The following is a 569,534-nucleotide window of genomic DNA, read 5'->3' as shown; positions in this document are numbered from 1 at the left end:
TGGGCGGAGTTGGCCGGGCTCACGGTGGGCGGAGTTAGACGGGCTCACACCTACCCAGGCGGCTCCAGCTCTCTGGCAGCCTCAAGGCCTTTACAGAGGGGAGAGCCCTAAACCCACCTGTGTAGGCCAGCGAGTGCTTCCCCCCCCCCCACCTCCCCAGCAGAATGGAGCCCACAGCTGTGCCTCTCACTGGCAACTCCCAAGTGGGGCCTTTGGACTCAGGGCTCCACCCCTGGGGTCCTCAAACTCAACCTGGTCCAGAGCTCGGAGTTCAACATTTTGTCCACAATAATAGTTCCCAGCCTCGGCTTTGCTGCCTGCCCAGTTACAAAGCTGCATGATGTCATCGGCTCCCTGCCCATCCCTGGTCCTTCTCCAAGTTACCTGACCCCAGCTCCCGTCCTAGCCTTGCTGAGGCCCATGTCTTCCAAGGGGCTGGGCTGCAGCAAGCTAGGCCTGGCCTAGCCTCTGGCTTTCCCTTCTCCATCACTTCCTCCCAGGATGCTCTCATCCCCCCTGCCCCAAATGTCAGAGTGTGGTGAGTGTGACCATCACGGTCTCTCTTGTGTGGGGAGGGTGGGGGCAGGGGGGGTAAGGTTTGCCGGTTTAAAGGTTCCTTTACCCCCCAAGGACCAGATGGTGAGTCACAGCCTTCTCCGAAGTAGCTCACACTTTCCAATCTCGTCCTCCCCTTCACCCTTTATGGGTACTTGCAGTATCAGTGCGCAGCCTGCCCCGGCTCCACTAGGCCAGGCGTTGTCCTCCAGCTCCCGGGGCCCATTGAATCAGCCCTGGCAGGGCAGCAGTCCCACACCCGCTCCTCTGCCTACTTCTTCGGTTAGTAGAGGCCCAGGGCCCAGGCCTAAGCACAGAGCCATGCTGGAAAGGCGCTTGGATCAGAGAAAAGGAGGGACATTGCTCTGTGTAGGCAAAGACCACCCCTGGTTCATGAGCTCTGCAATGGGGGCGCAGGAGGAACGCCGGGTTTGTTCCCTGGCACGGAAGGACAGCCATGAACAACCACGAAAGCCAGGAGAGGAAGCCGCAAGAAAGGGAAAGTAGAAGCCTTATCCCTTAGAGTTTGGAGAGGCCTAGGGCTGGGAGTCTGATAAATGGACACAGGCTTGGGTATTTTACTAGGGCCCCGGGGTCCTCACATTTTCCCCATTGGTTCTGTTTAGACACCATCCCCCCCTTTCCCCCCACCACGCCCACGCGTGGCCTCATGTCTTCTCACCATTTCTCCTCAGTGTCTTGTGAGAACACAAAGCTGCATCTCACAGAGCCCATTTTCCGCTTTCCTTATTTACCTATGTCCCTCTAACCCTCCTACCGTCTCCCGGACACTGACTGCTGCTGGGGAATGGCCAATGGCTACTCTGGTTGCTTCCCGCTGACAGGGGGTGGCGTCTAGGAGCTGTGGCTCCCAGAGGGAAGGGACTTTTATGAAGTGGACTCCTGGGAGCTGTTCAAGGGGGTTCGGTCAAATTCTGGCAGGCAGTGCATCAAGTGCCCCATCTGCAGGAGCATCTGTAGGAGCAGTAGGGCTTCAGGAGTGGAGAGGAGCGTGTTAGAGGGCATTACAGCCCAGCCCAGACGGGCAGCCATCTCCAGACCGCTCCCACACAGTAGCAATCAGCCCTAGGCAGCTATCAAGAGTGACAAACCCAGGATCTGCTTTCAGACACTTCCATAGCTGTCAGAGTGGCTAGAATCACAGTATGAGGTCCCTCCTAGAGAGGAGAGAGAGAGAGAGAGAGAGAGAGAGAGAGAGAGAGAGAGAGAGAGAGAGAGAGAGAGAGAGAGAGATATGACTTAACCATCATTTGACTTTTAGGTTTAAACCATAGCGGGCCCATATCTCTTGGCTGTAGGTAGGCACTGCAATGCTGAATTGAGCCAAGATCATGATGTCCTGTATCTGGAAATAACTGTCACAGGCCTTTACTCTTTGGCTGTTTTACTGTTCTCCTTTCTCCCTGTCACGGAGTCAGAGGGCCAGCCTGACTCAGGGAAGGGGGCTTTGGGAAATATTTTGAGACAAGCACACTTGGGTCTTGTTAGTTAGGGAAGCTGTTGCTGTGATGAGACACCCTGGCCAAAGCAGCCTGGGGAGGACTTAACACTTCCGCATCACTGTTCTTCACTGAAGCAAGTCAGCCGGGAACTCACGCAGCAGGGCAGGGGCCCGGAGGCAGGAGCTGATGCAGAAGCCAGGGAGGGGAGCTGCTTCCTGGCTTGCTCCTCCTGCTTGCTCAGCCTGCTGAGGGGCCTTTTGGGAAGACCATTCCTGATTATGCAAGCTTCACACCTGTGACTTAGCCTCAAGTCTAATGTCATCCAAAAGAAACGGGTCCATCCGTCCTCTCAGACTGTCCAGGGTTCTAGACGGGCACTGGGCCTGCTTTTAGGCCAATGCTACTCCGCCCATTTTTCAACAGAAATTGGCCATTGGTATCCACCTTCCCTAGTGCACGCACAGAAAGGGTGGCTCCTGTACCTAATACACGGTCCTCTCTGTTGCTTCTGGGTGCAACTCTGGAAATGCCTCCTTTATTGGCTTGAGAAACACAGGGACCTACGAAGCACATCAAGCTTCACCCAGCAAGAATCTGATCTTTGTGGCTCTCAACCCATGCTCGCAGCTGTGGAGACTTTCCACCCTGTTGGTTTACTCATTAAGTAGTTCCATCCTGATTGACAGTTCCTACTGAAGGCCACTTTTTTATCCTCCCGTTTATGACAGGCCTGTGTGCAGAAAAAAAAACAGGCATTCTTTTCTTAAGGCCCATGGGTCAGAGAAATCCCAGTAGGTCAGGGGTACAGTGAGGGACCCTCTGCTGCTGCCGAGCCATCGATAACATGAAAGGAGAGCCGTTATCCCTCTCTCCAGAGCATCCTCTGAAGAGTTTCCGAAGATGGGCTTGGATACCATGTCCTCTCCTTTCTCATTAGCAACCACGAAAGGAGGCGGAGCCTGTTCCAAATATTTGCTCTTATTGATATGACTCTTCGGTCTCCTGTGACCTTAATGAATTCCTAATCTTATATGACCCGTCATTCAAAAATACCTCTGGAGTAAGTGTTCCCATTGACCCCCTTTGCTCAGGCTTATAATCATGCACGTGAGCATGAAAAGCACCCGGAGTGAATAATGTGCCCATAATCTAGAGAATATTGAATGCTCTTTCCCCTTGGTCTGTTTATGTTATAGCGTCTAGAAAGCAAAAAATAAAAAAAGGAAAGCAGGAGTGCCAGAGCATGATGGGACAGAAGCGAGAGCTGGCTTCGAAGAGGAAAGAATAGACTTGGAGACGCCAGGCAGGAAGCAGAGGCATTAAGACCAGTGGAGTCCTCATCTCCAGCCTCCAACCGGAGCAAGCCGGTCCTCCTCGGCCTCCAGCTGTTACCTGGGAAACCTCTGGCAGCAGAGGGTCCTAGACTTGTTAAGCTAGTCCTTTAAGTGCTACCCGGAGCAGGCACAAGCAAGCCATGAGAGAGGGAGAGCAACAGCTTTGCCCCTTCAGGATAGGAGAGGCCCACGGCTAAACAGTGCCTGGATCCTTCCCTGCCCTATCTTTGATTGATCCTGTTTAGAGACCTGTCCTTCGTCCCCAAATTTCTCTCCATTTCTCCTCCCATTGTCTTCTGGGGAAAAAAAGCAGCTACCATCTCAGGAAGCCTATTTTCATTTTGTCGACTTATGTCCCTCTAACTGAACAAGAGGATGACGAAGGTGTTAAAGGAAATCCAGCTGGCATGTGTTAGGGGTGACCAGGCCTGCCACAGGGAGGCTGTTGTGAGGACAGCAGTCTTGGAGGTAGGTCAGGTCACCAGTCAGCACTGTGAGGTCTCCGTTTCGCAGGCCTTTCCATACTTCAGCAATCCTGTAAAGCAGGTTGATGTCCTCAGGTCGACACCAGTGGGAGGGACATGTGGCACCCGGCTAGGCATCCGAGTCCCCAGAGCACGTGGAGGTTAAGGCTGCCATTCCAGTCTTCCGCATCGTGATGGCAAGATGGCAGTACAGGATTTGTCGTCTGCAGGACTGGAGCCTACCAAGCCAGTAATCAGTAACCTGCCCCCATAGGACTGACACCCGCCACCTTCCTCAGCCATCCGCCACTCTATGAGCTCTGTTGTCCCCAGTCCTGAGCTAGTGCAGCTGATCAAGCAGATCATCAGCCAGGATGTGGGCCAGATGAGCACTGCAGATCTGCTGCCAGCCAGCACCTGCCTCTGCCGTGGCCTCAGCTCCAGCAATGAACCACAGGACAGTGGAGGGAACCTTTACAGGGGGATTTTAAAAGAATAAGAACACCACGTCTTTTTTTTTTTTTTTTTTTTTTGGTTTTTTTGAGACAGGGTTTCTCATGTAGCTTTGCGCCTTTCCTGGAGCTCACTTGGTAGCCCAGGCTGGCCTCGAACTCACAGAGATCCGCCTGCCTCTGCCTCCCGAGTGCTGGGATTAAAGGCGTGCGCCACCACCACCCGGCTAGAACACCACATTTTTTTATGGAGCAGTTTTTACACTGAACTGCAAACACAACCCGCTTTCAGAAAAAAAAGAGCAGGGAGCCAGCTCAGAGCATAAGAACAAATAGAATGTTGGATGGAGATGGTGAGCTGGCCGGGCGGCAGAGGCGCGGGAACATGTCAGGGAGGCGGAGGCCTGCAAGAGCAGGAAGAAATCTAGTGTCAGAAAGTGTATCGGGGTAGAGCCATGTGGAGATACATCGAAGGGATCAGTGGGGCAGGTCCCCGAGGCCCTGAGTGCTGGCTTGAGCTGATGTTCACGGACTATACCACAGAAGTGCTGGCGGTGGGGCCGCGTGGCTGCGGTGGGATGACTGTGCAGAGACGGATCAGCAAGATGAAGAGCATGGGGGCTGAGCAGGCGAGAACCTACAGGGCTGGGCATCCCTGCGTGTGCAGTGTAGGGGAGGGAGACAGCAGAGTCGAGCAGCCTCGCTCTGGTGTCTGAGACCCTGGAATGTGGAGATGGCTGCCTCCGGCATCATGAGCCTACGCAGGGTGCCCAACAGCATGACGGTTCTTTCTCTGGCCTCCTCTCGGGAGAGAGGGAAGGGGCCAAGCCTCAGTTACACCCTCATCACAGAAAGACTCTGAGGCAGGTACTTGAGGCCCGTGGTAAGAGCTTTGGCTTTCATGGCTCTCCAGGGTGCTGTAACTGAGGGCCTGTGGAGGTGGGCCAGCACCCCTCAGGAGGTCTCCAGCCCAGAGAAGAGGCTCCCTGCTCATTACACCTTTAGAAAAGCCCACTCTGGGGTCCCAAGGGAGCTGTTTGAGACCCCCACAGAAGGGGGCCGCTTAGGTAGCAGTTGCTGCCGGCTGTGGGTGTATGGTGGTAACAGCAATGGCTCTGCTTATGTATGTCCCAGGGCACGTTTGACAGTCTCCCCCTGTCACAGCCCACAAACCAGCCTCTACTTCCCCTGCAAAGCAAGGAGAAAGGACAGGTACAGCGTGATGAGACAACTGGCCCCTGCTACAGACAGCTAACCAGTAAAACGTAGTGGCAGGATTCAAATACAGGACTCTGGGTGTGCGGCCATGTGGGAAGCGGTGAATCAAACCAGGCACCGACAGGAAAGCCGGAGACATAATCTGGACTCCAGCCTCTTAGTGCTTGGCAGCCTGCTGTGCCCTAGAGGGCTGGCTTCATTGCTCAGCCTTGCCTCTGGAGCCTCCAGAACCTTGTGACCATCCCGACATGCTGAACCCAAAAGCAAGGACAGCAAGGCTCAGAACCAGCAGTACATGGCCACCCTGCAGGAACCCGGCAGCCCTGGCCAGAAGACACTTAGGGTCGGGGACTGTAAGGTCTTCTTTGAGTAAGTAGCGTGACTGGTCAGCCTCCTGAGCCCCCAGCAAGAATTCAAACCAAGAACCGAACTTTTCAGGTCAAGTCATATGGATAGAGAGGGCAAAGGGCACAACAGTTCACCCTGTGGAGACTGGGACAGCGTATTCATTCCCTCCAGAGCTTAGTCAGTCCCTTCTCACCCCAGGACCAGCTTGGGCCAGTCAAGAGAGCAAGGTTCTCATCACTAACGAGAGACCCTAATCATTCTCCCCGGGGGCTGTTGAGAGCCCACAGTACCCTACGCCCTACCTACAACTTGGGTAGCTGCTGAACAAAGACTCACAACTCTTGGAATCTGAACCGGGCTGGAGTCAAGTCTGCTCATCCCTGCCCACCCCACCTCCAAGTGCCGCTGCCCCTTACAGTGTGCAAGGCCTGGGCATCTGGATTCCTAGACCAGCCCTGTTTCTGCCTTGCTTTGTGACTCAGAGCAAACCCTTGAGCTCCTCCCTCCCGAGCACAAGAATAATGACTCCCGTGTGCCCCACCCCTGAGGGTTGCTGGGATGACTAATGACATAATGGAAGGGAAAGCCCTTTGAGAATGTTTCAAGGGAAACACAAGCTGAAGGCACCCTTATTAATAATAGATGCCTGGGGTGCGTTTCTGCCAGCGCACGCTCAGCACTTCTGGGGCGGATGCCCAGGAGATGCTCCGTTATTTCATTTGCTGCCACTGATAGTTCAGAGCGGGGAGGGAGGTGGGTGGGACCGATGGGTACCGTGCCCTAGCTCCAACAGCCAGCTCCTGAGCTCCTGCTGCTGGCACATCCTCATTTGTCCCCTTGTGAACAATGCCACAGTCACCCAGTTTCAGAAAGGAGATACCTGCCGTCTCCTTCCTCAATACCAGCTCTTAACCTACCCCACACTCCTTGAGGAAATCACAATATTGCAGATTTTTCTTTCCTTGGCTCTATTGCTCAAAAGTTTGGTTTTTGTCTCCTGATGCATAGTTAATTTAATTATCCAAAGAAAATGATGGAACACTTGATGCTAATTTATTACCAGCTACCAAGGACACCACACTGACATAATTTCATGCAGAGCCTCGGGCTGCAGCTTAGCAGGCTGCCTATTCGCCCTGAACAACCAAATGAAATTGACTACCCAGGAGGTCAGCCAGGACATTAAACACTGTGATAAGTGTGGCAGAACCTCGTGCCTGAGATTTACAGCTCACCTTCCACCCCACGCTCCAGGAGCCTCCCCAACATCAATTAGGCCTCGTAACTAGGAGGACTCACCTCTGCCTACGCTGTTTAAAGAAGGAGCATGGACTGTGGGTCCTGGTTGGGATAGTGCCACAAGAGAGAGCAGACTGGACCCACCCTGCTGCACAACCCCTGCCCTCCCCTGCATCCTAGAAGAGGCCCCAGGAATGGGCGTCAGCCTGTGCTTGGGAACCTCTGTGCTTGTGCAGGCTGGGCCTCCTGCTTTGGATGTACCCTTTTTTCTGCTATGTCCTCTGAACCTGGCTAGCTGCCACATCTTTCCTCTACTCCAGACCACCCCAGCTGGGGCCCGTGGGAAAGCGTTTGGTTGTCTCAAGTTACTACTAGTCCCGAGTCCCCAGGCAGGCTATAAACCCTGCCGGCTTTGGTCTTCTCGTCTGTAGTATGGGTTCATGAGACTTTCATGAGACCATGCATCTAAGCGGCTCAGCAAAGCATCTTGGGCATACAAAACTCTCAAAAAAGAGTTATTGTCTTTACCCATATACACATGTCTTCACCATCTTACACATGAAGAACATGAAGCCTAAATGGAGAAGAAAACCAGGCATGGTGGGTCTTATCTGTCATCCTGGCACCCAAGCTGAGGCAGAGGAGAGCCACGAGTTTGAGATGTATAGTGAGTTCAAGGCCAGCCTGTGCTAAAGAGTGAGATAGTGTCTCAAATAATAATAATAATAACAACTATTATTGTTATTAATAGAGAAGAAAATTAAAAGGAGAGAAAAATAAAATAAATAGGCACCTTTTGACCAGGGTCTAGCCCAGTGAGTGATCCTGCCTCAGAGACATAAAGTAGGACCAGATGTCTGGGTGATCAGCCCAAATGTCCCCAGGTGGCCCGACATAGGGGCAGCAACTGAAGCTTCTGGAGAGTCCAGAGGGAAGCAGTGTCTGCCCTGACTGCCTGGCCCATGTGACTAGTTGTGGGAGGTAATGAAGGTGAGGCCAGCCCCTCCGGAGGGAGCCCCATGCCACCACTGCCTCTTGCTACGACAGGCTTGCAGCTCTGAAGCCATGCGCATGGAGGAGAGTCCTAGAGAAGCTGGGGGTGGAGAGGAAGCAGCCAACACAGAGGGCAAGAGTCCTGGAGGAGATGGGCATGGAAGGAGCTGGGTCAGTGGAAAGGCCATGCACCTCCAAGTCTAAGTCGTGTGGGTCCCATATGTCAATGCCCATCTCTCTGGCCATTATCTCGGCCCTCCACGCAGAAGGCAGCAGCAGCCAGACTGCTGCATTAGAGACCATCCAGTATGTAATCAATTCTTAGTAAGCCATATTTGCCAAAACTTCTGGTTTATGTTTCAGTTGCTTTGTGACCTGGGGCAAACTCCTGTGCATGTGATTTCCTCAGTCTCTCCCCTACTCACTAGCAGGACGGTGTGCACCAGCATTTTAAAAGCCAAGGTTATCAGCAGGTCTTCATTCCGGCTCCCAGAGTTCCCCCAAATCTAGGGTTACATGGAATTCTGACCGTACACCCCCCCCCTCCATACGCTCTTTTTACAGGATTATCAGCCAAGCCTCCAGTTAACTATATCCATCTGGCACAATCAATAGGGTTCTCTGGGTTTCCCACTTTCTCCGGCTCACTTTTATGTCCACCAAAACAAAACCCCTAGTCAGAGGCAGCAGGAAACATAGCCATGCTGAGCATTCCTTCCAGAATGAGAACATAAGGTGCATTTATGGCTGGGGTTTCCAGTCCTCCAGCCGGTGCAGACACGCCCAGGCTCTGGCGGCAACCCGGCTCCCCTGCTATCCTGGGAGGAAAAGCTTGCTCTCTGCCAGCCTCACCCACAGCACTGGACCCATTTACACCGTCTCTGGGGCCCCATTTTGTAGCCAAAGAGTTTTCAGCTAAACCCATTCAGGGCATGAAGCCAGAGGACTCCTGTAACTACCTCCAAATAGCTTCCATCTTTCCTCCCCTCCATCATCGTGAATACATCACCAGGTCCGGCTAGTTGTCCAGGAAGGTCACGAGCCTTCTGCAAACCCAGCGGCTCTCCATTACCACACCCTCCTCAGGTGGCGGGGTCTCAGGTCGTGCGGCTCGTTGTAGAACACTCAGTAGGCTCAGTTTTGATTTTGTGTATGGGGTGTGTGTGTGTGTGTGTGTGTGTGTGTGTGTGTGTGTGTACACCCAAAGTTGAAATCTGGGAGTTTCTTCAGTGGCTCTCCACTTTATTGATGAAGGCACGGTCTCTCACTAAACTCAATTCTGGCTAGTTTAGCTAGTGAGGTAGCTAGTCCTGAGATCCTGCCTCTTGTAAGTTGCCACTGCACCTGCCAGGCTTTACCACGAGTTCCGGGGATCCAAACGCTGGCTCCCATGCTCGTGTGGCAAGCATTTTATCCGATAAGCCATAATCTCGGCCCAATATGCTGACACACTTAAGTCTAAAGCATTCAAACAATAGCCACCAACTAGCAGAAAGGATTTTTAAAATATTTAACAAAATTACCCGATAGGTCTCTAAGACAAAACAAAAGCTACAGAGAGGCAGGCTGAGCTTCTTGTCCATTCACTTGGGCATCTGCTTGCATTGTCTAGAAAATAAAGGGTACAGGCAGCAAAGTTTTTGCAAAGGATGTACAAGGATGACTTCATATTAGCACTCTATTGGTTAACTGTCCCTCTATGGTAAACTTTCATACACTTTCACGGAACCATCATGGGAGTATTCCTTGAGAGTAAAGTTTGAGAAACACTGGTTTAGGAGGGAAAAGGCCTCTTAAACTTGTCAATGACCTCTACAAACTGGCTTCTGTTAACTCATATTTCAAAAAACTCTACATTTCTGCTCCTCACTGCCTCAACTATCCACATGAACTCCGAGCTCAGTTTCTTCTTCCATCCTACATGCTAAGGCAAAGCCTCCAGCCCCTAAGAAGAGCCACCACTGGCCCACAAGGTGACATTCAGTGACAATGTTTTGCTCCCTGCTTTTGCATCTCCTCTCTTTTCTGGTAGAATTCAGAGGGCGGGGACCATGCCTTCAACAGCCTGTGACCTCAGAGACCAGCACCCTGTCCTCTCTGACAAGTGAAGCTAAGGCTACCTTAGGCTGTGGCTCCCCACATCACAGCTGTTGAACCACCGAACATGGCAAGACTGTTCCCGGCAGCGTTGCTGAGCACATGGGGCGATGCTGGGAGCAGCGTCATCATTGGGCCTCAGGCTGTGTGAGGGAAGGAGCATCTCTGTCCTCTCAGGGGCTGTCCTGCAAAGGGAAGCAGGCCACCCAAACTCCCAGGGACCAGAGGAAGCCAACCAGACCTCAGACAAGCAGAAGGGAGGGGGAAGCACACACATACATAGTAGGAAGCACATTGCCCTTGCCTCCTTCCCCATTGCTTCCAGAGGCCCAGAGCCAGAGGAAAGAGCAAAAGGATCGTTCAGTTTCCAAAAAAGTGAAGGTCAAAGGGGCACCTCAGACCACGCCTTGTGGGCTGATTTCACTTTAACCCATCTTCCATAGCTGACTTCTTGTGCGTAATGTTTTTTATATGTGTACAAATGTGTGTGCGTGTGACGGCCAGAAACTGGCATCGCTTGTCTTTCCCTCGCCCCCTTTCCACTTTAATTTTTCGAGGCAGGGTCTTTTATTTAGTTAGACTAGCTGGCTAGCAAGCCCCATGGATCCACCCATCCCCATCTCCCCAGTGGTGGTGTGACCTTTTAGAAGGTAGGTACCACTTATCCAAACTTGGTCCTTATGGTTATGTAGCACTTGACCATCCGAACCATCTCCCCAGACTTCTGGAAGGGCATTCCAAGTTGGCGCTCCAAGGGACTTTTATCCCACAACACTGCCTGTCCTTTCTACCACAAAGCCTGGTGAGTGGCAAGAATCATTTAGTGCTGTGTCTGAGGCTGATTTCTATGTAGGCCTGGTCTCCCTGCCCCTTGAGTTGAGGGAGACTCAGATTTCTGGTGAGGGCACCACTCTGAAGCCAGACTGCCCAGTTTCAAATCCTGGCTCTGGTTTAGCTGTCCATTTGAAGTTACACAGCCTTGTAGAGGTTACAATTATTGCTGTAAACCAACAAAAGCAGGATATAATTTAACAATCACTAGGAAGACTAGAGGGATAGGAAATGCTAGGACAGTGCCTGGCTATATGCACAGCAAAGACTGTACAGCCAAGGACTGCAGAACACCTATGTGACAGTAGTCCTGCAAGACCCGAGACTGCTGCCAATCTCCTATGGTACGGGAGTAACATGGCCCAACATATTAGCCACACATCTGCAGGATAGATGTAAACAGACTGGCCATGCTGCCAGTCACATGAACATGTATGCACACTATGAACACTAGGTGTACAGTTGGCTGAGGCATCTAGGTTTGTACATTCCAAAGACACCTGGAGAAGAAAATGGACCTTTCTTAGAACTTACCAGCCCGGTAAGTAACATGACTATGCTAAATGCTATGGTGAGGATGACAACCAGCTGTGTCCAGTCAATTCTGGTTCTTGGAGCTGGGAGAGGGCAGCTATGACAAGAGGAATCAGTGGGAGAAAGGGCAATCGGTTCAACTCAGAGGTAAGGCACTACCCGGGGTGCTCCTTTCTGACCGGCATATCTCCACGGGGGTCCCTCTACAGTCATCCCATCCGCCATTGCTCTTGCTGCCGCAACAGAGGCAAATGGAGAAGCCCCTAGAAAGTACCCCAAAGGTAGAAAGATACAGTAGTCACTTCATGAGATGACTGAGCCATGAATGCCCAGGCAACTCAAGTTACGGTTTTCTCTCCTCTGCGTCCCACTATTTCAACCTGGGCAACAGGGGGCACAGCCCAGTGACCCCACAGCTCTGGCATTCTAGGATCCCATGGTACTAATGTGTTCATGACCTGTGAAGAGCTATCACTTTACTGGAGTCCTCTCACCCCGCTAGAAGGCTAAAACACCACAGCTTCCAAAAGCACTTTGCAGCAAGTGACTGCAAGTCAAAACAGGCTCAATCAGGCAGTAGGTCACGTGGGGTCTAGAGGGCCTCACTGCTCACTTCCTATTTCTTCCATGGTGCTGCATGCTCAACGCAGGGTACCGCCTCAGTTGGCAGTTCTTACGTATTCTACTCTGCAGATGACTCACCTGGCCCCAGATACCTGCCCATGGCTTCCTGCGGGCCTGGCCATAGCCTCACCCACCTGTCTCAGACCTGCGCGTAACTGGACTTGTACTCTTGCTGCATCAGAACCCTAGGGCAGGAGAGTGCAAGTGATGACCACATGATGTAGGGCCTGGTTGTTTTTCTCCACACAGAGGAAAATACCAGGAGAGTAAAGGAAAGGGCTGAGAATTTTCTGAGCAGAATTTAAACATTCACAGTAGTGTCAAACTATCTGCATAAAAAGTTATAATGTCTCAGAGTCGTCCTTCTCCACTCCCCCTCCTTCGCAGACACAAAGTCTGATTAACAAACCCCTAAAATGGACACCTGAAGTTTAAGTTAACCAAACACTTACAGCCTGGTGAGGCACAAGTCAGGTTTACTTTTACATTAGCTGTTTTCTGAAGACTAGGGTGCTTCTAGAACATTCACACTTTGTGGTCAAGCTTCTGTAGCTCTGAATTTGCCAATCCAGCTCCTATCTTCTGGGATATGCCATTCAACAATTAAACTAAGGTGACCAGGCTATGGGAATTTTCATGCTAACAATCTTGCCTAAAACAGAGATCACCCGTGAATAAGACAAGTGAAGAAATAAGATGATGATGATGATGATGATGATGATGATTTGAGACAGGGTCTATGTAGACTTGGTTGGCTGGAACTTGCTATGTGGACTAGGCTGGCTTCGAGTTCACAGAGATACATCTGCCTTTGGGATGCTGCAATTAAAGGTGAATGCCACCACACCTGGCTAGAAGTGCATTTTATTCCCTTTCTTCAATTTCTTCTTTATTTAAGAAGTTAGGCGTGTTTCTGATAGTAATTTTAAAGGATGACAAAACTTTATTATATATTTTATTACAGAATTAGAAAATGTCAAAAAATAACTGTTTAGGACCACAAAAAATTAAGAAGGAATATAACAACTGATTCATCAAAAGGCATTCTAGCTGCTGTTAGCATAATTTTTTTCCCTCAGATTATGAATTTCTATGATTCCAGCTGAATACTTTTGACAGTTTCCTTAAGATATGATTTTGATTTATTTTTTCTTCAGTATTTCTGTCATTTCAGGAACCACCTGCAAAACAAACAAAAAAGCCAAAACCGTAATTAAACAACTTAAGCCCTCTCTGAGATAAGGCCACATAGCTCTTGGGGAGGCCACAGAGGCTAAAATCATGGCCAATCTGTTCAGCAACAAGTGCCATTCAGGCACACGCATTCCCTGCTCACTCGCTCTTCCTCCCACCCCTCGTGAGATGGCAAATCCTCTGTGGGGAGAGCTCACCAGGAGCACAGGCTGTCAGGGTCTAGAGCCAACTTCTGCCCAGATGCCTTTGATACAACCACAAACTTAGACATTACTAAGAAGACTGAGTAGGAGGCTCAGCTCTTCTCTCTGGGGCTGAGAGCAGCGAGCCCCCTTTCCCTTCGTACTTCCCCAGCATCCTCCCCACCTTCACCGTGCACCTCCCTTTCCTTCAAGCCTGCACACCAATGTCACTCCTCACAACTCTCAACCTCCTCTAGCACTTGCTCTTTCATTCTTTTTTTATGTTGTGCTTTGTTTGTTTTTTGAGACAGGGTTTCTCTGCATAACTGCTCCGGCTGTTCTGGAACTCGCTTTGTAGCCCAGGCTGGCCTCTAACTCACAGAAGATCCTCCTGCCTCTGCCTCCCGAGTGCTGGGATTAAAGGCGTGCGCCACCACTGCATGGCTACTCTTTCATTCTTGCATTGCACACTTCATCAACATTTTGTTGGCTTTCTCACCATATGTTACTATTATGTGGCACATTCAAATGAACTCAACATTCAGTATCATTGCTTTTCACTAAAATATGCTGTGGGGGGTCAGCAAATAAACCACAGCAAGTGCAAATGACTGGGCTAACGCCTGTCCTAAAACACAATTAACTTTGACCCTTAGCCCTGTCAGGTCAGGCTATAACTAGAATGTGACGTTTGGACAGCAGAGGAGAGCCGACAGTAAGACTAGGATGCCACACAAACACTCCGAACAACAGCCGGGTCACCTGTGTAAAATATCAATTACCCCGTCTTTCAAAGGGCTGTGAGCTGCCCTAGCTCAGAGATCTCCACTGACCGCTGCACTGATGAATGCAGCCTCTCAATTATTTAAGAGAGCTACATTTCCACAAGGTGGAAATAATGCGTTCCTACAAAATTTATTAAGGAAATTGTCGACATGTTGTTTCTTCCGAATGTCACTTTGTCTCCAGCCTATTAAAAGGCCTGTGTTTACCATGAAGCCAGCAGGCATTCGCTCAGGGCAGCTCTAAGTGCTGGCACCACTTCCCCTGGCTTTCCTCAGTGGAGGCACCATGAGCTCATGCCAGTCACAGGGATGACATGCTCCTCGAGCCTCACGTGGGACCAGCGTGTTTCATGAAAAATATGCCATAGCACAACATCTTTCCCCAGGAGACCAAACATTTAGAATATATAAAAGCCCACCCTACAGAATGTCCCCTAACCAAACTCCCCACAGAAGAGTCAAGGGGACTTTCTCTAGTCATCATTAAATCAACAATAGACTTTACAAGGATTCTATATAATCCATTAGGAGGAAATGCTGAATGTAAAGGCCCAGGCATACTGAAAGACCTAGATTTTTACTTTTAATCTCCTTTAGACATTTCAGAAGCAGCCAGCTCTACTCAGGAAATGCAAATCAAAGGAGACTTGAATTTAAAAAGAAGGCACTCTACTGCCATAAACCCATGATGAACGTGTTCCCCTTAGAGCTGGGAGACAACTCTGGGTATGGGATTTCTCTTCAGTGTGATGGAAATGTACTGGGATTAAAAGATGGCTGCACAGCTCTATGGATATACTAAAAATCAACAAACTTTATATTAAGTTTGTTGTTCAATTCTGTTACCAGAAATACACTCTAAACATGGTCATCTTATACCAGATGTAGGAGAATAAGAGAAATAGGACTACCTGCTCCAAATTAAGGAGTTTTTAAGAAAGAAGAGACCAGTGTAGCCTAGGAAAAATCAGAACATCATCCTAGAGAAGAAAAGGAATCTGGTTGAGAGAGAGAGAGAGAGAGAGAGAGAGAGAGAGAGAGAGAGAGAGAGAGAAGAAGAAGAAGAAGAAGAAGAAGAAGAAGAAGAAGGAGGAGGAGGAGGAGGAGGAGGAGGAAGAGGAGGAGGAGGGAGGGAGAGAGGAGGGGAGAGGAAGAGAGGGGGAAGGGGGAGGGAAGGGAGGGAGGAAGGGAGGGACAGACAGACAGACAGACAGACAAACAGCCATAGAGATAAATACTGGAGGTTCAAGAGGTAACAGAGTATAATGGCTGTGTTGGGCAGACAGGAGGCCTAACAAATCCACCCATGGGAACACTATGGTCTTTTCAATAGAGGGAGCAGGGCGACTGGGAATCCACATGGAAAAGAATGAAGGTGGGCCCCTATCGCATACCATATACAAAAATGTACTCCAAACAAATCAATGACCATAACCACAAAGTTGTTAGAAGAAAACCTAAGAGTCAACCTGTATTACTTTAGGCTGTCCATCGCCTCTCAGATACAACAAAAGCACAAGCAATGAAAGGAGCAATAAACAGACTGGGTTGCATCAAAATCAAAGCATTTGTACATCTAAAGAAGTTATCAAAAAAGTCAAAATAAAGTGGGGCATGCTGATACCACCTTTTATCCCAGCACTTGGGAGGGAGAGGCAGTCAGATCTTGAGTTCAAGCTCTACATAGCAAGTTCTAGGCCAGCCAGGGCTACAAAGTGAAACCCTGTTTCAAAAAACAAACAAACAAAAATAAATAAATACAAAACAAAACCCTTTACTGAATGGGAAGAAGTATTTAGAAACCATAGATCGGATAATGGCTTTATATTGACAACATGCAAAGAACTCAACAAAAAGTTAAACAGCCTAACCAAACCAAAGACTTCCGATATAGCTCAGTGGTAGAGCACTTGCCTAAAATGCATGAAGCCCTGGTTTCTGCCTCTCGCACCAACAAAAAGGAAGCAAGGGACTTGGGTAGAAATGTTCAATACACATCTTTTCATGTGCTTGAATGTTCTTAACATCATTAGTTACTGGTGAAAGACACATTAAAACTACAACTGAGATACTACTTCACCCCTAGGATGGCTCTAATTAAAGGAACAGAAAATAACAAGTGTGGATGAGGCTGTGGAAAAAACCTTATACACTGCCATCAGGAATGTGAAAAGGAATGTGTGACCTCTGTGAAAGCAGTCTAGAAGGTCTTCCAAAAGCTAAGATGGAATTACCATATGACTGGGCAATTCTGCTCTGTGTGCATGCAAAGAAAATGAAAGCAGGGATTTGAACATATACTTGAAGCCCAATGATTACTACGGTATATTAGGAAAAGTTTTCTTAGGTATAACACTTGAAGCATAGGCAACATAAGATTAAAAAAAAATAGACAAGTCAGACTTAATCAAAACTTAAAATGGTTATACTATAATGAAAGTGAAAAGGCAAATTCAGAATGAGAGACCACAGTGGGAATCATACCTGATAGGGAGCTAACTTCCAGACAGACAAACAATTTACAACTCAAGAACAAAAAGGCAAAACAATGTAAAAACACAAGAGTCAATTCTACAGAGAAAATATGTAAGTGGCTAATAAGAATACAAAGAAAATAGTTAACAACATCAGTCACCAGGAAAATACAAATCACAACTGAAAGATGCCACTCCACATCTACAAAGACCTGTATAATCAGGAGAACACAGTAACAGGTGCTAGAGAGTGTATAGAGGACTCAGAGCCCCATATCCTTCTACTGGGAATGTAAACTGGTACAGCCGCTCTTAAGGCAGATGGACACACACTTCTACAGCAATTCCATGCTGAGAAAAGAACTCCAAAGAAATAAACACCATTATCTATATAGAAATCTATATATGGATGAGAAATCTATACATGGATGCTCATAGTGTCATTATTCACAATAACAAAAAAGCAGAAACAACTGAACGAACAAACAAATGTGGCATATTTCAGTGATGGATGCTGCTTGTCAAGAGAAAAAATAAAGTACTACTAACACGTGCATGGACAAGGCTGAAACCTGAACCTTAAGTTCAGGGAAAGCAGCCAGAAAGATCACAATATTAATGATTCCAGCTATAGAGAGAGGCCAGGATGAGCAAGCCTGTTGACTAAAAGTAGATTTGGGGAGCATGTACCATAGTGGTTATGGGTACAGGGTTTCTTTGCAGTGGAATGGAACTGTATTAACATTAGGTTAGCTGTACAGCAGCATGACTAGCCTAACAATAATTAATTATTGTTTTTACATTTATCTACATTTATTTTGTATGTAAGTATGTGGATGCATGCACATTCATGATTATGTGCGCAGAAGTCAGAGGACAACTTTGTGGGGGCAGGAGTGTATTCTCTCATTCCACCATGGGGGTCCCAGAGATCAGGTTGTCAGGTACGGCAGCAAGTGCATTTACCTGCTGAACCATCTTACTGGCTCTAATTATACATTTTAAAGATAAACTAAAAATTGTTTAAATTGCAAGTCTGTGTGAGTGTTTGTGCACATGAATGCAGGTGCCCACAGAGGCCAGAAGAAAGTGTTGGATCCTCTGGAGCTGGAGTTACAAGGGGTTGTAAGCTGCTGATGTGAAAGTTGGGAACCAAACTTAGGTACTTGACAAGAACAGAATGTGCTAAGCCATCTATTTAAAAAGGGCAAATTTTACAGTATAATTATTTTATATTAATAAAGCCTTTATATTAAAAAAAAGCAGGTGATGTTCAATGTCCTGTCATTCTAATAACTTTTATAATATTTACCAATTGCTTTGAACACCTACTATATATCTGAACAGGAGAAAATACAAACAGGCAGGCTAATATTTACCACAGACTGCTGCAGATGCAGTGTAATCACAATCTTAATTAATTACCATCTTTAAGGTAGGCAGTGTAATATTTACAATACTTATGGTGAAGGTGACATTCAGCAAGATTAATTTGGCTGAGATAGTATAACTAGTATGAAGACAAGACAGAATTTGAATTAAAGCTCTTAATATATCATAGTATTTCTGTTTGTGTCCTAATTCAAAATTTTTGAAGGGTGAAGCTGTATAGAGATAATAAAATTTCTCTTTTGCAGGGCTAGGAGTGTAACTCAGTGTAAGAACACTTGCCTAGCATTTGTAAGACTCTGACGTTAATCCACAGCAAAACACACACACACACACACACACACACACACACACACACACACACACACACACACCCCTTCTTTTCATACTAGTTCCCTCTCTCACCAAGACATCTCAGTGGCTAAACAACTCCCCTAACAGTTTCACACCTAGGTCAAACAGGAGCAGCTAACCTACATGAACTCCAGGTTCCTGACGCAGAACCTCAGCATCACTGAATTGGGTTATATTTTTCCTAAGACAAGGCCTAGGCCCTTTAGAGGGTCCCTTGAGTAAAGGATGACTTGTGCTGAATAAGAGAACAGCCTCCTAGTTTTTCCATGCTGTCTGAGCCAATAGTGAGTGCCATCAAGCAGCTGAAGGGTCTCAGGTCTATTTCTCACTGCCTGGAGTCAGTCCGTTTGCCTTGCCTCTATTCTCAGGCTGCAGCCTCCCCAATGTGGCGCACACTCCCTTAATATAGTTCCATGTTGGGGATTCCTATTCTGGCAAACCCATTTCTCCAAGGGCTGAACACTACTCTCAGAGTGCCAACTTCTGCATGAATGATTCTGCACAGGCAGACCAGGGTGACAAGAGGAGGCTAAGCCAAGCATGAGCTGTGTACCTTTAAATGTAGCTAAGTACATTTCAAGTGATCATCAACTACACTTTGCTAAGTAAGTGTCTATGGTTAAAGCAGTCTTTCTCACGGAGAAGGCAAACACACAGAAGTAGTAGTGTAAGAATGCTCACAAATGAAGAGTGTTTAAAATGGGAGGAAAACACATTTTCCTTAAACCTGCCACATGAGAAAGGCCTTCACTTTCAAATTTAGTAAACAGAATATTCTTGTTGAGCCAGTTCAACTGGACTTGAGTGCCAACTCTTCCCTGAAAAGGCCTCATATCCTCAGCAATCCCTGAATGAAGAGCTTGATGCTCATTTCTTTAGTGTATCTACCAAATGTGGTCCTAGGTTCTACCTATGGTGTCACTTTACACGATGCTGATTCAGTATGTGATACACCAAGAGGCGTGGATATTTTACAATTTGGATTTCTTCGAAAGAAGAAAGCTGTGTTGCATAGTAACATCACAAAGCTGTTAGGGAGACTGCATTTTAAGTAGGACAAAATTATGTAATCTATTAACAGCATGTATACAGATGCACAACACACATTTTTGTCTATCGTTTCATCCTTGACAAAACCCACTGGATGGCAATGTTGGTGACAGCAATCCCTTTTAAGGCTAGCTTACCTTAAACAAATCTGCGACTATCCCATAATCTGCCACTTGGAAAATCGGAGCTTCTGGGTCTTTGTTAATAGCCACAATTGTCTGTGAAGTGAAAAGAGCACAGTGATGGGTGTTCTGTTTTTAACTTCCCTCTTACAATACACTAACAGTCTTTATAGATCTCTCAGGACAATTGGGAGCTTCACTGCCAACACTACACATATAAGAAAGTTTTGGGTAGTATTGTAGTAAAATATTTACCACTATTAAAATATCACTACTGAGCCCATCTCAGAGTAAAGAGTTTAAAATTATTATCCTCTTAAAGCTCTTTCTTAACAAGAAAAAAAAGTTTAATTTTTAGATAAAATAGTGACAAATCTATAGCCCAAATCATAATGCTTGTAAACTTTTGTTTCCTATATATTCTATTCCATTTGTTATTCATCCTGGATCTGTTGTGAGTATATAAAAGCTATCTTGCCAACCTATTAAAGGAGAACTTTAAAAAATTTAAAAGTCCTTATGTATGCAGCAAATACATACAATAAAACAAGTTACTGGGGCTCTTGTAAAAACTACCAAAGATTAGCCTTACCTCCTACAGATGCATTCTTAAATATGAAAGGCTGTGGCATTACTTACAAAGTAGGAAGAATGGTTTGGTATTTCCCATAGTTGTTGTGAATACCATTACAATTAAGTAAAGTTAGAGCTGGGACTCAAATGCAGTATTATTTTAATGGATGGTGGATTATCATAATTCAGATTTCTAGAGGTGAAGTTAAATTTCTAACTACGTGTCACTGTATCTTGAGAAATCCACTGGCATTATTTTGATGTAGTCTGGCTTAGAATAAAGATTTCAGAACATGTCTAATTCCCCTAGCAGGGCTCCTGAAAGGGACAGTAGAACATGTCAGAATAACAGATTGGAGCTCAGTGTGGCCTTGATGTTGGCCAGCTCAGAGACAATACACGAGTTTCACATGTGAGTTTCAAATTCAGACTTGTGAGGACAAACATGCCTCACAGGCCCCAGTTTTCACTGATGCTTCTGTTCTGGGAAAGTGTACCCTGCTTCACAAGCTAGAAGCAGAGATTTATTTAATTGATGATGGTTAACGATTCTCCTGGAGGCCACCTAGTCAAACATCTGACAGTTTAATCATCTGAAAGCTTTTTCATTCCACTACATAAAAGTTATTTTAAAAGCATGAGCACATAACTATGGGCTAGGAACCACAATGATATTAAAAAGAGAGTGAATGGATATACTTTTCTGGATTACTAAAATAATATTCTTAAATTATCAACTGCAAAACTGCTATGATAAAGTCTTGCTTGCTCTCAATAGCTCCTTGTAAATTCAAGCTTTTCCTCCTCCTGTTTTAAATGCACACATTGTATTCAATCATATCACTATGTATATAGTTCAGTATACTGACTAATTTGCTATAATAATCCAATCTCGCCGGGCGGTGGTGGCGCACGCCTTTAATCCCAGCACTCGGGAGGCAGAGCCAGGCGGATCGCTGTGAGTTCGAGGCCAGCCTGGGCTACCAAGTGAGCTCCAGGAAAGGCGCAAAACTACGCAGAGAAACCCTGTCTCAAAAAAACCAAAAAAAAAAAAAAAATAATCCAATCTCATATCCAACTACACTATGATGCTAATTTAAAAAAACTGCAGTTCATAGTCAATGTAATTATCAGATTTAAGCCATTCTAACACCTCATTTTAGAATTGTTTTGTTTTGTTTTGTTTTTCAAGACAGGGTTTCTCTGTGTAGCTTTGGAGCCTGTCCTGGAACTCACTCTGTAGCCCAGGCTGGCCTCAAACTCACAGAGATCCGCCTGCCTCTGCCTCCCGAGTGCTGGGATTAAAGGCTTGCGTCACCACTGCCTGGCTCATTTTAGAATTTAATAAAAATTACCACTAGAAATCATTGGCTCCCCATAAAAGACAGAGATAATAGTAGTTAATACTTTTTATTCTGTTACCCTTTTTTTTGGAGCCAAGGTCTATAAACCAGGCTAGCCTTGAACTGATATTTTTCCTGCCTTAGCCTCCATGGTGGTGGGAATGAAGGTGTGCGTCACCACATCTGCTGAGTTACTTTTTATTCACTTAGTCACTTAATTACGTATCTGCTGACTGGGTGAAGAGATGTCACCACTTGAGTTTATTCTCACAGATTATTCCCCAACTGTGGTCTCCATATTCCAGCTGTTCCTGGCTTGCTTAGACATGTACTATCAAGTCTGTTTTGTTTCCCTCAGCAACTAGTCCTATTGCCAGGTGAAAGGAATTTTCACCAGGATCTTCTTGGCACACATAATCTTTTATTTTAAAGAAACAGTATTTTAAACACATCTGAATTGGTCTAGCTAAAAATGTATTTTAAGCTTCTGATACTGGAACGGTTGTGTGTGTGTGTGTGTGTGTGTGTGTGTGTGTGTGTGTGTGTGTGTGTGTGTTAATGCATAAGTCACATTTTCCCCACTGGCACTGCTTTGTAAAGAAACCTGCCATCCAACTGTGAAATCTGACTGGGTCTGAACCAATTCATTTAGAAGCTACAAAGACATAGTGCATGTATTTCTTCAAGTTAGAACTTAAGCCTGTTAAAAGTTTTATTATCTTTTATATCCAGCTTCCATCTGAATGGATAAATGCAGGGTTTCAGATGCATCTCTGCCTTCCTGAAAGATAAGTTCATAATTCAAACTGTACATTATTATGCATGAGTTAATATGTCATACTCTGAAATATATGTTCAGAGTTATTACAGAGGCCTTGCAAATGTAGTCCAAGTAGTAAGTTAAAATCAAGTATTTTGACTACACAGTGCACCTTCAACAATTTCAAAGGTATTAAGATTGCCCAATACTCTAACCCAACACATGTCAGTCACACATTGCTAACAACCCAGAAGAAGGTAGTTCTAATAGGTCACCAAGTAAAGATGACAAGAGAATCAGGGACCAGAACCTTATTAAGTTGCTTAAGCCTCACATCTTCCACCCAGATTGTCATCGCTGAAATGGATACTGGTGATTATCTAACACCTACATTTGGGAGACAGAGAAACTGAAGCACGGGCAGACAGGGCCCAGCACACAGTAAGCTTGGCTTAAAGTTCAGCTGTGCCTTGGGATAAGCTGCCCCTCCCCACTAACAGTACACCTCAGGCAGGGCATAGCAGCTTCAATCTCTCAGTTCCCAGATCTATGTTAATGTGAAGTGTTCAAGTACACACTCTAGCTGCATGTATAAAGAAATGTGAAAGCTTTTCCTCTTAGCTCTCCAATTACTGCACATAATTACCTTGCTGTCCTTCATCCCAGCTAAATGTTGGATGGCTCCAGATATTCCAACGGCAATATAAAGTTCCTGAAACAAGAGACCACATTATTAATAAGCATTTATATAACACTTTTGAGGCAGAGTCTCGGGTATCCCAGGCTGTCTCAAACTTACTACCTAGCTGTGGATGACTCTAAAATTCTAATCCTCTTGCCTCTACTTCCCAAGTGCTGATATTACAGGCATCCACCATCACATCTAGTTTATAGAGAGCTGTAACTGAACGTAGGGCTTTGTGCATGCTAGGCTAGCACTCTGCCAACTATGTGCTACATCTCCAGCCCTATAATACAAACTGTATACCATTAGCAATATAAGTCTTAGGCAAAAGATAGTAAAATGAATTTCCCAACATGCACCACTTAAGTCATGCTTTTCTTCTCCAATTTCTGTACCACAGCTCTCTTTTTCCAGTGAGTTCCTATAGTGGTGATGGTATAAAAATACATATACACACACTGAACAGTTACAATGCACTAAACACTGCTCAGCATCTCACAGCAGCCATCCCAGTTTCATTCTGGCACCTATGGCACTCACGTGGGTATCATTGTGCAACTAACATATGTTGTATCTACAAGCACACATTGTAATATTAACATATAAACACACATTCAAACATATTAAAATAGATTTTTTTCTTGTTTGCCTTCTCACAAAAGGATATTTATGAAAATGGTAATTAGGATCTCCTAAATTTCCTATTTATAAAGGTCAGGAATACAAATTAGTGTCAAGTATGTGTATGTTCATAGACCAATGGACGAATGGATGGGTGTTCACACACACACACACACACACACATACACACACACACACCTTGTTGAATAATAAAAAGTAACAAATTTCCTGAAAGCATTAGGTGAGGCTCCCACATGGGCATTTCTGGGTGATGGCATCTGCATATCTTCCACACAATCTGCCCCCAATAATTAGAAGGAAAGCATAGCCAACTACTGTTCTATCTCCTTATCTAAAAATTTTAAAGTACCAATGTTTGAAAATTAAAACTACCATCATGGAAGAGTGATTTAACAATCACCTAATTACAAGAGCTTAGCTGCTCCATTTTGTCTACTCAGTATAATTACAACTTCAACTGAGAACCTTTTCCCACCCATAGACTGGCATGCCCTGGCTTGGATGGCAGGGGCACTGACCATGTAACTAGAACATTACGACTTTTGGGTGAGTAACATGCAGGAAGCACTGGAGGTGGCTCTGCCATGCTTACTTTTGTTACAAGGCAGGCACTTCAGAGCCACTGGCAGCATCAGGTGGTCTCACCTTGTTTATTCTATTGCTTACGATCTCATTTAACTGCTCACTATATCAGACATTTATGAGCCCTCCAGTGTTATGATAGTTCATAAAACCTAGGCGTACATGGACATGCACAGGTCATTTTCCCTCCTGTGGGTCTTAGTCTACTGGTGCTCTTTCAGCAGCCTCCAGAGTACTCTCAAGAATAGCCAGAACTGAATACCATAAGCAGAGAGATCCTTCAACTGTGATGCAGCCCCTCTAGTACATTGGTAGCATAACCATGAGCCTTCTCTTTAAGAGCATAAAGTGTCCAACTGCTTTCAGAATAGCATGGTGCCTCTATGTAACCTGAAAGCAGTCTTGTCTCCATAGTGAGTTAATCAAGTTAAAAGGAGCTGAGCTTGTTTTCTGAACCAGTTGTACCAAGTTGCCCCAAGTTATTTATTTATTTATTTATTTTGATTTTTTCGAGACAGGGTTTCTCTGTGTAGCTTGCGCCTTTCCTGGAACTCACTCTGTAGCCCAGGCTGGCCTCGAACTCACAGAGATCTGCCTGGCTCTGCCTCCCGAGTGCTGGGATTAAAGCCATGCGCCACCACTGCCTGGCAACCCAAGTTATTTTTATAAAGAGACCATTACTATCAGTTGTGAACAAAACTGTAGTGTCAAAGTGCTATGGGAGCTGTGCCTCCTTTTCTCTAGCCTGCAGATAGTAAGAGATATGTGCCTTAAAGATTGTGTGTTGGGATGAGAGGTCTACCACAGAGAGTAAAGGTGACTAGCTAATACATGTTCGGTCCTGAATGCACCAGTACTTGCACAGCTGAATTACAGTGTGGTAACACACCCAGCTGATGTAATGATGTTAAAATTATTCAGACAGAAAATGTCTCACTAGTCACTCTTCCTGATCACTCTTCTATGCAGATTCTCAAAGCAAGCATTGGATAAGATCAATAGTACTATAAGTGAGTTTTTCTGACATACATGTCTGCATTAAAATTCAACACATCTTAAAAGCTCCATCTGTAGCATGAAACGCTAATAAAAATGTTAGTTCACTCTGGCAATAAATACGAGCATAATATAAATAAGTCTACTTTGAACTTCTGCATCCTTCAAATGAATTCCATTGCTTTTTATCATAAATGTACCAAGGAGACAACAGAATGTTGTCAATCTAAAGCCAATCCAAAACAGGTGCTTCAGGTTATCTAAGACCAACATCAACAGTCCAAGGGATCCACCTGACCAATAGACTTCACTTTGTTGTCTAAAAGTACTGAAATAAGACCTTAAGAGAGAGAGAGAGTTGGGGATTTGGGCTGCTGTGCTGAGGCCCATGGCTTTCAGGCAGGAAGAGAAGCTTTCTTCTTCCTTTTAAAAAACATGTTCAGGCAATTAGACTAATATCCTAGGATGCTTCCTCTGGCTTCAGAAAGCATTTTTCTGTATTTCAATGATAATAATTAGTATGTACAAAACTCTACAGATGCTAATTTATAGAGCACTTCAGATAACTACTTCACAGCACAAGGCAATCCCTGCCCTGAGGCACTTTCCTTCTAAATCAGTGAAATAACTGGGAGAGAAAATGAGAGATGTTGAAGGGAAGAACAGCAATTAAGGGTTCAAAAAGAGGTGGGATTAGAGACAGACTCAGACACTGGAAGAGGGAGGTGGCATCTTGAAGCTAATCCTAGGGGCTTTAATAAATGTAGGAAGAGAAAAGGAATAGGGAGAAGGAGAAGGGAAGGGGGAAATGAAGGAGAGAGGAAAGAGGAGGGAGGGAGGAAGGGAGGGAGGAAAGGAGGGAGGGAGGGAGGGAGGGAACAAGAACATGAACACAAAACCAGATCCACCACACAGCGGGTAGCAGTATGGGTTGGTTACTCTGCAGGGAAGAAGTAAAGCCACAGGAGAGAAGGGCCAAAGTGATGTGAGAGAGAGATGGCAGCAATAAACCTGACCCAAAGAAAGCACTAATTCTTTTACTTTGTTTGCTAAACAAAAACCAAAACAAAACCCTAGACCTGTAGACCCATCCAAGGAACTCAGGGGCTGAGAACTTACAAAGGACTGTGAGTCAAACACCAAGTCTCGGATGCTGCTCACAGATGTGCTAGGGCACTGCTGGGGTCAATAACCCAGGCTCTGGAGACTGTTCAGATCCGAATCCATTATTAACCTCTCTATGCCCCTGCCATTTGCTCGTCTCAAAACTAGGATCATAACAATTCCTACTTCTTAGGATTATTGTTGAGGTTTCGGTCTTTAGCACAGTACCTGGTTTTCCAATACACAATGATCTCTCACAGTCTGAAATCTGTCAAACCTTACTTCTCCAATCTCACTGGCGAACTGGGTGGAGTAGCCTAGGGGGCCTCAGGACTACTGTGTACAGGGTACACTGATCAACTCTGGAGAAAGGCACCATTTATGTCAGTCACTATTAATCTACATTTTTATTACAATAGCTTTCCAACAGATGGCAGCTCAGGAACTTGAGAAAAGAGTACTTTATAATTCAAAGGGACAGCCATAATGCCCTGTGATGCAAATAATAAAATGTATAAATGTAGCAGAATAGGAGAGAGTTCAGTGGCAATGGTTAGCTGACGTTTCTCTACTTTATGTGTGCATGTGTGTGCTGCACAGCCTAGAGGCTAACACTGGGTATCTTCTTCAATCCTTCTTCCCTTTATTTTTTGAGACAGGGTCTCTCATTGAACTTGGCTGGGCTGGCTGGCCAGCAAGCCCCAGGGATCATCCTATCTCCACCTCCTCAGCACTGGCATTACAGGTATGCAATGTTTCACACGGCTTATTTTCTGTTATAAATATATTTTAATTCATCCCCTGGGAATCCAATAGAATCATATAATGTATTTTAATCACATCCACTCTACTCCCCCTATACCCTCCCAACCACATGTTCTCTTTTTTAAAAACACAGAGTCCAATTAGTGCTGCCTGCAGGACCATCTACAGGAGCCTGAAGAATTCTAATTCTCTCTCCCCCAACAGTCATCAATTGCCAGTAGCTCCTCAGGTAGGGGTGGGACTTGATGAACCCCTCCCCCGTCCATGCTGGAATTTTGAGTGGCTTGAGCTTGTCCAGATTTTGTACAAGAACCCACAACCACTGTGAATTCATGAGTGCAACTGTCCTGTCACATCCAGAAAACACTGTTTTGTAGCAGTCTTCCCCAATCTCTGCCTCTAACAACCTTTCTGGCTCTTCTTCTGTGACGTTCCCTGAGCCTTGGAGACAGAAAGTATGACATAGATACATCTCATTTAGGAGTGAGCAATCTAGTCATTTATTCTCTGCATTTTGAGCTGTTATGAGTCTCTGCTTTAACCACCATCCACTGTAAAAAGTTTTTCTGATGAGGGTTGAGAGATGCACTATTCTATCAGTATGAAGGTTAAGTACTTAGAAATAATTTGATATGACATCCACTCAGTAATAACAGTAGTAGGTTTTCCTCCATGACCCATGACCTCCCTAGTCATGGGTTCTTGACCCAGTTTACAGTATCAGGGCATGAGCTGCGTCTTGTGGAGCAGGCCTTAAAGTGGCTAATTACCCCTTCCTCACCCCCTAACATTCATGACACTACTGTATACCAATGTGTGTATCTTGCCAGGCCAGTCATTATTATAGCTCACAGGTAGCTCACTAGATAAGAGTTGATGGTTTTTCTCCCGTCAGCCTGTATAGCACCTCTAACACTATAAAAACTAGCCAGGAGGGAGGAAGCTTCTACATCAGCTTCTACCTTGATTTCTCCATGTCCTGTGACCCAAGTATGTGCTGTCTTCCACATCAGGGTTGTACCATCACATTCTGGCGGGGAATCAAGAACAGTGGTAATAGCTTGAATTGCTTGGATGTATCAGGGGAACCCTGACCAACAACTTGAAGGGGAGTATCCCATACCTGGCACTGGGGCCTTCACATGGGTGCTGGGGCTTGAACTCAGGTCCTCATGCTTGCATAGCAAGCACTGTACCCACTGAACCATCTCCCCGTTAGCTGATTTTTCTACTGTAGATGTTGTTAGCCCTTACAGGTCATATAAAGCAGACACACTGCCCTTGTCCTCCAGAAGCTTACCGTCTAACACCACAGCTTAGGCAAACTCATAATAAAGGAAAAGGGCAGAAAAGAATGTGACAGCTCTGGTCTCCTATGTAAACCTTCACTTCTTGATCCACCACTGAGAAGTACAAAGGCCTTTAGGAGCAGGAAGCAGATGGAGGGCAGCGTTTTTACCCTTTTGCGTCTCTGTCCCTACTTTCTTAGTCCTTCAAGCAACACTCACATTTCTATGGTTCTAACTCGATATACGTAAGGGTGACTGAAGGAGACCTTAGTACTTCCACAGAACTCTAATGACTCCAATGAATTCAATGTGGTCACTGTCCTCTGCAATGGTCTGGCTTTGTCAGGAAGTCAGTAGCACTCACATCAGTGATTCAGATGGCGAGCTGGAATTCTAAGGGATGTAATCTGAGCACTGCTTCTCCAGGGAGGCTGAGTGCAGGGGCTAAAGGGAAGGAAAGCTGTCTCCTCCTGACAACACTGATTGTAGCCTAACGCTATTAAGCCTAAAACAGAGATATTCAATATAGATATCTCGTAAGCCACATGTTTAAAATTTTTAGTCAGTCATGTTATGGTAAAAGGAAACAGCTGAGACTAATTTTAATAATATAATCTCAATTTAGACTAACCACATTTCCAGTGGCCAAACCCACACATGGCTTACAAATCCAAAATAATCACAGAATAAATTAAAGAGGAGCTTTTCATAAGCTCTAGGACACTGTGGGGTGTGGTCGAGAGACAGAACTAATGGCTGTTACTGGTTCTAAAAAGAAAGGCTAGCCATACAGGACAGCAGCACAGTGGGAGCCAACAAGAGGCACCAGTGAGTGTCAACCAACCAACAGAAATGCACCAGAATTCTGATAGCAGGGACCACTGTGGGTAAACCAAAAGTGGGGGAAATTCTACTGGCTTCCTATGGGAAGTTTACACTCTAAAAAGCAATTCTCCAACTAGTAAATAACACACACACACACACACACACACACACACACACACACACACATACATATACATACATACATACATACATACACACACATATATATTCTAGAGGCACCTGAAGAATCTATCCTCGAAGCCCGATGCCCTCAAAATAAGGACCTAAAGCATCAAAAAAGTTAACATGGAAATTTAAAAATATCTGAACTGGAACACCAAAAAGGGAACAGTATATCACAATGTGTGGGACTTGGCTAGAGGGATGGGTACAAATGTATCAGTCAGTTAAGTTAGACTGTTTGTCTAAGTTCCTAAACAGTGTTGCAAGGAAGTTGGGATGAACTGTGATGCAAATCCTTAACACTATGCATAAAAAATATATATAAAGCTGAAACTAAATTAGTTTATAAAACATGAACTCATGAATTTTTTTTTTTTTTTTTTTTTTTCTGGATCTGGGACAAAGTTCTGCCTGGAGCGAGCAACTTCAGATCTGCCTTACTTTAAACAACGGAGAATAGAGAGATTTAAACATTTACTTTTTTGTTTATATAAAATATGGATATGAGCAGAGTGGTTATATCTGGAGCATTCAGAGCAAAAAACTAATTTGGTATTGTTTCTACCCTAAAATTTAATCAGGTTTTAAATTTCTTTTCTACCAACAATCTCTCTCTCTCTAGATAAAGTGGAGGAAAGAACATGAAAAATTACATTGTGCCAAAGGAAAAAAATTAAAACACATCATATAAACAGTTCTTATTAAGTAAATTCAGAGAGTCAGTGCTATGCACTCAAGTACAAAATCCTCACACTGCCTGAGACAAAAGCTCTGCAGAAGGGCGAACAACTTCAACCCTCTTTACTCAACAGCTACAGGCAGAACCTACGCAGCAACTGTTACAGCTCAACAGAATAAAGACACATGTCAGGTGAGAATAGAAATGAATTGTCTCAGCAATAGCAAATGCCTTTGAGGAATAGATTGAACCATATTTTCTAATTACTGCAAGCATCCTATGCATTAACATTGCTATATTTCATACTGCTGTTCATTTTAAAAAGCCAAACTATTTTCTGTTTGCCAAGTTGTATTTAAGACTTCTTCTTGGAAGAGGCTCCAAAATGCAAAGACAACTAACTAACTATGGCTCTTTTCTCAAGCAGCCCTCTGCCTATATGACAAAACGGTCAGCAGGATTGTGGCTAAACTACATTTTACATGAATAGAAGTTGGACTCAGTCTCTCTTTAGAGCTGAAATTCTGTCTCATCCATAATTTCCCATCAGGTTAACTCCCTGTACTGAGCCTGCCTCAAGGCTGACCAGGAGTCAAGACTGCATGCCAATCACACAGTTGTGTGCTGGTGACATGCCAGCACCACACTGTTGTTTGTATTATTTCACTGACCTACAATAACTTTACAAGGAAGGAACTTTCTCATTGTATAAAGAGAAAGCAGAGACTAGGGCAGGTTTACTGAGCTATCTGAAGCCATACACACCTAGTAAAAGGCAGGCTTTTTATTCCTAGCTTTATTGAGGTATTTTTGAAGTCATTTATGTGGAAAGTATGCAGTGTAACATCTTGGCATACGTGTGACTATACAATGTTTACCACAATCAGCTGGTTAGCATACTTACTGCCTCATATCATCACCCTTTCCTCCTCCTTTTTTTTCAGATACTGAATACTTATGATTAACTCTCTTAGGGCCAGAGGTATAACTCAGTCGTAGACACTTGCCTACATGGGCAACACTCTGGGTTTGATTCCTAGCACTGAAAAAGATACTTTGTAATGTACTCTCAACAAATTTTAAGTATCTAACCTTGTATTAACTACAGTCACCATTATCATTCTGGGTATCAGATCTCCAGCACTCATTGTCTTTGACAATGGAAACTTCATAACCTTTAGCTATGCTCTCCTCACTCATCCACGCCCACCAACCCCTCTCTACTCTCTCAAAAGGTAGGCACTTTTTCTATGATACCATGCTTGACTAAAACTGGTTACAGTACCATAACATGCTTCAACTGAAGTCACCAGTCATCTGAAACTATAGCAAATAATACACCAACCATAGAGAAAATCCCTGGAACTTATGAGGTCAGATGGGACTAACCCGAAGAAGTGGCAAGACTGAAGTTACTGCTATCTTTATTGTTAATGATGCTTATTTAATTTATGAAACCTGTATTGAAAACTAGCTGATAATTTTTGGTTAACTATCAATGAAATCAGTACCTGGTCCCAGACAGCCATTAAAGGGAAATGTCTGGAAGCAAAGCCAATGAGTGGGTACTTTGTTACTTAGTAGATGGACCTGGTGCTTATTAGGGAATATGTAGCTGTGGCTTCTCAGTCACAGGTTCTCCAAACCCCTAAGTCCATCCATAGATAGAAATTCCCCATAGGCTTTTATAGCCTACTTTCTTTTCCAAGAGGCCCAGGGAACTGGTATCATCTTCACAGGCAGCCTACTTACAAAATGCTGAAAGCTGGTCATGAACTCACGACATCTATGCCACCACCTTCCAAGCTGCTGGGGTGATAACACCATGCCAGGCTCAAGGCTTTAGGAGTTTTATTTATTTTTATTTTTACTTTAAACTTGGATATGAAATGTATTATAATATATACTTTGAAAAACTAAATACAAACAAAAAAAGAAATAAATTTTGCCCTTGACCTTTTTAGTATTTTTAGTTACAGGTTTCAATTATACAGTATGTATAGGACCTAAGTCAAGTTTTCCTTAAGGAAATGTTTTCACATTAAAATATGATTTAATTACTTTGCAATGAAACGGTTTTCCTTAACCTAGTTTGTTTCTATACTAATTCACATTTTTTTCCAATTTGAAGAATATACTTTTAGTATACCTAAAATGACAGAAAGTCAAGTATGACCTTGTACATTTGGCCAAATCTACTCACGTGGTTAATTCATATTGAAATGTTTGAATATAAGGAACAGAAAACTTAGATAGAATACTAAGATACAAAATCAAGTCTATTATAAAGCTTTTCAACTTAGGAAGTCACATATAAAGTTTATTTTGACCACCAAAATTATTATCAGCAAATATCTAAATGGATCCAAGTCAAAATATGTAATATTTTACTTATATCTGTAGAATCTGAGAGCTGTAAAGGACCACTGTGTCATATATTTTAATCAATAAAATAAATCTAGGTTACAGGAAACAAAGCTGGCACTGGAACCCAAACCCCGACCTCCAAGCAGTAGTACTCTTCCCATTTACCAAACTATTCTCTCCCCAAACTTCTAGAAGCCAGGCTTTCTTTCTTTTCTTTTCTTTTGATTTTTCAACCCAGAGTTTCTCTATGTAGCCTTGGCTGTCCTGAAACTCAGAGATCTACATGCCTCTGCCTCTTGACTGCTGGGATTAAAGGTACATGCCATCATGCCCAGCTAACAAAGGCTTTCTTGATACTTAATCTATCAATACTCAGGCAATTTCTATAAAATAGCACATAAGAGCTACAAAGCAAATGGAGGAAACAGTTTGGCAGTTTTGCAAAAGTTACACACAGTGCGACTCAGCACTTCCACTCTTAGGTCTAGATATACAAGTAACAACAGAGAAGCAGAGGAAGAGAACCAACTCCACATACCAGTTATGGTGTGTGCCCACATAACACATCATACGCAGACAACAATAATAAATAATCCTTAAAAAGAAAGCTATCCCCTTGAAATCTTTATACAATTTTCCACCTTCAAAAAACTTAATTTGGGAAACAGGGGAGGGGGAGATGGTCCAGCAATTAAATCACTTGCCTTACAAGCATTAGAAATAGTTTGGAGGGGCTGGAGAGATGGCTCAGTGGTTAAGAGCACTGGCTGCTCTTCTAGAGGTCCTGAGTTCAATTTCCAGCAACCACATGGCTGTTCACAACCGTCTACAATAGGATCTGATACCCTCTGCTGGCAAGCAGAGCAGTCATACATAAAATATAAATAAATAAAACTTAAAAAAAAAAAAAAGCTGGGCAGTGGTGGCGTATGCCCTTAATCCTAGCACTCGGGAGGCAGAGGCAGGTGGATCTCTGTGAGTTTAAGGCCAGCCTGGTCTACAGAACGAGGTCCAGGACAGGCTCCAAAGCTACACAGAGAAACCCTGCCTGGGGGTGGTGGGGTGGGGATTTAAAAAAAAAAGAAAGAAAGAAAGGAGGGAGGGAGGGAGAGAGGGAGGGAGGAAGAAAAGAGAGAGAAAGAAAGAGAGAAAGAGAGAAAGAAAGAAAGAAAGAGAGAGAGAGAGGGAGGGAGGGAGGGAGGGAGGGAGGGAGGGAGGGAGAGAGAGAGAGAGAGAGAAAGAAAAGAAAGAAAGAAAGAAAGAAAGAAAGAAAGAAAGAAAGAAAGAAAGAAAGAAAGAAAGAAAGAAAGAAAGAAAGAAAGTTTGGATTTCTAAAAAGCCATGTAAATGCCAGATGGTCATGGTGGCCCACCTGTACCTTCAGCCCTGGAGACAGAGGCAGGGATCCTCAGAACAAGCAGGGTACTGGAACTAGCCTCACACACAAGCTCTGGATTTGATTGGGAGATTCTGTCCAATGAATAAGGTAAAAGAGTTATTGAGAATAATTTCTGACACCAACTTTAGGCCTTGATGAGCACTTGTATCTACACACACATGCCCCCTCCCCTCCCAACATATATACATGCAAAACAGAAAAAGAAAAAAAAACTTAATGTGGTCCATCAAGATGGCTCAGAGGAAAAGCAATTGCCACACAAGCCTGACAACCTAAGTTCAAACCCCATGCCCCATGTAAGGTAAAAGGAAAGAAAAAATCCAAAGTTGTCCTCTGACCTCCACATGTACACCATGGCACATACAAACCCATAATTACAAAGCTGAATTCTAGAATCTCTGGTTTTAATATTCTTTGAAATTTCACATGCAATAACAACAGGGGAAGCTGGGTGCAGTATTTAGAGAAATTCCCTGCATTGTCTTGTCAACTTTTCTGTAAACCTAGAATTATTTTAAAAACTATATTTTAAAAAAATGATTTCACACTCCTGTTTGTGTGGAGCTCAGAGGACAACTTTGGGGAGCTGGTTCCCTCCTTCCACCATGGGGTTCTGGGGATCAAACTCAGGTCCATCAGGTTCGGCAGGAAGTCCTTTACCCAGTGAGCCATCTCTCTGGTCCTAAAACGTACAACCTGAGATGGGAAGGTCAGATGGAGTTACGCAAATCCTCTTTTAAGCATCTTCTTAAAGTTTTGTTGTTGTTGTTGTTGTCTGTTTTTTTCAAGACAGGGTTTCTCTGTGTAGCTTTGCGCCTTTCCTGGATCTCGAGTGGAAGGCCTCGAACTCACAAAGATCCACCTGTCTCTCTCTGCCTCCTGAGTACTGGGATTAAAGGCGTGTGCCACCACCGCCCAGCTGCACTTCTTAAAGGAAATGGAATACAGCTAATACTATGGAGAAAACAATCATCAGGAGGAATATAATAAATCTCCAATCCATCTAAGTTAACTAGAGAGCCTCTATTAACAGTGGTTCTCAGCCTTCCCAATGCTAAGACCCTTTAATACATTTCCTCATGTTGTGGTGACCCCCAACCATAAAATTATTTCATTGTTACTTCATAACTGTGATTTCGCTACTGTTATGAATCATACTGTAAATATCTGATCTGAGATTCCTGTGGGGGGTCGCTGCCCACAGGTTTAGAACCACTGCTCTAAAATAATCTCACTTTAAGGAAATGGGCTGGGCTGGTGGCACATACCTGCAATCACAGCATCTGAAGTGGTAGAGATAGGAGGATTTCTACAAGTTCAAGGCCAACACCAGACATTCAAAGTCAGCCTGGTCGACATAGTAAGTTCCAAGCCAGCCAAGGCAATACATTGAGACCCTGTCTCTAAACAACAAAGAAAGGAAATGGAACACATACTACCATCCTCTTGGGGGGGGGGGGTTGTACTATTTCCAAAATGCTGTTTGTTTAATATTAACATACAGTTAAACCAAGTTGTTAACATTTATTTTCTTTTTGGTTTCCTGAGAATGGTGTTGCTTGAACACAGCTGGCCTGGATCTATATCCTAAATTAGCCTTGAGTGTGTCTGCCTCAGCCTCTTACAGGAGTATGACACCCACCACATTCAGCTTTAACTTTTTTTTTTTTTAGCCTCAAAGTAAATCCAAGTGCTGAATTACATGTGCTAAATCCACTGGCTGTATTTCCATCTGGTATAGTGTCTTATATTCTTTGACACTAAAATGCACACATATCAACTTGACACCATGCACAAAAAAAATTCATTTTTGTATGAAAGACCCCCAAAGTACACAGTGTTGGTTTTTCAAAATGGAAATTCAGAAGTTTTATTCCTTTTGAGTTACCACATCAAGATGGCTAAAATAGATCTGCTATCTACTCTAATTGATTTTCATGTCAGCTGTTAAATTAGGTTGACTATGTACAAGACATGTCAATCTATCATTCAGTAGCATGCTTTTAAGCAGATAAATGGGGCAGAAAAGGGGGGCATGTATACAATAGTCTGAAATTTAAATAGTTTAACTTTATATAATAAAGTGGTAATGGGTAAAAAAAAAATCCACTGATCCAAGTCCTCTGGAATAAATGTAAAAAAAAAAAAATCAGCCTGATAAATTTTAGCTGAGAAAACAAAGATATATCTAGAACTGCTAACTTTTGGCAACTGCACAACCAAACAACATATACATACAAAACACAACCTATAAATGCTGTGCCTTCTCTTTGTCACTTAAGCTTCCCTGGAAGGGCTTTGATCATCCAGGCCTTGTAATTACCTTTTAAGAAGCATGCTTAGGGTGTTTTCTGGACTGCGGGTCCACACAGCATTTCTCTTTGTCCTCTTGGGGACAGAACATCAATTGCTTTCAGCCAAATGCACTCACATATGAATATTTTAGTACAATTTAATGCTTCTATACCAACCCCAAAGGAAAAGCACATCAATTTGTGAACACCGTTCTCTTGGAGCTAAAAGCCAAGCTAGATAATGCAGTATGAAAGCGGTTGTCAATCTTCAGCTTTTTAGCAAGTTAGAGGACAGCCCATCCCATAATCTCATTCCCAGTTGTATACAAATAACTCTATAAAGTTTGTTTCCACACTGACTTTTCAACACTAGTGAATTTTCAAAACAAAGGTCAGAGACAAAATGTACTGTCTTGGTAAATCATCCTAAACTGCTTATTCATTTGGTAACTTTGACTCTATTCACTTAATCTCAAAATTATAAACAGGAAGTTGATCTGTGAGTAAAATATCAAAATACAGACAAAGTAATCCACACCTACTAAGACGCTGTACCAAGTGTAAGGACACACTCCCTGGCAACAGAGGGTAGACTCTAATAATCATAGCATGCTTATGTGTTTGGATGGCTACAAAGGGCAAGTCAGCACCATCAAATAGATCCCTGAGAGCAATCCAGAAGAGGAACTTCTCCCAAGTACATCAAGACTTAAAAAGTCATAATAATTAAACCTAGTCTCAGTGTAAACCTAAAACTCTGAACCTCAACAAGTATTAAATGATAATAAAATCCAATGAGCCTGACAAATATCAGAGAAATAATTTAATAATTATTCATGATTTCAACCACAAAATCTTTTAAGAATTTGTAGGGGCTGGAAGGTGACCCAGTGAGTAAGAGCACTTGCTGTAAAAGCAAGAGGATCTGAATTCAAATGCATAGTACCCATGTAAAATGTGGGCATAGTCCATGCACCCTGTAACCCTAGCACTGGTTAGTGGATACAGGCAGATCCCATGCTTGCTGGCTAGCCTACCTAATTGAAGAGGGGGAACTTCAGATCTAGTTGAGAAGACCTGTCTCAAAAGTTAAGGTGAAGATCAATAAAGAAAAACAAACGGTATCTTCTTCTGGTCTCCACAAGCACATGTAGGATGCACACCCCTATATGTTAACACATGTGAATACATAGTACAACACACACATACTATAATACATACACAAAAAATAATTTTTAATGGTCATTGTGACATTAGCTAGTGCACAGCATTTTAACATGCCAGGCAGAGTTTTAAATGACATGTACACACACAATCTCTCATTTAACCTTGTTTTACAAATATTAACTCATTTATTATTTACAACTCTGTGAAACAGGGATTATTATCACCATTACACATCTCAGGAAACTGTAGCACAAAAGGTTAAGTGATTTATTCAAGGTCAATAGAAAGCAAATGATAAGCTAGGCGCAGACCTCAGACAGCGTGACTGGCATCTAGACTCTTAACCAACATTTCTTCTGTCCATTCTTCTTCCTTCCTCCCCTCTTCTCCCCTCTTGCCCCCCCCCACCTCTCTTTTTTAAGACAGAGTCTCATGCAGTCCAACCTGGCCTGGAATTAAGTACAGCCTGATCCTCCTGCCTCTATTTCCCAGACTAGGATCAGAAGTATGCGCTACCATGCCAAGCCCCCAATTCGTGCATTTTGTAATGCAGGTGTCACTACTACTATTCAAATAAACAACCCAAATCAAGAATTTACATGAGTGTGCATTTAAGGCACTTATGAACCTGAGTGAGACTATACAACTCAGCAGCTATTCCTCAGCTACTATCCAGTCAGGTATTATGCCCACAATGTATAACTGCAAGCAAAGAGAACAGACATATCCATTTGAGATTGTTCTTTCTTATCACTTTTTGATTCAAGGCTTTAGACAATGGTTAACAGCCATTTATTTCTAGTATTTCAGGAACTAAGAAGTCCATCACCTCTTCTTTGGATCTGAGACCCTCTACCACCTTGCTTTCAATTATCCTGACACCACTCAACAGTTAGTACAGCTCCCTCTCCCTAACATAGAGGCCATCCATAAAATAGCTATTATAAAGTGGGTCAAGTGTGATATATTCATATAACAGGATATTGTAGAATCAATAAAACAAACAAACAAAAACAGCCTGACTGCATTCACATAGAAAAACCTCAAAAATAAGATTATAAAGAACACATATAGTGTATTGCTACTGATATTTTAAAAATACTCTGTGACCAGTGTTCTCCAATATATTTAGGTCACAGCACACAGATCATGATAACACAGTATGTTACACTTCAGTTAGTGAACAAAGTTGGTCATCAAGTCTACAGTTCAAAGGCTGAGAAGATTGGTCTCTCCAACACTTGAGAATCATCCATAGCATTCAAACTGGTGTCCTTCCCTGAAAACTTTCTTTCTTTCTCCTAGATAGAATCCTGCTTTATATCCTAAACTGGCATCAAACTACTCATGACAGTCCTCCTGCCTCTATCCTCCTGAGTGCTGGGATTACAGGCATGCACCACTCTATCTAGTTCTATATAGTACTCAAATTGAAAAGTTCACTCATATACTGTTTAGAGATTTGCACAAACACAGTGAAAGTAAAAATGAAGTATATTGGAACAATAATCATCAATTTTAGGATAACAGTTACTTTTCGGGACAGAAAAGACTATATATTCAAGCAAAAGATTCATGGGACTTCCAATAATATAACACTGCTTCTTTTTTTTTGCAGGGGGTGGGGGGTGTTTCAAGACAGGGTTTCTTTGTGTAACAACTCTGGCTGTCCTGGAACTCGCTCTGTAGACCAGGCTAGACTTGAACTCAGAGATCCACCTGTCTCTGCTTCCCAAATGCTGGGATTAAAGGCGTGTGCCACCACTACCTGGTTTTAACATTGCTTCTTAAGTTGGGTGTTATTTCAATATTATGTCCCATATATTTATATAAATATAATAATTTTAGATGAAAATAATAGGAAGTAAAGCAAATAGACCAAATGTAAACAACATTTCAAGCGTAGACTTGTGAGATGAGAAAAGGGTGGCAGCTTGGGAGAAAAAGAGGTTGCCAGATAAATGGAGAGTTTTCTTTTTAAAGTACAGAAAAGGAGTAGAGGAAAGACACTGGGCCCAGGGGAAGTAGATAATGAATGGAGCAATTCCTAAAAAGGCAGGAATGATGAGGTACAATATTAAAAATCAAACAAGGAAAGAATAGTGTTTTTCTCTTGACACACACAGATAAGCTGGGGCTTTATTTTGTATGGTTTTTGTTTTTATAGCAAGTACATTACGTTTACTTTGTGTGTGTGTGTGTGTGTGTGTGTGTGTGTGTGTGTGTGTGTGTGTGTGTCCCCCAAATAGGCAGTAGTCTTTACCCTGTGTTTTAGGCTCTAATCATCTTGCAGAGGGACAGAGCTGAGCTAGCACCTCTATACATTCATCACCTGACTTCAACTTCATTCTTTCTAATAAAATTCATTTGAAGAAGGGTTTGACAACTTAATTGCCAGCGTGCAGTTTTACCATAACATAAGCCTTAACAGCAGACACAGAACTAAATAATTTCTGCCCCTCTTGGAAATGCACTTACTATGCAATTGGCCAACACTGTGGGGCATCATAAAAACAACCCTATAAAACTACTGTCCTATTTATAGTAAAGATATTGTTGAGGATGTCAATCAATAGTGTCTTCTTTATATGGACTCAAGGGATATATCTCTTTGATCTTGATACCAAGCCAAATGATACTTCCCATGTACAATTAGTTTGTTTTACCTTTGGGACACTGTAAATCAGGGCACTGATCTTGCTTCCTAATATGAACTGGCTTCTAGAAAGCCTAATGCCAAATTTGTAGATCACATCTAGAGAGGGCCACATAACTTTGCAATATTTCTTCATCTGCCACCTGAACTTTCTCAAAACCATTTAAAGTGCCACCTACCACAAAGAGATTGGAAAAGCTTGCCTGTCGTAGATAGGTGGTAAGGAATAGGAGCATGAATACTGAGAAAGACTAAGAGTGAAGCCCAATAAGAACCAAGCTCTACTGTTCACCACAACCAAGAAACCAAAGACTAAAGAGGCACAACAATGGATGTAGATTCTACACTGGGGGATTAGAATTAGTAATAAATATGAAGATGAATGATAAATTGGAATAATAAAATACAGAAAATTGGGGGCTGGAGAGATGGCTCATCCGTTATGGGCACTGGCTGCTCTTCCAGAGGACCTTTTTTCCCAAGTTCAATTCCCAGCACTCACATGGCAGTTCACAACTATCAAAATGGGATCTAATGTCCTCTCTGTTGTGCAGACTTAAATGCAGACAAGCACCCATATATACAAAATACTTAAAATACAATTAGAATAAAAACACAAACAAAATTGGGATATAAAATATAAGTGTACTAGAGCTGGAGCTGGAGAGACAGCACAGCAGTTCAGGGCACTGGCTGCTCTTCTGGAGGACCCAGGTTCATCCTCGGCATTCACATGGCTGCTCACAACTGTCTGTAACTCCAGCCTGAGGAGATCCAAGACCATCTTCTGGCCTCAGCAGCACCAGGCATGCATGTCGTGCACATACATACATATAGGAAAAACACCCACACACATAAAATAAATAAGGTAATTAAAAAATAATGTGGAGAATGATAGAGGAAGACTCCTGATATCTACTTACACAAACAGACCGTGTGTGCACAAAGTAATAAATACAGGAAAAATAAATATAACTGTATTTCAGATGAGAATATTTCAGTCTAAAACAATTATGCACTGAGGTATTTAGGAGCAAAACCCCACAATGTTACTTAATGTAAAACAGTTCAGATAAGCTGGGCAGTGGTGGTGGTGGTGGTGGTGGTGGTGGTGGTGGTGGTGGTGGTGGTGGTGGTGGTGGTAGTGCATGCCTTTAATCCCAGCAGTCGGGAGGCAGAGCCAGGCGGATCTCTGTGAGTTCAAGGCCAGCCTGGGCTACAGAGTGAGTTCCAGGAAAGGCGCAAAGCTACACACACACACACACACACACACACACACACACACACAAAACTGTTCGAGAAAAATATATGCATGTATGTACACACATGCACATTGTATAATTTAGTTTTATTTTTCTAAATTTGAAATTAACTCCAAATCAGAAGTTAATTAGAAATAAAAAGTAGTCATTGTCACAACAGTAAGCTGTGAACTAACTAGTGACTTCTGCTTGGGGTCAGGGGGAGATCTACATCTTACAAGACTGTGAGGTCATAAGGATATTGGGAACTGTTTCACACTATATAAATTGTTGTGAATGACAAAAAAGCCATGTAACTAAATTCAAGGTCTATTTTGGGAATTATATACTTTTTCAAATTAATAATAAAAAATAAAACAATTATTTTTTTCTTAGTTGGGTTTTATTGCTGTGAAGAGACATCATAACCATAGCAACTCTTATAAAGGAAAACATTTAATTGGGGCTGGCTTACAGTTTCAGAGGTTTAGTCCATTATCATCATGATGGGAAGCATGGCCAAGAATTATTTTTGTACAGATAGCAAAATTGACTTTATATGTTCTGTTACTTGAAGCAGGAAACTTTTGGCTCCTCATCATCAGAAAAAAAGTGATGATACTTTCCAAAGTTATTACAAAATGCCAACAAGTCAAAATAATACCGGATATTTTAATAACAAAATGAGAAAAGAAATAAGACTTGAAATGTTCAAAGGTGGCAAAATGGCCCCATTAAATAAGAATAAATGAATGTGCTGTGTTAAAAACAAAGAATGCTGCATTAGTATTAGTGGAGATGGATTTAATAGTACATAGTTCAAATGGGTGGAGGTGGGGAGAGATTTTGGATGTTCAGAAGTATAATTCTTGCCAATGGTGGGATATGGCTGAAAAAAACCTAATACACTATTAATTAACATTAATTAAGATATTATTTAGGGTGATAATAACCAACTCCACACTAGTCAGCGAGCCTATGAAGTAATACATTCAAATTCTGGGCCTTGGGTCTCCTTATGGTTCTAAAGGAACAGCTTCTATCAGACTTATCATCCTGCTAAAACAACTATAAACCAGGTTCAAATATGGATAGCAACTCTTTCAGTACGCTAGATATCAACACTAACAGGTAGCATTTGAGGAGCCAAAATTCTGTAGAGGAGGGAAGCATGCAGACATGAGTTCAGCATACTTCTCCCCTTTCACCTGGGGTATCTGCCATTTCTCCACAGGGATAAAGGCCCTTTAGATGAAGACCTGAAGTCTTACTGGTTGAAGAAAATACACAGAAGGTATGTGACTGCAACACCAGCTGAAGTGTGGAGAAAGTTCCAGAGAAGAGAGAACCATGAGAGAAAACCACAGACTCTGCATAGAAATCCCATTCATGATGAGCGCTTGCAACAAATGAGAAATAGCAAATAAGTTCCTCAATTAAAGATCATATCAGAAAAATAAATAGGCACGCCATAGAAGTGGAGAAAGTGAACAAGAAACTCATTACCTGAATTTATTTAAAAAAACTTCCACAAGTCAGTAATAAAAACAAGCACTTCAATTAATCAAAGTAAAAGATTTCAATAAACACTTTAAAAGAAAATACCCAGATGGTCAGTAATACAACAGTTGCCCTATAATCCTGAAGTCCCTCATGATGTGAAAGCAAGATTGAAAAATTAGGACTGAAGGACATGCCAGGTATATGCAATATGTGATTCTAAACTAGTGACATTTGCTATAAAGGACATTAATGAAGTAATAGGCAAAATCCAAATGGAGTCTGATGACTAGATAGTCTGATGATAGTGTTAATGTTCTGATTTGAAAGGCTGCATTATGGTTATGTAGGAAAATGCACATATTTGAAGCTGGAAGGGCACTGTCTCAGCAACTTACTCTCAAATGGTCACACACACACACACACACACACACACACACACACACACACGTTTTGTTCTATACTTGCATATTGCAAATTGATTGTTTTCTAAAAAAGATTTTAAAAGTGGGGGGAGGGGTAATGGAGGGCAAAGAATGGGGGATGAGAACATAAGGAAATGGGAGGGTCGAGCTGAAACAGGGACAGAGTGGGAGAGCAAGGAAAGAGATACCATGATAAATGAAGACATCATGGGAATAGAAAGAGGCAGGGTGTTGGGGAAGGTCTCAGGAATCCACAAGGATCCCACATTGGACTACTGGCAATGGTTGAGAAGGTGCCTGAACTGGTCTATTCTGGTGACTGGACTAATGAATACCCTAACTGTCATCATAGAGCCTTCATCCAGTGACTGATGGAAGCAGATGCAGAGATCCACAGCCGGGCACCAGGCTGAGCTCTGGGAATCCAATCTATGAGAGAGGAGGGATTCTGTGGGCAGGGGACGTCGAGATCATGAAGGGTAAACATGCAGGGATGACCAGCCACACTTGTGGAAACCCATGAACTGTGGACTAATAGCTGTGGAGCCCCCATAGGACTAGACTAGACCCTCTAGATACGGGAGACAGTTGTTTAGCTTGAACTGTTTGGGGGGTCCCCAGGCAAGGGGGTCAGGATCCATCCCTGGTACATGAGTGGGCTTTTTGGAGCCCAGTGTCTGGAGTGTGACACCTTGCACAGCCTTGGTGCAGGGGGGAGGGGCTTGGACCTGCCTCAGCTGAGTGTGCCAGGCTCTGCTGACTCCCCATGGGAGACCTTGACTTGGAAAATGTGGGTATGGGAGGTGGGTTGGGGGGAAGGCTGGGGGGTAGGAAGTGGGGGAAATCTGTGGTTGGTATGTAAAGTGAATAGAAAATTTCTAATTAAAAAAAAGAACAACTATGGTGTGTGGTGTGTGTGTGTATGAACATATATATATATATATATATATATATATATATACATATATATACATATATATACACATACATGCATATACATCTATGCCTGTAATGGCCAATCCTCACTGTCAACTTAAAGTCACCACTGAGACAAAAACATGCCTCTCTGAGTACTTTTGAGGATACTTCCAGAAAGGCTTAGCAGGGTAGGAAAACCCACCCTGAACATGGGTAACATGGCTAAGGTTCCCAACAGACTGAAAAGAAGAAAGTGAGCTAAGCACCAGTGTTCACTGTTTCCTGACTGGATTCAATGGGATCTTTTTAAGCTCTTGTCATGTCTTCCTCATCATAATGGACTGTACCCCTAAACTGTGAACCGAAACTACCCTTCCTTCAGTTGCTTTTGTCTGGTATTTTGTCTCAGCAACAAGAAAAGGAACACAATACTCAACTAGAGAGGTAATACATTAGAATTCCCTGAAGGGTTGCATGAGTTATGTTAAAGTCTTCAAAGCTTTAATGTTTACTCTCCTTATGAGCAAAATTCAATAGTTCTATAAGTGTAATGCTGAATAAAGCTGGTTGTATACAACTTGTTTCCAATACAAGAAAGGATGCCACCAGGCACTCCCTGCACTCTGCTCCTGTTTAATTACTATGAATGCCCCCTTTCTGCGTGCTACTTCAGGGTATACACTGAATTTCTTATCAAAGTACTTTTGATTAGGAAGCTGTTGATCTTTTATGAATTCAAGCCTGAATGTGTCTACTCACATAAAACTGTACACGCAAGATTTCCACAAAAAATATGTGTGCCACACCTAATTAAATGTCACGGAAGGCTCCAGCTCATCTGCTCAATAAATCCACTTCCACAGCCAGACTAATGTGGTATGACAAGCAAGTCAGTCACACAGTGCTTTGACTTAATTTATGAATAGTTTTACTGCCTATACTCAGTACAAGATCTTCTCTGACTTCAAGTAAGTTAAGTAACACAAAATATATTAACCAAAAGAAGAAAGATTGCTTCACTGAACTTTGTCAAAAATGAAACATTTCTGCTCATCAAAAGAAAAATAGGAAAGTCCTAGCATGGGAAAAAAATTCATAGTACAGATCTGAAAAATAATTTGTATACAAACTATATAAAGACGTTCCAGAAAGAAACAATAAAAAGATGAATAACCCAACTTTAGAAGGACAAAATAGATATTTTTAAAAAAAGCTTCAAAGATAAGCCTTAAAGAGTTGGGAGGAGGTGGAGGAGGGAAAACATGATCAAAATATTTTGTATGAAAAATTTTAAAAAGAGATGACTATTTGAAGTCATCATCTTATAGACCAGAGAGCACTAGGAGAGTTTAATGAACACGATACAGAATCTTGTTTTAAAATAACAAAAAAACATTTTTTTTGAGTTACATTAAAAATATTTTCCTCATACAATATAAATTTAAACTGGTTGAAAAATATTACTTAAGGAACAAGAATGGTCAGGAAATGCTTTAAAAGATTCAACTTCCAATTCAACACTTCCTACACTTCCCTTTTAAGGTTTGCAAAGATTTTTAGAATATGCTATCTGGCTGGGTGTGGCGGCTTACTCCTGAAACCTCAGCACTTGCGAGGCTAAAGCAAGAAGACTGCTGAGCTTTTGACCAGCCTGGACTACAGACAGATTCTGTCTCATCTTCTTGGCAGAAAGGAATACTCGAGCAGTAGGAATCAAAATATCCTGAAATTCATACAAATAGATAAAAATAGACCTACTAGGTGTTTAGGAGCATACAAGACTACAATAATCATTAGTAGCTTCTAAGACAAAAGTCTAACTAAAATAGGCTAACTGTCCTGTTTTTATACCTAAAAGACTTTATGGACAATAAATACAATGAATGTAAATTTATAAAACCAATAATAAAATAAACTAGGGATGTAGCTCAGTGGAACAGCACTTGTCAAGCATGTAGAGTCCTACTAGCTCTACCACACTACACATACAAAATAACAAGCATTATGACCTCATACTGCTTTAAATCTTTTTGCAAAATAATCCCTAATTTAAAAATTGCTAAGCATTTTTATTAAGACCAAAAAACTCCAGACTTGTGAGGACACATTCACAATCATAATGGCTAGCTGTATCGGATCATTGAGTAAGATATAAATCACTGAAATTATTGTCCAACAAATACATACAGTGCTGATCCCTACAGAATTCTGCAGGGCATATTTTATTGCAATACTTACTGGCGCTACTATTTTTCCTGTCTGACCAACTTGCATGTCATTGGGAACAAAGCCAGCATCAACAGCAGCACGGGAAGCACCAACTAAAAGGGTAGGAAATGTCGTTATTTTCAAATTCTATTATTCAGCTAGTGAGATATTCACCAACAACTACAAAACATCATCCTAATATTGTATAGTCAAAAATTATTGTATAAAGGACTCACTTTTGAAAAAAAAAATACTGTAACTGATTAAGAATTCTAAACAATAAGTACAAGTGCATTTTTCAAAATACAAATTTCTTTTTCTTTTCTTAATTTATTTTTAAATATTTTATTTATTTATTTATTTCATTTTATGTGCACATGTGTCTGTGTGAGGGTGTCAGATCCCTTAGAACTGCACTGGACAGTTTTGAGCTGCCATGTGGGTGCTGGGAATTGAACTCTGATCCTCTGGAAGAGCAGTTAAATGCTCTTAACTGCTGAGCCATCTCTCAACCACCACCACCCCCCTTTTTGGGACAGGGTCTCTCTATATAGTCCTAGCTATCCTGGAATTCACTATGTAGATCACGCTGATCTTGAACTCATAGAGATCCTCCAGTCTCTGATTCCTGAGTGCTGGGTTTGAAGACATGCACCACCACTCCAGGCATAAAATTTCAGTTTTTTAAGTTGGCTGGCTTCTGACATTTGCTTTTATCAGAAAAGCATCCATAAACTCCACATTATAATCTACTTAGGAAATACTATACAATGTTCCTTTATATACTAACTTCATGACATTTAAAGAAATGCTGTATAATATCATTACCTATTATGATCAGATAGTCACATTTAACACAAGATTGAAGTTTAACAAGTATCTCAAATTAATAAATAAAATGTAACTGATTTTCTCTCCACAAGATCTATTCTTGGGGCAGAACCACCCCTTCTGGAAAGAGACAAGAAAGGGACGCAAATATTTCTTCTGTATACTGTTGCATTAATTTATTCTTTTTGTTCTGGTTTCTTTAGAAGCTCAGATAATTAAACTGAGATCACCTTTCTTTTCTGATATATATTTAATACTATAAATTTCCCTATAAGAACTTATCCTATTGGTACATGGAAGACTGTCATAGACTAGCATGGGCAAGGCAGTGAGACTATCTCAAATATTTGAAATTTAAAAACAAACAAATAAATAAAAGGTGGGGACACGTGGATAGAGCCCAATGGTGGAACACCTGCCTAACATGTGAGAGGCCCTCAGCTCAATTCCCAGTACTAGGGAGCTACCTCCTCCCCCACATCCAAGCACTGTTTTTACTGTACCATATACTTTTTTTCATTCAGTTCAAAATATTTCTTTTGAGGTGTCTTCCTTTACTCATGTGTTACATAGAAACATGCTATTTAATCTCTCCATGTGTCCTAGAATTTTCTAGTTATGTTTAGTTGCTGATATCTAGCTCAAGCTTACTGTGGTCTAAGAACAGACATTGAATGATTCCCTATTCCTTTACATTTATGAAGGTGTTTATGGTCCCAAATGTGGTCTTCCTTGGTGAATACTCCTGTCAGCTTGAAAATTTGCTGTTGGGTAACAAAGACATCCATAGATGTTAATTCAATTCAGCTAACTGCTAGGTTCAACTGAGTTTCCCTGTTTTGTTCTATACATTTCTGATAGAATCACTGAACGTTACTTGTAGAATCATCTATTTCTTCTTGGATCTTATCAATTGTTTTCTCTTTTTAAAAATATTTGTGTGGGGGCTGGAGAGATGGCTCAGAGGTTAAGATCACTAGCTGTTCTTCCTGAGGTCCTGAGTTCAATTCCCAGCACCCACATGATGGTTCACAACCATTTGTAGTGAGATCTGATGCTCTCTTCTAAATAAATAAATAATCTTACAAAAAAAAAACTGTGCATCCCCAGATATGAGTAGAGTATGTGTGTGCACAAGTACATGTGTGATAAAGGACAGAGGTTCACTCTGAGGACTTTCCTCTATCGCTCTCCATCGTGTGTGTGTGTGTGTGTGTGTGTGTGTGTGTGTGTGTGTGTGTGTGTGTGCGCGCGCATTTTTAGCTTTATTTTTACTTTTGTTTTGTGTGTTTTGCCTGCCCATATGCCTACACACTACTTCTGCGTAGTGCCCATAGATACCAGAGAGGGCACTGTATCTTCTGGAACTAGAGTTACAGACGGCTGTGAATCTGCTACGTGGGTGCTGGGAACTGAACTTGAGTCCTCTGTAAGAGAAGCTAGTGCTCCTTAACCACTGAGCCATCTCTCCAGCCCCTCTCCATCTTATTTTTTTGAGAAATAGCCTCTTCACTGATCCTGAAGTGCAGCATTTGGCTAGGCTAACTGGTTAGCAAGTCTTCAGGACTCCCCTGCTCACACCTCACCAGTGCATCTGTCCACCACACACCCACCTTTGTTTAGTAGGTGTAGGGGTTCTGAACTCAACTTCTCAGCAGACACTTTTTTGACTCAGTATTTCCCCATCCCCTTGTGTTTGTTTATGAGACATTTTGCTATACTGCTATGATGTTTGACTTTGACTGTCAACTTGATGGGATTTAGAACCACCATGGAAACAATGCTCTGGGTGTATCTGAGATGTATTATCTAGATTAGGTAAATGAAGTGGGAAGGCCTACCTTAAATGTGGATGGTACCATTTCATGGGCTGGGCAGGGCAGCAGCATCCATCACTTTCTACTTTTATACTGTAGACACAATGTGGCCAACCATGCTACTCCCCCCACCTTATCTCCCTGCCATGACAGACTGTATCCCCTGAAACTGAGAGCTAAAATAAACCCTTCCTGAAATGGTTCTTGTCAGTACTTCTTCATAGCAACAAAAAAGTAACTAATAGTCATCCAGGCTGGTCCTGAATTCCTGGGAGTAAGGGTCTTCCTGCTTTAGCCTCTACAGTGCTAGGACTATAGGCACATACTATACCAAGCTTCAATTCCAACAGCTTTTGCCTCAGTTATTTGGATACTATTTTTAGAAGATTATACATTAGGGCTTGCCATGTCTTCTGAGAGAAATGACTCTTTAAATATTATGTAATGCCTCCCTCATCCCTGATAACTTTCTTTGCTATTAAGCTGGCACAGTCTTAATTTTTTGTTTTTTTTTTTTTTTTTTTTTTTTTGCTTTTTCAAGACAAGGTTTCTCTTTGTAGTCTTGGCTGTCCTGGAACTCACTCTGTACACCAGGCTGGCCTTGAACTCACAGAGAACTACCTGCCTCTGCCTCCTGAGTGCTGGGATTAAAGGCGAGTGTCACTACGATCAGAATTTCACTCAATGTATTTTGAACATAATCATCCCCCCTCAACTCACCCTTAAGACCCTCTCAAACCTCCCACACCTTCTCCTCCAACTTTACTTTTTCCCCTTCTTTCCCCATTGAGGTAGTTTGTGTTGGCCTGCTAGTGTACTTCTATATTTAAAGTGAGTTTCTTGTAGACAAGAAATAAGTAAGTCTTGGTTTTCCATCTACTCTGACAATCTCTTAATTGGTGCATTTAGATCACTGACTTTCACAATGATTACTGACAATCTTGGATTGATTGGTATCTAAATTATTTGTTGCCCCTTTTCTTTGTTATTATTTTTATCTTTTACACTTTCTGTGTTTTTTAACTAATTTTATATAATTTGTCTTATCTCTTTCCTTACCTTTTTTTTCTTTTTTGTAGTGACTGCTGGAGTTTGCAATTGACACCTACTCTAATTCCACTTTTAAATAACACTGTACCCCTTCAGGGTAGGCATACATTGTAGGATAACCCCATAATCCAATTCCTGCTGCTCCCTGGTAGTACTGTCACTCATTTCACCTACCCATGAGCAAATACAAATGTTCACACATACATAAGTAACTGACCACACCACTGTTATTTTGACTACACTATTATTTGTTAGATTAAGAATAAGAAAAGCATTTTTATTTATTCATGCCTTTTGAGTCTCTTCTTTACTCTTTTGACCCCAGCAGTTCTTCCTTTCTTAAGAATTCTTTATCATTTCCTTTTTTTAAATTTAATTAACATTTTTTTTTCATTTATTTTACATACCAACCAGTTTCCCCTCCCTCCCCTTTAGCATTTCTTGCAAGGTAAATCTCTAACAGATTTGTTTCTGAGAGTTTTCTATTTCCTCTTTACTTCTAAATGGTAATTCCATGGGTACAGAATTCTATGTTGTTGCAGTTTTCCTCTCAACACTTGAAGATTCTTATCCCATTCTCATCTCACTCACACGGCTTCTGAAGAAAGGTGGAATGTATTCCTCCCCCCCCCCCCCGCATTTATTTGTTTTGCCTGCATGTATGTCTGTGTGAGGGTATCAGATCTTGGAGTTACAGACAGTTGTTGACTGCCATATAGATGCTGGGAATTGAATCCGGGTCCTCCAGAAGAGGAGTGGGTGCTCTTAACCACTGAGCCATCTCTCTAGCCCCTGGAATGTATTTATCTTTGCTACGGTATGACCTTTTTGTTTTCTCCACTATGGTTTCTTTTAGGATTTTTATCTTCATCTTTGACTTGTTCCAGCTTGCAAATTTCACAAACACATTTGGTGTTTTCTGAGCTTCCTGGATCTTTGCTTGTGTGTGATGTGAATGTGGAGCACTTCCCAGGCTTCACTGTATCAGCCACTCCTGTTCTTTCCTCCCACCTCCACATGACACCCACTATTCCTCAGTTGTAGTTACTTTTTACTTTACATCACGTTACTTGTATTTTTTAGAGGCGTGCCCTAGGTACTGGATATTTTATTGTTGTTTTCTAGCTCTTTTGCTCTTTGCTTTTTAGTGTTAACCATGTCTGTAGCATATCCTCAAGCTCACAGATTCTTTCTTCAGTCCTTCCAATTTTTTTTTTTTTTTTTTTTTTTTTTTTTTTTTTTTGGTTTTTTTTTTTTCGAGACAGGGTTTCTCTGTGTAGCTTTGCGCCTTTCCTGGAGCTCACTTGGTAGCCCAGGCTGGCCTCGAACTCACAGAGATCCGCCTGGCTCTGCCTCCCGAGTGCTGGGATTAAAGGCGTGCGCCACCAACGCCTGGCCCAGTCCTTCCAATTTACTATGTTGATAAGATGCAGTCATTTCTGCTCCCATGTTTTTGTTCTTAAATTTATCATTTTTTCCAGTTCTTTCTCAGAATCAAGAAAAGTGCATTTACTTAGTACTTGTATATGAAAGTCATACAGGATCAGAGCATGTGAGGAGGCTGGAAAACAACCGGTAGGAAATCTGAAGTAGGCTGTGAGGTTGGCATTTCAGTACTTTAAAAATCAAAACTATAGAGATTCCCAACATTTGGCAAATGTAAAACTGCCACACACACTCTTTAAAAATGACTAGGATACCTCCCTTTACGGAGATGTTTCAGCACTTATTGGAGGACTAAGAAAACCATTGCAGAAAGAATGAAATAATGGTCAAAACTGGAAATCATGTAAAGCAAAGTAAGTCAGACACAGAAAAGCAAGTATCTTATATTTTCTCTCATGTAGAATCTAGATTGAAAAAACAAAGACATGGAAGTAGAAAGGAAACTACATGGAAAGAGAAAGAGGAAAAGAAGAAGGCAGAAAAGAAATAAATAATCAGGTTAAATATGACCTAAGTATGCTACGCACATGAATAGAAATGCCACAACCAAATGTTATTTTGTATAATTGATAAATGATAATAAAGTTAAACAAAAAAGCTGAGTTAATAAATAAACGAAAGAAAAGCTGAAAAAAAAGAAAGCAAAATATAAATATATAAATGAAATAATGAAAAATATTTCCAGCAAAAAGAGAACATCACGCTACAAAGGAAGATGTCTTTACCTGCAGCATGCAGTTGATCTGCCAGGTCGTACAGTAGCTTAAAGTTCTCTCCACTCTTCAAGCCCCGACCTCATTAAAAGAGAAAAAATAAAATTAGGTATATACAGGCTGCACTCTATGAAATGTTTGCCATTTTATATGCCCAGCTGAATGCCCATATTACACACTGCCACATTAAGCATACCACCTCCTCTACAAAGCCTTTTTTGACATCTATGAAGCATGCAGCATTGAAGTTAATTAACTACATAAAGAACACTGTGATGTTTGCCATTTCTCCACTATAACAGAAACACTTAAGTCCAATATGCAAGATCCACAGTTCTCTAGGTCACTGCTATATCTGTGGTATTAGAAAACTCTTAGCCGGGCAGTGGTGGTGCACGCCTTTAATCCCAGCAGTCCGGAAGCAGAGCCAGGCGGATCTCTGTGAGTTCGGGGCCAACCTGGGCTACCAAGTGAGTTCAGGAAAGGCTCAAAGCTATACAGAGAAACCCTGTCTCGAAAAACCAAAAAAAAAAAAAAAAAAAAAAAAAGAAAGAAAAAGAAAAAGAAAAAGAAAACTCTTACTAGAACTTGGTAAATAGTCCCTGCATGACTGAATGGAACTTCCTGCTAGATTTCAAACTCCATAAGAGCAAACATATTCTACTTTTTGTTTTTATTTCTCCAGGAAATGAAAATGCGTCAGGCCCATCATAGAACAGATATGGACTAATATTTCCTGAATATACAAACCAATAAACAAGATAAACATCTTTGCAAAATATTAAATTATTTCCTCCGAATACCACTTGAGCAATAGATAGCCATTGGGAACATTAACTATTTTGTTTAATGTTTATTTTGGAAAGATTTTAAAATCACATCAATCCTTATTTTCTCAAAAAGTCAGTCAACAAACTATAAAGGAGCTTAATACACAAAAAGAGTTAAGCCTGCTGGGTGGTGGTGGTGCAAGCCTTTAATCCCAGCACTCGGGAGGCAGAGCCAGGAGGATCTCTGTGAGTTTGAGGCCAGCCTGGTCTATGGAGTGAGATCCAGGACAGGCACCAAAACTACACAGAGAAACCCTGTCTTGAAGAAAGAAAAAAACAAAAACAAAAAAGAACAAAAAAAGGTAAGTCTTACGCCACATTCAGGCCCTGACATTAACTGTGAAGGGCTTCCCAATTATCATCTTCAGAGACCTATATAACCCTGAAAGCCCTTGAAAGTAGAATGAAGCAGGGGATTTATAGACAACTTAGAGATTCCAACTACTTTTTCCACAATTCAGAAGCCAATCAAATGCCAAAGAAAAACACCCAGAAGTCTGAAAAACAAAAACACCATGTGGCAGAGGTGTGCACTGAGATTTGTGCCCTGCTCCCAGATGCCATCGACAGATGTGTGACAGGAAGCCCAAATCCTGTATTATGGTCCTAATTCCATATTCCTGGTAAAATATGACTGATATTTATAACTTACTAACTTCTGACTTTGGAAAGAAATATTAAGGGGCTGGAGAGATGGTTCAGTGATAAGAGCACTGACTGCTCTTCCAGAGGACCCAGGTTCAATTCCCAGCACCCATATGGCAGCTCAAAACTGTCTGTAATTCCAGTCCCAGGGGACCTGAAACCCATGGCAAAACACTAATGGACATAAAATAAAAATAAATTTAAAAAAACTACAATTAAAAAAAAGAAAGAAAAATCAAAACAAAACAGAAACCCTATGCTCCAGACTACAGATTCAGCTCCGCAGTGCAAGACCCTGGGTTCCATCCCCAGCACCACCGAAAACTAAATAAAACCTTTTGTTTTTTTAATGAAGTCTGCAGTGTACAGCTTCTGTTATCTTTTAAGTCATGATTGCACTCACCACCAGATACCACCACTTTGGCACCAGTTAGTTCCGGCCGGTCACTTTTTGTCAATTTCTGGTCAAGCCACTCTGATATTCCCACTGGTGAGGAACTTGGTGCTGCACACATTGATAAATAAAATTAAAAAATGAGAATGACTTCAAGTAATATGGTAATAATTATTTTTAAGACAAACATACAAACACCCAATTCTAGGAAATTCAAGTTCACTCATTTTCATGTTCCCAATTTCATTTTCTTTAATTATAAAGGTTTAAGAGGACAAGATTCTTTTGGGAAGTCATTTATTACTCCTAAGTTCATCTGTAAAAACCAGAATAATCATTCTCTCTAGTGTTCAAATAAGATGCCAGGCATCTTAAATGTAACCCCTATTTTTACTGTTATTACATTCTGTTATTGTACTGAATCACTCAAATAATGAAAGTAGAAAACTCCTGACACAAACGTAACAGATTAATCTTAATTGATCCTCTCTCCTACTCTCAATCTACCGAAGTGATTATCCTTGTACCAAGAGGCTGTGAAACAGGCATAAGTTGTAATTATTTATATAACCTTGGAATATGAGTCAGTTGAATTTGTACTCTGCACTAGAAATTAATGTGAGGCTGTCTCTGATTCTAATATAATCTGCAGACTGAAGAAACAAAGGCCAACCTATCACCAGGCTGAACTGAACACTTACCCTTTTCTGAACCGGCACTACCTCCACTTGCTGCTGCAGCCTCAAAAGAAGTTCCTCGGACAGAAAACACCTTCACTTTCTCATCACACTTCACTGTACATAATGCATTTCCTGAAACACAAATTTTATTATGAAGAAGGAAGAGCAAAAGTATTCCTCTCAGACTCAAAATTAACTTTATGAAGATGAGGCAAAAAAATAATCATGGACCAGTTGTTTCCTACCTGCTAATACAGGAAGAGAGGAGCAAAAAGTGAAGAACTTCACCAGGGACCCTCTGTACAACTCTGAATGTCTTTTAAAGCAAGAGAGGTACTGACATGCCTGGAATCAACAAACTCACACTGGTGGCCAGAGTAGGAATGCACACCTCCTCTGCAGCGAGTAGGAATGATATTTCTTTCTCCCAAAACAACTCAATCAGTAATCTAAAAATATGAGCTGCTATGGTGATATTTTATTTGTACTGAAATGTGATTTTATTTGTATGTTAATAAATAAAGTTGCTTGGAGGTCAGAGCTAATAGCAAGCCATAGCAGAGCTGGGCGGTCGTGGCGCACACCTTTAATCCCAGCACTTGGTAGACAGAGCTAGGTAGATCTCTGTGTGTTCAAGGATACAGCCAGCATTGGAGACACATGCTCCAATGTGTGTCTGGAGGTCTGTACAGACAGGCAGTGACGAGGCAGTCACGTGATTGGGTTTACAACCAATGAGAAGGCAGGACAGAAAGTCTATATAAAGACAAACAGACAGGAAGTAGCTCTCTTTCGGAGAGGTCTCTTGGCTTAAGAGGCTAGCTGCAGCAGGCGGGTAAGGCTATTAGCTCTGATCTCTTGGCTTTCTTCTTTGCATTGGTTCTGTGTTTCTTATTTAATAAGACGGTTGGTTACATCTACAAGCTGCTCTACCTTAATACAAATGTAACTGCTATTCATGCCAAAGAAGATAATATGAGGAACCAAAACTTTAAAAGTATTAGAGACATTTCATGTAGACAAGCCATCACGTTAGGAGTGACTGACACCATGAACAAATACTTCCCCTTGAATAATACTCAAGAGTACAGGTCTGATTTAAGAATCAACCAGTTGTGCCGGGCGGTGGTGGCGCACGCCTTTAATCCCAGCACTCGGGAGGCAGAGGCAGGCGGATCTCTGTGAGTTCGAGGCCAGCCTGGGCTACCAAGTGAGTTCCAGGAAAGGCACAAAGCTACACAGAGAAACCCTGTCTCAAAAAACAAAAACAAACAAACAAAAAAAAAAAAAAAAAAAAAAAGAATCAACCAGTTGCACTGAAACACACAACTTTAACCAGAACAAAGGCAGTAACAAAGAAATTAACTCCTTCTCCAGCCCCATTAGAGATCAATCAATGAAAGAGATGCTGAAAGGAATTGTTAGTGCACATGGAACTGGAAAGTGAAGACCGAGAATACTATTTTTAAAAGATTTTGCCTTTCCAGGTACTACTTTCAACATAAACAAGAACTGAACAATGACAATAGCAATAGACATGCTAATGTGGCAAGGAGAAAGAACTACAGGCAACTAATTAGTCTCTCCCAGGGATGGACCCTTTAATTGGTTATCCAATACAATTGGCTATCCAATGCAAAGTAGCCAGCCAGAAATCATATACACACAAGCAAACGAAACAGACTCAGCAGGTTGTATTTATATATTTATGCATATATGTGTAACAATAATAAAGAAAAACGTACTGTAGTGGGTAGCCTTTGACCTGGAAATACCATCCCCTTTGAAGCTTCAGTAACTTGTAGGCGGAGCCAAGAGAGGACCCCTAAAGACCTGAGATCCAGATGGGGGAGCTCTCTTGGTTCCTGGACCCTGGATGGTGGAGGCAGATCGAGCAGAGTTCTCCAGAAACACCGCCGGACTGCGCTACACCTTTCCCAAACCCTGTAACCTATCCCTTCACTTGTAAGTTACCCCACAAAATAAACTTCCCTTTTAACTACGTGGAATTGTCTTAATATTATAACCAATATCACAGCTACCCACTACAACATACTGTCAATTTGAGAGTAAAGAGGAATGACACAGTAGGGATTGGAGGGGAGAAGTGATGTAAATACATCTTAATTTAAAAATACATATATATGTATATATATATATATATATATATATATATATATATATATATATATATATATATGGTGGCAAACTTAACTACTAACCACTGGGGGGAAAGATCTTACTCCATAAACTCAAAGGCCAGTATAAAAGCACTGAGCACAGGATAAATCAGATGGAATGCCATGTCATGGTATAGTAGCAATTCTGAACTAAAGCATTTCTCAGAAACATTCAAGATGATTCATTTAATCACATGGTTTGTTTCCAAATCTATTTTTAAGATTGCATACTTTAAAAAAGTAGCATGTTGATTAATTATCTTCCTTGGAACTTACCTGCATAGATAGTTCTTACAAATGTATCAGGTGACTTGATCTCAATGATGTCAGAAACTGGGGCAACATCAAGTTTGGCTGCTACTCTGGGCAAAAGGTTCTAAAAGAAAAAGAAGTAGTGAGCTAAATGAGTGCAAGCTGATTAATATAACAATCAACAATGGCCAGGTGGTGGCGGTGGCGGCGGCGGCGGTGCACGCCTTTAATCCCAGCACTCGGGAGGCAGAGCCAGGCGTATCTCTGTGAGTTCGAGGCCAGCCTGGGCTACCAAGTGAGTTCAGGGAAAGTCGCAAAGCTACACAGAGAAACCCTGTCTCAAAAAAAAAAAAAAAAAAAAAAAAAAAAAGGTTATCTTCTAAACTCCTTTAAAGGGAAGTGATCTGCTGCATAAATTTTAATTCAAATTCAAGTATTTTATACTTCATGTGTCTTTGGACATGGGACATCAAGCCCAGCTTTTGAGGTGTCTTTAAAATTAAGTGCCCACCATTACTCTATGTTAAGAGTTATAGAAGATTTACAGTAATAAGAAGCTGATTCAATTTGATAAATTATGAGATCTACTGCCCTAATAAACATTAAGTACAAAGTGTGACAGTTATGGATCCCTGAATTTAAACAAGAGAAAGAGAAAAAAAATTAGAAGAGTAAAATACTGGAAAAGAATTTTATATATTTACTATAAGACATGAAAGAAAAAAGTTCAGCAGACATTTCAACCTTTGTCAAGCTCATGTTGCATTAATAAATCAAGCACAGCAGCCTGTGTGTAACACATGAAATGAGCAGCAGAAACAAGCACGCATGCTCTTGCTGACACAGGCTCATAACAATGTTGTTTGCGTTTGTCTCTTTTTGGGGGCCTGCCATCCAGCTCCCAAATAAATCACACATGGAGGCTTATTCTTAATTATGAATGTCCAGTTTTAATTTGGCTGGTTGCTTTCCTTAGCTTTAAATTATCCCATCTACCTTTTGCCTCTGGGCTTTTCCCATTCCCTTACTTCTGCAAATCTTACTCGTACTCCATAGCTTGCTGTGTAGCTGTGTGGCTGGCCCCTGAAGTCCTCCTCCTTCTCTCTCATTCCCTGATCCCTCCTCTCGATTTCTCCTACTATATATATTCTCTGCCTGCCAGCCCTGCCTATTTCTCTCTCCTGCCTTGTTATTCGCCGTTCGGTTCTTTTTTAGACCATCAGGTGTTTTAGACAGGCACAGTAACACAGCTTCACAGAGTTAGACAAATGCAACATAGACAAAAGTAACACACCTTAAAATAATATTCTACAACATAACCATTTAAAGTAAATACATGTAAAACTTTGCTCTCTGTAGCCTGCATCCTTAAGCAGGTCAAAATCTCCTTGGGTTTCAGTTATCACATTTTATGACGAGGGGAAAGGGAACCTCCACGCGTAGTTAAAATTCTACTAGGACTCTAGGGCTCTAAAGCAGAAGACAGTCACTTTGTGAAGACTGAATTTCCATGTTTTCTGGACTAAGGTTCTTTTAGATGATATAAGTAATTTTAAAAGTGAAGCACTGCTTTTTATCACACCAACAGAAATGCTGACTTCTACAGACACTGGTGTCAGACAAGCTGCTGGCAGCCATGCTTTCACAAAAACACAACAAACCCTCTCTATTCTGTAAAGAGTCTTCCAAACTACCTCGTCATTACCCCTCATTCTGTACGCTCTCCCACATGCACACATAATTACATCGCATCAGCTGTGACTAGCATGGATTTCTGTAGTAAAATCATTTTTTAACACACATCCTGAATGACCCCTAACTAGGGTTCTAAGAACCCTGAAGGTAGGGAGCTGTGCCTTCTATTTCTCTTATGTTCCTGTCCTGTTTCTACTCAGTGACTTCATATAGAATAACTATAAGTACTGACAGAATCGACTTCACGACTGCTAGAGTTTCTGAAAGCAAAGATTCTAATTTTGATTTTGTCATATCTGCACTAGACAGTAATCCTCTTTCAACCACGAATAAAGAACGCTGGTCTTGACTATTAAAAGTACTGAACAGTACCAATGTTAATTTTCTTCTTTTGTGAATCTTCCTCTCCCACTCTTCCTGCATCCCCATTTCCACTACCCTTCCACCCCCAGGGGTTTCCTTTCCACTTTCACCCCGATGATTTCTACAGCCCTCCCAAACTTCCTATCTTTCCTCTTGTGGTCCCTTCTCTACTATCATGACCTATACCCATAGATATGTGTGTGTGCGCGCGCGCGCGCACACACACACACACACACACACACACACAAAGCTAGGAACTGCATGCCAGAGAGAGTATGCTGTATCTGTTTTTCTGAGTCTGGGTCATCTCAATTTAAGAACTTCCTTTTCCTGAAATTTTAATTTTTTTTTACAGCTGTATGTTACCACATTTTCTGTATCCATTTACATGTTGATGGACGTCTATTTCCTTGCTATTGTGAATAATACAACAGTAAGATGTGCAAGTACCTCTGTGGTAGGATATAGGGCTCTTTGGGTATAAGTCCAGGAGTGGTACAGCTGGGTCATATGATAGTTCTATTTTTAATTCTTTGAGAAATCTGATTTCTATAATGGCTGCACTAGTTTAAACTTCCACCAGCAGTAAATAAAGGCTCCTCTTTCCCTACATCCTCACCAGCATTCTCTGTTCTTTATTTTCTTGATGATGGCCACCCTCATGAAGATGGAAGTGGAATCTCAAGGTTTTTTTGTTTTGTTTTGTTTGTTTTTGTGGTTTTCCCAGACAGGGTTTCTCTGTACAGCCCTAGCTGTCATGGAACTTACTTTGTAGACCAGGCTGGCCTCAAACTCACAAAGATCCACCTGCTTCTGCCTACTAAGTGCTGGGATTAAAGGCATGCACCACCACACCTGACTGTATTCTCGGGTTTTAATTTGCATTTTCCTTATGGTGAAGGAGGTTGAATATTTTGATAAGAACTTAGATGTCACCCCAAAGCCATGTGTTGAAAGCTTGGTTGCTAGCTGCTAGATGACAGAACCTTTAGGAGATTAAGACCTAGGGCAAGACAGTTGGGAATGAACCTCAAAGGAGATACTGAAATGCTCACTCCCTTCTTCCTCCCTTTCCCCTCTCTCTGCTTCCTGGCTACTGTGAGGTTAGCAATTATGTTTTCTCATGTAATTCTATCATGAGCCATGACCTCCTAACTCACCACAGGGCCAAAGTGACAGGTTGCAGTGATTGAAACCATGAACCAAAATACATTCTTCCTTATTTTGCTCAGGTTTTTGTTATTTTTCCCACAGTGACAGAAGGTTTATCCCAGATCTACTTAGAGTCTCCCTATGGAATCCCTCCTATGGACTTGTCCTCATTTCATATGCATTTGTAGGTTACAGCACCAGCATCTCTTCGGTGGCTCTTACTGTCAAGCTCTCATCTTTCACAATAGAGGCGTCAAGGTCAGGGAACTTGGAAACTAAAACACAACAAACACTGTTTCCTGGGCTCATAGTCTCGCAGGTGAACTCTCACCAACTAAACTCAAGATTAAATCACCCAAAACAGAAACAACACTCTCAGAGACAATATGGTCCACAAAGACTCTTCCATCAATTTAGAGGAGGGTGGTGTTAAAATTTATAATACCATGTATTGGCAATTTAACAGTATCTATCAAAAATGTTTAAAACAAAGTCTTCAAACTCACCTATTTTACTTCTAGAACTATTCTAAAGATATGCCAGCAAAGGTATACAAATATGTATGTGCAAGGATGTTTTCCTTGCAGCAAGTGACTGAAAACAACCTGCTGGCCTTGACTAATATGGAATGTTATGCAACCAGAGAGACAGATGCATTGTGAGCTAATATTTTCAAGACACTATCAAGCAAAAACGCCTAGTAACAAATCAATAAAAATATGTACATACATGCACAATTTAAAGACCAATATAAAGAGGTCATCACGGGCTGGAGAGATGGCTCAGAGGTTAAGAGCACTGACTGCTCTTCCAGAGGACCTGAGTTCAATTCCCAGCACCCACATGGTGGCTCACAACCATCTGTAATGAGATCTGTCACCCTCTTTTGTATACACAATAAATAAATAAATCTTAAAAAAAAAAGAAAAGAAGTCATCACTAAGGTATACTCCTGAAATAGGAAGAGTTAAGTTAAAAATACGAAGGAGGGACTTATATCCTTGTTCTTTATACTACTATATTATATCTAAATTTTTATTAAGAGTTATTTGTGTACAGCTAATTTTCCTGTACTGAGGATTGAACCTAGTGCCTTGCACATGTGAGTGAGTAGTCAAGGTTTCTATCTACAAATCAGCCTCGTGTGTGTATGAGGGGGGCACATGCACATAGTGCTCAAATGCATACACATCTGTGTGCATACACGAGGTGGCCAAAGCAGAACCTTCCTCTCTAGGTCTCCATCTTACTGCCTTGAGGTAAGATTTCTCACTAACCAGAAACTGACTATCTGGGCTAGGCTGAGTACTCAGCCAGCTACAGTATCCTCCTGTAACTAGCTTCCAGTGTTGGAGTTACAGGCACATGCAGCCATGCCCTTATACAGGTGCTGGGGACTTGAACTCAGGCCCTCATTCTTGCAAAGCAACAAGTGCTCTTACCTGCTGAACCGAACCATCTCCCTAGCCCTCCCTTACTTTTTATTTTTAAGACAAAGTCTTGCTAAGTTTCCTAGGTGAGCACTGAACTTGGAATCCTACTGCCTCCACCTCCTAGGTAACTGAAATTATAGGTGAGCACTGGCTGCTCTTCCAGAGGGCCCAGATTCAATTCCCAGCACTCATATGGCACTTTACAATTGCCTTGGTTACTTTTCTATTGCCATGACAAAACACCATGAAGGCAACTTATTTAAAAAGCATTTGATTTGAGATTCATGGTTCCAAAAGGTTGGAGTCGATGACTATCATGGCAACAGGCTGGCCAGCAAGGTGCTGGAGCAGGAACTGAGAGCTCACATCTCCCTCCACAAGCACACAGCAGAGAACACTAACTGGGAATGGTGCGATTTTCTAAATCCTCAAAGCTCACCCCCAGTGACACATCTCCTTCATCAGAGCCACACCTCCTAATCCTTCCCAAACAGTTCCACCAACTGAGGACCAATATATGAATCTATAGGGGCCATTCTTATTCAAACCATCACAAGTGTCTGTAACTCCAGTCCTAGGGAATCTGATACCCTCTTCTGGCCTTTATGAACACTACACCCACAAGGTGTACACAGACATACATGCAGGCAAAACACGTATAAACATTTTTTTTTTAATGAAAACAAAAAGAATAAAAGGGAACTAGTGGGGGATTAAACTCCTGGGGCCCCATTCATATAGGCCAACACTCCCCTCTAAAGTATACCCCTCCCTTTGTCCTTCCCCCCATATTACCTTGATATAGATCAGCATTACTCATTTGTGATGATTATTTCTAATTGTTAACTTGACACAATTTAAAATCACCTGGGAAGGGATCATCCATGATTACATTAATTGATGTAGGAAGACCCAGCCCACTATGGGCAACACCCATCCCCTGGGTTTGGTTCTTGAACTGTATAAGAGAAGGGTTAAACACAAGTAAGCATGTATCCATCCCTCTCTCTGCTCTTGACTGTGGATGCAGATGTGAAACAGTTGTCTCAAGTTCCTGCCACTGTGTCGCCCTGTCATGATGGACTGTACCCTGGAATTTTAAGTTGAATAAGCTTTTTCTCCCTTAAAGTTACTTTTGTCAGGGTGTTTTATCACATTGCATATGATCAGATTATAGCCATCTTTAAGGATATCCCTAACCATAACACAGCCCTTCCCAAATCCCTAGGGTAGACAGACTTAGATTTTCCATTGTGTCCTTCAGACATCCAAGTAAATCATCTCTTAACATGAGTAACTAAACACAATTGTCCACACACAAATACACAGAATTCGACTGAACAATAGCATTATCCGGGCCAAATTAGAAAACCTAGAAGTGACAGGTTTAATAAATTATGACAAAATTCTGAAAGAAGAGTTAACTCTGTGACAAAATTTAAAGATCTGGAAATGACATTTTAACAGAAAATTGGATAAAATCTTGAAAGAATAAATGTAAATGTTAGCACTCCCCTAGATATGACCAAGTCAGGACTGGCTATCTAAACAAAGTCTATTACATTTCTGGCCCAGAGAAATCTATACTGTTCAGTGAGGTCAGACTCTACTTCTCACCTTTCCAAAAGCAGATGCTCCAGCACAGATGTGTGTATAATTGAACTGCTTCTGAGTTTCCAAAATCAATGGTGTCAGTTCCTCTGAGAATTAAACACATTTGGTAAAACACATTTCATGCTATTTTCATAATCATATATTCAAACATAACAGACTCTACATTTTCCCACAGGAACACCTCACCTGGAAGGAGGCCTTTGTATGCATCATGCTGAGCCACCAGAACCTTTGCTACACCAGCTACTTTACAGAGATCTTGTACCACCTGTGATAAAGAGGAGAGTCTCAGTGTTGATGGGGTTGGCTTTGAGGCATCAAAAGCCCATGCAAGGCCCAGTCCTCTTCCTCTCCCCTCCCCCATCAATCACTAAATAAGAAAATGCCCTCCAGAAAACTGTATGTGGTACCCAGCACTTGGGAGGATGAGTAGTAGGATCACAAGTTCTACACCACTGTGGGGTAGAATAACATCCACTCTCCTCTCACAAATCCAACGGGAAAAAAAGAAAAGGAAGGAAGAGGAGGAGGAAGGGAGGGCTAAAATAAGACTTTCTCTAGGTGTAGTAAGACAGCCAGTAAAACACTTTAGACTCAGAACCTACCAGAAGTGAAGGCAGAACTTAAGCATCCTATTTGTCTAATGTCAACTGCACGTCATTTGGCAATAATTTCTACTAAGACTACGATTAATACCTACAAGTAATAGAAAGAAATCTCCAATTACTGCCCACTATCTACACACATATACTTATCTACAACAAAATAAAATATTTTCTTGTTTAACTTCTTATTTTTTCCTGTTTAGAATCAGGAAAGGATTCTGAGAAAGCTTTTGACTACTCTGATTTTCTGTATACAGAAGGCAATTAGCATTCTCCCTTTAAAGTAACTTTAACCTGAGTGGTTTCTGCTCAGTCTCATCTACCATTACTGTCTTCCACTTGCTAATTCACTGATGAATAGGCACAAAGGGCTGTGCCTTCAGCCCTCTTTCATGGATTATAAGGCTCCTCAATGTTCACTGAAAGGAGGATTAAGAAAAAAGAAAGAAAGGAAGGAAGGAGGGAGGGAAGAAGGAAGGAGGGAGGGAGGGAAGGAGGGAGGGAGGGAGGGAGGGAGGGAGGGAGGGAGGGAGGGAGGCTGCAGTGAAGAATTCTGCGGGGCCAAGTGCTGATCAGCACACTTAAACTGTATTACACAGAGATGTATCAGTGTTTAGCATCTCCAGTTTCAAGAAAATTTCCAATTAAGAAACACACTTAATTCTAAAGTTGCTACACAGCAGCTTGTATATGAAACAGAACAAAATTTCCCACTGAAACAATTTTATACTGTCAAAACTTCAGTACTACACAGAACTTCTGTTTATGATTAATAAATAGCTAAAGAAACAATATAAAACTAAAATCTACATTATTAGCAGACATTTTTCTTAAAAATAAGAACATGACATATATAAGACTGCAAATGATTAAATATCAAGTATTTTAAAATAACTAGTTACAACCACAGCAAAACATATAAGTCTAACATTTGTTTATATCTGAAACCTATCATCGGACATTGTGGTGAACAGAAACTGTGTAAGATTCAATAAGCAGCTGGGAGGTGGTGGAACACACCTTTAAACCCAGGACTTGGGAGGCAGAGGCAGGCAGATTTCTGAGTTTGAGACCAGTGTGGTCTGCAGAGCAAGTTCCAGGGCAGCCAGGGCTACACAGAGAAACCCTGTCTTGAAAAACCAAAAGAAAAAAAGAGAGAGAAGAAAAAAAGATTCAATAATCATCAAGAGGAATGTGATAAAGAAATCCATATAGCCTGAAACCTGCTGAATATAATCTTTTAAATACAAGGAATTAGAAGTGGCATTAGCATTCTGAACCTGCATTATTTAGTAAAATATATACTCTGCTAAAAAGAAACATTCTTTCTCTACACTTGCTCCTCCGTGAGGGTCAAGCCCCAGTCACACACATGGCAACTCTGACATGGTGGAGGAGAACTGGCAGCTAAAGCTTTTTGAGTCTTAACAGGCACTTGTCTACAAAGCAGCCCAAGGCCAAGGGCACAGACCCTGCAAACCTATTAGAGAATAAACTTTCCCAAGGGTTAGTTTCCAAAGCTGTTACTTAACAACCACAACAAAACCAACATTTTCTATCAGCTGTAATTTGGGAAGAATGGGACTTAGGTTTGAATTCTTCTACCAATTAATTAGCACCTCTGATACTTTGCCTAGATTTACCACTTTCAGGAATTAGAAGCAATTAACAAGTATATTCATCAGTACAAAAGGGATCGGCTATTAACCTCTAAGGGGACTCAGATACTACCACTCTACTTGGTACCTGATGGCACAAGATGGTGCCAGCAGAACTAAATCAACCATTCCACCTCATTTTGAAAGATAAAATGCTTCGTGAGAAAACCTTTTGGTTCTTTTTCTACACAAGTAATGGTTGTGACATTGGCCATTTAATGAGGATTATAGCCCAGTTTGGGTTATGGTCCTCAGCATAATTCTCTATTGCCATCTTTTGCTGTCTCTTGATGGAGATTATATTTGCTATGGCTGACCTTAAAAATCTCTCACCTTGTCACATTTGGTTCCAGCTACTAAGCAGGACACTTCACCTCCAAGACGTCCAGCTGCAGTGATGGTATTTAGAGTAATGGGTGCTAGAGAATCATTTGCATGCTCAGCTATTACCAAAGTACTCTGAAATCGGAGCAATGAGGCCTAAAAGAAAAGGAGAGGAACATTATTGTATCGAAAGTGCATGTGGGCTTTAATGAAAATATTTTGGTATGCAATGTTCAGTTTTGTAAGTGTACTAATAAAGTACTTCCTCGATAGCATAAATTAATCTGTGTCTACCTTTATAATATCAATACCCTTACCTAACAAAAACCAAAATGGAAGTTTGTTTCTGTGCTGTCTATGTCAACTTGACACACTAACTACAATTATCTGAAAGGAAGGAACCTTAACTGAGAAAATACCTCCATAAGATCTGGCTGTAAAGTATTTTCTTAATTAGTTATTGATGGTTCTATCCCTAGGCTGGTAGTCCTGAGTTCTACAAGAAAGCAGGCTGAGCAAGCCTGTAAGCAGCACTCCTCCATGGCCTCTGCATCAGCTCCTGCCTCCAGATTTCTGTGTTGTTTGAGTTCCTGTCCTTCCTTTGATGATGAGCAACAACATAGCAGTGTAAGCAAAATAAACCCTTTCCTTCCCAACTTGCTTTTTTGTCATCGTGTTTCCTTGCAGCAAAAGAAACCTTAAGACAGTTAGTTAGAGCCGGGCAGTGGTGGTGCACGCCTTTAATCCCAGCACCCGGGAGACAGAGCCAGGCAGATCTCTGTGAGTTCGAAGCCAGCCTGGGATACAGAGTGAGTTCCAGGAAAAAGCACAAAGCTACACAGAGAAACCCTGTCTCGGAACCCCCCACCCCCCCAAAAAAAAGCTAAAAGGGGAACCCAACTCCACAGTTGTCCTCTGACCTCCATGCACACCTCTTCTGGGGTGGGGGCAGTGAGATAGATGGTGCTTGCTGCACAGCCTGGCAACCTAAGTTTGATCCTTAGAATTCACATAAATGTGGAAATTTAGAACCAACTCCACAAAGTCATCCTCTGGCCACTATATGCATGCCATGGCAGACATGTTCCCCATACTCACATCACACCCGCATGCACACACACGTTTGTTAATAAATATTAGAAAGCATCCTTTTTACAATTTTACTCTACAAATTGACCTCTAAAGAACCACTTCAAGCCTAAGTCAGTCATTCTCCAGCACTATTCATCTGAGCCCCAGAAAATAACTGGAATTACTGTTTTCTTGAATTTTCCAATAACAAGCATAGCTAAACAAGGTACACAGTTTAAATGTCTGCTCCCACCTTACACTGTATCTTCCTTATGTGGGTCTGGCAGGAAGTTTATTGAGGAGTAGTCTAGAGAACCACAACTCCCTGAAATTAAGGAGTGGGACTGGACAATGGGTTAAATTGAACTGCACTATTGCCGAGATACGTAACAAAATGCAGGGGAGCCCTAACACCAGTAGGGGCCCTGAGATCTGGTAATTTAAAAAAAGGGGCTGTAGATTCTCCTTTTTAGACTGTGTCCTGGTATTCTAGGACTTCTCCTTAAGTCCCAGGACGTCACTGGTGTGTTCCACATTACTCTATGTTTCATTTATTATTTGTTTATTTATTTGAGGGTTTCTTTTATGCAGCTCTGGCTGTTCTGGAACTCACTATGTAGACTAGGCTAGCCTCAAATTCACAAGAGATCTGCCCACCTCTGCCTTCCAAATGCTGAGATTCAAAGGCATGTGCCACCACACCCAGCTCATTTTTTTTAAATAGTTTTAAATAATCAAATTAATGTGACAGATATTTTGGTTATACTTCAGCTCCAGAAACATCAGATTAAAAATAAAAACATGTTAACACACGACATGAACAGAATCAAAACAATGGTAAGGTGATTGATTTAAAACAAGCAAAACTAAAAAAAATTTAAAAAGAACATTTTATTTTTAGATATATTTATTTTATGTGTATAAATGTTTTGTCTGCATGTATGTATGTGCAATACCTGAAACCCATAGAGCTCAGAGAAATCTATCAGATCCCCTGGAACTGGAGTTATGGATGGCTGTGAGCCAACATGTAGGTGCTGGGACTCCAGTGCTCTTAACCACTGAGGCATTTCTTCAGCCCTTTTTTTTTTTTTTTTAAAGTATTTACTTTGTGTGTGCATGCACACACACATATCACAGTGAGCATGTGGAGGTCAGAGTATAACCTAAGGGGTTTAGTTCTCTCCACCATGGAGGTCCAGGGACCCATCAAACTCAGACTGTCAGGCTTGAAGGCAAGCGGAGGCAAGCACTTCTACCCACTGAGCCATCTCAATGGCCTACATTTTTAATCTACGAAAAATCTTAGCTGGGTGGTACAGCCCTGGAATCTCAGCTCCTTAGGAATCTAAAATAGGAAGATCACAAATTCAAGGCTAGCCTGGTCTACAAAGTGAGAACCTGTCTCAAAATAAAAAGTAAAAAGAGGGTAGGTATCAAGTTCAGTGGTAGAACAGTTGCCTAATATCTCCAGTACCACAAGTAATAAAAATATAAAAGATTAGAGAAAAAAATCATCATTTTTATTATTGTATAATAAACTTAGTAAACTTCAGTTTACTAAGACTTTGCAACACCCTTTTCAGCCTTTCTCCAGCCACCAAAGGATTTTATGCTCCCCAAATACCCATTGACTCTTCCTACACTGATCCCACATAATGTGATTAGCATATATCTTCTCCAGACTACTTGCACCAAACTGGCAAGGACTAGGTCCATCTTGCTTTCCCCTAAGAATTCTGCATCTACTTTTGTGCCTGGCATATAAATGGCCTCAATGAATGCTGAGACTAAATAAAAAGGTTTCCCAAAGTATCTAAAACCTGAAAAGCAACAGTTCCTGGATCATCTGTGGGTTAATCACTATTAGTTACTATTCTCACACAGTGACCTGGCAAGAAGTAACCTAAGGAAAGAAGGATTTGCTCTGGCTCTCTGGCTTAATGTCATGGCTGCTGGGACACCTTACTGGAGCAGAAGAGAAAAATGAATGCTGGTGCTGTGGTCTTCTCCTTTTCCCTGTATATTCCACTTAGAACCTCAGCCCACAGCTTTGATAGCTGTCTCCCTCCTCAATTAAACAGCTCCCAAAGATGTGCCTTGTTAATGCCCTAGCCTAAGTGGGTTTTTCGTTTGTTTTTAAGGGTCTCATATGAGCCCCAATGACATAGAATTCAGTATGTAGAGAAGGCTGACCTCCAACTCTTGAGATCTGTGTTCTGCTTCCTGAATGCTGGGATTAAAGATTTGTGTTACCACACTGGGCTCCCTAATCCAATCAAGTTGACAATCCAATTGGTCATCAGGAGCATCAAAGTACATGTAAGGATACCCAGGCAGTACATAACTTGCTAAGTCATTGACATAGACAACCCACCATGCTTCTTGGGAATTTATCCAGACTATAGAAAGCTGATGGGTCTTTTAACAAGTAACATTCTTCTTGAGTGCAGGGTTTAAAGAGGTCATCACCTTCCCTATACCCTTAGAGAGCCAAACATAAAAACATCCAGGTGCCCCTACTATCTCTCCTCTTTTTCTCTTCACTCACAGCAAGCTGATTTTCATCACTACCACAGCACGGAACCCATCTTAAGTCATGAACACTCTTGATTAGTCCAACACACACATTTCAGTCCTTCTATTATTCAACCTCATCACTGACCCTGATTTTGTTTCTCAGTTCTTTGCATTCTCATTACTGCAACTGCATGATCTAGCACAAACTAGCAGATGTTAAATTACAGACTTTACTACCCCAACAAAACTACTCATATCCTAAAGTAGCAAGAGCCCTGTTAACCTATTTCTCTCCTAACTACTTTAAGAAAGTACATGGGATGAGGACATAGGGGACAGATATGGAGGGGTGAGAGAAGAGAGTGAGACTTTGTTTTGGTTTTGCTTTTTAAACTAAAAGAACAAACAGAAAACAAGAAAATAGCAGGAATAAGCTATAAAATCTTGCCAAATACCATTTAAAGGGATTAAATAATATATAATTAAAGTCTATCCCCATTTTAACATATTTTGTCATAATAAAATGTATATTACATTTCTGTCCTTAAACTACTTTAACCTCTGTAGTAATAAAACATAGTAGCTTTTAACCATGACTAGAAATGTCATATGACATTGATTATAATATTAAAAACAGCCAATTTACTCCACTTTAAAAACAGACAAGACTCTTAGTAGACACATTGGCAGGCAGCATAATTTTAATGAAATCACTTTATGCAATAAATTTTGTTTCAGAATTACACAAAATTGGCTCTCTTCTTTTAAACGAAATTTAAATTTGCATGTGAAACACAAAGTTCAGTATCATTCATCAATGTTGGACAATGGGCTCTGAAAAATGTCCTGTCCTTAATAGTTCACAGCTTCTCAATCATGACAGAAACTCCTTCCTGTCTGCCAAGGATCAAGAACACGCAAATGACCTGAAAGTGTTGCTTCACTTACTATATATAATTTCTTTTGGATCTTGCTAATCAACAAAAAATTTTAAAAACAAATTAATAAAATAAACTGAAAGAGACTACTGGAAAGGAGGAGCATCTCAGGGTCAGGTAAAAACCTGGTGCAAGGGAATCTCCCAGGAATCTACAAGGATGACCCCAGCTAAGACACCTAGCAACAGTGGATATGTAGCCTGAACTGGCCATCTCCTGTGACCAGGAAAGACTTCAAGTGGAAGAAGTGGGACACCAAGAAGCCAGTCACATAACCTTCACCCTACATACAGTCTGTCCTGCCCATGGGATGTGCTGGAGTAAGGGTGGCCTAGAGATTGACAGAGTGGTCAACCAATGACAGGTCTAGCCTAACACCTATGACAGGAGAATAAGCCACCCTTGACACTGCTTGGAGCACCAGAACCCACAGGCTGGATGACCCAGAGGCCTAGGATAGAACCAAACACGACTGGAGGAAAAACAAGTCAATGTGATGATGCCTAACAATATTCTGCTGTACTCATAGGTTGGTGCCTGGTCCAGCTGTCATCAGAGAGACTTCATTCAGCAACTGATGGAAACAGATGCAGACCCACAGCCAAACACTAGGCAGAGCTCAGGGAATCCTGTAGAAGAGGGGAAGGAAGGACTGTAGGAGTCAGAGGGGTCAAGGATACCACAAGAAAACCCACAGAATCAACTCACCTGGGCTCACAGGGTGTCAGAGAGACTGAACTGACAACCAGGGAGCCTGTATGGGACGGACCTAAGCCCTCTGCATATAGGATATAGCTGTGCAGCTCGGTCCTCTAGTGAGACTCCTAAGAGTGGGAGCAGGGGCTGTTTCTGACTTGTACTGGCTTTTGGAACCCTATTCCTCATACTGGGTCACCTTGCCCAGCCTTAATACATGGGGAAATGCTTAATCTTACTGCAACTCGACATGCCATGTTTTGTTGATATCCATGGGAGACTTGCCTTTTCCTGAACAGAAATGGAGGAGGAATGGATTGGGGGGTGGGCAGAGAGAGGAGTAGGGGGAGGGGCTGGGAGGAGAGGAGGGAGAGGAAACTGTGACTGGGCTGTACAATAAATAACAATAATTCATACTAATAATTCAGCAAGAACATAAACTAACTACAAATCCTTGACTATTTTCCTCTGAGTGTGCTCTCTAGCTCTATAACTACAGCTCTATATACAAAATTATCTTCACTGATGGGTGCCATAACATAGTGACTAGAACACCAATATATGATAGGCAGAGACAGGAGGATTACCATAAGTTTCAGGCCAGCCTAGTCTAGACAAGACCTTACCTCAAAAAGACAAAATAAACAAAAACATCTTTGTTAACAGATGACTTTAAGGACACTGCTTAGTGACATTAATTGGCCAAAACTGAAATGGCTTAAATTCATCTGTCATTAGTAATAATATGTATTTAGATTTTTTTCAAAGAAATCATAGTTAGCTAGAGGTTTTGTTTTTGTTTGCTTTTTTGAAGAGTAGGAGCTGGAGAGTGCTCAGTGGATAAAATACTTGCTGAGCAAGTGTGAGGAACAGAGTTTGAATCCCCAGACCCCATGTTTAAAAAAAGAAAAGAAAAGAAAAGAAAAAAGAAAAGAAAAGAAAAGAAAAGAAAAGAAAAGAAAAGGCAGATATATTGGCTGCCTGTAATCCCAGAGGTCAGGGCAACCTCAATAGCTGGGCTACTCAACTCCTGTACACTACACACACACACACTCAATTCCTGCACACTACACACACACACACACACACACACACACACACACAGATCATACACAAACATACAAAAAAAAGAGCAAAGATTTGAGATAAACTATTCTGGTTTTATAATATCATAAATTTATATAAATAATAACCAGATTAAATTGGTTCCCACTTTATAAATATGGGAAGAATCAAACATCAAAATAAGGGTGATAAGAATTATAACCTATTAAATAAGGATCCCTGGGTCTATACATATATAAATACCCAAGAAGGGAAGGTTCTTCCTTAGCATAGAATGCTAAGTAATAAATTAAGGAATCATGGATTAGAAAAATCACCATTTTGTATCAAGTATTATTTCTCAATTAAAAATCAAGTGCTAAAAATAGGTGAAAGTGAAAAAAAAAAACAAGAGCTTTATATAGTTTCCATCTTTGTAATCAGTTAAAAATTACTGAGGACATTGGGAAAAGCTGGCAAACTACTTATCGCCTCAGTAAGGTTAAAGATCTTCACTAATGGGACAAACTAGTGTTGTTTGCCTCACAATACAATGTACAGAGAGCACAAATCACATGATATCCTCCAAGAATGCAGGAGATGGTCACGAGGGAAATGTCAGACACAGCTCAAGTGGGTAAGTCTACAAAATAGCAGGCCTGTGCTCCACACAAATGTCAATGTCATAAAAGCCAAGCTGAAAAGCTGAGGAACTTTTCTGACAGAGGCACTGGGTACCTTAGTGAGGGGAGGGATGCCTTAAAGGACAGGAAGACAACTGGCAACTTCCATGTGACTGGTAAGAAAGTGGTACTATGTAACACTGTTAAACTTCATGATTGTGCCAGTGACACTCTCATTAGGAAGTGACCCTCCTTGGTGATCTATCTGCCTGGTTTTGTCGTACACTGACTCTAACAGAAGGCATGGGGTCTACTACAGAGTGAATTCCTTAGCCTCATTCTTGTAAAATACCTAGGAACCATTTAGAAGTAAAGGCTATGCCTAAACAATGTGTTATGTACAGTGAGAGGTAAAACAAACTGGTCAACTGTTAAGAGTTGTTGAAATTCAAGGAAGTTGTGATTTTTTTTTCTTTCTTTTTCCCCCCCACTACTACGGCTGCTTTTCTGTAAACTTAAAATTATTTTAAAATGTGAAGAGCTAATTATGTGTCTTGTGTGTCCATTTGAGTGTGTTCCCACCATTTGTTTTGTGCTTGCAATTCAAATCTTCAAACTATTCTTAATGACCTCAGAGACACTATCTACTAAGCTTGACTTCTAATTTTAAAAATAAGCCAAGGTCACAATTCTTGGCAAATCACAACAAAGGTTTGGCAATACTGCCTATGTATGAACACTGGCTACGTGGATTTTTCCCCCCTACTAACTCTACAAAACTACCAAATCCTAAATTCTCCTTACCACAATTATGCTGGGCATAAAACCTATGCACACAATTGCCTTCTAAGTACTGTATGGTCTTCGAGTCAGGTTCTGGGGCTCGTAATTTCCTCCCGAAACATGGTTTTCACTTTTGTATTAGCTCTCATAAGGAAAGGGGGTTAAAAAATCTCGGAGGAGAAGACGAACTAGGAACCTAAAGGATGTGTTTTAATTTTTTACAGGAAGCTGCAACGTTTTATGGAACAAGACAAGGGCACACACACAAAAAAAAAGCCTTCAAAACTCCCAAAAATGCCCCCAAGTTGTGTTCCAGAGAGAAAAATCCCAGTGGTGATTGAGGGGAAAGGCACCAAAATAAAATAAATAACTGGGCAGAAAAGTTGCGAGGCGTCTGGACAATTTCTAACGATCTCGTTTCTCTAAATTGTAAACTAGAAAATCTACAAGCTCCTTAAGTTACTGACTTGGAATTGGTCTGCCTCCATCGGCTGTGCCCTCACAGCCCTCGGACAAAAAATGGTTTTTCTCTGTAAGCCCTAGGAAAACAGACAAATGCTAAACTTTGTCACCACGGTGCGGGGGGGGGGGGGGGGACGACGACACAAAACCTGAATATTGGCCACTACCAACTGTTCCCTGGCTACTGAGCTATCAGTCCGCAGGCTCTCAAGACTGGATCCTGGGCTGGCGCGCTGCAGCCCCTGCACGCTGCAGCCCCGGCCCACCAGCCAAGCAGCCTGGGCATGGGCGCCGCCGCCTCCGCCCCTGCCCTTGACAGTGGGCGTTCGGGGTTTCGAACTCTTCCCGGAGAGGCTCCGCGGCAGCATCTGGCCCCCTGGGGACGCAGCTCTCCCCTCCAGGCGCGAGAACCCGGCAGCCCCTTAGTGCTGCTCGGGAGCCAGGGTCGTGGGAGTCGGGGGAGGGAGGGCGACCCGGAAGAGGTCAAGGGCGGAGGCGGCAGGACTTTGACCTGAGTCTCAGGCACCTCACGGCCTGTCAATCTACCGGGCTGAGGGGAGCCCGTGACCTTCGCCGGACAGAGGGTCAGCAGGCTGCGGCTCGGACGTCACCTGCTCGGCCCTTCCCGTCGGGACTCACCGCCCGCCGGAGCTGCCCAGGCGCCGCCGCACGGAACATGGTCTCTGCTCTAGTCTGCCCAGCTGGACCCTCGGCCTCAGCGAACCGGAGCGCGCGGGAGCCGCCGCCAAAGCCGCCGCCGCCAGACCCGAACGCTCGCGAGACGCGAGAACGAGAGCGGACAGCCCAGGCCGGGAATGCGGACTCGCGCTTCCCGCTGGCTCATTGGGCGGCCGCGCAGCCAATGAGGAAAGCGGAAAGTTAGGGGCGGGGCTTGGGAGTAGGGCAAAGGTAAGGGTGTGCGCTGCGGAGACGGGACGCTCGCCCGCGGTGCTGCCCGCCGCCGCCGCCGCCGCCGGGGGTTAGCAGCGTCCGGTGTCCGACTGTCTCCGACCTACCGTGGTGACGTTGTCTGCACGAACTGGCCAGCTGTCCGCAGCTTTCCATCCGTGAAGAAGACCCCCCCACACACACACACACCGCGTTCGCGCTCCATTCATTCTTTTCCTCGCCCATTTATTCACACTATCAGCTCTGCACCTGTAACGTGCCAAACACAGTCTCGGGTGAGGAGAATTTAAACGTGCATTAGGTGTCCTGCCCTGGGCACCTTACAGGACTCTGGGAAAACATGCAAAACAAAACAAAAAGCTATTATAAATGATATAGATAAATAAGCCGTTGCTACCAGCGGGGAAGGGTCCGTTGAGTGGATGATAGCTGAGCCGGATTCTAGAGGGCAATGTGGGTACTGGGAAGGCTCTGATGGGAAGACCCCAGTGCGGGCTTGTGTGTGCTGCCCGCAGAAGGAGGCGGCGAGGCTGGGGGTGGGCCTCACCAGCGGGCCAGGTTCGAGTGAGGGTATAACTTGAAGCCCACCCTGATCTCCCCACTCGCCGCTATCCTTGGGCAGCCCTGCTTTCACCCCTGGCGTCAATGTCCACGGCTGTTAAAATCTCTCTCGCTCTTTGGATCGACCATTCTGCCCTCTGGACTTCTCAAGATGTCCCTCAAAACTCAAGCCCTACCTCACAGGGGTGTATTTCACCTTTAAGAGCTGGCTCACATAGTATTTCTTCACTAAGGTCTTCCCCGACACCCCCTGCAATAAATGTTTACCTTCCTCACTTGTCTGGTTTTGTGAACCAGGCTAGAAGCCATCGTATACAAGACCACCCGTGTGGAGGACTGGGACTGTGCCCACCCTGTGAAGCTGTCCTGTTGAGGAACCATGATCGCTTTCTCCTTGCAAAGCAACCCCCAACCGGACTTAAATCTAAGTCCTATTGAAAGAAGAGAAAAGAGTACTTTAAGTAAAAACAAAAAGATATTTTTGTCGGAAAAATATTTTGAGACATGAGCTACCTCCTTCCTGTCTCCATGACAAGGCAAAACACTAAAGAGGAGAGAATCTTCCCTCCCTTCCCCCATGGGATGGCTCTGGCACATCCCGGGCTCCAGTGAATCAGCAGCAGTCGTGCCCAGCAGAGGCACAATGCCCATGAGGCATGATGGTTCCTGGCAGAGCAGGGGCAGTGCAAAGGGAGACAGAGAAAATGGCCCACGTCTGTAACAAATAACCAGACTCACTCTGAAGACAGGAAGAATGTCCTTGAAGAGCTTCAGGAAGGAGGGTACAGATAGATACGCATCTACATTTACATGTATGTCAAGTTCCAGAGACATGTGTATGTGAAAGATTGATGTTCTGGCAATGTTCCCTATAGGTGTATGAAAGCTTTTCTTTCCTACTCTGTTATGAGATGCTTTGGAGGCAGAGGGCATAGTTTCCCATAGCTGGCTTCTATATGGCTGCCTGCTGTTTGTAGAGAGAACTGTACAGAGAACAGAGGAAGGCAGAGAGGGAGGAGGAGGAAGAGCCGCCTTCAGCCAGTCCTTGAAGACGGACTGTTCATGTAGATACAGCTCTTCCAGGGTTCCGGGTGGAAACGAAGGGTTAGTGGGACAGTCTGCCGCTTGCCTGGGAGCCACCTTGGATGCTCATTGTCTCCTCTGCCAGCGTCTCCACTGAGCTTGAGCTAACTGGCTGCCTCATAGGTTGAGAACCAGAGTCCCTGGCCACCAGGCCTTTCTCAAGCCAGGGTTACTGTACTGTGTTCAATGCCTCTTAGATCACTGTTGGTCAACATGGCGGCTTTCCTTCCTGACTTCTGGGCCCTGCTCTGAGTCCCCAGATGACAGCTGTAGCCCAATAGGACCTGTCAGGTCCAAAAGAAAGTCAGGACCAACGGCTAACTGTGGTGCCTTAGCACACCCAAGTGTCTGCTGGCCTCCAGGCTCACTCCGAACCTGTGGCTGCTCTCAGCTCCTCTCCCTCTTCCCCTCCCCCACTAAACTTCCAGCTTTCCTTGCCCAGCGGCTCATTCCTATATAACCCTGATGTTTTGGCCAGCGCCCTCTTGGCACTCTTCTTGGTTCTCTTTGCCTCCCCCCCCCTCCCCGCCCCGGCCTTCTCCTCTTTCCCCCCCCTCCTCCTTCTCCTCCTCCTCTCTCGATCATCCCTGCCCCCATGGCCCAGTTCAGTCTGTTGCTTTCTCTCCCTGCTCTGGACTCTTCCAGATGCCTCTGGCTGTACTCTCATATCTACACTAAAAACCTTCCCCTCAACCATACCTTGGAGCAGACATGTCCTCACTTGGTACATCTGGTGCTGAAATGGCGGGGTTATATAGGAGTGAGCTGTCAGGGAAGCAGCTGGAGAAGTTTAGGGTAGAAGAGCTGACATTTGGTCACCCGACGTCCTATGATCGAGCCCAGGATCACACCAGAAGATTTTTGTTGTTATTTGATGATGGTTTGGTTTTGTTTTTAAGGCACACACATCTCCATTTCAGATGTCATGATTTGGCACATGCCACAGAGGTTTGTGTGATGACACTCCAGCAGAGTTTGTCATAAAATCTGTACTACGTCGTTGTAAAATCACAATGGAAACGGGAATAGCCGAGTAGCAAGATTGTCTGTACTGCAGCCTAGGTCCCCTGCCCTGAGCTGCACTCACATCCATCAGCCTTTTGTGTCACCTGGTATGTGAGCTAGAGCAGTATTTTCAGGTATAGAATAGACTATTTAGAGCCCAGAGATGGTTATCAGGCATAGGGTTCCTTCTTCATATTGGGAAGTACAAGATGTAATGTTTGTCTTTTCATTTGGATGGGATAGCCTAACATGCCCATGTCTTTGGACCCCTAAGTATCTTATGGTGCAGCAAATCCCTGAATCTTTAGAGCAGTGAGTCACAACCTTTGGGTCACAACCCCTTTGGGGGTCAAATGACCCTTTCACAGTGGTCTCATGCTAGATAGCCTGTATTTCAGATATTTACATTATGATCCGTAACAGCAAAATTACAGTTATAAAGTAGCAATGAAATAATTTCATGGTTGGGGGGTCACTACAGCATGAGGAACTGTATTGAAGAGTTCCAGCATTAGGAAGGTTGAGAACCACTGCTTTAGAGGGTTCACACACACACACACACACACACACACACACACACACACACTGAAGTATATGTGTCAGATGGATGTCTCTAATGCACTATCCACTTTTTGTCCATCTGGCTGAATTGGAATGATGTCATAGATGTGGTAGTTCAATGTTCTGCAGCATGTCCAGATGGTCTAGATCTCTTCAGGCTGTTATGACAGATGCTGAAAGTTAGCATAGCCCTGGGGCAAAACTGTAAATGTCTAGGGTTGCTTATTGTACTGGGATGCGTACTGTTGTGAATCTACTTCTCTCATAGGGCTAGAACTCACTTGCCAAGCCAATGAGCATTAAAATTGACTTGACACCCTGTTCGTCTACTCTGGTAAAGACACCAGAAGAGGTTTGGTGACTGCTAGCCAGCTGCTCCTTGGATGGTTCGGGAACTCTGCTGTCTGTCATCCTCCTCCGGGTTCATCTGGTTTCTTCCGGGATAATACCGGGGAGCTGAATGCGAAAGAAACCTTAAGGGCCACATTCTGATGTTTGTGCGTTGTGTGCTGTCAAGGAGATCTTTTCGTTTTATATGTGGATCTTGATTGACTATTAACACTTCCTGATCTCCTGTAACATTTTTACAGAGCAGCCTAACCATCCCTCAAGCTGTCTTATTTGTAGTCACTATCCCCTCCCCCATGCTCCTCAAAGCGTCTAGCGTGTTACATACCAGAAGCACACAACTCCAATTCAACACTAGTATAACTTCTAGCAGGTGGACTTCCATGCTAAGGGCTATCTGTGTTCCAGCTGCCAGCTGTGGTGGGGTCCTCAGTGCTAGGGCACCAAAGGGAAGTTCATCTGAAGCCCCATCTTGTATTGCTTGCTTTTGCTGACAGTTCTTGTACTCTGGTTTTTCTAGAATGGAGGCTCTGAGAAAAGGCTAAAAGTGCATATTAAGCTGTGATCTAGGATCCATTTGAATGTTAGGGGTGTAACAGAAACAGAATTGGGCTGAGGGAGAAGCTGGGATAGTTAGTAAGCTGAGCAAGAATCCAGTAGAACATGAGTTATCCTGTTATTGAACTATATATTGTCTATCCATGCTAAAAGATATATGTGTACATTAGCAGGCCAAGATATATGTGTGTGTGTGTGTGTGTGTGTGTGTGTGTGTGTGTGTGTGTGTGTAGATACTTTATATAGCAATAGTCTTCATAAAGCTGCCATCAGAAGAACTAGAAAAATGGCCTTGGGCTGGAGAGATGGCTCAGTGATTAAGAGCAGGCAATGCTCTTACAGAGGACCCGAGATTGACTTCAAGCACCCATGTCAGGCAGTTCCCAACCGCCTGTAATGCCAGCTTCAGGGGGAATCTGATGTCTCTGGCCTCTGTGGGCACCTGCACTGATGGGCACATACCCCATAAACACATATACATGATTAAAAATAATAAAAATACATTTAAAAAAGTATGTTTAAGGACAGAAATCACAAGATCATCTCAACAGATGCAGAAAAGTACTTTGACAAAGTTCAGCATCCCTTCATAATAAAGTCCAGGAAGAAATTATGAATAAAAAAGAACATAATCCACATAATAAAGGCTATATATGACAAACCTATAGCCAAAATTATTATGGGGGAAAATGGAAAGCATTTCCTGCTGTTGTTTGTTTTTGCTCTTTTGGGGCAGGGCCTGCCACCCAGCTCCCAAATAAATCACACACGGAGGCTTATTCTTAATTATAAATGTCTGGCCTTAGCTTGGTTTGTTTCTTGCCAACTTTTCTTAACTTTAAATTAACCCATCTGTCTTTTGACTCTGGGCTTTTACCCTCTTTTTTCTTTTTCTTTTTTGTACACCTTTCTTTCTTACTCCATTGCTGGTTGAGTAGCTGGGTGGCCCCTGATGTCCTTCTCCTTCTCTCACTCCTAGATCTCTCTTCTCCCAGATTTCTCCTTCTATCAATTGTTTCTGCCTGCCAGCCCCCCCCTCCTTTCTCCTGCCTTACTATTGGCCGTTCAGCTCTTTATTAGACCATCAGGTGTTTTAGACAGGCAAAGTAACACAGCTTCCCAGAGTTAAACAAATGCAACATAAACAAAAGTAACACACCTTAAAATAATATTCCCCAACAATTTCCTTTAAAATAATGAACAAGACATGAATGACTGCTCTCTTTGCTCTTATTCAAGTTAGTGTTCAAAGTTTTGGATGCATCAATAAGATGAGAGAGAACTCTCAAATTTGATAAGCACCTTTGGCAAAGTGGTAAGGCAGAAAAATAAACTTATAAGAAACATCCAATTCACCGTAGACTTAAAAATATGCAGAAATAAGCCTAACAAAAGAGTTATAAAACTTCTGCAATGAAAACATTCAGACACCAGAGAAACAAGACACTAGAAGATGCAAAGACTGAGTTCATCTGAAGATGACTGTTACTGAAAGTACCAAGCAGATTCAATGCATTCTCCATCAAAATCCAAATGACATTCTATACAGAATTAGAGAACCAAAATTCAAATGGGAACCTGAAAGACCCTAAATAGCCAAGCCAGTCCTAAGCAGAAAAAGCACTGCTGGGTGAATCATGATGCCTGATCTCAAATTATACTGTGAGCCATAGTGACAATGAACTACAGTAATGGCTCAAAACAGATATGCTGGCCAATGCAGTAGAATAGAGGGCCCCAAATAAACCCACACAGAAACATCTATCTAAATTTTTGATAAAGCTGTCAAAAACATACATTGAAAAACAGCCTCTTCAACAAGGATCACGGGGAAACTGGATATCCATATGTACAAGAATGAAATGAGATCTTTATCTCCTCTCTCTCTCTCTCTCTCTCTCTCTCTCTCTCTCTCTCTCAAAACAAAGTCAATTCAAAGGCTTTAATGTAAGTTCTGAAGTGTTGAAACTTCCAGAGGAAGACATAGATAAAACACCTGAAGATAGAGGCTTAGGCTACAATTTTCTGAAAAGAACCCCGACAGCACAGAACATAATCCCAAGAATCGATGAATGGAGATAGAAGAACTCCAAAAGCCTCCGCACAGCGAAGGGAACGCTCTCCACGGCTCACAGGATGGAGACTCGGGCTTGGCTTTAGTCAAGCAGCAGAGCTCTTGGCTCACAGACCCGCCGCCCTGGCTCAGTCCCCCGTACCACAATATCAAAACCCAACAGCAAGCAAGGGAACAAAAATGAGAAAAGGGCTTTTACAGCTACACATCAAACAGGAATTAATGTCTAGAATATATATAAACTACAAGAATTAGACAATAAACAAATAGACTACAGTAAATGGGCTAATGAACAGGAAAAAATGCAAACAACACCCTTAGCCATTATGAAAATACAAATTAAAAATACTTTGGTCAGGGGTGGTGGCTCACACCTTTAATCCTTTAATCCCAGTGCTCAGAAGGCAGAGGCAGGCAGATCTCTATGAGTTCAAGGCCAGCCTGGTTGGTCTACAGAGTGAGCTCCAGGACAGCCAAGGCTACACAGAGAACCCCATCTTGGAAAAACAAAAGACAAACAAACAAGCAAAAATTCTTTGAGATTCCATCTTGCCTCAGTCAGAATTGTTATTATGAAGAAAACAAAGGACACTAAATACTGTAGGGAAAGAAGCTGTTTTTCACTGCTGGTAAGCATGTATGTGGTGACCCTGCTATGGAAATCAATATGGAGATGGCTTCAAGACTAAAAAATACAACATAATGTGACCCAGCTATTCCACTCTTGGGTACAACTCAAAGGACTTTATATCAGCATACTGCAGAGATTCTTGCTCACCCATGTTTATTGCTTCATGATAGCCAGGAATGGAGCCAGCATAGATGTCCATCAGCATATGGATGAAGAAAATGTGGCACATATACACAACTGAATTCTACTCAGCTGTAATGCAAAATGAAATTGTGATATTTGAAGGAAAGAAGTGTGGAACTGGGAATCATTACATTAAGGAAAATAAACCAAACTCACTCACACCAATCCCGCATTTTCTGTCATGTGTAAAACCTGTATGTAAACGTGGTGGAGGGAGAGAACTAGTAAAACCATGAGAGGGGGAAATCTTAGGGAACTAGGGAGAGGCAGCATTATTCATAGTAGCCAACAAGGTAAAACAGTCCAACGTCCTTCCACTGATAGAACGACAAAGTGAGGAACAGCCGTAGAATAGTATGTGGTGAAGTGCTGCATGGGGCGCAACATAGACGAACCTTGAAAACGTTATGCTGCTCGTGTGGCTAGCTTCAGATGTCAGCTTGACGTAAACCTGGAGTCATCTGGGAAGAGGGATTCTTAGTTGGAAGACTTACCTCCATCAGATTGGCCGGTGGCATGTCAGGGGAGCGTTTTCTCAATTTCTAATTGGTATGATGTGGTCCAGTCCACTGTGGGCTGTGCCATCCCTAGGCAGGTGGTCCCGGGCTGTATAAGAAAGCTAGTGGAGCCTGGCGGTGGTGGCACACGCCTTTAATCCCAGCACTCGGGAGGCAGAGCCAGGCGGATCTCTGTGAGTTCGAGGCCAGCCTGGTCTACAGAGCAAGATCCAGGACATGCACCAAAACTACACAGAGAAACCCTGTCTCCGGAAAAAAAAACAAAAAGAAAAGAAAAGAAAAGAAAAAAGGAAGGAAGCAAGCAAGCTAGCTAGCTAGCTAGTGGAGGTGCTGGAGAGAAGGCTCAGAGGTTAAGATTGTTGGCCACTCTTCCAGAAGACTCAGGTTCATTTCCCACCTCCACAGGGTGGCTTACAACCATGTGTAACTCAGGTTTCAGGGGATCTGGCACCCTCTTCTGGCCTCACCAGGCACTGCATGTACATGGAGTGCAGACATAACACGCAGGCAAAACATCCATACATTACAGTTCTCTATCATCTATCTGAAAATTCTAGTTAGTTACAATCCACTCCTTCTTATGGCTGCTCCAGAATGTCTGGATAAGAGGGAGACTCAGAGATTTGTTTAGAAGCACAGCTGATCTACTGTTTCTACTGTTTGGAGGCTCATGAAGGTCCTGCTTCCAGATCCCTCCTCCAGTTTGGTGTGGGCTAGAGAGAAACAGAGACGCATTCTTCCTATGCTCCTCTATGCTCATGTGTGTTCTCAACAGCATTTATTTTGATTTTCTAAATACAGGGCATGAGGGTGGACTTACCTTTTTGGCAACGTCTGCCAACAGGACTTTGTTTTGAGCTGAACATACGCAGACGTGCTTTTGCCTGGGCCATTCTCAGAGACTCGCCTCAGCTCTGCTTTTCCCTCCCGTGTGTTGTTGTCCCTCCATTTGAAAATCACGACCATGAAACCGAGCATTTATAGGTTATGAAAACAGTTCCCCTCGGTATATTTTTAATAATTGGGAGTCTTATTATTACCAGATGTTGCAATCCCAGACGGTAACGGAGTGACAGACTTAACACTCCGGTTAGCTGAGTGAGAGACATGCAATGACTCTGTTCTCTGAGAGGAGCGGGTGCCTGACCTGGGCTTGCATCCAGTGTTTTCGGGGTTCCACTGTGATGTCCACACAGGCTCCCCAGTCTCATGGGCACTCTATTCAGAATGGCAAACGGTAAGACAGGGAGGCTCACACCTGCACAGGGGGTGGGTGAAGATGTGTGTACGAGTATGGGTGTTACTTGCTGTGAACCCGTTTGTTACCATGACAAAACATCTTTGGGGGAAGCGAACAAAAAGAAGAAGACTTTGTACTCATGATTTTAGAGGTTATGCTGCATAGCCTGCTGGCTCCATTGTTTGGGGGTTGTAGTGTGGTGAAGATGGAATTGTGGAGCAGAGATGCTCTCCTCACGGTGGCTAGGAAGCAGGGGAGGGAAGACACAAAGGGGTTAGAGCCAGATGCACCCTTCAAAGGGCCGGTGACTTGCTTCCTCCAATCGGCTCCACGTCTAAATTGCCCATTCAGTCAATTAATGAACCCGTTGATGAGGTGAGCACCCTGGTGATCAAATGACCTCTCAGAAGCTCCACTGACTGGGTCTAAGCTTTTAGGCCTCGAGCCTTTGGGAGGTTACCTCATCGCTAACTTACAATGTTACCTGTGGCTTCTTTACAAACAGCTCCCCCTCCCCATTTAATGGTATCAAAAAATACCTGTTATCTTACCTACCGTTCGAGGCGTGGTTGTCATGGAGTGCCTTAGCTGGTGGCTGTGGCTCAGTACCTCCTATGACGTTATGTTCGTGTAGTGACCTGGGATGCAGTCTCTGAAGTTCAAATGGGATTGGAGACCTGCTTCAAGTTCACTGTGCTGCGGTTGGCTGGAGGCTTAGCTTCTTATCACACGGTGTTTCCTGACCCTCTCTCCTTGTCTTTTCTAACCTAACATATGTCATTATAATTGCTAAATTTTACTAGTGACTTTAATCAACACTGGAACAATCTAGGGAGTGACAACCCCAGCCAAAGACAGCAGAGGACCGGGATCCCTGGGAACCATCTTGGAAATAGCTACCACCAGTGTGTATTCAGAAGGACACCCAGATGCCATTAACAGCCACTTGAGCATTCACTGTGTGTTTAGACCCTAGTCTTAGTGACTTTCACTGTTGCTGTGGTAAACACCCTGACAAAAGCAACTTGGGGGAGAGAGGATTTACTTTTAGCTCCCAGTTCCAGGTTAAAGTCCCTCATTGCTGGGAAGTTGAGGTAGTGAGGAAGTTTGAAGCAGCCCATCATATTACATCCACAGTCAAGAGCAAGGAATGAATGAATGAGTGCATACACACATACTCATGCTCAGCTCCCTTTCTTTACTCTTATACAGTTCAAAACCCCATGCATAAGGAATGATGCCACTCATAGTGGGTGGGTCTTCTCACCTCAATTAATGTAAGCAAGACAGTCAACTGCAGACATGCCCACAGGCCAACCTGATGTAGACAACCCTCACTTAGACTCTCTTCCCAGGTTATGCTAGAGTGTGTCAATTTGACAATTAAAACTAACCATCACAACCCTCATCTAGGCTTAGAAATACAGACATAGTGCTTATACTCAAGAGCTTATGTTCTAGAGAACTACAGGGAATGTTCCAGAATAGTCATTTTCTCCCCCATGAGAAAGAGAAAAAAAGAGAGTCCCTTAAAAGGCATCTTTGGTAATTAAAGTATTACCATAATCCAAGTGCTTAACAAAGTAGTGAATCTACTCTCCCCCACCATGGGTAATTACAAGTCAGAGGACTACAATTTCTAGTTTAGAAGCTGAAATTTTCTAGTAAAGATCCCAGTGGAACTGATGACAGACAAAACAATTGTGAGAAAAAGACATGCTAGGTAGATAGTACTAAGCCTCTCCAAGCATACCTTGGCTTAATTTTCAAAACTGATCTTTTAGGTTTTCTTTGAATCTAATGGTACACCAATAAGTGTGTGTGTGTGTGTGTGTGTGTGTGTGTGTGTGTGTGTGTGTGTTGTATGCTTGTATATGTGTCTGTGTAAATATGAGCATGTGCATGTAGAAGCCAGATGTCAGGTGTTGTCCTCAATCTCCACCTTACTCTTTAAAGATCCTGACATTTTGGTCAGGGGAGTCCAGGAGACGCCCAAACAATACAGGCTATTGATGTGGCCCTTGGTTGCTCTCTAGGGGAAAAAAAAGACCCTATTGCTGCAGACTCCACACATTTTGGGTACAGGACTTGGAGGGATCATTTGGCTCTGTCATGGAAGTCTTCTTCCTTCCTAAGGACTAGCTCTCAGAGTACTGAGGAAGTGATGCAGGCTGACAAGGGAGAAAATCAATTACAGAAAATCAACGTAATGCCTATGCACCACAAAAATGATCAGAAAGGCAGGCTATCCCTAAAGGTATAATAGTGGTACTTATATCCAAGGATAACCGACAGCCTCCTGATTGGACTTAAGGCCTGCTCAGTAGGAGGGCATTCAGGTCAGGTGCTGTAAAGCTAGCCAAATGACCTGGAGGAGAACCTGATATTGCTATTACTAAACCACAATGTCCAGCTGCAGTCTACACACTTACCCTGATATTCACAGATAAGTGTAGCTCTCAATCCTCATCAAAGAAGCTTTGCGTTTTGGGCCATTACAGAAAGCCACAAGTGGTCAAAATGCAAAGAACTATTATTGACTTTGGGGTGCCCATCTCCAGTGAGTACATTTACAGCACAATCCTTCTAAGCTAACACCTAGGAACACTGAAGAAGAGGAGGTGGAAAGATTCAAAGAGTCAGCTAGGACTTCTGGGAGAGAGTATCTTCTCAAAAAATAAAAATATGAAAGGGAGGGGGGCTAGGGAAGAGGAGGTAGACCTGGGAAGAGTTGGAGGGAAGTGGGAAGTGTATGAAATCCTCAAAGAACTTAATACAAACTGCTATTTTAAAAATTTCAACATTTCATTTAGTTAGCTATTTGGGGGGTGGGGACACTGGAAGAGGTGTTTGCTGAGTCCGTGGGTCCTCTGTCTCTGAGAGCAGCAGAGTCACAAGAACAGGGCCAGTGCAGCTCTGGTCCTCACAGGTCTAATGAGAGCCACCTGTAGGAAAGTTTTTCAAGGAATCTGCAAAGGCGAGTCCCTGAGAACTAAATGGTCTCTACTCCTCAGAGCTCTCTTTGCTTACCTGCTGTGGAACTTCGGAGCCATGCACGTGGCCAGGCCCTCCTCTACACTGCTACAATCTGCTCATTCCTGATCCCACCTTTGTTCCCGAGTGTAAATTGCTTGGAGCAATCTCCACACTCCCAGTCTCTCCCAGAATGGTCCCCAAGGCCCGGCTCAGAGTCTTGAAGGTTTATTGTTTTGCAGAGCAAGAGACAGTGAAAAATAGGATTCTGAAAGTAGGTTTCTCTTCGCCGGTGTTAACATGTTTCTTGTATGTAATGAGGAAATGGCAGATAACATCCATCCGTTCATTCAGCTACTTCTGTGTGTGTGTTGATGTATGTTTTTATGTGTGTGTGAGCCGTATGCACAGGCATATATGGAGGCCAGAGGTAAACACTGGCTGTCTTCCTTAATTGCTCTCCACTGTGTTCTTTGAGGCAGCATCCCACTGAGCTATTGTTTCAGATAAACTGACTGACCAGGGAGGCCCAGGGATTCCCTTGTCTCTGCCTGAGCACTGAGGTGCCAGGGCACATCATTGAGCTTGTCCTTTCATGTGGGCTCTGAGGATGGGGTTCTAGTCCACACACTTGTACAACGGGCACTTGCCCTTCTGAGCCTTAGCTCTGGTAGCTTTGATTTTTAGACAGAGTATCATTTCATCTCTCATGCCTGCCTGGGATTTAGGAGCCTGTTGCCTCGGCCTCCAAAATGCTTATTAAATGTACCTACCACCACACACAGGTAGTCATTACTATTATTTGTTTTGAGACAGGTCTTACTCTATAACCCTGGCAAGCCTGGAGCTGGCTTGCCAGGCTGCCCTCGGACTCATGGAGATTCCTCTGCCCCTACCTTCTGGGTGCTAGGACTAAAGATTGTGCCACCAAACCTGGCTGTTTCTAATTTTCTAATGTCACTTGACATCACAAACCAGACAAGGCTATCTCCATTGGTTTTGTTGGTTTCGGCTTGTTTTCTTTGCCCTTAAATTCCAGAGTCCAGGAAACCAGATCAGTGCAGACCCGCCTTATTCTGCGGCCTCCCTTTCAGGGCTTGCTTTCATTATCTGGGAAAAGACTCAGGACTGGAGATGTATCTCAGTGTCCCAGCACTTGCCAAGCATGGATGAAGGCCTGGGTTTCTTCCTTAGTACCAGAGAAAGAAATAGCATTTAGGGTGCCTTCGCCTTAGTCATATACAACTGGTACTTTAAAAACCTGCAAATAACCAGGAAAAAAACCCCCTATATCTCCTCCACCTCTCAGACTTTTTATTCTTTTAGGTTTTTTTTAACTCTTTATTTTATGGGTATGAGTTTTGCCTGCATGCATGTCTATGCATCATGTGCATGGATACCGATGGAGGCCAGAGGAGAACATTGGATTCCCCTGGGACTAGAGTTACAGATGGTTGTGAGCCATCATGTGGGTGCTGAGAATTGAACTGGGTTCTGTGAAAGGGTAGTCAGTTCTCTTAACTGCTGAGCCATCTCTCCAGCTCCTTATTCAACCTTCCACACAAAAAGACTTCATGAACAAACTCTTTAGGCGAGCTGTTCGCTGACTTCAGGATGTCCCTTTACACCAGTGTCTTAGTGAGGTTTCTGTTTCTGTGATAAAAAAAAAAAAAAAATGACCAAAGCGATTTGGGGAGGAAAGGGCTTATTTCAGCTCATGACGCAGTCTGTCACTGGGGGGAAATCAAGGCAGGCTCTCAAGGTAGGAAAATGCAGGCAGGTACTAAAGCAGAGGTCACAGTGGGGTGCTGCTTACTAGCTTGCTCCTCATGGCTTGGCCATTTTGCTCTCTTATACCATCCAGGACCACCTGTCCAGGGGTACCACCGCCCTAGGTGAGCTGGGCCTTCCTCATGTCAATCATTGATTGTGTCCAGGCTTGCTTACAGGCCAGTCGTAGGGAGGCATTTTCTCAGTTAAGATTGTCTTTTCCCAGATATGTCTAGGTTTGTGTCAAGTTAAAAAAAAAAAAAATCAACCAGCACAGCATCAAGTAGCCTCCTCCTCCTCCTCCTCCTCCTCCCAATTGTTCACACAGACATGGCCCAGTCCAAGCTGGGCATTCACATGGATGAGACATTTAACCCCCAAAGGAAACCCAGGAGTGGGTACTATTGTGTCTTCTTGTTAAGAAACACCATTTCACAGAGCTGCTGAGAAGGAGAGCCTGGACCTCTGCCACCTGGACTGGATGCCATATTGAGGGGCTCATATTGAGGGGCTCATATTGGGGGGCTCACATTGGGGGGCTCATCTCTGGAGAAGAGCACTTCTCCCTCTCAGCAGTCATGTAGTGGTGGAGCCTGTGAGAGTTCCTTCACACACACTGGTGATTTGGCTCTTCCCAGCTGTCTGTTCAGTCTCCCAAGTCTACTTTGATCTATCTACTGTTTCCCTGTGAGGATTTTACCATACATTTGAATATCTACTTTTAAAAAATTGCCTTTTCTTTGATAAACTTATAACTTGCTTCCTTCTCCTGAAGCTGTTCTCCTTCATTTTGTCTTCAGAATTATCTTGTCAGACTCCACTGGCAATTTAATTATATTTGTACTGTACTGGTTTGTTTTTATAGATTTATACATCTATTGATTAATTAGGAGAGAAATGATCTCCTATAACTCATACCGGAAAATGCTTTGACACTCTTATACATTTGCTTTCTTTCCTGTGACCCTGGCTAAGACAGGTCTTCATTTTGACCTAAGACATTTCTTCTTGAATTAATGACAAGACTTTCAGTGTTTTCATTTAGAATATACTAACTCTAGAATATTTTTATTTTTTGAGACAAGGTTTCTTTTTGTTATTGTTGTTTTTCTGAGACAGGGTTTCTCTGTGTAGTTTTGGTGCTTGTCCTGGAACTCACTCTGTAGCCCAAGCTGTCCTGGAACTCACAGAGATCCGCCTGCCTCTGCCTCCCGAGTGCTGGGATTAAAGGCTTGATCCACCACTGCCCGACTAAATATGTTTATTCTTGTTCACTGCTATATTATAGGAGAGATACCTATTTTTACTTTCTTATGCCACTATGGGTGGCCAGAGTTTGACACAATGCAATGCCTAGGGCAGAGGCAGGAGCTCAGCGGTGGGGAGCTTGCTTGGGATGGATGAGGCCCTGGATTCCAGGCCTCAACACTACACATAAAAGTTACGGACTGCAACACTGCCTCTGTGTCAAGAAAGAAAGAACAAATTCCGTTGTAAAATATAGACTAACAGGCAAATAGTTGTTTTTTTCCCCCTAGGGAGATTGTTCATAAACTTTTATTGGCGCCCACTGTTTGTACCTGTGCTGCTTAGTCTGGGCCCTTAAGGGAATTCCAAGTTCCTTGCTAGTGACTGCTTCAGAAGTGGGCAACTCTACTCCAGCTTGGGCTGGTGAAAAGAAAAGAGGTTTTTTCTGGGTTCTGAAAACAAAGCATCTTTTCCCACTGCTTGCAAACAAGGAGGCATCTATCTGGTCCTACTGTGTTGGCAGCCACTTCGAGACCATGAATAACAGTTCTTAGCATGGAGCCAGATGTATGGACAACAGAGCAGAGAAACAAACAAACAAACAAACAAACAAAAAGGCTGTTGCTGATGAGGTTGAGACCCAGATCGCCCAACTCTACATAAGATTTGTTCCTTGAGGCTGGAGAGATGGCTCAGTGGTTGAGAGCATTGACTGCTCTTCCAGAGGTCCTGAGTTCAATTCCCAGCAACCACATGGTGGCTCACAACCATCTATTATGGGATCTGATTTCCTCTTCCGGTGTGCATGAAGACAGGTCACTCATATACAGAAAATAAGTAAATATTAAAAAAAAAAAAAAAAAAGATTTGCTCCTGTTTGAACCAAATCACTTCCTCTTTGTACTAGTTTTAGCTGGAATTTTTTTCTACCCCACCCCCACCCCAAAGAAGCCTAAATGCATGTGGTATATGTAGTCCCAGTCAGTGCCCAGCATCTAGAGGTTGCTTGGAAGGGAACCACATCTCTCCCTGCTGCTCCAAGTGCAGGCCATCCTTCCTCCCTTCCCACCATGCTTGCAGCTTTCTCTCTGTAAAATACCACCTCTGGCAAACAGCAGGCCTTACTCTGTGGCCACCTGCTATCTGGTTTTATCCCCCACCCCACGCCCCCATCCCTCACGCTGCCTCAGATGAAATCCCATGAAGGGCATTGGCCAGCCTCCTGCCCCCCCCCCCTGCACAGTCTTGACTGTCGCCTGATGTTGTCCTGTAAGTGATAAATCTCTTCTCTCTGCAAGCGGTGATGGTGATGCTGCCATTCCGCAGGAGGAGGTTTCAACAAGGGGAGCATTATGATTTTGTTCTCAACCCTAAGGCATGTCTAAGGCAGCTATAAATAACATACATTGTCCATAATTCAAGTTGATCAAAATAGAACTCAGCGCTGTGAGAGGGGGCAAAATCTGCTGCCTCCAAACCAATTACACATTCCTAGCGGATGAGCGAGGAGCGCCTGGCTGGATTCCCTCCTGCAGTGGGCTAATGCTCATCCCAATCTCACTAATCACTAATCACAGTCTGTCCATGATTAGATCTTGGACAGTCTCCTCACAGGAGAGGTGACAACCCAGATTCTGTTATCTTTTGTGCTACTTAATTTGGGAACCTGCTGGCAACTCAAACCTCCAGGAGATGTTTTGCAAAGACTGGGTGCCCAGAGCATTGCCTCTGCTCCGGGGGCCTTGACTAGAGCCCGTTATTGGGTGCTGTTGTATTTCTTGTTTTATACAAGGTGATGACTAAGCAAACAGGACAAGAATCTCAATTTCTTGTCAGGGGAAAAAAAATCATCTATTTAGTTTCTTGTAAATATGTGTTGGAAAGAATAGAAGATATTCCTAAAAGCCATTAAAAGGGCAATAGCTTGCTGAAAGGAAAGTCTTGTGTTTGAGATAGTCTTCCATTTGTCATAAATAGGTGCAAGCGCCCACAAGCACAGGCCCTCAGGTTTGCAAAATTTAAACCCAACACATCCTGGAGAATGTCAGACCTTGGTGCAATATTTTGTTTTGAGATGGAGAGATCGCTCAGCTGTTAAGAATGCTTGCTGCAACTTGAACAGCTGCTTTGGAAGTCAGTGTGGCACTTTCTCAGAAAACTGGCAATCAACCTACCCCAAGACCCAGCTACACTGCTCTTGGGCATAGACCCAAAGGATGCTCAATCTTACCCCACGGACACTTGCTCAACTACATACATAGCAGCTTTATTTGTAATAGCCAGAACCTAGAAACAACCTAGATGCCCCTCTGTTGAGGAATGGATAAAGGAAATGTGATACATTTACACAATGGAGTATTACTCAGCTGCTAAAAACAAGGTTACTAGGAAATTTGAAGGCAAATGGATGGAGCTAGAAAAAAATCATTCTGAGTGAGGTAACCTAGACTGAGAAAGACAAACATGGTATGTATTCATTCATAAGTGGACATTAGCTGTAAAATAAAGGCTAATTATCCTTAAGTCCACAGACCCAGAGAGACTAGGTAACAGGGAGGCTTTATATGGGGGAGGGGGGACACCAGGATCTCCCTGGGAAGGGGAAATAGAAGAGATTCATGAGTGGACCGAGGGCAGGTGGGGGTGGGAACATGAGTGATCAGGTTAGGGGTGCGAAGAGGGGGAGAGTGCTGAGGGGGACTGCTGGGGGGGGGTACATTTCCTAGTCAGGCAGAAGCCTGGTGCAGAGGCATCTCCCAGGAGTCTATGGGGAGGACCGCATCTTAGACTCCTAGCAATGGTGGATAAGTAGCCCGAACTAGTCCTCTCCTGTGACCAGACTGGTGCCTGGCCCGGTTGTCATCAGAGAGGCTTCATCCGGCAACTGATGGAGGCAGATGGAGAGACCCACAGCCTAACATTAGGCAGAGTTCGGGAATCCTGAGGAGGAGGAAGAGAAGGAAGTGTGGGAGCCAGAGGGGTCAAGGACACCACGGGACGCTCACACCATCAACTAACCTGGGCTCACAGGGGCTCGAAGAGACTGAACCGACACCCAGGGAGCCTGCATGGGACTGACCTAGGAACTCTGCATATATGTGACAGTTGTGTAGCTTGGTCCTCTTGTGGGACTCCTGACAGCGGGAACAGGGGCTGTCTCTGACTCTTTTACTGGCTTTTGGGACCCGACTCCTCATACTGGGTGGCTTTGCCCAGCCTTAATACATGGGCAGGTGCTTAGTCTTACTGCAACTTGATATGCCATGTTTTGTTGATACTCAGAGGAGACCTGCACGTTCCTGGATGGAGAAGGAAGAGGAGGGGCTTGAGGGGTAGGATGGGGGAATGAGGAAGAGGAACTGTCTGTGTCAGGTATGTAAAATAAATAGATGAGGAAAAAAAAAAAAAAAGGAATGCTTGCCGCTCTTGCAGAGGATGGAGTTTGTTTCCTAGCACCCACATGTCGCATCTCATAACTGCCCAAAATTCCAGCTCCAGGGCATCTGACATCCTCTTCTGGCTTGTGTGATTTCCTGCACTCATGTGACATACACTCATACAGACACATGAATAAAAACAAAATAAATAAAATAATTCTATTATCCTGTTGTATAAATAAACATTTTAAAGGTAGTATTAATGCTTGTGTTGATGATTCCTCTAATTTGAGTATAGCAGTGTTGTTACTGGACATGCAACCTGGGTCTGATGATACATGCCTGTAATCCTAGTGCTTAGGAGGTACAGTCAGGAGGATCATGAGCCTTGTGTGGATTATACACATTAATGAGTTTAAGGCTAGCCTGGGGTACATGAGACCCAGTCTCAGAAAAGAAAACTAAAAAGACAAACAAGTACCTAGCTTCAAGCCTGTCTGGTGCCTCAGCTGACAGTGACTGGGAACCACTCCCAGGAAATGCTGAGCTAGCCTATTTCCCCCTTATGGAAAGATGGGGAACTGCAGCTTCCCCCGAAACCAGCCGCAGAGTGCCTTCCTATGGCTGCCTCCTGTTTCCATGATCACGCAGCAATCCTGCCTTCCAGCTCTCTCTGTATTCCTCCAGCTGTGGTGGAGGGTATGATTTAGAGCAAACCAGATGTTCTTGAGTGAGTGTGCGTGCGTGCGTGCGTGCGTGTGTGTGTGTGTGTGTGTGTGTGTGTGTGTAACAAAAGTGTTCATTTGTCTCCAGCTTCTATAGTGACCCCGTGGTGATTTTGTTAGCGTCCTCTCCCCTCCATCCTCCCATAGTGACTGTCCCAAAGACAAGAGTGCTAAAGACTGTGGGATTGCTTGTTTGTTTAAATACGGAAGGGTTTATCCCATGTCTGTCCACTGTAAACAAAGTAACAAACAACACAAAAACATTTCCATCTGGGCAGACCACAGCTCCTGACTCATCTCACTGCCTGCAGTGGGCTTGAGTCGCAGTCCTCTCTCTCACTAATTGTATTGGCTTGGAAGGCTATTGATTTTTGAGCTGCTTAAAGATGATAACAGAACCTGCCCCAGTGTGGCAAGGCTGAGCTGGCTTTGTGGGACCACAGCCTGTGCAGTTATAAGGCTTTTCACTCTGCCGTCAGGGTCTTGAAATTCTTAGCAACGTCTAAGCAGGGAGCCCAGCAATTTCATTTTGGTGGGATCTGCGAATTATGTGGCTAATCCTGTTTAGGGGGTGTCTGGGTGCTTTAAGTGGGGTCTTACTTGATCCTAAGCCCAGGGCCCATTCTACATACAGCAAGTGCTCAGGAAATATTAAGGATAGAAGAGCTGGCCAGCAGGTACCTCTCTGTTCACAGGGGTAGGAAAGACAAGCATAGTAAAAGGAGGAGGAGGGGATTTGGCTCTCAGTATCAGCTCTCCCCACCCCCCATGCCTCATCCTGATTGGCCAAGTTTCTTCTTTTCCCCAGGTGTTAACATGGTGCCCTGGTCTCCACCCCCAGAAGCCTGTGGTGGTAAAGCCACGAATGCTGACATCTCCAACAGTGTTTGGAAGAAAAGGAAGGTCTGTAAAAGTGGATTTGGAGGGGTGGGGCAGCCTGGTGTAGCTGCCTGAGAGGTGGTCTCAGACCTGGACAAGGGCAGAAGGGCATCCTCAGGCAGGCACTCCAGCAGAAATGCCTTGGCCTGGGTCAGGGAACCCCACTTTCAGCTCCAACACTGTCATTTAGAGGCTGCACAATAGACTATAGTTTCCTCTCTAATATTATAATGGTGTAGATTTAAAATTTCTCCCCAGATAGCTCAGGTATTGAGGGTTCTGGTCCAGCTGGTGGAATTGTAGGGAGGTGCTGGATCCTGGGGTGCTCTGATCTAACCAACAGATAAGTCCATTGATAAGGCTGTAGCTGATGGACTATTAGGAAGTGGGCCTGGATGAATGAGATAGGACACTCCAGGTGTCTATGAAAGGCATATCTTGTCCTGGGCCTGCCCTGCTACCCCCATCCTTATCCCACCCCCCTCCCCGCCACCGCCAGGGGTCCTGCCATGAAGTAAGTGACTTGTCCTATCCTCTCTGCTGTGACACTCTGCCTTATGGCAGCCTCAGAGCAATGGGGCTAACCAGGGACTAAAAACTGTCAGAGTTTAACTTTTCTTATGTCGATTATTTTGTTACAGTGATGAAAAGATATCCAGAGTGTAGACTGAGGCTCCTTACACTACCAGCGGCTTCCTCTGTGAGTGTTTGGGAGGCAATATACATCAGTGAATCCACAAGCAGACCCTGACACTGAGAGCCTGGTTCAAAGACTGCCTCTCTGTCGGTTGCATAATCTGGTCCGAGTTACTTAGCCTTTCCACACCACAGTCCCTCAGCTGTGATGTAGGGATAACGTCCCACAGCAATCTGACCCTAGGATTTCTGTGAGGTTGAAGCACATGATCCTGAGACTCTCCTGTATTGGCCATGGTGATGGTTTTACCACGACCAGTACTCCTTTTTACACCTGTCAATCTGTGGAAAAGGAAAAGGTAAGAACAGGAAGGGGATGATGTTTGTGTGTCTGCATGACTGTGCATGTACAGCCTGGCACGGGCTCTCTGGGTCCCTGAGCTGGGATCTGTGCATGCATGTGCTCTGTCAGTCATGGGGAACATGAACCACTCACTGTCAAACAAGGGCCCAGGAGAGTCCCCCAGAGTGTGCCCTGCCTCCTGGTTCTAGGTGGAAGGAAACGGAGAAAGAACGGAAAGATTGACTAAGCACACAACAACAACCCCAGAAAACCAAATAAAAGCCAGTTTGTTTTCCATCTCCTGCCTATGTAGGTGACTCCCTGGCCACGGGCTGAGGATCCGGCTGCTTCTTGCCTCAGGCAAGGCGTGTTCTGAGAAGGGGGGCTGTTGTCATCATAGAGTGAGGCCATCTGCTTTCTCAGGGACCTTTGCACCTGGGCCAACTGTGAGCGCACTAAGTATCAGTGATAGAATGGGGACGCAAACTACCGGGAGTTTCCTGGGTAGTCCTTGAGTCTTCCCATGTCCTAGCTGAGGGTTAGGGCTCCCGACACTGCTCCCAACAAGGACAAGAAGGGAGGAGGAAGATCTCTTGAGTGCCACAGCCAGAGATATGGAGAAAAGATGACCCTGCCCTCTGGAAGGGGACTTTGGGTGTTATGGGGGCAGAGAACAGGCAGGACAAAAGACACCCATGTTTCCCAAGCGCCAGCACTGGACTCCTGTGACCCAGGAGACCCACACTGAGGGACCTGGAAAATGGTTTTTCAGAGAAATGAAGGGGTGAGTGTCTCCAAAATTTTCTTAGTATAGTCTCAAGAGACTGGCTTTTTTTTTTTCTTTTTCTTTTTTTTTTTTTTTTTTTAGAAAGGGGGAATTTCTATAAGCAGGAGAGGGTTAAAGGTTGAGCCTAGGATTCTGGCTGAGATCTGCTCCCTCCTGAGAGCCAGTACCCAAAAGGTTTGTAGGATCTTAGGGGTAATGGGAGCCAGGCATGGCCTAGGGACTGTCTTGGGGTGGAGGGTGAGGGGAGTGTGCCTGGAGCTTCCCACACAGCAGGCACAGTGCAGAGCCTACTCACTGACAGACACCACCAATAAACAAAGACCACACCTAGGGCGGGATTGACCTCCCATCCCCAGGGCAGGCACACAGAGCGAGCACACATCACATTCACAAACAAATCACTGGGCAAGACAACAGGCAGAGATGTGCTTTAGACCCCACTTTAGCGAGGCCCACACAGGCACCTTTCCAGGAAAGGCATGCTTGGTTATATAGACTCCCAACACAGAAAGAGCCACTATGGTTACCATAGTTACCACACACTGAGCAACTACTATGTACCAGGTATGATTCTAAGGCTTTTCCTGAAACTAGTTTAATCTTTACAAAGCAAAAAATAGCTGTTCTAAGTACACCCCATTTTACAGATGAGGAAAAGTGAGGGAAGGAGGATGAAACACCCCAAGTCGCACAGGGCTCAGCTCAGAGGCCAGCGCAATGGTTCAGGGCTCCTTACTTGGCTGTGGTTTGTGGTTTACTAGCAAGCTTAGCACGGCCCCAGCCTGGGACACAGCTGCTGGGGCGCTAGCGGGAGAAATGGGGAGGGGGTCGGCCTGTTGTCAGGGGGTTGTAGGCTGGGACATAACACTGGGTCCAGTGAGAACACCAGTGCTCCAAAGGTGGAGGTGGGGGTCAAAAGCCGCGGGAACCCGGCTGTGGAGCGAGGTGCCAGAGGATTGCTTCCTGCGTTGAATCACCTCGGAGGAGCGATTTTTGTGCATCCAGGGCCTTCCTAACCCCGACTTTCTGCAGAGCTGCTCCCGTGCTCTTGGCTGCACCCGTTTCCCAGCCCAACAGCCTCCGGCTATTAGCTCTTGGACTGCCGCGCCCGAATTCGCTCTCAGGCGGAGAGGCCTGCGGAGAACCGAGTCCGGATATAGGATTGGGTGGAGACACTCGATCCCAGGAGCCTACCCGCACCCCACCTAGAGAGGCATCAAGTTCTTGGTGTCCATTTAAAATGGGGGTGGGGAACTTACAGACCATCGTTGGATAAACGCTGTTTAGAACTCACCGATTTGTCTTTCAACCCTTTCAAACAAAACTCAGGGCGATTTTTGTGAAGGAAAAAAAAAAAGCCCTGACTCTTTAGAAGTTGCAGATTTTCTAAGGATTAAAAAGCCACCGGGAAGATAGCAAATTACCCCTCGCCCCACATTTGTTTCTGATTATTTGCGTTGTAACTGGTTTGTGAAATCCAAAATTAGAGTTCGTGAAAATCGTTTATTCTGGAAGTGTAACACATCTCAACCGTGTTCTTAGAAGGAGCCAAGCAGCGGAGTGGAGAAAGAAGGGGGTGGGAATCGGCGTCCACTTAACCAAAAAGACGAAAAGGATGAGGGAGGAGACAGAGCCGCCGCAAGGGTGCAAGCAGGACCTTGGCTAGAGTCTCTGGATTCCTTCTGGCTTTACCCACCTGCAACCTCGAGTTTTCTACAGGCGGCGCGGGTGGGAAAGTCCGAATAGAGTTTATCCAGACCCAGGTGGTCATTTCCTACCCGTTCTCTCTAACTTGGACCCCGCCGAACAAAGGCTCAGGCGCACGGGGGAGAAAGGTGGCCCGCTGGACCAGTGATGGTCGCGCCCCATCGGATCCCCTTTTGTCCCTTAGTTCTGTCGTCCCCAGGAGGAATTCTTAATTTAAAAATTATAAAAGAAAAGCACTCTGAAGGGAGCGAGGGCTCCCATCTATCCCCAGGTGTCCATCACCCCGCTAGAGAGCGACTAGGGCAACCTCGCCGCCGAGTCCAAAGGAAGCGCGGCGCTGCGGCAGAGCTCGCTGGGTGGAGACGCGGCTTCCCAGGGATTGCGGGACCCGGGGCCGCAGAGCGGATCCTGGAAGGTTTCGGGGGAGGGGGCTGCTCTCCATTGTTCACTCCGAGCCAATCAGAGCTTGCCCACTTCCTTGCAGCCAATCTGCCGGCGCCTCGGGCTCTACCCGAGCCCACCCTCCGGGTCCCCATCACCTCCCCCGCATTCCCCGCGGCGGCGGTGTGTGGGGGGGAACTGGGTGACGCTACAGGTCCCGCCTCCAGCTCGGGCCCCGGGCGAGTGCGTGCTGACGTCATGCTGCGTGCGGGCCGGTGCGGAATCGCCCCTTCAACTCCGCGGGGCAGGAGTTAGTTAGCAAAGAGCAGAGGCTGGGCGCGCGACCCTGGTCCTTCTGCCCCCGGCCGCACGCTTTGCGTACACTTCTCTCTGCATGGTGGATATTATTTTTCATTATCCTTTTCTGGGTGCTATGGGGGATCATTCCAAGAGTAAGTCTTTCTGTGTGTGTGGGTGTGTATGCGTGTTTAATATGCAACATTTCCAATGCAGAAGAATGTTTAGCGGATTCTACAAGTGGCTTCTATTTGACAAAATACTTGGGAGAATAAAGAAAAAAAAAAAAACCAATGCATTTCGACTGTAGCAGTGTTTATCCTTTGGAATCCTGCTGTTTTATTTTATAATTAGACATTATTTCCCAAGCCGGCTGAATTGACCTCAGACTGTGAATTCTTTCTCCTTTCTGTTAGGACGATTAGGTTTGATTTAGGGAGATGAGTTTCTTTTCTGTTTGCTTGTCTTTCGGTCTTTCAAAGCTAGAGAGATTTCAGTCGCTTGATCTGAGGTGTTTAAATTAAGATCTGTCGAAGAAGCTGAGCGCGGACCGCGCTGAAAGCTGCGGTATCGGTGTTGGGATAGGAGGGAGTCATTGTGAGCGGGCGGAAATCCGGGCTTGGCCGACAGTGTGGACGCGGAGGCGTCCGGGGCTCCCCGGTGTCACTGTGCTGTCGCCTGCCCCCCCGTTAGTTCTGTTTGTATCTGAACCGATACGACGCTCGTGTTCAAAGACCGTGATAACGGAAATGTCAGGAGAGTGCGTTGTTTTCGTTTACTGTTTTCTAAATCTTTCGAAAGCTTTCCGTTCCCTTGTGGTCGCACTGCTAAGAGTAAGAGCGGGAGAGCGCGAGCGCGAGAGAGGGTTGGGTCGGGGCTGCAGCGGCCGAGGCCGGCCGGGGTCGGCAGCCAGGCCTGACGCGGGCCCTGCGCCCTTCCCCGCTAGAGAAGCCCGGGACGGCCATGTGCGTGGGCTGCGGGAGTCAGATCCACGACCAGTTTATCCTTCGGGTGTCGCCCGACCTCGAGTGGCACGCCGCCTGTCTCAAGTGCGCCGAGTGCAGCCAGTACCTGGACGAGACGTGCACGTGCTTCGTGAGAGACGGGAAAACCTACTGCAAGCGGGACTACGTCAGGTGAGCTGGCGGGACCCCGGGTTCGGCCCCCGTGGGCTGGGGGACACGGCTGCGCGTCCCGGGCCCGGGTCCCCGCGCTGACACCCGCCGCGCCCGGGCCCGCAGGCTGTTCGGCATCAAGTGCGCCCAGTGCCAGGTGGGCTTCAGCAGCAGCGACCTGGTGATGCGGGCGCGGGACAGCGTGTACCACATCGAGTGCTTCCGCTGCTCCGTGTGCAGCCGCCAGCTGCTCCCGGGAGACGAATTCTCGCTGCGGGAGCACGAGCTGCTCTGCCGAGCCGACCACGGCCTCCTGCTGGAGCGCGCTGCGGCCGGCAGCCCGCGTAGCCCCGGCCCGCTCCCCGGCGCCCGCGGCCTGCATCTGCCAGGTAAGCCGCTCAACCCGGCCCGCGTAGCCGCGCCGAGTCGGTGGGATGTGCGAGTGGGTAGCCGACCGCCGCCGAGGTTCCAACGGGAAGCTGGTGTGAGAGGCTCTGGCGCTGGGAATCCGGCTATGTGTCGGGGAGAAAATTTCATGTGTGTGAGCGTGCGAGCTTCAGGAGTTGTGTTCTCCGTGGCCCGGACTGTGTAGGACACAATGCTAGGAGTCGGAGAGTGGAGGAACATCCAGGATCCTAGGTGTTGCCTGTCTGGGTTGTATTTCGAATTCCTTTAATGAACAGGTTATGGTCAGGGAGAAAAAAGATGGTATCCGGCCCGGAGCCTACGGAAGAAGGCCAGCCTTGCAAAAGAGGGGCCTGTGTGTGTTCTTGTTTGGAGGTCACGCTAGCATAAAGGTTCAGGGAGTGTACTGAATAACCCTCGCTAGGATGATCGGTGTCCTAACCAGGAGTTGCTCAGACTGAGTGTTGACCCGAAGCAGGTGGAGAAGGTGCGACAGAGACCCCAGCTCCAGGAAGACAGGAGGTCGGCGGCTCAGACCGTTGTAGACCTCGCCTCTCCGTGCTGTGTGGCCCCAGGGCTCCGCCCCTCTCGATTTCTCAGTTTCCACACTGTAGAAGGAGGAAATTGGTCTGGGTGGGCTATTTGTAAATGTTTACCCAGACCTAGAAATGCCTAGAGGGGACATCAATGTAAACAGTGCAGCTAATATCCAGTGGGTGTGCAGACCAGGTTGGAGCGAAACGGAATGGAATTGGTCTTAAGGAACCCCATCTAAGATCGCCCAGGGGCTCCCCTTTGTTGTGAAAATGCAGGCTTAAGACTGTCCGAGGTGGGTGTCAGTGGCACCAACTACTAGGCAGAGGGAACCCAGAGCGAAGGGGAGAATCTCGGGGCCGGCCGAAGCTCCAGGGCAGACAGCCAGGAAGGAACCATTCTGTACCCAGAAGGCCTTTGCTGTCTCAAGTCGGCACCTTCCCTGTTCCAGAGTGTTCGGAAGGGCGAGAGCAGGCCCTTAGGTGCAGAAGAGTTTCTCAGTCTGGGAGTTGTGCTGTGACCCAGGTCCCCGACTCTTCCCTTTCCCTGCGGGAGTCGCACAGCGATTCCCACCTCTTCCCCTAAAACCCCACCTTCTTCCAGAGGCTTTGCTTGTCCGGCTGGGCACAGTTGGGTTTCCTAGGGTCTGCTGGTGCCGCAGCGGCCTAGAGCAGAATTCCAGAGCCCCGCAGGACTCCGGAGATCGCTGCTGCGAGGCAGCCGGGCTGGGGAGCCAGGGACAGAACAAAAAGCATACTCCATTTGGGTTAGGCGAACGGATGGAGAGGGAGACGAACAATAGCCAAAACGAACGGACTGAGAGGGGAACGAAATCTTGGGGAGAATGACTGGCTGCCCATCCGACACCCTGCCTCTCTTGGCTCCTGCAGATGCCGGGTCGGGGCGACAGCCCTCGCTGCGCACGCACGTGCACAAGCAGGCAGAGAAGACGACCAGGGTGCGGACTGTTCTCAACGAGAAGCAACTGCACACGCTGCGGACGTGCTACGCCGCCAACCCGCGGCCCGACGCGCTCATGAAGGAGCAGCTAGTGGAGATGACCGGCCTGAGCCCGCGGGTCATCCGCGTGTGGTTCCAGAACAAGCGTTGCAAGGACAAGAAGAAGTCCATCCTCATGAAGCAGCTCCAGCAGCAGCAGCACAACGACAAGGCGGTGAGGTGCTGGCGGTGGCGGGGAGGCGGGCAGTGGCATCCCGAGGCCTCTTTCTGGGGGAGACCTAGGCGGAACTGGACCCTCCACATAGAGTGGCGCCCACATCTTAGGAGACAGGCTGGCCTTGGCGTTCAAGTTGCCGTGCTTGGCGATGGTATCTTGTGCCAGCGACGGCCCAGAGTTGAGGGGTCCTAGGCGCAGAGATAACCAGGTGGTGTGGTTGGGACTGCCGGGTGTACTTTTCTTTGTCAGGCCTCGATCTGAGGTTCCTCCCCCCCCCCCCTTCGCATACCTGGCTAGGGAAGGGCATAAAGGCTTCCGTTTCCCTGGCCTGGTGTTTGGCCCCTAGGAGGGAAACGGATGGCAGGTTTGTGGGCCCTGGGGTATCTCACTGCGGAATGGGGATTCGTTGTGTGCAGTCAAGTGTGCCTCCTCACATCAACGCAATCCCCAAACGCTCTCCAGAGCCTGGGACTCCATGCTCAAAAGTGGTGCAAAAGCCGAGACCTAACTCTAATGCCTTGTGCTTCGCTTGCCCCGTAGAGCCTCCAGGGACTGACCGGGACGCCTCTGGTGGCGGGCAGTCCCATCCGCCACGAGAACGCGGTGCAGGGCAGCGCAGTTGAGGTGCAGACCTACCAGCCGCCTTGGAAAGCGCTCAGTGAGTTCGCACTCCAGAGTGACCTGGACCAACCCGCCTTTCAGCAGCTGGTGAGGCCCCGCGCTAGCTGCCCAGGGGCAGTGGGGTGGAGGGGACTTTGCATGGGACAGGGCTCTCGGGGACAGACCTGGGCATGGGGAAAGCCTGCTGGGCCTGCAACCTTGCTGCTGACACTAAACCTGGTTTTAATGTCTCTCACCCGGCCCCAGTCCTCCTGTGCCAATGGGGGCCTGGCATCCCTCGCCTCAGGGTTTACTCAGTGGGCCTCTTGTCTGCAAGGAACACACCGGGTCTCCCAGCAGGTGACCCAGGAGCAGCGGCTTGGGCGTGTGCTCACTTGTTCTACCCTGGTGTCTCTGCCCTCCCAGGTCTCCTTCTCCGAGTCTGGCTCCCTAGGCAACTCCTCCGGCAGCGACGTGACCTCTCTGTCCTCACAGCTCCCGGACACCCCCAACAGTATGGTGCCGAGTCCCGTGGAGACGTGAGCGGGGACCCCTAGCTGCCAGCCCGCGGACCTCGCATGCTCCCTGCATGAGACTCACCCATGCTCAGGCCTATCCAGCTCCGAAAACTCTCCGGCCCTTGTAATTATTGTTGTTATTTAAAGCGAGGGGGCAGAGGCAGGCGACCGCGACGGGACGGGACGGCCGGAAGAGCGGGGACGCAGCCTGCCCCGCCGGGACTGGAGAATCCTGCTCCGAGGACTTTTCTGTTTTTCTCAACTAGAATTTGGGACTTGCGGGGTTAGCTCCGCCTCGCCTCTCCCGCGCTGCGTGGGGAGCTGCCACTCTGCCTCTCCGCACCCCACTCGCCCAGGAACCCACCTCCGCGTGGGACCCTACAGGGACCTGCCCTCCCTCGTGGGAACTGCTCGGAACTCGCCTACCCTGACCCGAGGCTTTGAACAGGCCCTGGCGGCGAGGAGGACGGGACAACCCCAAGGAACAGACACAACCCCCAAAGCGCATGACTGCCGGGCAAAGTAGAAACCAGACTGTCTTTAAAAAAAAAATGTTTTAAATTATCAGTCGACGGAGGACAGTGAGAGCCTTTGCCGAACAAACGTAAGTTATTGTTATTTATTGTGAGGCGAATCGTGGGACGAATATTTTGATCTTAATAAAAAACAACCCGATGATGCCATCGCCGCTCCTGTGTGCTGTTGGTGCCGGGGGAGCCAGACGAACGCCACTTCGCAAGTGGGCCTCAAGTGAAGTTTCAGCTTCACCCCCGCCACCCGCCCTCGTGCTGCGGCAATCGGGGCCCGGCGGGCGGGCCAGAAGCTGATTGGGCGCCGAGGGGCGTGCCCGACGGGGATTGGGCACCTCCAGGGCGGGCCCGGCACTTATTGGATGCTGGCGGGGCGGGGCGGGGCGGTTCGGGTGCAGTGTGAGCCCTGAGGCGTTTCCGGAAGCGGGAACGCTCTGCGCCCCAGGCGAGGACGCCTGGAGACTGTTCCCCCGGTTGTGGGGTGATGGGTTGGGGGGCGCGAAGCCCACCTTGCGCCCCTGCATTCTGCCGCGCGTCCTCCGCGCTGTCCCCAGAGTGGATGCGCGACGTGATCAATCTCGCTGCATTTATTAATTCCCCCGTCTAGACAGAGGAGAAGGCCGGGGCGGCTCCTTATCTATGCTTGGCATCACCTGCAAGCGATACACTGAAGGAGCTACAACAAGCCCCCGCTAGGATCGCGGCTGCAGGAGAAAATAAGTCCACCCAGAACCAGTCTGGCGTGTCTTTGGTTTATTTTCTTTCCAGGCCAGAAATGGAGAGGGCGGGGGATGGCCCCTGGATATGCTGTGCCCAGGTCACTTGGTGTGACATTTCAAACCCCTGCGACTTGTTTTCTTGAAAACTGGTTTTAGTGATCGCAGGAAATAACCAAGAGATACTGAATCTCCAGCAGGCCCCCCGGGCAAGCAGAAGAAAAAAAAAATCCCGGCAGGCTCAGGTTTTACCCTCTACAAATATTTAACCCTTTGGCAGTCTGGGACAATTCTTTTCGAAAGCCAGCCTCCGGCCCTCCCTTGGCTGGTTCGGAAAGCTGCCATCTACCAGCCAACCCATCAATTCTGCAACAATCTGACATTTCTATTTCCTTGTCCCCACAGTGAAATGCCCCACAGGGCGCCCCTCTATGTCCAGGTTTTGTTGTTGTTATTGTTGTTTTCTGAAGGAGGGCAGTATACTAACGGGGTACGGGACAGAGATCGTCCTAGCTTATAGGTGAGGACCACTGACTGACGCCCAAAGGTCAGCGCAGTCCGGGATAGAGGAGCAGACCCCTGTGTTAGAAGCAGCGTCGTGGGCCATCCAGCAGTTTCACACCTGTCCATCCCATAGCACCAATTAAGGATGGAGGGCTTCCTGGCCATTAAAGAAAATGAGAAGAGGTGGGAAAATCGAACCATTTTTATAGTTTACTTCCTGAAAGTCAAGATGATGCTTGCACTTAAAAAGGGGAGGGATTCGCTTTCTTGGAGATTTAGGAAACGGTCTGCAAATGTAGAGATAAGAGAGAGATATATATATACAGAGTTAATTAGGGCCAGCTTTACCTCTCAAGGCTGGCTCTTTGAGGCGTCATTCCCTTAACTTGGACCATTCCCTCCCAAGCAGAAACACAGATTTCTTCTTTTTGCATCTGGTTGGCTATTGGATAGAAAACGAAACTTCAATAAATCTTACTTTTGGAAACTTTTGATTATCAGAATATTGGGCTTTCACTTTCTTATTAAAAAGCTACGGGCCCTTAGGGAATTTCATTATTAGGCTTTTTGCTTTTGACAGGGTGCAGTATTTTGCAAACACCTACATACCTAGCTACTGCGATCATTTCCCTCATCATTCATAGCTTAAACAAACAAACATCCAGTTGGACACTAGTGTGTGCCTTTTATTACCTTGGGAAATTAGCCAGGTAAAAGTGGTCACTGTGCAGTAAGATGTATGAGACATCACAAACTTTCTCCCATTACCCAAAGGAGTGTGTGGTGCTCTCACGTTCCCAGGGGAAAAGCTTGCAATGTCCTTGGCAAGGCATCAGATCTACAGTTAGTTACATTAATAAATATCAATTTTACTGGTTCCCAGGTCATCTTTAAATACCTTTTGTAATGAAGTAGGGATTTCCTGGTAAATTAAATTACCTGTGACAATTACAACTTTTGTACTTTCTGCTAACATTTATCAAGAGTAGTAAAACCTCAGTTCAAGGGAAGAGGTGGATGGAAAAAGAGAATTATTTAACGTGATTCACTTCAGAGTAAGATTTTCTCAGAAGACTTAACTAATTATTTGCTTAGCTCTGTGGAATGGGGGCAGGAAAAAGATCCCAGAGACGACAAATTTTTGGCTACACCATTTGGTACATACTGTAAGGCCACACAATTCTGGGAAATTCAGAGTCCTTGTGGCAGTATTCCCAACGAATCTTCATATTGAATGACTGTGGGACAGAAATCAGCCTTTCTGTTTTGAATATGGAGTAAGTTAAAGCTCCAGCTTGTCAGAGCTGGGAAGAGCGGGTTTAAGTGACACATTGTTCTCACACTGCCCTTAAAAAATGTGAGGCTCGGCCACTTTTGCCCAGGGGTGGGCTTACACCGCCATGCAGTTAGTTGTGCTCACCAAAAAAGAATTAGCCGAACAGAAGCCCGCTGGAGGGAGAAAACAATGGATGAGTAAGTATTTGCAGAGAAATAAGTTCCCAATGGAGCTGCGATAAAAGCAGGAAATTCAGAGTTTATTAAGCTGATGCAGGGAAGATTAGAGGCTTTTAACCGTGGGTCTGATTGATGTAAAAGTAAACTTTCTTTAAAATACGGAGATTCGGTGCTATAATGAGGATTGTGTGACCAATTACAGGCTAGCACCTTGTTGATGGAGACTGTGCGTAGAAAATGCAGATAAACAGAGCTAGGTTGAGAGTGTAGTGATGGGAGCAAGAAAGGGCACAAGGAAGTACTCCACTCAGATCCAGATGTGGGCCTGGGCAGCTCCAGGTCCGGGCTTCCCTGTGCCTTCGGCAGCAATCCCCAGCCAGGCAGGAATGCCAGCTAGGTGGGTCCAGCCTTTGGCCACAGGCCCTCTGGTCAAGAGGGTTAGCCTCTCGAGGGAGAGTGGGTCATCAAGTGGACTCTGGGGTGGGTAAGTTTGCCAGCTGGGAAGCTGGGTATGTAAATGAGGTATGTGACTACAGAGGGTTGAGCCCGGGCGCTGGAGCTGAAGGAGGGGGAAGATTGGGGACCCAGAGGACAATGTCCTTTCTGACAGCCACCGGGAAAGATGCAGGTGTTTTTCACAGCTGCTAGGGGCTGAGGAACACGGAGGTTAAGGTTAGGGCCAGGTCTTGACTTAGGCCCCACAAAGGCCGAGCTCCGGGTTCAAGGTCATAATGCCCAGAACCGCCAGAGTCTGGCGGGGCGGGGGAGGGAGGCAGCTGTGGCTCAGGACCCATTAGGAAGCTGCCGTTCTGATGCGCCTTGGGCTTTCAGAATGACTGGCTCTGCAGAGCTTGGGAGTAATTTTGTCACCCCAGGTGAGCAATTTGGTTGCAAATGTCGCTGCTCCAGGGTTCCAAGCACCTTTCTCAAGTCGGGTTCGAATTTTAGTCTCAGGCCCCAGGAGGAAGCCGCCCACGCCGCGACTATATCGGACGCTTCCTACCGAGGGCCAGCAGAACCATTCGATTACGTGTTTAATTGCGAATTCTGGTACAGCTTTAGGAGGTTAATCACTGCTGTCTCGATTATTTACGAGTTTTTGGCAAAATTCCGACCAGATAAAGAGGTATATTCCATCGCGAAGCGTCTCGCAGGAAACCTTATAAATATTTGATGATTCCCCTCGGCTTCGGGGACCGCCCTCCACTGGCTCCCGCCCGTACCGCAACCTTTGGCGTCCCTCCCTCCCTCCCTCCTGGGAGATTGGGTGTGTAGAGTCCGGGTGGGAGCGCCCAAGGAGGTGCTGGGCATGGTTGACATCATACCTCTTTATTTTCTTTCGATTTGTAAAACAGTAAAAAAAAAAAAAAATTGAACACACATAACTCTGCAGCGCCGTGAGGTTCCAAAAAGAAGTGCCCAAAAATATTTAGGTAAGTATGCTTTCTTTCTTTCTTTCTTTCTTTCTTTTTTTTTTTTAAAGAAAGGTAAGATTTCTTGTGTTGTTCAGCTTCCTGTGACAAACTTTAGTTTTTTGGGTCGATTTCCACAGCTAGATCTTTCTTGGAATTATTATTAATGTCACTCAGGCTCAGCACAAGACCGATTAAGGAAAGACTTCCCTACCCCCACCCGGCCCCCCTTGCCCCGCCCAGACAGAGCTGTGTGCGCCCATGACTGCCTATATTTCAGAGACGTGGCCACCTTCACTGTTTCTTTTACTTCCGTGTTGTTTCAAATAAATTATTTAAGACAATACTTGATGCTCCCAGATTTAAAAAAAATTTATTTTGGACACTAAATTTAGGTCAGCAACACTAATAATTCACAGTGTTATCTCCCAGGGAAGTCCCGACCAGTGCCTGGGAACTCTAATTTCAAACAGTCCCAAGGCTTTCAGAAAGTGTTAATTACACAGGTCTCAACTCCAAGTCTTACAAGAAAAACTTAGAGCAGGTTAAATGTCTTAACACTTTCTCAAATTTGTGCAGCTTTAACTCGAAAAGTCAAAACTGAAAACTGTGTTACTTCATTACAAGAATGATATTTGCTAATTTTATCCATATTACAAATGCAAATTACACAGTATGGAAGTAAACAAACTTCAAAATATTGTGCATAAATGAAATAAATTCAATTAGCAAAATTAGGAAGAACTGCCCAGTCTGTACAGCCTTTGTAAACAGTGCACAGAGGAGCCTATCTACAGCAGCAGAGTGTAAACACACCAGGAGTCCCTTAAGAAACAGTGGAAAACATTAACAAAGGTACTGAAACAGAATTCGCTACAAAACATTTATTTTTTCTCTTTTTTCAAGAAAAATTGCCGGGCTTCTTCCCAGGCCTGCTGAGGAAATCTGTTAGCCAGCTCCAGGTAGTCCCCAGGGTTCCCGAGTTTTCCTGAGGGAGAAAGAAAAGAGACCAAAAAGTGACTTCTAAAGGCACAGAAATTAAAGCTTATTTTGATATCTGAGCACAAATGGAACTATACACTTCTAGTAGATTTTGCTACATTTTCTGTAAGCAACGTTTGCTTCATCTTTACGTCAATCTACTATAGCATACATGTTATAAACGTATTTTACACACAATTCAGTTTGCACTTCTAACATCAGACTTTAATCTATATATAACACAAAATGAAATAATTACTTTGGGGCTCCCGAATATGAAATAGATAACAGGGTGACAGCTATGTACACTTATTTTTGAATGGGTACATCTGTATTTGAAGGGTGACATTATTATTGTTGTTGTTGTTGTGCTGGGGACTGAAGTCAAGGCCCTGTAGACATGGACCAGCTCTTCCACTGACTCACAAACCTGGCCTAAATGTTGACTTCTTTTTCGTAAAATAATCTACTTAATTTAAAACATACATTTAGGCATAACTTTGGAACTGTTCAAATCTGGCATTCAGCAGCTCTCTAGAAGAGCAGAGGTGACCATCAGCAGCATTGCTGACCCCCACAAAAAGCCTGGTGTAGTCATTAGGCAGCAGATCTGGATGCTGGCACTGCTCCTTGGTGAGAACCTGGGAACCCACAGTGGCTTGCATACCCAAGAGGTTACCTGGACAACAACTTCAAAATGCCTCGACACATTTTATGAGGACTTAATCAAAGCAAAAAGGGAACCCATGACAAAAGTGAAAGCTGGACTCGGGAGGCAGAGGCAGGCAGATCTCTGTGAGTTCGAGGCCAGCCTGGTCTACAGAGTGAGTTCCAGGACAGGCACCAAAACCACAGAGAAACTCTGTCTCGAAAAACCCAAAAAAGAAAGTGTAAGCTGGATACATGGTAAAGTGACATCTTAGAAAAAGACATTATTTGTCAGGTCCCACTGTGTAGTCCTAGCTAGCTTGAAACTCACAGAGATCCACCTGTCTCTGCCTGCAGAGTGCTCGGATGTTATTATTATTATTATTATTATTATTATTATTATTATTATTATTATTATTATTAAGTGTGTGTGCATGCATACACAAGTGCAGGAAGCACCCTAAGAGGCCAGAGGTGTTGGATCCCCTGGAGCTGGAGTCACAGGGGGTTGTGAGTTGCCTGATGTGGGTGCTGGGAACTGAACTCTGGTCTTTGACCCTTACTCCATTTTTCTTTAATTAAATAGCATCTTACGAACTGTCCCTAAGGATGCTGGGAGCAGAGCAGAGCACACCTGTCTGGCTGCTGTTCTGTGGGTGGAGCCCGCTGTAGCTGCAGCAAGGGAGGCAAAGACAGTGCCCCAGCTCTCCCATCCTCACCCCGGGAAAGAGAGCGAAGGGAGGCAGTTTCTGAGTCTGGGACTTTGCTTCCAGACTCCTGAATAGTGACTCATCTTTTTTAGGACACAAGAAAAAGAAGAAAGGCCTTCTACATACTGGCAAAGAATATTGTTGCTCAGTTAAAAATAAATATATTAGAATTTTTGAAAAAGTGTTTTCATATGCTTGAAAATTAAACAGTTGTGCTGATTTCCTCCACATGTCCGAATAGCATATAAAAAAGAAAAAGATAAAGAGGCTGTGAGAGAGTGAGGGCAGAACTGGACTTGCACACTGATTCCACGTGAGACAATGGTGCTAACTGTGGTGCCGACCTGGATTTCTGGGAAGCTGCCTAGCTTTCTGTTTACTTTGCTGAGTACCTGAGTCAATAAAGCCTCACATTTTTTCATGATATTGTAACAGTTTTGTTGTATTTTCTTCTGTGTACTTTGTAACACCTGTCTACTGTAGATGTTTTTTTTTTTTTTTAAATGACAGAGCCAAATGGTCTCCAAGTAAGGGCTTCTTGGTGGGTGCCCCAGAGGATCCTAATGGGTAGAAGCAGGCCTCTCAATAACTACACTTATATTTTATTTCATTTTATTTTTTTGAGATAGGTTCTCATGTAGCCCAGGTTGGCCAAAGGTGACTTTGAAAGGATTCTCCTGTCTCCACCTTCCAGTGCTGGGATTACAAGCATGTGCCACTATGTCCAGTTCTAAAGGAACACTTAATACTATCAAACTCATGGAGGACTTGGAGGAGGTCGAGACTAGGACTCATTAATCACATTCTGCCACAACAGCCAGAGACAAAACTGTACTTCTCAATTATAGCCTAGGTAGCAGGATACTTAAGAATGTAAAAATGAAGCTTAAAATTCTCCATCTCTGACTCTGACCGTGAGAACACCTCAGCAGGAACAAAAGGGACCCTTTACTTCCACAACTCTACTAATTGGATATCAATTTTTCTCAATGTAAAATTATTTTCAATTCAAATAGGTCAAGTGCTTGAATTTTGGGGTCTAGCTGCTGTCATGGACACTTTATTTTGAACATGGACAGGAAGCCCATGTTAGGCACTGAAGTGTTTATGAGTGACATGCGTGGGCCAGTAGAAATGCTGTATGACTGGCTTCCCCGTCATTAGTCAGTATTTAACAGATCCTGTACCAGGTAAGAACACAAAGGTGGTTTGTGCTTTCCTTCATTTCCAGAGGCTTCTCTGTAGATTCTGGTGATACAGTAGATTTCTTTACTCTTCAAGTATTTGGTGTCTGAACCTCATGTACTTTAGGTGACACAGGAATTCTCTCTTTGGAAAAAGGAATGCAAGCCTGTTCACTTAGCTAACTCACACATGGAACCTAGTTTCAGTGGGACCTACCTTTGGGATAGGAGGACTGGTTATCCACAGGACCCGGAGTCTGTGCAAAGTCCTGCATGAGAAGAGAGAACTGGGTTGAGATCAACGCTCTGAGCAGAACTGCAGGGTCCCTCTGAGCACGTGTCACAGTCACACGAATTATTTGGTGCACAGACACAACAGCAGAACATGAGGCTGTGCCGCCAGATTTCCTCAAAGTTGAAACCAAGTCTCCTATGTGAGCACTGCCCGGGGCCACAGGGCTGCCTACAACCACAACTGAATACCCCAACCTGAAACCTAAGCCAAATGTACTATTTTAAGTTAACAAGATTTTTAAAAGGGTTTTTTTTTTGGGGGGGGGGGTGCTATCAGGTTATGATCTTATTAATATAACCCAGGTTGGACTCAAATTAGTGATCCTCCCGCTTCATTCAGGCATTATAGGTGTACGCTATTATGCCTGGCAAGAATTTTAAAAAACTATGAATATAAGAGTCCTTATAATCCAGGACATCCAAGGCTGCTATACAGAGAAACCCTGTCTCAAAAGCAAGCAAGCAAGCAAGCAAGCAAGCAAGCAAGCAAGCAAGCAAGCAAGCAAAACAAACAGAAACCAAACCAAATCAAACCAAAAGTATTCTGCATCTAAACCTTAAAGTTTGGTAAAATGACTTTTAGGTGGAAACTGAAAAAACTGTAGTATATAAGTCTTTAGAAATCTATGACAGGCCATAATCTCATTTTAACATTACTTTCTAGCAATTATTAATAACCTATATGTGGAATCATGACACATTTATAAGATGTGTTATTTTCTTGAGCACAATGATTTACAGAAAAAATTATTTAACTCCACTAGTCTAGTCTAATAATGCTACCCCAAATTAAGAAAGAAGTAATTTCTGTACCATTTAGCAAAACTGTATTAAATATGGTCTATTTGGAATAGCGGTAATAAATATCACCCGCCTTTCACTGCAGTTTTGGATTCACTCACATCTTTGTTTTTGAGAGTCTCACTGTAGAGTTCAAGTTGACCTCACACTGTCGTCTTCCCACTTCAACCACCCGAGTGCTGTTGCTTGTGTTTGGGAAGTACTCTTTCGAGACTACTGTGGCGCACATGGAAGCTTGTCTCCATTGGGGCCTCTCGGCTAAAGCTATAAAAAGCTTCGCTCCCTCCCCAGGCCATGGCCCTCCGGCACAGCATTCACCTGTCATGCTCCTTGGCCTTTCTGTTGTTTAGGAAAAGTCTTGAAGGTGGTTTGGTTTTTTTTTTTGTTTTGTTTTGTTTTATTTTGTTTTTCGAGACAGGGTTTCTCTGTGTAGTTTTAGAGCCTGTCCTGGATCTCTCTCTGTAGCCCAGGCTGGCCTTGAACTCACAGAGATCCACCTGGCTCTGTCTCCCGAGTGCTGGGAGTAAAGACTGTGCCACCACTGCCCAGCGACACTGTCTAATCTTGATGCTTGCTCCTTCCACATCTACCGCCTGGCTCTGAAGGTGGGTTTTATCTGTCTCATTCATGATACAACTCCAGGGTCTAGAGAAGAGTCCAGCACAGAGCGAACACTCAGAAATTACCCACTCAATACAAGAGTGAATGATTCCAGTGGAAAAGATCACTGTCTGAAAACACACTACAGTGCATTTTCTACTTAACGACAGAGCTGCTTTCTCTAATCTTAAGGTTCTAAGAGCAGAGGAAGAGCCCTGAGCTGAAATGACGGCTTTACAGTATAAGATTCTATTAAGATTTTAATTTAATCATGAGTCAGTTTGAAATCATGCAGAAAATAGGACCCAGACTCAGATCTAACAACGAAGCTGAAAAGAACATCTCTCTAAGTCTCCTTGCCCGAGCTGTGCTTGCTAACTGATCATTAACAGAGAGAGACAGAGGAGTGCTGCCTGCGATAAGGAAGGCCGGGAAGTCTTCAGCGTCCTCCATGGCTCCCAGGCAGCTGCACAGGCTCACGCTGACAGAGGTATCTGAACATTAGCCAGCACAGGGACAATACACACAGAACTCTGCTTTCTGTTTCACTGTTAGGAAGAACAGGAAATATGTGCAGCAGGGAGGGATTTCAGAGTGGAACATTTGGAAAAAAAAAAGGGGGACATTTCATAAAATAATCATCCATAAAGATATGAAAAATCCTAGTTTAGAACCGTCACCTTGGCTTTACTCCTGCCAGCTCAGTGAGCTGATTTACACGTGGAGTTAGCACTTTCCACAGCACCAATCCTGATTCCAGTCCTACAGAATTTAGCTGCATCAGGCAAATACAAGGCTGTACTTCAAACTTTTTGATTAAAAAAAAAAAAAAAATCAAATAGGTTTTATCCAACTTTGTATACGTGCGAATTATATTTATTAATTTTAATGTTCAAATAAACCCAAATTTTTATCTTTCCTCAGCAGTTATCCTCTGTAGCAAGACTAAAAGGCAGATTCATGTGATGGACGAAGCCTAAAGGAGCCTGGTGTCCTGTTAAACAGACCCTAAGTACACGTTTCCATTCTGTCAATGGCAAAAGAGCTTTGTGATGAAACCCTCCAGGCAGGGGCATGCAGCACTCCGCCCTGTTCCTAGTAACGTCGTGACTTCAGGCTTTAGAAATTACTTTTCTAAACACAGACATAGGTAGAGATTTAACAGCAGCTTGGAGGGCGAGCATAAAGCTGCTTCATGTTTACTTTTCAGTCTCATGAGTTTGTCCATAAAACAAGAGAAACGAGGCATAAGAAAGTACCTGAATGAATGTGGCCAGCAAAACACAGCTCATCTCTTGCTCCAGAATGATCTTGTTCTGAAGGTTGTTGTAACTAGCAGCGATAAGCGAAGGGAACAGCACTTTGATGAGCCTTGGGTCACTGAAATACTGGAAGGGCAGCTGGCAGAGCTTCTGTAGCACCGTTGGGTGGCGGCCGGACTGTACAATTACCTACAACAGAGACGGAGCTGGGTCAGCTGCTACAGCCCTGGCCTGCCCCTTCAGTCAACTGTTCTTGGTCCAAACCAGAGACCATACTGAAGGAGGTAAAGACAGAGAAAAGCGCTTGATTCCTTACCAGAGCTTAACGCAAGTGATATTTGAAAAGAGCCAAAATTTTGTTTAAAAAATCTCATTTCTCAACTTAAGAGAAAAGATTCCAAAGGTTCTGTGGCCATTTAACAATCCTACCGCACACTGAAGGGCACAGCTTCCACGGAGAGAGACCTACGGAAGGGACTTAGGACGCACAGTTTTAGCAGAGCACCCTCAGGCTGCTCAAAGCAGCCTCCTGTTTCTTAAAACAGAGCTGTTCCCAGCAAAGGAAGACAGTGTCTGGGGCGGTCCTGCCCACTGCAATCTCTGCCTGACTTAGCTCACTGCACGCAGCTAGATGGATTCCGTATGTAGCCAAGTCCGAGGAAGAAAAGGGACTGATTGTAGGGATGGAATGGTTCCAGCTATACAGGCTCTCAATGATCCCGCCTCAGTCCCCACTCCTTATCACGGTTCCCATCAGTGCCATTGAGTCTAAAAGGAGGACTGTTTAGATAAATGAGACTGTTGTCTTGTGGCAGTCTGGGTTTACAACTGTGTACACTTTAACAGGGCAATGCAATTAGTGGACTGGCAAGGACACTCTCCTAACTCACTCCCTAGGCTGAAATGATAAACTAAGAAATGCCAAAATCAGATCTGTTTCAAGTAACTTTGATTAGACAAGTCTACTCTGAAAGAGCAGGGTGACCCAAAACTCACTTCGTAGTACCGGAGGAAACCCGGGGAAGGTTAGGGACATTGTACGAGCCTAAGGTCAGGACTGTAAATTGTACTCGGAAAAACACAATTTTACAGGTACACACCCAGACAGGACGGCATTCAAATTGAAACCAGAAGGACAGAACAAAACAGCAGAGGCAGGAGAAACATAAATTACTGGGATTTACAAGTTTTCAAAGTACTTTTAACAATACTTTAAGAACACATTCTCAGATGATAATGCAGTGTGGTTTAAGGACAAAATCAACAAAGTAATAGTTCGCATATTTCTGTTCAATAGCTAATACGACATCAAAAACCTTTAGAGAATGTTGATAGGGACCTGTTAATACCTTCAAATCCATAAGGCATTTTAAAGACTCGCGCTGTGACAATTCTGCACATGGCTCTGTGATGCCATTTCGGACACCAACTGAGTAAATGTGCTCTGTCTACCTCATTGATAAAGCTTCCACTTAAATCTTTATTTTAATTATTAGCTACATATTTTGTAAAGCAGCCAAATGGTCACCACTTCAGAATTTATAACGATGCCATTAGTGAAATTCTTTTTCCGCCTTCTTTGGGCAAAAATTAAGAAGTTTTTCTTTTTCTTTCTTTCTTTTTTTAAAAACTTCATTGTTAAAATGCCATTATTGGAAGATTCAGTAATTCAAAAGGCATTAAAAGGGGTCAGTGTGGCTGGCATAGACACAATGTTAACTCAAAGACATCAGTTCCCCGGTCCTGGTAAATTGGCACAGAGTGTGAGAGCACCAGTTGAGCTTACTTCAGCCTCCTGAAGCAGTGTTCCCTAGGGACTTGACATCCCCTCAAGGAACAGCACTGACTATCCATTACCTGCTTAGAGAGCTCACCAGCAGTTAGTGAGGGGCCCTAGTTTTAGGTCTTTGGACTGGAAAAGATGCCAATGGGCAGGATGGTTTGGTAACCTTGCGTTAAGGAGCTGTGGCTGTCAGATTGCCTATGGTAGGACCCACCCTTGTTATCTGTACGGAATCTGTAAGGGCTTGAGACCCTCACTCACACTTGGCTGTGAGTCAGTGAGACACTGCAGACACCGGTTAATTCAGGTGGGCCTGTGGCAGAGGATATAATGTAGTGAACATGAACAGTCAGCTGCATTAGGTAATCGCTCCCCCTGGGGGCGGGGAAGCGAGTCTGGGAATATAAATATCCTGACTTGGATGCTCAGGGCTTCAAGCACTGAAGAGTTGCCTGTGGGACAGGCTGAAGGCTGGCTTCGGTTTTATTTCCCCATTCATTCCCAGGGCTAAGGATATCATCTTGGACTGCCTTCCAAACTTTCCAAAATCAGTAGGAAGTTAGTAGAATAATCATGGAACTCAAGGATCTTCCTGAATGCATAAGTAATCAGCTCAGACTTACAATATCTGTTGACCTTCTTGATGGAGCTGTAACTAAGTCAGTAATCACTGGACTGTTACTAAGTCCGTAACCAAAGGACTGTTTTTGTTCAGGCAAACCGACAAACCGCCCAAGTCCTTAGGTGAGCACTGATCCTGAGCCTGGTCAGGACACTTGCCTCCTCTTTCGGGATCCCCACAGAGCCTCCTTCCAGAGCATTGCAGGAGTGATGTGAAGTGCCCTGGTCATATGTTTCCCTAGTGGCTAAGGTCTTCAGCTAGAGATAGAAGTCAGGAGCAGGTACAGCCCCAGTAAAAACAAGAAACTCTTTCAAGTATGCTGTCTACTTCCAGATGCTGAACTGGGCTCCATCACCAGCAAGAGAAGTCTGGGGAGGAGGCTCAGTGGGTAACGGTGCTGCCATCCAGCCTGGCAGCCCGCACGGGAAGGAGGCACGGCAGAAAGAGACAGCCAACTTCTGTGAGTTGCCCTGCAACTGTCACACACGCACAAATGGGCACACTAGCACTGTGATGTACTCACACGTACACACACACACACACTCGTGTGCACACACAATAAATGTAATAGGTCAAGAGAGATGGAAAGGGACCTTGACCTCAGGTACAGTTACAAAAGAGGTGCTCACTGGGTGTGGTGGTTCACGTCTGTAATCCCAGCACACAGGAGGCAGAGGCAGGCAGATCTCTGTTGAGTTCAAGGCCAGCCTGGGCTACCAAGTGAGTTCCAGGCCAGCCAAGACAACACAGAGAGACCTTGTCTCATAAAACCAATAAAACAAAATAGATGCTGATCAAAGAGTAGCAGACCTAGGGATCTGCCCTTACACCCGATTAGCTGAGGAGCCTTTGGCAAACTGTTCAGTTGCTTTGGGTTTCAAGGTAGACAATGTTTTTAAAAGTAGTTTCTTTGGAGTCTCTCTCATACACAAATCAAATAGTTCAGGCTGGAGAGATGGCTCAGCCGTTAAAGGCTAGACTCACAACCAAAAATACAAATCAAATAGTTCAATTTCACATACAGACATAGCAGTATTAACATGCACCCCAATAAAGAAAGAAAAAATGGCCCCAAACACTGGACTTTTAAACATATTCTTTCTCATTGAAAGATTATATTTCCACATTTTAAATTTGAGAAAAGTACTATACATTTCAAGGCTTTACAGCCACCTGCTCTGGGGAGGGCCATGGCAGTACAGCTCCTCTGGTCTCCTAAGGAGAGGCCAAGGGCATACTTGTGCATTTTTACCCAGTTGCCCTGTGATCCATAGTGTTTTCTTTTCTTTCTTTTCTTTTTTTTTTTTTTTTTGTTTTTTGAGACAGGGTTTCTCTGTGTAGCTTTGCGCCTTTTTCCTGGAACTCACTTGGTAGCCCAGGCTGGCCTTGAACTCACAGAGATCCGCCTGCCTCTGCCTCCCGAGTGCTGGGATTAAAGGCGTGCGCCACCACCACCCGGCTCATAGTGTTTTCTTTAGTGTCCCTGATGAGGGATCCTAGATGGAAGACAGAGCCCTATGATGACTACTCTTTTGTTACAAGCAATGACTCTGGAAGTTATAGCTGTAGAAAAAGGAAGCGTAATTCTGTGTAGACAGGACCAGGAGAAACTGGATGCCAGAGAAAAAGGACTCTAAAGAGGATGGGTGTATGTGTGTGTGTGTGTGTGTGTGTGTATGTATGTGTCTAGGACAGACAAGTGAAGTTTGTGGTTCTTGAATTTGCTTTGGATCCTGGCCACCCACTAGGCCTCTAAGCAGAGAATGCTAACTTCAGCCATCATTTGTGGTACATGTCCCATGCCAAGTGATGTGCTAATACCACTGGAACAAAAGAAAATAAAGAGTGTTTTTCCTAATACACAAACGAAGATGCAATATGCCGGGCAGGATTAGTTTGACATTAGTTTTGTGGGAGCTGAGGTATTTATACCAGTAATCGTAATACAAGGGGTCTGTTGAGGGTGCTGTACTGTGGGAGGAGAGACTTCCTTGCTCAGGTTCTCTAGAAGTTATATCAAGAGGGTGGATTGAGCTGGGCAGTGGTGGCTCATGCCTTTAATCCCAGCACTCGGGAAGCAGAGCTAGGCAAATCTCTGTGAGTTCAAGGCCAGCCTGGTCTACAGATCGAGATCCAGGACAGGCACCAAAACTACACAGAGAAACCCTGTCTCAAAAAAACCAAGGGGTGGTGGTGGTGGAGAGATGGCTCAGAGGTTAAGAGCACTGACTGTTCTTCCAGAGGTCCTGAGTTCAGTTCCCAGCGCCCACATGATGGCTCACAACCATCTGTAATGAGATCTGGCACCCTCTTCTGTATACATAATAAATAAATAAATCTTTAAAAAAAAAAAACAAAAACCCCAAAACCAAAGGGGCGCGGGGGGGGGGGAGGGTGGATTGTATGTGGAAGGCTGGATCAGATGCAGATACTTGGAAACTCACAGATTCAGTATCAGATTGTCTTAGCTGACCACAACAAAATACCATAGGCTGGAGGGACATAAGCAACATACGTTTATCTCCTACCGCTCTGGAGGCTAGATGTCTGAGGTCAGAGTACCAAGCAGTGTCAGGCTCCCTAGAGGACCTTCTTTCTGGCTGCCCAGGTGTGTGCTCACGTAGCCTTTCCTTGCTCAGTGCAGTGAGGAGTGACACTGCCCTTATTCCTGTGATAAGGCCACCAACCCACTGTCTTCAGAATGATGTCCATTAGAAAGGCTGCCATCGCTCTCCAGGTGAACAGCTTTCCCGGGGCTATGCCACAGGAACAGTGCAGACTCGAGAGTGCTGGTATTATACAGTTGTGGGTTCTAGGTCTGCTTCTGCTCGTGATCAATACAACCACCCAGTTAATTTAGAGGGCTTCCCCCCCACCCATAAAACCAGTGGATGGAAGCTTTGAAGGTTTAAATGCAGACCTAATGTGTCTATACCTGCAGAGCTAGACAGTGTTAGTTAGGGATACTTGTTACCTCACCAGCTCTCTGCCCTGAGTTCTCGTTGGACCAGGAGCAGAGCTCCCACCCAGCCTAACAAATGCTTTCCAGCATCTCTCCCCATTTCTTGGGAGCAGAGGCTCCGGCAGAGGCTGGCTTCAATCATCAGCAAGCTTAATGCCACCTGAGAAGCCATTGCCGAAGTTGCTCCCTGGCCTTGCCCGTGCAGGACAGAGCTATGCAAACAGGGCTTGGGGTGCCAGCCAGGATCTTGTGGTGGCGAAGTAGGAAATGCATTCTGACAGTTTTGAAAAGAAAATCCTTGCATAAGCATGATCCAAGAAACATAGGTGAGTAGTGCAGAGCAACAGAGGCTTAGCACTCTGTCTGTCTCTCTCTGTGTCTGTGTGTCTGTCTGCTCACATGACTTTGAGGCTACTGTGCTGGACTTGTCACTATGAAGACTGTTATTGGCTCCTAATTCATATCCAGGATGAGCTTCCCTGACACACTTAAGGAAATCCTTAAGTGCTGGAAGACATCCCAAGTAGCACAGCTGACAAGTCAGTTCAGCCAGGTGCAGTGGTGCACACCTGTGACTCCCAGCACTTGGGAAATTCAGGAGGATCAGAGGTTCGAGGCTAGCCTGAGCTGAGAAGCATCAAAACTTCCCCTGTCTCTCACCACCACCCCAGCAGCAAACAGAAAAATGGCTGGATTTTGTGGTACTCTGAGCCACAGCATCTAGAAGGATGCCAGAACTGAGATTCTCAAGGTCCTGAGCACCAACTAGGGAATTCTGATCTGGCTACAAGGAGAGATCTGGAATGGACTGGGTAGCACTGGTGTCTTCTGAGGTATGAAGGGATGCAGGGCTTTTAGGACACCATGCTGCCAGGACCTCAGCGACTCCCAGCGCAGCTGAGACAGCTCTCAGGAGGCCCTGTTAGGCCCTCTGTCGACACCATCTGAGGTCAGCTCTGAGGTGGGCAGACAGCGACGACTGCTGTTATAAAGAGGACTCAAACTTCAGGAAGTCCAAGAGATGAGGTCCAAGTCCCCAGCCAGTCTGGGCTGGAGCTGGGCCTGGAAAACTCTTAACTCCAACTGTTGGCTTGTTCTAGCCTCTCAGGCCATCCAGGGCCACCACGCTCACAAGGCTGCCCATTCCTGGGTAGAGAGGCTCTCCTTACCAGTTCTGAGCTTACTCCCGTGGTTCGCTCTGAGCCAGTGGTGTTTTGTGTGACAATGGCAGCCCAGATAAAGATGAGCATGACCCATGGCCATTTTAAACAGACAAAACCAATCAACATACACAGAGTAAACTAACACAAAAGGCCTTTCTTCTAAAACACATGCTTTTCTTGGCTCAGTATCACATGGCCAGTTCTTGGTTATGTGCTGGGCTGTGTCAAGGGTTTGTTTCAAATGACCAGTTTATTAATGGGAAAGAGAGAAATGATTGGCGATGGAGCAGGACTCCCAGGAGTGAACAGTTAGAACATCTGACTCCAAACTGAGCACTGTCTTGCTGTGGCTGAGCTCCTGCCCACCTTCCAGAGCAGGCCTGTATGTTTCCAGTGCCTACAAACCCTGTCATATTGGGCATTGAATGAAGATATCTTCTCAACATCTTTAAATAAAAGTGACTGGCATGCTAAAACATTTCTTATTGTTATTTTATGCATATAAGTGTTTTGCCTCTATGCATGTGTGGCTGGTGCTGGCAGAGGCCAGAAGAGGTGTCAAGTCCCCAGCACTGGTGATGGGAACTGAGCCTGGTCCTCTGGAAGAGCAGCAGGGCTCTCAGCTGCCAAGTCAGCACTGTAGCTTGTTTTAACTAGGCAGCTGCAGTGACATCAGGACTTTGCTGCCTCTGGCTCTCAGGGTTTCCATCCTGCTGTACTGCTATTTCCCCAGCCATGGAGCAAGACTCCTCCTCCTCTGTTGGAAGTCTCTGTGACGGCGGGCGGGGGCGGGCGGGGCGGGGGCGGGGGGGGGCGGGCTTGACTCTTCCAGGTCTGCATTCACTTGATGGGAACATGCTTTTTCTAATCCATACATCTTTAGTGTCTTTAGTGTTCCTTTCTCCAATGTGGTCACCTTTTAGTAGATTTTATTCTGGAAAGAGCAGATAGTTTGTGGAGGTGTTGCGCTAGGGGTTAACAGCACCTCTTCTTCTTCTTCTTCTTCTTCTTCTTCTTCTTCTTCTTCTTCTTCTTCTTCTTCTCCTTCTTTTTTTTTTTGTTTTTTTTTTGTTTTGTTTTGTTTTGTTTTTTTGAGACAGGGTTTCTCTGTGTAGCTTTGCGCCTTTCCTGGATGTCGCTCCGTAAACCAGAGCTGGCCTCGAACTCACAAAGATCCGCCTGCTGGGATTACAGGCGTGCGCCACCACCGCCCAGCTAACAGCACTTCTATACGCAGTCCCCCTACCATATTTTCCATGTTTTTCAGGGTGACACACTTTATCTGGAATTCTTGATTAGTAAATTGGTGATGAATTATCTATATAAATGAGAATTCACACGTCCTTTGTTAGTGTGTGGCCTGCTCGGGGACCACTCAAGTCAGAGCACAGGACTGATTTAGAGTGGCAAGTGTTCTCTTTCTAAGCAATGCTCACTCTAAGCCTAATCTTTGGTCTTAATTTTTTAAAAATGCTATCATAGAAAATATATCTAAATATTAATACTTGGTATGGCCCTGGTATAATTCTGTCAAAAATCTGAATAGAAGGAGGAAGAGGGAGGAGGAAGAGAAAAGAGAGAAAATACATGGAAGTAGGAAAGTGGGGCAGAGGTCAGCCTGCAGACTGCACACCCGTGTGACAGCTGTCCCACTCACTTTAAGATCCCAAACGAGTTCAAGGTCCCGAGAGTCATATAAACATGGAGAGCAGTCCAACCTCCACACCCCTTGGACACTACTTTTCCCTAACTGTGGCCACCTGGGCTGCAGCCAGAGCAGGCAAGGAAGGAAGGATGGCAGCAGGCCTCTTAGGGGACGGGAGACCAGCACCACAGGTCTACTGAGAATGGACACTGCTCCGAATGGGCTAAGGACTAACTGTGTCAGAGAACTTTCCATCCTTCCAGAATGGCCATCTTCCTACAGGCTAGTTACCCCAGGAAGTTCTGCACACTCCAGCAGTGCAGCAACTCAGACTTCCGAAGCCAGTCTACTAGAGTAGGGTTTCTGGTCTCCAGTATTCCGAGTCAGCAAATGTGAAGAGTTCTGCAGACCAGTTGGTAAATTGACAACAGAAGGAACAGGGACACAAATAAAAGAAGTGAAGGTTAAAATGATTTCAAAAAATAAAAATTCAGGATGTTGTCACGAACCATTTGATATAAGAGGAAGTCTCTCTTTTCCCATTTGGTCTTGAGAACATGACTATATTATAACAGAAGATCTTATTAATTATAACCAATTATCTTCACTTAATACTCCACACATTTAAAAATTACTTCCACATATACACTGATCCTCATATACCTGACATTGCAGAGGAACTAATTTTGTAAGACAGCAAAAAATACAAAATAAATCGATATGATATAAGAAGGCAGGAAGTTAAAATATTTCTTTAAAACTGATTTTAAGTAGTTAATATCAAACACATATTATGTTTTAAAGGTAATCTGATCATCTGAAAAATTCACCTTGGTGGGGGAATAGTACACTCCTGACAGTATCAAAATGACCACCCTAAGTAATAAAGTGCAGGAGTGCCGATGGCTGCTGCTCAGCCCCTTCTGTACACATGGGTTACAAATCGACAGCTCTAGGGAATTCACCCACAAAAGCAAAAAGAACAAAACCCCAGAAACACATCAAAGTCTGATTTATCTGTTTCCACAGAGGGATTCTGAACTCCCTCCTTATTGAGGAGTGATCACAGAAAGCTCTGTATTTTGTTTAATTTGTGGAAGGTAACATCCCCCCCCCCCACACACCCAAGAAGGACCTATGGCAAGTTTCTAAATATTTACTGAAGCCCAGCGTTGTATCTACCACACGGCTGGAGAGATGGCTCAGTGGTTCAGTTCCCAGCACGCACATGACAGCTCACAACCATCTATAACTCCAGCCCACGGGGATCTGACCGACACTCTTTGCTGGCTTCCCCGGGCACTGCATGCACGTGGTGCACAGACATACATGCAAGCAAAATACCCACACACATAAAGATAAAATGAAGGAAAAAATAGAGCGAGAGAGTGAGAAAGGCTAAAGCAGACTGAAGTGAACCCTAGTTGGTAAAAGTCCCCAGATGTGCTGAGGGCAATTGCTACCCTTTGTCATTACTACATGTCACTGTGCCTCGCATAGTGCCTGGTAAATGATAGCTTTCCCCCTAACTATTTGGGAAAAGAATGAATGAGTTTGGCTTTTAAAACCAAGCTATAAACTAAGTGTTGGTTTCTACGTTATTTCAGAAGTTCATATCTATCACACCAGAGTCCATGGGCTGCTCACCATAAGGCCTTAAAGGCCCTCAGTTAACACTGCCTTTGGATCTGTAGGAGCAGATGATGGAGCTCTTTGGCATCTTGGCACAGTGGTTTAGGGAGTCGTGTGTGTGTGTGTGTGTGTGTGTGTGTGTGTGTGTGTGTGTGTAAGTGTAAGGGAGCAGCTTCCTCCACTATGCATGGACAGTTGTGCCAGACTGAAGAGCAGAACAGTTCTGTCTGTCAGTGGGGTGGGGTAAACGGAGTAGAGAGGAATGAATGCAAATAGTTAGAGCTCACCAGCGCAAATTCCTTGTGCCTAAGAATTCCCAATTTGTTTTTTTCCTTTTCTTGTCAGAGACAAGATGTCCTCAAGACAGGGGTAAAAATAGGTGTCTAGACATCTAAATTCATTAAAACCGACAGCTAAGAGCGTCTGTAAATCACTGGAACAAAGAATATTATTCTAGCAGAGCAGAAACAAAGTAGCTGTTGCATTCCTCTCTGCAGACCTGGGCCTGTGCACTGCTGGAGGACAGGCAGCAGCTGAGGTGGGCAGGTTCATCAGTTAGCGCCCTTGCCAGTTGTCAGACTTGGAACCAAGGCTCATGACAGGAGCAACAGGACAGGACTGTCCCTGAGGCCAGCAACTTCTCCTTTTTTTTTTAAAGAAAATGGCATGCCCCACACACAGCCCCTCATTTCTTTAATCCAATGCTGTGTGGGGAGGGTGGGAGCGGTGCCTTTAAACATCCCAGCAGGAAAATGAGAAGACTCTGTCCACATATCAAATCTTACAAAATCATAGTGGTAGCAGAGAAACCCAAATGTTCCTTTGTCTAGCCCTGCAACAGTTTTCTCTTTTTCCAAACTTGGCTCTTCCACAGGTATTCCAGCTGGGGTTAACTGCAGAATTCTTGTAGGCTGTATAGGTGGTAGTAGCCTTTGAGCGCTGCTCCTGGATTCAGTGCTATGTAGCAGCAGCAGACAATCCAGGAAGGAGGAAGAGAGAAGGAAAAGAATAGAGACAGCCAGGGTCAAGAGAAACAAAACCCACAGTTGTTGGGGACGTGGCCTGACTTACATACTGGAAACCAGGCAGACCCCAGAGACAGGGGTCTCCTCATACAGGGAGGGGCAAACTGAGAAGGCCCTTACCTAGCTTCTTGAGGGAAGTCAGTTCTTTGCTGGCATCACTAGCAGAGGAATGGGAGAGCACCCCTGGGCAGGGTCCTGGGTGCTGGGCATTCGTGTGGAGGTATGACAACACCCTCTCCATTCTCCAAATACTGGACTATGAGCCATGTCTCACCAGGCCAGCCACATGCTAATGGCACCAGAGGCTCCTTGTAACACAAATCTTAAATGGTCTTTTAATAAAAAATCCGGAGCCAGAAATGTTGAAAGATCAGAGAGACAAAGGAACAAGCCACTCTCATGTCTCACCTCACCAGCTCCACAAATCTCTGTTTGAACGTCTCTGAGATCTCAGCGGAAAGGGGTCCTCTCAGCCAAATGGCCTCTAGCTGAAAGGCTTCCTCAGTCAAAAAGCCTTTAGTTCCTGTCTCCTCACGCCTTATAGACCTTTCTCCACCCAGCCATTAAAGGCATGTGTGCTTCCCAAGTACTGTGATTAAAGGTGTGTGCCACCACTGCCTGGCTCTGTTTCTCTCCTAGACTGAGTCAATCTCATGTCGTCCAGAGTGGCTTTGAACTCCTGTGTCCCAAGTGCCATCATTGCCTGGCTTCTATATTTAATTTAGTGGCTTATTCCGTTCTCCGATCTTCAGGCAAATTTTATTTGGGTACACAATGTCTCACCACAGCTCCTCATCTCCCAGAAGACAACCTCCAAGTTCTTGGTCACCACATGTTGCTCATGACCTAGGCTCTGCCTCATCTCAGGCTTAGCTCTTGTCCTCACTCACAGGCTAAGCTTCAGTCATAATGAAGAGCCAGCCTGTAGTTCCTTGTGCCTGCCAGGCTATTTCATACCTCAGTACCTCTACTTATGTTCTCTCCCATGTATGTTCCCCTCGGTGACCCAGGAACTTCTATTTCACATTTTGTATCTGCACAAGCGTTGCTCCAGTGGTGAAATACTGCTATCATAGATGTGAGCTGTTTTTTGTTTTCTGTTTGAACCTCACTCTTCAGAACATTAGCAACATGAAGGCAAGGACTTGTTCTATCTTGTTTCCCACTACCCTGGGTGTCTAGAACAGTGTCTGGTGCATTGCAGGCATCTTGCAAAGTCTGCTGAAGGAAACCCAGGCTCAGCACTAATGGCACTGTGCCTGGCTTGTGGACTCCTCAAAAGACACCGTGGACTGTAGGCATCTCTGCGTCTCTCAGGACATGGCCTAAAACAGGGTGGGCATTTAGTAAAAGCTGACAAATAAGAGAAGAAATGACTGATGAATGTCTAAAGGGCCACAAAATTCACAATATTGGCATTTCCTCAAGAATAAATCACCCTCTAGCCTTCTGTTGCCTGATAGAGCCTCTTTTTGAATATTTCTTAAATCTTCTTCGAGGAAAAGAACTATAGTTTAAAAGAAGCACTAATTCTAAATTCCTTCCAAATACATCCTGCAGCAGAAGATTATGCTAGACCAGCTCACACACTTGACCAACACTAAGAGTCACAGGTTCTATGATTCGTCAGAGATTATACCTAAGCCCTGCCTCCATTTCAGTTCACACTGAGAAGGAAGCCTTCTTTAGAGAGCACTAGCCTTGGAGATTAGGCAGACTCGTCATAATCATGATCACTCTGAGGGACTAATTTGGATTTTCTATGTGCTTGTGTATCCGTATCCCATTTGCCACCAGGATGGAGGAGTATGAAGGAAGGCTGTTTGCCCAAAGCTCTGGATAGGGTATCAGGAGAACCAGCTCAAAGGCAGGAACCAAGTCCTTTCCTCTCTGGCCACAAGGGGAGTGGACTACATGATCTCTGAAGGCCTCCAAGTTCCCAGACATCATCCCGTCCTGTGTTATGAGCATGCACACATGGACATGCCCCATGATGCTCACACCTACAGATATTACATGTAAATATGGTAAATGAGGGTGAATTTGGAATATATATTTTTTCTTAAAAAGAAATGGAAGAAGTTATTACACAAAATATGCCAATTCAAACCTTAGAGCCTAGAGTCTGATATTTAAAATACAGCTTCTCTAAGAGAAATAAAGAACACACACACACACACACACACACACACACACACACACACACACACACACAGAGAGAGAGAGAGAGAGAGAGAGAGAGAGAGAGAGAGAGAGAGAGAGAGAGAGAGAGATATTGATTCTGCCCATTACAAATGGCAGGATGTAGGGAAGGAGGAGAGATAAGCGGAAGCCAGAATTTAGTAACGCCTTCAAACACAAATTCTCCAGTGGTCCTGGCCAGCAGACCTGGGTAAGCATTCCATCGCATGAGCTGCTGTGTGGTGAGAACGGCAGGGTTAACAAATGCAGAGCACAGGCTGATAGGTTTTCTGGCTAACCTAACAGCTGCCAGAGACTATGGGTGCATTCCATGGAGCATTTATGGGCTCACCAGCACTAGTCTATGACAATTTTATTTAATCATAAAAATATAATAGTAGTCAAATCTTTTTGTAGTTTCGGTTTACTGCTTTCTCAAGTAAAATAAATGGTCTCTCAGATTTCTTCTGCTTTCATCTCTCTGCTCTAAGAATAGTAGGATAAGGTTCCAATTAAGGCCCATTAAATGTTCACATTGATTCATGTGAGCCATTTTCTAGTTTCTCTTCCTAACACAATCTCAATGTACCTCACAGTAATCTCAGTGCTTTCAGTTGGCTACACAGAAGAGATGTATGTGGGCGTGAGGTCTTCTTCCCTCCTGCTTCTGTACCTACCTTCACTACCTTCCAGACAAGCAGATGCTGACTAGTTGTCAGGCAGGTCCAGCTCAATCAGCCACGCCAGACTGACTGTCCCAGGACTCCTTGGTGGCTGGGTCAAAGCAGTGTGTGAAATAACAGCCCAGAGGCCCAGCTATGGGAAGACAACCCTGTGCTTTGGGTCCAAGGAGGAACCTTGGAGGCAGGAGACACAGAGCTTTCTCCATCTTCTCAGCAGATGGGAGAACGAACATGCTCTGACAGCAGAGATAACCTACTTAAGATGGTAGTAAGTGTCAGAGCTGACTTGGGTGGACGCAGGGGCTTTTCTCACTAGGAGCAAGGAATGTGGAGGGAAACAACAACAGCTTCAACAAATCACAGGTTAGGCCAGGGAATGTGCTAATCCACTGTGTATAACAATCACATGGCATGCTATTAATATGATCTACATAGCACAGGTAAGGACATAGGCACTGGGAAGGTAAGTGGCTTGCCTAGGATCTCAGAGCTATAGAATGGAACAAATGGTAATATATTCAGTCTGCCTGGTTCCAGAGCCCAAGTTCCTCTCATCAAGCTTCAAGAGCAGACTATTAACCCCTTCAAGTGGGGACCGAATGCGGATTCCAGCACATTGCGTACTATGAGGTGGCAAAGGCAACAGCAGACTGTAAGGCTGTGACAGTTTACTCTGTCAACCTGATGAGATTGAAAGCATGTCTGTGTGTCTGTGAGAGTGTTCCCACAGATGCCTAACTCAGGTTGGGAAGGCGGGCCCTGGACGTGGGCAGCACTGTCCCAGAGGCTGGCCCAGACGATGGAACAAAACGGGAATAAGAACAAGCCTACCAGGAGGGGAACAATCTGCTTCTTGGCTGCCATAAAGCAAGCACGTCTGCTTCTCCTAACTGTCCACTAGGCCGCACATCATGAACTTGTCCTCTCTGAAGCTGCTCTCGAGGAATTTGTCATACTGATAAAAAGTCTTGCCAACAATAGAAAATCAGGGTATCAGGATCAAGAGGAAGGGTTGTTGCTGATGATCTGACCATGAGATTCATGAACTTTTGGACTAGTTTGTGGAGGAAATTGGAGACATAGGCTACAGAAGCCATAGAATGCTGTAAGCAGAGCTTAATGGACAATTCCGGTAAGAGCTGAAAATGTTGACAGGAATGTGGAGATTTCAGACCGTGTTTTTGAGGTTTCAGATGAGCGACAAGTACTCTACTGGGAGCTGGACTAGAAGCCACGTGTGTTACATTCTGGTAAAGACTGACCTCCATTTTACCCAAGCCCCAAGACTGTGGGATGAGGAGTTTAAAGTGACGGACTAACTAACCGGTGCAGGCAGGCCAGCATTCAGGCTGTGGTGTGGGTCCACTGCCTGCTTTTAACCAAGTTTATAGTAAGAATTGGGAGCAAAAGAAATCGGGGAAAGTTCTGAAAAGCTTGTGGACTGGCTAGAAAAGGAACACATTTGAAGTTGCTAGCAAGGAAGGCATTGTTATGAAAGAAATTCATATCATTAAAAACAGACTAAATCTTGGCACTAGGGCAGAGTAAAGATGTCTTGAAGATACTTCAGGAATAAGGAGGACCCTACCCTTTTCAAGGCCAAGAATATAAAAGGGTAAACTCATTGAAAGTCTTTGCTCTGAGGAGAGAGCTCTGTAGGCCTGCACACTCAAGGATGTCTCCAGACATATTCATCCACATCCAGACCCCCACCCCATCCCAGGGATCTGAGTCCACTGTAGACACAGTCTAAGGCTAAGGGAGGGGTCATTACTGTTTGACCCAGTGGAGACCTTATCATTGCCCAAGAGATGCTGGTTTTGAAGGAAAACTGGAGTTGTGGGGTCAGGAAGGATGCCATCAAGATTTCAAAGAAAAGGAGCTGGAGACATGGCTCAGCAGTTAAGAGCACTGGCTGCCCTTCCAGAGGTCCCGAATTCAATTCCCAGCAACCACATGGTGGCTTACAGCCATCTATAATGGGATCTGATGCCCTCTTCTGGCACAAAGCACATGCAGATAGAACATTCATAAACATAAAATAAATAAAAAAAGACTTATTTAAAAAAAAGATTTCAAAGGAAAGCCTGGAGACCAAGAAATTTGTAGTAAGGCCAGAGTCCCAGGGGCAGCCCTTGAGAGAATGATACATGAAGCTTTAAGAGTGGAGCTGAAGATGTAGTGGAGACCCAGGCAATGAAAGGTGCCAAGGATGTGTAATGTCTGCTGAGAAAATTGGTAGGAAGAACACAGCCAGACCAAGCCGAGGTCTTGTAGGCTGCCAACCAGCACGGGCACAGAGGTAGTGCTGCCACAGTCCCGTGATGCTCATGTGCCTGTCAGAGAGCTTCCTTTTCCACCACTCACAAGGAGTCAGAGCAGATCTGCTGTGATACTGCCACCAATCTAGGGAGAAAAGATCCACCTCAAAGACATCTACCTCCACACTAACAAGGTGATTCTTCATTTTTTACAATAACCTCATGAATTAGGGCCATTGTCTCTGTCATAGCAGTGAAATCAACATTCAGATAGCCTGTCAGAGGTCGAATACTCTCTGTGGGAGGAGGGGCTGAGATGGAACCATTGGCCTTTAAAGCTCCCCTCACACTGCTGCTTTCTCAAATATAAGACTTGCCACACCATGAACGAAGCTGTTTCCTTTAGATCTCAAAACCAATAGTTGAAGCTATAACATTTTTTAGAAAGCTAAATTAGGATGATGAAGAAACGGCTCAAGTAAGTTTTAACTAAAAGCTTAGGAGATTTGGTCAGTAAGTAGAAGTGATGGGTCTTTAAAAACCTGGACCATTTTGACCTTTTCTATAAGATGACACACAGAGAGACTTTTACCATCTCACCATTCAATATTCTTCCAAGACATAGTTATCTTATGTGCCTGGCACTGTCATATGTACCACTACGGAGGAATTTGTTCTTAAAGTACTTAACATTTTAGCAGGGTAAAAAGACAAAAATCAAACAGATAAAGCAAATGAAATCAGGGGTAATAAATAAAAACAGTGACTACATGACTGGTCCACAGGTTAGAACATTGGCAGGTGCTATGGTAACAGGACAAGTATGAACCAAACTGTTGGAAGTGAGCACCTGAAATCATGCTGATTTCTGAGGGGAAGACTCTAGGCAGAAAGCAACAAGGGTGAACGTCTGAGTAGAGGTGGGTGAGGTGTGCTTGAGGAACAGCCGGAAAGCTAGTGTTAACTGGAGTATCTGTGATTACTATCTGTAGAAATGAACAGGGGCTGGAGAGAGGGCTTGGTGGTTAAGAGCACTGGCTGCTTTTGCAGAGGACTGGAGTTTGCTCACAGCTACCTGTAACTCCAGCTTTAAGAGCCCCTATGCCCTTTTCTGGTCTTCTCAGGCATCCACATTCATGTGTGTGTATACGTACACACACACACACACACACACACACACACACACACACACACACTGAAAAGAATCAAAATGATTAAATTTATCTTAATGCTGGTCTGGCCCCAGCTTCCTAGTTCATCTTAGAGGTGCAAATTCATCTGTTAGAGCTGGAAGAAGCATGAGCTTTTTACCTGCAGAGCTACCGTGCTGGCCTCTCTTAATTCTTTTTATAGATAGGAAACTGAAGGCCAGAGATGGGCAGTGACTTGCCTGAGGCCACATATGTATAGAAGGATACTAGTGCAGCCATTATGGATCTTTCTGGGGCTGACAATGGTAATATAGTTTCCTTATTCCAGGAGACCTTGAGTAACGACTAGACTTTTACAGTCTATCTCTGGGCATTTTATTTAAAAAAGTTCCTCTATGACAAAAGACAGAGATTCAGAAAAAAATGATTATCATGACTCCTGAGTTAAATTGATAAGAGTCTTAAACTCTCATATTTTGTGCACATATTACACCCCAACAGACTTTTTCAAAAGATACCTGAGGCCTGTGAACACTACTGAATGACATTTATGTCTGCACACTGGGCAAGGGATCGGGGCTGGGCAATCCTTTGTCCATCTTTGCATGCTCTGAAGCAGGGCTCAGTATTAAAATAGGCATGTAAGCCATTAATCTTATGTCACCTTTGTGGCCAAACTACACCACTGAAGTAAGAAAAGAGAGGCTTAGTAACTTGTACAGGGTCACAGTGCTAAGGTGTCGAAGCCAGCTGACCTTCGAGCCTGTGCTCAGAATCACCATGGAATCTAGATTTTTGAATGATGAAGTTAAGTTCAAAATTTCAGTTGCAGAGTCATCCAGAGCCTATCTAGAGCCTCTTCTCCTGCCACTGTGTCAGCCACAGCAGCAGCACCTGAGCAGCTATGTCACATATCAGGCAGCAATCCCAGCGATGGTCCTTGCACAGTGAAGTGTGACCGTCTAAAGTTCTTGCTCTAAGTACTCAGGCGTGAGGCTGCATGTAGATTCCCACACTGCCTGCAGTCTGCTCTGCTTTGTTCTTTGGCAAGGCAGCCACTGTCAACCAGGAATTTCTTAGGACCTCTCAGGTGGTTTGTGGAGTGAAAAACCATACCTAGTGACATATGGCAGTGCACTAAAATTGTGTAGGAAAAGTCACAAGTGATGGGGCAAGTGAAAGGTCTTTTTGTTTGGATCCTGTGAAAGGGGTAACTTTTACTATCCATTGCCAGAATTGGTGGCTGGCAAACGTCTTCATTCTAACACAGGCACACCACTGACTTAAATGTTTAGGCAAATACTACTTTTAATGATCTACCTCAAGTCCCTCAAGTGGCCTTCAAGTACCATGTTGTTCTCTGGTGCTATAATATTGAGAATAACCTGGCTCCAAAATGGCTGTATTACTGACATTCTTGAGCTCTTCCTTAGACATGATACAGTTACATCTTATGAAGGAACTGGAGTTGTCACAAAGAAGAGCACGTGCAAAGGGGAATGCTTATGTGACAGGTGAAGAATGAGGTGCTGGCACTGGGTGAACAGGAAGCCCAACGAAGCGCTGCTCCATGGATCAGATGAGGCCAGTGCAGTGTACCAAGTGGGTGTGACCCAGGGTGGATCATCTGCCTTAGAGGAAGACAAAGAGTAAGATAAGGATGTTTGAGGAGGACTTGGGCCAGCTCTGAGCTTCTAAAGGCTGGGCAGTGGTTCCGGAAACTGCTAGGCAAGTACTCTTTTCTTCCTTAACTGCTAGTCTCAAAACACAACTGAAGCCAGGGATGTAGCTCATCAGAAGAGCACTTGCCTACCATGTGTGAGGCTCTCATTTCAAGCCCTAGCACTGCAAACAAAATCCAGACGAAATGAAACAATGTTCCACAAGGGCAGGGAGACGGCCCAGCTAGTAAAAGTGCTTGCTGCCAGCCTGCATCCCAGAACGTGAATGGTGGAAGTAGAAAACTGACTTCCACAAACAGTTCTCTGATTTACACACATACACACATGAACTAAAGAATAAAACAAACACAACACCACAAAGGAAAGGCTGAGGCTGGAGCTCAGTGACAAAGCACCTGGCAGGCAACATACCATAACCGAGTTTTCTTTAACTGCAGGTGGACTAAGACAAAGACATCACTTACGTGTGCAGGGGAATGCCTGACATGAGTGCAACAGAGTCCTTTTAGAAAGTATCATTAAAATAAATCCCAAGGCACGGTGGTGCACACATTTAATCCCAGCATAAAGAGACAAAGGTAAGAGGATCTCTGTGAGTTGGAGGTCAGCCTGATCTAATCTACACCCAGGACAACCAGAGATGCATAGTGAGGTCCTGTCTCAAAACAAACAAACAAGCTGGGCGGTGGTGGTGCACATCTTTAATCCCAGCACTCAGGAGGCAGAGGCAGGTGGATCTCTCTGAGTTAGAGGCTAGCCTGGGCTACAGAGTGAGTTCCAGGACAGTCAAGGCTACACAGAGAAATCCTGTCTTGAAAAAAACCAAAAACCAAAAGCCAAACCAAACCAAACTAACCAACCAACCAACCAACCAAACCAAACCAAACCAAACTAAACCAAAACCAGGAACAAACAAAAAAAAATTTAAGCCATCAAATGATCTGGAAAACACACACGGCATGGTTGCAGGTGGAGCCACTGTCTGGTTTCCTGCCTGTTCTCATCTACCTAAAAGCATCCGGTGCCTCCAGCACAGTGAAGGGCAGATGACTACATACATGATCCATACCCCAGCTTATCGAACCATGGGTCCTGACCTTCTTCAAAGGTCACACAACTACTGAGGTGACTGTGAAACCTATGGCAACCTTGAAAGGTTTTCAACATGCAGTGATCAAAAATTAATGTGAATCAAACATGATTATTCCAAGGTAATTCTGGCAGCACTTGTCCATGTATCATGCACCTTTACTACCCCCTTAATTCTGAACATACAAGACATGCACATTTTCCTATACATGCTATACCCCAATGTCAACAAACATACCTGAAACACGTTGGCTCAGATTCAAGTCTATTATATTGGATATGAAATAAAGTGTTTTTACAGTACAACCAAAGTTTTCTATTCTTACAGAAACATAATGGTTTGCTTACAAAAAACAAAGACTTCTAATACTTTCCTACTGTCATGTAAGTATCTAATTAGTATATCTTTGAATTGTATTGTGTTAATAATGTTTGAGTTTAAAAATTGCCATTGGAGTTGCTGACTTGAGTTTCATTAAAAAAAAAAAAAAACCCCAAAAAACTATGAAATGAATTTGTCTTTAGGTTAGGACAGAATTTCCAATAATTTCAAAGGCCCTAAACATACTTTTAAAAATTTTATTTTACTTTTGAGATTATATTTAATTATATTTCCCTCTTCTCTTTCCTCCCTCCAAACCCTTCCATATACCCCTTTCTGCTTTCCTTTAAATTCGTGGCCTCTTTTTTCACTAACTGTTACTGCATGTATGTATTTGCATATACATGTATAGTCCTAAACACTACCTGGTGAATAATGTTACCGGTATGTACATTTCCAGGGTTGACCTTGCAGCACTGAGCAACCAGTTTGTGTGCTCTTCCTTGTGGAAGGCCACCCCTCCTGCTAAATGTACTTTTGCCTTTTGTACTATATATGTATATAAGTGATGATCTTAATATTGATGATTATAAATATCAATTAACTCTGAAAACTGCTGAAGATGCTCTATGATCTGCAGTATCAAATATTCAGCCAATATTTAATTTAATTATTTATGTAAAAATAAATAAGCACATCTATCTAATTAGTATGCATATTTGCTCTAGTTTTTAGTAAATGGTAAACTTATATGTATACCAAGGATTGTTTTAAAATAAATTTCCTAGCCGGGCGTTGGTGGCGCACGCCTTTAATCCCAGCACTCGGGAGGCAGAGCCAGGTGGATCTCTGTGAGTTCGAGGCCAGCCTGGGCTACCAAGTGAGCTCTAGGAAAGGCGCAAAGCTACACAGAGAAACCCTGTCTCGAAAAACCAAAAAAAATAAAAAAAATAAAAAAAATAAATTTCCTTATGACTTATTATAAGTAGACATTGGATTTCTATACCTATATACTCATCAGGGTCAGGAAACAATTTTTTGGACAAAAAGGGACCTTGAGTTGAGAATGTATAAAGATCTGATCTATCTTCCTGGTACTGTAGAGAGGGTGGGCAGGCAGGTGAGCCAAAGTGATCTTTCCTTTCAATTACCATAAGACTGTAGTTGGGATACCTGGAATCTATCAGGCCTTTCCAAATGAGGAAGGCAGTTACTAATCAAAATGAATATGCAAAGGTGCTTATTCCCAGGACAGTAATATTCAGGCAGTCACACAATCTTTCATTTGAGTTAATTTAATTATCAGACCAAATTTAATTATTCAATACAATGTAAATAAAGTGAAGAGCTGACAGCACATATTAATTATGTTCATTATAATAATTAAATGGGAAAGAATTTAGAAAGTCATGAAAATGCTGTAAAATACAGGGAAGCTTTTGATTAAAACACTGTTTTAATTAGACACTGTAAACCTATAGGAAACAGATGATGGTTCAATCAGGGATAGGGCATTACTTTTATTATCTGGCTTGCTCTCCTGATCTGTGGTATCATGGGGCTCAGCCCTTCTAGTTAATTGACTAAGTGGTGGCAAATTAAAAAACACCAATCCTTTATGCAAAGCAGTTACCTAATCAAACAGACTAAGCTGCAGCAAAATTCAGGACCCCCTCTGTCCCTTGTAGAGAAACATGCTGTTTTCCCAGGAAATGAAGAATCCTCTCTCAAAAAACATGCCCTGCAGATTAACATGAAACCTACCTGAACTGAGAATCATTTCTCCCATACAATCCCACTGATTTAGAGAAGCCTGTGCCAGGCTGAATTGTTTTCCTGAGACCTGGGGTAGGTGGGAAGGGGTACCACTGGGCCACTGTCTCTGAGGTGAGGCTACCCAGATGACCTTTTAGGATAAAAGCTCCACAGAAATGGAAACTGGGGTAAGAGCTTACAGCTGTTCTTACCACATCTCCTGAGCAAATGTTCACTTAGCAAATTGCTGGGTTTGTGGTAGATAGAAAGGGAATTTAAAAAGTTCCATTTTAAAGGAAAGCAAATACACACCTTTTTAGCTGTAGAAAACTTCCCAACTTCACTGGATGCAAGTTGTTGTCACCTCAGTGACTTGTGGCTGTCTGCCTTATGCTGTCCTCTATATGTGACCTAACCCACAGAGCATGGCATAGATGCCCACTTGGGCTAGGGACACAGTAGATAAAACAGCTGTGGCAGGGATGGCATGGCATCTAAGTCTGCTGTGTCTGCCAACGGCTGTCACGCTCTTCAGTCCATACCGGGAAAGCCAAGATCTACTGCCCTTTAGATGCCACGCTGCCACCAACTGGGCGGGCAGCTTGTTAAGCTGTCTGGTGCTGACAGGATCTGGAGCAGAGTAAGGAGGATCCAAAACCCACAGAAGGGTGGTGAGTCCTCCTGACATCAGAATGCTGGGCTGTCTATGGTTTTAGTCTCAGACTTCTAATGTCACAGGCTCAAGGCATTTTTAGGCAAGAGCATCTAACTACAATCTTTCTCATCCTCTCCTTTTTCTTTTTTGTTTACCATGTGAAATGTACCTAACACATAACTTAGCAGTTGAAACATTTTAGCTCTACAATTCAGTGGCATTACAAATGCACACATACACACATACACATCGTGTAAATGTCACTGCTCTCCAGAACGACTCTACTTTTCAACAGTTAGATTCACAAATCTAAAGCGAGAAGATTCATCTTAAGATCACAAAGGTAGAAGCAGAGCTGAGCTAAAACCCAAGCGCTCTACTTGCAAAACTGGTTTGGGTTTATTTACACCTTCCTAGAATCTTTATGGGTTTCCCAGAGTGAGACATACACACATGCCAGACGCCCCATGTTGGCATTTGGAGGGCAGAATGGCAGTTTGTAGCATGCCACCATCTCACATGCTGTCCAAGATACACATCAGTGACCACCAGTGCATGGGCCTGTCACACACCCGACTTTCTTTTCTTTTCTTTTTTTCTTTTCAAGACAGGGTTTCTCTGTAGCTTTGGAGCCTGTCCTGGCACTCACTCTGTAGACTAGGCTGGCCTCAAACTCACAGAACTCCACCTGCCTCTGCCTCCTGAGTGCTGGGACTAAAGGCAGGTGCCATCACGCCGAGCCACACTTGACTTTAAGTCTCCAGTGCTTTTCTTTGTTTCAGGAGGCTTAACTTGCCTCTTAGAGCCCATCCTCTACCTCCCCATCTGAGGTAGGCTTTCACTTCGTACTCATGACTGTGCTGCAGTGCTGAAGAGGTGACAGACAGCACAGGCTCTCCAGGACAAGGGGATACTTACAAACTGCATTGCTACAGTCTTTGCTGTTTATAATTCCCATCTTTTCTATCACTTTTCCTTTCTTTAGTATTTTAACACATTGTTTTCTCCTCATGAACTGCTGCATTTCAGCAACTGTCTCAGGCAGACCTGACCTCACTGGTTCTCCTCCAGAGCAGAAGTAGATGATCAGTTTAGTACCTTTGCCCTTGTGGGAGGCAAGGTACAGAAGCACAAGGCCTGGCTTTTTTTACCTTTCTAATTTCATCCTCTGAGTGAGCTCATCTCTCAGCAGTGACCTCCAAATCTTGCTGCATCCTTTTCTTCTTCCAGCTAAGGCTGATGGGGCAATGGCTCCTGCTGCAGTCTCCTGCTCCTCCACTTCCTCCCCTTCTCAGCCTCTTCCACTCCTACCTTACCGAGCCTCTCTACCCACTTCAGCTGCCTTTCCCCTTATCTCTCCAAGTGTATGTTCCTCTGCTTGTCTTTGTTCCCTCTGGTGAGACCAGAGATACCAAAGTGTGTGCTTATCTAAACGGAGAGCACCACTGTGCCATCTAGCATCAGTAGAAAAACTCAGAAACCCCACAGAACTCTGAATCCTATCAACTTATCACAATAGAGTCGGTCTGTACAAAAAGCTTCAAAGCACAGCAGCATGAAATGCACTGAAAGAATGGAACTTTTTGGTGTGGAGTTGCACACAGCCAAACAGCACACTCGCAAACTGCTCGGCTCTTCACAAGTGCAGGGCAAAGTCATGATGTCTAGCACAAACCACTTACATATAAAACAGGAAATTGTTAGGTCAAGGTAAAGCCATTAAAAATGATATTCTGGTGTAATAGGAAGTACACAAAGCAGGACATATGCACACATGCAATGAAACCTGCTGGTGGCATCTTAGATGCTGGGATCAGAAACAGCAGGGATTCCATTTTATTCTTTATATTTTCCATGTCTTTATCATAACAAATAAGGACTGCTTTATGGTCGTAAGTATTAGAAGAAACTTTAAAGTGAGATAAAAATCATTTAGTAGACTGATATACACAAAGGAAAGAAATCCACACAGGACAATCCCCTCACCTATCTTTTCCTGAGTAGCTTTTAAGAGTTTTGTCAACCTACTGGGCCAGAGCCTTAAAAAGGACAAAAACCTGACTGCAAGGAAAGGAGCTTCCTGGGTATTTCTACATCAGCAGATGACAAACAACTGCCTCCTGGCAGCAGGGTCTGGGCAAGGGAGATTTTTTATTTTGTATATAATATTATTCCTGTAGACACCTAGATCCTCTACACTTTAAACACAAGAATGTTCCTCTAAAATAGACTGTCCATTTCTTACATTCTTACAGATAATGCACTGAAGGTCTACTTTGTCCCCATGCTTACTAAGTGTCAAATATTCCTGTGAACCTACAAGGCAGTGATTATGGCCTTCTGTTGTTCGGTTGTTATTTTAAGATGTGTTACATTTGTTTATGCCGAAACATTTGCTTTAATGCAAAGATGCGTTGCATTCTTTTATGTTGCATTTGTTTAACCCTGTAAAACTTTGTTACTGCGCCTGTCTAAAATTCCTGATGGTCCAATAAAGAGCTGAAAGACCAATAGCAAGGCAGGAAAAAGGATAGGCGGGCTGGCAGGCAGAGAGAATAAACAGAAGGAGAAATCTGGGAGGAAAGGAAGGAGGAGCAAGAGAAGGAGGAGGATGCTAGGGGCCACCCAGGCACCCAGTCAGCCATGGAGTAAGAGTGAAAGTAAGATTACAGAGTAAGAAAAGGAAAAGCCCAGAGGCAAAAGGTAGATGGGTTAATTAAAGTTAAGAAAAGCTGGCAAGACACAAGACAAGTTAAGAATGGGCATTCCGAATTAAGAATAAGCTTCTGTGTGTGATTTATCTGGGAGCTGGGTGGTGGGCCCCCCAAAAGAGCAAAAACAACTAACAACATTGTTCTCTCTATCCTCTCCTCCCTACTGGACATGAAGTGGCAGCTCTCAGTGTGCAATTTCTTGCCTTGTATGTGGCTCTGACAGCACACCCATCTCTTTTCTTGCCTTCCTCCAGTGTGCTCTAGGCTGATAAATCTAATAGGCACATTTATTTGAGATTTACTTAAAATAAAAACCAGCAAGCTTAGAATAAAGGCTAGTGGGCTGTTTGGGTCTTTTTCTCAGCTATAATCTATATGATCAAGTTTCTGCCTAGCTAAAACTATATAAATGAGGTGGTTAAGAAATAGTTTGAGCCGGGCGGTGGTGGCACACGCCTTTAATCCCAGCACTCGGGAGGCAGAGGCAGGCGAATCTTTGTGAGTTCGAGGCCAGCCTGGTCTAGAGAGCGAGATTTAGGAAAGGTGCAAAGCTACACAGAGAAACCTTGTCTTGAAAAGCCAAAGAGAGAGAGAGAGAGAGAGAGAGAGAGAGAGAGAGAGAGAGAGAGAGAGAGAGAGAGAGAGAGAGAGAAATAGTTTGAGGGGCTGGAGAGATGGCTCAGCAGTTAAGAGTACTGGCTGCTCCTCAGAGGACCCTTGTTCAATTCCTAGCAACCACATGGCAGATCATGACTGTTAATAACTCAAGTTCCAGAGGATCTGACACTTTCACACCAATACACATAAAAATAAAGTTAAGTAAATTATTTTAAAAAATCACATTTATTAAAAAAAGAAATAGTTTGATATGTTAGTTGTGCCATAATTTATTTAAAAAATAAAGTGGAAAGAAGAAGGCGCCTTATCTTCTAGTTTGTAAAAAACATTCCAACATCATAAAGCAGGAGAATGCATTCATAGAAGAACCTTTACTCAGAAACCAAATAAAGTAGTCAGGAGCAAAACTATGCCCATCACTCAAGCAGGAGAAGCCAGAGAATCTTGTGCTCTCAGGTTCTGCCCCAAACCATCTGGAAGCCTCTGAACACCCAGGCAGAGGAAGGCCAAGGACAGCTTTATATGTTTTGCTAAGTGACCTGAGCCAAGAGATGCAGATGCTTCCTTATCACAGTGAGGGCATCAGAGTTCACACAGTGTGGGAGTGGAAGCTGACTGTATAGGAGGGAATGGATGCTTCTGTATAAAAGATTTTGCCTTTATAGCTCTAAGAGGAGGCCCTTGTGCTATCTGGTGCAGATCAAATATCTTTGGAGAGATAATGCCATCAACATATCCTGGGAGCCTGGTTAAGGGCCTTCACACCGGACAGATGGGTTCCAGGAGGCTAGCCTGCCTTTTCTCACTCCAATACCTCACACCCTCAGTGCTGGGAGTAATCTAAGGTACCTTCCAGAGGTTCTTACCTGGTTATCTGGGTGGTTGACAGTGAAGTAGCCCACACAGACGATGACCTCATGAAGGAGGCTTTCACAGGAGACTTGGCTGCAGTGGCCCAGCAGGGAGCTAGCCATGTGACGGAATGCAAGGGACAAGCCCTCTGCCCCTACAATAGACTGACAGACAAGGGGCAGTTAGAATTCCCAGCTCAGGGAGGGCCAGGGCTGCACATCATACACAAGACAAGGCTCTGCACACTCTCTGTCATGCGGCTGGAGGAACGGGACATCTTTTTCTTGTTTGGTTTTAAACATTTATAAATAGCATGTATTTAACACCAGAGTTCCTGTTCCTAGAAAAGTGGAGAAAGGGACTAATTGTACAAGTTATAGACATTCTTAACTTTCAAATAGTCTAGTTGTCAAATGTTTGTATGGAAGTTTGCTTGAACCTGGAGCTTTACTTTTTTTATTTTATTTTATTTTTTAAAGTTTCTATATTTTTTTATTAGAAAATTTTTTCATATACTATGTTCTCTTTTCGTTTCCAAACTCTCCCAGAATTTTCCCACCTACCTCCACACCCTTTTTCTCTTTAAAAACCAAAACCAAAACCAAACAAGAAACACATACAGTGCTCTCCCCAAAGGAAACCAAAATACACAAGCAAAAGACTAGTAAGATAAAAAAATGCCCAAATAAAGCAATATGAGACAAAAAAATCTAGAAAAATATGAACCTGACATATTTCTACAATACTATGGGTAGCAGTCAGTTCAGGAGTTCCTAATCTAATAAATGATCAAAATAAATGGAATATTTAACCTGAAGGACAGAATATAGGATCAAGACACTGTCTACCTAAAGCAGTTATTTATTCCATGCTTAATAACTTACATTTTCTCATTAGACAAGAATTCTTATTGTAGAAAATATGTAGAAGTGTAAAAATTATCTGTGAATGTACCATGTAAGCTAATTTCTAACTCTTTATTTCTAAAGGAAAGTGTTTTCTTATGCACAGCGAAGACATTTAGTGGTTTTGTGGGCTCTGGGAATCATTCCCAGGGCCTCGCACATGCTAAGAAGACACTCCACCACTGGGCTATGTTCCCCACCTTTGTACTCAGAGATAAATACCCACTTCTAGTTATTTACTTATGTTCAAACAGAAAAGAAATCTAAATAAGAATTAATTATTATTCAAATAAATAGTGCTCTAAAACAACAGCTACCAAAAGAATGTGAAAACCAAACCAAAACAAAATATCTTCCCCCAAAACTAAGGAGCCCTTCAGCTAGGAGGCTTCTGGGATCATTTCTCCAGACAGGGTCTGGGCTGTGGGCGGAGGGCGACTCGGGCGGGAGGAGAGTCTGAGTCTGCCTGTGCAGCCTGAAGCTTCTATTTAATAAACATGTCAAGCAGACAGAGCGACAGGAGGGCAAAGGGGAGACGGCGAAGCCACAGAACACACTCGCAGCCCACACCGGAATGAAGCTCGGCGGCCGGCCTGTGGGAAAGGCACTGTTTTAAACTCATCTCTTTATTTGAGGTCTTGCTGGGTTTGAAATCAGGTCAGATGGCTGTAGCTTAGAAATGTCAGCAAACCCACTGTCTAAACTGGGTGAAACACAGCCTTTTGGTGGACACTGCTGTGCCATGAGGACTGCCGACTTTAAGAGTATCTTCTGTCTCGGTTCTACTGCCCCAAGACAACCCCCACCCCAAATATTTTTCAAGCCCCAAAGACACTTCAGGAGGGCTTTGCTCCTTTAAATCAAGTCTGACACCTTCTCAGTTCAGCCCTTATTTAATTAGTCTCGTCCAGCATGCTGTGACCTAGTGCCCTCTGTTTAACCTTCCCTGATAAGAGCAGGTCAAGGGGCATGTATGTGTGAATATAAAATCAAACCAATTTTTCAAGGAAACTATATTTCCTTTCTAGCCAGAATTAATTGCTAAGTCAGTACATTGATTTGTTTCTCGAGACCACCTTCAATTGTTAAAAACTGTCACTGCAAATGCAATATACAATATCACTGACCTCTAGGCCATCTGTGCCAGCATGATTTCAGAGTGGATTCCCATTCTTTGCTGGAAGGGGATATTTTAACAGCCTTATTGGTATATGATGAAAATATTCTAATGGATAACCCTTTTGTTGTTATCATATGATAGGTTTTCACACACAAAAAGCACACAGATGCATGGCTCTGAAGAAAGATGGAGGAGCATGAATGCTGTATTCGGCCCTTTCTGATCCAACATCTCCCAGGAGGCTGAGTAGATGCTTTATCTCCATAAGTCACACAGTAAGGAACTCAGCAAAAGCATCCACAGAAATGCCCAGCAAGTGGTTGTCCAGGGAAGGCCCAGACTCAGAGCCCAGAGGGTATCAATTCATTTGTCGGGGCCTAGCACCAGCTGGCTAGCACAACACTATTGTGTAATCTTGTTTAATCTTCTGTTTTGTGAGGTGGATGTTTCTGATTTGCTTTAGAAGAGGGTACTGAATCTTAAAGGCTCGAAAGGCTTGTCCAAGGCCATACAGTTTCTGGTGGTGGGACTGCTTAGTGGATCAGTCTGACTCGGGGGCCAGGGCCTGGTGAGCACGAGAGTCTTTGGCCCTCTGAACTCCTGTGATATCTGGAGGTGGGAGGAGGAATCAACACCCCCTCACATCATCTTGTCGCACTCTTCGGCAGTAGCTTAGGCCACCTGCCACATTTCAGTTTTCTTTTTAGTCCCTTCTAGCCTTTCAGGGTCATCCTCGAGTTTCCTCAAGTCAGAACAATGTTGAGATGTACACTTTCCTTCACTTCATTGGGAATTTCTTTCCCTATCTTTCATGAAATCTTTGCTTTGACATGGAGTTGTTTGTCTGAGATAGAATATGAGTTTTTTCTGATCACATTTATCATGAAAATTGTATTTTCTTCCCAAACTCACTTATTTCTAAACAGTGCAAACACTTTTTTTTTTTTTTTTATTTATCTGAGCATTGAATACTTGATCATTGATGGTATCTGTGTGGACAGATGATGTGTCATCTAGCTTGCTAAACTGTGGTGTAATTCATAAATACCCTCAAATATTTCACCATTCTCTTACCTACTTCTCTCTTTCAATCTGGGAGGTTTATAAGTGATTCAACCAGTAGTACATACTTTGCATATGTATATATGTATATATATATGTATGCACACTTATTTTATACAGAGAGATTTTTGTTGTTGTTGCTGTTGTTTTTTGAGACAGGGTATCATGTAGCCTGGGATGGCCTCTAGCTTATTATGTAGCTGAGGTCTTGAATTCCTGTCTTTTTGCTTCCTCCTCTTCCTTCCTTCCTTCCTTCCTTCCTTCCTTCCTTCCTTCCTTCCTTCCTTCCTCCCTCCCTCCCTCCCTCCCTCTCTCCCTCCCTTCCTCACTCCCTCCCTCCCTTCATTCCTTCCTCTCTTCCTATAAGAACAGATTATGTCAGGCTGTAAAAATTGTTATTATTTTTAAAATATATATTAATTTATGTGTATGCATGAATGCTTGCAATGCATGTATATATGTGTATCACACACATGCTTGGTGCCTGCAGAAGAGGCCATGTGATCCCATGGAACTGAACTTACAGGCGGTTTCTGGCTTCATTTGGGTGCTGAGAACTGAGCCCAAGTCCTCTGCAGGAACAACCAGTGATCTTAACTGCTGAGCATCTTTCAGTCCCCTTAACATTATTTTTGAGACAGCGCCTAACAATGTAGTACAAGCTGGCCTAAAATTTGAGGTAGTCCTTTTGCCTCAGTTTCCAAGTATTAAGTGGAGTGTGCATTGTATATAGCTTTATGACTTCTGAAACTAGGTCATAAAAAGCCATGCGGCTGTCTAGTGTTTTTTTTTTTTTTTTAACACTTGCTTTCCAGAAGCTTCCTTTTAGGACTTTCCCCTCAGGACTCTGACATCATAATCTTTGGAAAAGCCTATATCACATAGATAAGCTGTATATAGGACTATCAGCCAGCTAGTCCTCAGGCACAGTCTTTGAGGTATCCCAGGCATCAACCATGAGCAAAAGAGCCCCTAGATAATTTCAGTTCCTAGCTCCATGAGACATGCTTACCCTCCCTCCTTTTCCTCCTTCAGCATTGTGATTCTTTTGGTGGAAGTCCTGTCATCATGGAGTAGAGCCAAGCCATCCTCGTGAACTAGGAAGAGGCCCTCTATGAATTCTGCACTCAGAGTCTGAGATCCTAATAAAACTGATCACGTTGCTATCGTTTACTTCACTAAGTTCAAGTGTTTTCTTTTAAATGCATAAAAATAACTGGATTAGGCATGTACTTTTTCATAATCCATGGTAACAAGAAAATCATTTTATTTTGACCTAACTGATGACCTAACTAGACTCTATTCTGAGGTCCTCTGATAAAAATGTCTCATGCAACCAGAAGCAGTTACTAACATTGTCTGGAGCAGATCTCCCTCATTTAGGTGTGCCATAAGCTACCACAACCCTGAAGACTGCAGTTAATAGCAAAGGCCACTTCAATTGCTCTGGAAGCAGAAACATTAATCCTACAGGAGGGACTTTGGCCCTTGTGATGGATAAAGTAACTCTACAAAGTACAAGCTCCAACAAAACAACTCACTAACTCCCTTTCTGAACAGAACCCTAGAAGGACATTAATGAACTGAAGGCATGTCATCAGTTACAACAGAATCCACAGCCCACTGTCTTCATACACTGCATCTCTATAGCTCTTTTCCCTCTCAGCAAGTAATTCATCTAAATTATGGGTCCATCATCTGCCAAGTTTGTTCCTTTTTTAATGAAATCACTTGACAGTTAATAAACGAATAGGGAAAGTCTATTCCTTGGGGCTTGCTCCGTTCCATAGGTTCAGTGTTTTTTGAAAATTAAATTTCCGACTTGAAAAAAGTCTGTTTTTAAGCTGACAGTGTGGTATTATAGCAAAAAGCCATTTTTTCTTTAGCTATAAAAACAATTTATAGCGGTTTGTACAGTTATGTATAAATGACCTTTACTTTGGACACAAATCAGTTAAATCATCCATAGAGGGTTATAGCAATCAAAATAATCAATTCTGGTTCTATTTCTATAAGAAACCATTAGTTTCCTTAATATTTAAAAGTTGATGGGATGAGAATACCTTTATCTAAAGAATTCAAGTCAGAAGATTTCTAAGTGGCAGTGTGGCATAGGTTATATTTAAGGAGTGGAGAGTAATGGGTAACTAGTCTTGTTTCAGCTAAATAGAACCTTGGGCAAACTGTTTATTGACCAGCTTCTCCATCTATAAAACGTTACAATATCGTTTTGCATAATATCTATGAGAATAAACGAGAAAGCACATGTGGAACATTTAACATGGCACTAGAAATCAGTAGCTTATTTTATTTATTGTAATCTGGGATCTCAAATGCCAGAGAAGAACCTCCCGTTATGTGTACATTAAAAGATTAACTTTTTGGAGACTGGCGAGATGGCTCAGCAGTTGGGAACATAAGTTGCTCTTCTAGAGGACCCAGGTTCAATTCCTAGTACCCACATGGTGGCTAGCAACTGCCTATAACTCCAGTTCCAGGGTGGGGTTTGGGGGGCATCTGATGCTCTCTTCCGGCTTCTGCTGGTGCATAGACACACATGCAGGGAAAACATAAATGAAAAGAAATAAACCTTAAACATGTTCTTAAAGAGATTAACTTTTGGGGACCGGGGAGATGATTCAGTGGGTAAAGTGCTTGCTGTGCAGGTAGGAGGACCTAAGCTCAGCTCTCCAGCCCCCTGTGAAAAGCCGGCATGCCGGTGAGTGTCTACAGCCCTAGTGCTGGGAGTGCAGGGAGACAGGCAGATCCCGGGGGCTCGCTGGCCAGCAGGTCTACCATAAATGGTGAGCTCCAGCTTCACTGAGAGACTGTCTCAAACGAAGATAGAGCTGGGTAGGGTGGCCCACACCTTTCATCCCAGTGCTCTGGAGGCAGAGGCAGGTGGAGCTCTGTAAATGTGAGGCCAATTGGTCTATGTAGGAGTCCCAGCCAGGACTACATAGTGAGACTCTTTCTTTAAAAAAAAAAATGGCAACCAATAGAGGAGAATACTCAGCATCCACCTCTAGCCTCCACATGCACACACAAGGACGGACGGGGACACACACACACACACACACACACACACACACACACACTCTAACTTTTTTGTTGGTCAACACCAACCTGAACCAAGGTTTTGTACCTGAAAAGCAGACAAATCCAGAACTGCGAAACTGTTGAAGAAACGTAGACTCTGAATGGCTACTTGGATAGTGTTCTGGGTGTAACTCTCCTTGGGACTGGTAGTGCTGGGGTCTGAGATGGTGCCATGGAAGAGGATACAGTAGAGCATGTGGAGAACCCCAGCCAAGTCTGTAGCCTGGAGAGCAGCTGTCAGCCCTGTGGGATCCTGGTGATTACTGTCAAATATGCCGTGAGACCTGACAAAGAGACACACAACTCTTTGAGAAAAACCTAGTTAAAGGATGTTAGCGCTTTTATAGGTTAAATGGAACACAACACGCAGACCATCAAAAGCAAACCATCTGAGTTGTGTAATGATGTAACAAGAGACCTCTAGAAACAAATGTAGCCCTCCCCACTAAGTATACTGTGGGGCTTCCCTTTCTTTCCCCTGGGAGCCAGCCTGCTGCCGAAGTGGTAACTGAGCACCATGCAGTTGGTGCCCTTCCCACACTTGGCAGTCTAGGATACCCCCACTATCTCTGGTACCTACACCTGGACAAACTGCACAGTGTCTGTGAGAGCTTTATGGACTCAGAGATCCAGGACACTGTAGTTTCCTTTTCTGGATCTACATAGGGAATCTTCTCAGGGGAAGTAGCTACCAGGAAAACACAGGCCCTTAAAAACCTGCAGTAAGTCCACACACTGAAGGGAGATGCTTCAGCTGCTTTGTAGGCACTGTTCCAGAATAAAAAAATATTAGCGGGATAGGTTGTGGAGGCCATAGTCCCCAAAACAACCAGATTAGGTCTACATAGATCATTGTGAAGTCAGTTTATAACAGAGGCATGCAGCTTTACTGATGAGACAGAAAAAGCAATTCAGTGGTAAATGGATTTTTAAAATCAACAGTGAGACAGCAAGGTTTTGCTAAATCTATCTATTCCTGAACTAAGGCATACAAAGCACATAGGGACCAGAGCATGCAGTCAAAGCATATACAGTGGCCAAGTATTCATTCACCTTCCCATCCCCAGCTTCTAGCTAGGAACAGACTACTCCTTGCCTCATTGTGGAGTACTTGATGGAGCCCTTCCTTATTCACTCTGGCACAGGGTGATTCCCCTAGCTGTTGAGCACATGGCACACTCATAGCTAGCAGGCTGCAGATGGGCACCTTTGTCACTGTACTTGGAAAGAATTCTCACTTTTATTTTACTGGGTCTGAGGAGATGCAAGTTTTGAGGTGTGATAGACAGGGGACAAACTTTAATGTTTCTCAGTGCTGTTCCAAGTAGGTCAGATGTCGCTTTTTTCATGGGACCTGGCTATTTCTCTGGGAAGTTGCAGGCTCTGCTCAGTGTCTTTCTTTAATACTCTATCATCTGTACAGCCCTCAGCAGAAGTGCCCATGCTACTCTACAGCCATGCAATGACATCCTTCTTAGTTCTTAACAGCAACAGGTATTCGCCTACCATTTGTCATCCCTTCAAGCTAGAATGGAGGTGGGAGAGAGGTGGTAAAGAACTGAGAGGACTGGCTGGTGAGTTTCTAGTACCTTATCTAAAGAGATTGTTTTATTAATTTTAATTTGGTAGTGGCATTGAAGTAGTTTTACTGATAATGTTAGTTAGCATTTATGTCTCAGATACATTCTGTTTCTGATATTGCTCAGAACACAATCATAGAACACAACAAATCCTTGTCATCCTTGTGTTCTTATCACAGAATTCTATTACCTCATGTACACAGCAGGGTCTTCTCAGTTGGTAGGGTTGGCACTATCCTCATAAATGGTGTGCACTGCATAACAACTACAACCTAAAGCAAATCACATGAGCTTCCTAAGGAGCAGAGGCAGGGGCATGACACAGGCCTTATTACTTGTGCTCTGCCCAAGGACCAAAAACATCCACATAGAACAGGAAGTGATCCCTTATTTTCTCTCTGCCTTTTCTTTAGTCAGAATTTGCTATTAACTGAATATTGTTAAATACAATGCGATTTTGTGTCATCATAAGATCTTCTGTAGTATGTTACTTAATAAAGATTCAAGTTTGGAAAAGGACTTTTATTTTCCCAAATAGGTGCATTTGGAACACTTTTTTTTTTTTTTTTTTTTTTTTTTTTTTGGTTTTTCGAGACAGGGTTTCTCTGTGTAGCTTCGCGCCTTTCCTGGAACTCGCTTTGGAGACCAGGCTGGCCTCGAACTCACAGAGATCCGCCTGGCTCTGCCTCCCGAGTGCTGGGATTAAAGGCGTGTGCCACCACCGCCCAGCTAGTTTTCCTTAAAATATATTATGTTATTAAGGAAAAAAAGGACATGAAGTTGTGGAGGGGGCAGGAAAGTAGGGATGGATCAGGGAGGAGTTGAGAGTTGGAGTAGGGGTGAAAAAACAAAATACTTGTATGTAATTCTCAAAAATTAATAAAAATGTTTTAAAAATACACGAAAGATTAAAAATCAGATGTGAAGTTTTGTATAGCACACTTTAAAATTTAAAAACTCTTCAATTTTTACCAGATTTTAAGATATTTTTATTTGGAGACTTATTGAAGACTAGAGATTTTAGTGAAATATTTATTTGTCTTCACTAAAACTAGATTTGAATGAGAGTAAGTATAACTGGGCTATCATTAATGCCATATAGCACCTGAAATCTAACAATGCTTTTTTTTTTTTTTTTTTTGGTTTGTTATTTTTGAGACAGGGTTTCTCTGCTTAATAGCCCTGGCCATCCTGGAACTCACTTTGTAGACAAGGCTGGCCTGGAACTCACAGATATCTGCCTGCCTCTGCCTCCTGAGTGCTGGGATTAAAGGCGTGTGCACCACCACACCAGGCTCAACACTGCTTTATAGGCGTGTATAGTTAGGCAAAAAAGCAGCAGTTTGCATGAGCATGAATCATAGGCCATCTGTTACCTAACTGGCCTCCACTAGCCTAAAACAACAGTATGGGAGGGTGCAGTTCTAGACTCTGTAACTCCTTCCCTCCCATTTGTTCCTAGTTTGTCTGTGTTCATCTTCCTGGTTTACAGCATCCATGCTTCTCTCCTGTGGGGCTAATGACCATCTACACTGTTCTCATAGCTTCCAGGATTTTGCTTCATTCATCCTTTACTTCTAGAATCTCTAAGGCATCTTGTGAACCTTTCATTTCAGCTCTGAAACCATAAGACAGAATTTAACAGTATGCACAGTGTTGGTGTGGAGTGGATTAAGTTTGTGTTTGCCCTGGTGATGGATGAGAATTTCACTGCACAAGAGGAAGTGAATTATTTCTCAGCAGAATTCCAGCTTTTGGCTCTTATATCTTGGGATATTCCAAGAACGCCAACACTCATCTAGTGACATCATCATTTACTATGCTTTGTGTGAGCACAAAACAAATGATGCTCTCTCGGGTACTCTGCTCAAAAGCCAAAGTGCCAGTGCTCCAATACAATGAACACTGAGAACTAAAAGGCAAGAAAAACCCCTAAACTGGAGGAGGCTGCAGTTCAGTAATGGTGCAGTCTATCAGCTCCCTATTGCTGGTAGAACCAACTGTTACAACCTAGTGGCTACAAATAATATAAATGTAGCATTTTATAGTCCTGGAGGTTGTGTTAAAGTTCCCTCAGGGACTGCAGGGCAGAGGGATGCTTCCTGACCCTTCCCAGCTTGGATAGAACACTCAGACCTCTAAGGTCCACAGTACAGCATCTTCATATTTTTTGAATACACACGTCTGCCAGATGCCAGCTTCAGGCATTTTGGTGGTGTCCTTGCATGGAGGATTTGAGCTTCTTCGTGTGGTGGCTGGGCTCTGGATGAGCCCAGAAGTGGGGGAGTGAAGAACAACAGGCCTAGTGCTGTCCAGGGAAAATGAGGGGACTGGAAGGGGAAGGAGATGCCTCCAGGGAGAGAAGGCAGCTCAGGGTGACTGACTGGGACCAGTTCAGATCTTGGAAGTACACACAGGGATGCTGTACAACAATGCCTCTCATGTGGACCACCTTAGTTTCAATTTTTGTACTAAAAACCGCAAAGGGTCCTAGTTTTGGCTTGTCTGACCTTTCTGATTTCCAGATGGGCCACAGAGGATCTGCCATAGCCTCTGCTGTCTTGCCAGGTCAAGGCTGAGTAACTGGGGAACAACTGTCCCAAGGGGCTCGTGGATAACCACAGCCCTTCTGCACAGAGCTTTTGGCTCCCATTCTTGCTTTTTTAATCCATACTTCATAGAGCATAAAAAAGCTTTTTTTTCCTTCTTCTTCTTCTTTTTTTTTTGTTTTTGTTTTTTGTTTTTCGAGACAGGGTTTCTCTGTGTAGTTTTGGTGCCTGTCCTGGAACTCACTCTGTAGCCCAGGCTGGCCTCGAACTCACAGAGATCTGCCTGGCTCTGCCTCCTGAGTGCTAGGATCAAAGGCGTGTACCACCGCCGCCCAGCTCTCCTTTATTTTTAAAGTCATTCTTCTGTTTAAAAACTTCCAATTGGTTTCCCATCAAGCTTAGAATGAAATTCAAATTTCTGATCCTCCCCCACCTTTTTTTTTTTGAGACAGGGTTTCTCTGTGTAGCCCTGGCTGTCCTAGAACTTGCTCTGCAGACCACACTGGTCTCAGACTCATAGAGGTCTGCCTGCCTCTGCCTCCTAAGTGCTGGGACTAAAGGTGTGTACCACCATGCCTGGCAAAACTCAGATTTCTTTCTTTCTCTCTTTCTTTCTTTCTTTCTTTCTTTCTTTCTTTCTTTCTTTCTTTCTTTCTTTCTTTCTTTCTTTCTTTCTTTCTTTCTTTCTTTCCTCCCTCCCTTCTCTCTCTCTCTCTCTCTCTCTCTCTCTCTCTCTCTCTCTCTCTCTCTCTCTCTCTTCTTTTTTGGTTTTTTTGAGACAGGCTTTCTCTGTGTAGTTTTGGTTCCTGTCCTGGATCTTGCTCTGTAGACCAGGTTGGCCTTGAACTCACAGAGATCCGCCTGGCTCTGCCTCTCAAGTGCTGGGATTAAAGGCGTGCACTGCCACCCCTCCCTCACCCCCCCAACCCCCCACCCCTCCACCCCACCCCTGGCAAAACTCAGTTTTCTAATATGTGTCTTCCTCATCTCCTGGCCCTTACTTCATCTCCTATCACTTTCTTGCTCATCAAATTCAGCACTAGTTTTGACTCTGGAACACAGCAAATCAGGCAGGACCTTGCCATTCTTTTCAACCAGAATATTCTTCCCTTGGATATTTTCATGGCTGGTTCTTTGAAGATACAATTTCATTACCCCAGAGAAGTCTTCTCTGACAGACATGTGAATGAGAGCTTAGATGGCCTCTAGTTTTCAAGTCTCCCAAGGGCCTAGGCATTGTACAATAAAGATGACTCATCTTTCCCTGTACCTTGACAGAATTCCTGACCTACAAAATCTGTGAGACTTTGGGATAATTTGTTACACTGCCATAGCAATGAACTGGAATAGGGAGAAGTAAATCAAAAGGAAATGTGAGGTCACAGACATTTAAGGAGAAAGGCAGGACCAGTTCAGTCTGTATGTCAGCAAGGAATAAGCTGGCCTAGCATAAGCAGCAGCCTGGTGTGAGGGGATACTCTTTAAGCCTCAGAAACCCATCAGTGGTAGAACTGGACCTGTAGTAAGTAATGATCCCCATGCCATTAGATATATCCAAATTGAAAATGACAAGCAAGGTCATTAAAAAGACTCACATCTTATTGCAAAACTGGGTGACTGAAGGTTCTTTTTAATCAACAGGATATGGTGGTAGATTACCTGGTGCTGTGGGATAATGCTTTTGTACAATGGTTTAATAAAACACTGATTGGTCAGTAGCCAGGCAGGAAGTATAGGTGGGATAAGCAGACAAGGAGAATTCTGGGAAGAGGAAGGCTGAGTCAGGAGATGCCAGCCTGCTGTCCAGGGAACAGCATGTAATGGCACACAGGTAACGGCACAGAACATGTGGCGACATATAGATTAACAGAAATGGGCTGAGTTTAAGTATAAGAGCTGGTTAGTCATAAGCCTGAGCTAATGGCTGAGCAGTTTTAATTAATATAAGCCTCTGTGTGTTTACTTGGGTCTGAGTGGCTGCAAACTGGGTGGGATACAGGAAAACTTTAGCTACAACCTGGGGTATGCAAAGAAATGACCAATGATGATAAGTCTGGAGCTGGATGCCTCAGAGGCTGTTAAAACCACACACACATTTTCTTTTGTCTTTTGCTTAAGATGCTATTAATGGCCACACTCACTTTCTTCCTTCTCTCCAATACGTCATTCATATGGTATTTGTCAATGTTTCAAAATTTGGTTTTTAGCAGGCCATGTTTCTGCTCAAAGACTATTAATGACACTATTGTCCCCACAAAATACCAGAAAATAATTTATAGTTTTACATTTTAACCTTATCATCATCTGTGAGGCATTAAAATCACCACCAAACATGTCAAAGTTCAGCTAAAGTACTGTATTTGTTATTCATGTTTTTCTGATTTTATATCTTTGCTTATGCTACTTTTTTTCTGTATATATTTACCTCCACTCTATATGGTCTTATTATTTCCATTTTTTGGGGGTGCTGGACTGATTTTTAGGTATTCCAGAAAATATCTAGTCTTTACAAACTCATAGTAACCTCCCCCTCTCCTGAACTCTGCTGCTGCTGCTGATAGTGGCCAACACTTATTAAGCATTTTCACGTGCCAGATAGCCTGCCAAGTGCTTGTATACAAGTACCGCATTCTAACGTCTTTCTCACGTCTTTTATCGTGGATATTTGTATATGTTTCTTCCTTTTCCTCCTAACTTACCAGGTCTTTTAGGACATAAGAGGAGCACTGAGTCATTTCTGCTTTCTCCCAAGTCTAGCATAGGACCTGGCATGGAACAAGTGCTACATAAATATTTGTTCAATGAATGAATGGATAGGTAGGGAAGTAGAATTAAAAGTTTACCTTTGTTTGAACAAATGGTTTGGAAGCATCCTTAAACACTTGAGAAGCACTCATTTATATCCCCATAATTAATGGGCTAAATTATAAATCATTCTGGTCTTTGTGTGACACAGGCTTCCAGACTTGGCTACAACATATTTTGTTAGTGTAGTTTGGATATGAAAATGGAAAACAAATATACATGTAACAACCAAATTCCTTTTTATAAAATGAATTTTAATTCAGATGTCTTCTCTAGCCAATCATTATCAGCCATGTCTTCCATTCTCTCCCCTCAGAGGTGAAAGGTTCTCAAGGGTTATACTATTAATATATTTGTTTGTTTGTTTGCTCCTCTGTTGCCTCAACTACATGACTGTAGTAGGTACAATGATAAAGACAGAAGTCACTGCAGAGTAAGTAGGAGCCGAGCTGACTGTGATTTACAAAAACTCCACTTTCTGGTCCTCTTAGTTCTGCTGAGGACTCCACACCTTACAGGAGGCTGCGCCCAGCTGGTTATGGATTTAGGGTGCTGCCCTGAGACCCAAAACCATCCTTTTCTCTTTACTTCTTATAAGACCAAGAACAGAAAACTGATAGCAATAAAGGCCCCAAATAAACATTTCTGAAAATCCTGTTACAAATGGTTCAGTTTTGTTTAAGTGAATAAGAATTATAGTTTATGAACAATTTTCATTTTAAAATTCTGTAGTAATCCTAAACTAAACCAATTCTTTTATCACATTTCCCCTTTTTACTTAAATAAGTACATGTTCATTGTTCAAAACCAAGTATAGAAACGGTGGGCCCACTTTTTCCTCCCCCACACTGAAGCACAGATTAACAGCACAAATTCTGACTCCCAAACTGTCTTTCAGAACACCTAGGTAAAAATTAGAAGATTAAGAGCACAATGGGAGAGGAGTCCAAAAGTGGACCTGCTCAATCTCCATTACAAAGGCCAGACTGCTGGCAGACTGCAGCATGTTTACTCAAAGCCTGTGCTATCAATTAGTCTGCTTAATTATCTCAGGCTCTGCCAGTTCAAGACATAATTTTTAAAGGCCTCCGTGGCTCTTCTTTGTCCTTTATTCTGGCTACTCACAAAAGGGCTTTAAGGACAAGCTTTCCTTGACATTCTGGCTCTAGTTAGTCTCTGGTAGCCAAAACAGGCATTATGTGAATTATTCCAATAAAGCAAAGCACAGGTCCTATTTCTTAGACAGGACTGTGAGATAGCATAGAAATTCTAATGCATGCAACAAAATGCTTGACTGGGTCACTGTAGATCATAGTTTAGAAATATATTTTCTATGAAGAAGGGGACCAGCACAGCTGACCTGTAAACATTAGATGTGAGCAAGTCTGAGCGGTAGAATACTCCCTGCACTGGTTTGTGGTGTTCTGGAAATGGTGGGAGACAGACTGAAGGACAGCAACAAGAGCAGGTAGATTATTTTTCCCACTTTGAGAGTAGTAGCTTATATAAACCCTACTAGAATTTCCTAGGGAAATCATATCACAGAACCACCTGGACCTATTTTTATTTCCAGAATAATCTGTTTTTGCAATAAGTCTCACTAATAGAAATTTGCTAAGCAACTAAAGTTGGACAAAGAAATTATATTGGGGGAAATTAAGAACTCTTAGAAACTACCAAGAATAAATCATGTATCAAACTACTTAATCTTCCCTAATTTGGAGACTGTAACATTTACTGCTCAAAAACTGCAGGTCGGAAGCCGGGGTTCATCCAGAGTCTTTCCCTCATCTCCCACAGCACGAAGCCCTTGCTATCTTACATATCTACCTCCTCTTAATGTATTTGCTCCTTATTTTCACTGGATCTAGAGGCACGCAATATTTTTCACGTGGACCATGAAAAAGCCTCTTTGCTAATCCTTTGGTTGCAGCCATCTCTACACTTTTCAAGAGTGCTCATCTGGAATAGAAATTTGATCCTGTCCAAACAATTCAGTGGCAGTAGGCCCCTGTTTTCCTTTGAGCCTCACAAGAACCAACATTTAAGGAGGTCAATTAAAGGCCCCTTACTCTTCATGGTTACAGAGATATGAAGCTGAAGACAAAACACTACACAGTTTTAAATAACCATGTATTTTGGCTTGGGCTGCCCCCAATGCAGATCTTTAAACAAGGATATGGGTTCACATGTATTTGTGTGTGTGTGTGTTTGTGTGTGTGTGTGTGTGTGTGAGAGAGAGAGGGGGGGGGAGGGAGGAAAAGAGAGTGTAGGGCAGGTGAAAAAGCTGAACAAGGAATTATTCATGAATAGGCTATTGCTGGGAACCCTGTGAGACAGTGGTGAATGTGTCTCAGAACTGTTCCGCTGAAGGACAGGAAAGCTGGAGTAATATCCACTGGTTTCCTGTTCGAGGGTCACTCCTATATGCGTTAGTTCACCTGGTCTTCGACAGAGAACATCCTCGGGTGGAGAAACAGGATTGCCTGCTTCACCATACACTGTGCTGCATTTCCCTTCTGCTTGTCCAGCATACTTTAAGATTCAGCCTACAGATAGACAGGATGAGGTGGGGCATGTCATTAATCTTGGCATTGAGGAGGCAGAGGTAGACCAATCTCTGTGATTTTGAGGCCAGCCTAGTCTACATAAGGAGTTTCAGGCCAGAGGGGCAACAAAGTGAGACCCTGTCTCAACAAAACCCCTATATTTCAGCCTATGGAAGTGCTTCTTAACCTTCTCTTGGGGTGTTTTCCTTCCTTTGTGTACAGTCTCTTTTACAGTAGCTATTAATTTGTATCTAACTCCACACTAGACTCTGGGCTCCCCCAAATCAGTGTTGTTAGTACCTAATTTACATCTGGCACACGGCAAATGCTCAGTGAGGGCCACTGGATAAGATCATGATGGGACATGAAAGAAAAGAACTCTGTTTTCCATATATGTAAATGAGGAAATTTCCAGATAAATCCACGTGTTAACCTTCTGAATAATATTACATCAAGGGTAGAGATGGAAGCACCAAGGCAAAAACTGAGTCCTAATTCAAGTCAGTTTGCCTCAGTTGCTTTCCCTACTGAAATGAGACGATGAATGACCTTTAGATTTCTTTCAAGTGCCACAGACTTCAGCTGACTGAACTGTATAAGCACAAGGGAAAGCCCACAAACACCACACCAACCGCATATAGAAATACTTATCGTGGTGACGGTCATTTAAATTCAGAATGAGAACAGGTGACATAGACAAAATGCTGGCACGTTTGCAAGACTGTGCTCTACAGATAAAGAGCCAGGACCCAAAGGGGTTGTCGTCTGAGGGAACACCAGGAGGACCGAAGTGGGCAGAGTGGTGGCTGTAAACTGGTGTCCATGTCCAGACAGAGCTGGTCCTGTCCCCAGACTCTCCACCGTGTTGTAGGAACCATTTCCTGACTCTGTTCTCAGAAAGGCAGACTTTGTCCCCCTCCCTGGATAGAAAGTAATCACGTGAGGAGACCCTGAACACAGGCTATCTTTGCTTCCCTGAAGTCTCAGACAGTGTTCATCTTTCTCTGAATGCCACCGAGGTGAGGGACTGGGTCAGAGTAAGGAAGATCACACGGGTTTAGGGATCCTACTTGTAACGGACTAAATCAATGTTCATTTTAGAAGAAATGCCTTTCTCATAAAACACTGTGCACACACCACTTGCATTCTGTGTACCATGGATACAGATGCAGATTTCTTTAAGAAGTGAGATTTTGTAAGCTTCAAATAACTTGTTTTCTTTATGACAAACCTTTAAAATATTCAATGAGAAAATTCAAAATACAAAATGTGCCGTTAAGAATTTAATTTTAAGCAAACTACTTTATTGAATATCTTTGCTATACTTCAGGGATGTATCATATTCCAATCAAAACACCAAATCACCACTGTGAATGACTCTCCCTCAGAGAGAAAACACTCAGGAGATTCCCTGTCCTTTCTAGAGAACTGTTACTTTTAATTTATTAATTGATGAGTATGTGCCTGCTGGGCACGTGCATGTTTGGAAGTCAGAGAACAAGTTTGGGAGTCAGTTCTTTCCTTCAACCCCGAGTTCTAGGGATCAAAGTCACACCACCAGGCGTCTGTGGGGTTTAACCACTGAACCATCCTGTTGGCCTGAGGATGATCGTTTCTGAGGACACCTTAAAGGGTGGTGCTCAAGTCCACAGTAACCACTGGCACTTTACTTTAACCACACTCTGAGTTACAAGTGCCTTCAGGGAGCTACCGTTGTTGGCTGACCCCTTTGTGCGGTACACTGTTAGAAGGAAAAGTAGAGAAAGCAAGTCTAGGAGAGAGCTGAAAGGAGGAGAAGACAAGACCACAGTGAGGCTGTGCTGTTCTGGGCTAACGGCCTGCTTTGGCTTGGTATATGTTTTGTTGCTGACTCACTGACTGCCAGAGAAGCTCTTGGCACCTCTGGATCTCAGCAGAAGAGGAAGTGGATCATTCAGGTCTTTAGACAGTCAAGTTCACGTTCATGACCCCAGTGAAAAACAGACTCTGGTAGGAGTATGTGTCCCACCCTCAGAAAAATGCAATCCATGTCACAATGTAGAAAACCAATGACAAGGGAAAGATAGGGGAGGAGCTGAGTGCATGCCACACAGCAGTGACATTCAAAGACAGGCAACAAACACTTAAGTAATGCTCCAACACGTGAGTCTTACCTTCCAGTGACAGCAAAGCATAGAGCACACATCCCACGTAAGAATCCTGTGGCATGCTGCAGAAATGTGGCTATCTTGGGATTCTCATCCACTGGGCCTTGCACTGAGAGGAAGCAGCCATGCAGTCTGTCAATCAGACCCATGTTCACCACATAGCTGGTGAGAGAGAACAGTATGTTTCAGTCTGCACAGGTGGCAATGCCTTCATCTTCCATGATACATCTTACCATATCCAAGCTTGGATCCCTCAACATGCAGACAGAACATAGGTTTGAATAAAGCTACATAAGAACCAATATTCTTAGATATAGCACTAAATAATCAGCTATTCTCTGATCATTCTTCCTGTTCTGAAGAGTCTGACAATAGGTGAAACATTTTGTAATGAGCTCTCCAGTCTTCTTTTTTCCCCCCTCCAAGACAGGGTTTCTCTGTGTAGTCTTGGCTGTCCTGGAACTCACTCTGTAGACCAGGCTGCCTTCGAACTCATAGAGATCCACCTGTTACTGCCTCCAGAGTGCTGGGATTAAAGGCATGTACCACTCCCACCTGGGTACAGTCCTAATAAGTAGTACTTTTTTTAAGGATTAGGGAATCAAATTCACCACAACATAGGGGTTTAGAAGACAAAATGATGCTTCCCAGATATACTTTCAAAAACTAATCTATTGTTTGACAATTTCACACACACACACACACACACACACACACACACACACACACACACACTGCGTTCTGGTTTCACTGACCAACTCACAATTTCTTATCCTCTTCTTTCAACAATCCCCATCCCACTAGCATGCGTCTTGTTTTGTGGCCCACTGAGTTTACCCAGGACTGCCCACATGGCATGCTACTCAAATACTCTTGTTAACATTTTATACTTCTAATGCCAACTTCAGGTTCTCCACTAAAAAAAAATCACATTAAGAATGTAAGAAACATTAAAACTTTTACTTGTAAAAATAAAAAGACGCATAACCTCAATTGAATCACAAGGACAAACTAGGAATGTTCCACAAGATAATTTTCCATTCCCACTGAAAATTGTCAGAATCATGAGAGGTGGAGACTAAGAATGAAAACAATTTCAAATGAAAGCACACAAAAGAGAGCTAGTAAGTAAACTCAGTGTGTGATACTAGACAGGACTGTAGACAAAAAAGAAATTTGTAACATCACCACATATAGGAGTCATAGTCACAGGACTTGGAGAAATCAAGACAGTAGGGATCTGGAAGCTTCATCCCTAGTGACTAGCTTTCATAATATTGGAAGGTTCTATGCTACTGAGGGAGAAAAGTAATCACCACTCTTACCCAGCTGTAAACCCTGTGAGCTACGGTAACAACTGGCCTGCCAATATATGCCAACTGGTGCAATGGGGTGTGAATGTTACAGGAGTAACCGACCACTTTCCCTCTTTAAAGTCTGCTCTATAAGATAGAACTCATGCCTGGAAACATTTCCTAGGTACCAAATACCTGGGGCTGGTGAGGTTGTAGCCTCAGGGCTAAAACGATACTATTATTCTGCTAAATGGAATAGTAACAAATTTTCCCCTAAGTTATTTTTTTGTTGTTATTTTTTTGTTTGGTTTTTTGAGACAGGGTTTCTCTGTGTTGCCAGGGCTGTCCTGGAACTCACTCAGTAGACAAGGCTGGCTTCCAACTCACAGAGATTCACGTGCCTCTGCCTCCTGAGTAATGGGATTAAAGGCGAGCACCGCCGCCGCCGCCGCCACCACCACCATCTGGCTAAGTTCTTATTTGTATACCCAAAGATTTAATGCATTTATCAGCCCTCATCAGAGAAGCTTCTTTTTTGCTGTAGATGGTGGTTAATATTGGGACCCACAATTAGTTCGTGTGCAGAGAATAAGAGTGATGTTCCAGAGACATCTATATCATCCTTCTTCCCTCTGCAAGGCTCACTGCAGAAGAGGGGGTGGGAAGATCATCTGTAGAGGAACAGTGTTTGCCAGACATGACTGTGACGCTGCAGCACAGCAGTGAGGACAATGTCCACAACACCTGCATTAAGCCAGCCAAAATCCCAGTATGGATGGGGAAAAGGCTTATCAGTCCCACTCCTGGTTGAGGGGCTATTGGCAACCAATGGCTGCTGAGGGAAGAAATGTCAGTTTTCTTTAGGGATGAGGCTGCTGAGGACTACCCATGCTTCTGCAACCTGTGTATCTTATATACTGTAGCACTAAATGGATTTAGTGGGTTTAAAAACAAACAAACAAAAGCCACAAGCAGTTGAAGGGAAAGTGGTGGTGGAGAGACAAAGGAATTGGGAATAGATTTGATCACAGCACATTTTCTTCATGTGTGAAATTCTCAAACAAAATATTTCCCAGAATTAGCCGAAAAACCCATCAAGTTCTCTGATTTTTCAATTTTCCAAAATTCTTTCGTCATTTCCATATAAATGTAAGAAGCAACTTGTATCAGTTCTAGTCAACACCAGAGTTGAAATGGTATTTTCATAATACTTAATCTTCTGATCCACAGATATGAAATGTATCTACAATTATTAGGTCTCTTAAGTTTTCTTAGCAATGCTTTGTAGAGGCATTCTATTTGTCTCTTGATATTTAGTTGGAAGTATTTGTTATTTTGGATGCTTTTATACATTATATTATTTTTAAAATTATAATCCCTAATTATTCATTGCTATATGTAAGTTTTTTTTAATAAAAAATCAGTTTATAATAGTATCAAAAACACGAAGCATTTTAAAACTGAACATAGCTTCAAAACTTCTACGTAACACTGAGATTTACATAAGTTGTATGTTTATCCTCCAACTCTTCAAAAAGTTACTTATTTAGTTGTAGTTTTTACTTTCTTGGTAGATTCCATGTTTTATACAATATGCTATTAGGATATTATAAGCAACAGTTCTTTCTTCCTTTATAAACTCAGTGTCACTCATTTCCCCCTTAACTCACTAAGCTATTGAGAACTTTCAGTACAATGCTGAAACAAAAGTTCTGAGAAGAAATGGTTCAGTCAAGTGCCTGCCACACAAGCATGAGGAACTGAGTTAGGAGATACCTAGCACCCATACAAAGGCTGGGTGTTGATAACCCCAGCACTGGGAAGGATGGAGACAGGTAGATTCCTGGAGTTCACTGGCCACCAAGCTAGCCAAATCAAATGTGCACTAGAATCCATTAGACTCAGTCTCAAAAAACATGATGGAGAATAACTGAGGAAGAGACCCAATGCTGACCTTTGACCTCCATACTCACATGTGTACACACTCACATAAAATGTTCATGTAACACACACACACACACACACACACACACACACACACACAAATTTGTTTCCTCTTTCGAGAAGTGCCTATTCAGACAACTTGCCTGTTTTAAAATAGGGTTACTTTCCTAACACTAAGTTATTTGAGTTCTCTGTGCACTTTGGATATTAATCTGTAATCAGATGATTAACTGGCAAAGATATTTTAATTCAGTAGGTTGTCCCCTCACTGTGTTGACTCCTTCTTTACTTACAGGTTTCCTGTGTTTCAGCACTAGTGAAGAAACTGTTGCCTTTGGCATTTCCCTCCAGCGCTTTCAGAGTTTCAGGCAATAGTTAAGGCTTCTGGTTCAACTGAAGTTGATAATCATATACCATAAGAAAAGAGGGATTTCTTTTCAATTTCTATTGTAGATTTCCAGTTTTCCCAGCACCATTTACTAAAGATGCCATCCTTTCCCCAGTACATATTTTTGGTGCTTTTTTTTTTTTTGAAGAGTTAGCTTAAAGATATATGGATTTATCTGTGGGTCTTTTCCCTTTCCACTGGTCTACATACTCTGTGCCAGAAGTAAGCTGTTTCTGCTAACGTGATCCTGAGTATGTCTTGAAATCAGGTGCCTGATGCCTCCAGTTTCCTCTTTTTGTTCAGGACAGCTTTGTCTATTGGGGGTCTTTTGTGGTTCCTTTTGAATTTTAGGATTGCTTTTCAAGATCTGTGAAGAATTGGTATTTTGATGGGGACTTCCCTAAACTTACAGATCCCTTTGGATAATATGGCCATTTAAACAATATGAATTCTTCTAATCCTACGAACGGCTTATATCCTGTATAATACCCTATGTACTGAGCTGATCAGGGAGGACATGACCAGGAATTCATTTTCCACATCTATCAGATTTCTGCATGTCTTATGAGAGGATGAACTCACAGCTTTTATTCTGGACCTTTTTTCTCCCTTCAGTACTGGAGACTGAATCCAAGGTCTTGTGCTTTGGCTTTTTTCTAACATGGTCTGTATAGGAGGACAGAGATGGTGTCTTTCTTCAAAGCAAATGACAGGCTTGTTTGATGTCAAATATAGCAAAGACTATGTTCCTTTCCCAGGCAAATGGTCTGTAGATCAGTTTTAGCCACGACAAAGAGCTGGGATGTCCTGGGTTTTGGGAGTTTCCTCAGCTGTGACATAAACTCACTTCATGCACAACATCCACTTGGTTTGACCCTTTGTAGTTCCTTTGAACTTGGGCAAAACCAAACTAATCTCTCTCTGTGAATAACAAAATTCTCTCTCTCTAACCTAGGGAGTTTTCTATCTTTTGCTGTTATCCGAGAAACTTTAGCAGGCTAATATTTTAGCTTGACAGAAAGGTACAATCTTTGACCTTTTATTATCCTTGGCAATCAATTATTATGGGTTAAAATATTAAAACTGTTCTCCATTTCTAAATAAACCACACTTGGTTATACTCTAATATGTTGCTGGATTTAACTTCTAACATTTGTCAGGGATTTTCTACACTGTATTCATCATAAGGGATACTGATATGGGATTTTTGGGGGAATACTTTTGTCAGACTTGGTTATTAGTGTTTCTATTGGCATCATAAGGCAAAGTGGTAAGTAGTCTCTCTTCTTTGAGAGGATCTGTGTGATTGGTAGCATTTTTTTCTCTGAAATGTTTCACAGAATTTACAAATAAATTTTCCTTGTAGAGGTATTTTTTGGATAGATTTCTGTTTATGCAGAAAAACACCAATTTATATAGATTCAAGGAGTTCAGTTAACCTCCGGCAAGGTAAGCACAAAGGATCTACATTTAAACAGATTGTCAACTGTGGAAAGTCAAAGACAAAATCATAAGAGAAGCCAACAAAAAAAAGGACATATTATTTACAAGAAAAAAAGTGATATAAGTAGAGGCTGATTTCTTATAAGAAATGATGGAAGTCAGATGGCAATGGAACACCATCTTTACTATGTTTAAAGAAAAAAAGAACCTTTCAAGGCTGGAATAAACAGTTTCACCAAACAGTAAATGTAAGAAACTGTCCATGGCATACCAATATTAAAGCCGAACTCTAAAATGATGGATATTTAACACACAAAATGAGAAAAGGGCCAGTGTATCTGAAAGACATACCATCTGAAAGAGCATACAGATCTTCCAAAGTCATGGAATAAGACTAGGTAAATGGAAATAAAAACATACAACTGGAGATATCTTTCTTTTCTTTTGAACTCAGGTTCTGCAGTATAGCTTAGGCTGACCTTCAACTCACTACTTTCCTACTCTGGAGAGTCTGAATTACAAGTTCTGTGCTACTAAGCTCCAGCCCAGGTGATGGGTGAATGGGAGAAAGAACAAGTGAGTAGCTTTGTCTGTCTCTGTTTCCTAACAAATAGGTCTGCCACCTTAAACCACGGCGTTAAAGGTTGTTCTTTTCTTCTCTCTTAAACCACTCCTTATTAGTAACTGTTAGAACTAAGGAAAGTTAGGAATACAGCCCTGTATACTGTTCAGTACTATCCATACAGAAATGTGATCTTAACTATCATTCTCCAGTGCATGATCCATTAGATAAACGTGATTTAAGCACTATCATTTTCCACCTACTTTTGAGACAGGGTCTCTCCCTGAACCTGAAGCACACTGCCTGGCCAGTGAGTACCCGGAATCCACCTGTCTCTGCCCCTTGATGCTGGTGTCACAGGCATGTAACAGGTATACCTAGCTTTCATGTAGATGCTGGGAATTTGAACTTAGTTCATAGCAAACACTCTTACCCACTGAACGATCTCCTTAGTTCCTTAGTCTGGCACAATTCTCAATTTTTAAAGAGTCAGTAGTCCTTGATGTCTACAGATATAATAGTCCTACAGTTTTACACTATTGTTTGTGAGTTCCTGGAGACACAGCATAGATAAACTTGTAGGTGCCTAATTTCCTATATTAAATCCTCTCAATTTAATTTGTTCCAGTGGTTTCTGTTTTCTACAACCAAGTTCTGATTGCTAGAATGGTGATGAACAATGCTTCACCTCACTCAAGTACAATATAAATGGAGACAACAGTGGCTTACCATTTGATACTTATAAGAATTACAAAAGCAAGGATATGGGAGATGAGAACTCCTAGTTTTGATGATAGAAATAGAAAATTATATAGTTACTATGAAGAACAGTGTGGGATTATCTGGTAAAGATGAATATTCATTTATCTTATCATCCACAAATTCCTCTTCTAAGTACATGACCTCAATCAAAACTCATACAAACAGAGACCATGTCTACGAGGATAAAGACTCCATTTTTTAGTGAACAGTACAAGGAAAAATTATTTTCTTATGAGAATGGGTAAATAAATATTATGGGCTTATTCATAGGGCAGAATTGCAGAACAGGTAAAATTAACAACATTAAAACATGTTGAATTTAATTACATCAACTAATAATTGACAACATACTATCAGAGTATACACATTAAGGAATGTTGTAGAATATTATTTTAAGGTGTGTTACTCTTGTTTATGTTGCATTTGTTTAACTCTGTGAAGCTGTGTTACTTTGTCTGTCTAAAACACCTGATGTTCTAATAAAGAACTGAACAGCCAATAGTGAGGCAGGAGAGAGAAACAGGCAGGGCTGGCAGGCAGAGAGAATAAATGAAGGAGAAATCTGGGAGGAAAAGGAAGAAGTAGCTGGAGAAGGAGGAGGACATCAGGGGCCACCCAGCTACACAACCAGCCACAGAGTAAGAAAGAAAGGTTTACAAAAAATGAGAAAAGTGAAAGCCCAGAGGCAAAAGATAGGCAGGTTAATTTAAATTAAGAAAAGGTGGTAAGAAACAAGCCAAGCTGAGGCCAGGCATTCATAATAATAAACCTCAATTTATTCAGGAGCTGGGTGGCACGCCCCTCAGAGCAAAAACTAACAACAACAAAGAGTCATAAAAATGTAAAGTGGAATATATTGTTTATATTATTCATACATGCTCTTACAGACGCATAGAGCAGGCATGGAAATGATGTGTGTTAGCTCCAACATAATGATGTAGGTCTTAGAGGAGAGCAAATGGGGCAAAAGGGACAAAGGTCTAGCTGTGGTATTTGTTTTGTTCACAATAAGAAAAAAAATCCCAAATCTGAGATTAATAGAGAACCATTATCAACTGTTAGAACATAGTATCTACAATATTGTGTTTTGTGCACGTTCATGTATTTAAAAAAATAATAGAACATTTAAACACTGAAAAAAGATATATTCATGCCTGTTCTGTGCCAGGTGAGGAGAAGGAGACCTATGTCAGGGTTTGCTCTCAAGTACTGTGCTTGTCAATAATCTCTTAAAAGTCACATTAGTTATCTGGTCTGACAGAAAAACACTGCTACCTTTCCCCCAACAATACCTTCTTCCTTTAGGAAGGATTTGGCAACTCAAGTAATACATGTGAAAAAACATGCATCCTAGAAGGTGGACTGTAATTGCATTGAAGCATTATGCCGAGTCTTTTGCCTCATGACAGTCAAGGCATGTAGCTAAACTGTCTGGGTGACAGGAATGCAGGGGCTGCTGCATCACAAGAGAGCCTAACAGAGAATGCTCGGACACAATGACATTCATCAGCAGGGACAGCAAGTCCTACAATAACCGAAAGGACATGAGGAAATTGAATGGGATCAAGCAACTGAGAGAAAGGGCAGAGAGGGTAAAAGTCAAGTGCTCTAAGATAAATGGTTGTGGACCCAAAGGGCCTGATGCTCTCCAGCAATAAATAGACTTGGGAAAGAGGGCAGGCAGATGGAAGGGTGAGTGAAGGAAGTAATCAAGAGTAAGGAAGATACTGAATGAAACAACAGTTCCCAAAAAGCAGTACAAGAAGCCAGAGGGAATTTATGAACTGTGAAAGAAACACATGCAGAGGAGGGCATTTTCTTTCTCTATTAACCTACCATAAGTTTCAGAGAGCAACAAATTGCATGGATTTGCATCCTAAGATCAGGCAGACCACAGAAAGCTTGTTGACTGGTGGAGCAGTAACTGATTAACACCAGATGGAACCCCGCTGGGAAATTAAACATTCTACCTGATTCAAGATTCACAAGGGGAGAAAAGTTCAGATGCTAAAGTAGGAGTAAATTTCCCTTGAGCAAAGGAGACCTTTGAAGGAAGCAGGCCCCGAACAGGTGTCAGAAACAGCCACATTTGTGTGGAGGAAAGTGCACAGATGTTGAGAGTCTAACTAGATGGGAGCTCCAGTCTCAGCTCTCGCCCCTACTTTTAACTCATTACATAACCTTGGACACAGCACTTAACCTCCCTGAACAATTTCCTCATCTAGTCTAAATTAGAAGCTGTATACTTCTAGGGCTGCAAAGACTCCAACATCTTCACCGTACGGAGCGCTCCGTAAATGGTAACTCTTGTTCTATTAAGTCTGAACTACACATGTGCCGAGGGAGTGCTCAGTGCCTCTGGGTGGGGAATGCTTCTATGGACAAGTTGAGGGTTCTGGCACCGCCGCCGTTGAGCTCTGCATTGCGATTCCTTCTTTCTACAAATGACGGTATAGATTCTACCACGAGCTAGGGACAGTGCTGTAACAACTACAGCCTCATTCACATTATTCTAACCCTTTTAACAACTACAGCCTCATTCACATTATTCTAACCTTTTTAACAACTACAGCCTCATTCACATTATTCTAACCTTTTTAACCAAAGAAACTTTTTGAAGAAATGCAGCAATTACCTGATAAGGTCTTGAATTCGACTGTTAAAAGCATCACCTTGTGAGGGTTTGCTTTTCATTTCCTGTGTTGGTATTTTTGGTGTAGCTGGCCGGCTGTTTCCATCTGGTCGGTTGGCAATCAGACAGCTAAAAACCACAGCACCGGCTCTGAGAAGTCCAGTTGTCAACCCTTCAAAAACTTGTTTATTTGTGTTTCTTCCCAAAACAGCATTATTTTCATCTGGAACATAAATCTAGAAGCAAAAAATAGTGAGGGTGCTTCAATGAAACCATGAAAATTAGACAGAGATGATTCGGAACATTTCTAGAATCATAAATAAATCATAAATCATAAATCATAAATTTCTGAAAAATCTACCTGAGGCAATGAGACATTCAAGTGTGTTGGCTCTGAGGTTGGGTGGCCAGTTCAAATCCCAGTTTTGCCTTTATTGATCAGGTGACATTGGGAACACTATTTTTTTTCTAAATTCTAACTTCTCATTATAAAACAGAAATAATGACATGCCTACATTACAGGTTTCTGAAAGGGTTAAATGAGCTAACATACATAAAATGCTTAGGCATGGAGTTAGTACTAAATCAACTCTATTAAAATTTTGTATGAACTAAAGTTTATATATTCATGAATTGTTTCACATGAGAATGGATTCTTAAAAATACATATTTTAAATATCTCTATTAGGATAAGATTTCTAATATCTAAATATCTCTAATAGGATAAGATTAGGATAATAAGATTGCATTTCTTTTTTTTTTAAAAGATTTATTTATTTATTATGTATACAGAAGAGGGCACCAGATCTCATTACAGATGGTTGTGAGCCACCATGTGGGTGCTGGGAATTGAACTCAGAACTTCTGGAAGAGCAGCCAGTGCTCTTAACCTCTGAGCCATCTCTCCAGCCCTAAGATTGCATTTCTTATTACAAAATCACAAAAAGTTCTTTTTCTGACATGCAAGGTCACATTGTGCCACTCCTCAGACACCCTCACCCCTTCTTTTGGGACGGGGTCTCTCCTGGATGTAAACTCACCCTGCCATCGGTGAGATTACAAGCCTATGCAGTGCACCTGGCTTTTGATGTGGGCTTTGGCGATGCAAACTCAGGTCCTTATGCTCCTGAGGCAAGTGCTTTACTGACTTGCCATCTTCCCAGTTCCTCCATGATGATTTTCATTTAATTACTTTTACCTTTAATTTTGTGAAATTGCATGTTTTAAAGAAGGAATTCATTTTATATTTTTGGTTGTGAGCCTAGCCTTTAACGGCTGAGCCATCTCTTCAGCCCAGAAGGAATTCATTTTAAAGGAGATTTTTCCTTTGTATCTTGCATGACATCTGCTTCCTCTGAGTTCTCCCTCTATATGTTATATTGGAGACTTTCTTTAAACATAGTAAGCATGAGGTTTTTTTTGTTTTTTTGTTTTGTTTTTAAACACACTAAAGATTCATGCCCAGGCAAACCAATCAGCATATACAGCCTGAATCCAGTAAAAATCTGGATGACAAGATCTGTGTGACAGGCTTCAACATGCTTGATTAGGGGGAGACCCAGTTTTCCCCCCATAGTGGGAGATACTAACTATTAATATTTTAAAGACTGTTTTCTTGGGCCAGTCAATTTCCCTATACAGAATCCTGTATTCTTCAAACCTGAAGTGTGTAACATGGTGCCCAGGAGGCAGAGGCTCCTACAAGTCCAAGTGCCACTGATCTGGAAGATTTTTTTAAAGGTAATTTAAAAAAAATTATTATTATTTTTTATTACTAAGACCTTGCATTTTTTTTGTATAAAGCCCCCCTCCCTCCAGCCCAGTTTCTTTCCTCCTTTGAGTACTGGCCCTTTTACTGATGAAAACTGTGTTAGCTGCTTTTATGTCAACTGGACACAAGCTGGAGTCATTTTGGAAGAGAGAACCTCAATAGAGAATGTGCCTCCACCAGACTGGCCTGTGGGTCATTTTCATAATTAGTGATTGATGTGGGAGGGTCTGCCCATTGTGGGTGATGCTACCTCTCTGCAGGGAGTCCTTGGGTGTACAAGAAAGCAGGATGAACAAGCCATGAGAGCAAGCCAGTCAGCTGCACTCCTCCATGGCTTCTGCTTGAGTTCCTGCCCTGAGCTCCCTCAGTGGTGACTGTTACTGGAAGTGTAAGCCAAATCAAATCTACCCTTTCTTCCCCAGGTTGGTTATGGTGCTTTATCACAGCAATAGAAATCTTAACTAAGGGTAGTGTTCTTCTTTGTGTAATGTTTGTTTTTTTATTCAAATACTCAAAGACATTTTCTTTCTCCCCCTGGATAAACCTGTCCTCTCTCTCGGTTCCAATTTACGGCAATGTTTTAATAGGGACAGTATTTCAGCTAGGAAAGAACATCAAAATCTCCAGAATTAAGGCAAGAAGAGGCCTAGCTTCTTTAAAAAGTTGTTCAAACCCAGTTTTGATAGGAAGAAAAAGCAGTGGAACTCTATGGAAAAGGTGCACATTCTACTGAGGACAACTATTCACAGCAGCACCGCTGCTTCCCTTCTAGGTGGGGGATGCCGTCACCTGCAGAGGTGACTTGGAAGCAGCCTGCTCTCTTGGCTACCTTTCATAGCTGAGACACAGTTACAGAGTCCTGCTGTCTGCTTAGGGTCATAATGCCACTTGAATTCACTTCTTGAAGAGTCCTGCTGCCCAGGCCCTGTCTATTGTACACCTGGGCTGCTTAGGTGTGGAGCACATCCTGGTCTGGGGAGGGTAGCCTGTTGTGGGCAGAGGAAGGGCACCTGCCCAGCTTACAGCTGACTACTACCCCTTGCTGTATAGACAGTCTTGTCTTCGGACAGAGCTATTTAGCATTTGGCCTTTCTGAATCTGTTACTCTCAGGCAGAAATCTAAAACTATTCTTTTTAAACATATAAAAATTTATTCCTTCGTGTACTTTCCTTTCCTTTTGTCTTTCTTCCTTGCTTTCCTTTGGACTGAACCACAGGTCCTGTACTCAGTCACCCTACTTCTCTTTAGTATAATATTTTAGACTACTCTGGTATGGTCATTATTTCACTCATAATAGCAGCAAATTATAAGTGGTTTCATATACATATTCTTTAAATAAATTTTTACTGCAACATATTCATTATATATAGTGATTTTCATAACAATATTTTCATATAAGTTTATCAGATACTTTAAAAAAATTTTTTTCGAGACAGGGTTTCTCTGTTTAACAGTGTTGGCTGTCCTGGAACTCTTTGTAGACCAGGCTGGCCTCAAACTCACTGAGATCCGCCTGCTTCTGCCTCCCAAGTGCTGGGACAAAAGGCATGCACCACCAGTGCCAGCTAGTTTTTCATATGCTTTGACCACATTTGTTCCCCATTCCATTTTTCCCCTTCTCCTACTTCATTCCTTTAATCTTGTTAATATTTTCCTGTCCTGTATGTATAAATGATTTTAGGTCTCTGTAAAATTTAGACCCCACAATGGAGAGAAAAGATGCAAAACTTATCATTTAAACTAAACATTTAGTTTTTATGTGTGTGTGTAAACAGATGCACATTCTTGCTATGACACATAAGTGACAGTCAGAGGACAACCTGTCAGAGTCAGTCCTGTCCCTCTACCCTGTGAGTCTCAACTCAGGATGTCAGCTTTGGCAATAAGTACCTTTTATTCACTGACACACCTCACTCACCCAATATTCGTCTTTCTCAGTCTGACCTATTTTTACTTAATATGATTATCTTTTTTGTTTGTTTCTTTGTTTTTTGAGACAGGGTTTCTCTGTGTAGTTTTGGGGCCTGTCCTGGATCTTGCTCTGTAGACCAGGCTGGCCTGGAACTCTCACAGAGATCTGCCTAGCTCTGCCTCCCGAGTGCTGGGATTAAAGGTGCATCACCCGGCTAATATGATTATCTTTAATTATATCCATTTTCCTTTAAATGGAATAATTTCATTCTGCTTTACAAGTAAGTAAAATGCCATTGTATAAATATACCAGTTTAGCTACTCAGTAGTGAACACTTAATTGGTTCCCTAGTTTTTTGGCTGCAGTGACCAGTGCTCTAATAGTACAGATGTGCATCTCTGTCTGTGCTATGACGACTTCAGCATCCTTTGGGTACACACCCAGGAGCAGTGCTCGTCACGGGGACATTCTGTTTCCAGTTTTTAGTCTGATCTGCACAATGGCTGAGTGACCTCCCATTCCTGCCAGCAGCGTACACGGTCCATCCTATCTTCGAATGTACCTGTCATTGTTTTCGTAACGACAGCCATTCCGAATGCAATCTCAGAGTAGCTTTAAATTGAATTTCCCTCTTGGCTAAGATTATTAAACATTTTTTCATGTTTATTGCCATTTGTATGTCATCTTTTGAGAGCTATCTGTTTTATTAGCTAATTTACTGATTGGAATTTTTTTTGGGGGGAATTCTTTATATATCAGAGGTAGAGCTGACTTTTTTTTTTCTCCCTTTCTGTAGGGTCTTTTTTTTTTTTTTTTTAAAATCTTTGTACAGACTGTTTCCTAAACTGTGCAGAAACTTTAATATTTCATGTAATCCCACTTGTCAATTTTGGGTTTTACATCTGAGCCTCTGGAATCCCTTGCCGGAAGTCCTTTCCTATTCCTCTTTTAGTATTTCCCTAATAGTTTCAGGTCTTACATTTGAAGTTTTTGGTCAATTCTCAGCTAATTCTTGTGCAGAAGAGACAGAGCTCTAGTTTAATTCCTCTCCATGTAGACATTCCGTTTTCCCACTACCATTTGTAGAAGAGGCTCTTGTCCAATGTGTTTTGGCATCTGTCCCAAATCAGGTGGTTGTAGCAGTATGAGTTTATAACTTGTTTTTTATTCCATTGATTTATGCAGCTTTTAAAAATTAAAACAATTTTTATTTATTGTGTATGATTGTGCATGTGTGTGTGAATGTAGGAGTGTGTAAGCCCTGGCACATGTGTAGAGATCAGAAGACAACTTTCAGGAGTTGGTTCTCATCTTCTACCTTGTTTGTGGCAGAGTCTCCCTTCTTTTGGCAATGTCCAGTGTATCTCAAGACTAGCTTCCAGCTGATTCTCTTATCCCTTCCTCCTATCTCTTGGTAGAAGTACAGAGAATACAGAGGCTCACAAACAACATCTGGCTTTTCATATGGATTCTAGTACAGAACTGAAGTCATTGGGTTGGATGGCAAGCACTCTTTCCTGCTGATCCATTTCCCTGTCCTACTGTGTGTTTTTATGCCAGTACCATTTCTTTTGGTTACTATAGCTCTGTAGAAAACCTTAAAATCAAGCAGAGGATACCTCCAGCATTGTTCTTTTTGCTCAGGATTGCTTAGCTGTTTGGGGTCTTCTGTGCTTTCATATGAATTTCAGGATTGCTTTTCTATTTCTGGAAGAAAGTTATTGGAATTTTGATGGAGGGTTACTCTGGATTTATAGATGGCTTTTTGTTAATAAAGGCATTTCACAATATTAATTTTGCTGATTCAAGAGTATGGGAACTCTTTCCATCTACTTTCATCTTCAATTTCTTCAGTACTTTAAAATGTTCATAGTGTAGGTCTTTGACTTCCTTGGTTAGGTTGAGTACAAAGGTTTTTGAAGCTACTGTGCATAGGTTGTTCTCCTGATTTTGTTCTGAGCGTGTTTATTGCTGTCAGATAGGAACGACTGCTGATTTTGTATCCAGCTCCTTAAAATTGTTTATCATTTCTAAAAGTTCTCTGGTAGAACCATATACATATTCTTATTGCAAAGTATCCTCTTCCTCTCAATATTATTTGATCTTCAAATCTGTTGGAATTTCACAAAAATTTAGGTACAGAAAAAAGCCATAAAATAAAAACTTCTCAATTTTATTTTTGGAAAACCAAGGTCCAAAGGAGAATCTTTCTAGCACCCTCAAGGAACTAGAAACTAATCAGGACTATAATAAGTGCTAGTGTGGACCCTTAAACCCTACCTTAAGAAGAACCGGGGAAGTAGGTCTCAGAGAGTCATGCAGTTTCTGTAGCTTCTCCTCCCAAATAACAGATTTGTTCCCATCAGTCTGCTAGTCTAGCCACAGAGTGCTCACCAGCTACTCACTGGAGACAGCCAACCCCACTTCAGACAATTCTAGTGCTCCATGATGTAGAAGACAATGCCCTGATGGCCTGGATGTCATTGGTCTCCCCCCTCATTTGTGATAATCAGAACAAGGTTTCCTTTGAGAACTATTCAGAATTCAAAACAGGTCTCCTTAACATTGCCTCAGTTTCACCATGTTTCTTACATAAGAGTTTGTAATCCCTTCATCATCCTGACAATTTTATTCTAGAGTGGGATGACATCTTGTTCTCAATACTATTTAACTATCTCACACAACATGAGCTTTTTGTCTAACCTCTACCCCGGGAAGTCATAATACACTCTGGACACATTGATTCAATTTAAATACCAGTCTATGCTATAGTAATAAAAACAGCTTGGTATTGGCATAAAAACAGACATGTGGACCAATGGAATCTGACATTAATTCACATACCTATGAACACCTGTTTTTTGACAAGCCAAAACTGTACAATGGAAAAAAGAAAGCATCTTCAACAAATGGTGCTAGCATAACTGGATGTCAACATGTAGAAGATTGCAAATAGATCCATATCTATCACCATGCACAAAACTCAAATCCCTCACCATCCACAAAACTCAAATCCAAGTGGATCAAAGACCTCAACATAAATCCAGCTACACTGAACTTGACAGATGAGAAAGTAGGAAGTAGCCTAGAATGCATTGACACAGGAGACCATTTCCTAAATATAACACCAGTAGTACAGACACTGAAAGCAACAATTAATAAATGAGACCTCCTGAAACTGAAAAGCTTCTGTAAGGCAAAGGACACAGTAAATAAGACAAAATGACAGCCTACAGAAATGGGAAAAGCTCTTCACCAATCCCATATCTGATAGAGGGCTGATCTCCAAAATATATAAAGAATTCAAGAAACAAGACTGTAAAATACCAAACAATCCAATTAAAAAATGGGCTACAGAGCTAAACAGAGAATTCTCAACAGAAGAATCCCAATGGCTGAAAGACATTTAAGGAATTGTTCAACATCCTTAGTCATCAGGGAAATGCAAATCAAAACGACTCTGAGATACCATCTTACTACACCTGTCAGAATGGCTAAGATCAAAAACACTGATAACAGCTTATGTTGGAGAGGATGTGGAACAAGGGGAACACTCCTCCACTGTTGGAGTGAGTAAAACTTGTACAGCCACTTTGGAAATCAGTATGGCGACTTCTCAGAAAATTGGAAATCAATATACCTCAGGATGCAAGGATACCACTCTTGGGCATATACCCAAGGGATGCTCAATCATATCACAAGGACACATGCTCAACTATGTTCATAGCAGCAGTATTTGTAATAGTCAGAACCTGGAAACAATCTATATGCCTCTCCACTGAAGAGTGGATAAAGAAAATGTGGTACATACATACAATGGAGTATTATTCAGCTGTAAAAAACAATGACATCATGAAATTTGCAGGCAAATGGATTGAACTAGAAAATATCATCCTGAGTGAGGTAACCCAGACTCAGAAAGACAAACATGGTATGTACTCATTCATAAGTGGATACTAGATGTAAAGCAAAGGATAATCAGCTACAACCCATAGCTCCAGAGAAGCTAGGAAACAAGGAGGACTGTAAGAGCGATGCATGGATCACCTTGGGAAGGGGAAACAGATGAGCTCTCTATGAATAAACTGGAGATGAAGGGGGGCAATAGAAGGGAGGGGATAAGGGAACAGGATGGTTGAGCTGGGGGAGGGGAGGAGTGGGAGAGTTATGAAAGAGATATCTTGATAGAGGGAGACATTATGGGGTAAGGGAGAAATCGGGTGCTAGGGAAATTCCCAGGAATCCACAAGGACGACCCCAGATTAGACTACTAGCAATAGTGGAGAGGGTGCCTGAACTGGTCTACTCCAGTTATCAGATTGGTGAATACCCTAACTGTCATCATAGAGCCTTCATCCAGTAACTGATGGAAGCAGATGTAGAGATCCAGGAGTCTAGTCGAAGAGAGGGAAGAGGGATTATATGCACAAGGGGGGGGGGTCAAGATCATGAGGGGGTAAAAATACAGAGACAACCGAACCAAGCCATAGAAACTCACAAACTTTAGACTGACAGTTGTGGAACCTGCATGGGACCAGACTAGACCCTCTGCATATAGGAGACAGTTGTGTAGCTGGGTCTGTTTGAGGGGCCCCTGGCAGTGTGATCAGGATCGATCCCTGGTGCATGAGCTGGGTTTTTGGATCCCATTACCTTGCTCATCCTTGATGCGGGGGTGGGGGTGGGGTTGTTTTGCATCAACTGAATGTACCAGGCTTTGCTGTCCCCCCCATTGAAGGACTTATCCTTTTGGAGGGGGGAGCGGGGTGGGGGGCCGGGGAGCAGGGACGGGACTGGGAGGAGGGATGAGAGAGATCTATGGTTGGTATGTAAGATGAATAAATTTTTTTTAATTAAAAAAATACCAGTCTACTGTGACTGCTAAGGTATCTTGGTTTCCTTTGCCAAGGTTGTTTACCCATCTCACTTGTATATCCATTTGCTATGCCTGCCTTCTATGCCTCTCATAACTGGATTCCTATAAACACAACAATTAATCCATACAGCTACCAAAACCACACTGGAGTATATTTGGCCAAAATAAAGTTTATTATCATTTTTAGATCTGAAACCTTACAATGTTTTATAATTTGTAAACAAGTTGTTTTACAAATGCCATTTTGTAAAACAGGAGCCACTGGGGCTAATATGTGGTCGGCAGTATAAGAGAGTAGTATTTGTGTGCCACCATGTGTGGTGAACATCTGTGACTATGAAACACCTGGCTTCCTAGCATGTAAACGAGAAGTTCCTAAGTCAATTATTTAGCATTTTACAGCAAATAATAGCCCTTCTGCTCAGTCATTGAAGATCTTATAAACAGAAAAAAAAATTAACTACAAAAGGCTCTCCTAGCAACAACCAGGTTTGTTTCCATTGTTCTAAGTTTACATAACTCATTTATTTTATTTGTAATTGCAATGTAGTTATATACTTTCTGCTTCCCTCTCCTCCCTCCAATCCTTCTCATTCTCTTCTCTCAAATCATGTCCCATTTCCTTTAATTATCATCACACATCTTTATCTACATAAATGAATAAAAATATAAATATAACCTGCTGAGTCTATAAGTGTTGATTGTATGTGTATATTTATTTACTTATTTATTTTTTAAATTACACTCATGATATTTATCACATTTGTGGTACTCATAGATTACATTCACAGTATTCATTCAATTATATATATATATTTAATTTTAAATGTTGAATGTCATTTCTTTTTTTTTTGGTTTTGCAAAACAGGGTTTCTCTGTGTAGTTTTGCGCCTTTCCTGGGACTCACTTGGTAGTCCAGGCTGGCCTCGAACTCACAGAGATCCGCCTGCCTCTGCCTCCCGAGTGCTGGGATTAAAGGTGTGCGCCACCACCGCCCGGCGAATGTCATTTCTTGAAGGGGGTAGGAGGTCTTAATTACAGGCTTACAGCACAATGGGAGGACCCTGGAGGGCAGAAGTTTGCTACTGATGTTTTACAATCTTGCATCTAAGCTGTTAATACCCATTATTCAGGATACACATACAAGGAACTTCCCTTAAGCATTCAGGAGGGTGGAACCTGGCAGGGAATTAGCTTTGGGAGGATATCAAGGTCAAGGTCCGCAAGCAAGGCAACAGTTACCCAAAACGGGGGCCAGGGTCCTGCAGGTCCCCCTTTTATTAAAAAATGAGCTTCTGACTTGGGTTGTGTGGGACGTCAGCAGGTCACCTTATCCATCATGGAGATGCTTGCCCAGGCCACACAGGCGCTCTGTCTTAGGTTGGTGAGTGCCCCCCAGGCATTACCCGTCTCTGAATACTTATTAGTATGTGTATGTTTTTAGGGCTGACCACTTGGTACTAGGTAACAAACCTGGGGCACATCTCTGAGGAAGGCTAATTCTCCCTCTCTCTGCAGCTCTTCCTTGCCTGCAGCTCTTCAAAAACAGCACTACCATTTTTCTAGGTGCAAAAATCCAGAAACCTGAGCCCTATCCCTCTATTCCTACATATCCATTTAAAAAGTTTTATCAACTACACATCCTAAAATTTTTCTCTTAATAATATTATTTGTTTAGTAAGTCAAAACAAACACCATTACTTAAAATGATGAGTGGTTCCTAATTAATATCAACTGTTAATATCATAAGTAGGAGCAATTTCCAGCAATAAGTCTTTTTGAGCAATTTCCAATCATAAGTCTACTTAAACAAATTCACCGATTACTAAAACTACGAATTTGAGTTAGTAGTGCTGATGTTTTTTTTTAAAATCATGGTGGGAAGCTAGGTTTTTTTTGACCCCTTCTTTTGCACACACTACCCACTCTCATAGACATAGCGACCACTTCCCTTCTCTCAGACTACTGGAATAGTCTTCTAGTGGGTCTCTTTGAACCTTTTAATTCACTTCAGTACAAGTAAGTGATGTCACAACATTTTCAGTAGCATCTTACTATAATATCTAGGATTAAAGTCCAAAATCCTTAACTTAGTCTACAGAGTCCAGTGTGCTCTATTTGAGGCAAGTGGGATATATGGGAAGTAGAGCAGACTGGACTCTGACTTGCCTCAATTGGCTCCTTATTCACATCTTGTGCATGAATATTGAGCCTCAATACCCTTCTTTGATGCATCAAACTGTTTGATGCACAGCAGCTGTTCCCACTGCCCTGGTCAGCTTCCACCTCTTCAGTTTTGTCCCACTAACACTCACCCTTCAAGACTCATTTTGAACAGTGCTTCTTCAGAGAAGCCTTTGTGATGCTCCTGATTGGCTCAGACTCTGTTTGTGCTCTTCTAGGATCTTACATTCCTTCTCTAGAGTATGTATCACATAAGCTTACTTGCATGGTCATTTTTTCTTACTTGGAAAATATAAGCTCTATGAAGATTAGGACAAATGCATTTCCATCATGGCTCACCACCTAGTTCCTAGAAGAGACTTTCTTGTAGATTACCAGTGCTTAATAAAAGTCTTTTAAGAATAACAATCTAACTAGTACTATCATCTATTGTCATATTAAATGTTTTAGAAAGGAGAAGTAATTTAAGACTTAAAAGTTAGCTAATCATGGAATTGGAATTTGAACCTAGGTAGTTTTGAATCCAGAATTTTAGTTATATTATTTTTCAAAGGGTATGAGGTACTTCTCTGGAAGCATCTCTCATGACCAATTTTTAAGAATCAAATAACTTAATTCCTAGCTGATATCTAAAGGACTACCTACAACAGCCTAATAAGTGGCAAAAGGCTAATGTCATAGTAAAAACTACACAACACTAAACTTCATTTGATGTAACCGCAGGGTGAGGAGAGAAATGAGGTACAATGAGGAAAACATATATGTATGCTATATGGAATGCTGGCCTCTATGCTAGCATATCCTATCAGGCCTCAAGACAACTCAACTCCTAAAACAATGAAGAACAGCAAAGCAAGAGACTGAAAGAACAATGTGTTAAGAAGCAAGGAGTTAGATGAGTTATAGTTGGCTTAGCCTGCATGAATTTATCTCTTTATTCTTTATTTTATATTGCATTGCTATGGGCCTCATAAATGTTATGTAAATTCTTTACTCTGGAGCTACATTTCATCTTGCTTCTCCCCAGTGGTTAGTTTATATAGTACAATATAAAATCTAAGAATTGGTATAGCTATGACCACAATGAAATACAGGATTATCTCAGCATCATAAACACACCACTTTATAATAAGTAACATATGCTTTTTTTCACTTTCATCTAGCAACTAACCTACTTTCATGTTTATATAAAATTTTGTTCTTTTTGATAGTGTTATGTAAATAGAATAATTCATTATGTGACCTTTTGAGATTGGCCTTTTGATTCAACAAGAGGCTGTGCATATGAGTAGCTCCCTAGTATTTACTGAATACTACACGATGGATGTACCAAAGCTTAATCATTTCTCATTAAAGGATATTTTATTTGCTCTAATTTTAGGACAAAAAGTCAGACCACTCACATTTAATATAATTACTGATGTGAGGGTTTATACTCATCACTTTATTCTTTGTTCACTCTAGGTATGGTTTGCTCAGTTTATAGAATCTATACATTTATATCTTTTGGTAATTTGGGACAGTCTCTGTTTTTATTGAAGTGTGTTTTTCAGTCTTTTCTTTTTTCTCCTCTCTGTGTCTGATGACATAAATGTTAGATCTTTTGTTACAGCCCTATAAGTCCCTGAGACATGATTCATTTATTTAAGGTGTATTTCCTCTGCTCTTCAGATTGAACAATATTAGACTGTTCTGTTTTCAAATTCATATTTTCATTCTCTACATTCTGTTGTTAAGCCTATACACTGACTTTAAAAATTTTTGTTCACTGTTAGTTTTAGTTGTGTTTCCTTTTAATTCTTCTCCATTTTGTATTTCTTTGCTAAAATCATTTTTATTTGCTTATACACATATTAGTAGTTGCCTGAAGTATTTTTATGGTGTCAGACTTAAAATCTTTGTGTGAAAACTGTAGCATCTACCAATTGTCTTTATTGGTTGAGATTTTTCTAGTTCTTGGTATACTGAATGATTTTATTTTCATTGTACCTTGGAAATTTGGGGTATATTATGTTATAAGGTTATGGGTCCTCTTTAAATCTTGTATTTTAGAAAGTATCTTTCTGGCATGCTGGGGGTGGGGCAAGAAATGCCATCTCATTACTGTCAGATGAGGGTGAAAGCCCAGGTTTTTCACTGGCCTTTATTGATAGTGGTGAAGGTGCCTTGTTATTGTTGGTTAAGACAGGAATCCACATTAGTGCACAGGTACAGCATATCACTTCTTCTTAAGTTGTCTTTACAAGACAGAGACTGGGTTTGCCACCAAGGACATGATGTAACCTTCACTAGTATCTAACTTGATCCCTACTGATGAATCCTGGAAAAGGGGAGAGTCTGTGTGGTTCCCGTTTCTTCATTTATGAAAATGTGTATCTGTAAGACACAGAACAGATCAGTGATTGCCAAGGGCCAGGGAGAAAAGGTGGCATAGACTTCAAAGGGGGAGGTTGCAGGTAATGAAACTGTTCTAGATCTAGAATGGTTCTCCAGTAGGTAGGCCTTTGGATCTGGCTTTCTAAACTCAATGTTTTCAGTAATTCATAATAATTCATCCATGTGTTTGTGTATATCAATACTTCATTTCTTTTTATTACTAAGTGCACAGATATATCATAATCTGTTTATAAATTTACTTGTTGAAAGATATGTATATTGTTTAGCATATTTAGCTATTTATGGCTAAGACTGCTAAGATCATTCTTGAAGAAGTCTTTGTGGAGAAATGTTTTTGCTTTTCTTGGATAAATGGCTAGGAGTGGGATTGCTAGGATGTAGCTAGGTAAGTGACATTTTTAAGAATCTTCCAAACTTAAAGCATGCTTTGTTTTTTGTTTTAAATACAGGGATCTGTTAAACTTTACTGCCAAGGTTTAACAGAAAGCAAGTTGTCTTTCAAGGAACAGGAATGCTAGAGCACGGCTGTGGTTAAGACTCTGAATCACTGAAGTCAGAGGTGCTAATGAGACTCAATGTTTCTGATTTTCCCTCTAAAAGAGCGCTGCTTTCACAGGTGAGAATGAGTTGGACTAGAGTAGAGGCTGACCATAAAGAATGCAGTTAGCCCTGCACATCTCATAAAACCCCAAGAGGAGCAGGAAGGGCAGAGAAACAGGAACTTAGCTGTGTGCATGACCACTTTAGTGTCTGCTCTTACTATTTACCTCTCATTTACTAGAAAAACAAGGTCGATTGCTTTGTGCCCTGCTACATCTCCACATGAACACCATGATGCTGGGCTGGAAGAATCAGGAGGGCAGACGAAGGCTGCATTATTACAGGTGCTAGGGATGGTCTGAGCAGCGTTGCCTGCATTCACTCTTCTCATTTCCACTCAGCCTCCACACCAGACTCACTTGTATTACTCTCTTCTCCATCCCATGACTTACTCAGACCTGTCTTCACTGTTTATTCTGGTCTTCCTCTTAGACTTCTATGTTTTCTCACCACTGCACTTCCTAAACACGTATACATGTGGACCTCTGTATAACTCTTAACTTTCTTAGATTCCTGGTTTTTATTTCAGCCTTCTTTCCTAGTTTTTCCTTCTGGATAGTGGCTACCATGCCTTCTAATGCCAGCTACGCTAGCTAGGGGTCAACTGAACTATCCTGACATTGATGACAGCCTCTTACGTTGAGCTGTAGTTTGCTCCTTACAGCAAGACCAGCAACATCCCACCAGAAGATACCCCGACATTACCTATTTCCCATCTGGGTACTGGGACTGCCTGTTTTTCTGACTGTGTTCTAGTGAGTTTTTAATCATCAACCTGACATAGCCTAGAGTCACCTGAGAAGAGGGAACCTCAAATGAAGAACTGCCTTGATCAGATTGTCCTATAGTTGGCATCAAACTCACAGAGATCCACCTGCCTCTGCCTCCTGAGTGCTAGGATTAAAGGCGAGCATCACCATGCCCAGCTCTAAATTACATTCCTTTCCATTTCAAATATATCTCATGTAGATAATAGCTGGGTCCCTCTTTTTATTTGTTTCACTGGTTTTTGCATCCTAACAAGGGTAAGCATTCTTTATATAGTTATTGTTACATTAGGACCATTGTTTCATTACTGTTCTGCTTTTCTCCTGTTTTATTCTCTAGTTCTTTCTGTTAAGTTTTGGGTGTGTTTGGGTGTAAGCTAATCTCAGTTTATCTATTGAGTTCTGAGTTATTTTGCTTGTGGTTGCTCTAAAGGTTATTACTATATACACTCTTAACTTTCACTATACATTCTAAATTGATACTGTGCAACTTTGTGTAAAATGTGGAAAAATGGTCTGGAGAGATGTTAAGCACTGGCTGCTCTTCCAGAGGACCTGGGTTCAATTCCCAGAACCCACATGGTAGCCCACAACCATCTGTAACTTCAGTCCCAGGGGATTCAATGCCCTCTGTTGGCCTCTGCAGGCACTGCATATATACAGCACACAGACATACATTCAGGTGAAGCACCCATACACATAGAAATAAAATGTAGAAAGACTGTAACTTTATAGGTTTACTTTTGGTTCCTGAATCTTTATACTATGTAGGAGGATATGCACACTATCATATGCAGCACTAATGACAAGTGTTATATAACCCTATAAGACAATGTTGAAATTTTTGCTTTAAGTCATGTTTTTAAAAATTTAAGTACACAGAATTTCCATTTTTATTGATCTTCCTTGTTTCCTGAAGCGCTTTCTTGTCTAGTTTTGTGTGTGTATGTGCTATGGTGATTGAATCTGGGGCCTCACTACCAGTGAGCTACAACACAAGCGTAGTACAAGTTTGCTGGCAATGAATCTTGTGATGGATATTTTTAATATGAAAGTATTAAATACACATAAATATAATGTATAAATTCATAAAATTTCACTTTTACATTTATTTTAAGTTATTACTTATTATTATTTATTATTATTACTTGTTATTATTAATCGTGTGTGTGTATGTATGTATGTGAGTATGTATGTGTGTATGCCTGTATGTATGTGTACTGGGTAGGTTGCACATACCACAGCATGCATGTGGAGGTCCCCTTCTTTCACCATACAGGCTCCAGGGATTGAATTCAGGGATCAGGTTTCACACCAAGAACTTTTACCTCTGGTGCCTTCTTACCAGCCCTTGCATTTAGTTCTTAAGCATATCTTTGCAGATATGTAAAGTAAGGATGATGATTTTTTCCTTCAGCATGTTAAAGATGATTTTGTATCCCACTCACACTAGTAACAGGCTATGGAACTCTGGTGAGCCTCCTACCTCACAATCTCCCATCTATCTTTTGACATCATTGCCCTGTGACAGTCTTCTTTCTACTTCTGTCATTCTCTTCAATAAGACACACAGCTTGGTGAGCATAAACCAGGCTTGTATTTTTGATGAAGGAAAAGGCAAGCTATAGGAGACTGTCCAAGCAAGTGCCACATGGTGAAGGAAGAAGGAAACAAGATGCAGCCGGCATCAGGAAGAGTCCAGTTCCCTTCAGCACTGCTATTTCTGCTCCCCTGTAATTAACTATAGAGCCTTGCTCTGGTTGTTCAGCATAAAGAAAACAATGTGGTGACCAGAGAGCTCCAGGCCTTGTGCTATAATGAAAATCCAACAGGCACCTGGATGGGTCTGCACATGGTTAAGTGAAAAACAATCCCCTGTTCTAAGACTGCACTTATGTTTCCTTTGTTTGAATCCAGGGCTTTCCTGTCACCTGAAAAGCCCAACAACTTCTTTGGTTCAACAGTATCATATCAGTTATTTAAGGTTTATACATCACTTTTCAATTAACAACCCCCTCAGCTCCAGAAAACATATAATATGATTTATCAGCATATTTTCTTAATATTTCAAAAGAACAGGTGAGTATGAATCAGAAATAAGACTGGTAATAAATATTTAATGCATTTAAAACCATAATGAACCATAAAAATTATAACTCTTTTAATTAAATGATTCTTTACCATATCCTACTCAAGTGACAATATTAAATATATAAAGTCAAAGTCACAAAATTTTGATGTTTTATTTGTGTATTTTTTTTCTTTGTTTTTCGAGACAGGGTTTCTCTGTGTAGCTTTGTGCCTTTCCTGGAACTCACTTGGTAGCCCAGGCTGGCCTCGAACTCACAGATATCCGCCTGGCTCTGCCTCCCGAGTGCTGGGATTAAAGACGTGTGCAACCACCGCCTGGCGCTTATTTGTGTATTTAATAAAGTAAGGACACAACTGACTTCATAGGAGAAGTCTTGGACAAGCACTTAGGAAATTAGTGTTCAGTTCATGACTCTGCATGTAGGTAGCTCTGTGACCCCTTCTCCACATCAACCTGCTCATTAGACTGTTGTACCTCTCAGTTGTTGTACCTGCTCAACATCAAATGCCTGTCAGTCAACTGTTTACAGTACTGAGTAGCACCATCAATGTTCCATCTAAGGCATAAAATGCATAACAAATTAGTCCCCTTACAAATCTTTAAGTATCTATTACAATACTGTTAATTTATATATGCATGGTTGTGAAACATATCTAGAAATTTTCCTCACTGACTGATGTTCTGTCTATTTAAACACATTTCATTGTTTTCCCCTAAGAGTTTGATTATTTTTTAATACTTCATATAGCTGGAATCATGTAGTGTTTTATTTTGTCTGTGTTATGATTTGAATGTGGAATATTCTGGATATGCAGTTGTGTTTGAACATGGGGCCATCAGTTGGTAGAACAGTTCTGGAAGGTTAAAGAACATTTAGGGTGGGCCCTGATCTCACTTCCTGTCTATTCTTTGCTTCCTGCTCCCATGCCTTCTTCCCTATTGTGATAAACTGCATCCCATCAGCCTGTAAGCCTAAACAAATCCTCCCCTGCTTATCAGGTATTTGGCCACAAGTATTAATTTCACATAGAACTAGCCACAATGTCAGGATTCATTCATGCTGTAGCTTTTTAAGGCTTAGTAATGTTCCTTTCTTTGTTATATATTACTTTAAAACCTACTCATCTACTGATGGGCATGTGGGTTATTCCTACCTCTTGGCTTTGTGAATATGCAATGAACATGACAAGGTAAGAATTTATTCAAGATTCCAATTTTAATTCTTTTGGATAAATGCTCAAAAGCTATGATCATATGGCGGTTCCATTTTTTTTCCTTCATTTTATTAGGGACATTTGTACTTTTCCACGTGGCTGTATTACCTTACATTCCCAGTGGTGCACAGGGCTTCCAGTTTAGCCATATCCTTACCAGTGACTGCTCTTTTTTTATTTAAAAAGGCAATTATGGACATCTTAACAGTGTGAAGTAATACATCATTGTGGGTTTTTTTTTTTTTTTTCCCGAGACAGGGTTTCTCTGTGTAGCTTTGCGCCTTTCCTGGAACTCGCTTTGTAGACCAAGCTAACCTCGAACTCACAGAGATCCGCCTGCCTCTGCCTCCCAGGTGCTGGGATTAAAGGCGTGCGCCACCACTGCCCAGCATCATTGTGTTTTTGATGTGCATTTCCTTGAGGATTAGTGATTTAGAAAATCTTTTCATATACCTGTTGTCTTTTAATATACCTTCTTTGAAGGAATGTTATTTAAGCTCCTGATTTAAATTTGTAGCTTTTTTTTTTTTTTTTTTTTTTTTTTTTTTTTTTTTTTTTTTTGCTTGATGGAGCTTGGAATCTGTTGTGGGATTACTACCCTAAAATTATCCATGCATTTATTATATTCTTCACTTCTAAATCTGCTTGGTTCCTTTAAATATGTTTTATCTGTGTTGATATTCTCATTTCCCCATGCAATGTCTTCTAGAGTTTATAAAGCATCTGTATGACAGCTGCTTTTATTTTTTTTTCTTGTCTGTTACTCCATGTACTTCTGTTTCCTTACTTGTTAATAGATTTAGTTGGTTCTTTAGTTAGGCTCTGTTTCTGTTTCTTTGTGCATTTTTGTAACTTTTGATGAGCCTTGTGAACTTCACAAACTGCCTCCTCTCCCAGACTAGCTTCCAACTGGAAAGACTCTCAAGAATAAACTGACACAGAGACTGTGAGCCCTGAAATCTCTCTGGGAGGACATAAAGCTCCTTGAATCATGTGGATACCCTGTCAGGATGAAGGGAGATGCTTTTTAAAGCAGGAAGTTATAATCTCTGAACAATCTCTGGTTGTAATGTACTAAGTTTCCTTGCTCTCTCTGCTTCTCAACAACATCCAAAGTAGGCTTACTTCCATTGAGAACCCCACGAGATGACAAGTGTGTTCCATTAGTAGTTCACTGAACTACTGGCTTCACTCTTCTTTCTAACCCCTGCCAGAAGAGCTGAGAGTCGAGTGTCTTCTGCTCACAGGCTCCAAGGCATCATGATTCCTTGGTGCTACAGCTAGCTGTCTCTGGCTGTTCAGATACAGTACTCACTCCCATCAGGCCATGCTGGTTCTTTCCAAGCACTTGGGTATGGAAAGACAGAAATTAGCTTGCCAGCAGTTCTGTCTCCACATCTCTAACTCTGTTCTGGAAAAGCAGTGAGGCAAACCGCTCTTCCTTGGCACTGAGCTGTGGTGGCCTGACAAACTATAATCATGGGTAAAGTGAAAGCTCTTTTTACTTGCTTCAGTCTGACTCTGGTCAGGTTGTATGGTATATTTTAATTTCCTAACTGGTTTCTGGATTTCTCATAAAGGTATACTGGCCAATATATTAAGTCAGTGTCTCTGTTGGGGAATGAAGTCTCAGGCTTCATATTCTGCCATCTTGCTTTTTTTCACTGGTCTTTATTACCTTCCAATGTGTTTGCCTAGATTCCTTAAGGAGACATATAAAATTTCCATGCTCTGGAGTGAACTACACTTAAGAGAAGATGCTTAATTACTGAATGAAGAAAGCAATCCATTTTAATGTGTTTTAAACCTTTCATGCTTCAATGAAGATACTACACCAGTGTTGGCTTCTATTCTTAGGAGAAACTTGTCTTATGAACTAGTTTTTGCAGAGCTCCAAATAAATTTCCATAGAGCATATCCACAAAATACAACTTTGCATTAACATTGTAAGAAGTATGTACTTTTATAGTGTTACAGATGTTGATTTATATTTTTAAAGAATTAAAAACCTCAGAAACTTCATTCACATTCCAGGCATAGTCAAATCCACCTTCTCAAAATGCCCCAAGACACAATAGCTCTTCCATTCATCAGATATAACAAGCTGCTGGGCACTCATCTAGGTCTCATGGACTGCCTGGCTCTGGTTATAGAACTGTTTACAGAGAGTCTCTGAAATCTTGTCATTTCCTCTCTTCTCAACTGCGGGCTTCTTGAATAAGGACTTGTGTGAAGTTTTGTACCTTTGTCATCAGAACAGTACTAAAAAGGTAACTGAAATGAAATGTATGTGTGCTAGAGCAAATTCCAAGCAGCCAGAAGGGTAGAAAAATGTCTTCTAAAGCATTTGGATTTATCAAGAACCATGAAGGCTGAAGTACTCAATAATTGTCTTATAAATTCTACTGGGTCACAATTAGCTTCTTTTCTTCATTTTTCTATCGCTTCTGTGCTGGTGACTATTCTTTATCTCTTATTTAAGGGGTATTATCAAGTTAGTGGTCCATATTTCAGTTATAAGTACATGAAAACCATTTACCAAGAAAGACAGAAATGCACTCAAATTCATAAATTATTACCAGAAACATAAAAGTCACCACCAGCATCCATCCCTAACTCACACCTTTCTTTCTTCATTGCTACAAAACCAGTCACAGCACTGGGCAACTGACCGCTATAAGATCACAAGCCTAAAAGGAACAGAAATAATAAGTATAAGGAAGGAGGGCTAAAATATGTTTGACAAAACAAATGTCCCTGGATCCAAACTGAGGAAAATTAACAGAGCAGAATAAACACATGATGTGACAAAATCAATTACTGCAAACTTAAAAGTGTTTCTGAGGGATCACAACAAGGGACTGTTTAAAGAAACTAGGGCTTACAAAGCGAGGGAAACAAGCTACATAACCAGACCTTGGCTGATAGCTGCCACTGAATAAATGATAGCTATTATGAGGGGCTAGGAGCCAGCTCAAGTGCCCTTAGTGATGGACCAGATAGAATTACTGAATGTCTTCCTTCACAGTTCCACAGCTCTCTGCAAAGGATGTCATCTCAACATTTCTCTATGATAGATCAAAGTGATTTGTGATTTGTGATTCCCCCAATTCAAATGAATTTTAATCTGCAAAGCTGATATATGCATGTGAATTGTTTGCAAGGTCGTTAGTTTATACAGGCAGAGCCCTCAGGAATGGGATCAGTGCCCTCCTAGGAGGCAGCTAAGGAGCGCTCCTCTGCCATATGAGGCCTTTGCAGCATAGAAGAGGATCTACACAAGAGCCTATGTTGGTACCTTGACTGTAGACATCTAAGCTTTTAGAACTGTGAGTAAAAAATTCTCCAATGTATAAAAGCTACACATCTGTAGTATTCTCATAGCTGCTCAAGCTAAGACGTCATTTATCTTACTCCCTATGCAGGGATTTCCCAGAAGGCTGGGATCATAGTTTTGTTTCATTGTCTCATATTGTTTTTATTAATAAAGTTTTTTCCCTTATGATCTAGAAAAAATCATCCTGAGTGAGGTAACCCAGACTCAGAAAGACAAACATGGTATGTACTCACTCATAGGAGGATACTAGATGTAAAACAAAGATGACTAGACTGCTTTTCACAACTCCAGGGAGGCTACCTGGAAAGAAGGACCCCAAGAAAGAGACGGGGATCGCCCAATGACAGAGAAATGGATGAGATCTACATGAACAACCTGGATGTGAGTGGGGGTAATGAAGGGCAAGGTTCGAGGGAAAGAGAGCTTAGGGGAGCGGGAGATCCCAGCTGGATCAAGAACAGAGAGGGAGAACAAGGAATAAGAGACCATGATAAATGAAGACCACATGGGAATAGGAAGAAGCAAAGTGCTAGAGAGATCCCAAGAAATCCACAAAGATACCTCCACAATAGACTGCTGGCAATGGTCGAGAGACATGCTGAACTGACCTACTCTGGTGATAGGATGGCCAAACCCCCTAACAGTAGTGCTAGAAAGCTCATCCAACGACTGAGGTAAGCGGTTGCAGAGATCCATGGCCAGGCCCCAGGTGGAGCTCCAGGAGTCCAATTGGCGAGAAAGAGGAGGGTTTGTATGAGCGAGAATTGTTGAGACCAAGGTTGGATAAAGCACAGGGACAAATAGCCAAACTAGTGGAAACACATGAACTATGAACCAATAGCTGAGGAGCCCCCAACTGGATCAGGCCCTCTGAATGGGTGAGACAGTTGATTAGCTTGATCTGTTTGGGAGGCACCCAGGCAGTGGGACCAGGACCTGTCCTCAGTGCATGAGCTGGCTGTTTGGAGCCTGGGGTCTATGCAGGGACACTTTGCGCAGCCTGGGAGGAGGGGACTGGACCTGCCTGTACTGAATCTATCAGGCTGAGCTGAATCCCCAGGGGAGTCCTTGCCCTGGAGGAGATGGGAATGGGGGGTGGACTGGGGGGAGGGCAAGGGTGGGGTGGGCTGGGGGAGGACAGGGGAATCTGTGGCTTATATGTAAAATTAAATTAAATTATAAAATAAAAAATTAAATTAAAAAAGCATAAAGAATTAAGACAAATTTTTTTTACTGTAAAATACTTTGTTCCTTCTTTCATACTTTAAAGCCATTTTATTCAGTTCCCTGTTCCATTTAAAGCAATGTTTCCTCTTCCATTATTGACAGAATGAATTCTTCCAAACAATTATAGTATACAACTAAGGGAGAACATTGAGATTTAGTAGTTTTCATCATTCTTACCTTAAAATAATTTTAGATCAACAAATCCATTATAAAATAGTTAACCCAGTGTCCCTGCTGTCAACAAAACCACAGCACAAGGACTGAGAGGAAGAGGTTAGGACTGGGTCAATAAATGAACTGTTTTTATCAAACTTATTCAAATCTCACTTTCCCCACTCATCTCTCTTTTTGTTCAGAGTCTCATATTACATTTCGTGGCTGTACCTCCTTAGTCTCCCCGTACAGTGACCGTTCTCACTTTACCCTGTTGAAAACTGTCAGTCAGTTATACTATAGAGGTGGTCCATGAATTTACATTTTACACCTAGACTTGACTCTTGACTCTGTTATTTTGATCTATGTATCCTTAAAGTCAGATTCTCAGGGACTCAGGTTTCTTTATTTGTGGAACAGGTAACAAAGACCTTTTAAGAATATTCTGAAAATTAAATGAGGCAATATAAATAATGTCTTTTTGTCTATTCTTGAAGAATTGTTTTTACTAAAGTGTCTTACCCAAATTTTAGTAACTTGTTTTGTAAATAAACCATGTTCAATTCAGCCTTTGATTCACACACATTGCCTCAGTGCAAATAGCTGGTGTTATCGTCCGGCAATACTAGTCTGCATCTCTGCAAGCTTTCCCACGTTGCTCTCTCTAATTCTTGCTGGTATGTCTTTATATAAGGCTTCATAGTCACCTTATGAGTTTTAATTTGTGACCAGTAATCAGAGGGCAATGAATATTTATTTATACATTCATTCAATGTTACACCAAATCTACTATCCTCTGTAGGATTAGACATAGTAATAAGTTACTTGTCATCATGGATTTTAGGATGAGTGGGAAAACAGGTAAGTAAAAAATTATATTTCAGTATAATCAGGTCTATGAGAAGTGATGTCTGGGATCACATAAAAAGCATTCTTAAATCTGGGGTTGGGAAAATAGATTTGAGATTTCATGAAGTAGATGCTCTTGTGCCTAAATTAAGGTCACAGAATGCAGAGGAAGGAAGGGAAGAAGGGGAGCAGAGGTGTGGAGCTTAAGGAGAGCAATTAGAGCCAAGGAGAGTAAAAGCAAGCTGGCCTGGGAAATCTCTTGTGTTGTAAACCTGCAGTGCCAATACCTCAGGGGCTCAGAAACCTCACCAGGAAACTTCTGGTCCCAGGGCTCTGAAGACCGCATTGACAGGCCTAAACCTTTGGATATTATACTGAGCTTACCTCGTTTAACATCTGTGAATGAAGGTAAAATTTCAGGTGACAACTAGCTGCTTGTTCACATCATAAGTAGGTTTGCCCTTTCTGACAAAGGCATTTCCTAAATTTTCTTTTAAGTGTAAGTGGCCATGAAAAGATCCCCTTTAATTGGCCCTTTTGACATATGCTGGTGAGAGGCTCTGAAGCTCTCTCAATTTTCTCTTGATAACACCTATTCCTGTGGCTGTGGAGGTTTGGCATTGGGTCCACCTGATTCCAGAGCCAAGTTTAACCTGTAAAATGTTGTTCTTCACAAGTGCTACATACCTCCTACTCATTAAATATTAGGAGACTTTGATACAAAATGTTCAAATAATTCAAGAGATTTCACTGTCAGTTCCTACTGTATGTTCTTAACCATCTTCACCTCCCAGTCCCCCCCCCCCCCCCCCCCCCGCCTTTCCATATGGACAGTAAATAAGCTAAATTCTTAGTTTTGGTCACAGGACTATTTCCCAAACCTTCACAGCTTCGTACTCAAGGCACTAATATTACATACCGTCAATTGGTGTATCAGGAGATCCATTAAGAAGGTAATCTTGTTACTAAACAGAACATCAGTGCAGTTTTCTGAACAGTTATTGCAGGTGAGGTTGTAAACATTGATTGCATTGCAGAGAGACCTAATAGGAAGGAAAACACCATTTGTAAAACCTGGGCAACTCTTCTCCCAACAATTTAAAATACATAAAGTCAATGGTACACAAGGAACAGGCATGAGATGGAAGTTGCTCTACAAACCCAAGCCAAAACCCATTAGGCCCAGGCCCATAAGTCAGACAGAAAAGGCAGCTATTTTTATTTAAGTGCAGTGCTCATTAGTACCTAACAGTTCTTACCAATGTCTATTAGTTACAGGGCAGACAATGCATAGAATTTCCCAGTCTTTCTGATAATTTCACTTAAGATCAGACATCAACCAGGAACCTCGGTTTTTTAAATAACACCCAGAAAAAAAGACTGTTTGCCTGTTGCCAGGTCAGTTGGTCCATGACAAGGCAGCTGAAAAAGGCAGTGTAGAGAGACTGGAGCTATTCAATCCCATGAGGTGAGACCTACAGGTTTCTGAGAAGAGAGTTCTACACTGTTTGAAGAGGTATAAACATGGATCTGGTCTGGGCAGATGAAGACTTCTTTCCTAGAGGGTCCAACCTGGTCACAGTTCAAAGAAAAACTAGCCAAAGATTTTTCTCTAGGGAATCTTAAGAAAAGCCATGATATTAATTGCTCAAAGAAACTTAAAGCAATAAGCTCAGAGGACATGGGACTCTTCTGAGTGTTTTGAAGTTTGGGCCTAAAACTGCCTGTGTGATCAATGTTTATTTATTCTGGCTTGTCTGGCTGAATTTTCTGCTTAGTCCTTCACAATCAACTTTCTAGGATAGTAGAAGTCTCAACCTTCCTAATGACCCTTTAACACAGTTCCTCATGTTGTGGGGACCCCCGACCATAAAATTGTTTTTGTTGCTACTTTATAACTGTAATTTTGTTACTGTTATGAATCATAATGTAAATATCTGATATGCAAGATATCTGCTATGTGATCCCTATGAAAAGGTCAGTCAGCCCCAAAGGGTTCATGACCCACAGGCTGAGAACCACTGTTCTAGGACATTTGTTGAATTGTGACCTGTCAATCAGCAACATCAGCATTACCTGAGAACTTTGAGAAATGCAAATTGCCAAGCTCCGCTGGATACCTATTAAACAGAAATTTATGTCTTAAAAAAAAATTCTGCAGCAGGCTGGAGAGATGGCTCAGTGGTTAAGAGCACAAAATTGATGGGTTTCTGGAAGTCGGTTACAGTAGAGTGTAGTAGTGAAGAGCAGAGCTGCAGGAACCAGTTACTTCTAGGGCAGAGTCCCAGTTATCATTCAAGACTTTAGGAAGTTTCTAATTTAGCACTTCATCACCTATTTCACATGCTTAAAAACAAGATACTGTTAACTAAATGAGATAATGAAGTACTTAGGGCACTACTTAATCATTAGTAGGACTCATTATATAATGGATTACAGTTATTTGCTGACAGGAATAAGACTGCAAGTGTTTTTTCCATAAGGTAAAATTAGGTGTTGATGATAAAACAATTACAATATATTTGCAAAGGCGACATGTAAAGAGACGGCAAAACACTGTAAAGAGATACTATTTGCAATGCCATTCTTTCCCTACTGTTGTAAGTATTTCTTGGTAACACTTAGTATTCCCTATAATACTAGCTTTGAAGTTTTAAAAAGAGAAGCAGAATCTTACTCAAAAGTACAAACTGTGAAATAGAAAACAAGATATTTTCTGGTTGGAGAGGAACTGGAATATCGAGGGACCTCCCTTCTCCAAGAACCCAAAGGCTTCCTAAGACCGACCAGAACCCCAGGGCATCTGTGTGCCATCACTGGTTTTGGGGTCAGGTTCAGAAGTCTCCCAATGCTTTTCTGAGTCCTCTGTGAATTCATTTCTGATAAAGGACAAACTGAAAAATGCTGCATAATTTTAAAAATACTGAACAGTGTTTTGTCCTATGGGCATTAAATTTTAGTTCAACCAATCTCCTTACTATTGTGTCCAACTTTCAATAGCATAAATAATGCTTTTTGTGAGTGAGAAGTTTTTGTTGTGAACTGCTGGAGAAAAGCTCCAGCTGATTTAAACCAGAAAAACGGACAGGCTGTTAGATACATAATAGAATCTGGGAAATGCTTCTAGGTCTGCTGCCCAAATCAAACATTACCAAACTGGCCTAAACAAGCTAAACAAATCCAAAACACGACCAGGCATGACATGCCTCACCCTAAATGTGACTTTGGGCTGTACAAACAGTAACCTCCACCTCTTAAAGACTAGAGTTTAGATACCCCTGCTTTACTTCATTAACTCCAGAGTAAGAGTCTGGCTTAAGGCCTCAATCACCTGCCTACATGTAGACACAATGAAGTCTGGGAAGCAAATACCTGCTTGCTTCTTCCATAATTGCTGGTTATGATGAAATGGGCAAAAAGAAATGAACATTTTTAAAATTTTCAAATATACTGCCAAATTCAAACTGACTTCCAGAAAAAAAAATTAAACCAATTTTTACTCCGATAAAGTAACCTCCCCGCCCTAACCCCATGTTATGGCCAATACTGACTACATCTTCATAAATTTGAGAACAAAATAAAACTGTTACTTTAATTTTTTTGTTTTTGTTTTTAAAGCATACAAGTACTGTGTTTCATTATGGTGTTTTCACACGTACTTGTTCTGCGGATGCTCTCCCCTGGCTTCTGCTTGTACTCTTCTACCGAGGTCAGTGCCCTGCTGTTCTTCTTTCATTCGAGCGACACATACCCCACTGCACACCCCATGAAAACTGTATTTCCTCTCATAGTCCGCATTCTAATTTCAAGATTTCTACACCCTTACATATACATATTCGTATATAAAGCCAGGATCCACAAATAAAAATAGAATATTCAAAAATTTGTTATTCTGAGTCTGGACCTAACTTAAAATAGCACTATTCAGATCCATCAAATTTTGGGCAATTTTTAATATTTCATTTTTCTTGGTGGTCTAATAAAATGAATAGTGTGTATGTACCACATTTTCTTTGTCCACTCATATAGGCTGATTTCCTTGTTTCTTGTTTTCTTTTTATGGTTTGAAAGTACTTTCAAATTATGAAATTAGGTAATTATTCATGTGTATGTTTTTAAAGTTATCACTAGGTGATAATTTTATGGTTTTCATAATTCACTCTATCACAGTTCATTTTAAATTTATTTTGGTGTGATGCATGAAACAGGAGCCTCAAGTTATCACCATTGAGGTGTGTGAATAAACTGTCCTCCACGTATTTGAAATGACACACATGGAAAATGAATTCTCTGGTTTCTTTGCGTAACTGACAACTGTCTTTATGCTAATACTGTATTCTGTACTATTATGTAAGTTAATGGTAGGGTTAATTAATATGCAAAGTTATAGATCCAAAAACTATTAAAAATCCCATGAGAATGCTGATATGGCTCTAGGAATGTAACCGAGCTGCCTTTTCTGCTGTCTGTATTTTTATAGCCTTAGTTTTTAATTAGTATTTTTGTGTCTTAGTCAATCAAATTTTTACAGCTTGCCTTGAATTTTTGGTTAACTATTTTGAGGCATAAGGAAACACACACATTAAAAAAGCGAATAACTTCTGGTCTGGAGTGTGCCTTCTTTAGCATCCTCTGGGCTCAACAAAGAAAACCTGTCTGGTAGAAAAGAATGTGCATCTGAACAGCCTTACGTTCACATAACTTGTTTAAGAAACTATGTTCTAATGAGGAAGAAAGGGAGAGGGAACCAAGCTCTCAGGGTGAGGAAAAACTTGTGTACGCAGTGAACTTACTTGAAAGACAATCTTTATTTGAAGAGCACCTGGTTTGGAGTGCACACTGCTGGAGCCCAGCTTGGGTGGTCTGTCCAGCACCCTCTCTGTAATTTTAACCGGGAATGACTCGAAGCACTTTTTGACATCAAACAGAAAGCCCCAGCTTTTCAAAGTATCTTCTCAGAGGATGTTAAAATCTCACTGCATATTTCTCAAGAGTGCACTGTAGTGCTGGTGGGGGTCTAAGATACAGACTTTCTTGACCCAAATATGCTTATGAATGATTTTCTTTTGTCAGAAAATTTTCTTACTTAACATGTTTCCTCTGAAAAACAGAGGACAGAAAAAAGCGTTATGAAACCAAGCCTTTTAGTGAGAGTTACAGGAGCTTATATAGAAAAAACATGATTAAAGAATATAACTAAAGTACACTAAGAATCACTTCAATGTAGGTCCTGACAAAATAGTAGGGGGATACTTCAATATCCTGCTCTCATATTCAGAGAGGTCTAACAAACTGAAGTCAGCAAAGAAATCCTAGAGCTAAATTATACTGCAGATTAACTGGATATCACAGATATCTATAGAACATAGTGTTCAATGGATAGAAAATATACATTGTTTTCTAAAAATCAGGTGGAACCTTCTCTACAACTGATCACATGGGAAACCATAAAGCAACCCTTAACAAATACCCAGAACAAACAAACAACAAAACAAAAAACTAATTTTCAACTCACCAAAGCCACCATAGAATAGAACTAGAAAGCAGCAGCAAGAGAAACCTTAGAAACCACCAAAGATATGGAGAAAGCACACTTAAGAATCAACAGTGAATCACTGAAGAAATCAAGAAGGAAATTACAATATTTCTAGAACTTGCTGGGTATGGTGACACATACCTTCAATGCCAACACAAGCAGAGGCAGGTGGACCTCTGTGAATTCTGGGCTAGCCTGGTGTACACAGCACATTCCAGGCTATATAGTGAAACCCTGTCTGAAACAAAACTCCTACAAGCAAATGAAAATGGCAACATTACCTATCAGAACTCCTGGGCTACAGCCAAGGCAGTCCCAAGCAGATACTTTACAGCTGTAAATACTCCCATTAAACAAAAAACATTAGCGAGATCTCAGCTTAATAATGTAATGATGTACCTGAAGGCTCTAGAAAAATAAGAAGTCAAAACCAAACCCCAAGGATTTAATGAAACAGTATAATATATAGTGTCAATGAAATGAAGAGTTTCTCTTGAAAAATCAGTAAGACTGATGAAAGAGAGAGACAGACAGAAAGAGACAATGGCGCGGGTGCGCGCGCGCGCGCGCGCGCGCGCGCACACACACACACACACACACACACACACACACAGAGAGAGAGAGAGAGAGAGAGAGAGAGAGAGAGAGAGAGAGAGCTAAACCCAACTTAATCAAATAATAACTGAAAATGGAGTTTGTTACATTTGGGAATAATTTGAAAGCTTACATTGTAAAAAATCTGGAAAATAAAAGAAATGAACAAATTTCTAAACTTACTTGACCTACTAAAATTAAATTCAGAAGACATAAACAACTTAAACAGACTAATAACAAACAACAAGATTTAAGCAGTAATTAAAAGTCTCTGCAAAGAAAAGCCCAGGGCCAGATGGATCCACTACTTAATTCTATTAAACGGTCAAGGAAGCTCTAACACCTCAAACTGTTTACAAAATACTGCCAAATTCATTATATGAGGCCAGAACTACCCTTATACTAAAACTGGATGAAGACCTTACAAGAAAAAAAAACCCTACAGATTAATTTCCCTGATGAACATATATGTCAACATTCTCATCCATGTGTATGTGTATTTCTATATTTACACATCTTAAATGAAATTATGCCATTTGGGCTGCTAATGCTTCTCACAAGAGTCACAGACTAACAGAAACTTCAGTTCCAGGCACAAGAAATTTCCTTTTGGGTTGCTTGGTCAGGGTAATCCAATAGACACTCAAAACAATATAGGGTATTGATGTGGCCCATATTGTGTCCTAGAATATGTGGAAGGTAAGTCCTTATTGTTGAAGTCACCACATACTTCAGATACAGAACTCAGAAGATTCCAACCAGATTTGATCTGAAAGCTTCCTGCCTGAGGTCTAGTTTTATGGCACCAGAAGGTGCTATGCAAACTGTCAAGAGGGCGTGATGCTTATGAATTACAACAATAACCAGTACGGCAAGATATCCCTACAGGTGCAGTAGTGGAACTCCTATCTTGGCAGTAACCAAGAGCTGTCGAATTGGAATTCAGACCTGCTCAACAGGAGGGAAATCATGCCTTGTACTGTATATCTAGCCAACTACTAATGGCTGATGAGGTCGTGGATCTTAGAGAAGAACCCATGACTGCCACTTTACTCGATCAGCATAAATGCTAACTACTTTAAAAACTTCCCCACATGTCTGTGGACATAAGCACAGTTCCTTCATCAGAAAACCTTTTCTTTGCAACATATGGAGAGAATTACTGAAAACCGTAAGTGGTCAAAATGCAAAGATCAATTGATCTCAGGATGCTCAGCCTCAGGTGATAGATCTTTAACACAACTCCTATATCTAAGGCTCAGGAAACATCACAGAGGAGGGGCAGAAAGACTGTAAGAGCCAGGGGATCAGAGAAGCTGCTGTGAGATTGTATCTCCTAAAAGTGACAAGGAAGACTCACCCATCATTCTTCAAAAACATGGCTGCTTAAGCAAGACCTAAACAAGGACAATACCAAGATATGCTAAATGAAAGATGAAAATCTCATGGGGTCCTACGCCTAAACAAAGAACTGCAGGCAATTAATGACTGCTGAGAGAGGGAAAATTAGTCTTTCCCAGGGATGAGCCCCTTAATTGGTTATCCAATACCAAGTGGTAAGTCCTGAAATCTTATACACACAAGCAACACTAAGTGAACTCAGAAGATTGTATTAGAGAGAAGAAAGAGAAGGGGAGAAATAATGCAATTATATTTTAATTAAAATAAAAATTTCAACAAACCCCCTGAAAATTAGATTGAAGTGCACACTAAGAACATCATACAACATGACCAAGTTGGTCTCATTCCAGGAATGAAAGATTGGTTTAACATATGGAAACAAATAAATATATTGTAACATATAAACAAATTTAAGGACAAAAATCAAACAATCATTTCAACAAATGCAGACAAGGCATCTGACAAAAGTTCAATGTGCATTCATAATAAAAACCCTGAAAAAGTTAGGATCAGACAGAACATTTTTCAACATAATAAAGGCACATGACAAACCTGTAGCAATCATATTAAATGGAGAAAAATTTAATGAAATAAAGAGGCCCAGTCTCAATTTCCATTCACAATGGTAATCAAATCTTAGCTTGAGCAATAAGACAAGAGAAATATATAAAAGAGATGCAAATAGGAAAGAAATAAGTCAAGCTATTCCTCTTTGCAAATAACATAATTATGTACTTAAAAGGCCTTACAGATTCCATCAGAAAAATTTTAAGTATGATAAACACTTTTAGTACAGTTACAAGATATAAAATTAGTATGCAAAAATTAGTAGCTTTTTCCATATGATAATAATGAAATTACGGATGATGAAATTAGCTGAAATAACTCATATACAGCAGCTTCAAAAACATGATATACCTAGGAATACACCTGAGCAAAGAGGTGAAAGATCTTTACAAGAAAAACTTCAAGACACAGGAAAAAAATAAATTGAAGAAGACACCAGATGACAGAAAGACCTTCATGTGCTTGGACAAGAATTAATATTGTGAAAACTGATTATAACACCAAAAGTAGTCTACTGAGTCAATGTGATTTCATCAAAACTCCAATGGCATTTTTGACAGAACTAAAAAAAAAATACTAAAATTAGTGTAGAAACACAAAAGATCATGGATAGCCAAAGGAGAAAGAATCAATAATACTAGAGGCATCACAATATTTGACTTCAAATTATACTTCAGAGCCATAGTAACAAAGGTAGCACGGTATTGACAGAAAAACAGATTTCCAGTGGAATGAAATAATACTCATCATAGAGTGCCCCCAAACAAATCCAAAGAGAGTTATAGATTCATAATATTTGACAAAGGTGTAAAAAAACGTACAATGGAAAAAGCCATACCCAAAAAATAATTCTGGAAAACTGGATATACACATAGAGAAAAATGAAATTAGATCCACATTTATCTCTAGCACACAATAATTGAAGATGGATCAAAGACCTTGCTTCAAATCCTGAGATGATGAAACTGCTATGGGAAAACACCTCAAGATACAGGCAAAGATGGGACTAGGTTCAGGGCTCACCATTAAGTGCTCACTGTACAAATGTGAGGACCTAAGTTCAATCCCTAGATCCCACCTAAAAAGAACGGCGATGGTAGTGTCCACCTGCAGTGCCAAAGCTGGGAAGGCAGAGGCAGCCTCGCTTCATCAGCAAGCCCCAAGGCAGCGAAAGAACCTCTCAAAAACCAGGTACAAACCTGAGGAACGACACTAGAGGTTGATGTCTGGCTGTGCACACCTGTGCATATGTACCTGCACACACAACACACAAACACACACACACACACACACACACACACACACACTTATTCTAAAAAAGATTTCATTATCACTTGAAACAGTCCCACAATTGACAAATGGATCTGATGAAATTAAGTTTCTGTGTCACCAAAGTGAAGAGACAGCCAACAGACTGGGAATTTTTTTCTCAGATAAAGAATTCACATCTAGAATATACAAAGGGCAGCAAAAAAAAATTAGACATCTAGTCATTAATTCAATAAATGGACTAATAACTGAATACAGAGTTCTCAAAAGAAGAATTTGAAAAAGTGTTCAACATCTTTAGCCATCAAGGAAATATAAATTAAAACTACCTTGAGGTCCATCTCATTCCAGTCAGGACAGCCAGTAGCAGGAAATAAATGACAATAGATGCTACTGAAGACAGGGAAAGAGGGACTCTCTGCACTGCTGGCAGGAGTGCAATTTGGTACAGCCACTATGGAAATTAGCACGGAAGTTTTTCACAAAATTAAGAGCACATCTCTATATGACTCCATTATATCATTCTTGGGGAGGGGGAATAAGTCAAAACTACAGTCATGTATGCATGTTGCTGCCGCACTAGTTACAAAAGCTCAGAAATGGAACCGTTCCATCAATGATGAATAGTAAAAGAAAATATGACACATGTATACATTGGAATTTTATGTATCTCTAAAGAAAAATGAAATCATGACATCTGTAGGAAAATGGATACAAGTGGATATAGTTATGCTAAATGAAACAAGCCAGACTTAGAGAGGCAAATATTTCATGTTTTCTCTCAGAGGCAGACTCTAGACTTGCACTTCTATCTGCATGCTTCTAGATGTGTGTGTATGTGTGTGTGTGTCCATGTGTGCATGTGTATGTGTCCCTATGGGTGCATATGTATGTGAGTGTCTAGGTCTCAAAAGAAGAAAAGGAATTGTGATAACAAAGGAAGAGATTTTAAAGGAGAAGAGAGAGAAAGAGAGAGTGTATGACATGAAGCAAAAGGGGGGACAATCGGGGGAAGCAGGGGAAGGCAATGGTAAAGAGAAATTAATAAGAATAAAATATGCATATATGCAAATGCCACAAGTCTCATTACTTTCTATGCTAACTTAAAAAATTAAAAATATATTTTTCATGAATAGAAACATTGTAGAGTTTTAACATTGTCTTGTTTTAAATATACCTAGTAATTAAGATGTCTCGCCAGTGAGAAGTTTAGAGAAAGAATATTGCTGAAATTTAAACAGGAAGAAATCATTCAATTTTGGCATTTTGGACAATAGAGAATTTAGATGTGTGACACATTTTAGTAGCTTTTTACTGAAATTGATAACTTCGATGTTGTCTCAGAATATTAGCTGTGGATAAAGGTTAAAATTTCTACCATTTGTCCTGCTTTGTTCTTTAAGTTGCTTTCTAAAGTCATATTAATCTTACATGTGCCACCATGTGAGTACAGTCAGAGGACGACTGGTGGGAGTCTTTTCCGTCTTTCTACCATGTAGGTTTCAGGAATCAGACTCAGGCTGTCAGGCAGAGCCATCTCACTGGCTACACCCTGTTTTAGCTAGTATAAACCCTACTGCTTTTCTCACCATCCTGAGCTTTCAGATGCTGAGAGAGTTAAGAGTGAGGTGGACAGCAGCAAATGACTTAAGCACCCAAACACCCATCCATTCAAGAGGGATCTTTCCAGGATGCTAATCCTGTCTGTTAACTAGTTTAACTTTCACTGCATCAACATTAATATTGCACTACATACAAGATAAAACATCAATGAAATTAAAAATAATTTTAAAAAATTGTCCTTACTATAATGATTCCTCAGAGCAAGTAGTAAGATACTTTCAACTACATGTGATATTTCAAAGTGTTTTAAATTGACAAATTAGGCACAAACAGAATAGGCAATTTCAGCATTCCATACAAACGTATGAATTTTTAGGTAAAAATCATATATATATATTTAAAGCACCGACTTAATAAGCCCATCTCTATTAACTCAAATTAACCTCTAACTTAGAAAGTATGTTGAAACATTACAATAATGCATTAAAAATGTAGGGTGTGTACCAAATAATACATTATTTTTAAATTCTAGTGCTAAAGTATTATTTTCACTGCTGATACCAATTTGATATAAGGCGTCTATTATTACAAAGTCTTTAAACATAATCTTAGATAGGATCCCATTATGTAATTTAAAGTTCACAATTAAATAAGACGGCACTGAAGAAGACCCCAGGTGGTTTGCAGTGCTAAACAGCAGATTAAAGTTGACACAACTAATTTCTTTACTTTAATCTTATTAGTGGTTCAACAGCTGTCAACTGTAACCATCTCTGCAAAAAAGCCTTTGAGACATAAACAAAATACCTTAGTATGTCAACTGATGAAAGGTATTTATCAATCACTATGGCTAATTAGCATCTAAAACATTTCATTTTACTTGGTCTACTGGAGAAAGTTACTTGTTTTATAAAAATAAAATGTGATTTAATATATATATTAATTATTCCTATCTATAAATATGCAATTATTTAACAGTGAGTTATAGCCTAAATTTCTTCCAGACTGGTGAATAGTATTTTGCTAACATTACTGAAAGTCTATGACATAATGGACACAATAGAATGCAACATGGGTCCCAACTACTTGAAAAGCTACATCTGAACTTATGAGAAAGAAATTACTTGATAAATTTATCCTAAAAAAGGTAGTAAATACACAGAAATTTTGCATTTCTTTTTCTGAATATAATTGTTACATTTCCCCCCGAACATTATGTCTTCTACATACAAATAGTTATAAGTGATTTTGGTTCACTGTACCAAATGATGTACCAGTGAATCTAATTCCTAGTCTGTTAGGTGAAAAGAAAGCAGAGAGAGAGAGAGAGAGAGAGAGAGAGAGAGAGAGAGAGAGAGAGAGAGAGAGAGCCATAGACCATCTCTCATACTCAACACCCACACCCAGCTACAAAAAGCATAAACCAAAACCAATCAACCAAACAATGGTTTTCCTACACACAAACTATAAAAACACACTAACAACAAACCCTCTACAATTACACGGCTTATCACAGTTTTAAAACTTATATCAATGAAATGCTTTCATTTTATTAAAGCAGTAAATGTTTACAACACTATAGTATACACATACGATATAGTAGTACATATAGCACCACCCCATAAATTCTGGCCTATAAAATATTCAACCAAAGTCCTCAGACACTAACACTTTAAACTACATTGTCCTCTTTTCTTTTGTTGTATGATAGGACACAGAATATATTTATTAGTCTCAGATTTTCCAAAGTGGTAAAAATTTTTTTTGATGACAAAAATCATACAGATCTCAGAAAAGAAGAAATTCGATAAATACAGGGCGATAAAGCTATTTTTTGGTGACAGTAAGCAGGCAATTAAGGCATAGAGAAGAGAGAATATGACAAAAAAAGCAAATCACATACTTCCAACAAACAATGGCAGAGACTATACATTACCATTCCAAAAGGGAAGAATAGGGGCATAGTGAGGAAATATGGAACAAAGCAAGACTGAAACCCAGCTAGGCAAACTCCAAATCCTGTAGTTCTATGTCTGATGTCAAAAGGCTTAGGTGGCTCTGACCTTCCAGCTTAGCTAACTGCAACATATTCTCTCTCTTGGGCTGCTTCCACTCCATGTTTGCAGCTTTCCTTGGAGGTATCCCATAGCTCTGGTATCTTCAACACCTTGGGATCTCCAACACAATCCAGTCTTCACTTTCACAGCTTCATGCAATAGCCTCTCAGGCATCCATGTAAAGACTCCCTTACCACATCCCTGGCCTCAGTAGCTTTTGTTAACCTCAGAGGAAGATCCCACAAGCCCTTTACTCTTGCATGCTTCCTGACTCTAAAGCCATAATCATATGGCCAAAGTTGTCAAGTTCTGTAGCGTGCTGGGGCTGGAGATTGGCCTCATCTTGAATTACATGTGCATAAGCTTTCCTCTGTAGCTTTGCAGGAACAGATAATTCCTTAGCCTTTTCTTTTTGCCAATTGCAGGATTAGTTGGGTAGGGTCTCAACCTGAGGACACCACTACCTTTATTCCATTTCTCATCGCTTTTAGCACAAACCTTGCATCCAACATTAGAAATTCCCTGGTTCTCTTTTTCTTCTCAAATTGCACTTTTTGTATTTATTTTTTCCCCACTTCCTCTTTTTCAATACAGACCTACATAAGTGTGATCACAAATAACTACACTCCAGAGTCAATATTGGACTACCTTGAAATCTCTACCAACAAAATTAGTCCCAAACACTTCAATTTAGCCTCAGGCAGATTATTCTTAAGATAAGGTTAAAAACTACCCACAACCATTGCCAAAATATCACTGGAATGGTCTCTATACCAGCTGCTAATATTGTTCCCCTCTGAACCCTCTTAAGCTGGGCTTTCATAGTCCACACTGATCACCACTGTCTTCCAAGTTCCTACTAGAATGGCCCTTTAAGCTCCATTATACTGTTTAACTGCTTTCCTAGCCCAAAATCCCAAAGTCTTTCATATTCCTCCAAAGAACAACATGGTCAGACCTGTCATCAATAGTCTACTTCTGTTTTAGTTACTTTTCTGTTGCTGTGACAAAACACCATGACCAAGGGAACTTATAAAAGAAAGCATTTAATTTGGGGTTCATGGTTCCAGAGGGTTAGAGTCCATGGCCATCATGGATGGGAACACGGCAGTAGGCAGGCAGGCAAGCATGGTACTGGATCAGTAGCTGAGCACTCACATATGATTCATAATAGGCAGAAATAGAGAATGAACTGGGGATTGTGTGGGCTTTTAAAACCTTACATTCCACCCATCAGTGACATACTTCTTCCATTAAGGCACACCTCCTAATTCTTTGTAAACAGTTCCATCAACTGGGGACCAAGCATTCAAATATTCGAGCCTATGGGAACCATTCCCATTCAAACCACCACAGCAATAAATCATCAAGAGCCATTTTAACACTATGTCCATTCAGCAGAAAAGTTTAGGTTCTCCCTTAGGGAGTATGCCCTATCTAGTACGTGTTCTTGAGCCCTTAAACAGTACCAGGTATGGGTTCCCTCCCTGGTCTTGGCCTTGGCTCCTATCAGAAAGTGGCTGGTTACTCCTGTAATATCTGTGCCACTACTGCACCAGTGGGCATATTTTTAAAAATAGTCACATCTTTAGTCATCTAGAAAATATAAATTACTAATTTGAGGACAGAACCAGTCCCCAGGAACCCCCACCCATCACTGCTCAAGTTGCTGGCCAGCAGGGCAGACTCCTACAGGAAGACTCTCCCACCATACCCCTCAATGGACCCTGCAATCTGCAAGACCCACACCCTACTCCAAACCTACCCATCCCCGAGATGTCAATGGCTTCCTGAGACACAGAATCTGCCAGCTCTCATTGGACCAAGAGGTGAGTGACTCCTCTCCCACCTAGAGAGTCTGGCCTCTAGGCCAAGGCCCTGGGACAGAACCTGTCACTGGGAACCCCCACCCATCACTGCCCAAGTAGCTGGCCAGAAGGGAAGACTCCTGTGGGCAGGATTCCCCACCAAACTCCCCCCATCAGACCCTGCAATTTACAAGATCCATGTCTTACCCCAAACCTACCCATGCCATGAGATGCCAGTGGCTTTCTGAGACACAGAATCTGCCAGTTCTCATTGGACCAAGAGCGCCTTCCTGAAACACAGACTCAGCCAGCTCAGACTGGACCAAGAGCAGCTCCTTTAGACACAGACTCTGCCAGCTTCAATTAGACCAAGAACTAAGACTGGACCCAGTGTGCCCCCGAGACACAGACACAGCAAGCACAGATTGGGCCAAGAGCAGCTCACTCACACAGGCACCTCTTGCACCTATTGAAGGAAGAGATGGGTAGATGCCAGTGCAAAAATACATAAACAGAATAAAGAGCAATATGGCACCACAAGAACCTGGTGGTTCTACAACAGCAAGACCGGAACATCACAATGTAGAAGAAGCAGAAGAAAGCGACCTTAAAAATAACTTTATGAAGATGATAGAGGCCTTTAAAGAGGAAATGAAATTTTCCCTTAAAGAAATTGAGGAAAAGACAAACAAAAAATTGGAAGAAATCAATATATCCCTTAAAGAAAGCCAAGAAAACCATGAAAAAGCAATTAAACAGGTGAAGAAAACAGTTCAAGACCTGAAAATTGAAATAGAAACAATGAAGAAGACACAAACTGAGGGAATGCTGGAAATAGAAAATCTGAGTAAACAAACAGGAACTATAGATGCAAGCATAACCAACAGAATACAAGAGATTTAAGAGAGAATCTCTGGCATACAATAGAGGATATTGATTTGTCAGTCAAAGAAAACACCAAAGCCAAAAAAGTCATAACACAAAACACGCAGGAAATCTGAGACACTCTGAAAGGCCAAAACTAAGAATAATAGGGATAAAGGAGAAGAATATCAACTCAAAGGCACAGAAAAAAATATTCAACAAAATAATGGAAGAAAACTTTCCCAGCTTAAAGAAGGAAATACTTATGTAGATCCAAGAAGCTTATAGAACACTGAATAGACTAGACCCCCAAAGAAGTCCCCTTGCCACATAATAATTAAACCACTAAACATACAGAATAAAGAAAGACTATTAAGAGCAGGAAAGGAAAAATGCCAAATGACTTATCAAGGCAGACCCATCAGAATAACACACAACTTCTTCTCAATGGAGACTCTGAAAGCTAGAAGGACCTGGACAGATGTAATGCAGACACTAAGAGACCATGGATGCCATCCCAGACTACTAAACCCAGCAAAACTTTCAATTACCACAGACGAAATGAACAAGACATTCCAACACAAAACCAGATTTAAAAAATACCTATCCACAAATCCAGCCCTACAGGAAGCATTAGAAGGAAAACTCCAACCTAAGGAAGCCAGATACACCCACTAAAACACATGTAAGATTACCCCACAGCAGCAAATCCTCAAAAAGGGAAACACACACACACACACACTACCAACTAAAGATAACAGGAATTAACAATCCCTGGTCATTAATATCCCTTAATATCAATGGGTTCAATTCACCTATAAAAAGACACAGACTAATAGAATGGATATGAAAACAGGATCCATCTTCTGGGGCATACAAGAAACACACCTCAACTTCAAAGACAGATACTACCTCACAGTAAAAGGCTGGGAAAAGTCTGTCCAGTCAAATGAACTTAAGAAACAAGCTCGTTTCATAATATCATAATTCATAGATATCATAATATCTAACAAAACAGACTTCAAAGTAAAATCAGTCAAAAGAGATCAGGAAGGACATTATATATTCATCACAGGAAAAATCCAACAAGATGAAGTTTTAATTCTGAACATTTATGCCCCAAATACAAGGGTACCTACATATGTAAAAGAAACATTACTAAAGCTTAAATCACACATCAAACCCCACACATTAATAGTGGGAGACTTCAGCACCCTACTTTTACCACTGGACAGATCTGTCAGACAGAAACCTAACAGAGAAATAAGGGATCTAACAGATGTTATGACTTAAGTGGACTTAACAAATGTCTACAGAACATTCCACCCTAACAAAAACGAATATACCTTCTTTTAAGTATCCCATGGAACCTTCACTAAAACTGACCACATACTTGGTCACAAAGCAGATCTCAACAGATACAAAAAATTGGAATAACCTCCTATACTTTATCAGACCACCATGGCTTAAAGTTGGATTTCAACAACAACAAAAATTACAGAAAGCCTATAATCTCATGGAAACTGAATAATGTTCATCTGAATCACCAATGGGTCAAGGAAGAAATAAAGAAATTAAAGATTTCCTAGAATTCAATGAAAATGGATGTACAATATACCCAAACTTATGGGACACTATAAAAGCAGTGCTAAGAGGAAAATTCATAGCACTAAATGCCTATATAAAGAAGTTGAAGAAATCTCACACTAGCGACTGAACAGAATACCTAAAAGCTCTAGAACAAAAAGAAGCAAACTCACCCAGGAGGAACAGACACCAGGAAATAATCAAATTGAGAGCTGAAATCAATAAAATAGAAACAAAGAGAACAATACAAAGAATCAATGAAACAAAGAGTTGGTTCTTTGAGAAAATCAACGATAGACAAGTCCTTATCCAAACCAACCAAAAGGCAGAGAGAGAGAGATAATATCCAAATTAACAAAATCAGAAATGAAAAGGGAGATATAACAACAGACACTGAGCAAATCCAGAGAATCATCAGGTCATACTTCAAAAATGTGTACTCTACAAAATTGGAAAATCTAAAAGAAATGGAAAATTTTCTGGATAGGTACCACATACCAAAATTAAATCAAGACCAGATAAACTATTTAAATAGACCTATAACCCCTAAGGAAATAGAAGCAGTCATTACAAGTCTCCCAACTGAAAAAAAGCCCAGGGCCAGATAGCTTCAGTGCAGAATTCTACCAGAATTTCAAATAAGAGCTAATACCAACACTCTTCAAATTGTTCCACACAATAGAAACAGAAGGAACATTATCAAACTTTTTTTAATAAGGCTACAGTTACCCTGATACCCAAACCACACAAAGATGCAACAAAGAAAGAGAATTACAGACCAATCTCCCTCGTGAACATCAATGCAAAAATACTCAATAAATATTGGGAATCAAATCGAAGAACACATAAAAAAAATTATCCACTATGACCAAGTAGGCTTCACCCCAGGGATGCAAGGATGGTTCAACATATGAAAATCTGTCAATGTAATACACCATATAAACAAACTGAAAGAAAAAAAAAAACCACATGATCATCTCATTAGATGCTGAAAAAGCCTTTGTTAAAATCCAACACCCTTTCATGATAAAGGTCCTGGAGAGATCAGGATTATAAGGAACATACCTACACACAATAAAGGCAAGCCGACATCCAACATCAAATTAAATGGAGAGAAACTCAAAGCATTTCCACTAAAATCAGGAACAAGACAAGGCTGTCTGCTCTCCCCATATCTATTCAATATAGTACTCAAAGTCCTATCTAGAGCAATAAGACAACAAAAGGAGATCAAGGGGATAAAATTTGGAAAGGAAGAAGTCAACCTTTCACTATTTGCAGACAATATGATAGTATACATAAGTGACCCCAAAAATTCTACTAGGGAAATACTACAGCTGATAAACACCTTCAGTAATGTGGCAGGATACAAGATTAACTAAAAAAAAAAAATCAGTAGCTCTCCTATATACAAACAATACATAGAATGAGAAAGAAATCAGAGAAACATCACCCTTTATAATAATCACAAAAAAAATATAAAATATCTTGAGGTAACTCTAGCTAAGCAGGTGAAAGACCTATATGACAAGAACTTTAAATCATTTAAGAAAGAAATTGAAGAGGATATTAGAAAATGGAAAGATCTCCCATGCTCTTGGATAGGTAGGATTAACACAGTAAAAATGGCAATCTTACCCAAAGCAATCTATAGACTCAATGCAATCTCTATCAAAATCCCAACACAATTCTTCACAGACCTGGAAATAACAATACTTGACTTCATATGGAAAAACAAAAAAACCAGGATAGCTAAAACAACCCTGTACAATAAAGCCACCTCTGGAGGCATCACCATCCCTGACCTCAAGCTCTACTATAGAGCTATAGTAATAAAAACATCTTGGTATTGGCATAAAAACTGACATGTAGACCAATGGAATCAAATTGATGATCCTGATATTAACCCACACACCTATGAATACCTGATTTTTGACAAAGAAGCCAAAACTATACAATGGAAAAAAGAAAGCATTGTCAACAAATGGTGTTAGCATAACTGGATATCAACATGTAGAAAATTGCAAATAGATCCATATCTATCACCATGCACAAAAGTCAAGTCCAAGTGGATCAAAGACCTCAATATAAAACCAGTTACACTGAACCTGATAGAAGACAAAGTAGGAAGTACTCTTGAAAGCACTGGCACCAGAGACCACTTCCTAAATATAACACCAGCAGCACAGACACTGAGAGCAATAATGAAACTGAGAAGCTTCTGTAAGGCAAAGGACACAGTAAATAAGACAAATTGACAGCCTACAGAAATGGGAAAAGATCTTCACCAGCCCTATATCTGATAGAGAGCTGATCTCCAAAATATATAAAGAACTCAAGAAACTAGACATCAAAACATCAAATAATCCAATTAAAAAATGCGCTACAGAGCTAAACAGAGAATTCTCAAAAGAAGAATCCCAATGGCCAAAAGACATTTAAGGAATTGCTCAACATCCTTAGTCATCAGGGAAATGCAAATCAAAACGACTCTGAGATACCATCTTACTACACCTGTCAGAATGGCTAAGATCAAAAACACTGATAACAGCTTATGTTGAAGAGGATGTGGAGTGAGGGGAATACTCCTCCACTGTTGATAGGGGTGCAAACTTGTACAGCCACTTTGGAAATTAGTATGGTGACTTCTCAGAAAATTGGGAATCAATCTTCCTTAAGACCCAGCTATACCACTTTTGGGCATATACCCAAAGAATGCTCAATCATACCACAAGGACACATGCTCAACTATGTTCACAGCAGCATTAGTTGTCATAGCCAGAACCTGGAAATAACTTAGATGTCCCTTAACTGAAGAATGGATTAAGAAAACATGGTACATACACAAAATGGAGTACTACTCAGCAATAAAAAAAACAATAACATCATGAAATTTGCAGGTAAATGAATGGAACTAAAAAATACCATCCTGAGTGAAGTAACCCAGACTCAGAAAGACAAACATGGTATGTACTCACTCATAAGTGGATACTAGATGTAAAGCAAAGGATAACCAGACTACAATCCACAGCTCCAGAGAAGCAAGCTAACAAGGAAAACTCAGAGGGACTCATGGATTGCCCTGGGAAGGGGAAACAGATAAGATCTCCACGAGTAGACTGGGGATGAGGGGGGCCAATGGAGGATAGGGGATGGAGGATGAGAACATAAGGGAACAGGACGGTCGAGCTGGAACAGGGACAGAGTGGGAGAGCAATGAAAGAGATACCATGAGAGAGCGAGACATCATGGGGATAAGGAGAAACTGGATGCTAGGGAAGTTCCCAGGAATGCACAAGGATGACCTCAGGTTAGACTACTAGCAATAGTGGGGAGGGTGCCTGATCTGGCCTACCCCAGTAATCAGATCAGTGAATATCCTGTCATCATAGAGCCTTTCTCCAGTAACTGATGGAAGCAGATGCAGAGATCCACGGCCAAACACCAGGAGTCCAGTCGAAGAGAGAGAAGAGGGATTCTATGAGCAAGGGGCATCAAGATCATGATGGGGAAACCTACCGAGACAAACAAACTTAACTAGTGGCAATTCATGAACTCTGGACCAATAGCTGTGGAGCCTCCATGAGACTGGACTAGACCCTCTGCATAGGCGAGACAGTTATGTAGCTTGATCTACTTAAGGGGATCCCTGGCAGTAGGATCAGAATCCATCCCTCAGGCATTAGTGGGCTTTTTGGAGCACATTGCCTATGGTGGGACACCTTACACAGCCTTGGTCCAGGGTGAGGGGCTTAGACCTGCCTCAACTGACTGTATCAGGCTCTACTAACTCCCCACAGGAGGCCTTTCCTTGGAGGAGGTGGGAATGGGGGTCAGGAAGACTGGGGAGTGGGAGGAAGGAGGGGAAGAGATCTGTGGTTGGTATGTAAAATGAATAGAAAATTTCTTAATAAAAAAAAAACTAATTTGAGATTTCATTTTACCCCAGTCAGAATGGCCATGATCAAATGAACAATTGACAATATATGCTGCTGTGACCTGGGAAAAATGGGAATACTTAAATGCTGTTGGTAGGAATGTAAACTGGTATGACAATTCTGGAAACCAGTGTGGAAGTTCCTCACAAAACTGAAAATAGACCCACCACATGAAGCTATGCCACTCTTGAGTATATACCCCAAGGACTCTATATATCACAGAGCTACTTCTTCCATGTTCATTGCTGCTTTATTCTCAAGATCTAAGAAATGGAAACAGCCTAGACATCCATCAACTGATTAATGGTGTCTTAGTTAGGGTTTGTATTTCTGTAAAGAGACACCATGACCACAGCAACTTTTGTAAAGGAAAACATTTAATTGGGTAGCTTATAGCTTTAGAGGTTTAGTCCATTATCATCATCACAGGACATGGTGGTGTGCAGGCCAACATGGTGCTGGTGAAGGAGCTGAGAGTTCTACAGCTTGTGATATAGCAATAGGAAGTGAACTGAGATGCTAAGCAAGGCTTGAGCATATATGAGACCTTAAAGCCCACTTCCACAGTGACACACTTCCTCCAACAAGGCCATACCCACTCCACCAAAGCCACAACTCCTGATAGTGCCACTCCCTATGAGCTTATAGGGACCAATTGCATTCAAACTACCACAAATGGGTACTGCAAGTATGGTACATTTACATGATGTAGTATTATTCTGCTTCTAAGAAAAACCAAATTATGAAATCCCTAGCTTCATATTCTTAATTAGGAAATCTTTAGAGGGTACCGAGGGGAGAGAGATGAAGAATGGTTCAGAAGTTGAGAAAGTTTCCTGCTCTTACAGAGAAAAGAAGTTTAATTTCCAGTGCCCATAATGAGCAGCTCACAATCAACTGTTACCCCAGCTCCAGGAGATCCAATTCTTTTTCCTGCTTTCGTGGGTACTTGCACACATGTGTATATACACACATGCATACACAATTCATATAAATAAAAAACAAATTCTTTAAAAAAAAGAAATGCTATTATTAGGAAGCTACCCAGCAATGACTATGGACAAAGCAAGGCTATGGAGTCGCTAAGTGAAGTGACTGAACTGTACAGAGTAGTAAGAAGAAAGGAGCAGGGCGAGGTTCATGTAAGCACATAGAACTCAGGCTGCTGGACAGGGATGCATCAGGCTGTCAGTCAGTCAGTCAGTCAGTCAGTCAGTCAGTCAGTCAGTCAGTCAGAGGATTCCAGAGTTCAAAATGGTGACTATTTCCAGACAATGGTTTAAGTCTGCTGCTTATCACTGAGGAAAATTAAATAATGTAGGGTAGTCTAACGTGCCAGCTCTCCTGGTCAACGCCATACAGCATCACAGGAAGCCGAAAATGGGGAAAGAATGAGCTGAGATGACAGAAGGTTCATGGAGATGAGTAGTAAGATTTAATCCGGGGTGGAAAGGGAAATCTGGGCAGTCTGAGAACAAGTGGGCTGCCAAGGCACTACGGACAGTTCAGGGCCACAGGAGGAGTGTGTGCGGAAGGGTAGCTGGGAAGAAAATGAGAAAGTATTTTTACGTTTACACACTGACCCATTTCCAGCAGCATGCTCTGACTCTCCAGTGAAAGCTACAGTGCCTGAAGAAGCTGTACACTCAGCTTTAACACTCTAGTTCTGGGATGTGTCTGAGAAGATGGCAGAGTTATGATCTTGAGTTTGTGCTCAGACAAGCAAATCTAGAATCACTACTAGATGCCCATGGCTCCTGATGCTGACTTCTATCTGTGGGCAATGTGAAGCTGCAAACTCAGATCTATTGCAATAAAACAAGTTCTCATCCTGGCACTGTGGTCAAGTGTTGCTGCCAGCTGTGGGCACTGGACTAGACTCTCAGGGTTCCAGTACTCTTTTCCAATGGGACACACTACTTCTCACATAAGTCTTTTTTAGGAACTATGGAAACTCTCTTCTGCTCTATTAAGGAGCAACACAAATAAGCATAAGAACATGTTCTTTGCCTGTGGCAAAAGCAGCTTTTGAGAAATGGCATTTAATTTAGGTTGCTAGTCTAAGACCTCAGGGTCATGTGCCTTGAAGCTCACCAGAAAACTAATAAAAACAAAATTTAAAAATCTCAAGATAAATTCATGATGGGCAACATGAATTATTAATGATTATCAAAGCACTGAACCACAGAATCAAATGCCATTTCACTTTTTAATCTTGAGTACTTTTTCCATGTCTCAGTCCTTTTCTCCTCCCTTTCTTGCCAATCAACACATAAGTGATTCTCATCTCTCATTCCCAGTAAGACTATGTAAGTAAGTCCATTTTGATGAGAAATGCCTCAAGATCAGAGAAACCTTTATGCCTGCTGCACCTGTCTGATGTGGCACTTTCTATCTCACAGGAAAATACTGACTTTAAAGGCTACACCTTCCCTTCATTCACCTCTGCTTTGTCAGTAGAGCAAAGGAACTCACGTTAATTGTGTCAAGAAGTTTGTATTCTCTGCAAGTATGTCGTGCAAACATGTAATTTAAATGAGGTAAGACACTACTTAAGATACTTTCACCTACAAGTTATAAAACACTTTACACAGCTTGCAGAGTTCTTACATTCTACCCAAACAGGGAAGGAGCTACAATGTGAACAAGGCACTAGCTGGGGTACACACCTCCTAGATCTGTGGGACTCAGAAGCCAATGTGTGAACGGTTTTCTGTTTTCGTTTCTAATCTTACCAAAATATAAACTCTTGTGTTTTTTTATCCCTCTTGGCATCCAAAGGACAAATGGAACTTTCTGTTTATTTTACTAACTAAGAGTAACATTTTCTCAAGAGGTGTAGATAAAATTTTATCAAAAATTCATTTAAATTCCAAAGAATTTAAGAATCTCCACAAATTGCCTAGAAATTGTATATGTTATAACTGTGAAAAGTAACTTCTGAAATAATATTTTCTGATACTATACCTCAAATGGACAGAGACTAAAGTATGACTTGACCAAATGCTACATAGACCTTTATGACAAAGGACAGTCTGCCATTAGTGACTGAGGTGCACTTTAGTTCCCAGCAATCTGGCTGAGACTCCAGACTCTGGCAGCCTTGGCCTCAGAATGCTCTTCCTGAGTCTGGGGATTTCTGTAGATTTCCAGTCTCAAGCCCAGGCTATGGACCTACCTCTTTCACACACAGCACAGAAGGTTAGCTTTCTTTTACCCCTATTCCAAGACTTCATCAGTTCTTCTTTGTTTAAGAATAGAATTGATCACACACTAAAATGATTTCCTTATAAGGCTTCCTAGGCTCAACTTGAATTCTGTAAATGAAGTCAAGCACCCCTGTTTTTCTCCTTAATGTGATGTGTAAAGCTCTTGCTAGTCAAGCCTAAGTATACTTATAATTTTCTTGTGGTTCCTCCATATGGAATCCATAGGGCAGAAATTACTTACAAATGAAATGTGAAAGACAGATTAAGAAACCATACTTACTTAGGAGGAATTCGTGAAACCGTGTTCATGTTTGAGGCTGGGGCCACTACTTGAAGGATTTGTTCAAGGGCTGTTAATCCACCAGCAACTTGAAATGCAATCTGATCTGCCACATTCTAGACAGAAATACAAACAGAAGTTAGCCCAGTATCCTAGGCATAAAATTCTAAGCAAATGAAATATTTAGTGTGCAGTTGAATGATTTCTCAGTGCACAGAAATGAGGCAAACAGTGGTGGACATAAGACATGGCCACCCTGAGTTATGAAGTTTCAAAGTTTGATGAATGGGACACACACTAACCATACCATCAGAAATGACGCTCATTACAGTTGGTGCCCCAAAGGGAAGGCAAAGGTTGCATGAGAATAAGTGACCAACCCTATTTTGGGGAGAAGGCCAGGACTGGCTTCTCCGGGCCACTTACAGTGTGAGACAGACAGAAGGAAGTAAGGGACTGTCAGGACAGCAGCAGGGAGCTGGCAAAGCAAAGCAAAGGGAATGGCTGTTCTGGAACTCCTGCAGAACAAGAGCAGCTGACTTCCGCGATGGTTTGCTCCACTAGACTGTTCTTCAGTAATACCAGACAACCTAACACTTGTGCTGTACACAGTCTTCTCTTCTCTTTAGCTGCTTTAGAGAGGGCATTAAGTAGGCATTTCAGAACTCAATCTATGACGATTCCTATATAATTTCTAAATTATACATAACTTTTCTGTGAAGGAACTTCTCTAAGCTCTTTGCATTCTTCTGGAATGAGGAAGGAAAGAGCAATTCTCTGTTACACTATTTTAGTTTTAAGTACCATGTATGTAAAAAAAATAGCACAGCAACATGTTCTGGCTCAAAGCTGCCCCATTTACATGTTATAGTATTTTAGTATAGTATAGTATAGTATAGTATAGTATAGTATAGTATAGTATAGTATACACAGAAGCTTTGTATTTGATGTGGTTCCATTTCAACAATACTCTTTTACATATCTGGCACAGAAGATGGATTAGGCATATGCTGAGGAGTGGAAGGAACTTCTGGGTGACGACTGTGCACAGGATCAGTTTCATTAGCTGTAGGCAAATAGTATCCTAAAATGTTTTAATCAGTCTGAGTGCACACCTAGGTACACTGCTCATTTCAGTTAGTTGAGATTCTTACATAAGTTTGGTTCTATCAGTCTCTCTAACTTCAGTCCTCTCAACAGTATGTGCTGATATTTTGTGAGGTTTGTATTTATCTTTTCTTGGTAACCAGGAAGTGAGTATCTTATGTTTGTTGGTTATTTATGGCTTGATATTTTCAACTTTTTTATAATTGGGTGAAAGCTGAGATCGTAAGTAGACAGTATTCAATTAAATCTGACAAATGCTTATCAAGACACAATTATTTCTATATCCCAATTAAGTTTCCTCATTTCTCTTTTGCAGCCCAACCCTCTTTCATGTAATAGTACAATAAATTAGATCTACCTATTATAGAATTTCATACAAACGGAACCATATGCTGTGTATGCATACTACTTCGTAGTTAGCATTTCTCTATGGTAATTACCAGTTCTAGGCCTATGGTACCGTGGGACAGGTGACATCAATTGAAGATGGTGAAGGGGCTCTGCATCAACAAGTACACACAGACACACACACACACACACACACACACACACACACACACACACACACACACACCTTTAATCCCATCATAGATCTCTGTGAGTTCGAGGCCAGTCTGGTCTACATAGCAAGTTCCAGGACAGCCAGGACTACATAGAGAGACCTTGTCTAAAAACAAAATCTTTTGTATTATACTCAAATTACAAACACAATATTTAAAAATATGCAACTATATAAACAAGCGAAAACACCTGTAAAGCACAGCAATGAACTGAGGGCAAAGATCCAATTTTTAACACATCTGAAAACATTTGCTCTTTAAACTCCTTTCTTTTCCTCCATTCCCACACCTCTTCGGCCTCCAGGCTCTGATACTCTGACTTCTGTTTTGCCTCTTGACTGCTGCCCATCTGTCCATGCCTACTGTTTCTATATTCAGTTTAGAGTCTCATATTCTTTTGCTTGAGGGAGGAAAGAGGAGCATGGATGAACACTACAGAAGCGGCAGACTGAGTAAAAGCAGGCCAGTTTAATGTATACAACTATGGGGAAAAAAAAACCAACAACACCCAACCAACATGGCTGTGACCTCCTAAAGATCTTAGCCACTGACTCTAATGGACATTCAGCAGGACAAAAATCAGTAACTTCAGGAAAGATGAAAGCCATTCAAAACTATTTTTTCTTACTAATATACTACTCAAAATAGAAATTTTATCATTTTAGGAAAATAAAGAAAAAGGCAAAATCAACTGTAAAATTTAAAAAACGTTCAGTTTCTCCAGGAATCACGGGGATGTACCCTTTTGAATTAGATATGCAGTAAGCAGTCTCTGTCTCTTCCATTGAGCACAGCCAGATGATGGACACTTTGCTCACCATCCTCCTAGCCTCTTTCATGTCCTGCCATCAACTCCTAACTATTTCATCTGCTCTCTCGCACCCTAGTTATTGACTCATCTTTCAGTCCTAGTTCTGGAGAGAAGGGCAATGGTAGGTATTTGTTGGTTGAGTAGCTCAACTAAAGATTTATCTTAGACAATAAAAACATCCTATAACATATGACAGACTAACTCAATACAGAGGCCTGTCAGTATAACAAGGAAGACCATCCCCCAATGGAACCCACTCCCTGACAAAGCAAGATGAATAGCTCTTTCCCATCTCTAAACATTAAAGACAGACAGAATAACCCTATAATATCTGAGATTATTTTGTTGTTGTTTTGGCTTCTTGAGACAAAGTCTGACAATGCATGCAGAGCTGGCTGGCCTGGGACTTGCTATATAGACCAGGCTGGCTTCAAATCCATCAACCTCTGCCTGGAATGAAAGGCATGAGCCACCACACCTGGCTTGAGATTACTTCTTTACTTCATGGGTACTAAAAAAGGGAATCAAGGTAGCTCAATGATGAATCATTTCAAATGCTGAAATTAAGAGGATAAAAAAGAAACTTTTCTAACATGTGACATTAAATATATAAATGAAAAAATGAAATCCCTTTCACACAATAATCCAGACAGATGTGACAGCAGTAGATGGCCTTCCTTCCGTCTCTTTCCAAGTCTTGTCACAGTGGCTTCTTGTGCCTATCACTTGGCACTTGCTGCACTCTTCACATTTGGGTACCTCACTGCTCCTGTCGAGGAGCACCCTCACAAATACTGTCTCACACCTGTTCCTGTTCTCAGGGCACACAGACAGTAACTACACTAAAATCGCTTGACACAATTGTTCTGTCCATCAGAACTGCTGCCTCCTGGCCTTCATGTTCACATGCCATTTTCAATCCTGTAAGACCCAGACCAAAAACTACTTCTTCCAGTGAGACTTTCTGATCCCTTCAACTAAAGTAAAAATCCTCTATACATTTAACTCTGGTTTTGTGGCTCTTATCATTTTGTATTTTACTCAAAGATATTTGTGTCTATGTATTATATGATAAGCTTAAACACTCTGGCCTCTGTGTTCCCAACCAGAGTCAAGCATAGGATGTATATAACAGACTTAGCAAGGAAAGATTACTCCTCAGTTGAAAACACTTTATTCTAGAAGGTAACTAAGTGTATCTTCTCCCTTTACCTCCTTTGCAAATACTCTGCATCTAGAATGTAAAGCTGGAAAATAATTTTATAAAGAGCTTTTTAAAAAGTTTTATAATTATGATTTGATTAAGAAAAAAGTACCTCTAGGGATGGAATGCACGGCTCCCCTTTCTATATCTGGCCTAACATCTTAATAGCTCTGCCTTCCCCTGCTCTCTCCCACCATGGACTGACAACTGACTAATAGGATTAGTAGCTTCATTCTAATAACCTAGCTTAGTTAAAGGGCAGACAAAAAAAATGACAGCCTCAATCTGAAATACATAGCCTGAGAGCCCATCCAATTATTAAGTAGAGTAACTGTTATTAGCTCTCCCAATCAAAGGAGAGGCATCTGTTAATCTCTGGTGACCTGCAAAGGCTGCTGGCCTTTGTACTTGACTCCTCTGTACACAGTAATTAAGTTCTTTGTGATCACTGAAGAAGGCCTTCCTAGCTTTTAGAGAAGCGGCAGATGGGGAAACTGTTCACGCGTTCATTAGCAGGACAGCATAGGTGTTTGTTCTGTGCATCTGTGGCACCCTAAGACTCATTTAGAGATAGTTCTGAGACATGTATAAATGTGGAACTCAGTAGTCCAATTTATAGACACGGGATCCTGGAAATGAAACTTATGATTGTTCTTCTCTGCATGCAAAGCTCTACACACACTTCAGGGGCATCCTTCTCTATTCCTTTACTATTGTCACATGTTAATGCTAGCTTCAAAAGGAGTAAGCAGAAAGAGCTGGTATCCCCCCACCTTTCTTTCCCCTTAAAACTTTCAGCCAGTTCTGCTGGCTTCCCCACATTCCTACAATCTGAGTAGGTGCCAATGCTCAGATTTCTAGCTGTAGGCACCAGCACCAAAAGGACTAAGGTTCTGGGGCAAGGAAATCACAAGACTGAAATTCTAAACTTGTGGGAGTGTGGTACCCAAAAGACTGGAATTTTAAAGCACAGTTTGAACACTTAGGCAACATGGTGAGACTGAGGAAGGTTGGAGAGGCTTTGTCAAGACCAGGGAACAGCTACTTTGTGATGCTAATGAAAATGTGGACCCTTCCTCAGTGGGTGCTGGAATGAGTCATTTCTAACCCATTGGGACTAAGGGTGAAAGGAGCAGGTGGGAGATGGTGGGAAAGTAAAGGAGAATAATAGCAGATATCTGTCAAGGCTTGATTATGCTTGCTCTTTCTTTGAAAGCTGTTGTGTGAAAGATAACTAAAAATTAGTATGGAAGTCATTGCTATCTTCTACAATGAAGTCATTTTTATCTTATTCTCAAGCTCCCCAAAGTGAACAGGCACTGGGTTGGGCCTAGCACTCATACTCTAGAGAGGGACAAATTTAAAAAATAAATGTAATACAAGATAAATGCGATAATTAAAGGATGTGCACAGAGTGGCCTGGATAAATAGGAAACAACTATTTTGGTGAGTTCTTTGGAACTCTACTGGTGTGAATATGGACAATTTTCTAAGTGATCACACTATAGCTTAAAAGACAATGGACCGACTAGGCATGGTGGCACATGCTGTACTCCTAGCACAGGGAGGCGGAGACAGGAGGTTCAGGAGCTTAAGGCCAGCCTGGACTACATAGTGAGTTTAACCTGAGGCCAGCCTAGGTTATATGAAAGCCTGTCTTCAAAACAAAAGAGACCACATACATGCACTGTCAAAACCAAAACACAATGGACTCAAGTCAACCATACAGAAGAGGGTCTTTGTGCAAGTTCTTTTATACTTCCACTTTTACCAGCTTCAGAGTTGTTTACAGGATGTAAAAAGTGTCTTATCATAGCAGTTTCCCTTTTACTTTGTCTTCATATCTCAAAGGTCCTGAATGCTTTAAAGATAGAAAGCAAAACAAATTTTGGACCATATGACCAAGGAAGAGTTTGTTTTGGGCAAGGAGGTAATATTGGCAAGATCTGTAACATGGACAAATTCTTCTAGGTCCGTAGACTCCCATGGGCTACACTTTTAAGCCATGGAGAAGAGTATTCTATAGTATCCCAATTTCTCTCCAACACTTGTATCTCTTTATTGCTCTATTTATATAATTAAATTATAAATTAGATAATACTTGTTATTTAGTTAATTCTAACAGCTGGGATTATATTTATATTGGATCTACTGAAAAGTAGGAGCTCAGTAATTACTGAATCAAATCAATTAAAGCACAGTTCATTTTCTGGCACTCTGATGGAAGAAATTCTCTTGAGAGGAGAGGAGCTCATCAAATCACAATGAGGAAACACCCAAGTTCAGAGTGTGTGTGGGCAATCCAGAAATAGAAGAGTCCCAGGAAAGGGAGGTCTTGTTCTTGGGCCTCCCTGAAGAAGACACACCAGGGAGGAGAGGCCAAGGAGAGAAGGCTAACTGCAGGGCCTACTACCACCTTACTTGACATTTTCCCTTACTCATTTTGCTTTTTTTTTTTTCCATCCTATTTTTAGGAAAAGTCAAGACCCAGATCACCCCATATATCACTAAGGAAAGAAAGAATAATTTTAAGGAGTAAAAACACAGATAAAGTGAAAACAGGAATCCAAATTTTACTTTTCTCAAAGTAGCATTCCGGATGGCTACTATGTATAAGCAAGATGCTAACAGTTTACATGTGCCAGACCGTGTGGCAATTCTCAAGACAGTCTCTTAAGGCAGTGATGAATATCCCAGTTAGACACCCAAGAAAACTAGCTTCAGAGGAATCAATTAACTGCTCACAATTTTCCAGACAGAAACAAACACCAGAAAAATCTAGGTTTATGTGACTCCTGAGTGTGTGTGTGGAGTTTATAGCAAGAGTACTGTAGGAAAATATAGTGTATGTTTGATTTTTGGCACATTTATTACTAAATATTCCAAATCTACAAAGCTTTGGAATTATAATACTATCACAAACTGAAAAACATTTTGTAATAATTCAGATTTATGGAAAGGCTACAAGGATAACATAGTTTCTACAACCTTCATCTAGCTTCATTTTATGTAGGCTGCTTACATATCATGGTACCTTCATCAAAACTCACTGGTACTATACTCAACTGTTCACTAGGGTCTTTGGATTTTCCTGGCTTTCTTACTGATGGCCCTTTTCTGTCCCAGGGTAGAAACTGGAGTACCACATTGTATTTAGCATGATTCTATTTTAACAACTAGGTAATTTTTGAGGAGGGATCCTGAACTCTATTAAATTAGAATCTCTTTGCATTTAAAAAGAAATTCTTGAAATAATCCAGACCCAGAGAATATAAAGAATGTTAGTTTGACCAGACAAATAAATAAAAGAGTATGAAAGAACTAACTAGATTCTCAGGAATGGAAATATGAGTAGTTCTTTCAGCTGATGGTATAGCTCTTGATTGAGTCTGCTGGGAAATGGGGACAGAATGTGTACACAGCAAGCAAGCCTCTGGTGAGGTGGGAAGGAACACAGGCCCCGAGTTAGAAGAGTCTCCAGATGGTCCAAGATGGGCTCTATGTAGCTTCACCTCAACTGTCCTGCAACACTTTGCAAACCAAGCTCCATTTCCTTTCTTTCCTGGAGGTCAGTGAATCTGAGCACATCTCTGTGGGTTCTCATTCTCACTTCAGCAAGATACTGCCTGATGTTACTGATGCATGGTTTTTCTTTTCTTTAGCAGGCGGAAGCAGCTGCGTTAAAAGCCTTGCAATGGAACACAGAGAAAATGAAGCACAGTCAGATTAGAAATGATTCTGCTAACAAGCACGGGGTCTGCTTACTTTAGTCTAAAGGAAATGCAAGAAAGGAAGTAGCTAGTGATAAGCAATGCCAGAGACTTTTTACAGGAATTATCTGAAACCTGCTTTCTAGTTTAGGCCCTCTTCTTTAGCATTAAAAATAGTATATGGGAGACACTGAGAAGGATAAACACCGCAAAATGTTACTTAGGAGACCATCTGATACAAAATGTAAGGTAAGTGGCAAAATGAGGTTTGGGGGACTTCCAGGTACCCAGATTAGCCTATACTTTGCTCATGGATGAAAATGGGTTACCTAAATACTGAATCCCTGTTACCCATTAAAATGTCCCAAACACAATGCTGCTATGTGAAGAACAGTATGATGGATTTTTCTAGAATGCATGTTCTTTTTTCTTGATTTTGCTAAGTGAACATGACCAAATGTTTACAGAAGGGTTAATATTGCCCCACTGAATCCTGACATTCGAGCTGCACTTTGCTGCTACTTGTAGTGAGTGAGAATAAGGCTTTACTAAAGGGGAATGAGATGTTTAAAAGTCTGCTTATTTAAGGCAAACGAAATTCAGAGGCATCATTAAGCCCGAGAACAGAGGTCCATGATAGCTCCCCTTTCTTTATGAAATGCAAATATAAATCTCTTTCCCATTGTAAGCTCATTTGAAAGATAAATTTGATGGCCAATTTATACTTAATGAGGCTTTTAATCTGAGTTGGAAATAGATTTTTGCTTTAAGTCAGATGTAAGTTCACATATCCACAATACAAAGAAAGTTATTTTATGAAACAGAAATACAAAGATGCTAAAAAGCAACTGTGCCTTTACAGGTACTGGGAGCTCACAATGCCATTCTAGCAAGGATGGAGAGGTGGGCATCTGAGAATGCTAAGTAGAAATAATGTACTGCATGGGAGAGGAGAGGAGAATGAGGCACAAACAACATTTAGAGGGGCCAACTTTGTGATAGAGGGGATTGCAAAATAAGTCTTTCCATATCTGCAGGATCATAGACCAATTCTGTCCTCTGGACTGTAATCACCTTGAGGGTAAGAACTGGGTCTTGCTCACAATTCAGGTGTAAGCATAGGAATTAAGAATGTAACTTATGGGATAATTTTGCCAGTCTGAGCTCCATAAAAACATCAAACTAGTTGCTTCTTTTCATTTCTTAGTGTTCTGATTCATAAAATAAGGCTAATTTCCATGTGAAGTGGTCAATGAGGAGGATTAAGTTAATCTGCAAAATGTTTTCAGTGTTTTCTTTTTCAAAAAGTTAAAATTTTCATACAATCTATTTTGATGGTGGTTTTCCTCTTTCCTAACTCCTCCAGAACACCACTACCTTCTTACCCAAGCAACTGCATGTTTTTTCTCCCCAAAATAAAAAACAGCCAAACAAACAAAACAAAACCCAGCCTTCCCCCAAACAAGCAAAAACCTCTAAAAGACAAAAAATAACAAACTAAACCAACCAAGAACAACAAAACAACAACAACAAAAAAAAAACCCACATATATACACTCACAAAAATGTGGACTCTGTTGTGTGATATTTGTACACTGTGTGAAGACATATTACTGTGACTGGTTTACTAGAGAGCTGAATGGCCAACAGTGAGGCAAGAAGTATAGGCAGGCCTTCTGTGCAGAGAGAAAGGAAGTAGCAGATGAATCTAGGTGTGCTTCAGATATCAATGAGACATGGAGGGAGTCTGACATACAGAATGAAAGAAAGGTAAAAAGCCTCGAGGAAAAACGTAGATTAATATAAGTGGCTTAATTTAAGTTATAAAAACTGTGGGACAAGCCTAAGCTAAGGCCAAGCTTTCATAATTAAGTCTCCATGTCGTTATTTGTGAGCTGCCGGCCCAAAGGGCAGTCAAGAGTCTGTGTTGACTAACTACATTTGAGCATTGGCAACTACATTGCCCTGAACATTTTTATTTAGTTTATACATGTGTGACACACTCTTGCATGAGTCTATTTTACCACATGGGTCTTAGAGTTTAAGTTCAGGTTGTCAGGCTTAGTGGCAAGTACAGTTACCTGCTGAGCCATCTCACTGGCCTTTAGCATCTTTTTAAATTTCCATTATACTCCTCTAAGTAAGTACTTAAAGTACTGCCATTAAATGAATATTAGTTCCTACCTGATAAAACTTCTTGAATTTTGTTTCATATTTCATTTCCAATTCATTAAAATGCCCAATGATAAATCAATTAATCAATCTATCAATCTATCTACCTACCTACATACCTACCTATCTTTCAGAAAGGGTTGGCTTCAAAATCTCTCTGCACTTAAGAGCTGAGGACAACCTTGAACTCCTGATCGCCTTACCTCCTGGATAACAAGTTTGTGCCACTGTAACTGTCTTATAACAGTGGACCCCTTCAATGTTACTGAAAGACATACTATGAGATCTTTGTGACACCTTAAAACTGTACTTAAGTGTGGCTCTTTAATAAACATCTGTATTTTATCTAAGACTCCACCTACATATGCTATTAGACTCAGCTTCAAAATTACATACTGGAAGGGGCCTTGTCTTCTCTGACATCTACATTATGTTGAGTCTTCCTAAACACCCATGAGGAATTCTACTTCTTCATAATAGCAGTCCATGGATGCATTTCATCTACTGTCTTATAAATCAAAGTGTGACTTACAGAAGTAAATCTGACTTTCACTCATGTCCTCATATGAATTTATGCAAACTATGTCTTTGAGTTATCTAGGTTTTTATAGAAAATTTCAACCTAACAGCTTGACTTTCCAATTTACCTTGAAATCTCCATCATTCTTCCTATTGCCTCATTCTAAAAGGGCAAGCAAGCAAGATGCTATCGCCTGGGGACTGTGAGGTGGTGCACCTCATACGTCATCTGCAATATGATGACTCTATTCCTTTACCAATAGAGTAAAGAAGGCTAGAAAGACATATATGTAGCAGGAATCTTAAATGGTCTTATTAATAAAAACAAACCCGAAAGCCAGGTATTGGGTTAAAGCTGGAAGATCAGAGAAGCAGAACTAGCCACGGCTTCCTCACCTCGCCAATTCCTCAGCTGATCCTGTTTCCTCAGACTGGAAGCTTCTGAGTCCTCATCCAAATGGATCTCAGCTGAACTGTGCTGGTCAAAGCCTAAAAGCTTAACCAGGCTATAGGTCCTCGTCCTCACACCTTAAATACCTTTCTGCCTCCTGCCATTACTTCCTGGGATTAAAGGCGTGAGTCACCATGCCTGGCTGTTTCCAGTGTGGCCGTGAACTCACGGAGATCCAGGTGAATCTCTGCCTCTGGAATGCCAGGATTAAAGGTGTGAGTGCCACCATTTTCTGGCCTCTATATCTAGTGGCTGTTCTGTTCTCTGACCCAAGATAAGTTTATTAGGGTGCACAATATTTTGGGGGGACATAATACTACCACACATATATTTTACAAAAGACAAATTCTGAGGAGGGCAAGGTCATCTCTGGAACATGTAGTAGCTTACAAAGTTTAAATATGCCTGGATGGCAGCTAAGGTTTAGAAAACAAGTACAAGGTCATGTAGACATCATTCTAGCCCATCCTGAACTGCTTTGATGACTCTGCTTTGGTATAGGTGACAGTGGCCTGCTATAGCTATGGCTGCCCTGTTGAGAGAAAAAAAAAAGGTCCCAATTCCTGTCTGCAAATGTCCATAGAGAATAGTAACATCTATGCTGTGATATCACAGGTACCCTTTCTTGTAAATTCAAATGATGGAGAAAGGTGAGTAAGAGTTACTGTTGGGGGATACAACAACTGGTATAGGATATGAACCAGAAGAAAACTTGCCTTTCCTATGAAAAGTGTATCTTCTGGTTCTTTCTTCCTCCCCTTCCAATTTCACTTCTCCTTTTCCAGTGATATTACCTTACTGAATTGTGACAGCAGTAAATGACAAATGCAACATGCCTACCTTACGTGCAGACCCCAGAGGCCAGTATCCTACTGACAGACATCTCACACGACAGTTGAGGGTCTCACAAGTATCTCTAATGTGACTTTTTACAAAGGAGGCAGTGGGGCTCTCCCTCTCCTGTGACGACCTCTGGTCAGTTCTGTGAGTGACATTCCTCGTTTAGCGCTTACACACCAACTTGGAAACAGTGAGATACCTTTAATGCCAGTTTACCTCTGAATTTTTTGCTGTTTGAAGAGGGATATTATGATTCTGTACCATCAGTTTGTCTTATATATAGAATATGTTTTGTTCATTTTTTAAATAGAGAAATGTTTGACAAATTTCCTTTCTCACTGTACCCAAACCTGGTTAATTTGCTTGTCCATATAACTTTTAGTCAGCCAGTATTTTTTTCCATTTAAATATTCTGGAATTAGTGGCTGCACTGGTTAGTTTTTGTCAACTTGACACACAAACTTCAGTCATTTGGGAAGAGGGAACCTCAAGAGACTGGCAGGTGGGCAAGTCTGTGGTGCGTTTCTAGATTAATAAGTGATGTGAAAGGGGGCAACCCATTGTGGATGGTGCCACCCCTGGGCAGGTGGTTCTGGGGTGTATAAGAAAGCACACTAAGCAAACCATGAGGAGCAAGCCAGTAAGCAGCACTCCTCTGTTGTCTTTCCTTCAGTTCCTGACTCCATGTTCCTGCCCTGCTTTTCCTCAGTAATGAACAGTGGTGACTTGAAAGTGTAAGATGAAATAAGCCCTTTCCTCCACAAGTTGCTTTTTATTAGTGTTTTATCAAGGAACAGAAAACAAAGGAAGAAAGGATCTTAATCTTTTTTAAGTTGGAATATAGTAATCTATTTGGTTATTTTTACATTTTCACCAGTCTGACTCCTATGATGTTTCCAAAGCTACTATTAAAGGTGAGAATCAGAGTATGTGAATCTCCACTTTAAATCACTTTGAATGCTGTTTAGAATTAGTTTGAAATTCTGTCTTGACATACAAGGCCTCCTGTAAAATCTACCTAGCTCTGTGGGGTCATTTTGTCACATTTTCCCATTCATATCACACTACAGCCATCTTAGTAATTTATTTTTATTTTATATGCATTGTTTTTGACTTCACATATGTCTGTGCTGTGGGATGTCATTCTGTATGCTGTGAATATGTGTTGCTCTAACTGGTTGATAAATAAAATGCTGATTGGCCAGTAGCCAGGCAGGAAGTATAGGTGGGGCGAGCAGACAAAGAGAATTCTAGGAAGAGGAAGGGTTGAGTCAGGAGTCACCTGCCAGACACAGAGAAAGCAAGATGACAAGGCAGAACTGAGAAAAGGTACCAAGCCATGTGGGTAAATATAGATAAGAATTATGGGTTAAATTAAGTGTAAGAGCTAGTCAGTAATAAGCCTGAACTAATGGCCTAGCAGTTATCATAAATATAAGCCTCTGTGTGTTTACTTGGGGGATGCAAGTAGGAGAGATTTGTCCTGACTGCCAGCCAGGACACAGGAAAACTACAGACTACATTTGGCTGCCCAATGTGGAGCAAGAGTTTCCACCTCAAACCTGAAAAAGCTTAAAAAAGATGATTCTAAAATGGAGCTAAAAACAGAGTTATGCCTCTCTGGTAAGCCATGAGCTACAGTATGACAGGTTTGCAACAGTGTGTGGGCTTGACCTACAGCATGGTGGGTTCCTGTAGCAGTACACAGAGGTTTCTCCAAGCCACGCAGCATGGTGTGTAGTGGATATAGTTTTTGCTAGTACAGACAAAAATAAAATAAAATAAAATAAAAAAGTTTCTGTGCTACATTCTGCTTTAATGGAGGTATAGACCCACTGCTTCCAATAGTTGGTGGTGTGCATGGCTTCCAGAGATGGCAGTAAATGTACCACCAGTATATTAGGAAGCTGAAATGGGTGGTATCAGCAGCCAAGGCTTCTGCTGCAGTACTAGCCACTGCAGTTTAAAGCAGCAGACTCACAGGAAAACAGATTCAGATGTAATAAACCTCTAAACAGTTTATAATGTGAATCAAAATATACATAGGCTTAGAAGAGAGAGGAAAAGGAATATAGACACTTATATAAAGAAATAGAAAGTTTTAAAAATACAGTCTTTAAAGAGAAAGTAAAACTAATATAAAAAATAAGCCACATAAAGTTGGAAATCACACAGAGAGTCTGGATTATATTGTCTTTAGGATTTTTAACTGCAGAAAGACATTTGATTGTAAAAGCTTCTGAGTTAAATCAATATGTATATTTTAAAGATATCTTGATTTCAAAATTTATGTCTAAGGATACATTGCTTTGGAAAAGAGGTTCTGCTTTTGTTTCCACAGAAGATGAGAACCTATGGATTGCTTCCAGGCTAATATGGTTTGATCAAGGAAGACCCCCTGGGGAGGTCTCCAGATGATCCAACATCCAGAACAGCTTCAGGGCAACTGGCTCAGAGATTATAGTGTCACAGATTATTCCAGTCAGGACTTGATCATAATTCTTAATTTTCTCAGGACCTCCATAAGAATACAGTGCCCTCAATCAGCAGGAAGTAGCCTAGAATACTACGCCCACATTCCCAAAACATGGATTATGGATATTTGTCTTTGTTTAAAGATTGGTTACAAATTGTTACTGGCCATAGTATCTTTCTAAAGAAAAAGGGGGATTATGATATAGGATGAATGGGTAGATTACTGAATCTACTTTTAAAGAGCAACAAATTGTGTAAAATGTTTTAAATTGCTATAGATTTTAGTTTATTGATACAAATTTAAAGTTAATTTTGTTATACTGTATGTATATTTCTACTCTTGTTTAAGGTATTATGTTTGTGCAGCTCATTTGAAATTGTACTGAATAATTAAGAAATACAGATTAATAATTAGTCTTCTATGATAGTCAAACTTACAGTCATGTTAGTTAAGTTTTCTAGGTATACATAGATATAATTCAATTAGGTAGGTAATCTTCAAACACTTCAAAGACCTACAGAATATGGCATTTAAAATGTTTTAAAAACTGACTTTTCTGGACAATGAGACACATCTGTCTGCTCCTGGCAGCATCAATTACTTCAAGGAGAATGATGGGCGTTGAATAAACTCATTATAGAGTTTGCTTTCTTTGTGGCAAAAGTTAGCCACTGGGTAAAAAAAAAATGCCCTTGCGTCGACTGATTGACAATATGTTGTATAAACTGGACATGCAGGACCCATAGGAAGGTGACCACTGAACTTTGCAATGTGAGATGGTCCTTGAGGTTCCTGCTTTGCAGAAGAAACTGCCAGACATTCTACAGGATACAGAGAGAAGCAACCGAGAGACTCTAGGCCTATAGGCAGAGAAACTTTGGGTGACTTTCCAGGTAGCCAGTTGTCTCTGTCATTCTAGAGTTTTAGAAGCTGCTTACAATGTAGTTCCTATTTACTTAGGTAATATTATATCCTTCTGGGGTCATTCTAGATTTTTAGAAGTTGCTTACAGTGTACTTCCTATTTACTTAGGTAATATTATATCCTTCTGGGGTCTTTGATGTAGTTGAAGAATAGATAGTTATAATTTTCCTTGGTTATGATGAAAGACAAATTAGATATAAAACTTTAGACTCATAAATATAGGATAAATAGAATATCTTCTTTAATTTTGCCAAATCTGAATGGACTAGATATTGTAATTGTAATTCCTACTTGATAACTGTTCTATGTGGTGATATTTTATTTGTGTTGAAATGTGGTGATATTTTATTTGTATGTTAATAAATAAAGCTTGCCTAGAGATTGGGGGAAAAGGCCAGCCATTTTAAGTACACAAGAAGTCAGGCAGCACATGCCCTTAATCCCTTAGCAGGCAGGATCTCTGTGTGTTCAAGGCCACACTCGGGAACAGAGCCAAGCATGGTGACACATGCCTTTAATCCTAGTACCAACTATAGAGGCCTGGAGGTCAGTAGAGACAGACAGAAAGTGACAAAGCTGTGTAGGAAGAGGAAGTGAGGTATCTGAGTTAAGAAAGCCAATGAGAGGGAAGAAAAGCAAGGCATATAAAGCCTAGGTAGACAGGAAGTCAGCACATTTGGTAGCTGCAGAGTTGGTGAGGTAAGGTTGGCTGGTGACTTTCCCTATTTCCCTGATCTAAGGCTTTCATCCCTATATCTGGTTCCATGATTTTTATTTAACAAGACCATTTAGAAATTCGACTATAGTTCTAGAATATGTAATTTTACTATGTGAAAGTTAAAACCTGCCTTTTTGATTAGAAAGAAAAGGGCAAGCACTGTGGGACATCTTTGTGAATATGCGTTGCTCTGATTGATTGATAAGTAAAGCTGCTTGGCTTATGGCAAGGCAGCTTAGATGCAGGCAGGAAATCCAGGCAGAGATATGGAGAGAAGAAAGGCAGTGGGAGCCAGGCAATGGTGGTGCATGCCTTTAATCCCAGCACTTGGGAAGCAGAGGCAGGCAGATCTTTGTGAGTTCAAGGCTAGCCTGGTCTACAGAGTGAGTTCCAGGAAAGACGCAAAGCTACACAGAGAAACCCTGTCTCGAAAAAAAAACAAACTAACAAACAAACAAACAAAAATAAAAGGCAGTAGGGAGAGATGCCAGCCACCACTGAAGGAGAAGCAACATGCCAATAGACCGGTCAAGGCACATGGCAAAACATAGATTAATAAAAATGGATTAATTTAAGATATAAGAGCTAGCTAGGAAGATGCCTGTCATAGGCCATACAGTTTGTAAGTAATATAAAACTCTCTGTGTTTAACTGAGTCCCAGTGGCTGCAGGATCAGGTGGGACACAGGAAAACTTACAGCTATATGTCTGTGTGAGGGTGTTGGATCCACTGGAATTGTAGCCATAGACAGCTGTGAGCTGCCATATGAGTGCTGGGAATTGAACCCAGGTCCTCTGGAAGAGCAGTCAGTGCTCTTAACTGCTGAGCCATCTCCCCTGCCCCACCACTACAGTCATTTTAAATGGTGTATAACTCCTTGAATTGACAATACATCCTCTGATCTTCATACACCCATATCACCCTCAAGAAACCTATCTATCTTCCCAGCTAATTCATTTGCTTTCTCTTGCAAAGAGACTCTGTCTCAAAACATGGTGGACAGCATTCCTAAGGAATGATACCCAAGACTGTTATCTGACTTCCAAACTTATGCACAGTCATACACACATGTGCAAATGCACATACAAAAAATTTTTGAAAGTTAGCAATACACATGTATTTCTTGAATACAGAATCCAATGTACATATTTTTATTATATAGGGTTTTTTTTTGCTGTTGTCACTAGATTTAGATTTAAAAATTGTCTTAATTTTTAACTATGTATATGTTTAACTATGTTTGTGCATGTTACTGAAGTATCTGCAGAGGGCAACAGATCACTTCAAGCTGGAGTTTCTGTGGTAAGCCATTGGATGAGGGTGCTGGAAACAGAATACAGGTACTTTGGAAGAACAGCAAGTACTCACTGAGCCATATCTTCAGCCCAGATTTGAACTTCTGAAGTACTAGCTGTATAATCCTTACATATTTGATATGACAAATTGTTAGCTGAACAAGCCTGTCTATATGTCAACTCAAGACAATGAGTTATACAATAAACAGAAAAATACAGTAAGACTAGAGATCAGATACACTTTCCACACTAGCAAAACGACTACCTTAATTATTCTGTGATATATTTCTCTTTTATATATAGTGTCCAACTTTGATAATACAATTAGGTCATTTTCAAGGTCCTTAAGGAATTCTTAGATTTTATAACTCTTTTATATTTTTTACTATTTATTTTTAGCTACTAGAGCAATGGCCCCTACTCAAGCTTTGGTAGCTTTGCTCTTAGGAATAATGTAGAGTTCTCTTCAATCTAGGTATTTGCAGTTCCTCAAGTCTAAAATGCTATCATCTGTCAAAGGAAACTTTTTTGAAAATACATATAACATTACATACACTTTTTTTTTTTTTTTTTTTTTTTTTTTTTTTTGGTTTTTCGAGACAGGGTTTCTCTGTGTAGCTTTGCGCCTTTCCTGGAACTCGCTTTGGAGACCAGGCTGGCCTCGAACTCACAGAGATCCGCCTGCCTCTGCCTCCCGAGTGCTGGGATTAAAGGCGTGTGCCACCACCGCCCGGCCAACATTACATACACTTTACAGGTGTTTTAGTTCAACTGAACAATTTTATTTTCAGTGCATACGATGCAGAGAGGAAATATAGTACATTGGTAAAAGCTAAGACTCTATAAAGTCATATACATCTCAGTGTGACTCCTGGGTCAGCACTATTACAGAACAGCAAGCAAGTTACTTCTCTACATTTTAGTTTCCCTGCATAAGTGAAACTACCGGGAATGGAAAGTCTATCAACCTCATACTGCTGTGGTACTGTATGGGATGACAGTTCTTGCAAAGCAACACTTCAAATGGTGCTGAGAGAAAAGGGCAAGTTGGGGGAACTCTAAGAGCTCAGCCAACATGGGTGATGAACTATGCAAGCCCATTAATAATGGTAGTTAATAAGACAATCAAAGAAGTCCTTAAAATAAAGAACAACAAGCAGGGCAATGGTGAAAAACCAAAAAAGAATCTTTGGAAAACAGGAGAGAGTGAGAGTCCATTTTGTGGGTCAGAATCACAAGAGAGAGTGTAGAAAATTCTCACAGTACATTCAGTAACAGATAATTGGAAAAAAGGGAGAGAAGGGAGGAGAGTACCTGTGTCAGTTGAGTCAGTAAAGGAAAAGGTGGTAAGAGGGAGAGTCCTCTCTGCTCTGCATTCCACTTGAACAGCCATCTTAAAAAGACTCCTGCAGAATCAGTGGAATAGGCCTCTAGAGGTAAATGGCCTTCCCCGTAATGATTACTCTGGGAACCCAGATCATCCTGGGAACTATACTCTGAGATTTGACCCATAAATAACTTATACACAGAAGTGGAAAATATTGAGTTAGAATCATGTGGTATTCTGCTAAATACAAGTCTGGTTTGAGCCAATGGAGTAGACCTCAGAGACAAGTCCCCTTCAAGGGATGCACAGAGTTGGCTCCTTACAAGGAAATGCAGAGAGTAGACCTGGCCTAGGCTTCTGCATCCAGGGGAGGGGGCCTGCATTCAGGTTCTGTACCCTTATCCCCTCCTTCATTTTTATATGTTCCTTATTTAGTATTTGATTTCAACTGAGTAGACCTGTTGTATCCTGTCCTATTTTGTTTCCTCACACCATTTTCTTTGGGATAGGCTTTGATAAAGAACTCACTGGTCTGGAGTGGGCATCGCCCTGCACAGCCCTTGAGTACTGGGGCTATGTAAAACAGTGCTGCCTCTACCTGTTTTCCTGTAACTTTTGGCTGGATTCTCTAATGCCCATCCTTTCTTTTTGATTGTTTCTCCTTCTATTTACTTTCCTCTTTTCAAATTTTCCTCAATAGCTCTAATACAAATCACTAGTTAGTATACTTCCTTTCCATTTTTACCCTTAGTAACTAATATCTTATTGCATATACTAACTTACCCATTGAGATCAGGCTATTCTCTGATCTATAAAAAATATTATTTTTTAGACTGTGTATTTCTCTAAGAGACTCCATTTTACAAGTAGCTTTTGACTTCATTTCTGAGAGTAAAGGGTGACTATAAGCCCCCAGAGGGACCAAAAAAACCACACCATTTTTCAGGCATAATACACACAGCATAGACTGATACTTATTCTTGACAGTAGAAAGAGGGCCTCCATATAAGTTTATTGGAGTTAAAACTTAAACCATAAGGGCATACAAATGCATTAAACTTCTATCATAGAAACTAGGCCGGAGAACTTACTGGACATGGCAGACCAAGTAAAGGATGTAACTCTATCGGCTGGACCCCATAAAGTAATAAACACACAGCACTGCAATGGCATAGCTCCACACTACCCATCACTTGATACTTGTGTGTGTGTGAAGGACCAACAGGCAGAGGACTCCTTGATTGTTGCTGGACCTTCAGCATGGATAGGTCCCATGTTGCTGCTATGGCCTGCTATAAGAATATAACCTTCCACTCCAGCTACTGCTAAAACCACAATACTTGGAGCAATCTTTCTCCTCTCACAGATACCTACTATTAAGATATTGCCTGTGACTCCCCAGTTAACAGATGCTCAGATGCCAGAATCTCTTGCCTGGGGACTGAGTTTATATCTAATAAGGATATTGCTGTCTGCATATCCTGCCCTGCTTCTCATTCCTTTCCCCACTTCCTTCCTAGAAATCAAGAGAACCTGGCTACAGGCTGTGGTTTAAAATCATCCCATCCAAAGATAAAGAGAGATTTGAGTGAGAGAGTCCAACCCCAAATATTAGTCTTGGCAGACAATGGAGCAGTTGATTCTGGCTTCCACAGCATGCTCATACACATATGCATGCACACCCCACACCCATTACCAAGTGTATCATACACACACACACACACACACACACACACACACACACACACACAAAAGTAACAAATCCAACTATATATCAAAAAGGTCATTCACCAATGAACAAAGCTTCATTCTAGGAGTGTGAGGATAGTCCAACATATGCAAATAAATAAATGTAATATGTCACATTAAGGACTCAAGGACAGAAATAACATGGGATCATCTCCCCAGACCTACCTAGGGCCTTTGACAAAGTTCAATGTACCTTTATGATAAAAAAAAAAAAACCATGGGGAAACTAGGACTAGAAGGGGGATCTCACTGCAATAAGGCAGATCCACAGCCCATCATGTTATTCTGGAGGGAAGAAAACTCAGTGCACCCCCACTACACAGGAATAACAAGGGCATCTACATGATCTACTAAATATTCAAAATAGCCATCAAGGTCTCAAAGCAACGAGAAAAAAAACATTAAAAGGATATAAGTGAAAAATGAAGATGTCAAACTATCCCTATTTACATTCAATGTGATTCTGTACATAAAAAATTCTAAGAACTCTACTAGAAGCTCTTTGAACTGATGAAGACTTTCAGTAATGAAAGACATAAAGAAAAGACTCTCATTCACAATAGATTAAAAATATTTAGGAACAGATCTAAACTAGGGTGTAAAAGATTTCTATAATGAAAACTTTAGAACACTGAAGAATAAAATTAAAACACTAGAAAGTGGAAAGATCTGCCATGTTCGTAGATTGTCAGAATTAATAGAGTGAAAATGGATATTACCAAAAGGGTTCTACAAATTCAATGCAATCCACATCAATGCAAAATTCCAATGACATTCTTTGCAGAAATAGAAGATACAATCTTAACATTCACATGGAAGTACAGAGGACCTAGGAGGCACATAAGCAATCCAGAGCAACGGTAGAGCTATTATGATACCTGATTACAAGTTAAAATACAGAGCCACAGTGACAAAAATAGAGTAGCCCTGGCACAGCAGAGACTTGTAAATCAAGGGACTCTATAAAGGATGAAGAAATAAACCTGCATAGCTACAGCCACCAGTTTTTTTTTTTTTGGGGGGGGGTGGTTTGAGAGGTTTCTTAGTATAGCCTTAGCTGTTCTGGAACTCACTCTAGATCAGGCTGGCTTTGAACTCACAGAGATCGACCTGCCTCTGCCTCCTGAGTGCTGGGATTAAAGGTGTGTGCCACCACTGCCACCTGATTTTTTAATGGATTCAAAAACATATATTGAGGAAATGACAGCTTCCTCAATAAATGATTCTGAAAAATCTATCTGCTTCTAAATGGATAAAAAACCCTTAACACAAACTAAAACCAAACTCTTAAACTCTGGAACTGTTAGGGGAAAACAAGGTAGAGGCATGAGCAAAGACTTTATTTTTTTAAAAAAAGACTTTAATATCTTGGGAAATAAAACCATGAACTGAAAGATGGGATTGTATGAGGTGAGAAGGCTTCTGCACAACAAAAGAATTTGAGTGAACAGACAGCCTTCATAATGGAGAAAATATGTACTAACTATATGTCTGACAAATAATTAGTACCTGGACTATATAAAGTGGCCATCATGTATGCATGTTAGGGCTAGGGGCAGAGAAACAGATGCTCATGCCTCTGGGGAGGTTATACCCTAAGATTCTCATCCCAGATGATTCATTTGTACACAGAAAAATGCATGGATTATAAACATAGTAAAAGAAAAGAATGAAGCATTATTCAATTCTCCAGTTGGAATGTTTTATTAGAAAACAACTCCAAAATGTAACATTACTTCAAGTTAACCAAATTATAAAAAGTAGTTTTCATGAGAGCAAGGGAGGGCATATGGAAAGGTATGAAAGGATTAGAAAGGTAAGGGAGAAATGTCATTTTAATTTCAAAAAAGTATGTTGTACATATGGCTCTGTATGCTGTGAATATGTTGCTCTGACTGATTAATAAATAAAATGCTGATTGGCCAGTAGCCAGGCAGGAAGTATAGGTGGGATAAGCAGAGAAGGAGAATTCTGGGAAATGGAAGGCTGAGTCAGGGGATGCCAGCCTGCCGTCCAGGGAGTAGCATGTAATGGCACACAGGTAAAGCCATGGAACACATGGTGACATACAGATGAACAGAAATGGGCTGCATTTAAGTATAAGAGCTAGTCAATAATTAGCTTGAGCTAATGGCTTAGCAGTTTTAATTAATATAAGCTTCTGAGTGATTATTTTATAAGCAGCTGTGAGGTCTGTGAAGCTGGGCAGGACCAGAGAAAACTTCAGCTACAAATGGCACCCAATGGCTCGAGTTTCCACCTGAAACCTGAAAATATTTAATAAGCAATTCTAAATGGAGCCAAAACCAGGTTCCTCCTTCATGTCTCGTGCAGGTGGCTAGACACCACAACATGCGGGCTTGACCTACGTAGCCATGTTACACAGAGGTGTCTCCAAGCTGCACACTATGCTGCGTGGTGGATATAGCTTTTGCTTCATGCTGCTTTAATGGAGGCATAGAACCACTGCTTCAAGAGTTGATGGTACACATAGCCCAGAGATGGAGGTGAATTACCTCCACCATGTTAGGAAGCTGAACTGGGCGGAGTCAGAAGTCAAGGCTTCTGCTTTAGTACTAGCCACTGCAGTTTAAAGCAATAGTTACACAATAAGGCAGATTCAGATGTAACAAAACTTTAAATGGTTTACAATGTGTGTAAAAGTGTACATAGGCTTAAAAGAGACAGAAAAAGGAATAAATGCAGTTATATAAAGATACAGAAAGTTTTAAAAAATAAAGTCTTTAAGAGAAAGTAAAAGTAATATAAAAAATAAGCCACATAAAGATGGATATTACACAGAGATTCTGGATTGTGTTGTCTATGATAATGAAAGACATTTGATTGTAAAGGCTGCTAAATTAAACCAATATGTATATTTTAAAGGTATATTAATTTCAAAATTTGGATCTAAAGGTATGTTACTTTGGAAAGGAGGCTTTGCTTTTGTTTCTACAGGAAGCAAGAGGCTATGGATTTGTTCCAGATTAAGATACATCAATGAGGTTTGACCAGCCAAGATCCCCTGAAAGGCCTCCAATGACACCATGGCCCAAATCATCCAACATCCAAAATCAACTTCAAGGCAACTGGCTCAGAGAATACAGTGTCACAAACTACTCCAGTCAGGACTTGACATTAACCTAAAATTTTCTTTGTGTCCCCATAAAATTACCAGTGCCCTCTATCAGCAGGAAGTAGCCTAGAAAACTACGTCCACATTCGCAAAAAATGGATTATGGATGTTTGTCTTTGTTTAGATTGTTGGTTGAAAATTGTTATTGGTCATAGTCAATATCTTTCTAAAAGAAGAAAGAGGGATATGGTATAGAAACATAGAATGTAGATATGATAGGATAAAAGGGTAGATTAATGAACCTACTTTTAAAGAGCAACAACTTGTTTAAAAATGTTTTACATTGCTATGGATTTTAGTTTATTGATACAAATTTAGAGTTGATTTTGTTATAATGTATACATATTTCTACTCTTGTTTAAGGTATTATGTTTATGTAACTCATTTAAATTGTAATGGATAATTATGAAATACAGATTAATAATTAGTCTTCTATGATAGTCAAACTTATAGTCATGTAAGTTTTCTAGGAATACATAGCTATATTATGTAGGTAATCTTTAAACACTTCAAAAACCTACAGAATAGGGCATTTAAAATGTTTTAAAAACTTAGACTTTCTGGGACAGTGAGACACGTCTGCTCCGATCAGCATTGATTTACTTCAAAGAGAAAGATGGGCGTCAAAGACACTCCATATGGAGTTTATCTTCTTCTTGGCAAAAATAGCCATTTGGGCAAGAAACTATTCTTGCCTGGACTGCTTGACAAAATATTGTGTCAACTGGACATGCAGGACCCATAGAAAGGTGACCACTGAACTTTGCAAGATGGTGCTAGATGGTCCTTCAGGATCCTGCTTCTCAGAAGAAACTGCCAGACATTCTACAGGACACAGAGAGAAGCAACTGAGAGACTCTAGGCCTACAGGCTGAAGATGGATGCCTCAACATTACAGAGGAACTTTGGAAGACTGCCCAGGCAGGTAGCTGTCTCTGTCATTCTAGAGTTTTGAAAGTTGCTTACAATGCATTTCCTGTTTACTTAGGTAATATTATATCCTTCTGAGGTCTTTGATGTTGATGAAGACTAGACAGTTATAATTTTCCTTGGTTATGATAAGAGATATGGTAGATATGAAACCTTACATTCACAAATATAGGATAACTAAAATATCTTCTTTAATTTTGCCAAATACAAACAGACTAGATATTATAACAGCTTGATAGTTGTTTTGTTATATGTAATTTTACTACGTTAAAGTTAAAACCTTCCTTTTGGAAAAAAAGAAAAGGGGAAGTGCTGTGGATATCGCTCTGTATGCTGTGAATATGTTGCTCTAATTGGTTAATAAAAAAATGCTGATTGGCCAGTAGCCAGGCAGGGAGTATAGGTGGGATAAGCAGAGAAGGAGAATTGTAGGAAGGCTGGAAGGCTGACTCAGGAGATGCCAGCCTGCTGTCTAGGGATCAGCATGTAATGGCACACAGGTAAAGCCATGGAACACGTGGTGACATATAGATTAACAGAAATGGGCTGCATTTAAGTATAAGAGCTAGTCAATAATTAGCCTGAGCTAATGGCCGAGGAGTTTTAATTAATATAAGCCTCTGTGTGTTTACTTGGGTCTGAGCGGCTGCTGACCAGGTGGGACACAGGAAAAATTCAGCTATAAAAGTAGTTTTCATTAGTATATCTGTGAAAAGAACAGTTGGCTCTTCATAGATGTACTTGAGTAATATATACATATATATATATATATATATATATATATATATATATATATATAAAACTTCATTTTTGAGTGACACAAAAATATGAATGACACGGAGCATATACAAATGATACAGAAAGAGTACAGAAGGGGAGTTTACACAGCTTCTCTGAGATTGTTGTATATTTACCTAAGTCCCCATTTGAACTGGATGAGAAATTGATTAAATTTGCTTCTATGACACTTGATGAAGATAGAGGAAAAGCCCTGTATCAAATGGACTTAGCAGTCTAATCACAATCTTGTTTGTTCCCAGATACTAGGCTATCAATTTGTTTCTCACTGACTTTGACTATAAGAATATTAATGTATTATTCATAAGCCCCCTATACCTTTTACAACAGTGACAGTAATAATTTAGTATAAATACCCAGAAAAAAATCATGTAAAGTGTTTCTGAAAAAGTGATTTATATAACATTTCTACTCATCCAAATGGAGTATCGCTGCACAAAATCACTTGCCATTTACACAGAGTTTTCTATTTTGAAAAATCTAAAATGGATTTTGGTTTTTTAATGCTTGTATAAGCCTTTGAAAAGAATAATTTATATCAAGAAGTATGTTGAATATACCTAATAAAATGGAGAGAGAGAGAGAGAGAGAGAGAGAGAGAGAGAGAGAGAGAGATTGATTGATCACTGAGCAATGTCTGAATCAGTTGGAAGGCTGATTTCAATTCTGTCATCAAAGCAATGGTTCCCCTTCAAACAGTATGTTAAAGATTGTTTTAAGAGGAAAAGAGTAAAATGCTAACATTCAAATGACTAAATGTGTGGCTTGTGTGTATATACAATTTAGAGCCAGAAGAGAAATTTGGACTATACAAAGAAATTGATTGATGAAACACAGATGAAGGTACAAAATGTTAGATGATTATTCTTTATGGGAAATTGATAGACTTAACCAGAAAACAGGTTTTCCTTTTTAAGTTATGCATTTCTGAAAACATAATACTCTAAACACAATGAGGACCAAATTCTAAAGGCAGCTAAGTACACGCATTAAGTCAGTTAATACTTTTGAGCACCAACCTGATGTCAGCCCCTGAGGTGGGACAATATTAGGAAGATAGTTGAGCAAATGTCCCAATTCAATGATAGGTTGAAACAGAAGTACAATCAGAACTAACAGTTGTTATTGCCTATTTCAAAAAAGAAACCACATACTTATAAAAATATCACAGGATTTTGTCAAGTGTGCTGGAGGGGATGGCATACTTCCATTTGTGTCTTAGTTAAAAAAAAAAAGATGCACAATGTGACCTTGGTAAAGTCACTTAACCTCCTTGGTTTCCTCAAGCACATCATAAATTTTTAACCTTTAAGAGACTGAAATGGACTGTCACTATGATTCAAAGTATGATCTGAAATTCCTTAGGAACAGTAACAATCCCTATTACACAATATCTTATCCCAGTAGCCCAATTATTTAAATACTGTCTTTATATTATCAACAAATTAATATAATTTTAAATTTTTCAAGAGAACATACAGTAACACACTGTGAAATACTTTACTGTTATACAAAAAGACTAAAACCTCAGACTAAAATCATGTTTTAGGGGAGGTTGTAGTACTTACAGGACTGTGGCTTAGCTTAGCAGTGGGTCACTGTGGGCTGGGCCTTGAAGGTGCTTTTCAGCTTTTGGTTCTAACCCAAGCTTTCTGTTTCCTTAACTGCCAAGATGTAAGCAGCTGAAGGGCCAACTCCCAGCAATGCAGGCAGAGCTACTTGACACGCTCCATCATTACAGGCAGATAAGCCCGAACCAGGCAGAATGAATTCCTCCTTTCCTCTCTAATCCGTTCTGTCAGTGTTTGTCAGAGTGAAAGACAAATGACGAAGGACACAGGTGCCTATTTTATCACTACATCATAATGTCACCTCATTAATGATTTCTAAGGTAGAATTTAAATAACTCACTCAGTTAACTATTTTTCCACTTTTTTTTTTTGTTTTTTTGTTTTTTTCGAGACAGGGTTTCTCTGTGTAGCTTTGCGCCTTTCCTGCGCCTTTCCTCTGTAGCCCAGGCTGGCCTTGAACTCACAGAGATCCACCTGGCTCTGCCTCCCGAATGCTGGGATTAAAGGTGTGCGCTACCACTGCCCGGCTATTTTTCCACTTTTATCATAAAGGCCTATTTTAACTTCAAAATATACACCCTCCTTCTATTTTACTGCAGACAAAATAGTTCATCTTCTTTCTCTTTAATTTTACAAACAAAAAGTAGTTTTAAAACAATGCCAACTGATGATTAAATGTAGGTATAATGCTTTTGATTTTTAAAATCATTTTTACGTATTCTATGTATCCCTCTGAATTCATTTTCTTCTTAGTGAAAGAATACCTTTGAATTGCTTTTTGTCTTGCAGTGTCCAAAGTATATTTCTGCTTTCATTGAACACTAAACTCCAGATGACAGCTGTGCATTTTCAACCTTCTGCTTTTTTTTTTTTTTTGACACTTCTTATTGCTCACAAGAACTTTGCCTGGGATCTGCAGTATATCTTAAATAATTTCTAGTTCAGTAGTTTTAAATAATTTCTTTTGGATAATCTTCACATATTCTTTTCTTCAAAATATACTCAGGTGTTACATGTTAGTTATGGCTGGCTCAATTTTTTTCTTCATTCTCTCCACTGGAACTCCAAATAAATGTCTCTAGAGCCCTGGTCTTCCACTCATAATCACTGTTTCATTATTTTTGATTTACTGTTATGTTTTGGATATCCTCTTTGATATTATCTTCCATACTAGTCTTCATTTTCCTACTTACAGTCTACATTTTATTCATTTGAGTTTCAAAAACATGATTTTTACTCATAGATTTTAGTTTTTAGAGTATCTATGATTTTGTTTCTTCTTCATTTTTGTAGGTATTAATTTTGTTTTTCTATTTTTAGTGATAGTCGGGACACAGTCCATGAATAAACCTATGTGAGTTTTCTGAGGAAACTCCAAGTAAACAAGAGTCTTGTAACCTCTGTTCCTCCATAATGTGAGTTGTTCTTGGAATGTGTTTTCATGCCCCTCCTACATGGAGTGGATCGGAGTGAGTCCACTTTACATTACTCATTACAGCTGGCTATTGTTATTTGTTTATCTGCCTCTATGGAAGAACATGTTTTGTTTTGTTTTTGCCACATGTGGCTTGTACTTATGATTGCACACTTTACTCAAGTGAGTCTTCTTAACCCTCAGAGTTGAGTATAAATTGCCCGATGCTATGACTAAAGCTGGCTGTTGCATGAGATTGAGTCCGCCTCATTTAAGGCCCTGCTCTCTCAGTTTCATACCGCCAACTAGAGTGGTAAACAAGGAATAATGAACCATATTTCCAAGTTAGAAAGGAAACATGTTAAGATAAAATGTATTTCCTTGATATCACATAACATTGTGAAGCATTTCAAAGGAGAAAAACCCACAAAATTTGTACTTTGTTCATATTTTTCTTACTACTTGTATATTTCCCATTTGGCTGTATTTTTTTTTTTTTTTTTGGTTTTTCGAGACAGGGTTTCTCTGTGTAGCTTTGTGCCTTTCCTGGAGCTCACTTGGTAGCCCAGGCTGGCCTCGAACTCACAGAGATCCACCTGGCTCTGCCTCCCGAGTGCTGGGATTAAAGGCGTGCGCCACCAACGCCTGGCTAAGGCTGTATTTTTTAATTAACATAATTTCAATGTACATGATACATTTCATAAAGACGTTTCATACGTGTATTATAATGTACTTTAACTATGTACTGTCCACAACACTCTACATTTCTTCTGTATCTCTAATACTGTCCTCCTCTTAGACCCATCCATCCCCCCTAGATAGTTTTACTTCTCCTTTCGTGCCATGTATACACACAGTTTTATACATTTATAGAAAGTTTAGGATCTATGTGTGATAGAAAACATGGTATTTCTATTTCTGAGTCTGACTTAATTTTCTGACTATAATAATTTCTAGGTGCATCAATTTACTTCCATGTATCATTATTTCTTCTTTCTGCTGGAGTAAAATTCCAATGTGCATATATACCACACTTGATATATCTATTCTTCTGTTGATGGACACCTAGGCTGACTCCGTAACTTAGCTACTGTAAATAGTACTGTGATAAATACCAATGTACAATTATTTATTATTTTACTTTGCCAATTTATGAATGATCTAATTCATCTTTGTCTTCCATTCCTGAAGTTCTAGCTTCCATTTGATTCTGTCTACTCAAGAGGCTTCCCATTGTATTCTGTATTTGACTTAATTAGCTTTTCATTTTTATTATTTTAATCTCAACTATTTTTCAGTTCCTATCTTGCTCTTTTTATTTTATGCTTCTCTTTTTACATTCAGTAAATTTTTTTTTTTTTTCCGAAACAGGGTTTCTCTGTGTAGCTTTGCGCCTTTCCTGGAGCTCACTTGGTAGCCCAGGCTGGCCTCGAACTCACAGAGATCCGCCTGGCTCTGCCTCCCGAGTGCTGGGATTAAAGGCGTGCGCCACCAACGCCCGGCTACATTCAGTAAAATTTAGTTTGAACTCATAGGTAATTTTGATCATGAAACATTTCAACAATATAGAGAAGGTATCTGTGTAGTGTTTACACTATTCTAAAGCAACATGACATGTCATCAAATGAACCAGTCAATCTCTTGCAAGTAGTTTCATTAAATAAAGCACCACTAATATGAACATTGGTGAAATACTGGCTGTTTCAGAAGAACTACTTTCTCTTAAATTAAAATAGATCTTCCAACTGCAATTATTATAATACAACTAAAAAACCAGCATGACAAACTGCTTTGTTCATCTCTAAGGCATGGCCTAAATAGTAAATTCCAAGTTATGAATAGCTGTCATGCCAGACATAAAGAGTTAGCAAAGTTAAATTTCATACCCCACTTTATAAAAAAGTGTTTTCATCTCTCTCTTGAAATCTTGTATCTTAACGATTTCCTTTATTCATTCAGCTGGTTAAAAAAATTCTCTTTGAAGTCATTTAGGAGTTTATCTATTCTTTGATTTTGTTGAACATTTTTACAATCATTCTCTTGTATTCTTTGTCTGGGATTTCATCTAATTCCCTTCCATTGCAATCCATTACTATGAAATTGCTATTTTTCCAGAGGGCTCATACTGCTGTGATTTTTGTTGTTGTTGTTGTATTTCTGCATCAAGACTTACACATCTGAGTTCATTTTGTTAGTTGGATTTAAAAAAAAAATCAGCTGTATTTCACTTGAAATATTTGCAATGTTCAAGTAGAGAACCAAATTGTAGTAGGGTAGAGGTATTGTCCCTCCAGTGGGCTGGGGCGGGGGAAGTTCAGAACAAAACACACACAGTCTATGTTCTTTCGGGATACGGGAACAATCCCTTACACGAGTACCAGCTCACTTAGCAAATATCATAATAATTCATTTAAAAAGTTGTCCATTTAACTTTGGAAGGTTCTGGGGGTAAAAGAACCAAATATGGTGTATAGTAAGACATTAGTTACAAAAGGAGAAAAGGTAAGGGAAATCAGCAAAATAAGGATCAATATTAGATCAACTGAGAAAACTGTCAAGGAGGAAAAAGGAGATGAAAGGAGAATTTGTGATTTGTTAGGATTCACAGAGTTCAAAGATTACTAACTATGGAGAGTTACAGTTAAGAAATAAAAAGAGGGGCATGAAGAAAAGAGAAGGAATGATGTAGGAAAGCCAGGGAAACTTTATGGGATCGACTTAACAAGAAGAGTAGACAGTACAAAATAGAATGGATGTAGAAACAAACACAACAATCCAAAAACTGAATTGATCAATCTAAGAACTAAAGCAGGGCCATTAGGAAGATTTTTTTTTCTGCACAAAAGACAGGTGAAATAAAGGTAAAATAGGTAAAAAATATGGCTCACGTAGTACCTTTACCTTATTGAGGTGGATTTTGAATGTCTTCTTTCTCTGTGATATTTCATGCAGTAAACTGTGCTGATGGGGAAGATGGTTTGCAATTTCAGTTCAGTGGTGTGAAACCACATTTATAGTATGCAATATCTCAATGGAGTTCAAACAAATTGCTGTTTAGATTGAGTTTCTGCTCAGTCCCCAGTAGGTGTCAGTCCTTCCTTGACTTTTGCCAGCTTTTACCATAAAGTGTTGCTTTGGGGAAATTTCCATCAGTTATTTTCCACAGGTGCCGGATGGACTTCCTCCACCTGAGTTCCTCAGTCTGAGGCACTGGTATGGCCATGGCCATACTACTGCTTCCTTTTCTGTCTGGGAGTGCTTATGTCCCTAGAGGTCTTGCTGCTGTCTCGGTGTCTGCTTCTACTGTCCCATGCAGTTTTAGATGATGTGTTAAAAATGTGTGGCTTCTGTCCACCTGTGCTGGGTACCGCAGTATACTTCTCAGTTCCTGCGCAGTTCCTGCGCCATCACCCAGGCATCGACGGGACCTCTCAGTGACAGACTTGCCTGTCATACCCAGCATCTGTCCCCATCCTGTGTTGGGTTATGTCTCTGCAGTACTGTCTTTACCCGCCAGTCACCTTTCTTTTTTTAAACAGATGCTCTCATTAATCTGAACATACTAAATATACTTTTTCTTTTTTTACTTGCAAGTAAAAATTTACCCATGAAGTAGTTGATTTCAGATTATTTACCTGGGTCATTAGAAAGTTCTGTCATTTGGGGTACATTTTATCATGTATTCAGGAGATTCAACTCAAATCATTAGAACAAAAGAAACACTTATTGAGGCATGTGGTAGTCAGAGAACAACTTGTGTTACTTCTCTCTATCATATGGGTCTGAACTCAGGTTGTCAACTTTGGTGGGAAGCACCTTCAGTAACTGAACCATCTCACTGGCCTTTTTTTTTAATTTTTTTTATTTTTAATTAAAATAAATTACATCATTCCTGCCTCCCTTTTGCTTCTCCCATTACAACCCCCAAATCAATGGAATCTTCTTTAAAAACTGTTGCTACACAAACAAACAAACAAACTATAAATACAACATGCTGAATCTATACAGTGTTGCCTGCATGTATGTTAATAGGACTGACCACCTGGTACTGGATAACCTAATCAGGGGGCTCATCCCTGGGGAAGACTAATTCTCTCCCTCTTGGCAGGTTTTAATTGCTTGTAGCTCTTCATTATGGAATGGGGATGGTGAGATTCCTCCTTCTAAGTTGGGTTGTCGACTGTATTGAAACTGTTCAGGTCTTATTTAGGTAGCCGTACTGAGATGTCATGGTTGTAGCTTTCCTGTCACAGTTAGAAGGTACACTCTTACAGCAGACTTCCTGGTCCTCTAGTTGGGACATTCTTGCAGCTCCCACTTCTATGATGTTCCCTGGCCTTGGGTGCATGAGATATGTTAGAGACATAACAGTTGGGCTGTGTACATCATAGTCAGCTAAGTACATTTTCACGTCTGAGTCAAGGTTTCACTTGCCCAGCCTGGTCCTAAATTCATCATCTTCCTACCTCAGCTTTCTGAGTGTTGGGATTACAAATGTACACCAGCACACTTGGTCAAAACATATTTATTTAAATAGCATTTTCAGCTAGTTCTATAAATTCCATCTTTTAAAATTCTCTCTCTCTCTCTCTCTCTCTCTCTCTCTCTCTCTCTCTCTCTCTGTGTGTGTGTGTGTGTGTGTGTGTGTGTGTGTGTGTGTTCATACATATATGGAGGACAGAAGACAAACTCAAATATTTTTCCTCAGGTGCTATCTGCTTTAAAAAAACAGAAAAAATAAGGGTTTCTTACTTGTCTAGAACTCATCCTGAGTAGGCCAGGCTGGCTGGCCAGCAAGCCCCAAGGACCCTCTTGCTCCTGCCTCCTTGGCACTATGATTACAAGTAGGTGCCACTATGCCTGGTTTTGTTTTTACTGTGGGTTCTGGGAATTAGCCTTGGTTCTTTTTGCTTTCAGAGTACCAACTGAGCTATCTTCCTGGGTCTCATCTGATACAAATCATTGTTCCATTAAAAATTGTATCCTGGTGGTCTTTCCTAATAGGCACATTCTACATAAGTTTTTGCTTACTCCACATTCATCTTTCTTATTTAGCAGGCTTCACAGGTATTTTCCCTGGCCACCTAGGGCTCCAGGTCACATGAACAGCAACATGCTTCTCTAGTGGTGCTACTGGATGTTGTATTGTTAGTTACTGAGTTGGCCAACGGCTTGGTTCAGGTTCTTGTTTGTAGAGCACTAGGGTCTCTTTTTTGTAAAGCCTGAAGCTTTCTATAAGCTGCTGTACTAAGAAGTAATCATTCACGTTTTTTATTCAACTCCCTTTCATATGTGGAAGAGACCTAAGATTTGGCCTTAGCTTGTGAACACAACTCGGTACAAGGCATTTGGCTACCTTTTATTCAACAAGCCCAATCATTCATTCCAGTTTGCAGATCCAAAAATGCATCCAAATTATGATTTCTGCCATTTTTTACAACTTTAAGCTTCTGATTCCCTTTCAGATGCACAGAATGCACAGATGGCATTTCTATTTTTAAACCTATGTTCTATGTTTAATTTTATTTCTTATTTTTATGTATTTGTATGTAGAAGAAATGCATCGGTGAATGTACTGTATATTCTGGTTAGTTTTTTTTTAATCTTTTAAAATCTTATTTATTTATTTACTTTGGGGTGGAACTTAATCCCTAATCCAGGGAGCTTTCAGGTTATCTTTGGGTACAAGTGATCTCACAAAAGTCATCATCATTACTTAAGAAAAGCAACTCAAACTCAAAAAAGAAAATCACAAGAAAATGCTAATCTGCTCCAACCCTAATAACTTAGAATTCCTAAAGGCGGGAAGCCTGACTTTGATATGCAAATCTCCCAGAAAACACATTTCTCAAAATTCTAACAGTGGTCCAAAGTCAGACTGAAACATATTATACAAAAGCAGGAAATGCTGGCAAGGAGCAGAACTATTAAGAATGAAAAGTGTTCCGTCATGGTAGTCATGCAGATAGCACACACCTGTCACCCAGCGCTCTGGAGGTTGCACAAGGAAGACAGCAAGTGTGTGGCCAGCCTGGCTACATAGGGAGACCCACTCTCAGAAAACAAAAACCAAAAAGGTTCCTGTTATGCTGACACTATGTACTAATTCCAAAGTTATTGCTTTGGACACCTTTCTGTTGCCAGAAGACAAAATGTGTGCATCCAAAGGCTACCCGAGCCACCTCTCTAGTCCAGGGTCCTCCATCAGTGGCTGCCCAGCCCTAAGAACACAGGAGGAACACTGTGCCTTGAATCACTTCCTGGCAGAGCCCAGGAGGCCAGCTGGATCAGAAACCAGCTTCTACGAGGTCCAAAGCCCGCTTCCTCTCCCTGAAACCTCCTATGAACGTAGGACAAAGACCCAAAGTGATCCATCACACACAATCAGAACATAGATCAGTCCTGTGCAATATAGACCCAACCATGCAACCAAATCAAATCCCAGAGACTCTTTTCCACATGAGGGGGTCTTGCTGATGCTAACCTAGAGTTCCTCTAAAAGGTGAAACAGAGACATCCAACCCTGACACTCTGAATAATGGACTATGACGGTAAGCACTGAGCCATTCCAGAGACCTATAACTCAGTCAGTAGAAAGTACAAGATTCAGAAGCAGATGATCAAGGCACACTTGTTTCCTCCTGGCTACCAGGTATTTGGCTCCCTGCAGGTTTGGGCAGCAGGACAATTGCTTTACTGACAGACAGTCTTGAACAACAACAACAAAAAAATCTGGTGAGATTGGCCTTAGAGCTCACTTTCTCCCAAGAACCAGAGAAGCACGGGCACAACCCTGCCTAAGACGTACAGAGCAGCCTAGGGACCAAAAACCCCTTTGTGACCACTCAATCCAGATCAAAGCAGCTGTCACCTGGGTTGTCAGAAGCTGAGAACTAAGACAGAATGCAACCTTGTGACAGCCACTATTTCCTGAGCCCCAGCACCTGCTACTCCGTACTTGAGCAAAGGTTGGATATTTCGGTTACTTGAGCCCCCAGCCTTGACATACTCCTGCTCCGAGTAGCTGGTAGAAAGGTTTGGCTGTCTGGAGCCACGGCCAAAGGTAATCTGGTTGCTGCCCACGCCAGTGGCCACCTGAGCCATGCGTTCTTTGGTTTTGAGGGCATGGACCCACTCCGCCTTCAGCTGCTCCTCATCCTTGAGGAGGGCAACCAGTTGCTTTGATTTCTCTTGTACGTTGATACCCTGGTCTTTGCCATCATGGTCAATGTACTGGAAGTCCTTCAGAGTCTGAATGGCAAAGATGTTCTCACGGCACTGCTGGGCCACCCGCTCGGAACCCGTCTTGATAAGGTAGTCCAGCAGTGTCAGTGCCTTGTACACGTGCCGCCAGTTCTTGCTGTGGTCATTAAGCCGTTTCCAAACCATGCTCATGATCTCCGAGAAGGCCATTCCATTGTAGGTCAGTCAGGTCAGCAATCTCAGTCATCAGAGAGCTGGATGGACCCCAAGGGTCATTGGACGTGGCTTCCCGAACTTTGATTTCAGCCTCTGAGTAATTGTTCACAATGTTTTTCATCTGCCGTCTGATAGATGAAGTTGTCATTTTTATCCTTTGTTAGCAATGTAAAGCCCTTCAAGAGAAACTTTCCTGTCCATAGGCCTGCACTCCAGTAAGTTTCAGTGGTGATGCAGATGGAACAGAAAAACATGCAACAGTCATTTCCTTCTCTAAAGCCTCAGGTCCCAGAGGCTGGAAGCCATGCCCTCCGTTCCTGTTCTGACGCCCGAGTGAGTGCAAGGCTGCAGCCTCTGGCAATGCTGGAGCGACCTGAGCCCCTGCAGCGTTTGACACCCAAATGCCAGCCAACATGGCGGCCAAGAAGGGGCGCGCCGGTGTCGAGTGCCTGGTTAGTTTTTTTTTTTTTTTTTTTTTTTTTTTTTTTTTTTTTTTTTTTTTTTTTTTTTTTTTATCACCTTGACAAAAGCTAGAGTTCTCTTAGAGGGAACCACCACTGAGAAAATTCCTCCATTAGAATGCCTATAGGCAAGTCTATAGGGCATATATTCATTGATGATTAATATAGGAGGGCCCAGCCCACTTAGTGTAATGCCACCCCTAGGCAGGTATGCCTAATTTAAGTAAGAAGGCAGGCTGGGCAAGCTGGTGGGGGGAAGCCAGTAAGCAGCACTCCTCTGTGGACTCTGCTTCAGTTCCTGCCTCAAGGTCTCTCTCTGCCTTGAGTTCCTTCACTCATGGGATGTGATCAGAAAATGTAAGCCACTTACACCCTCAAGTTGCTTTTTGGCCATGGTATTTACCACAGCAACAGAGTAGCTAACTGGGGCAAATATACACTGAAAAATGAGTAGTGGGCCAGTTTGCTGCACTGGGTATATATAGTTTATGAGTCCTGTCTTTGTCTGACTCCCTATTATCAGGCTTCTGATGATCTTTGTAGCACTCTGTTTGTCATGCCCCAATGCTCAGATATTATGAATCACTAAGGGACCACACTCTTTTCCTCTCTCTGGCCTTTGCAAGGCTGTTCTGAAACAGTCTTTAAAATCTTCCTATTCCTACATGCATCTGAGAAACTTGGCCTTATTGTAAATTAAATGTCTTCTCTGATGTTCATGACCAGATAATAGCTCTCACCGTACCTTGCATTTAATTTTACTGCTCAAAAGTATTTACTAAACAGACAAAAATCTCTATTTTTTAAGAAGTTTTATTATACTAGATGTAGAAAGTTGTTAACAAAGTAATTTTAAAGAGAGTGGGAGAAACCCTCCTAAGAAGATGACATTTGAGCCAAGACCTGAAGATCAAGAATTCACGAGCTACTGAAGGCAGAGCTTTCCAGCAGAGGGAAGGGGCAATTTAAAGAGCCCAATGCCAAAGAGTTCCAAAGACTGCAGTATAATGAGTGAGGGGGGAAGCACCAAGAGATGAGGTCAGAGATACCAAGTGGAGCAAGTTTTCAAGGTCCTTGTAGCATTTCAAATGCTTTTCCCTAAATAAGAGCCACTGAAGGATACTGAGCAGGAAAAGGAATGTGACCTGGCTCTGAACTATTCCTGATGTTACATAGAGTAGCTAGGACAGAAGCAAGGTCATTATTATTAGACAACGTATAATGCCGTAGTTTTTACTTGCCTAAAGTCAGTTATTAGATTAAAATGCCTTGTGGTCAGGATCTGACATATAGGTATTCACAGTTGCTAAAAAAAGACCTCTTTCCTAAGGATCTATCTTGACTGTGGCTTTTAGGTTGAGAAACATGCTATAATATATTTCATAATAAAAGTTAATATGCTTTTCTTGGAGATAAAAAACCTTCTAAAGTAAAAAGATCAGCATGTGTCACTATAAGATTTTACTGACTAAATTATATATATGCTACAACCCATCTTTCTGCTTCAATGACCAGGTGATTGCCTGATTTCCATGAACTACAAGTAATTTTTGGCTCGTAGGCATTTTACGTATTTTTCAGTCATTGCATCTTTTTTAAAGAGCAATGGTCAGAGAAAGAGAAAACAATTAATGCATCATGTGCTAGCTTCGTTGCCAGAAGAAACTAGGTCATAGTGAGCGTGGTAAATTTATTCAGCCCCTGTAGTCATACTTCAGAGTATCTTGTTCTTTCCATGGTTTTCCAAACAATTGAATTTTATGAGTGTTTAGAACCCACACTTGCTTTCTGAGTTTGTACCACAGGAACTTGAGAGCATGTTTTCCTAGGCTGTGTCTCTGGAAATCATCAAGAGCACATGTTAATTATGGACAGATTGAGCAACTCATACCTAAAATGCCTAAATGACAGAAATTCTTCAGAATTCAGACTGTTCAGCTTTTAGAATAATTGTGTATACATTATGAATTATCTTAAGGGATAGAAAACAAGTCTAAATATGAAATTAATTTCTATTTTATATTATTTTATATGCATAATCTGAAAATAATTCTATTAACAGTTTTGATGAGAATTGTTTGTTCACTTCCCCTGCTGTGACTACACACATGACATAAACAACTCAAAAGGAGGAAACGCTTGTTTGGGATCACATTTTCAGTTGTTTGGTATATCACTTTGGGCCTGTGCTGAGACAGAACACCATGGTGGGGAGCACATGGTTGAGCAAAGCCACTCACCTGATGACAGCTAGAAGCAAAGACAGAGAAAGGGAGAGGCTGAGGGAGAGGTTCTGTCATTCTCACCTGTCCCTAACAGTCCAAGATTAGAAAGCTGAAGAGTCTTCAAAATGACTTCAGAGAAAACACTGGCTCAGGGGTTTTGCATCTGCCAGGTCACATGTCTAGGAAAACACTGAGGCGAGAAGCTAAGGATCATTTTCCAGCATTGCTCTCTCACCACACAGAAGGTTGTACCATCAGCAGGGGGAGACAGATGATTAATGCTCAAGTCATTCATTTTCTTCTTTCTCTCAGCATATGAGTTTTCCCTTTTGAGTCTTCAGGTTTATGCTGACTTTTAATTTATCAATATCTGCATCATTCATTCATTTTTTTCAATAAGCACTCTAGGTCTTTAGCACTCATAAACTCTATGGCAGTAAAGACAGAATTAATCATATGCTTCCTGAAGGAAATGCATCTTGAACACAGTATTGAAAATAGCAGAGAGAGATAAGCAGAGGAAATGTGGGCCTATAAAAGAAACACCTCCACCAAGAAATGCAGAAATGATGGAAGGTGCAGGCATAATATGCAATGATGACCTTAGGGGGAAAGATTAGGAAAGGTCAAGAAAAGGAGGCCTGTGAATGCTAGCAATATATATCAGGAGGATAATGTCCTAAATTAAGTAATTCAACATTTGATCATATTATATGCAGAATATTGGTTTTTTTAACCAATGATATAATTTTAAATAAAATAGTTTTTACCTTTTAGGAACTTAAACTTTAGTAGAAAACAAACATAATAGTCGGCAACCACTAATATGCAGTAAACTGATTCATTATACAGCTATGATAAAAGCTGGGCAAATGTGTCGAGTCACATGAAGGAGTTGAGTGTTGTAGAATATTGTTCTAAGATGAATTACTTTTGTTTATGTTGCATTTGTTTAACTCTGTGAAGCTGTGTTACTTTGCCTGTCTAAAACACCTGATGGTCTAATAAAGCGCTGAATGGCCAATGGTGAGGCAGGAGAAAGGATGGGGGGGCTGGCAGGCAGAGAGAAGAGATAGAAGGAGAAATCTGGGAGGGAAAGAGAAGTAGCCAGGGAAGGAGGAGGACTTCAGGGACCAGCCACCCAGCTACACAGCAAGCCTCGGAGTAAGTGTAGATTTACAGAAGAGAACGAGAAAAGCCCAGAGGCAAAAGGTAGATGGGCTAAGTTAAGTTAAGGAAAGCAGGCAAGAAATAAGCCAAGTTAAGGCTGGGTATTCATAATTAAGAATAAGCCTCCGTGTGTGATTTATTTGGGAGCTGGGTGGCAGGCCCCCAAAAGAGTAAAAACAAAACAACAGTTTGGAAAGCTTCTTTTCAGTAGAGATTATTGAGATTGTTTTGAAGGATAAGTAGGGGTTAGATCAGAGGACTGGGTAGTTTGGAAAAGGAAATGGTGTAGACATTTAGGGAGGAAAAATACCAGTAAAACTGGTTGTTTGTATACATATAAGAATTACAGATATATATAAAACAATATTAAATTTATTCACACATTTCCCTTATTCCCATTCAATACCTGATGGGGTAAATGACTAAAACCTACAAACAACTTTTAACAAGCATTAATACTCGCCATGACTCCTGTGTTCATGTAGCGGGAACCCTCCTATCTGCAATTCCTCTCCTTCTATCTACCTGCCAGCAGTTTTTTCTGATGAACTTGGAGATGACAGGAAAGGATGTGAGTACAAACCATTGTACATGTGAACCCCACACTGCACTCTGTAGACAGCAACATTACACTTCTGCTGTGGCAGTGGCTTTGTCCAATCTTTTAGGAAACACCACTATAAAATATGTTTTTGAAAGACTAATTCAGAGCAATCTACATAAAAATTGTGTGCAATTCATCTTATCATGCTGTAATTGGTCACTATAGTGAGCAGGCTTGACAGTTTGTAGATTAAAATGTAAACACTCAGTTTGACTCAGTTATGTTGAGGCCAACTGTTCTTGACAGCCTCTGCAACATGATAAACACCGTCTGTCTACAGTTCCCCTGTAGTTGAAAGTTACGACAAACATTTTGCTGAAATGTAAACAGCCGCCATCATGATGAGTGAAGCAGCACACTGCAAATTTATCTCAAATCAAGACAGCAAAGATCTTGTTTGACACTAGAGAAACCATTAGTGCTCACCAAGGGAGCAGCTCTGGGGGCTCCCAAGTGTTGTCATTAGTCTTCAAAAAATGCGCGTTAATGTCGCCTTAACTTGGTTCAGGACAGAGTAAGTCATTTGAGAAAGAAAAAGATTAGAAGCCAGTGTAAGAATGGAAGATATTTCCCTTCAGAAGACAATTTTAAACTGAAGACTTTAAATATTTATTCACTTTAATTTCTGCATTTTCAATGATTTTTTAAGTGAAAGAGCATAGAGTAGACTTTGTGTCAGATTTTCTATAAAATTTAACATATCCTTTCTTCTACTTCAGTTTTATGGGATATAATAGTTATTAATCCTTTCACAACTTTCATAAAAAGTCTGTAATTCCAACAGAATGAACAATTTTTGAAGAGCTTAAGTTATCTTAAAATCCTAACATTGTTCTGCAATTCTAAGTCTGTTATTTTCTAATTATAAATTATAAGGTTAAAGCAAATTATATTTATTAATTATAACTTTGTTAAATTATGAGGTTAAAATATTGCTGACTGCATTTTAATATTAGTCTAAAATAATTATTATCTCTCCATCTTTATACTTAGAGGTTAATAAGGACTGCCCCACCCCCCCATACAGGGTTTCCCTGTGTAGCTGTCCTGGAACTTAAGCTGTAAACCAAGCTGGCCTTGAACTCACAGAGATCCACCTGCCTCTGCTAAACTATCAGGGACCCCACAGCCACCACATATGGCTAGATTCCAGAGTGGGCAACAGCAACCAAAGAACAGAACACCCATCCAACCAACAAAGAAGAGAATAGATATCTACACCAAGAAACACTTTAAACACCAGAGCTCCAGAAGCCTAGATCCCAGCACAACAGTACAAACATGAATAGTCAACACACTATGTCTCCTCCAGAAGTCATTGATTCTATTGCAATAGGCCCCAAGACAAGCAATTTAACTGAAGCACAAGACAAAGACTTCAAAACAGAATTTATGAGTATGTTCAAGGACCTTTAAGAGGATAGGGAAAAAAATCCCTTAATGAAGTCTCAGAAAAACAAATAGTTGAATGAAATAACAAAAATAATCCAAGACAAAAATATAGAATTTAACAAAGAAATAGATTCACTAAAGAAAACCCAAACTCATATAAAACTGGAAATGAAAAACTTGTGATATCAAACCAAAACTCAGAGGTAAGCTTCACCAACATATTAGAAGACATAGAAAAGATAAGTTCAAGTCTTAGAGACAATTTAGATCATTAAATCTACAAAAATTCAGGCACAAAACATCCAGGAAAGCTGGCATACTAAGAAAAGACCAAACCTACAAATAATAGGTACAGAGAAAGAAGAATAAATCAGGTCAGAAAACATTTTTAACAAAATCATATAAGAATATGTCCACACTCGCTGGGCGGTGGTGGCGCACGCCTTTAATCCCAGCACTCGGGAGGCAGAGCCAGGTGGATCTCTGTGAGTTCGAGGCCAGCCTGGGCTACCAAGTGAGCTCCAGGAAAGGCGCAAAACTACGCAGAGAAACCCTGTCTCGAAAAACCAAAAAAAAAAAAAAAAAAAAAAGAATATGTCCACACTCTAAAGAAAGAAATGCACATCAAGCCAGGTAGAGGTGGTGCCCGCCTTTAAACCCAGCACTTGGGAGGCAAAGGCAGGCGGATCTCTGAGTTTGAGGCCAGTCTGGTCTACGTAGTGAATTCCAGGACAGCCAGGACTACACAGAGAAACCCTCTCTTGAAAAACAAACAAACAAAAACAAAAAAAGAAAGAAATGCCTATCAAGGTATAAGAAGTATACAGAGCACTAAATATACCAGAAATTTTCCACAACACATAATAATCAAAATACTAAATGTACAGAACAAGTAAAAGTTATTACAATCTGCAAAGGAAAAAGATCAAGTCACATATAAAGACAGTCCCATTAAAATAATACCTGGCTGGGCAGTGGTGGCGCACACCTTTAATCTCAACACTTGGGAGGCAGAGGCAGGCGGATCTCTGTGAGTTCGAGGCCAGCCTGGACTACAGAGTAAGTTCCAGGAAATGCGCAAAGCTACACAGAGAAACCCTGTCTGAAAGAAAAAAAAAAAAAGAATAATATGTGACTTTCAATGGAGACACTGAAAGCTACTGAAAACCAGAAAGGTCTCAATGGATGTTCTGCAAATTCTATGAAACCACAGATGCCAGGCCATACTATTATACCCAGCAAAACTATCAATCACCATTGATAGAGAATGAAAAACATTCCACAAACAAACAAAAAACAAATTTAAGCAATATCTATCCACCAATCCAGCTAGAAGGAAAATTTTAGTCTGAAGCAGCTAACTAAACCCAAGAGAACACAAGGAATTAAAAAAAAAAAAATCCAAGAACAGTAAATAAAAAAGTGTGTGTGGGGGGGCATAAAACAACTTACCACCACAACAAAATATCAGTAAACAATAAAAATTGTTCATTACTAACTCAGTATTAATATTAATTCTCAATAAAGAGATAGGAATTAACAGAATAGATTAAAAAATAAGATGCATTTTTCTGCTGCATCCAAGGAACACACCTCATCATCAAGCATAGACACCACCTCAGGGTAAAAAGATGGAAAAGGTATTCCAAGCAATGAACCCAAGAATCAAGTAGGTGTAGCTATTTTAATATCTGACAAATTGATTTCAAACCAAAACTAATCAGAAGAGATAGGGAGGGACACAACATACTCATTAAATGGAAAATCTACCAAAAGAATATTGCAATTCTAAATATTTATGCATCCAACACAAGGGCATCCAAGTTCCTAAAAGAAATACTACCATGGCTAAAATTTAAGTAACATCTTACATATTATTTGACCACCATGGGTTCAGAATGGATATCAACAACAACAGAAATAGCAGAAAGTATAAAACTCGATAGAACTGAACAACTTACTATTGAATAAAAATTGGGTTAAGGGAGAAACCTTTTAGAATTGAGTGAAATTAAAATGCAACATACCCAAACCTATGGGACACAAAAAGGCAGTTCTAGAGGGAAGTTCAGAGCACTAAGTCCCTACATAAATTTCATATTAATAATGACACAGGTGAATGTTCTAGAAAAACAAGAAGAAATAATACTCAAAAAGAGTAGACAGGAAGCAATTAATGCAGAGCTGAAATCAATGAAATAGAAACAAACAAACAAAAATTACAAAGAATCAATGAAGCAAAGAGTTGGTCCTTTAAGAAAATCAAGACTGACAAATCCTTGGCTAAATTAACCAAAAAAATGCAGAAAGATCCAAAATACTAAAATTAGAGATGAAGGGTTGGGGGAGATATTACAGCAGACACTGGGGTCAGGTACTGAGGTGAATGCTAAAAGATCAGAGAAACAGAACAAGCCACATCCAACCTCACCTTGCCAATTCCTCAGCTGATCTTGCTTCCTTAAACTGGAAGCCTCTGAGTCCTCACCCCAGTGGATCTCAGCTGAACTGCTGCTAAAAGCCTAAAAGCTTAAAAAGACTCTAGTTCCTGGTCCTCATGCCTTATATACCTTTCTGCTTCCTGCTATCACTTCCTGGGATTAAAGACGTGTGTCACCATGCCTGGCTGTTTCCAGTGTGGCTTTGAACTCACAGAGATCCAGATGGATCTCTGCCTCCTGAATGCTAGAATTAAATGTGTGTGCTGCCACTGCCTACACTTATGTTTAATATAGTGGCTGTTCTGTCTCTGACCCCTAGATAAGTTTATTGGGATACACAATATATCAACCACAGCAAACAAAACACTTATATACATAAAATAAATCTAATATTTATTTAAATATGGGAAGCAGAATTTGTAACCAATGTATTATTGATAGAGTTTATTTCCAGAAAAACTAAATGGAACTCCAAAGAGAATCATTCACAAAGAAAACTCACTCCTACATCAAAAGATGGTAAATAAATATATATATATTTAAATGTTTTAAGTTAAAATATTTGAGGAATTTGGCTACCATTTATCATGATCTCCTTGTCTTCCAAACTCACCCAAGCAACTACTGATAGTCATTATATTGACTAAGAAAGTTACTACTTACAAACATTCCTGAAAAATAATTTGGGTTTTTGTCCTTATATCAAAGTTTCATTATAATTTCTGATCTGAAATTACACTACCAAGTCAAATTAACAAGAGCTACATGGTACTGGCATAAAAACAAACTTGTGAAACAGTGGGACAGAATAAAAGACCCAGAAATAAACACACAGCTAGAGACCTCATTTTCAACAAAGGATTAAAAGCACATAGTAGGAAAAAAAGTCTTTAAAAAAAAATGAACAAGTGGGAAAACTGAATATCCACATGCAGAAAAATGCAGTGTGATCCACATCCTTCACCCTGCACAAAATTAACTCAAAAGGACTGAAGACTTTAAGACCTAAAACTCAGAAACCTCTGGAAGAAAGCTTGGGTAACAGTACCCTGAGTATCAGACACAGGAAAGGACTTCCTGAAAAGGAATCTCTAACACAGAACACCAAGAACTGACAAAGGGTCTCATCAAATTAAGAAGTTCCTGCATATCAAAGGAAACTAAGAGCAGAATGAAGTAACAGCCTACAGAATGGGGGCGGGGGGGATCTTAGTTAATTATACATCAGACAAGAGATTACTATTTACAGTGTAAAGGAGAGCAACACACACACACACACACACACACACACACACACACACACACACACACCAAATGACTCACAACTGTCTGTAACTTTAACTCCAGAAATTATGACACCCTCTCCTGACTCTGCCAGCACATGCATTCACATGCACATACCTACAATTTTAAAAATAGTAATGAAAATAAATTTAAAAGAACTAACAATAAATGCTGATGTAGATGTAGGAAAGGGGAATCCTTATCGACTGCTAGTGGAATGTAAACCTCTGCAGCCATGGTGGAAGTCAGTGTGGGGGCTTTTTATATAACTAAAGATAGAATTATTACATGACTTAGTATATCCCTTCTGATTATATACCTGAAGGATTCTGTGTCAATATACCTCAGAGATACTTGCACACCCATGTTTATTACTGCAATATTTATAATAGCTAGAAAAGATGGCCACAGAAAATAGATGAAGAAAATATGATACACATATACAATGGAATTAAATTCAGTCACGAAGAAAAATAAAATCAATAATATATTCTAGGAAAATAGATATAACTGGAGAACATTAGGTAGACTCAGAAACATAAATATTGCATATTTTCTATCATATGCAGACAGTTGATTTAAATTTATATAGGTGTATACATATATTAATATCTGTGTATTTGTGTGTATATGAACATAGACATGAGTGTGTGTGTGTGTGTGTGTGTGTGTGTGTGTGTGTGTGTGTGTGTGTGAATGTTTCAGCTCTGAAACCAGAAAGGGAACTGTTAGAAGGAAGAGATCTTAAGGGAAAGAGGAAGGAAGAAAAAAGAAGAATGGAGTACATGTGACAAGAAGGCAGAGGGAAAAGGAAAACGGAGAGAGGATGGATAAGAAAATACAATGGTACATGTATGAAAATGTCACAATGAAATTAATTACTTGGTATGTTAAATCCACAAATTTAAAAAACTCAAAATTTCAACTTTACATCTAATCATCTATCCTGGACATAAGTTCCAGTATATAGTGGGAGGTTTATAGAGAAGGGAAAAATATCCACAAACAATTGAAATTATAATTTGTCTATACTGTGGCCCTGCTCTGGCTGTGGGCCATATTGATGTCCATGGCCCATCCAGGGTCATGATAGTGTCTGTGGTTTGTGTTGTAGCCAAGGGCTGTGTTGATATCTGTGATCCAATGTTGAAGTCTGAGATCTGTGCTGTGGCCAGAGTCCATGTGGAAGTCCATGGCTCATGTTACCACCAAAGGCCATGTGGATGTTCGTGAGCTGTGCTACGGCCTGAAGCCATGTTGATGTCTGTGGGTCATGCTGTAGCCAGAAACCAAAAGGGCAAGGAAATTTCTTTTGCAGTGCTGTTGATGGCTGCAGACTCATCGTTGAGAATGAGGGACACATAAGGTTTCTGTGACAGCCTCTCTCCCCTAGTCCCACCCTCCGCCAAAAAAAAAAAAAAAAAAAAAAAGAAAAGAAACAGTTGAGACTGGAAACCATTGAAGAGAACTTGTAAACTTGTGATAGGGATGCTGAGGTATAGCTTTTCACAGTTTTTGGCTTTTGGCAGGGGTGTGGGGGGGAAGGACTCAAGTTTTCTTTAAGGGGCTGGCCACTGGAAGTTTGACCATGCTCCTGTGAGTATATGGGTGATAAAAATTGATTTGGTATTTTTTTCTTCTTTCTTGTTCTTCTGTTTTTGGGGGAGGTCACAAGGGTGCAAGGTAGACCTGAGAGGGCTGGGAAGTGAAGGTGATTGGGGTGCATTATATGAAATTTCCAAATAATAAAAATATTATATTAATAAAAAAGAAATTTGTCCATAGAGAAACTTTAAAGTTAATGATACAAAAAAATGTAATACTATGCAGACTTTAAAAACCTTCCAATGGTAAAGTTTCTCTTTCGAATGGTTTCTCTTTTGAATGGTTTATTTAAAGTCATGTGCAACATCCTTTTAAATAACAAAATAAATCCAGCAAATTAAAATGAATTAAGTAGATGTTCACCAGTTGATGCAGAATAACATTTTCATGTACTACTTTGTAAAAAGCATTATATATAATGTATACATGAGTGAAAAATATATGTGTGTGTGTGTATATATATATATATATATATATATATATATGCAAAGTAATATACATAGAAAAAGTGTAGAATACATTCCAAAGAGTTAACATTTCTGATACTGGAAGAGAATATTAGTAGACAAAAGTGAGAAAGATTTCATTCATATACTTCTATATTGTGTATTTTTAAAGTAATGAATACATTATATGCATTATAATAGTTGTAGGAGGAAATTTCTTTCCCACCTGGTCCTGCAGGTCAGTCCCACATAAACATATAGAGGCTTATTTTAATTACAAACTGTTTGGTCTATGGCTCAGGCTTCTTGCTAGCTAGCTCCTTCATCTTAAATTAACCCATTCCTATTCATCTATATGTTGCCACATGGCCGTGGCGTTACTGGTCTGCTGGCATCTTGTTTCTGCCTGCTTCAGTGGCTGGACTGGGTCTCCCTGACTCTACCCTCTTCTCCCTGTGTTCCTCTTGGATTTCCTGCCTGCCTCTTATCCTGCTTCACCAGAGCCCAAACAGCTTCTTTATTAACCAACAGTAACCACACATATTCACAGCGTACAGAACGGCCATCCCACAGCAGATAACACAGATAATTTTTCTTTTAAAAAGTCTTGTGAACCTAAATGTCTTCAAGCCAGACACTAGCCAAAACATTTACAGTATCCTTACATGACAGAATATCATATGCTCCTTTCATTCATATTTACAAGGAATAAAAAAATGTTGTATGTTACTCATTCTGTAACACATATTACTAAACCAGAACTACAATGTTTAGTTTTTCATTTAAATACACAGAGATAGCTCATCTTTGAGATAATTTGTATTCAGAATTGTAGAAGTCTTGAGTATAAAGGTGGGCTGTAATTCTTAAGGACAATTCCCTTTCAATCTTAGTCCATTAGTAAGGAAAATCAGTGCAGCCAACTTAACCCAGTAGATTTGCATGAACTTGCTCCTCTGTCCTCCTCCCACACCATGGGATATCTTTGTTCTCTTTAGGAAAATTCAATTAGCAGCACTGTCTCCTCCTCTGTTACCAATAGACAACATGGAGATTCTCCTCACCTCTCAAAGACATGTACACAGGGCTTGCTAATTCCTGACTTGCTAGTTAACAGGAGAGTTACTGTTCCTTCTATAAATGACTCTATGTATCTTGTCACAAACACAGTGACAGCTCCTGAAATCAATCTTTCATGACCTTATTGATTAGGACACTTAGAAATAATGAGACTTCACTGGTAGCATAATAATGCTTAGAAAAATGAAAAAAAAATCCCAATGGGGGTTTTCCATTAACATCTCTGAATTTATCTTTGCACCACTCCTTTCCTCTTACGGTCACCTAGACCCAAGCATGATATAAAGTTAATCTCAGTTTTCCTGTGCATGTGTACTTTTAATACTTGATGGTAACATTTTAAAAACTGAAATAAATTGACATGAAATATTTTTGATCATTGTTTTTCTAAGCTATAAAATCAAGATATCATTTCTAAATGAAGGTAACACCAGGATTTTTTTTTTTTTTTGAGACTGAGTCAGGAGAAAAGCCACTTAAGGAAAAATCTGGACATCAAAGAAGCAGCTTTGAAGCTGTTTAAGTCATCTGAATATTTTTTGAATAAGTGATAATTTAAAGCACAAATCAAATACTTTTAGGATTCAATCTTCTAATTCAACTTAATTCTCACAGTATATAGATTAAAACAAAACTGTTACAGAATATTTGTTTAACTAGGCAGAGAGATTTGTTACATTTGTATATGCTGCATTTGTTTAACTATGTAAATGTTGTGTTAATTAAATAAAATCAACCTGGGCTCCGAAGGGTAGGGTTAGCCACTAGTTGACAGGAAGCAGCGGGAGGAGTGCTGGTGGGTTTTTAGTTGGGGTGGTGCGGCAGGAGAGCGGCTTCTGGATGCCAGCAAAGGGAGACCATTAACCAGTTGCTACTCTAACTCCCTGAGCTCTCAGGATTTCACCCTAGCCTTTGAATTGAGTTTTCAGAAAGACAGTGATTTAGTTAGAACTACCTTTAGTGGCAGCAACAGAGCCATTGTCTTGGGGAACAGAATTCCCCCTAGGCTATGGCCTGAGCAGCCAGAGGGAAAAGAATTCTACTTTTATTTTCATATAACTTAGTTTATCTTGGACATGGTGAGGAAATAATCATATTTCATTTAAAATATGACCCTGTGGAGATTTGGATCCACAAGGGAAACAGGCATGCTAGAAGTTCTCAATCAGCAGAATATTTCTAAGCTTTACATTTTTCTGGCAGTATGAATCTCACCCTTTTTTATTATTTTTGTTTTGAAAGGGGAGGGTTTTGATCTCTGGAGTTTCTCTAGTCTTGGCCTCCAAAGCAGCTAGGACAACAGGCACACACCACTGTGCTTAGCTTACCTCTTAGGTTTTAGTAGATGAGTGAACTGCATTGAATAGTTCAACACAAAGCTGAACTTCATTACAAAGACACCTTGAGAAGGTGAAAGAAGATCCAAGAATGGGAGACAATACATACAAGGAGAACAAGGAAATGAGGACTTACATGCAGAACACACCAAGGAAGGAAGAAGTGATAAGCTTAAAGTTTTTTTTTTTTTTTTTTTTTTTTTAAAGATATACTTGCCTCTGCCTCCAGAGTGCTGGGATTAAAGGTGTGTGCTACCACTGCCTGGCTTAAAAAAAAAAAAAGTGGGTTTTTTTTGGTTTTTTTTTTTTTTTTTGAGACAGGGTTTCTCTGTGTAGCTTTGCGCCTTTCCTGGAACTCACTTGGTAGCCCTGGCTGGCCTCGAACTCACAGAGATCTGCCTGCCTCTGCCTCCCGAGTGCTGGGATCAAAGGCGTGCACCACGACCACCACCACCACCACCATTGCCTGGCCAAAAAAAAAGCTAGTTTAAAGACATCTATAATACTATTTCTTTTTGATTTTGTACTGTTGTACCCGTTTTCAGAAACCCCCAGAGACCACCAAGGAGCCGGTTTCCGATGCAAGCACATAAGGGTCCTTTTATTCAGGTTCAACCTGGACCACCGCATGGCAGATGGACGGAAATGTGGAGATGGCCACGAGCCCAGGTGTAGAGAGTTTTTATAGGGAACAACCACAATCCGGGAATTGGCAATTTGGAATTGGGTAGAAGGGATATGGGGCAAGGTGATTTTTTTTAATCTACTGATCTAGACTTTGGGCACGAAACCACATTTGAAACCATTGGGTTAGACTTTTGGCGGGGAACCACTACCTGCTGAACAGGATTATCTGGACTGCTCAGCAGGATTATCTAGATATCTTCAAGGGCCATAAACCACAGACAGGATGTCTGCAGGAGGATACTGCTATGTATCCCTTCGAGTTGTCATGGCACACTCCTGAGCCTGCAAAGTTAAGTCTAGGCCTTCGCAGTACGAATTTCTAAAGGTCTTGTAATAAAAACAAAAACAAAAACAAAAACAAAAACCTGGAGCCTGACATTGGAGCAAATGCTGAAAGATCAGAGAGACAAAGGAATAAGTCACATCTTACCTCTAGGATTCCTTAGCCTGAAAAGGCCTCTAATTCCTGTCTCCTCACACCTTATATACCTTTCTCCCCCCCAGGCATCACTTCCTTCCTAGTGCTGGGATTAATGGTGTGTGATTCCCAAGTACTGGGATTAAAGGTACGTGCCACCACTTCCTGGCTCTGTTTCTCTCCTAGACTGAGTCAATTTCATTCCAGGGTGGATTTGAACTCACAGAGATCCAGACAGATCTCTGCCTCCCGAGTGCTAGGATTAAAGGTGTGTGTCACCACTGTTTGGCCTCCATGTTTAATCTAGTGGCTTGTTCTGTTCTCTGATCTTCAGGTAAATTTTATTAGGGTACACAATATATCACCATATTTCCCCTTTTTTGTCTAAAATAATATAAAAAGGTTATAACTAATATAAGAAAAACTATATACAATAAATACAATACATTTATACAATACATATAGTCAATAATTACATTAACAATATCCAGTCCATTAACGTTTGACAAATTCAGAGAAAATACTCCATTATTTATCCAATTTTGGTGAGTCCAAAATGTTGTACCTAATTCACGTTCTATCTTAACTTGTATTACTAATCCCAAACTATCTTTTGATGTGTTTCAAAATTACACACTTTACACCTCTTTAGTGAGTGTCTTTTCTGAATTTGTTAACAAGGAAAACTATAACTATAATTATCTAGTCTTCAACAGAAATGATAAAAGGTAGATTACTGAATCTGCTCTGAAAAAAAAAGACATAGAAATGATAGGATAAAGGATAGATTATTGAATCTACTCTGAAAAGAAAAAAGGGAGGATATAGATATGATAAGATAAAAAGGTAGATTATTGAATCTACTTTTTTTTTTTTTTTTTTTTTTTTTGGTTTTTCGAGACAGGGTTTCTCTGTGTAGCTTTGCGCCTTTCCTGGAGCTCACTTGGTAGCCCAGGCTGGCCTCGAACTCACAGAGATCCGCCTGGCTCTGCCTCCCGAGTGCTGGGATTAAAGGCGTGCGCCACCACCGCCCGGCCAAAAGTTTTTTTTTTTTTTTTTTTTTTTTTTTTTTTTGGTTTTTCGAGACAGGGTTTCTCTGTGTAGCTTTGCGCCTTTCCTGGAGCTCACTTGGTAGCTCAGGCTGGCCTCGAACTCACAGAGATCCACCTGGCTCTGCCTCCCAAGTGCTGGGATTAAAGGCGTGCGCCACCAACGCCCAGCTGAATCTACTTTTAAAAGCAACTACTAGCTTTAAATATTTACATTGGATTGGATTTTTGTATATTGTACACAAATTATATATACTGATACAAATTTGGGATTATTTTTGTTAGAACATATTGTACATACATTTCTAATCTTGTTCAAGGTATTGTACCTATACAATTCATTTAACAATGTAATGCATATTGCTAGTCCTTGAAAGTTATTATTAACAACTAATTAGGATATAAAAAAATGCAGCTTAGTAGTTAGTCACCTATTACAAATGAACTTGTAGTCATGTTAGGTATGTTTTCAAGGTCAAACAGATACATTTTAGATAGACTGATCGTCTTGAAACAGTTCAGAGATCTACAAAATATGGCATTTAAGATGTTTTAATAACATAGATTCTTTACTATGACAGTGTGATATGTCTGTTCTTGGCAGCACCAATCTACTTCAAAGAAGATGATGAGCATTGAAGAAACTTCATATGGAGTTTACTTTCTTTGTGGCAAGTTAGCCATTGGGCAAGAAAGTGCCCTTGCCTCAACTGCTGACAATATGTTGTCCAAATGGAGAAGCAGGACACAAAAGAAGGAACTGCCAAACCTTGCCAAGACAAGGTAAGAAAGCCCTTTAGAAAATTCTCCTTCACAGATGAGTCTGTCAGACAGTATACACTGTACATGTATAGTGTACATGAGTCTGTCAGGCCTGTACACTGAAGATGGATGCCCTAACATTGTAGAGGAACCGTGGATGACTGTTCAGGCAGCTGGCTGTTTCTGTCACTTCTCACATTTTTTGGAAGTCATTTGTTTGCACTTCCTTGTGGTGGTATTCTAATTGTACTGAAATGTGATTTTGATTGTATGTTAATAAATAAAGTTGCCCGGGGGTCAGAGCTATTAGAGCCATAGACAGAGTGTGGCAGTGGTGACACACGCCTTTAATCCCATAGATCTCTGTGTGTTCAGGGATACAGCCAGCATTGGAGACATATGCCTTTAAGACCCAGGGGGCTGTACATTCAGACAGTGACGAGGCAGTCACGTGTTTGGGTTTACAACCAATGAGAAGGCAGAATAATAATACTATAAAAAAGACGTACAGACAGGATATAGCTCTTTCAGGAAGCTGGGACAGGAGGAGGAAGGGTGAGATTTTAGCTCTGAGCTCTGACCTCTTGGCTTTCTCTTTTACATTGTTTCTGTGTTTCTTATTTAATAAGACGGTTGGTTACATCTACACTTCCTGCTTACTTAGTAAATATTATTTCCTTCTTGGGTCTCTGAGGGAGTTGAAGACCAGACAGTTATAGTTTTGTTGTGTCATTTTCATACATAAGTCACTTCATACTGTTTGGCTGGAACCTCCAGCTCACTCCTGCAGCTCCTGCTTGATCCAGAAAGCCTGTCTCTCTAAACCCCATCATCTCAGAGAATCTCTGAACAAAGGGAAGGAACCAAAAAGCCCAGTTCCACATTCTTGGAGGCTATAGTAGCTCCTCCCCTGAAGTTGCTAGCAGCTTAAGATTCCACCTAAGCATTCCAGTGTTTGACCATACTTGGACACAAACCCAGTTTGTGGTGGACACATCATCACCCCCTCATCTACAGATAGTATAAGCTCTCTGCTTTAGTTTAGCCACATGACTTCTCTGGTCCCAAAATCTGGGACTGGAGACTGACCCGGGTGTTGCTTTGCTCAAATAATCCTGATATTTTACTTTTTCTACTAGGCTTAATCTGGCTTACTGCGTCGGTAGAGAAATCTATTACCATGTTACAGAAAACCTATTAATAACCACTAGGATGATTATATTTAAGAAGACTGTAATAAGGAAGTAGACAATGAGATATTTATATACAGCTAGTGAGAATGTAAAATACTGTGGCCATTTTGGAAAACTGCCAATTTCTCAAAAAGTTAAAATAGGATTAGTATATGAGTTGAAATGTCCACTGAAGAAGCCATATCTCCAAACAAAAATTTGTGAATGAGTGCTTACAGTAACACCAATAGCCCAAAGTGGGAACAAGTTAAATATCTCCCAAGGAAATAAAATGTGCTATACAATGGAACATTATTGTAGACATATGATAGACTATTATTCAGCATTAAAAAGGAATAAAATACTTATATCTGCTAAAATGCAAATAAGCCTTGGCATTTGTTATATGAAAGAAACTAACCATGATCAGTAACGTATGATATGTTGTACAGTATTATTTTAAGATGTGTTACATTTGTTTATGCTGTGGAATATTTGTTTAATGATGCAAAGATATGTTGCATCCTTTTATGTTGCATTTGTTCAACTCTGTGAAGCTGTGTTACTTTGCCTAAAATACCTGATGGTCTAATAAAGAGCTGAATGGCCAATAGCAAGGCAGGAGAAAGAATAGGTGGGGCTGGCAGGCAGAGAGAATAAATAGAAGGAGAAATCTGGGAATAAAAGAAGAAAGCGAGACAGAAAGAGGAGGATTCAAGGGACCAGCCACTCAGCCACACAGGCAGCCATGGAGTAAGAGTGAAAGGAAGATACACAGAAGTGAAAAAAGGAAAAAGCCCAGGGGCAAAAGGTAGATAGGATAATTCAAAGTTAAGAAAAGCTAGCCAAAAAAAAAAAAAAAAAGAAAAAGAAAAAAACCAAGCCAAGCTAAGGCTTATTCATAACTAAAAATAAGCCTCCATGTGTGATTTATTTGGGAGCTTGGTGGTGGACCACCCCTCAGCCCCCAAAAAACCAACAACAATACTATCTCACCTACATGAACTGTCCAGAATAGGTAAATCTATATAGACAGATATGGCTCAGTGTCTGCCCAGAATATCAGGGGTAATTGGGAGTGAATGCTAATGGTACAAATGTTTGAGGGAAAGGTGAATTTTGTTCTAAATATTGACTATAGTAACTGTCATACAGATCTGAATATATCAACTTGACTGAACTGTGCATTTTAAATAAGTTATTTTATGATATATGAATTTTTCACATCTCTTTCTAGTTTCAAGAATTTGTGAATTTTCTTAGAGTTTCAGTGGAAATAGGGACATTATTACCACATATAAGCAGTGTTTTCTCTTGCTGATCTTTCATTGTAGAATTATGTCCAAATCTTTGCAAAAACCTTATAACTACCACCAATTAGATTCACACAGTGGCTTTCAACATTGCATGTTCATGGTGGATTCTTCTAGTAGTATGCTGCCCTAGATTCATTCTAACTATAACTTCAATTTTCTTATGATAGAAACAGAGCCAAGTACCCTTGTCATGATCTCCAGTTTTTTACCTCATTTCAGTTCTTCAATAGGGTTGATACAAACATCTGACTTATGGAACCTCTTCCTGTAGACCAACTCCTTAGGAGTCAGCTAGATACACAATCTACTTGATTTACCCTGCTGACCTAGACACCGCACATTACACATAGCTCGGCCACAGTGATCATTTCTGAACTACACCATGACTCCATGAACTTGTATCTTGCTTGCTGTAAGCCCTTCAATAAGAAGTCACCACAGAGTGGCTTCCTAGACCTGTGGGATCTGGTCTGCAGGTCCCATTTCTCTTGGTTGACTGTGTATTTCCTGGATGATTCTTCACTTCCCACTGTTTCTATGATGCATGCTGCCCTCATTTCTAAAATCTAGAAGTAATACACTACTTTCTGTAGTAAAATTTACTTTTTGTAGTTTGTTGAGGTAATTCCTCCAGGTCTCACTTGAGGGACACACCTAGATCTAACTTTCCTCCAGCCCAGGCCCTCCCACCAAATGACCATCTTTAAAAAACAAACAAACAAACAAACAACAAAAAACACCACAGGGCACAGGTCAGACAAAAGTCACAAAACCATGCTGTGGGATGTTCTGTATGTCCTGTGGGAGCCCGTTCTTGGATTCCTTGTGGCTTTACCCAGCAGGTCCTCATAGAAGATGATTAGGACCACGGGCCTGAGTGCAGGTGTCTAAGATGGTCTGCACTTGGCCGTGCTGTGGAATGGTCTGTATGTCAAGTTGCTCTGATTGGTCAATGAATAAAACACTGATTGGCCCGTGGCTAGGCAGGAAGTATAGGCGGGACTAACAGAGAGGAGAAAAGAAAGAACAGGAAGGCAGAAGGAGTCACTGCGCCAGCCACCCGCCAGGACAAGCAGCATGAAAAGATGCCGGTAAGCCACGAGCCGTGTGGCAGGGTATAGATTTGTGGAAATGGATTAATTTAAGCTATAAAAACAGCAAGAAGCCTGCCACGGCCATACACTTTCTAAGCAATATAAGTCTCTGTTTACTTGGTTGGGTCTGAGTGGCTGTAGGATTGGTGGGTGAGAGAGATTTGTCCTGACTGTGGGCAAGGCAGGAAAACTTTAGCTACAAAACCATCTGCCCATGTGACAAATTTCCTTGCAGGAGGGATAGCTGGTCATCAGATAGGTACTTAGGCAGTAGGCTATCTACCAGGAGAGGGATCTCAAGATAAAAAAAAAAAAAAAAAGGGAAACACCACATGGTTGTACTGGTAGAAATAACCTTCTTGTTATACTCAGCTTCGCAGGACACCTAGTGTGTGCATCAGTATTTTACTATTAAGTATAATGTTATAGGTTTTTGTGACTATTCCTTACCAAATTCTTTTTGAGAATAAATGTTCAATACTGCTAAAAGATAGTAATGACTTAAATTTTAATTTTTGCCCTATTTTTAAAATAATGTACTTTGCTTCCAAACTATAAAGATGAGAATTCATATTTTTAAATGTTTTATGATCCTTTCATTCCTGTGACTTACTTGAATATGTTACTAAACTATCACAACTCAATGAGATAGATATGTAGTCCTATGATTACTTTTCAAAGAAGGAAACCAAAGCATACAAAATCTTATTTTAACAAGAAAATCCTTTATTATTAAGGAAGTGATTTTTACTTGCTTTAGTTGATATTAGTATTTGCTAAGAAATCTGATAATTTAAAAGAACTCAGTTGATCAAATGGAATGTGGCATCAAGTTCCACACATAGATACAGGCATTTTTTGTTTTGTTTTGTTTTACTGTCACTATTTCCGAGAACCCGGACTTAGGTAAATGTGGTTAAAGACAGTAAGTCTTTACTTACACATGAAGCAATCAGGTGAGCTACAGGAAGAGTAATGTAAGAGAGGTGGTGTGATGGAATACTACAAGGCTGCTATGGAAGAAAGCACCAAGAAGCACATCTCACAAAAGGCTGACATCACTCAACATCATATCTGTGAAGGCCAAAGGGCTTCATGTGCTAATATTTATTTTTGTTTTTAATTATAGTTAGTGAGAAAAGAAGGTTTGTAATGTGTTCTTAGTAGCAACAGCATCTCCAGAAATGTAAAGATTAAATAATTCATCATTTTACTTCCCAGAGGTTATTTTCATGATACTTCTTCCATTAATGCTATAATAATATGGCTTTACTGAAAATTTTTCTATAAACTATTTTACAAAAGTATTTTATAAATTAACTTTCTTCAAGATATATGATTAAAATGGTCTTTTGTATAGATACTGACAAAATTTTCTAAAGAATCTAAAGGCTGTTTAAATTCTTCCCTTGAGCCATGACTAAAAGTAGCACTGGAGGGAGAGCTGGTGAGTAAGGCAGCTTGGTGCTTGCTGCCAAGCCTGACAGCCTGAGTTCCATCCCTGAGACCCTCCACACTGGAGAAGGAGAGAACAGAGTCCTTCAAGTTGACCTCTGACCTCCACATGGGAGTCATAGCATGTGTGCCCTCCTCATAGATAAATACATACATACATACATACATACATACATACATACATACATACATAATACATTGAAAACTAGTACTTTTAGGAAGTTTTCAATTTTTATACAATACTGTTGAGTATTTCCCTTAGGGTTGTTTTAAGGAAGGTTTATTACAGTGCTTAGGTTTAACCTGTCTATAATAAGTGGTAAATATGGTTTTGATTTGTTATGTCTACATTTCTGTAGACAAGCAATACTTTGCACCTAAGAAGAAATAAACAGCTACCTCGAAAGGATGTTACGGTTATTTAGTTTAAAAGGCAGCTCTAGGCCTGGGGAGATGCGCAGTGCATAAGTACTTGCTGTGCAAATATCAGGATCTGAGTTCAAATCATCAAAAGCCTCACAAAAGCTGCACAGTCCTGTGTGCTTGTCACCCCAGCACTGCTGGAGGTAGGGTAGGAATAGAGACAGGAGAACCTCTAGTTGCTTGCTGGCCTCCAGCCTAGCTTCAGGTTCAGTAAGAGACTCTGCTTCAAGGGACATGGTGGAGAATGATAGAATACAACACCTGACATCCTTCTCTGGCCTCTGGAGTTGCTCCCACCCCAGCCACCATGTGCATACACTTCACAGATAAGCCACACACACACTCACACACATTTTTAAAAATGTCAAGTCTAAGTCTACAGTTCCAGTTTCAATACAGACTTTCTAAATAAGGCTATGCATTGGGCTCAGTCAACCAAGGCAGGTCTCATGCTTCAACCAAATCCTCTATTTGTGATATATTTGTAAGTTCAAGATGGCACACAGTGTTTTTCAACATCTGAAACAAGGCTCACCATCAAATGAGATGATGTTCAGTTATACAAATTACTAATTGAATTAGTATAACTAATTCATAAAAATTCTGGATTTATATATTTTTCCAACCTTGATAAATATTTTTAAAACATAGTTTTAAAATGCCATCAGAGGGACTTCACTATCCAAAAATAGCCAACTGGTTAAATAAAGTTGTTTTCTATTGAAAACAACTGAAAAAAAATGAATAAAAGAACTTAGCACTTCCCTTACAAAAACTAAAGCTACCAGATAGAAAACTACCAGTCAAAACTTAAGGAGCAGGTAAAAACCTGGAGAATGGTGCACAGATCCCTTCAAGCTGCATTTGCTGATTCATGAGAAACATTTAGGCTCTTGGGGTGAATGGCTCCAGAAATACTCGAAGTCCTAGTATCTACTCAAAGTAAATGAAGTGTTTCCAAGATTGCGCACCATCACATCCCAAACAGACTAAACACTGATCAAGTCATAGTAGTGAGGTCCTCCTAGGAATTATAATCTCCCTAGATGAAGAGCTTTGACTAGACTTAGAGTTCCAGCACTTATTTCCTCCTGTGGACGAGGTTTCCCATCCAATCAGACAGCCATTAGTTGCTCCCATCATACATTGCACCAGTGGGTACATCTTGCCTGTGGTATTGCATTTCATAGGGTACACAGCTGGTTCACTAATGTCTTATTTCTCCCGGCAACCTGTATAGTGTCTTCCAGCACAAGGACAGCTAGCAAGTAGAATGAGATGTCCAGCTCAATTCCAGCTTGTTTTCTCTGTATCTTGTTATATAGTTCTGGTGGGAACCCAAGAGGAATATCGATAACTTGTGCTGTTTTGGGGGTGCCCCTGGAACCTCCCTAACCAAGAGTTCATAAGCAGGGACCCCACACATAGCAATAGAATTTTTGTTTGATAAACAATGGCTTCTAGGAGTGACACTGTGCCGCTATGCCAGAGATCAGACTTTTAATTACTGTTTAAATAGGCTTACAAAGTAGTAGGTTTTCATATGGCTTTCTCCTATGTCCTTTACATTCACTAACCCTCCCTAACCCTTCACTTTGCCTGTCCCCCATCCCCATCATCCCATACTTGTTTGAATCTTGCCATACTTAATATTACCATTTTTTTATGTTCACTTCATCCATATTCTATTAGCTCCCCTCCTTCAGCCATCCCCCCAACAGTGGCCAATTTCTAGTTTCTTGGCGTCTACAGGTGTTCCAACTTAAGCACATGAAACTAAGATTGGAAGTTAAGATCTACATATGTGAAAGAATGGGCAGAGTTTGTCTCTCTGGACCTGGTTTTCTCACTTAGCATAATTTTTTTCTAGTTTGATCCCTTTACCTGCAAACTTCATAATTTTTTTCTTTATAGCAGAATAAAATTCCACTGTGTATATGTATCACATTTTAATTATCCATTTATGTGTTGATGGATATCTAGGCTGATTCCATTTCTAAGCTATTGTGATTAGTCACAATGAACATGGGTAAGCAAACGTCTCTACAGAAGGATATGAAGTCCTTTGGGTAGATGCCGAAGCGTGCTATGGCTGGGTCATATGTAGTTCTATTTCTAGCATTCTGAAGAACCACCACACTGATTTCCATATTGCAATCTAAATATATTTAAACTTTAGACAAATGCTACTCTCATCCTTAATAAGAGAAACCTCTTTGTAGTGAATGGTGAGAAATGCAGAGACTCATGGCTGCTCAAGATACTTAAAGAAAATGACAGTTTAGTTACTTAGCCCTGAGCATGGTATTTGTGTAACTCCCTCTAGGTTCAGGAAACACAGTAGAAGATAGAGCAGAAAGAATGTGGGAGCTGGAAGATAAAGAGAAGAGATGTGAAATGCCATGTTTAGGCCATGACACAACCAATGCAAATATGGTCTCATAGCAGCTGTGGATGTCTGTAGAACCTGGACAAGGCTGCACATGTCAAAAGTCAAGCAGAGGTGGGGAGGGGTTTATGGGGTCCTAACCCTCCCTGCTGAACTATAGGCAACTGATGATTCTGGGGTGGGGGTGCGGTACATAGCCATTGCTTTCAAAATTTTTTAAATTGCTACCAAAGGGAGTCCACCAGTCTCCAAAGGACAGTTCCAAGTCCATGACCAGACTGTTCTGATTAAAATGAGAGTTGCAGAGACTGTTAAAACCAGAGGGTCACAAAACAAAGCAGGAAGATATGAATTCAGGAGTAGATCTGGGGAAGAGGGATGATAAGAGAAGATGAGGGTGAGAGTAAGCAGCATAACCATATACTGTATCAAATTTAATCAGCAAAGAAAATATGTAAACACAGGAAGAAGACAAACCCAGACATCTCTCTGGTCAGACAGTCTAGCAGAAATATTGAACTTTGGGTTGAGGGAAAGATGCTGTTTCCCAAAATAAGATGGAGAAGCAAATAAAGGAGACACCTAACATCTAACTCTGCTTCCACACATGCATGCGCACACATGAAAGGATCGCATCAAATTAAAAAACAAAACAAAACAAATAGGCTTTTTAGATATGAATAAAATGATTACAAGTAACCATTAATTGGATTGTTTTAAGAATAAATCAGGATAATTAAGAAGGAAATTAAAATATTAAAATGATTAGGATTCCTAACATAATAAGAGCTAGAAAATAAAGAAAAAGGAACTGTACAAACATTAAGAAATAAGAATCCAACACATGTGTTTTAGTTTATAATAGAGTAGGCAATGAAAAACAGTGTAGAAAATCATTCTTTTACATAATCTTTTGGGTGGAGGAAAAACTAAATTAAATATTTCTTTCACACTAGGAAGAGAAATTAATTCCAGGTGGATACTAGGCTAAATGAAAAGGCAAAACTATAGTCTCAAAAATATAAGAGGTGGAACAATACTTTGTAAGAAGGGAAAACAGCAAAAAGATGAGACCAATACATTTGATACATTGAAAATAGCAGCTTTGATCAAAAGACAACAAAAGGAAAGAGGAAAAGTAGAAGTAGATACTTTTGGGACACTTGAACAACATAAGAATGGTGTTCAAGGCTTAAGAGGAAATTCTTAGAAAACAGTAGAAAACCACAAAAATTTAATCAAGTATTCCATTAAAAAAAAAAAACTGGAATTGCCAAAAAGTAAGTGCTTGAACCTTCCAAAATCAAATTCCATGTTAAAACTATACAATTATATCTATAACAGCCATGAGATTAACAGAAATTTAAATCTTACACTATTAGTATTTTGAGAGAAAAATATAACTAGAGCCCTTACATACTAATAGGACAAACTGGTAAAATTGCTTTGGAAAACTGCTTAACATAATATAAGGTATGTTAAGGGTATGCATATAAATCCCAAGAATTATACTTCTCAGGGGAATTTTTACCATGGAGTACCAGGATACATTCTTAAAAGTTCACTTTGAAGAACTCACTCAGAGACTTCTGAGTGTGATGGTGGATGAACGGCTCTATCTGAATAAGGACCATACTAAGCTTCTTTCTCTAAATCACCAACCATCATGAGCTCTACAGCCAGCATGTCTCCCTGGAACATCTTGACTGCCGAATGGGCACTGCTGCTACCTATGCTGCTGCAGTAGCCAAAGACACCCCACTGATAGCTGGAGGCATCCTCCAAAAATGCTCATAGGAGAAGCAAAGTCTGGGCTGTTGAAGCCGATGGAGAGCAGTTGGAGCACAGTTAGCATGAGGATGTGTAGGAAGAGTGACCATGGAACCTGAACCCGAGACAGCCTGCCAGGAAAACGACTCTCTTTACCCCACCATGGATACATAGCAGAAGTGTGCAGTGGAACCCAACACAGTACCCTAATGACACACACACAGGTATGTAGGTGTTCAATCCTGTAATATCCTTTCAGATTACGAATCACAGGGAGTCCTGCTTATGGGAAATTTGATCTCTAGTTCACTATGAGAAGACTGTAACATGCTAGGCTATGGGGAACTCTTGCCAGTGAATCCTAACACACAGAAGTCTATGCTCACAGAAATCTGGGATACAATGACATAACTTGTCTGAATTAACGAGACTAGCATTCGACACCCCCGCCCCCGCCCCGCCACATCCACAGAGACTACACAAATGACAACCCAGGAGGGAGAAGGACAATGGCATCCCAATGAGGGGAAAAATATTTACTTAGGTTTTATTACCTTCTATTTCATGTTATCACCAATTTAAACTTTAAAAAACTTTTTAGTTGTTTTTATGGTTTTGCTACCATTTCCAATTATTTTACTTTCATTGTTAAACTACTGTGTTTTAACTTTCATCTATCCAGAAATGATATTTCTGACTCTCCTCTTTCTCCACACTGACAAAAATCTTAATGTTTCTATATCAACAGTAGTTGGTCTGCTACCTCTCAGACTTCCAATCCCTTAGTTATCTCCTTTCTCCGTTCTTGCACTTCACAACTTGAATATACTTTTAGTCCTCAAAAAGCAAGAGTCTACATGTTCCCCAACCCATTACCCAAATGAAGCTTGGTGAACCAGTGAGTTTTATTGGGGTTACTTATAGAAGTGTGGGTGAGGGGTTAGGTTATTCACAGGGGCAGAAAGGCCTCAAAGACAGATACATCACCAAAGCCGACCTGGGCATGAGTGACAGCTTACAAAGCTGGGAGCCTGGAGCCCACTGCTCAGCCTGCAGGTAGCATAACAGGCTGGAGAGTGTCCTTTCCAGGTGCCTCAGCTGGGCTTGTCTGAGAGTGACTTTCAACAATCTTTACTGATTCCTCTTGGGGAGGGAGGGACCTAGTGAATCTGGCCAGTTGTATATCCTTTCAGGAGCTATTGTGGGTCTTTAACTTCCTGTCTTAAAAGTTTCCCTGCAGGATGAAGTGTTTCACCTCTCCTTATAACACTCTGTCCTAAAATATTCTGTTGTCTTATCCCCCTTTTCACATCCTATGTCTTATTTTCTCTGCAAGATGCAAGGTTTTTAACCTCCAAGGAGACTGCTGCACAACTGGTGTACAGTTCAGAGATGACATTTCCATGATAAAACTAGGAAGAAAAAAGTGACTCTGAAAATCTAAATTACTAGTTCATCTTAAAATTAAGAGAATGGGTTATATTTAGCAAAAAAGAGGGGAAAACAAAGGGCCCCAGGGCACTGGTAGGTTCTAGTTCTCAAATGGTTACTGGCAAGGTTATTTTAAATCATTATTCTGTGCAAGTGTGTTGTATTAAATATGCATATTTTCTTACAAAAGGCAAGAGGTTCAAAATATAATGAAAAAAAAATAGTCCACAAAGAGTTAACTTGTATGGTTATAACAGAATTACCAAAACTGTGTGAAAAATGTTTCTATATATCAATACCACCAATATTCATCTGTGAGATTTTATAACAAACCATTTGCCTATTAAAAAACTACTTTCATAAGGAAGCCACAATAAGTAGTTTTCGATGACAGGACAAGGACAGTTGTGTTCGTATTAAGGAAAAGCTTACCTTAGGAACTATTACGTTAGAAATAATATTCACACAATGCATTTCATGAAATATTATACTACTGACATATAACAAAATACACAAATTTAAGTATTTATTCAATTGAATGAACTTTGTCAGCTCATGCACTTGTCTAATTACCACCTAAAACAAGAGGCATGACATTTCTATCATCCTTTCCAGAAAGTTTCTGCTGTCTCTTTAAGAGTCAATTTTCCTTACCTTAAAAGTCCTTCCTTAGGCCTGGTGGCAGTGGTGGTAGTGCACGCCTTTAATCCCAGCACTCAGAAAGCAGAGGCAGGTGGATCTCTGTACATTCGAGGCCAGCCTGGTCTACAGAGTGAGTTCCAGGACAGCCAGGATAACACAGAGAAACCCTGTCTTGAAAAAAAGTTATTTTTTTTTATAAAAAATATAATTCATACATAAATTAAACCTTTGTCAGATTGTAAAAGTAACAATCCCATCTATCAGTACACTACTCTTCTAACTTAAGGTAGCTGAGAAACACCTAAAAAATATTTCTTTTACTTTGGGCTATAGATTCTCCAATTTCTGACACAACATGGAGCCACAGAAGCTAATTCAGCTAATTATTAGACGCAGCCTGTAAGCTGAGAATAGTTGAGGACATAAAATGAAATTTCTGGTATTGAATACTTTTCAGTTCTACACTGAAAACTCCTGGCTGAAAGCAGACACAAAACTGAACACCACCAATGGGCTGTGGCAGACCAGCAATGTCTAGAAGATGGAACACAATGTTCTGAATTCAATTAGGTGAACATTCTCATGGCTTAGTGATTCATCCTCTCTCAGCCTAGGTGTGTGGTAAGTACCTGCAAACAGTTGGAAACAATGTGGGGAGGAGTCTTTACGTTTGTACTTTGTATGTTAACATAACTTTCCATGATAAAACATGAACACCCCATGCATGGCATGGTTGGCTAGAGGCATTACAAAGTAAATTGTGACTTTCCTCACTTCAGTTTAAACTGTGAATCCTCCAGCTACGTGGCTTGCTTATTCACATTTAAGGGGTCAACAGCTGTATCTCTATTTAAATTTGGCAGTGATCTAAAAACTTAATAAGGACAATTGGACAAACTCCACATCCAGCCTATCTGCTTAAACTGTTTACTTGCAGTAACAGCATACAAATGTCTCATGTTACTGATAAACCACAGAAAGTTTCTGGGACGCTATTACTATCCAATCATGAAAGTAATGTTCATCATCACAGAGCAATGAGAGAAGTCAAAGCAAATACAATCATGCTCACTTGTACCAAATTTAACACAACAGTAAAACTAAAGGAAATGCCTTTGTGGATACAAAAATGTTTTAGAAACATGTGTGAAATAACCAAGCATTTCTGTAATAAGATTTTTTGTTTCTCTTTTGTTTAGAGAAATTTATTTTATCTTGAATTTGTAATGATAATTTCATGCTGACATACAGAAAACATTTAAGAACACAGAAAAGAACAGTTGTAATATGAACACCATTAAAGAACAGTAGCAGTCAAGAGGTCATTTATGCAAGCATGGCATGATGTTGGATACTTATAGTTGCAGTACTTGGGAAACTGAGTCAAGAGGATCACTTGAGTTTAGTTTTTAGATCAGCCTGTGCAAGAGTAATAATCTAAAAAAATAAACAACAACGAAAAAATGAAGCCACCTGGGTAATGCATCCTGAATACACTCTCTTTTCTGAATAATCACTATTGTGAGAAAACATCAAGTATTTTCTATGTTTACCACCTATGCATAAACTGTAAAATGTGTGTGTGTGTATGTGTGTATGAGAGAGAGAGAGAGAGAGAGAGAGAGAGAGAGAGAGAGAGAGAGAGAGAGAGAGAGAAACTTGGTTATTTCTTGGATTTTATATTACTGGAATTTAAAAATACATGTTACACACACACACACACACACATACACACACACACATTGTTTCTCTATGCATTGTGAAGTATAACTATGCCCAGTGTTATAATATATAGTTTTCATTACTGATAACAATATTCAAGCAATATTATATTATATGAACATCCAACAATTTCTTCTTTTATCCACTGATGAATATCTGTGGTAGTCTCCAGGTCTGATGCTGTCTTTGAATATCTGTGCTTACAAAATATAGCACGAATGCTTACAACTCTAGTTACTAATAGCAAACTTTTAATCTAATTTTCTTTTGTTCATTTTACATACCAACCACAGATTCCCCCTCTCACCCCTCCTCCAGCTCCCCCCAGCCTCCCTCCCCTGACCCACAATGCATCCCTCCACCAAAAGAGTAAGGCCTCTCATAGGGAGTCAGAAAAGCTTGATACATTTAGTTGAGGCAGGACCAAGCCCCTCCCCTCTTCATCAAGGGCAAGCAAGGTGTCCTACCATAATAATGGGCTCCACAAAGGCAGGATGAGGAACAAGGGGAATACTCCTCTACTGTTAGTGGGAGTGCAAACTTGTACAGTCACTTTGGAAATCAGTATGGTGACTTCTCAGAAAACTGAGAATCAATCTACTTCAAGACCCAGTGATACCACTCTTGGGCATACACCCAAGGAATGCTCAATCACACCACAAGGACACATGCTCAACTATGTTCATAGCAGCATTATTTGTAATAGCCAGAACGTGGAAACAACCTACGTACCCCTCAACTGAAGAATGGATAAAGAAAATGTGGTACATATACACAATGGAGTACTACTCAGCTGTAAAATACAATGACATCATGAAATTTGCAGGCAAATGAATGAAACTAGAAAATATCATCCTGAGTGACTTAGAAAGACAAACATGGTATGTACTCACTCATAAGTGGATACTAGATGTAAAGCAAAGGATAATTAGCTATAACCCACAGCTTCAGAGAAGCTAGAAAACAAGGAGGACCCTAAGAGGGACGTATAGATCGCCTTGGGAGGGGGAAACATGAGATCTCCATAAATAAAATGGGGGTGTGGGGGAGCAATAGAGGGGAGGGAATGGGGGATGAAAACATGAGGGAATGAGATAGTGGACCTGGGAGAGGGACGGAGTGGGAGAGCAATGAAAGAGAAATCTTGATAGATAGCAAACTTTTAAAAAGTGATAGTACCAACTTATAACTATTCAAAAATGTTCCCACTGCTCTACATCTTTTTCAAGACTTGCTATTTTCAGGCACTTGAAATTCTGTCATTCCATGACATGAATCATATTAACAAACTGAGGGTTTTTGTTTTGTTTTGTTTTTGTTTTTTTTGTTTTTGTTTTGTTTTTCGAGACAGGGTTTCTCTGTGTAGCTTTGCGCCTTTTCCTGGAACTCACTTGGTAGTCCAGGCTGGCCTCGAACTCACAGAGATCCGCCTGGCTCTGCCTCCCGAGTGCTGGGATTAAAGGCATGCGCCACCACTGCCCGGCAACAAACTGAGTTCTTAATTTAAATTTTCCTGACTAGTAAAATGGTTGATAATTTGTGTTTATTGGTTATTTGGATTTCTTCTTTTAGAATAGATAATCACTTAACTATTTTCCCTGTTGGTGGCAGTGTTTATTCTCATTGATTTGTAGGGAATTCAGACATAATTTGTTGATTACACATATAAAATTCACCTATCATGCTTCTTTTTATTCTTGTAGATGTTTATTATTGAATGAAAGTTTCCATTCTTAATGGTCAAACTTGCAAAGCAAAAAAAAAAAAAAAATTCTTTATGAGTTTCTCTGCGTACTCTTGGATGTCCTGGAACTAGCTCTGTAGACCAGGCTGGCCTCAAATTCACAAAGCTCTGCCTACCTCTGCTTCCTGAGTGCTGGGTTTAAATGCATCCTATAAAGATTTCTTTTTAATGATAATTCTTAAATCTTTTTTGGGGGGAGTGGTGATAGGTATTGAATTTAGGACCTCACACATGTTAAGTAAGTTGTATATAACTGAGCTACACTACCACCCCCAACCAAGCAAAACTGCAAAGTAAATAGATATTAGTTAACATTATCTTCTAAAAGTTTAGGGAAAAATTAATCTTGGATTAAAAGTTAAATTTAAGAATAGGATATAAAAATCATTATAGTAGCACCTTTGCCTTACATCATGTTATTATCATATATTAATTGTAAAAAAAATCCAATGGTTTATACCATGACATTTTCATACATGACTAATGTGGATTATCATATGCACATCCCATTCACAACTTCTTCTGTACTCACTCCACCTCCCCCAAATTCTTATCTTCCAAATTCTGTCCTTTCTATTACCACATTTTTTACTCTAGATTTCACATCAGAGAGACCATATAATTTGTCTTTATATGTTTGCATTATTTTTTTTAACATCAGGTTGTTCAGTACTATGAATTTTCCTACAAATGGTTTAATTCCATTCTCCTTCATGGCATCTGTTGATGGAGCCAAGACTGGTTCAATATGGTGGTCACTGTAAACAAGGTCAAGATAGAATGGGTGGGCAGGTTATGTTTACTGCATAGTAATTTGACTTCTTAGGGTATAGCCACAAGGGTAGGGTAGGTGGATCATACAGAGTTCTATTTTCATTTCCTTGAGGAGGCTTTCATACTGAGTCCTATAGAGGAGGCACTAATTTCCATTTCTATGGAAGCTTTAGAAGAATTTTCTTTTTCCAGTAACCAAAACCTAATCAGCATCTGTTGTTTTTCTCTCAGGATACCTTTCATGTAATGGCAAATCTCAATGGAGGTTTGATTTTCATTTCCCTGATGGTTAAGGACAATGAATATTCTCATATGTTCCTTGTATTTCTTCTTCTAGCATGTTCATTATTGGTATATACAAGCTCCTGATTTTTGTTTGTTGATTTTTTATCTCTACTGAAACTGCTTATCACATGGGAAATCTGACTTCTTCCTTTCCTATCTTTGTGGTTTTTATTTCTTTTCCTCCCTTTATTACTCTAAAACTAAAGCACTATACTGAATATTCTGAATATATACTGAATTCAGTGGAGAAAGAACACTGTCTCCTTGATTTTAGAGGAAATGTTTTATTTTTTTCCTTTTAGTATAATTTTGGCAATAAGTTTCCCATATGTAACTTTTATGTTGAGCACATTTATTCCATCCCTAGTTTATTCAATCTTTTTTTTATCATGTTGGACTTTGTCATAAGATTTTTCTACATTATTTGTGTTGCACCATATTAATTTATTTGTTGTATTAAATCATCACTGCATCCCTCGCATGGAATCAACTCCATTATGGCATGATGATCTGGTATTGACTTTGATGTTTTCATTTGGTAAACTGGCCTATCATTTCAGTAGGCAGTTTAAGGGCTTACTGCTTTGTCGCATGAGTTTGGCAAAACCTCCCTGTTTTAAGAAATAATAGATTATATAATATCATTAATTTTCCTCTTTTAAAAAGATATTGTGTGTATATGGGTGTGTTGCCTGCCTGTGCATCACATGACTGCTGATGCCTACGGGAGCCAGAAGAGAGCAGATCACTAGAGATGGAGTTACAGACAGCTGTGAGCCACCACATGGATGCTAAAAATCAATCCCATGTCCTCTGGAAGAACAGCCCGTGTTCTTAACTGTTGAACCATCTCTCCAGCCCCTGGTTTTAATTTTCTTTAAAAGTTTGGAATTGTTTGGCAGTGAATTTTCTTTGTTGGGAAACTCTTATTACTGTTTCAGTCTTGCTGATCACTGTGCACCTGAATAGGAGGTTTATAATCATTTCATTTGAGCTGATCGATTATATTTAGCAATTTATCCATTTTTCTATATTTTCCAACTTACTGGAATGTAACTTTCAAAATATTTCCTAATAATGCTTTGGATTCAGTAATACCCTGTTATAATATCCTCCTTTTGCTCTCTCAATTTACTAATTATGTGTTTTCCATTTGTATAGTTTGGCTAAGATCTTTCCATCCTTGTTTAATCTTTTAAAGAATCAACTCTTTGTTTCATTTGTCTTTTTTATTAGATTTTATTCATATCTGTCTCATTCTTTATTATATCTTCCTGTTTCCTAATTTTGAATTTGATTTTTTACAGTATTTTAAGACCCTGCGGTGAACAATTAGGTTATTGGCTGTGTTAGCTATATTTTTTAAGGTACACATTTATAGCTATACATTTCCCTCAGCACTGCTGTCAGTATATTTCGAAGATTCTGAGAAGTTATTCATTTGATTTTAGAATTTTGAAATTTCCCTAATTCTTTCAATGAATCAACTATTAATCTCTAACTCTTTCAATGGGTCATTATAGAATATATTGTTCAATCTTTCTGTGTTTGTCTCTTGAATTTTAATTTAAATTCACTATGCTCTTATAAGATACAAGAAGTATTTCAAATTTTCTGCACTTGTTAAAAGAGTTGTTTTACGGCCTAAAAGGTGATCAGTGTGGGGGTAGTTCCTTGAGGTGTTGAGTTTGCATACCCCAGCTAGTATGTGGAATATTCTATAGATGTTCATTAAGGTCATTTATATTTTCTCATTTATTTATCACACACATCAAGTCTAAAGTTTCTTTATTGAATGTGGAGGTTTGAGAGAAAATGACCTCCAAAGAGAGTGGCACTAATGGGAGGTGTGGTCTTGTTGGACAAAGCATGTCACTGTGGAGGCAGGCTTTAAGGTCTCATATGGTCAAGCCATGCCCAGTGAGACCACTTCCTGTTGCCTCAGAGTCAAGATGTAAGGACTCAGCTCCAGCACCAAGTTTGCCAGCATGTGACCATGTCACACCATGATAATGGACTAAACCTCTGAAAATGTAAGCCACACCAATTAAATGTTTTTTCCTTTGTAAGAGTTACCATGGTCATCACATCTCTTTATAGCAAAAGAAACCCTAAGACATGGAGTATAAAATTTTAAGCATTTATTTTGTATATGCATGCATATATGGGTGGCTGTGTCTATGTCATGACACATGTGTGGGGAGGTCAAAGGACAACTTGTATGAGTTTTTGCTTTCTACCATGTGGATCCTAGGGACCAAACTCATTTGCTATGCTTGGTGGCAAGTTCATTGAATTTTTTTTTTTTTTTTTTGGCTGGGGGTGGGTGTTTCTGGGTGATGTATCTATTGACAAATAAGAGTATGGAAATCATATATTTGGACTTACCTGTTCCTTTATGTCCAATGGCATTTGTTTTGTTAAACCAGACAAATCAATGTTTGATGCACTTAAAACTATTATATTTTGGGGCTGGAGAGATGGCTCATCAGTTAAGAGCACTGATTGCTCTTCCAGAGGACCCGGGTTCAATTCCCAGTACCTACATGGCAGCTCGCTGCTGTCTATAATGCCAGTTTCTAGAAGACTCGACAATCTCACACAGACATACATGCAGGCAAAACACCAATGTACATAAAATAAAATTAAATAAAAATTAAAAACTATTATATTTTGAAGGGTCTTTTTACTTTATTAATATGTAGTGACCTTTATCACTTATAAATTTTGCTTAAGGTCTGTTTTGTCAGATGTGATTATATGAAGTTGTGCTTGTTTTAGGATTACATTTGTTTGGAATACCATATTATATACTTTCATTTTTAGTCTATGTATGTATTTGCCAGAGAGCTGAGAGTTTCTTGCAGACAGCAAACCAGTATGTCTTGTTTTAGAATCTACAATTATCATTCTATTGTGTCCTTTAATTGAAGTATCAGTACTGTGTAAATTGAATGCTATTATGTGTATTAGTTACTGGTCTCGTTGCTGTGACCAAACACCTGACAATTCAACTTAAAGCAAGGATGGTTTATCTTGGTTCACAGTTTCGGGTTACAGTCCAGCATGGTGGGGTCCTCCCAGTGGCAGGAACTTTGATGAGGCAGCTGGACACACTGTCTGTGCAATCAGACAGAGAGGAACACTGCTGTTGCTTGCTTTCTCCTTTTTCTGCAGTCTAGGACCCCAGAACTCGGAAAGGTCCCCCCACATTCAGGATGGGTCTTCTCACTTTAATTAACCTAATCTATATAATCCCCCATAGACATGCCCAGAGGCTTGTCTCCTAGGTGATTTTAGATTCTCTCAAACTGACAATCAGTAGTAACTGAAAGACGAACTGAAAAATACATACTAACTTTTCTTTTATTCATCTAGAGGTTTATTGGTTTGCGTTATTAATGTCTGACTTTTTCCTAATTCTCATTTGTTTTTCATTTTTGTCACATTTATTCCTGCCCTCATGTACTCAGGATTGTGTGATTCTTTCTTCCTCATTTTTGTGCACTATCCCTTTAAGTATCTTTTGCTATAGTAGCTGTTTGAATCAGTTGTCATGATTGTTTTAGTTTATACTTATCATGGAAAGTCTATTTCTCCTTTGATTCTAAAGGATAATTTTGTTGGACATCATGGTTTGGTTGGCTGTGACCATGTTTTAGAGCATGGCATCAATATGTGCCCTCCTGGCGTTTCCTTACTGCCGAAAGGCATGATGTTATTCTCTAAGTAACTTGGTACACTTCTCTTGTATATTATATCCTGGTTCTGTTCTTAGGAATTTTAAATGTAAAACACCACAAAGAGGCTATTTTCTGGTCATGTGTATTTGGAAATCTAATTTCTTCCTGTACTTAGATGGCCATTTTCCCCCCCTAGATTTGGGAAAACTTTAACAATTTTACTCAATAGGTTTTCTTTATTCAGTATTTTCTTCAATAACCACAGAAAAGAAAATAACAAAAACAATACAAAATAAACTATGAAGGTCATTAACAATGGTAAAAGTAATAATACCAAAAAAAAAAAAAAACCAAATGTGGGGGACAAAAAGGGGGAAGTAAGGGAGATGAAAAAGAAGAAATATGAAAAGAATATGATGAAGGGGAAAAGAGTAAGAGACCAAAAACATTGCAAAATAAAGAAAAAATACATAAAATTAAGCAAAAGTAAGAAAACAAATCAAAATAGAAACACTATACTTCAAAATATAAGTCAGAAATAACACTGAGTATAACAGTAAAAAGAAAAAAGATTTAAAATACATGTGGAGATACTCCCCTTTGGGGCCTCTGATACTATCTACCAGGTGTTGGGGGTAGGGTAGCGGGTCAGAGGTGGAGCTCATTCTGTTCGGTGTTCTCACTATGCAGGCTGCTGCTGTATGCAGGCTGTGAGCTGGGTAGGCCAAGGGTTAGTGTCAGTATCAGAGCTGCATTCACTTCAGAAGCTCCCCTTAACTGTCTATCAAGAACCAGCTGACTCAAAGAGCTTTGTGGTCTGTGGACTAGGAAGGCTCCCTTTTGCCCCGGAGGCACCCTGGTTTGTACATCTAAAAAGAACAAATATTCAAACCAAGAGGTGTCCCATGGGTGCCCCAGAGGGTACAGGAAGCAAAATACTGACTTCTGCACTTAAAGGCACCAGGCATTCGACCTGCCCATCTCAGTACTTTTAGTAGCTGCCCAGAAGTACATTGTGGGGAGAACAAGCAGAAATGAGTAATTTGCCAAACTTGGGCTCAGAGTTCACAGTCCTGCTCACAGCAAACCACACACAGCAGAAATGTAGCTCTAGAAGGTGAAATACTAGTCATGGGCATAAAGTTAACAGCCTCCACAGTAATCCACACATAACAGGGTATGGAGTTAACAGTTCCATAGTAATCCACAGGTAATGGTACAGAGTTAAACACAGTAATCCACAGGTAACAGGGTATGGAGTTAACAGCCTCCACATTAATCCACAGGTAACAGGGCAGACAGTTAACAGTTCCATAGTAATCCACAGGTAATGGTATAGAGTTAAACATAGTAATCCACAGGTAATAGGGCTGACAGTTAACAGCTCCATTGTAATCCACAGGTAGCAGGGTGTCTTATGGTTACTATTGCTGTGATGAAGCACCATAACCAGAGAAACCTGGGGAGGAAAGGGTTTATTGGGCTTACACTTCCACAGCAGTGTTCATCATCAAAGGAAGTCCAGACAGGAACTCAAGCAGGAAGCTGGGGGCAGGAGCTGATGCAGAGGCCATGGAAGGGTGCTGTTTATTGGCTTGTTCCTCATGGCTTGCTCAGCCTGCTTTCTTATAGAACCCAGGCCCATCAATCCAGGGACAGAACCATCCACAGTGGGCTGGGCCCTCCCCCATTAATCACTAATTAAGAAAATGCCTTATAAGTGGATTTTATAAAGGCATTTTCCTCAATTGAGGTTCCTTCCTTTCAGATAATTTTAGTTTTTGTTTTTTATATTTTATTTATTTATATTTTATGTATGAGTGCTCTGCATGTTTGCTTGCATGCCAGACGGGGGCATCAGATCCTATTATAGATGGTTGTGAGCCACCATGTGGTTGCTGGGAATTGCACTAAGGACCTCTGGAAGCGCAGTCAGTGCTTTTAACCCCTGAGCCATCTCACCTGCCCGAGATAACTCTAGTTTGTGTGTCAAGTTGACATAAGACTGGCCAGCACATATGGCACAGAGTTACAAGTCCCTGCAGTAGATCACAGGTGACAGGCTCACACCATGGCTACAGAGTGTGGAGCCACTGAACACTACTCCCACCAGAGCTCCCATTCCTTACTCTCTCCATTTTCATAGTAGGTCTGAATCATACCATCCCCTTTTCTGAAACTGTCTCAAGGTCATCTTCTACTCATATACTGTGGCTGACCTTTGTTGTCAGGTCCCTAAAATAGTTTACAATCTTTCACAAAATGGTACCCGACTATATGTCTGTGAGATATTGGATGGGTTGTCAGGGGTAGAGGTAGTAGGGGGTGTATTTCTAACTTCATTACTATTCTGTCACACAAATGTCACTATCAGGCAAAACCCAGTCATTAGATTTCATCCCCAAGAGGTCAGGATTGCTTTTGCTATAGGACCAGCAGTCTGTGATTACCAGGACAGTCTGCTGTTACTGAACACTGGAGGCTTTTTTTTTTTTTGCTTGAGGCTATGTCTTCTCTGGAGAACGGGGGTGGTGGTGGGGGTGGTGGGGTGGGGTGGGACTGTGGACTATTTCCTACTGGTCTCCGTGCTGCCTATCTGTTTCTCTGTTCTTTTTAGCTATCGGTTAGCTTTCTCTTGACTCACAATGTTCTCTTCCTCAGATTATAGTTTCTCCTTTTTTATTCTGACTCTTCTAATTCATGGTTGCAAGATGGAAATTCTAATCCACCACCTTACTTCAAAACACTATAATTTTTGAAATTTATTTTTATGTGAATAGTTATTTTTCCTATATGCATGTGAGTGCATCACTTGCATGGCAGACACTCTGGAACTTGAGTTACACAGGGTTCTGGGAAAGGAACTCGGGTCTTCAAAAAGAGTACTCAGTGTTCTTAACTGTTGAGACATCTCTCCAGCATTCCAAACGATATACTTTTTAGTCTTACTTAAGAACAAAAGTAATTTACCCTTGTATTTGGTAAGCACAGTTGTGGAGAGTCAGTAAGTCTGCTTATTGTGATTTTTATTTCTGCCATAGTTCTCTTTACATGCCTAATTATTTTACTATGCAATACTCTATTTGAAAACTTTGTTCAAATTACTTGAAATCAAGACCGTTATTATCACTATCCAGAGTAAATTTTACATCTGCTTCTGTTAGACTCATGGGTTACTAGCAATTCAAAATCATTTAGGTCTTTTTGCAGTGATTTGGAATTCCCAAGTCACCTTGGAGAGCTGAGTGCTGGCTCTGCAGTGATAGATGTATCTCGCACCCATCAGCTCTGTTTGAGTACTGTTTAATCTTCTAATTCAAACATGAGTTTCCTTCAGTCTTGACCAGTTATGTTCCAGGACTCCAAAGATTCTCACTGCAAGCTGAACAAAGATGTCAACAGTACTACTGAGCCTCTTGCCCACATCTTCTGAGTCACCAACTGAACTCAGCTCAGGAATTCATTATGTTTCAAAAAATTTAACTCATTTATATCTCGCCTCTCTCTATTGTTACTGTCATCAGTGGGAGATCAGTTCTACTCTGTCACTACTACTAATTTCATTCAAGCTTGTATTTCATTTCTTTAAAGGCAGCAAATGTACCTCTCTAGCCCCAGTCAGGAACGGTAATGCCTGTAGTCATGGCTGCTTCTAGCTTGACACATCACAGCTTGTTTCTGTGCTTGGTTTTCTTTGATGTTTGTCTGTTTGTCCTTCTCAAATCAACAGACATTATCTGAGGTAGCCAGTGAGATGGTCCAGTGGGTAAAAGCACTTGTGACAGAGCCTAACAACCTGAGTTCCATTCCTGGGACCTACATGGTGGAGAGACCCCGACTCCTGTAAGTTGTCCTCTGACCTCACACCTACATGCAAATACATAATGCAGTAAAAAAGAAATGAGATAATCCGTATTGATTTTACCACGAAAGATGCCACTTCATCCATCTCAGACCACTTGAAATTTAACTCACCATTTGAAATAACAAAGTGTTGTGAAATGGGGTTGCAAATAACTTTTGGGTTATAGTTTTTGTACTGTGCCAAGATGTCTTCGCCATAGTCCCTGACAGTAATAAAAGGTTCATTATATGAGAGAGTAGATGGCTATGGAGGGAAAATCTTCTAGTAGACCTCAGACCTCAGCAGCCCTTACACTTTCCATTTCCCCATCAGCCCCCAGGATGGAATGTGCTCATGGGTACTCAGAAGCACAGATTTCTAAGCCGTTTTCCTCTTGCTTTGGCATTACAGTTCTTTAAAGAAAATCCTCCTTTCTCCATGAAAATTTTTTTGAGAGAGTTGATGCAAATCTTTCAAAGACCAACATCTATTTATACATGTAAGTTACTACATATTTTTAAAAGAATAACACATGCAATAAATTTATCCACTGTTCATTTCTGAACAGGAGGAGAACCACAAAAGTCTGAGAAGACCTGACAATCCTAGGAATTCTTTACTTCTGATGCTTCTGGGCAAGAACGATCTTGAGAATAAATTGAAGCTATTGGCTCCAAAGTTCTCAGACCTCAGAAGAACGATCTACAGAAACTATCAAAGCAGAAAGAGAAAACACCAGTAAGGAAAGAAGTCCTCAAACGCGTTCTTCACCATTCTCAGGACGGTGTGCTCAGGAGCCAGCGTTCCCACTCTGCCTTCACATCCTTCCTGGAGTTTTGTTACTCCAGGCAGCTTTCCAAACATAAAAGAACAGTTATTTACAATGCCTAGCCCTGAGTTATTACTATCGTCAGCTGGATTACACTGCAATGTCCGTGCAGCTCTACAGAACACAGGTCTCTGGAAAGTCTGTGTGTCTTGGCCAGGTGAAAAGGACTTTAGTCATCAAAGCCGCTGAGGGATCTTTCTGCGGCTCGTTTTACACTCGTAGGTGGTCCTTCAGTGTGTGCTCCAAGGCCAGCTTCACAGCAAGGTTCCTGTCACAGACCATTTAAACTCGGAGCCAGACAACATTTTTCTCTTTTAAATTATATGAAATTTGTGGTATTCTGGTAAATTGCCCCCATTGTGCATTAAATAATCTTATTTAGACATCTACATTAAATATATTCTTTATACAGATTATGTTAACTTTTGTCTTAAAAATTCTTTGATGGGCCGGGCGGTGGTGGTGCACGCCTTTAATCCCAGCACTCAGGAGGCAGAGCCAGGTGGATCTCTGTGAGTTTGAGGCCAGCCTGGGCTACCAAGTGAGTCCCAGGAAAGGCGCAAAGCTACACAGAGAAACCCTGTCTCAAAAAAAAAAAAAAAAAAAAATTCTTTGAATAATTCAATCTAAAATGCTTTTTTCTGAGGTTAGTTATGACAGTGGTATCTTTAAGCAAATATCCTTTAATTAAATTTCAAAAATGATCAGCATATGGCATTTAGGGTTTTTTTTTTCTTCTGACATATCAAACTTCTAAATAATCTACTTAGCACATGCTGACAACTAATAATTTATGAGCTCTCCAACACCCTGAAAGGGATATTTTAGAGAGGAACTCACTGCGTGTTTCTGCCACAAGGCAGCACTGAACATGCTGCTGTTGGTTCCCTTGGAAGACTGCACTGTATATGCCAAAGTGCATTTTGGCATAAAGGTTGGTCATTCATATACCTGAGATGCCAGCAATTCCACACTGAAGGCATATGCCCCAACCTACAGCAGTGATTCTCAAAATAAGGTTTTTGGACTAGTATCACCCTCATCTCAGAATATATTAGACATTCTTGGGACCCAACCTAAACCTACCAAATCAGAAATCCAATATATGTTTTAACAAGCCCTTAAGTGATTCTGAAGTCTGATATAGTACTAACACAATCAAGTACTTTGTAGTACAGAAGATGAATGAAAATATTCCAGCTACACTTACAAGACTAATAAAACTAAACAAATATATAGATCTGACCAATAACATAGGTCTATGATATATTTTATAGAAGGCAAACAAGGAAGATTGGTTAGTATATTATTTAAGAAGGAAAAACCTTGTATGACAAAGCAATAAAACTGTTTTTAAAACAAGAAAATGATATACCTTTCATTCTCTACAGTTTACCTCAGAGGAAGCAGGGGGATGCGTGAGGAAATTATTTCCAGGAACTACAACTATACTGGTAACAACTTATCTTTTATGTGGTAAGGTCACAGGCTTTCCACTACCATTTCATTACTATATAATCACGTATATATCAAATACTGCATAATACATTTTAAATCCAGAAAACAAAAATAAAAATGCTGCTAATAATTATAGCCATTACCTTAAATGAGAAATGAGATCTTATCTAAATGTTAATAAATTATTAAATTGTGATATTGTCATTCAGTTACAAGGAAATGGTATAATCACAGTATGAAATTCCCAAAACAAATTTTAAGAATCACTTTAAAAAAAAACTAAAGATATGAGAAAGCATGAAAGTAGCCAGATAATGGGAGTAAATGTACAATACAGAGACTAGAGGAAAATAACAGGAAATGTTATTAATGGAAATTATGTAGAACTTTATGTCTTCTTTATACACGTTAACATTTTTCTTCTCTGTGTAATACTATTTAATTAGAATCATTATGAATTTTAAAGTGTTGCTGAAACAAGTAACTTAAATTATTAAAGAAAACTGTCAATTTTCTGGCTAAACTGGGGAGGAAATGGACATTTCACAGATATTTTGTTGAAATTTATAAGGCATATAATTCAAAATTTTGTATTTTCTGCCATAAAAATTGCATGTCTGTATAGTTATCACTCCTCATTAAACAATTTCATTTACTTATAAGGGGAAAATCATCACAGAAACCATGGTCCAATTATGACTTCACTAAGAAAATAAAAAAAAAACTTTGAATAACACAAAAAGAACAAAAAATTTAAAATTATCAATTGTTGACTGGCTTTCAACAACACAAAAGAAAGACACAAATTCTGCTGTATTTCCTGTCATAGTGAGAAATCACAAAGATCAAGGTCAGGCAACAAAGGCTTGTTACATACCTCTTTCTCCAATATTCTAGCAATCTCACCAAGGGTCCGATCCAAAGCTGAAGCCTTATTGTTTACCCACGAGCCACTGTCTTGTACTTGAACTTGTTTTACAAGATCTTTGGCTAATCTCTGAAGCCTTGAATACAAAGGGAGAAAATGCATTAATTATGTATGTATGGGTATATAAATATATATGAATTTTTTTGAGATCATAAACTTCATTTCTCTAAAACATGTGAAACACAAGTTACTTTCTACCTGAAACCTCTCCAGAGAGCAGCCAGGGGAGGTAAACAGACAAAATTGTAGCTCTTCATCTTTAACACCACCCATTTATTCCCCATTTAATGAAATGACTACCAGACAACATCAGCCTTGGCTGCACTAATAGAAAACATTCTTTCTGTGTGATCGTCAAATTAGAAAAGACTTGAGAGTGGGAGAAAGTGACAGGATCATGATCTGAACATGAGTAAAGAACCTGAGAAGGCTTTCACATTCTGATCCAAATCCTCTTGTTAGACTCAGATATAGAAGCACTGCGAATTCCCTCAATGTTAGTCTTCCCATGGTCCACTTTATAGGAAGTTTAGGAAGTTTGGTATTCCTTTCTAGAACAAGAGTATTCATTTGCTTTCTATTTAGGAATGCCATACTGAGGTTAACATCTCATAATAGGCCTCCCTTTGCTTTCCTTTACTTCTTGGTCCAGCCTTCTTTCCTGTTGACTCCCTTGAGCAGTCAACGAGTCACCAGATGGCCTTCCAGATACTTCCCAAGTCTATTCTCCCTCTCTCATCTGTCTTCAAACTTTTCAAGTAGGACAGACTCCACAAGACATAACTACAATCAAATTCTTAAAAAATTGTATTAGACATACTCTCCGTTGTTTCATTCGTTACTTACATTGGACAAGCTCCTCTCTCGTTTATTTTTAAGAGCTTATGTTTCATACAGAGAACAGAGGCTAGTAGAAGAAAACCAAGTCTCATCATTACCTCTAGTCACTCATCTCTTCTGATCTCTCCTATTACAGCCTAGGGAGGTCCTCTCTTCATCAGCAGGGCTAAACCCTCAATACAAACTGCAATGAGGTTCTTCTGGATCTCAATTCCTTTTCTTCCTGTCTTAGTCTTTGAAAATACTCTTCATTTCCTCCTGAAATGCTTTCTCCACTCTCACATTACATAGGAAATCCCTACATATCTCTCTGATTTTAGCACAGAAGTCACTTTCTGTACTTTGGCTATTTCTTTAATGCGCTTACCACAGGCAAATTAAATAATGGGCTGTTTAATGTGTGCTTTTCCCATGAAGAGTTTTCTACAATGACATATATGTTCTTTGATTGCATATCCCAACATGGTAATTTCTAGCTCCATGTGGTTATTGAGCACATGGAGTATACTAAGCACCGAACACTAAGTTGAATTGAATTTTAAGAGTTTAGTGGTAATGCATGTGTGACTAGAAGCTATTGAATTAAGCAGTGCAAAAGCAAATGTAATTTACATTATATTGCTCAATTGCTACGAGCCATTTGAGTTATCAAAGAAACTTGCTCTAAAAGTGGGGTAATCCCCCCAACTTAGGAAACAAATACGTTTATGCCAAGTGTTTCCCTAAACCCTGGTCTGGGTCAGGTTGGTCCCTATCTCTGTAACAGAGAGGGAAGACAAGAAGCTTAGGGTATTAAAAACACTGTGTCCTCAAGAACAGCTAGAAACCAAGCCATTTCCAGCAGAGGTGACTGCTGTTTATCCCCTGATATAAAAATGCATACAGTGAGAACATGAAGGCAGATGTTCAGACACAGGAAGCTCATCCATGGAGAAAAGTTCAATCAGGAAGTCTAGGTCACTACTCAAATTTCCCTTTTTTTTTTTTTTTTTTTTTTTTTTTGCTGTGTGTTGTGAGCACCAGATTTGACAATGCTATCTGCTGCTATTTGTCCCTTTACTTGAAAGCCTCAACTATGGGGACATCATGCTCTGCCCTGCGACTCTCTTAATTGGAACTCCAGTGGCTCCCTAGTCAATTTCTGCTAGAGACTTGTAAGCCCCCAAATTGATGTAATCTTTTGCTTGCTCACTCAACTGAGCTATTCACTTGTCTCTGTTGGATGGACTGAGTAGCCAATTTGTCAATGTTTAGCTATATCTTCTTGAAACATGAATATTAAATGATCTTATTAATGAATTACATGGAGCCAGGTATAGGAGTAAATTCTGAAAGATCAGAGAGACAGAAGAAGCCACAGCTAACCTCACCTTGCCAACTTCTCAGCTGACCTTGTTTCGTCAAACTGGAAGCCTCTGAGTCCTCATCTGAATGGATCTCAGTTGAACTGCTGCTAAAAGCCTAAAAGCTATGTGTTTTTCCCAAGACATGAGATCTCAAGTGCTAGGATTAAAGGTGTGTGCTACCACTGTCCAACCTCTATGTTTAATGTAGTGGCTGTTTCTGTTCTCTGACCCCTAGATAAGTTTATTGGGGTGCACAATATATAAATCACATCTTCTGCTTCTATTTTCTATTCACTATTTAGTGTTTGCTCGCTATATACTTAATAAACTCACTCATTTAAAATTGAAAGTATGACTGTTGTAGATCCTTCTTTGGACTGCACAGAACACACAGTGTCAAGTTCATGAAAGAGGTTCCTTATCTACCACTGAACACATTAGGTGTACAAAAATGTACTCATTAGTTATTTATTGAGTGAATACTGTTGACAAGAGATTTCTTCTTTAATATTAACAATATCTATTAATCTTATAGGCTACAAATTAACTTCATGTATGGACTTTCTTTAGTCATCTTAATAACATTGTCACTTCATACTGTGTCAGAAAACTGAGGAAGCTAAAGAAGGCTCAGGGAAGCTAGACAACTTTCTCAAGGCCAATCAGCTTCGAAATGTACTATTGGGACTCACACATTTGATCTCCAACTCCCATGCCACATTAGTCAACCCAAATAGGGAAGATTGGTTCACAGAGGCGTAACTCCATAAAATACAATTTTACTTAAAATTTATTCAGGTAAAATTTAAATATTTGCCAAAGAATACAATAGTAACAACAACTCAAAAAGCAGCAGTGAACTACAGTTTAAATGTCATCTATCAGTAAGTCATAGAAAGAATATAAACTCTAAAAACCAAAGTACCTATGCTTAAAATCTGGAGCCAGCACACAGCTTGTGTATTACCCCTAGGGATATTATTTCATTTTTCTACATTATAGTTTCTTTATCTTAAAAGCCAGATCTCTCTCTCTCTGTGTCTCTCTCTCTCTCTTCCCTCTCCTCTCCTCTCCCCTGCCTTCCCCCTTCTCCCTCATTCTGCCTCCCTAGACTCTTTTAATATCAGAGATTGCACCTAATACCATTTACTACAATAGACAATAAATAAATCATTGTCTAAATCAACTGTAATTACTAACCTTAACAAGGTCTAGACCAAACAAAAGGAAAAGAGGAATACAAAATATAAAACAATACCAGCAGCATTTCTCTTCTAATCAAGTATGAAACAGATTCGCATCCAACACTAGTTACTGATCTTACCATGTGGAAGAGCTCTAGCAGTAAACTTCACTGTGCAATGGATAAGTAACTACTTTGGCTTTTGGTTGAATAAAGTCTGCCAGTATGTAACTGAATATCCAGCCATAATAACAGAAGCTGGCAGTATTCTTACCAAGAATGATCACATTCCATTGGAAACCAGAAGGACTTAGGGAAGTACAAGGACCATTTTAATTCACAGAATGAAAGGAGCTTATATTTCACTGAGTTAAATCAGTCTGAAGTACATATGAACCTACCTTCAAGGAAGAATGCCAAATCAAGGGGGTACTTGGTAACATGAGCTAAACCCCAGTGCCTTTCCCTGCCACTACTCAAGCGCACAGACAATATAGCCCCTTTCAAGAAAAACAAAACATCAGATTTTGATGGTTATTATCAATAATTATAGAGCACTGCAGAAGTCAAGCTGAAATCTGTATCTTTCCTAAAGTCTACGGACAAAAGCAGCTTAGAGAATGCAGCTTTCAACACAGAAATCGTTATTAGGGTTACTTTTGACAGGTAATCTTTTTTTTTTTTTTTTTTTTTTTTTTAGCAGAAAGCAAAAGTAGAGAAAGTAATTCCTTGCCTAATGCATGAGAAGTATCTGTTATGTAAACAGCTTTGTGGAGAATGTTAAGAGATGGACATTTTATTCTTAAAATATGAACAAATTTCAACAACTCTAAGCTCAAATTTGTCATTGACAGATGTAAATACAAAACAATCTCTAGGGAATTATATCATTTGTTCACTTAAAAGTACAATATACAACACACGTTGAAGTTGTAACACTTGGGGTGGTAACACTTCCCCCCACAAATCAGAGACTATCTAAAAAGCCCCAGTGGCAAGTATGGGAAACTTCCTTTTGAACTGTTGGTTAGAAGAGTATACAAGAGATTCCCCAAGACTATGTAGGCTGTTGCTGTTGCCATTGGGGCTTTCCAGAAAAAGAAGGTAAGACCCTATTGCTGAAGACACCACAAACTTCAGATACTGTGGATGATCAATCTGGTTTTATGATCTTGGAACCTCTTCCCTGAGTATTAGTTCTCATAATATCAGAATGAGCCATGGAAGTTGCCAAGAGACAAAAGCATTCAGCACTCCTATCCCAATTAACACCTATGAACCATAACAATGACCAGAATGGCAACGTAGTGCAATAGTGGCACTTACATCCGGGAGGTAACCAACAGCCATTTAACTAGATTTAAGATCTGCTCAAAAGGAGGGAATTCATACCTGGAACTCTAAATCTAGCTAACTACTCATGACTGGTGAGGATGGAACCTAAAGGAGACCCTACCATTGTCATTTTCCTAAACTAGTATAACCTCTAACTGCATTCTAAATAAGTGGCTTAAGTGTAACTCTGTTGTGTGATATTTTGATTGTGTTCTGACAAATAAAGCTTGCTTGGAGTCAGAGGGTGAAGGTAGCAACTAGCTGACCAAAATTAACCATAGATGTTTGGAGAACTATAGACAGATAGGAGACAGGAAGTAGTAAGGCGGGGCTGAGAGGAGGATCCTTGCCTTTTTGAAGGAAGAAATGGAAAAAAAAGGAAGTCACTGGTGGCTGCTCCCCTGCTCCTCTGAACTTTCAGGTTCTTATCCCAACATCTGACTCTCAATTTTTATTGGTAGAAAATAACTCGTTAAGGCTTCGTAGAACTCAACCCTCATTTTGCTGCTGATATCTCTTGTTATGGAAAAAACGACATCATTTTCTGTTTTTAGAGAACTATGTAAACCACACACTTAGATGAGTATGTTGGATGTACCTAATGTTATCAACTGTTCTACTACTAAGCATCTCCTCAATGGGGCAAGCTAGGAATGTATGCATATCACTTTACATTTATACATCTATGTTCATACATATATATTAGAAAACACACATTTTCATAATCTAATTCAATACCAGAGAGTTTTGCTATTTTTTTTTCTGGCTATATTAACTGTTCTCTATAGTAGTTAGCAACCTGTCTTTTACCACCCCTAATATATTTACATATTTAGCCAATTATCCTCCAAAACATATTGTCTGTGTTACTGTATATATGCCATTGTCCACACTAGGGCTTTTATTGCCTATTTGGGGCTCTCTGATGCTCCTCATAAATTTGAGTTTTGACATTGTTTGCCATTGCTTCCCACCTCAACTCCCCATCCCTCAAATGGGCTCTGGCAAACTTTCCTAAGATGTCTTTCCATAGAGAAACTCCATTCATTCCTATTGGATTACCCTTAGCAGACCATACTGCCCTATTCCATATCAAAGTTTCTACTCCAGACTACTCAAGTGCTGATACCCTATTGTAACATGGTTGCTTCACTTAATGGTTAAAGTACTGGTTTTCTTTTGAAAGAAGGACAATAAACCAGAGTGAGAGAAAAAGTATAATTTTTGCATATAATCAGGAATAATTTTAAAGAAAAAAATTTTACATGTACTATTTAGTTACCAAATTCATATAGAAAAGGCAGGAAGAATGTCTGACTCTTTCCCTTTACTGATTTTATTATCTTCCAGAAATAACTGACTATTTAGAATATTATAAACTCATGACTTTCACTTGTTTGCTATGTTTTAATCAGTACAATTAATTATCCTTCATGAAATTCTAACTGCCCATCTTTTGCAAGGAGACTCTTCAAGTTGATGCCTGAGTTCTTTAATAATATAACAGTAGTCTTTAAGACCTTCCTTACCAGATGTGTGACAATGCATTCAGATATGGAATCTCCCAATTCAATGTATCTTTTTTTCTTTTTACAAGAAATGATATTTCAGGTCCTAAATCAGTGAGCATTAATGAACAAAACTGCCATTAAGTCACTGTTTGTAAGTCTTCTTAACAGACAAATCTAGGAAGTCAGCGTGTGTGTGTGTGTGTGTGTGTGTGTGTGTGTGTGTGTATGTGCATGCACACGTGCATATACATACATGTGTATAAAGGTATGAACACACATACAAAAATATATAACATTCAAAGTTAAAAAAAATCTTATAAACTCATATGAATTTTACCTGATTTCTACTATATTCGACCAACCTCCTTTATTCAAGACTGAGAACTCCATTTCTTTGGGGCACATTAAGTTAAAGAATTCTAGTCTCTAAGATAGAAATCATGTCTGACACTCTTAACTTGGCTAAGCACCCATGGTTGAGGATGTCATAAGCCCAAAGAGAGAACTTACTATTTTTATTCTGCTAAATGGACATAGTATTAAACTGCCTCCTAAGTATTTACCTTTGTACCCATAGATTAGTACATCATTTAACACTCATTAGAGATGCTTCCTTTTGTAATAGATGACAATCACAATAGAAACCCACAAAAAGTCAACATGAAGAAACAAAGAGACTAAAAGACTGTGGTGTAATGAACTCTAAATGGGACAACTAGATCACAGTTCCTCACAACAGTATGTTCTCCACAGGCCAACCAGCAGGAGCAACAGCAGCCTATTTTTAAAATAACTTCAATCTTCATATCAAAACTAAGGTGATAAAATACTTTTCTCAACCCAAAGCTCAGGGATAATCCTAGAAGATGACATAGAAAGATTTTAAGAGCCAGATAGAGTGCATGACAACAGCAACCATGTTTTCCAGACATGACAGGGCTGTTGCACACAAGAACTCACAGCAGCTCCCAGTGCCCGAGCGAGCATTAGTACATGACTATCACAGCAGGCCCGAAGGCAGGCATGGCATGGCAAGCATGGCACTGGAACAGTAACTGAGAAGCATATGTGATCCACACACATGAGACAGGGAAAGAGAACTAATCAAATGGTGTAGGCTTTTGAGACCTCAAAGCCCACCCCCAATGACACACATTCTCCAACAAGGCCACACCTCCTAATCCTTCTCAACTACTTCCACCACCAGGGGACCAAGTATTCAAACATTTGAGCCTATTGTGATCATTCTCATTCAAAACACTACAGAGGGGATCATGACATTCTATGCCTAATTAATGAGCTATTGGTAACTGAGGGCTGCTGGGAGAGGGAGTCAGTTTCCTTAAGAGATGTGGCCCCATGTTCCAGTAGATGGCCCTACACTCATGTATATACTGACAGTATTGAGCAGACTCGGTAGGTTGAAAAAAGAAAAAAGAGCACATAAAGTTGAGACGGAAAAGTGGTGAGATGCAGAAGAGTAGTACTACTAAAATTGTCACAGGTACAAAAAATAAACTTTGGGAGACATATTTCCTCAATGTTCCAAACTTTAAACACCAATACTACAAAATTAGTTAAACTATAGTTATTTTATACATAGTATCTTTCTTCTGGGAATTGGATAATTTTAATTCTAAAGTAACTCTAAATTCAATGCTTATTCATAGACCTTATTTAATGTGTTATTTTGATTGTCTAAAGTTTATTCACTTTCAGTTTTATTCCAAATAATCATCTTTGTAAAATACGTGATTGCTAAATATTGCTTTAGCAATCACGCTAAAGCAAGAATTAAAAGAATGATGTTCTTTTCATTTCGATATGAGGATTGACAATATTTTAAAGTATGCTGCTGTCACTCCTTCTTGTTGCCCCTGGGGAATGGACTGCTGTGAAGAACACACAGGCTGTGAGACTAAGGCACTAACAACAGCAATTCAGTTGAGGAAGGAAAGTAGCTCAAGCTACAGCCCAGCTTCGGAAGCCTTGGCTTCCAATCCCATGCAGAAAAGGAAAACTGGCAACAGTAAAAAGGTTTCTAAATGCAAAGACCAAACATTAATTTAAAATTAGATACATAATAAATATGAGATGTGCTTACACATTTAGTAACATGTGACTTCACTGCAGCCTTGGCTTTCAACACACAATTTGCACACTTTGCATTGCACATGCTATCATACCACATAAAACCAACAAAAAAATTACATGAAAAGCCTTGGCACTGATTCAGGACTACTGTATGTCATGAATTACAGTGTTTTTACACATATAAAGTTTTCTGATATCATATGAATATAATGCTTTAATTATGGAAAATACACAATTCACAAGTGTCATTCCTCAGCATTAAAGTATCAAATTAAAGCAGTTTTTTGGGTAGGATATTTGGTTTTTAGTACTGCTGTTTGAGTTGCTAACTTAAGTTTCACAAAAATTGTAAAATGAGTTTTGTCTTTGGATTAGGAAAAAATTTCCAACATTTTATAAAAAGGCCCTACATATACTCTTGCCATTTCATGTTACTTATTTACTTGAAGTCGTAGTCTCAGAATTAAGAATTATAAAATAGAAACATCGGTCAACTCTGGAAATGGTTGAAGGTGCTCTATGTCCTTAAGCATCAAATATTCAGCAAAGTTTTAATGCTTTATGTAAAAATCAACTCTATATCATTGATTGAAATGCTTTCATCTTTAAAGAATGGTAAAATAATACATATATCAAAGAATTATTTTAAACTAAAGTTCTTTATGATTTATTATCAGTAAGCATTCGATTTCCCTAAATAATTGATACATGTACATACTCATGGCTCTATAAAAATTCCTCTAGTGAAAAGAAGTCACATGTGGAAAGAGTTTAAGAAGTCTTAGACAGGGGTAGCGATTTTGGAAGTAGAGAACAGTGGTCACATTCTGAAGGGAAGGGCAATCTGCTAAGGAATTTTAAAAAGAGTATGAAAAATAAGAAAAAGCTTCCATTTTCAAGATGTATTTGCCATTGCCTAAAATGAGCAAGATTATGAGAACTAATATTAGGAGTTTTACTTCATACATGTTTATATAAAGGGTCCAAGTGTATAGACATCAAAGTCAAATACTAATTAAACTGGAAACATGGAGTTTGCGAGATCAGTCTGGATTAAAAAATAAATGTAAGCCAGGCGGTAGTGGCGCACACCTTTAATCCCAGCACTAGGGAGGCAGAGGCAGATGGATCTTTGTGAGTTTGAGGCCAACCTGGTCTACAGAGCAAGATCCAGGAAAGGCACAAAGCTACACAGAGAAACCCTGTCTCAAAAAAAACCAATAAAATAAAATAAAATTAAAATTAAAATAAATAAATAAATTAAAAATCCAGTACTATTTTGTAAAGTTATGAACTAAAAGATACTACCAAGGAAGAAATTCTCTAGCTGATTTCCTAGACTTCAAGAAGATGAGATGGTACCAAACAAAAGATACTAAAATAGAGAACAGTCAAAGAGGAGAATTCTCAGAGCTTTATAATAGAACTACATTAAAGACTTTTAAAGAATCACTTTGTGATAGCTACCACTTGTACATTCCTCTTCCCATAGTTACCTGGGATGTGGCCAAGTGACTTGCCTTACAATTTTATTTTCTTCACAAAAGCAGTTGTGACAGAAGCAAAGGATTTATCAGGGCTTATATACAGGTGTTTTTATTCTGTTGTTAGTTCCAAAAGATCTGGCTTGCCTATTGGAGGAGGTCCATTCAACAATGAAAATCAGTTGGCTAGTATGTGAGTAGGGCCCCACTGAGTGTTAGACTTGCAGTTGAAACTAACAACAGATAATCAGAAGCCAAGGAAAGCACAGGATTCCAGAGGAATAGATCAACTGTGTCATGTTCTCTATCAACCACTATACTAACTATTCTATACTCAGCTCAGGTTTTGAAACTTCTACCTAAGAAGGTAAGCATGTGACAAGTTGCCAACTAAATTGTTTACAGTAATTCTTTCTTGCAAATCAGTGAGTTTATAGCAATATGTGTGTGTGTATGTGTGTGTGTGTGTGTGTGTGTGTGTGTGTGTGTGTGTAGCACAAATCTTAAAAGGTCTTATTAATAAAAACAAACCTGGTGTCAGTTATTGGGGTGAATGCTGAAACAGAACAACAGCCAACCTTATCTCGCCAATTCCTCAGCTGATCTTGTTTCCTCAGACTGAAAGCCTCTGAATCCTCATGCCTTATATACCTTTCTGCTTCCTGCCATCACTTCCTGGGATTAAAGGCGTGTGTCACCATGCCTGGCTGTTTCTTTGTGGCTTTGAACTCACAGAGATCCAGACGGATCTCTTGCCTCCAGAATGCTAAGATTAAAGGTATGTACCACCACTGCCTAAACCTATGTTTAATATAGTGGCTGTTCTGTCTCTGAATCCCAGATAAGTTTATTGGGGTGCAAAATATATCAAACACACACACACACACACACACACACACACACACACACACACACATAATACATATGGAGTTAGGTCAAACATGAGTGTGTGTTTGTGTTTATGTACACACATGCACACACACACGTACCATGTACACATATACTTATTAGAAAAAAGACTTAAAATATGAAATAAGATAATTTAGAGGAGTGGAGTGGAAATACATTTTAAAAATAAAGACCACTGAATTATAAGTTTGTTGAAAACATGGATAGGCTAATTAGTGTGCCCAGCTAACACCAGCTATTGTCTAGTAAAGTTTCATTTGTATTACGTGAAAATCAGTACAACACATACTACATGTGGCTTTTTGAACTATAAAGTTCTAGTCTTAAGGTTCATAAAATCTAAAATATTTTACAATCTGAACCCTTGTCTGAATGTAATATGCCCTCCTGGATTCAGATAGTAAGAAAATGCAGATAGAAGAAAAGAAAAAGAGAAATACTAATTTAAAAGTTAGAAATCACTAGATAATATAAAACAACCGCCACAGGCTTATGTTTGACCATTTGGGTCCTAGCTTGCTTGAGGTGCTGCTTTGGGAGGTTGTATAACTTTCAGGAGGTAGATTCTGCTTGCCTGACATGGGTCAGGGAGGGGCACAGAAGGGCTGGAGTTCACAGCCTGACTTTGATCCTGCCTCATTCAACGCTTCTTGATTCACCACGAGGATAATCTCTTACCACCACAGCTGTAAGCAGCTCCTACCACAGTGCCTTTCCCACTATGGTGGACATAGCCTTCAACTGTAAACCAAAGTAAAATGCTCCTCTCTCCATTTGCTTCTTATCAGGTATTTGGCTGCAGTGTCTAGAGAAATAACTAATATAGATGGATAATAAATATAAGTTATAATAAATATAACTTTTTGTGCTTTGGTTAATTAGGTAAAAACAATATGCAAATACAGAGATCTGCAAATCATTAATAACAAGATAATTCAGGACAACTGGCAAAATACTTAAACATAAGAATACTTGTCATAAGAATATGTATAAATGAGCTCCCCACCCCCATCGCCAAACCAACCATCCCCTGCGACACCAGTGACCACCAGAGCCATAAGCCCACCCTGCACTGATTGGAAACAGGTATGGCCCTGATCTCCAGACTGGGCAGACCACATCTCTAGCCCCTAGGCCCCAGGGGCACATTCCATGCCCCTCCCCCCATCCCCTGGAGCCCCAGGGACTGGCAGCAGCTTCTTCCCCTGACACCTTGCCAAGCCAACTATCTCCTGCGGCACCAGTGACCACCAGAGCCCTATGCCCACCCTGCACTGATTGGGAACAGTGACCACCAGAGCTCTAAGCCCCCTCCTAGACCAATTGGGAAGAAGAACAACCACAGGAGCCAGGGGCCCCACATGGATCAATTGGAAGAAGAGTGACCTGGAGCCCCACCTGTTTGGATTAAAGGAAGAAATGGGTAGATGGCAGTGTAAGACACATTAAACAACATAAAGAGCAATACGGTACCACCACAACCTAATGGTCCTACAACAGCAAGACCTGAACATCCCAAAGCAGATGATCCAGAAGAAAACAACCTTAAAAACAACTTTATGTAGATCTCATCCATTTCTCTGTTATTGGGTGATCCCTGTGTCTTTCTTAGGGTCCTCTTTACTAGGCAGTCTCCCTAGAGTTATGAGTTGCAGTCTGGTTATCCTTTGCTTTATATCTAGTATCAACTTATGAGTGAGTACATAACCAACATGAGCAAACTGGACATGAGAGGAGGGGAGGGTAATGGAGGGCAAGGGCAGGGGAAAGAGAGCTTAGGGGAGCGGGAGGTCCCAGCTGGATCAGGAATAGAGTGGGAGAACAAGGAAAGAGACACCATGATAAATGAAGACCCCATGGGAATAGGAAGAAGCAGAGTGCTCAAGAGGTCCCCAGAAATCCACAAAGATACCTCCACAATAAACTACTGGCAATGGTCGAGAAAAAGCCCGAGCTGACCTACTCTGATGATCGGATGGCCGAACACACTGTCATGATAGAACTCTCATTCAGTGACTGATGGAAGCAGATGCAGAGATCCATGGCGGAGCCCCAGGTGGTGCTCCAGGAGTCCAATCAGCCAGAAAGAGGAGGGATTATAAGATCAAGAGATACTGAGACCATGATTGGAAAAAGCACAGGGACAAATACCCAAACTAGAGGAAACACATGAACAGTGAAATAGCTGAGGAGCTCCTATGGAACTGGACCAAGCCCTCTGGATAAGTGAGACAGTTGATTAGCTTGAACTATTAAGGAGGCCCCCAGGCAGTGGAACCTGGACCTGTCCTTGGTGCATGAGCTGGCTTTTTGGAATCTAGGGCCTATGCTGAGACATTTTGCTCAGCCTTGGTGTAGGGTGGAGGGGACTGAACCTGCCTCAACTGAATCTACCAGGTTGAGCTGAATCTCCAGGGGAGATCTTGCCTTGGAGGAGGTGGAATGGGAGGTGGGGATTTAGGGGGAAGGCTGAGGGGTGAGAGGAGGGAGGACAGGGGAATCCGTGGCTGATATGTAAAATTAAATTAATATAAAATAAAAATATATTAAAAAATCAACTTTATGAAGATGATAGAGGACCTAAAAGAGAAAATGAAAAATTCACTTAAAGAAAAAGAAGACAAACCAAAAATTGGAGGAAATCAAGAAATCTCCTAAAGAAAGTCAAGATACCCAAAAGAAATAATCAAACAGGTGAAGGAAACAGTTCAAGACTTGAAAATTGAAATAGAAGCAATAAAAAAAAAACACAAACAGGGAATTCAGGAAAAGGAAAATCTGAGTAAATGAACAGAAAGTACAGAGGCAAGCATAACCAATAGAATACAAGAAATGGAAGAGAGAATCTCAGGCATTGAGGACAGGATAGAGGAAATAGCTTCATCCGTCAAAGAAAATGTTAAATCCAAATTTTTAATACAAAACATCCATGAAATCTGAGACACCATGAAAAGACCAAACCTAATAATAGGGATAGAAGAAGGAGAAGAATTCTAGCTCAAAGGCACAGAAAATATATTCAACAAAATCATAGAAGAAAACTTTCCCAACCTAAAGAAGGACATGCCTATCAAGGTACAAGAAGTGTACAGAACACCAAATAGACTGGACCACAAAAAAAAGTCCTCTTGTCACATAATAGTCAAAACATTAAACATACAGAATAAAGAAAGAATATTAGGAGCAGTAAAGGAAAAAGGTCAAGTAACATAAAGGCAGACCTATCAGAATTATACCTGACTTCTCAAAGGAAACTATGAAAGTCAGCAGGTCCTGGACAGATACTAAGAAACCATGGATGCCAGCCCAGACTACTATACCTAGCAAAGCTTTCAATCATTGTAGATGGAGAAAACAAGATATTTCATGATAAAACCAGATTTAAACATTACATATCCACAAATCCAGCCCTACAGAAAGTACTAGAAGAAAACTCCAACTCAAAAAAGCTAGCTGCAACCACCAAAACACAGGCACCAGATAACCTCATATCAACAAATCCCAAAGAAGGGAAACACACACTACCACCAAAAAATAACAAGAATTAACAAACACTGTTCATTAGTATCAATGGACTCAATTCGCCTATAAAAATACACAGGCTAACAGAATGGCTACCAAAACAGGATCCATCCTTCTGCTGCATATAAGAAACACACCTCAGCTAGGTGATAGTAGCATACACCTTTAATCCCAGCACTTGGGAGGCACAGCCAGGCGAATCTCTGTGAGTTCAACGTCAGCCTGGTCTACAGAGTGAGATCCAGGACAGGCACCAAAGCTACACAGAAAAACCCTGTCTTGGGTGGAAAAAAAGACACCTCAACCTCAAAGACAGACATTACCTCAGAGTAAAGAGTTGGGAAAAAACTTTCCAATCAAATGGACCTAAGAAATAAGCTGCTGTAGCTATCCTAATATCTAAGAAAATAGACTTCAAACAAAATCAATCAAAAGAGATGAAGAAGGGCACTTCATATTCATCACAGGAAAAATCCATCAAGAGAAAGTCTCAATTCTGAACATTTATGCTCCAAATACAAGGACACCCAGATTTGTAAAGGAAACATTACTAAAGCTTAAATCACACATCAAACCCCTCACACGAATAGTGGGAGATTTCAACACCCCATTTTTACCAATGGACAGGTCTGCCAAACAGAAACTTAACAGAGAAATAAGGGAACTAACAGATGTTATGATTTAAATGGACTTAACAGACACCTATAGAACATTTCACCCAAACATAAAAGAATATACCTTCTTCTCAGCACCTCATGGAACCTTCTCTAAAACTGAACACATACTCACAAAGCAAATCTCAACAGATACTAAAAATTGGAATAACCCCCTGTATCTTATTGGATCACCATGGTTTAAAGTTAGAATTCAACAAAAACACAAATTAGAGAAAGCCTACAGTCTCATGGAAACTGAATAGTGCTCAACTGAATCACCACTGGGTCAAGGAAGAAATAAAGAAATTAAAGATTTCCTAGAATTCAAAGAAAATTAATGTACAACATATTCAAACTTATGGGACACTATGAAAGCAGTGCTAAGAGGAAAGGTCATAGCTCTTCATGCCTACATGAAGAAGTTGGAGAAATCTCACACAAGCAACTTAACAGCACACCTGAAAGCTCTAGAACAAAAAGAAGCAAACTCACCCAGGAGGAGTAGGCAACAGGAAACAATCAAACTGAGGGTTGCAATCAAGAAAATAGAAACAAAGAGAACAATACAAAGAATCAATGAAACAAAGAATTGGTTCTTTGAGAAAATCAACAAGACAGACAAGCCCTTATCCAAATTAACCAAAGGCAGAGACAGAATATCCAAATTAACAAAAATCAGAAATGAAAAGCAGGACATAACAACAGACACTGAGGAAATCCAGAGAATCATTAGGTCATACTCAGAAAAGCTGTACTCTACAAAATTGGAAAATCTAAAAGAAATGGACAGTTTTCTGGATAGGTACCACATACCAAAATGAAATGAAGATCATATAAATAATTTAAACAGACCTATAACTCCATACAGAAGTAGAAGCAGTCATTAAAGTCTCCGGAAAAAAAAAAAAAAAAAAAAAAAAAAAAAAAAAGCCCAGGGCCAGATGGTTTTAGCACAGAATTCTACCAGAATTTCAAAGAAGAGCTAACACTAACAAATTGTTTCACACAATAGAAACAGAAGGAACACTGCTAAACTCTTTTTATGAGGTTACAATTTCCCTGATACCCAAACCACAGAAAGATGCAACAAAGAACGAGAATTACAGACAAATCTCTCTCATGAACACTGATGAAAAAAATACTCAATAAAATACTAGCAAACCGAGTCCAAGAACATCAAAAAAAAAATCATCCACCATGATCAAGCAGGCTTCATCCCAGAGATGGAGGGGTGGTTCAACATATGAAACTCTGTCAATGTAATACACCATATAAACAAACTGAAAGAAAAAAAAATCCACGTGATCATCTCATTAGATGTTGAAAAAGCCTTCGACAAAATCCAACACCCCTTCATGATAAAAGTCTTGGAGAGATAAGGGATACAAGGAACATACCTAAACATAATAAAAACAATACACAGCAAGCCGACAGCGAACATCAAACTAAATGGAGAGAAACTCAAAATGATTCCACTGAAATCAGGAACAAGACAAGGCTCTCCATATCTATTTAATATAGTATTCAAAGTTCTAGCTAGAGCAATAAGACAAAAAAAGGAGATCAAGGGGATACAAATTGGAAAGGAAGAAGTCAAACTTTTGCTATTTGCAGATGATAAGATAGTATACATAAGTGACCCCAAAACTTCTACAAGGGAACTCCTTCAACTGATAAACACCTTCAGTAATGTGGCAGGATACAAGATTAACTAAAATAAAAAAATCAGTAGCCCTCCTATATACAAGTAATAAATTGGCTGAGAAAGAAATCAGGGAAACATCACCCTTTCCAAAAGGCACAAATAACAAAATATCTTGGGGTAACTCTAACCAAACAAGTGAAAGACCTGTATGACAAGAACTTTAAGTCTCAAAAGAATCCTGTACAAGAAAGGGACTTCTAGAGGCATCTCCATCCCTTACTTCAAGCTCTACTATAGAACTACAGTAATAAAAACAGCTTGGTATTGGCATAAAAAACTGACATGTGGATCAATGGAATCGAATTGAAGACCCTGACATTAATCCACACACCTATGAACATCTGATTTTTGACGAAGAAACCAAAACTGTACAATGGAAAAAAGAAAGCATCTTCAACAAATAGTGCTGGCACAACTGGATGTCAACATGTAGAAGATTGCAAATACATCCATATCTGTCACCATGCACAAAACTCAAGTCCAAGTGTCAAAGACCTCACTATAAAACCAGTTACACTGAACCTGATAGAAGAGAAAGTGAGAAGTAGCCTTGAATGCATTGCCACAGGAAACCACTTCCTAAATATAACACCAATAGCACAGACACTGAGAGCAACAATTAATAAATGGTACCTCCTGAAACTGAGAAGCTTCTGTAAGGCAAGGAAATAGAAAATAAGAAAAACTGCAGCCTACAGAATGGGAAAAGATCTTCACCAACTCCACAATACACTGTACCCTTTATCTTTCATATTTTTTCACACTAGATTCCACACAAGAAACGTTTTATTTTCATGGTAGTGGCTTATTTTAATTCAAACAAAGAGCTTTAGTTTCATTAACTTTACTACAACCACTGTTTAATCCTTCATGGATAAGTAAAACTCCACATTGTTTATATCACAGTTTTGATGATGTCAGTTGAGTTGATGCTAAGTGATGCCTGCCATAGCATGGCTATGATGAACTACACCATGAAAACTGTGAGCATAGAGCAATCCTCTATAGGAAACTGGCTTTGGTATTTGAACTGTATACCCAGAGCTGGTACAGGGTATCATGTTAAAGGTCTTTCTTTGTTCTCTGAGAAGTCTTCATGTGGGTGGACTCATTTACTTCCCATAGACAGAGTATAAGAGTTTCTTTTCCCTACATCTCATGTAATTGTTTTTGACAGCCATTCCAACAAGAAAAGAGAGAATCTCAGTATAATTTTTCCCATATAGAATGGATGGAGATACTGTAAGGTATCCTATATATTTAATGGTCAGGTGTATTTTTCCATGCTAAAAAGCATCTGTTCAGTTCTATTGTCCATTTTTTTATTGGATTATTAGGTCTTGTAGAAATAATAATTCCCATCAGATAAATAGCTGATAAAAATGTTTTGTATTTTGTAGCCTATCTTTATTGTTTCCTTTGCTATGCAATTTTTTTTTGTAATTTCATGAAATCTCATTTGTCAATTCTTGATCTTATTCTCTGAAATAATGAAATTCTATTTAGACAGTCATTGCTTATGCCTATTACCTGGAAATGTTTCCCAATGTTTTCTTCTAGTAGTTTCAAATTTCTGCCATCGTATTAAAGAAGGGTTTTTATTTTTGGTCCCCTCCACATGTTTTGAATTAATTTTTGTACTGGGATAGAGTCAGTCTTTTACATTTCAATAGCCTGTTTTCCTAGCACTAGGAGGTGAACAGATTTTCTTGCCTATATCTTTCTTGGGTACCTTAGAATAGAATAAACAGTTCTTTTTTTTTTTTTTTTTTGGTTTTTCGAGACAGGGTTTCTCTGTGTAGCTTTGCGCCTTTCCTGGAACTCACTTGGTAGCCCAGGCTGGCCTCAAACTCACAGAGATCCACCTGCCTCTGCCTCCCAAGTGCTGGGATTAAAGGCGTGCGCCACCACCGCCCGGCGAATAAACAGTTCTTTAGGCTTACTTTTGGATCAACTATACTATTCAATAGTCTGTATAATGGTTTTTATTCCAGTACCAAGATGGTTTTGTTAATATACCTCTATAATATAGTTTGAAATCAGGTGTTGTGATACATCCAACAGTACTTGTGATATAAGATTTATTTGGCTATTCAAGGTCTTTGTTGTTTCGATATGAAATGTAGGATGTATGTTCTATTTCTGTGGTATTTTGATTGAGATTGAATTAAATCTGTATATTGATTTAATGTAACATGGTCATTTTAAGAACAGTCTGTCAACCATGGACAGGAGAGGTCTCTGCATCTTCCAGTGTCTTTTTCAATTTCTTTTTTCAGGGCCTCATAGGTTCCTCTATGGAGGTCTTTGAAGTCTGGTTAAGTTTATGCCTAGGTGTTTAATTTTTTAAAGGTTACTGTAGGAGTTAGCTATTGGTATATAGAAAAGCTATCAATCTGTAAGCTCATTTTGTGTCCTGTTACTTACCTGCAAGTGTTTAGAACAGCTAAGAATCTTCTGATAGAGCTTTTAGGGGCTTTCAATGAATGGGATTATCACTTGCAGACAGGGCACTTTGACTTCTTTTCCCATTTGTATTCCTCTTATTTCTCTCTCTTGCTTTACTTCTATGGTTAAGATTTCCTCTTGTTCTCCCCCTCCTTCCCCCTACCTCTTCAAAAAGAGAAGTGATAGTGGATACTGACTTTCAAGAAAATATCTTTTGTTTTTTTCACCATGAGTATAACTTTAGCTACAGGTCTGCCATAGAGAACCTTTATTGTATTGAGGTATTATCCTACTTCTTGTTTCTTGAGGTCTTTATCAAGACAGAAAGTTGAATTTTGTGAAAGGCTTTTTCTTCATCTTTTAATATATATTTGTATAATATATTATATAATATATTATGTTTACCATGCCACATATGTTGAACCATCCTTAAATCACTGTAATAAATTCAACTTGATCATGATCTATGATTTTTCAATGTGTTTCTAAATTTGGTTTATAAGCACTTTTTAGAGGATTTTTGCATTTGTGTTTGTCAATTAAATTTGTTGATATTTTGATTTTGAGCTGTTATGTCTTTATCCAAGGCACTACTGGCTTCATAGAATGAGTCTCTAATTGTTCTTTCTTTATTTTGTGGAGTAGTCTGAGAAGTAATGATGCCAGCTCATCTTTGAAGATGCTGTAGGACTCGGCAGGCAACCTGTATAGTCCTTAGCTTTTCTTTGTTTGGAAAATTACATTATTACAATTTCAATTATTTTGCTATGCAGATTTCAGGAAATTCATGTTTTTAAACAACAAATCTGCAATCTGCTTGGAAATGAGGTGAATATTGTTTTCTTGGTACTGCTCACTTTTCCCTTTGCCCCTGCCAATGCATTGAGACTTCTGTCATTATACGATCTGAAGATCTATCTCTTTTCTTGTTCTGCTCATTTAATTTTCAGGTTTTTTTTTTGTTTGTTTGTTTTTTTTGGTTTTGGTTTTTCGAGACAGGGTTTCTCTGTGTAGCTTTGCGCCTTTCCTGGGACTCACTTGGTAGCCCAGGCTGGCCTCGAACTCACAAAGATCCGCCTGGCTCTGCCTCCCGAGTGCTGGGATTAAAGGCGTGCGCCACCACCGCCCGGTCTCAGTTTGTTTTTAAATAAGATTGTTAGTACATAGCTGAAATTACAATATATGGTCTTGAGGCTCTTGGTTCGTTTCTTTTGTCTCATTCTCTACTCTCTATAGCTGGGGTGGCTGCAAGCACTGGAACAGTATTTCTCTCCTTCAGTTTCTCTTTCTGAAATTTTCTGTTTTTAAAAATGCTTGTGACTTGTTTGTTATTGAAATATAAGTGCCTTTCCACTATCATCCACAGCCCAAACAGCTTTCCAGCTGTTTTCATCCTATTCTACAGAGTGACTAACATTAGATATTGGCACTCTACCGGTCCACTATGTCCATCTAAATCACAAATACCTTTCTGGCTCCCAGGGTATAGTAGTTTCCCTATCAATTTCCAGGTATCAGATCATCAAAAGGCAACAGTGGATAGAGGTACTTGGACCTGGTACACAAAGGAGATGAATCCAGAAGCGCAATTCCATCTTTACAAAGCACCAGCTCATGGATTCTCCTCTCCCTCCACTGAGAATCTATTTCAGTTTCCACTGAAAACTAGACTTCTTCCAATTTCAAGAATTTATTTTCTTCTGTGTAAGTTCACTCTACTTTTTATAGTGCCTGAAGGTAGAAGTGCAGATACCTCATTTTAGGCCTTCTTTTCTCACATGTACCTCAAATGCTTTTGATTATCTTCTAGCCATTGTCACTGTATCCCACAGATTCTGATTGTATTATTTAAGTTTCCATTCACTTCAAAAGACTTAAAATTTTCTTCTTAGACTTCATAGCTGGGCCATGCATTGTTTAATCTCATTTTATCTACAAGCATTTGTGAATTTTCCAATTACTTTTCTGGGGCGCTTTCATTATAATCAGAGAGCAGATAGTGCATTGTGGTGATATTATGTTCCCAAAAATATTATGCACCCTAATAAACTTATCTGGGGTCAGAGAACAGAACATCGACAATATTAAACATAGAGGTTAGGCAATGGTAGCACATGCCTTTAATCCTATTACTTGGGAGGCAGAGATCCATCCAGATTTCTGTGAGTTTAAAGCCACACTGGAAACAGCTAGGCATGGTGACTCATGCCTTTAACCCCACAAAGTGAGCCTTTAATCCCAGGAAGTGGTGGCAGAAAGCAGAAAGATATATAAGGCGTGAGGACCAGGAACTTGAGCCTGGTTAAGCTTTTAGGCTTCTAGTAGCAGTTCAGCTGAGATCCATTCAGGTGAGGACTCAGGAGTTTCCAGTCTGAGGAAACAGGATCGGCTGAGAAGTTGGCCAGACCCTTTAGGATTCATGCTACAGTGCATCATTTCTGTTTTTTCCAACTGTGTTTTTATCTCAAATTCTAATAAAATCATCCTCAAACTTCTGTTTGAAGCCATTCCTAAATTCTTTTTATTAACAAGACTAAGAACTCCAAAGGGAACCCCAATTTCCCCTGCAACAGCATGATAGTTCAGTCATAGTTTTTTTAAAGGCAAAAACCAAAGAGAAATATAACTAAAATATGGGGTAAAATACTCACTTTGCTTTATAAGGTGAATCAGAGCCAGAATTTTTGGTTTCCACTAAACTCTCATATTCTTTAGCCCTAAAGAGAAAAACATTTTATGATTATTAGTTATTTTATATCCAATTATATAATGATCCAAAACTTTAGCCTAGTTTTTCCTTTCCCAGTACAGTATCATGCTGTTAATGTGACAAATTAGTTCATTTTTTAAATCCTTTCCTAAAATGACATCAAAGCATTCCTGAGAGACTGAAAATGCATACTCTCTCATAAGATATAGATTGGATCAATAAGAACACTCTGAATTTTTATGCTTGATTGAGAATCATGGTGATGAAATCTGAAAAGCTCTATGATTCCAACAAAATAGTTGAGGTGGGTAACTTTCTATGCACAAGAAATACATAGTCTAAAGTTAAATACAGGTAAATACTTTTCATTTAACTCCAGAGACAAAATGTGGAAATAAGCTGATCTGACCCTCAAAGACTTGTTCCTTTGTTTATGAGTACACAGTAAAGGTCCATATAAATCCATGCGGCAACTCCTCTGACACTATCTATGTTCAAGCTAGTCTAGAGCAGGAGGTAATATCCATGATGAAGAACGGCTGAGACTAAAGCAATGGAGTAATGTTGAGATAATATACCCATTCCTCCCCATTAGTTTTTTGAAAATAAAAAAGAAACTATTTGTTGTGTGATATTTTGTTTGTGTTTTGACAAATAAGCTTGCCTGGAGATCAGAGGGTAGAGCTAGTCATAGAGGCCAGGCAGTGGCAGCTTACACCTTTAATCCCAGGATTTGGGAGGAGGAAGCAGGAAGATCAGGAGTTCAAGGCCACCCTGGGCTATGTGAGATTGAACCAGTCTAAAAGAGAAACAGAGGTGAGTAGTAGTGACACACACCTTTAATTCCAGCACTTGAGAGGATCATGCCTTTGATCCCAGCACATAGGAGGCTCACACACTTAATCCCAGCACTAGGGAGGTGGAGACAGGAATATAAGTGGGGTGGAGACAGGGTCTTCTCCCCACCTTCAGTCTGAGGATTCCTACAGGCAGGCTCTCCCCTCATTCAGTCTGAGGATTCGTAGAGGGGATTCCCCCATTCAGTCTGAGATTTTGTAAAAGTAAAAAGTCTCTGGTGGCTGGCTGCTCTGCTTCTCTGATCTTTCAGTTTTCATGCTCCATATCTGACTCCAGGTTTTCATTGTTAAGACTAGTTAGGATCCTGCTTCACCTATTAACTTAAATGTTAAGTGTGGATGAGAGCAATAGATTGATTAGTAAAGTATTAGACACAAAAGGTTAAGGACCTGAGTTTCACCCCTTACACCCCATAAAAAGCCAGGCATGGTAGCACAAATCTGTAACCACAGTACTCCTTCAGCAACATGGACGGTCCAGACAGAAGCCCAGACACTAGTGGACCAGCTAGCAGGACACACAGAGTGGTGAACAAGACTTCCCTCTGACCTCCAAAGACCCAGTCACAAATACAAACTCTTCTTCCTCTCTCTAAGATTCCAAAAATGGTATTCTTTATCTGTTGGGACATTTTTGCCATGGAGTCTATTACTTTACCAATATTATTTTCTTTATGGTATGGTTTATATGAAACATATGTCTGTCCTTTTACATTAATATATCTATATGTTTATATATGAAGTGACTCTCAGGAAGATACAAAGTGGTTTTTAAAATCCTTTCTGAAAATATGTGCCTTTTACTGGAAAACTTAATATCCTTATAATTCATGTAATTCCAGGATGGAAAGGTTTACTTCTGCCATTTTGCCAATGTTTCTATATATTTTATTACCTTTGCCTCTTAATAACTCCATTACTCCTTTTTTGAAAGTTAAATCAATATTTTCTGTCCCCTCACCTCTCATCAACCTGGCTGTATGGTGTGATGAATGTACATATGTATATGTGTGTAAATGTTGCCATAGTGGACAGAAACCTCTGAAACCATAACATAAAAATAATTCTTTCCTTTACATTGTTCTCATCAGGAATATTGCCAAAATAATGAGAAACTGACCAACTCAAATATGACCAACAGACATATTCTTTCTAAATATTTCCAGTTTGCATTTGGCAGACTCCATGGATAACCACTGATATGGTAAGCCATCTGTGCAAATGACACATAGTGTTTTCACTGACATAGTTTTACAGTATTGTTTTATACAGTTGTCTTTAAAACCAAATGGGAAAAATAGAGGGTAAAAATCAAGATATAAGAACAACAAAATTTATAATTATTAAGTAGTTGTCTTTACAATGTTAGGTTGTCAAATAAATATAGTGTATACAGAATGTAATATTCTGGTTAATGATAGCCCAAATGGGATAATAGAGATGAAAAATTCTTATTACCTAATGATGATATAGACATTCTAGTGTGCATTACTCACTGATTGGAGCTGTTAAGAGTGTAAAAATCCTACTATATAAAGAAATGTAGTGTGTATAGAGTGCACAATTATGTATAGTATATAATACTTGATAACAGTAACACATGACTATGTTACTCCTTTTATATGTAGTACATGGTGATATTTTATTTGTACTGAAATGTGATTTTATTTGTATGTTAATAAATAAAGTTGCCTGGGGGTCAGAGCTAATAGCAAGCCATAGCAGAGCCCGGCGTTGGTGGTGCACACCTTTAATCCCAGCACTTGGGAAGCAGAGCAAGGTGGATCTCTGTGTGTTCAAGGATACAACCAGAATGGAGACACATGCCTTTAATCTCAATACCAACCATAGAAAACCTGGAGGTCTGTGCAGACAAGCAGTGACAAGGAGGTCATGTGGTTGGCTTTACAACCAATGACAAGGCAGAACAGAAAGTCTATATAAAGACAAACACACAGGAAGTGGGTCTCTTGCTGAAGAGGGCAATAGCAGCAGTGAAGGGTAAGGCTCTTAGCTCTGACCTCTTGGGCTTTCATCTTTGCATTGGCTCTGTGTTTCTTATTTAACAAGACCGTTCATCTACAGTAGTATTTATAATTTTTTCTGTTTTCAATTACTTTAGCAAATTACTTTAGCAAAAAGTAAATGCTTCCTATAAAACAACATTCCTTGCCTGGCAGCAGACTTGTCCATCTTGTGTTGATTGTATCTCTTGATTGTATCATGATGTCACACCAAGTGATAAATGTATACCACCTAGGTTTGAGTAAGTACTATTTATTGTGCTCACACAATGACAAAATCACCTAGCAACTCTTTTCATAGAACATATCATCATTGTGCAGTGATACACTCATATATATATATATATATATATATATATATATATATATATATATATATTATATTGGGAATACACAGAGATAAAATTTTAGAAAAATTATCATTGAATTGAATTTTTAATAATAATGTCTTAAGCTGATAAAAAAACAAAAAACAATGTTGGTTTGTGTGTTTGCTTTTGTTTTTACAGAGTCAAGCTACTGTCTAGTTCATTTCCATATTTTAAAATTTTTTAAAATTTAAAAATTTCATACAATATATTTTGGCCATATTTTTCTCCTCTCCCAATTCCTTCAAGATCCGCTCTTCCTATCAATTAAACTTCATATTCTTTCTCTTAAACACACACGCACACAAATTAAATTAAATTAAAAACAGAAAAATCAAAAAAAAAAAAAAGCAAACACAAATCATGGAGTCCATTTTGTGTTTCCTGGGCCTGGGGCCTGCCTTGGAGGGTGGCTGGTTATATGTATAGCCTCTCCTAGCACCTATCAATTGCAAATAGCTCCTCGGTTAGGGGTTGGGACTTTTATTCCACCTCCCTTTCTCCATATTGGGATTTTGTCTGGTTTGAACTTGTATAACTCTTAGGGATGCTGTCATAGTCTCTGTGAATTCCTATGTATCAGCCCTGTTGTGTCTAGAAGATACTGTTTCCTAGGAGTTGCCCAGCATCTCTGACTCTCACACTCTTTCTGCCTCCTCTTCCACATACATCGCTTAGCCATTTCAGTCTGAAGGACTCCCTGGGGAGTTTCACAACAGGTAAGTCGGCTAAAATCAAACTCAGTTTTTATATGTAAGATAAGAGTTTTTCTTCCATTTATGAAAGTAGTTTTGCCAGACAGAATTCTTGACTACAGATAAAAACAAAACAAAAATACTAGCCCCTCAAAACAAAACAAAAAACAGAACACACCAATAAATACACAACTATCATTTTCCTTTTCTGATCTTTATAGCCACTCCTCCTTGCCCATCCCTGTAAACATGTTCAAATGGGGTAACAGCAATAAACATATCTTTCTTTATCGGCAGTTTGAACATGAATGTCCCACAAAGGCCATGTTCCTACAGGCACATACACTGGCCTGTGGTGGGATATTGGGACACTAGCATCTCCTCTTCTTCTCTTCCTACCTCCTGGCCACCAACAGATGACTAGGCTTCCACCTATTATATATTGTACTACTATAGTCTTACAATAAGAGGACCAACATGCAAAACAAACTAAAACATTTGAAACTGTAATTAAGCTTAGGTATTTGCTACAGCGACAGAAAACTAAATAATACAAATGAGAAGGGTTCAGTAATTCATCACTATATATTATATGCCCTCTAAGATTTTGGTTGATAACTCCACACATTCTTGAAATTTTTATTCCACCTTGCCAAGAATTTTCCTTTCACTTTTTTTGTGGTATATTACATTAATTTTATATGTTGATCTATCTTTGAATTGAAAGGGGAAAAAGCCATTGTTTTTTGGTGTAAAATTCTTTAAATACACTGGTAAATATGGTCTGATAGCATTTTCTTTTAGATATGACATCAATGTCCACAATAGACATTAGTGATTAGTTATAGTGTCTTTGCCTGGCTTTTGGTATAACAGTAATTTTAGATTAAGCAAATAAGTTAGAAAGTATTCCCTTTAAGTTTTTTTTTTTTTAGAAGAGTTTGGGATGGGTTTCTATTAGTTTCTCTTTGAATGGTGGTGATACAATTAAAATCTGGAGTTTTTCTTTTTTCTTTCTTTCTTTCTTTTTGTTTTGTTTTGTGTTTTTCGAGACAGGGTTTCTCTGTGTAGTTCTGGAGCCTGTCCTGGAACTCGCTCTGTAGACCAGGCTAGCCTTGAACTCACAGAGATCTGCCTGGCTCTGCCTCCCGAGTGCTGGGATTAAAGGCGTGTGCTACTACTACTACTACTACTACTACTACTACTACTACTACTACCACCGACACCGACACCGCCACCACCGGGTGAGTTTTTCCTTTTTTGATTTCACCTGTCCTCCTTTGTCTTTTGTTAAGTTTGATGACAAAGCATTAGAGAATATCTGTGAGTTCATCTTTTGTAGAGTGTGCTGAGCTTCTTAGATGTTATACTCCTATCTACCATAAAGTGTGAGATATTTACAACCATTAGATCTTCAAATATTCTATGCCTGGTTTTCAGTTTCTTTTCTTCCTTAACTGGTATAGAATGCACGCATTTGCTATATGGTCATGTTTGCTTTGCATACTACTAGATTTTCTTCATTCTTATTTCTTAGTCTTCTGCAAATTCAGTACTTTCTATTGTATTATTTGCAAGTTCAATGGCTCTTCAGCCTGATCACTCCAAATTCTGAATTTCTGCAGTGAGGTGTTTTGTGTTTGTTTTGTTTTGTTTTAATCTTGGCTATTGTTTTTGTCAGCTCCAGATCTTTTTTTGATTGCCCCTTTGACTTTCTAAGTCTTTACCTATATTTCCATTTTATTCAGACAAGGCACTCATGACTTTACATTATCTTTTAGTTCCTCAAACTTTTAAGACAGTTGTTTTAAATTCTTTCCCTAATATTAGACCAACCATCATATGTTTCTCAGGGATAGCTTTTGTGGGTGGAATTCTCATTTGATTTCTTTCTTGTTTGCTTCTTTGTATGCCCTGTACTTTGTTGCTGAAAACTAGATGTTTGAATCCAATAGTATGAAAGTTCAGTAAGTCAGATTTTCCACATGCATAAAGTTTATTATTATTTATTATTATTTGTTTTGGTTATATTTTTGTACAGTCTCTGTACCACAGATTGGGCTGACTTAAGGTCTTTTGAAATTTTGCTTGAACCTGAGATTTTCTCTGGCAAATGTAGTCACTTTCTGATTATTTTCATATATATTACTGATATATTTACATATTTCCCATAATTATTGATATATCAGTATACATATACATACATATATAGATATATGTATTTTGATATACTTTGGTGGACCAACTCTTTAATGTCTAGCTCTCTAGAAGGATAAACTGTATGGAGACAGAAAATGTTTGTGGCCACTTGTAAATCCATGATCATATACTTCAGGCAGAGTGGAGAGGCTCTCAAGAAATGGCAGGCCACAGTGACCATATCCTGTTTCCACCTGTCTGACCACTAAAAACCAGTGATCATAACAGAGGATTTTATTGGAGAAAGTGACTTTTGCTCACCCTGGAATCCTCAAATTATTTACAAACTACTAGAATGTGTATATGGCTGCTTATTATGGATTAAGAGTTAACCATGGATAAGTGCTATTGTATTGAGTTCAAACTGATAGAAATTAACCCACTTCATTCTCTAACCCTTTCTCCTGAAGTTGCGAGCTGTCAACAAATTCCAGAGACCTGAAATAGCTAAATCCTAGAGACTAAGCAATCACAAATGATGACTAGTAGAGAGAGAGGCCCACCCTCTCATCTCCAGTTTTTCTTTTCAGTTACTTTTTAGAATTTCCATATTGCTACTTAATTACCTACCTGTCTTGTACTGTGTCTATTTTTTCCAGTAAGAATTCAGTTACTACATGTGGGTATTTTAAATTTTCAGTGTGGTCATTTTAAACCCTTACTATACCTGAGTCTGATTGTAATTCTCTCTCTGTCTCTCTCTCTCTCTCTCTCTCTCTCTCTCTCTCTCTCTCTCTCTCTCTCTCTCTCTCTCTCTCTCTCTCTCTCACTCTCTCATCAGTGCCTTTGTCCTTTCATATGCCTTCTATTTTTTCTAAATTGCCACACATAATGAATTATGTTAAAAAACTATTATCAGTGGAGCTTTAATAATGTAGTAGCAAAATGTGGGCACAGAGGAAGCATTCTTCAGTTCTATCATTGAACTGCAAATACACAATGTCTCCCAGCTTTTCCACACTTGTTTAGAAGGAACATGACTAAATACAGTGGGGTGGAGTTGAGTGCTTTCTTTCTGCCACAGTCAAAGCTGCAGGGAGCTGAATGGGATATTTTTACTTTTTTTCCAAGGGAATCCTTGAGTCAGATAAAGTTAAGTGTTTTCTGTTTTTTCATATCAATCAGTGTGATAAAGCCCCAGCAAGTTAGGCCCTAATTACATACAATTTCCTCACAGCAGAACTTAAAATGGAAGGCTGTGGCACATTTTAAAATGGTAGATCATTTCCTTCTTCCTGCTAGAAGGAGAAAGGTAATTTTCTCTAATATTCACTGTGAGAAAACAGTCACAATGTAAGAGGTCAAACTCATAAAAAGTATAAATGCCACCACAACTGGGTCCTGCTCAGAATTTCTGACTCCTGAGCTTTTCTACATGGAGTCTTCAAGGGTGATTCATAAATTATATTTCCCACACAAGTTTTTGTTCGTGGATTTCTGCTGTCATTGTATTTATCTTTATCTGTCTCTCTGTCCAGTTAGAGGATAGAGGTCTGTCTTGATATGTTATGGATGTAAGAGCTACTGAATTTGTTCAACTTTTGACTCATAGGAATGGAATAACAACTTTTAGAAGTTTGGTGCTAAAATTCAACAAGCTGGGTGAAATAGATAATCAAACTGAAAAGCACAAATTACCAAAACTTTACATCATTGGTAAAATTATACATGCACAATTAAGGTAAGAAAAATTCAGTACTATGAAACACTATAGGAACACACACACACAAACACACACAATTTAGATTTTAAAAAATGCAACCCTATGCAAACACAGGAAATAAAGGGAACTCAATTTACTGAGATCAATACTATATTGACAGCAAAATTATACCGGGAAACTATACAATATTTGAACATAAATACAAAAGTCCTTTTCAAACTGCAAGAAAATTGATCTGAAGAATATATAGAAAAGAAATTATATTATAAGTAGTTTATATTAGGAAAAAAGGTCAGTTTAACATTGTAGAACAAATTGTACACTAAAAAAGTTGATGAACTGTATAAAATGTGAATTATATCACAATAAAACTGCTATAAACACTATTGATTATAAAGTTATATAGAAGCTTATATATAATACAAAGTACCACAGTGACATAGTATTAAAAGAATGTATCCAAAGACTCAAAGAAACCAGTGAAGTAAAAGGGGACCAATGTAGTGGGTAGCCATTCCAACCTTGATCTGGAAGTTGCAACCCCCATTGAGGCTTCGGTAACTGTCATGCCTACAAGGTGGGGCCAAAAGAGCACCTTGAAGACCTGAGATCCGGATGTGCCTTCTCCCTTGATTCCTGGACCCTGGATGCTGGAGGTAGACCGAGCAGAGTTCTCCAGAGAACACCGCCGGACTGTGCTGCATCTTTCCCAGACCCTGCAACCTACTTATTCCTTCATTTGTAAGTTACACCTCTAAATAAATCTCCCTTTTAACTATGTGGAGTGGCCTTAATAGTTTCACCAATAGACCAAGGTGGCAGGGGGAGAGCTCTAGGTGGGGAATGGCAGGTGCTATGGAGGGGAAAACGGGAAAAATGAGGTTTTAACTGGGAAGGCATTACAGGGGGTAAGAGGAATGATTAATAACACCAAGGATATTTGAAAAGTCATAGGGAGAGCATATTATGTTCACCTAAGATTACATGTAATACATATGTACATGTACATACACGGACATATAGTTTGAAGAAGTCACTCCACCTTGGGTGACAGTGCTCTACCCAAGATCCTTGAAATAGTAAACAACCTCCTAACACTACTCATGAGAAACATCTATGGTTGTTGGTCAGGAGCGCCTAACACAATATAGATATTGCCTTTGCCCTTGGCTGCCTCCCAGAATTTGAAGGGAAAGCCCTATTGCTGAAGAAACCACACATTTTAGAAACAGGACTTGAGGGGAACTGAGTTGGAACTGATCTGGAAGCCACATCCCTGAGGACTAGCTTTCATCTGTCAGAAGGTATTATGCAAGCTGCCAAGGGAGAAGGGCAATCAGCAGTCCTATCCATCTCTAAAGCCTATGAGACAACAATAACAATGACTGGACCTACCTGTTATCTACAATGGTGTAATAGTGGAACTTTTATCCTAGAGGTAAACAACACATGTCTAATTGGACTTAAGATCCACTCTACAGGATGAAATTCATCCCTGGTACTGTAAACCTAGCCTACTACATGTGGCTAGAGAGAACGTAGGCCTCAATAGGAGAATTAATTACTGCCAGTTTCCTAACCCAATACAAGCTCTATTTTCTAAATAACTGTTCTTATACTCACAGATAAGTATAGCTCTCACCCCTCAAGGAAGCTTTTTGCAAGAGATGAAAACTATTACAGAGATATACAACTGTTCAAAATACAGAGAGTAATGGTTGTGGAATGCCTCATCACCACTGATATGCTTGCAACATAAACCCTCTACCCTTAAGGCTCAGGAAAAGTTACAGAAGAGGTAGCAGAAAAATTTTGAGAGCCAGAAGCCCAAGACATCTCCTGTTGATAGACTGTATTTCCTACACATGACAGACAAAACACTCCCATGAGCTCTCAACAACGATGTGGCAACATAAGGAAGACCAACATAATGACAATGGTTGACATGCTAATGCAGATGGGAAATTCTAGGCCCACCCCTAGATGTAGAGGTATAAGTGTTCAATGGCTGCTGAAATGGGGAGTTGCCTCCAGGCAGAGATGGCTTCCCACATAGGTTGTTCAATCCCAAGTAGTCAACCATGAACACACACACATAGACACAAGGTTAAAAAGGACTCAGTAGGTTATAGACATCATGTGCAAGTGTTTGTGTGTGTGGGGGGGAGTGTGCATGTATATTATTGTTCTTTTGTTGTGAAAAGACACCATAACAAAGGCTACTTATGAAAGAAAGCATTTAATTGGGGGCTTGGTTACAGTTTCAGAGGGTTAGTCCTTGATCACGGTAAGAAGCATGGCAGTAGGCATGGGCCTGGGGCAGTAATGGAGAATTCACATCTGATCTACAAGTTGCAAAGAGAGAGAGAGACTGACAGACCAACAGACAGACAGACAGACAGACAGACAGAGACACAAACACACACACACACACACACACCCCTGACCTAGAGTGAACTTTTGAAAACCCACAGTGACATACCTTCTCCAACAAGGCCATACTTTCCAAATGAGCCTATGGGGACCATTCTCATTCAAATAATCACTATATATATATACACATATATATATATACATAACAATAATAATTAAAGAGATTATGAATTGGAGGGGAGGCTTGGGAGAAGTTGGAAGGGGACAGTGATATAAACAGGGAGAGGTGACATAAACCAACAACTTATTAAATGTCTTTCTATAAAATTTAAAGATAGATAAGTATACAAATGGAGCAGAACAGAACTGAAAATCAAGTTCTACAATTAAAGGGCTGATTCATATTTTTATGAAATTATCAAAACAGAAATTCCAGGGATCTTAGACTAGGAAACAAGAAGTTTAGAATAGACTCACCCAGAAAGACATGTCAGCCTAAAAAAAAATAAATAATCAACAAGATGCTAAAACAAAATAATGAAGGAAAGTATTTTAAAAACACAGAGCTAAGGGGCTGGAGAGATGGCTCAGTGGTTAAGAGCACTGGCTGTTCTTCCAGAGGTCCTGAGTTCAATTCCCAGCAACCACATGGTGGCTCACAACCCTCTGTAATGAGATCTGGCGCCCTCTTCTGGCCTGCAGACACACATGCTGTATACATAATAAATAAATAAATCTTAAAAAAAAAAAACCCACAGAGCTAAGATAACTATCTATGTGAAAAAAATACACCAGAATCTGTACTTTCTATCACTACCATTAGCTATTTGAGATGAGTCATAAGCCTACATGTAAAATCTAAAATTAATAAGGCTCATACAAAAAAACAAGGTGCTTTCTTAGAAGCTTTCCTCAGGAAACTCCTCTTAGACATATATAGAAAGCATTAGACAAAATGGATGAAATAAGCATCATCCAAATTAAAGTCTTTCAGTCAGCGTATAGTGGTATACATCTGAAAATCCAGAAGAATCAAAAGTTCGTAAGTTCAAGGCCAGCTGGATTAGAAATAAATAATTTGTAAAAGCTTAAAATAAACAAAGCCTTTGCTTGTTGAAAGCTAACACATATAGGACTCGGAGGAAACAGTCCAGAGGGTGAAGTATTTCTCATGCAATCATGAAGCCCTCAACTTGATCCTCAGAATCTATGTAAAAAGCCAGCCATGATGACACATATTTGTATTCCTAGAGCTGGGGAGGAAAAGACAAGAGGATCCCCAGGGCCAGCTGGCCAGCCATCTTGCCTAGGTGGTGAGTTCCAAGCCAGTGATAGACTCTATCTAAAAATCAAGGTGGATAGTGCCTGAGGAACAGCACATGAAGTTATCTCTTCCCAGCACACACATACACATGCACCTGCAGACATATCTACATACATATCTACATGCACACAGATAACCACATGTTCCATATAGAAAATATATACATATGTTCCACATTAAAAGAAAAAAATCTTTAATTCATGTATCTGCCAAAGAATGTATAGCCAGAATGTATAAACACAACTAAAAACTAAAATGGTACACCACTATTTAAAATGGGAAGAAATATGAAACACATTCTTCATAAAGAAAGCTACTGAGAGGTTAAAAAGCACAGAAAAAGATGATCAATAATGATAAATAGTCACAGTGAACTGCTATTAGAATATCAGTAAGACATATATCCACTAGAATTAGGCTTGAGATTTAAAACTGCACAACTTAATGCTGACAAAATTGTGGGGCAATTGAAACCTCCATAGGTTGGTGTTGGAAGAATAAATTGGAACAGCCACTATGGAGGAGTTTGGCAATTACACTTTTATTTATTTACCAAAGGGAAATAAAAACATTAGGTTTAGCCAAAAAGTAATTTAGCATGAACTTTATTAAAAATGTCCTAAACTATACTCTAATGCTTATTAAGAGATGACTGGACAAAGGTTTTGATACTACCCTATAATCTATATGTTCAACAGTGAAAGGAAAACAAATTGTGAGCCACCATATGGTTGCTGGGAATTGAACTCAGGACCTCTGGAAGAGCAGTCAGTGCTCTTAACCTCTGAGCTATCTCTCCAGGCCTAAGGAAAACAAATTGTATTGACCCAAAATACAGGTATGTCTTGAAAAAATTACTCAGCAAGATGCAGCAGCAAGAGAGTATGATTTTGAATGTAAGAATTTATAGAACAACAAAAAGGCAATTCATAATCACAGAAAGTATGTAAGTGATTGTCAAGGGCCAAAGTAGTAGGACAATGACTGCAAGGACATATAAAGAGTCAAGTGTGGCAGAGCACACCTGTAATCCCAGCACTCAGGAAAGTAGAGGCAGGAGTACTGCTGAATGTTCAGGACCAGCCAGAGCCACATAGACAGATAGTGTCTTAAGATGGTGGTGGTGGTGCTGCTGCTGCTGCTGCTGATGATGATGATGATGATGATGACAATGATGATGATGGGTGATGATGATGAGGAGGACGACAATGATGCCGATAAAGCCTGGACAACTTGGTGTTGTATTGGCTTGTCATGCCTGAGACTTTGGGTTCAATATCCACCGGAAAAGGAAAGGGAAGGAACAGAAGAGGGAAGAGAAAAGAAGAAGAAAAAGGAAAATGGGGAAAGGGAACAAAAGGAAGGGAAGGGAAGAGGAAGAGGGAAGGGAAGGACAAAGAAACTTCAGGGCAATGTAGATGGTCTAGCTACATTAAAAAGATTTACTTTTTATTTATTATATTATTACTATTTATTATATATGGGTATCTGCTTGCATGTATGTATGTGCACCATGTGTAAGCCTGGTGCTCAAGAATGCCAGAAGAGGGTGTCAGACATCCCTGGAACTGGAGCTACAGGATATGAGGCACCATTTGGGTACTACAATCGAACCTGGGTCACGAATCAACTCTCCAGCCCCAGTGTCTGCCTCCCCTTCCCATGCTTAGATTTGGTCTGGCTTGAGCTCCTGCAGACATTTTAAAGCAAGCAACATTACTTGAAGTAGGAATGACCATGTGGTTTGTGTCAAGTGGGGTCAAGGGTGACTTAAAGGGCTCTCACCTGGGCAATGACAAGAGAATGTTCATTTCCTTGCAGTGAAAAGACAATGATGAGGTCTGATATTAGAGTGATATCAGAGAGCAGTTTGTTTTAGGCACATTAAATTTCAATTTAAAGTGTAAAATTGGTAATCAGCAAACATGGGGCATATAAAATCAGGACATGGCAGGGAGTGTACACAGAGAAGAGAAGGGAACCAAATAACAAGTATCCAAAAGTCAGGAGTCAGAAGTTCCCAGCAGAAACTTCAAATCAAGCCAGTAACACCCTAAAGTAAACTACAAAACTACTCTTAGACACATGCAGTACCTGCAAATACTAACTTCAAGAAAGCCTTTTCTTTTCTTCACATAAATGACCCATAAAAACTCATTCTTAGGTTTGTACACAAGAAATTCATGGCACTTTCTACTTTGTGAAGTCAAATCAGGAAAACTATTACTTGTTTTCTAACTATCCATTTTCAAAGAAACAAAGCACTCTGAAGTTATATCTGATTCTGTGAGATGAAACAGATTCCTTGACAGGTCACTATCTGACCATGGGAACTACAGACAACTTCATTACTCAGCATTATTCTTGTTCCACATTTTTCTAAATAATTTGATGGGCTAAGTGTCTCCATCTTTTGAGACACTCATGATAAAAGGTAAGGTCTGGAATGTTTTCTCCCAAATTCTACAGGTATCAACTAAGAAAGAAATGTATTTGTGTCCTCCAACAAGACCTATCAGTCACCAAGTGACACTTAAAGCTTGTGAGGTAATGTACTACACAGCTGTCTGGTCTCAAATGTCACTTTGGTGGCTGATGATAAACTACAGGTCCGGTAACTCACTTTCCATTTCAAGATATTTCTTTAACTTTTTCTCCTGTGACAGGCAACCAAATTAATTAAACCCCGTCACAGGCTTTGACACCACAGCCAGCTGACTTCTATTTGTTGATTGCTATTGATTTTCTTTGATACTTCATTTAAAAATCAATAGTTGGAAAGAAAAATAGGCTTGGTTTACAAATATTCAAATGTACTATTGTATGCTGGAAGAGACACCAGTTTGGCATGGCCTTGGCATCTAATTATAAGAAGAGCCCTTTAGCAGGTGAAAGCCAGGGCTTTGGATCAATACTCAGTTTTCTTTCTCAATCAAAGAAAGTGGCTATAAATTAGGTTCATCGGTGTTATTTCCAAAGCTTTTTGAAGCAAACAAGTTTAAATGTTTTTCTTCCATTAAGTTAAATGACCCATCCCTAAAAGCTTTTGTTTTGTATTTAAGGACATTTATGTTACCTGGAATTCATCCGTGCCTTTATCTTTTTAGCTTTTTTCTTATTCTTCTGCCGTTCTTCTCCATCTTTCACAGGCTCTGGTGGAGCTGCACTTTCAATAACGATGTCAACAACATACTTCTTCAAAGACAGATGTTCCTACAGAATAATCAACAAAATTGATGATGTGATGATATTTTAAAATAATACAAGATCACTACAGAATAGTAAACGGGGTAGATGATATAAAAGAAACTAAAAGAAATCCCTAGACAATAATGGCTTTTCCAATTGCTTTGAAAAACACTGTTTTTCTTGAGCTTTTCAATGACTCATCAAATGTCTGGTGAATATCAATTGTACTATACGCTAAGAATACATGGACATACAAGTGCAAAGGGAAAGGTAAAACACACACTCTTACAAGTACACACACACACACACACACACACACACACACACACACTTAGAGCACCATATAAGTGTTCAGTTAGTTATTTAATGTGCTGTAGGAGCCTAAGGGGAAGACAGGACAGCGTTCACCAAGAGGAAAGAGGAAGACAGCAAGCAGGCAGCAGTGTTTGCTGTGCCTTCCATGGTGAATAGGGGCTGAGCAGATGCTGGATTTGTGTGTCTGCAACTAGACAAGAGTAGGGAAAGGGGAGGAAGAAGAAAGGTAGGTCATCTCAGTGAGCACATGCCAGAGGGGAAGTGGAACATAGCACTGGACACAGTTTGGGTTTGGCTGGAACACATAGATTGATTTGTTTCCTTTCTCATCACCTTAGATGTGCCTTCTCACTGTAACTACTCCATTCCGTGTACTCAGTTCCTCTGCCTCTTTCTTCATTCCTACCTACACGACAAAGCTCCAACTCCACGTCTAGCTCTCCACCTGTTCTGTGTCTGTAGCTGCAGAAGACTGATGTATTTATAGGAGAAACTGTGCCCACTACTTTCACTTTTTAGGACACTGTACCTCAAGTACCAATGCCAGGCAGTTGAGCACACATACATTATTATCTTATCCACATGCTCATCTTCCTAGAAATGGTTTTAGACCCACTCTTCAAATCTCAAATACTGTCATCTCCCCCACCCCCACTTATCTCTCAGTTGCAGACCATGTTTAAGCAAAGCAGCATTATTTAGAAGAGAAGTCGCATATACTCCCATGACCAATTTACCAGCCACTCTTTGTGCCTATAGACTTTGTCTTTTTCCCACTATTCTATAGGCACACTCATGCTCCAGTTAGGGTTAAGTATATTACATATTACTATTTACACTAAATGTACACTAAATATTATTCCTTCTCCCCAATTTATATCTCTATTGCTCTGATTCTTCACACTTTAATTTTTCTTTCTACTTAAGTCACTTAAATACTTTCCATTTCAATCATCTAAAAGATTCTTTTTCTTTCCCCCCTAGGCTACTACCGTATGGCAGCAGAATGTGTTGGAAGTATAGCCTCTCTGTCTTTATTTCTTTAACTCTGTTTTTACTTGAACTCATGAGTCCAGCAAAAGCTTTACCAACCATAATCAATCTGCAAACTGTCCTTGTTAGGGAACGAACATCAAGGCTAACTCTCTGTTGTCTCTTCCAGCCTTTGCCCTATAGACTACTTCCTCTTCCCCAAAACTCTTTCATCACAAGGCTTCTTGACATTACATCATCTTCCTAATCCAAAATAACACATCCATAAAACATGTAGGCTGAAATGCCCTACAACTCAGTTTCTATTTGGACTTGTCCAACTTTTCCTGTGTTCATGTTGTATGTGTATATGCACTTTTGTGTGCAGGTGTGTATGCATAGAGATCAGAGGATGGCTAGCAAGCAAGCTCTAGTGATCCTGATTCTGCACCATGTCCCCACAGCCTCCAACTTGCTCAAGGGTTACAGACATGTGTGGCCATGCTCAGCTTTTTATGTGAGTGTCAGGATCTGAACCCAGGTCCTCAGGCTTAAGCTTCAAGAGTTCTTCCTCACTGAGCTATCTATCCAGCCCCTCCTCTCTCTCTCTCTCTCTCTCTCTCTCTCTCTCTCTCTCTATATATATATATATATATATATATATATATATATACACATATATATATAAAATATTATTAAAGATATTTTTTAAAACATAAAATATTAATAAATTTTAATTACTCTTATCAAAACTTTCTCAAATATAGGTTGATACTTCAATCAGTAAAGTGCTCGTCAAATAACCCTGAGATCGGAATTCAGTCCTTGAGATACAAGCTTAATAAAACAAAAACAAACAAACAAAAAACATGGAGTGTTGGGCATGCTTATGTTCCCCCAGCCTCAACCTGCACCCCTACTAGGGAAATCAAGACAAAAGGATCCCTGCAGTTCTCTGGTCAGCCAGCCTAATCTACTCAGCAAAATCCAAGTCAGTTAGTGGCCTCCTCCAAAGGTCAGGTGGATGGCAAGTGAGGAAGCACAGCTTCCTTGCTGTGCAGAGGGTGTCCTCTGGTTCCACACAGAGGAACACCTGCACAGACACCTGCACACTTGTGCAACTGAGCTTCCACAGTAGCAGAGAGTACTAGGGGATGTCAAAGGTGGGATGACATCAACATTTCTATCCAGCTGTGACAACTCTGAACAGCATGGCAAGACAGCCAAAAAGGTACAGTAGTGGTACTCATATCTTGATGATAACCAACTACTATCAAATTGGAAACAAGACTCAACAGGAGAAAAATCATGTCTGGTACTAGAAACCTAGGCAACTACCCATGGCTCTCAGAAGAGAGCCTACTACTGCTACTTTACTAGACTAGCATAATTCCCAACAAAATTCTAAAACAAATCCTTACATTCATAGTTAAGTGTAACTCTCACTCCTCACCAAAGAAGCTTCTCTTTACAGCAAATGGAGACCAGTATAGAAAGCCACAATTGGATACAATGCAGCCCAATGGATACATCTACAACACAACTCTTCTGCCTAAGGCTCCAGGAACATCAGGGAAGAGGGGGCAGAAAGACTATAAAAGTCACAGGACCAGGAAATTTCCTGGGGGATTGTGTCTCCTAGAAATGACAGAGCAGCTTCATCCAATACTTCAACAATAGGGGTGTCTAAACAAGAACAGTATCAGGAGGCATGATAATGTGACAGGGGAAAACCTCATCCTACCCTTAAATAAAAGAACCAAAGATTGGGCTGGAGAGATGGCTCAGTGGTTAAGAGCACTGGCTGCTCTTCCAGAAGACCTGGGTTCAATTCCCAGCAACCACATGGCAGCTCACAACTGTCTGTAACTCCAGTTCCAGGGGATCTGATGCCTTTACACCAATGCACATAAAGTTAAATAAATTATAAAAAAAAAAAAAGAACAAAAGATTGAGGAGAGAGGAAGAATTAGCCTCTCCTAGGGGTGACTACCCTTAATTGGTTATCCAGTACAAAGTGGTCAGTTCTGAAATCATAAACACATAAATAACAAAAAAACTAAGATTATATTTATATAATATATACACCTATATCTATATATGAGTAACAATAATCAAAGAAAAGGGAGCCATCAATTTGAGGGAGACACTGTGAGAACATGGGAAAACCTGGAGAGATAGAACATAGGAGGGAGGATGGGAAGGGGGAAATGATGTACATGTGATCTTTAAGTATATCTTTTCCCCAGTTTGAGGAGGAAAGAATTCACTTTGTACTCTTTTTAGAAAATAAAATTTCATATGTTTAAATATATTTAATATAAATGTATTTAATATATATCAAATATGTGTTAAGTATATATTGATATAGAGCTAATATATCAATATATTATAAATTATCAATAAATATATAAATATATGCAAATATAAGTATACCAATATTATATATATATATATATCTCCCTGGCTAGTTGCAAACACACATATACACAAAGGTGAGTAAAATAAAGAAAATTTAAACCTTAGGGACTAGAGAGAAAGCTCCGTGGCAAAGCTTGCTGTGCAAACATGAGGACCTGAGTCAGCAGTCAGCACCAATGTAAAAGCAAAGCATCGGCATGGCAGCAGGGGGCTATAGCTCCAGCACCGGGACAGGGATGGGTAGGTGCCAGCATCCCCTGTCTAGACAGTCCAGGTGAAAACAATGAGCTCTAGTTTTATTGAGAGACTGTCAAACAACCAAACAAAAAACACAAAAAACCAAGGTGTAGAGCAATAGAGAAAGGTAACTGAAGTTGACTCTGACCTCCACATGCACAGGTAACTGCGCTCACACCTATGTGCGTGCACATCACACACATACTTGTTTTTTATCACACAAGGGTAAAATGTACTTTTCATGCCATAGCTCACAAAGGCCTGACATCACTCTCACCACAGCCATCACACTGTCTTGTTTCCAGTGTGGTGGTCCTCTTCCTCAAACTCATCCGAAACATTACTGTCTCAGAACTCTGCATGCTGCTCCTTAGTCAATGGTATTCTTTCACCAGGAATGTTCATGTTCTCAACTAAATTAAAGAACCTTTAGCAATAACCTCTATGGTTTGTTATCTCCTTAATCTGTTTATTTTCTTGCATAACAGCACATATTGATGTGTAGTCCCCAATAAAACAAAAATTTCTGTTTAGAATTATGCCTGGAATATGGCACACACTTACTAATGTGTTAAATGAGCAAATGAAAACAGTAACACTTATCATAAAAGTTTTTGTTGTTGCGTAATTTTTATCTTTTGGGGGGGCCTACCATCCAGCTCCCAAATAAATCACATAGGAGGCTTATTCTTAGTTATGAGTGCCTCGCCTTAACCTGGCTTGTTTCTTGCCAGCTTTCCTTAACTTATTCTGACTACTTTTTGCCTCTGGGCCTTTTCCCGTTCTCTAACTTCTGTAAATTTTACTCTTACTCTGTGGCTTGCTGTGTAGCTGGGTAGCTGGCCCTGGAGTCCTCCTCCTTCTCTGGCTACTTCTTCCCTCCCATAGTTCTCCTTCTATGTATTCTCTCTGCCTGCCAGCCCTACCTATCCTTTCTCCTGCTTTGCTATTGGTCAGTTCTTTATTAGACCATCAGGTATTTTACACAGGCACAGTAACACAGTGTCACAGAGTTAAACAAATGCAACACAAACAAAAGTAACACACCTTAAAATAATATTCTACAACAGGTTATTACACAATATACATTTAACAAAGCGCTTCACACAAAAATCACTCATTTAGTCCTTAGACTAAAATTATGACACAATTAGAAGGGATATGATTTTATTTTCTCTATTTCAAGTAATAAAAGAACAGTCAAAACCTTGACTGAGTAAGAAGGACCAAATTTAAAACCAGATGTTGACTGTAGAGCCGATACTCTCGGTTGTCTCTGTTAGAGCTTTGGGAATGAGTTTCACCTGTGGAAATATGCTCATATTCTTCTTCTCATAGCATCAAAAAAGCGGGGGAGGAGGAGGAAGAAGGAGGAAAAAGGAAGACTCACAGGCACTTTTTCACAAGTAGATGGAATGACTTGATAGCTTTGCCTGTCACACAGAATGCCTTTACACTTTGGCACTAATGAAAAGCAATGATTTAAGTGGTAAGTATACATGTAGATATATAAGTGCAATCAAAAAAATCAATCCATCTCTGGAACTAACTATGGAGCCTAGGGTGGCCTTAAGTTCATTCATGGTCTTCCTGGTGATGTACTTACAGGCATGTGCCACCACACCTAGTTCCTGATTCAGACCTTTTCTTGTTTAATTTTCCTAGTTAAATTTTTAATAGTGTTGAGCAGAAAATGGACATCTTTATCTTGAAGGGTTACTGATGAAAAAGCCTCAGGTGGGCTGAGAAACTACAAACAGGAAAGTTGACTTGATAGATAACCTTTGTGCAGTTTGTGAGGATCTAGGAGGCTTCAGAGAAGACCAATAAACCAACCTCCACTTGATCCACCACTTTGAGGCTGGAGGGAACTGACCTGCAGATACAATCTTCTATCCTAAAGGCCTTCTTTCGATAAAACCCACTTGCCCAGTCTCCTATCCTCAGAGATTGGCCCTTAAGTTGTTCTGATTAAAGGAACAATTCTGCTTTGCTTTCCTTCATTTCCATATCACCTCCATCAATTCCGATCTAACAATCTCGACTTTAGGGGAAAAGCTTGCAACCTTCCACCAGTTTTGGTTTGATGATGATGATGGTGATAATTTGCTTATTTTGGTTTTCCATGCATTTTTTTTTTTGGTTTTTGTTTGTTTGTTTGTTTTTTGTTTTTCAAGACAGGGTTTCTCAGTGTAGTTTTGGTGACTGTCCTGTATCTCGCTCTGTAGACCAGGCTGGCCTCGAACTCATAGAGACCCACCTGGCTCTGCCTCCCAAGTGCTAGGATTAAAGCCATGTACCACTACTGTCCGGCTCCATGCATTTTTAAAATAATTTTTTCATACAATATTTTGATAATATCTTCCTCTCCCCTAACTCCTCCCAGATCCTTCCCACCTCCCTATCCACCCAACTTTTGGTCTCTCTTTCAAAAAAACAAAACAAAGAAAAAAACAACAAAAAACTCCACAAAAACAAAAACCAAAACAAACCAGCAAAATACTAATGAAAAAATGCCAAGACAAAACTAAATCCCGCCCCCCCCTCTCTCTCTCTCTCACACACACTCACACACACACACACACACACACACACACACACACACACACACAAATTGAAGCCATTTTGTGTTAGCCACCTACTGGGCACAGGGCCTGCCCTGGAGTGTGGTTGATATACCCAATGACACTCTACTGGAGAAAACCAACTGTCCCTTGCCAACAGGTATCAATTGCAAACAGCTTGGTTAGGGGTGGGTCTCCCTGTCCACTCCCCCTTCAGTGCTTCTAAGACTTAACCTGTAAGGCCCACATGCCCAAGGACCAGGTAACTTCCTGGAATGCTAGGAGTTGTATTCTTGGAAAATAACAGCAACACATGGGAAAAATATGGTGGCCATACAGGTTTGTCCTTAAAAAGCCCTACAACATGAGTCTTGGGGCCACTCACCTGGGAATTTCAGGGAGTGATCCTGACCAAACAAAGTACATCCTGGTCAGTATTTAATTAATGATTGCTTCAAATTTGGCTCAAATTTGTGGAACTGGTTTTTCTCTGATGAATCCCAGGATTAACACTGGGACACAGTCTGGCTTGAACTTTGTTTTTCTGCTAGAATAACATAGCAGTGACATACTGATATACCATAGATCAGTGCCTCTCTCGATCCACTCAGAGAAAGGTGCTTCTTCTTGCAGCAGATGGGAATTAAGACACAGAGCCACAACTGGACATGACAGAGGGTGAGAGGCTCTGGAGCTGTCAGTCTAAATGGGATGTCTTCATCAAAGCCCTCCCCCTCAGGGCTTGGAGATCTATGTGGAAGGGTTGGTGGGAAGACTGTAAGAGCCAGAGAGAACGGTTGACTCCAAGGAGACAGTGTTTTCCAGAAACACAGGACTGCTGTGCACATGAACTTGCAGAGGCTGTGGCAGTATGAAAGAGCTGCACAAGACAAGCTATTTTCAATGTTTCACACCCCTTCTCCCTATACTGCTCGTACAGGCTACACTGCATGTCATTTCTATTCCTACACTACAGAAGAGGAATGCCCCAAATGACATCTTCAATTTTGTAAAAGGCCCAATTATATTATTTTCAGGTGCACATAAATGCCATTCACATATCTATCAGAGATCCTTAAGGGTCCTATACCTAATGAAAGACATTCTACAAAAAGAATTAGACCCCAACTAGAACTGTTGCAATATATTTGATTATACTATATAAAGATGGTCACTATGACTGGTCTAATAAAAAGCTGAATGGCCAATAGTTAGGCAGGATTTTCAGGGCAAAGAGGATGCTGGGAAGAAGAAGGGTGAAGACACCAGGAGGCACAAGGAGACATGGAGGGAGTAAGAATGCAGGATAGAGAGTATGTAGACGAGGTAAACCAGCCTCAGGACAACACATAGATTAATAAAAATGGGTTAATTTAAATTACAAGAGCTAGTTAGAAATAAGCCTAAGCTATTGGCCAAGCTTTCATAATGAACAATGTCTCTGTGTCATGATTTGGGAGTTGGCTGGCGGGACAGAGAAAGTCTAACTACACAGAACTACCAAGAACCTTACCTTTTAGGCAGGTGTGGTAATGCACACCTGTAATAGCAGTACTTAGAAGGCTGATAGGAGGGCTGACATGAATGAGGTCATCCTGGGCTATACTGTGAGTATACTGGGAAAGAGTAAGAACCCCCCCCCAAAGAATCATACTTCTAAAATAGACAATACCCTTACATAAAACAGTTGTTTTAAATCAAAGTGGGAAGGAACTATATAACAAGTGAGGACTGACAGGGCTCAGGAACTTGAAAGTGTATAAAAGACTTCAACCTCCAAAGATCAGTTCATGAAAATCACAGTATATTTCTGAGGAAGTCTTAGTTATTAGAAATCCTTATCAAGTAGGATTCTGAGAAAATGCTGACAATATGAGAATTTTAGATTATCTGACTCACCTTATAAAAATAGAAAAATTCACTAAGAAAACAAAACCCACCAAAAAAATTTACAACAAACAAAGTAACAAGGAATGCCCATAAGTCTCAGATAAAAGCAGGTGAGGACAAACACCATCACATCCATAGGAGGCCTGGTCTCTCCAAAGAAATGAAGCTGCCAAGTGACGAGCGCAACAGATCGCCTGAGGACAGTATCTGGGAAGAAGAAGGCTGATTACCTCACCTGCAGGTGAGTGAATGGTGCCTGCATTATGAAGGTCAGTTTGGAGGACAGGCCCTACATGGTCTCAAAACTCAGCCACCATGGCTTCCCACAAGGGGCAGGCCTTCGTGCATCACTCTGACAACAACAATCAGCAGCCTAGGTGAGAGAAGAACAGGGAAACAACCAGGAAACTGGAGAAAGCAAGCCAGTGTATTTCCCGACACATAGCAACAGCTATGCTGAGTCACAGCTCCTTCTCAACAGCTTTATAAAACTTACCTAATGAAAAAACAAAAACAAAACAGTAGACATGCCGAAGTTTCCAGGACAGACACTAAAAACAATGCAATCCTAAAGAAACAAACAAAAATCGTAAAGACCAACTAGGAGGTCATACCTATAATCACAGCACTGGGGAGGCTGAAGCTGGAGCAATGCCAAGAGTTTGAGGTTGCCTAAATAGTGGCTTCCAGGCCAGTTTTAGCTACAAAGTAAAACCTTATCTCCAAAAATTAAAAAAAAAAAAAAACCTTAGTGGACAATACCAAGATGTAACCTCTAAAACTTTCTGGCTCCAAAGAAAAAGAAAACTGCCATTTAGAGGAGGAGACAAACAAACAAACAAAAAATCAAGTATCTTTTCAGAGAAGAAAGATGACCATCAGCCTTTTAGACAACAACATTTTATGCCACAAAACAATGAGCGTGTTCATTAATCTCAAAAACAGAACTGATGAAAGGTAAAACTAACTTCCAAGTAAAAGGAACACAAATGAGCTACTATCAGTATTTAAAAACCTCAAAAACGTATTCTCATATGCACTTTCCAAGGAATCTACTAAAGAAAATGTCTGAAGGCATAGTGAGGAGACTCAGCCAGTAGAAGGAACCTGACTCTGAGCATGATGACCTGGAGTTAGTTACCCAGGACCCTTATGGTGGGAGGAGAGAACAAACTCCTCCAAGTTGCCCTCTGGTCCTTATGTACATGCCCTAACAGACACACACACACACACACACACACACACACACACACACACACACACTCAATCACAATAAGTAAATGTAATTAAAATTTTAACATGGAAAGCCATTAAAAAAAGTAATTGCCACTGATTGGGCTTGGGACGTGGCTCTGTTAGTATATGTACTTAGCCCTGAGCAAGGCCCTAGGTTTCTATACTCAGAATTGTACCCCTAAAAGGAGCCATTATTTAAAAATCTCTGCAACAGACTTCAAAAACAGATTCACTGGACATAAATGTAACTGAGTCAGACATCATCTTGAATTTGTCACGGGAAGGCTGGCAATGAGGACACAGAGGCTCATCAAACTTTCCCATCTACTATTGTGTTTGTTGTAAATTCACAATAACCAGTCATAAAAATAACGAGGTGCTTTACTAAGAGAAGTGAGAAGTGTACACTGATCCAATCACCTTTCTTGACTGACTCTCGTGTATCATGGCAAAAGGTAACTGCTAACTACAGAGCGCCACAGAACCTGCACACTAATAACTGTGTGAAAAAACTGCTTACAGTGGCTGGTTTGGTAAGGTTCAAATGGCTTTCACTTAATCCCAAGGCCGAGCACTGAGAGGAGGCTCCTCTGAGCACCCACCCACTAGCTGACAGGCTGCAGCTTTGCTCTCCCTAGTCTAGGTTCAGAATCCAGTACACCTGAGTAGTGCTATAAATGATGACTATAAGCAGATCAAAATGTTAACAGTAGGCATTACTTTTTTTCTACTTTGATCATTTTCTATTAATACATATTAGTATATTTATAATGATTAAAATTAATTAAAGAAATGCGAAGAAAAGCAGGCTTTTCAAAGAAAGTAAATTTACACAGGGTTACAGTTACTGCAGGATGATTTCCTCCAGGGAAGACTAAGTATTGCCAAGTAAGAAACACCTTCTATAGCTACTCAGAATTCTAATTATTGTAGCATGGGCACAAGTAAGATACAGTCACAATCTGTAGCATTGAGAACCAGCTCTCATCCTAAAGCAGCTCTAGATCTCCTTCTTTCCTAACAGAATTTTTTAAATGCAAATCTTAGCCTTATGGAAGTCCAGTCCTCAAAAATTATCCACAACACATTTCGTATTGTTGACTCTAAGTAAGCACTAATAGGAGGCACTCTTTTCTACTCCTGTTTATGATAAGTAGAAAGAAGCCAAGTATAGAGCTCTCCATCAAATTCGCAACTCAGTACAGGGATGTCTCCTGCATGCACTTACTTAGGTAGTAAACTGAAGAGGCTGGCTGGAGAAATGACTCAGAGGTTTAGAGCACTGGCTACTCTTCCAAAGGTCCTGAGCTCAATTCCCAGAAACAACATGGTGGCTCACACCATCTATAATGAGATCTAGTACCCTCTTCTGGCCTGCAGGGATACATGTAGGCAGAACGCTGTATACATAATAATAAATAAATAAATAAATAAATCTTTTTTTAAAAAGTAAACTGAAGAGATCAAATGATAAATCTGGAATTCCCTTCCTAATGTTTTAAATATCAATCTGAAAAGTGCAAAAGCTAACTAATGATAGCTAATTCTATACACATACATTAAGTCTAGTTTTTAAGTCACAACTCAAGTCTTAACTAAATATTGCTATAACATGAAGTACAAATGGTGTATATAAAGACACTAATACCTATACAGACATCTTGTCAAAGATTGTACCTTATTAATCTTTTAATTACCTTTTTCTGCATATAAGACAATAGCCTCTCTAGCATAATTTACTGTATTAAATGAAATAACTGATCCTACAGTTTACGATTCTGATATTTTGTCAGACTCCTCTTAATGGCTCCATGTTCCTTATTTTACAAAAAAAAATAGACACAAAAACTGAGCTATATAAACAAAAGTCATGATCTGTGGAAAATAATGTTCTAAAACAAAGTAAGTATGAAAATATAAATGATAAAATACAGAACTTTGAACTGTCAATAGTAAGTCTTTTCAAGTAAACACATTTCCTAAAATATGGAACATCAAAATAAATGATCCATTTCACATCCTTAACATCTTAAAATACCAAACTGAATTTTTGAGAATGCTAATTGTTAGAGATCCTTTAAAATTATTTAAATGTCTGCTTTGAAAAAAGGTCACCTTTTCTTAGCCTGGCATAGAGGCCCACACATTTAATACACCAGGGAGGTAGAGGAGGTAGAGGGGTGTCTCTGAGTTAAAGGCTAGCCTGGCCTACATAATGAGTTCCAGGACAGCTGAAAAAAAAAAAAAAAGGAAGAAAGAAAGAAAAAGAAAACAAAATCACTACAATAATGTATTTTTATTTTTGGAAACCTAAAGTCTTCTTCTAAAAATGAAATGAATCTAATGTAATGCTTCAATTAAGTTCTCTAGATCCAAGGTTCAAGTTCAATATGAGGGTGGTGCTCGATCCTAATCTGCACAGGCAGGAAATTAATATTATGTTTTACCTTTAAAATATTTTTCTTTCAGTCAGGCAGTGGTGGCACACGCCTTTAATCCCAATACTCGGGAGGCAGAGGCAGGAGGATCTTTGTGAGTTCAAAGTCAGCCTGGTCTACAAAGCGAGTTCCAGGAAAGGCGCAAAACTATACAGAGAAACCCTGTCTCGAAAAAGAAAAAAAAAAATTCTCTCATCTTCATCCTGTAACTTCCAAAACAAGTTTGGAATCTAAAATTCAATATTTCTTTATTCAAGAATAAAATGTTTTTATTTACATTACTAAGATTAGATATTCCACTCTTAAATTTGCCCCCCCCCCAAAAAAATCAGATTTTTAGGGTACTTTTGCAATACTCCCTCATTGTCTTCTTATCCAAAGTAAGGAATGGAAGGCAAAGGAATTGGAACCTGCATTTATTGTGTTCTCAGGATGACAAAGCAAAAGCAATTTGAAAAGTTAGAGGTAAAAATGATAAGGGAAGGAGGAAAGAGATGATGGTGTGCAGAAAGGGAAGAGGAGGAAGAGAGTCAGTAGGAAAACAGGAAGAGAGGGCAGAGAAAATAACATCCATTTGAAACATGGCATTTTTAGACAGGTCAATATATCAAACTGTGTTCACAGATACAGGACATTGCAAATAATACATATGTAAGCTTTAGCTCAAATAACTAACATTTAACTCAACACCTACTATGTGTCAAGAACTTGGGCTAGCTGCTTCTGTTAAAGAAGAACAATTCTCTGGATATCAGAATTTTAGCTAGAATTTAAAAAGATCAATAACAAACTCTTCTTTTGATTGACCTCATTCCTTATAAACTAATCTGGTCTGCAACAAACAGTTTGGAGAAACGCTTTAAAGTTGAATCACAATTACTGATGGCTTTTTGTTGTCTGTACAAATAAACTTATTCCTAGGTACCAACCTAACAGTATCCAAAATGAAGTCACTACACAGAGAAGTTAATAACTCACACTAAACTGGGGTGTTGAGAGTGTTGGGAGATTAAAGAAATTATAATATATACCAGAGGTGGCTTCACATGACACCACTTGCCATTGTTCTCTGGTGAGAGCCTAACACAGTGTACAAGCAAATTCTTAAAAATACATAAAGAAATAACAAGGTTTAAGAGTTTCATTATATTTATGGTTTATAAATTTGTCAAACAGTAAATTTGAAAAAGTGTGAAATGCAGTATCCTCTGTCAAATGGTGCCCTTAGTGACAGCATTCTTTGAAAAATGAAATTAAATATATATGACACTGACAAGTTTAAACTAGAGGGGGCATTTTAATTATACAAAAGGCTCAACTCTGTTAAGGTCCCTTATTTCAGATGTAGACTACAGTAGAGGTTTTATCAATTACAATCTATGTATTATATTGTTTAAAGTGACAGATGAGAAAAATGAAGCTAATGAAATACAGTGAAACAGACACCAAGTAAAAGAGAAAAAGCCATCCCCTGATAAGGATTATAGTCCACCATCTGTCCCCCTGCCACTCAGTGACAATTACAAATTCTCCATCAGTTTTCTAGTAGGTGAAGATGATGAATGAGGCAAGGGCTTCCTGTGCAGATCCTGACATTCTTTCTGATCTAATCTGAGGCTTAACAGATGACTCAGAGAGAGGCTCAGAGTTCAACAACCTCATCACTAGGTCACCATGTGGAGACTGCTGGGGTCTAAGCTCAGTTCTGCAGTGAGAAACTGTTTAATTGTAATGATTCAAGTCTTACAAAGAAGTAAAGAGGGTTTTCTCAGAATGCTCAGATCTAGCAACTTGGATTATTGTTAGCACCACCCTCAGAAATCATTTCAATAACAGAGTAACAATGATACTACATATCAGAAAAAGTATCACCCTGGAGATTCAAAATCAGAGGGGAGGTAATGATCAGAGATAGTATTGCTCCATCTCTAGTCGTATCCAGTCATGATGACAAGGCTGTGGGGAAGCCAGCAGCTTCACATCAGCAGCAATAGAACAAATGTTCTCCTTAAATAATGTACATGCAAATATAAGATACAAAGGTAAAAAGTAAATTAGGGAATGGTTATATTAATACGAGGCAAGGGAGATTTTTCACAGCAAAATATATGACCAAGGATAAAGGGGATAAATTATCCACACTAATTTACACTAATAAAGGAGTCAATCAAGAAGACATACTAGTTTTTGGTATTTATATAAATATCTAACCACACAAGTTTATAATACATGAAACAAAAGTTGATTAAACTGTCAAAGAAATTGATAAACCTACAATTAGAACCAGAAACTTCAAAACCCCTCTCTAAAAACTGGGAAAACAGAGACAGAAACCAGCAGATGCACAGATGAGGAGCTAGCTGAAATGATGGGTGTGCTTACTGTCTTGACCATAATGATGGGTTCAAGAGTATGACCATATACCAAGTTATCGAACTATAATTAAAGCACAATAAAACACATGACAGTCATACACTGAGCTCTTAAAAGAGAAAAAAAATTCCAAACACATGCTTCTATTTATTTATTGGTTTAACTGAAAGAATTTTTTTGTTAATTTTGTATAGAAAGATGCACACTGTAGTTAAACAAGGCATTGTAAAATATACTACAATACTATAAAGTACTGAATACTTTGTAAGAACAAAACATGGGAGCAAGCTATTTGAGAGATTCACCTAAAAATCAAATGAACAAAAATAAAAAGTATTAGGACTAAGGGTGTGCTACATCTACAAATCAAGTAGAGTGTCTGTAAGAAGTTAATTTTATTTTATTTTATTTTTGTTTTTGTTTTGTTTTTGAGCTGAGGATCGAACCCAGGGCCTTGCACTTGCTAGGCAAGCGCTCTACCACTGAGCTAAATCCCCAACCCAATAAATTAATTTTAAAGGTATAAAATAATTCCCTGGAACCAGTACAAAAAAGTCAAGGAGAAAGAAAATGTTTTTGTAGTTTTGTTCACTAAACTAAGAAGAAGTTTGAAAAAATCTTCCAGGAAATCAGACCCTCTTTTGATCTCTGTGGGCACCAGGCACATATGTGGTGCATGCATGTGGTGCACATACATAGATGTAGGGAAAATATTCAACACATAAAAATACACAAGTACACAAATACACAGAACACACACACAAACTTTGACTTTGAAATAAACTAACTGTTTAGAAGAAAAGACATATAAACTAAAGTCTCTGTAAACTTAGGGCTCTTTAGGTTTCTAACCCTGAATCTTTAGAAATATCTCCAAAAGTAAATTGCTTTTAAAATTTTTAGATATATTTTATTTTATGAGTATGACTGTTGTATATGCATGTATGTGGACCACATGTGTACCTGATGCCTGTTGAGGTCAAAAGACATACTAGGTACCCTGTGACTGGAGTTACAGCTGGCTGAGAGCCACCATGGGGATGCTGAAAATTGAACTCAGATCCTCTGTAAGAGCAACAAATGCTCTTAACTGCTGATCCATCTCTTCAGGCCCCCAAAACTAAACTTTAAATTATTAAAAAATAATCAACACTAAAAGTGACTCTAATTGTTAGTATTGATAATAAAACTAGAGGCTGGAGAGATGGCTCAGTAGGTAAAGATGCTTGGCCACTAAGTCTAAAACCTGAGTACAATCCCCAGAACCCACGTGCTACAAGGAAACTCCCATAAGTTGTCTATTATTTACACACACACACACACACACACACACACACACACACACACACACACACACCACAATAATTAATTAAAATAAGTTCTCAAATTGACTTAAATTCATTAATCCTATTGAAGCACAAAATGAAAAAAATGGAAGAACTTAATGATTTAGAGCAGCAGTTCTCAACCTATGGTTTGCAACCCCTTTTGGGGTCAAAAGACCCTTTCACATGGGTCACCTAAGACCATCAGAAAACACAGATATTTACATTACATCATAACAGTAGCAAAATACAATTAAAAAGAAGCCACAAAAATTATTTTATAGTGGAGGTCCCCACAACAGGAAGAACTGTATTAAGGGTCACAGCATTGGGAAGGTTGAGAAGCACTGACTTAGAGTTTGTTCATTTGCTTTGCTTTTCTGTTGACATTTACATTTACACAATGCTCTCTTAACATTTTTTTTTTTGTTTTGTTTTGTTTTGTTTTTCAAGACAGGGTTTCTCTGTGTAGCTTTGCGCCTTTCCTGGAACTCACTTGGTAGCCCAGGCTGGCCTTGAACTCTCAGAGATCCGCCTGGCTCTACCTCCTGAGTGCTGGGATTAAAGGCGTGCGCCACCAACGCCCGGCTTCTCTTAACACTTTTGTAAGAGGGTAAAGGCTTCTGATCCTACAAAGGAAAGGTAAGGGGATGAGTGAGCTTCCTGTTTCCCAGATGGATCAAGATGCCACACTTCTTCCACATCGATGCCAGACACAACCTGAGCTCAACAATGAGCTCAGCTTATATTTCACTTCACATAAGATGAAGTGACTTTTTATGCTTTTGCTGATACGAACGAAATTTCCTTTTTACACATCCATCACTTAATTAGCATAATTTCTGGGGAAATTTAGCATTTGAAAAATCATGTTTGATTGCAAATATACAATGAATGTTAGTGAATTTAAGATCCTTCACGAAGATCCTGCTCATACTTTTCAGGAGACAAATGAAATTAACTTTAATTTCCTTCATATTTGATAAGACAGCATAAAAAACAGAACTTGTCTAAGTCATATTTTTGAAATGCAAAGGATTTCACAAAGAAAGAATACACAGATTAACAATGGAAAAAGACAACCACCCACAGCTTTTAAACTTCACACTCCTTACACAAATAAATTCATCTTACACCAAAAATTATGTACTTCATTAAATTTTGAGACAGGACAGTGAAGAAACCAAGCATAAAAACTAACACTGTTTCTCTAACAATACATGTAAAATTTTTAACTTTAGAATATATTCATAAGTAGCACTCATTTTTATGTTAAAACATAATGAACATGAATAATAAAATCACCAAAATATCAAATACACATTATTTCTTTTATGAGAAGTCTTTTAAAATGCAAGAAAAATTCTCCAGTCAAATTAGATAAAAACACAAAACAATAAAGCTTTCTTACTCAGCATCAACCTATTATGTTTAACAGTCTTAAAATAAAACATGTCAAAGGTCAAGAGTAAGTTATCCGAGATGTCAAGTGCACTGGGTCAAAGGTAGTTTTATTAGGTCAGAAGTGATATAAATAAAATCTTATATGCCAAAGAAGGGTAATAGACATGGTGTATATAATGTAAAGACATCATAGGCGACAAGTAATAAGTTTAAGTAGAACAAGTGTATTTACTATAGATACCTTCACTGATTAAAAATGAAACTTCCATGTGAGTAATATAAAATAGCCTCTCTATAATATAGCACAAATGCTGTATTTCTAACATTGTTTTTCAGGAAGAAGGAGCTTTCACTAAGAATAGTTACATGTGTTAAGTAAGAATTTTCATTATTTGCAACTGACAAGAGTACACAAAATGAACACGTCAAACAAACCTCAATCCACAATGACTAAATAAAAGACCACTACAACTACAAAATGTACACATTGCTACACACAGTTTTATCAGACTATTATTCTTTCCTTTTCATTTGTTTTCATTGAAATTAAGATAAAATTTATATCTAAGTTTATATAATAGCATACTACAATTTTTTTTTTCATTCTAGAGATAAAACTGGGGACCTGTGGATGCCAGCAAGTATCCTCACCAAGCTGCATCTACTACCCTAGAAAACTTTTTAAGGTTTAATTTTAATTTACTTTAAAATAAATAATATATTCAGCTTTACAAGAGAATTTACTAATTTTTTTTAAATGGGAAGCAGTTCCCATCATTTAAGGGCAGCAATCCTCACTTAAAACAAATTCTATCTAGAAAAAAGGATAGATGTCATTGGTTTGTTTGTTTGTCGGGTTTTTGTTGTTGTTGTTGTTGTTGTTGTTTGATAGAGTCTCAGCCCCAGCTGGCCTTGAATTCTAGCCCCTGCCTTCCATCTGCTGGGATGCAGACATGTGCTACCATAGCCCACAGGTGACTACAGTTCTAAAATCAAATTCAAACAGAAATATTGTAAGAGACTTAAGTAAAAAAAAAATCATACCACCTTCTCTAAAAGTACTCATACAATCTGAGTGAAAATCATAAATTATTTGAGGCAAACTAAATAAATAACCAGTTCCATATGCCACTTCAACTGGATTACAATTACATAGAATTTACAAAGAAGAAATTTAGAGGCACATTAAAATAATACCTTTAAAACTATGTATAATTTTTCACTTCAATTAAATTCAACTCAGTAAATGTTCATTAGAAATCTAAACTAAGTATCAAATATAAACTCATAGAAATTCAACACTGGAGGCTTAATTCCAGCCACAATGAACTGGCTAGTACTAGATTCATAATCCAATTCCAAAGGCTACAGAAAATGCACAAAGCAAGCAAGTGAAGGTAGTAAGGAGCAGCCACACAGCCAGCATCTGTGACCAGGGCCTCAGGGATAAGGACAAGAAGCCCAGGAAGTGTGCTTCCACCCTCCCTGATTCCTTCTTAAGACATATGTCAGTCCCAGACTATGCTCAGGAGAATAGTGCAGGCTACAAGTGAGAATTAATGAGCTGAAGAGACACAATCCAGAAGTTAGACCTGGAAAAGGAAGAAGTCACAGAGAAAAGAGTCCAATTTCTTTTGTGCAATTTCTCTTTAACCATCAGTTATATCCTGAAAATCATGAATAAATAGCCATTTCATTCCTTCGACTTACTTAGATAAAACTTAATTTAGAAACCAGCCACAAAATGATTCACTTTCTCAGAGTATTCAGCCCAGAGGAATGCCTTCAACCCAAAGCAATGCCTTATCTGCTTGAATCTTCTCAAATCCTAGAGTAGCCAAAGTCTATACAAGGCCTTTCAGGTACTTCCTACTAAAAAGGAACACAATTCCCCATGATGTGTTTTCCTTTCTTTTGACAACTCAATAAATAAATTCCAGATGCATTACTGATGGTCTTTGCCTGCAGGATATTAATAAAAGTCTAATAAAAATGATTACTGCAGTGCCACAGAAAAAATAAGGGCCAATCTCACAAGTTAAGAATGAAGAAAGACATAGAAAGTACATACCACCATGCAGTATCATCTATATGAAGTTCCAGAATATGCAGGAGAAATTGATACTATCTATACACTAGTCATGATTTAGGAACATTACAGTGAATGGGCAAAAGGTAATCTTCTGGATGGCATGGAATTATATCCTGTTCTAGGCAATGTAACACCAATGTTCACATATATAAACATTGCTTAAATGCTAGATATTTGTGTACCTGATTAATAAATGACATACGTTAAAAAATGTAACATAGGCAGCATTGCCACCCAGCTCTCCTCAGCAGGAGTCTGGATTCCTGTGACTGACTGTTGTCTGAGTCACTCAGTTCCCAACAGCTCTGCTTGGGTCAGAGTCCATGAGTCTGGACAGCACAGAGTCTATGACCATGAAGCCAACAAAAGCTAAAATGGCTGGGGACCCTATAATTAAAAAAAGAGAAAGAAAAGGATCCCAGACAAATCTTAAGATCCAATTGGAGTGTACTATAGAGCACACCCACTAAGCTTTCCTGATCAAGAATGCTGCACAGATTGTGGTCAATAATACGACTGTACAGCTCCATACTGACAAGAGTTATGTACTCAATAGAAATGAAGACTACAGGAGACTTGGTATTCATTTAGGAAAATTTTGGGCACTCATACCATCCAGAGGGAGCTTTTTAATGCTGTGGCTAACCCCTTGGCAGATGGCCTCATTCATGGCAAGAATGGTCTTTTTTTTACAGATGGTATGGCTGGAAGTAGAGAAGCCCACACAATGACAAGTTGTCCAGATTATGGAGAACTGCTTCCTCATTGTGTAAACATATTTCTAACAGCACAGGGTTATTTCAAGCAAAATGTTACATTTTAAAATCTAATGATAGGAATAGTATGGACACATAATGTAAAATTGATGCCTTATTGGAACATCAGAAAACAGAAGCCATGCCCATTCCAAAGATCCCCTCTAGCAAGTGACAAGTAGATTTCGAGTTTGCAGAGAAGATAAATATACAAGAATTCTGCAAAGCAGAAGTTAACAAAGACAGTGTCTTGCTGTGTAATAATCCCTTTGTACACTGAGAAGAGTTGTCATTGTGATTAGTTTTATAAAAAAGCTAACTGGCCAATAGCTGGACAGGATAAGGTTAGGCAGGCAAACCAGACTAAGTACACTAGGAAGAAGAAGGGCAGAGTCTTGGGAGTCAAAAGAGATGCAGAAAGAAGCAAGATGAATGTGCCATATTGAAAGAAGGTACCACCACATGGCAGAGGGTAGGTAAGAAATATAGGTTAATTTAAAATGTAAGAGTTAGCTAGTAACAAGCCTGAACTATTGGGTGAGCATTTATAATTATTATAAAGTCTTTGTGCATTTATTTTAGAGCTGGCGGTCCCAACAAAAACTCTGCCTACAATGTCTATGGCATATTTGGTCTCTTATATTGAAATATATAATAATTACATATATGATCTACCGAAGATTTCTTAGAATTTTATTGCTGTGAAGAGACAACATGACCATGGCAACTCTTATAAAGGAAAGTATTTAATTGGGGTTAGCTTACAGTTTCAGAAGTTTGGTCCATTAACACCATGGCATGGGACATGGTGACATGCAAGCAGACATGATGCTTAAGAAGGAGCTGAGAGATCTACATCTTGGTCCCCAGGCAGCAGAAGCAGATTGCATCACTAGACTTAGCTTAAGTATATATGAGGCCTCAAAACCTGCCCCCACAGTGACACACTTCCTTCAAGAAGGCCACATTTACTCCAACAAGGCCACACCTCCTAACAGTGCCACTTCCTATGGGCCAAGCATCCAAATGCATGAGTCTATGAGGGCCATATCTATTCAAACCACCACCTTCCAATCCCTGGCACCCACAGGCTTGTAGCCATAACATAATGTAGAAATGCATTCAGTCCAACTTCAGAAGTCCCCAAAGTCTGTCACAGTCTCAACAATGTTTAAAAGTCCAAAGTTCAAAGTCTCTTCTGAGATTTATGCAATCTCTTAACTTATGCAATTTTTCCCTGTAAAATCAAAATTAAAAAAGAAAACAAATCACACACTTCTAAAGTATATTGGCATAGGATATACATTACCATTCCAAAAACAAGCATAGTGAAGAAAATACTGGACCAAAGCAAGACCAAAAACCAGCTGGGCAAATTCCAAACTCTGCATCTCCAAGTATGATGTCAAAATGCTCTTCAGAGCCAGGCAGTGGTGGCGAACACCTTTAATCCCAGCACTCAGGAGGAAGAGGTAGGCTGATCTCTGTGAGTTCAAGGCCAGCCTGGTCTACAGATCTAGTTCCAGGACAAGTAGAGCTGTTACACAGAGAAACCCTGTCTTGAAAAAACAAAATAAAAAGAAAAGAAAAAAATGCTCTTCAGATCTCCAACCCCTTTCAGCTTTGTTGACTACCACACACTTCTTTCTCTTGGGCTGGTTCCACTTCCTGTTAGCAGCCTTCTTCAGCAGGTATCTCATGGCTCTAATGTCTCTAACATTTTGGAGTCTTCAAGGCAATCTGGGCTTCACCTTCACAGCTTCACTCAATTACCTCTCTGGGCCTCCATACAGGGCACCCCTGCCACATGCCTGGCCTCAGCAGCTTTCCTTTGTCACAGAGGCTGATTTCATAACCCCTTTCTCCTATCCTTGATTCTAAAGCCAAAACCATATGGCTGAAGCTGCCAAGTTCTGCTGCTTGCTGGGGCTGGAACATGGCCCCCTTCTTCAATTACCAGCTTTCTATTTTCAATGGTTTCCTTTAATGTCTAAGCCTAGCTGTCCTGGAACTTGTTCTGTAGATCAGGCTGGCCTTGAACTCAGAGGTCTGCATGCCTCTGTCTCCTGAGTGATTAAAGACATGTATTACCATGCCTGGACCTAAGCTTTTCTTTAATTCCTTTTCAAAAAAGATGGAAGCTTATCTGGTGGGATCTTGCCCTGAGGTCACCACTTTCCTTACTCCATTTAACATCTGGCTTTTTTTTTTTTTTAAATCTTTTTATCCCCTTGAACACAGGACTTAGATCCATTCTACTTCCTGGTGCCCCCTTTCCCTTCAAATTGTACATTTTGTAACTTTTCTTGCCCAGCTTGCTCCTTTTCATTATAGATCTTTATAAGAGTGACCACTAATAACCACAGGACAGAGTCAATATTACACTGTTTTGAGATTTCTCTTGCCAAGGGAATTAATACAAATCTCTTCACTTTAGCCTCAGGCAGACTCTTTGGACAAGGGCAAAAAGCAGTCACATTCTTCACCAAAATATCATAATAACAACATTCTAAAATTCTTCTCCTCTGAAACCTCTTGAGCCAGGCCCCCATATTTCAAATCACCCTCAGCACCACTTTCTTCCATGTTTTTACTAGCATGGCCCTTGGAGAGGCACTTGAAGCATTCCACTGCTTTCCTAACCCAAAGTACCAAAGTCCAAATTCCTCCAAACAAAAATATGGTCAGACCTATGACAGCAATAACTCAGTCCCTGGTACCAACTTCCACCTTAGTTAGGGTTTCTATTTCTGTGAAGAAACACCATGACCACATTAACTCTTAAAAAGGGAAACATTTAATTGGATGGCTTACAGTTTCAGAGCTTTAGTCCATTATCATCATGGTGGGACAGGGTGGCGTGAAGGCAGACATGGTACTGGAGAGGGAGCTGGGAGTTCTACGTCTTGATCCACAGGCAACAGGATGTGAACTGGCAGTCATACTGGGTATAGCTTGAGCATATAAGATATCAAAGCCCACCTGCACAGTGACATACTTCCTCCAACAAAGTCAAACCTTCTCGAACAAGGCCACACCTAATAATGCCAATCCCTATGGGCCAAGAATTCAAACACATGAGTCTATGGGGGCCATTCCTATTCAAACCACTACAGAAGGTATGCAGTTTGATCCCATAAAGCCCAAGTGGAATGGCTGTAGTACATCTATGAAGAACACAGACTCTGTACTCCCACAATTTAAAGGCTCCAAGAAAGAAAGAACCACAGTATGTATGGTATAGAATGTACTGTAGCAGGCTTTTTTGTACTGCCAACCACCAAATCATGACACAGAGACTATTATTAATTATGAAAGCCTGCCCCCACAGTGGCACATTTCCTCCAACAAGGCCATACTTTCTAATAGTGCCACTCCTTTTAGGGGCCATTTTCTTTCAAACCCCCACATCAACTGTTCAAGAACTACTTCAATTGTAAAGAGAAGATACAGCTGATTGGGTGTGCATACAAAGGCTGAAGACTATGAAGAAAGCTTCCAAGTCATGAGACTTGCTGAAGTAATCCAAGAAGTGAAAGAGTGAGACCAGGAGTGATATGTAACTTGACACAAGAAGGCAAAGCAGAAACTTGGCTAGGGAGGACAATTCGACAAGCCACTGGTGACTGAAATGAATCTACAGAGCTTCTCATCATTGCCCCTGTTCAAACTTTGGATATCAATGAGAGACCCTCCCAAAACTAACTGAAGTTTTGGAAAAACAGCATTGCCTGTGATAACTGATGACTGAGGAATTTAGCAACCAGTGTATTACTTTCAAAGCTTTATTAAAAGAAATTGAGAATGTGATGGAACCCAAACCTGAAAAGCCAGAGACACCCTCCTGAGAGTAGGGACACGAAAAATATCACCAAGAGATCTGTCCCTCCATCACCCATGCCTAATACACCAACTACCATCTGACACAGAAAGTTCCGTTCTGCATGGAGCAGATGAGTAGATCATAAGTCTACCTCCCTCTAACATGCAAATTGAGACAGTCATGCAGTCACATGTCCCTCACACCATCACAGTGTCCTTTGAAAATGAAAAGGTGCTAGCTAAGTGTGAGAAGTACATGCTGACCCACCAGGAAGTGGCCTCTGATAGGAAGATTCAGATTAAAGTAATTAAGGGTGATGTTAATGAGGTGGTGGGCAATCTGTTCAGTTTACTGATGTTGAGACTGTAAAATCAGAATCACCAACTAACAGTCAAAAATAAAGATCATCCACAGTAGCACCTGCCCAATCAGAGGGTACAGAGTCTGAATGGGCCGGTGTAGAAACAAACTGTTCCCGGGCTGTGAGGATGAGAGCAGGATCTCAGCTGGGACCCCAATATCAGCATCCTTCACTACCCAAATCGAAGAGGCCTTGAACTGACAGCCCTGCTATTAGAACATTTTTGTTTGTATTGATGACTTCTCCAAAGCAATGCCAAAAGCAATATTGGGGTCATCATACAAAAGAGAGTATCTAGATCACAATGAAATTTTTGTGACTTTTCCAACTGTTCTAAATACGTTCTAGAGTTTCTTTCTTTTTTTTTTTTTAATTTATTTATTATGCATACAGTATTCTGCTTGCATGTATGCCTGCATGCCAGAAGAGGGCACCAGATCTCATCATATATGGTTGAGAGCCACCATGTAGTTGCTGGGAATTCAACTCAGGACCTCTGGAAGAGCAGCCAGTGCTCTTAACCTCTGAGCCATCTCTTCAGCCCTCTCTAGGGTTTCTTAAACAAAACAAATTCTGCTACTGATAAGATGCAAAAAAATGTACTTTAAACATATCTAACAATTAAGACAAAACAAAGATGGTAACTGGCCAATGGTAAAACCATTTTAGAAAGTATTTAGAATTCTGTATGTATACTTACTTTCTCACCTTTAGATATGCCAAAGGAATTGAAATAAAAAGCATGAGAAATGTGTGCGCGCACACACACACACACACACACACACACACACACACAGCCAGTAAGATGGCTCCGTGAATAAAATCCTGACGACAAACCTGAATTTTGTCCTCAATGCCCAAATAATAAAAGAGTTAGTTGCCGTGGGTTACTCTGAGTCAAAATGAGAGGTGGGAAATCTAAAGAATCTTGAGTATGCAGAGCAGTGGCCAATATTAACAAGAGAAATTCTGCTTCACAAACAAGGTGGAATGAAAGAGCCAACCCCCAAAGCTGTCTTCACCCACCACACTCAAAAATAACTGAATAAAAATAAATCTTAAACATAAGTTTATCATACACTGATATTTACAAACAGACACTGCCCTCAAAGAAACCACAATAATCTTTCTTGGGCATCTTAACAGATGTTTATCAAGCACGAATTCTATATATTTAGAACAGAAAGAACAAATAAATTCATAGATATCATCCTAGTTCAAGAACAGTTAAATACAAAATTATAAACATTCATAAAAATGTAAAATTTCAGTACATAATAATTATATGTAAGTAAATAATGTTTCTAAAACTTTGTAAATTGTTTACTAATTGAATATTAACCACTTACATGAAATAGATATTGATCTATGTTTTCTAAATCATTTGATAAATCACTGATAAATTCCTTTTTTTGTTTTGTTTTGTTTTATTTTGTTTTGTTTTGTTTTTCAAGACAGGGTTTCTCTGTGTAGCCCTGGCTGTCCTGGAACTCATTCTGTAGACCAAACTGGCCTCGAACTCAGAGATCCGTGTGCCTCTGCCTCCTAAAGACTGGAATTAAAGGCGTGCATCACCACTACCTGGCTTTACTGATGAATTCTTGTCTCAAATTAATAACAAAATATTTTAACTTTTCTTTTTTAAAGATTTATTTTTGTGTGTGTGTGTGTGTGTGTGTGTGTGTGTGTGTGTGTGTGTGTGTACACCTGTGTGTTCTACCATGCACAATGTGCATGGAGTTGCCCACAGAGACCAGATGAGGGCATCAGATGCCCTAGAGCTGGAGTTCCAGGCAGTTGTGAGATACCCAACATGGGTGCTCAAAAACAAATTCTGGTTCTCTATAAACTCTGGTGCTCTTACCTGCAGAGCCATCTCTGGAGCACCTGTCTGAAAAATCTTTTTTCATCTGTTCTATTCATTAGGGCGTATGTGTGCACATTCAGTTGTTTATGTGCCATGCCATGTAGGTGGGGATTATTACATGACAATTTGAAGGAGTCAAGTCTCTCCTTCCACCCTGTCAATCTCAGGGATCAAACTGAGGCTGACAGGTTTGGCTGCGTGTGCCTTTATCCTCTGAGCTAACTATCTCACAAGCACAAAATAATGTAACTTTTTCTGGCACAAAATTTATGTAAGTGATAACAAAAATTTTGTTTGTATAGTTAATATGTATACTACAATAATAACATATATGTCTATTATATTAATAGAGATTAAGTGCTAAATATGGTTCTAAATAGTTATATGAATACACATAAATAAGAAACTCATAATAAAAGAGCAGAGCCTAGTAATCAATTAGTAATTGTAAAGACAGAAGTAAAACTTACCACTTCTTCATCGGAAAGTTCACGCCCTTGGATACTGCTATTCTCCCTCACAGCTTGCTGGTGTTTTTTCCCTTTAATGTGGCTAAAGAGATATACCTCCGAAGCAATCTAAAAACACAAAATCAAAGCCAAATCAATCAACATACCACTGCATGCAATGTTAAAAACTAAACATTCAATCCAGTATATTATATACAATTTCAGATCACTCTAGAATATATATTAATAAAAATATTAATATATAAATTATATAACCTATAATTATATTATATATAAATTATACATCATGTAATTATATTAATATAAATTATATTAATAATTAATATTTTAATATGCTATTAACATATATGTAATATTTTATATATAGCTTAAAATATTTCCCCTAGAATGCAATTCTGAGACTAAGTTTAAAGATTCAAGTCTCAGCATTGAAAAACTGGGTTTTGATTTCTGGTTCCAATATATTAAAATATTGACTTAGTCTATCATTAAACAGGTAAACAACCATTTTAGTAACAATTGCATACATCGGCACTTTGCACCGCCATTCCTAAATGCTATTATTTTTAACATTTACTTTTCATTTAAAATCCTCAAAGAAGTCAATATCACTTAGTAGATGCCTTAGCACCAGATTTAAAAGGCTGGAAGTCTTTTAATAAATTTTAGCAATAAATTCTATCACTAGACTATTAATAGTGACAACCACCTACCAGGACATTGCAGAGAGAACACTGCTTCTTTCTTTCATAAGGGGTCAGTTTAGGGGCATAATCAGTATTTGCATGTCGCCCACTACTTAACTCAGCAGCCTTTTCTTTCCTTTGTTCAATCTGTTCCATGTGTCTTCGAATGCTTTCATCATGCTGTAGACAGGGGCAAAGTGTGAGGAAACTTAAAAAGTATTCAGATTATACTGAGAACTGGGAGAAAGACCTTCCATTAAAACTTCTAAAATAATCCAAATGTACCTTGTTTTGATACTAACTTTCACACTGAAGAACAAAGAATGCAGTCTTTTAACATCACTTATGCACAATAATGCTTCCTAAAATGTGTCCACAGGATGGTAGTACATGTTTTGTGGGAACAGTTTCATAGACAAATTTGGAAAACAGTAAGTTAAAGATTTTTAACACAGAACTTCATATATCTTCTAGTGCACCACTGTGCTCAGAGACTCAACACTACTGGTTACTTTGAGGTAGAATTTGATAAACTTTTACCAACTACCCATTTGGTTACCTATCAAACACTATGAGAAGTGCTGATCCACAGAAACACCATGCTTAGTCACACAGCAGGGAAGTGACAAAGGCCTATACCTACACCTGCCCTATAACTACTTTTTCACCTCCAGCCACTATCCCAGGAAAATCTTTTTTGTGTTCACACTATTTTATATAGCCAGAATGTATCTTACTCAATTGTATTTTCTATATTCAACTAATTTTTTCAAGATTCAGCGGAGTAATTATTCTACCTGATCTTTGATATGCATATTGGACTATAACCCTACCTCTCTCTATTATGCAGACGTTATCCATTTAACATCTGAATCTCATACTAGATTAGGCACTTTTTGAAAATGGGAATCCAATCTTATCCATTCATTAATATTTGCTGCATTGAATTTAAATGAATAATAAATTACTATGACAAATAGAAAAATGTGGTCTTTCACATTAAAAGGTTACTATTTCTATAAGGAGCCAACATGTAAATCATTGTATAAAGCACTCATATAGCAGAGATCACCTACATGCTATAATATTGGGAAATTTTTTTCTAGAAATCAATAGTTTTTATAACCTTCCAAGTTAGAACTACGTAACTCAAAAGCATTGAAATCAAATGAATAATTACTAGATAATTAAAATAAGTACTATTAGTAATGACTTCAAGTTATTTACTAACTGATTAATAAGAGTAACTACTAAATATCTTCATTGCTGCTCCACAATGATTCTACAATATAAATTTATATCAAACTAAATTTGGTTTCCAAAGTTGAGTTTGAGTCAATTATAACTGAATCACAAAAGATCTGTTATGTAAATATTATAAATACAAATGAATTCAACTTTTATTCCACTGAATTTTGTAATGTGCTACATTGTAAGCTCTGAAATTTCAAATTAAAATAACAAGCTGTCCTGACCTTGAGCTGGATTTTCTTCTGCAGCTCTTCCATAGCTTCTTGCTGAGCTGCCGTGAGCGCTGCCAACCGTTCTTCCCGGTCTCTGTAAGACAGTCAAATCTGTAGGTTCACCTGCGTGAGTAACACGCCCAATCTCATGTAACCAAAAAATACAATTTAGATGCAAGGCTTATATATTCTAATAGGCCATTATTTTTAAAATATTCTGAATGTGTATTATAACTCAAATATTGCCCAATAAATATTTGAGAAGCAACAGGAGTTTGTTTCATCTTGGTTTTTTTAGTGATGATGCAACACAGACGATAAGCTATGAAAATAAGTTTCTGACCCCAAGAATGGTTCTGGAACTATCATTAAATATAAAATGTTGAAAACATAATTTATACTTATTCTCTTAAAAATATTACTACTCCCACAAGAAAACCACAGAAAAGGCACAAACTGATAAAGTGAATAGAAGAGGATACCATGGTGCGCTCTGAACATCAGCATTTCTAACTGAAAAGCTAAACAAGGATACTTGTATCTGAGCTCCCAGGGAGAAATCAGAAAGGAAGGTATTTTGATCAGAAGAATTCAATAAAAGTTCAGAAAATGTTAAAAATCAAGCAAATCTGAAAAAAATAAAAACTGAGTCTATTAAAATACGATGGAAATTCACAAAAGCTGAAAATACAGTGAAAGAGTAAGAAAATTTAGAGAATGAACTCAAGATGTCCAACAACTTTGTGGTTGTGTTGTGTGTTACATGCCTATGGAGGCCAGAGATGAAAGTCAGGTGTCTTTCCCTATTGCTCTCTACCTTAGAAACAAATTCAAAGATTCCCTGGACCTCCCAGGGAAGCAGGAAAGCTAACTGCAGATCTTCACTTCTCCCTCTCCACTCAAAATCCAACTGTAGCAGACCACCTGCTGCAGCCTCCACCTCCTCTCAGTCCTCATCTCCAGTGAATCAAGAAGATCTCCTCCAGCCTTCCTCCCCACACATCCTGTTGTTCCAGGCCCCAACTCCAGTAGGCTTTTTCTGGAAACTTGCCAGCCAAGCCTGACAGAGAAGCAAATAGGCCAGCAGTTCTCAAGCTATGGAATGCAATGGTGGTCAAACATCCCATTCACAGGGGCTGCATATCAGATATCATGCATATCTGATATTTATATTACAATTCATAACTAGCAAAATTACAGTTATGAAGTAGCAATAAAAATAATTTTATGGTTGGGGGTCACTACAACATGAAGAATAGTATTAAAGAGTTGCTATATTAGGAAGTAGTAGGCCATTAAAGTAGGCAGGTAGGCAAGCTTCAGATTTTCACTTTTCCCTCTCTCCTCCATAGCCAATCCCCCACAAATCTCTATTTGTGGCCACTTCTCACTCTTTACCCCCATTCCCAGAGGACAAATCAGATCCTGGTGGAATACCCTGCTTTCTTCCCTCCTGTGGAACCCCTCACCATCCCACCCCTAGCCCATCCTCCTTCCTAAGTATCAGCTCCCAACACCTAAAAACACATTTTACCTGGAACCACCAGGGGCCACATAAGTCAGAATCCCAGAAGAATTTCCTACCAGGCAACACAAAGGCACAAAATATTCCTAATAACCAGAAAGGGCAACCAAAACCAAGGAACAAAACACCCACCCAACAAAGACAAAAGCCAGGTATCAGCACCTGGAATTATAATAACAAACTAATATGCCTAGATGCCAGTTTAAAAACTCAGTAACAGCCAGGACAACATGTCTCCGCCATAGCCCAGCAAGCCTACAACAGCAGGCCCTGAGTACTGCAACACAGCTGGAGCACAAGACAAACGCTTTGAAACAGCCTTGGGGAATATGATCGAGGTCCTTAAAGACAAACAAATAAATCCCTCAAAGAAATCTATGAAAACAGAAATAGTGGAAGGGAATGAATAAAACGGTTCAAGACCTAAAAGTAGAAATAGAATCAGTAAAGAAAATCCAAACTGAGGAAAATCTGGAAAAGAAAAATTTGGAAACTTGAACAAGAACCTCATAGGCAACCCTCTCCAACAGAACACAAGAGATGAAGAGAAAATCTCAGGCATTAAAGAGACACTTAGAATAAACAGATACCACAGTAAAAGAAAATGTTAAATCTAAAATAAATCTTGGCACAAAACATTCAGAAAATCTGGGTCACTGTGAAAAGACCAAATCTAAAAATAACAGGAATGGAAGCAAAAAAAGAAACCCAAGCCAAAAACATAGAAATAATTTCAACAAAATAATGGAAGAAAATTTCCCTAACCTAAGGAAAGAGATGGTTATCAAGGCGTAAGAAGCATACAACACACCAAATAGACTAGACCAGAAAAGAAATTCTCCTAGGCACAAAGTAATCAAAACACTAAGCATAAAGAACAAATAAAGAATAATAAAAGCTGCAAGGGAAAAAGGCCAAGTAACATAGAAAGGCAGATCTATTAGAATAATACCTGTCTTCTCCATGGAGACTCTAAAACCAGAAGGGCCTGGACAGGTGTTCTACAGATGCTTAAGAGACCACAGATGCCAGCCCAGACTACTATACGCAGCAAAACTTTTAAACATGATGGATGGAAAAAAATAAGACATTTCATAATAAAACCAAATTTGCCGGGCGGTGGTGGCGCACGCCTTTAATCCCAGCACTCGGGAGGCAAAGGCAGGCGGATCTCTGTGAGTTCGAGGCCAGCCTGGGCTACCAAGTGAGTTCCAGGAAAGGCTCAAAGCTACACAGAGAAACTCTGTCTCGAAAAACCAAAAAAAAAACAAATTTAAGCAATATCTATTTACAAATCCAACCCTACAGAATGCTCTAGAAAGTAAACTCCAACCTAAAGAGGTTAATGACATCCAAGAAAACACAAAGAATAAATAATCTCAGACCAGCAAATAAAAAGGGAAACACACACACACACACACACACACACACACACACACACACACACACACACACCAATACCAACAAAATAACAGGAATCAACAAACATTTTTCACTGATATCTCTCAACATCTGTATTCTCAATTCCCAAATTTAAAAAAAAAGACAGACTAAAAGAATGGATGCAAAAACAGAAGGATCCAAGAAACACATCTTAACATCAAGGATAGATATCACCTCAGGGTAAAGGGATGGAAAAAAATTTTCAAGCAAATGGAAGAAACAAGCTAGTTATAGCCATTTTAATATCTAACAAAATAGACTTCAAACCAAAACTAATCAGAAGAGATGAGGAAGGATAGTACATACATACTCATCAAAGAAAAAATCCACCAAGAGGACATAGAAATTACTAATATCTATGCCCCAAACATGAGTATCCTAGTTCATTAAAAAAATAAAAAAAATATGAAACACCTTAAATCACATATTGACCCTCACATGCTGAGAGACCTTTTTTCCTCAAAATAATATTTCTATTAATTGTCTGGGAATTTCATACAATGCACTCCAATTACACTCAGTTCCCACCCTTGTGCCCCCCCATAAAAAACCCACACCAAGTCCACTTTGTGTTGCCCATACACTCACTGGAGCACAGTCAAACTCCTAGTGGCCAGCCCCTTAAAGGAACTGAGTCCTTCCCCACTCCCTCACCAGAAGCTGTGGAGAAGCTACACTTCAGCATCTTTATCACAGCTTTTAAGGACTTGCTTCATTAGCTTCTTTTCTGGACCGTTTCCTTTTTTAGGGGGTGGGGGAGGTTGTCACAGAAGTGGTTAATGTCTCTCATTCGCAGTTATGAGTCTGCCATCATCAACACCATTGCAAAAGAAAGGTCCTTGCCCACAGCAGCCGGCCGCAGCAGGATCAGGGACTTCCACATGATTTCTGGCAGCAGCTCAGATCACGGACATGAACGTGGTCTTGGGTGGCAGAATAGATCACAGACATCAACACATCATCTAGCGGCAGCACAGACCATGGAAATTTTTGAGGAGACTTAATCCAGAAAAATGAACCATTTCTCATCTCAGATATCTTGTTGCCCTGGCCCTGCTTATCAGCTACATGCTTCTTTGTCCACCACAGCTTGGGAAACATACTACCCTACTCTCACCAAAGGACAGGCCATCCAGACAAAAACTAAACAAAGAAAGGCTGGAACTAATGGAGGTTATAAGCCAAAAAGAACTAACAGATATTTACAGAATATTTCACCCAAACATCTTATCTGACCACCCACCACAGATTAAAGTTAGGTATCAGCAACAGAAAGCTTACAAACATGTGGAAGCTGAGCCACTCACCACTGAATGAAAAACAGGTCAAAGCTGGGTGGTGATGGCACACACCTTTAATCCCAGCACTCAGGAGGCGGAGGCAGGAGGATCTCTGTGAGTTCAAGGCCAACCTGGCCTACAGAGTGAGTTCCAGGACAGTCAGGACTGCTTCACAGAGAAACCTTGCCTCAAAAAACCAAAAAAGAAAAAAGAAAGAAAAATGGGTCAAGATGGAAATTAAAGACTTTTTAGAATTAAATGAAAATGGATAAAAAACATACCCAAACTTATGGGATACAATGAAAGTGGTTCTAAGAGGCAAGTTTATAGCACTAAGTGGCTACATTTTTTTTAAAAAAAAAAAAAAATGGAGATCTCATAATAGTAATTTAACAGAACACCTGAAAGTCCTAGATGAAGAAGGAAAAAGTTATACTCCAAAAAAGTAGAAGCCACGAAGACAAAGCATCAACCTACAGAATGAGAAAAGATTTTTACCAACTACACATCTGATAGAGGGTTAATATCCAAAGTATATAAAGAACTCAGCTAGATATCAAGAAAACAAGTAACCCAATTAAAAAATGAGGTACAGATCTAAACGGAGAACTCTCAAAAGGGGAAACTCAAATGACTGAAAAATAAATGCTCAACATTCTTAGTCATCAGGGAAATGCAAATTAAAACTACTTTGAGATTTCATCTTACACCTGCCAAAATGGCTAAGATCAATAAAACAAGTGACAGCTCATGCTTAGGAGGATGTGGAGTAAGGGGAACATTCATCCATTGCTGGTGGAAGTTAAAATTCATCTGGTGCTACACTATGGAATTCAGTGTGGCAGTGCCTCAGGAAGATGGGAATACATGTACCTCAAGATCCAGCTATACCACTCTTGGGTATATACCCAAAAGGACACTTCGTCCTACTACACAGACACCTGGTCAACCATATACATTGCTTCTCTATTCATAATAGCCAGAAATCATAAACAACCTAGAAGTCCCTCAATAGTTCTTTATGAATGAATAAAGAAAATGTGGTACATTTATACAACAGCGTATTACTCAGCCAATAAAAAAATGAAATTCACAGGTAAATAGATGGAACTAGAAAAAAAAATCGTCCTGAATGAGGTAGCCCAGATCCAGAAAGACAAATGTGATGTGATATGTATTCACTTCTATATGGATATTAGCTGTTGAGTCATTGATAACTAAGCTAAAATCCAAAGAAGCACAGAGTTTGGGTGTAGAGTAAGTGACTAGGGAGGATCTGCCAAGGAAAGGGAAACAGGATAGTTATAGATGTGCTAGGGAAGAAATTGGAATGGGAGGAGCAAGTGGGAATGGGGAGGGAATACATGGAGAGACAGATAAAATTTAGGGCCACTTGAGGGGTAGTGTGGAAACCTAATACAGTAGAAGCTTCATAAAATATATACATACACGAAGGTGATCTAAAGGAAACTGCCAAATAATGGGAGACACAGAGCCCCAGCTGGCCATCTCTTGCCACCAAATGAAACTTTCAGTACTAGGACTGGGTTACATGTAATTGTTGGTTAAAGGGATCTCATAGGAACTCCCAAACAACCCATGCTGTTGCTTAGATTTTAGGTTGCTTTCCACAAACTGACTGTAAGACATTGCTGAAGACCACATCCATACAACTTATTGAGCATGGAGATATCAAGATGTGCCTACACAGAGCTTTCACCCTTACTTTCTAGGTACATGTTTGGTAAAGGAAAGTACTCTGCCTAGTACCAAGGAAAAACCATAACCACTAACCCAGTCGCAAACACTCTGATCTACAATGGTGTCCTGCCTGAAAGATATGCTAGTGCAGTGGTGACACAAAGTTTGTGGGAGTAACCAAGCAACATGTGATATGACTTAAGGCCCGCTCCATGAGATGGAACCCATACCCAACACTGCTTGGTGACCAAGAGCCTGAGACTAGATAGCCCAGGTACCTAGCGGGAAAACCAAATATTACTGTGGAGAAGAAGAGGAAAAGTAGTAGCAGCAGCAGCAGTAGAATTACTCTTTATGATATTCTGCTCCACTCATAGATCAGTTCCTTGCTCAGCTGGCATCTGAGAAGCTTCCTCAAGCAGCAGGGGAACAAATAGAGAGGCCCACAGCCAGACATTATTCAGAGAGTGAGACCTGAGAATTCTCAGCCCTAAACAGAATGTCTCCATCAAATCCCTCCCTTCGAGAATCAGGAAACCCCTGAGAAGAGGTGGTGGAAATTGTAAGAGCCAGAGGGGATGGAGGACAGGGACACACACATACACACACACACACACACACACACACACACACACACACACACACACACACACAAAGCAAAACAAGGCCCTGTAAATCTACATGATTTATGCACATATGAACTCACAGAAACTGAAGCAGCATGTAGAGTCTATGCCAGTTGGGGTCCTAGAGCTAAAAGGAAAGTGGACACATGTCCCTAGCCCTAACCCAGAAGCAACCTCCAAAAAGATACAGAGGCTGTCTCCAAGAAGAAAACTGAGTTAGTTACTAATAAGTCTAAGTATGTAAAAAACATGTTAGTTGTCTTTGAAGGTTGGGAATGATTCAGTGACTGGTATACAGGACAAAGCTAAAGTTACCTGTACTGTTGGAATGGAAATTGAAGTAGAGAAATATGAAAATAAAATGAATTCTATTCTTCTTTACAAAATCAATATACCATTTAATTTAAAAAATATATACCATATACCATTTAATTTAATAAGTCACACATAGTTTATTTGGTTACAAATTATATTTATGCAGTGGGAGAGGTGGTTCTCAGTGGTTAGGGATGTTTACCACCAAACCTGACAACTTAAATTTAACCCCAAATAATCACATGGTGGAATAAGAGAATAACTCCCACAAGTTGTCCTCTGACCTCCACATGCATGTTAAGGCATACATGTAGACATAGAATAGAAAAAGAAATACAAATGTCATGCTCACAATACCACAGCACCATGTTCATGAAAATAAAAGGTGTGAACTAAAATTGTCTAGAAATGAATCCCTACATTGAGTTTAGACTAGAAAGCATACTGCAGGGCTTTAGAATCATATAAATTATGTTCAGTATTAGAGAGATGGCTCAACAGCTAAGAGCACGTCTTGCACTTGCAGAGGACTTGAGTTCAATTCTCAGCACCTACACAGTGGCTCACAACCATCCACAATTCCAGTACCAGGGAATCCTAAGCCATCTTTACCTTTATGGCCACTACATGCACATGGTATATAAATATTTATGCTGGGAAAGCATCATTATACATACAATTAAAATAAAATCTTTTTAAAAATAAAAAAAGTTATGTTTCTTTGTTTCTGGGAAAACAAAGAAAATTTGATGACTATTATCCCAATAAGCACAAAATTTCTATAAACAAATAAAAAGCACTTGAACTAAAAGAACAGAAACAGTAAAACAAAATCTTTCTAATAAAATGCATCAGAGGTCTTTGAAGAAATAGCTAGTCCTAGGAGTGGATCAGGGAAAACAGGTCTATAATTACTAGTATTATCAGAAATCAAGAAATTGCTTTACAACCAATGATAAGAAAGCCAAAGATACAAGAACTAATAAGACCTCCCAATATCCAAAAGAAAAATAAGTATATCATATGGAATTACATCTTAGTTACTTTTCTATTGCTATGACAAAGGCAAACACCAGAACTAAGGCAACTTAGAAAGGAAAGCATTTATTTTAGGGGGTCATGATTCTAGAGGGTTAGAACCCATGAGCATCATGGCAGGGGAAACATGGAGACAGGTAGACAGGCATGGCACTAGAACAGTAGCTGACAGTTCACATGTTGAGACAACAACCCAACAACCAGGAGACAGAGAGAGGTAAATGAGAATGATGTAGGCTTTTCCACCCCAGTGACACACCTCCTTCAAGGCCACACTTCCTAATCCTTTCCAAACAGTTCCACAAACTGTGACCAAACATTCAAATATATGAGCCTCTGGGGCCATTCTCATTCAAACCACCACAGATTGCAACATTAAACATATAAAATAAATGAAGCCATATTGATATTAAAAGAATTTAACACATAGGGCAGGGGGAGGATTTTTAAATTATATAGGGAAGAAATACTACCTCAGTTAGGTGATCAAAGGTAACAACAACAGGGATGGAAAATGATTTGAGTAGATAAGTGTTTGCCACACGGGCATGAAGATTTGAGGTCACAGCTCAGATTCCTCAGGACTCACATAAAACGTTGTATTCTTTTAGCATGTGCCTATAAGCCTAGTGCTGGGCAGCTGGAGACCAGAGGATCCCTAGGTATTGTTGGCAAGCCAGTCTAGCCAAACCAATGAACTCTAGGGCTACTGACAGAGCTTTTTTGTTGTTATTACTGTTGTTCAAAAAATACAGTGAAAATCAATTGAAGAAACTTCTACTGTTGACCTCTGGCCTCCATATGAACATGTGGAAACATGCATTTAAACCCATGTAATACACAAATCAGGAATAAATCAAGATGACATCATAAACTTTTGGTATGTTAAGATTATTCTTCCACTTGTGTGGTCCTTCTCATGAAACAGCATAACCTCAATCTAACCATAAGAAAAACATCAGACAAGTCTTGAGGAATATCCTATAAAAATCTCAAATACTGGACTGGACAGATGGCTCAGAGTTAAGAGCATTGGCTGCTCTTCCAGAGGACCCAGGTTCAATTCCCAGCACCCACATAGCTGCTCATAACCATCTTAAACTCCAACTGAAGGGGAATCTGAGGCCATCTCCTGGCCTCTGTGGGCAGCAAGCAGCACAGATATACATGCATGAAAAAGATCCATATATATAAAATAAGAGAATATAAAATCCCGAATACTAACTCCCTGAAACTGTGGAATCATCAAACCCAAAGAAAGTCTACAAAGCCATCATACCACAAGGAACTAAAGAAACTAACAAATATTTGAAGAAATTATGGCAAATAATTGTCAAATGCTTACAAAATTTAGCTTTAAAAACATTAATGGGCTGGGCAGTGGTGGTGCGCACCTTTAATCCCAGTACTTGGGAGGCAGAGGCAGGCGGGCGGTTCTCAGTGAGTTAGAGCCTAGCCTGGTCTACAAAGCGAATTTCAGGACAGTCATCAATGTTGCACAGAGAAACCCTGCCCCCACAAAAAAAAAAAAAAAAAAAAAAAACACATTAATGTACAGAACAAGAGAAACAAAGGGATCCCTAGAAAAATCATTTTCAAACTGGCAAAAGACAAAAAGAATGACTATTTTGTGAACCTGAGAAAAGAAGCAACTTACCACACCTGGGGAAAATAGCAGAGTTAAAGGCAGAGTTCTCATCAGAAACAAAAGAAAAGGACAGGCAAACTTTTTTAAAGAAAAACTATTATTCAAATGAAAGAAAATTAAAATATTCCCAAATGAATGAGTACCCAGCAGTTCACTAAACACAAAACCCTTTGCAAAAAAAATGCTACAGTGAGTCTCATCAACTAAAAACAACAGATACCTGGATAAATAGAAATGACGCATATCAAAAATGACTAATATATGCAGAAGGGTACACAAAGGAATAAAAATGCTTTCTTAATTAATTTTGTGGTTTCTTTAAAATATAGGACAGCATAAGAAATAACTGTAACACTACATTGTTCTGTTTATGACATATACAGATGCAAGATGTGTGACAATAAGGACATGAGAGGAAGAACAAGGTAGCTGCATAGCTAATTTAGTCATAAATTTAAGTATGTTCTATTAAGTCAAAAAGACAGCCAGCAAACAGGAAGACAATAACTAAAACAGTGCACCTTTAAGACTCAATAAGGAACTGTGGTGGAGACACTGCCTCTCTAAGATAGGTCTACAGTCACATCTGAGCGGCCTCTTGACTGTGGACTGCGGTGGAAGGACCCATACCACCTGCCACCATGGGAGGTGACAACCCTGGGCAGGCTGGCCAGGCTATAGAAGAAAGGCAGCTAATTGTAAGCCTGGAAGTAAGCCAGGGAGCAGAATTCCCCTAGGGTTTCTGCTTCGGTCCTTGCCTTGGCTTCGATTGATGATGGACTATAACCTGCAAGCCAAATAAAGTTTTTCTTTCCCAGGTTGCTTTTTAGAGTTTTATCACAGCAACAGAAAGCAAACTTGAAAAAGTTACAAATTATTTACCAGAAAGTTTTAGTTTAACAAAGAACAAAGCAGCAAAAGTGACAGACTTGAGACAGAGAGATGACAAATCCAAAACTGGTGCAAATAAACCCAATAACATTAAAAATTACATCAAAGGAAATTAACATGTGAATCAGAGGGCAGAAATAAATAAGCAGATTTCAAAGAAATAAAATACATGTTCAAGAAACAAAACCACAGTAGGATGAAAGTAAAAGGACAGAAGACAAACTAAAATGGTAACTACGGTTATATTTGTAGCAAAAGACAACTGGCTCTTATCTCTCAGTAAGATACAGTGAGAGTAGAATATATGCACTTAAAATCAAATACATGAAGATACCATTTGGCTACACTAGTTGAGACTAGACAGACCGAACAGAAAACTAGAGGGCTCTATCACCTACTCAGTTGATAAGCAGGGAACACTCTAACCAATACCATCCCCAAGGGCACAGAGAACATTCTGTAGTATAGTTCATATCTAAGGCTATAAACATAGTCTCAACAAATATAAAAGCACTAAAAATAGACAAAATATAATCCTCAGATAACAAAAAACTTCATGAGAAACCAGTAACAGGAAGCAATGTGACACACAAAGCTAAATACACACTTCTAAAGAACTACAAGTCAAAGGCATCTAAATAACCTAGAAATAAAAAAAAAAACAAACCCACACCCCCCCCAAAAAAAACCAAAAAAAAAGGCCACTTCAGTTGACCCACCCTTTATGATGCAAATATCTTTTTTTTTTTTTTGTTTTTCAAGACAGGGTTTCTCTGTATAGCTTTGGAGCCTATCCTGGAACTCACTCTGTAGCCCAGGCTGGCCTCGAAATCACAGAGATCTGCCTGCCTCTGCTTCCCGAGTGCTGGGATTTAAAGGAGTGTGCCACCCCCGCCTGGCGCAAATATCTTGAAAGACAATTCCTTTTCATTGAAGCTAACTAGAGTCAAATTATACTTTTTCAGGCAAAAAAAAAAAAAAAAAAAAAGACTTCAAATAACATTTTCAGCCAATACAAAGTTTTAATAGGTCTTCATTTTGAATGTGGTGTCAAATATCATGGAAATTTAGCAAATTTCTAAACTTGCAGTAATTCTAGAATATATGTAAGACATTGCTGATGTTAAGATCTGATTTTCTCAATGGCAAACTCTTCATCGAGACAAAAAGCAAGATAGCAGATTAGGTACCTAGCTCTTTCTCGGGCTGCATCTTCACGCGCTTTTTCCTTCTCTTGCCTCTGTTGTTCAATTCGGGCTTCCTGTTCTTTCCTCTTCATCAACAATTCCTCTACACGGGCCTGCCGTTCTGCCTCCAGGGCTCTCTTACGTTCCTGATGTTAAAAAAATTAAAGTTATTAGAATTATGTGTGAAAATAAAATGATCAAACATGATAGAACTTTGACTCAAACATATATTCTAGACAATTTATTCCTGGATTGTCAATAGGTACATGGTTTCTAAGAATTTTAGCAATAATTAAATAGCAAAGACGTGTGGTTTTTATGTATCATTTACCAGTATTACACAAAATTATAACATGATCTGGTATGCATTAAATCCTAAGAACTACACACACACACACACACACACACACACACACACACACACAAATATATATATATATATATATATATATATATACTTACTAGCACACATTATGACACAGTTAGAAAACAAGTTTAATCAAGTTTGAAGATTCATGATCCACAAAAATATGCCAACTATATTCCTACAAACTGACAAGGAATAACTTGAAAATATAATTAGGTAAAAATCCATTTGCGCCGGGCAGTGGTGGCGCACGCCTTTAATCCCAGCACTCGGGAGGCAGAGCCAGGCGGATCTCTGTGAGTTCGAGGCCAGCCTGGGCTACCAAGTGAGTTCCAGGAAAGGCGCAAAGCTACACAGAGAAACCCTGTCTCGAAAAACCAAAAAAAAAAAAAAAAAAAAAAAAAAAATCCATTTGCAATAGTGTGACAGCTAATTTTGGCTGTCACCCTGACTAACCCTGGATTAACTAAAACCCAATCAAGCAACCAGCACATCTATGAAGACTTTTTCTTGGTGGAATTATTGGAAGTGGAAAGCCCACCCTAAACCCAGACCGTTTGAAGCAGAATTAGCCACCCTAAATCCGGGCTACCTCTCCTGGTGGCAGTGCACAGAAAAGGACATGGAAGAAGGAGGCTTTGCTTCTTACCTGCTTGTCCTCACTCTCACGGGCCAGTTCATCTATCCTGTTCCTGAGCCTTTCCTTTGCTGGGACTAGAACCTATTTCCTCAGGATTGCAACATGGACTGAAAACAGACAGCTCTCTAGGACTTCCCTGAGACTCTAGCACCAGACTGGGACTGCTATAACATTCAGTCTCATGGACTGAACAACTACCAGATCTTTGGCTTTTCTGTCAGGAGACAGCCATTGCTGCACTATCCAGACGGCAGCCTGTAAGCCACTTTAATATTCACACACAAACATACAAGCACACACATGCACGCACGTACACACACATACATATATATTTCATTCTGTTAGTTCTGTTCCTTTAGAGAAGCCTAAAACAAATAGCATCATGAAAATTTTTCTTAAAAATAAGTAATAAATGTAAAAGAAGTACATGACATGCATTAAAAACTATAAAATATTTCTAAAGTAAACTACACAAGGCCAGATGAATGAAAAGACATTTTCTATACATAGCTTATGATATGGTTCTCAATTACAAACATATAGTTCAGGAAAGAGCACTTGCCTAGCACATCTGAGGGAGGCCCTGGGCTCAACCACCAGTACTAAAGGCAAAAAACAAAGTTTCTTCTTTGTGAAAAGCCAATAAAGAAATCAGCTTAACAGAAAACCTTCCCTGACACTGTCTTCCCATTAGCAAAGTAATTATTCCCTCTTCCATGGTACCTCTATACCTAGTATACTTTTTCACCTGGGATTTTATGATTTGCCACATGGTAAATAATAATTGTTATTAATTGTTAATAATATTAATAGCCCTTGTCCTGAAGAGTTGAGATTTGTTATGCACACATGCTCCTCATTAGAAAATGATATGTATTTTCATGACTTCACACCTAGCCAAAAAGCCTTATTTGTAGTACTTAAAGTGATCACAGCTAAAGGTACTTAAAACAGATACATTTAGTCTCCATTTATTTGAATACTACAAATTTTATATGTAGCAAAATTCTCCACAGTTGAGGTATTTTACCAAGAAAGAACTAAGATAGATTGATTCTTCACAATGAGGCAATCCTTCCCCTAATGCTTCCTCCATCATGGGAACAGTGGCTGCAGAAATTTAAAGCTAATCAAGATATCTAATAATACTGCTCAATAAATGATACGTCCCTCTGGTCCTAAGTGATAAGTTTTTTTGCACCCCATAAGCTTCTCCACCAACACAGCAATCCAAATCAAACCAAATCAGACCAAATTAGAAAAGCCATGGTTTAATGGGTAAAGCGTTCCTGGGTGGTTCTCTGGCCCCTCAGAGAGGAGACAGGAAAGAGAGACAGGAAAACCACGTGTCTGTTTTCTGGGGTGCAATTTAAATACCCTGTGGGAGTGGTCCTGAGCCTCTCTGGGGGAGGAGCTGTGTTTGGTGGGCTTTGAAGGGGCAGGTTTAAGGAAAGATGGGGAGGGCAGTTGAGGTGGATCTTCCACCAGAACATTCCAGACTCTTTAGATATAGGAATGCCAGAGTGCCAGGGGCTGAGGTGGAGCTCCTACACAAACACTAAGGAAAAGGACTGTCCAAATCTTTATTAATGATTTCAATAACATTCTTTTTTGATCAGAAGAAGGAAAATTCTTGTCAGAGCCAATCAGAAAACAACAGATGACAATGTGTCACAGCAACTCAGCGTATAATCGAGTTGCCCTTAGAGGTCATCCTTCTAGGACAAACGCTAACTGCCTTCTCCATTCCCTACAGTGCTGTATTATTTCATGCAACCTTGGGAACAGAGACTAGGTTTTCTTTATTTACTTACATATTTACTTATTTTATTTTCATCCCACAACTCAGAGCGTGAGATATGAAAGGTGCTCAGTACATGCTGAGCAGAATCCTACCTGCACAGCTTCATCACGAGCTTGCTTTTCTTCTTGTCTTCTCTGACGCTCTTCCTGTAATTCGTTAAGCCTCTGCTCATATTCCTTCAATTTTGATAAAACATCATGACGTTTATTCTGAGCTTCAAGGGTATTTATGAAGGCGATCTCATTTACCTTCATTGAGAATGAAGAAGGAGTCAGAACCAAATTAATTCTTAAAAGAGAGAGAAAAGTATGTACATGCCGCAGTTGTCCACAAAGCACCTGGGGCTAGAGTTACAGGAGTCTGTGAGCCACCTGCTGTGACCCTGGGAACCAAATTCAGATCCTCTGCAAGAGCAGTGTATACTCTTAACTACTGATCCACTTCTCCAGCCCTCAACTCAATTCTTATAAATATAAGAAATTTAACAGTGATTTTACACAGTAATATTTAAACCAGCAGTAAGGCACAGAGAAAAATAACTGATAAGTTTCTCCTACCAGTATTTACATCAAAATATACCAATGTATATGACAAACCCATAGGCTTTAATAAGAACTAATTTAGGAAGCAGCCATCGAAAATATTTTTAAAATGGGAAACAATTTAGTATTTTAGAGACTATTTACAAAATTTTGTTTAATATGAATTTGTAATGATACAAAACGGGAGTACATACAATTACGTATGTTCATATTATTCTAATGATACTTTTATTTTTAAATCTGGTGTATGAAATAATACATTTCATCATATCCACAGGTAATGGAATTTTCATATTCATATATCATTACATATTATTCTAATTGATCATCTCCCCCAGCCTTCCTTGTGCCCAGTACCCACCATTGCCTGGTTGTTTCCTTCCCTCATTCAGATGCTCTTACCATCTACTTTCATGACATGCATTCCATCACCATATCTTCTCTCTTAACATCTCTCTCTCATAATCCCCTTTACAGTTTCATAAACTATTCACACACAGAACTTTAAGTCAAGATTTTATACATGAAAGTTTAGCTAAATTGGGCTTCTTTTGTATAATTTAATGGTTTCCAGTTCTATCCATTTTCTGCAAATGTCATGATTTCATCTTTCTTTATGGGTGAATAAAATTCCATTGTGAATATGCACCAAATTTTATTTATCTGTTCATTTATTAACAGACAATTAAGCTGGTTCCATTTCCTAGCTTTTGTGAAAATGCAGCGATAAACATGGATGCGCTGTGGAATAATCCTCTTATACACTGTAAAGATTTGTCACTCAAATTGATTTAATAAAACACTTACTGGCCAGTATCCAGGCAGGAAGTGTAGGCCAGGTGACCAAACTAAGGATGATGGGAAGGAGAAGGGCAGAGTCAGGAGTCACCAGCCAGATGCAGAGGGAGCAGGAGATGAACATACCATGCTAATAAAGGTACCGCCACGTAGCAAAGCATAAATAGAAGTATGAGTTAACTTAAAATATAAAAGCTAGTTAGTAATAAGCCTGAGCTATTGGCTGAGCATTTATAATTCATATTCAGCCTCTGAGTTAGTGATTTGGGACTAGGCGGTTGGGACATGAAAACATCTGTTTACATGGATATGCAGATATCTCTGCTATCTTACCATTCAGCCTAAACCAACTCTACCACCACCACTGAGCAAGAGCAGAAGAAGCAAAGCTGTGCAACTTCTGTCTCCCCTCTTCACTTGCTTGTGGATTTCCAACGCTCTCTCTCTCTGGAAGATTCTACTCCTAAATCCGATTCTGTTATTTATTGGTTCAAAGCAGCCAGAATACAGCCTGTCATTTTAACTGGAATCCCTATCTGCTATAATGAATTTTTGACAACGAAAGTACAGATTTTTTTCTTTTATGTATACTGAAAGTAACACATACAAAAGATTGTACTAAACACGTGCTCAACTTTACACAGAAGCAGGAACTCTAGAAATCCAGACTGGCAAAACAAAGCTTAGCTCAAGCTAGTCTATACATTTCAGAGCCAGTGGAATGTCTTAGCAAGATGCCAAACCTGACCACCTGAGTTTGACTTCCTGGACCACATAGTGGAAGAAGAGAACTGACTCTCACAGTTGTTCTTTATGCTTCTAGAGGTACTTTTAAAGTACGTTTCTCATATAACTATCTTTCAAACTACTAAAGGACATAACAAACAAGCATATGCAATAAAAGCAATATTCATTCTATATCAGGTCTCACGTGTTAAGTGTAATCATTACACGGAAAAAGGAATGAGATCTAATGTTCTATGAAAAATTATGATTCAGTTATTATTTTAGGAGTTTTGTTACAATAATGGAAAACTAACTAACATGAAATTGAACAAATATAACTCAGAACTCTCAGCATGTTCCATAACTTTCATAACCTTAAAATCCTCTATGAAACAAACGCTCTCATTTATTCTGAAACCTGCAATTTTCTTAAAGTTACTTTTATTTCATTTTTTCTCTTCAAGTACAAGTATAAATTTGATATTTCTAAGAAATGTATATAGTATAATACTTTCTGCATCAAGTTGTCTACTTATACAGTATGAAAACAATTCTGAAGCAATGTGTGAAAGAGTATTTCTAACTAGATAGTATTGCTGTTTCTGATCGTGAGATTTTTAACTGTTTGCTATATAGCTAAAATCTTTAAAATAACAAAAAATATAAATGATAATAAATCATTGTTCTGAATATGAAATGATACTGAAGAAAGCCAGAGTAATACATTTACATTGAAACCTAAAGACAAGGCCAGCAAGATAGCTCAGTGGATAAAGCACTAGCCACAGAGGCCTGGTGACCTGATGAAATCATGTGAAGCACATGTAAAAGTAGAAGGAGGGACCGGCTCTACACAAACATCATGGTACATACACACAGCCATACACAATAATAAATACTTATTTAAACTTGAAGGAAGGGCAATATCCATGATGGTTCTTAACCTGAACAGTATTACAATCACACCTTTCAGAAACATTACTTTGGAACAAGCAAAGGCTGACTATGAGATACAAGATTACAGATGAACTGAAATAAGCCCCCAGAGAAGTGAGAAAAGATTAGCTTTATCTTATTGTGTTGTATGTGTATTTGTATTCCTTATAATTAAAAACTTGTTTGTAAAAAAGCAGTAATTGTTTATAGTACACTATTAATAATCATCAGTCAAAATGTGGAGTTCTAGAAAATCAGATAATTTCAGAGAAAGGGGAGGATTGGGATGGAGAACAGATGAGTCCCATAACCACTAAGTCATAAGGCAGCTCAGTCTAGGATTCAGTGGAGAGTGTGAGACTGAATATTCACATTTAGGATTCACCACAGTGACGCTAGCTGAAATAATCATAGCTACTGTGCCACTAAATAAAAAGAACAAGTGAAGAGAAATGAATTCATCAAAGAATCAATGTCCTGGCCATACTAGTTAAATTTTGTCAGCCTTTTTGATCAACACAATTAATTTACCAATTAATATAAATACTGGAATATCTTATCAAGTTGATGATTCATAATTAGATTTCCTAAAAGTCTAACAAAGACAAGAATATTCCTTCTTTTTCATAGTTCAAAAATGACTCATATGAAAATTTGCAGACCCTGGTGAGAAATGTATGGGGATTTTTTTTATGTTGCTTAATTTTTATCACAAATGTAGCCAAAGTCATAATCCAACTTAATCCTTTTATTTCTTCACTCTGCTATGTAAACTAAAGATGTAACCTTTCCATAAATTTCCATATTGCATTTTTTTTTTTCAAGACTGGGTTTCTCTGTGTTGTTTTGGTGCCTGTCCTGGATCTCGCCCTGTAGACCAGGCTGGCCTCGAACTCATAGAGATCCACCTGCCTCTGTCTCCCAAGTGCTGGGATTCAAGTGTGTGCCACCACTGCCCAGCCAAAATTTTAAAGTCATATGTTGGTTCATTAACATTAAGTGTTTTTAATATATGAGAACTAAATTTTGAATAAGCTACAAGGTTCAGTCTCTGGTATAAGTTAATAGCTTTTTACTTAAAATGTGATTGTAAACTGCATGGCTACTTCACATGTCCTAACATAATAATATAACTTTATATCTGTCAGGTAGCTAAATACTGCAAGATGGTAGGGTGTTATTAAAGAAATACGTGTGTGTGTGTGGACATATTTTTCTATACCACCTGAATTAAGTGGCATGGCAAGTTTTAGTTGGTCTATCAGTTTGATTCTTTGAATTTTTTTAGAATAGGCAATCAATTTCATGTACAAAATGAGGCAAACCTGAAGGAAGGGAAAAAAGGGGACATCCCAGGTCAACATATCCTGTTATGGAAAGACCTCAGAATGAAAACAAATGTATAGAATAAGATGTCCTGTTAGCAATGATGGAATTATTCTCAATTCTACAAAATTTGTCATATATGAAAATGATGATATATTGTACTCTCATGAGTTGCACTTCATTTCCCCTCATTATTATTACAATTGCCTTCTTCCCATAAACTTTTCTTCTCTTTCCTAATTTTTCTCTTTTCATTTCCTCATGCCTCCTTTTAAAATTAGATTATCATGAGCACATTTAACTTTATTATTTTTTGTGAAGTAGGGGAGTGTTCATGTGTTGGTGTGTGAATATGGCACACTTGTGTTCAGGTTAACCATGGGTATCCATTGGGAGCTATACATTTGCTTTTTTTGTTTATTTATTATGTTTATTTATATATGTAGGGTTGGGGTCACATGCCACCAAGCACATGTGGAGGCAAGAGGATAACTTGCAGAAGTTGGTTCTCTCGTTCTATAGATCATTTGGGACCCAGGGACTGAACTCAGGTCCTCAGGGATGGCAGCAAGAACCTTTATCAGCTGAGCTGTCATGCATGCCAGCCCAAGCCTACTTATGAGGCAAGGTCTGTCATTGGAACCTAGAACTTACTGATTATGATAGGCTAAGCGCTAGTGATGTGCTCAAGAGATCTGCTTGTCTCCACTTTTCCATGCTTGGATTATGAACACATACTTCCAAGATCAGCTTTTTTTCTTTTCCTTTTTTTTTAAATTGGTTAATTTCAAATTGGTTATGGTTATAATCTTAGTTATTACATGATGCTGGAGCTATAATTAATCATTCTCATAGAAGACTACTTTAGGAACCTTCTTATCCTATAAATTGGGCATTATATACATTATAAAATACTATGAGATATATGTATAGTTGACTCTTGAGGGCCTAATTACAATGTACTTACATCACCTCCCCTCATTCCCTCTCTTCTCTACCCTACACACTCTCAAATTCATGGCCTCTTATTGTTTAGTTATATAATTTATAAATATATATATATATATATTGCCTACATATATGTCTGTGCACCACCTGCATGCCTAGTGCCCACAGAAGCCAGAAGAGGATGCTGGAGTTACAGACTATCGTGGACTACTATGTGACTGTTTGAGAATTGAACCTGGTCCTCTGGATGAGCATCTAGTGCTCTTACCACTGAACCATTGCTCTAACCCTATTGTTTACACACACTGATGATGATGATGATGATGATGAATACTTAAATGCAACCTGCTGAGTCTGTTTAGTGTTGTTTGTATATAGTTTTCTTTTTAAGGGCTTTTTACATGGGTACTGTTGATCAAACTTTGATCCTCATGCTTCCTAACCCATTTATTAATTTTCAACATCCTAATTTATGAAATATTTTGGTTCTTTGCTTTTTCAATTGTTATCAAATATGAAGCTTTAATTCCTATTTTTAAAAAATATACTTAGGAGCTGAAGAGACAGCTCAACTGTTAAGAGCAAGTCCTATTCTTATAAGGGGCCTGAGTCTGATTTCCAACCCCCATGTCAGGTAGCTCACAACCACTTATAACTCCAGCTCCAGGTTTCCTACAACTTCTTCTGAACTCTGACAGGAACCTGCATGCACACACACACAGAAAAAAAATAAAATAATATTTTTAATATATTAAAATATTTAGTTTGTTCCTGTGCTGTTGTTATTGCAGTATGCATTCTAATTCCCAAGTGCTAGTGGGGCATGAAGTGAACTGAAGATCAGAGATATGTTCACTAATAAGACAGTCATAGAAAAATGGTAGAGGCAGCTAAGACCTGAGTTTGGCTCCCCAGAATCCATGTAAAAAAGGCTGGGCATTGTTTCTTGTGTTTGTAACCAAGTTCTAGGAAGGAGGACATATAAGACAGGCAGGGTCTTGGCTCTCAGCTAGCCAGCCTAGCTCAACAGATAAGCTTCTAGGTTTATTGATTTGACACACATGCAGAGAGGAGCATGTGCACCAGCCTGGATACATATACACACCTACATAAACATACACCAATAAATGGAAGAGATACCTATTCTAACAAACATACAAATGGCAACAAAGAACCAATGTGAAATAAAAAAAATTTTTTTTGAGAAAACGAGGCAACTGAGTCCTCTATAAGTCTACAAATACTCAATAACAAACTCCAAACATACCATAATGAAGAAAGTGAGAAACAATATAAAATATCAAGTAAGAAAAAAACTATCAGGGACTGAAGACAAAATAAGAAACTATTGCACTTGAATAGTAGTTTAAAACAAAAACCAATCCCGATCGTAACTTTCCAAAAGTGCTATTTAAGTGCCAAGTGTAATGGCCAAAGAAAGGATACTGGACACCAAGAGATAAGCTTCAAATAAAATCTTTTCATTGTTACTTTATAACTGTAATTTTGCTACTGTTATGAATCATGATAAAAATATCTGTGTTTTCTCGTGGTCTTAAGCAATCCCTGTAAAAGGGTTGTTAGACCCCTAAAGTATAGAGACCCACAGGCTTACAGAGACAAATGCATCAGAGTAAAGTGGACTTTTCAGCTGAAACCTTTAAAGCCACACAGTGAAAGCCCTGGAAGTAAATAATTGGTAAAAAGATCACTATAGGGGGTTGGGGATTTAGCTCAGTGGTAGAGTGCTTGCCTAGCAAGGGCAAGGCCCTGGGTTCGATCCTCAGCTAAACAAACAAAAAAAAAAATCACTATAGGCAGCAAAGTTCTCATTGAAAATCGCTGGAAAATAAAGACTTCTGAAGTCACCACAAACTACAGCAACTCATCACCTAAGTTCACCCTGTAGAAAATACTGAAAGAAACCCTATACTCAGAAAAGGAAGGACATTTATAATCCAAAACACTCAGAAAGAATAATCTCACTATAAGAATAATCAAATGACTTTTCACATATCAAACAAGACAAACAAAAAGAAAAAGAACACAGAGCACTTGAATCAGACAAACAAAAGGGACGGGAATTACCATATACTATCAATGATCAGCCTACAACTCAAAGACACAGAACAGGGGTGGAAACACAGCTCTACAGTAGAGGGCTTGTATGTGCCAAAGCCATACATTCATCCCAACACCACACACACACACACACACACACACACACACACACACACACACACACACAATCAATTTAAATTTGGGGATGAGGGATGTAGTTTAGTTAGTAGAGAGCTTGCCTAGCATGCACAAAGCTCTTAGTACTGACAACATATAAACTGGATGTAGTGGTACATGCCTTTAAGCCCAGAACTTAAGAGTTAAAACAGGAGGATCATAAGTTTAAAGTCATCTTCAGGTCTACATAATGAGTTCAAGACTGGAAGGGGATCCCTAAGATTCTGTCTCAAAAAAAGATACACACTGAATTAAAAAGATCGACTTGTTTTGCTTTACACAAGAAATACATGATATCAGAAAAAACATACCAAGAATGAAAATGAAATGATGAAAACCATTTTCTAAGCTAATAGAACCAAAAAGTAGGCTAAAGTAGCTATATTCATATCTGACAAAGCAGACATGAAGCCCATTAGTCAGAAAAGATAAAGTCACTACAAACTAATAAAAGGAATCCTCACAAAATCCTAGCAAATATAAAGGTATACATATCAAATATTGGTAAACCTATTTCCATAAAACCAACATTACTAGGCATTCAGGGACAAAAAGGTCCAGATACAATTATACACTGACTTTTATACCTCACTCTAATCAACAGATAGACAATCCACACAAAAACATTAAGAGATAAACTTTAGAATTAAACTGTATCGTAGCTCAAATGAACTTAGCAGACATTACAGAATATCCTGTCCAACAGTGATGGAATACATATTCTTCTTAGCAGCCCACACAACTTTTCCCATACATAATATGTCTCATTTTTGTTCACAAACGAAGTTAAGTAACAAAATACTTTAAAACCATTTCTTGTATCTTATATCACAGTGGGATCAGGAATTCAAGGTCACCCTTGACTACAAAACAAATTTGAGGCCAGCCTGAGTTTCCCACATTGCTTTAAAATTTAAAAAAAAAAAAAAAAAGTTTAACATGCCAAACAAGCCTTAGAAAAACAAGTGTCATGTTTTCCCTCATAAAGGGATTCTAAAAAAATAATTTAAATACATGAAAGTGTTACAGAAAGCTTATACAGAAGAAATAGGTGGTCAGGTAAGGGGATGTGGATGTGATTAAAGTGTACTACTTGAATGCATGAACATGAAATATTATCCTATATAACTAATCTACGCACTTTATTAAAAAGTTAAACATGAGGCCAGCAAGATGGTTGGCTGGGTAAAGACACTTGCTGCCAAGATTGACAATCTGACTTTGAACCTCAACATCCATCTGTTGGAAGAAGAGAACTGACCCCTGCAATGGTTCTCTGACCCCCCACATCTGAACATGCACAAAATAAATAAATGTAAAAAGAAAAGTTAAACCTACTGTAAAACTGCCAACCCACTCTAAGTATTTACAAAAACTGAAAGCAAGCATCACCTAAAAGCTTTATAAATGAATTCTCATAGCAGTTATCCTTAAAATAGACAACAACCAGGAGAAAACAAACGCCAGTCAACAGGTAACTGGACAAACTATAGCTTTTGCACACAGTGGTATACTTCATGGCAATAAAATAGCAGAGTGACCAGCACATACAACAATATAAAATCTAAATGATGATGATGAGTGAAAGAAGCCAGAGGAAAGGAGACATTCTATGAACCATTCATACGGTTCTAGAAAATTCAAACATCTATGGTGATAGAAAGCAGATCAGCAAATGCACATTTACAGAGCTGAAGAAAAAGTTGAATTCCACAGATGATTTATGAATGTTCACTGTACTGATAGTTGGAGAGATATACACATGACAAAACTCATCAAATTTAGTATTTTACAGCTGCACTGCTTATTCTGTCAAGCATATCTCAATAGATCTGCTTATAATAAAGTATGAAATTGTACCTAGCAAATTTAAATAAACCAGCAAAATCTTCTGTTATTTTAGAATAAAATGATACTTGAATAAACCTGTGGTGCTATTATGCATTATGAAATACACTTGGTTACATGATTATATATTTAAATACACTACACCTTAGCTTCTTCCTCTTGAGCTTTCTTCACAATTGCTTGTAGCTGTACCTCTCGTTTAAATTCAGCATGAAGTAATTTCTCTTCCATCATCCTACGCCGTTGATCTAGTAATTCTTCTTTCCACTTTCTGACATCTTTCTCCTATGTATGACAAATTATTACATCATTAACTTCAAAATACACAGTAATTTAGCAGAAGACTAAAGGTAAATGGAAAAACCCATGAGTATGACTAGTGATTAAAAACCAACTACACAGCCAGAATACAGCTTTCATGAGTCTCTGGCCACTTGATAATTGTGGACTCTTGACAAGAGATGTCTCAATTTTCTTATCTATAAAAAAGAGAATAGTACTCAACCCTAAACAATACATTTATATCACCTCCTCTAAGGCTCAGCAATATTGCAAAAGAGGATAAGAGCTGGGTGACAGGGTAAGAGCTGGGTGACAGGGGGAAGGCCTGCAAAATGCTGTCTTCTGGACACAACACAGCCACTGCAATTATGAACTTACAGCAGCTCCAGTTTCCTGCATGGAAAATTAGGCCTGTCAACAGTCAGTCATGGATGAGGAGATCATGGGACCCCACCTCTCTGTGGGGAACTATTTGCTACTAATGGTCGCCTGGAAAGGGAGTCATATCTTTAGTTGTGTACCTATTTAGTGATCCCACCAAGCTTCAGTGGATAGTTCCACACCCATGATCACATGGATGGCCCTGGTAAAACCTAACAGATCACAAAACAAAAAGACATAAATGTGAAAAATGGGACTATGGGGATAGGGTAGACAGAGGCAGAAGGGAGAAAAGAGAAGTGAGAATAATAATAATCAGAGTCCATATATACAGGTAAGAACCTGTCAAAGGATAGTTATGTATGTCATTAATAAAATAATACTTCCGAGAATTGGGGTAAGGAAAAAACAGTACCTAGTTGGGTTATTTTGAAAATTTAGTTAAATGAATAAACCTCTCAGGACCGTGCATTAGATGTGACTGTATTTGCAGATTATTATTGCACTGAACCATGAGATACTTAGAATGAATATTGCGTATGATAATTAGCATTCCTTATCAACCTGACTGGCTCTACAAGCACCTATGAGACAAACCTCTTATGAGGAAGGCTAGGTTAATTCTGGCAGGAAACCCAAAACAACTGTGAGCCACAACAATTCAGGGGCTGGGGTCCTGAATTAAAAAAAGGAAAAAGCAAGCTGAATACTAACATTCATTTCTCTGCTTCCTGACTACAGATGTAGGATGAAGTGTAGCATCAGCTCCTGCCTCTATGCCTTCCACACCATGATGGACTGCACCCTCAAACGTAAACCACAAGAAACCCCTCCATTCCTAAATTGCTTCGGTCAGCATTTTGTCACAGCAGTAAAAAAAATTAATTCATACATGGTGTATTTCTTTTCTTTAAAAACTTTAATATTTCTACAATAAAGAATTCATTTTATTCTTAACAATTCAAATAAGAAAAGTAAAAGATATATTCAGTGCCCTGGGAAATCATATTCAATAAGAAGGCAAATCTACATGAGTAGAAAAATAAGCAATAAACATGTCAGTTGGATTTTATCTAAAATTCATAATTACATGTTGAGCCACATAAACAACTATGAAAAAAATATTGCTATACTAGGAACCACTCCTTAAAGTCTGAGTTTTGAAAAACTGTTCCTCATGTGACACTGAAAACACTTGTCTTTTCACAGATCCCGTTTCCACATCTGTAAAGTGATAAACACCTGTACTATGTACCACACAGTTACTGCAGTCAGATGAAACTCTTTACGTAGAATAATGTCAAAATAAGAATCTATTATAAAATTGGAAAATAGAATTTACTACTGAAATTAGAAAATACACAGGGAAGATCAAATTAAACCAAGGAATCTCCACAATTATAACAATTTCAGCAATCTCTGAATTGTTCACACAAATACTTGGAAGTCATATTATTAATACAAATATACACTGTGTAATTTTGTTCATATTTAAAAAGAAAATATGGCTATGTTAGAATATTTAATCTAAAAAATGAAGTAATATTAACTTTGGAGAAATCTACAGCATAAATTGTTTTTCATATTCAATCTATTTATTCTAAGTGACAAATTTTTAAGATTAAGGATAAAAAGAAAGGTCACATTGTCTTCTACCCCTAGTAAATTTAACTACTGTGTTTTGAAGGATCTAATGCTAACTACCTCATTTTTATAAGCATTCTTATTATTGTACTCATTATTCCTTAGTTATGTAAACAATACACTTAACCTATACATATTAATTGTCCAAGTACTGAAGGCATCTTTTTTTTTTTTTTTTTTTCCGAGACAGGGTTTCTCTGTGTAGCTTTTGCAACTTTCCTGGGACTCACTTGGTAGTCCAGGCTGGCCTCGAACTCACAGAGATCCACCTGGCTCTGCCTCCCGAGTGCTGGGATTAAAGGCGTGTGCCACCACCGCCCGGCTGAAGGCATCTTTTGTCACATAGAATTTTGTCCCTTTTGTCATGTCAGTTTGTCACATGTGTGAGGGAATCAGCTGCTACGATGGCTCCCAATGATCAAGGTCAACTGTAATTAGGTTCCTTGTATAACATCCTCCCAAAATGTGTCAAGATTGTGATAAAAAAAAATACAGCAAAAATTATGATATAAAGACAGCACTGCTTCCATTTTATTAACTCACATGCATTCTCTCTCTTATGCCTGATTACTTTGTAGAGGAACCACCAGTTCAGGATGAAGCCACCCAGACTGAAAAGAACACCTAGCAGGGAACTGGGGTTTCTAGATAATAGCCAAAGATGAATTAGGGACTAGGAACAGCATCAGTGAGTTTGGTAGGAGCTCTCCCTTAACCTAGGTGACGGAAAGCTGCTTCACAAAACCAGAGCAAGGATCACTAGGTAGTCTATTCTTAGTTTTCCATGAAAAACAGTAAGTGATCATATGTTGAACGACATCTATCCTATCCCAAGTTATGTTGTTATATACTCCATTTAAATATCATAGCAGGTCATAATACACTTATTATTTCACAGATTATACAGGAAACAGAGTCTTTGGGTACATGTCCATAGAGATCTATCTCCAGTTGTACTGAGGAAACACCACACAGTGGCTGCAGCTTACTTACATTCCCACCAACAGTGCATGCATGTTTCCTGTTCCCCACATTATCACTAGCATTAGTTGTCCTGACTATTTTTATTTAAAAAGTTTAATTTTGATAATTTAACACAGAAGAACCATATTTGTATCATGTCCACCACTCCCTCTTCCTTCTCCAACTTCTCCCATGTTCACCACATTCCCTCTCAAATTCATGACCTCTTATTCTTGACTGTCTTACACACACACACACACACACACACACACACACACACACACACACACCCCTACCTCACATATCCTTGATGAACAGGACTTCTGCTGTGAGAAAGCATCTTATATTTATGAGAGGGAAGCCGTCCACACTACATCTCAATAATATGGTCACTAAACAATACCAGCACAATAACACCACCAGTTGATACGACAACATGTATGGGAGACATCTTAGAAGGCTCCAGCCCAGGTGAAGAGCTACAGGCAATAAATGCCTGCTGAGAGAGGGAGAATCTATCTTCTCCAGGAAGGAAGCCCCTAAGAGGTTATCCAATCTCAAATGGTCAGTCTTTTGTTTCCTTAATCTTATTCACTCTGACTGGGATATAAAAAAAACTCAAAAGTAGTTTTAATTTCCAATTCTGTAACTGGATATTATTGTAAGTGGGTATTATCCAATTCTCTAATTGTCCAGGGATAGTGAACACTTTAAACACATTTCTTCACAAGAGAAAATGCATGTCTGCTCGCCAATAAACCAGGGTTGTGAGGCTCCCAGGCCCCAGGGGTGAACCTGTCACTATTATCTGCTAAATGGACAGAGTACCAACTGCCATTTAAATTGAGACTGCTCTACCCATAGATTAGGGCAGCATTCAGACTTCATCAGAGAACTTTATGCAGTGGTTAATGCAGAAACTCACAATGGCCAAAGTGCGGAAAATAAGTAGTAGTGGATTGTTCGGGTACATATGAAACACCTGTATCACACTCCATCCCCAAGACTTCAGGATCATCACGGAAGAGGAAGTAGAAAGACTCTAAGAGCCAGAGGTAGAGGAGGACCTGAGCAAAACACCATCTTCTGGACATGACAGCTCCACTGCACTCACCAATTCACAGAAACTGTGGTTGCCTGCACAGGCCTGCTGTAAGATCAAATCAACATTCCAGGGTGGAAAAAAGAGGGGTCATGAGTCCCCATCCCAACTGAGGACCTATGGAGAAGTGGTGGCTCCTAGGGAAGGAAGAATCAGGTTTCTTAAGAGGGGAGGGTGATGGTGGTGGTAAGGATGACAATGATGACAAGATAACAGGAAGCTGGGCAGTGTAAGGAGGTGGGGGTGGACCTGGGAATAGCTAGGGGGACAAATTTGGGATGAATATTATCAAAATACATTGTATGAAATTCTCAAAGAATTAATACAAATATTTTTAAAAGAGATTCACTTTCTAGATATCCATACTGCGCATTTAACCTCTGTCATTTTGGAGAGAGCCATCCTATCAGGTGTAAAGAGATACATCACTGAAGCTTAAGTTACATTTCCCTGATCAAGTTGAACATCTTTCTGAGATATTTTAAGCCATCTAAGTTTTTAAGATATTTAAGCCATCTTATTTTTTAAGAAGAGTTCAAAAAAAAAAAAATTAAAAAAAGCCGGGCGGTGGTGGCGCACACCTTTAATCCCAGCACTTGGGAGGCAGAGCCAGGTGGATCTCTGTGAGTTCGAGGCCAGCCTGGGCTACCAAGTGAGCTCCAGGAGAGGCCCAAAGCTACACAGAGAAACCCTGTCTCGGAAAACCAAAAAAAAAAAAAAAAAAAAAGAAGAGAAGAGTCAATTAGGCTCTTTGACTAGTGTGTACAGGTTCCTATTGCTCTAGTTTTGCTGGCTAGTATTTTACATATTAATACCACATCTGACCACTCTGACAAGTATCTCCTGCCATTTGTAAGCGGTCTTCATTTCACTGAGTTTTCCTCTTTGCTGCGAAGAGGAGTTTTAACAGGGATGACTCTAATTATCCAGTTTTGCTTTTATTGCCTATATTTTGATGTCATATAAAAAAATTATTGCCAAAGGTTCTCCCTATGCAATCTTCAAAATGTTCTGTAATTTCTGGTCTTCTTTGAAATATTTAATATATTTTGCATTGATTTTTGTATATGGTATGGGACAGAAGTGTTTATTTGATCCTTTTTTTGACTTTAAATATCAGTTTCCCCCAGCACTATTTACTGAAAACACTATACTTCCCCCATGTACATTTTTGGTGTTCTTACCAAAGGATCAGTAGACTGGGCTGGAGAAGTGGGTCAGTGGTTAAGAGCACTGGCTACTCTTCCAGAGGACCAGGGTTTGTTTCCCAGAACCCACAGGGTAGCTAACAACCATCTGAAACTCCATTCAGGGAGGATCTTATTTTCTTGTCTGGCCTCTGAGGGCACTAGGCATGCACATAGTGCAGAGACATTCATGCAAGCAAAACACCAATACACATACAATAAAAACACATAAATCTTTAAAAAAAAAAAAACTGTCCTTAGTGAATGAGCTGGCTTTCTGGAACCTAGGGCCTATGCTGAAACATTTTGCTCAGCCTTGGTGTAGGGATGAGGGGACTGGACCTGCCTCAACTGAATATACCAGGCTGAGCTGAATCCCCAGGGGAGACCTTGCCTTGGAGGAAGTGGGAATAGGGGAAGGATTGGAGGGGAGGAAGGCTGGGGGTGGGAGGAGGGAGGACAGGGAAATCCGTGGCTGATATGTAAAATTAAATTAATTATAAAATTGAAAAGAAAAAAGAAAAAGACAGTGAAGAACAAACCAAATTTACAAAGTCAAAAAAAAAAATTGAAAAAGTTCAGTAGCCATGGTGGCCCTGGCTTACCTCTAGCTCCACTAACATCTACGTATACTCTTTTACAAGTGTTATAGCATTTTTATTAATATGCCTGTGTAATAAGTTTGAAGTCAGGGAATCTGATATTCCTGGATTTTTTTTTTCTTGGTCAAGATTAGTTTTGTACTTGTGGTCTTTTATATTTCATTAGAATTTTTTTTTGTTTTCTTTCTTTCTTTTTTTTAAATTTGTATAAAAAAAGAAATCCCAAACCAGAGGAATTTTATTAGGTATTCCACTGAATATGAAGTTGCTTATAGTAGTATGGTAGTGCATCAGGTTATTTCTTCTGATCAATGAACATTAATGTATTTCCATTTACTTTTGTCTTCTTTATTTTCTTTCATAGATTTCTTTTACCATTTTCAGCATACATATTTAACTTTTTATGCTTAAGTTAATTTTATGGTTTATGTTGTGAATGTCGTTGCTTTCCCTTTTAGAGAGTTTACTTTAGCTGAGTATGATAACACAACTGTAACCAGCAATCACAAGGTAGAGGCAGAAGAATCATGAATCCTGGCTCTTTAAAGTGTTTGAGCAAATCTGCTGGTGAATTTCTCTACTAATCTTAAATTGGTCACATTATTCTTTTTCTCCCAGGTTTTCTTTCTGTTAGATTGAACAGGAAAAGTATACTCAGCAAACTACTTTATAGTTTCTACATGTGTCTTATCAGTATCCACACTTACCTCATCACAGACAGGAAACATCTGCTGTACTAGTTCAAGGACCACCATTTGAGTAGTGAGACCAATTCATTCAACATAACCAAACTCAAACTCTGATTACTACTAGTGCTCAGTGGCCATATGAAGGTCATACAAACCTTTCTAATCCCTGACATGTCTTGGTGAATAACCAGTATCTATGTAAATCTGTGATTAAGGTTGTTATAAGAGCTCAAAAATAATGTAGTATACTACTCAGTAAATATGGGAACCCACAGTGACTCCATCTTGTGGCTTGAGTTTTTGACTTAGGGTCAGAGAGTTCAAGCTTGTTTTTGCTCCTCAGGGCTGGATACCAGGATGTTTTGCCAAAGGCCATGATCACCAGCTGTCCTGAGAATTAAGGAGGTGTTTGCACTTGTCTGTTCCTTGAACCATGGTGTCCTTAAGATAAGGAGGTCTTTTTGCCTCCTTGCTTTCTGTATATAAAGGCCATGAGAAATAAATTCAGGGCTACAGTATTCACTGAGAGTCCTCCCAATTCTATTCTGTGTCTTGTCTCTTCTTAATCCATGCTCCCCTGTTCAGGTGCTGTTGGACAGGTCGGCAAACACTTAAAGTATCTGGTAAAACAGTAACTATCCTATTTATATATTAAACAAATTATGTTCTCTGATCTCAATCCCATTAACATACTAGTATGTTTTCCATGAATAAGAAAAAACTCAGGCTCATTTAATCATAAAATATAGGATCTCTTTGAAACCTGGGTTGATGGCCTTACTTAATGAAAGCACAGTGACTCAAAGGTCCTTAACAAACATCTGTCCTTTCTACAGTACTGGCCTTGAAGTGGGAAAGGGAAGAGCATCAAGGCACAGAGAGGGGCTCAGAAGCACATGCTCAGCTACATGTGCAGCACCCGGATACATCTATGCCTTAGACGCATGAAGACATGTTCAATCAACTTACACTCAGCTCCAAATCTAGGTGATTAAAAATCCAGGAAGGACTGAACCGTAATTCACATTTGGCCACATCAAGCATGGTATTTTGTTCTTTGACTAATTATTACAGTCCTGAGATAATAATTTGCATATTCCCTAGGCCAAATATACATGACTTCAGTTTACAGTCCTAGAAAATAAGTCATTTTAGAGTCAAAAACACCTAAAGCCTAGAGATGTTAAGCTACTTATATCTCAAAAAAAGGCTTCTAGCAAACTCTAAAATGCTAACCAGAAAAAGTTTCCCCTTTAACACTGTATTTACTACATCTAGAAATACTATTCCAGCAATGGCGACCAGACAAATTTCTGAAGTTATGTGAATGGAAGGTATCAGACTCAAAAGGTACAGCAGAACAGCAACAAGGCTCACTGGAGAGGCATACTTGTCAAGCATGATGTCCTGAGTTCAATTGTCAGGGCCCACATGGTCCAAGGAGAAAACCAACTCTTGTAAGTTCTCCTGTAACTTTTCAGATGGCACCATGGCACATGCATGAATGTGCATGTGAGTGTGTATGCGTACATACACACACACAAACAAACGTGCATGTGAGTGTGTATGTGTGAATACACACACACACAAACAAACACAAAAAACTAAGTTGCAGTAACTGTGAAATTATTTGAAATTCGGAAATTTCAAAAAGTCCTTAAATGAAATAGCATAACTACTGCACCAGAGAAAGTAGCTCCATGAAAGTCACTATTGGGACTAAGAACCTATATATCTGAGATGAACCATAATTGTCTAACTTAGCAAAGGGCTGGAAATTGGAACTGGATCACTTAAGACACTCACTTTTTGTTCTAGGGGGAGGGAGCTACTAACAATTGAACCAAAACACCCTAAATGCTACTCAAGCCCTCTACCCTGAGCAACACCCAGTCTCCTGTGATGTGCTTGCTCACTGTGACTGATACTAGGGTTTCAGCTTCTTTCCAAAAGTTGTCCCATCCTGTTACTATGTATCAATTCTATCCATGTGCATTTTAACACGTCTGCCCCATGGAAGAAAGGCTGAGAAATCCGCCAATGTAAAACCATCCCCTAAAACCAGGTGCTGGCGGCTAGAGAAATAAGAGCTGCACAACAAAGGTTTTACCAAGCAGACCTGTCCCATGTCTCTTCATGTGTTATTATAAAAAAGGGAATTTCATAGGCTAAAATAATATTCAAAATTATAAAACCATCTGTGAATAATACTGAAACAAATACTTGTAAGAGATTCAACAGATTTCAGTTGATAATGAGGTTTGAAAGGGTAATAAAACTGTTTTATGGATAAAAGAGGACTTAGCTATTTTGCTTCCCAAGGAAGTATATTTTCCACTGAAAAGAAACATTATTGCATAGTTGTTTCTATTTTCTTGAATTCAACCAAGTCTCCTATGTCCTTAACACAAACCAAGTTCCAAGAGTTGTACAATTCAAACATGTCTCCACAGCTTTTCCTGGGCTAGCTTGGACAGTCCATGCCTCATAATAAATCTGTTTTATTGTCCTACTGCACCTACATTAGCATTTTTCAAATGTGCTTCCTGATATGGTCACCACTACAAGTAGTATCCCATTCCCCTGCTGGTGAATATCGTCAATTCCTTCAGAAAAGCAGGTGGCTCCTTGGTTAGAGCAGAAAGTAACACATATCTCAGGTCAAAGATGAGGATTTGTACAGTGTTAAGCTAAAAGTTCCTAGCATTCCTATGCTCTGTTTTTGCCTGTTAATGTATTCATGAACCCAATGTCATCATGTAAATTTTTCAAGTGTCTTAAGAGGTCTACTTATTTAAATTCCAAAAAAGGGCTTAGAGTCATGAGATTTAAATAACAACACTGTCCTTCATAACTGGGATAGATGAGCCAGTGGGACAAAAAGTATACTTAGCTTTACAGTAGGGATCTGACTCCAGGTAAAAAAGAAAACTATCTGTAAGACTACCCAGCCATGCTAGGAGTGGACAGTCAAGACAGGATGCTAGTACAGAGTGATCCTCAACCAGAGTAGCCTCAGCTACTATATTCTAGAGCTCTAAAAAAATCTATTTGCTTCCTTTTATGGCTTTTATCTTGCTTTTGAACTTTTTTTTAAGATTTATTTTTATGTATACGGTGCTCTATTTGCACGTACACCTGTATGCCAGAAGAAGGCATCAGATCCCAGTCTAGATGGTTGTGAGCCACCATGTGGTTGCTGGGAATTGAACACAGGACCCCTGGAAGAGCTGCCAATGCTCTTAAACCCCTGAGGCAGCTCTCCACCTGCTTTTGAACTTTTTTCTCCTTGTGTTTTTTGTTAAATTAGTGTGTTCTCTCATAGCTCAGTTAACATCCACAGAGATACTATTTTAAATACTTTGTCAAAAACTTGTAGATTTCCAAGCATTTGAGTTAGTTGTTGGGGTTTTATTATGTTCCTCTGATGCAGTTAGTTTTTATTCATTTTACAGTTCCTTTTGTCTCTGCCTTGCTATCTGTTCATTTTTAAAAAAAATAGTCAATTCATCCAAGTGTAACAGTCTTGTTGCAATAGCAGAAGACCATTACCCAGGGAAGCAGGTTACAGAAGTACCAATGGGGATTAAAAATATATATATTTATTTTTAGTCTCAGAACAACAACAACAAAATCTGCTTGAAAACAATCCACCAACTTATTTATTAACTTATTTAAAAAATGTAAAAGCTCACCCTTTCTAACAACTTTTGAAGCTTTAGTGTCTTCTCTTCACGTAGCTTTTCCCTTAACTGCTGAGCTTTCATGTGCTTCTCTTCATACTTCTTCTTAGATTCTGCGATAGTCCTATTATTATAGACAAATGAACAAGATACGTACATGTTCACATGACAAGGCTAAATCAGAGATCTTTGAACTTCAAAACTCTCAATGTATACAAGATGCATTTCAGCCTAGTGCTTGTCATCTGGATAAATATGGAATGTCCTGATACACAATGCTGAAAAATAGTCATGGAACAACTCCAGGTAATAATCAAAATTTCCTTCTATTAGGCATTTCAAGAGAATTTTCAAAGGCCAGACCTTTTACGAGATGGCGAAGAAAGTTTTTCATGCATGTGAATTCCATGTCCTGGAAGTCTAGCTGGCTCCTCTTCTACAATATCCCCCCAGGATGTATTCTGACGCCAAGATTCACGAGCTAACAGGGGAAAAAAAGTTTAAAAAAAAATTTCATATATATATACATATATATATATATGAAAAAAAGTTACTGTTTAGCCATGTACTTCTTTTTTTTTTTTTTTTTTTTTGGTTTTTCGAAACAGGGTTTCTCTGCATAGCTTTGCCCCTTTCCTGGAGCTCACTTGGTAGTCCAGGCTGGCCTCGAACTCACAGAGATCCGCCTGGCTCTGCCTCCCGAGTGCTGGGATTAAAGGCGTGCGCCACCACCGCCCGGCTTGCCATGTACTTTTTTAAAGCTAACTTTGAGATTTCTTTTTTTTTTAAATACACGTGTGTATCTGCACATGTATGTGGGGACTGGAGAACAATTATGGGCACCATCCTCAGGAACCTTGTCCACTTCCTTTGATACAGAATCTCTCACTGGCCTAGAGTTCACCAATTAGATGATGCTGCCTGGCCAGAAAGTCCAGAGATACGCTTGCTCCACTTCCCCTCACTGGGTTCATGAGCACAAATGATCATACTTGGTATTTTTACTTGGGATTTGGGGACTGACCTCCACTGTTCAAGCTTGTAAGGCAATCACTTTACTTATTGAGCTATCTCCATATGAAAATGACTTGGAAAAGTATTTCTACCTCAATTTATTTTACCTAAAAACTGCATATAAGATATCTAGTATATCCCATTATGCCTATGAACCAAATACTCAAAGACATATACACACAATACCTTCATAATCTGCAAGAACATCATTCCAATCCATAGACATACCACAGAAAGATAGACTCCCACTGCCCATGCTAGCCTAGAATGTAATAAAAAATTAAAAAATTATTTTTGCACTGAATATTATAAACTTAAAAATGAGCTACATATCTCCTTCTAACTTCTAATAAACTTCACTGAACCAACCAAACAAACAAACAAAAACAAAATGGCATCCCTTATATAGTCATAATTACCAAGTTAAAATACTCAGACTATGTATTTTAATAGTTTACTGGCCATCCACAAGAACAAATTAATTATATTTCACAACAAATAAACACAAAGCATACATTAAAATTCAAAAGTATTTGACAGTAATTATTAGGAATAAATGAAATAGAAAACTTATGGTTTTGTTCAAGAAATCTCCTCCACTAACATACATAACCTGAATACTTAGCCACAAAACAATACATCATGTGTTATTCACCAGTAAGATAAAACAAGAACAATACATTCTCCAGTCCCTAGAAATTACAGTCTGAGAAAAATTGGGTTTTTACTTTCTGACAGATACAATTTCTTGATTTGTAAAATGAGAATGAGAACTTCCTATTTATCAACTGTATCACATATGGGAATATTTTGTAATAATGTTAAAAGAAAATTTTGCTACTGCTTATTATTTAAGCCACCACCACAATAAATTTTACTATTATTCAAGATTTTGAAACACTAAGAAGCTCACAGAAAAATCACTGTCATTGTCAGTCTCGATGTTAATATCGTTGTTTTCTTCAGCTTCGATTTCCCTAGTTAACTGCTCTTCTTCAGCAATAGCACTGGCAATGGCTTCTTCATTGGCCTTCTCTAGGCGATCTGCTAGCTCTTCCTTTTTAGCGAGAACTTCTGCCATGGACTATTAGGTTTTTAAAGACAAAAAACAGGGCAGAATCATGAAACATTAATGAATTTTTCTAGGATAATCATAAACTAAACATAGATATGAAAGTATCTATATAATAAAAAATGTTGACCTAGAATCAGAAAACCTGGATCCAACCCAAGCTCAAGCATGCATTAGCAGTATGACTTACAAGGTGCATGGAGCCAAGGGCTTATTTACTACTCCATGAAATGTAAGAACAATCCATGTCTGACCTTCTTTACCAGATTGCTCTGTATGAGAAACTGTGAAGTTATGTAAATAACAGATATTATCTATGGGAAAGTGAGAATTTCATCTCAATGGCCAAATTCAAAACAGCTGCAGATCAAATATTTTCCTTAAAAATGAAACAAGGATAGTATGCTATGATAGGAACATGAAAAAAATGCAGGCTATAGAGACGATTATATTTTGAACATGTTTATATAACCTAAAAATAATAATTAAACAATATGACTGAGAATTATCCATTAGTAAGTACTATGACTATCTCAGAATTTATACTATAAACACAAAGGCAAACACTAAAATAACAAAATGAAGATTTATGCTTAATAAACCAACAAAGTGGCCAGGTGATGGTGACTTTAATCCCAACACTTGGGAGGCAGAGCCAGGCAGATCTCTGTGAGTTCGAGGCCAGCCTGGTCTACAGAGTGAGATCCAGGACAGGCACCAAAACTACACAGAGAAACCCTGTCTCAAAAAAATTGATTAATTAATTAGTTAAAAAATAAAAAAACCAACAAAGTATATAAAACGATTTTAAAAAGCAAAAGATGGAACAATATATACATGAGTCAAAGGGAAAACAAATACTAAGCTGATAATTGTAAACAAACATATAGTCTAAATATCACCAATTAACCAGTCGAAACTGTCAAATGGGATCAAAAGCAACACTCAGCTATGTTTCTCATAAGAAACTTAAAGATACAGATTTAAAGTAAATCATAATAATAAAGACAAAGAAAACCTGAGATAGGAGGCAAGTGGGGAATGACTAGGAAGAGCTGTAAGGAGTAAAGGTAAGGGGGAAATGATGTAATTATATTTTAATTTTAAAAAAAACCTGAGATAGTCACATCAAAGCCAGATTTCAGAGTAAAACTTATCACTAGGAACAAAGAGGGTCATTTCGTGAAGGAACAATTTACCATGAATGAAAGTCTCTTAAAATCTAATGAACTTAAGAGAGTTTCAAACTACACAAGGCAAAGCCTAAGCTACAAAACAAAAGAGATCTAAGAACAGCAGCAACAACAACAAAAAACAATTGTGTAACTTCTTTAGGAAAAAAAAAAACTAGCAGTTCTCCAAATGGTTAAGCATGCAAGTTTATATGGCCCACCAGACTTGCAACTCCTTTATATGTATAGAGGAGACATAAAAACATACAGACATAAAAACTGTATACTCATAATAGCTAATAGCCAAACAATAAAAATGGCCTAAATGTACAACTGAAGAATAGAAAAGTACAGTATTGCATATCCATACAACAGAATATTATTTGGTTGTAAGAATTAATGAAACTTAAAAATAGGCTAAAACATGGATATGTCTTTAAAGCATTAGGTACATATTCTACTCCTGCCATATCCAAAACAGGCAAAGGAACAGACACAGAAGGCAAGTTAGCAGGCCAGGGATGGTACCCAGTTTCTCTTAAGGGGAATGACATGTTGTTACATATTATGGTAAAGGAAAAACAAGTGTGCAAATATATTTTAAGAAGATTTCATTCTAAACTTTAAATGGATAAATTATGTTATATAAATTACAACTCAATCAATTTTATTTTAAAAAATCATTTACATTGAGAGAAGTAAACATCTGTCTCTAAAATGTCAGAGCATGAAGACAGAAAATAAGACTATAGAAGACATGAAGATATTATCAACAAAACTGAACTAGCTATTTTCCCAAGTGAAATGAAAACACATGTTCACACAAAGATGCATGAATAGGACTAAGGATATGGCTCCTAGAATGCACAAGGCCCTGTTTCAATCCTTACTACTGCCAAAAAAGAAAAGTAGACAATATTCGTCGTTTCTTAACCAAAACAAAAACTAGGAGCAACTAGATGTCTATAAACAAAAGAATGAACAAACTTGTACTGTGTGTACAAAACAAGCTACTACTGAAGCTAAAAAAGCAATGGGCTATTATGAACACCTCATGGAAGAACCTAGAAACAACTATGCTGCTGAAAGATGCCAAAGAATATATGACTTAATTTATATCAAATTCTGAAAATTCAAACTTCAACATAGTAAAAACCAGGAGAAGAGGATACAGGGGAAGAGGAAGAAGGGAAAAGCAGGATTCGAGGGAAGGTTGTGGAGGAGAATGTGGGAACTCTGAGTGCACTCCCTGTGTTCAGGCTCTCGGTTATAGTGGTGGTTTCAAAGGTATAAGCACAGGAAAAGTTCATCCGTTTGCATACACTAAGTATGCAAAGACTACTAAAAGTCAATTATAACTCAATAAAATTATGTCAATCTGCAAATACTTAAACCCCAGGTTTTAAGTAATGTGGAACAGAATCTACACATCTGTATTTTGGGGCTTCCCTTCCTCATTCAGTAACAGGCTCCCTTCAAAATACACAAAGAACAACAACAACAAAACAAAAAACTCACAAAGGCTGTCCCCAAAGAACAGAATGAGTTTGGAAGTTTAAAGACTATTACTGTACATCATACATTCCTTCTAGAAGCCTGAGAGTCCTAAAGAAAGTGGCTGTTATTAATTTGCCACACAACATAAAAACAATACCTAAATTCGAAACATCAAAGTGTTTATGTGTGTGTTTGCAAAAGGTATGTTAGTACGTAGATCTACTGTTTCCTCATTGTCTCAATTTTATATTTATTGAAATATATTTCTATTTGAAACATGAAAATCTGAGATTCAAATCTTGTACCAGAGCTTATGAATGACACACTGATTCAGCATCCATACTTTATATTCAGGTGGTGAGATACAAATAATTTATTATTATTTTAAACAACTTTTCAAGAAAATTTAAAAATTCAATTCTAAAATGTTAGAATCAATAGAAACTAGATTTATAACAGTATATTATTATAATATTAGTAAAGGTTAGCTTTTTCAAATGTTTTGATTAGCATATATTCATTAGACACAATAGTGGGCTTTTATTATGACATTTTAATGCACATCTATAATGTATCTTCTCAAGAATATTTTTACTCTTTGAGAATTCCAGAAAGTATATGAAACTCCCATTGCCACCTTCCCATCCCTTCCCACTCAAGTAAGGATTTCTTCTTCTTTTTTCTCTTACCATCAAACTGAGCTTGTGTTGCCCAGCTAGTCTTGGAAATAGGGCCTCCCTATCAAGTGGTCGACCTCATTAAAGAAATGTGATCACACCATTAAATAAAACTGACTCTCCCTCTCCTAGAAGCTTCCAAATGCCATAGTTCCTGAGCTAGTGGTGGAATTTTATGTCTTCCTCCTGACCACCCTATGCTGGAGTTTTGGACAATCTTGTGCATGCTGTCACAATTGCTATGGGTTCACACGTGCAGCTGCCTTGTTGTGTATGGAGAACAGTGTTTTCTTGATGTTACTGACCACCTCTGGCTCTCACAATTTTCCCAAGGCTCAGGGATCGCTGTAGAAAAGTTTGGCTTTTTTTTTTTTTAATTAAGGCTCAAACTCGAGGCCCACACATGCCAAGCAAGCACCCTAATTACTCAGAAAGATTCCCAGTCAATTTTTAGGAATGGCTCTATTAAGCAAGTGAGCAGCAAGTAATTTGAATTTTTGCTTTATTTTAACTAGTCTTATGACAATATCATACTGAGAAACAAAATAAAAATCAGTTTTCTCATCATTTCAAGAAATCTTTGTTTCTCCCCACTTAAGAAACTTCATGTGACACTACTAAAGCAACCCATGAGAGCCCCCCACAATCAAATCACAAGATAAACAACTTAATATGCTTTCTAGCTGCAGAGACTTAAAAATATAAATATGACAAATTGTACACCTTACGTTAAAGTAATTACTTGCTTGGTCTTGATTGTGTTAAATGTTTGAAAGTCCATTACTGGAAGACACAAGGGAAGAAAAGCCTACCCACCCCTGCTAAGGAACTGAGCAGTGTGTCTGTTATTGCTGTCATGTTCGTTCGTTTCTTTTCTTCTCTCAAACATCTCATATCAATTTCCTACTATAGTTTCTGTGATTATCTCTTTAAGATGTAGAATTTTACCTAATGTCACTTGCAGATATCCTAAATTATTAAATTTTCAAAGAAATTATTATATATAATTGCCTTTGAAAAAATACAATGAGGGACCCAGGAAACGGCTCATTTGGTAAAGTACCTGCCACTCAAGCGTGAGGACCTGAGGTCTGGTGTCCAGCACACACAACACAGGCACAGCCGTTCCTATCAGTCACCTGGGAGTAGAAGTGTGGGGCAAGGGAGTGACAGAAACAGGCAAATCCCCGGAGTTCATTGCCTAGCCGTCCTAGCCACCCTAGGAGTTCCAGGTTTAGGAAGCTTCCCTGTCTCAGTCAGGAAGGGAGCAATAGAGGAAGACGTACTGACACTATCAGTGCCCACACAAACGTGCACGCACAACCATACCATGTACATATATATCATATACACACTTACACAAAAGGAAAGGTTAAAATATGTGTATATAAATTACAAAATAAAATTTGAATCATAATGTATCTCATTTATATATGTGCCCATTTCTTTAAAAAGATACTTAAGGAAAGCTAGTTAAGTATTACTTTGGATCAGCCCCAGGGTTGAGGTGTAGTAATACTAAAATGAGAATTAGGAATAGATAAGCAGAAATTAAGTAATCATACAAAAACATAAAACTACACATAATCAATGCATTTTCAAAGATTTGGAACTAACGATAAATTTCATCTTAAAGACCAACTCCAACTGGTTTTGAAAGTCCACTTCTGCAATACCAGCACTTGGGAGGTGTAAACACAGTCAGGAGTTCAGTGTCATCCTCAGTTACATAACTGACAGTACACAAAACCTTGGCTGAAAAAACAAAACCAAAGCAAAGCAAAAGAGCAGCAGGCGTCCTTTCCATATATAGGAATGCCAGATGTTAAAGAAAAAGCCTTTGCAAGTACAGAGTTAGTTTTCTTTTCCTTTCTGGTTATCTGTCTAGCGTGTGTGTGTGTGTGTGTGTGTGTGTGTGTGTGTGTGTGTGTGTGTGTGTGTGTGGTTTTTCAAGTCAGAGTTTCTCTGTGTAGCCCTGGCTGTCCTGGAACTAGCTCTGTAGACCAGGCTGGGCTGAAGGGCTGAAACTCACAGAGATCAGACTGCCTCTGCCTCTTCCTCCAGATTGCTGAGATTAAAGGCATGTGCCACCACTGGCCAGCTAGGTTTGGTTTCTTCATCCTGGACTAAAATGTATTTGATCAAATCACATACAAACTGATTCTGAACAAGTTTTAACTGTTGTATTACCATTTTCATCCTCTACAAATCAGCTAGAATCTTAACTATATGAAAATATTACTGTAAGAAAAATGTTGAAATGAATTGACATATAAAACCTGTTTTCTAAAATATAAAGTTATAATATAGATTGATATTATTAAAATTTATTCCTTTTTAATATAGTTGTACAGAATTCCGATAAGTTGTTCTTACCAAGTCAGCAGCACTCACATTTGAAATATCTGAAGGGTCTGTCTCATTCACTATTCCTGCTTTCTCGGCCAGAACTCTGTCTTTCTCTGTTGGCAAAGCTGTGGTGGCTTGCTGAGTAACAGCAAGGCATACTGCATCACTGTGAACGGTGGGTATTTCAGAAGTATGCACTGAATTGTCTTGACTACCACCAGAATTCTTGACATCATCCAATATACTCACTGTGAACTAAAAACACATACTTTTAGAATAAACCAGGGACGACTTTCAAATGTACCAAATATTAGATTTTGTAAAAGCTAGTTCTGCTTAACCTACCAACTATGAAGTAGCACTTACCTAATAGAAAAGTCCCCTCCCCACCCCACCCCCCGAAGCTTAGCACAGCAGAAGGAAGGAAACCATTCAGTTGCAGAAACTTTATCTATATGCCCACTATGTGTTTAGCACCATCTTTGGTACTCTGAGAAATGATGCTATATAAATTGCAAAATTTCCTTTTAGTAGACTGGCTTTCATTTAACATTTGTTTATTATGTATGTCTGCATATGTACACATATACGCATTTGTCACTAAGCTGTATGATCAGGGAACAACTTGCATGAATGGATTCTCTACTTCCACTATGTGGGTTTTGGGTATTAAACTCTGGTCACTGGGCTTGGCAGCAAGTACCTTTACTTGCTAAGTCATCTCACCAGCCCTAATAGGCTAGTTTTGAATGAGCATTTCATATCTCCACAAGGAAATCTAGTCACACTCATAATGCTAACTGCTGTACTCATTTAATCAAAGGTATTATGCAGTTGTTTGTGAACTGTCTAATATCAAGTGGAAAGAACCAGCATCCTGAAAATGTCCTGATATCATTTTTCACTAAAATACATTTTGGGGCAGTTTACTTACAATTATCAAACTTGTCCTCTTTAAAACATGACCTCATAAATCTTTGAAATTTTGGGGAAAAAACTGAAAAAGACACCCTATAGTTAATCTCGGAAAGAAAGTTGAGCTAATAGAACACTTCTAAAATACCCAGTGTGACTCCTCTCGCAATTTACGCAATTTATGTACTTTAGATTTAGATGTTCCCCATGTCCCCCTCAAGAGTAACACACATGGCCAACAGAAATGTGAAAATACAAAAGGACACTAACATTGGCTTAGACTACCTACATATCCATTTTAAAATCTAATTTAGTAAATATAGCCAAGTCTATTTTCACATTCCAACAGATTTAAAAAACACAAGTGTTTTATGTTCCAATTATATTTCAAGTCAAAGAACTAAAACCTAAAATTGTGAATTTAATACTCACATCACTTCTAAATAAGCATTAATAAACATTGCAGTGGCCATAAAGTTCCCAGTTTAATGAACTGTTTCTAAAAATAGAAAACTTGGCCAAGTCTCACAGGCTACTTTAGACGTCCTACTATTGGTCAGAACTATTAGCATCCAAAGTGTTGATTTTAACATAAACATCATTTAAATTGGGTCATGCTGTTTACAATGTTATCAACATTATTAATCTGTCAGTCACCATGGTTTGTAATCTTCTTGACAATATTTATATTAGCATTACTGGTGTTTATACCACAGTTGACTATTTATTAAAAACTCAGTACTATTTATCTAAGAAATCAAAGCTAAACCATAAAATGAAGTTGAAAAAATATATAAATACCCTAATTCCATTTTTAGAGTGACAGTGAAGAATATGAATACTGTTCTTACTGACTTCCATCAAAACTAAGCTCTTAGCCGGGCGGTGGTGGTGCACGCCTTTAATCCCAGCACTTGGGAGGCAGAGGCAGGCAGATCTCTGTGAGTTCGAGGCCAGCCTGGTCTCCAAAGCGAGTTCCAGGAAAGGCGCAAAGCTACACAGAGAAACCCTGTCTCGGGGAAAAAAAAAAAAAAAACTAAGCTCTTACACTGAAACATTATGGCAATGTTTGAATTACACAAACTTTCTCTGTATGAACTATTCTTTAAATCTCAAAAATATATTTATTTCAATACACAAAAATGTCATTAATCTCCATATCAAGTTAGAGTTTTAAGTAAGATACATGAGTAAAATTCCTGATGGTAGGTAAAATTTAAAGGTGAATTCTTCCCAGGCATGATGACAAATGCTTAGAATCCCAGCACAGAGGCAGTAGAGGTAGGAAGGACATGGGGATCACAGGTTACATTCAGTGTAACCTATCTCAAAAGCAGCAAGACTTGGGCATTGTGCCGCACACCTCTGATCCTAGCACTCAGGAGACAAAGGTAAGTGACCCTCTGTGAGTTCCAGGGCAGCCTGGTCCACATAGTGAGTTCCAGGTCCACCAGGGTTATGTAATAACCTGTCTGAAAATAAAAAGCAGAAAGAGAGGGAAGTAGGAAGGGAAGGGAAGGATGGAGAGAGAGAAGAAAAAGAGAGGGAGGGAGGAAATAAAAGGAAAAGAGAGGTAAAGAGGAAGGAAAGGGGAAAAGGAGGGAGATCTCTTCACTAAGTATCTCCAAGCATTCGAGTTTCTTAAAGTTACAGACAATAAATATATAATGACTATTTTCTACATATCTCAAATTAGAACATTATGTAAGGTATCACTTGAAGACGCTTGCAACCTCACAAAGACATAAAACACATACAGTGAAGAGCTCTAGCACATCAAGAGTACTGTAATAGTAGAGCCTTGTCATGGCCAGGCTCAGTAGTGCACACTTGTGGCTCCAGGTTCTCGGAAGGCTGAGAAAAGGATCACAAGTTCAAAATCAGCCTGGGTTACAAAGTGAAGTCAAGACCAACCTGAGTCCCTTGGTAACATCTTGTCTCAAAACAAATAGTTTTTTTTAAAAAAAAAATGTAGCTCAGTGATAGAGCACTTGCCTGGCATTGTCATGACACTACAATACCAAAAAGTAAAAAAATAAAAGAAAAAAGCAAAACCAAGAAGTTGAGGATTATTTCCAAGGAGGAAAATATCTTCTGGATAAAGATTAACTTAAACAGTATTCTAAACTGAAAATATTACAACTATTTTATGAATGATTTGTTTTGATCCTTTCTTCTGATAACAAGATGACATAATATGTCATTATTAATTTTACATAATAATTACACCAATGAATGAGAAATTGTATATAAATATCTAAAAAGTGTATAAGTTCTTAAGTCAAAGAAGAAATACTGGGAATCTTAACTTCAAAAAGGATACTTAACATTGACATTTGTAGATGGTTAAAGCAGAACAATTTCAATGGTTCAATGTCCTTTTTTAATGATACTAAACCCCAAATGAAGCAAGAGAACACCATCTGAGCCAATTATAATAAACCTGGTCAATTACAATCATTGTGACCTTAAGTGAAATCACTTTATTTCTGTCATAAAGAGATAAAACAAACTGAACTATAGACAAAGAATGACTAAACAAGGAACACTGTTTACAAAGCAAAACAAAACAAAAAAGCTGCAATGAGGTCTTTCAAACACTTCAAGTCATTAAAGTCTAAGAAAGAGCTGTCCCTAATGCAAACAGTAAAGAAGCTGGCCATGGGAGCACACGTCTTTAATCTCAGCAATCTGGAAGCAGAGGCAGGTGGGTCTCTGTTATTTTGAGGCTAGCCTGGTCTACAGAGTGAGTTCCAGGGCAGGCAAGGCTATACAGAGAAACTCTGTCTCAAAAAAAAGAAAAAAGAAAAGAAAAGAAAAAAAAGAAAGAAAGAAAGAAAGAAAGGAAAAGAAAAACAGTGAAGAAACAAAACCAAACGTACTACAAGATTCTATATGAAACCATCTAAATCAGGAACAAATAATCTACAAAGACAATCAGTAGGGCCATGCATAGTAGCATATTCCTGCAGCCAGAACTCAGGAGGATGAAACAGGATGATCAGGGGTTTGAAGTCAGCTTGGGCTACACAGCAACACTGTCTCAAAATAAAAAAGCAAACAACAAATCAGCCAGTCATGGTAGGATAGAACTGCAATGTTAACCTCTGAAAGTCTGAAGTAGGAGGTTAGTTAAGTTCTAGGCCAGCCTGAACTACATAGTAATTCACCCCTCCCATAAACAAACGGGTAGTAGGCAAGATGGCTCAGTGGGTGCAATGCCAAACCAAGATGGCAGAAGGAGAAAAGCAACTCTTGTAAGTTGTCCTCTGACCTCCACAGGTATACCATAACACACACAAATAATAAGTGCAATCTTTAAAAAAAAATTAAGCTTTTAAAATTTTAACATAATACTAAAAACTTAAGACAAGTGTTCAGTTGGAACTTCCAGCTCACCCCTGCATGATCCAGAAAGCCTCATTCATGTTTCTCTCTCCAAACCCTGCCTACTCAGAGAATTTCCGAACAAAGAAAAGGCCCAGTTCCCCACTGTTGGTGGCTATTGAAGCTTCCTCTTCTGAAGTTGCCAGCTGCCCAAATCCCCGCCTAAAGTGCTCAGCTTTTGAGCATATTTGGGCACAAACCCAGCTAGTGGCAGATACATCATTACCCCTTATCTACAACCTATATAAGCTCACTGCTTTCGTTTGTGGACACAGCTTCTCTGGCCTCCATCTCTGGGACTGGAGAACCCACCCAAGAGTTGCTTTGCTCAAATAAACCTGTTTTATACTTTTTCAGTTTGGCTTGATCTGACTTACTGTCTCAGCAGAGAAACCTATTATGGGGTGGAGGTTGGGTTGGGGGTGTAGAAAACCTATTAACAATAAGAAAAATCTGAATATTGACCATATACTAGATGGTATATAAATGTTAAATTCACTGAAGTTCATAAAACAGCTACATAAAAGAATATATCTGTTTTCAGAAGTTACATGCTATGGTATAAAAGTAGATGGCTTTGATATTGACAAAGTATAGACAGACATGCAGACAGAGAAAAAAAGAAAATGTAATAAACATTAACTTGTGAATCTAAGTAGGGGGTAGATTCACCAACCTAATCTTAAACTTTCCCTAAGACCTCAACTTTTAAAATGAAGAATTAAGTGGAAAGGATGAGACATCCTATCACACACAGACATCTTTGAAAACAGCAGTGAGGGTTTTCAGAATACATTACCTGAGTTCTCTCTGCAAGAGGATGGTCAGAAGAGTGTAATGAGTCTTTGGACAGAGATTCGAGAACAGAAGGTCTGTCTTCGACAAGATCACCTTTCTGCATCCTTTCTCCAGGTAAAAGGTATACATTTTCCTTATCACTGTCATCCTTTGATCTTAAGGTTTCTGTCACTAGTGAAACTCTTGGCATCACTGCTGTGGATCGGGGACGAACTGGCCTTCCTCTCTGAACAGTCTCCCATCCTTCAGCATCTTTCCGTTCTATGTAATTAAGGGAAGAAAATAAATCAAATTTTCTTTATATGATAAAAATATCGGGAAACCTATAAAATAGAAATGTTTTCCAATCTGATTTTATTAATTTCTCCTTTCTAATTATTTCCCAAAAAATGTTTTAAGGCAAATTCTAGACATTATTGCACTGTTACTCAGTCTGTTTCTTAACAGAAAACATCTTTAATATTATTTGTATACTCAGAAAAAGTAATAATGCCATAAATCACATCAATTCTATATTCAATTTTTAGTCATGCTTAACTTTATCAAAAGTACATGCTATTAAGTATATCTTGTTTGTATTTAAATATAATGCAAATTAAAAGAGAAATCATAAAATGAATAAAAAACAGAGGAGAAAATTGAATTATAAAATTAAAAGAATGTAACAAAAAATTTCATTTTCCAGTTAATTTAACCAGTTCCACTTCAAACCATGATCATTAATCATTTCATTCTTTAAAAGAAAGAAAAACATTACTGAAAACTTGGATCTAATCCATTAGTCATGACAGCCAACACAAATACTATCATATAATTAAACAACTGACGCAAGTAAAAAGTAGTATTTCAAAATAAAAACTATACAAAGGTCTCTTGGAAACACAAAATAGTTATAGACAAATTACATCTTCAATGAACCTTCAGTGAAAACTATATTGATAAATTATTCCCATAATAATAAATGTTTAAGAACAGCAAATCATGGATTAAACTGTCTGAGTTACTCTAAACAGAATGTTAGAACAAAAGTACAAAAACTAAAAATTACACTCCCTTTCACAAGCTTATGTGTATAAATTTTCCACTATTATAAATTTCATTAGTAAAGTTGCATCCAACTCAATTCAATACACTAATTGAAGAAGAATTGAGATACCCCACATGGTTGTGAATAATTACTTATCACAATATTAAGTTCATTATGCTTGATTAGAATAGTAATATTAGTGTTCAAGAGACAACCTTCCTGTAAGTTCCATGTTAGGTCTTGATGTTAAGATTATGCTAACATAATAAAATAAAATCTTTTCCCCTTAGGACAGATTTTCAAAGATTTGATATTTTTATTTTACAATTTAGAAGAATTTATAGGTACAGTCATCTTGACCTATGATCTTCTTTGTGAAAAAGTATTTCAGATTCACATTTTTTCCAAGATACTTATAAAGTCCTTTCAAGCTTCTCTAATTCTTATGATGCAAATTTGAAGTTGTAGTTTAAGAATTTTGTTAATCTCTTCTGATTTTCCAAATCTGAGGTATAATACTGCTTTTAATACCCTATTACTATCTTGTCAATACTGGTACATTCTCTACAACATCCCTTTTTTCTCTTTTTTTCCTTCGTCCATATTATTAGAGTCTGGTCATTTTATTCATCTATTTGAAAAATATTTTTAACTTTATAACTATTTTTCTTTTTAAGTTTCTTAGGCTTAACCTTTTCTTTTGAAAATTCAAAGGGTATTTTAGTTTTTCTTCTTTATCTCCTAAGTTCTTAAACATTCACCTTCATTCACTTCACTTTCTCAAATTTTCACTGAGATGTCCTTTCTGACATTATTCAGAAGTATCTTATAAAGTCCCTAATTCTTCAGAATTATACAGTTATTGTTTTACAATTTGCTTCCAACTTAATGTGATTAGTAACTGTAGTGGGTAGCCATTCCTGCTTGGATCTGGAAGTTCCAACCCCCATTGAGACTCTGGAAACTGCGGGGCCAGGGGAGGTGCCTGGAGACCCGAGAGCTGGATGGGCCAGCGCTCTCTCTGTGTGCTCTCTGTGCCGGGACCCTGAGCCGTGGAGGTGAACCGAGCAGAGCTCCAGAGAACACCTTGGACTGCGATACACCTTCCCCAGATCCTGTGACCTACCTATCACTTAATTTGTGAGTTACACCATTAAATAAATATCCTTTTAACTACGTGGAGTGGCCAAAATAATTTCACCAATATCTGGCTCCCCACGTTGGGTGCCATATATACTTCTGAGGTCTTTGATGTGGTTGAAGACTAGATAGTTGTAATTTCCTCAGTTATGATAAAAGATAAGTTAGATATAAAACCTTAAACTCACAAATATAAGACAGGACATCTTTAATATTGTAACTGTAATTCTTGCTCAATAATTGTTTTGTTATATGTAATTTTACCATGTTAAAGTTAAAACCTTCCTTTTTAAAAAAAGAATAAAAGGGGAAGTGTTGTGGATATCGTTCTATATAAATAAAACACTGATGGCCAATGACCAGACAGGAAGTATAGGTGGGACAAGGAGAGAGGAAAATTGGGGAAACAGGAAGAAGGGAGGAGAGACACTGCAGCCACCGCCAGGACAAGCAGCATGTAAAGACGCCAGTAAGCCACCAGCCACGTGGCAAGGTATAGATTTATAAAAATGGGTTAATTTAAGATATAAGAACAGTTAACAAGAAGCCTGCCACGGCCATACAGTTTATAAGTGATATAAGCGTCTGAGTGATTATTTTATATGTGGATTGTGGGACTGCGGGGTTTGGTGGAACCTGGAGAAAAGCCCTCCAGCAACAGTAACAAAATACATTTTATTTCTATTTTATGGAGGATATGCACATGTGCATTTATGGGAGTCAGAGGCCAACCTTCAAGAGCTGTTCTCTCTTTCTACCCTGTGGATCCTGGGATGAACTCAGGTCATCAGGCTTGGCAGCAAGCCCTTTCCCTACTGAGCCACCTCACCAGCAATGCTCCACCTCCCAAATGATTTAAATCACCTGAAATTTCCTAAGACTTTCTAACAACCCAGTGTATTTTAATTTGGGTAAATGTTCCATGTATATGTATTTAGACTTAATAGCTCAGGTCATAAAAAAAGAACTTGAATGAAAATTGGCCTTTTTCTTGCCAAAAACAGCCATAAAAACTAGACAAAATATATAAACGAGCTGTTTAAAACACTGGAAAGCAACCAGCATAAGCATGTCTTAAGGAACTACAATTCCTGAGTGAAGGGAATGGCAGCATCAGACCTACATGCACCTTAGCATTTTGACTGAAGACATTTGGGATTGAGAGTCCAGTGAATTGAGTTCTAGCAAAAGCCAACATTCCTGGCTGGGTGAAACAGATATTAGAGTCCAGAGGCAAAGCCTTAAGGAAAATGGGGGATACTGCAGAAAAATAAGGAAAAAAAATCTGCGTTCCATCTTCCCCAAGGTGCCTGACAGCTCCTCAGCTTTTTGTATACAAGGCAAGACTCCAAGAAAGCAACAGAAAGCAGCAGCTGGAATGTTAATAACAAGTTAAGCAAAAACTGAAGCAACTGTACAATGTTGGGAAACAAAACTGGAACTCAGGGATGGAGTGGGTTTGTGAGTACCCCAGGGTTTTCAATGGAAATCTCAAAAGGAAAAACAAACCTAATACAATCTCAAGCCAAACCCTGATAGGATTAGAACACAGTACTCTGCCTCTTCTCTATCATCTTCTCAGACAGGAGAGGGAAAAAAAAAACCTATAATTCTGTGTGTTTAGAGGATGGGGGGCAAGTATCTGTGTAGGTGTGTGTGAGGGAGGATGCATGCGTGTGTGCACGTATGCATGTGTGTGTGTGTGTGTGTACGAACGAGCGCGCGCATGCATAGCAGAGATTGATTTTGGATGTCTCCCTCTATTGCTCTCCATATTTGTTTTATTAGGTATGTTGTCTGTGCATGGTGCCCATGGCAATTCAGAGGACAAGTTTCAGGAGTTAGCACTCTCCTTCCACTATGGGAACTAGAAACTGAACTCAGGTCATCAGGGTGACTACTGTCCAGGCCTATAACTCTTTAATAGCCTTCTCATTGTTGTGGCTATAGCCACTACCACTACAACCACTTGTTACTGTTGTGGTTGCTACCACCACGACAAACACTGCCACTGTCCCCTCCTCATATTCCCAGCTTGATCCACTGGTTATATGGCCTGGAGGGGCTGGGATATAAACGTGGGGCTGTATATATTTTTGTACCATTCACAATAGTGCTCCAAGTTCTGCACCAATCTCAAGTCTGGCATAAGTCCAAACGTAGGCTTTGAATTACAACTGTCAGGGGTTTCTGTTGAAAGGGAGGGGTAATTTATTCTCCCACCTAGGCCTTAGTGAGAACTGCTGCAGGTGAAAAGGTCACCAGCTGAGGCTGGTGCAAGTTGTCTGAGGCAGCCATGTCTAGTATAGACCTTCTGAAAAAGGAGTCACAGCTTCAGGTGCAGTGGTCTTTATAGCTGGAATAAAGCATTCTTGAATGGCAGATGATTTAAAACATCAGGCTGACTTACAGGCAGTCTCTCCATTTGCCCACAGGCTGTTCATCAGCTTCACACTTGAAGCAGCATACATTAAAACGACTCTGACAACTGCCTCTTGGGAAGTTGAGTGGCCACTTCTAAACAGTTCAAATTATTAAAAGAGGGAAACTCCAAGGAATAGCTATATCAAGGAGTTAACAGTTAAACCAGCATCCTTTACAGTGCTCAACAGAACCTTTTTCCTACTGTGTTGAACATCATTTAACTTCCTATCAAATATCCTTAAGGACGATTGGATATGGCCCAGGAGAACTTTAGTACTGAAGGCTATTAGGGAAAAGAACTGTTTAAGAATTTGAAAATGACAAAAATATAAAGTGCCCCAAACATACAAATGGCTAATGATTGAAGAGAGGGTTTACTGTACTGATTGGATTAATGCATGTACATACATGGTGTGGTGATATTTTATTTGTGATCTAACATATAAAGCTTACCTGAAGATCAGAGTGGGGAGCCAAGCTACTAGTTAGCCATAGAGGCCAAGCAGTGGTGGCACACACCTTTAGTTCTAGCATTCGGGAGGCAGAGGCAGACAGACGTCATGAGTTCAAGGCCACCCTGGGCTACACAAGATTGATCCAGTCTGAAAGAGAAACAGAGCCAGACAGTTGTAGCACATGGGCCTTTAATCCCAGCACTAGGGAAGTTGAGACAGGAAGTGATATGGCTGGGCAGAGAAAGGAATATAAGGCAGGAGGAGACAGGAACTCACTCCTTTCGTAGAGGTAAGAACTTGGGGCTGGCTGCCCTGCTTCTCTGGTCTTTCAGCTTTTACACTGATATCTGGCTCAGATTTTTCAAAACAGCTGTGATAAGTGTAGAAAGACAGGGACGACCAGCAGCTGCTAAAAGCTTTTTTCTTTCTAATTGATTCCAATCCTAATGTCACCCAAACAAAAATACATGTCTATAAGAAAGCTGACTTTAAATTGTGAATCTGAGATTTTCTATGGTTTTATCACAAATGTGTAATTCAGCATGGATTTACATTCATTCTTATATTCTGGTATCACCACTTACTCTAGCTGGATATCATTTTTTAAAATCCAATACTAACTACATTTCTCAAAATCCATCAATACTTCACATAGGTTTAAAAATGTTTTATGTTTGAGAATTTCATACATTTATATAATGTATTTTGTTAAATCTCCTCCTATTCTCTCCACTCTAATTCCTCCCCTATCCATCTACCATGTTTCCTCCTAATCTCATGTGCTCTTTTGTAAACCTACTGGATCTAGTTAGGGTTAGAATAGGACATGACAAGGTTATTGCCTGCATTAACTCAAACAGCTGTGACTGTTTACAGAAGATCAGTATGAAAATGAAGAAATCAAAGTCCCAGCAGGCTGGGGAAAGAGTTGATGGAACCCATCCCTAGTTGACACACCACTGGCAACTGATGGGAAAGAGTCAGTTTTCTTCTGGGATGTGGCCCCCAAGAGGCTACCCATCCTCCAGTAGATGGCCTTACACCCAGAAAATCCACATTTTTAATGATAAAAAAGTAAATTATGAATGTACTAGCTATATTAATAGATTAGACACATAGAACAAAAAATCAGCAAGTTAGAATACATATCCATAGCAAGTATTCAGACTGAAGTATCAGAAGCAAAAGGAACAGTGAGGAATACATATGCTTTGTTAAACATGTAACTCTGCCAAATTTGCTAACATTTAATATTCAGTATCTTTATTGATTTTGTTTTATGTACACACTTAGCTACTGCCATGAGCATGCTATGTCAGAAATAGAGGAACACATTTGTGTCTTCCCACAATGTCAGAATATATTGAGTAAGAATAAATTCACAAGGTAGGGTAGTTCAATTGGCAGGAATTTGCCTGATACTCTCACTTTCTTTGATAATCCTGACCAAATCAAAAAAATTTTTAATTCCAATTTTAATTACTATTATTAACTCTCAGGTCACACATTACACATCACATAATAAAGCTACCTATCTGCCGGGCGGTGGTGGCGCACGCCTTTAATCCCAGCACTCGGGAGGCAGAGGCAGGCGGATCTCTGTGAGTTCGAGGCCAGCCTGGACTACCAAGTGAGTTTCAGGAAAGGCGCAAAGCTACACAAGAGAAACCCTGTCTCGAAAAACCAAAAAAAAAAAAAAAAAAAAAAAAAAAAAAAAAAAAAAAAGCTACCTATCTGTATGTAAATATGTAAGTTACAAAATGGCTCAAAAGGGATAGAAAGCAAGGGATTTTACAAAAGGTAGATTATTGAGCCTATTATGAAAAGAAAAAGGAGAATATGGATATGATAAGATAAAAAGGTCAATTATTGAATCTACTTTTTTTAACAGAACTACTTGTTTTAGATAGGATAAGTAATGAAATTTTTTGTCTGAGTTTATCAAATGTTACTGGACTGGACATTGTTAATACATATAATGGAGTTTTTTGTCTGAATCTGTCAAATGTTAATGGACTAGACATTGTTAATATAATTCTTGACTATATATATTGTATATACTTATTGGATATAGTTTTTCTTGTATTAGTTATAAGCTTTTTTAATTTTAGACAAAAAAAGGGAAATGTGGTGATATTGTGTTCCCCAAAATATTGTGTACCCTAATAAACTTATCTGGGGTCAGAGAACAGAACAGCCACTAGATACAGAGGCCAGAAAATGGTGGCACACACACCTTTAATCCTAGCATTCCAAAGGTAGAGATCCATTCGGATCTCTGTGAGTTCAAAGCCACACTGAAAACAGCCAGGCATGGTGACTCGAACCTTTAATCAGTACGAACCATAGAGACCTGGAGGTCTGTATAGACAGGCAGTGACAAGGAAGTCATATGGTTGGGTTTACAGCCAATGAGAAGGCAGAACAGAAAGGCAATAAAAAGGACAAAGGGGGCTGGAGAGATGGCTCAGAGGATAAGAGCACCCACTGCTCCTCCAGAGGTCCTGAGTTCAATTCCCAGCACCCAAATGGTGGCTCACAACCATCTGTAATGAGATCTGGCACCCTCTTCTGTATACATAACAAATAAATAAAATCTTTAAAAAAAAAAAAAAAGGACAAAGGAAGAAGGTCTCTCTCTCAGAGGAAGGACGGCAGTGAATGGTAAGATAAGGTGGTCTTAGTTCTTGGCTACTGCTCGATCTCTGGGCTTTTACATCTTTATTTGGCTCTGTGTTTCTTATTTAATAAGACCGTTTAGAATTATATCTACATAGGTAAGACTAAATACAAATATATGAGGGGCAAGTTTTTTAAAAATATAAATATCCCTTTATAACTACAGGCAGCTAAAACATGAATAAATAAAAATTTTAAAAGCAGTTAACTCAAAATCACTTGCCATTTTTGCGGGAAGTCTTTTGCATGGTTGTTGGTGCACAGGGTTGTGCAGGTGTTACATCAGACGTAGTAGAGCCCGTATGATGAGCCTTCACCTTGTCCGCCCAACTGACACCTGTAGGTGCCAGACATGGGGCATTTACTGTGCCAGGTAAATTCCTATTGAGAAAAGTAAACACATGTAATAAGTTAAATATCAAAGTAAGAATTGTAAAATCATAACATTATAAAAGTCTTAGTCTTCCCTTCCATTACTAGCTTTTATCAATAACAACATGTGTTAACAAGTCATTCTTGACTAAGGCTAAAACTGCTGCTTCATTGGCAACATTCAATTTTGGTTCTTGAAAACTGAGTAACACTATTATCTAAAGTTATTTTTCCCAAATCTTCACACTACCCTATCCACTATCTACAGTCACTTTAATAACTCACATTTATCAAAAATCTGTTACTAGCTAAGCCTGGAATTCTTTTCTTCATTAATTAAAGAATTATGACACAGTGAAAGTAAATTTATTGGAAAGCATTACAGATTCCTCAGGTCTGAGGAGGCCCCAGGGCTATGAGACCACTAAAGGGCTCAGGTTTTTCTTGGGTTCTAGTATAACCTAACAGTGACATCCTTCCTTTCTTATATTGGTCCAAAGGTGTTCATGTACCTCTTCTGCCACCAAAATTAGGTTCCCTATCTTGGTGTGCTGACACAGAAACAGTACTGCTGGCTAACTGGGATTAGGGTCGCTCCTAACCCCCTTCCATCTGTGGTGAAATAGGCAATGAGAACTCACTGCAAGTAAAGAGACATAACCTACTTTCCCTCTCACTTTCTCCCTTCCCTGGGGCCTATGGCTTTGAAGATTCCCAAAACCTTAAATTTTTTTCAGAAAAAGAATGACTCTGCTGTATATATACTAAATGGATTACTATTTAAATTTTGAGTTAAAATAATAAACAAAACCAAGCTTTATAACTAACATCTCAGTTAGTAAACACAACAACCCAAGAAGCATGAGATGTGGGTAGGTACTAAAAGCAACCTAAACCCTTTCTGATATGAACCATATCAGAAAGTAAAAAGAAGTAATGCATTTATACAATGATAATGAACAAGAGCACATGAAGAACAACCTAAGAACTTTATGCACAGAGGCACTGCTGTGGCTAATACTGTCAGCTTGACAGAATCTAGAATCACCTAATAGACAACCCTCTGGGCGTGTCTATGAGGGAGTTTCTAGACAGGGTTAACGAGGGTAGGAAGACCCACCCAAATGAGGCCAGCATCACTGCATGAGTTGAGGTCCCAGACTGAATAAAAAGGAGAAAGTGAGTGCATATTAACGTTCATGTCTCCCTCCCGCCCCACTATCTGCTTCATGACTGCAGATACAATGTGATCAGCCACTTCCCATTCCCTGCCATGATAAATTGTGTCCCATCCCACTATAAGTCCAAGTAAATTTTTTAAAGCTCTCTTAAGTTGCTTTAGTGAGGTATTTGATAATGGCCATGAGAAAAGTAATTAATGCATGCATTAAAAGCCTCCAAACTCGCCGGCAGTGGTGGCACACGCCTTTAATCCCAGCACTCGGGAGGCAGAGGCAGATGGATCTCTGTGAGTTCGAGGCCAGCCTGGGCTACCAAGTGAGTTCCAGGAAAAGGTGCAAAGCTACACGAAAAACCAAAAACCAAAAACAACAACAACAAAAAAAGCCTCCAAACTCAAATAAATCTGCAGCATAAAATTCTTGGAAACAAACTAATGCACTGCAGCAAAGAACAAGTTCCCTTGTAAACACTCTTTTGTTTGGGAGAATGTAGTTGGTGCTGTTTGTTATGTATCTTTTCCCACCTGCCTAAGGTCCAAGTATCATATGATTCTTAAGACCATCAACATTCACCAAAGGGAACACTATCTAGGAACTCCTATAAAAGAGATTGAAAGCAAAAGTCTAATTCTACTGAACAAAAAATCAGCTTTTACTAAATGCCAGCTACAATGTTAGGATGCTCAAGATACATAGATATATCAAAGATCTTGCCTCAAAGTTAATAGCAGAGAAAATAAACATTAAAAAATTATAATGCTGGGGAAATAAGCTCAGTCGGTAAAGTGTTCATCATGTAATCATGACAACTCTTCACATATATGTGCAACTTCACATATACCTATATATACATGAAAATATAAAACCTAGCATGGTGATGCACATGAGCAGTTGGGAAGCTACAGAAGAAGAATTATTACTCTAAAGTGACTCTGTGGTATACTTAAGATGGAGGGTGACCCCCATCTTAAAAACATTGTAGTAACCTGCAAATATAATAAAAATACAAGCATATCCAAGGTAATAATAAGTAAAAAGCCGTTAACTATGAAATGGTGGGTGTGACAGATAAGGCAATGTCAAGAATGATCAGGTTTGGGGGCCAGAGATGGCTCAGTGGTTAAATGCACTTACTACTCAATCATGAGGACCAGAGTTCAGATTCTGATGCCCTCTCCTAGCCTCCATGGGCACCTACACATACACAATGCATATACTCATACAGACATGTGCACATACACAAATAAAATAATCTTTAAAAAAAGAAAGATTAGGCAATAGAGGAAAGAGAACTGATGAAGCAAGCACTTGCCAGCCTTTCGTTAAATACACAATTAGGGCTTATATTAAAGAATTAGAGTAAAAACGCTTGCTTTAAAAGTAAATTTCCCACCCAGGCATGGTAGCACATGCCTATAATCCCACTTGGGAGGTGGAGGCAAGAAAATCATGAACTCAATGTCATCCTCAGCTGATTAGCAAGTCTAAAACATCATTGTCTTGAAACACCATTTTAAAAGTCACAAAGTTAAAAATGATGGCAACAGGCACAATAACAATACTACAGAGCATATCGCTAATCTGTAGGGCTTCCACATATTATTTAAACTGTCTAGTTTTCAACAATGAAACAAATGAAAATCACACACAAAAACATTATGGCCCATTTATAGAAAACAGCAACAGAATTTAACAGACACAGCTTTTAAATTGACCCTTTTTGAGATCAAACGACCCTTTCATAGGGGTCACATATCAGATATCCTGCATATCATTTCAATTCATAGCAGTAGCAAAATTACATTTATGAAGTAGCAACAAAAATAATTTTATGGTTGGGAGTCACCACAACACAAGGAACTGTATTAAAGAGTTGCAGCATTAGGAAGGTTGAGATCCACTGCTTTAATGTAATCATCAGTCCTACCCAGCTACAAACCCTGAGAGCTATAATAGTGACCCGCCTGCAAGATGTGCCCACCAGATTTTTTTTTATTTTATTCAGACAATTTTAAACATATACACAATGTAGGGAAAAGTGTTCTCAAATGGCCTTCGTCATTCATTCCTCTCCTCTCTGGCTTACAACTTTCATGAAGAATATACAAGAATGCAAACTCATGAAATGAAACTGTCCATAATAACTAGCTCTTCATCACTGTGCCCATAGAAAAGCACATCCTATAATACCTGAGCTCAGCAAAAAAAAAAAAAAAAAAATGACATCCAATATGTAATGGAGTGCTTTTGGAGTCCTCTTAGGTAAATGAGAAGACCCACAGACAAAACTTCTCTGAGTCTAAAAGGACCAGGTCATCACGGATCTAGGCTTTTGTTCTTACTTTCTGTCAATCTGTGAGTAATAAAGTTACTTTCCCTGATTTTTTGTGTGTGTGTGTAAATGCTAAGAAAGTATTACCAATCTCATAGTCTAGTAACTTTCTCTCAGATCTAAGAATCTGAACAGAAATTAGTGAATCTTTCCCTGGAAATAATACATTATTTTACCTACATGGGGTTGATATCTATGAATATTTTTCTCATGGGATACGATATACTATACTATAATACTGTATTTTTTAAAATCATCTCACCCAAAATTTAAGCTTCTTCTTGCAGTTGATGTTACATTCATTCTATCTGTTGATGGGCTTGGAATCACATGACGTCCTGGAGACATCTTCTTTACTTCCCATGCCAGTGAAGTTGGTCTAATACAGAACATATAGTAGATTACTTTAAGAGAGAAAAAGAGAAACAAACTAATCCTTCCTTTTGGCTGTTAATGAGCAAAACCATAGTTAAAACATGTTTGATCCTGATTACCAGAAAGGTTCTATACTAACAAGCAAGAGTCGCTGATGGCTCACAGTACAGGATTTTCCACACAGTGAAACAACAGCAAGCACTACTTCCCTCAAAAGAGTCATGGGGTTACAGAAGACATGAGATGCAGTGCTTGTTTGCAACAGGGTACATTAGGCAGCTCTGGTTGGCCAGGAACTTACTATGTATACCAGGCTTGCCTGGAACACAGAGATCCTCCTGCCTCTACTTCTTGAGTACTGAGAATAAAAGTGTGCACCACCATACCCAACTGAGATGAACTTAGTATGAATTACAAACTTCTCCATATACCCAGAAAAAAATAAAGCAATAGTATTGATTCAGGTAATTTTGTAGATATCCTAGAGAATTAAGTTTGGGGAAAAATAATCAAAACAAAAAAATAGTGAGGGTGAAAGGAAGAACACATGAGAAAACATGAACCACTCTGCCTCTTAATCAACATAGAGTAGAAACACAGACACCATCACTCTTTATTGGAAAAGCTAAGTGGTGTAAATGACCTTCAGATCTCTATTCTCTGCCCCACAAACGGCTGACAGGATACATATCCTACTGAAATGTTTTTCTAAGCAACATCCTATATTCCCATTCAAAGCCTATCATTCCTCTCAGTCTCTCTATACCTTATTTTCCATGTGATGTAGTCATTAGATATTTTACCCTCTCACTCAAAAAAGAAACAACAATAAAAAAGCAAATCAAAACACAAAACTGATTATTGATAGAAAATTCAGATAAAATATTATTCAAAAGCCCAAAGATTTGAATGAGTTGTTACCAAATCATCTTTCTGAAAGAAGTTATAGTCCTATAGATGAAAGACATTCTTTTCCATTCAACCTTGCCAACACTGGTATCTTTTTTAAAAAAAAAAATGTTATTAGCAAAACGGTCTAATGCTGTCTTTGTTTTCTTTTTTAATTGTATATGTGTATTACTCTAACTAGTAAAGATAACATATTATCACCATTTGAATTTTTTCTTTTGGAGTTTACATTTTGGTATCTTTGGCTCAGTGTTTCTACTGGAATTTGTGTCATTTTCCAAATGATTTAAGAAAATTTATTGCTGCTGCTATCATGATACATTCTTATTGTTTTGTAAGTATTCCTTAAATTTTAAATTTACATATAGGTTTATTTTCTTCTTGCTAAATGAAGGACGTCAATATTTTCTTTGGTAGTTTCTAATTTCATCTCAAAGTCTTTATTTAAAATATAGCAATATAAATTCTTGTCAGGATTTTTTTAATATATGTATCTTCCTAACCTTTAAACCCCCAAGTTAAGGATGATTTGAAGAATGATGTCATCACCAAAGACTAATGCCAGCAACAGGAAATGTAATGCTGTTTTCCATATGTTGGAGCTGCTTCAGGAGGCAGAAAGAAGATGTGTTAGTAACTAGTTAATATAAAAAGAGATGCCCTGAGAGCTGAGGAAATAGCTCAGTGAGTAAAGTGTCTGCCATGCACACATGAAGACCTGAATCTGGATCCCCAGGATCCAGAAAAAAGCCAGGTACAGTGGTGTGCATCCATCATCTCAGACCAAGGAACAGACACAAGCAGATCTGGCGCTTACTGGTCAGTCACTCTAGCTAAACCTGATAAGCTCCAGGTTCAATGAGAGAGAGAGACCTTTCTCAAAAAATATGGCAGAAAGTGATAGAGAAAGACACCCAACACCAACCTCTAGCCTCCACAAGTACACACATATGCATACATGCACAAATACTTGCATTGCACCCAAAGAAAGCACACACACACAATCTTGGACCTAAGCATAACTCGTATTCTGTCTTGTTCTGCTGGTAATTTAAGGTAACTGGCTAAGAAAGCTACTAAATGCTAGGATAAGCAGTATCACAATAATTTTGAATAACTTATCTATAATAATGAAATGAGTTTTGAGATGTATTTCTCTCCTTGCATTTCATACCTTGTCACCAGTAATTTTTAAGGAATTTGTGTAATTGAAGTGTACATGAATGAAATCTCATGAATTACGTGACTGTTTTGACTCAAAGAATCAATGAGTCTCAAGTATTCCTGTGTGCTTTAAGTTCCTTCAGTCTAGGAGATGAAACACAATAACCTGAAGTGATGTAAAGATAATGTTGAACAGTTAACTAGAGTATAATTGTATATATAGTCTTTCTAGATTTCTAAAATTGTAACAAAATGATGTGGTATTCTAATTTTCAGTAGCAAGTAAATATATAGAGAGAAATGGAAAAATCATTTCCTTACTGCCTACACAGTGAGAAGATACACTATGCCTTTCCAGAGATTGTTTTACTTCATGTCTTCCCTACACTTACACAACTGTTTGATTTGTTGTCTTTGCCTTAAATGCCATTGATCCACCCTTCCAAAAAAACTTACCATCCATATATAGCATTAAGTTCCTTTTGTTATACCATTAGATTACAACATCCATGTGTCACATGCAGCAATTTAATTTTTGTACTAAATAATATGACCAGCACTGTTAGGTGCATTAATAATAAATATTTGTTACTGAACCAAAAGAGAAATGTAATAGCCAACTATTAGATTGTTACAAGTTTCAGATCAACAAGAGGTTCAGTCCACTGTCAATTTCAATGCTTGCTACTGAAACAAGGGTTACTACAAACATAAATACCAGAGTTCATTACCTGCTTTGAGCATCTGTCTTCTCTAACTTTTCCTGAAGTTGAATCCAGTCAATCAATGCTTTGAAATCTCTCACATAGTAATCCAGCATCATTAACACCTCCTAATTTAAATAACAAAATATTAGCCTCTATTTTGTGGTGGGAAAAAAGCTTTAGGGAAAATTATTAAAGTGAAGAGTTTTCAGGTTAATAATTTTTACATTTATGTTCATTAAAGAAGACATATAGCCTATTTTTTTGTTCTTTTGGAATTGCTGCTCCTTTTTCATTCTGTTGGTAAGATAATGTAAAGTACTTTTAAACACAGAGCTTAAACACCAAGAAAGGGTTTATTAAATAGTAGTCATTTTAATATTTTTATTGTGCAGTTCCGATACAGAAAAGTGCACAAATAATGCATGTAATTGTTAAAAGGAAACAAATGACGTGAACAACACCAATCTAACATAAGTCACTGCAAAGACCTTGTAGACACCACGCATGACAAAGAATACAGCACTAACTGAAAGTTCCTTGGTGTACCCTCCCAAACTCTAATCCAGCCTTCATCCAGGGTAAGCAACACCTCAGTAGAATACTGAGGACAAGTGAAAAGAGGAGCCATAACTTCCAATTCCTTAGAGGAGAGCCTGAAGCCTGAAGCCATTAAAAACAATCTTTGTTTGAATTTCTCAAACACATCCATGATCGGGTTGAGGACTTTCCTTCTGTCTTCCACCTTTACATGAATTCCAGGAATCGAACTCAGGTTGCCAGGCTTGGGCAGCAAGCACCAATAGCTTCTGAGCCAACTCAACAGGCAGTATTTTAATTTCAAAAAGTTCCTATTCAATATGACTCAGTCTCCATCCCAAATTTATTATTTTATTATTATTCACATTTTTACTTCTAATTTCCACCACAATATCTTCTTTAACAAATAAATTATTCTGAAATGTTCTCCTGAGCTTCTCTGTTCAGAGCTCTGGATTTTCTGGGTTAAGCCCCTATAACTGCTTAATTCAAAAGACTCCTTCACTACTGTAAGTTTTCTGAAGATCTATGACAATTTATCTAGACTCTTATCTTCAGTGGGAGAACTGGTCTGAATTACTCATTCTATCCTTTTAGAGAATTTGATGTAAACAGATCAGCTGTAAGAAATGTTTAAAAACAGACACTGAAAAACAAAACCCAAATCTTTACAAAGAAAATAATATAGGTCAAATACACAGCTGCACATAAAGAAAGGAACACTATTAAAGAATCAAAAGTAAAAGAAAATTTTTATTTTTATTATTAATACTTTTATTTTTCTCATTAATGGACTTGACAGATAAGTTTTTTAATAAAAAATTCAACATTGTATTCTATTAAGAATATGTATGTGTTCTTTTCAAAAGATTATTTTTAAATTATTATTCTAGGTGTATGAGTGTTTTGCCTGCATGCATCCATGTCTTTGCATCACATGTGTGACTGGTGCCTACAGAGGCCAAAAGAGGGCATTGGATCCCCTGGAACTGGAGTTACAGACAGTTATGAGCCTGGTCTACAGAGTTCCAAGACAACCAGGGCTACATAGAGAAACCCTGGAAAAAGCAAAAAAACCAACAAACAAAACAAAAACAATAGCTCAGTGTAAAACACTATCAGGGGCAAAGTTTGATCTTCAGCACTGCAAAGTTGGGGGTTCTGGGAACTAAACTCAGATCCTCTGGAAGAACAGCCAGTGCTCTTCTTAATTATAAAGCCATCTCTCTAGCCTCTACCTGCATTTTCTTATGTATTAAAAAGAAATGATAAATGAGAAGGACAAAAGAAATTAAGATTATTTTGTTATTATAAAAGACTCACTATAAACTAGAATAATATTACTTGAAAGTAGAAGTATTCATATATATAAGTATTCATGTAACATATATTCATATATATAGCAAAATATAACCACTAAAAATCAGTAAAAATAAAACAGTCAAAACACTAAGAAAATGAAATAATGCAGAAATTTTAGTTAAAAGAATAACTCCTGAATGGGGGGTGGGCTGGGGGGGAGGGGAGGGGGCAGGAAGGGGGAGAACAAGGGAATCGTGGCTGTTATGTAGAACTGAATAGTATTGTAAAATAAAAGAAAAAATTAAAAAAAAAAAAGAATAACTCCTGAGAGCAGGGGCACGATGGGAGATCCTTAGGATCCCTGGACTCTGTCACCCTGGGTATGCACAAGTGCAGTAGGGAGCACTTCTGGGAGCCAGAGAAGCATTCAAGACAAACCACTACCCTCAACCATCATGCTTGCTGCAAGGTTCAGGCAGCCAAACTCAACGTGAAGGAGGATCAAGTGGCGATGTGGCTCATCAGGCACCAGCACACTCACTCATGCACATGTACACCCACTTACACACACACACACACACACACACACACACACACACCACAACACACACACGTTAAATTTTTTTAACTACAAGAAGAAATAGATCACTTTGCTACAATATTTGTAGAGCTCAACACCTACCAGAAATGTACAGACCACACAAGTACTAAAGCAGTAAGTTCAAAGGTGAACTCCACAATGTCACCACTCAACTGGATAACAATTGACATAGCAAGAGCATGTAGCAATGTGAGAATACACATTCTTTTAGAACTCACATGAAATATTCACCAAGATAGACCACATTCTGACAAAAAAAATGAGATAGAAATCATGCAATGTTTACTTTTAGAAAACAATGGATTTAACTATGAGTAATGTGAAAAATCTCAGCATGCATAGAATTAAATTAAATATAATCCATGTGTATTATCAATTTAAAATATTCATATTCTCCAAAGCAATATACACTTTCAATGCAATCACTTATCAAAAATCCCATTGTATTTTTCACAGAAATAGTTCCATAACTGTATAATTCATATAGAATAAAACAAAAAGATTTGAAATAGTCAAAGCACTCTTAATAGGAAAAACAACTGAAGACAGCATACTTTCTACTTCAAATTATTTACAAAAAAATATAATAATCAAACAAGTACAGTAAATATAAATCAGACATATAAACCTTATAAAACAAAACAGACCATAAGAAAACAAACATAAACACATGTTGATATTAACTTTTTGACAACGATAATATCATCAATGAGTAGTGTTAGGGAAACTAAACAACTCCATGCAAAAGAATAAGAATAGTCCCTTGTCTTCACCATAGAAAAAAGACCTGAAATTTTAAAAGTCTTAGGAGAAAAAAAAGTATGAAATTCCCTTGATATTGACCTTGGAAGTGATCTAGATCATACCTAGAAGCTCAGGCAACAAAAGCAAAAAAAATGAACTCTATAAAACTAAAAAAGCTTCTATACTATAAAAAGAAATACTCACTAGAATAAAAGTATCTTACAAATTGGGAAAAATACCTCTTATGATATATATCTGACATGGGACTAATTCTCAAAAATGTAAGAAAATCACATAACTTAATAGCAAGGGAAAACAACCTGGTTTCAACATGGACAAAGGAAATAAGCAGAAGAGCTAGATATTTTTCCCAAAGGAAATAAAAAGTGATCAACAGCATTAACTGTGAGAAAAATGCAAATTGCAACCTCAAAGGCACACTGCCTACACAGATTAGACTGGGTACTATCAAAAGGACAGGTGATAGATAACATGCTGGCTGAGGAAAGAAAGAGAACCTTTGTACTCTGTTAGTGAGGCTGAAGTAAGTGAAGCTGCTGTAAGACCAGGATAGAGAATCCTCAAAAAGTTAGCATTACAATCACCACATATCCTAGCTGTCCCTCTGCAGATCATATATCAATAAAGAATCAAATCAGTACCTTGAGGGGAGATCTGCATTCCCATGTTCACTGGACCATTATATGGATGCATAAAGAAATTGTGAGATGTTGGAGAGTACTATTCAGCCTCCAAGGGGGGGTTGTGACATTTGCAACAACATGTATGAACCTAAAATACATTATGCTAAGTGAAATATGCTAAATGGAAAGAGAAAGCAGTGTATCATGCAGGGAAAAACTAGCATAATACACAGAAACAGAATTAAGGTTACCATGGACAAGAAGCAGAAGGAATGGGGAGACTATAGGATAAAAGATACAAATTTCTAGTTATATATAATAAGCCTAAAGGTCTGCTATAAAGCATGAGGACTACAACTAAAAGTATTGAATTATATGCTGAAAATTAAATAGATTTTGATGCTATTACTACACATATACAAAAGGAACAATAAAGTAGTCCCATCCCCTAGACAAAGAACTACAGGCAACTAATGACTGCTAGGGAAGGAAAATTAGCCTCACACAGGATGAGCCTGTTTATCAGTTCTCTAATGAAGAGTGGTCAGTCCTAAACCATATACACAGAAACAACAAAACACACATTCAGCAGGTTGTACACACACACACACAAATAATAATAAAGAGGCTTTCAACTTGAGATAGGGTCACAGGAGGGGTTAGAGGGAGAAAGGCTAGGGAGAATATGATGTGATTGTATTTCAATTAAAAAAATTTAATAGAAGAGAACCAATCAATAAAAATGAAACTCAGGATTCAAAACCAGTCATTTTTTTAAAGTAATAAATGCTTAAAATTTTGCCACATTTCTTATGTGGCTGGTACAAAGTCAAATGAGACTATATAGGCAAGGAATTAGATACCATGTAACCAAAGAAACTGCGCTATAGCTTAGCAGCTGTGTCTCTCTAGGCAAGAAGACAAAGGTGAATGAAGGAAGCGAAGAAACTTAGTACTGCATCTCCTACTGGTCAGAATGTCCCTCTGAGCTTCCAAAGACAAATACTAAATTCACTGAACAGGACAGAAACATTTTAAAGCCAGTTTACTTTGGATGAACATACCATCTCTGCTCTCTGTCCACATTCATAATTAGCATTATTGGACTCTATGTTTCTTCTTTTGTGTATGTATGCATGTAGGTACACATGCATGTGTAGGTATGCAAATACATGTATACATATGAATACAAATAAAGTATCTTGCTAAATTAGATGCTTATTATTTAGGCAAGGCTGACTACCCAGCAACCCCTCAGGATGCCTATCTTTATCTACCAACACTGGAGTTACCAGGTGTGCCTAGCCATGCCCAGGTTTTTACATGGCTGCTAGGGATTCAAAGTCAGACTCTCATGCTTGAAAAGTATCCTGAGATGGTTTGAATGAGAATGGTCCCTGCATCTAATATATTTGAATGTTTGTTTCCCAGTTGATGAGCTGTTTGGGAAGGACTCAGAGGTACAGCCTTGGAGGAAGTGCCAGTGGGGGTGGGCTTTGTGATTTCAAAAGCCCATGTCTCTCTCTCTCTGCCTCCTCTTTGTGGATTAGCATGCAAACTCTATGCTACTGCTCCAACAAATGCCTGCCTACCTGTTGCCATGCCCCCTGCCAAGACAGTCGTGGATGGACTTACCTATTGAAAATGTAAGCAAGTCCCCAATTAAATGCTTTCTAAGTGGCCTTGGTCATAGTGTCTCTTCACAGCAACAGAACAGTAACTAAGATGTGCTCTTACCCATGAAAGCATCTTCCCCGTTCATCGACCTTATCTTTTGAGGCAAGATCTTTCATTGAACCTGGAGCTCACTGGCGGGCTATGTGGGCTGGCCAGCAATGTCTCTGTCTCCCAGCACTGGGATTACATATGCATGCCACCAAGCCTGACTTTCTATATAATGCTGGGAATGCTGACTCAGGTTCTTGGGCTTCAACAGCAAGCATTTACCCTCTCAGCCATTTCCCCAGGCCCTAGTTTTCTTCTTTAGCTAACTCAAAATTATACTACTGTGACAGTATATTCTATACATCTCACGAAAGTAATCTTTTGTAATGAGTTTATTATACATCTAAATGTCAATTTTATTTTATGTAAGAAATGAGTGCAAAGCACAAGTCACTAAATATACTCCTTTGTCCTATAAAGAAATTGATAAAGTATAATCATGTATAGAAATACTGGTTCACTAGCCAAAGCTGTCATTTAAATGCATAAGACAAAGAAATATAAACTATATTCATTTTTACCATCCTACACCATTCTTACTGTAAGAAAAATCAGTGACAGGGCTTGAGAGGTGGCTCAGCAGGTAAGAATATTTACTGTTCTTCCAGAGGACTAAGATTTAGCTACCAACACCCACATGGCAGTCCAAAACCATTTGTAGTTCCAGTTCCAGGAGATTCAACGCTCTCTTCTGGGCTCTGCCGGTTTGCTGTACATATATACATGCAAACAAACATTGATAAACATAAAATTAAAAAAGATCTTCTAGCCAGGTGGTGGTGGTGCACACCTTTAATCCCAGCACTCAGGAGGCAGAGCCAGGCGGATCTCTGTGAGTTCGAGGCCTGCCTGGGCTATAGAGTGAGTTCCAGGAAAGGTGCCAAAGCTACCCAGAGAAACCCTGTCTCGAAAAACCAAAAAAAAAAAGATCTTCTTAAAAATGCCAGTCTCACTTTACTATAAAGACTTTTCAATAGGCTCAGGAAGCATCAGAAAATGCAAGCCATTATTTATATAATATATTTTTCCATAGCCAAGCTTAAATTAACTTTTTAGAATCCATAGCAAATATCTTAAATGGACGCATAAAAGATACACTTCATAAATCAGATCCAGTATTAATAAATTTGTCAATTTATTTACAAATGAAATAAAGTACCACCCTTAATAGTCATAAAAGGTATACTCTACTTTAAAAGACTTCTGAACAAAGAAGCATTATGTACTTCCTTTCAAAGGTAGTCCTTGGTGCCAAATTACTGGTAATGAAAATCTACTACAATCAGGAAAGGGACAAATCTAAGAAGTTAGCTGGCTTCCTTCTCTCAATTCTACTAATATAACTCAAATTGTCTAATTAAAATCATTCTACTTAAACTACCTATATTAGATGGGCACAGAAAGATTTAATTTTGAATGATTTATTTTGGAAATTTTCAACTGATTTCCCTTTTGCTTGAAAAAAAAAATTGCATGGCAAGACCATAGCAACTATATTTTTTATACTAGCAGGCAGAAAGAAAGTACATTTGATGGTTAGACAGTGTATTTTAAGGAATGTTTAGCTCAATGTTATCAAAACTGATCAGAGTGGTAGCAAGCAGCTGTAATCTGAGTCATGTTTGCAAATGAACGAATACAAACAGGCAAGGAGCTGCTGGAACTGTGGAGCAGCCGGCCCGCAGTCACTGATGCACATCTTTCTCCCTGAAGCTATGAAGGCCATTTTGTCAAGCAGGATGAAACAGAACAAAAGTGGCTCTGAAAGTAATGCTCTAGGCACTCAGATAACTACATATAGATGTACGGCTAAAATTACCAATTCGTTTACCAATTGGCTGCAACTGATTCAATTGGTTCATAATTAATTCTAGTAACTAGCACAAAAAGCAGGATGGTTGACGCCATGTCTTTGTCCTCCAGACACACAATACTGGTGCACAGGCCCTTGGGTCCAAAACATCAATATAGCCCTCCACTTCAGCTACAGGAAATGAGCACTGTGGGTGCTGGTGGTGATGAAGAGGTAAAAACATATATCATGAAATCAGAGTCAAAAGAGAACTTTACTAGGGAGGTGCTTCAGCAAGATGAGTATGATTTTTAAGGAACACTATTTTGTAGTAACTTCTTAGTTTGTGGAAGGCTATTACTAAAACCATAGTTCAAAGAGGAAATCAGCAAAAAGCAAAATGGTGGTTAAGTAATTTTAATTTTTAAAACTAATAACAGCTCATCTCATTAATCATTCTCTTCTTTCAAATATTTCTTCTTGATTTTCAATATAAAACCTAGAATGACATATAAATATACTTACCAAACTCCTAAGGGGGAAAAAAACCAAGAAATGAAAATCTGTTAGAAGCCATTCTCCCATAATTTCATCATTACCAGCACTTCTGCGAGCAAATAAAAGCTGACACTGTCTACATAATAATACAAAAATATTTTATTGTGATTGCCAACCACTCTTAACTCAGCAGCAAGTTGTCTTCCCAAATGTTTTTCTTACAGAATCCCCCACTGCTGTGGAGTTGCCAATTTAAAGTGTGGCCCTAATGTAGGTCCATGTGCTAAATAACTGATCCCCAGAATGGCAGTATGGAAGGTGCTCAAACTTTAAAACTGGATCTTAGTAGAAGGTCCTTAAACCAAATAAGGCATGTCCTCAGAAGATGTGGGATCCCAGTCTCGCTGGGTTTCAGTTCTGACATGTGATTCTTTCCTCATTCACATACTCCTGCCATAATAAGGGACACAGACTTGTGACTGTGAAGGCAATATAGACCCCATCTTAGGGTAGGGCCACCATCTTAGACCACCTGCTGTACTCAGTTCCAGGAAGGACCTCAGGAATGTGCCAGGACAACTCAAAGGGATACAGAGGAGCATCCTCCTGCAGACATCTTGTCTGTGGTTTATGGCCCTTGAAGATATCTAGATAATCCTTCTGAGCAGTCCAGATAATCCTGTTCAGCAGGTTGTGGTTCCCCGCCAAAAGTCTAACCCAATGGTTTCAAATGTGGTTTTGAGCCCAAAGTCTAGACCAATAGTTTCAAAAATATCACCTTGCCCCATACCCCTTCTACCCAATCCCAAGTTGCCAATTTCCGGCTGGTGGTTTTTCCCTATAAAAACTATATATATATATATATATATATATATATATATATATATATATATATATATACCTGGGCCTGCGGCCACAGCCACCACTACATTTCCCTCCATTTGCCTAGTAGTGGCCTAGGTTGAACCTGACAATAAAAGGACCCTTATGTGCTTGCATTGGAAACCTGCTCCCTGGTGGTCTCTGGGGGTTTCTCAAAACGGGTACAACAGTGATCTACACAAAAGGTTCTATAGCAGAACTGAACTGAAGCCAAATCTTTAGAACTGTGAGTTAAACTGACCTCTTTTCTCTATAAACATTGCTCATCTGTGGTATTTTATTATGGTAACAAAAACTAAATACACCTACTAAGAAAATACAAAGGTGCTTGTGAAAATAAAAAGACAAAGATAAGTTACAAGGCTCACAACAACACATACAAACTCAAATCCCCCACTCTTTACCTACAATAATTGTTTGAGGCATTTATTTTGCCTAAAATATTCTCTCAATAGCAAATAATAAATTTATGTGAAAGTTGAAAGGTGCTCAGACCAACTTGCGCATCCAAAAATTAAAGTTAAATAATGTCACTGACTTTTATCCAAAGTCACACAAATAGGAAATTATGTTTTTCTTTCAGGACACAGCACAGATTTCACACACAGTTTCCTGTGACCAACATCCAGAAGTCACCACTCTTACAAGCACTATCAAGTATAACAACCAAGGTTAGTGCATGCTGAAAACCCACAAGAGCCATGCAAGTAAGTCTTTTCTCTTTCAAACTATTTAAGTTATGCTAACATGTCCATTTTCTAAGTCACGTAGAGAAAATGGGTTTTTCAGAAAACCTCTTCCTTCATTGCAGCACTGTACACAGAGAAGCAGAAATTATTCTGCCAAAAAAAAATACTAAGCAGTCTTTCTCACCAAAGGCAAATCTATATTTATTCTAATAAAGCAGGAGAGTGATGACTACTACAACTACAACTTTTGTTACAATGAACTACTTTTTATTACAAGAACTACTTCCTATACTGAAGTGACTTGACAGTATTAAAGAAAAATGTTGTGATAAAAAAATAAAAACAGTAACCAGAATCTTTCAACAAAAAGTGTAAATAATCAAAGATAACATCCAAGGAAAGAACATAAACATGGATGTTCTCTCTTTAGCAAAAGCCTAAACATAAATAAAAGAGAAACTATCTGGCATTTGAATCAACAATGGGCTGAAGGTCATTTAGGGGTAATTTAATTGCAGTTATACTTTCTTTAGGTCTTATAAGCAGCACTAAAAATAAATATCTTTGGAATAAATAAATGTTGAGGGTCAGTCAGGGTGGCACACACTTTAATCAAAGGCACTCAGAAAGTAGAGGCAGGTGGATCCCTGAACTCAAGGCCAGCCTGGCTATATGGTGAGTTCCAGAACAGCCAGGGCTACATAGTGACACTATCTCGATCGATAGGTAGGTAGGTAGGTAAATAGATAGATAGATGGACAGATGGATGGATGGACAGACAGACAGACAGACAGTTAAAGTAAGTATTGTTGGAAATAAATGTTGGAATACTCAACATATAGTTGCTGAGGATAGAGACATCCATTTTAGTTCCAGTCCTCAGGCCTGCTGCTGACTCACTGTTTAATTTCAGAACTGCTAATACTTTTATAGTTCTTCATCAACACATAAGAGTGCTGGAGTCTATGATTTATAAGATGACATTTACATATTATGATTTATGATTCCATTTCACATTCTGTCCCATTTTCTTATTACCTATTTCATTTAAAAAAAAAAAATCTAGCTCCAGGAAAGGCGCAAAGCTACACAGAGAAACCCTGTCTTGAAAAACCAAAAAAAAAAAAATCTAAACTGTCATATTTCTCCAGTCTTGTTTTACCATTTATTTATTGAGTGTATGAGCATGCACATGTGCAGACACACTAAGGTACCCATGGGGAGGGCAGAGGACAACTTGCAGGATTGGTTCACTCCTCCCTCCTATATGGGTCCTGATAGGTCCAAAGGAGGCCCCCAAATAGCAGTGCTGCTGACAATGTCCTAAAGGACAGTCTGGGCTCCGCTCAGGACTCAGCTTGTGAAGTGGGTTTCTGTTTGTCAGGAAAAGCCATTATTTCCCTAATCCAACCCCTCACAGGCAACTACCCTGGCAGGGCATGGAGTTCGTATCTGTTACAGATCAAAAGTCCCCATGCTAGTTCCAAGACTGTTCTGGCTCCCATGCCTTCCCCTACACTGGAACCTGTCTCCTTAACATTGGCAAGGCTCTCCCCGCTTTTTGTTGTTCTGTGCTGTTACTAGAACTGAACTAAAGGCTTTACACACTGATGTGGCTGTTAGATAAAAGATAAAATATCGGTCTTTTTTTCTTTTAATTCTATAGACATCAAAAGGTGCTCTTTTGAGACAAATAGGCACAGTCATGTAGGATCCTGGGGTTTAAAAATATAAAATGTTGCCACAAACAAGAATTATGGGGCTGGAGAGATGGCTCAGAGGTTAAGAGCACTGGCTGCTCTTCCAGAGGTCCTGAGTTCAATTCCCAGCATCCACAGGGTGGCTCACAACCATCTGTAATGAGATCTGGCTCCCTCTTCTGGCCTGCAGGGATATATGCAAACAGAACACTGTATACATAATAAATAAATCTTTAAAAAAAAAAAAAAAAAAGAATTATGACCAGATTAACAGTCTCATTGAAGGAAGCCTAGCAAAAACAAAACTTGGAAAGCCAAGTACATGCTGTTTTACTGGGGAGCACTGTTGTGAATCAAACCTAGGGCCTTACACGTGCTAAGTACACAACATACATACGAAGCTCTATACTAAGCAGCCCAAGTATAGGCACTTCTAAGGTACTTCATCCTTTAATAGAAAACTACATCTTTGCTTTCACCTAGCCTGTTTAGGATGGCTATCTGGCCTGTCTGGGAACACTATCTGGTCCATCTGGGATGGCTATATGGCCTGTCTTAAAAAGCTATCTAGGATAGCCCTCTCTAACTTGTCAGAGAGGAGGTTAAATTTCCAACTCTTCATGAATTTATGCAAAGAGTTCTTATCATTCCTCTTGATCCTTTTTCATCCATGTTAAGACAGCAAGATTTAAGTGGAATTGTCATTGGTCCAAATCTGCAACTTATTTTCAGGTCATAACCATCTTTAAGACCTCATCAAAATAATTTTGTAATATACATATGAGCCCAGCAACCCCCACGTTAAGAATTCCTACCCTGGCACTTGAGTAAAAAAGATCCTATTAAAGTTTTCCTCCAATCCTGGATATCTATTTTTCCCCACATCTGCTTTCAGAAACCTCTGAGTACCTTAAATTCATACACATTTTGAAATACTTACACTTTAAAGTCAGTTATTTCTCTATTGCTGTGATAAAACACTGTGACTAACTTATAGAAGAAAGAATTTATTTGGGGGCTTATGGTTCCTGAGATTAGAGTCCACGGTGGCACAATAGAATTAGCAGGAAGCTGGAGCAGCAGCTGAGAGTTTACATCTCAAACCACAAAAAGGAAATAAAACACACTCGAAAATTTGAAACCTCGAGGCCCACCCCCAGTGACAGTTAATATTAAGACTTATTAAACAACGTGTAATGTCCATCATTTTGTTGCTTTGTTGTTGTTGTTAGATCTCTTTTGATTCAGTATTCTGGGATTGTTTTTCTTCCTCGTGCCTTCTTGGTCATGTTTAACCTTCTCTTCAGACCTAAATATTTCTTCTAGAGTATATGTAGCACTGGTTTAGTGGCCACAAGTTCCTTAAATCTGTTGATATCATGGAAAGTTTTCCCTTGTCCTTTGAGAACAACTGAGAGTTTTGATGGGCACAGTAGCCTGTCTTGGCATCTGTGGACTTTCGTAACTTTTAGAACAAGGGTCTAATCATTTCTGGCTTTCAGTCTCCACTGAAAAAGCAGTGGCTGGAAAACAAGATTCAAGATGGCAGCAGCAGCAGCCCCCACAGGGCCATGGGCTATTCCTAGGAGCCTGAGAGATACATGGAGACTTCAAGGGGAGACAGTGGTGGAGGATGAGCTTGCAGAGCATGCAATATCACTGGAAAAACTTTTAAAAAGGCAGGTCTAATGGTAACATGATACTTTTAAAAACTGGTTTCACGGAATTGAAAAAAAAAGATGGCAGATCGGAGCAGCGTGAGAAATGGAGAACATCGAAACTGAGAGAAGTGGAACTAGAGACAGTAGAGGGTGGCTGAGGTGACAAAGGAACATGTCCTTGATGAGCAGGGCAGGACCTCAGGCCGCCGGGAGGCTCAAGCCACCACAAGACCACTTCACCCCTTTACTGCCCACTAGGTCTGGTGGAATGGGGCAGTAAGTAAGCAACTAGAGATAGGTGTGGGAGCATAGTAGCTTTTAAAGGTCCTGACCCTAGACATGCTGCCCAACTGCATGACCACCCAGACTCTGAGCAACAAGATATCTAAGATGAAGAATGGTTCAATTTCTGGATTAAGTCTCTTCAAAAGACTGCCATGTTGGTGTCCGTGGTCCATGCTGCTGCCAGCTGCTATGGGCAAGGAAGCTTCTTTTGCAGTGGTATTGATGACTACTGATTCATAACTGAGTGAAACACTGGAGGCTTCTGTGACACCCCCACCCCCGCCACGCCCCAGCCCCGAGAAAAGACATAGTCCAGACAGGAAGCTACTGAAGAAAGTCCTTAGAAACTCTGATAAAGATGCCTAAGTGTAGCTCTTCACAGTTGATGGCTTTGGGGAGGGGGGAAGTCAGAGATGGGACGACCATGGGGCACTCAATTTTCTTTAAGAGAGTGGTTACTAGGAGTTTGACCAGGCTCCAGTGAGTATATAGACAACACAAATTGTACTTGGTGCTTTTTTCTGGGGGGAAGGGGACACAAAAAGGTGTGAGGGTGGACCTGGGAGAAATGGGAAGCAAGTGTAAGTGAAAATTGAATGAAATTCCCAAATAATTAAGGAAAATATTAATACTGAAGAAGGAAAGCAGCAGTTATTCCAATCTTTGTATGTGACTTGATCTTTTCTGCAGCTTCTAATACACTTTTTATTTAGTGTTTTGGCTATTATATGATGTGCAGAGTTTTTGTTGATTTGATTGTTTTTTCTGGTCCCATCTATTTGGTGTTCTCTATAGCTCTTGGACCTTGATAGGCATCTCTTAGATTATGGACATTTTATTCTATGATTTTGTTGAAACATTTTCTGTGCCTTTGGCCTGGGTCTCTTAGTCTTCTATATCTATTATTTATAGGCTTGGTCTTTTGATAGTGTCCCATAGTTCATGCATGTTCTGCTCCTGGCTTTCTTTGAATTTGACTTTTTTTTGTGGATTTATCTAATTTTTCTCCTTTGTCTTCAGGACTTGCTATCCTCTCTTCCACTTGATATAATAAGTTGGTGAGGCTTTTCTCTGAATTTTGGGTTGAATTCCTGAAAATTTAATTTCATTTTCTGGCTTTTCTTCCAATATTCTATCTCTTTATTAAATTCCATTTTCTTATCTTTAATTGCTTCCATTATTGCATTCAGCAATGTAACAGGATGTAAAATTGATACATAAAAAGCAGTCTTCCTATACACAAATGACAAACATACTGAGAAAGAAATCAGGAAATACCACTATTCAAAATAATAATGATAAAATACTACACTTGATCTTAGCCAAAAGGCCGAGAAGCGATATAATAATGATAAAATACATTGGAATAAATTTAACAAAAGAAGTGAAAGGCTTATATAATGAGAACTTCAGACAGTTATTTTAAAAAGAATGAGGATATAAGATTTGAAAAAAAAAAAAACTCTCAGGCTCATACATTGTAGTATTAAAACAGTGAAAATGGCATTTTACCAAAAACCTACCAACAACACAATCCTCATCAAAGTTCCAACACAACCCTTCACAGATGCTGAAAAAAATCTTAAACCTCATGTGGAAACACAAATGAACCAAGATAGCCAAGAAAACATAAACAATAAAAAAAACCACTGGAGTTATCACCATCCCTTATTTTGAGTTTAACTTTAGAACTACAGTAATAATTAAAAAAAAATTGTACTGGCATAAGACATGCTAATCAATGGATTGGAAATGAAGACACAAGTATGAGCCAACACTCTTATACCTGCCTGATTTTCTGTAAAGAGGCCAACAATACATATTGGGAAAAGGGTAACATTTTCAACAAATTGTGCTTGTCAAGCTGGAAGGCTATATGTGGAAGAATGAAATAAATCATTTTCTCTCACAGTGCACAAAACTCAACCCCATATGGATCAAGGACCTCAACCAAAGACTCAATGCCCTGAATATGATGAGAGGAAAAAGTAGGGAATATCCTTGAACTTACAGGCAAAGGATAGGACTTTCTGAACAGGACTCTACTAGCACAGGCATTGAGACCAAGAATTTAAAACTCAAGTTCTTCAAATATTCGATGGAGAGATGGGAAACATAGAGGAATGGAGCAGTGAATGAGCAGTGGAAAGAGGCAGAACTAGAGACTCAATGGTAGTGGCAGGTGTGAAAGAAGCCTGCAGTGGACAGAGGAACATGTCCCTTCCCCAGTAGTCAGTGGGTGGACAGGGTGGTGTGCAGCAGCCTGAAGCTTGCACTCTGACTCAGCCCCAGAACACTGTCTAGTTGCACAATCACCCTGGTTCTGTGCAATGACAGGATATTCCTTGAGGTCACTTTGGTATCTGTGGTCTGTTTCCCTGGGCTATGTGGAATCCCAAGGTTCCTGTAGATGTCTGTGGTCCTACAGCAGCCATGATCCATGTTGATATCCCTGACCCAAGTTACCAATGAAGGCCATACAGAAGATGTCCTTGGTCCTTGGTATGTGGCACCACCAAAGGCCATGCTAATGTCCATGGGCCATGCTCCTGCAGGAGGCCATGCTGACATCTGTGGTCCATGCTGCTACTGAGGGACATGTTTAGATCTATAGTCCTGCTGTGCCTAGGGGACATGCTGATGTCCATGGTCTCTACTGCCACTAGAGACCATGTTGAGGTCTGTGGTGCATACTGATGCCAGAGATCAAGTGTAAGTCCATGATCCATTTTCCTGCTGACTGTAAAGCCCAAGAAAGCTACTTTTACCACAGTATTGATGACTGCAGATACACATTAAGAAGGACATAGAAGGCTTCTGTAACAAACCCTACTCCCACCCCAGCCTACCCCACAAAAAAGTAACAGCCTAGACAGAAAACTATCTAAGAGAACTCTTAAAACTTGTGAAAAGGATACTGAAGTGTACAAGTGATGGCTTCTGGTGGGGAAGGGCTAGATTTTCTTTAAGGGGTTGGCCATCTGGAGTTTGACCATGCTCCAGTGAATATATGAGCAATACAAACTGGAGGTTTTTTTTCTTCTCCCTTTCTCCCTCTCTCCCTCTCTCTCTCTTTGCAGGGTGGTCACAAGTGTGGGGAGGCAGGCCTGGGAAGACTATAAAGTGAGTGTGCTCAGGTTTCATGATATGAAATTTCCAAATCATCAATAAAAAAATTATGAAAAGAAAAATAAAAACAACTAAAGTTCTTGTACAGCAAAAGGTGTCTTACAACTATTATTGCTGCAATGAAACACCATGACCAAAAGCAAATTGGGGAAGACAGGGTTTATTTCACTTGTAGTCCTATATAGCAGTTCATCAGCAAAAGCAGTAAGGACAGGAACTCAAACAGGGAGGAACCTGGAGGCAGGAGCTAATGCAGAGACCATGGAAGAGTGCTGTTCACTGGCTTGCTCCTCATGGCTTGCTCAGTCTGCTTTCTTATAGAACCCAGGACCACCACCCCAAGTGTGACCCTACTCATAATAGTCTGGGCCCTCCCACATCAATCACTAATTAAGAAAATGCCATGCAGGCTTGCCTACAGCCTGATCTTATGGAGGCATTTTCTCAACTGAGGCTACCTCCTTTCTGATGACTCTAGCTGGTGTCAATTTGACATAAAACCAGCCAGCAAAAAATAATATCATCATTCAAGTGAGACGAAAGACTTGAAGAATTGGGGGGGGGGTCTTTACTAGCAAAACATCTGACAGAGTGTTAATGTCTAAAATATTCAAAGAACTAAACAATAAATATATAAACTTAAAAAAATCAAACAACCTAATCAAAAGATGGGGCATAGATCTAAACAGAGAGTTCTCAAAAAATAAAATATAAATGGCTGAGAAATGTGTTTTTAATATTCAAAATCCTTTGCCATCAGGGAAATGTAAATTAAAACTACTTTGAGATTTCATCTTACTCCAGTCAGAATGGCTAACATTTTTAAAAAGGACAAAAATAATGATGGTAAATGCTGGTGCATAAGGAAAAGAGGGCAGTTTTTCACTGTTAGTGTGAGTGAATAATTGAATAAAGCAAATTGGCACAGCCATTATGGAAACCAGTGTGAAGGTTACTCAAAAACTGCAATAGATCTACCATATAATCCAGCTATACTTCTCTTGAGGATACACCAAAAAGACTCTATATCCTACTCCAGAAATAGGTGATCATACATGCTCATTGCTAAACTATTCACAATAACCAGAAAATAGAACTAGCCTAGATGCCCATCAACAGATGAATGAACAACACCATTTAAAAAGTGGATTATCATTCAGCTACTAAGAAAAATGAAATTTGCAGGTAAATTAATGAAACTAGAATCAATCTTCCTGAGTGAAGTAACCCAGACCCAGAAAGACAAACAAACCTCACAGAGAATTGCACCTAAAGCCTCACACATGCTAGGAAACCACTGTAGCATGAAACTATGCCCCCAGTTCTCTATTGTTTTCTACTCTTTATTTTGAGATGGGGCTCACTAATTTGCTCAGGCTAGTCTTAAACTCACTCTGTAGTCCAGGAAGGATTTAAACTTTTTATTCCCCTGCCTCAGCTTCTTGAGTAGCTGGGATTACAGGCTTCTGGCAGCCAGCCTATCTCACACTACAGTTTGAACTTTTCTTAACTTACTGAATTGAGAAATTTCAACCCATTGAGATATAAACATAAAATAATTGTAGCTTTCCCCATAATTACTCAGTTGAATCATCAACTTTTTGAGTGTGAGTACTAGAATGCCATTTTTTTCAGCAGCATTCAATTACCAGAACTAGATGATAGATGATGACTTTATTATCTGAAGACATCACACATCTTACATCACACATAATACAGAGAAATCAAGCTAGAGCTGAGCTGGATGATAGCCCCTCATGGCTAGCTTTCATAGTGCTAGAAGGTACTATGCAGATTGCTGTGGGGAAAGAGGCATCAATGGTCTTACTCATCTGTGAACCCCACAAACTACAAACCTGACAGGTAAGATGAACCCACTTATGCAACAATGGTGTAACTGTTATAGGAGTAGCTGGGAGCTCTCTGATTGGATCTGAGGCCCACTCCAGGGGAGGAAATTTATGCCTGGTACTGTAAACACACTTAAAAGTCCCATGGTGGGAAAGGTCATAGGTCCTTAAAGGGGACTTAATTTGGCTGTACAGCTAAATTGACATAGTGTAGTCCCAATCCAATGATTACACCGATGGCCTTGTTGAAACTAAGTAAGTCACAAAACAAAACTAAAAGTCATTAATCTTGGAGAAAAACAAGTAGGTAGGGTGTATTGAGAGAGGTGGGAGGGAAATATTAGAATGTGTGGGGAGAATGTAATCAGAATGTATTATAAACATGTATGAAATCGTCAAAAAAAGACTTAATAAAAATGTATTTTAATTATTTCAACTGATATGCAATCATAATAATACATAAATGGGATAGAGTGAGATAATCAAATAAAGGGTAATTAACATTTGTAAAAACCATGGTTTTTAAATCTCATCTACTGACACCCTCAATAGCACGAGTGGCAAGAAAGAGCATAACTTGTTCTTATTGGCTCTTTCTTTCCTTCATCCTCCACAGCTCTCCTTCTTATCTCTTTCCTTCACAAACTTCTACCCTCTGCCCTAAGTGGTACCTACAGAAACAGCAATATTCTACTTACTAAGCCTGCCAGACATTAGTGATGGCCCACCGTAGTCATTAGCCAGTCCTCTCCTGGGAGCTCAACTGATGGCAGCTGTGAACAAAAATGCTCCCAGGACAGGACATGTTCAAGGTCTTTTCTCTGACTCAATTTGAAGTCAGTGGCCTCAACCTCATCACTGCACAGATTGTGGTTTCTCACAGGTACCATATGTGATCTCCAGGCAGTGTGCAAGTTCACACAGGTTAAGTCACCTGAAACATAAGAGGATGGGGCTAGCGATTTCTCTGTAGTTAGAAGCACTGGCTAGTCTTCCAGAGAACTGGGGTTCAATTCCCAGAACCCACATGGTAGCTCACAATTGTCTCAAACATCAGTCCCTGGGGATCAGATGCCCTTTTCTGGCATCTGCAGGCACCAAGCACCCACATACATGCAGAAAAAAAAAAATTATAATACAGTATGTACTTAGACTAATGATCACATTGTACCTATTTACATTATTTTAGAAGTCCTAGTAGGAAGAAGGGTAGAAGATAAAAGGAAAATAAGTTACCAGATGAGTCTTCAAGCATCTTGTCATAGTATAATCATCACTCTAATTTTCTCAAACCCCTTTTCACTCTTAACCTATAACTTACATAACAAATCTTTATAACTATTAAACTTGTACAAAACTTTGGATAAATGAGTGACAGAACCAGATATAAAAGCCACAGTTCCTTATTCCAAGGATTCCTCAAATACAGGAACACTAGGGGAAGGTGCCAATGTTTCAGTCGTCACATGAGCTGTGTCTGCACCTGGCCAGTTTCACTCCTCTACAGAATACACTTCGCAAACAAATTTGATTTCTTCAATCAGATATTTCCTTTTTTAAATCTCAAAAATCAAAGAGCTCTAGGAATCACCTAGAAATTATGCAATCTCATATGCTCACTTTTAGGCTCATATCCTCACTTTTAGACTCACTTCTCAGAACCCTTGTAGAAGCAGCCAAGCCCCAAACCAAATATAGTAATGTTTCCCACCACAATATGCGACTCAGTATACTCAAATGATACAATTTTAATTAAAACTATTTCTTCTTAGACTAGCAAGATGTGTGAGCAACTTAAAGTACTTGATATCTCTCCTTACAGCCTGATATTAATCCCCAGACCCATACAGCAAAAGGAGAGAATCAACTCCCACACATGTGTCATGGTACATACACACACTAAATTTAACTTTTAAAAATTTAGTAGTTTTCTTAAAACAGAAAAAGTTTTACATGATAACAATATTAATTGTAACCACTACACACATACATACTATTGTTCATTTTAGAATTTACTTCTGATGAACCACATTTTCAAGCTAATATAAAACTTACCTTAGCTTTTTCCAAATAAAGAGGAAACAAATGCTACCTCAACCTGTAACTTTTCTTTGACTTTTCATGCACTGCAAAGGCTAAATAATAAACCATGGTCATCATTAACACCAGTTACTTGAAAAATATAAATTTAGCCGGGCGGTGGTGGCGCACGCCTTTAATCCCAGCACTCGGGAGGCAGAGCCAGGTGGATCTCTGTGAGTTCGAGGCCAGTCTGGGCTACCAAGTGAGCTCCAGGAAAGGCGAAAAGCTACGCAGAGAAACCCTGTCTCAAAAAACCAAAAAAAAAAAAGAAAAAATATGTATAAATTTAGTTATCTCTTTAATAATTCTATGAAAATGTACCACTGATTTTCTTTCTTTCTTTTTTTTTTTTCCATAACTGAGGATCGAATCCAGGGCCTTGCGCTTGCTAGGCAAGTGCTCTACCACTAAGCTAAATGCCCAAACCCTGATTTTCTTAATATTTTACTAAATAAAAATTAACATAGTATATAGATTACATTTACTAAAAGACCATCAAGCTGTTTAGTGAGTTTCCAGAACAAATTATGCTATATAACTGTTTTTTTTCTTTTCTTTTTTTTTTTTCCTTTTATTTTATTTTACAATACCATTCAGTTCTACATATCAGCCATGGATTCCCTTGTCTTCTTACAATCACAAGGTTACCTAAAATCAGAAAATACCTTACAATGACATCCCAATCCCACCCAGGATTGTTTATGATAACAATCAGTCTCTTTTCTCTAACCAGAATGAATTAGAAGCATGCTAATTATCTCAGCAGAAAGGGAGCAATTTCTGACTAAAGCAGGAAGCATGATACCAAAAAAGAACATGAAAATCTCACCATAACCACCCACAGTAGCCAAACATAATGAAGATATGACTTTTGAAATTCTGTTTGTGTGTTTGTATGTTTTCTCAAGTGTGCACACATTTGTGTGTGTGTGTGTGTGTGTGTGTGTGTGTGTGTGTGTGTGTACACACCATCTGATTCCTTCCTAGGACTATGAGTTAAGTAGTTTTCCACTAAGTCTTTCACAGAATATGAGAGGACATATATTACATAACATAAACAAAACCTTAAACTAAAAAAATCTTAAAAATCAAGGAAGTCTCAAGCATATGTCAGTCAATCTTGGTGTAAAGGTCAAAAAAAAAACAATTATCACTACAGGTAATGAAGTAAAAAGTATACAATTAAAACTCAAAAAAGTGAGGCAAACAAGTCCGATGTAGAAAAACTTTTAAAGCATCTGGCTTTAGATGAATGACTCCTTGCACACCTTACCTTACATTCCACCACACTCTGATCCGATTCACAAGTCACATAGATTTCATCTACTGCCCGACGAAGATTGTCAAAAAGAAATGCCCAGTAGCGAGCTCTTAGGTCAATTTTCCGTGGGTGCCTTGCTTTTGTGGGACTTTTATCAAAATTTTTCTCTCCAGTTGTGGATGTTATTTTACAGTCTACTGCAGTACTCTGATGAAATAAATGAAACATTTAAAAAGGTAAGTAAAAGGCTTCTAGGAATTAGATTTTTTTTTTATAAAGCACACCTTTCAACACGAATATTTAAGACATTCTTTTCAGTTTATATCACACTTGAGCCCATCAAATAAATTTCTGCCCTACACAAAAGGTAAGTTTTTCCCGTAAAAATCCTAGCATGGAGAGGGAAGGGAGTCCCGAAGCCCCACCCCAGGCTGAGGAGCCCATGTCAGTTAAAGGCTGCTGAGAGAGGAGGAGTCCACATGCATGCCCCCATCTGCACACATGCCACAGTGCAAGTGTGGGGGCCGAGAACGATTTGTGGGAGTGAGTTTTCTCCTTCCATCGTGTGAGTTCCCAAGATCAACGTCAAATCATCAGGCTTGTTAGTAAGCACTTTTACCCAGTCATCCTGCCAACCAGCTGATCTCAGTTTTTTTTACAGGATACTATTCATGGAATAACAAACCCATTCCCACGATACTGGCATGATACTTTCTGCCAGGCTGAGACAGCAAGAAGATTCTGCTGGGACCAGACTGGGACCATGATCTTGGATTCTCAGCCTCCAGAACTCAGAACTATATACCAGATAAATGGCTATTGCTTTTAAGTTACCCATTTTGTGGAAGTTTGTTAAAGCAGCACAAGACAGATTAAAACAATATAAACACTTTAGTCTTTGTGTATCTGAAACTGATTTTATTTTACTTCTGTAATGGAATAATCATCTGAATAAGCACAGAACTAGAGCTTAAGAGTTCTGTGGGTTCGCTTGCCTTATAACTCTTAGCTACTGCTCCTTTGTTTTTTTGTGGCTCCAAAGACTGCTAGTGACCTGTAATCCGGTGTGATGTTACTTTTGGTAAGTTTAAAGACTTTCTTTTGCCCTGCTGTTCTGAAGACTGTAAAATAGATCTAAGTATAAAGCTATTTTTATTTATGCTGCTTAGTTCCAGTTTATGTTCTAACACCCCTGAGAAGTCAGCAAGTAAAAAAAACCTTCAAGGCACACTTATTTTCTACTTTTGAAAGCCTTAGAAGACGTGTACTAGAAATTCCACTGTAGATTCCTTCACATCTTCCTCGTCTTCGGTCCTCTCTTAGTCTAAATCCCCTCAGAGCACCCTCTAGCTTGAAGGGTCTTTCACTATTCTCCTTCCAATGTCCCATTTATTAATTGTAGTTTTTCAAATTTTCACTGACACATCTATAAATATTTGAAATTAATACTTAATTGCTTTATTTCATAATTTACCAAATTTCCTGTAGTTATTCTTTCTTGTGAGGAACCTAAACTCATTTATTTGAAAGTTCTCTTTAGAATAGTATCTAACTTTTCATTACGTAAATAGGAAATTCCCATTTGTATATTGACGGTTTTTATGGCATTTTCTTCATATGCTTTGACATTTTATTTGGCAAACTTATTTTGAGTTTCGTGTCTTTCACTTTCTTACTAGCTCACTTTTAGATGCCATCAATCTGGCCCATTATAGTTCTCCTTCCCACGTCTTCTACTGGAGCCCACAGCCCTCCCTCAGGGAGTATGACAGACTGAGTCTTCAATCAGAGGTTACTCCTGAAAGCAGCCCCCACTGCAGACAGCCTCCAGACATCACTATCATCAGCCACCACCCCAGCAGGGTGTGTCCTTTCAACCTCTGCAGGGTGTGTCTTTTTCATTCTAGTATTGCACAGTCCTATACAGGCCTAAGTGTAGTGATATATTGTGCACCCTAATAAACTTGCCTGAGGATCAGAGGACAGAGCCAGCCATTAGAGTAGATACAGAGGTCAGGCGGTGGTGGCACATGCCTTTAATCCCACACTTAAGATCTCATGCCTTTGCTTGGGAAGCACACACACCTTTAATCCCAGGAAGTTACATGGCAGGGCAGAGAAAGGTATATAAAGCATGAGGAAACAGGAACCCTCTCTCTTTAGGCTGAGGATTTCATAGAGGTAAGAACTAGTGGGTGGCTGTTCTGCTTCTCTGATCTTTCAGCGTTCACCCTGATATCTAGCTCTGGGTTTTTTATTGAAAGACCATCTAAGATTCAAACAACACCTAAGTTTTCAAATCAGACCCTGAACATGTTTCCCACCACAAATGGCATCCAAGATCTTTATCCATTGGAACTCATCTTCCAGATGCTTTGACCACTTAGTCTGTGTCCCCAATCCATTCACTTCTAAAGAGAAAGTTCTGTTCTCTTTCTGTCTGGAGACAGTTATCTTGTTTTAAAAATATCTTTTATTCATATCTAAAAAGAAAGTTTGTCATTGATGATTCTGTAAGATGCACTCTTTGTGAGCTCACAATGATAGCATGATTTGAAGTCCATTTTCTTCACATCAAGTTTTTGGTTTATATAAACATAATATATCTAATAATATCAAGTTAAAATAACAAGTATAAAATTAAAAACTATGAAAAAGCTAACTATAATTACCCTGAACATCTTTAAAATAAGGGGTAGGTCTAGATTCTCTACAGCTTTAGTGACTCTATTTGGAAACTTTTAAAGTCACTAAATTGTGACTTCTACAAACTAACAGTATCATTACTTACAGAAAGAATATATCACAAATTCCCAATATGGACCATGTTGTAGAAAAGTTAAGGTTATAAACTGAAAACTGACAGTATGGGCTGAAATACTGGCTGGCTGTCACTCACTGGGTTGTTACACAGCTCTCTGAGCATCTGTTTCTCTTCATACAGTAACTTCACTTTCTTGTGATACTGTTGGAGGTACACACATGTGTGCAAGTGTTCACACCTAGGTACACATAGGGGGAGGCCATAGCAGGAGCTATTCTTCATCTACTACTATCCACCTTATCCTGTTTAAGTCAAGGCATTTCAGTAAACTGAAAGATTGCTGTTTTGGCTAGGTAAGCTAGCTAGCCACTCTGTAAGCTCCTAGGATCCATCTGTATCCGGCCCTCAAAAGTAGAGTTACAGGTACATATTGCCATATCTGGCTTTTTTTTTTTTAATGTGGATGATGAGGATTTAAATACAGGTCCTCATGCTTGCACAGCCAATGGGTCATCTCCCCAGCTCATAACTTCATTTTGTTAAGTGAAGAAAGTAAGGCCTTCCGCCAAGGGTTACTATGAAAACAAAAAAAAAAAAAGTATCTATTTATAAAGTACTCAGAACTAGATAAATAGTGAATTCAGAATCCATACTTTAAAATATTACACTAAATTTTTATGTAAGTAACATATACAATATTCAAGTCCTTAAATTTATATAACCAATAATATGCTCAGGAAACGAATTAAAGCAAATTAGTAGAAAGGTGCATATGCTGTACCTGTTTAGTGGTTTTATGAGTGCCTTGAATTGTCCTCTTAGATTTTCCACCAGTTTGACATTTAGGTTTTCCTTCAAAGCATGAGAAAGGAAATAGACACATAAATGAAAAGAGATAATATACAACTAAACTACAGGTGATATATAATATACAACAAAATGACACAATGCATTAAGGCATCTCTAGTACCTAATTTCCACCCAGAAACCATAGAACAGTACAATTTTATTCATCATCAATGAATGTAAACTACTGATGAAGTTTTTTTTATTGTTTGATTTTTAAATCTATATTCTTAAGTCTTAAAGACTGCTTTATTCAATGACTTTCTTGGAGAGGAATCTTCAGCCCTGGAATTTTGTTTTTAAACATAAGCATTCTACTAATAAGATATTACCCACAGCCTAAGTGTATTCTTAGTTAGCTTGAAACATTCTATCATGTAAGATTGCTCTCAAAGAAAGAGCAAATAATGCCACCAAGAATCTCCCATTAGTCAAATCTACGACAATCTGCACATCAAAAGAGAGTCATATATTATGCCCCCATTTAATACTAAGTCAAGAATCTACACAAATTTAAATGTATAATTACACATATGTTTTAAATTAAAATGAAGAAGAGCTATTCTTTATATTAGAAGGCTAACTGACAAATGTAGAAGAAATTATGAAGTTAGTAAATCAGCATTTCAACTACCAGAATAATAGCTTAATAATTTCATTATTTTTTAAAATAGCAAATGAATAATACTTTTTAAACTATTTTTTACAAAATAAATTTCATTTACTATGTCAATTTGGTGAAAAGTTCTAATTGTGTAAACTGATTTTAAATCTACTCACTCTTCAGAACTAAATATAACCTTATACATTACATTTTTGCTTTGTTTCATTTTCTTTAGACAGGGCCTTGTTATATTGTCAAGGTTAGGCTTGAGCTCCTAAGATCAAGTAATCCTCCTGCCTCCAGTCTTCCAGCACACTCACCTGTCCTCCCAATTTACAAAGGGGAAAGCTAACTTCTAAAACACATACCATCATCGTCTTTGCTTTCTAGTGGGACACTCCAAGCGATCAGGTTTCTTGCTGTACGACCCTCCTCTGCAACAATTCTCCTCACTTTGTCATGACTATTGGAGCGCTGGAAGGAAGCCTAGATATATTGAAACAGTAATATTTACGAGACTATTAGGTATCAATCGCCATTTTGCATATATCTAACAAAGTCATTATTCTTCATACTTAATCAGAGAGCAAATAATTAAAAACTATTTTGAGATGGCTCTGTGGATAAAGTACTTGTTGTATAGGCATGAGAAAAAGAGTTCAGATCTCCAAGATCCATGTAAAAACCGAGTGATATGGTACAGGTCAGGCAGAGACAGCCAGCGGTTTAATCAAAATAGGAAGTTCTAGGTTTAGTGGAAGACTGTCTCAAAAGATAAGGTAGAGGCAGGCAGATGGCTCAGTCGTAAAGGCTCTGGCCAACAAGTGTGAAGGCCTGAGTACAATCCCCATTACCCACACAGTAAAAGAACAGAACCGACTCCCGTAAGCTGTCCTCTGACCTCCACACATGCGCACTGTGGCACTTGCATGCACACGTGTATGCATACATACAAATGCATATATAATGACTTAAAAATAAAAGGGGAAAGGCTTGGGTGGTGGCTTAATGTATAAAGTGCTTACTGACACCAAAAAAAAGCTGCAACAGTTTTTAAGACAAATCATAACATATTTTAAGCTTGTGGGAAGAATCCTATAGGGGGAAATTTTTGGTTATGTGAGATAAAGGGAATAAGCATGGCAGCTAAATCTATAAACGTGAGGATCTCAGTTCTAACCACCAGAACCCAGGTAGAAAAGCTAAAACCCAGCACTGGAAGCAGAAACAGGAAGTTCCCAAGAGCTCCTGGCCAATAGGTGAGCTCCAGGTTCAGTGAGAAATACTATCTCAAATATAAGGTGGAAAGCAAGAGTATATGACACCCAGTGCTGACTTCTGGTCTCCACACACACATACACACATGCGGACCCCAACACATGCACAAACACACATATTCCCACACATGCACCATGACCACGTGGTGAGAGGGGGGAGACATCAACTGTCAACTCTGGCCTCCACATCATGAACACACAAACCAATCTGAGGTTTGGAATGTGGCTCATCAGACACCAAGTCTGTCTTAAGGTTTAAAAAACCTAAAATAAAAATTTTAATTACTTCTAAAACAAATACAGTCTAAAGTTTCAACAGCTACATTAAGCAGCAGAACCACCAATCTGTACCTATGCCAGCCCCACATCTTACATATCAACAAGACTAGTGCGTGGAATAACAATCAAAATCCCAACGGAAGGAAATTCAAAAGAGAATGGCAAATGAGAGACTAGACATAAGAATAAAACTAGAGAAAAGACATAAATCTAAAATAAAAATAAAACTCTTGGAGTGTTACCTAAAAACAATATTTTTAAAAGATAGGTCATATTTTATGCTCATGGGAAGAATCTGATAGACAGAAAATTTGTTATATGGGGAAAAGAGAACAAACATGCCTGCTAAATCTATGAGTGACAAAAAATAAAGTTTCAGTACACAAATGAATGAACTACTACTAAAAAATCTAAACTACTAGAAAGAAAATGATCCTACCTATTAGAATACTCTGATCAGAAACTAATTCATATCTTCTCTCCAGAACTTTTAGCCTTCTACTTCATTGTCTATGTTTACATCCCTTCACTCTTCTGGCCTTGCCCTGAAATTCCCAGAAGCACCTACCTAATTAACTAAAGCTTTTACTCTTCTCTGTTTACTCTCACGCTTTCCAATGATGTAAAAATCCTCCTCCATTTATCTGAACTTACCACTATCACTTAAGATTACCCAAACATAGTTTTAAACAAAAGCATCACTAAGGATTCCAGGCCAAATGAACAAGTTTAAATTGATGTCATACTGTTAGCTCTTTGAGATAATTTCCTTGTTCCCCTATAGAAAATCTTACAGGTATAGACTTCATGACATACAACTCACTGCTCCTATGTCCTATCTAACTCAAGTCCTCATAAAGCAACAAAAACAAAAGAGATGACCTCACAGTCCCAAGTCTGCAGTAATACTAAACCTGAACCTTTGGATTGAATGCTCCTTTCTCCTATGAACATCACTATTACCAACTTAGTTCTTTTGTACTTAATGCAGAAAAACTTAGAGAAAAAGCCACCAGCTTGAGGATTGTCTTTATTCTTTATTCTAACATTTAACATGTAAAAAATTACTATTCATCTTGTATGTGCCCAGAACAGTTTTCATTTCGTATTATGGATGCTTTCTGTAACATGCTGAATGTGCTCCTTTCAGTAAAAACTCAAAATCTGATCATTTTTTAACAACTAATTCTTATAAACATGTCAGTATCATAATGCTTTTAATCATTCTAGTATGATTAAATATTAAATTTGTAATACAATCAATGAGTATGAGATACATAATCACTTTATAGATGTCTATTTCAACAGCATTCTTACTCAGGTTCTTTTCTTACAGATCTCAACAAATTTTTGACTCTAAGTCATAGTGTGCCACCTAGTGCTACATAGAGATTTTACACAGGCTTGTTCAAATACTTAATGTTTCAAATAAAAGCAATAAACATCAGCATTAAGTTATATTTAAATCTTGCCCTATACACTCTAAGAAATCAATTACTCAGATGTTCACCACAGTCTACATACTTCTGAGACTTGCTCCTATATTCAAATCTTCCAAGGAGGGACTTGGGTAAGACTACAGTCCCTCTTCCTAAGCCCTCCATTTGAGTAGTTTCAGGCATATAGAAGTGCCTGGAGACAGTGAGTTGTCAAAGCGTCAGGAATGACAGCATGTTTGCTTCCATTCTTAGGTCCCCTACCTCGGCGCCCATCCAGGATAAGGCAAACCAGGAACTTAGCTTGGGTTTACTTTTAACAAGAGAGGCTGGTCCTCATCTGTTTTCCTATCCCACATTCCACAAGTGTCAGACCGAGGCAACAGCAGTGCCCGAAACAGTGACTAAGACTGAAGTTTACAGATGAAGAATAGACGGCAGAAGTAGGGAAAAGAAGAGCAAATAGCAAACACGTGGAAACCTAAAATCAGTTTTTAAAACAGCTTGATCACAGTGGTCAGGGACACGGCTCAGCGGGTGAAGGCACTTGCTGCCAAGCCCAACAACCCAAGTTTGATCCCCGGAACCCAGAAGGTGGAAGGAGAGAATCAACCCCTGAAACCTGTTCGATCATCTCCCCACGCACACACTATGCTACATGTGACACTGATAAACAAACAAACAAATGTGATAAAAAAAAAAAAAAAAAATAGCCGGGCGGTGGTGGCGCACGCCTTTAATCCCAGCACTCGGGAGGCAGAGCCAGGTGGATCTCTGTGAGTTCAAGGCGAGCCTGGGCTACCAAGTGAGTTCCAGGAAAGGCGCAAAGCTACACAAAGAAACCCTGTCTCGAAAAAACAAAACAAAAATAGCTGTACTCACCATCATTTTTAAGTCTCTTCCTTGGCAAGATCATTTACCATATAATCCCATGGGTTATAATTCCTGCAATTAAAATATATATCCTTAGTCATAGCATTATCACAAAATCATATTTAATCATTAAAAGATAAAATCTCACCCTCTATGTTTCTCATTATATTAAATACAACAAATTAATAAAACCGTATTTTATTTTGTTAGGATGCATAGCATACAGCAGGCTTTAAATACTCCACACTGAATAGTACCTCAATACTCCAAAATATAAAAACAAAATGGGAAGGAATCAATGCTAATTACAGGACTACCATAGTATATCCCAATCCAGAGGCATTAAGCTTCTTTTTAGTATAACTCTTTACACAAAACATGCACATGCATTTTATATGCTTGGTTGAAGGTTTATTTTTATGTAATGTAAATGCGTGTTTGCCCGCATGTAATGTAATTCACATGTACAAAGTGTATATGCCTGTAAAAGCAGAAAAGGGCATCAGACTCCCCTGGAACTGGAATTATAGAGGATTATGAGCCACCTTGTGAGTACTAGAAATCAGACCTGGGTCCTGTGCAAGAGCAATAAGTGTTCTCAACTGCTGAGCCATCTCTCTAGCCCTGAATTTCCTATCTTGACCTGATTCAGAATGTTTAACTAAAAGAAAGCTTCCGTGAACATTTATCCCTACTGTGAGAAATTCACTCTTGCCTTCTTTGTTCCATTTCATTTTAAATAATGTTATTAACATGGCTCACTAATAAGCCCCAACTTAACACAGGAAATAATGTGTAATCTCTCCTTAGGAATTTCCATAAAATGGAGGTGGAAGAGATGGTTCAATGGTTATAGAAATTTGTTGTTCTTGCAGAGGACCCAGGTTCAGGACCCAACACCCACATGGTGGCTCACAACCATTCATAATTTCAGATACAGGGATTCTGACACCCTCTTCTGGCTTCTATGGACACCAGACACATATGGTATGTATACGCATATGCAGGCAAATTCATTAACATAAAATAAAAACAAATCTTTAAGAAAAGAACTTCAATAAACTGAAATTTTATCAGACTATTTTATTTTAATCACCTTTAATGTAAGTGTCCACACAGAACAGACCTTACTTTTCAGGAAACATAATTAATACAGTCAAATTTTCACTCAAAAGAAACACAAAGTAGAGAAACTAGACTGTGTGTGTGTGTGTGTGTGTGTGTGTATGTGTGTGTGTGTGTGTGTGTGTTTCTGTGTGTACCTAACAGTGCAACAAGAAACACTGACTAAAAGAAAGGAGCAAATGAAGCCAAACATTCTAATAACCTTGTCATTTAGACCCAGTCAAGTGAATATGCTCCTTTTAAAATAAACTTCTAGGCTGGGGTGTGGCCCAATGAGTACTTGCCTAGTATACTTGAGACCCTGGACTCAGTTACCTGCACTATAAGAAATATAGTTTTAAAGCAGCTCAAAATAGCATACATACCCATCAGCTAAAGATTATACACAACGTGATATAACCAAACAATACAATTATTATTTGGCCATAAAAGGAAATTAAGTTCACATATTTCAATACATATGAACTCTGAAAATATTGTACATTGTGAAAAAGGTTATAAAAGATCACATATTGTATGATTTCATTTATATGAATTGTCCAGAATAATTAAATCCATGGAGTCAAAAAGTAGAGGAATGGGGAGAAAATGGAAGTAACCACAAAAGAGAACAGGCTACCCCTCAGGGTGGTAACAATGTCCCCAAATCCACTGTGGTGTAGACACCCAGCTCTGTGAACACATGATAGTCGAGTTTTAAGTAGGTGAACGACATGGTACATGATTTAGGCATGGGTAAAGCCCTGTATTCTTTACGTACATTGCCCACGCTCACAAACCTCCAGCTCCACCCCACCTGACTCAAGTGAAAGACGGTCTTCACAGTCAGCTATCTCACCCAAGTTTTCTCCTATCCTTCACCACTCCTTGCCAGTATTCATTCCCTTCCAGCCACACGGGCCTCTTTATGTTTCTTAAGACTTGAGTCTCAGGGGTTCGGACTTGGGCCTCTCTCTGTCTCTGCCAAATGTGACTTTCTCAGTGAGCCCTATTTAAAACTGCAACCCTCCCAAACAAGCAAGGTTGTGAGTTCATCACCACTAGAGTAGCCTATAAGAAATTAAAGGGAGTTAACCACATGAAAAATAAACCACCACAGTGATGGTAGAAAATAACTTTAACTCTAACAAGAAAGTTAAAATACAAATACTAAAAATAAATGATGCTGAGTGAATGGCACATGTAATTTCAGATTCTCAGGAGATTGAGAAAGGAGGATCACTTGAGGTCAGGAGAAAGGTACCAATCTTGACAATAGAGGCAACATTGTCTCAAGAAAGTAAATTTAAAAAAAACTACTGCCTGGCGTTGGTGGTGCATGCCTTTAATCCCAGCACTTGGGAGGCAGAGGCAGGTGGATCTCTGTGAGTTCGAGACCAGCCTGGGCTACCAAGTGAGCTCCAGGAAAGGCGCAAAGCTACACAGAGAAACCCTGTCTCGAAAAACCAAAAAAAAAAAAAAAAAAAAAAAAAAAAAAACTACTAATTCTAACAATTTATTAAGCTACACAATATGTGAAAGATGTAATCTATGACATCATTAACATAAAATGTCAATGCAATTTATTTTTGAGGGTTGGTTTTTTTTGGGGGGGGGGCTGGTACGTGTTTTTGTTTCTTCCTTTTTGTTGTTGTTGTTTTTCTTTTTGTGGGGAGGGAGTTGAGACAGAGTCTCTGTAGCTCTGGCTGTCTTGGAACTTGCTACCATAGACCAGGCTGGCTGAGAAATCACAGCAATCCACCTGCCTCTGCATCCCAACGTCTGAGATTAAAGTCGTATTTTCGTTTTCTTAAGAGGTCTTGCTTTTTTACCAAGGCTAGCCTCTAATATGCAATTCTCCTGCCTCTGCTTCCTGAGTGCTGAGACTATAGGCGTAAACCAGATGAAGTTAAATTTTTAGCATCTTAGAACAGACTATAACTTATAGGATGCTTTGTGTATGCCTATGATAATCACAAAGAAAAACTTAGGATACACAATAAATAAAGACCAAAAAATCAAAAATTGTGATCATTTTTTTAATAAAATCACAAAGGAAAATATCAAGAAAGAAACTGAAAGTGAAAAAAACTACAAATCAGAACATAATCATTGTAGTAAGGGTTTTCAATCTACCATTAACTACAAATGGATTACATTCCCCAATCAAAAGATTTTTTTAAATGATCAAACAACATATTGCCATAATCAACTTTAACCTTCAGAAAGAAAATAAGCTGAAAGCGAGAGGATTAAAATATATATTCCATGTAAATGAGATGCCAAAGAAAGCAGAGGTATTTTACCAGACACAAGACATTTTAAGCCAAAAATTGCCACAAAAAAGTCATCATCTGATAAAAAAAAAAAAAAGTCAATTCTCAAGAAAATATAACAATTGGAAATATATCCCAAACTTGGAGTAACTAAAAAGATAGGCAAATGTTAACAGAATTGAAGACAAAATTACAGTGATCTAATACTAGGGATTTCAATACCCAACTTTTAAGAAAGGATAGCTCTGGACATATAATCATTTAGAAAAAAGTTAACATGAACAATACTACAGATCAAATGAACTAAACCAACATATTTAGAATATTACACTCAACAACAAAATACACACTATTTTTTAATCACAAATGTAACATTTTCTAGGGTAGATTATATGATAAGCCACAAAACAAATGTTAATAAATTCAAGATTTTAAGTGGTATTAATTTTCAGACCACAGATGGTATAACACTATTATAGAAATCATTGATGAGAAAAAAAATTTTAAATTCACAAGTATATAGAAACTGAGCAACGCATTCCCCAAAAATCTATAGGTTAAAGAAGAAATCAAAGGAGAGATAATAAAACACCTTGGGATAAACTAAAATGGAAATATAAATAGCAAAGCATGTCCAAGAACAAAGTCCAAGAATGGATTTATGTGAGGAGAATTTTAAGCGCTTCTGAGAAAACTCCAAGAAGACAAGACAGTCTTGTGATCTCAGTTTTTTTTTTTCTTAATGTTTTTTCATGCCCCTCCCAGGTGTAGCAGATAGGAGTGAATTTACTTCAAAATACTCATTACGATTGGCTATTGATATTTATTTATATGCCTCTGTGGAAAAGTGTGTTTTTGCCATATGTGTCTCGCCCACCACGTGTGGCTTGCCCCTGTAATTATACACTTTAATCATGTGACTTCTTTTAACCCACAGAGTATAAATTGTCTGATGCTCTGAATAAAGTTAGCTATTGCATGAGACTATAGTCTGCCTCACTTATTGGCTCCATCCTCACAGGTCCCACTGCCTCTAAAGCAGTAAACACATATAAACATGGTAAAAGCAGTTCTAAAAGGAAACTTTAAAACAATGAATGCCTATTTAAGAAAAAAGAAATAATCTAACTACCCAACCCAAGGATCTAGAAAAAGATCAAAACTCAAAGACATCAAAAAGGAAACTAAAAATCAAAATAGAAGAATGAAAAAAGTCTAAAAAACAGATAAGATCAATGAATCTACAAGCTAGTGTTTGAAAAGAAAGAGAAAAATGTCTGATTAGACTAAGAAACTTGGCAGGAACCTGGAAACAGGTACTGAAACAGAAGCCATAAAAGATTGTTGCCTACTGGTTTCCTTCCCATGGCTTGCTTGCTCAGCCTGCTTTCTTATACCACCTAGTGGCACCATCTTCCAGTAGGCTGGGCCCTTTCTCATCAACCATTAATCACGAAAATGCCCCACAGTGCTGTGGGATGGTCTGTATGTTAAATTGCTCTGATTGGTCAATAAATAAAACACTGATTGGCCAGTGGCCAGGCAGGAAGTATAGGCGGGACTAACAGAGAGGAGAAATGAGAGAAGAGGAAGGCAGAGGGAGTCACTGCCAGCCGCCACCATGACAAGCAGCATGTGAAGATGCCAGTAAGCCACGAGCCACGTGGCAAGGTATAGATTTATGGAAATGGATTAATTTAAGCTATAAAAACAGTTAGCAAGAAGTCTGCCATGGTCATACAGTTTGTAAGCAATATAAGTCCCTGTGTTTACTTGGTTGGGTCTGAGTGGCTGTGGGACTGGCGGGTGACAGAGATTTGTCCTGACTGTGGGCAAGGCAGGAAAACTCTAGCTACACCACAGACTTGCCTATAGGCAATGTGATGCAGGTATTTTCTCAGTTGAGGTTCCTCCAGCCCAGTGGTTCTTCTAGCCCAATGTTCCTATAAGACCCACCAATATAGTTCCTCATGTTGTATTGACTCCCAACCATAAAATCTATTTCATTGCTACTTCATAACTGTAATTTTGCTACTGTTATGAACTGTAATGTAAATATTTTTGGAGACAGAGGTTTGCCAAAGTGGTCATGACCCACAGGTTGAAAACTATTGCTCTAGCCAAAACTGTATAGATTTGTGTCAAGTTGACAAAAAAAAAAAAAAAAAGCCACAACCAGGGCAGATCTATACATAAATTCTCAAGATTAAGGGGGGAAAAAAAACCAAACCCTGCTTGATCTAATTAAATTAAGAAACATTTCAGGTGTCTGGAGCCATGGCTTATAGGTAAGAACATATTGCTCTTGCAAAGGACCCAGATTTGCTCCCAGAGATCACATGACACTCACAGTCCCCTGTGAGTCCAGTTCTAGGTTATCTGACACCCACTTCTGGCCTCTGCAGTAACACACATGATGCATACCTGCAGGCAAACACTTATAAACATAAAACAAAAATTAATAAATTTTTTATTTAAAAGTTTCAGGTTAGAAAATCTATGTAGCCACAGATGACCTTGAACTTCTGATCCACCTACCACCACTATCAAAGGGCTAGGGTACAGGAGTGTGCCAGCAAGACTTGGGTTTTTGTAGGTAAATTGATGAAACTTTTAGATCCAGACTAATCAAGAAGAGAGAGAGAGAACACAAAACAGAAATGACATTACAACAGATCCCATGGTAAATACAAAAGATCACTGAGTACTACTATGAACACCCTAGAAAACCTAGAAGAGCGAATACATCTATAGACACTTAAAACCTACCTGAACAGAATCATAAGAACACAGAAAACCTGAACAGATCAATAATGAGTGATGAGATTGAATTAAAAAGCTTCCCAACAAAGAAAAGCCCAGGACCAGATGGTTTTACTGCTGAATTGCACCAAACTGTTAAAGAAAACTTCTATGAATTATCAAACTATTCGAAAAATCTGGAAGAGAATCATTCCAACCTCAGTCCATGACACCAACATTATCCTGATTCGAAGGGCAAACATATGAAGAGGAAGGAAAGATGAAGGAAGAAGACTACAAACCAACATACCTAATGAATACAGATGTAAGAACTCTTACAACTACTGACTCCAAACAACACATCAAGAAAATCATATTCCAGGATTAAGTGGTATTTTTCTCAAAGATGCTAGGAGAAAAAGAAGCCATTTACACCATTGTAGGGAATGTAAATTAGTACGGCCTTTATGGAAAACAGAATGGAGGTTCCTTAAAATATTTTTAAAATTACTATATGATCCAACAATCACTTCTAGTAAGTATCTAAAAGAAATTAAATAATATTAAATATATTGCATCTTCTTTTCAGCTTTACTCACAATATCCAAGATAATCAAACCAAGTGTCTGTCAATGGATGGTTACATAAAGAAAATGTGCTGTTTTTGTGGGGTTGTGGTATAGTTTTTAACCTTTCAAAAAAATCTTGTGGCCGGGTGGTGGTGGCGCACGCCTTTAATCCCAGCACTCGGGAGGCAGAGCCAGGAGGATCTCTGTGAGTTCGAGGCCAGCCTGGGCTACCAAGTGAGTTCCAGGAAAGGCGCAAAGCTACACAGAGAAACCCTGTCTTGAAAAACCAAAAAAAAAAAAAAAAAAAAAAAAAAAAAAAAAAATCTTGTGATTTTTAACAACACAGATTAATCTGGAGCATATTATGCTAAGAAAAAAAGCCAAGCACAGAAAAATAAATACTGTATGATTTTACTTATTTGTGAAATATAAAGTAATTGATCTCACAGAAGCAGAGTGCAGAATGGTAACAGCCAGGAACTAGAAGACTGGAGAGAGACAGAGGAAAAAAAAAAAAACCCTAGGAAAATACAAAATTAAATGGCACAAAGTTTCTTGAGGATTCTGAAAAAATGCTAGAAGCTTATTGTACAACATAGACACTATGGTTAATGCTAATACTTGAAAACACCTAAGAGTTTAGATCTTAAATATTCTGTGATGGTTAGCTTTAATTGTCAACTTGACCCAACCTAGAATCACTAGGAAGACAGTCTCAATTTGGGGATTGTATACCCTGGTTTGGACTGCACACAAATCTGTGCAGGATTATCTGAATTAAGTGGGAAAACCCAACCCACTGTGGTTGGCATCATTCCCTTGGCACTTGCTGCCAAGTCTGAAGAACAGAGCTGGATTCCTAGTACCCGTATGGTAGAAAAAGAGAATCAACTCTGACAACTTTATCCTCTGATCTCTGCCCATGCATGCAAGTGTGAGGATGACTGAAGAAGTGTGTGTGTGTGTGTGTATGTGTGTGTGTGTGTGTGTGTGTACACATATACACACACACACAAGTGTAATTAAAAAACTTTTTAAAGGCTACCAATTCTTCAAACACAGCTCAAAAGTCATCTTCATGAAGATAACGTATTTTCTTTGTTTGTTTTTTCTTTTGCAGTGCTGGGGATCAGACCTATGGCCTTTCACAGATCAAGCAAGCGTTCTACCTGTAAAGCCATTCCCCCCATTCATGAAGCCTACATTTTTAAATCCCAGCTGATAGAGATCTTAATCTGAACTCATAGACTAGTTTTATTTACACACACACACACACACACACACACACACACACACACACATAAAGTACACACATACACTCATACTTTTCCTCACTGGCTCTAGCTATAGGACATTAAGAAGTCATGCAATGTAGTTGGGAACATGAACTCACGGCTGTTTGGAGCACATATCAATGCACAAAATCAAGCCACCCAAAGTCCCAACATCAAAATAGGAGGGGCTCATGAAGTCCCACCCCTGTTTGAGGATATACTGACAAACGGTGGCTGCTAAGGAAGGAAAAGTCAATTTTCTTCAGAGATGTAGACCCTGAAAGACTACGCATGCTCCAGTAGATGGAGCCACCCATCTGTACAAACAGGCAGCACTAAATGGACTCCATGGGTATCTTTAAAAAGAGAGCACATGTAGTTGGGAGGGAAAAGAACAGGGAAAGAATTTGAGTAGAAAAAAAGAAGAGTGAATTTAATCATAACACATCATATGCATATATGATATTAAAGAGAAACATTTTAAAAGAAGTCATTTAACCTTTGTAGCAGTGTTCTCTTCTATAAAATGAAGGCTGAATATTTATGTTCCTCCCCCAAAAAATAACAATATTTTTCACACAAAAATCTATAGAAAATGTTCAAAACCATTTTATACATAATAGCTCCAAACTGGCAATGATTCAAATATCCATCAACAGAAGAATAATCAAATTGTAGTATATCCATGTAACAGAATGCTACTCACAGAATGGAATGAACTACTTATACACATAACAGAGGAATACCAGATATTGCACCCACAGAAAGAAATGGCAAGCGAGTATCCAATGATTCTGTTTATATGAAGCTACATATTAGGCAAAAGTAATCTTAGCTAAGAAAAGGAGAAGGAGGCTGTTGAGCTGGTTGGAGGGACTGAGAAGGAGCAGGAAGGAACTTCCTGGAAGGATAGAAATATTCTACAAATGGGCTAGAGAGAAGGCTCAGCAGTTAAGTGCACTATTTCCTCTTCCAGAGGACCCAGGTTCAATTCCCAGCACCCATATAGAGACTTAGAACCATTTGTAACTCCAGTTCCAGGGGAACCAGTGCCCTCTTCTGGCTTCTGTAGGCAATGCAGGAATGTGGTGCATAGCACACATACAAGCAAAACAACCATACACATAAAATGAAATCACAGGGAAAAAAAAAAAAGAAATGCTTTACATGTGGATTATTGGTTCACAGTTTATACTCTGAAATAAACCCATACAGTAGGGAAGAATATACTGTGGGACCGACTTCCAATTTAGCTGTTCACTGGAATCATAATTATGTAACTTTGGATATGTTATTCCCTCAGGACTTATTTTCTTTCATAATATAAAATAACATCTACTTTACAAAGTTAAGTGGTAGTGTGCTAGAGTGGAAATTTCCACCAGATGACACATAGATGCCCAAATAATTTCTGAAATATTACAGAAAACCCAGTACATGATAAATGTTTTCCTCTTTCTCCCACTCCTCTCCCATTTCAAGACCCTGAGGTCAGTATCAACAACTGAAGACCTCTCCCCTACAGCAGGAAAGAAAGACTGCAGCATTGCACGGCTCACTGGTTACGAAGAAATACCTCCTTTCAGTCATTCCAACCAGTCTGTGAAGCTGTGAACTCTACACGCCTTCCCAATAAAGACAGCTTTAGAGGACACACACTTTGCAAGCAGACACCAAATCCTATGACCATATGAACTAATATGAAGAATATGAAGAATGTGGTACCCACTGGAAAACAGAGCAGACATCCAAAGGGCATACTGAGGAAAATGTGATCTCTACAGTCAGACTCATACATACTCCAAGGCTGCCATGTACACATTACACAACCTTTAGGAAAGTTATCTAATTGTTTTTTTAAGAGTTCACAGTTAGACAAAGGGAATAGAAATATCTACCCTGTAGGTTTATTTTCAAATTTAAAGAAATTTTATGTGAAGAACCTGACAGCCCAGAACCACTATTCAAACCCTGATAACTGTACAATACAGAAATTATGAGTGGCTGTTCATGAAGTTTCCTGATTTTCTGAATTATAACTATACCACAATTACAAAACACCAAAGGCTGAAATTATTAAATTTAAATATACTTTTAAATTACAAAATAAGAATAATGGCTCAGAATGGAATCATAATCTCTTAAGTTCTACCAGATCCTGATTTACTCCCAAATCTCACCATCATGCCTCAAGCACTGCTGTTCCGTTTGGCACTTAGTAGATTATTACCTCTGCCTCCAAATGGAAATAAGTCATGACGCTGAGGCAGAATTCTGAATAAGAGGGTAGTCTGGGCTACAAAGCAAAACCTTGTCTCAAAAAAAAATTCAAATTTTCTTTCTTCTGGGAAAATTCAAGATAGTTCTTTGAACAAAAGGAAAACTACTACAATGTGTACACTAATAAACATGAGTAGGTGATATGTGCTTCACAATACAGCATCTCAAGATTGCAAGAATTCCTGGGAAGCAATCCCTTCAATGATATAGTCTTTAAAAAAGAATTCAAAGACAGCACAAGAGTGGAACACATTTCAAATTAAAACAGTAGCAGTATGTAGGTTAAAGGGCCATGTCCTCATTTCTGCAAAAGAGATATTTAAATGACTAACAAGTACAAGAAAAGATGTTCAAATCACTAGCCATTAGGTAAACAAATCAAAACCACAATGAGGTATCACTTCCCATCACTCAGCTATCTACAGTCAAAAAGACAGGACTAGAATGTCAAAGGAAATGGAGAAAATGGAACCTTCCTCACACACTGCAGTGGGAATGCAAACTGGTACAGCTGACCGAGTACAGCATCTGGCCGTTCCTCGTGAGTCACCATACCCAGTAATTCCACTCCTACAGCCACTCACAGGAAATGAACACACGAGACCACACAAAACTTACACAAGAATGCCCACAGCAGCACTGCCCTAACAACTACAAATAAAAACATACAAATGACCAAGGATTGTCCAACAGGTAAATAAAATGGGGGATGCCTACACAATAGAATGCTAGTTACTCATAAAAAGGAGTGAAGTGCTAGTACATGCTGTCATATAAACAATTCTTTAAAATGTGCCAAACAGAAGTAGCAAGATACAACAGACCACGTATTATATGATTTTATTAGTGTGCTATATCTGGTAAGGCAAATCCATGGGTTAGTATTCAGCTGGGATTAGAGGTCAGGAAGGTCTGAGGCAAAACTGTATCGTTTGGACAGGGCACACTCACAGCAGCTGTGGTTGCCCGCAGGCAAACTGAACAACACAAAGCCAGTCAACACGCTAGCACAGGGTGGGAAGAGGGCCATGGGCTCCCCATCCTAACTGAGGAGCTATGATCACTCAGTGGCTTCTGGGTGTGGGAGAGCCAGTTTTCTTTAAGGGTATAGCTCAACCCCACTGCAGTAGATGGCCCCAAGCCTAGGAGTTACAGGCAGCACAAATTGGAGTCAGTGGGTTATTAAAAAGAAACACACTGTCAGTCACATTTGGTTCTAGAATAAAGTATCTCTTAGCCTCTTTAACTTAAAAAAAGTTTTAAAGAGGATACAAAATTGAGGGGGTAATAAGGAGGTGAGTTGATCTGGGAGGTATTAGGGGAACAGGTGATGAATATGATCAAAGTAAGTTGTAGTTTTTAAAAAAACTTCAAAGAATAAAAATAATTCTTTCTTTAAAAAAAGAAAGTCTGAGCCGGGCGGTGGTGGCGCACGCCTTTAATCCCAGCACTCGGGAGGCAGAGCCAGGCGGATCTCTGTGAGTTCGAGGCCAGCCTGGGCTACCAAGTGAGTCCCAGGAAAGGCGCAAAGCTACACGGAGAAACCATGTCTCGAAAAACCAAAAAAAAAAAAAGAAAAAAAAAAGAAAGTCTGAATGTTTTCCTGAGTTTGGTACTTAACACTGTTATAGATAAATTCAAAAGCTATCAATAATTTTTCACATTTTTGGTAAGTACAAACTAAGTATATTAGAGCAAAAATGAATATCTTTAAAAGTAATACAGAAACTTCGTAATTCCTTATTGTTTAAAGAGTTTTTCAATTGCTTCAGTACATACTGCCATGAATAAATCAACCGAGAAGTATTTTTTCCTGTCAATATGGCTTGGCCAACTGAAAACAGCAGCACCACCTCTTTCTTCAAAAGCAGGCCAACATATACTAAAATTTTTACAAATAAAATGGGGACATGGTTGTCTTTTATGGAAAAATATCAATCGTGTAGATTGCTCAAAAAGACTGATATATAGCAGTTCATTCTCTACTTTTGCAAGCTTTCAAAATACACAAGAAACCCACTATTTAAATTTAAGGTCAGTCTGAGCTACAAAGACCTGTCTCATGAGACCAGAAATGTGCTGGAATGATACCTCAGCCAGTGAGGTGTTTGCCACACAAGCAATAGCATCAAACATGAGCCACTGATTTCAACTCTCAGTACCCATTGAAAAAGCCCAAGTATGGTTACCCACAGTTATAAACCAGGATCAGGGAAACACAAATAGGATTACTGAGACTTGCTGACCAGCTACCCTGTCTAACCAGTTAAGCAAGGCCCAGGTCCCAGCAAAAGGCCCTGTCTCAAAAAATAAAGTGGCCAGCTCCTGAGGAATGGCAACTGAGCTTGGCCTCTGGCTTCAACCTACATCAGTAGATTTTAAAAAAAGGGGGGGGGAGAAGCTACTTAGCAACATTCATGAAATCCTCTCTGTCGGAGAGGGAATTCTCTTTTACTAAGGGTAGCTCCAGCACTGGACTCAGATATTTTTTCACTGTCTTGAGTTTGTTTTCTCTTCGTGTAATAAGATAGCTGACCAAAAGCAACTTGGGGTGGGTGGATTTCAGCTTAAAGTTTACAGTCTGTCATGAAGGAAAGTCACAATGGATTCAGCCTGGATGCAGGAACTGAAGCAGAGGGTACAAAGAAAGCTGCTTACTGGCTTGCCTCTCCTGGCTGTCTCAGCTAGCTTTTCTGCACTACCAGGGACCACCTGTCTAAGGGTGGCACCATAAGCAGTGGGCTGGGCTCTCTCACATCTATCATCAATTAAGAAAATGTCCCATAGACTTGTCTACAGGCCAATGTGATGGAGGAATTTTCTCAATTTAGATTCCCCCTTCCCAGATGACTAATCAAGCTGACAAAAAAAAAAAAAAAACTAACCAGCACAGTACTAAGCAAGACTTAGCCAAAAATGCTTGTAAAAAAAGTTACATCGCCCAGAAAGAAAAAAAATGCAAAAAGAATTACATGGACTTAATTTTTATTAAACAAGCCACTTGCAGTATTTTCAATTTTTCATTTTATTATTTTATGTGTACAGGTGTTTGTCTATGTACTATTTGCATGTCCGGTGCATGAGGAGACCAGAAGAGGGTGTCAGATCCCCCAGAACTGGTGATGAACCATCATGTGATTGCTGGGAATTGAACCTGGTTCATTTCCTCTAGAAGAGCAAATGGTGCTCTTGATCCTCTGAGCCATTTTTCCAGCCACAGCCATTTGTAATTTTTATGTCTACAGTTTCAAAAATGATAATTCCACAGTATTGATATTGTACCATTAGTGAAGACTGTTATATTACCTAGCATATAACAGCATACACTGTGTGTACAAGCATGTATATGTGTGTGGGTATGCATGTATGTGTGTGTGGATGCCATAGGTTAATGTCAGATGTTTATTCAGTCACTCTCTACCTTATTATTTATGTGTACATATGGGCAAACACGAAGGCCAAAGGTTCACTGTCCACTGGTTTTGGTTTTTGGAGACAAGGTCTCTCACTGAATCTGCAGTTCTCTACTCAGCTAGCCTGGCTGGTCATCAAGTCCCTGGAATCTACCTGTCTCCGCCACAACCACCATCACCCTAGTAGTGTGGCTACAGATGTATACTGCTACATGTGTCTCCTCAAAATTCATATTGAAATCCTAGCTTCTGAGGTAACAGTAATAGGTAAACACTTGGGGAGGTAATTAAGAGCAAGGGTCTTCATAAACGGGATTAATACCCTTATATGAGAGGTTAAAGGAAGACCTCTGTCCCTCCTCATGTGGGGGTATAGAAAGTGTCATCTAAAACCAGAAAGTAGGTCATCACTAAACACAGAATCAGCTAGCACCTTCATCTTGGACTTCCCCAACCGGAACCGTGAGAAATCAACCCCTGGTCTCTATACACTCCTCAGTTTAAGTAAGGTCTTTTGTTACAGAAGTCCAGCAGACTAACTCGGAGAATTTTACAAATGCAGCTCAAGGGAATGGGGAAAAGAGCAGGAACGGGGCATTTGCTGACGGCTTGCTATGCGGTTCTTTACAGAAACAATCCTTTTCTGCTGGTAACAATTTTATGAGGTGGATGGTATCCAAATGAGGGAAGCTGAAGGACAAGGTGCACTTGAGACTCTGGCCTTCCAAGCCACCACACCCCACTTTCTCCCACCAACGCCATGTCCCAAGTGCCACTTAAAAATGACTCTATTAAAGATAGATATCAGTGAACACTCTCAAGTCATTTCAGTGTGCTTAAGTCAATCTGCAAGCATTTTGCAGAAAGTCATGGTTAACATTAAAAAAAATACCAATGCAAAGCACCAACATAGGCCAGGGTGGGTTAGTGCTGTGCTTATCAACCTTAACTCGGGATTCTAACACATCACCAGAAGTGATCTGGGTAAGTCACAATCTCTTTGAGCCCCAGGTTCCCTATTTATAAATGTCCACATCACTTGTCTCCTTCTTCCCCCATACGATGCTGATGAAAAAAAAAAATCTGTAAATTGTAGTACATACATAAGGAATCATTATGTGTTCGGAAAGATAATTGTAGTGAATTGCTATTTCGTGAACAATAACTTGGCACACTTGAGAGATACAGTCGCCCACCAGCAGGAAGCAGCCCTAGGGCTGACGGGCCCTCTTCAGAGGGAGCCTCTTGACAGCAGCAGGTGCTGAATGGGGAGCAATTTTCTGGCTGCTTTCTAACAAGTTCAAAGCTCTCTGCAGTCAGCTGCTGACTCTAACCTGCTTCCTTGAGCAAACCTGAGCAGACGGGAGGTGCTCACAAATTACTGGGGTGAGGACACTGAGGCGGGAGGCTCTCAGGTGAGAGGCCTTCCTTTTGCACCTGAGGCCCCAACGTTAAACATGTGTAAAATGGGAAAGAAAAAAGAAAAAAAAAAAATGTCTCCCACTCCCTGCTCCCCTGAGAAAGCTAAGACCTGAATCAAGTTTCATGGAGAGTGTGGCCAACCCCTGGCGGAAAAGATGCTGAAGCGGTCAACTGCCAAAAGCAGGCAGGCAAGCAGCTCCTGAGGACCCCGCGGCAGGGGCATGCCAGAAGCCTGCACTACCTGCTAGAGACAGCATCCTGGCCCGGGCTCGCTCCCGGCCCCGACGGAGCTCACGGTCCCAAGACCCTCACAGCCCAGTGGGGCTGAGGGCCGGCTGGACCCTCGCCACCCCAGCCGGGCCTCCTCGGTCAACCCCCACGGCTCCCCTCCCCGGCCCCACGCCCAGGTGCCTGAGGAGGTGGAAGGGTGCTCCGCCGCCATCTTGTCCCCTCAGCCCCGCAACACAGGCTGCCCGCGCCCCTCTGGGGCCCGTCCGGGGCGAGGAGACGCGCGCCCCTCGCGGACACTTACCCGGGCCGCCCTGCGCACTTCGGGGCGGCTCCCAATGTCCCGGCGGGAAAGGGGCGGGGTGGGGCGGGGCGGCCGCCGGGAACCGGGCGGGGCGGATGGCCTGCGCACCACGTGACGCCAGCCCAAGCCTAGCCCCGCCCCCTAGGCTGGCCCGGGCGATTCGCGCAGGCGCATCCGGGCTCACGCCTGGGAAAAGTGAAGCGTTTACTCAGCGCTTACTTTCCCCAAAGCTGTTCTTTTTCCTTGCATTGATAGTCCTCGGCTTCTGGCCACACGGGCCCCTTTCTCAGATTCAGCCTTCCCCCCTGCCTGTCTTATCACCAGAGTCCACATATGAAGGACCTAGCAGGTCCTCTTGATAAATCTGTGCGTGACTGTTTCACAAAAGCACCTGGAGCTGAACCTGCATTCTAAGGCTTGTTTCAGACGTCCTGTGCCAGACTTGGATCCAAGGAGCCAAGTACAAAGACCTAACAGATATGTTGAAGCTATTCCGAAGACGCGGTAAGCACAAGATGAATATGTGTCGATATTTAAACCACAGTTCTAAACTAAATGGAAAAGAGATTGTGCACATCATAGTATCAAGGGAATATTCCTGGCTACTTTTCATCCAGCTGACGCTGAGCTTCTAACGTCCCTCACCCTTCTTACCCACAGCAGGTGGGAAACCAATGGGTGCTGAAGTCTACCTCACTTTCAGGAGTGCAAGAGCTGTGGAAACAGGTGAACACTATATTAGTGGTTCCTTCTAGGTCCTCTCTCTTGGTTTCTTGGAAAACCCATTCGTTCACTTGTCTGACAACTAGTTATGAAGCACCTGCCATGTTAGATACACTAACTGCTTAGAGTTAATAATGAACAAAATAGATCTTCCCCAGAAAAACATCCGGGGGGGCGGGAATGTTCTTGATATGGGAGGAAACACGAATAATAAAAACATCAAATGGGAACAGAAAGGTCATAGTACAACATAAATGATGGTCAGGGTGTTGTTTCTCTTATTAATCATCTTCTCTTATTCCCATGAGCAATTTACAAGATATCTCCACTACTTCAATTACTATTCAGGTCTGGACTTAGTGCACTTTGGTTTCTGCCCATTCTTTCCAAAGTCACTAAGGATTTCCCTGCTGCAAATCCTGCTGACATCACTACAACCTGCAGTAGCTTAAAATTTTAATTTCCCCAAAGGCCCAGGTATTGAAGGCTTTGGTTCAGTGGTGGTGTTACCAGAGACCAAGGCCATGAACAAGTAGATCCCAACAAACCAGATCAGCAAATCTCTCCAAAACCAAATAGAAATGATGATTAGATCAGTGCCTTATTCACCCATCATCAGAGAGGCTTCCTCCTACAGCAGATGGGAACAAATACAGAGACCCACAGCCAGACATTATGCAGAGAGATACAGACTTTGGAACACACAGCTCTAAATGAGATGTCTCCATCAAATCATCCCCCTTAGAGCTCAGGGAATCCCAAGGAAGAGGGGGCAGGAGTGACGGAGACAGAGGAGACAGAAGAAACCAAGAGAACAAGACCCTCTAAAACCACTGAGCAAAGCTCATATGAATTCAGAGACTGAAGCAGCAATCCCAGGGCCTTATACCAGTTGGCACCAGGTCCTCTGCATAATACTTTCAGTTTAGTATTTTTATGGGACTTCTGAAAGTATGAATGAATGGGACTCTGATTCTTGTGCTGTCTCTTGGGGCATTTTTATTTTTCTGTTGCTTTTTTTCCTTTATTAAGAGATTTCTTTTATTCATTTTACATACTAACCACAGATCCTTCTCTCTTCCCTCCTCCTGCTCCCCCACCCCCGCCAGCCTTTCCCCCCAACCCAACCCCCACCCCCTCCTCCAAACAGGTAAGGCCCCCCATGGGGAGTCAGCAAAGCCTGGTACTTTCAGCTGCAGCAGGTCCAAGCCCTCTCTCCTGCATCAAGGCTGTGCAAGATGTCCCACCATAGGTAGTGGGCTCCAAAAAGCCAGCTCATGCACCAGAGATGGATCCTGATCACACTGCCAGGGGGCCCCTCAAACAGACCAAGCTACTCAACTGTCTCACTTATGCAGAGGGTCTAGTCCAGTCCCATGGAGGCTCCACAACTGTTGGTCTAAAGTTCAGAATTCCCACTAGCTTGGTTCAGTTGTCTCTGTAGGTTTTCCTGTCGTGATCTTAGAGCCCTTTGCTCATAGAATCCCTCTTCCCTCTCTTCCATTGGACTCCTGGAGCTCAGCCTGGTGCTTGGCTGTGGATCTCTGCATCTGCTTCCATCAGGTACTGGATGGAGGCTCTATGATGACTTTTCTGTTGCTTTGGACTGTCCAACTTTGATAGATGGTTTTGTTTTATCTTACTGTATTTTACTTTGTTACATTTTGTTGCTATGTCTTAGAAGCCTGTTCTTTTCTAATGAGAGATAGAAAGGGAGTGGATCTGGATGGAAGAGGAGGTGAGGAGAAACTGGGAGGAGGGGAAGGAAAGAAAAATGTATTCAGAGTCTATTGTGTGAGAAAAGAATCTATGTTTAATAAAAGGGAGAAAAACAGAAAAGATACTGATTAAAAAGCAGAGTGGGAAAGTCAGTCTGTGAAGCTACCTCAAGCCTTCAAGCACAGCATCAGCCCTGTCTTCTAAGGCACTGTCACAGGCCAGATTGACCATTATTGCAAGACTGTCAAGTAGTGTCTCAGGGTGACTGTTGCTCTGATGTTGACTATGACCAAAAGCAACTCGGGGAGGAAAGGGTTCGTTCTGCTTACACTTCCGGGCAACAGTCCATCACAGAGGGAAGCAAGGGAGGAACTCAAGCGGTGCCGGAACCCGGGGCAGGAGCTGATGCAGAGCCCATGGAGGAGCGCTGCTTACTGGCTTGCTGTGTTCCTCATGGCTTGCTCGGCCTGCTTTCTTACAGAATCCAGGGCCACCAGCCCGAGTGTGGCACTGCCCAGGATAGGATAGGCCCTCTCCCATCAATCACTAATTAAGAAGATGCCCCACAGGCTTGCCTGGCTACAGCCCTATGGAGGCACTTTCCCCCCATCTTCCCTTCTCTGAGATGACTGCAGCTTGTGTCAAGCTGACATAAACTAGCCAGCACAGGTAGGTTTTGTCCATAGAAAGCTGTCTGGCCACTAGTTTTGATGCTTGTACAAGATGCTTATACATCAGACCAGTTTTTAGAATCCGAGGTGATTTGGGGAGACATTACCCAGAGCAGAGGACATAGACACAAAATGGAGGTGGAGAGGCCCAGCTTTTATTCTGCACTCTGTAGCAAGTAGCGTCCTCCTGCAGCCTCAGAGAACGAGGCTGCTGGGAGCCTGCTTGGGGTCCACTGGAGTAGTCAGCCCACATGCAGGCAACGTTAGAGGGAGGAACAGCACAGACCCTTCTACATACATCCCTCCTGCTAGACCAGCCCTCCAGTGGGACTCGGGCACCTCTCCACCTGTCCTCTTGCTGACAAGCCCCACCCCAGCTGGTGATTGACAGGCTGAAGAACAGGCAAGTCAAAGAAGGTTCAGGCTACATCCTTGGAAAGCTGCCCAAGGACCAAAGTTGGTGGCTATCTCTATTTTCCCTCACTCCCGTGCCTCTTCCTCTGCCTCTCTGTTACATCTGTTCACTTCAAGTATCTTTCGAAATATATATAAATGGACATTTTCTGTTCTTCACACTGTAGACACACCCTACTTGAGTATCCATTCTCAGTGGATCCCAAACTACAGTAGATGTAAGGGTTGATGTCAGGGACACATGTTGGAAAACTTCACGCCTCATGTGAACAATTACAACGGAGTGGATCTGGGGTAGGGTGCTAGAATTTAGGAACCTCGCCCCAATGTCTGCTGATTCAGAGAATCAAGGAGCCATATTTTAAAATATTTTTCCTCAAAGCTTTCTCCTATTATTAATATGTTTGGCTTTATTATATTATTCCTGTTTTCATTGCATTAATATTGGCAATTGAGCAGTAATTTTCTCAAAATCTGTGCTCACAGGCATGGATGTATATTTGTTTATAAAGCACTTGCAGATGCAGACCACTGTACCATGAAATTACTCCAGTGTTTTTGTTTATAGTCTCACAATAGTGAATACTGTGAATCAAGAAGCAACGTTGAGCCGGGCGTTGGTGGCGCACGCCTTTAATCCCAGCACTCGGGAGGCAGAGGCAGGTGGATCTCTGTGAGTTCAAGGCCAGCCTGGTCTACAGAGTGAGTTCCAGGAAAGGCGCAAAGCTACACAGAGAAACCCTGTCTCAAAAAACCAAAAAAAAAAAAAAAAAAAAAAAAAAAAAAAAAAAAAAAAAAAAAGAAGCAACGTTGATTCAACTATGGGAGAATGCAAAAATGCTCCAGAGAGAAGCTGTTTATGTCCACTCAGACTCTTCTATAGAAGTGATTTCAACTTGAAACGATCAGTATACTGCACTTACGTCTATAAATTCCAACTCTAACATTTTGCTTCCATGAGATTGCTGTTACTTCTTCATTTTCAACTTTACCACAGGGAAAGTAATATTATTTACTCATATCTATCAACATGATTCATAACTATTGCCTAATTATTTGATACATTTACATTTGTTATATATGTGTCTGTCTTAAGTTGCTAATTAAAACTCTAGTCAGTCACTTAACATTGGTCCAATGGAGGCATTTATAGAAATACAGCTGAAATATTTCTGAACAAATAACTTACAGGATGCCTCCTACAGAATTAATTCCTGTATTAAAAACATTTCCTCAAATATCCTCATATTTATTGGCACTAATTAGAAGCAAACAGAAAGTATGAGCATCCTTAGGGCACATTTCCCTGCAGGCACTGGGTCCATTGTTGATAGTTTATTGTTTCCAGAGCTTCACAGCATGCACACTGTTGTGCAATGACTTGGTCTAAACTACTGAGTGGAATGAAAGAATGAATGATGCACTCTGTAGCCTTGGCACCTCCTTTGCCAAAGTCCTCCTGAGAGATGCTGCAGTGAGCAGTGGATGGGTGGCTGTGGAAGCTGCTGCCTCAGCCAGTGAGGTCCACCTGTTCCTCCTTCAGTCCTAACAATGCACTACAGATTCTCCCATTCCTGAAGGATGGAAACCACACAGAACAGATTCTCCCACTCCCGAAGGATCAAAACCACATAGAACAGATTCTCCCACTCCCGAAGGATCTAAACCACACATTACAGATTCTCCCACCCCTAAAGAGTCCAAACCATACAGAGCAGATTCTCCTACTCCTGGAGAGTCCAAGCCACACAGTATAGACACTCCCACTCCTGAAGAGTACAAACCACACAGTACAAATTCTCTGGCTTCTAAGAGTCCAAACCACACAATACAGACTCTCCCACTCCTAAAGAACTCATTTGATTTAAGGACTGTTTTATCTTATTTCAAACACAAAGTTAGAATTAAACATCAATGTAGGGACTGGGGAGAAGGCTCAGTGGGTAAAGAGCTTGCCATGCAACCATGAGGACTCTGTTTGAACATCCACAACCCATGCAAAGCTGGGGCGGCAATGCATGCCTATAAAATCCCAGCAGAGGAGGTGAAGATTGAAAAATCCCCTGAAGCCCAAGAGCCAGTAGCCTGACATGCAATAGGTAATGACAGCATCAAATAAGGTGGGAAGAGAGGAGCAACGTCTGACATTGTTCTCTGACCTTTTCGAGTGCATGACTGTGTTTATCCTTCATACCCTCCTCTCTCTCAACGCATAAGTGGAATTTCAGCTGCCATTACAAATTAGAAGGAACAAAGAAACTGAACCCCAGTTAACTGGCTGCAAATGAGCAGCTACAGCACACCAATGGGAAGGGGTCTCTACATAGATTGAGAACTGTTTATGATGTGTGGATTTATGAATTTAGAGATTTGGAGCTTTGCACCCGCTTGTTTGCCCAGGCTGGTTTAAATGATGCTCCTGCTTTAGGGTCTGGAGTAGCAGGAACTACAAGAGGATTTAGTACCAGGGTCAGCCCTCAAAATATTACTCAACTAGAGCCTTATATGAAATAATAAAGCACTATCTCACCTACATTATGATACAGGACAAGTGACTACACCCCAGTTCTTTATGAATGAGATAGGAGATGGAGTCATCATGTTTACTTCCTACTTGAAGGCTGGTGGGACCTGACTCTTTTTGACCTGAATAGATTGAATGAGACTGATGCATGGCAGGTGTTCATAAACTTGTGCCAATTCCCAGCACCTTCATTCAGGGCCTTTAAACTGCATTGCCCATGAGAATTGTAACATCATATTGCATATTCATTTGTTGGAAGTGTATGCCCCCAACTAAATTAAATTCTGAGATTAAAGAGGGACAAGCTATCTCTTTTTCTCCCTCTATATCCCAAATTCAGCTCTCTGCATTATCAATAGGATGGGACACAAGATTGGGAACTAGCAAGTCCATATAAAGATCTCACAGAATAATCAGTTAAGGTACGGTCAGTGTCATTATTCCCATGCTCACAGATTAAAAGAAAGTCTACGTTTTAAAAATGAAACAATACACCTGGTTTTCATGCTTTCAGAGAAGTTTCTGCCTGGGTCTTATTTTTTAATAAAATTGAGCCATAAAAAGGCAACAAAGCTGGGTAGTGGTGGCTCACTCCTTTAAGCCCAGCACTTGAGAGGCAGAGACAGGTGGATCTCTGTGAGTTCAAGGCCAGACTGAACTATAGAGTGAGCTCCAGGACAGCCAGGGCTAGGCAGAGAAACCCCGTCGGGGAATAAAAAGCAAACAGATGCGACTTAATAAGAATGCTGATCTGGGTCTCCATTGGACATGCTTGTCTCCACAACCCACTCTCTTTCCCACACATAGTCCTTCCTTCCTTAAGGTGGAGTGAACAAGGAAAGGATGTGTTTTATGAAGGTGTCAGAATCCATTTTGTCTTAAAGGGACAAAAAACCATAGAGTGGTTATTGTATAATGAGCAGACAGGTATTGGCTCACAGTTTTAAAAAGCTGCAAGTCCAAGGTCGAGGGCTGAGCATCTGTTTCAGCCTCCTAATGATGTAATAAGAAGAAATTCAGACTCTCAATGTCCCAATGACTTTTCCTCAAGTGAGTCTGTGTTGCTAACCACAAAGTTATTAGTGCAAAATCTGGAACTCTTATTTAAATCATTACCCAAGTAAGCAGGAACCCATATCTCAAGTCCTTGACAAAATGACCAATTGGTGAGCATCACAAGGGAATGGGCATTTGGGCTAGATTATTTTGTTGTCACTTACAAAAGCATTTTCTATAAGTGAACATAATATATATTCATACATATAGATATCAGCATGTGTGTATTGTCTAGGACTACCTACTGGCCCAAACCCATGTCAGCCTGAGGGAGCTACCAGTCTGCCCCAGAGCCAGTGATCCTGCCTCCTGGCCAGGAATGCCCACACCCTCCAGGCTGGGCCTAAGTCACCTGCCAGACTGTTGACCTGCATTGTATTGGGCCCATGGCCACAAAGCATGTCCTCCAGCTGCAAAGTCCCACGCTTTACATCTTAATCAGCTGAGACTTATTGGGTGAGCAGAGGAAGAGCCCTGGATAGGGTGGGGGTGACAGAGGCAGACAAATCCTAAGGAAGGGGCTGTGGATACCCTCATTCCATCCCTAGGTCTACATTAGAGAACTGAGGCTCAATGAGTAACTACTTGGAGACACACACTGACTTAGTAGTCAGTCCAGGGTAGGGACTGAGCATTCTGACTCCCAGTCTTAGGCTCCAGCACCCTTTCCCATCTTCCTCTGTTCCCTTCCTCAGTTTGTTGTGCCTGTGTCTCGAGACCCCTGAACAAGATCACCACAGAGCTGATATCTGATGCAAAACACACAGGGGCTTATTGATAACAAGCAAGCCCGGGCTTGGTCCCTGTCCAACACTCGACACAGTGGGTGGAGGAGGACGGCCCTGAGCTCTCAGGGTGAGGGGTTTTTAAAAGGAAAAACCGAAAGCAGGGTGGTACAAGCCTTGGCATCATATGATTGGGTGAGGGTATGTAACCTTTGAATTTACTGGTTGGGGGTTACAGTTATCATATGGGGGCAGGCCTGGACAAGTCCCAGGCTCTGTCCTTGAGCTGCCATGGAGGCTGGCTGGGCAAGCACATACTGACTGTGGGGGAATGACTCAGTGGCCCAGGCTCTGTCCTTGACCCATGCACGTAGCTCTAAGTTGGTGAGGGGTCCCAGACAGTAAACAACTGGCTGAACCCTGAGTGGTTAGAGTATATGCAGAAAGGGAGCTACTGCAAGGACTATGTCTTTTGTTCATGGCCCTCCCAAAAACTGATTGCTCAAGTCTCAGGAAACTGAAATTGAGGCCAGATCTCTGAGAGAAGACTGAGCAGTCTGTTATGGCATCTGCTTGGTCCTTTCAACCTAAGTCCACAAACACTTGGGTATCCCATGTCCGTCTCTTCAGCAGGGGACCTGTTATGGAGGAGATGAGAGTCCCATGGGGCATTAGGGGTGGGTGCCCTCTTTCTTGAGCCCTCACTGTATTCCCACATGCTCTCAAGGACACATTTTGCACTAGACTGGGGACAGGGAAGGATGTTGTCTCAAAGTGATCATGCCTTGCTGAGACTAAGGGCTGGGCATGGGAAAGAGGTGACCATCCCAAAGGCCAGCATCCACGCGGTGGGAATTCCTGAGGCTGTGCAGGTCAACTGAGCACATCTGAGTTCAAATCCTGGCTTCACTTTTACTTTGTGGCAGTGGTGTAAGACTCCTTGTCTCTGTTCGTCAATTCACCTCGTATAACACGGAGCTGGTAACCTCTGTGGCTCTTGGGATTGAATGAGACAAAATATCAAGCACTGACCTGGATCCTAGAAATCTACAGGGTCCTGGTAACCAGGGGCTGCCAAATACATGGAGGCCACACTGCAGTGTTTGCACACGCTGACCTTCAGGAGAAAGCAGGGTCTTCACCTTCCAGTTAACTGGCTGTGTGACCCTGACTACATTCCCGCTCCCGCTCTGGACTCTGCGCTGTATGTAAGGAGAACAGGCAGATGAGCCTTGAGAGACACAGGGAATCACATCGCTCCTAAGTCCCCATGACTGAGGAGAGAACCATCCTAAAGGTCACTAGGGGCAGGAAAAAGGTGTGTGCTGGGATATTTTCAAGGACTGAGCTGTATTATAAGTGAGTCTAGAGAACGTCTCAGATGTCTGCTGCCCGCAGTCCTCCTGTCAGACACCAGCGTCATCCTCCAGGCATCCAGGGGCAGGTAAGGGTCAATGATAGATCCCAGTGCTGTGCCCCACAGCCCTGAGACTACACTGCTCAGAAATGCTGCTACAAGTGAGACTATCTGCCTTCCCTGCCCTTCCCATGCTTTCCCAAATCAGCACACCTGGATGGCCTTCTCTCAGTCTTCATACCTGCCTCTGTCTCTAGAAGACAGGTAACACCTGTCCCCAGGTCAATTAAGGATCACAGTCCCATTCCTCATGAAGCCTGAGCATCTGTGATCCATTGACTGCTGAACAGCTGAGTCTGGATCCTAGAAATCTGCCAAGGGCCCTGTTGACTGTACCCACCACCCACCCACCCAGGTCACTGTCTTGGATAGGAATTATTTCCATGACTCAGACCCTAATCAAAGGGGCCAAAGGCCACACAAGAGCCTTCCATGGCTTCAAGAAAGCAGCAGTGGCTAGGAGGCCCCAGGGAGACTTCCAGATCCAGATGCTCCTCTGGGGGCACTGTTTCACACACTCCCATCACCTTGCCACCGCTCAGTCATTCCACAAACACTTGGGGTACCTACTTGGAGCCCCAAAAACTCTCATGGACAAAACACAAAGTCCTTCCCCTCATCAACTGACAGCTAGTGAGGGAGGCAGGCACTGGTAAGATCGGCAAATGAAACTCCTAGAAGATGGCTGGATACATTCTAGACAGAACAATTAAAATACAGAAAGAGAGCAATGAGGGGCATGGTGTTTTAGAGAGTCTAGTATGGCCAGAGAAAGCCTCCCAGGATTTATGGTGTTTGCAGAAAGGCCTGAGGGGAAGAAGGAGGGGGTCATTTGGGCACAGGGTAGTAGGATGCTCTGAGCAGAGGGCAGAGCAGAGCAAGATCCTGGGGTGGGGTAGGACATAGGTTCAGGAAGCAGGCTGTCCTGGCCCCTCTGGAGAGGTTGAGGGAGCAAGTGTACAAAAGTGCAAGACAGGGAGCCAGCCCGAGGGCCTGGAAGGTCCCCAAATGACTGCAGTCAATTCAAAGTTCGACCAGAGTTTTGTTTTAATGTAAACTACCATTTATCCCAACCACCATCAAGCTGAGAACTTCATTAGCAGTCACTCCACAGTCTCATTCCTTGTAGGATGGTGCTCAGTGAAGTAGCTTATTTCACTCAAGAATAGAGATGGGGTGTGGATGTGAGCCTCAAGAAATGTTCTTGCACCAGCGGCCGGGTGCATGAGAGGCGGGGCAAAATGCATGTATTAGCCACATGTACCTTGTCATGTACCACTCTAAAGGAGCCAGGTTCCAAGCTATAATACTTGGAGAAAGGAAGGAAGTTCTGCTGACCTTCACCTTGTATCCCAAACACTGGCTGAGGTCAAGGTCCTGTCCTGTCCTGAGAACAGACTAAATTATAATAGATTTGTGACAGCTATCACTTTGACAACCTTTGTGAAAGGCTGTGATGTTTTGTTCTTGACTAGAGATCAAGTCAACAGCATTAGAACCAATGCCTGCTGGTTTCTTCAAGGAAGAGAATCCTTTACAACAAATGCCTTCAAGTTGAAAGTTCAGGAACTCAGCCCAGTATCATGGGCTCCATTTAGTATCCACTCCTGTCTCTGGGCTACCATGCTAAAGGGGCCTCTGGCTGTCCAGAGGTTGAAGTAAGCTGAAGGCCAGTGTGGTCCTGAAGCCTACTGGCCCCAAGCAACAGTGCTGAAGCCCTGGCCCAAAATGTCCTAACAGGCCGGGCGGTGGTGGTGCACGCCTTTAATCCCAGCACTCGGGAGACAGAGGCAGGCGGATCTCTGTAAGTTCGAGGCCAGCCTGGGCTACCAAGTGAGTTCCAGGAAAAGCGCAAAGCTACACAGAGAAACCCTGTCTCGAAAAACCAAAAAAAAAAAAAAAAAAAAAAAAAAATGTCCTAACAGGTCATACAATTGGGCCCTTGGGTTGGAACCAGTTGGGCTGGTTGTGGAAGAGGAAGATGAGGGAATATGGGACTCACTCCCCAGAGTATATCTTTGTTTTCCCCAGAACAGGGCTTAGTGGCTTCCTCCTACTTCCTGCTGTCTGAGCCAGGGCTTAAGCATTCTGGCTCTTCTGTGTCATTCTTGTCTTCTGACAAGGACAGAATTCTGGCCTCAGTGTCCAAGTCACCTAGAAAAGGTACAGAGACATCAGAATCTCTATACATCAAAGTCCCACCTCAAAGCCACCCAGAAGAGCAGCTCTGCTAGCTCTGGGACAGCAGATGACATCCACAGTGTCAGAGCCATCACAGACAGCCCTTCTTCACATGTGTCCACTGTCCAGACCCATGGGAGCTTGCTAAAAAGACACATTCCTTCCCGAGGGATATCAGAGCTCCCTTTGAGGAGTAGGCAGCTCTAGAGAAGCTGCTTGGGAACACCAGCAAGAGGAATGGAGCCCTTCAGATCAAGAAGCAATGGTTCAGTCCAAAGTCCTTCCACTCAGAGGGTGAACTGAGGCATGGAGAAAGAAGGGTGGATCATACACCAGGAAGCCCTCATCCTTCTGCCAGGAAACCCGGGGTCAAGGGGACAGAACGCTGCAGGGTTACCTGGAAACTGCTCTAGAAGGGGGGAGGAGTCAGAAGGCCGCAAGGGAAGAGTGGAAACCCAGAAGAGAGGAAGGGGCAAGTCTCTAGGAGCACCCACAAGCCTGGGAGGGAATGTGGTCTTCCAGTCTAGTTAAGCAGGCAGCTTAACTCTGGGGCTCAGATTCCCAGCAGCAGATATCCCAAGGAAAGGGACCTGACCTCTCTGGGCCCCAAGTCAGGGTAAAAAGGGCATAAAGAGGGGATTGGCTGAGGCCCTGGGTGACCCTGAGCTACCCACATTCAGTAGGACACTAATACTGGCATTTCAGCTTAATTAAAGGAAAATGTGGGATCAGAAATATGGGACAGCCAGACCCCAAATTTCATGGTAGTACGTTATCTTCATGCTTCTCCATTCTGAACTAGGAGAAACCCACAGCAAAGCATAATGTTGGAAAAGATACAGGGAACCTTCTGCACCTTATTTTCTAAAGCTAAGAGGCTTATTCCTGAAGCCTGTGTGCAGAGGAAGTAAAGCTGTAGGTGACTGTGTGTGTTAGTGTGTACATGGTGCACGTGTGTGGGTGCAAGTGTCTGTGTGCTGGCCAGAGGAGCACCTTGGTGTCACCTCAGGCACTGTCCCCCATTTTCTCTTTCCTGAGAAAGGTGGTCAATGACCCACAATATGACACGCAGACTAGGCTGCCTGGACACGGAGCCTGAGCTGAAAAGGGATTGAAAACTCCAACTGCTGCCCAGTGCACAGCTTCTCAATGAGCTTCTAGGACAACAGTCAGGGTCTCACGCCTGCAAGGGGAGTGCGTGACTTGCTGAGCTGTCTCCCCAGTGCTAGAAAGAACGTTCAGCGTTTTGAATGACTGTTGCTTGTCGGTGAAGCCTGATTTTGTTATATGATGAATGACATATTTGCGTTGAATTTCTGTGATTTCAGACCTACAAATTATTTATTTCCTTTTTTCGATTTTCTTTTTTATTATTATTAAGAAATTTTCTATTCATTTTACATAGAAATGACTGATGGAAGGAGATGCAGAGATCCACGGCCAAGTCCCAGGCGGAGCTCCAGGATTCCAATCAACGAGAGAGAGGAGGGATTATGTGAGCAAGAGATATCGAGACCATGATTGGAAAAAGTACAGACAACTACCCAAACTAGTGGAAACACATGAACTGTGAACCAATAGCTGAAGAGCCCCCATGGAACTGGACTAGACCCTCTGGATAAGTGAGACAGTTGTTTAGTTTGAACTGTTTAGGGGCCCCCAGGCAGTGGGATCAGGACCTGTCCCTGGTGCATGAGCTGGCTTTTTGGAACCTAGTGCCTATGCTGAGACACTTGGCTCAGCCTTGGTGCAGGGAGGAGGAGCTTGAACCTGCCTCAGCTGAATGTGCCAGGCTCTGCTGACCCCCAGGGGGAGACCTTGCCTTGGAGGAGGTAGGAATGTGGGGTTGGTTGGGGGGAGAGCCTGAGGGGTGAAAAGAGGGAGGACAGGGGAATCTGTGGTTGATATGTAAAACGAATAGAAAATCTCTTAATTTAAAAAAATTTAAAAAAATTTTCTATTCATTTTACATAGCAACCACAGATCCTCCTCTGCTCCCCACTCCCACCCTCCATCCTCCCCCCATCCCAATCTCCCCTATTCCCATCTCCTCCAAGGCAACGCCTCCCATGCGGAGTCAGCAGAGCCTGGTACATTCAGTTGAGGCAGGTCCAAGCCCCTTGCCCTGTACCAAGGCTGTGTAAGGTGTCCCACCATAGGCACTGGGCTTCAAAAAGCCTGCTCATGCACCAGGGATGGATCCCAATCCCACTGCCAGGGGGGCCCTAAATAGTTCAAGCTAAACAACTGTCTCCCATAACCAGAGGGCCTAATCCAGTCCTTTGGGGGCTCCACAGCTATTTGTCTACTGTTATGAGTTCCAACTAGTTTGGCCTGGCCATCTCTGTATGTTTCCCCATCATGATCTCGATGTCCCTTGCTTATAGAATCCCTCCTCTCTCTCATCGACTGGACCCCTGGAGCTCAGCCTGGCGCCCGGCCATGGATCTCTGCAACTGCTTCCATTAGTTACTAGATGATGGCTCTATGATGACAGTTGGGGTATTCACCATTCTGATTACCAGAGTAACTACCCTCTCCACTATTGCCAGTAGTCAGACCTACAAATTCTTAAGGCTTCAGATTGTTTGTGATATATGTTCCTTTTGTTTCCATTCTCCATGTCAAAATAGATTCTATGTCTCATGTATGGTCTTTCTACAAAAGAAAATTTATACAACAAGTACTTATGTCAGCAGAGGTAAGCAAACAGGCTTTGGTTTGATTGCCTGAATGATTGGGGAAAAACTTGAAAACTGCTGAAAACCAGTTTTCAAGCTGTTCCAGAGGACCAGGGTTCAATACCAATCATCAACATGGTGGCTCAACATCATCTGTAACTCCAGTCTCAGGACATCCAGTGTTCTCTTCTGGGCTCTGCATGTCATGGTGCATAGACACATATGTAGGCAAAAGATCCATATACATAAAATAATAATAATTAAATCATTAATTTATCAATTAATAATTAATACTTATTTATTAATAAATAATTAATAAATAAAAACCAAATACTTTAATAAAATTATTTAAAATTTATAAAATAAAAATAATTTAATAAATTAAATAAAAATTAAAAATTTTAAAACTGCCTTAAAATCTTGAGCATATGAGGCTGAGGGTTATAGAGCATTTGCTGCTCTTTCTGAGGACTTGGAATCAGTTGCAGGCCCCTAAATGGTGGTCCAGAACCATCTGTAGCTCCAGTTCCAGGGACTTGACATCCTTCTCTGGCATGGTACCATGTGGCCACATCCAAATATATTTTACAGACACTTGAATACAGGGAAATTTGTGTATTCTTCAGTTCTCTATTCTGTGAAAGATGACACTAACATCTCATAAGGACTCATTTTATTGTATATTAATTGTATATATTGTAGATGAAGTTATTTCAAAAAATATTTTAACAAATATTAACCAGTCCAGTTGAGGGATGGCATTTAATGGTGAGTATTATCATACTTTCACATGAACATTTACTCCTGTTTATTAAATCTTAATCACAACCAAAATATAGAATTCTGTACTACCCAAGTGTATGTTGAAATGTCTCAAGTCAACTAAGAACTGAAGTATGAACATAATGCATAAGCACATATCCACGGCAACAGTATGACATAATTTTCAGCGTGTCTTCACAATCCACACTGGAACAGCCAGCTGCTTGGTCACTGAGTCAGCTATTGGCTCAGCTTGTAAGAAGACTTCGCCATATAAACCTGACGATTCAAGTTTGGTCTATTGAAACTCTGGTATTTTGAGAGAATTTCCCACTAACCTCCATCCATGTACCATGGTATGGGTGTGTCACACTAAAATACCAAAATATGCACCCAATAATGATTTTTAAAATAGGTTATCTTAACCTATTTTATTATTAATCTAAATATTATAAGTGATACTTTATTACAATATTCATTCACTACCAAATCATATACTTTGTCTCATCTGTTGATGCACTATGAAGTTCCTTGTCTACATTTCTGACTTCATTGAAAATTTTTTCTATTACTGAAGTCCTTGGCACATTTAAGAGGAGGTAAAACAGAAGAGAACAGCTTTGAAGGTCCCTGACATCTCCTCTGGAAGTTTGGGTCCTACTAGAGGATTAGAGCCTTATCGGAGAGGTGGGCCTGGAGGCCACAGGGAATGACACTACCCACTGGAAATATAAGAATGCAAGTGTGGTTCGTATGTGTTGCAGGAATTTTTCTCTCTAGAGGATGGGATTCAAGGAAATGTCTACCCCCTCCATCAAAAGTCCGACTGATTAACCAAACTTTGATTTCTTCAAGGATCACCCTGGGCAAAGTAATTTACTAGGCTTACTTAGAGATCATGCATGAGGGGTTATGGGCGTGAGTGACCCTAGAGTAGCCATGCTGGAAGTCTGCACCCAACATGGATGATGGCTCCCCTATGACTGCATAAATGGAGGTGCTATGGGTTAAACCACCCAGACTGCACATTAATATACCTCCCTCTTCATCGTCCCTGAGGCCACCTACAACCGGTCTAATTTGTATGCAAATGGCTGGAGGAGTGACTAGATACTCAGTTGAGAGTACAGTGATTTCCAATGCCCCATGCCCAATGCCCAACAGCCAGGAGAGCGCATTGCTAAAGCCAGCCTTGATTACTATCTCTTACAGAGATATGAGTCAAGATAAACCTTGGTTACAATTTAGCCCTGGGATTATTCCAGGCAGTAGAAGCTAGATTCACACTATGTGAGAGTAGTCTTGGACTGTATGTATAGATACACAGTGTACAAGGACAAAGGAAGCTGTCACTTCAAACTCTGGCCTGCTCAAGATCAGGCTGTCAGGTCTAGTGTGGCTGGGCCCAGGTTAACCACAGGTCAGAGCTGAGGCACAGCGCAGTGCTGGAGGCCTTTGGTTAATTTGGGTGACAACAGGGAAGACATATTGGTAGAGCGTGAGACCCGCAGAGGTGCACCATTATCCTATAGGCACTCAAACACAAGCTAGGCCCAGGTCTAAAAACAACTCAAGTGCTTTAACAGATGGCCCATGGGGCCGAGAGCCTCACCGGAACCTTCAGTTAGGTAGGAGCCCCAGCAGACAGATCTCAGCTCACACCACTGTAGTGGTAGCCCACAGCAAGTGTGGCTCATAAAAAGAATACTAGGATCCTCAGACCGAATATCCAGAGCCCTGAGTCCCATGTCCTAATCCTTCAAATAATGCCACTCCCATGATCCTATGGGGGCCATTTTCATTCAATCTGCCACACTAGGTAGAGCCACAATTTCCTGTAGTAGAAAGTGGTGCTAGACATCATCCCTTCTACATGTGGGAGGCAGTGTTACCTACAACTATTGTAAAGGACTAATGCATTCAATCTGTTTTGACAATGCCTTCAACAATACTGCAGTGGCATTTTGTGTCAGTAGGAAGTTGTATTGCAGCTACTGAACTCTGCCTTAATGAATCTTTAAGTCTCTAACAGTCTATACATCGCGGTGGGAACTGGAATGCAGTCACAACAAACTACTCTGTGTTTGAACACTGATGTCATTCTTTCTTGAAGTACACCCATCTGACTCCAGTGACACTTCTGGAAGATCGGAGAACAGTGTACACGTCACACCTGCACCACAGTCAGTGTAGGGAAGGTTCGGTTTATTGGAGTGGGACAGTAGACACGGAAGAGCAGTGTGAATGTGGGTGTGGGCATGGGAGCAGGTGGCCACAACTCAGTCGCTTTAACAGACACTTGAAAGCGGAAATTTGTGCAATTTCTCGGTTCTCCATTCTATGAAAGATGACACTAACATCTCACAAGGACTCATTATGACCCCAATGAGCCTAAAAAAAATCCTCCAATGAATGTAAAGCCTTAAGGAAAAGCATGTACAGAAGTTCTCTGTGAAGTCTGCTAAGTGCCAAGGAGCCAGCCAGGCCACAGTGGCTGGAACCAGAGATGGTGTTTGCATGGCCTCGCGGCAGCACACTTGGCTCTTCTCTTCATTCTTCACACAACCATGATGTTTCCAGTTGGCCAAGAAATGCCTGAGACCGAAGATGGCCTTGGACCTATCAGGTGCACACATCCTGCCCCATATTCTCCATCAATATGGAATTATCCCCTTCAACTACAATCAAGAGTAAACCCTTCCTCCTCTGCTTAGCTTTCCCATCAGGCCTTTGGTGACAGCAATGAGGGAAGTTACTAACACATAGTGGTTCAGGGGTAGAGTCCCTTCATTACTTTTGCCTATTTGGAGGTACATTAAACTGACTCGCTCTTTCCCACTGCCTCTCAAGCAGCTATTATAGCAGGACTGTTCTTGGACTCTTCCATGGGAGCAGACTAGAAGTGCCATCCTTATCTACCAGTTAACCCTCCTTGCTTTGCAGGTCCTCACACTTGCCCGGCATCTTCTTGTCACTGTTGATGGTCTGCTCAGACCATCGCTGTCTGGGAGAGAGTCAGAAGAGAGGGCCTCACACACACACTGGTGTCTGTAATAAGTGAAGAAACCACACTGCCTCACACAAGAACAACCTCGGTATTCCTGTGCTCCATATCATTCACAGAGAACACAATGGCTATTTAGATGCATTTTGTAAATATATCTGTGTTGCCTACATGTATGTCTCCAGTACGTGTGTTTATTCCTGGTGCCGGGGGAGGCCAGAAGAGGGTGACAGATCTCTTGCTACAGGAGTTGCAGATGGTTATGGACCACCGTGTGTGCTAGGAATCCTCAGTCCTCTGTGAGTGCACCAGTGCTCTCAATCACCTTTTAATTCAGACCATTTAAACTCATTTTAAAATAGCTTTATACATGCTGCGGTTGTAGTTCTCATGAGCCAGGTAAATTAATATTCACACATTAAAAAATACTGCTTGACACAATCATCCCTTTTATGAGATGCAGTATAATCTATAACAATGGTGAACAACAAACTAATCTTATAACATCCACAACAGCTTCCAAAGTGCTGCCGTTTGGGGCTTCCTTATGATAGTCTACTGCAACTACAGCACCATGTCCCAGCAACTCGTGCCTCAAAAGTAATCTTCTCACCACAGCCGAAACTGGAAAGAATTCACAACCTAAAGAGGGTAGCCAGCTCAACAGCATTTACAACTACAGTCTATCCGATGTCTTGAGTCACTTCCACACAGGCACACAATGTAGGTTTAGGATTGTGCTAACCCACTAAATGGTACTGAGGAAAGCCGAGTAAAAAGAAGATCCTCCAAAAATAAAAAGTTCGTGGAAGCGGAGTTTGTTGGTGGGAACCCCTATCACTTAACCACTTGACTTAGCTTCCATTCTGCTGCCTGCTTCTTCGGCCCCCGCCAGCTAACCACGTAGCTTAGCTTCTGTTAGGCTGCCTGCTCCTGTGAGGTCCCTCCACAGCTGCTGAGCACGATGCCAGGATGTGATTTTTGTTTCCAAACACCTCATGCTCTGGACGCTGAGAACTGAACTTTGGTCCCGACACCTAAGTGTAGTCCTAGCCAGCTGGAGGAAAGACTTGCAATCGGCTGTAAACTCTGAGCGCTCGTCTCTGGTGGGCTCCCTGTAACAGGGTGTTCCAGGGAGGGACAAAGGTGACCGACCACTCTAGGTGTCTCTTTCCCCATCCTCCACTGCTATCTGCAGTTTGGGAAAATTTTTTGGCTGACTTGGGTCTTACTCTGTGTCCCATGCTAGGGATGACTCTTCCTCTGGGCACCAGGCTCTTAAGTGCCTCTCTCCTGTTTGGACAGCAGGTTGCCAGCAGCCCTTCGTATCTGCATCTAATAAAAGGAGTGAACCAGATGACAAACTAAGTCCCAGATTACTGTCTTTCTAGGAATGTTCCTAAGAAGTGCTCACTTCTGTCCTGTCACCACTGGGCTCAAGTCTGTGTGAGCGGCTTTGTGAGGGCGTCAAGTAGGGCTAGGGTTCAGGAGAAAGGTATCATGATGGTGAATGAAGAGCTACTAACACAGGCGTCAGGTCTGAAGCTGGGAAAGCACACAACAGAGGTTTAGGTCAAAGCGTATAGACAATGGATCAGGGACACAGTTCTGGAGCATGGTGGCAGGTGAAAGGGATCCCAAAGACTCCGTGGACTGCCAGGCAGAGAAACCAGTGCCAAGAATATCCCAGAGCCATAGGAAAGGCAGGAGAGGCTCTGGGTAAGAGGTAATAAAGGGTAACTGAAGGATGTGACGGGGAGGTGGGTTCTTTGGGGGCTCTACAGGACATGCTGCAAAGCTGCAGGAGCACCTAGGACACACAGGACATGTGGCCCAGACAGTTCCATTTTGTGATGAGTAGACAGTTGAGGGGAAAGGCTGATTGGATTCTATTTATTATGAGTAGAGTATAATCTGGTGTCTTAGAACTGAGACAGCTCAGAACTAGCCAAGAATGGTGTACACTTGAGTACCAGAGAACTCAGAGGACAGACAGTGGTCATTGACAGACACAAGGTGATGGGAGAGACAGGGACGGAGAGTGAAGCTTGAACATAAGGAAAGCAGATGCCACGAGTGTAAGCCCCTGGAGCCACACGAGTGGCCAGGCCCCTCCCCCAAGGACTCCCAACGGCCAGATTCCACCCACAGGACACTCTAACTGCCCTAACTGCTGGGCCCAGCCCCAACCCTACAGAGTAAAAAGCCCAATCTCTGGACATGAAATCCCACCAACCTCCACCCTGAAAAGTTTCACTCCCCCTCCCCAAGAAACTCTATATAAGCCCTGTATGTATCCTGTTCAGTTTTCCACTGTTTCCCACTTGAGCAGAGGGAGCCACCCTCCTGGTTTTTTTCCCTCCCAATAAATCTTGTGTGAGGTTTGTTGTGGTGTGTGACTTTGTGGTATTCCCTGGCTCCCGACTGCCAGGACACCTTGCCATCCTATCTGTAATGCTTACAAGAAGAGATTCCAGAGTTGGCATACTACTGTCCAGGATTTTCACCCTATGAATTTTAGTGGTAGCTGGGGTGGGGGGACTTGCAAGCAAAACTCAAGCATCTTGAGTACTCAAGAATACTTAAAGGGTGGAGGAAGCTGAACCAAACGCCCATACACATCATCAATCACTGGGTCTAAGGATCCTGGACAGACAGACAGTCCTCTGACCTCCCTTGCCTGGTTCCTGCAAGCCCCCGAAGGTCAGGAGAACAGCCTGGAAATGAGTTGAATTCCTAATTGCTGTGATCGATTCCCAGGACACTGCAGCTGCCACAGGGAGCAGACAAGGGTGACGTCTTTCCTTAGGTGTGTCCTTTCAATCTTTTAATTGTGTGCTTCATTATGATGCTTTACGGCAACTACAGCTCTGTGTCTTAGCAATTAAAAAAAAAAAAACAACTTAGTCTTCTCCCCATAGCTGAAAATGGAATGTATTAACAACAAAAAGAGGCTAGTTGAATGGTATCTAAAAGTTTAGTCTATCTCTTGAATCACTTCATTGCAGGGAAACATGTAGGTTTATCTTTGTGCTAACCCACTAGACACTATAGCGGGTACCTGAGTACAAAGAAGATCCTCCAAGGATCAGAGGAGTAGGAAGATCTGAGTTGGGATTCAGATTAGACATGGGATGTCTAAGAGGCATTCCCAAAGCCTTCCAAAGAACCCAGAAGGGACAAATGTGGAAGGCTAAGGCAGGATTGTTAAGGTAGACAATCGGCATTCATACATTCACCATTCACCACTGGATCTGTGTGAGGTCAGGTCAAAATACTTACATTGGTTGTGTGAGTGTCCTGGTGCACTCTGGCATTCACAGTGCCCAGGAAGTTTGAGCTGCTCAGGGCCAAGGCCATCTCTACACCCAGACTGAACCCTAGTTGGAGCAAGCATGTATGGAAAGAATCCAGCTACTTGGAAGAAGGTTAGGCCCCACCTAACTCTCATGGCCCCAAGATGTATTTACTAGAAAGAGACTATGTATATGCCTAATCTTCTAGATTTAGAAGCCACGTGAGTCTGGGCTGAGAAGAGAAGGCTGCTAAGACAGTGGCCACAGCTTCTCCCCTGGACACCACAGTCTTGAGAAGAGCTGGTCTTGATTTCCACTAAGGGCTGGGGCTGTGTTACACCCATGTGCTTCTCTTCCTCTTTCCCTGTCTCTGATGAGCAGAGCAGGGCTACACCTCTGACATGGGGTGACGGGGTAAAACAAAGCCTGAAGTCCCACAAGGAGGTAGATGGACAGGAATGCCAGTGAGATGTCTTGTGAGATGGCACAAGACTATCCACATATCATTAGAACCTGGGGTCTTCTGGCCAGCTGGAAAGAAATAAAGAGGGTCCCTGTTTGATGGAAGGGCAGGGCCCCGCTTACAGACCTGCCTTTGACAAGGACTTCCCACCTTCTGGGAAGCCTCATTATGGCCAGACTTCTATAATAGACACATGTTCTCCTAGCCACACACAAGAGGTGTGGAGGACTTCTCTATGACCCTGGGCAAATTAATTTACTAGGCTTACTTAGAGAGCAGGCATGAGGGGTTATGGGTGGAAGTGGCCCTAGAGTAAGTAGCCTTGCTGGGAGTCTGCATCCGACGTGGATGATGGCTCCCTGATGGCTGCTATAAGTTAAACTACCCAGACTATATACTATGTAGCTCGTCCTCATCATCCCTGAGGCCTCCTACAATCAGATCTAATATTTTAATAGTACAAAAATAATGTTTCTGTGTGAGATAATTTGGTCATCAGACAGATAATTTTTACAAAGAAAGGGGCAAGTGTCTGAAAACTAAACAGGCTCCCTGGATTTTACCTGAGGGTTGACTGAGAAAGCTGCCATCTGCACAGGTGGCCTGGAAGCTATTGCTGGGCATCCTCGCCTTGGCCTTAAACAGAGTCAAGTGACTGGGCCTCTGAAAGAATGCAATCAAGTCAATGCATAGATAGCTAGCAATGAGAGATTCTCATAACAATATGTAAACCAAGACTGCACGCTTAGGTCACTCCAGGCTTGCTCCTGATTATCAACAGTTACTGTACTTTCATCACCAATACCACCCCTCAGGTGTCATCATTGCAGGGATAGTTGTGCCTGTTAAGCTGGTTGGATACTGAAGAATGGAGCCGCTGTGAGTTGAAAAATTGCAGGCACGCCCTGTTGTGTTATAATAAAATAACAAGTCTGCCTGAATCCCTTTGGTGTTGACCCGACTTCGGTATTCAGTCTTGATGGCCTCCAGTTGGTGGTGGTCCAGGGCAAGGGGAGGGGGTGTGGAGGCTGTTTCTTGCTTGGGGGAAGCACCCACGGAACTGAAAGGATTGGAAGGAGAAAGGGGAGGGATTGAGGCACTGGCAATTGTCACTGCTTCGAACTGGATAAGTGGGTGGGGTAAAGGAGGCTCAGTTGGCATGAGCGATGACCAGTCTTGGGTGAGGGACTCTAGTATGGTGGCCAAGGGTTCATGGCTGTGAGCTGTGGGAGAGCATTGCTTGTTGGTTTGAGGCTCTGCCCATGACCCTGGAGAGTTAGGGACTGATTGGGATTGGTCGGTCTGCTGTGGGGAATCTCCCATGGGAGTTCTTTGGTGGGGAGGTGGTTCTGCAGTGTATTTGATCTGAGCTGGCTCACTGTTGAATTGCCTGGTCTGCAAGATCTCAGGTGAAAGTTTGGGTCTGGGTTTTTCACAGAGCAAGTGCCCTTCATCTTCATTACTTTCAGACTCAGCATCCAGGATTTGAAACATAGAATGTTGTGTGGGTGTACTGTCATGATCTGATAATTCGCTTGGGTCATTGTCTTCCACATCTTGACCCTGGAGATCCTCAGAATCTGGTTCCGTAATCCCTGCCCTCCTTTGAGGCTGAACAGCAACTGGAGCAACCCAAGGAGCTTGAAGAGATGCTGAAGCTGCAAAACCCCCTGGGCTCAACGTGACTCTTTGATTATTGTTGCTTATCGAAGCAGCTAATTGTTGAAGCTTCTCCTGATTTGTGGTGAGGATAATTTCAGCTTGTTGATTCCCAATTGCATGTTTCTTCTTATGAAAGTCAAGCAAAACCTTGGCTTCAGCCTGATCTAGACCTAACTGATGAATCTCTTGCTCCTCAGCTGCTCCTGTAACCTACGTTCAACTTCACCAACTGCTTCTCGCAGTTGTTGATATTGCTCTCGTACGGTGACACCTGCTAGTATTCCATCATGTGCTGTTGTTACTCCCAGGGCAACGGCAGACAAGTGTGGAAATAGCCCATGTTCTAAGTTATTTACTCCTGACAGATTTCGTATGTGAGCAAATGGAACATACTCATGGTGGTGAGCCAAACCTTTCAGAACAAGACTAAAACTCTCAACCCCAGCTTGCACTTTTACAGTCTGAACTAGAAGGTGAAGCAAAATGTGGTCCCCTTCCTGACAGAGGATATGATCTAACACAGTTTTAACAATCAGGAGCCCAGAATATCTTGCCTGAGAGAGTTTGTTATAATAATATCATCGGCATTGTGCCCAGCCTCTAAATTGTTCCCTTGATAAATAAGAATTTAAATGTAAAGCGCATTCTCATGATCCCAAAACTAATTACCAGCTCAATGAGTATTGTGGGAGCCCTTGCTCTGTACTTTCTCAAGGCAGGCCCTCTCCCCGACCACAAGTTTGGGAAGGAAAAGACTGCAAAAGGAAAGAAAGTGCCCAACACATCGACACTCTCGGAGATTATTCATCAATGCTACTAAGGCTTGCCTTGTCCCTCAGCTAGGGCCCATCAATGCAAAAAAACTCACTGAGATTACTATTATTTCTATTATCCAACATTAGTCCGTGAGCCTCCAAGTATCAGTGGGCTGCACTTGTCTCCTTTTTGATTTCCCTCATAAGTGTGTTGGATATCTAGTGTCATAAGACAATTGTCTATCCTAGTCTCTATAGCCTGGATGATTTGCGAGCAGAGTTCACTCGGCTCAGGAACATCAAGAGAGTATATCTTTCAACTCCTGACTGGTGATTCGACGGGTTGAGTGCCATAGTTCAAAATTCTACGCAATTCTACATCCTTTTGAGTGTTAGAGTACCATAGAGAGGGGTTGCTGGTTCATTCAAACTTAGACATTTTGAATGGGAAATGCCTCAGCTAGATGGGCCCCAGATGATAATCCTAATCTAAGTCGATGTAAAGTTCAATGTTAATGTTTATGCTCATGAAGGATTTAATTTTCCTCCCAGATTTAATTTTTATACAAATGGCTGGAGGGGTGACTGGATACACAGTTGAGAGTACAATGACTCCTGATGCCCTCACATTCCGTGAAAGTGTGTCATCAAAGCCAGCCTTGATTACCTCTTACAAACAGATGGAGCTGGTACCACTCATGAAGATGGTAGCTGTCCTGCTCAGAGGATATTGCTGCACATGTGTCCATTAGTAATCACACTACCATCCCTGAGAAATGCTACAAGTGCCAGGCTGCTTGGGACCTGGGGCCAGCAATGCCCATGAGACCAGGAGAATGGCTGAGTCAAGTGTTGGCATGTTGTCAATCACAGAAACACTAGGTTGTTTTCAGATGGCTGATGAAAGCTGGGGACTGTGACCATCACTGGACGTGAAGGCCACACTGGAGAATCACAAGACAGATTTGGGGAAAACCAGTCCCTTAATAGTTGAAAACTTTTGCTGGGTGGCGGTGGCGGCGGCGGCGGCGGCGGCGGCGGCGGCGGCGCACGCCTTTAATCCCAGCACTCGGGAGGCAGAGCCAGGCGGATCGCTGTGAGTTCGAGGCCAGCTTGGTGGGCAAAAAACTACGCAGAGAAACCCTGTCTCGAAAAACAAAAACAAAAACAAAAAAAAAAAAAAAAAAGTTGAAAACTTTTACTACCTGCTAAGCTTGGTGATGCCAGCATCATGGAAGGCAAGGCTGGGGTAGCACCTGGCTGTGGAGGGAGACTGTGGCTCTAGGAATTGAAAGCACAGGACTCTGAAATCGCTGGTTAGAACTGTGGGAGGCGGCAGGTGTTCTGACAAAGGTCATCTTTCAATGGCAGATCCTCCAGCAAGCGCAGCAGAGTCCATGGCCAGCACTGTTCACCCTAATGCACTGAAAGGCAAAGCACACACACTTCCAGTGTCTCACCCCTTCTCTGCTCCCTCGGCCTCTGGAGCACAAGGTGTGACCTGGCTGCTCCTGGTTCCACTCACTGCATCCCACAGGGATGCTTTGACTTTACCCCATTCTCCTCCCCCCTCTTCAGGGTCCTTAGATCCCAACGTCCCATAGCTGCTGTATTTGTCAAGAAGAAGAGACACTGGCTCCATCATTCCTGCCTGTGCCAGGTGAAGCACGGTTCAAGAACTTTCCTCTGGTTCATGTTTTCCCTCCTGTTTCATCAATATCAACTACAAAAATCACTTAATTATTTCTCATATTATTTGTGTGGACCCTGTTTTGTTTCCTGTTTTTGAAGAGTTGTGGTTCTTGTGTCTCTCTGAAGATGTTGCCCTTGTTCATACTCAGGAAGCTTTCTAGAAAGCACCTGTGTGACTAAAGCTGACAGACTTATTCCTGAAGGCTGTGTTCAGAAGAAGTAAAGCTGTATGTGACTGTTACAGAGTGTGTGTTAGTGTGTACATGGTGCACACGTGTGGGTGCAAGTGTCTGTGTGCTGGCCAGAGGAGCACCTTGGTGTCACCTCAGGCACTGTCCCCCATTTTCTCTTTCCTGAGAAAGGTGGTCAATGACCCACAATATGACACCCAGGCTAGGCTGCCTGGACACGGAGCCTGAGCTGAAAAGGGATTGAAAACTCCAACTGCTGCCCAGTGCACAGCTTCTCAATGAGCTTCTAGGACAACAGTCAGGGTCTATGCCTGCAAGGGGAGTGCGTGACTTGCTGAGCTGTCTCTCCAGTGCTAGAAAGAACGTTTAGAGTTTTGACTAACTGTTGCTTGTCGGTGAAGCCTGATCTTTTCATCCAATGAATGACATTGAATTTCTGTGATTTCAGACATACAAATTCTTAAAGCTTCAGATTGTTTGCGTGATATATGTTCCTTTTATCTCAATTCTCTATGTCAAAATAGATTCTCTATCTCATGTATGCTCTTTCAAAAAAGAAAACAAACAACACCTGCCAGAGAGATCCACAGCCAAGTACCAGGCCGAGCTCCAAGAGTCCAGTCGAAGACAGAGAAGAGGGATTCCATGAGCAAGGGGCATCAAGATCATGATGGGGAAACCTACTGAGACAACCAAACCAAATTAGGGGGAAACTCATGAAATTTAGACCAACACCCGTGAAGCCTCCACTGGACTAAACTAGGCCCTCTGCATAAGTCAGATAGTTGTGTAGCTTGATCTGCATAAGGGGCCCCCTGGCAGTGGGATCAGGATCCATCCCTGGTGAATGAGTAGGCATTTGGGAGCCTACTACCTATGGTGGGCCACCTCGAACAGCCTTGAGGCAGGGGGAGGGTCTTGGACCTGCCTCTACTGAATGTACCAGGCTCTGCTGACTCCCCATAGGAGGCCTCAGCTTCTTGTAGGAGGGAATGGGGGGTGAATTGGAGGAGGGGAGACTGAAGGAGTGGGAGGAGGGAAGAGGGGGATCTGTGATTGGTATGTAAAATTAATAAAAAAAATTTTCTTAATAAAAAAAGCAAAAAAATAAATAAATACTTTTATCCATAAAAAAATAAATAAATAAAAGCACCTGCTAGCTGTTCCAGAGGACCAGGGTTCAATACCAAGCAACAACACTGTGGCTCAGCATCACCTGTAACTCCTGACTCGGCATCATCCAATGTTCTTTTATGGGTTCCCTGGAAGCCATAGTACACAAAAAATTATTTAGGCAAAACATCCTCATACATAAAAATAATAAAACATAATGATAGTTATCTATTCATTCTATAATATACAACAATAGCTTATTGAACAGTGAAAGATAGTGATATTAGATTTTGAACATGCACAGTGATTAAGGAAGATGATACCAGATACTAACATGTCACTGTCCCACAGTGTGTAGCTCACAAACCTCAGGAGCTCCCGCCATACTATATTTACTATAAACTATATACTATAAACTGTATTTCTCAGCATTTCTAAGGCTTCAGAGCGGGTAGGAGTGGTGACTCAATACTCACAACGTGTGGGCATTTCCAATGTTGATAATCAACACTCCTACCAGCACTGGATTTTTTTTTTTTTTTTTTTACAAAAATCTACATAGACTTTGACAAAACCTGACTTTCAGGCAGTGAAACCTATCCTTGGCTATGTTAGCCCAGATTCTCCCTGATCACTGTTTTCTACAGGCTTCAGAAGTCGGGGATTTACACAGAAAATGGTCCTCACTGTATGGGGCCAACTATCCCACAGCTAAACAGCACAGTTTCACAGTCTGCAGCTTCTCGAAATCCGGAGTGTGGAGTGTGGTATACTTCATGGCCAGCATTGAAATTGCTTCAGGAGCCACACGGACACAGGGAAAATTGGGTGACTCCACAGTTCTCTGTCCTTGGCATGATGACACAACATTTTGTAACGACTCTTTTTTAAGGCTAATAAGTCTAAAAAATGACAAAGTTAAAGCCTTATGTTCTGGTTTTGAAGGAGGAGTGCCTCCCCCGTTCATACAGTCTCCTTTGTCTGAACTCAACTGGGGGTGCCGTAGGGAGGAGTCTGGAACCTTTAGAAGGTGGAGTCTCCCTGAAGGACGTGAGAACTGCAGGAAGACCAGAAGTTCAAGAGTCGAGCCCAGTTCTGTTTGTTCTCTGCTTCCTGAGTCTGGATGCGATGTGACCAGTCTGCTCACCGGACCTCTGCCCACACCGTCTCTGTCCACTGCCCTGTCTTCTCTGCCGGGACAACATGAAGCACAATCCAGAACAAACCCCATCTACCTCAAATGGTTTCTTGTTGGGCTTTTGGTCATAGAATCTCACCATTATTTTTCACTGACCAGGGAGTCCATGTGATTTACTTTCCCACTTCCTCTGCCTCTCTGCGAGGAGGGGACACCCAATTCCTGCTGCACTGTCTCCCACTAATCTGTCTAGGAATGCCAGTACTTACTGATGACGCCTTCCTTATTTTGGAGGCTCCACACACTTGCCAGATCTTCCTGGCTCTTATTGTCTTCCTAGGGATCAATGTCCTGCAACTCCTCAAGGTCTGGAAGAAAGTCAGTAGAGAGAGAGACTCACACACATGCTGCTGTCTGCAGCGGTGAAGCCACACTGCCTCCTATGAGAGCAACCTCAGTTTTCCTCTGCTTCGTAGTATACAGTTAGAAGCTAAATGAACATTTAAATGCTTTGAAAAGTCTTTGGTGGTTGTTCTGCTGATGAACTAGGTAAAGTCACACTTTCAACCAGTCAAGTGTAGTGTTAGACATCATGCGTTTTACATGTGAGATTCAGTGTCCTCTACAACCACTGTGAATGGCTCATGTGGTCATTCCATTTGGAGAGTGCCTTCTTTGATGCTGCTGCATTGTTCTTTTGTTTGATGCTGTGCTGTGGCTGCAGCATCTTGTGGTAAGGAGTCTTTTCTGGTAAACTGCAGCCTTCTTATCATGCTCGAAACTGGAATGACATAAAACAGAAAAAAGTTAAGTGAGCTTGAATACCATGAAGAAAACCAGGAAGACTCATAACTGCTCTGTGTTTGGATATTGATGTCATTCTTTCTTGAAGTACACCCTTCTGCTCCAGTGATGCTTCTGGAAGATCACAGAGACCAGTGTACACTGCATACATGCACTCCATGGTCGGTGTAGGGAAGGGCTCAGTGTATATGGATGGAAGAGTAGACAGGGCAGAGCAGTGTGTCTGTGGGTGTGGGCATGGCACCACGTGGCCACATGCAAATAGCTTTAACAGACACTTGAATAGAGGTAAATTTATGCAGTTCCTCAGTTCTCCATTCTGTCAAAGATGAGACTTCTCCCGAGCACTCATTTCTTAACTTTTGTTCTTTACTGAGGTCTCATTTTTTAAACCCAATGAACCTAAAATACAACAACAACAACAACAACAAAGAAAAGAACAACAACAAGCCAGCAACAACCAAAACCCAATGAATGTAAAGCCTGAAAGAAAAGCACCAACTCCACAGTAGTCCTCTGTGGGGCCTGCTAAGTGCCAAAGATTTAGCTAGACCGCAATGGCTGGAACCAAAGACGGGGTTCGCATGGCCGTGGGCAGTACGCACTGGCTCTTCCCTTTATCCTTTACACAACCGTAATGTCTCCAGTTCATGGGAAGCACATCGTATCACCTCCAGAGAGGGAGGCATGCAAGCTCTATCCGTACCTGCTACTTCTCACCTCAGGGGACTTCTTTAGTTACCTTCATGTCAATGCAACCCAGCCACCTGACAGGAAAAAATTAAGACAGGGTTGTAAACCCTGCTTCCGTCCATGACACAAAAGCAGCCGCTCCCTGCAGTCAGTGGTGTGAGGGATCTCAGGGAGTTCCACTTTCCCTCTGTCAGCTGTCTGTGAACGTGCCTACTGACAAGGTGACGACACTGGCAGGGGACCACACAGTGGCTCAGCTGCAAGTCTTTCCAAGCGGTCATCATGTGGTAACAGAGACTAAAAGCCGCCTCCCTTCATTTGACGGACTTTGGACACACCTCCAACGTCAACCTACAGGACAAGAGGCATGGTGCTCTGGTCATTTAATGGACTGTGTGTCCCCTTACCCCTTTCCTGATGACAATTAGCTCAAAGTCATCTGTGTAGCCTGGCTTGGGCCCAGCTGAGAGAACTGCAGAGGCTGTGAGTGTGCATCTTCCATGCTGATCCCTCCCTCAGCGAAGTCCATTTTCCACACTACAGTCATCTCTGCCACACACAGCCCATCGGGGGGCAGGACAAACCAACAGTGCTAGCTCCCCTTAACCAAAATCCTCCTTAGACCATGCCTCAAGGCAGACACGTCCTGAAACATCAGGCAGTTAAGAAATGATGCCATGAAGTCACACTGCTGTCACTTGTGACTGTATAATCCAGTGAGTGGATGCAGATCTATGTATCTGCTTCCTTTGCTCACATCACCAGCAAACATGGAATCTGTGCTGGGAAGTATTTTCAGGCACAGAGTCTAGCATGTCTTTGAAATGGTGTGGTCAAAGACCCTGAGTGATAGCCTGACATTGACTGGAGTCCGTAGTAGACAGGAGGCCTTAGCAGACTGTGTGGCCCTGTGTGTGTATAAATGGTCTTCATAGTGATGATGCACCCCACCAGTTCTCACTAGACTGATCCATGTTAAAATGGAACCCAATTTTGACATGCATCCACTTTGCTTCTGCATATAGACTCCTCCTATACGGTGTCCCTGGGACTAGTAGCAGGTGGGCTCTTTTCTGGGTTTTGTGGTGGAGGTTGTGGCTTCCACCCATCATCTCACGTCACAGCCTAGGCTGGCTTGGACATGCCTAAGACTGGAGATGACCTTTAACCCCTGGCATGCAAGGTGCCACGATACCCCAGTTTACACAGCACTGAGGATCAAACCCAGGACACCTTGAGGGACAAGCTGTGCCTCCCTGTCTCAGCACACCTGGACTTTCTGGCCCCTTCACAGTTGTGAAAATATGCATATTGGTAATTGGATGCTGCTTTGCATGCATGAAGTGTGTGGCAGGAATAGTAGCATCTGTGTTCTCTGCAAGTTGTACTGTTCTGGGTTTTTTTCTTAACCGTTAGAATACTTCCACAGGGACTAATGTCCTGGTAAGGCATTAGGTAGAGACTGATACCTCATGTTTAAACCCATTTGCTCCAGTGCCCTATATGGCTTCCCTGCTTGATTACAAACACAACCTGGTTTCTTGCTTAGTTCCTAATTGGTCAGGGTAAGCTGAGAAATCTACCATACCTGACTGGCCTAGGTTGGGACAACTTAATGTAGGTACAGTGTGAATTCTGACTTCTTTGCATGAAGATTGGGTTAGTAGACTGGGAAAGCTGATAGGGGAACCCGATAGAGGTGAATGCAGGGTTTACTGAGACCTGAGCTTGGGTAGCAATTGCTGCTTTGTTTGTGGACTACACTGGCTGTCTTCATTGCCAGCCAGGTTCTCAAAGAACAGCAGTGCACCTGACAAAACAACCAGTATGCACACCATTCTTATCGAAAAGCAATTGTGCCCTAAGGAAGTTTTCTCAAAGCACCTACAGGATCTTCTCTTTCAGACTGGATCTGCAATGCAGAGCAAATAGTCTTGGCCAACCTCATATTAAATTCTGGTCACACATATCTTTGCTTCCACTAATGGTTTATTATTTTTAAAGTCTCATTTTTTGGTATTTTACCAATATAAATGTTTTTCCTACAAATATGCAATTACACCGCGTTGTGTGCAGTGGCTATGGATAGAAGAAATGGGCATTATCCTCCAGAACCGCAGCAACAGATATGTGTAAGGCACCACATGGGTGCTGGAAATGGAACCCAATGCCGGGTGGTGATGGCGCATGCCTTTAATCCCAGCACTCGGGAGGCAGAGGAAGGTAGATCTCTGTGAGTTCGAGGCCAGCTTGGGCTACAGAGTGAGTTCCAGGAAAGGCACAAAGCTACACAGAGAAACCCTGACTCGGAAAACCAAAAAAAAAAAAAAAGAAAAGAAAAGGAAAGAAAGAAAGAAAAGAAAGAAAGAAAGAAATGGAACCCATTGCCTCTGCCAGATCATTCACTGCTCTTAACACTTGAGCCAGTTCTACAGCCCATTCTGAAGATTTCAGCAATGATGAACCAGTTGGTAAGACTGCTCAAAACGACATTCTCTATTACTCTGCTGTGTGATGTGGTCTGTGACATGTGACAAGAAGTGTATTTCACACTTTTCTCTATCCTTCCAGATTGTGCAACTCTGTAACTTTGGCTTCCTAATGGGTTTCCCAAAGCTACAATGAAATATGGCTCTAAAACAACCTGCTCTGGTGAGATGAATCACTAATTAGAGTTGCTTCCCTGCCCAGAATGTCTACTCTAATCTCCTCACTGTAAAGGGCTCATGACTACAATGTCCCATGTGGGACATATTAACCACTGACTATCTTGACTTTGGGGGAACACAGTTTAAATTCTTTAACCTTAGAAATACCCAGAACAGAGTGATGTCATGGCATGGCAGTGGGCCCTGGCCGCTTTATTACTGGGTATACAGTAGAAGCTAGTTGGGACTGTTATACAATGGTTTGAGAAGTGGGCTTATGCTGATGGGGATGAAGATGTCACAGACACCAGAGAGCATCCTTACTGAGTGCTACCAGAACGAGAGGAGGAAGGTGTTCTTCCCAGTCCTCATCACCTACACAAGCTCTTGTTCTGTGGTAGCCCTGGTCAGGGAGAGGAAAATGGGGAAAAGTCTCCAGGGCCATAATAGGACACACCAGACAACTGAGGTTGCCCCTGTTACCATCAGGGTAGATTTGAATGCTACATCAGTAGAGTAATCATCCACGCTGGTGAATCGGAAGAGGGGACCCAGAAGGAGATCCAGTTGTGCTGCCAGAGTGGAAAACTGTATATCTGGCCAGAGTGTGGCTGCCCACAGCAGCTGCTGTCCAGCCTGGAGGTTTGAACTGCCCTCTGCACCTCAGGGTCCACCCAAGACCAACTATGAGTTCTGCTCACCAGAACTCAAGACCACACATTTCCCATCTCTGAAACCATGCTCTGTTTACCTTTTGCCCAACTGCACTCCAAGGTGTTTGACACCAATTTCATGTGCCTTTTTGTATCCTAAGCCAGGGGACATTTTTGGACCAAATCCTTCTGTTCCAAAGTGTCAGACAACCCTTGTGTCACTGTGAAAGTCGACTCTGACTGCCCCATATAGAGAGATTAAAATCTTCTGCTTAAAATGGAAAAAGAAAAGAAAAGAATTCCCTAAAGAGGACACACACAAAAATAAGGTTACTGTTAATGTACCAGTCAACTTTTGAGTGAAAAATCGCACAAGGTTTAGTCAAAACAGAATCATTTGTTCAGAAGGATAAAAACTGACTAACATACAGTATGGACCTGGCACCAGCACTTTATATGAGGAGGTTTCTATGTCCTGGGCAAAATTACACATCATCCACACAGCAATATCTATAGTGTACATGTTCAATTTGATTCAAACATAAAATCCAATGACAAGGAGGGAATCACAAGGGTCACCTTGCTGTCTAGAAAAGGCAAAGGCCACCTTCCCTTGACCATAAATGGAGCGGCTCCCTCCTCTTCCCTTGTGCTGGTCACACTCTGAGCTTGCAGGCATTTTCTGTAGAGGCGGACAGAATGGCATGGCCAGGGAGAAGGGAAGAACACAGAGGTTTCGTAGATGGTAAGGTGGAACTCTTGTAGAGTTCATTGGAGCCAGGAGTAGAGATCAAGTAGAGATGGAGGGAGAAGAAACAGAGGACAAAGATGAGGCGGGAAGCATAAGAGCTTAGTTGTTAGCAGGACTATGAGGGGGCAGTAAATGAGGGGACAAAGAGGAACTGAGTGTCAGGACGGAACTGAAGCTATGGAGACAGGGTTTCATCCCAGGGAAACAAAGTTAACGGACATAGGAGCACAGTGTACGTAGATTTTTCCCCTCAGATGTCTCATGCCGGACATAGCATCTTTCCCAGACGCTGGGCAACCCAAAAAGGCTATCGTTGGAAAAAGCACTGTAAGTCCCAATTCCATCAGAATGGGACAGCACTGGATGATGCTGTTAACTCCAAACTACAGCAGGACCACCCCCCCCATCAGGAAAACAGGGTGATAGGGCAGCTCTGGCCCAAGAAAATAATGGGAGTGGTAAACAACCCTTTATTGAACAGAGGTCAATCAAACAATTACAAAGAACCACCTCGGCATAACACTCTTTCTCTCCCTAAAAAGTTTATAGCTGAACTTACCCTCGGCATAGCCGCTCTGACATCTACTGCAGCCTCAGTAGCTGCTTCTGCCACAGCTTTAACTCAACAGGTACTAACTGCTCACCATGTTAATTCTTTATCTAAGAATGTGTCTATGGCTTTAGTCACTCAGGAAGGAATTGATCAAGGATTGATAGAATAAACATCTTAGAAGAGTCCATAATTTACATGGGTACTCAGATTCAGAATATTAAGACACGTTTACAGATCTTGAATCCAAGTATGAAACACTCTGAGCTATGTTTAACAGTGGGGAGGAGCCACTTTTCTTCTATCAAAATAAATTGACATTTGCAGGTGCATGCTTGAGAGTGGGAGTCTGGGTTTACCTGAGATGATGAACAGGATCCCTGAGGTCAGTGTCATCTTGGACTTGGCAGAATCATCCATGCTGCCAATTCGAATGCACTTCAGGGAAAAGATGGATACTAGAATACCGATGACCCCCAGAACAATGCCCACGATTATGAGGGCTCATACTGCTTGCAACATGGCTGTAGAAGAAGGGGAATAACATAGGCCAACAAACAACTACACTGATTAGGTTTTATGTTGGTAAAACACAACAACCCCAATTCACCACTGCTGAACCTTTGAGGACTAGCAAGACCGTAAACTGTGAACTCTGACATTGTGCAAAAACATGGAATACAAAAAGGCATCACTTGTACTCCTCTGAGTGATGAAGGATGTATACACAGATGTCCACAGAAAGGGAGTTATGGATGACTAAGGTTCAGAGAACTCTGGGTATTTGGTCTTACTTCAAAACTTGATATTCTGGACCCAGAAAAGGAATGCATTTGTCTAAAGTGGTCATCAAATTATTTATCAAGCTGACAGTAAATTCAATTAACCCACGAATCATTCTGCTTGTCTTTGCATAGGAATTGAAAGCTTCATGCAGCAGATACAAACTGTTGGGAGAGCTGAGCGGTAGTGGCGCATGCCTTTAATCCCAGCACTTGAGAGTCAGGAGAAGGAGGATCTCTGTGAGTTTGAGGCCAGCCTGGTCTACATAGCAAGTTCCAAGGCTACACAGAGAAACCCTTGAGAGAGGGAGAGAGAGAGAGAGAGAGAGAGAGAGAGAGAGAGAGAGAGAGAGAGAGAGAGAGAGAGAGAGAGAACGAAAGAAAAAGAAAGAAGAAAAGAAAACAAACTGTAGGGCAACTCAGCACTAAGTCTGGCATGAAGAAATGAAGGTACCGAGACTATACCAATAATCCTCTAATTTTGTCCTTTTTCAAAAGCAACTACTAAGGTCATGGCTGAACTGTAGGTTTATAATTACATAATGATCAGTATGTTACTATTAAGTCTTTCAACATGACCACAGTTTATCAATAGTGACCTCTTTCTAGGAATCGATTGTTTCACCTCCAGGTGTGTCCAACATAGTTTCTGGTTTATATTAAAAGATGGCGACTCATCTTAACAGTCACTTATGAAAGCCCCATACTAGGGATGGGATGTCAGTAGTGAACACTCTAAAATGCTGAGAGACATTCATCAAGCTTGCCTATTGCAAGCATAAAGAATTTTATAAGGAAGACATATGGTCTCTGGTGTCTCCCAGTGAGCAAGTCCCCTAGTGTGGGGCAGTCTGGTGGAGTTCAGCTGATGAGCTATGTACCATATGTACATATGTGCCGTATGTTTGGTACATACAAAACACCAGACACCAATTTGTTTTATCCTTCTAGTATAACCCCTTCTCCCCATCACACAAATCCTGTGGAGCTGCCATGTCTTATATTAGTACTAAAAAAACCTTTTAGTTTAAAATCCATAGATTGATGAATGGCAAAATGAAGAATCACTTGTTTGAGTGTCCCAGAAATGCCCAATTGCTATAAAAACTTAAAATGTTTTTCTCAATTTAGGAAGCAGAACTATTTAGATGGAGAGCAAATGACTTGTGGGACAAATGATCCACGGACTCACTTTGAGTTAACTACCAACCCTGATCTTTCAGGCTAATACCTTGACTCTTGATCACAATTACTTAATCCAGCATGGGCATGTAACTGGAACCTGGCAAATGAGACCCTCATTTGTGAGATGTTTGTACTTTGGACACAGATCAGTCTCTCTCAAGGGGGGTGACACATGGTCCAGGGACCCCAGGGCTTCCATCAGGTGAAGAAGCTGCTACATGACAAGTAGGTGAAAGTCACGAGTTCTGACAAAGTTTGAGCTGTGGATTCCAGCTACTTATGAGGGCTAAATACCTTCTTTTCTTGGAATCTAGAGTTATTCTGACACCATTTTAAAAATAACATATTTTGAAGCTAACTCATGTTGAGACTATTAATTGAAATCAGGTGATTTTAAATTATGCAAGCTATTTTCATCAGTGTATTCTTTAAAGCCTAATTGTTGATGGACAGTTTCCAAAGCATTGCTGACTGTCCCTGACAATGGGAGGGGACTCTTGTGTAAGGTCACAGTCACAGGCACCACATCCCACACTGCAGTGACAAAGGACATATAGAAAGATTGTTTTTCTCTTGTTTGAAACCACTGAAATGATCTCCCAGTTATATAAGCTGTAAATGATCATTATAAACATGTTTGAGCTTGTAGGAACCCCCCCAAAGACTCTTTATTTCACCTCTTGAGGATTACCAAGAGCAGCATCTTGGTAAGTAGTTTCTCTGGTAAGTATTTCCTTTTAGAGAAGAAAGACAAAGCCCCACTGAGGGTTACATTACTATTTAGACCCAAGGCACCAAATCAGGAGGTAGCTAGAGATATAGATTCACAGGCCCTAAACCATTCTAATGATGGAGGGGGGCAGCAGTCACCTGAAAGAGACGTCATTCTTAGCCTCAGTGAGTCCAGTTAATAATGCCCAAGGTGAAATTCAAATTTGGGGATAGAAAAGAAACAACAGAAATGCTTCCTGGTGGCCTTCTTGCCATGCCTCTTGGTTGGCTGAGATGAGATCTCCCAAACTCTAGCTCAACACTACAGATTTCTATCTACTTTGTTCTGATTCTCATCTCCCTCAGGACCTTGATTTTGATTCTTTGCTTTACTCCCGGGAGGAGTGTTCTATAAGCACTGTCACTACCCTTGGTCTAATTAGCAGGTGCACTCTCAACACAGGTTTATGTGAGCCGGCGATGGATCATTCTTGGAAAAACTAATAAATTTGGCATCTTGAGATTACAGTTGAGTTCTGTGCTACTGTATTGGAGACTCCAGTAAGACACAGATACCACATGAGCATTGGAGGGGCACTAAGACATGTCTACTCCTAAAATATGATGGCTCTGCTGCTCTACCTGTATTCCAGAGCCATGCCCAGTGGCTTTCCTGGCCCTGCAGTGTGCTGGGAGCAAACACTTTGTTCATTTCCTCATTAAAAAATGCAAATGCATGCCATCTACTTGTGCATTCACTTCTGTCTCTGTGTATTGAGAGGCAGCACACACTGAACTATTGTAGCCATGAATTCATAATGCCTTTATATTCTTATCCATGGATCTGTTTATATATCATGTTTTAGGGTTTTTCTTTTGTTGTTCATTTGTTTAGAGTTTTGTTATGTATCCAAGGATAGCCCTGAACTCACTATGTAGCCGAGGTTGGCTTTGAATTACCGACAATCCTTCTGCCTCCCCCTACCAAGTACTGGGATTACAGGTGCTCACTACGAGGTCTGGCTTTCATCAAGTATTTAGAGCTCAAATCATCTGCACCTCCTTCCAATATTGTAGAGGAATAAACTTTCAAGAGAAATGATCTGTCTTGAAGGCTTTGCATACTGAGATTACATATTTCCACAGTCCTGAGCCTAAATTTCTTCTTACCTTGGGAATACTCTAGCTGAATAAATGCCAAAGGACTTTGTGACAGCAGCCCATGACATAGGTCAAGTTGTCTGTTACACACACACACACACACACACACACACAGAGAGAGAGAGAGAGAGAGAGAGAGAGAGAGAGAGAGAGAGAGAGAGAGAGAGTTAAATGACACAGTGATTTTTGTGGTTCAGAACCGTGACTCAGAGGACATTTGTGAGATAGCCCACACCCTGTGGAAATAAAGGAACTGGAGTTTCAGATAGTTGTGAACCGCTATGTGGGTGCTATAAGCTGAGCCTGTGTCTTTTGCAAGACCGCTTTTAACTACTGAGCCATTTCTCCAGACTCCACTTAAAACTTTTTCATCTGACTCTGTCCAACTTGAGTCTGAAATTAAATCGGTGCATTTTGGATAAGTATGCATTCATCATAGAACAGTACCTTGTAAATTTGGAATCTGGGACAATAGATGAAGCTGTGAGGCCAGGCGGTGGTGGCACATGCCTTTAATCCCAGCACTCGGGAGGCAGAGGCAGGTGGATCTCTTGAGTTCGAGGCCAGCCTGGGCTACCAAGTGAGTTCCAGGAAAGGCGCAAAGCTACACAGAGAAACCCTGTCTCGAAAAAACCAAAAAAATAGATGAAGCTGTGAAGAATACTAAGCTGTGAGGTTTAAGGCAGCACATTCTGCCAATAACTAAGCTTCATGAGCATTTACACAACAGTATATTCATTACATCACTCAGGAATACCATTGCCATATGTCCTTCTTTATGTCTGATGTACATTTCCTGGGTGTGATCAAAGAAGCACAGTGATGAATATTTCCAAGCTCACAAGTATCAAAGGCTATTGGGATCCAGCCCCTCCATTGCCTTTTCCCAGGTCCATGGAAGAATCTACAACCAGCTGGTAATCTAATCTTAATGATATCAATTGAATATATGTACAAGAAAATTAGATGCACACACAAAAACACAGGCAATAGAAAATCTCACGCCAGCAAAATCCCAAGGAAGGGAAACACACACACACACACACACACACACACACACACACAACACACACACACACACACCACCACCACCACCACCAAAAAATAACAGGAATTAACAAACACTGGTCATTAACATTCATTAATATCAATGAACTCAATTTGCCTATAAAAAGACACAGGCTAACAAAATGGATATTAAAACAGGATCCATCCTTCTGCTGCATACAAGAAACACACCTCAACTTCAAAGACAGACATTACCTCAGAGTAAAGGGTTGGGAAAAAACTTTCCAATCAAATGGAACTAAGAAAAAAGCTGTTGTAGCTATCCTAATATCTAACAAAATAGACTTCAAACTAAAATCACTCAAAAGAGATCCAAAAAAAGGGCATTTCATATTCATTACAGGAAAAATCCATCAAGAGGAAGTCTCAATTCTGAACATTTATGCTCCTAATACAAGGGCACCTATATTTGTAAAAGGAACATTACCAAAGCTTAAATCACACATCAAACCCCACATACTAATAGTGGGAGACTTCAACACCCCACTCTCACCACTGGACAGGTCTACCAGACAGAAACCTAACAGTGAAATGCATAAGGGACCTAAGAGATGTTATGACTCAAATGGATTTAACAAACATCTACAGAACACTGCACCCAAACACAAAAGATTATACTTTCTTCTCAGCACCTTGTGGAACCTTCTCGAAAACTGACCACATATTCGGTCACAAAGCAAATCTGAACAGATACAAAAATTTGGAATAACCCCCTGTATCTTATTGGATCACCATGGCTTAAAGTTAGAATGCCAAAACAACACAAATTACAGAAAGCCTACAATCTCATGGAAACTGAATAATGCTCAACTGAATCACCACTGGGTCAAGAAAGAAATTAAAGACTTCCTAGAATGTAATGAAAATTAATGTACAACATACCCAAACTTATGGGACACTATGAAAGCAGTGCTAAGAGGAAAGTTCATAGCACTAAATGCTTACACAAAGAAGTCAGAGAAATCTCACACAAGCAACTTAACAGCACATCTGCCAATAGCTAAGCTTCATGAGCATTTGCACAACGGTATATTCATTACACCACTCAGGAATACCATTGTCAAATGTCCTTCTTCAGCACATCTGAAAGTTCTAGAACAAAAAGAAGCAAACTTACCCAGGAGGAATAGATACCAGGAAATAATCAAATTGAGGGCTGAAATCCATAAAATAGAAACAAAGAGAACAATACAAAGAATCAATAAAACCAAGAGTTGGTTCTTTGACAAAATCAACAAGACAGACAAAACCTTATCCAAACTAACCAAGAAGCAGAGAAAGAATACCCAAATTAATAAAATCAGAAATGAAAAGGGGGATATAATAACAGACACTCAGAAAATCCAGAGAACCATACTTTGAAAGCCTGTACTCCACAAAATTGGAAAATACACAAGAAATGGATAATTTTTTGGATAGATCCCACATACCAAAATTAAACCAAGATCAGATAAACAATTTAAATAGACCTATAATCCCTAAGGAAATAGAAGCAGTCATCAAAAGTCCCCAACCAAAAAAAGCCCAGGGCCAGATGGTTTCAGTGCAGAATTCTACCAGAATTTCAAAGAAGAGCTAATACTAATAATCCTGAAATTGTTCCGAATAATAGAAACAGAAGGAACATTGCCAAACTTTTTTTACATGGCTACAGTTACCCTGATACTCAAACTACACAAACTAGGAAAGAGAATTACAGACCAATCTCTCTCATAAATATTGATGCAAAAATTTTCAATAAAATACTAGCAAACCGAATCCAAGAACACATCAAAAGAAATCATCTACCATGATCAAGTAGGCTTCATCCCAGGCATGCAAAGATGGTTCAACATATGAAAATCTGTCAATGTAAAACACCATATAAACAAACTAAAAGAAAAAACCTACATGATCATGTCATTAGATGTTGAAAAGGCCTTTGACAAAAATCCAATACCCCTTCATAATAAAGTTCTTGGAGAGATCAGGGATACAAGGAACATACCTAAGCATAATAAAGGCAATATACAGCAAGCCAACAGCCAACATCAAATTAAATGGTGAGAAACTCAAAGTGATTGCACTAAAATCAGGAAGAAGACAAGGCTTCTCACTCTCCCCATATCTATTCAATATAGTACTCGAAATTCTACCTAGAGAAATAAGACAAAAAAAAAAGGAGATCAAGGAGATACAAATTGGAAAGCAACCAGTCAAACTTTCGCTATTTGCAGATGATATGATAGTCTACATTAAGTGACTCCAAAAATTCCACCAGGGAACTCCTACAGCTGATAAACAACTTCAATAATGTGGCAGGATACAAGATTAACTTGAAAAAAATTAGTAACCCTCCTATATGCAAATGATAAATGGGCTAGGAAAAAAATTAGAGAAACATCACCCTTTCCAATAGCTACAAATATAAAATATCTTGGGGGTAACTCTAACCAAACAAGTGAAAGACCTGTATGACAAGAACTTTAAGTCTTTGAAGAAAGAAATTGAAGAAGATATCAGAAAATGGAAAGCTCTCCCATGTTCGTGGTTAGGTAGGATCAACATAGTAAAAATGGCAATCTTACCAGAAGCAATCTACAGATCCAATGCAATCCCCATCAAAATCCCAAATGCAATTCCTCACAGACCTTGAAAGAACACTACTCAATTTCATATGGAAAAACAAAAAACCCACGATAGCCAAAACAATCTTATACAGTAAAGGAACTTCCAGGAGTATCACCATCCCTGACTTCAAGCTCTACTATAGAGCTATAATAATAAAAACAGCTTGGTATTGGCATAAAAACAGACACATTGACAAATGGAATTGAATTGAAGACCCTGACATTAATGTACACACCTTCAAACTCCCAATTTTTGACAAAGAAGCCAAAACTATACAATGAAAAAAGAAACCATCTTCAACAAATGGTGCTGGCATAACTGGATATCTATATGTAGAAGAATATAAATTGATCCCTATCTATCGACATGCACAAAACTCAAGTCCAAATAGATCAAATACCTCAACATAAATCCAGTTACACTGAATCTCATAGAAGAGAAAGTGGGAAATAGCCTTGAACACATTGGCACAGGGGACCACTTCGTAAATACAACACCAGTAGCATAGACACTGAGAGCAACAATTAATAAATGTGAAGTTTCTGTAAGGCAAAGGACACTGTCAATAAGACAAAAAGGCAGCCTACAGAATGGGAAAAGATCTTTACCAACCCCATACCAGATAGAGGGCTGATCTCTAAAATATATAAAGAACTCAAGAAACTAGACAGCAAAATACCAAATAATCTAATTTATAAATGGGCTACAGAATTAAACAAAGAATTCTCAACAGAAGAATCTCAAATGGCCGAAAGGCATTTAAGGACATCCTTAGCCACCAGGGAAATGTAAATCAAAACGTCCTTGAGATACCATTTTACACCTGTCTGAATGATTAAGATTAAAAAATACAGACAACACTTTATGTTGGAGAAGATGTGGAGAAAGGGGAACACTCTCCACTGCTGGTGGGAATGCATTCTTGTACAGCCACTCTGGAAATCAGTAACGCGGTATCTTGGAAAATTGGGAGTCTACCTACCTCAAGACCCAGCAATACCACTCCTGGGCATATACCCAAAAGATGCTCAACTACACCACAAGGACATCTGCTCAATCATGTTCATAGCAGCATTATTTGTAATAGCCAGAACCTGGAAACAACCTAGATGCCCTTCAACATAAGAATGGATAAAGAAAATGTGGTACATTTACACAATAGAGTATTGTGCAGCAGTAAAAAACAATGTTATCATGAAATTTGTAGGCAAATGGATGGAACTAGAAAAAATCATCCTGAGTGAGGTAACCCAGACCCATAAAGATACACTCATAACTGAATGTTAGAAGGAAAGCAAAGGATAACCCAGCTACAATCTACAAACCCAGAGAAGGTAGGTAAAGAGGAGGACACTAAGAGGTACACACTTGGATTACCCCAGGAAATGGAAATGGTTAAGGTCTCCTGGGCAAACTGAGAGGGAAGGAATAGAGGGGAGGGGTGCGGAGGGGAGGGGAGGTGGGGACATGGTGGAGAGACGAGGAGGGAGAGCAATGAAAGAGATATCTTGACAGAGTGTACCATTAAGGGGACGGGGAGAAATCTACAGCTAGGGAAAACCCCAGGAACTCATAAGAGTGTCCCCAGCTAAGACTCATAGCAATGGTAGAAAGATTTCTTAAGCTAGCCTTCCCCTACACTCAGATTGGTGCCTACCCTAATTGTCATCACAGAACCTACATCCAGTGACTGATGGAAACAGATGCAGAGACTCACAGCCAAGCTCTTGGCCAAGATCCTGAAATTCAGTGGAAGAGAAGGAGGAAGGATTATAAGAGCAAGGGGGGGGGGGCTCAGAATCATGATGGAAAAAAACACAGAAAAAGCTGACCTAAGCTAATGGGAGCTCATGGACTTTGGACTGATAGCTGGGGAGCCTACATGGGACCACACTAGGCCCTCTGAATGTGAGTGAAAGTTGCGTGACTTGATGTGTTTGTGGGTCCCCTGGCAATGGGACCAGGACTTACCCTGGATACACAAAACTGGCTTTTTAGACCCCATTCCCTATGGTGCAGTGCCTTACTCAGCCTTGATGCAGGAGGCTAGGTCTGACCCCAACATGGTGTAACAGCCTGTGGTTGACTACCTAAGGGAGGCCTTACCCTCTATGAGGAGGGGATGGAGGTGAGATGGGGGTAGGTGGGGAGAGTGGGAGAAGAGGAGGGAGGGAGAATGGGTTGGTATGTAAAAGAAAAGAAAATCTCTTTTAATAAATATATATATATATGCATGTATGTATGAATAAATATACTGTGAAAAAAATTGTCAAGCTGTCCAGGCAAGAACAGTTTCTTGCCTAAATGGCTAACTTTTGCCATAGGAAAGCAAACTCCACATGGAGTTTCTTTGACGCTCATCATCTTCTTTGAAGTAAATCAGTGCTACCAGGAGCAAATCTGTCTCAAGGTCCAGATAGTCCAAGTTTTTAAAACATTTTAAATGCCATATTCTGTAGGTCTTTGAAGTGTTTGAAGATTATCTACCTAATTGAAATATATTTATGTATACCTAGAAAACTTAACTAACATGACTGTAAATGTGATTATCATAGATGACTATTAATCTGCATTTCTTAATTATCATTATAATTTCAAATGAGTTGGAAAAACATAATACCTTAAACAAGAGTAGAAATATACATACAGTATAACAAAATTAACTTTAAATTTGTATCAGTAAACTAAAATCCACAGCCATGTAAAACATTTTAAACAAGTTGTTTCTCTTTAAAAGTAGATTGAATAATCTACCCTTTTATCCTATCATATCTATAATATCCCTTTTCTTCTTTAGAAAGAGATTGCATTTATAATCAACTCCCTTTGAATAAAAATAAACATTTATAAACAATATTTTGGGAATTTGGGCGTAGCTTCTCATATTACATTCTGTTGGTTGGGGGCGCTGGCAATCTTATGGGGATCCTGAGAAAATTAAGAATTATAGTTAAATCTTGGATGTAGTAGGCTGTATCAACCTTTCAGGGGGTCTTGATCAAACTATATTAGCCTGGAAGCAATCCACAGGTTCTCATCTTCTGTGGAAATAAAAGCAGAGACTCCTTTTCAAAGCAATATATCCTTAGATCCAAACTTTGAAGTCAAGATATCTTATATATATATATATATATATATATATATATATATATATATATATATATAGGTTTAACTCAGCAGCCTTTATAATCAAATGTCTTTCTGCAGTTAAAAATCCCAAAGACACCTGGGACTTATGCAGGGACGCTTGGCTCAATCTGGAAGGAGGGGACTAGACCTGCCTGGACTGAGTCTATCAGGTCGATCCCAGTCCTCGTGGGAGACCTTGATCTGGAGGTGGTGGGAATGGGGGGTGGGCTGGGGGGAAGGGGAGGGGGGCAGGAAGGGAGAGAACAAGGGAATCTGTGGCTATTATGTAGGACTGAATAGTATTGTAAAATAAATAAAAAAAATCCCAAAGACAATATAACCCAGACTCTCTGTGTGATTTTTATCTTTATGTGGCTTATTTTTTATTGTCTTTTTAAAGATTTCATTTTTTAAAACTATTTATTTCTTTATATAATTGTCTTTATCCTTTTCCTCTCTCTTCCAAGCCTATGTCTACTTTTACATACATTGTAAACTGTTTAGAGTTTTATTCCATATGACTCTGTCTTATTGTGAATCTATAATCCTTATTTGACCAGAAGAGATTTTAAACTGTTAAACTGTCCTGTGATTTTAGCTGTTGACTCAATTCCCCTCAGCTTCCCAACATGGCAGAGATACACTTACCTCCAGCTCTGGGATCCATGCTCACCATCAAGTCTGGGAAGCAGTGGGTCTATGCCTCCATTCAGCAGTGGGTAGCCCAGAAACTATTTATTTATTTATTTATTTATTTATTTATTTATTTATTTATTTATTTATTTTTGTCTGTACTAGCAAAAGCTAAATCCATCATGCAATGCACTGCATAGCTTGGAGACACATCCGTGCACCAGAGCAGGAATCCGACCATGCTTTAGGTCAAGCCCACACGCTGCAAACCCACCATACTGTAGCTCATGGCTTGTCTGAGAGACACAATTAGGAAGCTGTTTTTAGTTCTGTTTTAGAATCTTTTTTTAAGTTTTCTCAAGTTTTAGGTTGAAAGTCTAGCTCCACGTTAGGCACCAAATGTAGTCCAAAGTTTTCTCTGGTCCCGCCTGGCCCCACAGTCCCTCAGACACTTATAAAATAATCATTCAGAGGCTTAATATTAATTATCAATTATATAGCCTATGGTAGGCCTTTTGCTAGCTAGTTCTTATAGTTTAACTCAACACATAATTATTAATCTATATATTGCCATGTGTTCCATGGCTTTATCTGTATCCCATTACATGTTGCTCCTTGGGCAGCAGGCTCAAGTCTCTCCCTCCTTTCTTTTCTTCTCCCCATATATCTGCTTGGATTTCCTACCTGCCTCTAAGCTGCCTTGCCATAGGCCAATGCAGCTTTATTTATTTATCAACCAATCAGAACAATACATATTGACAGCATACAGAAAGATATCCCACAGCACTGCAGGATTCCCTGAGCTCCATCTAATTTTTGACTGTGGGTCTCTGAATCTGCTCTTATTAGTTGCTGGATGAAGCCTCTCTGATGACAATTATGATAGGCTCTGGTATAAGAGTATAACAGAATATCATAAGGAATCATTTACTTGACTTTTTTTTTTTTTTTTTTTGCCAGTTATGTTTGTTTCTATCCTAGGTCTCTGGGCCATCCAGCTTCTGGTTCCTGGCCCTCCAGTCAGTGTCAGGCATGGGCTCCCTCTCCTGGAGTGGGTCTCAAGTTGGACTAGTCATTGGTTGGCGATGCCCACAAGTTCCGAGCCACCATTATCCCACACAGCAGGCAGGACAAATTGTAGGCCAAAGGTTTTGTGACTGGGTTGGTGTCACAATCTTTCCACTGGAAGCCTTGCCTGGTTACAGAAGCAGGCCAGTTCAGGGTCTGTATCCCCCATTATTAGGAGTCTTCACTAGGGTAACCCTTGTAGATTACAGGGAGTTCCCATTGCACTAGGTTTCTACCTCGTACCCGAAATGCCCCCCATTCCAATTCGTCTCTCCCAGTACTCTCCCCCACAACCTCATTCTTCCTGTTCCCATCCCCACCCACCCCAAGGCCACCTGTGAAATCTATTCTATTTCCCCTTCCCAAGGGAGATTCATGCATCTCCCCTTGAGCCCTCTTTGTTATCTAGCTTCTCTAGGTCTGTGGGTTGTAGCATAATTATTACTTACATCACTAATATCCATTTATAAGTGAGTACATACCATGTTGTCTTTCTGAGTCTGGATTCCCTCATTCAGAATTATTTTTTTTTCTAAGTTACATTCATTTGCCTGCAGATTTCATGATGTCATTGTTTTTAACAGCTGAGTAATACTCCATTGTGTAAATGTACCACTTTTTCTTTATACATTCTTCAGTTGAGGGACATCTAGGTTGTTTCCAGTTTCTGGCTATGATGCATAAATTTGCTATGAACATAATTGAACAAGGGTCCTTGTAGTAGGATGGAGCATCCTTTGGGTATATGCTCCAGTGGTGTAGTTGAGTCTTGAGCTAGATCAATTCCCAATTTTCTGAGAAGCTGCCATATTGATTTCCAAAGTGGCTGTACAAGTTTACATTCCCACTGATCATGGAGGACTCTTCCCCTTGCTCCACATCCTCTCCAGCATGAGCTGTCACTTGTGGTTTTGATATTAGCCATTCTGACAGGTGTAAGATGGAGTCTCAGAGTCATTTTAATTTGCATTTCCCTGATGGCTAAGGATTTTGAGCAATTCAATAAATGTCTTTTGGCCGTTTGAGATTCTTCTGCTGCTTAGAATTTGAGGATGGATTTCAAAGTAAATAGCTCTGAGAGAGCTCATTGGAAATGGATCCATCCCTGGAAAATAAAGGCTACTGTAGGTAATTTATTTATATGGGATAAAATGCATTCCCTTTTGCCCTTGTTTCTCAAAACCTGCAATTCTCATGCCTCATCAGAATTTAAACAAGTCTAATAAAACACCCTTTGTCCTTCATAGGCATTTTTCAGGTCCCCATTGCAGACAAGTCTTTTAAGATGCAACGGAACACAAGTGTATGTACTATTGAAAAGGTTTTGTCAAAACTACTTTGCTGATTATTAGTCTAGCCATTGTTTGGTAATAAAATTAGGTCAGCCACTCTGACCCTCCACCTGTCCCAATCTAAGGGGAAATTAACCTTTCCCTGCCTTGCATCTCCTCCTGTCCTTGGCCCTTCCAATCCCATTCCCCTTTCCTTTCTTCCCATTTATACATTTTACTTTTTATTTACTTGCTTTCCTGGGGGTGGATGCTAGGGGGAGATGGCTCTGGTTGTTTTTTTGGTTTTTTTTTGTTTTTTTTTTTTGTTTGTTTTTTGTCCTTCTGAGGTAAGGTCTTACTGTGTAGCACAGTTGGTTATTGACTGCAACTCTCCTGCCTCCATCTTCTTCTTCCAGGGATCATAGCACTCCACCAGGCCCTTCAGCTATTTGTCTTTTCAAGGAACCCTTCTCCTATGGGCCCCAGAGACACAAGTGTGATCCACCCACTCTCTGATCCATATCTTCCTGCACCACCCCTTACTTCCCAGCGGGTGTGAGCTCTGCCAGGCCTGCTGGCCCTACCAAGTCCATAGCAACCTACTCAATGCATCTCCCTCCTCTTGGATCAAGCAGCACCCTTGGGCTCTCAGCCCTTGGGCCACTTTGGGCAGAGGAATCTGGGGGGCAGGGGCAGAAGGGTAGGGGCTCCAGGACACAGGACAGCACCGACTTCAGTCTGAGCATATCAGGCTCATAGTGCAACCCATCTGGCCAGGCTCTTGGCATGGCCAGGCAGAGATTCAAGTGCTCAAGTTCCTGCCTATCCCAGCCCTAGCTGTGGCCTGGCCCACAGCAACTTGTATCTAAGGATAAAAGGTGGGTGGAAAGGGTGTTGTTCCCAGTCCACCTAGCTGGAGTCAATGAAGAGAGGACCCAAGAACATGGGAGGGAGTGTGGATCTTTCCACAAGATGCCTAGAACTTGCCAGAGTTCCCAGGGCCCAGTGAGAACTGAGCTTCTGTACAGGGAAGACACGTCAGGGTGTGAAAGAGTGCCCCATGCAGAACGACACTGTGTCCTCGAACCAGTGCCTTCTACAGCCTGGGCAAGCAGTCCTTGAGGTCTCGAACGCCTTAGTTTGCAGTCCCCAGAACCAGCCTCCAGGCTAGCCTACCTAGAAAAAGGAAAACTTTGGCCTCCGGAAGCCGAATATGGCCAGCCAGGGAAGGCTACACCAACTGAGCAACATAGCTGACCGCCTGAAGGGAGTGGATACCAGGGCTCAGAGGGGGCACCTCACTACCCACGGGGACCCTAGAGCAAGCTGGGTAAGGGGGGCTGGGAGATACTTGAGGAGTATTTGTCTTCCCACCTGGACTACCTGCAACCACCTGTCAGAAGAGACAGACAGGGACTATGCTGGGCCTCTTTCTGCCATCTGGTGGTAACAAAGCAGAAAGACATAAGCATATGACAAATGGGGACATGAAGGCAGCCATTGCTACCATCATGTATGAATTAGGTTTGGCCACCAAGTGGCCCTACCCCACATCAGTTTGAGGGAGTCATCCATTCTGCCCTAAAGCTCTTGATCCTGCCACTGCCCCCTCCCCCTGGGCAAGGTTTCAACCACCCACTCCAAGCTGGACCTAGGTCACCAAGCTGAAGAGGTGGATGGACCGTTGGAGGCCCACAGTCACAAGGGACACCATCACACTGCAGAGCCCCAGTCTCCATTGTGCAGCCAGCCTGACCCACTTAGGTGAGCAGAGGGAGGACTTTGGGATTTGGGGTGAGTAGGCAAGGGCAGAGGAATCTGGGGAATGGAACAGCTGAGACCCTCATTAGTCTACAGAGGACCCCAAAGAACTTGCTAGAGGAAGATAAGGGCTGAAGCCTGTGCCAGCCAGGAAGCCTGTCTCCCAGGAAGAGATTTCACACCATTCTAACAACTTATGGGATCGTCTTGCAGGAGAGACTGGAGCAGAGACAATGACAGGTCAGTGGTGGGTGGGGCCAGACCGCTTAGTCATGTATACCTCTTCTCCTCATTTTAAACCAAACTTTATATTAGTACCCTAAAGATGGGCTTGGAGGAATCACTGGATCCCTTCATTTTTTCCTCTCTCAATGTGGCCACACTGAATAATTCTCTTTTCTCTGCTTTTCATTATTACCCATATCTTTAATTAGTATATTGGACACCAATGGCCAAGCCTATCTTGTTGGGGTTTCCAAGGTCAAGTCTATTACCCTAAGAACTCTGGTTACATCAGGAGCCCTTTAAAAGTCTGGAACAAGACACTGGAAAAGCTGGCAGCAAGATGCTTAAAGGAGACAGACCCAAAATGAAGGCAGAAAAGCCAGGCTTTCATCCTTGTTTAGTTATCTTGTGGGCCCAGTGAGCCAATGGAAGAGGAGTTTCTCAATGCCTGCTGCATAGTCATAGCCAAGAAAGTTCCACTTGTTTCAGACAGGGTCTCATGGAGTCCAGGATGGCCTTCAACTCTCAGACATTCTGCCCATCGTCCTTCTTCCAGCACCCAAGAGCTGGGATTATAGGTGTGCACACCAAATTGCTTTTCTAAGCCAGGTTAAATATTCTCATCTGAACAAACGGCATAGCAGTGCTTGGGGGACTCACTCATAAGCCTCAGGGACAACTCAAGGGTGATAACCCAGCCATTAGTGCTATCTTGCCTGTCTGGCCTGTCCAGTCTGGCACTGATGGCGTTAGAGGAACATGCTTCTCACCTTGTCAGTTTCTTTCTATCCAATGCTTGGCATCAGACTCCCTAGAAGTGCTGCATGGGAACAAAGGGCAGGCCTGGGAGCTGTCAAGAGCCCAGGACCCAGGAGCTCAGGTCATTCCCGCCTTTCAGTGTGGGCACCCCTCCCATGCCCAAGTAATTATGGCCCCAAGCATCCTAAACAAAGGGCTCCAATGGGGAGAATCTTTATCCAGGGACCCAGAAAATCCATCAAAGGCTCTGCCACCCCTGTAGGATGTAGGAGTAAGAACCTACTGGTCAAATAATAAATTTGTATTTCTTGAGGACTTCCTGGGATTTCAGGCCATGAGGACTGACCCTTATGAGTTGGCTTGGGACCCCACCTCCTGTTACCCTAATAACACCAGAAAGGTAAACAGCAGCTTTGCTACTCACTAGGATTTAAATTACCATGTAGGGGTTGGAGGGATAGCTCAAGGATTAGGGTTAAAAGCACCTCTTGCTTTTCCAGAGGCCCACGTTCAGTTCTCAGCAACCACATCACGTGGCTGTAATTCCTCTTCCAGGGGGTCTGAAGCCGTCTTCTATCCTCTGAGGGCTACTGCATGCATGTGGGGGCACATACACGCACACAGGCAAATACACACCCACATAAAAAAGATAAATAATACATATATTTAATTAAAACTAATGTCTGGTGTTAGAAAACCTGCAGGGAATTTTTCCTGGGTACAGAAAATGCTATGGCTCTCTGTGCTAAGCACCCAAGAGTACTCTCAAAGTGAAGTCAAATACAGCCATACTCTCAAAGTGAAGTCAAATACAGCCATACTCGAAGGGGATGTGGGGGAGGACACTAGTAACTAACTCTGTGGCTAGCTCTGTCCTCTGGTCTTCAGGCAAATTTTATTTCTTAGATTACATAATATACCACCACAGTTCTGTCTCCTAATTTGGGTATTGGTTACATGATGACATGGGGGAGTACGGTTTATGAAGTTTTGCCTTCACACTTACGTGCAATTTCCAGTATATGCATCATATTTCAGTAGGGTCTCATTTATTTTCATTAATATATTTTTTGGTTTTGTATATGGATTTTTATTTTGGGTTTTTGTTTTATTGTCTTTGTTTTTGGTGTGAGTGTCTGTGTGCACATGCATGCATGCGTGAGCCTACACCAGTGTGCACGTGGGTGTCAGAGGTCGACATCTTTTGCCAGATGTCTTCGAATCTTACTGCACTAGGAGCTCACAGATTAGTTAGGCTAAGGGGCTTGTGAGCGCTGGGGATTCACCTGTCTCTGTCGACACACCCCTCAGTTCAGCGGTTTACATGGGTCCTGCGTACCTGAACTTGGTTGGGTTGGGTCCTCAGGCTTGCCCTGCAGACATTTTACCGACTGAGACATTCTCTCATAACTGGATTTAGATTTCCTTCCCTTTTCGTTAAAAATTTATTTACTTATTGTATATGTGTGATGGATGTGAGGGTATACTTGTGCCACGGTATGCGTGTGGAGGTCGAGGACAATTTCTGTGAGTTGGTTCTCCCCTTCCTCCTTCATAGGCGGGTTCCGGGATGGAACTTGGGTGCTTCTGTAAGCCATCTGGGCAGTTTTAAGTTTTGGGCGACAAGGTCTCACTCTGTAGTCCAGGCTGGCTTGAACAACTCTGATGCTCTTGGCTCACGGTCTCTCAAGTGTTGGTATTACAGGTGCGTGCCCTCACGCTCTAGGAATTCAGTAAAATTTTAAAAAAACTTTTTGCCATGCTCCATAGCTGTTTATAACGGTACTGCTCTCAGAGGAAATCATGGAACCCACCTGAACACTCCCAGCACGTGGGATCCCGCCTCCAACTTAAATTAATGAAATTATTCCCACCCCTTTCTTCCTGCCTTGATAAGCGGGTTGTTTCTGGAAGGGGATCTGAAGGTACAGGAGGACTTACTCCTCTGTGGTCAATTTGATTTCACTACAACGTTCCGCCCTCCCAGACGCTGCCGGTTGGTGTCACGTGATCGCCGAGTCAGCTGACCTGTGTCTGGCCGGAAGACTCCTTGGATTCGGTCTCTTGGCACCATGGTGAGGGATTAGTGGAGATGCGGAGCTGGGTATCGGGCGAGAAGGGGGTTTGGTGGTTCTAGGGGCGTAGGGAGAGACTCTTCACCGGTGCCTGCTGGGTGCGGCGGGACGGCCGAGTTCGCAGGCGCAGCCACGCATCACAGCATGGGCGCGCGACCGCGTTCATCCCTGGCCAGGCCCCACCTCCCGGGACCCCGATTCTCACACACTCCCCACGGCCCCAGGAGGCCCTCCCGCGGGAGCCCACTCCCCCTGCTGTCCGGTAACCAAGATGAGAACATGCTTAGGACGGGTCCACACGGTTAGGAAGCCTCTGCCGCTTTCCAGAGCCAGGAAGTGGTTCCTGATTGGATTGAGCTTTCTTACTCACTACTGCGTCCATTCATACAGCAGATTCGTGTTGAGTATCCAGCCAGCACAGGCATCGGGACTTCAGCTGCAAAAGGGGAGGGCAAGTCAGAAGCAGGAATTGGCAGGCATAGTTCTTTCTCGAACCGCAGAAACTTTTCCTGAACCTTGGGCCCACTCTGCTCAGTGAAGGGTAGTTTCTGTAATCCTGTTGGGAAGCAGGGGCAATGGAAAGGTGTCCTCAGACAGGAAACAGTTGTGCAACCTCTGAAAGAGCGAGGCCCCCGGGAGAGTGCATATCTTGTCTCGCCAGAGCTTGGTTAAGATCAGGCAAGACCAGCAAAGATCAAATCTTGCTGGGACTTGGATCGCCTTGTCAAAATAGTGGGTTTTCCATCTGGCCGCCCAAAGCGCTTTGTTTAAAGAGGAGATTGTGGGAAGTAGAATCTGGTGCAATGACTTAATGGTAGACATACCCGAGGCTCTGTCTTTGAGCCCCAGGACTGCCAACAACAAGCCCCCAAAAACCTAGGATCGGGAAGGGCACATCTGATAACTTGATGTTTAAGTAGATCCCTGAATGAGATGGGAGGGTTGGGGGCGGGGTGCATGAGAATAGAAGGTCTAGCAAGGATGAAGGCGGGGTGAGGCTGGGGTCACGGCAGCATCAGGCAAACTGTGGTGGCTGGAGCGTGCTGGGCACTCAACGTAGGAACTGCCACAAACGGATGTTTGTTGAGCAGATACAGTAAAAGTCAGAACAAGGTCAGGTGGGATCGGGTACTCCAGACGGTCTAGTGATAGGGGAGAACAGGTGACCAGAGAGTGCTCATCCTGGACTTTTGGATCCTGACCACACCTCAGCCCTTCCTGAAGCCTCATTTCCCCACCTTACTCTCTTGCAGAGGTTCCGGTTCTGTGGCGATCTGGACTGTCCTGACTGGGTCCTGGCAGAGATCAGCACACTGGCCAAGATTGTTGAGTGCACTGGTTTACTTAGGGTTGGGAGGAGGAAGGCTTGGGTCTGGAATGGAGGGAGGGGATTGGGACTGGGAGCTGGGGGCGGGGGTGGAGGAGTCTCCCTGACTATGGGGCCTCCATACTATGTGGCCTTGGTCACAGTCACATGGCTGGCCCTCCTTCAGCCGATCCCCCAGAAATGAGGGTAAGTAAGGTGGGTCAGTCTGGCTGAAACAGGGAAATCCTTTCCAGTCCTCTGTGAAGCTGCGGCTGCTGTGTAGCCAGGTGCTAAAGGAGCTTCTGGGGCAGGGGATTGATGTGAGTACAGTACCCAGCACTCCACTGTCCGATAACCTTATGACCCCCAGAGAAGTCTGTTCTGCTGCCTCCCAGCCCCCTTGGACATTCCCTTCCTTCCCTCCAGCCCCAGCACATTCCTTACCTCAGGATCTGGGCCAGGGGCAAGGGGCTGGTGACAGGGCTCTGGCACCCCCTGAGGACCTCCTTTCCCCATAGTATGAGAAGATCCTGAAGCTTACTGCGGATGCCAAGTTTGGTGAGTACCCCAGACCAGGAATCACGGCCTTCCTTGACCCTCCTGTGTCACGGGAGGACAGGAAGGGAAGAACCTTGTTGACGGCCCTGACCCCAACCTCTGCCACCTCCTGCTGGTCCAGTAGCAGCGCCCAGGGTTCAAGAAACTCGGGGCCCAAAGCTGAAGATAATAGGGCAGGGAAGTGGTTGGGGCCACAGTGACACCCCCTGCCTCGCCTGTGGGTCTCTAGAGTCTGGAGATGTGAAGGCCACAGTCGCGGTGCTGAGTTTCATCCTCTCGAGTGCAGCCAAGCATAGTGTGGACAGTGACTCCTTGTCCAGTGAGCTGCAGCAGCTGGGGCTGCCCAGAGGTACGCAGGGTGGACGGGCAGGCGGGAAACCTGTGGGTAGGGGTTCCCGGAGGGTACGCTGGGGCCTTGTTGACCCTGAGATGTACCCAGTCCCCTGTGGGCCCTGGATCCTGAGACCCACCCCTTAAGCCCAATGCCAGTCTCCACCCTCCACCTCAGAGCCCCATCTACCTGCAGAGCATGCCACCAGCCTGTGCCGCTGTTATGAAGAGAAGCAGAGCCCCCTACAGGACCACCTTCGGGCCTGTAGCCTGCGTGGTGAGTATGAATATGAAAACACCCCCGGTGGGGGGAGGATTCGGGGACTGGGGGGGGGGGCTGTACTCCAGGAGGTATGAACACAAGCCAGATGCCATTGCTCTAGGAGAAGCTTTAACCACAATTACACTCAGAGCAGTTGAGGAGTTTAGAACTGGCCGAGGATCTCGTGGCTATGGCCTGAGTTTCTTTTCTGAGGCCCATGGTAGATATTGGAGTACCTGTCCTTCAACAGGCCTGGGTTGAAGGGCCTTGAAGGGTTGTGGGATGAGCCCCATTGTGGAGTGAGGACTTGCCGGCTTGCCCGGTTGATGGCTGCCTAATTTCTCGCCTGCAGTGACCAGGCTGGCCGGTGTGGCCTGGCGGGTGGACTACACCCTGAGCTCCAGCCTGCTCTGCTCTGTGGAGGAGCCCATGGTGCACCTGCGGCTAGAGGTGGTGCCTGCCCCGGGTGCCCCGGCCCAACCTGTTTCCATGTCCCTCTCAGCAGACAAGTTCCAGGTTCTCCTGGCAGGTGAGGCTGCACAGAGGGTGGGGGCCCTCCTGGGTCTGGCTGACTTGGAACTGGCTTCTGCTCCTTATCACTCCCCATGCACCCCCTTGTCCCCTGCAGAACTGAAGCAGGCCCAGACCCTGATGACGGCTTTGGGCTGAGAAGGGTGTTCCCAGCCTCTGTGGAGCTGCCCTGCCTGGACTGAGTTGCTCCCCTCCATCCACACTTCCCTTCCAAGGGTGGCCCTGTTCTCTCGGGTCTCTGGCTGCCTGACTTTCTATGTAGGGCTCCTGGGGATCTTCCCCAGAAGTCCCTTCTGTCCCTTGAAAGAAAGTGCTTGTCAACCATTTTTATAGGAAGAAAGAATAAACTCATGTACAGCCATGTGTGTGGGTTTTGCTTCTGTTGTTATTGACAGAAGTCCTGAGGCCAAGTTGGACTCCAACTTGGTATCTAGTTGAGGTTGATCTTAAACTTTTAATCCTCCTGCCTCTACTTCTTGAGATTACAATCACGCACCACCATGCCTGGTTTGTGTGGTGCTGGGAACAAGCCCAGGGCTTCATGCATGTCAGGCAAGCTCTTTACCAGCTGAGCTAAATCCCAGCCCAAGTAAGAGAGACCAGGTGACATTCTAACCTCCTGCCCATCACTTATTTTCTCAACACTGGGACTGAGGACCAGGATGAACAGCGTGTCTGTGGATTGGCAAGTTGGGGTGCTAGCTCCGTCTTGTGATGCTCTTGGCTCTGTCCGCCCTGTGCAGTCCTTGTCTTCAGGCTCGCAGCAAGTGAGCGGCACTCGTCCTGGTGCCCCGGGCAGAGAGGAGAAAGGAGCTTTTCCTTGCTGACATTGCTAGGAAGAGAGTGTAGCGCGAATCTTAGACGGTCTTATTAATAAAAACAAACCTGGAGCCAGATATTGGGGTGAACGATGAAAGATCAGAGAAACAGAACTAGCCACAGCTAACCTCACCTCGCCAACTTCTCAGCTGATCCTGTTTCCTCAGACTGGAAGCCTCTGAGTCCTCGCCTGAATGGATCTCAGCTGAACTGCTGCTCAAAGCCTCAAAGCTTAACTGGCTCTAGTTCCTGGACCTCAGGCCTTGTATACCTTTCTGCTTCTGCCATCACTTTCTGGGAAGGCCAAGCAAGACATGAGATCTCCAGTGCTGGGATTAAAGGAGGGTGTCACCATGCCTTGAACTCACAGAGATCCGGATAGATCTCTGCCTCTAGAATGCTAGGATTAAAGGGTCGTGCTACCACTGCCCAACCTCTATATTTAATATAGTGGCTGTTCTGTTCTCTGACCCTCAGGTAAGTTTATTGGGGTACATAATATATCAACCACAGAAGAGTCCAAGCCTGAACACCTCCTTAGCGAGAGGTTGGGTACTGCAAACTGAATATTCACATCCCCCCACACATCGTGTCTGAAGCTATCCCTCTCTGTACATGCATCCAGAAGGGCCATTTGAGGGTGTGGTGGATAGGTGGCTGCTTACAAGCCAGGAAACCCCCTCCCTGGGAACTGAGCCTGCCAGCACCTGGACTTTTGACCTGGACTCCAGAATTAAGAAATGTGTCTATTCAGTCCTAAGGTAAAATCGATAGTCACCCAAGATGGGAGTAGGCTGGGCCGTCTCCTCGTAAAAGGCTCACTGTGGGGTCAGGGCAGGGAGAGCCTGGAGCATCTCACAGTGTAAGGAAGCTGTCAAAAGAAGCCAGCCCACCTCACTACCCAGAGGGAGATCATTTGGGGCATCAGAAAAAGCTCAGGACTGAAGAAGGTTGTGCCTCACCCCTGTAATCCTAAGGTTCAGGAGCCTGGCTCATGGCTCATGGATTACCAGCCTGGACTCTAAGAGTGAGATACTGTCTTTTGTTGGGGGGGGGGAGAGAAAAGAAATCCCATGAAAATTTCTCAGATGTGTCCATATCAGGTTGTTCCCCGGGCAACACCCCTCCTGTGTCATCCCAGGGTCCTGGTATTTCTGCCTTTGCCCTTGGGACAGTGGAATTTTGTCAATCATTGGTCCCTCTGACCAGTCTGAGCTGTTTGGGTTGGTTTTGTTCTCATTTGAGACTGGGTCTGTGTACCCCGGGCTGGCCTGGAACTCATTATGTAGCCCAGTTTGGCCTCCTGGAACTCATTCAATCCTCCTGGCTCAGGCTCCAGAGGACTGGGCTTACAGGTGTGGGCCACCATGCCTAGTGTCAGCCTGAGTTTCTCAAGGATAGGAACTGTGTAGCCCCGATGCATACTCTTCAGTCGCTGTGTGGGGGGGGGGGGGGGAGAGTGGGTAAGGACCGCAGTGGCTGATTGCATTTGCTCTTCTTTGAGCTAGGGCTATGTAGCTCTGGCTCACCTGGAGCTGGCTGTAAAGGCCAGGCTGGCCTCAGATTTGATTCTGCTTCTCAGCATTCCCAGATGGGATGGTTTACAGGTGTCAGACGCAGCTGGCCCTTGGTGCTCAGAAGTGAAGTCAGGAATTTCAGGATTTTAAGATCATCCATGGCCACATCCCAGGCCTGCCACTGTCACCTGAGACACTGTCACTAATTAATTAACTAAAAATCTGAGCCGGGAGAGAAAGTTGAGCAGTTAGAGCACTCACTGGCTACTCTATGAGAGGACCTAGGCTTGATTCCCAGCACCCCATGGTAGCTCATGACTGTAACTCCATTTCCAGGGGATCCATGTCTTCTGACCTCCAAGGGCTTTGTACGAATGTTGTATACAAACATACATGTAGGTTCAAACATACATCCATACACATAAAAGAAATTTTAGGAAGAAAAACTTTTTAACAATACATGAGTCCATAATGACGAGTTAAAAAACAACAACACTGCATTATATTGGCAGACCAATATAGTTTGTAACTATCAGACACAATTACTGCACCAAAGAGGCCAGACGCAGGTGGATCTATGTGAGTTTGAGGTTAGCCTGGTCTACAGATCAAGTTCCAGGACAGTCTGGGCTACACAGAAACCTTGTTAAGAGAGAGAGAATCGGTAAAGGAAGGATCCTTGAGATAGAGTTACAGCTCAGTGGTGGAGTGCTTACCTGCCATATACAAGGCCCTAGGTTTGATTTCCAGAACTGAAAAAATAAACAAACATGGGCCAAGTGAAGTGTGCACATCTTTTACTGAAGCACAGGAGAACTAAAGCAGGAAGTAGTACTTTATTTCAAAAAATAATTTAAAAAAGTCAGCTGGGTATGATTGCGCACATCATTAATCCCAGCACTCAGGAGGTAGAGTCAGGAAGGTTTCTATGAGTTCAAGGTCAACCTGGTCTACATAATGAGTCCTAGGACAGCCAGGGCTACATAGAAAGACACTATCAAAAACAAAAAGCAAACAAAAAACAAAGTCATAGTCAATAATGTGAAACTTTTTTTTTTTTTTTTACAGAAATTGCAACTAGTTGATAGGTAAGTATTGCTAGACTAGAGCCAGGCATTGTGGTGCACACCTGGATCCCAGCGCTTGGGAAATGAAGGCAGAGGATTAGGGGTTCAAGTCCGGCCTTGGCTACACACAGCAAGAGGGATCCAGGAGACATCAAAAAGGACAGAGGAGACATTGTGTAACTGCTAACTAGATCCGAGGTGAAGAGCAGACCCAATGGTGCAAACCTGTTGTTCCAGCTGCTGAGGCAGGAGAATTTTGAGCAGGTTCATGGGCTTCCTTGGGGAATTAGACATGTAGCTCACTAAGTAGCATTTGCTCAGAATGGCTTCAGGCTCCAGCACTAAAAAGAAATAGCTGATATTCAACCTAACATCTCTGTAGCCTTTTAGCCAGGTATAGGCAGACATTTTCTTTCCCGCCCAGCAGTTCCCAAATAACCGACACAGAGACTTAATATTAATTGTAAATCCTCGGTCGATAGCTCAGGCTTGTTACTAGCTAACTCTTACACATTAAATTAACCATATTTCTTAACTACCCTCTGCCTTGTGGCTCATGGGCTTGTTACCTCATTTTCTACGTGTCCTGTTTCCTGTGTCTTCTGGCATCTCCCTCAGCTCCCCCCTTCTTCATCTCAGCATCCTGACCAGCCAGTCAGGATTTTATTAAACCAATTCGAGTGACAAGTCCTTACAGTGTACAAAATGATTATTTCACAGCAGCCAGGCAAGTGGCTTGTATCTCTAATCTCAGTACTTAAGAGGTCGAGGCAGGTCGAGGCAGGAGGATGGCCGTGAGTTTGAGGTTAGCCTGGGCTACTTAGTGAGTTCAGGCTAGCTTACACAATTTATTAAAACTGTTGTCTTGCTAGGTGTAGTAGTGCAAGCCTTTAATCCCAGCATTTGGGAGGCAGAGGCAGGTGGATCTCTGTGAGTTCAAAGCCAGCCTAGTCTACAAAGTGAGTTCCACGACAGCCAGGGCTGTTACACAGAGAAACCTTGTTTCGAAGAACCAACAAAAACAAAAACAAGAAACTATTGTCTTAAATCATTTTTTTACTATATAGACCAGGCTGGCCTTGAACTCAGAGATCTGCCTGCCTTTGCCTTTAACCCAAGGGCTGGTGTTAAAGGCATGTGCCACCATGCCTGGCAAGTCATTTTTTTTTTTAAAGGCTGGTGATACAGTTCAGGATTAGAGAGTTTGCCCAGCACTCATGAGGTTCAATCCTTGATACAATAAGCAAAAATAGTTGATGTGGCAAATCATTAGGAGTTCAAAAAACCTTTGGATGAAATGTTGATGAGGGGTCCTTGAGATGGCTCAGTGGGTCACCTGCCCTCAGCCTGAGTTCAATCCCTGAGGCCTACATGGGGAAAGGAAGAATGGGCTCCAGAAAGTTGTCCCCTGGCTGTTGTATTTTACAAACGGTGGGAAGGAGTCACACCATACAACAGGGCCCCCGTGGGAGGTTTATTGAGGGGAGGGGAGAGAAGGGGCAGAGAAGGGGGCAGAGACCGGTCCCTGGGGGCGAGAGTGCAGGAGGAGAAAGAGACTTTTATAAGGAAAGGTGCTCTTAGTGGCTGCAGCTCAGGATGTATCCTGTCAGGACCCTAAGGGCAGGCCTGTACAGATGTCTAAATGCTAACACTGACCTTCACATGTACACTTCACTGCACATGTGAGCCCCCACCCCCACAGGGAAAAAAGCAATTTTAAAAACTTAAGCTGAGAAACTGAGCAGTGGTGGCATACATTTTTAATCCCAGCACTCAGGAGGCAGAGGCAGGTGGATTTCTATGAGTTGGAGGTCAGCCTGGTCTACAGAGCAATTTCCAGGACAACCAGGACTACACAGAGAACCCCTGTCTTGAAAACCAAAACCGAAACAACAACAACAACCAAGCTGGCTGTGGTAGTCGAGATCATTAATCCCAACACTCCTGAAGCAGAGGCAGGTGAGTCTCTGAGTTCAAAGCCAGACTGGTCTACACAGCCAGTTCTAGGAAAGCAAGGGCTACATAGTGAGGCTTTGTCTTTAAAAAAAATTTTTTTTAATGTTGATGTGAAAGTGGATATTTGCATAGTGCTGAAGAAACCATCAGTCACGTCCCAGATGCCCCCAGGTGGTAACTGCATAAACAAAGTGGCTACACAAGAGAGTATTTTGACTTTCAAGAGGAATGAGCTAGTAAGCACACGGCATGGGCAAGTTTGGGAGTAGAAGAGAAAACAGACTCCCTATAATGTGACAGGAGCTGTTAACACAGATGGCGCAGCACAGGTACTTGCTCTTTGACCCTGGAGACCCATGTAAACAGCAGGACGCCGTAGCTAGCATTTATAATCTCAGCCCTCTTAAGGGGAGGTGGAGACAGAAGAACAGTCCGGAAGCTCTGGGGACAGCGGGCTGGAGGACAGCACAGCAGTGTAAACGAGAGAGGACTGCTTCAACCAGCAGAACTGACCCCGGCAAGCTGGCCCCTGACCTCCACATATGGCTGCACTGCGGTACACCGTGCTCCCCTTTGTATACACGTCACAGCACCAATATAATAAAAGAATACACGAGAGCCATCCCTTCGAAGTGGTGGTGTATAACCGTGCTAACTACAGATCCCATGCTGCACGTATTCATCTTGGGCAACTGAAACTTTCTCCCCACTATCAACTTCCTCTCCCTCCTTTCTACAACCATTCTATTCACCCCTTCTGTGTGTTTGATTAATTTAGATGCCCTATATAATGGGATCTCAGTGTTTGTCCTTCTGTGACTGATCTACCACTTAGCACAATGTCCTCAAGCTTATCTATGCAGCTGCCTGTGGTAGGCAGTGAATAATATTCCACTCTGCTTATATCCCGTGTGCTACATTTCTTAAGATTTATCTTTATAATCTGTGTGTGTGCACATGCACACGTGTGCTCGGCAGTTCATGTTCTCACACGTGAGTACAACTGCCTGGTGAGACCAGAGGTTTCAGATGCCCTTGGAGCTAGTGGCGAGCTGCCAGATGTGGGTGCTGAGAACCAAACTTGGTCATGGTCTTAGGAAGATCATTACGATTGGCTGAGTATGGAAGGACTGCTTTAACCACTGAGCTCTCTCCAGCCCAGTATATATACCACATGTTTTAAAAATCTATGTATCCACAGATGGCTATTGAGGTGCTTTCCTCTCTGAGGCTGCTGTATGTATGCTTTCATGGGTATTAACTCCTGAGTGTGGGGAGCAGCTATATAATTATGTGTATTTGTCACACTCAGCCAGGTGTGTCATCACGCACCTTTAATCCCAGCAGAGGCAGGTGGATCTCTGTGACCTTGAGGCCAGCCTGGTCTACACAGCAAGTTTCAGGTCAGCTAGGGCCTATATAGTGAGACCCTGTCTCAAAAACACAAAACAAAACAAAATGCAAAACCCCCTCCTACTTCAGGGATAGACATGATACAGAGGTAAAAGTACTTGCTGCTCTTTCAGAGGCCCCAGATCTGGTTCCCAGCACCCTCTGGTGGAACACAATCATCTATAATTCTAGTTCCAGCGATCTGATGCCTTCTTCTGGCCTCAGAGTGCACCAGACAGGCACATGGAGCACAGACATACATGTAGGCCAACACTTATATAACTAAAAACAAAACAAACCTTTTTAAAAACTCATAGTCAAGCCAGGCCTAGTGGATGTCTTAGTTACTTTCCTATCGCTGTGACAAAACACCATGACCAAGGACGGCAACCTACAGAAGACTTGGGTGGGGCTCACAGTTTCAGAGGGTGAGTCCATGGCCATCGTGGCCAGGAGCATGGCGTCTGGAAGGCAGGCGTGGCACTGGACAGAAGCTCAGAGCTTACATGTTAAGACACAAGCAGGAGGCCGGGGGGAGGAGGGGGGCTACCTTACCTGGAAAGAGTGTGAGCTTTTGAAACCTCAAAACCCACCCCTCAGATACACACCTTCTACAATGCTTCCCAAACAGTTCCTTCAAGTGGGAACCGAGTATTCAAAAAAATAAGCCTATGGGGTCATTCTCATTCATACCACCACAGTGGCCCAGACCTATAAGCCCAGTTTTTACTGGGGAGGCAGAGGAAGGAGGATTAGAATAAATTGGAGGCCAGTTTGAGTTCCAGGCCAATCATGAAGACATAGCAAGACCCTCTCTTTAACCTTCCTCACCTAAAAAAAAAAAAAAAAAGCAAAACCCTGGCTGTTGGTCAGCGCAGGGAAAATGCAAATACCCTGCAGAGGCTTTCTTTCTCTTTTATACTTTTTAACCCTTCCACCTCCACCTCCCAGGGCTTTTTGAGGCTCAGCCCTAACAGTACTTCCCCTTCTCTGGTCCTCAACCTAGCCCACCCCCTACAGCCCAGCACACAGCACTTCCTCAAGTTCTGTTCCTGCACTTTGCATTGATCCGTTGTGCCTGGCAAAAAAAAAGTATCTTGTCTACCCTTTTTGTGTCTGCGGTTGTGACAGTCAGACCAAACAAGCTTTTGTGCCTAAATCCTGGCTTTACCTAAGGCTGCCACAGAGCCCCTCCCCCACAGAACCCTCTTAAGCGGATTCCATTTTAAAATCCCCTGTTATTGCCTGATTCACTTTCCGCTCCGCGGGCAGTGATGATGTTGTTTATATGTTATGTCTGACTGCATTCACATTTATGGCCATCTCGGGTCCCCAGGGGTTGTTTATCATGCACCTGTGTGTGTCTTGCACACAGCTGCAGGTGGCTCTACCCGGTCCTTGCCGTTTCCGGCTGCGGGTGTCAATCCTGGCCAGACTAACTGGCAACCTCAACTGCAGACAGCTGCGACTCCGGGCACCAGTTCTGACTGCGGCTCTGCTCACCGTAAGACGGGTTCTTTCGCCACCTCCGGGCCACGCGACTGCCCCAAAGCTTGCCCAACACCCGGGATCCCCATAACTGAAGAACTCCATTCCATTCTGCGCCTCCTGCCCGAGGAACTACACTTCCCAGGAGGGGCCAGGGCGGCTACGTCCTCTCCCAGCGTGCTCTGAGGTTCGGCAGGACGCTGTGATTTACCCCTTAGTGGCCACAGCCTCGTTTGAGCCTCAACCAGAGCAGGTATCCAGTTTGGATGTTTTCGGTACCGGTCCTCAGTGGAACTGAAAATCTAAACTATCTGGGAGCCTGGGCAGGCAGGGAACCCAAGATTGTGTGTGCGCGCGCGCGCGTATGTGTGTGTGGGGGGCGGTGGAGGTGGAGGGGGACTCGATAGGGAGCTCCGTCTCCTGGTAAAACTAGGGCTCCGAAGGTTTTCTGCTAACGGAACCGTTTTGGTGCCGAGGCATCTGCCCTAGCTAAACCGCCCGTGTTCCTGACAAGTACCTTCACTCCAAATCCTGCAAGTAGCAAAGAGGATGTGAGGGTGTGAGGGCAAAGAACCAGATCCCGGTCCCTCCTGGCACTCCCACTGTACCTACCCAACCCCACCCCTGGGGTCTGTGAGAACAGGGCTGTACACAAATGGAGCATTCCCTCCTAGTTCTGCTCCCTGCCCTGGCTGTCCGGTCGTTGTGGTGATAGCAGCAGGCTAGGTCTATTGCTGCTGGCCCAACACTCAGTTGAGTTTCTACCTCCATGGATGCTAGAGAGATTCAGGGCCAGTCTAAGCTGTGGTTGATGAATGATCAGATCTTTGTCTTTGGGGTGCCAGCAGGGAGAGGCTGGAACCTTTGAACTTTGGGAGCTCCGAAGTCAAGATGTGGATGGGGAGAAGGAAAGCCTCCCTCAAACGTCCTACTGTGTGTGGTGTGGGGACAGTAGGAGCCAAGGCCTGGAGATGGGAGGAACAGGTTGGTGGGTGGGTGGGTGGGGGAGCTCAGGGGACACAAGGTATCAGGCTCCAGCAAAGATCTGAACTGTGTTCTACAACCAGGTGTGGGAGCCCATGGAGGGAAGGCATTAGTGAGCAAGACAGCCGCCCTGCCTTCCAGCTTCAGCCTCCCGGTACCCTGTCCTTGCCAGCACTTTGGATGAGAAACGGGGGCCGTGTCTAGGTCAGCATTTTCCTGCCTATCCTAGACGGCCGCGTGCCTCTCTGCCTTTTACTCTGTAAAGCTTTGGTGACAATTTCTACTTAACAGGTATCTTCTGGCACAACCTGTGGTCCTCTTCCCTCTACAGGGGCCGCCATTCCTCCTTCAGAATGCCCGAGGGCCCAGAGCTGCACCTTGCCAGCTGTTTTGTAAATGAGACGTGTAAGGGGCTGGTGTTTGGCGGGTGTGTGGAGAAGTCCTCTGTCAGCCGAAACCCCGAGGTGCCCTTCGAGAGCAGTGCCTACCATATCTCAGCCTTAGCCCGAGGCAAGGAGCTGCGCCTGACCTTGAGCCCCCTGCCTGGTGCCCAGCCCCCTCAGAAGCCACTGTCCCTTGTCTTCCGCTTTGGTATGTCTGGATCCTTCCAACTGGCACCTGCAGATGCCCTGCCGCCCCATGCCCATCTACGTTTTTACACGGCCCCACCCGCCCCCCGGCTTGCCCTTTGCTTCGTGGACATCCGACGCTTTGGCCACTGGGACCCTGGGGGTGAATGGCAGCCAGGCCGTGGACCCTGTGTCTTGCTGGAGTATGAACGGTTCAGGTAGGACCGGGTATGTAGAGTACCATCCAGGCCCTCAAGAGACAAATCCTAACCCTCCTGAGCCTCAGCCCCCCATCTGTGGATTGAGGGGTGTCAGGGCGGCAAAAGTGTGAGAGAGGTCAGTCCAGAGGAGGAGGACAGTCAGAGGTCCCAGACACGGAACAGCACTAGAGTTGGGCTGGGGCCCTGCACCCCACTTTGCTTCCTGGTGGCCCCGGGCCGTCAAGGACAGTAGAGGGACCTTATGAGACAAGCCTGCACAGTGGAGAGGGTAGTCTAGTGACCGGAAGTCAGGTCTTGGTGGTCCTCACATTCTGCCTGCCCACCCGTCTCTGTCCTGGGGTCTCCTCTGACTGCCCCTGTTATCAGTACTTTCCTCTAAAGAAAGCCACTGCTCCAAGGCAGGCCCTATAGGGAGCAGCAGTGGACAGGGTGAGTGTGGTCCTTTCGTTCACTGCACTGATGATGTGCAGGTAAGGCAGTGGTCAGGACACACAAATTCACAGACCTTTGCCCAATGGTGGGGAGCACATCAGGAATGGCCACCTGAGGGAGTGACCTTTGAGCTGAGATCATCTTCTGGCCAGTGCGGAGGGAACCAGCTGTGTAAATCTTGGAGAGTCTTGGCAAGAAATGCAGGTGTGCAGGCCTGGGGTGGACCTGGCACATTCTCATTTTTCTTCCTGGGAACAGATTTTGTGCCTCTGTTGAGCCCTAGACTTGGTCACATCTCTGGTGTCACAGAAACAGTTGACTCCTGGCTGGCCCAGGAAAACCACTGTCCATAGCCCTGGGTTATCTCTGCTTCATCTTTCCTGGGGAGTTGGGGCCACAGGCTGCTTTGCCAACAGGTTCTGTTTCATCTCTTGATGACCTCAGAGCTTTTTCCATAGTCCTCCAGGTGCCTGGGGGTGGGGGGGTCAGCACCCCACAGAAGTGTCTGCTCTTTTTCTTATAACTTCTTGTCACCCACCACCCAGCCATTCCTTTATATTTTAAGGGAGTAGGGACAAGTCGAGACAGGATTTCACTCTGTATACCAGGATGGCCTGGTATTTGCTACATACTCAAGGCTGCAGCAGGGTTACTGCCTCAGGGTTGTGATTGCAGGCAGATCCTTCACACCTTGGCGCGTGCATGCACGCACACACACACAGGGTCTTATTTTATAGCCCTACCTGGCCTGGGATCAGCTGTGTCGGTAAGGCTGGCCCTAAACTGCCTCCGTCCCTCTGTCTCGGCCCCCCAAGTATTGGGATTTCAGGTGTGAACCACCAGGCCTAGCTGAACATTTTTGATTCTTCAACAATAAACAACCCCGTGTTGTTCCCATGTAGTACCGAGACCAGAGGAAGCTGGGACCGTTTCTCCTTGCACTCAGAACTGCTTCCCCAGCCCTTCACCCCTACCCCGGGGTGTGGGATGAGTCTCATGCATCCAGCCTATGTCCTTCCAGGGACAACGTACTTCGGAACCTGTCAAACAAAGCCTTTGACCGGCCCATCTGTGAGGCCTTGTTGGACCAGAGATTCTTCAATGGCATTGGCAACTATCTTCGGGCAGAGATCTTGTACCGGTCAGCAGGCAGGCTGTGGGTACAATGGCTGGGGTGGGGCTTGGGTGATCACATCCACTACTTAGCCTGGGCCCGTTCCACCATCCCAGGCTGAAGATCCCCCCTTTCGAGAAGGCCCGGACAGTTCTAGAGGCCCTGCAGCAGTCCCGGCTGGTGAGGACAGTGTACAAGCATGTGTGTGTGTGTGTGTGTGTGTGTGTGTGTGTGTGTGTGTGTGTGTGTGTGTACGCGCGCTGGTGTGGGTGGCAAGGGTATGTGTAGCGTCAGGTATCTCTTACCTTAGCTCATCAAGTGTGTGGAAGGGGTGTGAACCACATTAAAGGTCTTGCCAAGCGTAAAGCGGAAGTCCATTGTCCTCAGTGTGAGGTGGGGTGAGTACCCTTCGTTAACACTTGGTTCTGCCCACGCCCCTTCAGAGCCCAGAGCTGACCCTGAGCCAGAAGATCAAGGTCAAACTGCAGAACCCAGACCTGCTGGAACTGTGTCACTTGGTGCCCAAGGAAGTGATTCAGCTGGGTGAGGCCTGGGGAAGCCAAGATGGCCAGAGATCTCTGCTTCAGCCTCTGTGCGATGCTGGGCAGCTGTCATCCTGGCCCTAGGGAATGGGAGTTTGCTAAACAGACCAGGTCTCTTGACAAGTTTCCCAGCCTCCCATGCAGCAGGAGGGACAGGATTCACCTTGCTGATGGAGAGGGACCAGGACCCAGAGTGTGGGGGGAGGTAGTGTGGCCCTGACTCAGTCCATCAGCTTCTTTAGCTGAGGTCTGAGCCACGTCGAACCAGACTCCTTGTTCCCCCCCACTCCACAGCACCCTCTCACCTCTGACTGGTTCCTCTGTCCCTCAGGGGGCAAAGGTTACGGGCCAGACCGTGGAGAGGAAGATTTTGCTGCCTTTCGAGCCTGGCTGCAGTGCTATGGCGTGCCAGGCATGAGTTCCCTACGAGACCGGCATGGCCGTACCATCTGGTTCCAGGTTTGAGCCCTACTGCTCACATGGGCAAATGGAGACCCTAGGAGAGCTGGTGGGGTAACAAGATAGGAGATAGAGGTCTGAGCCAGGCAGAGATGACCTTAGCCTGGGGAGGCCTGCCAAAGATCGCATTGTTCCTGAGTGTATAGTTCTCCATGTGATGCTCTTCTCCTTGGAACCCCAGGGTCCAGGCCAGTAGAACAGCTCAAAGCAGCTAGTGTGTGTGTGTGTGTGTGTGTGTGTGTGTGTGTGTGTGTGTGTGTGTAGGGGTTGGAGGAAATCAGAGACTTCCTAGACAGGGAACTATATTGATCTGAAAGGATATGGCCTTGCCGCTCCAAGGAAAACTGCCCCTTCACCAGACCAGGTTGACTCCAGAATTGTCTTCATTCCATTTTAGGGTGATCCCGGACCCTTGGCACCCAAAGGTAAGCAGCTCTTGATGTAAGAGATAGAGAGCTGGAAGGACCATGGGCCGGCCTTGCACACCCATCCTCCCATCCCTCTCCAACCTTGGAGTCACCCAGCACTAAGAGTCTAGAGAGGGGCGGAAGCCCTAGGGCTAAGTCCAGTACAACATCCTCCAGGGGGCAGGTCCCGAAAAAAGAAGCCACGGGAGACACAGCCGGGGGCTGGAGACAAGGAAGAGGTATGAGCCCAGCCCCTGCCTCCCCTGCACTTACTCTGGTCAACCCCACTTCTCAGGCCAGGCTCCTGGCCAGCTGACTCCCTCTCAAGGGGGTGTGGGTGCATGGTGGGGAACGTCAGCGGTAGATCCTAACTGCTGGGAAGAAAAGCTAGTAAGGACCATCATCACTATCCAGGACCGTCCGCTCTCAGGCAAGTCTATTTCCAGGACTCAGAGGGCCAGGAAACACCCTCCTAAGAGTATAGCTCAACAGTCTGAAGGGACCAGCCTCCAACGAAGCCGAGAAACCCCCACAGCCCCCAAGAAAGGAAAGAGAAGGGGGCGACCGGAAACCACAGGTGGACCTTTTTCAACATCCTCCTGGAGCTGGAAAGGGACCCCGGGGAGTGGCTCTTCAGGGAGGCTGGGAGGTAACAGGGTGGGCAGAGGGAAGAAGGCCTAGTACAGGACACACAGTCACTGCCTCCCCTGCTCTCCCCACAGGTGGCCCTGCCTCCCCTGCTCTCCCCACAGGTGGCCCTGCCTCCCCTGCTCTCCCCACAGGTGGCCGCAGACCCAGGAAGAGCAAGGCTGATAGGAAGAGCAAGGCTGATACCCGATCCCGGGAGGCTGGGGGAACTTCAGCCTCCTAGAGGGAGGTTCCCTTGCTTGGTGTGTCCTTCCCTGCTGCCTTGCTGTGATCTGATCTCTGGAGGCTGTGTTGGTAGGGTGGTGTACCCCAGGCCCTGTGACTTTTCCTGCACAACCTTTTTGAAGCAGGGTCTCATAGGTCCTAGGCTGGCCTTGAGCTCATGTGTACCCAAGGATGACAAGGAACTCCTGATTGATCTTCCTGCCTTCATTTCCATAACTGCTGGGATTACAGCTGTGAGCCACACACACCCTGCTGATTTTTGTTGTCTTTTCAAGACAGGGTTTCTCTGTGTAGCCTCCTCAAACTTGATCTGTAGACCAGCCTGGCCTTGAACTCAAAGATCTGCCTGCCTCTGCCTCCTGACTGCTGGGATTAAAGGCATGGGCCACCACCTCCTGGCTTGTGATTTTATGAATATATACCATCTTCCACATTTTTAAAAAGCCCATGTGAAAAACATTAACACACTAATGAATTTGAACCTTTGGGCTGGCTGCATGGGAAGGCCAGGTTGGAAAGGCTGGCTGCGTGGCTCCACCTATTTATAAATGTAACCCCTGCCTTCCACCCCCACCCCCACCCCCACAAGACTCAATGAGAGGACACTCTGCCTCTGCAGGGCCAGCCCCTCTGCAGACCCCGGCTCAGGCAATCCAGGTGTCAGAGCTCTTGCAGTCCAGGATTCTTCAGGGCCTATGGTTGGCTGCACTCCCAGCCTAACACTTGCCCAAAGCTTTCCTCCCAGTTGAGGGTGCTGGGATAGGAAGGGGTGTGTGTGTGTGTGTGTGTGTGTGTGTGTGTGTGTGTGTGTAAGGTGTGTGTGTGTGTGTGTGTGTGTGTGTGTGTGTAGGGTGGTGGCAGCCTCCAGGCCTCGTGTCCAGCCGTAGCCCTTCTGCTGCTAACACGGGAGGAACCCTTTATCTCAGGGTCTCCAGTCTCTGAGATGGGGCCACAAGCCGGACCCTGCACACACAGGTAACCCCAGCTCTTGCCCCTGGAAAGCAGCTCTCTCCATCCTCCTTTCGGGCCTAAGAGTGGCCCTAAGGGGCGCAGCGAGGCTCAAGCACAGGGCTGCCAGTCTAAGCATTTATTGCACAGATGCTTGTTGGGGGCTGGGCAGGTGGAAAGGAGGAGTTCCCAAAGCTTTCCACCGACACGATTCAGTTCGGGGGAGGCTGCAGCGTGAGCAACAGGGACCTCACTTGAAAGGGAGAAAAGGTGAGCTTCAGGCGGTTGTCCCGCAGGGACAGGTGACCTGTAGGGTCTCGCTGCTCCAGGAGGTCACAACTGGATGGAGGAAAGGGGGAGTCCGTAAGGGCTGACACGGGCGGGGCTCCCACCCCCAACCTCTCCCGTCTCCACTCACAGGATGGCCTCCTGAACGGGCAAAGATGTGTACAGCCAGCAGTCCACGTGGCTGCCGTGGGCCTCATACAGCCTTAGGACCAGCGTGCGGTGCTGAGGGCTCTTCTCGGCCTGCGAAAGGAAGGCAGGGCGGTAGGCGGGGCCAAGAACCTGCGCATCCCAGGGACCTCCCTAGACTCTCCCGCCCCTTGCCTGCTTGATGGTCTCCAACACTACAGCTGGCGAAGACACAGAAAAGGCACTCCAGGTGGTGGCAGGGGCCGGGCCTGGGGCTGGCAGTGCCAGCAGGGGGAAGTTGAGGTTGTAGGCAGCATTGATGACACCAGCTTCTTGGAAGGAACCTGGGGAATGACCGGAAAGAAACACATGTGGACAACGCGAGTTCCCCACAGTGCCTCTGGAGGAGCTATGGGGCTAGGCTGCCTCAGTTTACCCCAGTGCCTGCTGGGAGGTTCAGGAAAGGGCAAGGAGGTGCCAAGAGCAACAGAAGGGCCCATCACCCTGGTACTTACCCTTGTGTGGCATCAAGGCATAGGTGAATTCATGGCGCCCCATGTCAGCAGTAACATCTGGGGCCTTGGGTGCACGCAAGCTGGAGTGGGTGGGGAAAGGAAAGGCTGGAGCTCTCACACAGGATGCCCCACACCACGCCAGCCCTGGGCCCGGCAGGCACTGCACTCACAGTGAGAGGCTGAGGACATTGCCTCGGACCGACGCTCCATACTTGCAGTTGTTGAGCAGGGCCAGCCCAAAGCCACACTCAGACAGATCCATCCAGCGGTGCGCCCACACCTGAAGGGCAGACCCAAGGCCTGTGGGTGGCTCTACCCCAACGCTCTTTGCAGTAGGAGCCCACGGCTGAATCCCAGCGGACACTCAAGGAGCTTTGGGCATGCCATCCCACCCGTCTGCCCGCTGTCTGTGAAATGCTAACAGTGGCTATGGGGTCACAGCAGAGAGAAGCATTTAGCAAATGCCTGGCCCATGGTAGAAAGCACAGGTGTCCGGCATTTTCTTCCTCTTGCCCACAAATCACAAAAACTAGTCTCTCCTCAGTCAGGGATGAGTCCAAGTCCTACCCTTTCCCTTGTCCCCATGTCTGACCTCATATCGAGCCCAGTCCCAAGAGGTGTTATAGTGGGTAGGTCTCTGAAGGTGCCCAAACTGGATCTCATAGGTAGCCTGGGGGCTCCGTATGCGAGCAGGGAACTCCACCTTCAGGAACTTGTGGGCCTCATGCCAGTGCACCTGGGAGTGGAATGGAGCATGGGGACAAGGGAAGACCATTAGGTCTCCTCACCAGCTCCATCTGGGAAAGAAGGCCACTACCCTGCCCCTTCTACCTCAGTGTGGAAGCGGACATAGGGACAACCAATGTCCAGCACAACCTCCTGGCTGAGCCGACTCGTGGGGCTGATCTGCAGCAGAAACCAGGCACTTCCCCGAAGGCCTCCTTCAGTGCCTACCGCCAGGGTCCCTGCCTGGCCCCGCACAGGCTTCCTGTGGGATGAAGGTGGGAAGCACTGAGCCAGAGCAGCATGTATCCATGACCACAAGCACCCCCAGGATCTGCCCAGCATGTACCGTGTCTCTAGATGATAATCCATGACATCCCACGCATCCCAGTACAGTGGTACATCATCGAACAGCACAAACTGGTTCCCCAGGGCACCCTCAGCAATGGCCTCCCTGGAAGGACATAGGGACGGGTGCGTCACAAGAGTATGACCTTGCTCTCTCCGGTCGTACTTGGTGGGGACAGGTTAAACAGGGCCAGGGGCTAAGGGACTGCTAGCCCAGGCTGCCCTGCCTATGTGTGGGTCCCAGCCTAGACGCACTTGTAGACTACTTGGACAGCGTGGTGGCCAGGGCCCAGAGGGAAGAGGGCAGAGTTCGGGATCTACTTGCCAGAATGGAGTTAAGAACAATGAAGGGTTGGCACCTGCCAGAAGCCACCAGGACCAGGGAAGTAAGGCAGCCGGTTGGATCCAGTCTCACCCGGATGATGCCGTTGTCCAGAGTCACAGAACCATCAGCCTTGGGTGGGCGAGTCCTTAAGCTGAGTTAGCTGTGCTCCCCACCCCCAGCCCAACCCTCTTAAAACTGCGCATCACCCCAGCACCCGGGTCAAGACCAAGGCGCATCCCAGAGTAGGCCCCACCCCGTTGGAGGCCGCTGGGACTTACCTCCTGCACCACAAACACAGGCTGCTGGGGCAGCAGGGGCTGCGGGGACGTAGGGCTGGGAGCAGGGGCATAGCCCACACTGGGCACTGTCACCAGGGCTGGGGACAAAGCCTGAGCATCAGTGTACTCTCGCTGACCTTCTAGAAACCTTACTCGGGTTAAGGATAGGTTGACTGGGACAGGGTGCAGCGACTTCTCTTTTTAGAGGGGGGTACCCCAAGATAGAGATCCCTGGGGGAGTATCCCTGCCACATTGCCTAGCCTTCCCCTTCAGCTCATACCTAGGCTGTGAGCCCCACCCGGCTTGGGCAGGGTCAACACTTCCGTGCGCTTCCAGGGCAATGTGTTGATGATGAGGAGGCCCTCGGGACCTGGCTCCCCAGCACACAAGGCCGCAGCTGCAGTGCTGAGCAGTGTACTGCCATGGGAACGGATGTCTGAGGGGAAACGGGTTTGATCATGGGTAGGCGGTGGGTTCCCCTTGGCCCTGGGTGGAGAACGGCGGGACTGCCATGAAGTCAGGTCGGCCTCACCTTCATAGTAGTTCATGGCATCTTCCGCCACCAGCTGGATGCAGCTTCCGGTCAGCACGTCATGGAACTGGTTGAGCAGCAGAAGCCTGCAGACAGACACCACAGGCAGAGAGAGGAAAGGCTGGGAGGGGCAACCAATGAGGGGGTGAGGAGTCAGGTGAGCAGCAGGAAGGCGCACGGGCCTGACCTCCAGAGGTGCTCCAGCTGGGCCGCTGGGTATAGGAACTGGGCACTGCGGGCTAGGGCCAGGCTGCTCAGCAGCTCCACGTCATGGAGGATTTGCTCACATTCCCGATTCATCTTCTTGAGCTGTGCCCAGAGAGGGAGGACCAGCTTGGGAGTGTGCTGTGACCAGGGCACCTTCCAAAGCTCTCTCTTGCTCAGAACCCTTGACAGCCTCCCAAGGCCTCTTGGACGTGGTCTTTCATCGGAAACTTACAAGTGGCCTCCCACCAGAGCCCTCGAGAGGTTCTGTCCCACCCCCGGCCTGTGTGTGGGATTAACCCAGCTCTCTTTTTCGAGCACCCACTTGGAGAAGGAGCCCGCTGAGCCCCACCTCGGCCCCTCCCCACCCTTTCCCCACAGCCCCGTGCAGACCAAGGCCCTGTGTTTGCCAGGCTGGTAGCCTGGCCCTGACCTGGGCATGGGTGGTGTAGGTGCCATTGTGCAGTTCCAGGAAGAGTTCCCCAACCCATGTGCACAGCTGCCCCGAGTCTTTCTCCAGTGCTGTGAAGAGCTGTCCAGGAGAAGACAGCTGCACCCTGAGGAAGACCACAAGCCTGGGCTCCCAGCTGGGAAGAGTTTTCCCTTCATCTACAGTGCAGACCAGAGGGCCCCAACAGAGAAGACACTCCCTAGAAAATTCCCTGTAGATAGTGCTGCACTCTGGTGGGGTCAAGCCCCTTCCTAATCAGAATTTCCCTCCACCCTATCCCCAGAATGGAAGTTTGGGAGAATGATAGGCCAGGACTTGAGACACAAGGTCCAGTGGAGGGCTGAGCTTCCTACATAAACTTCCTACATAAAGGGCAGGCTCAAGGAAAGGGCTTGAAGGTGGGGCTATATGAAGGTGGCTTGAGAGCCAAGGGCTGATGTTGGCTCAGGCCTGACCTGGGCAGCCCATCAGTATTGCCCAACCGCTTCAAGCGGTCCAGCATGGTCTGTGTGGGGCCACCACCGCCATCCCCGAAGCCGAAGAGGAAGCCACTGTGGTTGGTCCGCCCCTTGTCTCGGTTGTTGGTCACGGTCTTCAGCACCTAGATGGGGAGGGACAGGTCAGCCTAGGACAGGATACCTAGCCCTCTCTGAATCCCCAGCATTGTATATCCCCTCACCTCCTCCACATGGCCCTGCATTCCGTATGAGTCTCCAGGTGGGAAGTGTACCAGCACTCGGGAGCCATCCAGCCCCTCCCAGAAAAAGGTATGGTGCTGCCGGGCAGAGAGAGGCAGGAGAGAGGTCAGTCAGGCCTGAGGCAGTGTGGGCCATCCACATCCATATTAGCTGTAATCCAGGCAGAGGCCTATCACAGTCTGGATAGGGTTTTGGTGGTTTGTCCAGGCACCCTCAAGAGCCTGGAAAAGGATGAAGGGCCAAGTGGGATCCAAACCCTGTGACCCTGACCCCTGGGGCTTGCTTACTGGGAAGGAGTTGACCAAGTTCCAGCTCAGTTTCTGTGTCAGGAAGCGTTTGATGCCACAGCCACGCATGATCTGGGGGAGCTGTGCTGAGTAACCAAATGTATCTGGCAGCCAGAACTGCGGGGAGAAGGCTGTGAGCGCTCGCTCAGTGGAACCACCTCAGTCTCAGACCCTGTGGGCCAAGTCCCAGGGGCCCCTGTGTACAGCCTGCTGTGGCAGCCCCCAGCCTACCTCAGAGCACATCTTCCCAAACTCCTGCAGAAAGAAGTTCTGGCCCTGTAGGAACTGCCTCACCATGGACTCTCCACTGGGAAGGTTCCCGTCCTGACAGGGGGACAGCAGGACGAGCTGGGGTTAGCGCCAGACTGGACACAGGTAGGAGCCTGGGCCCACTTCACCCCGCTGGGAAGGTGCAAGGGGGGCTCTAACACAGGGTTATAGCCCAGCAAGAGTCCACTCTGCTCATTTCCGGCCCAGCTGACTAGCTGCTAGAGAATGGTGCTAGGAACAGGCACTTACCATTTCTACCCAGGTGCCCCCCACAGGCACGAACTGTCCACGGCAGGCAAACTCCTGGAGCCGGGTGTGCAGGCCAGGGTAGTGGCTCTTAACCCACTCGAGCTGTTGAGCCTGTGGGGAAGGGGAACGTGAGGTAGGAGCTGGGTAAGAGTGAAAAGGACCCTCCTCATGGTCCAGCATCTGGTAGCCCTATGGGAAGCTGAGTAAGGAACACTCTTGGCCCTTGAAGTCCCCAGACCTTAGGGAACCTCAGGCCCACCCTGCTCCACGTCGCTGCCCTCTGACCTGAGAGCAGACGAAGACGAACTCAGTGTTCTGCTCCATGAGCTTGACTGTTGTTGACCAGCTCCGGGCACATTTCCGGACAGTCTCCTTGAAGGGCCAAAGCCAGGCTAGGGAGAGAGGGGGCCGGAGTAGAGAGACAACAAGGCCCGTTCTTCACAGTTCTCCAGCCCACCCCCTCTTTCCTCACCCCCAAGCCTTTTCAGACCCAGCCTAGCCCTCTTCCCATCCAAGTCTACCCTGCTAACCCTTTTTGTATCATCCTGCAAGGTAGGAGGAGAGGGTGGGGGAAGATAGGCTGAGATCAACTGTCAGGACACAGGCACCAGGTCCTGGAAGAACATTACGTTAAGGCTCAGATTCCCCGGAGGCAGAGGTACTAGAACGTGACAGAGGATGGGCTTGTTTGAGCAGGCTGTACTATGGGAGGTACCTCCAGTGCCTCCTGATCTACAGGCCTCAGGTCCAACCTTATTAGCCCAGGACACCACATGGGGGGCTCAGCAGACAGAGCCCGTGTTCCATGTTCAGAAACCTTAGCTGAGTCAGAATGAACACAGCAAGGATCTTGTTTAAAATATGCATGTCAGGGTGTGGTAGCTCACACCTGTAATCCAGCATTCAGGGGGCGGAGGCCGGGGGACTGCTACCAAAACCTGCCCATGATACACAGCAAACACCTGAACTTAAACACAGTAACAATGGGCAAATAAACAAAAGCCCAAAGCTCTGAGATACTCCAAGCTCATCAGGTTCAAATCCGAACACTTGACCCTTCCTGGAAACCTGCCCCGTGCTTGGGGGTCCCTGTCTCGATCCAGTTTTTTCATCCTCACTAATTCAAAAGTCACTGTGCCCAGGAATCCTCTCTGGACTTCCTAATCTAGCTAGGTTAAATACCTCTTCGAGCCCCAAGTTCCATATGCAACATCACCGTGCCTGGCCACTCTGGGGTCATCAGTCTCCTCAATCTATCCAATGTCTGTCACAGACCTCTCAAGGCATCAGCTTTTGTTGGAAGAATAAGCAAGCCATCGCTAGAAGAGCCCATGATCCAAGATCCCTAACTCATTATACACATGGGGAAAAATAAGGTCCAAAGGCAGCAAAAAAATTACCAAGGATCATGTGCTTTTCAGGCACAGCCAGGGCTTAAAGGGGTACCCCTGACACCCTAACAACCAGTGGTTGGTGTCCTACCTGTATCAATGTGGCAGTGACCCATGGCATGGATGGTATGTTGACTTTCACCTCCATGTTGGCCAAAGAACTTGGAGGCCAGGGCCTTGGCTGCTAAGTAGGTCTCAGGCTGGGCGGGGTCACACACATTCACGATCTGATTGGCTGTATACAAGGCCTGGAAACTGCGCTGGTTGTCCTCCCCGAGGCCCTGTGGCAGGGTTCTGTACTTCAATGCCTCCTCAAGTGTGACTACAGAACTAGGTTCCAGCTGGTCTCTCAGGGGTTCTCCGCAAAGCTCCCCCATTTCTAGTCCAGTATTCCCATTGGTGCCCCAACTCAATACCATTCCTGTTTACACAGAACACTCAACTCTGACACTGGATTCCCAGAGTTCTAGTGATTTGACCCAAGAAACAATCTGCCTGGAACAGGGCTCGAGATGGGGGTGGGGGCTGGAGGGTGGGGGGCGCTCCAGTACCTTGGCCACACCCAGCAGCAGCTCCAGGTCCACCAGGAGCTTGTGGACATCCCGATGGAACACAGCCAGCTCAGCTTTGCTCAGTTGGAACATCTTCTCGGGGTCAGGGGCTGCAATCATGCTTCCCTTCCCGGCCCCCAGAAGCCCATTGCAGGCTACTTCCACGTAGAGGGTCAAGCTATAATGCAGAGAGGCAGTCTCAGGTCAATGGACGGGCAGAGATCCTGGGAGCTTGAGAAGAGGGCACGTCGGAGGCATTCAGGTGACTCCTCCCCATTTACTTCCAGGATCCACTTCCGGGGAACCCATGGGATATCAGGTGTGTTTGTGGGAGAACCACAGTAAACTCCAGTTCAAACCCATGTCCTCCTGAGGTGTGTCCTGCTATGGGCAGAGAGGAGAGTGGCTAAGTCTGGATTCCTACGGGCTGCACTGCCCTTTAGCTTCATATGTCGGAAGCTGTCTGTAACGTATTCTTGTCTCAGAGCCCTCAGTGCACAGGAGACAAGTTCGGCTCTTCCCAGGCTGACTTTCAGCATCAAGCTCCACAGCCAGCACAGCACAGCTGTTCCTGGAAGCAGCACCTGGGCAGCAGAGTGCTCTGCCGGGGCTAAACTCAGCGGCACGGGGGAGGCCCTTCTGCCACTTCTTCCGGCCCTTCCTAGTCTGGAGATTCTCCTACGGAGTTCTCAGTATGCTCCTCCAGACTCTTCAGCAGTGTCATAATTCTGTGAACATTTCTGTCTCCCCTTGTTGTCGAGGGCACTTTACCATATTCCCAGTGTTTGGAATAATCTGAAACCATGTACAGTTAAATATAAAAAGCAATAATGCCATCATGCATGGTGGCATCCAATTTTATTTTATTTTTTGGTTTTTTTGAAACAGGGTTTCTCTGTGTAGCTTTGCGCCTTTCCTGGAACTCTCTTTGTAGACCAGGCTGGCCTCGAACTCACAGAGATTCGCCTGCCTCTGCCTCCTGAGTGCTAGGACTAAAGGTGTGTGCCACCACCACCCAGCGGCATCCAATTTTAATCTCAGCACTTGGAAGGCAAGAAGCGTGTAGATCTATATGAGTTCAAGGCCAACCTGGTCCACATAGTGAGTTCTAGGATAGCCAGGACTATACAGTAGGACTCTGTCTCAAAACAAAAAAAAAAAAACAATGCCCGGCCTGGTGGCTCATGCTTTTAATCCCAGCACCCAGGAGGCAGAGCCAGGAGGATCTCTGTGAGTTCGAGGCCAGCCTGGTCTACAGAGCGAGTACCAGGACAGGCACCAAAATTACACAGAAAAACCCTGTCTCAAAAAACAAAAACAAACAAACACAAACAAACAAACAAACAAAAACCAACCAAACCAATAATTTCTTATTTTTTGATGGCATCATAGATGCCCCCACAATATGAAAAAAAAAAAAAATGGAATGTAAAAGGTCTGAGTGCAAACTATCAAAGAGGTAGATTCTCAACTGGTAAACAGAGTTTTTACTAACAGAAATTTTGAGACTATGAATGATGAGATATGAAGAATGGCCATCCCTGGGTGGAAGGATAACAGGAGTGATTTATTTCTTTGTGTTCTTTTATATGTGTCACAAGAAAAGAAAAACTATTTTAAGATTTAATTTATGTCTGTGTAAATAAATGCCACATGCATGCAGGTACCCTCAGAATTCAGCTGGAGCTATAAGCAGTTATGAGCTGCACGATGTGGATGCTGAGAGCCAAACTCAGGTCCTCTAGAAGAGTAGCAAGTGCTTCTAACTGTTGAGCCCTGTCTGTCTCTAGCCCTAGACAGTAAATGTTTTTATATTCAGGAAAAAAATCAAGCTTCCTATAACCAAAGTATGTGAGGGTAGATGTGCTAGGAGGTACTTCCGAGGTCACTCAGGCCTCCGCTCCTCCCAGTTTATTAGTCCCGAGGGACTCGCTCACCTCCGGGGGTCTCCTTCTCCCAGCTTATTGGTCAGAACATAACTGGTCTTTTCACCCTCTTTGGTCAAACCCTGGTAAAGAAAAGACAGGGCCTGAGGACTTTGGAAAATTCAGAGGAGGTGTAAAGCCAAAGGAGGCCAGGCTCTGCCATCCAGTTGCCCAACCCTGAGTCTTCTCCACCAGGAAAGGCTAGGATAAACTAATCAGGGACACCTGGCAGCAAGTGTCCTACCAACTGATGACCAGCCTACAGCATGTTTGCTAGCAGATGATCTAACGGGAAGGATCCTGGGCAGGGGTTAGGAGGCCTGGAGTGGCTTCTGATAGCCTCTCTCCTGTGAATATATAAAGGGAAATCGCATGGAACGAGCCAGATATGGTGATACAGGCCCATACTTCTAGCTACTTGGGAGGTTGATGCAGGAGGATAACAAGGTTGATGTTACTAGCATGGAAACACAGCAAAACCCTTTCTCAAATTAAATGGGGGTGTGTGAAGGGTGGATTAACAAAGTGGTAAGAACGCTTGCCTAGCATTTTGAGATCCTGGGTTCAGTTAATTAAATAAAAAGTCCAAGGAGTTGGAGACAGATTTGCTCATCCCCAGTGTTCAATAAGGTGGGTCCCAGGGAGCATCTGTTTAGCCAGTGAAGGGATGAAGGCTGAGTAGGCCTCTGCCTCCCTTTAGGACGATTCTCACCCCAGATCCTGGAATTTGGAATGGAAGTTGTATGAACCATAGAATAAATGGACATACAGTCCTATCATACAGGACTACAAAGATTAAACTTGGTATGACGTTTAACATACAGAAGCGGTTATAGATCTGGGAAATGAGATGTGGAGATAAGAGATTCATTACTCATGGGAAGATAATTTAATGCCTTACTTAATACTATTCTAGAGTGATCTGAAGTTTCTCCATTAAGTGTGTACTAAATACAATAAAAACAGTTTATGAAAACTGGGGGCTTATAACACTGGCGTCCAAAAGGCAATTCTCTCAGTCCTAAAATCATGAAACCACTCTGGAGGGCCAGTCATTCAGTTGTGGCTTCTCCAAAAACCAGGGCTAATCTGTGGCTGTGGCTGGGTTTAGGGGTTGTACCTCACCTGGACAGGTTCTCCATCACGCCAGACAAGGCTTTCTCCATCACTTTCCCAGCAAAGATGGACTTCCTGGCCCACCCATGCTTCGGGGATGACCAGTTCTACCCGGAACCAGCAGGTCCACCATCTGTAAGAGAGCTATTGTGATGGGCCTAGGAGTGGAAACCCTGTTCTTGAATTAAATGTCAGCAGGGCCTTAAGACTTTCTCCACGCATCTGCAGCATCACAAGGTACTCAGCTTTGAGCCACCGGAACGGAGAATTGGGGAAGAACAAAGACCCAAGGGAAAGATCATTCACCTAGAGAGGGAAAGGGACAGAGGCGGCAGGGATGAAAATACTCAGGTGAAGACATGAAAGGATGAAGGCGATTCTCCCGGCAGAGGGCGCTACTCTCTGCCATACAGCAGTCCAGGGCCCAAGACAATGAGGCGTGGCTTTGGTGAGGAGGCATGAGAGGGGCGGGGCTTCTCCAAGCTGGGTGTTACCCACGTGGGTCCGAAGCTGTCGCCGACCTGCGCAGGGCTGAAGTTCTTCTGCACCGCCTCCTCATAGGGAAGCCTCTCCCGCGTTAGGAAGCTGGACAGTGTCACCGGGCAGCTGTCCCCGAAGAGCCTGAGCAGGAAGAGCCAATGGGCGCGTGCTTGAAGCCGCCCCCCTTTTCACCCGTGAGCCAGCCGACGGGTCGGAAAACTCTCTTCTCAGCTTAACACCTTGAGGATTGCCTGGCAGCTCAGCAGCACAAACCGCCCTCTACCCACTGCTCCCCAGCCCCTGCCTTGTCCGCGGCGGGCACTTTGTTCCGCGGCCCGGGTGGCCACAAGCCTGGGTTTCCCTCCGGAAGGGAAGGGATGAGCGCGCGGATGCGGATTGCGGCTGCGCCGCCCAGGGGCCACACCTGCCGCGGAGGTTACAGTCGGTGAAGTAAATCGGAGACACGAACTTCTCCACCCGCTCAAAAGTAGTCCGCCAATGCTTCAAGAACGGCGCCGCGGCCATGGCGATGCACCCACTTCTCTCCCCGGAAGATCCTTGATGTTGCCGGCTCGCTGCACTGCCTGGAACCAAAGGTTCCGGCTTTCGACCAGCGCGTTCCTAACCCGAGCAGCTTTTCTTGGGACACCAGCGGCTTTTGCAAGGTGCTGGCTTTGGGGAGCCATCCTGGTGAGACCCAGAAGCTGCACTGTGGTGGTATTCTATTGGTTACATCTACACTGCACCTTCGCAGTTTTCATCTCATCCCAGCTGTCAAGACAGCTGGGTAAATTATCCTTAAATAAAATGGTAGGTCTGAGCTGGTGATGTGGTTCGGTACGGAGAGTGCTTGCCTAGGATGCACGAAGCCCTGGATTCGTGGAGGCGGGGAGTGTAAATTGAAGGATATCCGCAGCAACAGTGATTTGAGGACAGCTTGGGCTACTTAAGATTCTGAAGGGCGAGGAATATGGATGGGATCTCTGGAAGGTCCCAGAAAAGATTTAGGGCTAAGCAAGAGTTAATTTGCTATCCAGTCATTTTACGTAACACAAGCACTAGTGTCTCTTTGCCCAGCTCAGTCCTTCCATGCGCTGGGTGGGACCATACTGCCTCCTCTGAGCCTGGGGCACTCTGCCCTGGGTCTGCGTCTATTTCTCTTTACCCAGGTCAGTTCATCGATGCACTGGGCAAGACCACACTGCCTCCTCTGATCCCAGGGCACTCCGTTCTGGGCCTGCACGTGTGTCTCTTTTCCCTGTTCGCTCCATCGTGGTGCAGGGCAGGGCAGGACCATACTGCCTCCTGGGAGCCCAGGGCACTCCACTCTGGGCCTGCATGTGTGTCTCTTTTCCCTGTTTAGTTCTTTTTTTTAATTATTATTTATTTTTATTTGCATTGGTGTTTTGCTGCATGTATGACTGTGTGAGGATATCAGATCTTGAGTTACAGACAGTTGTGAGCTGCCATGTGGGTGCTGGGACTTGAACCCAGGTCCTCTGGAAGAGCAGTCAGTGCTCTTAACCACTGAGCCATCTCTCCAGCCCCCCCTGTTTAGTTCTTGGTGGCATAGGGCAAGACCATGCTACCTCCTTGGAGCCCAGGGCACTTCACCCCGGCCTGCATATGTGTCCCTTTGCTCCATTAGTCCGTTGAGGTGATGGGCAGGATCATGCTTCCTCCCCGATGCCTGTGGCACACCACCTGCCTGCATGCGCGCCTCTTTGCCCAGATCATTCTGTCCTTGTGCTGGGTAGGACCATACTGCCTCCTCTGAGCCTGGAACACTCAGCTCTAGGCCTGCATATGTGTCTCCTTTCCATGTTCAGTCTTTCGTGGCACGGGGAAGCACCATGCTTCCTCCTTGGAACCCGGGGCACTGAGCCCCAGATCTGTGTTTCTCTTTTCCCTGCTCAGTCCACTGTGGAGCTTGGCAGGACCTTGATTCCTCCTGGGAGCCCAGGTCATTCTGCCCAGTCTTGTGTGTGTCTCTTTTCCCTGTTCAGTCCTTGGTGACACCGGTCTATAGGACATTTCTTTCCCGCCCACCAGTTTCCAAATCATCAACACAGAAACTACGTATGAATTACAAATGCTTGTCCAATAACTCAGGCTTGTTACTAGCTAACTCTTACACGTAAATTAACCCATATTTCTTTGTCTTGTGGCTTACGGCTTGTTACCTCTTTTTTTTTTTTTTTTTTTTTTTTTTACACATCTTGCTTTCTGTGCAGCTGGTGGCAGCTCTCTCTGACTCTGCCCTTCCTCATCCTATCATTCTCAATTTGGCTTTCCTGCCTAACTTTATCCTGTTCAGCTATTGGCCAGTCAGCTTCTTTATTAAACTAATCATAGAGACATGTATTCCCACAGTGTACAGAAGGCTTATTCCACAGCATTTCCCCATTTTTGTCTAATTAAAAAAGAAGGTTTTAGCCAGACGGTGGTGGGGCATGCCTTTAATCCCAGCACTCGGGGAGGTAGAGGCAAGTGGATCTCTGTGAGTTAGAGGCCAACCTGGTCTACAGAGCAAGATCCAGGACAGGCATGAAAACAACACAGAGAAACTGTCTCAAAAAAAAAAATTAAAAAAAAGGTTTTAACTTTAACATAATAAAATTGTATACAATAAAAAAATTATTAAGTAAGAATTACAGTATTCAATCAATTTGTATTTGGCAAAATCAGAGAAAATATTCTACTATCTATCTTATCTTTATGACTCTAAAATTTTATAATTAATTTACCTTTTATCGTAACTAAGGAAAACTTTATGAATATCTTGTCTTGCCTTGAAAGACCCCAAAAGGGTGAAATATTATCTAGTGACAGGAACATCTGGCTGCCTCGACAGTCAACCAAAGATCATCCATCTTTGGCCTACAGGCCTAGAATATCTGACAGACATTTCTGAGAAGCAGGGAATTTGAAGCACTGTCCTACCTTGTGTTGGCAAAGTCTAACAGTCACATTCTTCTGCATCCTGTTGGTCTAGTTGGACAGTATATGTCAGTAATTGAAGCAAAGGCAGTTTTTTGCCCAAATGGCTGACCTTTGACACAAAGAAAGCAAACTCCATATGGAGTTTCTTTAATGCCCATCATCTTCCATGAAGCAGATTGGTATTGTCAGGAGCAGAATGTCTCACTGTCATAAAAAGCCTTAGATTATTAAACACATTTAATGCCTACTCTGTAGGTCTAAGAAGTGTTTAAGATTACCTGTCTATCTAAAATATATCTCTGTATGACCTTGAAAACATAACTAAAATGACTAAGTGTGACTAACTCTTAACCTATGTATAATCTTTTTTTTAAGATTTATTTATTTATTTATTTATTTATTTATTTATTTATTTATTTATTATACAGTGTTCTGTCTGCACACACCCCTGCAGGCCAGAACAGGGCACCAGATCTCACTACAGATGGTTGTGAGCCACCATGTGGTTGCTGGGAATTGAACTCAGGACCTTTGGAAGAACAAGCAGTGCTCTTAAACTCTGAGCCATCTCTCCAGCCCCCCCTATGTATAATCTTAATTATATATTACTTTTTAAATGAGCTGTATAAGCATAATACCTTAAACAAGAGTAGAAACATACATAAAAGCATAACAAAATTAATTTAAATTTGTATCAGTAAACCACAACCCATACCAATGTAAAATATTTAGGACTAGTAGCTATTGAAGATTCAATAATCTGCCCTTTTATTCTGTCATTTCCATATCATATCCCCCTTTTTTCTTTTAGAAAAAGATCTTTAAATTTAATATTTGTTTAGGTTATTTTAGCATTACCAATAACAACTTGTAAACAACCCCCCTTAAATGATAACAAACATTTATAACCAAATTTGGGGGGGGGGCATTGTTTTCTCTAAACTGCTTTCTGCTTTTTATAGGCATTGATATCTTTGGGGGAACTCTGAGAAAATCAGAATAATTTTCAGGTCTTGGCTGAAATAGTTTGTTAGACTGGATCATCTTAGCTAGCAGCCTTGAAGCTGTTCTGGATACAGAACTCTGAGGAAACTGTAACAGAGGCACTCTGAGAGGCTGGATCACCTGGTCCACTCATTTCACTGGTGTCTGGCCCCTTGTTCTGAAAATACATAAACTTTTAAAGGTAACATATATATCTGTATTATACAAGTACAGACTCTGCATTGTATACAAGTCAGCCAAAGATGATTTTTTTTTTGTTTAATGTTGGAGCAGGTAAAATATACATTACATGTCCCATAGTTTTTTCATGTTTGTCATCAAAAATTTTCAGGGGGGTTGTCCTCAATTGTACCATATTAACCTGGAAAGTAATCCACAGCTTCTTGTTTCCTGTGGAAACAACAGCATAACCTCTTCTCCAAAGTAACATACTTCTGAAGTCAAGACGTTTTAAAAATATATAGCATTCTTCCAGCTGGAAAGTCCAGTCTCTAGGCACTAGGCCCCAAGGTACACCATGCCCCCACCCCCACTCATCCAGCACAGCCTCTGAGCCAGCCTGCAGGCAGGCCTTTCCATTACTCCCATCAGACCCTATAATCTACAAGCCCCACTCTGCCCCCTAAGCCTACCCATCCCCCATGACCTCAGCAGCTCCCTAAGACAAAGACGTTGCCAGCACTGATTGGACTAAGAGGTGAATGACTATTCTCCCAGCTGGACAGCCCAGTCTCTAGTCCCTAGGCCCCCCTACATCCACCCAGTGCAGGCCCACAAGCCGGCCAGCAGGCAAGGCGCCTACAGAAAGGCCTTTACCCCCATCAGTCCCTGTAATCTATAAGCCCCACCCTGCCCCCCCCCAAGCCCACCTATCCCACATGAACTCAGCAACCTCAGAGACACAGATACCACCAGCACTGATTGGACAAAGAGGGACTCCCTGAACCACACCTGCTGCCTGCACCAATCACATGGTAAGCGCCTCCTTCCCTGCCCCCCAATGCACTGCCATCGCCTGCACCAATTAGAGGAAGAGATGGGTAGATTTTAGTGTAAGAATGTATTTAACAACATAAAGAACAATATGGCACCACCAGAAACTAACGCTTCTACAACAGCAAGATCTGAACATCCCAATGTAGAAGAAAATGACCATGAAATGTCTTTATGAAAATAATAGAGGCCTTTAAAGAGGAAATGAAAAATTCCCTTAAAGAAATTGAGGAAAAAACAAACAAACAATTGGAAGAAACCAATAAATCCCTTAAATAAAGCCAAGAAAAAGCAATCAAACAGGTGAAGGAGACAGTTCAAGACTTGAAAATTTGAAATAGAGGCAATAAAGAAAACACAAATTGAGGGAATTCTGGAAATAGAAATTCTGAGTAAACAAACAGGAACTACAGATGCAAGTATAACCAACAGAATACAAGAGATGGCATTGAAAATATGATACAGGAAATAAATTCATTGGTCAAAGAAAACATTAAAATCAACAAAGTCATAATACAAAACATCCAGAAAATCTGGGTGACCATGAGAAGACCAAACCTCAGAATAATAGGGATAAAAGAAGAAGAATACCAGCTCAAAGGCACAGAAAATATATTCAGTAAAATCATAGAAATCTTCCCCAAACTAAAGAAGAAAATGCCTATGAAGATACAAGAAGCTTACAGAACACTAAATAGATTGGACCCCAAAAAAAGTCTCCTCGCCGCATAATAATCAAAACCACTAAACATACAGAATAAAAAAAAAATTAAAAGCTGCAAAGGAAAATGGCCAAGTAACATATAAAGGCAGACCCATCAGAATTACACCTGACTTCTCAATGGAGACTGAAAGCAGGAAGGTCCTAGACAGATGTTATGCAGACACTAAGATATCATGGATGCCATCCCAGACTACTATACCCAGCAAAACTTTCAATCACCATAGATGAAGTAAACAAGATATTCCATGACAAAACCAAATTTAAACAATACCTATCCACAAATCCAGCCCAAAGAAAGCACTAGAAGTAAAACTCCAAGCCAAGGAAGTTAGATGTGCCCACAAAAACATGGGCAATAGATAATCCCACACAACAAATCCCAAAGAAGGGAAACACACACACACACACACACACACACACACACACACACACAAGCACAACCACCAAAAAGCAAGAATTAGCAATCACTGGTCATTAATATCCCTTAATATCAACAAACTCAATTTGCCTCTAAAAAGATACAGGCTAACAGAATGGACATGGAAACAGGATCCATCCTTCTTCTGTATATAGGAAACACACCTCAAAATCAGACACTACCTCAGAGTAAAGGGTTGGGAAAAACTTTCCAATCAAATGGACCTAAGAAACAAGCTGGTGTAGCTATCCTAATATCTAACAAAATGGACTTCAAATTAAAATTAATCAAAAGAGAGGGAGAAGGACATTTCATATTCATCACAGGAAAAATCCATCAAGATGAAGTCTCAATTCTGAACATTTATGCCCCAAATACAAGAGCATCCACACATGCAAAAGAAATATTACTAAAGCTTAAATCGCACACCAAACTCCACACACTAGTAGTGAGAGACTTCAACCCTCCACTCTCACCACTGGACAGGTCTACCAGACAGAAACTTAACAAAGAAATAAAGGAACTAACAGATATTATGACTCAAATGGACTTAATAGATATCTACAGAACATTCTACCCTAATACAAAAGAATATACCTTCTTCTCAGCACCCAATGGAACCCTCTCTAGAATCGACCACATGCTCAGTTACAAAGCAAATCTCAACAGATACAAAAAAAAAAAAAAAATGGAATAACCTCCTGTATTTTATTGGATCACCATGGCTTAAAGCTAGATTTCAACAACAAAAATTACAGAAACCCTACAATCTCATGGAAACTGAATAATGCTCAACTGAATCATCAATGGGTCAAGGAAGAAATAAAGAAAGAAATTAAACACTTCCTAGAATTCAATGAAAATGAATGTACAACATACCCAAACTTATGTGGCACTGTGAAAGCAGTGCTAAGAAGAAAATTCATAGCACTAAATACCCACATAAAGAAGATGGAGAAATCTCACACTAGCGGCTTAACAGCACACCTGAAAGCTCTAGAACAAAAAGAAACAAACTCACCCAGGAGGAACAGATGCCAGGAAATAATCAAATTGAGGGCTGAAATCAATAATATAGAAACAGAGCAATACAAAGAATCAATAAAACAAAGAGTTGGTTCTTTGAGAAAATCAACAAGATAGACAAGCCCTTAGCCAAACTGACCAAAAAAAAAAAAAAAAAAAAAAAGCATCCAAATTAACAAAATCAGAAATGAAAAGGGAGACATAACAAGAGGCTGAGGAAATCCAGAGAATCATCAGGTCATACTTTAAAAACCTGTACTCCACAAAATTGGAAAATCTAAAAGAAATGAACAATTTTCTGGATAGGTAACACATACCAAAATTAAATCAAGACCAGACAAGCAGTTTAAATAGACCAATAACCCCTAAGGAAATAGAAAGTCATTAAAAGTCTCCCAACCAAAAAAAGCCCAGGACCAGATGGTTTCAGTGAAGAATTATACCAGATTTTCAAAGAAGAGCAAATTCCAATACTCTTCAAATTGTTCCACACAATAGAAACAGAAGGAACATTACCAAACTCTTTTTATGATGCTACAGTTACCCTGATACCCAAACCACACAAAGATGCAACAAAGAAAGAGAATTAGAGACCAATCTCCCTCATGAACATTGATGCAAAAAAATCAACAAAATATTGACAAACTGAATCCAAGAACACATCAAAAAATTATTCACCATGACCAAGTAGGCCTCATCCCAGGAATGCAAGGATGGTTCAACATATGAAAATCTGTCAATGTAATGCACCATATGAACAAACTGAAAAAAATGCACATAATCATCTCATTAGATGCTGAAAAAGCCTTTGACAAAATCCCACACCCCTTCATGATAAAGGTCCTGGAGAGATCAGGAATAGAAGGAACATACCTAAACACAAGAAAGGCAATTTACAGCAAGCTGACAGCCAACATCAAATTAAATGGAGAGAAACTCTAAGCGATTCCACTAAAATCAGGAACAAGACAAAGCTGTCCACTATCCACAAACTTATTCAATATAGTACTTGAAGTTCTAGCTAGAGCAATACGACAACAAAAGGAGATCAAGGGGATACAAATTGGAAAGGAAGAAGTCAAACTTTCACTATTTGCAGACGATATGATAGTATACATAAGTGACCCAAAAAATTCTACCAGGGAACTCCTACAACCGATAAACAACTTCAGTAATGTGTCAGGATAGAAGATTAACTCAAAAAGTCAGGTTGAGAAAAATATCAGAGAAACATCACCCTTTACAATAATTTCCATCTTTACATGGCTATTTCTTTTATATTATTTTTATTATCTCTGTAAAGACTTTATTTTTTTAAACTATTCAGTTTCTTTATATAACTATCTTCCAAGCCTACGTACATTTTTACATACACTGTGAGCTGTTTAGAGGTTTATTTCATCTGAATCTGTCTTTTTTTTTCCTTTTCTTTCTTTCTTTTTTTTTTTCCTTTCTTTTTTTTTTTTTTTTTTTTTTTTTTGAGACAGGGTTTCTCTGTAGCTTTGGAGCCTGTCCTGGAACTCACTCTGTAGCCCAGGCTGGCCTCGAACTCACAGAGATCTGCCTGGCTCTGCCTCCCAAGTGCTGGAATTAATGGCGTGCGCCACCACTGGCCGGCCTGAATCTGTCTTCTTGTGTATCTGTGATCCTTTGCTGACCAGGAGAGATTTTAACCTGCTAAGCTGCATGGCTAGGATGAAAGCGCAGCAGCCCTGGCTGCTGCTTCCACCCCGCTCCCCTTTTCAACATGGTGCCGGTACCAAAGTGTCATGCTTATCTCCCCAATTCTGGGAAGCAGTATGAAGTAGTATGCCTGTGTTTTTAAGCCTGAGGCTGTGCTCCCAAGCCCACAGGCAGCAGCTGGAAGAAGCCTCTTTGTATCGTGGTCCATGAGAGACTGCAGGAGCCCACTGTGTAGCTGCTGAAGCCCGCCATGACCAAGGGACATGTTTCTGTACCACTGCCAGTAATGAGATACACAAACTAGGAAGCTGTTCTTAGCTCCATTTAGAATCCCTTTTTAAGTTCTCTCAGGTTTTAGGTGGAAACTCTTGCCCCATGTTGGGTGTCATTTGTAGGCAGAAGTTTCTTGGTCCCGCCTGGCCCCATTTTTTTGGTCAAATCTCTCCTATCTACAGTCCCGCAACTGCTTAAAAAATAATTACACAGAGGCATATATTAATTACACAGAGGCATATGGCTTCAGCTTATGTTAGCTAGCTTTTGCAACTTATTCAGTCCATTCCTATTGATCTATGTCTTGCCACGAGGCTTCATGGCTTACTGGTACTTTTACATCTTTCTTCTTGGGTGGCTGGATCGCGTCTCTCCTCACTTCCCCTTTCTTCTCTCTCTCTCTTTGATTTCCCACCTGGCTGTAAGTTTTCTTGTCATAGGCCAAACCAGCCTTATTGAGTAGCCAATGGGAGGAACACATATTCACAGCATACAGAAAGAAATCCCACAGTATGAGTGCAAATTTGTGCAGCCACCTTGGAAATCAGTATGGTGACTTCTCAGAAAATTGGGAATCCATCTACCTCAGAACCCAGAAATACCACTCTTGGGCATATACCCAAGGGAGACTCAATCATACCACAAAGACACTTGCTCAATTATGTTCATAGCAGCATTATTCATAATATCTAGAATCTGGAAACAACCTAGATGCCTCACCACTAAAGAATGGGTAAAGAAAATGTGGTACATATACGCAATAGAGTATTACTCAGCTGTAAAAAAAAACCAATGGCATCATGAAATTTGCAGGCAAATGAATGGGACTAGAAAATATAATCCTGATGAGGTAACCCAGACTGAGAAAGACAAACATGATATGTACTCACTCATAAGTGGAGATGTAAAGCAAAGGATAACCAGATTACAGCCCACAGCCCCAGAGAAACTAGGTAACAGGAGGACCCTAAGAGAGACACATGGATCATCCTGGGAAGGGTAAATAGGTTAAACTGGGGGTGGGGGTGGTACACCCATGATAGGGGATGAGAACATGAGGGAATGAATTATTAAGCTGGGGGAGGGACAGAGGGGGAAAGCAATGAAAGAGATATCTTGATAGAGGGAGCCATTATGGGGCTAGGGAGAAACCTGGCGCTAGGAAAATTCCCAGGAATTCACAAGGATGACCCCAGCTAAGACTACTAGCAACAGTGGAGAGGGTGCCTGAACTGGCCTTCCCCTGTAATCATAATGGTGACTACCCCAACTGTCATCATAGAGCCTTCATCTAATAACTGATGGAAGCAGATGCAGAGATCCGCAGGTGAGCACGAGGCCGAGCTCTGGGAATTCATTCGAAGAGAGGGAGGAGGAATTATTTTGAGCAAGGAGGGTCAAGATCATGATGGGGAGGTCTGCAGAGACAACTGCACCAAGCTCATGGGAACTCACGAACTCTAGAGGGACAACTGTGGAGGCTGGGTGGGACCTAACTGGGCCTGCTGCATGTGGGAGACAGTTGTGTAGCTTGGTCTGTTTGGGGGGCCCCAGGCAGTGGGATCAGGAGCTATTCCTGGTGCATGAGCTAGGAGCCCATTCCCTATGCTGGGATGCCTTGCTCATCCTTGATGAAGTGGGGAGGGGCTTGGTCCTGCCTCAGCTGAATGTACCAGGCTTTGTAGACTCCCCATGGGAGGCCTTGCCCTTTTGGAGTAGTGGATGGCGGTGGGTCAGGGGTTGGGAGGTGGCAGGGGAAGCAGGAGGAGTGATGAGGGGGGAATTGTGGCTTGTATGTAAAATGAATAAAAAATTTTTAAAATATATACCTTGGTAAAATCCATCAGCCCTCACAATCCATCCAATGTGTCTTAGTAGATACTGCTCCTTTCTCAGCAGTCAAGAAGTTCAAAGACAACCCAAAATACAGTATCCACACACTCTGTGTATTTTTCATCTTTATGTGGCTTATTATATAATATTATATTATATATATATATTTATTACTCTATTCTGTTTTTAAAGGCTTTATTTTAAAACTATATTTTTTTAAATCTAAAACTGTATGTATTTTTTCTCTTCTTACTCCTGAGCACATTTTAAAAAACACACTGTGACCCTTTTAGCAGCTCTTTTAGTCTGAATCTGCCCTTACTGTGCATCTGTAACTTTTTTTGTCTACATGAGCAAAACCCAAAGTGTTGTGTAACTTAGATCAAGGTGTGCTGGTGGCTGGTTCCTCCCCCGATTTGGTTCCCTGAGAACTTAGCCTCACTGTGGAGGTACCTGTGGGATCCATGTTTACTGCACCATCTCTGGGGAGTTTTTGAGTCCACGCTGCCACTGAGCAGTGAGCTGGCCACTGCTCATAAACCCATTTAAGTGGTCGGTAGCAGGGCCTCATGGAAGAGCAGCACAGTTTTTGCCACTAAAGCTGAGTCAGGAAGCCATCTCTTAAAGGAGCTGTGCCCCTGCTCACTGCTAGAAAGCAGAGCCTACCCAAGAAAAGGCAGTCACCAAGAAGCCGAGTTTGACTCCATTCATGTATACCTAGAATTCTCTTCCAAGCTCTCTCTGGGAAATTCAGGCCCCACATTGGACGCCATTTGTAGGCAGAAGATTCTTTCCCACCCACCAGTTGCCAAATAATCAACACAGAAACATTTATTTATTTTTTTTATTATAAAGACATTTTCTATTCATTTTACATACCAACCACAGATCCCCTCTCTTCCCTCCTCCCACCCCACCTAGCCTTTTTCCTTAACCCAACCCCCATTCCCACCTCCTCCAAGGCAAGGTCTCCCATGGGGAGTCAGCAGAGCCTGCTACTTTCAATTGAGGCAGGTCCAAGCCTCTCCCCTCTGCACCATGGCTGTGCAAGGTGTCCCACCATAGGCACTGGGCTCCAAAAAGCCCACTCATATACCAGGGATGGATCCCAATCTCACTGCCTGGGGCCCCCTAAACAGTTCAAGCTAAACAAACTGTCTCGCCTATCCAGAGGGCCTAGTCCAGTCCCATGGGGGCTCCACAGCTATTGGTCCACAGTTTATGAGTTTCTACTAGTTTGGCTGGCCATCTCTGTATGCTTTCCCACCATGATCAACACAGAAACTTAATATGAATTACAAATACTCGGTCAATAGCTCAGGCTTGATACTAGCTAACTCTTACTCTTAAATAAACCAATATTTCTTATCTTAGCTTTGCCTCATGGCTTGTTACCTTATTTTTTACATGCCCTGCTTTCTCTGCATCTAGCAGCAGCTCTCCCTGACTCCACCCTTCTTCATCTCACCATTCTCAATTTGGCTTTCCTGCCTAATTTTATCCTGTTCAGCTATTGGTCAGTCAGCTTGTTTATGAAACCAATCATAGCTATATATATATTCCCACAGTGTACAGGTTATTTCTCAGCACAGGCTAGGACCATACTGACTGCTCAGTGCCTGGGGTTCTCTGCCCTGGGGTTATGTGTGTGTATATCTTCACACAGCTGTCTGTTGATGCACTGGGCAGGACCATACTGACTCCTTAGTGCCTGGGGTACTCTGCCCTGTGTGTGTGTGTGTGTGTGTGTGTGTGTGTGTGTGTGTGTGTGCATGTCTTTTCATGGCTCATTCCTCCCATGCAGCCTGTGGAGGTCCAACAGGGGCTGCTTCCAGCTTAACTGGATCTGGAAACAGAATGGGTTTAGTGAGGAGACATGGATGAGATTTTGACCAAGTTTGGTTTTTGTTTGTTTGTTTGTTTGTTTGTTTTTACAATGTTTGATATTCCCCAGACGGATCCAGGTGATCACCCTAGGTCCCGGCCCTGCTACCCCGTGTTCGGGGAAAGTTTCTGCTGCTTTTGATTCTTTTTCTGTGTCTTGTCTCAGGCTGGGAACAACACTTCTTAGGGCACTGAGCTCTTCCCTCTTGGGGCAGTTCTCCTGCTTGAACAGCTGGTCACTGCAGCCTTCACATCTGCTCCCCAGTAAAAGGACCAAATCAGATGGTGTTCTGAGTCTCACATGACTGTCTTTCTAAGACTGTTCCTAAGAAGTGCTCAGTTATTTCTTCTCACCACTGGGCTTACGTCTGTGGGAGCAGCTTTTTGAGAGACTCAAATAGGGCTAGGACTCATGAGAAAGGGACAAGGTACAGGGACAGAGACATAGCAGATAAATGAAGAGCTATTAATAAAACACTCAGTTCTGAGGCCGGGGAATCATAACAGAGGTTTAGGTCAGGTCATGTGGGCAATGAGACCAGGGACACAGGTCAGGAGCAAGGTAGCAGGTGAAAAAAGATCCCAAAGCCTCCCTGGACTGCCAGGTACAGAATTCGGTGCCAAAATGGCCTGGGGTAACTGGAGGAGTAGGGGAGCAGGCTCTGGGTAAGAGGTAATCAGAGAAAGTGTGACTGAAGGATGTGGCCAGGCAGGTGGGCTCTTGATGCTCTAGGCAAGACACACAGGACAGACTCAATGCATGGACAATGAGAGAATGTGGTCATCTCATCTGGTGATGAGCAAAAGCTGTGATGTTACTGAAGAGGCTCCTGGGAAGACAAATGGAGGAAAGAACACTTAGCCTACAAACTAGTGCTTACAGAAGGGGAGAAAGAGCTCAGAGCTCTCTTGAGTAGAACACACAGGAGTTCCACAGACCTCAGAGGACAGACTTCCCGAGCAGTCATAACAATGTGATAGTACAAGATGGGGTAGGGAAGTGAGGCTTGGACATGTGTGAGTCTGTGGCCCAAGAGTTCCAAGGAGAGGTGATGTCCAAGTGTCCCGGCCTTTTAGCCCTGTGAATGTCTACCATAGTCATAGGGAGGACTGCAAGGCTCACCCTCTGCATCTCGAATACTCGTACTAGAATATTTGAAAAGCAGCACAAAACCCGATCAAAAGCCCATATTGCTCATCACTCACGAGTCTGAGGCTCCTAGATGGACAGGCAGACCTCTAACTCCCTTGCCTGGTACCCCTGAGAGCCTCTCAAATGTCAGGAACACAGGCTGCAAATAAGGTGAAATTAAGTTCTGTGCTCTCCTCCCAGCTCCGCGGTGAGCAGAGTAGAGGCAGAGTCAACTCTGTTCTCGCCGCACATGGACCCTTTAAAGTAGGACTGACGGGACAGACCGAAACCTGCATGTGGTTGCACATGTATGCACAGACCAGAAAGAGATCTCTTTCTCCTGCACTGATGGGCCCAATCTATGAGATTCATGTCTGCAGGTTTGTGCCACGGGCCCATGAGAGAGTTGTGCCCCACCAAGTAGATCCCTCTGTCACAACTCAGCATCCCAAAGCCAAACTTTGACGGACACAGTTGACTAGAGTGAACACAACAAAGGAGACAGGAGGAAGCAGATGTTCTGGCAAAGATCCATTTGAATGGCAGGGCCTCCAGCACGCACGGCAGCGTCCACAGCCAGCACTGCTCACCCTAGTGCATTGAAAGGAAAAGCATGTGTACCCACACACGTCTCAACCCCATCTCTGCTTCCTCGGCCTCTGAAGCACAAGGTGACCTGGCTGCTCCTGGTCCCACTCACTGCATCCCACAGGGATGCTTTGACTTTACCCCATTCTCCTCCTCCCTCTTCAGGGTCCTTAGATCCCAACGACCCATAGCTGCTGTATTTGTCAAGAAGAAGAGACGCTGGCTCCATCATTCCTGCCTGTGCCAGGTGAAGCCACACTGGATCTCACAAGATCCACTTCAGGTTCCCTCTGGTTCATAAACTATCAACGGAGTTTTCATATTACCAACATACAACAGTTTAGAAAAACAGTTATGAGGCTAGAGAGATGGCTCAGCAGTTTAGACCTGCGTTGAGGTCTCAGCACCCATTTCAGGTATTTCATGACCACCTGTAATCTTAGCTCCAGGGATGGGATCCAACACACAGTTCTGACCTCCACAAGCACCAGCACACATGTGGCAGGCGCGCGCGCACGCGTGCACACACACACACACACACTCAGAGGAAAATTTTAAAAAATAAAACATTAAAAATGTACTCAGGTATTTCTCACATCATTTTGTCTGCACATTTTTTTGTTTCCCTATGATGAGGAGTCAGGGGTCACTCTTCCTAAAGTTACAACCCTTCAGATCTGGCTCCAATCACAGAGGTCAAAATCATGGGGCTTCTGCACTTACTGATGCTGATAATATAAACTGCTGCCTACTAGATTTCCATGAAATTTTAGGGCTGAACTCCAGTCCTCACCAGCACGTTCCTAGCTCCTGTCTTCTGGATGTGAAAAAGGACATCTGGAGGTTTGGTGATATTTGATTTATAAAAAGACTAATGCCTTGCATCCCATGTCTATGCCATCAGACATACAAAATGTTTTTTAAGGCTTCACGGGCTTTTGATTCAGTGATACATGTTCATTGTCTTTCTCCAATGTCAAAATATATTCCCTATCTATGTGACTCTCCACCAAAGACAACATGTAATAAGCAACTAAAATTCTAATAAATGCAAGAACAGAGAGGACCAGGAGACAGGAAAGCAAACTTGACTAGGTTTGACTATTTAGATAATAACAAACTACGGTAAAATCTTGGGCAGATAGCACAGGCATTACTTTCTCCCTGGAGTCCACGATCTTCCTGTGTTGAAGGATGACAAGGAACAAAGTATTAAAGAGAAGTTGAATCCTGTCTTGATGCTTAGACAACACAGTATGGGATGGAATGTCACTCTAGACAAGTCCGGAACCGCAGCCCTCTGCTCCAGTGACGCAGGCGGAGCACGGCTCCCACACACCTGAAAACCACTGACCGGACTCTCCCAGCCCTTTGCCGCCCCTAATGGAGGTGCAAACTCTCCACTCCCGGGTCCTTTCCCATTGAATCTGATCGGGGATGCATTATTTACCACTCCTGTATCCTGTATTTCTCATTCTTTGAGTCTGTAGTATATGAAATAAAGTGAGTACAGAAAATAACTTACACATACATTATTGTCTCTAGCAGGGGAAGCCACACTGCTTCACTAAAGGACCACCTCAGCTTTCCTTTGATTCATATCATTCAATAGAATTAAAATGGGTGTTAAAATACATTTGTAAATCCTGTGGTTGTAGTTGTACTGATGACTACATAACGTACACTTCATATAGTAAAAAAATATTATAAAAACATCATATACTAATGAAGTGTAAAATAATGTATAACTACCCTAAATAACTCAAGTAATTATAGAAATGATCTCTATTAGATCAGGAAAATAATGAAATAAGTGTTATAATTAAAAGAGATTTCTATCACTTCATCAGGCCATTTTCAAATCAGGAAAATGGACACTATTCTTAAAAATCAGTGAAACTGTTTTTCTCTACCACAGATCAAATTATACATATGCATTATGTTTGTTAACCACATATGAGTTTAATTTCAATTGCTTCTATATTATTATTAGTAATACAATTATTATTATACCTGTATATGTACTACAAGAAGGTGGGCTTTTTTTGTGTGTATGGTGGCGGTAATTGCTGCTTTCAGTCAGGGTCTGTGTCAAAACCCAGGCTATTCAGAAAATGCCTGAGACTGAAGATGACATTATGTTCCTACCACCCCAAATCTTGAATGCTAGGATTACAAACCTATGTGTCAACACCCTAGTTTCTGCAGTGTTGAGTATCAGACTCAGGGCCTCATCCATGGCAGCCTGATATTCTAATAACTGAGCTTTAAAAAGAACTATAACAGTACACCTGAGCTATCTCTTACACAGTTGTGAACATCTACAGCCTGAAACATAGAAGGTACCTTCAGCCTTTGACTGCTGGAACAGCCAAGTTACTGTTTGGGATCTCAGGAGGTAAGGCTTGTTTGGGGTATATGCTGGAAAGCTGAGATTTCTACATAGTTTCTACACGTATCTTGATAGGGTGAGGGGCAGAGGTTATAATCTGAAATGGCATGTTTATCCCATATGTCTGGGAACATATTTTGCTCTTGAACTCCCTAGCTACCCACCTTGATCACTTACCTCCCTGTCCTGGTTGGGTCTTCTATAATAGGGTTTGCTAAGAAATTAACCCATCAAATATAGTTGTGATGAGCTCTGGCTTAATTTAGCAAGAGTGTGAACTCTGCTTTCATTGACAAAACGGACACTGGAAATTGGTTTGGAAAGAAAAACACACATACAGACATTTCATGATACATAAAATCCCAAGGTAACTGAGGTAACTCTAGACCCATGACCATGATGTGTTATCTAGAATATCAGTTGTGATTTTAAACTCTACTAAATCCTCATTGCCAGCAAGTTGCTGTGAAAACACTGGAGAATCAGACAAAGACAATGAATATGTGCACAGTTCTTAACTACAATGTGTCCTAAGAAAGTAATTCCAGAATACATACGGCATCTGCTTTTCTTCAGTTGGACACTGAAATAAATGTGAAATGACGGGTTTCTAGCCAGGTGTAGGGCCCATGCCTTTAATCCCAGCACCTGGGAACCAGAGGCAGATGGATCTCCAAGTTCAAGACCAGCCTGGTCTACAGAGTCAGTTCTAGGACAGTCAGGACTACACAGAACCCTGTCTCAAAAAAAAAAAATGGATTTCTGCTTTCTCTTCAGAACATTTTGAAGTAAGGACAATTGGCCTTTCTTTCTAGATATTGGTCAAACCTCTTTTAACCCTATAGGCTAGCATCTATCTAGATGCATTAACCACATATGATTTTCTAAATTAATTTTATGAATATTGTTTGTGTATATTTGTGCAAACCATGTCATGTGTGTTGGTTCAGAGGACAGCTTTGTGGAATTTCTTCTTTCTTTCATGGTTTACAATGTAATCTGGGACTCAAACACAGATCGTCTTGTTGGGTTTATTTGTCTGTCTGTCTGTGTCTGTATGGATGTAAGTGTGCCACTTCCATGCCTGACAACATCACAGGTTAGCAGAGGACATTTGGTGCCCGGGAACTGAAGTAACAAGTGGTTGTGAGCATCTGATGTAGGCACTAGGACCTGAACCTGGGTCTTCTGGAAGAGTAGCAAACAGTGGACTGATGTGCAGTTCCTCCAGACCCTGAAGCATTTGTTTTATGTACAACGATGGCTTATTTCAAGAGCAGAAGATACTGATGGTATTATGTAGATGTAACCAACAGTCTTATTAAATAAGAAACACAGAACCAATGTAAAAGAGAAAGCCAAGAGGTCAGAGCTCAGAGCTAAAATCTCACCCTTCCTCCTGCAGTGTCCCAGCTTCCGGAAAGAGAGCTATATCCTGTCTGTCCGTCTTTTTATAGTATTTTGTTCTGCCTTCTCATTGGTTATAAACTGCCTCATCACTGTCTGTATGTACAGCCCCCCCAGGTCTTAAAGGCATATGTTTCCAATCCTGGCTGTATCCCTGAACACTCAGAGATCTATGGGATTAAAGGTGTGTGCCACCACCGCCACGCTCTTGCTATGGCTCTAATAGCTCTGACCCCTGGGCAACTTTATTTATTAACATACAATCAAAATCACATTTCAGTACAATTAGAATACCACCACAGTATTATATTTTAAAAGTAGCCACTCTAGCTGCTAAAACACCCTCCATGTCTTTGGCACTGTGGTAGAATGACCCCCTTGCACTCTAAGTCAGGACCTACCTGACTTTTTGTCAGGTATTTATGGCGGCAATAGGAAAGCAGCTGATACACCCTGATTTGGTGACAGAGTCCCATCATTGCTTCTGCCCATTTGGAAGACCTTGAAATTGACTTTCTTTCTTTCTTCCTCAACTACCCAAGCAAAGAAATAACCCAGCTGCTCCTAGACCTCCTTGTTGGATCTGACCAGAATGCCAGTACCATTACCATGATCATTGCTTTGAAGCCTGCTCTCCATATCCAAGTCATTCTCAGAGATGTCCTCCTCCTGATTGTTAGTTGGAAGAAAGTCAGTGGAGTGACTCACACATTGGTGTCTGTAGCAGGTGAAGCCACACTGCCTCACACAAGAACCAGATCAGCTTTCCTTTGGTTCATATCACGTAATCAGAACCAAAATAGGTGTTTAAATATGTTTTTACACTGTGTGGTTGAACTTTTACTGGTAAGCTAGAAAAACACTGTAAGACACCTTCATTCTTCTCACAAAGATGCAGTCTAGTCACAAGTATTATTCATAACTAATTACAGAATTGCCATAGTGTCAGTTGTGCTACACGACTTTTCTGTGGCATTTCACTGTCACACCCATGTCCTGGGGGGCCAGGGGTAGAATACGGTGCTTTGAATAACAAACCGACTCAAAGGCTCGTGTACTTGAATATTTGATTCTATGGATGGTGGCAATGTTTTGGGGAGATGATGTAATGTGTAGGACTTGAAGCCTTGCTTGGGGAAGTAAATCACAGGGTGCAGGCTTTGCAAATTTGTAGCCTCACCCCACTTCCTGACCAACCTCTCTGCTTTCTGAATGTAGCTGAAAATATAATCTCAAGGCTTTTCTCTGTGGCCCATCTACTCCATGCCTTGGCCAAAATCCACCATATCACTGCAACAGAAGCAAAAGTTATTTCTTCCATTGTGATTCTGGTGTTTTATTACAGTAACAAAAAAACAACTAATACAGAAAATGGTGCCAGAAAGATGGGTTATTGCTGTGACAGACCTGATCATGTTGCTTGGGAGAGGATTATGGAAATGTGGTGTTTTGACATAGAAGATCCATTGAGTGCTCAAAAATAGCTTGCATGTAGAAATTTTTTTTAATATATCACCACACTTTTTCTTTTCTTTTTTATTAAGAGATTTTCTATTTTTTTTACATACCAACTACAGATTCCCCTGTCCTCCCTCCTCCTGCCCCCCACCCAGCCTTACCTCCCAACCCACCCCCCCATTTCCACTTCCTCCAAGGCAAGTCATTGGGTGTCAGCAGATTCTGGTACATTCAGTTGAGGCAGGTCCAAGCCCCTCCTCCCGGCACCAAGGCTGCGTAAAGTGTCTCACCATAGGCACTGGGCTAAAAAAAAAAAGCCTGCTCATGCACTAGGGACAGGTCCCAATCCCACTGCCTGGGGTTCCCCTAAATAGTTCAAGCTAAACAACTGTCTCACTTATCCAGAGGGCTTAGTCCAATACCATGGGGGTTCCTTAGCTATTGGTCCACAGTTCATGCATTTCTACTAGTTTGGCTGGTCATCTTTGAACATTTTCCCATCATGATCTCGATGTCCCTTGCTCATAGAATCCCTCCTCTCTCATCGATTGGACTCGGGAGCTCCACCTGGGACCCAGCCATCGATCTCTGCATCTGCTCCATCAGTCACTGGATGCGGGTTCTATGATGACAGTTAAGGTGTTCACTAATCCGGTCACCAGAGTAGGTCAACTCAGGCACCCTCTTGAATTTGGAAAACAATGGAGAAAGGAGGGCAGACAAGGGAGTCTTGACTTGTGGAGGGGGAGAGAGCAGCCACGTCTCTTGGGAGCTGCCTGTGTGAAGTTTGGGTTAAGAATCTGTGAAGCGAAACCTTCTGTTCTTATTGGGACAATGGCTACTGGGTAGCCAGGACTGGGAAATCAGATAACTAGGGGGCCAGCATCACAGACACAAGCTCTTCTGAGAACTGTTTCCTTCACATCCGCACACAGAAGCTCTGGCTCAGCGGGGCAAGGCCGCCTCTCAAGCTGGCACCCAAACTTGGTGATGGGTCAGAGTCTCTGTGGGCTACTTGCTATGGTGGCATAAAAGCTGCAGGACTGAGGGGTTGTGGAAAGAAGCTGAGGCTTGGCACCATGGGCCAGAGTTCCTAGAGAGAGGCTAGGCAAGGCCATTGGTGGATGTCCAGTGTAGCAGGAATCTTAAAAGTTCTTATTAATAAAATCAAACCCGAGGCGAGTTATTGGGGTCCATGCTGGTAGATCA

General features: G+C 41.3%; 6 protein-coding genes and 1 pseudogene across 15 annotated transcripts; 3 read left to right on the top strand and 4 right to left on the bottom strand.

Annotated features, from left to right (window-relative positions):
• Positions 1–13,065: 13,065 nt before the first annotated feature.
• On the bottom strand, positions 13,066–74,952 carry Etfa (electron transfer flavoprotein subunit alpha). Its single transcript, XM_028865016.2, has 12 exons — positions 74,762–74,952; positions 65,995–66,141; positions 63,585–63,666; positions 63,402–63,484; positions 57,166–57,265; positions 54,731–54,841; positions 54,039–54,140; positions 52,173–52,241; positions 46,334–46,416; positions 23,025–23,090; positions 19,718–19,798; positions 13,066–13,333 (listed from the first exon to the last, which is right to left on the bottom strand). The coding sequence occupies exons 1-12, from the start codon at positions 74,798–74,800 to the stop codon at positions 13,295–13,297; spliced, it is 1,002 nt and encodes a 333-aa protein (XP_028720849.1). The 5' UTR covers positions 74,801–74,952; the 3' UTR covers positions 13,066–13,294.
• A 23,986-nt stretch (positions 74,953–98,938) lies between these two features.
• Isl2 (ISL LIM homeobox 2) lies at positions 98,939–103,942 on the top strand. Of its 2 annotated transcripts, XM_028865133.2 has the most exons (6): positions 98,939–99,071; positions 99,863–100,052; positions 100,158–100,420; positions 101,861–102,144; positions 102,688–102,855; positions 103,174–103,942. In XM_028865133.2, exons 1-6 carry the CDS (start codon positions 99,014–99,016, stop codon positions 103,288–103,290), a joined length of 1,080 nt encoding a protein of 359 aa, XP_028720966.1. In that variant the 5' UTR covers positions 98,939–99,013; the 3' UTR covers positions 103,291–103,942. The 2 variants fall into 2 exon arrangements, with proteins under 2 accessions (XP_028720966.1, XP_037064145.1); XM_037208250.1 differs by lacking the exon at positions 98,939–99,071 and having other exon boundaries at positions 99,869–100,052; positions 100,158–100,443; positions 101,881–102,144.
• A 4,294-nt stretch (positions 103,943–108,236) lies between these two features.
• Scaper (S-phase cyclin A associated protein in the ER) lies at positions 108,237–467,409 on the bottom strand. Of its 2 annotated transcripts, none has more exons than XM_028865018.2 (32): positions 467,310–467,409; positions 451,707–451,769; positions 448,201–448,318; positions 447,164–447,234; positions 443,631–443,825; positions 422,261–422,361; positions 419,344–419,460; positions 415,420–415,577; positions 407,473–407,732; positions 402,399–402,626; positions 396,518–396,688; positions 395,791–395,866; positions 394,954–395,071; positions 394,603–394,714; positions 384,202–384,342; positions 374,788–374,943; positions 371,888–372,030; positions 360,243–360,324; positions 358,795–358,947; positions 358,082–358,189; positions 331,426–331,562; positions 316,788–316,853; positions 295,053–295,179; positions 216,053–216,168; positions 192,299–192,422; positions 168,003–168,235; positions 158,980–159,135; positions 147,390–147,627; positions 141,172–141,321; positions 114,360–114,551; positions 111,623–111,674; positions 108,237–108,870 (listed from the first exon to the last, which is right to left on the bottom strand). In XM_028865018.2, the coding sequence occupies exons 2-32, from the start codon at positions 451,710–451,712 to the stop codon at positions 108,767–108,769; spliced, it is 4,209 nt and encodes a 1,402-aa protein (XP_028720851.1). In that variant the 5' UTR covers positions 451,713–451,769; positions 467,310–467,409; the 3' UTR covers positions 108,237–108,766. The 2 variants fall into 2 exon arrangements, with proteins under 2 accessions (XP_028720851.1, XP_028720852.1); XM_028865019.2 differs by having other exon boundaries at positions 402,417–402,626.
• On the bottom strand, positions 436,465–436,638 carry LOC114690385 (annotated as a pseudogene).
• A 52,519-nt stretch (positions 467,410–519,928) lies between the features above and the next one.
• On the top strand, positions 519,929–523,383 carry Commd4 (COMM domain containing 4). The gene is made up of 8 exons (XM_028865033.2): positions 519,929–520,033; positions 521,287–521,358; positions 521,594–521,659; positions 521,858–521,897; positions 522,127–522,246; positions 522,424–522,504; positions 522,842–523,018; positions 523,118–523,383. Exons 1-8 carry the CDS (start codon positions 520,031–520,033, stop codon positions 523,156–523,158), a joined length of 600 nt encoding a protein of 199 aa, XP_028720866.1. The 5' UTR covers positions 519,929–520,030; the 3' UTR covers positions 523,159–523,383.
• An 8,043-nt stretch (positions 523,384–531,426) lies between these two features.
• LOC114690311 (endonuclease 8-like 1) lies at positions 531,427–537,105 on the top strand. 6 transcript variants are annotated; one of them, XM_037207483.1, is made up of 12 exons: positions 531,471–531,512; positions 532,105–532,243; positions 532,327–532,447; positions 532,575–533,030; positions 534,487–534,606; positions 534,696–534,759; positions 535,023–535,122; positions 535,453–535,580; positions 535,978–536,005; positions 536,165–536,226; positions 536,402–536,564; positions 536,710–537,105. In XM_037207483.1, exons 4-12 carry the CDS (start codon positions 532,597–532,599, stop codon positions 536,856–536,858), a joined length of 1,248 nt encoding a protein of 415 aa, XP_037063378.1. In that variant the 5' UTR covers positions 531,471–531,512; positions 532,105–532,243; positions 532,327–532,447; positions 532,575–532,596; the 3' UTR covers positions 536,859–537,105. The 6 variants fall into 6 exon arrangements, with proteins under 6 accessions (XP_037063379.1, XP_037063377.1, XP_037063380.1 ...); XM_037207484.1 differs by lacking the exon at positions 532,105–532,243 and having other exon boundaries at positions 531,427–531,512; positions 536,740–537,105; XM_037207482.1 differs by lacking the exon at positions 532,105–532,243 and having other exon boundaries at positions 531,427–531,512.
• An 832-nt stretch (positions 537,106–537,937) lies between these two features.
• LOC114690310 (alpha-mannosidase 2C1) lies at positions 537,938–549,176 on the bottom strand. 3 transcript variants are annotated; one of them, XM_028865023.2, is made up of 26 exons: positions 548,991–549,176; positions 548,585–548,707; positions 548,096–548,219; positions 546,983–547,053; positions 545,046–545,223; positions 544,586–544,775; positions 543,389–543,495; positions 543,104–543,214; positions 542,816–542,908; positions 542,585–542,701; positions 542,279–542,374; positions 542,055–542,200; positions 541,582–541,705; positions 541,132–541,253; positions 540,945–541,030; positions 540,693–540,848; positions 540,387–540,522; positions 540,168–540,284; positions 539,810–539,914; positions 539,569–539,725; positions 539,330–539,473; positions 538,908–539,017; positions 538,738–538,817; positions 538,418–538,566; positions 538,227–538,336; positions 537,938–538,147 (listed from the first exon to the last, which is right to left on the bottom strand). In XM_028865023.2, the coding sequence occupies exons 1-26, from the start codon at positions 549,089–549,091 to the stop codon at positions 538,021–538,023; spliced, it is 3,180 nt and encodes a 1,059-aa protein (XP_028720856.1). In that variant the 5' UTR covers positions 549,092–549,176; the 3' UTR covers positions 537,938–538,020. The 3 variants fall into 3 exon arrangements, with proteins under 3 accessions (XP_028720856.1, XP_028720854.1, XP_028720855.1); XM_028865021.2 differs by having other exon boundaries at positions 540,168–540,262; positions 540,412–540,509; positions 548,991–549,174; XM_028865022.2 differs by lacking the exons at positions 548,096–548,219; positions 548,585–548,707; positions 548,991–549,176 and having other exon boundaries at positions 540,168–540,262; positions 540,412–540,509; positions 545,046–545,426.
• Positions 549,177–569,534: the final 20,358 nt, after the last annotated feature.

The sequence above is a fragment of the Peromyscus leucopus genome, chromosome 7, assembly GCF_004664715.2.
Source record: "Peromyscus leucopus breed LL Stock chromosome 7, UCI_PerLeu_2.1, whole genome shotgun sequence".
NCBI classification, from domain to species: Eukaryota; Metazoa; Chordata; class Mammalia; order Rodentia; family Cricetidae; genus Peromyscus; species Peromyscus leucopus.
Note: the sequence above shows the minus strand (reverse complement) of the source record. Positions and strands in the feature narration are given on the sequence as shown.

Bases quoted from the DNA above. Each gene is read 5' to 3' on its own strand.
- LOC114690311 (XM_037207482.1), top strand. From the start codon at position 532,597: ATGCCCGAGGGCCCAGAGCTGCACCTTGCCAGCTGTTTTGTAAATGAG. The intron at 534,760-535,022 runs GTGAGGACAGTG...ACGCCCCTTCAG, and splicing joins CCCTGCAGCAGTCCCGGCTG to AGCCCAGAGCTGACCCTGAG. The intron at 536,565-536,709 runs GTGGACCTTTTT...CTCTCCCCACAG, and splicing joins GGGGCGACCGGAAACCACAG to GTGGCCCTGCCTCCCCTGCT.
- Isl2 (XM_028865133.2), top strand. From the start codon at position 99,014: ATGGTGGATATTATTTTTCATTATCCTTTTCTGGGTGCTATGGGGGAT. The intron at 99,072-99,862 runs GTAAGTCTTTCT...CTTCCCCGCTAG, and splicing joins TATGGGGGATCATTCCAAGA to AGAAGCCCGGGACGGCCATG. The intron at 102,856-103,173 runs GTGAGGCCCCGC...CTGCCCTCCCAG, and splicing joins AACCCGCCTTTCAGCAGCTG to GTCTCCTTCTCCGAGTCTGG.
- Etfa (XM_028865016.2), bottom strand. From the start codon at position 74,800: ATGTTCCGTGCGGCGGCGCCTGGGCAGCTCCGGCGGGCG. The intron at 52,242-54,038 runs GTGAGTGCAATC...TCTTTTAATGAG, and splicing joins CAAAGTGGTGGTATCTGGTG to GTCGGGGCTTGAAGAGTGGA. The intron at 23,091-46,333 runs GTAAGTATTGCA...CTCTTGTTTCAG, and splicing joins CAGGAAAAATAGTAGCGCCA to GAACTTTATATTGCCGTTGG.
- Scaper (XM_028865018.2), bottom strand. The intron at 419,461-422,260 runs GTAATGAACTCT...GTTCTGTATTAG, and splicing joins AAGACAGATGCTCAAAGCAG to ACCAACTTCACTGGCATGGG. The intron at 402,627-407,472 runs GTAATGTATTCT...ATGTGTTTTTAG, and splicing joins CTCTTGCAGAGAGAACTCAG to TTCACAGTGAGTATATTGGA.
- LOC114690310 (XM_028865023.2), bottom strand. From the start codon at position 549,091: ATGGCCGCGGCGCCGTTCTTGAAGCATTGGCGGACTACTTTTGAGCGG. The intron at 542,909-543,103 runs GTAAGTGCCTGT...TCCCCCTGTCAG, and splicing joins GGGGCACCTGGGTAGAAATG to GACGGGAACCTTCCCAGTGG. The intron at 540,285-540,386 runs GTGGGGCCTACT...CAGCTAACTCAG, and splicing joins TCCCAGCGGCCTCCAACGGG to CTTAAGGACTCGCCCACCCA.
- Commd4 (XM_028865033.2), top strand. The intron at 521,660-521,857 runs GTGAGTACAGTA...CTTTCCCCATAG, and splicing joins TTCTGGGGCAGGGGATTGAT to TATGAGAAGATCCTGAAGCT. The intron at 523,019-523,117 runs GTGAGGCTGCAC...TGTCCCCTGCAG, and splicing joins GTTCCAGGTTCTCCTGGCAG to AACTGAAGCAGGCCCAGACC.